The 474,439-nt window shown below is 40.2% G+C and overlaps 6 protein-coding genes and 2 long non-coding RNA genes across 24 annotated transcripts; 3 read left to right on the top strand and 5 right to left on the bottom strand.

The window, feature by feature from the left end:
• The first annotated feature begins 31,470 nt into the window (after positions 1 to 31,470).
• LOC135249491 (uncharacterized) lies at positions 31,471 to 31,925 on the top strand. Its single transcript, XR_010328707.1, has 2 exons — positions 31,471 to 31,567; positions 31,849 to 31,925. It is a non-coding gene; the product is annotated as an uncharacterized LOC135249491 (long non-coding RNA).
• A 2,768-nt stretch (positions 31,926 to 34,693) lies between these two features.
• On the top strand, positions 34,694 to 39,822 carry LOC135249538 (uncharacterized). The gene is made up of 8 exons (XM_064325152.1): positions 34,694 to 34,961; positions 35,294 to 35,405; positions 35,670 to 35,705; positions 35,805 to 35,872; positions 36,253 to 36,311; positions 36,986 to 37,029; positions 37,736 to 37,961; positions 39,743 to 39,822. The coding sequence occupies exons 1-8, from the start codon at positions 34,813 to 34,815 to the stop codon at positions 39,820 to 39,822; spliced, it is 774 nt and encodes a 257-aa protein (XP_064181222.1). The 5' UTR covers positions 34,694 to 34,812.
• Positions 39,823 to 57,296: 17,474 nt separating this feature from the next.
• Positions 57,297 to 169,005, bottom strand: srcap (Snf2-related CREBBP activator protein). Of its 6 annotated transcripts, XM_064321466.1 has the most exons (35): positions 168,762 to 169,005; positions 162,655 to 162,728; positions 155,711 to 159,270; positions 153,502 to 153,738; positions 151,035 to 151,220; positions 146,414 to 146,554; positions 141,899 to 142,124; positions 133,847 to 134,016; positions 133,467 to 133,557; positions 128,417 to 128,503; positions 126,750 to 126,926; positions 125,160 to 125,335; positions 123,083 to 123,260; positions 121,763 to 121,899; positions 119,425 to 119,594; positions 116,928 to 117,120; positions 116,683 to 116,819; positions 109,809 to 109,995; positions 108,552 to 108,721; positions 104,163 to 104,320; positions 103,535 to 103,780; positions 103,056 to 103,220; positions 101,893 to 102,066; positions 95,541 to 95,840; positions 94,077 to 94,151; positions 90,878 to 91,032; positions 90,251 to 90,555; positions 89,594 to 89,796; positions 86,954 to 87,123; positions 84,812 to 85,008; positions 71,792 to 71,906; positions 71,574 to 71,696; positions 68,601 to 68,795; positions 68,074 to 68,157; positions 57,297 to 62,404 (listed from the first exon to the last, which is right to left on the bottom strand). In XM_064321466.1, exons 3-35 carry the CDS (start codon positions 158,543 to 158,545, stop codon positions 58,628 to 58,630), a joined length of 11,940 nt encoding a protein of 3,979 aa, XP_064177536.1. In that variant the 5' UTR covers positions 158,546 to 159,270; positions 162,655 to 162,728; positions 168,762 to 169,005; the 3' UTR covers positions 57,297 to 58,627. The 6 variants fall into 6 exon arrangements, with proteins under 6 accessions (XP_064177536.1, XP_064177537.1, XP_064177540.1 ...); XM_064321467.1 differs by lacking the exon at positions 162,655 to 162,728; XM_064321470.1 differs by lacking the exons at positions 162,655 to 162,728; positions 168,762 to 169,005 and having other exon boundaries at positions 155,711 to 155,898; positions 159,019 to 159,269.
• Positions 169,006 to 187,845: 18,840 nt separating this feature from the next.
• fbrs (fibrosin) lies at positions 187,846 to 255,919 on the bottom strand. 4 transcript variants are annotated; one of them, XM_064321477.1, is made up of 19 exons: positions 253,838 to 255,919; positions 232,792 to 232,971; positions 227,197 to 227,232; positions 227,030 to 227,059; positions 226,403 to 226,451; positions 220,185 to 220,569; positions 219,789 to 220,045; positions 219,458 to 219,528; positions 219,251 to 219,340; positions 218,991 to 219,035; positions 216,752 to 216,847; positions 213,983 to 214,051; positions 206,652 to 206,690; positions 202,428 to 202,499; positions 201,872 to 202,034; positions 201,645 to 201,725; positions 194,807 to 194,890; positions 192,824 to 193,031; positions 187,846 to 191,167 (listed from the first exon to the last, which is right to left on the bottom strand). In XM_064321477.1, exons 1-19 carry the CDS (start codon positions 254,144 to 254,146, stop codon positions 189,589 to 189,591), a joined length of 3,843 nt encoding a protein of 1,280 aa, XP_064177547.1. In that variant the 5' UTR covers positions 254,147 to 255,919; the 3' UTR covers positions 187,846 to 189,588. The 4 variants fall into 4 exon arrangements, with proteins under 4 accessions (XP_064177547.1, XP_064177543.1, XP_064177545.1 ...); XM_064321473.1 differs by having other exon boundaries at positions 219,251 to 219,528; XM_064321475.1 differs by lacking the exon at positions 194,807 to 194,890 and having other exon boundaries at positions 219,251 to 219,528.
• LOC135247709 (uncharacterized) lies at positions 195,443 to 201,638 on the bottom strand. The gene is made up of 2 exons (XR_010328277.1): positions 197,670 to 201,638; positions 195,443 to 197,613 (listed from the first exon to the last, which is right to left on the bottom strand). It is a non-coding gene; the product is annotated as an uncharacterized LOC135247709 (long non-coding RNA).
• Positions 255,920 to 295,181: 39,262 nt separating the features above from the next.
• Positions 295,182 to 368,050, bottom strand: stx4 (syntaxin 4). Of its 7 annotated transcripts, none has more exons than XM_064321463.1 (11): positions 368,026 to 368,050; positions 354,950 to 355,063; positions 352,055 to 352,154; positions 350,452 to 350,526; positions 347,219 to 347,289; positions 343,829 to 343,937; positions 322,382 to 322,455; positions 319,689 to 319,826; positions 318,678 to 318,788; positions 301,653 to 301,733; positions 295,182 to 296,156 (listed from the first exon to the last, which is right to left on the bottom strand). In XM_064321463.1, exons 2-10 carry the CDS (start codon positions 355,019 to 355,021, stop codon positions 301,656 to 301,658), a joined length of 828 nt encoding a protein of 275 aa, XP_064177533.1. In that variant the 5' UTR covers positions 355,022 to 355,063; positions 368,026 to 368,050; the 3' UTR covers positions 295,182 to 296,156; positions 301,653 to 301,655. The 7 variants fall into 7 exon arrangements, with proteins under 7 accessions (XP_064177533.1, XP_064177530.1, XP_064177529.1 ...); XM_064321460.1 differs by lacking the exon at positions 368,026 to 368,050 and adding an exon at positions 362,817 to 363,063 and having other exon boundaries at positions 318,673 to 318,788; XM_064321459.1 differs by lacking the exon at positions 368,026 to 368,050 and adding an exon at positions 362,817 to 363,062.
• A 17,410-nt stretch (positions 368,051 to 385,460) lies between these two features.
• On the top strand, positions 385,461 to 413,099 carry cfap119 (cilia and flagella associated protein 119). The gene is made up of 8 exons (XM_064321457.1): positions 385,461 to 386,009; positions 386,154 to 386,188; positions 386,273 to 386,338; positions 386,505 to 386,668; positions 397,868 to 397,938; positions 399,590 to 399,706; positions 408,992 to 409,055; positions 412,002 to 413,099. Exons 1-8 carry the CDS (start codon positions 386,007 to 386,009, stop codon positions 412,010 to 412,012), a joined length of 531 nt encoding a protein of 176 aa, XP_064177527.1. The 5' UTR covers positions 385,461 to 386,006; the 3' UTR covers positions 412,013 to 413,099.
• Positions 413,100 to 413,521: 422 nt separating this feature from the next.
• On the bottom strand, positions 413,522 to 472,990 carry phkg2 (phosphorylase kinase, gamma 2 (testis)). Of its 3 annotated transcripts, none has more exons than XM_064321454.1 (10): positions 472,872 to 472,990; positions 448,114 to 448,218; positions 444,795 to 444,970; positions 440,141 to 440,195; positions 439,921 to 439,986; positions 434,969 to 435,132; positions 427,672 to 427,762; positions 427,233 to 427,386; positions 418,983 to 419,108; positions 413,522 to 414,696 (listed from the first exon to the last, which is right to left on the bottom strand). In XM_064321454.1, the coding sequence occupies exons 2-10, from the start codon at positions 448,206 to 448,208 to the stop codon at positions 414,451 to 414,453; spliced, it is 1,173 nt and encodes a 390-aa protein (XP_064177524.1). In that variant the 5' UTR covers positions 448,209 to 448,218; positions 472,872 to 472,990; the 3' UTR covers positions 413,522 to 414,450. The 3 variants fall into 3 exon arrangements, with proteins under 3 accessions (XP_064177524.1, XP_064177526.1, XP_064177525.1); XM_064321456.1 differs by having other exon boundaries at positions 472,931 to 472,963; XM_064321455.1 differs by lacking the exon at positions 472,872 to 472,990 and adding an exon at positions 470,871 to 470,894.
• Between the last annotated feature and the right edge of the window lie 1,449 nt (positions 472,991 to 474,439).

Genomic DNA, 474,439 nt, shown 5'->3' with positions numbered 1-474,439 from the left:
AGTGTCCAGGTTCCAGTCCTCAGTGCTGAATGTGCGCTAGCGTTATGTTAGCGCAAGCTAAACTGCCATAAAGCTAAATGCCACCTGAAGCAACACTCTGTAGCAATAGCAAGCTAGCTAGCTCCGATAATACTTATAAGGTGCTCACTGATGCGGATTCCACTCGAATTGCTGTGATAACAACACACGCACTTTGACAATGACATGGATGAATATAACGTTATTCTATTAAAACCAGCACTTTTACTAGCGTCAAAGATAGGCGTGGCAAAGTTGAAACAGCCGTATGTTTTGTAATTATTAAGATATCACCACGGCACTTGGTAAACATGTTTACCATCATGTTTCTGGCCGCCCTGACAAATTCCAAGTGGATTTATTACTGTGTCATGATTTTACAGCAAATTGAATTTCTTTGCAAAATTTTTAAAATTGATAATAATTTCGCCAATTTTTAACGAATCCCTTAGCTTTTCTCAAACTATGTTAATGCATATGCCCTGCAAATGAAAAGAAGATTTTTGAATGTTTTTTGATGGACCCAGCTGACATTGTTTTCTGGTGTAAGACAGAAGCGGATAGAAATATATTATTTACATGGCACCAGTGACGGCAATCGTAGCTAGCTTCCTAGTTAGCTACCCCAGGGTCGCCACATAGCCCCCACCCAAGGGGTCAACAGTCTCTGACGACCCTGCAGTCCACCCACGACTGACCTCATAGTCCCGCAGGTGGTCTGGGGGCCGTCGCTGTCGAGTCGGTCGGCTCCCTGGTTCTGCCGCGGCCACCTCAGCCTCCGGTTGGTCTGAGGGGACAGAGCCGCTAGCATTTCTCCCGCCAGCTGCAGTAGTGGCAAGAGGACGGTAGGGTGCGAGCCGGTCCTGGTGAAGCACCACCAAGTGCCCTCGGTCCATCATACGCACCCTGTAGATGACCTCTCCCAGCCGCACCACGGTCTCGCCAGGCCCCAGCCAGTGTGCCTGCAGTTTAGGGGACAGGCCTTTCTTCCAGACTGGGCAGTGGATCCAAACCCGGTCCCCCGGTGCAAAAGCCTGTCCCTTGCAGCGCAGGTTGTAGGCCCGTTTCTGTCACAGGCTCGCGGTGTCCTGTGCCTGGTGGGCGAAGTCGTGGGCGACTTGGAGACGGTCCAGCAGCTGGCGGAAGTAGCTGGCCCCTGTACGAGCTGGCTCATCGGGCTCAGGCGGGGCCCCGAACACCAAGTCCACAGGTGTTCGGAGCTCCCACCCGAACATCAGTGCTGCAGGCATACACAGGTTGGACTCCTGCACTGCAGTCCGGTATGCCCACAGAACCAGGGGCAAATGGCGGTCCCATTCCCACTGGTGCTGGCTGGCTAGAATGGCGAGCTGAGTGGACAATGTCCTAAGCGTTCCACCAGCCCGTCGCTCTGGAGGTGGAGCTGCGTTGTCAAGGTCTTTGCCACCCCCAGGCACCTGCAGACCTCACCCAGCACCTGCAACTCAAAGTTCAGCACCTGCAACTCAAAGTTCCGCCCCTGGTCACTGTGGAGCTCGGCAGGGACCCCGAAACGGGTGAACATTTCCTCGACCAGTTTCTCCGCTCTGGTCCGGCACTGCGTATGCCTCGGGCCACTTTGTTAAGTAGTCCACAGCCATGAGGACGTACCACTTGCCGGACTCAGTGATTGGGATGGAGCCGAGGACGTCCGCCCCCACTCGCTCCATTGGGGCCCTCACCATATAGCACTGCAGCGGGGCATGAGAGCGCCTTGTGGGCCCCTTCTGCGCCGTGCAGGTGTCACAGTACTGCACATGGAGTTTGATGTCCCGTCGACACCCGGGCCAGTAAAAGTGCCCCCTCAGACGCCGCAGGGTCTTGGTGTTCCCGAAATGTCCCGCCCCCACCGAGCCATGCACTAGCCCAAGGACTTAGGGGCAGAGTGTCCGGGGAACCAATAACTGAGGGTGGTCGCCTCCTAGCCCGGGGACCTGCCACCGTTGATATACCAGCCCGTCCCGCAGCTCAAGGTTCCTCCACTGGCTGTAGTACGCCTTGAGCTCGGGCCCCTCAGCCGGCACCTAAGCCCACGCCGGTTGTTGTCCTGCCTCCAGCCAGCCCCTCACCTTGCCAAAGGTTGCGTCGACTGCTTGTTCCTGATGCAGCTGCTGTGGCGTGGTCGGCAGGTCTGGGCGACCGCCACTTCCGGACTCGCCTGACTCCGCTCCTCTTGGCACCTGTAGTACCGACAGTCCAGGGTGGTACAGGGGCGCCGGGAGAGGGCGTTCATGTTCCCATGGTGTCGCCCCGCCCTGTGCTGGACTAGGAAGTCGTACTCCTGCAGAGCCTCCAGCCAACATGCCACCTGGCCCTCCGGGTTCTTGAAATTCAGGAGCCAGGTGAGCGAAGCGTGGTCAGTGTGCAGGAGGAAGTGACTGCCTTGCAGGTAGGGTCGAAAGTGCCGCAGGGCCTTGACCACCACCAGTAGCTCACGTCGGGTGACGCAGTAATTACGCTCCGCTCAACTCAGGGCACGGCTGTAGTATGCGACGACATGCTCCCCATCGTCTCCGCCCTGGGAGAGCACTGCCCCAACCCCCACGTTGCTGGCGTCCACGATGAAGGGGCGGTGGACGTCAGGATACACCAGCATGGGGGCCTTCGTGAGAGCCACCCTGAGCCGAGTGAAGGCTTCTGCGCACTCCTTGGTCCAGTCAAAGGACTGCCCCTTGTCCGTCAGGCGGTGGAGGGGGCTGGCTATGGAGGCGAAACCTCGGATGAACCGCCAGTAGTAGCTGGCCAACCCCAGGAAGCTACGCAGCTTGCCCACATTCGCCGGCTTCAGCCAATCCCGCACAGCAGCCACCTTAGCTGGGTCAGTGGCTACCCGCCGCTTGCTCACGACGTGCCCGAGGAAAGCTGTCTCCCTCCAGAGCAGCTGACACTTCTGTGGATTCAACCGTAGCCCAGCTAGGCGAATTGCAGTGAGCACGTCGTGGAGGTTAGCGAGGGCGTGCTTGAAGCTGCTGGCGTGTACCAGGAGGTTGTCCAGGTACACGACACACTGGCTTCGTGGGACGTCCGACAACACCCGCTCTATCAGCCGCTCGAACGTTGCAGGCACATTGCACAGTCCGAACGGCATGACGCAGAACTGCCACAGCCCTTGTCTGATGGTTAAAGCTGTTTTTGCTTTCGCTTCCGGGTCCATCCTCACCTGCCAGTAGCCACTCCGGAGGTCCAGCGAGCAGAACCAACTGGACCCCATGATGTGGTCCAAGGCCTCGTCGATGCGGTTGAGTGGGTAGGCGTCTTTCTGCGTGACCGCATTAAGATGCCTATAGTCCACACAGAACCTCCACTCCCCACTTTTCTTTTGAACTAGGACGGCCGGGGCCGCCCACAGGCTACCCGATGGCTCTATTATGCCGGCGGCTGCCATCTCCTTTACCTTTTCCTCGGCCACCCGCCGCTTACCTAGCGACTACCGGTGAGGGCGCAGACGAATGGGGGCAGCATTGCCAGTATCAATGGCATGTTGCACTAACCCTGTCTGCGTGCACTCCTTATCGCGTGCAGCGAAGAGGTCAGCATTGTCGTCTAACAAGCCTTTAAGCAGGTGGCGTTGGTGGGGATTGAGGTTGCCGCAGCTGCGTTGCCACAGCTTGTGGACGGCGCTCGCCGTCTCAATGGAAGTTGAAGTGGGCTGTGGCAGTAAAGGCGCAGGGCGATGAGGGGCAGGCGAGCTGCATTCAGTGAAGGTGGGCTGGAGAGGCGTGCTGCGCAGCTGGGCTGTAGTTGCTCGGCGACGGGCTCTTCAGGCTGTCTTCCTCTTCCTGGGCTGGAGGGTCACGGTCTGTGTGCCGAGGAAGATGGAGGACCCTGACACATCGACACGGGCACCCCAGCGGTACTGTATATATATATATATATCCAGCTGTATAAATGGATACAATGTAAAATGCTATGTAAAAAGTTGTGTAAGTCGCTCTGGATAAGAGCGTCTGCTAAATGCCTGTAATGTAATGTAATGTAATGTACTGAAGGTCCAGGCCAATGATGCACGGGTCCTGGATGTCAGCTAACCAGAATTTATGCACCTCCTCTCATTCGCCAGCCTTCACGTGGACTGGCTTCCGGCCTTGCATGCCCAACTTCTCGTCCGTTACTGACAGCAGCTGGGTGGGGGAGTAGGCCCGTGGTCTTTGGGAGCGTCCCCAGCCACACCAGTGAGATGCCCCCATGTCGACCAGGGCTTGGCAGGGTTTCCCGTCCAACCAGCAGTCGAGGTACAAACCGCTGGCTTTGCCCAGCAGGCCTGCCCATGGCTGGAACTTTTGCTCACCCGCCTTTACAAAGGTAGCTGGAATTTTTGCTTGGCCGGACGGGGCCGGACTGGGTTTAGGCGCAGGGGTCTGCGCCTGAGTGAGGAGGGTCGGGTCCCGGGGCGGCGATCTCCTCACTGGGCCTGTCCCGGACTTATTTCCCGCTGGCTGGGGGCTTGAGGTTTGGGCACCGGGGCTGGACAGTCGCGGGCCTGGTGCCCCGGTTCGTCGCAGCGGTAGCAGCGGTCCTTCTGTCCCGCTGGTTGTCGCCCGGGAGGGGGTGGCCATGTCCAACAGACCTCTTCCTCCTCCTCGCAGTCGGTCGCCCTGACCGAAGGGCGAGAAGCTTCCTGTGGAGTGGGCTGCTCCACCAGGATGCGCTCCACTCGCTCCGGCTCCAGCAGATCTTCGTTGAGGGAGTAGGGTATGGTGAGGCGGACATGCTGGCGCAGGCGCTCCGGCGTAAGGGCTCGCAGGAAGGTGTGCAGCGCCAGCTTCTCCTGCTCCACTGCGCCAAACTGTGGGTAGCCCTGGTGTGCGTGGAACCGCTTGTCTGCAGCTACCGTCCCCCAGCTTTCTCCCTCATGGCGACGGCGGCTCGCAAGCTTTTTCCGGCTCGTGTCAATGGAGCGTCGTTGCCCATAGTGCTGCTCCAGCGCCGCCGTCAATGACTGTAGATTGTGCTGTTCGTCAGGGCTGAGGTCGAGCAGGGTCTGCAGGGCTGGCCCCTCCAAGGCGAGAGACAGGTGAGTCGCTCGGGCTGCCTAGCTAGCTACCCCAGGGTCGCCACAATATCATTGATTTACTGTCTCTGTCTATCTATTGAAAACAGATAAGATTTCATCATTGCTATGTTAGTATTACTGCTCAAAATATTTCGGTTATATACGTTATTTTTGAAATTGAGTGTCTTTAAATAGGTTAGTGGTATTTTATAATGAGGATATTTCACACTGTAATGTAAGCGTTAGTTAGTAGTTCATAGTTTTTGTGACGCATCATGTCTTTCTATGATTTACCATGTAAAGCAGCTAACGTTAGCAATAAAACGCTACCACAATGCGGAACAATTAACAATGATAATTGCTATCTTACTTGTAATCTATGACCTATAGTTTTACAGACTAAATAACTAAATACAATTTATAAATCTATCAAGGAACCTCATCACTTGACATTTGGCTACTCGATGCTGTCGGAGACGATGACATCATTTTTGGAACTTACAGTCCACCGTAGCTTCTCCTACGTCGTTGGAAAGGGAGGGGTGAGGTGGGGGGTATTCAGTTTGTTGCAATCTGCAACCTCACCGCTAGATGCCACTAAATCCTACACACTGTACCTTTAAAGGCATCAATGCAGATTTTTCCCAATATATTTTGTAGCCTGAAATAATCAGAAATCGATAATAGGGAAAGAATAGACAGGGGGGGGGGGGGCATCATCAACAAACAGTAAAACGTTGTCTGCTCATAAAGATATAGAGTGTTGTGTATTGTTTACAATTACAATTGGGGAGATGAGCTCTGATTGGTGAATTGCCTGGGCTAATGGTTCCAGGGACAGAGCGAAAAGTAAAGGCGATAGAGGGCAGCCTTGGCGAGTACCACAAGATATTGGAAATGACGGAGAGCAGTTACGACCTGTAAGCACCATCGCTGATGGATTAGGATAAAGTACTCTAATCATTTTTATGAAATCAGATCCAAAACCCAAGGGTTCTAGTGCGGCCCAGAGATACTCTCAACTCCACACGATCAAAAGCTTTCTCAACGTCCGATGATAGGTCTGCATGTGGAGTGGGGGCATCATCACTGACAGCATGAATCACGTGGAGAAGCCGACACATATCAGAAGCGTGCCTGTTCTTAATAAAGCCAGTCTGGTCACGATGCATGTGCACTGAGCCAGAACCTTAGCATAGTGCTTTGTGTCTGAGTTTATTAGAGCGAGGTCTATAGCTGGTACAATTAATCAGATCTTTGTTTCTCTTAAGTAATAAAGATATAAGCGTTGAGTTTGTGGTAACAGTAAAAGACACTGCACCTGGCGAAATTTTATCGATGACTTTTGTCATTTCTTGGAAAATATTATTATTCTTGAGAAATTCTGAGCATGGCTAAGGCATATGTTTGCTGATAGACCTAGCTGATATACTGTTTTCTGGACTAAATTAGAACCGGGGAATGATAGTATTCATTCTGTCTCTGTCTCTCTCTACTGAACACAGATAAGATTTCCGCATCCAAATGTAAGTGTTACTGCTGAAAATATTTTGATTATATATGTTATTTTTTGTAATTGAGTGTCTTTAAATAGGATAGTGGCATTTCATAATGAGGATATTTCACACTGTAACGGAAACGTTCCTTGGTTTGCTAACTAGTGTTTGTGTTTAATGCACTGGATGTGACCTGAACTGGAACATTGCAGATGCTTTATAATGGACAAAAAGCATTTTATGGGGCGACATAGCTCAGGAGGTAAGAGCGGTTGTCTGGCAGTTGGAGGGTTGCTGGTTCGATCACCCGCCCTGGGCATGTCAAAGTGTCCCTGAGCAAGACACCTAACCCCTAATTGCTCCCAACGAGCTGATTGGTACCTTGCACGGCAGCCTTTCACCGTTGGTGTGTGTGTGAGAGGCATCAATTGTAAAGCACTTTGGATAAAAGTGCTATATAAATGCAGTTCATTTACCATTTACCATAACCAGGCGGTATAAGGAAAACTGCGTATACTGTGTATATTTTCAAAAGAGGACAAGCTGTGCAAAACAAGATAAGAAGGAACACCTACCCCACCACAAAAGCGCCAGTGAACTAGCCGTTTGGTCAAGGTTTCTGAGTGAAGCATCGAAGTCTCAGAAAAACAGAAATGGGTGGGAGCGACCGTCATACCAAGGTCTGTTTAGGGGCCGTTGGAAAGAGATATAAATGATAGAGGTGTAAACACAAGCTTGAGATTCTTTTCTTGGAATCTGTGATGAGTGCTTGAACAGTTCCTCCTATTTGATCAAAAAAAGAGTACATTGCTCAATTGCTTGGTGACCTGGCTGAGTTATTGCCTACATTAAAGGTAGAATCCATGACTGGTGACTTTTGCTTTTCATGTTTTGAAAAGCTGTTTTCAATTCATTTAATGACATAGGTTCGGCAAGAGCAGCAGACTGTTCGTTGTGGCAGCTTTAGCTTTTGAAGAAATGTATGGCATTTGTGTTTATCAAAAGAATCTTTGGATTTTGGATTAAGCAAGGAATAAAAGTACGAAACTCCACATTAATACTAGATGGGTTTGTGAGAAGCGTACCTGAGTAGATATGTCAGCAAAACATTTGTCATTGCGAAGTCTGAGGGCCAGGCGACAGCTGGGTCTGGCTCCATTTAAATAATAATTCAGTCTGACCTTGTGAATGAGACACTCTGCTCTGTGTCTCAGTAAGGAGCGAAGTTCAAACATAGTTTCCTTCAGATCTTGAGCATTCGATTTGGTGTAATTCTCTAGTTGGAGTTGCTCTAACCTTGCCAGCCTGACCTCAAGTTCATTCATTTTTTTAAGCCTTGTTTTGTTTTGATAAGATGAAAAATAAATAGATGTGTTTCTTAGAAAACCTTTAATGGCATCCTATAATATGTGAGGATTGTCAGTGGAACCATGATTAAAATAAATAAATTCATCGAATTGTGTCCTAAAAACAGAGCAAAAATCCTTATTTTGTAGCGATGTGGTATTAGATCGCCATCTTGCGGCTCTGTTACTAATACCAGCAGATGTGATTGTTGGAGAACATGGGAGCCAGTTTACCCCCCTGAGACGTCTCACATTGTAGTGGGCCAGTTGCAGATAACCTTGCTTGTTTACCACCAAATCCAGTTAAATTGAACTTTTAATCAGAACCTCTGTGTTACAACCTCTACCCCCTTGCCCAGTCAGTTGTCTCCCTTTGATATGCAGTACCTAGGTGTGATATCCTCTACCCCCTACTTCAGTCCAATTTCCCCACACCTTGTTTCTTCCCCCAAAAGTCTGATTTACCCCCCCCCCCGTTTTCCTGTGATGTGTATTTATTTAAGGTAATGATAATTTGGCCTTTGTTTCCTTTAAGGAACAGGGTATAAGTAAATCTCATAAAAAACACGTTTTCAACGTACAAAAATGCCAAGTTACTCACACATACAAGACATACACCGTCAATAACTCATTCATTCAGACTGCCAAAATCCAGGCCTGCCATTAAAAGTATTGATATCAAAATGACGCCAAGTTACGGTACTACAAACAATATAGGCTATCTTGCCTCACCAAAATTTAATAACATGTATTCCAAAGCAATCCTACCCAATATTTCCTCAATTCTTTCAAGTCACTTGGCCCTGTGTGTGTATAAGCGTGCAGTACATGGACAGGCCAAACATATGTGTGGATGGCTTTCTCACAGTCAAGATTGATTGAATAGGCATCTATATGTCCAATTTGTATTGGTATGTATGTATTTTGGTGCCCAGCCTTTCTGTTGCGTGAATGATTGTATGTTTCTTGGTATAAATGTCTGTTCGTAAATGTGAATGTAACATGCTGCGAGGGAAATATCCCCATGGGGATAAAGAAGTTCTCTATGTATGTATGTAGGCTACAATATGTATTTTACATGTATTTATTGTACGTTGCAAATATACAATCACTTGTACATTTACTCAAATTCAGTTCAGAAGCAAGTATAAACATATGTTTTCTGGAGAAATATGCTTCCTGTTGTGACTGACCAGCAGTTTTCTACATTACATTTTTACATTACAGGCATTTAGCAGACGCTCTTATCCAGAGCAACTTGGCGACATAGCATTTCACATTGTATCCATTTATACAGCTGGATATATACTGAAGCAATTTCGGTTAAGTACCTTGCTCAAGGGTACAACGGCAGTGTCCTACCCGGGAATCGAACCTGCAACCTTTCGGTTACAAGCCCAGTTCTTTACACACTGTGCTACACTCCGTCCCCTCCGTCCGTACATGAATTTCAATGTGTTCCATGAGGCAATACGAAATATTTGACACTTTGATCTGACACAAAGTTTGCATGACATTGTAATATGGTAAGATTACAAAACACAGGGCCAAGTGACTTGAAAGAATTGCTTTGGAATACATGTTATTAAATTTCGGTGAGGCAAGATAGCCTATATTGTTTGTAGTACCGTAACTTGGCGTCATTTTGATATCAATACTTTTAATGGCAGGCCTGGATTTTGGCAGTCTGAATGAATGAGTTATTGACGGTGTATGTCTTGTATGTGTGAGTAACTTGGCATTTCTGTACGTGGAAAACTTGTTTTTTATGAGATATCATTTCTTTTTGCAAAGCGTTTTATTACGAGAGTGAGAAATGCGAAGTGACCCTGTAAGAAACGGTTGTGGATTATGGCTATCCTTGTGTGAATTTGTACAGTCTGATGAGCGTGTACGTTTAGCAGTTTCGGTTTGCTATATATGTAAAACAGTGGCTGTGACAAATGGTGCGGTGGCGTAATTGTAAAAACGCATCCGAAAAGGTGAAATATGGCCAGTGTATGTAGGCTACTCACGGATTTGACGGGCATCCAACGAGCCTTGATTGACAAAAGAATCAGTAAGCCCGTAGAATTAGAGCTGCCTAGGTCGCAACTTGTGTACCCTTCTGTCCTGCTCCGTTGTATGTTATTTCGTGAAAAATGCACTTTTAGTGTTTGTAAGGTTTATAAGGCATTTTGATAGGCTTATCTGCAGGTAGGAATCCTCTTTGCTGTTTTGTTAAGCTAGAACCGGAAAAGTTGATAGTGGAGAATAGGAGCAGACGCATATGTCCCAGCAGGCTTTGCACATGAGAAAATAACAACAGTGTGAGATAAATTAGGCGAAATGATTAAATTGCGTAGTTGAAACAATATGTTTTTAGCAGAATGGGCATGTAGGTGAAGGTTGACATGATCACAGACTATAGTGCGAAGTAAATGAAGTGACCATGAGCGAGCTTAGTTTCCTTATCAAACGGTATATATAACAGTCTGTATTAAACATTATTTGTTGAAGTGGAGGGTTAAATAACGTGTGCAGTCTATTGCACTAATGTGTTTTTCTCATGTTCAGTGCTAGTAGTTATATTTATGAGTGAATCATGATTTTAAATGTAATGTTTTAATGCGGAGTTGCAGAACGTACATACGTAGTAGCTAATTGTTTGTATGTGGCTAGATAGAGAACAGAGCGAGGTAACATGAATGTAGAAACGTGGCATTTGCTGATAAGAAGGTTTTGTAGGCTACGGTAGCCAAGTGAAGAAATATAGTTAGTAGAAATGGCACAGTGGTGAACTGGTGTAACTTGTTAATAAAAGGAATACATTTGCCGTCATGAAATGCATATGGGTGGCCGTGAGTGAGTTTTGGTAAAGCAAATATAAGCGTAAGAAAACGTTAGTGTAAAAGAGGAAATGATCTGCCTGAGGGCGAGGCGGGATTCAAGCCTTAAAACGGAGGTTTACCAGTCTGTGACTTCGTTAGTGCAGCACCATGCCATAGCTATGCAATGCGTGAAATATAATTAGCAAACCTGCTGGTGGTTTTAAAGAAGAACACAGGCCAGTAAGCACAGAAGAGCTCCCGTCGAATCCATATGGCTTTGCAATATTGTAGCTGGTTAATAACTGAACGTACAGACGGTACGTCATAATGCATATGGCTTAGCAATATTGTAGCCGGTTAATAACTGAACGGTGAATGGCGGGTAGATATGGTGCAAAAGCAATAATTGATAAGTAGTAGACAATTATTAGTGAGGGTCGAAGCAGGTTAAAGGAGTAACATGGTGATTGAACGTGACACTTCCCAGTTGTCTTTAGGCAACAACAAAACAAATGTGCATAATTTTTTTATTATTCAGTCATTTCAATGTACTTGAAAACGTATTTTTCTAAGCCTAAATTTCCCACTATAAAAGTTCACCCGAACCGTCTGGGCGTGTTAATGAGAACTGTCAGTTAGCTATGATTGACAGACCGTGCCCCGTTACCATAGCTACCCCCATGATAAGCGCTATTTTTGGGAGACTTTTCACAAGCTAGCTAGATTAGTAGTATATGAAGTATCGATAGATAGCTAAGATAAGGACGTTGACTTATATCCAATTATAATTTTTGCTATCTAGCTAGCCAAGTTAAGAGAAAAGCACAACTATAACGTCCTCATAAAAGCAAACTAGCTAGCTAACGTTATCGATAACATTGCCTTATGAAAGCGAACTACCTAGTTAGCTAACGTTAGCTAGCTAGCTAGCTAAACCAGAACCAGAAATATAACCAGAAATAATCTAATAGTCCTTAAAGGGCACTCTAATTTAAGTGAACCTAACGTTAGTGAAATATTTGCATTGTCTTGCCCGTAAGCCAGCGGCACAAACTAAGGGTCTCGAGTTATCCATGGGTTTCCGGGGCGTGAAAAGGGGAGTGGTTACTGTGTTCGTGAGGCACCAAGTTGAGAACTTTCTCAACCGGTTGAAAATAGGACGATAAATTTAAAACGCATATTTCTCCAAAAATACAGAACGGACATATGTAATACTTTACTCATTGTGTTTCTTCAATGCCTCTTGTGGAAATAGCACATAAAACCGAGAAAGTGTGAAAGTCACCATGGTACTCTTTTAAAGAAAGGTGTTCCTAGCTGGGTTTGAACCTAGGACCCCGTGTTCCCAAGACTGTAACCTTGCCCACTAGGCCACAGGCGGACTAGCTATTTAACCTGGGAGTGTTTCAGAGTAAAAAGGTATGGGTATTTTGCGTGTGTATGCGCGTTTTTGATTGGGTCGTGTAGGTGAAGATTTGGCTGGTGTCAGTGAAATGTCCAATGGGGAGACATGTTGTTAGTGCGATAGGCGGCAGGAAAAATAAGAATGAGAAGAAGAAGAAGAAGAAGAAGAAAACGCAAAATCCCCTTAGTTTGGGGCTTTATTGTGTGGACATGTGAAGTTATTTATGAAATCTGTCTGTTGAAATGGGGTCAGAATGTACAGAATGTAATGTTTTTAAGGGCTGAGTGTCTGTGGCTGTTGTGGTTATTTCTGTGGGGAACCCTGAAAAGTGCCAAACTCTCGGTGCTGTATAGGTATGGGGCATGCCCCCGCCAAGGCGTAACTTGGCGGGATGGCATACCTGCCATCCCAACAATTAAGTATTCACTGTCTCCGTCATTTGTTGGTGCTTTGTTTATCTGTCCTTGGGTAACAGACCCACTAGTTCCTTTGCTACATTAAACTACCCATTTGAAAACTAAGACGTGCCTGCATTTATTTTTCTACTTACAAAAGTACGGCGGAATAAATCGAACTCTTAAAAATTACACAATGCATTGCATAAAACTTGGCATTTTTGTACATTGAAATTGTGTTTTTCTTCTGATATCATGACTTTTTGCAAAGTGTTTGTTCTGAAAAAGTGTTCACAGTAATGCATATAAATGTATACGAGAAGTCTATGCATACACATACAAGGAAACACGCATACATCATAGCCAGTCCCAGTTGTAGACTGGTGTGATTGAGAGGCAGAATGAGATTTTGGAGGGGCGAAGTTTGCAGCGGACTTGGGTGTAAAAATGCAAAGTAAGTTTAAAGGAGTACCATGGTGGTTGAACGTGACACTTCCCAGTTGTCTTTAGGCAACAACAAAACAAATGTGCATAATTTTTTTATTCTTCAGTCATTTCAATGTACTTTAAAACGTATTTTTCTCAGCCTAAATTTCCCAATATAAAAATTCACCCGAACCGTCTGGGCATGGTAATGAGAACTGTCGGTTAGCTATGATTGACAGACCGTGCCCCGTTACCATAGCTTACCCCATGATACGTGCTCTCTTTGGGAGACTGAATTTTCACAAGCTAGCTAGCTTAGTAGTATATCAAGTATCGATAGATAGCTAAGGTAAGGACGCTGACTTATATCCAATTATTATTTTTGCTATCTAGCTAGCCAAGTTAAGATAAAAGCACAACTATAACGTCCTCATAAAAGCAAACTAGCAAGCTAACGTTATCGATAACATTGCCTTATGAAAGCAAACCGCCTAGCTAGCTAACTTTAGCTAGCTAGCTAAATGAATATAACCAGAAATAATCTAAAGGCACTCTAATTTAAGTGAACCTAACGTTAGTCAAATATTTGCATTGTCTGAACAGCAGGACGGTGTGTCCTGTCAGATTTCTTTACGGGGCGTGGAAATGGGAGTGGTTACTGTATTCGTGACGTAGCAAAATGACAACTTTCTCAACCGGTTGAAAATAGGACGATGAATTTAAAACGCATATTTCTCCAAAAATACAGAACGGACATATTTAATACTTTGCTCATTGTGTTTCTTCAATGCCTCTTGTGCAAATAGCACATAAAACCAAGAAAGTGTGAAAATCACCATGGCAGTTGTGGATAACAGTTCTTTTTGTGTGAATTTTTACAGTGTGATGAACGTGAACCATTTAGAACTTTAGCTTTGCTAGATATATAAAGCAATGGCTGTGACAAACGGCAGGGTGGCAGATGTAGAAGACACTGGCACCATGAGAAATGCAACAGAAATCCCCCCACACTGTAAAACAGTAGCTACATCTTAATAAAAGAAGTAAGTTAACATAACTTAATCTTGGAAAAAAAGTTGGAGTCATTAATTCCCATGAATTTAACCTAACTCAAAAATTCATTGTTGAAGTAATAACTCAGTTGTTTTGAGTGCACTTTTTTTTGAGTGCATATTTTTTGGAGCATTTTAAGTATTAGTGATATAATTCCAGTTTGTTCCATTGACACAATTTCTTTAAGTGGACTTTATATCATTACGAAAATGTAAGCCACACTGATGGGCTGCTATAATGCTGAGTATGGCTTAGGATTTTTCATTTTTTGTTTTTATTTCAGTTTATAAATCATCATATTGTACCCAAGTAAACCAAAGAATGCATTCAAATAATTCTTGATCATTCTTGAAATGATGTCCCAAAGTGTAAAGATTTGATGTTAGTCATAAAAAAAAAGTATTATAATTAGTCGATTGACAAAAAATTAATCAGCCACTTTTTTGATAATTGATTAATCATGTAAGTACATTTTCAAGTAAAAATAGCCATTATTTTATGTTTCTAGTTTCTCAAATGTGAGAATTTTTGCTTTTCCTTGTCTAATAATTAAATTGAATATTTTGGGTTTTGGACTGTTGGTAGGACAAGCAAGGCATCTGATGGTATCACCAAACAATTAATCACGTCTGCCTTTCCTAGTGCTCTAGCGTTGGCCATGTTTATAAAAGTAATGATTGACCTATGTAGAATCAGCCACTGTAATTACACGGGAGTAGATGTTCTACAGATCGAACAGATACTACACAGCTCAGCCAACGTGATTGGAGGGCAGGCAGACACAAAACCTACGCTATGCCTATCGCTGTGCGTAGCATAACATAGGCTACGTTTTTTATATGCAAATTATTACGTGGTGACGTCATACTTATGCAAATTAACATATGATGTCATCTAGGGACTTTTAGAGCAGGCCTTAGCTACTTTCCATAGAAAATTGTTGGCAACACTGGTTCGGACCAGTCCAGTTCGCAGTCAGCACTGGAACACGGAGAAGCTCGGGAGGACCCGCTGCACTGCAGTGTGTGTTTGTTGATGAAAGAATTGATTTGCTGACTCAGGACACAAATACGGTTTTGTCTTCCACATGAGGTAACTTTGTTCTGGTATTTTATTACAGCTTTGCATAAGTTACTGTTTGTCATGCTGTTTGAATTGTAAAAGTAGGCTACATTGTGTGAACGCTGAAATGTAGGCTACATTGTAGTGTATAATTTGTCCAGGTGCGTAGAACTGCCGAAATCCATCCCGCTAGAGTTGGCTAAGTATCTGCGTTCATTTGCTAATTACATACCACCTTAGATTTAAACTTTTCCCTGTGTGGTAACTGTTCTTTGTGTTAGGTTGTGTTAGGTTTCTATCTGCCGCTTTTTGATTCTTAGAATTGATAGATTGGCTACTTGGGCTTAGCGATTGCGATTATTGTATTATTACTGACTGTGAACCTGTGTAATAAGCGCGTTATTCGATTCAAGTTTTCAATTGCTAATTAGGTACACTCGGAGCAACATCTTCCCATTTGTCACCTCCCTCGTGAACTCCTCCCTATCTTCTGGATGTTTCCCCTCATCCTTCAAGAGGGCCCACATCACCCCGCTGCTGAAGAAGCCCACATTAGATCCTTCAGTCATCCAGAACTACCGCCCGGTATCTCTCCTCCCTTTTCTATCCAAAACACTTGAACGTGCTGCATCTAACCAACTCTCTGCTTTCTTCTCTCAGAATAACCTGCTTGACCCCCACCAATCTGGCTTCAGGCCTGGCCACTCGACAGAGACTGCACTCCTCTCGGTCAGTGAGTCACTCCATGCCGCACGAGCAGCCTCTCTCTCCTCTGTCCTGATTCTTCTAGACCTCTCCGCTGCATTCGACACTGTGGAGCACTCCAACCTCCTGTCCTCCCTGGCAGCAACAGGGATCTGCGGCACAGTCCTTGACTGGATTGAGTCTTACCTCTCTGACCGTTCCTTCCAGGTTGCCTGGTTGGTAGAGTATCGCCGCCCCACCCCCTTGCCACGGGAGTTCCCCAGGGCTCAGTCCTCGGTCCCCTTCTCTTCTCCTTATACACCAGATCCCTTGGACCTGTAATCTCTGCCCGTGGCTTGTCCTATCACTGTTATGCCGACGACGCACAACTTTTTCTCTCCTTCTCCCCATCGGACACACAGGTCCCTGCCTGCATCTCCGCTTGCCTGAGGGACATCCAGAGCTGGATGGACAATCACCACCTGAAGCTCAACCCGGGAAAGACGGAGCTAATCTTTATTCCTGCTCTAACCTCTCCCCTCCTCGATTTTTCCATTTCCCTAGGGGACACCTTAGTGACATCATTACCCTGTGCCAAGAATCTCGGAGTGGTGATGGACAACAGGTTGTCCCTCTCCAAGAACATCGCAGCAGTAAGCCGAGCGTGCAGATTTTTCCTGTATAACATCTGGATAATCTGCCCCTTTCTCACCACCTACTCAACCCAGCTCCTGGTCCAAGCAATGGTACTATCCCGCCTAGACTACTGCAGCTCTCTTCTGGCTGGACTACCGGCATCTGCCGTCAGACCCCTGCAACTCATTCAGAATGCTGCAGTTTGTCTGGTCTTCAACCTCCCTAGACACTCCCACGTCACTCCCCTGCTCACCGCCCTCCACTGGCTGCCTGTTATAGCTCGCATCAAATTTAAAACATTGGTCCTAGCATACCAGGCAGTCAAGGGATCAGCCCCAGCATACCTCCACAAGATATTCAAACCCTACATGCCAGCCAGACCCCTCCGTTCTGCTACCTCAGGAGGCCTGGCACCTCCCCCTCTTCGCACCTGCGCTTCCCGAACACATCTCCTGTCTGTTCTGGCCCCACGATGGTGGAATGACCTCCCCATGGAGGTCAGAACAGCTGAGACACTGACCCATTTCAAGCGACGACTGAAGACTCACCTCTTCAGGCTGCACCTCTCCCCATCCCTCCCTACCTCCCTGCAATCTCTTAAATGACTGTAAGCTTAGGGTTGTAACTAGGTAGCTGTTTCGTAGGTGACTTAGTTAATGCACCTGTCTTAACTGCTGCTTGTATTTTTGCATAGACTGCGTTGTTGCTGTTCTTGTGTGTGTTAGTGTTAATCAGTTTAACCTTCAGGGTCCAAGTTGAACTATGCGGTTGTTCCCTGCACTTGGACCGGTACTTCTCTCTAGGGTTTTTCGACATACTTGTTCCTGGTTATGGTTATACACTTTGTTGTACGCCGCTCTGGATAAGAGCGTCTGCCAAATGCCTGTAATGTAATGTAATGTAACATTGTGTGAACGCTGAAACGTGCTAGCTTACTGCATTGTGCAAACCATGGCTAATCCATAGCTTGCAAGCAGCCCAATTCCTGCTTTAGTGGTTCAGAAAGAAAAGTTTCATAACGTTAAGTTACTTAATAGTCGCTGTCAAGTTGGCTGCTGAGTACATTACATTATTACATTACAGGCATTTAGCAGACGCTCTTATCCAACTTTTTACATAGCATGTTACATTGTATCCATTTATACAGCTGGATATATACTGAAGCAATGCAGGTTAAGTACCTTGCTCAAGGGTACAACGGCAGTGTCCTTACCCGGGAATCAAACCTGCGACCTTTCGGTTACAAGCCCATTTCCTTACCCACTGTGCTACACTCCGTCCCACAGTTAATGTTAGTTTGTGAAAGTTTATGTTAAAAATGTAACTCTGTTAGCTCGCTAGCTAATATGCCCATGCCTTTCAAGAGCCACTTAGCTAGTGTGCTTTTTTCTTTCAGTTAGCTAGCTAATGTTAAGGTAACTTAACTGATGTTAAAATAATTTGAAAGCACACAATGAGGGAGCGACCGACTAAACACCATTTAAAGAGAGAATGCCCGTGAAAATATGTAAGCTAATGCTAGCTATAACGTTAGTTAGCCTGTGCTCGACTTGGTGCACTTTCAGTCATGTTCTCCACTCTGCGGGATTATTAAGAAAAACCTCTCTTCATTTGGTCGGAGGAAAAAGTGATAGTTAATTCAAGCCTTGGACAGAAACCAAAAAACAAGTTTACTGCCTGTGCTCGACTTGGCAAGTTTCAGTCATATTCTCCACTCTGCGGGATTATTAAGAAAAACCTCTCTTCATTCAGTCGGGGGAAAAAAGTGAAAGGTTTGATTGCAAAGAAATATTTCACTTTGGAAGACCTGAATAGGGCAATACTGTCTTTTCCCTTCCAACATTCTGATAAGGTTGACCGCCCTCACCCAATTTCTCAAAATTTTGTCAGTCGAGGAGTAATTGTTGGCAATGGGCACGAGAACCACACTCTGCTTAGACTGCTACCTGTTCTCATTGGCTCCAGATTCCCAGAAGGGGACACATTTTGGGAGGTGCTAATGGACTTAAAAGATACCGTTGAGCTTGCTGTGTCTCATACTTTCACAGATGATACCATTCAGTACATAGCCTGTAAGATTTCAGATCACAGGCAGCTGCTTCAGGAAGTCTTCCCCAGCTTACGATTATGACGAAAGCATAATTACATTGAACATTATCCTCATCTCATTAAGTGCTTTGGTCCTCTGGTGCATCTGTGGACAATGAGATTTGAGGGGAAGCACAAAGTTTTCAAGAAAATTGTTTGTGACACTAACTACAAAAATGTGTTGAAAACTTTGGCAGAGAGACACCAAAACATGATGGCATTCTATTTGTCATCACCAAGATTTTTCAAGCCACCAGTTAATATCGAGCTATACAGACAGCAGCAGTGTACATGGCACAAAACAGGTAACCATTCAAGGCACAACTTTTGTGGTTAGCATGTTTGTTTGCACTGGGGCGCATGCTGCCTTGCCTGAGTTTAAAGAGATCAGAAACATATTACTTATCGGAAATGACATCTTTCTACTGAAAGACTAAGAGACCTGGTATGTTGAGCATTTGCGGTCATATAAGCTAACAGATCATAAAAGAAAGAGCCATACAGTGAAATCTGTGTGTCAGCTTAGCTAACTGACCAAATGCCACAGTTTGCCTACAAAGTTTCAATTAAGCTAATTCTCACAACTAAACATTTAATTCCAGTGTCTGAGTAAAACAGCAGCACCACACCAAGCAGCTATCCTCAGCCTTTTTTCCCGGTGACCTGAGGGAGGCTAAAGATCGGTCTGGACCTTTCTATGAACGCTAGTGATTACCTCCCTGGGCACACTGGACAACATATTTAAAGTTAATGTCCATTTTCTACTATGACTCATGTGTTATAGGTGCATGTGCTTCGTGTGCATTTTAGAAAGTTAGAACAATTATGAGCTGCATTACATGTGCGTTTAACTGTTGCTGCACACCAGTAAGAAGAAACAAGAATGCGCTCAGACTGTGGTGTAAGGTTTAGGTCTAATAATTTGTACAGTGCTAGTTTGTACTTGGCAGGATTGTTCGTTTGTTTGCTGAACAGGTTACCCTACAGGGTTGGAGTCCTGATCTATGTGGTCACTTCTGGCACTACGATCTTTACTTCACTCTAGTGTGTTTTTTCTGCACCTCTGCACCTTGAACTGATGCACTTGTTGTACGTCGCTCTGGATAAGAGCGTCTGCTAAATGCCTGTAATGTAATAATAAGGGAGCAGTTGATATACTGATATGTGTGGGTGGTCTAGGCAGCTAGTGAAAAAGAGAGCCAGTACCTGGAGTAGCTCTTTGTTTTTAATGTTACAAGTTTCCCTAACATAGTGCACATGGAAGCGACTGATGTTCTGAAACTCAGTGTTGCCAAATAAATGAAAATGTCGGTAAAAGTCGCTAGATTGCGTGATGACGTCCAGTGACGTCACTAGGGTTGGTGTCACCCAGTGCCGGGGGAGGGGGTGTTACTGTGTTACTCGGGGGGGGAGTTGCTACCGTGTTAGCGCAGAGGGGTGCTAGGACGGTAGGACGGTAGCACCGCCCCCCCGCTAACACGGTGACGCCAGACGCGACGTCATTCACAAATTTTTGCTGTTGCTCGACAACAAGAATGGAGGTTGCGAAAGTTGCGAGAACTCGCCAAACTTAGATAAGATTTTTTGTCGCTAGGAAGGTCAAAAAGTTGCTAAATCGGCAACACTGCTGAAACTAAGGGTTGTCCTTGATGATGTCAATGCTGAGAGGCTTTTTATGCCCTCTCGTCCAGAGACTGTAAATGGCTAAATGCCCTCATATTTGAGGTGAAAAATAAGCTGAACCTGGCCTATGACTTTCGCCTTCAGTTTCAAGACCCAATGACAATGTCCTATGCAATTTAGTTAACATAGAAGACCTACCATCCAAGGCAACCATTAAGATAGTTAGATTTGTTGAGTTAGATCTGAGTTCAACCAGCACAGATGACACAATGTTACTGTCTGATAACACAGATTCACCAGAGCGTCTTTGCCGATGGCCAGAGATCTTTGTTGTTCCATCATTCTCATACAAGGTGGAGTATGCTCTAAGAGAGGGCAACTCTGCATTTGTGAGAGAGGGGAAAACCATGACCAAGGGTCAAAAACACAACATACTGGATGTAATGGCTGCTGAAATATATAAGCATAAAGCTTAAAACTCCTAGTCTTGATTGATTGTCAGCTGTGCAATATTGGTAGTAATTGGTAGTAATTGGTAGTAATTAGTATCGCGTAAGTCTTTGATCGGTAACTTTGTTTCATCCCCGTTTTATCTGCGCAGCTGTTTTGGTTCAAGGTATTGTAAATTGCTTGTATTTGATCCGTTTAGAGCCGCTTATCGCTACATTATTTGAGTAATTACGCGGCACTTCAAATAGTGTTTCTGAGCGACGCTAGCGTCGCTCCTCCTCAGTTTTATGCAAGCTCTTCCCATCTCTGTCTGCTCTCTGCCCTACAGCACCCGGTTCCAAAGACGTGGCCCCCCTAAGCGACGGAACCCAGCTAACCTCTCCTACCCCCAGCTGTCTCCCTGCAATAACTGCACAGTTGCTGGAGGACTTTGGAACTGCCAGTCTGCTTCAAAGAAGGCTGATTTCATCTCAGCCTATGCCTCCCTGCTCTCCCTTGATTTCCTTGCCCTCACTGAGACATGGATCACCCCAGAGAACACTGCAACCCCTGCTGCCCTCTCCTCTTTCTTTTCATTCTCCCACACTCCCCGACCATCAGGCCGTGGTGGTGGCACTGGTCTCCTAATCTCTCCCTCCTGGAAATACTCAGCCCTACCTCTCTCTGACCTACCCCGATTCAGTTTTGAATACCATTCTGTTTCAATCACCTGTCCAACTAATCTATACATTGTTGTCATTTATCGCCCCCCAGGTCCACTGGGAAACTTCATCGATGAGCTGGATATCCTACTCAGCTCTTTCCCTGAGGACGGCACCCCACTGATCCTGCTTGGAGATTTCAACCTCCACCTGGAAACATCCCAGTCTTCAGCCTTCCTACATCTCCTCCACTCCTTTGACCTCTCCCTACAGTCATCTCCCCCTACCCACAAGGCGGGCAACCTCCTCGACCTGGTTTTTCTGAGGAATAGCCCTTGCACCGATATCACTGTAACCCCTCTGCACACCTCTGACCACCACTTCGTTTCCTTCTCCCTCCCCCTTGCTCCCTCTCACCCACCTTCTCCCCCACACCCACTGTATCTGTCCGCCGCAATCTCTGCTCCCTCTCAACCTCCTCTCTTGCTTCATCTGTCACTGCTGCCCTCCCTCCTCTCGAATCCTTCACTACCCTCCCCACTGATTCTGCATCCACCTCCCTACTTTCCTCCCTTACATCTGCTCTTGACTCCCTCTGCCCCACTGTCTCTAGGCCAACACGTCCATCTCCTCCCCGCCCGTGGATGTCCAATGCCATACGCACCTCCAGGGTTGGACTCCGTGCAGCAGAGAGGAAGTGGAGGACATCCAGAGATGCTTCAGACCTCTCTGCCTACCAATCCCTCCTTGCAGCGTTCTCCTCCACGGTGACTGCTGCCAAGGTAAACTACTATCAAACCAAAATCCATAACTACCGTTCTAACCCTCGGCAACTGTTTTCTGTCTTTTCCTCTCTCCTCAGCCAGCCATCTGCACGCCCTCAGTCCTCGCTCACTGCTGACGACTTTGCAACCTTCTTTGACGAGAAGATTGCAGTCATCCGCAACTCCTTCTGCACTCCACCTCACCCTATGCTCCCCTCCCCTTGTCTCTCCACTCCTCTGCTTACGGTCACTGGCTCCCAACTCCCCACCCCTCAACCTGTACTCTCCCCCTCCCTCACCATTTCCCCTTGTTTCTCCGACTCTCTCCCCTCACCGATTCTGAGGTTTCACAACTCCTACTTTCCCATCGCCCCACAACCTGTGCCCTTGACCCATTCCCTCACCACTCCTCCAGGCAATCTCACCCGAGATTCTCCCATTCATCACCTCCCTGGTTAACTCCTCCCTGACATCCGGCTGCTTCCCGTCAACCTTCAAGAAGGCCCTCATCTCCCCCTCCTGAAAAAGACCACACTAGACCCCTCCATCATTGGGAACTACAGACCGGTATCTCTCCTTCCATTTCTGTCAAAAACCATTGAACGTGCTGCATCAAATCAACTCTCTGTGTTTCTTTCACAGAATGAGCTCCTCGATCCCCATCAGTCTGGATTCAGACCAGGCCACTCGACAGAGACCGCACTCCTCTCTGTCAACGAAGCTCTCCACGCAGCCCGAGCAGCCTCCCTCTCCTCCGTCTTATTACTTCTGGACCTATCGGCAGCCTTCGACACAGTCGACCACCCCACCCTCCTGTCCTCCCTATCTGCAATGGGGATCTGTGGCACAGTCCTCAATTGGATTGAGTCTTACCTCTCAGATCGCTCCTTCCAGGTAGCCTGGGCTGGTAAAGTATCTGCGCCACACCCCCTCATCACCGGAGTCCCACAGGGCTCGGTCCTTGGTCCTCTCCTCTTCTCTCTCTACACCCAGTCCCTTGGCCCTGTCATCACAGCTCATGGTATGTCTTACCATTGCTATGCTGATGACACACAACTGTTTCTCTCCTTCCCACCCTCTGACACACAGGTCTCAGCCCGCATCACTGCCTGCCTGAGTGATATTCAGAGCTGGATGGTCCGCCACCATCTCAAGCTCAATCCAGGTAAGACAGAGCTCATTTATATTCCGGCTCTTAACTCCCCTCTCTCTGATCTCTCTATCTCCCTAGGTAATACCATCCTCACACCATCACCCTCAACTAGAAACCTTGGCGTGGTGATGGACAACAGACTGTCCCTCACCGAGCACATTTCAGCAGTGACACGTTCATGCAGGTTCTTCCTGTATAACATCCGGAGGATCCGCCCCTTCCTCACAACTTACTCGACCCAACTCCTCGTCCAGGCAGTGGTCCTGTCCCGCCTGGACTACTGTAACTCCCTGCTTGCTGGCCTCCCAGCATCATCTATCAGACCCCTGCAACTCATCCAGAACGCAGCAGCGCGTCTGGTCTTCAACCTCCCCAGACATTCCCACGTTACCCCCTGCTCACCACCCTCCACTGGCTCCCCGTGATGGCTCGCATCAAATTTAAAACATTAGTGCTTGCCTTCAAAGCAGCCAGGGGTCAGCCCCTCCCTATCTACGTCAACTCATCAGACCCTACACCCCAGCTAGACCTCTCCGTTCTGCTGCCACATGTCGCCTGGTCCCTGCCCCGGCTCGCACCAGCACCCGGTCACGCCTCCTGTCTGTTCTAGCCCCACGGTGGTGGAATGACCTTCCTGTGCAAGTCAGAACAGCAGAGACCCTGGCCGTCTTCAAACGTAGACTGAAGACTCACCTCTTCAAGCTACATCTAACCTCATCACCCCCCACTACCCTCTAACATTTCTTTTCTAAAAAAAAAAAAAAAAAAAAAAAAAAAAAAAATAGGGTGTACAATTCACACTTATACCTAAGCAAGTTATACCTATTGTAGCTCTCTTGCAGGAATGTTGTAAAGCGCTTGTCTCTGAGTTTTGTAATGCACTTGTTGTAAGTCGCTCTGGATAAGAGCGTCTGCTAAGAACCTATAATGTAATGTAATGTAATGTAAAGCATAACCTAATACCAAACAGATTGGCAAGGCTGCAGAGGCTCTGGTGAGCAAACACCCCTGTCTGAAAGAAAACACTACTGTTTTCGTCTTAATATATGACTCCTGTAACTACAATAAGAATAAAATAATATTAGAGACAGTCGTCACACTACCAAAACAGGGTATGAGGGTTGGCAGAACAGCCTGCGCTTCAAGATGGGCAACTACAGGACCAAACTGAGCAGGGCTGGCATAAAGGATGTGGCTGTGAATGCAGGAAAGCGTAGCAGGACCAGTCCAGAGGCTGCAGCATCCAGGGCCAACATCAAAGACCCAGAAGAGGGGAAGTCAACTTCCTTCCAAATTATCCCCATGGAAAAACTAAGGACACACTGGAGACCCAGAGGCTTGAGATGGTGGAGCAGTTCAAGAGGACATCAACAGAAAGAGACATGATTCTCATCCATCAACATATGCAGCACACCTTTGCACTCAGGCGTGAAGAAATTGTGAATTCAGCTCCTCCCGTTGCCAAACTAAAAGACAGATGGCCTGCACTCTTTTGTGAAGCCCAGGTGAGTAAAAACTTAAAAAGGGCACTTAAAAAGTTGACAAGACGCACATATTGTCAAAGTCATCACTGTAGGAGTGCTTGATCTGGATAAAGAGCTTAGAATTGAGTAGTTTAATATGGTACGCCTATTTGTCTGAAATTGTCTGAAAAATCCAGTTTTACAATCTTACATTGCTTTTGTTTTCCATGCAGCTCTACAGTGAATTCCACAGGATTACCAATCAAAATCTACCATTTTCCTTCTTTGCTGCACTTGACAAATATACACCTCAGCTGCTAAAGCTCTACAAAAAGAAGAAGACTGGAAGTTTTGGAAAAACTGGAAGATGGAAAAAGTTTTGATGGCATATGAGGAACAGGTAAAAATATTTTTAATGCATTACCTTGATGTTGAATGTGAACAGCGGACCCTAACATCCCCCTATACATACCTTGTCTTTGTTTGTGCAACAGGACAAGAACAACATCAGTGCAGCTAGAAGAGCAGCCTTGGCCGGCCTACCGCTGTACTTAAAGAAGGATTTATCAGAGGTCTTCAAAACTTCTAAGGTATTTTTGTGTTCTCCTTTTCCCATATCCACAGCTCAATACCTTCATCTATTTTGCAAAGAGAAATCACTGATGAATATAAAAATTGCCTTCTACCTTCTACTGTGTGCCCTGTTGGCTGCCTTTAGAGCAGTTCTCTATCTTACTTCATTTTTGCTGTGTAGTGGGCGTCACATTATCTAGCCTTGAAAATGCTGTGTTCCCCCTTGCTTAACTGAATATTGACTGTTGAATGTTATAACATCGTTGTATTAATTGCAAGACTGGTGTGGAAATGGTGCTTGTCTTTATTCTGAAGTAGCCTTAAGTAAACATTAAGACTGAGATGGTACAAAGAATGAATTAAATAGTTAATGGTTTATATTGTGATTTAGCCCGCTAGTTGTATTGTGGGTTGTTCTTTTTCATGAAGGCTGGCCGCTGTTGTTCATCAAAACTATATAATTTACAGTCAGGCAGAGATATACTGCTTCTAAATTTTAGTCAATTATTATACTTTATATAGTTGTATCAAATGTTACAAAGTTATACAACTGTATTACAAATGAAGAGATGCTCATTGAATAAATTACATTAAATTAGATATAAGAGAGAGTTACACCAATATTGATGAAGAATTCTAGCAAGTGAAGAACAACTACAGTGATACTCAAGGAGAACCACATCAGTACTTCTTGAGGGCACAACATGAACAATAGCAACATGTCTTACAATGTCTAGCTATTAGTGTTTATGTTCTTTCCATCATTAAGTCTGATCATATGTTTTCATCCTCCCGTTACATTCTATCTTTTGATATTTAAAGGATAGTAAAGGCTAGTGCCTGTGGTGGAAAAAAAAAAAATTCCATTGCAACATAGATATTCATTAAGTAAGAAATGAGGTAATCTCTGTTGATATGTAACAATATTTTCTCAAGTATTCAAAATGCCATGTAAAAAATGTTTTAAAAAAGACAATAATTTTCTAAAAATATGTCAAGTATTTCATTTTAGGCTGTAAAAATCCATTACTGTACAATTTATTATTCAGTTATAGGCTTGCATGTTTTCAAGTCTATCTTAATGCAATGCTCACATGTAATTCCACATAAAGTTGTTGGTGTCTGTAATCATTCCTCATGTTCATACTGGCTCTAAAGAGATCCCTTCATAACCAACAGGGGATCGTCATCCTGGTAGTCACTTGTACAGTAGCTTTGTCGTCAGTGTTTTGTCCCGACAATGAACCTACATGTGACTAGAAGAGCAAGGAATTTTGTACTAAAAAGACCAACTTTGGAAGATATCCAGTTGATTAGTGTAACTCTAGTCTGGACCAAGGGGCAACAACTTGCCTCTATGAGTGAAGCCTTTTACCCCAGTGGCTACTGCGTGAACTGCAACGCCTGGTTGCAAAAAGAACTTGAAACCCCGCCCACCCAATGGGAAAGCCTGAAAGGAGGCCAATTTTCTCTGAGGAAATATAAAGTCAATACATTTTTTACAAAATAAATTATGGTTTAACTAGTTAATTCCATCCCTTGTAATGTCTCCCCATGGTCAGATTTCTTTAAATAATTCTGCCAAAATTCCCAAATCTGGGTTAATTTCAGTGCGTGCAATGTGGCTTGTCCTACCACTATATGACCATATAAGAATTTCCCCATCCTCGCAACCAGGCAGAGTGCTTCAGCGGCAGGTGTGATGCTGTCGTTTTATTCCGATTAGCTAGCTACATACGATCTCAGTCCAAGGTCCAAAAATGTTGTGTGCTGCGTTCAACTGTACTAACCGCTATTCTAAGGATTCTTCTCTCCAGTTCTTTTGGTTAATACATTTGAGACATTTCCAGATAAACAAGGTTCTATGTCAAAACGTGATTTCTGACCAGTTTGGGGTTTCGGTTGATTCTCATAAAGTCTCGTCTTTTAAAATTTGTATATGTTGTTGGTGAAATCAGATTTGTAAGCAGTTTTGAAGCTTCTTTAAGAAGACAAGCTAGAGGGATTTACTTAGCTAGGGGGAGAAAGCTTACTGTCTTGCTATCGATCTATCTGTTTATCTAGCTAACTTGCTAGCTAGTTATCTCATGATATATCTGTCTAGCTATCTAGAGTTCTGTTATCTATCTGTCTATATAACTAGCTAGCTAGTTAGAAAAATAGATAAAATAGATCATTAGCTATGTAAATATCTTAACACTAAACGTATCTTGCACAATTCACTTTTTGAAATGTTATGACAGTATGGTTCTGTGGTTGCAAGGCCACGCTTGTTATCCAGACGTGGGCGTGTCTAATTACCTTGTAAGGTAGTCGGGGTGGATTGTCCTGTAGTCGTGGACTCCAGTCTTTCGCTCTACTGCGCTTGCGTTGCTTGCAACGGGCAATGTGGCTGCGCCCTACTTTGGGCTTCATGCGCCAGTGAGCACTAACCATAGCAAATCAGTGGGTGAAGCATGAAGCACTTCGTCCATATTTTCATACGGTCTATGGTCTGGACGAACGCATGTACTTTCCGGGGCAAAAGGGAGGAGCCTCGCCGCTGGCTCCCCTATTGGTTAATCGAACAGTCTGTCTCAGTGTGCCGGTTCAAAGAGGGAGAGGGCACAGGAAGAGAAACAGGGCGATTACTGTGCCTAACTTTTATACCTGGGGGGGGGGGGGCTAAAATCTTCACACCCGTGGAGTGACCAGTATCTAGAATGCGGTGCACACTGATGATGTCATCAGATGCGCGTCAGATGCGCTGCATGTTCTTAAAGAAAGTCATTTCCATTTGGACGGCAGAGACTGACTGAGTGTACCTGCAACGTCAATTGTGTTACAACAAATTAAATCATTCTAACAGTAAATTATTGTAACAGTAAATGAAAACACCCTATAATGTGCATATGTGGTTTTTTTCTGCACATACTCATGTTAGCAAGGAAACACATTTTGTAATGTGAGACCAGCCACATCCTCAGATTATGAAGCATGAAGCTTTATTGATAGGAAAGACACAGCAACTTCATAACGTACCTTGAAGTGAGTTGTGGTATCATTGATGAGGAAAGCTGCTTTTGTTTATTTCTTATCACCCAGGTAAGATTTACAAAGCAAATAGCTGACCATACAGACTGTGGGACAAGTAAGGATTCATTATGAATATGTTTATTTTCTGAATCCAGCAGTTCCAACAGTCAATGTTGTTAAAATGCTCAGCACTCTGAATACTGGACCAAGCGATATTGCATGCTAGAACCCCTTACTTAACCTACATGTAAAATATATTTTATTAGATTAGAATTATCAATTAAATTGCCACATTCATTGATAGGTCAGTCAACAGAAAACTGGTGAAATCAACCACCAAGTCAAAACAAGCTGTATATAAGGTTTCAAGATTAAAGAATTAAATTCAATACAAAGCAATCAAATAGATTAATGAATTGAAATAATACATTCTTTATTGAATGCAGGCACACTACTTCTGAATTACAAAATAGAAGATATACAAAAAAACATTACACAATTGGTTATAAAATACCAGAAAAGAGAGAGAGAGAAATGGATAGACCTTGCCAAAGTAGGACCCACTTCCAATTTGAGCACCACAGGATGAAAGGAAACCAGCTAGAAACACACAACCAAGAAACCACCACCAATATAAGAAGAGAAAAATTCTTCTTCAATGCTCCAAAACCAACGCAACACACACATCCTTTTTTCCTGTGGCAATCTTAAATACCTTGAGGATATTTTTCCCTGATTGGGTGATGCCAAGTGAAGGTGTAGGAGAGAAGGGAAGGAGGGTCAAACTAATTTATGACAAGGACTGGCCTACCTAAAAATTGCATTAAAACTTAAAGTAATGGGAAATGTTAGGCATGTAGCTATGCAGGGTCTCTGACCTCCTGATATGGTGTCCTGTGTCTTCTGGTTTGTCTCTTCTGAGTAGGTGAGGTGAGACCCATAGACTGTCGGCCTATATTAGGGTATCAGTGAATTTTAAAATGCCCCAATCACATTTGCTTTGATGCTTGTTACGGGGAGGCCAGGCCACATTCTTATTCACTGTTTCCCTCTCTAAGGCCATAATCTAAATGCTACATCCTACAAGACCAACCAACCAATGATGTGTGTTTATTATAAATGACTGTGACCAGGTAGCCTTATTTTTCATTGATCACTTTGATAATCCTGAAGACGATGTTGTCAACGCAGCAAGCAAATTGGCTGTGTTAATTAACATTAAACACTGAACAACTTAAAACATCAAACACATTGATGAGTAAAATGTACATCCATTAAAGAAATTTACCAAAACACCATTTAAAATGCCTAAGGCCTCCCCAAAAGGACACTACATCTAGATGGCTTTCAATACCATCTAGTGTCCCTAATCTCCAAGTCTGGAGTCCTCTCCATGACCTCCCTGGGTACCAACCCTCATATTTTCTCTTTAGATGGTGTTCTGTGATCATATAACAGTGAAAAAAGGTTGTTTTGTATAGCAGCTCAGAGCTGGCATAACTGTAACAGCTGTTACATTTATACAGATGGGGACATCATGTTTTTTATATAGTGCATTTCACAAACTATTTTCACAATACGCTTCACAGACAATCCAGGCCTAAAAGGCATAGCATATTGACACTTAAAATAACCATTTCATGATGTTAAAAGTTAAAAATGGTACAACCAGTATTCTTAGTTACAGTACTTCAAAACACATGAAAAATCCACATTTCTTTCCACAAAATAATATTTAATTTCTGTTTTTGGGACCAACTTGGCTAGGGCTGTCTTATTCCGTAGTCTTCGGCCAATCACAATGCACCATTACAATAGATGTGATCAGTATGTGTGTCACATGCAATAAAACAAATATATCTTTGATGAAGATGAAGATATGATCAAAGGGTCAAATTAACAGAGATGCATCTGCATTTTTCCAAACTGGGAGAATTGTCAAAGATACATGGACTATTATATGCTCCAAACATGCAGAAAGAAGACACATTCTATAGTTTCTTCTGAGCAAGACAAATTCCCTTTAAAATTGCAAATAAAGTCATATTCAGTTCTTTCCACTGCATATTTAACTGGCAAAAACATCAAGTTGGAAGCCAACAATATAATTTTTTTAATCATTATTGTTACAGTCTTTCAACTTTAGAGCCATTGGGGAGCAATGCTGATATTCCAAGTATAGAATTCCAAGTGCCTCATGGAATACAGTGTATACTGTTGCCTTGGCAACAAAGATGCCAGTAGATGCCATTTGAAAAAAATTTCCTGCTCTGTAGAATTCCAGTAAATATTATGTTTTAAATGATTATTAATTATGTTTAGTTCTGTGTATTATGACATCACAATGGATGTACTTCACTATATATGCAACTCTCTGATTCAATTACACACAATTGCTATTCTATATGAAATATTGTATTGGTTACATAATTGGTTTAATTTGTTAAGTTACTTGTACTTCTTTTTCAGGATTGTTGTTGAGAAAATATATTTAGCATAGCATGTGAGCATGCCAGCCAACGTGTTTTCACACTGGTGGCTGCTTGTCCTACCCTTTTCCCCTTTCCTTTCCCTTTTTCTAACACCTGTGACAATTTCCAGCTTCGGTAAGTTCAGGAGGGGTGCATTTGATTGAATTTGATGATATCTGTATGATGCTACATGAGAATATTGAAGGCACTCAATTATAACAGACACTTAATCAGAGAAAATTATTTTCCTATCAAGATTATTCGGGACACATTTGTTGTTCATCTTAAATTTGAGTACAGTTGTCATGAATAATAATGTATTGACATGAGTGTATTATACAGAATAAGTTCTGTATAATATAACCATCTCTCCATATTGGTTTAAGAAACCTGCCTTTCCAAAAATAACCAGAATAGTAAGATTTCATCTAAGGGAATGTACAGCACCTTGCTTTGCTTGTATTAGAGAGTTCTCTGAATTGTGATTTCAATAATATTTCTTTCATTTTTTCCCCAGTGCAAATTTCCCTGGTGATCCCTACGTTTTCTACAGAAGAATTTCATCAGCTGTCCAACTCGGTACATTATGCTAGTTTTTAAAGGATTTATTATTAATTACAGCATGTATTTATATTATGTGATATACTCATATTACCAAAAAGCAATTGGTGTCAAGTGTGCACCCAAATATCAAGTTGCCATGAGTTTTCTTCTTCAAAAAACCTTAGTGATGAAGGGTGTCAATGCGCATTTTAACTGATGGGGATTGGCCTATTATATACCCATCTGAGTCTATGTAAAATCATTAATGTTAATTCAGTTTGTTGTTGTATAAATTACTCAGTTGGTTTTACCTGGATTTTTTAAATTAATCTTTTTCAGCTCATCACCCACCTTCCAGAGGGCTGGAGACCAGGCCCTAGCTTGGGAGATACCATCCTACTCCTGCTATGGGTGTTGACAATATGGAGAACCGGGATAACTGTAAGCTCTTCTTTCATTATGTCTGCTGCCTGCAAATAGTCTCAGAGCCCTTACCTATGGACCTTCATGGACCGTGAAGTTTTTGTCAAGGGTATTGACTATTTCTCTTCTGTCTCCCTTCTGTTGTCCCCAGGTAAAAAACAGGATATACCAATGAAGTTCAAAACAATTTATTGAGCACATTAATATATGTTATAACACCTTACAGGATTGACTACACGTGTCAGCACTTTTGTGAATAACAATGTTTGATTTTAACCTTGGGTTTTCATTTTGTTTAGGGACTAAAAAGAAAGTTGTGAGACTGTCTGCGGAAAGAAACGCTGCCATGAATGAAATTTTAGATCTGCAGAAAAGGGTGAGTTTCAGAATCTCTTTTGCTGTATTTGTTGGGTATACCTTTAAACTAATAATTTCTCACACTTGCACATTTTAGAAAGAAGACCTTGAAGATCATTTCAAGAGCATGCAGAACACCATAACCTCCATCACGATGACAACAGGCTTCTTAAAGTAAAGAGTGAACATTGTGATTTCCAATAACACTTAGCATTGTGCTACAGCAAAATCTTTATATCAGAAATACCTTTATAGCTGTGATTTTTACATGTAATTCATGGCTGAAATAACTGTGTTCATTTAGACATTTTGTTGAATTTATTGTATATTATATATATATATATATACATATATATATATTTGAATACCTAATGACCATTTCTTTTTATAAAATTTACTTTTCAAAAAGGAATCGTGCAAGGCATACGAAGAGAGAACTTTGGCTTCAGATAAGCTTAATCGTCGATTGAAGATCATCATGGAGAACAAGGTGAAAGACCTGGAAACGGAGGCAGAAATCCTAAAAAACAGCCTGAAGATGACTGCCAAACGGCTGCAACAGAGAGAGGGCTTTCTACAGCAGTAAGTTTCAAACATGGAGGAGATGACAGGATAATGGTTTTATAATCATTTTAGTTGCAATGATATTGTTAAATATAAATGATAACTGATAAGTCTTCACTCTGGATTAAGCCTTGCAGTGTGGCAGAAACTGTGTCCGTACTGAATTTCTAAAAATTTTAATTTGTTCAAATATGTGGTGAGGGATATATACAGTTATTGGACATAATAAAGGCATTTAAAGAATAATCTGTAAAAATAGTCTCAACACCCAGTGGGGTCTCCATCTGCTGTGGTCTGTGTTCTTAGGAAACTTGCTCAGGAGAAGATGCTTCGTCAGGAGTCAGAAGAAAAACTGAACTCGGAATTTAAAGCTTCTGAACAGAACATAAAGAAAATGAGCACGGAACATGAAGAAAAAGAGAGTTCACGAGAACCAGGTGAAGAAGTCCAGCTAATCACTAGTACCTTTTCCCATTGCATGAATCACTTGTTTATTTTGTTTTTGTGTTTCTACACATACTGAAAAGATTTGGGAACAGTGCTGATCATCATGTGTCCTTTCCTTTGCTTCTCCAATTCCAGTTTGAGGAACTCACAAAACGTTTGACTGACATGAAAACACAGCTGCACTCCACTAAATTTGAACATGAGATGCCGAAGGTGAGAAGCTGAAATTTAATCCACAAGCCAATATTGTCAATAGCACTTTGCTAACCTTCTGATCGTGAGAATAATGGCTGAAAGTCAAGTGTTTGCCATGCAGCAATTTCTTGTTTCCACAATTTCATTTTTAAAACAGGAATCCAGCAAGGCCTTCCAGGCAATGACCGTGAATTCAGCTAAGGAAATCTTTAGGGTCAAGACAATCGTTGAAGAGGAGCGTAGCGCACACCATGAAGAGATGAACGCACTGAAGACCCAGCTAAACATGGTCACCATTTAGGCGCAGGAAACGGAGGCCACTTTACAGAAGTAAATATCAAGTAAAACTTTTGTGAAAAATGGGCTGACGTGACAGACATAAAAATCAATCCAGGATAATGGTGGTGTAATAATAATAGTTGTAATGATACTTATTTAAACAGCCGGCACACATTGTCCTTATTAAATGTAACTGATAAAACTATTAATCCTAGATTTGTCACGCAAAATTCGAGAAACTGGATCTTCGTAATATAAATTCATAATTTGTTCAAAAATCTCTGGCGGATGTAACTAGCTGTGGGACATAATGAAAGTATTTGAGAGTACAGGAGTAGCAATATAATATTGATAATAATTGTGCACTCAATGTCAGGATGCGTGGGGGGTTCGGACCCAAATGCAGAGGGGGAAAAAACACAACTCCAAAAAGGGTAGGAACAAAAGACTTTACTAAATAAAAAGGGAACACAAGGGAACAACTCTCCAAACACAAAGGAAACTTAAAATTACAAAACACAGAAAATCCAAAATCCAAAAGCGCGTGGAACAGAACATGGCAGGAACACATAGGGCAGGAACGTGATCAGAGCAAACACCAACCGACAACCGACAACCGACAACCGACAACCGACAACCAACAACCAACAACCAACAACACCGACAAACCAACAACAAACAAGGATCCAGCACCTGAGTCCAGGAGACGGGAACTTAAATAGACAGACACTGACGAGACACAGGAGGGCACCATGAACAATCAGGCCACGGAAGGGAAGGGGAAACGAGACAGCCAGAAAACAATGATTAGACAATTGAAAACAATCATACAATTAAACGGGGGGAGCAGGACACAAAACAGAAGTGCCGCCATCTGGCGGCCCAACAAGGGAACACGGACAGGAACACAGAACCATGACACTCAAGGACTTAACACTCCCTGCTCTGCTGTGGTCTGTGTCTCTTAGCAAACTTGCTCAGGAGAAGGCCTTCTTCCAGGAGACAGAGGCCAAATTAAATGAAACTAATTTTGAGTGGGAAGAGAAACAGGGATCAAACAAGGCTCAGGTGACAGCGAATGCTAGTGTAGTAATTCTCCCACTACAAATATCACTTGTGTGTTATTTTGGATTTGATTTAATTATTTATTGGTTTTTATGTTCCCTTTGTCCAATTTAGATCAAGGAACTGTTAGAAAATCTGGCAAGCGCACAAAAACTAGCATCCTCTACCAAATCAAAAAATGAAGAGCTGAAGGTGAAAAGTTGATTTGGGCTTTTTGGCGCACATGCCAAGTTATCAATAATGCTGTATGAACATTGTTATCATGTGAGATGCCTGAAAAAATCAAAAGGTTCTCAAAACACAGCAACTAAGCGATTTCATATTTTAAAAAGGAGTCTTGCAAGTCCTTCCAGCAAATGGTGAAAGATTTGACCGAGGAGATGCTTGGGCTGAAGGCAAACACCATGCAGAAGGGTAGCATCCATCAGAATGAGATTGAGACCCTCCAGAAGAAGCTTGAGTCAATGACCATCAAGATGGAGGAGAAGGAGACCGCTTTACTGCAGTAAGTATCAAGCAAAAAGACCATGCACAGGATGGGCTTTGAGGTGACAGACGTAAAAATGATTTTGGTGTTTTAATAATGTTAGCTGCAGTGACATAGTATAAAGAAATCTCAGATTTTAGTGCTGCTGATGTTTCTGTGTGAAACTTCGACCACTAGCTATAACAGACAGCACCAACTGTTTGGAGGCATAGTCCAAATACATAAATTTGGTGGGAGTAACGTGTACTGCATTGTGCTATTTTAAGGAAATGTGATTCCTTAAAAATGAATTGTAGTGAAAAGTTGGAATTTGCGCTTTGCTGAATCTCTTGGACTCTTGTATGTCACAGGAAACTGGCTGAAGAAGAGGCCAGAACAGCCCAAGCAAATGGGAAATTCATAGAGTATAAAGACGACTTAATCAAAGTCACTAAAGAGCGCCAACATTTTCTGAAGAATGAGGTGAGCAAATTTACCCAGAACAAACAGCCGTATGATAGTGTAAAAACATTTGTTTCATATTTTCCAGTGTAATAGCAGTTTACTTAACTTTTTCACATGAAACAACTCATGATAATTAGGGATTTTCATGACCACAGTGCACATTAACCAAGTGCAGAAGTTTGTGTTTCCATATTCATCTCCATGGTTTATGTTCTGACTTACATTCAATCAATCAATCAATCAATCAAGAATGAATTAATCTGGTGAGTTCTCTCTTTTCAGATTAGACATTTTCAGGGCAGAGCACAGGATAATTTGGTAAGACATCCGGACACGATCACATTTTTATGAGCAGGTTATCTACTTCATGCATCTGACCATAGGCGGATGTTAATTCCTCTCTCTCTATGCCTCCAGATGGCTTATCGAGACGCTGAGAATCAGCTAGCCAGGAAAAGGAGAAAGACAGCTGACCTGCAAAGAAGGTGGGTTCAGTTGAGAATTCCACTGAAATTGGATAGTGACCAATACTGAGACAAATAACAAATGATTAAATCTGTTAATCAGAGGCTGAATACAATCAGTCAGATGGCAAGGGTGAATTCACTAGACTGGGTTCCAAATTGGTGAAAGTTCTTGTAGGGTAAAGATTAGGGACAGAAATCAGAAGGAACATAAAGAATCTGAGGCTGAAACACGCAATTTTGTTTCATGTAATTTAGCTCACTAACGAACAATTACCTAATGTTAACATGCGAAAAAAACCTTTACATCACAACATGGTTTTGATTCATGACTGAATCGATTTTTCCCCCATCCATAGTAAATACTGGGTTTTGCCTGAAATGCATTTGTTGGTTTTCAGGCTGGATGCACTGAATGAAAAGTTGGCTCAGTGTTCCCAGACATCTTATTGGGCACTAGGTGAGTTCTGAGCCCTGTTGAATAGTACACCCTGCTATGATACAGGATTCCATTGTGTGGTTGTGTCCCATGTACTGGGATACCCACAGAGCAGCAACAAACTGGGCTTAATGTCACCCAGGGAGGGTTTCAGTCGGCAGGATAATTCTGGTGTCATTGCAAGTGTTAGGATACAGAAAGTTTGTGCTGTAGGAGACAGACAGATTTGTGTATTCCAAAACCTCACGTGCATGTGAGAGTCCGCCATTGTTTTACAAAGACAACCAATAAGACACAGTGGTAGAAATTGCAGCCTATAGGGCAACTCTGTATAACAAACAACCAATCAGAGTTCATGCTGTATTCTGCGCACAAATTTGAATATATGTAAATGTAACTGTATAAACTCCACAAACTCTAACAGTTGAATGGAACATTTTTGTGTGAATCCCTGTTGCTGGCTTTCTGTATAATAAATGCTTCCTGATTTTTAAACACTAACTTCGGATCTGCTTCTACCTGGAACGACGGTCACTATTGTTCTTGGCAACATTTCTGGTTACCAACACAAGCATGCAAGTCATCAGGTGGTTGAAGTCTGTTACTGGTCTCAATTCTTTCCCGTATACTTTAATAAATTGTCATTTAAGATTTATTGTCTTCTCCCTGGTCATTTTATGATCTGTCCCTTCCAGATGCCACTGCTCAGGGAGGTGTTCAGTATAATTCAGAAAGATCGGTGAGTTTTTTAACACAGTATCTGTGAATATAACTGTGATTAATTCATATAATTCATCGTAATTTGTGGTGCATCACAATTGGAGGTGCAGTCATCATTTGAACCAACATATTTATTTGAATGGATTTGGATGTTATTATCTTGGTCTGGCACTAAATATCTGTGAAATGTTTGGTTTACAATTCTTAGTTGATTTATTTGATGAAAAACTAACATGAATTTCCCCTCCTTTTCCTATAATTGAAAGGCACCGCCGAAGGAGACAGCCAGCCTTCAGAGCCCGTAGAGGGAATCAGAAATATTTTTATTAAAATGATTAAGAAAGTGTATATTTGTTAGTGTGATTATCACTATCCTGCAGTAATAGGAGAGGAAAATGTACTTTAGGAGTAAAATATAATTTGGTTTAGGTAAAAATTGCAAATGTTTCTGGTTGTTAAGGATTCTGGTTTTAATACAAAGTGAATATTACTTTACAAACAAAAATTATTTTGAGAAAATTACATGAAAATCAAAACAAGGATAAGGTTTAAAATAAAAGGTATAAAAAACTAACATGCTTAAATGAATGAAGCTTGAGTAAACTGAAATACAATGTGAAGGCTCCTTTTAAACAATATATACTTTTTGAGAATGAGAGTGAGTGAAATGCACACTACTTATTAGTGCTAAAGTTGTATAAATTTTACTTGGCTTCTGTCTGTAGGAAAGGGCTGCAGCTCTTGGTCCCTGCAGAAGATATTATGCTAAGTCCGCTGCAAAAATGCTAGCATGGGAGCAGGGCACGCCCCCTGAACAGCCTACGCCCCTTGTAGCAGCTCTTCTACCACAAGTCAACAGGAAGCCAGCTAGACCAATAGCAGCCATTTCAGATGAGACAATTCAGGCCATAACAGTTGAGGTCTTTGTCAACCGACAAATTGAAAAGCTGTGTCAGTTTTGGTGTTTCATCAGCAGATACCCAGTCAAGGAAAGACATTTTTAAAAATACCCACAATCATGATCGTATTATATACAGTGAGCTCCATAATGTTTGGGACAGAGACATATGTTTTTCTGGATTTGTTTCTGTACTCAGTTTCCGAATTGCAATTAAACAATGCCCATGTTGCTAAAGTGCAACTTTTCAGCGTTTATTACAGGGGATTTTAATCCATTTTGGTTTCAACATGTAGAACTAACAGCCCTTTTAGCACCTGACTAATCAGAAAGCCTATGAAGTCATTTATCCCAAACATTATGGTGTCCTGAAATAGAGGGACTATGCATAAAAAGTGTAATTTCTACATGTTGAAACATGATTAAAAATCCAAAATTGTGGAGTACAAAGACTAATCATGAGAGAATGTGTCACAAACAGTATGAAGCTCACTGTGTGTGTGTGTATATATATATGTATATATATTTACAGTACAGGCCAAAAGTAATAGGCTACCTGTAGTATTAAAAAAAGGAATGCAGTTAATATATGTGCATTTATTGTATGACAAACCATTAGAGTATATGTATACACATTTTCTAATTTTACTTGCAATAACACAAAAAGATGAGTTTTACTTAAAAAATAATCCCAGACATGACTATAGCCACCTTTGGCTTCTAATACAATTGATCAGTATTGTTTTATTGGGTGGTGGAGGGGTGGGAGGGACGTGGAGGGGTAATGAAAGAGTGAAATGTTATCTACCATTAGTTTAGTGCAATTAAAATAGGCCCTAAAATTGCCATAAATATCAAAAATAAGGATCAGTTCTGTCAGTTGGCTTGATGTGAGTATTGTGGCAAAAAGGTTATTCCCAGTGAGAAATTGCAAAGCAGCTTAAGTTTTCCAGGTGCATTCTTCAGCACATACTCAGAAGGGTCCAGCTGATGGGCAGTAATGTTAACAGGAGAAGACCAGGAAGATCAAGAGTCACAAAACATAACTTCTGTTGTCTTGCGAAAGAAACCATCATGAAACTGCACCACAACTACAGGAAGTCAATGCAACTAAGAGTTAAACCAGTTTCCCCAATACAGAAAAATGGCGACTAATATCTGCTAGTCTAAAAGGATGTGTATCTGTGAAAGAGCCCTTTCTACGTGCTGTTAAGAATAAGAAAAGACTCTGGTGAATCAAGCACCATTAACACTAGACCAAGAAAGATTGTGAAAAGGCAGATAAATATCCTTTTTGACCTGCAGATTGTAGTTGCCATTTCACTGTAGTCAGAGAAACTGGTTTCTCTCTAGTTGCATGGAGTTCTTACTCTGGTGCAGTTTTATGATGGTTTATTTTGCTACACCACAAGATATTTGTGCAACTGGCACCTACTAATGATGAACAAACACAGAGCTCAGTTTACCCTGTCCAGAATATGGTTACCGGGACCCATCCCTGGAGCCAGGCTTGGGGGTGGTGTCCACAGGTGAGTGCCTGGTGCTTGGGCAGCCCACATATCTCTGCTGGGCCAAGCTCGAAAAGATTACGTGAGACAACCATGTGGGCCCACCACCCACAAGGTTCAGGGTAGGGATCGGGTACAATACCTGTCAAGAAGGGAGCAGGAACAGGATAGATCCAGGGTTTTGTTCCAGAGCCAACACTGTGTGTAGAGGTGAGTCCAACTATACCTAGTTGGCACCTCTCAGCCTCACACACCAGCTCCGCCTCCTTCCCCACCAGTGAGGTAACATTCCCTGTACCAAGAATCAGTTTTCGTCGTCTGGGCAGATGACACCCGGATCTACCCTGTTCCTGCCTCCTTCCTGATGGGCATTGCACCCGATCCCTACCCTGAACCTTGCGGGTAGTGGGCCCACACGGTTGTCCCATGTAATTTTTTTTGGGCTTGGCCTGGCTGAGGCACGTGGACTGCCCGGGCACTAGGTGATCGCCTCCGGACACCACCCCCAAGCCTGGCTCCAGGGATGGGTCCCGGTAACCCTATTCTGGACAGGGTAAACTGAGCTCTGTGTTTGTTTACAAATATCTTGTGGTGTAGCAAAATAAACCATCATAAAACTGCAGTACAGTATGTGAAGAACTTAATGCAACTAGAGAGAAACCAGTTTCTCTGACTACAGTGAAATAGCAACTACAACCTGCTGGTGAAAAAGGATGTTTATATGCCTTTTCACAATCTTTCTTGGTCCAGTGCATGGTGGTGCTTGAATCACAGGAGTCTTTTCTTCTTCTTAACAGCATGTAGAAAGGGCTCTTTCGCAGATACACATCCTTTTAGACTAGCAGATCAACATCGCCATTTCGCTGTAATGGGGAAACTGGTTCAACTCTATTTGCATTGAGTTCTTCTTGTAGTTGTGGTGCAGTTTAAGGATGCTTTCTTTTGCTAGACAACACTAATTATGTCTTGTGCCTCTTGATCTTTCTGGTCTTCTCCTGGACCCTTCAAAGTGTGTACTGAACACTGAACCTGGAAATCTTAAGCTTCTTTGCAATTGCTTGCTGGGAATAAACTTGCAACAATCTGCTTATTTGGCTCCACACATCTAAGCCTAACTCTGCCATATTTCTTGCAACCTTAGTGCCTATTTTACTTACACAAGCTAAAGGTTTTAGGCTATTGGTGATTTAAAAATAACAAGCTAAATAAGATTTCAGTCAATTTAACCAACACTCCATCTCTCTCCCACCCCTCCACCTTCCACATTGTAAAATAATTTGTTAACTGTAATCAAAGACAAAGAAGACTATTGAGGTCATGTCTTAATATTATTTCTAAATAAGTGTCATCTTTTTTGTGAAATTGTAGGTAGAAATAAAAACAAATGCTAGTACTTCGGTTTATTATTCAAAAAAGGTACATTCATTTAACTGAATTCTTCTCTACTGTACAATATATGTTTAAATATACTATTAAAAAGTCATTACAAGGTCACAGCAAATACACTAAGCATTTAAAGGATGGTTAGGTGTCTATTGGGAGCTTTATATCTTGTAATGTTCCCTCTACTTTGATTAAAATATTGAAAAAATGCTTACATTTCTGAACCTTTTAAAATGTATATAGCAAAATGTTTTCCCTAATAATGAGATCTCCATGGGCGATAATTGATCCGACCATATTTCATGTGTATAAGGCCATATGGTTCATTAGACATTATGTAAACTTTACATTTTCATTTTGCCTAAACATAACCAAATACATTTAAATGTAAATAAAACCAATAAATTAACCAATAAATGTGCGATGAACTAATACATGCCTATATCAAACCAATATACATCATAATTGAACCAATAGATGCATAAATTAAAAACCAATATATGTGCAAATGACTAACCAATACATGCCTATATTAATGCAATATGAAAGTGAAGCCAACCAATAAACATAACGAACAAAATAATGTCAAAATAGGAAACCAATATATGCGTGAATGACTAACAAATACATGCGTGTAGCAAACCAATATGAATGTGAAGCAAACCAGTATACATGAAAATCAAACCAAAAGATGTGTAAATAACAAACCAATATAAAAGCAACAATGACAAAACAATATTTGCACAAAACAAACCAATAAATGCATAAATAACAAACCAATATGCAAGTATCTACGTCAAACCAAAATATATGTAACAAACCAATATATGTGCTAATTATTAATTCATACATACGTATATCAAACCAATATGCATAAATGACAAACCAACAGATGCGTCAATGAAAAACATGTGGATATCAAACCAATATATATGCCAAGCAACCAAAACATTTGTACACAATATGGATTATTTTTTCCCTAAACGGCGTCCCATATTGTGTGGAAGTTTTTGTAATGTCTGATTAACCATATGGCCTTGCAAACTTGAACTGTTTTCAGGTCAACTCTCGGCCATGTTTTTGAAAATCTCATCATCAGGAAAAATTCCACCTGGTGCATGAAGACAAAAATAATGTACATTGAATTCCTAATTATTACTATTTTTTTTCTTGTAGATCATCAAAACCAAGGAGAAAAGCCAATATACGCAAGGAGCCCCCAGGACCGATTCTGAGAACCACTGGCTTAAATGCTCTTGTCGGTCTCTTAAATGCTAAAAACATGTTCCTTTCTAAATGCCAGTCTTACAATGACGGTAAATTTTGTTAAATTCTGTGTGTGTGATTTCATCGTGTGTTGTATGTTATCCAGCAAATAAACCTTAAGACTCTTCATTCGCTTTGTGACACTGAAAATTTTGCAGTGTTTATCCCAAAATTGGGATTATAGTAGCTTTGTCACACCCGTTAAGCATGGCCCAGGTAGACATTTACAGAATGTACACGAATGAAAAGCCGTCAAACACGTTTGACAGATTGAATATTTGCTGGTTAAGGTTAGCTAGCTAGTCAAATGGCTTGGTAGCTGAAGTTGCAAACTGTTTCAGCATAGGCTACTGGACTACCAAATATAGCAAATAAGCGTTAGCTGATTATGCTTTCTGCTAACTATGTAGTTATGTAGTCTAAAGGAAATAGTAAAAATGACTTGGCTACCAAAAAAACTTCAGAGGAGGATTACTTTATGGTCGTCTAGTGCAGCTGTAAATAGCACACGCCATAATGAAATCACTACGAAATGGGATGCCTGCATTTTCTGACTTCGCACAGGTGGACCGTGGACAATGAGTCGGAGCCGCAATGTCAAGGCCAAGAGGCGCCACCTCCCACCCCAGTGACCACAGACTGTAGCCCCTACTGTAGCTTAGTCCTCCGCAGTAATCAGGAAGTGACACAAACTGTACCTCATTGGTCCACAACAAATATTATAACAGTGCCCAAATGACACAATAAATCATTAAATCGACCCATGGACAGTCATAAGACGAATAAAATAAACCTATTGTGACTATTTGTTCTTGTGAGAAAAAATTATTGACTTTATTTTGACCGCATTTGTACCTTAGACTTACATGGTAACCGGATATGAAAACACCTATACTGGAGCCAACCGTAGTGGCGCTAGTGAGCAACCAGGAACAACAAGAACAGGAAATGAGCTTCAAAAATGAAGTCTGGTTTTGGCTGCTTGGTTTGGAAGCGGGCGCGGTAGGTAATTTCATTAACATGTAATTTCATCTACGCAACATTTTAAAGAGGGATGAATAAACAGCCCCCACGAACGCCGGCTATTATTAATGGCAACTTTGATTACTTGAGTAAAATCAGCAGGTTGCTGGTCAGCAGCTAAACTAGGATTGAATATTTCCCACATACATAACGTTTTATTCAGCGGCAACTGATGAGCTGAAAATTGGTGGGCCGCAAAACTTTCCTTTAAACTAATGATTGATCTCAACCTGTTTTCATTAGTAATTTTTCCTTTATTATCAAGCGTGCAAACGATCGGACTAATCAAACGGCAAGTAGCCTAACACACATTGTCTTCATACCGTGTTAGGGGGATTAAATAATAAATTCAATTTAAAAAAACAAAATACACCAGTCTGTTATCTACCGTGTTAGCGTTCAGAATAAGCAGCAAAAACAAAACCTGCAGTTCAGTTTTGTTTACAATCTACGCATTGCAGATATTTGCCATGAATTCGAGTACGGAGAAAGAAGTCCATGTATCCACAAAAAATGTTGATTAAAAATGTGTACAATTTCGTACTGCAAATGAAAATAAATGTAGGCTATAAGGCCTAGGCTACTTGCTAAAACTGCCTATTTTGGGAGAGCTGGCTATATATGATAGTATTGCTACTGAGTAGCCTATTTTGTGGATTAATTGCATTGATACTCAAGGAAAATCAGGGGAATATTCCGCCACTGCTTAGTGATTAAAACAGATTTTTCTAAATCGCATTTATTTAATCTGCCTAACACAAAGCAAAGAAGCTGTGTGTCACTTTCCAATTGATTAGTCAGATCATTTGCATGCTTGTTAATAACTGAAAATTAATTAAAACCGTTTAAGATCAATGGTTAGTTTAAAGGAAAGTTTTGCACATCACCAATTTTCAGCTCACCAGTCGCTGCTGGTTTTTATTTTGTTTCAATTTGACAGTTTAAGAAAGATGGATAAAGGAGGAAGAAAGGGTGGACAAAAGAGGAGGATGACCGATTATTTTCATGGGTAAAAAAAATTCTCAGCATTAATGACACTCAATAAGCTTGAAATATTTCATGTAAAAGCTTGCATCAATTGTATACATTCTTTTTAAAACATTGTTTTCCTTAATTACAAGTATGTGCACAATACATTAAAGATACAACTATTTTGAGCTGAGACATTCATTGGTTTGTGCATTTTTTCACCCATCTCCCACCGGATCTCAGGGTCCACCCACCTCCCAAATCCCAATTTAACCCCTGGGTGTGTGAGTGACTGGTGAGTGAATGGTGAGTGTGATACATTTTGCAATAGATTGGTGTATTCCTGCCTCTCGCCCAATGTACACTGGGATAGGCTCCAGCAACAACCACCAGGCGTCTGCTTCAGAAGGTCTTCCTAGCATCATTGGCATCATTACTATAGTTCAATTAGCAATTAAAGCAGCTTTATGAATTTAAATTTTACAAGTTTATGTAAGACCATGTACCACAAAAAGTGTGCACATATATATGGGAAATTTGACTATGCATTTCAGAATTATTTTATTGCACATGTGAAGTCATTTTTATGTGTAGTTTTACATTTTAAGTGTTTTTAAGAGTAAGTGATAAAAGACAACTTGGGCTTAAACCTGTTTGAGGATTAGGATCTGTCATCAGTGTCCAAAATATTTATTTAACCTGATGAGAAAAATGTCATAACAGATCATAGACCCATTTGGGTTCCTGTTGAATACACATACACATTGTTTTAAGTCAATTTGATTGTCTTAGATCAGAGGCTGCAAATACTTATGATAATGTGAGGGTGAAGTCTACTGAACTTTTAAGTTTCACCTTTGAAGGGGTGTTTTTTCTGAAAACTTCATTAATAGGTTAAAGAACAAGTACGAAACCGTGCAGACCCACAGCGCAGCTGTACAAAGTGTCATGAGTAAAACTTGGCTAACTATATAGCTAGCTAGCTATGGCCTGTCCTCACCTATGTAACGTTATTTGTTGTCCTCCGTGTGTCCATACATCTGTATCGGTAGTACGCACTACGTTAACCTACTACTAAGTAGGTAGTAGGTTACTACTAAGTAGGTTAACTAAAGTAGGCGAAATGCTAACATGTTAGGGTTAGCTAAAGTAGCGTTAGGCGATAAAGCTGTGCTTAAAAATGTTGTGCCGTTCGAAGTGGTGATTTTGGGAGATGCACCTGCGCATGCGTCCTACTAAACGAAGCACCACCTGCGCATGCGTCTCACCAAACGTCCCTCTCAGGTCGTCCATGAGTGAGTGAGTGACCACAATTTGCCATGCATAGCCCACGGCGGCAGTTCCTGCGCGCCATGGGAAAAACAAAAGTAAGTGGAGAGGAGTAAACTATTTCAAGCTGTTATGTATTCAGTTATGAGTGTTCAGCATTCAACTAAATAAATTGTTTAAGTTGTGTCAGACGTGTGTTTATATTGTGTTAATCCAACTTAAAAGGTTTAAGGCAATCAGTTTCCTCAAATGAAGTGAGTAGCTACAACAAAGTTTTAAGTTGTCACAACTAGAATGTAATAATTTGCTTTAGTGGAAGAAAACTGAGTAAATGAAACTTAAGTGTTAACATTTGTGTAAAGAAGTTCCATTTAAGTTAGTCTTAATTACTTAATTCAGATAAATTCTATTAACACATATTTAATACGTTTGGAGAAATGCTACATATGAGTGTAAAATACTTCTTTAAGTTCAATGAACTGAATGGAATTGGTACTATTAACTTTATTTACCCAAGTTACCTTAACAATAAATACTTTAGTTACTTGTACGCAAATCAAAGAGTTTTTCATGGTTAAATTGTTTGAGTTAATAAACTTAAATGGTTTAAGGCAATCGGTTTCCTCAAACAGTTTGAGTTGAACTAACTCATCGGGTTTTACAGTGCAGTGTATGTACTCACTGATGTGACGGCCATCCAACGAGCCTTCATTGAGAAAATTATCAGTAAGGTCCTTCAAAAATTTAACAGACAATGAACGGTCCGATTACCCATCCCTATGTTCATTCGTTCTTGTGACACTGTAGGAACAGGCATGAAAAACCTCCCCAATTTAGCCCACCTCCCCTCCTCCCAAGATACAACAACAAACATTAGTTTCCCCAATTTAGCTGCTAACCTGCAGAGTCAATCAAGAAAAACTGAGACGCCATATGTTTTACTTGGATCCTACCCAGTAAGAGAAAAAGATTCCTAAGAGTCACTTAGTGCAGTTCAAAATATATAGTAAAGTGGCGATAAAAATAAACTTATGGTCACTGATGCAGTGTCGAGTGCCCCAGGGATCCATCAACTCTGTTGTGGATGTTGGTCGAGTGTTGTCGCCCGGTTTCTTAGGACGGTGTGCTGTGGGACTGACGTTCAGAGTATTGAGTAAGGCCGTAGCTTCAGCCGGGGATTTTAAGAGATGATGATCCAGCCCATTAATTACTTTTAGCACAGCAGGGTATAATAAGAAGATTTGTAAACTGCGTGCTCTTGCCGTTGCAATAAAGGGAGAAAAATACTTATGTCGACGAGCCGTGAAGATACTAAAATCGGGGAAAAATGTGTCATGTTGGTTTCAAAGACTATGCAGTGAGGCAACACCCCCTCATTCGCAGGTTTATGAAGGGGGCTCGCCATTCTCTGCCTGTCGCTAAAAAGCACATCCCTTCTTGGGATTTATCACTGGTGCTGGAGGCTCTGTCTCTATAGATATTCGAGCCTATAAATGCTGCTCGCTCTAGCTTCAGCCAAGCGAGTCAGTGACCTCCATGTGCTCTCAGTGCATCCCTCGTGTGCAATGTTCTCCCCTAATATGGATACGGTTTCTCTTAAGCCCAATCCAGCCTTCATGCCTAAAAGCTTCCCAGCTTTCATGTGCGGTGTTGGAGCTTGCTGCTTTTCACCCACTGCTTTACTCCTCTCAAGAGGATCAAAGGCTGCATATGCTATGTCCTGTGCATGTTCTCCACAGGTATATGACAAGGACTAAGGCTTTCAGAAAGAGCGACCAGCCTTTTGTCACCTGGGGCCCGCCCTGCAAAGGGAAAGCCATCTCTAAGCAGCGGCTGTCTCATTGGCTTGTGGAAGCTATTGCTATAGCATATGACTCAAAGGGGATAACATCCCCCTCGGGCCTGAGGGCTCATTCTATGAGGGGGCATGGCTGCATCGTGGGCCCTATTCCGTGGAGTCTCCTTGCAGGAGATTTGTTCAGCTGCAGGCTGGGCTTCTCCACATAACTTTGCTAGGTTCTACCGCCTGGACGTCACCAGGACTCCGGTAGCCCACGCAGTTCTGGGAGTGAGCTCTGTGTGAAGCTCATGCATCTCACCTGCTTTGTGTTTAGTACTTCCTTACATGGGATGTGCCAGACACGTCCTCCCCTCAAGGGGGGAGGCTGCCCTTACTGGCCTGACAGTTTCTTAGCTGTGAGCATAGGGCAATCTGGGAGTTGTCCATATCTCCCCATAGGTGGATCTCGAAACGAGATGATGAGAGGAAACTTTAGGTTACTATCGTAACCCCTTTTCTCTGAAACACTGAGTGGAGAGATCCACCAAGACTGCCCTGCTTGCCGCGCACGAGAAGCGAACATGTTCACTGATGAGTAGTAGCGCTGCAGCGTCCTATATGCTCTTACAGGAGGGCGGTGCCTCCTGTAGCACTGGACATGCTGTCTGTCAGAGCCAGACTTGGTGCAACTGGATGCTTCTGAGGAGTTGTGACCGGATGTCATTGCGCATAGGTGGATCTCTCCACTCAATGTTTCAGAGAACCGGGGTTACAATAGTAACCTAAAGTTTTTTAACGTCTGTGAAAAGCTGGTGTTAACTTCTTTCTGCCACAAGATCAGAATGGCCATTCTTAAGAAGAGACACTGTCAACATGAAAGAGTAGTGCGAGTCCCATATATGTAACAGTTTTCGGATTTGGCTCATTTAGGCCTCTTCAGAAAATAGCACTATAAAATTAGACTCCAAACAGCTTTGACATGTCAGTTGTCATTAGTCGTTTCAATTACATTCGTAACCTATTTGAGTCAGATACAATTAAAACCGAGGTATGCAGTCCGATGTTACATTCATACCACCTAGTCCGTATGATTGTACTGGGTGTGGAATTGAAACAGTAAGGGGAAAAACGAGCTAGAATGTACATATGCAGGTTTTTTCAACACATTCTAATGTTAATCCAGTAAAACACATTTCCATTGGTAACCTGCGACCAGCAACATCCTAAGATTATGAAGCATGAGGCTTTATTCATGAAAAAAGACTAGGTAAAAAACGAACGCATGAGCAACTTCGTAATTTACAGTGAAGTGAGTTGTTGTAACATCCAAGATGATGTGAAAAGCTGCCCTTTCCATATCATTCCACCCTGTGCTTCACACTGCTCTGACTTGGGATTACACATGGTGATTTTAGGCTTGTGTATGGCTGCTCAGCCATGGAAAACCATTTCATAAAGCTCTTCATCGTTGTTTCCAGAGGTAGTTTGGAACTCTGTAGTGAGTGTTACAACCGAAGACAGATGCTTTTTATGTGCTACACTCTTCAGAAATCTGGCGATCCTGTCCTGTGTGCTTGCGTGTCCTTACGCATCATGGCTGAGCTGTTGTTGCTCCTATACTTTTCCACTGTGCAATAACAGCCCTTACATTTCCCTGGGGCAGCTTTAGTGGGGTGGAAATTTGACAAATTGACTTGTTGGAAAGGTGGTGACCTATAACAGTGGCATGTTGAAAGTCACTGAAGAGTTCAGTCTGATCCATTCTACTGCTAATGTCAATGGAGATTGCATAGCTGAATGCTTGATTTTATGCACCAGTTAACGAGTCTGGCGTAAATAGGCAAAACCACTATTTAAAATCGGTGTCCACATACTTTTGGAAATGTAGTGTGTGTGTATATATATATATATATATATATATATACACACACACACGCTTGTTCCTGGTTTTGGTTATTCACTTTGTTGTACGTTGCTCTGGATTTTTGTCATTTTGTGCAGACTTTATTCTGAATTGCTGGGATGAAGGTTTGGCAGAAGTTCATAAGACGACAAGTGCTGCACAGTCTCAACACAATGGTAGCTTGGGACATGTTCAAACAGGACTATAGCGCTTGAGTCCAGCCTCAAGGCCAAATTTCTAGTTTCACACTTGTTTTCACTTGTCCCAGAGTGATGCACGCTTTGCCTCAAACTTGTCTGAGTCTCGGACACTTTCAAATTCTGACTCAATTTTTTTTTTTTAATTACACAAACAATTAGTTGCTTACAGTCTATAAAGTACACTCAGTGTGATACTCAATGCGATGATTGAAGGCCAGCATCATATGAAAATGTTTCAAGGTGGGAAGCATACAGTAGCAACTGGTCATTTTCAAAGTTTCTGTGACACCCTCAATAAATGGCAAAAGTCCCAAGTAAGTTACTAGCTGAAATGAAATCTTTTAAGTTATTGTTTGTGAAATCACCATCGATGACACTGACAATGATGCCAAGTGACCCATGCGTATAGTTACTGTGTAAATGTGTACTGTGTAAAACCCTTCAAATCATTTTCCAATAGCTTGGGACTTTAAAGCTATAAGTGTCCAGCAGAAATATTGACCTGGTCATTGGTCTCAATTCTGAGCCCCTAACTTCTAAAAACGGTCATAAATGAGCAGGTAAAACCATCCAGTCAGAGCTAATCAACTTATTTAAGGATGTATTTAAATTTAGCCTCCAAGTTCTGGCCAAATTTGAATCCTTTTAGTTTATTTTTATCTGGTTACAGGTGTCTTGCAGTTGTAATAGGCCTACATTAGGAATCTAATGTTCGAGCAAAGGAAAGAGGTGAGCACAGTCAGTGTGAGGCAAATTAGAGTTCAGTGTGAGGAAAAAATAGCTGGCCTCAAACTTTGGTCTACAACCATAGCTAAAACTGATGTAAAAAAAGAAGTCAGTTTCTATAGTAATATCTTGCTGGATGCCATCATGTGCTCGGTCTACATCTACACACATCAAGTAGGCAGCTTGTGAAACAACAAGTGATCATCACAGCCCCTTACTAAAAATATTTTATACACATTACTACTGAGATATTTAAATCTACAAGGCCTCTTTAAATTAAAAAAAGGGTATAACTTAGAGAACCCATCGATAGACAACACAGCATATGATGCATTCAAACCAAAATGTGCCTATATTGGCTTCATTATTTGGTCTCGACTCTTCTCGATTAGTCTCTATTGGACCTGGTCTAGATCTTGACTTGGGTGACCCTGACTGCAGCCCTGGTTCAAGAGGGCTTTGGTTCTCTCTCATGTCAGGCTATTTTCTCTGATGGTTAAAGTGTGTCTTAGAAAACTGATGGAAGTTCTTGGTTGGGTTTGCTTTCAAACCTCCTTACTGCAGAGCTTCCACCATAGCCTGCAAAGCTTGAGCATGGCGCTTGCAATCTAGTCTGGTTAACAAGAGAGCATCCACCTATTGGATACATATGGACCGAGCCATTTCAGATCTCTATGAAGGGGCTCAAAGACCCATCAAAGTGTGTCGTGAAAATGGTAGGCGAGTTGTAGAAACCTTCAGGACGTGCATCTCCAACCCAACGGCGGTTAGTCCATTCTAACTTCCACTTCACTCATTAGCTCTCTGGTGTGTGTCAACTTATTATACCAGTCACCCACCTCAAATTATGTCTAGCTTTACATCCATCATCGTCTTCGATGTGACACACCCTACAATGCTTTGGAAGAAGACTGATGGGGGGGGACTGTGTAGCCTGATGAGACTAAAACTGTATTTATTTCAAGTAGCAAATATCAAGGCCTTGTACATTATGTAAAAAAGAAAGAAGATAATATAAACATTTGCTTTCTGGAGGAATATTCTTTCTTTAAGTATTGACCAGCAGTTTCATACATTCATTTAAATGCCTTGCATTAGCCTATTTTTGTTTGTGACACAAACTTTGAATGATGTGCATACATGGATGCAAACACACATTCTAGCTGAAAGGAACACATGGATAAAGAATTTTTTCATTATCATGAATGAGAAATAAATGAAAGTGTATTTCATATTTTTAAATGGAAGCATTTTCAATGGGCTATTGTACACGACAAGCCTACTAATTGTTTTTATGTCGGTAGAGGATATATAGGACTAGGTAACATGAAAAGGTAAAAATGTGGCGTTGCAGTGTATAGCCATGCCTAGTTAAAAAGTATTGAACAGTAGAAACGGTAGAGCGGTGTATTTGATATTGTCACTTTTTAAGGAAATGGATATACATGCCGTGAAGAAGTCATTATCTTGCGTCAGTTTCTATGCTACCACTAACGTTAAGTGCAACTCTGATTACTGAGATTAATTCGACAGCCAAATGTACTATTTTAGTTAGTCTGTAGTCTTGTTAGCAAGGTAGTTAACGTTAAACTTGGCCAAAATGCTACACGCATAACTGTGTAAAGTGTGGGTATATTTTATTTGCAGTTGTATGAATACAGAATACAAATGCCCTTCCTTCAAAGATTATACAGATGCAAAAGCAGTAATTTGAATGTTTGACTTGTAGTTAGCAAACAAGGCACTGTAATGAGTGAAAGGTTGTCCTGAGTCCGAGGGGGCATTTGAACCAAGCGGCCAAAACCAGACTTCGTTTTTGAAGCTCATTTCCTGGTGTTGTAGTTCCTGGTTGCTCACTAGCGCCACTACGGATGGCTCCAGTATAGGTGTTTTCATATCCGGTTTCCTTGTAAGTCTACGGTACAAATGCGATCAAAATACAAAGTCAATAATTTTTTCTCAAAAGAACAAATAGTCATAATAGGTGTATTTTATTGGTCTTATGACTGTCCATGGGTCGATTTCATGATTTATTGCGTCATTTGGGCACAGTGCCAATATTTGTTCTGGACCAATGAGGTACAGCTTGCGTCACTTCCGGATTACTGCGAAGGACTCAGCTACAGTAGGGGCTACAGTCTATGGTCACTGGGGTGGGCGGTGGCGCTTCTTGGCCTTGCCATTGCGGCTCCGGCTACGGTCCGCCTGTGCTAAGTCTGAAAATGCAGGCATCCCATTTCGTGGTGATTTCATTATGGCGTGTGCTATTTACAGCTGCTCTAGACGACCATAAAATAATCCTCCTCTTAAGTTTTTCGGTATCCGAGTCATTTTTACTATTTCCTTTAGCCTACTTAACCAAATAATTACTTGGCAGAAAGCGTAATCAGCTTGCTATATTTGGTAGTCCAGTAGTAGCCTGTGCTAAAACAGTTCGCAACTTCGGCTACCAAGCCATTTGACTAGCTAGCTAACCTTAACCGGCAAACATTCAATCTGTCAAACGTGTATGGCGGCTTGTCAGTCGTGTACATTCCGTAAATGTCTAGCTCACTGGCAAGCTGATATGCTAGCTAAGCATATTCGTTTTGCTGAGAAACATAAATTGAAGATAACTGAACATAGCCTAATTGTATTTTTAATGTCATACATAACGTGATTACATGACACAGTACAGTCACGGATGGAAATTAAACCCCGTAAACATAACGGCAGACAGTCAGCTAGCCTCGTTCAGGTTGAGGGGCTTTTCCGCACCGGACTGTCAATCACATTATAAAAATCACAAGACCGCTTCACTCTATGGTTTTGGCTCCAAATCGAGAACATGGCCGCGCCCGCCATTGAGCTTCAAAACTTGTTTTACAGACCCACGGAGAGGCAATGGGTGACGTCACAATAGCTTTGTCCATATTTTTTACAGTCTCTGATTTGAACCCTGCGTGTCAACTCATGTAAAATTATTGAAGGCAGACGTGCTACCCAGTGAACTACTTTATCGACCCTTTCAACGGTAACCACATAAACGTTACTGCGCATGTGCGTTGTTCTGGCCCTAACTTAACTTCCGGCAGACTTCCGCAAACAATCAATAGCAACAGAGTCCCTCTAGACTATTTCTGATAACAAGCAAAATAAATAACAAGTAAATTGCGTTAGCTAGCTAGTTAAAACTATGTCTAACCAGTATTATTTGGGCTTACCAGTCGAAGAAAAGAACCGTTACTTGGCCAAACTCAAATGCGATAACGTTACACTACCAGAAAAACATGACAGAAACAGATAGTGTTGACAGTATTGCACCTTGCTGAGCATCATACATTCCCTGCATAATCCATAACTATTCTGGTCACATGCACATTCCTGTGTAAAAAGTGCACTCCTTCTATGACGTTGCTTAAAAACTATGATTATATGAGACACAAACTGGGGCTAGTGGGCAGCATGTGTAGCCAATGCAATTACTGTAGGTTATTTAGTATAGCATGCATTGATGGAAAAACATCATGGCTCTAGTTTGGGTCATCTTGCTAGGTTACCACGACAAAAATGATCAGGCAATGTAACGCTGTCAAGTCACTGGAAACAGGTATCATGACGTTCAAAAAGTAGCTAAAGCGTATCTACTAGCATTGATCTAACGTTACTGCGTATAATGTATACAATGTTAGCTACGTTTAGCTAGCTAGCTAGCTACAATCAATTTAGTTAGCTAATTGTTCATAACTATTGAAGGCTTGTTACTGGTCAGCTAGCTAGCTATCGCTTATCATGAGTTTGCCTGAAACAAAGTCAGTAGAGTGAGAGCACCTATTCGACCACCTTCGTTTGACAAACAGGAAAACATAAACTGATTTGCAACTATATATTAAATAGGCGAAATATCGGTAACAACCTGTACCTAGTTATGTAGAAAAATGTCCTTGTTATCCTCCCGTGGTTATTTTTCCAGTACTTTCACGATTTTTTTCTGTGCCAGCAAATAAGTCAGAGGTGGTCCAGTGCTAGCTTTTGGTTGCTAAGGGGACGTGTATCGACCACCCCATATAAATGAATAGAACTTCATAAATAAATTTGCTAGCATACTGTATGTGTCCTTCCTATCTTGCGTATTTGAGGTTAATATGAGCAAGGGTGATCGCTATCAGCACGTCCAGGAATCCGTACATATTCAGTTGTAACTCAAGTCGCAGGACGCAACGTCTGCGCCATTGGCTTTAATGGGATAATTACACGCGTGTTGCTTGTCTTAAAGTTGATATAGTAAATAAGGCTGTATTAGTATTACTAAATGTGTATGTATGAAGTTGATTTAAAAAAAAATATAGTTAATGTGTATTTTTACAGGACTTACATTTTAATAGGTATATATACGATGTCCACGGTTATTTCTCAAAAATACGAAGTAACAATGGGCAAGAACCAGCTATAATAATCGCAGGGATTCAAGCAATTCGTTTCACAATTCCCTAGTTGGGGTTACAAAGTTAAATTATGCATTTTTACAAATTTTCGAAATTGCATTTGTTCCAGGTTGCACCCCGCAGCACAACGACTTAAGCCCAACGTCAGTCTGCTCATCAGTTTAACTTTCACTCCGTTTGTAATCGGTGCCATATTAGCCAGTAAACACGAACCCAATAATAAACAAACACAGAGCGGAAGTTAATTTAGGGCCAAGCGCATAACCTTGGCAACGTGCGTGCGTCAGATGAAAGCGTCTATACAGACTGTCCTTCGACTGGTTAGCAAGGTGGCTAACATTAAACTCGGCCAAAATACCAAACGCGGAACTATGTAAAGTGTGGATACACTTTATTTGGAGTTGTATAAATACGGAAATATAATTGACTGTCCCAAAAAGATTATACAGATGCAAAAGCAAGAGTTTAAATGTTGTATTTTTAGTTACCCAGCAAGGCAATGTAATGGACCAAGAGGGCGGCTCGAACCTGCGCTGTGACACATGCAAAAGTTTTGCAGGCAGCAGTGCTACCCACAGTACCACTAGGGAAGGAGACGGAGGACCAGCAGAATTCAGCGGTTTTAAACAAGTGCAGTTCTATATATATGTCATTTCGCATGTACAGCCGATGAGTCGTTAGCAAGGTAGCGGACAGTAAACTCTGTGAAAATGCCGAAAGCGGAACTGTCTGAAGTTTGGGTGTATTTTATTTTAGTGCTTTTTAATTTCAGTCAGTATCTTGTGCCAGCTTGTATAGGACCGGTAACGTTACCTACCGGACCAGTGTAATGCTGATTGTAGAGTTAAATTTGACAGCCATCTGTACTGTTACAGTCGTTGTGTCGTGTCATTAGCAAGGTAGCTAACGTTATACACGATGAAAATGCCGAAAGCGGAACTGTCTAAAGTGTGGATGTATTTTATTTGGTTTTCTGAAATATGAATGAGTTTCCCGGAATGATTTTACAGATGCAGAAGCAATAACTGAAATGTAGTATTTTTAGTTAGGCAGCAAGCCAGTGTGATGAGTTAGAGATTTGCTACAGTCGGAAAGGGATTTGAACCAGTGTAAAAACCTGGGGGGATTTAGTCCATCAGGCATGTAAAAAGTTCTAAAAGGCGAAGGCAATACCCAGTGAGTAACAAGGGAAGTAGATGTCAGAGTTTGCGAAGTTGCACTGTTTGAAACGTGTGCACTTGTATATTTGTATATATGTTCGTTTTGGTTGATGTACCTAAAATGACCAATGGGGAGACCTTCTATGTGGGCTAGGAGCATTTGTGGGAAAAAAAAGAAGAAAACACAAAATCCCCTTAGTTTGGGGCTTTGTGTGGACGTGTGAAGTTATTTACAAATTATGTCTGTTGAAATGGGGTCAGAATGTAAAGAAATTAATGTTTTTAAAGGCTGAGAGTCTGTGGTTATTTCAGTGGGGAATCCTGAAAAGTGCCAAACTCTCGGTGTTGTATAGGCATGAGGCTTGCCCCACCAAGGCATAACTTGGCTGGATGGCATACCTGCCATCCCAATGTGGTCAAAAAGATGTCACAAATGACCCTTATTGTTGAGATGTCATCTCAGAATTTCACTTGTCACATTACCACTAGGTTGGTTATGATGCTGTCATTAAACTATTTCTCCACCTATATGTAGGTGAGGAGGGGTGGTGTGGTTAGGGTGCAATTGCAGACAGAGAGGGAGCAGTGAGACTAGGGCCCGGGAATGAGATGCACGCAGGAGCGACATGACGTCTAATCTCCTTACCTACATTGTGTGTAACCAGCACACAATAAAACATGTGCGTCCCAGAACTATGGATTTTGTGGTTTATGGGAAGGACTACAGAACTCGTTACAGTAGGCTACCCTTACCTGCAGGACATTGATTGAATGATTGATCTCTGAAAAACTAGGAAAAATGCCTAGCTGATAAACCCAATAGATGTCAGATCATGAATTCAACGTTGCTTGAGTGGGAAAGTAGGGAAGCATTTATTTTGCAATAATGAATTTATAATTTTGTTACAGTAGAAGTGTGTGTGGACACTTCTGCAACACACATATTTCTCTTTTTCATAATTGCCTCCCATCAAGTAGTCTGGGGTTGGCTATGCATGACTACAATTCCATGATAACCGCATTACCAGTGGGGAATTTAAAAAATGCATTTAACTAGGTAGAACAAAAAAAATCACTAAGCATTTGCACCGATCCACATCAAATCTAAATCCACCCATATATTTATACAGCACAAATACACAGAAAAACATAATAAAAGGAATAAAACTGCAACCATGTTGCAAATGTAATTTAATAAATTTGTGCCAACATAAACCAAAACTCAATGCTAAAAATTGTCCAGTAGACTGGAGCAAGATTTTTTATATTTTCAAAATGGGGCCAATTCAGGAGAGCACAGAATTTCGTTCTCATTCTAGTTAACAAGCTGAGCAATGCAGTCATTACGTTAGAGGAATTAAAATCAAAACGGGTGCAGCAAACAACAGGTGCCTCATGGGTAATTGTGCAATGGCATGGATGTCATGACTGAAACCCTTCCTCCCTCAGCCATTTACGAGTCAGTTTTCAGTGTTTTATGAGGCATGTGAGCTCAAATGTGCATTTTTAACAGTATTATAATTGCCCTACTTAATTTTCTGAGTGAAAACAGTAATTAGCATAACTGGGCATGGGTTACGCTGGGTTAGATGCTCCAGTTCAAATATTGCACAATATTGCAAAGATGACAGCCCTCAGCCTTCTCTTGAGTTCGGGAGATGCTTTCATTAATGTTACTATGAGCATGAGCCATTTTGTCAAAACCTGGAATAAGAAAACATACATTAACAAACTGCATTCCAAACCCTAAATAAACTTTATGCACAGCACAAAAGCCTGACAGTTTTTTTGGTCTTTTTATTGTCTTTCTTTTTTTGTTTTTTTAATCGTTCAAGTAAAATAATGTGGAATTACAAGAGAACGCAGGAATGTAGCAACTGAAAAATAGAAAGTAAAATAAGACCACCACCATATTTCACCCTTTCCATCAAAACACCACTCCCCCAAAAGCTTTCACAGAAGTAAGGCATTCCCAAAGTAAACTGACCACACATCGCACCACTCCCAGGACATCTGTCCACTTGTAACTGCTGCAGAGGTTTTTTCAGATTGCCATGGAATTTACCGCTTATGTGACTCAAGGTATTTACCTCAACTTCACAACCACTTAGTCCCCTATTAATTTAATCTTCATTCAAGATCCTTTTCATCAATTCAGCTATGTTTGAGAGCGAAATGGCTTATGTTTCGGAAAAGATGCAGGAGACAAATCTGCACATTCTTACCTGAAGAATTGCATTTTGAGAGTAATCAAGAATTGACAAAGAAAAAGAAGCAAACAGTAGGGACAATTTGTCAGCTGTGCAAATGTATAATCTTAAGAGTCAGATGGAGAGAAAATGACTAGGGAGGCCCAAGCAAAGAGTAACTCCAGCATAGTGCAGTAAAGAATAATTTCACAGACTCCCTCTTGTCTTACCTGGAATAAACTGACTTTATGCACACAAAACCAGAACATCTGTCAAAAATTCTCCAGAACCTGTCTAAAACTTTAAACATACTTCTAAACCCCAGCTCAAAATCATTAATGAATTCTGCATCAAGACAATCAAGCCTCATCAATAACTTCTGATCAGTGTATTCAGGGGTACAATTTGAAATCAGGGGTAAAGAATGTACTCTTCGGTCTTCTTTAATTGGGTTACAGTACACTGCCTGAATGAATAACCCCTCCAACCCACTGTTCCATACTTTAAAGTTTACATGTCCTTGCAGCACAGTCAGACAAGTCTATATAAAGTGACATCACCAGCGGCTCACAGAGCTTAATGTCTCTACTTAGTGGGGACATTAACCCCATTCACCATGCTCCTGTTTTTCCACTCAGTACATGGTAGCTGTCCAGGGAATTGTTCACCTTAGCCACTTTGCATCCAGGCTTGCATTGCTCGAACAGAATTGGTGAACAGCTCATGTAAGGGAATAGACCGGAGGGGAGGGATGCACAGAATTTTAAAGGGAGAGATTGCTGTTCAGAAACCTGCAGTCTCCTTCTCTGCTTTTTATCCCCATTAGTGGTCTCAGTTCCCTTCTCTGAAAGCTGCTGACCAGTACCACCACCATTTCTTCCTTTCTATCAGTCAGCTATCCTCTCCCTCCATTTGCTCTTCAGGTCTTGGTACGACGAACATGGGTCTGTTGCTGATGGTGATGATTAGAAGAGGAGCGAGTGTTGCTTGCTGGGGTTCGGGCTTGAGCAGCTGCCAGAGCAGCCACGCTGCGCAGCACCCTGTCAGGTGTCCCTTCACTGGAGCCGATGCTCAACTCTGGCCCCCGGCTCTGTAATAAAGTAGGGGAATCTCTCTCCTGGTGTCTCCACTTTTCCTTCCGACTCTTTCTATCTCTGTCTGCTCTTTCCCTGGGATTTCTCTTCTTCCCAGGCTGGTCTCTACTTTCCTGACCCCTTTCTTGGTCACTACAAGAGGAAGCGGCACGGGAGTGGGAAAAGAGAGGGCCAGTGCTTTGAGAGCTGAAGCTATGGGTGCGCTGGCTGCTCACACTGCTGCTCCGACTCCGGCTGCTACCCTCCCCACCTTCACTACTTGTACTGCTACTTGTACTTTGGCCTTGGGGTGACACGCTGCATCTCCCCTCCGCTTCTTTCTTTGCAGCCTTTTTTGCTGGTTTCTTGGCTCTTTTATTCTCCATTTCCAAGGGAGGTACCAAGCAGCCAGGTCGCTGGCGAGTAGAGCGAGCAGTACGGCTGGTGGTGGTGGAGGCCTGTCTGCTACTTTCTGCTTTGTTTGTGCAGGAGTTTGGCTCTTGTGACACTCTTCCCCAAGGTTTATTTCTCCATTCAGGAGCCCTAATCTGCCCCACTCCTCTTAATCCTGCATCCACTCCTCTGCCTCCATGACTACTCGACCCTTCATTTCCTCTGCCACGCATGGCTAGAAGTTTAGCTGCAGCATTCAGGGCTGAGCACCTCTTTCCCAGGACTTCTGGAACAGCTGGTGACTGTGGTGTGCATTCAGGGGAAGGCTGAGGGCCTAAGGATTTTCGGGTGGCCCTAGCAGAAACATTACTGCCAGGCTTGTCTCTGGCTCCTCTGTCTGGAGTAGAAGCTGATCTTTTTTTCCTTCTGTTATTGGCATCTTTGTCTGATTCCATCTCTCCAATCTCTTCTGCTTGTTCCAGCTTCTTCTGGGATGCTCGGGTGAGGCGTTGCTCCTTTATATCCCCACAAGATTCATCAGAGTCAGATGACAAGGACTGTTGTTGAGGAATTGGAAATGGCATAGGAGGACAGGCTGACTCAGAATGCCTGGCGTGAAGGAAACAAGGCACTCCCTCCATGTTGTCCCCCTTCTCTCTCTCAGCATTCACATGCTCTTGTTTCCTCTTCATTGGTGCGACACATGCTTCCTCCTTTATGGAGAGAGGCAAACAGGTGGAGGTGGAATTTGAAGAAACTGAGGAGGGGGAGGAAGAACGTGCAGAGTCTTGACTGCTCTGTCGACTGCTGAGTCTCTTCTGGTCAGTGTTCCTGTTCTCCTCAGGTCTATTTCGGTCCTCTTTCTCTTGATTGCCAGCCCCCTCAATTTCAAGAGTGGTTTGGTTCACCGAAAATGAGGGTGAAGGTGTCGGTGAATGAGGGTCTAATTCTTGGCTCCCAGATATGCATGTGACAACTCTCTTGTTTGGCTGAGATGAACCCCCTTGCTCACAGAAACCTTCCACTTCTTTCCCTTCCTTCTCATTTCCTACAGTGTCTTTTTGCTTTGTGGACTCCCTGTTCTGTGTTCTTTCATGCACCTCCTCCTCTGATGCAGTTTCTGTATCCTTCCCACCCTGATCTTCCTCTTCTGCTTTAACCAGTTCAGCTTCATTCTTGATGGCACCCTGAGTGGGACAGGATGTTAAGAGAGTAGCAGCAGATCCATCCAGTTGGGTGCAGGCACTGTTCAGGGTACTGCTACAACTGTGTACTTCTGTTGTTGGAGTGGCTCTGTCTGAATGTGGGCTAAGTGGGCAGGCTGCAGGGGAGGACACAGGGTCCAAATCAACCTTTCCCATCCAGATGGGCTCACTTACTTTTAGAGAGCCCTTACGAGGGCGACCCCTTTTGCGTTTTGGAGAGGAAGAGGGGCTCCCTTCTACACTGCCTGTTCTTTCCACCTCCATAATCAGGGCAGAGGAGGGCAGCTCTGTAGGAGAATCTGTTACTCTGTGCGGCATCTTGGGAGGACGACCTCTCTTGCGTTTTCCTGGGGAAGTTGTGTTCACATTAGGAATGACATAATTGCAAGTTTGTAGAGAACTCATGGAATCCTTGCTTCCTTCCAGTTTAATATCCTTTTTTCGAGGAAAGTTGGGAGATAAACTAGTCCTCCTCTCTCCTCTTCCCCTTCCTCTTCCTGGTTGCTGCTCTCCTAATTGGGCAGCCATGCGAGACTCTGTCTCTAGCCGTCGCCGCACAGGTAAGTTTCTCAAGACCGGCATATCTGGAGAATGGTGGGTGGGTGAGTAGGGAGAGATCACTCCAGCCCTACTTGGGTAAGCTGAAGGGGAGTTTTGGGATAGCTGAAGTAGTGGTGATATTTTCGAAGGTGACATTTGTCCTGTTACTTTGTTCTCCTTTTGAGAAGAGCTGGGTCTGTCAGGAGTCGGAGGAACAGTTCCTCTACTTAGCTCATTTACTGATTTGCTCGTCTGAGCACTTCCATCTGGTTTCCCAGTGCTTGATCCTCCTCCTCCACTTACTCTCCTTTTCCTTTTCTTGGGCTCCTTATCTTCTACCACAGTGACTAGGCGGCCTGGCAGCTTCCGTAGGACTTTAGCAGATGGTGAGTCTTCAGGAAGGCCACTCAAGACCTCCCCATCAGCAGATTGCCGCTTTCGTGGAGACCGGGCAAGGGTGGAGAGGACTACAGGGTGAGAAGGCAGCGTTACCAAATGTGGAGTCAGCTGCTCATGGGCTGGGTTATTTGTGTGCTGTGTGCCACTATCATAATGTTGGGTGTGGGCAGAAACACATTGAGGTTTAGGGGAACCTACTGGTGTTTGGATCAAGCTACTTGCAGTCAATACAGTCCCTTTGAAATCCCCATGTTGCTTCTTGTCATTCACAATGGGGGACTGAAGAATAGCTTCCATGGACACCTTGGAAGAATCTGATTGAATCCCTTCCAACTGGTCTTTACCTTCCTCATCACTTAAAGAATGACAGGGGGAGGCTAAAGGGGCTTGGATAGTGTGAAAGATTACAGTTGCAGGAGTAAAGGCAGTGGAAGGCACAAGGCTGGGCAGATGCAAGGGGGATGCAGGAAAAGGTGCTGATTGGGATCCAGGCATCAAATCTGAACCAGAAGAAGGGCAAACCCACCCAAGGTTTGTCGGTTCTAGAACCATTGGGAAAGGTGACATTGTCTGGGCTTTCTCTATGTGGACAGGTGAGTGATTGGTTGAAGCAGAGAAATCTTTGGTTGTATCCCTTCCTTGCAGAGCGCAGTGGCTACTGTCAGGCACTTCTCTCATCACTGGTTGTGGCATTGGGTTGTCCTTCTTGAGCTTGACACAGCCAGGATCAACACGATGCTGTTGAGGAACATGAGCAGACTGAGCGAGAAAAGCAGAAGGCAAATCTTTATTTAAGTTCACCTCCTCTGTTCCCTTTCCCGTATCCTCAGCCCTAACACGTGTTGGGGTTAGTTTGGGGTCTTCAACAGGTGTTGTTGTTGCCCCTCTGAGTCTCCCACTGGCGCGAGTGGAGGGTGCCCCCTTCTCCTTGTGTTTTCGGGGGCGACGGTTGGGTGTGGGATGCAGGGTTTCCTCAGCACAGGGCAATGGACCAGACTCCTCATCATCACTGTCAGAAGTCAGCGGCAATTTCAGACCCTCCTCCTTTGCCTGGTCCAGACCTTTCCTGGCTGCTTCAACCTGTTCCTGTAAGCACAGCAAACAGGAATAGTTGACAACATTATGCATGCTTGCTTTTGGCATATTATTACCAACTACTCTGAAGGCCCAACCTTAGCAATAATGATAAAAGTTGCATTTAGTATGTGCTTGAATGAAGGTGGTCACACAGACCTATGTGACCTAGAATTTACATTGGGAGCACTGGTGTGACCACAAACAATTGTCCTGGTGTGCCTGTCATTTTTTAATTACTTTTTTAACGCTAGAAAGGCCGCGTTTTTTAACTACCTTCTACTGCCAAGCCTGAAGCCCAGTGCAGTCAGGTTGATCCAGCATTACAGCATCAATTTCTGCACCAACAGCAACCTAATTTCATAAAGATTATGAAACCACACGTTGGAAATCTATTTTCTTGAAATAAAGGACACAGCTGTATCAATTTCAACACTTATTTCTAAATAACAGAATTCTTGTTATATAGGCTTTTGGAAAATGTGTCAAGCCATATTACAGGCACACTGAGAAAAGTGCTAAAATGCACATAACGCAAAATGGAAAAAATAGTTGATGAAATAAAAGTGCAATATTAAAAAACGGTAATTCCTTCACAGTCATACCAAATTCAGCTGGCTTCTCCCTTCCCTTGCTCCCACTATGTGGAGTACCCTTTTTCCATCTCTGGGGAGTTATAATAGTGTTGTTTCTGTAACTTCAACGTCCACAATTATTGATCCCCATGCTGAAACCAATCAATGTAAATCATTGTCATGAAATGACTGCAATTAATTAATTCTGTGTGATTATATGTGCAAAATGAGTTGACAGTGCTTAATCAGACAATTCGTATCAGTCGGTCATTCAGTGGCTGAATAGCTTACCAGAGGAGAAAGCAACCCATTCACACCGGGCTACCAGCACCTGTTATCTACCGTCTGGCAGGGTTTTTTTTTTTTGTGTGAAGGAAATGGCACAAACAGCTGTATTTCTTTAATGTGTCGATTTTTTACAACTCAACTTAAAAACAGTTATTTTAAGCTGAAATATTTAGGAAAAGTTGTGGAAAGGAGGAGTTTTGCATTTGCGGTGTTGGAGTAATTTTAAAAACGCCCAATGGCGTCACCTTTGGCCTTTACAGTGTTAAATAATGCGAACAACCTATCGCTATCAGACAAACTAACATGTTTATTTTCCCAGTAACCATTCTAACCAAACAAACATCCACTTCTCTTTACTCACCCCTATTCAGGTTTTAGATAAGCGAAAATAGCTTCATGGCGGTCCTTTCGCTGGCAGCTGCCAAGCAAGGTAGCATTCCCTAAACCATGGGTGGGCAATTCCGGTCCTGGAGGGCCAATGTGTATGCAGGTTTTTGTTTCCACCAATTACCCTGGTTAAATGAGCTAAATGGCTCCAAATTGCTAAATATGCACCAACACTGGTTCACTCTTAGATTATATCACAGTAAAATATTTCTGGTCTTTATGGTCTTCAGCTGTCCCCATGCCCTTATCAAGAAAGGTAGCTAAAATATAAGATTGTGCTAATACTACAGCAAATTAAATCATTAAAACCAGAAATTGACATGAGAAACAGATAGTCCTCCTTTCCCACGTCTTTCCTAAACATGAGATAACTGAGCCAGTTTTTTTTCCCCTGAAGGCTAATAAAATGAAATGATCAATCAATGAATATTAGTGATTTGGAAGACTCATCCTCCTCAACCAGCGGCAAAGCTGTTCAAGACATCCAATCAGGAGGATAGGAAGCAGCACATAGCAAACAATTGTTACTTATCCTGTTTGTCAAAAAAAACCAATATCAAGATATCTTTTCACAAAGAAAAAATAATCCTCAAGAACCCATAGTCAGCCAAACTGGATTTTCTGTAATTTCCAATTTTTTGAAAAACTTCTCCTGAACTATTTACCATGTCAATATGTACTTTTTCACCAATTTATTCATTGGAAGGTCCTCTTTAAAGGTTATAAAAATATAGCAACAGCTGTTTCTCCAAAAACATGGCAGCTATAAGCCAGTACATGTCAAATGGTTTAAAGAGTATGTTTAAATGGCTCCAGTGTGATTTTGATGTTAATTGGCTACACTGCACTTTGAATTTGCAATATTAAAATGACTGGAACTTGTCCTGCTTGACCTAGATGCTTAAAACCAAATTCACAGATTGTGCCCTTCCTGGCTAAACATGGCAGATGACTTTTTAAAAATCTCATGGGCTTGTTATTTGGGGGTTCAGGTTTGGTGTTTGTTTTTTTGCGGTTTCTCTTTTTCCTATTGGTACTCTGTAAAGCGTCTGTGACAGTACTCTGTAAAAAGCGCCATTCAAATAAAATTTAACTGAATTGGACTCAATGTCCACCATATTTGATTGTTAACACACTTAAAATATTTCTTATGGGTTTATTAAAGGTTGGACAAATTAAGCCAATGAACTTCCTCCAACATCATATCCTCCTCCATAGGTTTGAAATATCAGTTGGTGTCACTGGGCAAGCCCTTTTTTCCTTGTACTGTACATGCTCCCTCTTGGGAACATCCTGTCATGGTGCTAACTATCACTGCTATGCAAATGACACGCAACTTTATATATCTTTCAAACCAAGCAAAGTTGATCCACTAGCTAAGTTACACGCCTGTCTTAAACATGTAAAGGCTTGGATTAACCAAAATTTCCTCATGTTGAATTCTCATAATACTGAGATGCTCGCAGTAGCTCTTAAAGATAAGTTCCTCCAGTTTTCCTTAAATATAAATGGCTTCTCTGTCTCCTCCAAAGCAGTAGTTAAAAACTTTGTTGTAGCTTTTGATTCAGCTCTCTCCTTTCAGGCCTACATTAATATCACACGAGTGGCCTTCTTCCACCTAAATAACATATCTAAATTACTAAAAATGGTACATGCCTTTGTATCATAGGCTTGATTACTGTGAAGTTTTATTGTTAGGTTGCACCAACTCGGCCATGACCAACTTGTATAGGCTGCAGCTGCTAGGGTCCTTACTAGAACTATGAAATGGGAACATATCAGTCCAGTGCTTAAATCTCTTCATTGGCTGCCTGTCAAATCTTGAACTGACAATAAGATCTTGGACGTATAAAGCTTTAAACAGTTTAGCCCCCGACTACTTTAGTGAGATACTTATTCCTTACTCTCCCCCAGGATTACTTTGTTCACAAAATTCCATGAGTATCTAGAATTAGATCCTGTCTTATGGACCTCCTTACTTTGTGAGCTCTCAATCACGGTTGATGGCACCACAGTGACTGCCTCTCACTCTGCCAAGATCTTGGGGGTGGTCCTGGATGACCAACTGGACCTCAAGGAGCACATCAAGGAACATCACGGTCCTGCAGATTCCTTCTGTACAACATCAGAAGGATTCGACCATACCTGACGACGCACTCCACCCAGCTGCTCGTCCAGGCTACGGTGACCTCTCGCCTTGATTACTGCAACTCTCTCCTTGCAAGCCTGCCAGCTTGTGCCATACAGCCACTACAGATGATTCAGAATGCCGCTGCCCGACTCATCTACAACCTCCCCAAATTCTCCCACGTCACTGCTCTGCTGCGATCACTTCACTGGCTACCGGTCGCCGCCGGTTCAAAGCCCTGACCCTTGCCTACACTGCTGCCAACAGGACAGCCCCCATCTACTTGCAGGACATAACTCAATTCTATGTGCCCGCTCGACCACTCCGCTCTGCGGCAGCAGGGCGCCTTGTAACCCCTCCGACCCGCCCAAAGGGATCACAGAGCTTCTCCACCCTAGCTCCCCAGTGGTGGAACGATCTCCCCGTCCCTCTCCGAACCTCCCCCTCACTACCCATCTTCCGCCGTGGCCTGAAGACTCATCTCTTCAGACTATACCTAGACTAACCACCACCACGCTGTATATTTCACTCTTTTATAAAAAATAAAAAAAACTGAAAAAAAAAACCCCCTTTTCCTGTCATTTGTTGCCCCATCCCAGCACTTCTTGGTAATTTGTATTTGTCCTAATACTGTAGCTTATTCTTCTGCCTAGTTGGCTTTGCAGATGTTAGGCCAGAATAGTGTTCACTGTTCTCGGCTAGAAATAGCTGTACAAAATAAGTATAGTACCTTATTGAACCCGTGTTTAGCAGTTGTCTACGACCATGAAATGCACTTATTTGTACGTCGCTTTGGATAAAAGCGTCTGCCAAATGAATGTAATGTAATGTAATGGAACAATCCTATGTATGTGCAGGCATGTATGTGCTCTGTCTTTAAGTGCAGGCTTAAAACTTACCTCTTTAATCAGTCCTATAGTTAGCCATTCCTATAGTCCTATAATCTGTTAAATGGTCACGTATAATCAGTATATATGAAATGAAACGCAGATGTGTGGCCTGGGTAGGGAGCTTAGCGTTAAGTGTCAAGCTCGCTTTTACAGAGTGGACACGCTAGTTAGCTTAGCCTCAAGTGTCCTGCTGGCCTTTGTGGAGCTGACACACTAGGCAGCTAAAATTAAGTGTCAATCTCACTTCTACGGAGTGGACATGCTAGTTAGCTTAGCCTCAAGTGTCAAGGTGGCCTTAACCTTGCCTTCTCTGTTTCTCTTTCCATGGGGCTCCCGCCCCTTACCCCCCCGAGTTCAAAGACCGCTCCAACCCAGTCCCTCACTTCATGGTCATGGACTGCTTCAGCCCTGTTCCTTCCCTGCTCATCCCTTGATGCAGCCTGGAGCTCCAGATTAGTCACCTGGCTCCTCTAAACTGCACTATACTGAACTATACCATTTTGTCTCCTATTATTCTGGTGAACTTTCACCTCAGCTGTAACCTGGCTTAACCCATTCAATTTGCTGTGATAGATCCCTTGTAGCATTTCTGCCACATTCCATTGTACTGCTACTTTACACCAGACTGAAAAGTGGAGTAGGGCTCCCCCTCTATAGCCGGGTTCCTCTCCAGATTTCTTCCCATTGGGGAGTTCTCTCGCCACCGTTTGAGTGTTTTCTCCCCACTGGGAGTTTTTACCTTATGTACTTGCTATTTGGGGATTCAGGTCTGGTGTTTGCTCTTTTGGCTGTGTTTCTTGCCTTGCTACTCTGTAAAGCGTCTTTGTGACAGTTCTCTGTAAAAACTGCTGCACAAATAAAACAGAATTGAATTGAACTTACATGTGCTTGGAACTAAGATGGTTTGATGAATTATACAACTAGGTAGACTTATTTGTGCACAATTAGAAGTACAAATGGTGTTGGTGGAGAACTCTTAAAAAATGTATTAAAAAGCAACAATCATTCAGATATCACAAAAAGGTGGCGTTATATAGTGCCAAATTCACTAAATCAAAATAATCACTAGTGCACGCAGAGGTCTCAAAGGTGATGCAGTGGTCTGTCATATCAATAGGAACTAGAGAAACAGAACTGAAAATATAGTTTTATTTTAGAATCATTACACTGGAAAAATATGGGGTTAGCCTGTATAACATCTGTGAGGACATCTATGATGTCCAGATGTATATGTTCATGTGTGGCATCAGTACAACTCAACTTATGGCAAAGCAGACAAAGTTAAAATTTCTTCTCAGCGATGCTGATAGAAACCTGCGAAACAGCTCAGTGACAATTTTGTCAATTTACTACTCTGCAGCGAGTACATTGCTACACATTAACACTGCACACTTCCAGGGGTAGCAGGTTTACCTCAGCCTGTTTCAACTCCTCCTTGCAAACATCTTCCAGCGAGGCCTCCAAAAAATTCATGGCATAGCGCTCTATAGGAGTAAGCTGTAAGACAGTAATTGAAAGAAAGGTGAATAATATAAATAACTGCTCATAAATAGTATCCTCTCTTGTAAGTTATAAACTGTAGAAATAATTCAAGAGGGGAATTTACTAAAGGAAAAACAAAATAGACATTGTTACAGTTATGAGCAGTTTTTGTTCCTAGTCAAGTATGGGCACAGCAGAATGTCAAATGTACGATGAAACTTGAATGGCCAAACCCTATACTTACACCACAACCAGCATCTTACTCCCAACAGTACTTTATTTCTGTGGTTAATACATTGTCGCAATAAAATGAATGTTCACTAAAAGTAATTGATTAATACATTAAGGGCAGTGTTCATATTTTAGAAAATTTCTACAATGCAAGGGACATCTGGATATTCCACACATATACAATATTCTGGATATTCCACACATATACAATATTCTATCACAATCACCTGCTCAACAAGAGCAGCTATTTCTTGCTCAGCCTTGGAGAGCTCCTCCTCTTCCTGTTGCTGCTCTCGCACCGCTGCTTCACCAGGCTCTTCAAATGGGATGCTCTCATTGAATTCAGCCAGTTCAGCCACCTGTTCCGCTTTAGCTTGGGAAGCAGCCACAATGTCTTCCTCGTCCTCTGCACGGCACAGGGCCTAAGTAGAAAAGTATTTTTACAACATACTCTTAATTACTTACAATGTGCATATTATATGCCCTGTATGCTCACCAAAATATGTCCAGCAAATGAAATCAACGTCCAGCCTCACAATGTATACCAACAGACCTCACAAAGATGACTAGGCATAGCCTGACACACACACACAAACTAATTTCCCCTTATTTCCATTGTAATGGGGACTTCTGCAGATGTTCAAATGTACAAGTGTCCGAATGACACAGCGTACAAAGTTTCTAAGCCTGGAAAGAATTTTACAGTACCTTTTAATATAAATAAAAAATAGTCAAATGTCCTTTCAGGGATCTATGCATACTTAGGTAATTACAATCAATCACTTACAAACACCCGTCTGTTGTAGAAACCTGAATATATAAAAGGTTTAATGTTTCAGTGAACCTGTCTGGTGATACCAAAAAGCAACAATACATGATAATTTTACAAACAAAAAAGCTTTGTTTGCCAGGCCATTCAGTGCCACTCTTTTGAATGTAAGGACAAGGATAATCCGTTCTCTGCACATTTGAGACCAGGCTTCTGAGAACATTTTACATAGACCATTCCAGAACACAGAGATTAGAGCTTGAAACATTCTCTATAGCTTGAGTCTGAGCCAAGACCACGTGCTGCAGAATTTTGAAAGCCTGACCCAATTTGAGCCCGACTTAAAGGAATATTATGCAGGATTGTGCAGGACCTAAAAACACTACACACTTTCCAACAGTTTATGGCATGTTTCATTTGAATTTTATTACAAAGAGTGAAAGCCTAGCATATCTGCGTGAGGGGTTGCTTCAGCACAGCATTCTGCATTCAACCATAACACAAGCACTCATTGTAGCATAATAGTTTTTTTTCCCTTCACAAGATTTCACTAATTTTACTTTCCTTCACAAGATTTTACTCATTTTGCCAATTCATCAGCAAATTCTTGGGGGACTGGATCAGAAGAACAGGAAGCATGATGTCTAGTTAGCATATATACGAACATGTACACATTACTGCTTGTAACATTGTCATATTTTTGATAGTTAGTCACATTAGTCGTGAGAGACAACTTAAGCCTTTGCTAATAATGCTCAGCCAGCACATTTCTATAGGGAGCTAACTAAGCCCAAGCTGTTCGTATGGAATGGAATGGCATGGAAAATACTCGTTCAAATACTCAAATACTCAATTTACTGTGCGGTGCTAGGTGAACGTATATTTTACTCTGGAGTGATCATCATAGTAACATGTCGTCCCATCCCCATGCAACAAATTACATTCTGTAGAGTACAGAAAAACATACAAGAGTGAATGATTACATATTTAGGTATGTGTACCACTGTGTCACAATGTTTTTGCATTATGTTTCAATATCAACGTTAATCTTAAACCATCATAAAGGGGCACATTTATATGCTTTATAATGTATAATAAGCATTTTATTCATTTTTGGAGAGGTTTTGGATATTCCTTCAGACCCCTAGATATTAGACCCTTATACTGATAAAAAGATTAAAGTAATTTAAGTAATTTTCACTTCATGCAAAAGTGAAAACAGCCAAAACAGTTCATTTGTAGTCAAATATGATGTTATAATTTACAGCAATGCAGAATTCAGATATTTTGGAAAGATTTGGAAACACTAAGGGACACCAGGGTACACTGCTTATAGTTTTCTTCCTAGATCTTTGTAGTTCCTCAGATTTTGCATTCTTGCATATAGTTTTTCCTGATATATGTTATCTCTCAGTATTTGTTTTCAAAGTGTACATTTAAGCATTTTTGCCATGGTAATTCCATTTGTGGCACTTTATTTGTACCTAAATTACGAATATAATCTCATCTAATTTAGTATAGGGAATGGATTCATTTAAGCCATTTTCTAAGTCTTAGTGGTACTCTCATCTGGAGTTAAAGACTAGATTTGGCATCTGCACAAAGTAATTAAAGTTTCAAAGGGCTCGGAAGCCTCCAAGGTCGCCTGCAACCTCTAGATTTTTTTTTTTTTTTTTTTTTTGAAAGACCTACCATTTTTCTTTTTGATTTGCAACATAGTGCATTATGTTGCTTATATTTAACCAGCTCATTCCTTGTGTATTAATGGTAGTATAAATCATATTATATATTGCAGCCCTCCAAAGCAAAAACGTGTTTTGTGAAGTCACACTGACCTTGACCTTTGACCACCAAAATCTAATCAGTTCATCCTTGAGTCCAAGTGGACGTTTGTGCCAAATTTGAAGAAATTCCCTCAAGGCGTTCCTGAGATATCGCATTCACGAGAATCGGGACGGACGGACAGACAGACAACCCGAAAACATAATGCCTCCGGCCACAGCTGTGCCATCGCGGAGGCATAAAAACATAAACCAGCAGACTCCGTGGCTCTTCTTTTTTATTTTTTATGAAAGTTGTATAAATGCTCTCATTTTTAACATGGGCATTTCCTACCGCTTCTAACAAAACCCTGTAAATTTTAAAATACTGCAAAATATCCATGGTAGTAAGCAATTGAACTGAATTTAACACTTGACTCACTTGCAAACATTGCTGTCAATTATCATCAGTGCTTAATTCATGGCAAATTACTTTATCCAATTAAGACTGAGGTGGTGCAAATGGGATAATTGAGAAGGGGCTCAACAAAGAGGCTATCGCAATCTCTAGTTGGCGGAGGACTGAAGTACAATGTGAGAAAACAAGTGTTCAAACTAGTGTGTGTGTGCATTGTTTAAAAACAGAATGAAAACTGCCACTGTTACGTTACCTGCTCAAGAATGATTGTGTGCTGTTTACTGAGTGCATCCTCTTCCTCTGGACGGGGATGTAGACTTACATCCACCTCTTTCTTCTCCCCCTCACAAACATCAAAGAGTTCTCTGATTGTTTGCTGAAACCAAAACAAACATTAATCCTCCTATAAGCCTTTTTAAAATAAAATTGTTTTGCATCCCTACACCACAAATATGTGCAAGAAAGACAGACCTGTTTGAAAAAGGCAGTGGTGAAGTTGCCTCCCTCAATGGCCATGTCTCCCAGCATTCTCTTCTGGTTTGCTTTTTTCAGGATGTTCTCTTCCACTGTGCGCTCACTTATCAGCCTGAGAGTGGGCAAAGAACCATCAATAACATCAATATCGCACAATGACCTGTCTGGGTGCCGTAGAGAATTTTTTCCCTTAAGTCTGATAGACCTACCTGCTCATTTTAAAGACTAACAAAAATAAAATCATTTTTATGCACTAAAATAGTATGACTGAGCAATAATACATCAAACTTGGCAAGGTATTTTGTGGCATTAGGGGGTCAGTTCCAATTTGTGAAATCGTTATTGCTGGTACGATCCATTTTTTGCCTCACTAATTCGTTATGTCCATTCACCTAATTTTTCATGCCGTTTCATTCCAGTTTGCTAGTTAGAATTATGGCTGAAATGTTCTCCTCAACATTTCCTCACTTTAATAAGACACAATGGTCTCTTGCAGTTTCGCAGCAAAACTTGCTACTGACAGTGCTAGCTGTACTAAAATCGGCAAGACAGATAAACACATCAACATCTTTTCTTGTTGCTATTCAGGAAATCTACTTTGTCTAGTCATGTAGGCAACTATTCTTTGAACATAACTAACTAGCAAGTGAAAGTTTAATATATGGCTCCAGTACAACCTGCTAGCTTGAATGTCAGATTCAATAGTCAACTCTGGCAGCTAGCAGCAAGATACTGCTTCTAGCTAATAATTACTGTAACAGGTTGTCCACATCAGCTGTTCATGCCAGGAAATACCCATTTGGCTGCTGAACTTAGTTATTTGCATTACCTAGATTGCTTATAATCCATATTTCAAACATTCACAAATGCAAGCTTATAAACAAATCAAAGCTACAACGCATGCAACTAGCCAAGTATGTATACTGTGCAACACACAAATGCTCACAACTAAGCTACTGCCAGTACTGCTTTGGTGTAAACACAGCAACTGAACTGTAACCGAACTGACATTACATAGCGTCACACTCACTGCAGTGGCCATATCAACGTGTAAAGGTTAGTCGGAGATTGTTTTTCTCTTAAAAATGAGTATGCATAAAAACCAAGATGGCAAGCCAGTGATAGAAAAAAAAATCTGGACACCCTTGGAATGGGCCTGAACTGTGTCACCATCGCCATTGAACATTTCTTCTTCGTTCATCACACAAATCATATTAGCAATTGACATCTCCAAGATAACTAAAATGAAACTGCCGGGAAGTTGAATTTTGGTAAACTTAACAACAAAAGAAGCTGCAATATAAAACAAAACAAGGGAAGAAAAATATTTTCTTTTGTTATTTATATTTTGTCTGTTGGTATATAATTGGGATGGCACGTATGCCATCGTGCCAAGGTATGGCTTGCTGAGGCAGCATGCCCCATATCTATACAGCACCAAGAGTTCGGCACTGTTCAGGGTTGCCTACAGAAATAACCATGATGACCACAGACTCTCAGCCCTTAAAAACTTCAACAAACAGAATTCACAAACAACTTTACACACATTCACACAATAAAGCCCCAAATTTAGGCCGATTACATCACAAATGCTCCAGGCCCAAACAATACGTTTTCCCATTGGACATTTAGCTACATCAACTAATAAAAACATTCAATACACATGCAAAATGGACATTATATGGAAATACGTATTTTCACCAAAAAAAAAAACCAAAAAAAACAATTCGGCTGCTGCAGCTAGTTCACTGGTGGCTCACTGGTAATGCCAGCAGCCATACCACCACGCACTCTGCTCCTGCCGACTGGCTGAAGCTAAGCAGGATGGGCTTGGTTAGTACTTGGATGGGAGACCACCAGGGAATACTGAGTTGCTGCTGGAAGTGGTGTTGGTGGGCCAGCAGGGGGCAATCTTCCCTCTGGTCAAATAAACCCCATTGCCCCAGTTCGGACGAGACGTTAAACCGGTTAGTGGTATTATGTAATGTGGGTACACTGCTTAGTTTTTGCTTCATAGATCTTTACTAGTTCTACATATCCACCCTTAGATTTTATGAACTTGTGGTCAAGAAGTTTTTAATCCAGGACATGTATACTTTAACCCGCAATCTCCCAGTATTTCATTGCGAACTAAAAAAGGAGCAAATTCATTTTAGATTTTTTGCCTTGACCATTGCATTTGTGGCACTTCATTTCTTACAAAATTATGAATATAAAGTAATCTAATATCCAATATTGTAAATGGTACAAATGTAATGCTTCATTTAAGACATTTTTCTAGTCTCTGTGGTGTTCACATCTGGAGTTATAAAGCTTTAAATAGAGTAACCCCTAAATGGGCAAGGATTGACAGGTACTCTAGTGGGGGAGTGGTTGGGGTGGAGTTAACTAGCTATTGTTCCCACCCATTATCTCCCTGTGAGAAGTGTGAAAAGTTCAAGATCTTTCAAGGGGATTTTCTCTGCTACTTGATTTTAGGAGTACCAACATTCAAATAAGCATATCTTCTTCAACTATTTTCAGATTTCAATGTGGCACATCATTTGAAAGCTTATAATCTGCACTTTCATAATCTGTAAAAAACTGAAAAATGACCTTGCTCTACTTGAGGACCAAAACACCAGCACCTGTCACATTTTTTTTTAGCCAACGGCAGCTTTATTGATTTTCTTTAAAAGTGACAACTGCTAAATTGACTGCTATAGCATTTCTATCGTTTCACTACTTTTTTACGAGGCTACTGTGTTTACCTGCAAACGCCACGTTTCTAAACAAATGTTAGTTAGCCCTATCCACTACCCGTCTGTCATGTCTACAACACCCCATTAAACAATTTCATTTAAAAATATGACTAACACTAACTACAGCAGTTCGTGAAAAAAAATATGTTTATGCACGGGCCCTTGCAATCGATAAAAATTGGAGAATAGGTCGTGTCAACATTCTGGTGCCATCTGTTTTACATATGGTTCAATAAGCAAACTTACCTCCATCACGGTTAGTACGCTTTCTTCATACTATAGCCTGTGATCATGTCAAACTTAACCTATATGCCCATTCTGAGGAAAACATATTGTTTAAACTACTCAAATAATTTGCTGGGAAATATGTCTGTGTATGTTGTTGTCCAATGTCAAGTGTCTACTTTAGTGTTGGGAAGTTTGATTCATTAAAATGAATCTGTACATTTGAGTCAGTACATCAAAATGAATCGAGTTTGAGTCGATCGTGTCATTTTCACCTACATCACCATTAATAAAACACTGACTTGCCGAATATAGTATTCACGTTCTAGTCCTCCCTCTCTGGCTCTAACTCGAATTATACGCTTACAGCTCCCAGAAAAGGTGCTCACAACAATGCAGCATAACAGGTTGGAGAAACTATATATATTTTCGCCCGCCTAGATACTGCTAGGTGAAGGTTCCTGTTTATTTTAATCAACATTACTAGCTCCAGTCAGCACAACGTCTTTCCCACACACAGCCAACTCTCGCATGGAGTGAACTCACCCTCAATGACCATCTAAACAGAAGCTACTGCTAAGCACAGTTTATGACAATAATACTTGAATATTTCTAGCAACTCTAATGATATTGATTCTGCAATCTAGGACTCTGGGAAAGTGCGTGGCACTAACTGGCACAGTATGAAACTTGAATGAAAGGCTATTGGTGGTGCTGACTTATGAGGTCCCGGCTGTGAATAAAAAATTAAGACAGCAGGTCATCATAAATGCCAATTTGCAAATTACTCAGTATGTAATAGTATATAGGCTATGTAGCCTACATCTGTTGGTGTAACCAACTGAAGTTCCAGAGGGGTTTTGAATTTTCATTTTGTTTTTTTTATATATTTAAATTATTCTCTATTCATATTATCACTTTTCTTGACTGCAGTTTTTCTTTTTTGATCTTACAATAGGCGACCTTTACTATATTTTGAACTCTGATTTGATTCTAATTTTATATTGATATTTCTCTTGATTTGTTGTTGCTGACAAAGACCTGCAGTTAAGTCCAACACAATTTATTTGCTTAATAACAATCGCAAATTGTCAAACTGAATTGCTATGATCTGTTCATATTATATAAGTAAGGACCAACAGTGTTTCAAAGGACAAGCTAAATAATATAGCCTGTTCAGCTGCATCCGTTGGGTTTTGTTTAAAGAAATAGCCTATATTACGTTTTTTTTTTACCAAATGAAGAGAATATGCTCTCATAGTTTAAAAAGTTCAAGTCATCATCAAGGTTTTCATTAATGTCATTATAAACATCCATGTGACATTATTTTTTGAAAACACTTCTTTTGCCGAACATATAGTATTTCCTGTTTTTGTTTGTTCTTCTGCTCTTCTGCTTGCACGAGGCATTAGTAGGCCTTTTTCATTTTGGTCATTTGAGTCTTTCAGTTCATTCAGTACATTTTGTTCATTTGAATCATTCGAGTCATTCAGTTCATCTTATTCATTTGAGTGTTTCAAACTTTGAACAAATTGAAAGAAAAAAATGAAAGACCAGTCTGACAGGCTTCCACTCCAGCACAGTAGTAGTACATGAACAATTTCCTATTTATTTAATGACATAAATAGTATTTTCAATGCCGACAGTGCACATACTAAAAAAATCCCGTAGGTATATGCCAGTTGCTTACATTTTGATCATTTATTGTCTTTAGTGAAGAGTCATGCAGTGGCTGAAGGAACAACCCAACCTAAAAACCTAAGGTTTTTCACAGATGTTTGCACAACATTTAAAAATAAAATGTGTGCAAGTTAGGTGACTCACGTTGCGTAATCGTTTGCAAACAACAAAGAGTTGATTATAACAATATAATCTATAGGCTATTTTATCAAGAGAGCACAATATTTAGCAGTGTGGGACCATTTCTAATTAATGCGTAACTTTATTGGTACAGAATTCTTCAAGAAATGCATACTGAAAACATACTCTTTCATTCACGTTTTATTTTGGCTACATTATATCATACAGTCAAAGAGCTGGGTTAAGCCAATTGCTTTCAATTTTACACAGGCAAGTGTGCAATACAATGCAATACGAAGATGTTTGGATGAGGGAGAGTGGTAGAGATTCAGGAACAGCGTAGCTAGCTCATCTAGTCCCTTCACGTATTTGTTCTTAGTTTAGGGACTTTTGCTTTTGATCACACAGACAAAAGGGTCTCGGAGAGTATGCCCTGCTCAAGCAGATCAATGCTGTTGAAGAATTGCTAGTATACAGCCCAGAAGTAAAAACAGTTAAATAGGAGTAGCTGCAACTTCAGTGAATGGTAAGTTCACAACTTACTGAGAGCTGATCCAAAAGAACAAATCTTTACAAATCTGAGTCAGTATGATTTGTTCACCAAAAAAATTCATTCAAAAAGAACCAATAGTTAACGAACGACACACCACTAGTCTGTCATGTCAACTGTTAGCTAGTTTTGGCAGTCAAATTGCAAGGTCAGCTAGCTAGCTGAGGAAGAGAGCAAAGAGGAGTCCTAGCTACACAAAATGTGGATCTCAGAAGAAGTGAAAATGGACCAGGAGAGAAAGGCCCCAAGTTGTCAGAGCAATTGCCAAACCCGCAACTCAACAGTGTCAAAAAGTCTGTCTGGCCACAGATAGGCTGTATCAACAACCATCCTTTCTGAACAGCTGTCATTCAGGCCATGTTTTAAAACTGAGATCGTCAACACACACACCTCAGTCCCCTAACTTGCAAAAATGCCTCGTGCATCATCCGATAACCTGCAATGAGAGGAGTAGGCCACTGCGGTTGTTATGACATTGTATGTCACAGCAGCAAAAACACAGTGCTGTTTAAATGAATGAATCATTTTAAAAATTAAAATTAATCAACTACTACCCGATGAGCAGCATCAAACAGGAGACACAGAATGGACTGGCTATGTGATACTCTCTGTCAAGAGCTTGGGAGCTGAAATTGAAGGACATTGCTGATAATTTTGTAAATCAAGGCTTGCCGGATGCCTGTCAAATGAGTGAGTAGAAAAAGTGCTTTTCAATGGGATTTGTGTTTCTGATGGTGCCAGCCTGTTATAGTTTGTAGTGGGCTAGTGCCGTATGTCTCAATTGTTTTTTTCTTTATATAGCAAGGCGGAAGTGCTAAACGGTAAACCTTGATCATACTGTAAAATTTAAGATAAGGATAACTGTAATCCACATGCGTTTCTTTAAGAGTTGGTTTGCATTTTTTGACCCAGGTCCGCTGAGCTATTCACTGCAAATTACCGTAATTTCCGGACTATAAGCCGCTACTTTTTTCCCATGCTTTGAACCCTGCGGCTTATACAACGGTGCGGCTAATCTATGGTTTTTTAGAGCTAACGGCCACTAGGGGACCTTCTCAACCGATGGATTTTACAGGTTAGGGTCCCCCACCTTTAAACTCTATGGGCTCTATGGCCGGTCCACGTCCCCCACCTGAAGGGGCGGGCTCCAGCAGGAAATGCTGGAGACCGGAAAGGAGTGAGACAGGCAGTTTGCGCGAACAACGAAAGCAAAAGTGGAACCAAATGCAGTATGAGAGACAGAACGAGAGCAAGACAGACATTACGAGAGCAAGACAGTTTGCGCAAAGGAAGTTTTCATGCACAAACCCTCATTATGGAAAAGAAACGAAGAATTGCATATGATGCAGCTTTTAAGTTAAAGGCAGTCGATCTGGCTGTCAAAGAAGGAAATAGAGCTGCTGCACGTACCCTTGGCATCAATGAATCAATGGTGAGACGTTGGAGACGCCAGCGTGAAGAACTGGCTCAATGCAAAAAGACGAAAAAAGCTTTCAGAGGTAACAAAAGCAGATGACCCGAACTTGAAGACTTTCTTGAAGATTGGCTGAACACACAGAGAGCAGACGGCCGCGGTGTTTCCACCATGCAGATCCGACTGAAAGCCAAAACAGTCGCCACCGAAATGAAGATTGAAGATTTTAGAGGTGGACCATCCTGGTGTTTCAGATTTATGAAACGAAAAGGACTGTCCATCAGGGCGCAGACGACTGTGTGTCAGCAACTCCCTCCCGACTACGAGGAAAAAAAAACAAACTTCCGCGAATTCACACAAAGAAAGATAGACGAATATTCCATCGGACCGGACGAGATCATAAATATGGATGAAGTGCCTTTGATGTTTGACCTGCCTCTCACTAGGACTGTTAACAAGACAGGTGAATTGACCATCATGTTGAGAACCACTGGCCATGAGAGAACGAATTTCACTTGTGTTCTGGGCTGCACAGCATCCGGAAAAAAGCTTCCGCCAATGGTGCCTATAATGTAAGCGGATGACTGTGCCAAAAGAAAAGATCCCGAACGGCATCTCCGTTAAAGTCAACAAGAAAGGGTGGATGATGGAAAGCGTAATGAAGGAGTGGCTGAATGAGTGCTACGGGAAGCGACCTGGAGGATTCTTTCGCCAAAAAAAAGCATTGCTCGTTTTGGACAGCATGAGGGCCCATATAACAGATTCTGTGAAAGCAGCCATCAAGGGCACAAACTCAATTCCAGCTGTGATTCCTGGGGGCACAACGAAGCATCTGCAGCCAATCGACATCAGTATGAATCGTGCGTTCAAAGTGGCACTACGCGTTCAGTGGGAGGCGTGGATGACTAGCGGCGAGAAATCATTCACCAAAACCGGTCGCATGCGAAAAGCAACTTTTGCTCAAGTCTGCCAGTGGATCCTGACAGCGTGGAGAAGTGTCAAAATATCCACGATCACCAACGGGTTTCGAAAGGCTGGACTGCTGCGTGATGAAGAGGAGGACGCCGCCACGGCTGAGGCCCTTAAGAGGATATTCGATTCCGACACTGACGAAAAGGAGTTCTTTGGTTTTGAGAGCGACGAAGGAGAGACTGGGAGAGTGGCTGACGAAGCCACCCTGAGGCTGTTCGTTTCCGACACTGAAGAAGAGGACTTTGGTGGTTTTAGTACGCAGGAAGAAGACGAAGATGAGGATGAATGACTGACTTTTCTTGTTACAGCCGTGTTACTGGATTAATGGATTAATGGATTAATGGACTGGACTTTTCTGGTAGGCTGGTTATATTTTAAGCAGCCGTGTTACTGCACCTTTAGGCCTACTGCCGTGTTACAGGCACTTTTAATTTAGCACTTTTAAAAAACACATTTAATTTAGCCATTGATATTGCCTCGTCAAGTGCTGTAAGCTTTGTTTATGGTACGTGCGCTGGGAGCGCACCGTTTATTATTTTTGCACAGTAAATACGTTTCGAATGCTGTGAAAGTTTGTGTGTCTGAAACGCTATGTGATACAGTACAGTTTACACAGCACGGTACATGTTCCGTACTATTGCACTAAATGGTAACACTTGAATAAGTTATGCAAATATGCAACTTGTTTGTAGGAAATGTTAATAAGATGGAAGCTTCCCCAAACAGCCATCTCTTTCCTGACAATCCCCTCTGTGCACGAACCCTTACATATGGTAATTAAACATTAAAACACCTGCGGCTTATAGTCTAGTGCGGCTTGTATATGTACACATTTGTTTTTTTCCCTAAATTTAGCTGGTGCGGCTTATATTCAGGTGCGCTTTATAGTCCGGAAATTACGGTATGTGATAAATCGAGGCTCAAGCTCTCCCAATTCATTAGATTTATAAGCCAAATAACATTGATATTCACCAGCAGCTGTGTACATAATATGATCAATAAATAACACAAACGTCAGACAAATATAGAATATTTCTCCCTCAGTTTTGCCGCTTAAATGCATACAAAAATGAAGAATATTATGTTAACACCACCTCTCATTTTGAGTCTGATATTAAACTCTTGACCACAAGCACTTGATTGAACATATGCATAAAATTACATCAAATTAAAAAAATCACTAGGCAATGCAGGCCTGTAAACTGTATGGCACTGCCTTGCCTGCTTCAAGGTGCACTGCTGTAACACCTGCACCATTATAAAGCGTAGACTGTTTGCACTTTGATGTAAAAAAGAAAAAAGAAAAACATGGTCTTGATCAGTAAAACCACTAGAGATAACAAAAGAAATACCAAGGCACTCCATTTCCACAAAGGAGGACTGAAAGTGACACCCTGGGTTGATGATTATGATATTTTATAATCCAATAACTGTCCTCTACAAGTCAAACTGCTAATGCTATAGTGATGGCATTGATATCGCTAAAATCCCCCTCTGAACCCTAAGCAATCAATCTGCTCTTTTGGTTTTAACGGCTTCCTTCTAACTGAAACTACGGCTTAGCTATTCTACCGAGTACTGACTTTCACCTTGCATTTTGCATAGTGCATGAGTGGAAGCTTAGAGCACACTTTATTCGAGTTTTGTTTGTTTATCTGCAAATGTTTCCTATAAAAGACACTGCAGTAGTGATAAAAGGCACTATTATAATTGAAAATTGTTAATGATTTCATTTAATATTTTTGTTCCTCCTTGTGAACTCTCTCTGTTGGGACCAGGTTTACTGCAGACAAGCCTGATTTACAGCAGTCTGGCAGCTGATTGAAGGCCTGAGCACACAGCCAAGTAAAACCAAGTGGTCTGATTGTTCCTAAGTGGATACAGAAAAATTCCTTTGTGTAATAACTAACCATTATGGACACATTTTGACATATAAGCTCTCCAAAAGGACAGCATTTGATGAAATACAGCGTTTAGTCATAAAGAGAGAATCGGTATTTGTTTTGTGGGGTTCCAGAGCATACCACCCTCAATGAAATTAGCATCTGGATGTGACATATGGCTGGGAAAAAATATTCACAATATTCCAATAGGAATCTGAGGTTTTCCGGTAATTTGGGCTCATCTTCAAGAAACTCCAGTCTTTTTCCTGGTGAGGTATACATCCAGGGGAGGATTGGAGAAAAAAATCTGGTTTCGTCCAGCATCAAAAGTACATATAATCCCTACAGAACAAAACGATTTTTGGATTTCTTTCTTGTTTTTCAGAATAAATATGCCCTGCACGTTTACAGAGTGAGACTCCCATAGGATAAGGGTATTTGGTCATTATGGTACAAATGCTCCTTATTTCAAGCTTTGAACCATGTCTTAACTGCATATCATTTTGGAGATAACAGGGTTTATTTAAAAAGGGGGGGATTCTTACAAATGCCCTGGATTTTAAGTGGGGTTTAAGGGGTCAGCGTTTTATACACGTATCTGAGCAATACCCTTTTTGAGCTTACAAGAAAAACTTAGGGCCATATTTACTAAGCATGCTGCAAATTACAGTCAGTGCTACAAAATTCAGTCTTGCCACATTTTCATGTATTTACTAAGTAATGAACGTAAAAGGCATTTAGGCGACATATCAGAATGAATGTAAAAATAACGGTGATGCGCTGACAAAAAAAAAAAAAAAAAACGGAGAAGTGGCTTTATGGTTTTAAACACTCCACGCTATGGATGCCATTATAAATAGAAGTGGGTGATTGACGAGCATTTTTATGTTTTTATGCATGGTAGGTTAAATGCATTTACAGAATATAGCGTTTTTTTCCCCAAAGATAGTATTTCTCGATATAATTGTGCCGCCGTGTTAACACATTACTACGATTGTGGGTCAGGCACTCTTCACGGTAAAACGAAGTTTTAGGACAGCGCTTCCGAATTGCTTGTGTCGAAAGAGCTGCGATGAAAACAGCGACAGATTTACCCACTAGCCACATCTGTCAAAAATGTAAACAAGTAATCCAGTTTTCATGGTCGGGAAAAATTTTATGACAACGTTAGCCAGCGAAGCTAGTTAGTTGACGTTACATAAAGATACCTCGACTGAACTAACATTAGCATCTAACGTGGCTTGGTAGCTAAACAAAGTTAGGCTGTGTTCACACGTAATGTCTTTTTCTGATGAAAACCACTGGTCAAAGCGTTTTTTCATATTTAAAAAATAAATAAATAAAATAAAAACACTGTTCCAAAATATAGCTGAGAGCACCTAAGCCCTCTGAAAACCTAGGGAAAACCCTGGAGGGGCACCAAGTTTGGCATCAATACATCAAAGCATTGCATTGATATGGCTCATTTCCTGTTTGGTGCCTTTGCCATCAAATTTGTTTACAGCGGCTATATTGTTTGACCTAGCAACTATCTTTTAACAACTTTTGGTCAGCTTACTCTGAGGATGATACATGCCAAATTTCGAGGCGATCCAATCAACGGTCCAGGAGAAGATGTTTAAAATGCGTTTTTCATAAAATTCAAAATGGCAAAAAATCCAACATGCCAGAAATTGATTTGGGTGGGTGCGTTGACCTGCGTTGAAGCAGGGCCCTAGAAATCTAGAGAAAAAAGAATGACTAAATTCAAATGTGACCTGTTGGTGGGGCTATAGGGGTTAATGTACAGACCTTAAATTTGGTGAGGTAGTACCTTGGACTGTGCTCCATCAGTGTGCCAAATTTCACAAAAATCTACCTAGGGGTCCCCATAGACTCCCATAGCGGAAAAATTATAAGTAATAAAAATAATAAAATAATAAAAAACAAAACAAAAACAATAGGAAGAAGACCAACGAAATGTCTTCTTGTGTTGTTGCCCACCAATGGAGAAAGAGTAAAAAATAAGGCCTTAATTTTTATTGAACACTATTGTTAAGTACCCCCCTAAAAATTAGCCAACCCTGCTTTCAGGTGAGGTTGGATGGCACTTTTCTCCGAGTGAGGAATACACCCCAACTCCACCAATTTGTGCTGCATCTATAATTCCGATTTTCCGTCCTGCATCATCCGACATAAGGTGTTCATGGAAGCAGAACCACCAAACAGAACAAAACCAAAAGGGTTCCAGCAAAAAATATGCAAAATAAAGCTACAAAAAAGAAACAGAAAGAAATTCAAGTGTGTCAAAAGTGCTGCGACGGAAACAGCGATAGATTTAGCACGAGCCACATCTGTCCAAAATGTAAACAAGTAAGGCAGTCTTCACGGTCGGGGAAAATTTTATGACAGCGTCACCCAGCGAGTGAACACCACAAACGGCGGTGGTGTAACTGTTATTGGCTCATTACTGATTGTGGCGAAAACCTGCAGTGAAAACTTGCTAGGTTAACCACCCCACCCCCCAAATTAAAAAAAAACTCATTGGATCTACACGAATCACACAAATGACCTATTTTGGATTCAAAACGGCAAATTTCGCCGAAAAGCGACTAGTTTGCAGGTATGCGTGAAGAGCGCCTGACCCGCAACCATAGCGTTTTCCCCCAAAGATGGTATTTCTAGATATAGCCTAATTTTGCCGCTGTGTTAACACATTTCTACGTTTGCCGGTCAGGCACTCTTCACCGTAAGAAGAAATTTCTGGATTTTCCGATTGTTTTTGTGTCGAAAGTGCTGCGACGGAAACAACAATAGATTTACTGAGGAGCCATCTGTCCAAAATGTAAACAAGTTCGGCAGTTTTCACGGTCGGGAAAAAAATTATGACAACTTTGTCGTGCACATCGATGTCATCAAGCTAACGTTATTAATAAACAAGTGAAGTCGTTATTTCGATGGCTATTAAGTCATGTAATGTTACAATGTATCGAACATTACATGCATGCTACTAGTTTAACGTTACCTACACACTGCTTAAGTTAATATAAAAAGAATGTATGCCTACTTACCAACGAGATTAAGTGATAACGCGGAAGTTCGTAACGAGGTTAGTTAGCCTACTAAATAAGAAATGGTGGCTTGCTAGGTAACGTTAGCTTGTGATAGTTGGAAGCGTCAAGTGTTGAACGTCACAACGCACAATGAGGGTAAAGAACACTGATCTCAAACCTGCTGTTTTCTTATAGTGCGTTCACGTTTTATCCAACAGATGTCGCTGGTGAGCTGTCCAACCGAGCCGCCCCACTGTAACTGTAGTTTAAAAAACATCTTTAAAATACTTTTTTTTTTTTTTATTTCCCGATGCTTAGGCCTGGTGGGCCGCCGGACTTGCAATAGACTGGCAGAAACCCTGCATTACACAGGACACTGAGGTGTGTTTGGCAGTCCTACCTGTAGATGTGTACATCTCTGGTCTGACCAATGCGATGGCAACGGTCCTGAGCCTGGGCATCCATGGTGGGGTTCCAGTCACTGTCATAAAAGACTACAGTGTCGGCTCCTGTCAGATTGACCCCAACCCCGCCACTACGGGTTGATAAGATGAAGCAGAAGATCCGCCTGTCAGCATTGAATCGCTCCATTAGAGCCTGAAAGAGATTACAGGAAATATCAGTAGGAGGACGACTGACAAAGGACAGAAAACATTTCTGACGATGGAAGAAATCCCTTGCCCTTGATATATAGAAAACAACCTGTTTTGAGTGCACTTAAATGTATCAATGTAAAAAGTAAAGCAAAGGTGCTAGAATATGATTTTAAAGATTCCAGGGTGTTTTAAAAGGTTGGTATGTACCGATGAAAACATAACAGAAAAACTATAAGTATAGTTTCCCAAAGAATCAATAAATATACAGGAAAAAATAATACACCATGTACAGGAAATCACTGGAACTTCCTTATAAACACAAAAAGGGAGGGTGCCTTTCTCTGAGACGTAACCAAATGACGATAAAATTTTGTTTAACAATGTTAATCTGCATGTGATGATTTCTCTGACTCATCTCTGTTAGCCTGACTACTGTGCTGTGGTGTGATAAGAAATGGCAATTGGCATTCTGTGTGTCAGACGAGAGCACTCGTCTGTGTTCTCCTGGATACAGTGGAAATTCCAGCAATTATATGAATGAAGTTCCAGAAATCCAGTGCTGCTATGTGATTTGCACGGTCATTACTGGCTTCGCACCCTCTGTCCTAATACCCAAGCTCCAACACTGTGGAGTTTCACTAGTGAAACTCAATTTGTTTTCACTAGTGCAATGATTTAAAAATGGTAATAAATCACTTAGCCTATAGTGTCTCTTATCATTTTTCAAATCATTAAAGAATTACAGGCAGTTCGTGCCTTTTTTTGTCACAAAACCCACCAAGCAGGTTCCTTTTGTTTCACAAATGAGTAGCCTAATTAGAGGTGTAAATCAGAAAATCTGTCATGAAAGAAATTGACTGTATAATTAGGCCAGCTATTGCTTGAAGAGATAGATAACTATCTTGTAGTGTAGTGCTCATTAACTACACTTCACCAAGATCTTGTCTACAGTAAGTGTTTTAAAACCCTTCTTACTGAGTGTTTAAAAAAAAAAAAAATTACGGTTAAAAGGAGACACGTCTTTTCGATTGCCAGTTCCCCACCTGCTGCCGGTGTGCCATGATGCAAATTCCTATTAGAAGATCAAACGGTTTTAGCAATTTTTCAAAAAACATATTTTGACAGTTTATTTTTGCATGCATAATGGCATATATGCTACAGTGCAATCAAATAATATATAAATCGCTGACTTTCCAGAAAACAACAGTTGCTTCCTTTAATAGTGTACAATGTAAAAAATGAACCGCTTCCCTCGGCATTACCTCGTCATTGGGGGTAAAGGCACAATCTTCTGTGCGACTTTTGAAGTGGGGTTATCTTTGTTTCCGCATTTACTTGTATTGTTATGAGAAGCGACATTTAATTAAATATGTAGGCTACTCGCAAAACGCTGTAAGTGCCAGAACGTCTCAGATTTAAACCTAGCGGCCACGAGCCTTCAAAATTCCATTGCAGTTGGGGATTTGAACCCTTTGTGGGATTTGGGGATTGGTCTCCTTTTTCACCGTAATTAAAAAAACATCCATTCATAACTAAAATACTTTTTTCCTCATGGTAACCTAGTTCGGGAGACCCCTTTTGCTACAGAATATTTAATTCCTCAGGACGCTGGCAGCTTAACATTTTAGGACACCTAAATATAAGAAAGCATGAGTACATAATAACCAAATAAATGCATAATAACCAAATAAATAATTTGTTAGTTATACTTTTCAGATTTTTACTTCACGTGGTTGTTTTGTCTGTCTTATCTGTTGTCATGTTTTTGTGTTTTGTGAAAATTTTCAACTCATAGTGCTAGTGGATTGCCTGCCTTCAACCGATATGTTGCAATTCCCAAATTGGTGGGAATATCTAAGAACAATTCTGTGAAATTGTTCTCTTTTCGGTACAGAAATGAACCGCGACTGTCACTACTTCCAGCCTGCCTTCTGCAATTCCCTCACCTGTCGCTGCTCCACTCGGGTGCTGCCATCCAACCGCAAGTAGATATGTCCATGATAATTGAGGAACTGCTCCAGCACATCTAACATCCGGGTCATCTGAGTGAAGATAAGCACACGATGGCCCCCACCCTTCAGTCTCCGCAGCAGGGAGTGCAGGGTCTGCAGCTTACCTTTAAAGCACGAGAGAGCAATAGTAGATAAATAAAGTGAACAAAATATGAAGGGCTAATACAATCAAGTTTAATTCCAAATTATTTATGGCCAACTGCATTGTGAAAAGCTAGTGCTTCAATAACTGTTCACCCAAAGAGTGCTAGTTAGAACTGTAGTTGGTCAGAACTATAGCAATATGGAAAACACAATAACTACAGATGTAGACATTTAGAAAGGACAGGTTCTAGCAAGTGGAAAATTGCCACGATGTGCAAAAAGCCTCCCAAATGCACACATTAGTGTATATTTTGAAACTTTTCGAAATACAGTCCCCTCCAAAAGTATTGGAACAGCAAGGTCAATTCCTTTGTTTTTGCTATGAAGTGAAGACAATTGAGTTTGAGGTCAAATGATATACATGAGATGACAGATCCGAATTTCAGCTTTTATTTCCTGGTATTTTTTATCTAGATTAGTTAAACAACTTAGAACATATCACTTTTTGTATCAGACAACCCAATTTTTAGGTGAGCAAAAGTATTGGAACCTGTGACTGACAGGTGTTTCATGTTGCCCAGATGTGTCCTGTTAGATTGGTTGGTTAAACAATAAATACTTCTGAATGTCTACTCTTGGTTTTAGCCTTGGGTTTTGCCTGTGAAAACTAGATTTGTGTTATAAAAGATAAACTAACATGAAGACCAGTGAGCTGTCGTTGGGAGAAAAGCAAGCTTAGAAAAGAGGGGAAATCAATCAGAGCCATTGCGCAAGCATTGGGGATAGCTTGTACAACAACTTGGAATGTTCTGAAAAAGAAAGAAACCGATGGCGTACTGAGCAACAGATATCGAACAGGTCAACCAAGGAAAACAACAGCAGTTGATGACAGAAACATTGTGAAAGCTGTGAAGAACCTCAAAACATCAGTCAGTGACATCACAAACAATCTCCACAGGACAGGGGTGAAGGTATCTCAATCAACTGTTCGAAGAAGATTTAGAGAATATAGAGGCTATACCACAAGATGCAAACCACTCATCAGTAGTAAGAATCGGAAGACGAGATTACAATTTGCAAAGAAGTACAGAGATGAGCCACAAAAGTTCTGGAAGTTTTATGGACTGATGAGACCAACATTAACCTCTACCAAAGTGATGGAAAGGCCAAAGTGTGGAGAAAGAAGGGATCTGCTCATGATCCAAAACATATAAGCTCATCTGTGAAGCACGGTGGAGGAAGTGTCATGGCTTGGGCTTGCATGGCTGCTTCTGGAGTGGGCTCACTAATCTTTATTGATGATGTAACTCATGATGGTAGCAGCAGGATGAATTCAGAAGTCTACAAAAACATTCTGTCTGCCAACTTACGGAGCAAGGCGTCCAAACTAATTGGGAGGAACTTCATCATGCAGCAAGACAATGACCCAACACAACAAAGGATTTCATTAGGGAGAAAAAGTGGAAGGTTTTAGACTGGCCAAGTCAATCACCAGACCTTAACCCAATTGAGCATGCATTTCACCTCCTGAAGAGGAGATTGATGGGAAAACCCCCCGAAACAAACAACAACTGAAAGAGGCTGCAGTAAAAGCCTGGAAAAGCATCACAAAAGAAGAATGCAACAGTTTGGTGATGTCAATGGGTCGCAAGCTTGATGCGGTTATTGCAAGCAAGAGATATGCTACCAAATATTAAGTGTTATTTGCTTTCATTTACTTAAATACTCTCTGTTCCAATACTTTTGCTCACCCAAAAATTGGGTGGTCTGATACCAAAGGTGCTATGTTCCAAGTAGTTTAACACATCTAGGTGTAAATACCAGGAAATAAAAGCTGAAATTCTGAACTCTTGTCTCATGTTCATCTTTTTCTCTCAACCCCAAATGTATTCAGTGTATTGCAAAAACAAAGTAAGGAATTGGCCTTGCTGTTCCAATACTTTTGGAGGGGACTGTATACACTAATTAAAATTTTATGAACTGCTCCAAATTAAAATGGAGAAAACTGAAATGATGCTAGGCCCAGTGCAATGGCCTGAAGACTGGGCTGGTGTGGGCAGAACAACAGCGTCCTTCAGCTATGGGGAATCCACCGTGTTTCCCCGTTTGGATTTTGCTGGATTGTACTCAGTGTTTGGATGTGCTGCATGAGAATGCAAAATCTTGAAAACAAAAACAAACACTAAAAAGAGTATTTTTGGCAGAGAAGTTAAGGGATTTTGCTTCATTAACACTGAACAGTCTGTGAAACCAAAAACGCTGTTGCAATTAGTCACCGAGTCAAGAAAGTTGAATGGAGGGAGTTTGAAATTGCATTTCATAGTTGCCAATTTTCTCCAGTGTTTTAAATGTTTTATTATATTTTATAAATATCCCATTTGATACTTGAAACTGGTGTGGAAGTAGGTATCCTGCAAACCTTTGATGCCAGCAGTCAGATAAATAGGATGGGGTATATAAAACTTCACCAACAGGCAAATGGGAACTCACCACAATCATACTGGATCAGCCTAAGGTCAGGGAAGTGGGTCCTCATGTTGCACTGGACGCGGTGTAAGGACTGGGTGAGGGGCGCAAGTTTGGAGGACAGGGTAGAGGAGAAGGCAGCTTGCTGATGGCTCAGCCAGGGAGGTGGATGGCAACTGTGCATGGTGATAGGTGGCGCCTCCACAGGTGGGACAATGAAGATGTACCTAATAGAATGGGCCACAAAGACTCATCTCAGCCAACAGTCTCACAAAGTGGCAACTGAAAAGTCAAACATTAATGCAAGAAAGTAAAAAAAAAAAGTAAACAGTAGACTGCACATGTTTAAAATATAAATAATGTAAATGTAATCAGGGATATTCCAATTGCAACTACATGACTTTCACCCTTGTCTTGTGATTAAGGTATAGAGCAGGGGTCCTCAATCTTATCCAGAAAGGGCCGGTGTGGGTGCAGGCTTTTGTTCCAACCAAGCAGTTACACACCTGATTCTACTAATCAAACACTAGAGTCTTCGTTGCAAAGGATCTTGATTAGTAGAATCAGGTGTGTAACTGCTTGGTTGGAACAAAAGCCTGCACCCACACCGGCCCTTTCTGGATAAGATTGAGGACCCCTGGTATAGAGCAAACTGTAGGGCAAAATTAACAAGCACTCTACCTGTCTATGATGTCACTCAGCAGCTGTAACCTCTCTTCTGTTGAATGAATAGCAGCTCTCAGTGCCTCACTCTGCGTCCAGTAGATCCCAGGGGTAGGAGTCTGAGCGGACAAGCAGTTGGTGTGTCCTGCATGACCCCAGTTTTTAGGGGCAGGAGGGGATGGTGCAGCACACGGGAGAAAAGTGAGGAAATCCAAGACCTCGCGACCATATACAGGCTTAGCACTGCAATGCCGTTCATTGACAAGCAGGATCCGGTTGAGGCGACATTCACGCTGCAACTTGCGCCGATTTGCCAGCCACGACTGAGAGGGGACAAAAACGCAACTCGACATTAATACTGTGAATGAATGGAGGTCCTGAAAATCAGAGCTGAAGAACTTTAGAAGGTGTAGTGACGCTAAAGCAATATCATGGCCATTTTGGGCTGTTCTTTTTCTTTCAGGGTTTATTTACACTGGATTATATGAAGGAATTAAAAATGGGCTAAGATGGTTTTCTCTCAACTTATGGTAACCAATTCTGATACTAAGTAAAGAAACAATTGAAATTGTGCTTTTCCACAGTTTCAAGCACAAACCATTGTGAGCCAAATCTGTACACAAGACAGCAGTTCCATTAGCTCACCATGTAAAAGGGGGAGCGTGGAGGTGGGGGAGGCTGTGTCCGAGCTCGTGGAAAGCCATGTCCTACTCCAAAGGATCCCATGTTGGGAGGTGCTGCCATTCGTAGGGTTATAACATCAGTATTGTCTTCACGTCCTGAAGGTGTACTTACTCGACCTGAAGAAAAGGAGAGTAAGCAAACAAATGGTAACTCACAGCCTATTAAGACAAATTGTATAAATCAGGGAAAACAAGTTTTAACCAAACTTAAGTCTTAGCATTTGATATGAAGAACAAAGCCTTTCAACGTACATACAGAGAATGTCCACTGACTATAAAATAAAACCATTAATGCATTACATTATTGTTTAAAAAAACATTTTGTAGATCACAGAGGATTAAGAGGTAATTAAACTCTCAAATGACTTAAATAAGCCTTTGGAAAACCAAAGGGCAAGTGTGAATTTCAATTAGAGGTCCACCAATAAATTGGTGGGGAATGAACGTAAGCGTTCATAAGAACGTAAGAAGGGGGGCGACATAGCTCAGGAGGCAAGAGCGGTTGTCTGGCAGTCAGAGGGTTGCCGGTTCGATCCCCCGCCCTGGGTGTGTCGAAGTGTCCCTGAGCAAGACACCTAACCCCTAATTGCTCCCAACGAGCTGATTGGTACCTTGCATGGCAGCCTTTCACCGTTGGTGTGTGAGTGTGTGTGTGAATGGGTGAATGAGAGGCATCAACTGTAAAGTGCTTTGGATAAAAGCGCTATATAAAAATGCAGTCCATTTACCATTTATATGTTGGCATATGGTGAAGCATGCTAATATTCTGGTGTCACGAAAGTTACAAAATAAGGGGGAACCCTTTAGTATTTACAACTGATATAAAGCCCAGAATCACTATGCTGTAAAATTAGGTAAAGAGCAATTCAATGAGAGCAAGGTGCCATATGAATTCGGTGTTCCCCGGCACTGCCACATCTCACGCTTATGTACAAGAACATATACCAGAAATAATCCATTTTTAATTCTTGGAACACCCCAAAGATGTGTGCATTCATTCAATCAATCAATCAATCAATCAATCAATCAATAAATAAATAAATAAATAAATAAAGCAGGGCTCCACGCTAACATTTTCTCCAAGGAGCATGTGCTCCCATAAGTAAAAAAATAAAAATTAAAAAAAGCAATCTTATGCACCCAATTAGTAGATGTGTTCCTAAATTATTTTTCCAGTTAGCACACACAAATTTTCAGGAGCAAAAGCTCCTAAAATGGAATCACTGTTGAGCCCTGGAAAGTGTGATCACTTTTGTTGAATTAAGACACGAAAAAAAAATTGACATGCAACTGGCATGGAATGCTGAGCAACCTGTAAAGGTGGGTCTAACTATTTGCAGACAAAAATAAAATTTTGTACAGTAAAACATTTTTGCTCATTCCCTTTACACTTTCTAAATAGCATACTTTGTGTACTTAAAGTTACAATCTCGAAGATTTCCGTTTCGTTCTCTTTGGCGGTATCAATGGCGAGAAGCGGTAATTGCAGGTGTGTTTTTGGACCTCACTTCCCATAGATCCAACCGGATCCAACCAGTGTCGCCTGTGTGACGTCAGTCAGTTGGCACCTGTAGCTAACTAAAAGCCAGTTCAGATCAATGATTTGTAACGAGACGAACCGGTTTCAGAATGTTGCAGAGAAAATTGCAGCGGTGTGAACTGGTTAGTTGCAGAGCGTCTGAAGCCGTTGCCTGGGGTCTCAAAAGACCCACCTTGTCAAATCGCCAAGTGCAGTTTTAGAACGTTTACAATCAGACATCTTGGAATTTTTCAAGTTGCACCCAGTCTCGTTGCGAATCATTGATCTGAACTGGCCTTTAGTTAGCCACACTGCAACGTTGCACAAGGTAGCACTGCATTCGAGAGACGGTTTGCGATGTCGGAACCGGTCGGTAGCGTTAGCTAACGTTTTTTATAATTGTTAGCTGACGTTAGATTGTGTTATTTACATTAGCTAGCTAGCTAACGCAACGTTACCTGATATGAGAGATGGATACTGTGCGCAACGTTGTCTAAACTAATGTTGCCTTTCTTGACATGGTCCGGTAGCTAGCGTTAGCTGTGCAAATAGCTATGTAATGTGGTAACGTTACATTATTATCAAATGTAATACGAAATCTACATCAACAAATAATATGACCGCATGTTATACAAAAACTTTTTAGGGTTCCATAACCACACCCCCCCCCCCCGCCCCCTTCTGTTATTGTAAGGCTGGCAGACACCGGAAAAAACAGTACGCCGCTCACACGCAAGTGAGTTGAAGAGCGAGCCTGTTGCGTTAGCTCCGCCTACCCTCTCTGGGTGATGGAAAACTCCTCACTATGCGGCGCTTGTGATTTTTTCCCAGGAATGTCGCCACAGACACCCAGTTCTTTAATCATAAATTATAATAATAATAATAATATAAATTAATATAATAATACGCTTAATCACCATTGTTTTACCTAATTTGGAGATAGATAGTGACTTAACAGACATTTATTTTAATGAAAATCTTCGAGATTATTACTTTAAATTAGAGAAGAGGGGAAAGAACAATCATAGGGAATATAAAATGAATATGCAGGAGGATTTACCGTTTTATCACTAAATTCATAGACATGATCAAGGGTAGGTGACAAATTACAATTACTGATGGAGCCAAGCCTGTTTAAGACAGTCAAAGATGGTTCCACTCCAATCACAATGCTTTTTAGTATCAAAGGAGAGCTTTGCACCATATAAATTCTCAGTGCGGCAGGGACTGTCATGCAGAAGACAACAAAAATGACAAGGGCCTTAATATTCCCATTACTTCCATGCTTGACCATACCAAACCCAAGAAAGATCAAATGAGGATGATAAGGGCATTACAGAACTGTAAACGTCCAAGGTATCAGTGACGGTACTGTAGTATAATGGGTAAGGAGCTGGTCTTGTAACAAAAAGGTCACAGGTACGATACCAGGGTGGGACACTGCCGTTGCGCAAGTCGCACTGGATAAGAGCGTCTGCTAAATGGCTGTAATGTAATGTACTGTAATGTAATGTAATGTACTGTACAGAATTCTTATCTCTTCAAGGAAAGCATCTGTTCACAGTATTCTGTATCATTGGGCAAAATATTATCCCATATATTATAAGTCCAGTTTGAATACCAATTAGCCTTTAAGATTTACCTTTCTGCATGGAAGCAGCAGCTTCCTTCAGCTCCTCCGTAGAGACTGGGGAATCAAATTGCTTTGCTTGACTGGCTGAAAGAGACAGTGCACATTCAGAGAACTCAGGAACACATTCATTTCAGTTCATTTATTCCAATTCAATCCAACACTGAAACAATCCTATAGCAGGTAAGCTGGTGCAATCATAGCCAGACACCCAAAAAAGCACACAGAATCAGCCTTATGCAAGGCTCCGGCTATTCAACAGAAAAACAAGGCACCCAGAAGTCTACAGCCACATAAATGTCATTTGTGAGCCTTCTACAGGTCACACTATCCCATCACAAACTTCTATGCTGTTCTATATACTGAAGGTGCTACTGAATTCAAACCTCCCTCAGTGCATTCTGTTCTGTGAAAAAGACTCGACTCATCTGCAAAGTCACTTGGCTGCAGCCCGTAAAGTAATGCATTGACGGAGCCAAATGCATGAAGAGGGTGGGGTTAATGGATTTGTCGAAGAATCTGTCAGAACTAAAGAAAGTAAAAACTGGGCTGCCCTGACCATCAAAGAGGGTCAAGCCTCTGTATTTGCAATAATCTCTCTCAATCACAATATCTTGCCTCATCAAGGAAGGGAACCATGCAGTTGTTTCCTTATAAATCCTTTGGAATCACTGCAATAAAGCCCTTCAGGCTGGCCAGTTTTGCACACATTATTGTGGTAAGAGCAATACCCAAGATCAGTAATCTTGCTATAGACTTTAAAGCTTTGCTGTGAGTGTATTCAAAAGATTTTTGATTCTTCTAAAACTGCTATTTATATAAAACGCTATTTTCAAGTTTAATCTCTTTATTTGAATAATAAGGTTAACACATAACAGAGTGATTCTCCAGGTCAGAAATTTGATAAAAGCTGTCCAGCTTTGCTGTATGTGTGGGCCAACCACCAGACAATGTTCCACACTGTAGAGCAGGCAAAATTTAGCTACTTGATTGATTCAATTCTAGTGAAATTGTTTAGGTCAAGCCCTATTTTGACAAATAAGTAAATACGTGTCAGTGCACAATGAATAACACAATGCTTCACTATACAGTGAAGCATGAAACAAATGTCATTCAATGTTTAATTTGGATGAGAAAATTAAATTTCACCCAATAATTTATGCTAAATGGGATACTAAAAAACAGGATTGGCACCACAACGCCATGGATTGGTTATTTTTAATTGATTGTTGGTCTCTTAATGTCTCTTAACACTGCAATTCCTAGGACAAGACTACATGAATGGTAAGTGGTAAAGCAAAGGCCATAATTTCAGACCAGATCAAACCACTATCAGACCAGTGGCAAACTGGTATCCTGCATGCAGGTCAACTAAAGGAGCTAAATAAGGGCTACAATTACAGGGTCTACTCTCAGAATTACAATATGAGCAGTTTACTGAGTTTGTTTCTTTTCGTAACAATCATTCTTCCTCACCTTGCTCTGTGCCAACTGCTGGACCTTGCAAAACCCTAAAGACTGGACGGGTGAGGTGGGTTTGAGTGGGAGCTGAGGTAGTTCCGGAAGGGGCAGTGTGGCTGGAAGGGGGCTGTATAGTGACAGAAGGCCTGAAAGAGGAGCTGATATTGACATGAGGGGCAGTGTCAGGAGAGGGAACAGTGGGTAGACGAGGGGGTGGTGGCACAGCCAGGGAAGAGACTGCCCCTCCCTCCTTCCCAGTTGACTGGCGGACTACTATCTTCACAATTCCTGGGCTGGTCACCACAGAGGAGGGCACTGAAGGAAAAAGAAAATAGTTTTAGTCAATATGCACCTATACTATGCACTAGGTAGATTTTTATGGGTATAGAAAGGAACCGTGAATGAAGCAACTTAAATGCTTTGGCTAGCTAGAGAAGAGTGGATGAAAAATGTTTTGTTGACTTTCATATTTTTAGTAGGCAACAACCAGGGCTTGACATTAACACCCGCCAACCGCCAAATGCAGGAAGAATTCATCAGTGGCGTGTAACCAATGTTACCTACTTTTTCCCACAGAAAGTAGCAAATGCACGCTCAAAAATTTGCTTGAAGTCGCCAGAATGTGTCATACGTCAGCATGCATATCCGTGACGGCACCACATAGCTATTTGCATAAGAAACCATATTACATGAAGGAAGATTTTCATGAAAAGGCAACTTTATTTTATATATTACCAGGAATATTATTTTTAGTGCATATCAATCACTGTAGTCTTACCAGTGTATCGTGATTTACAGGCTACTTTATATATTATTTGTACTGTAGCCTATCCTTTAGTGTTTATGAGTCAAGATACAGAAAAATCAAAAAACACACAAAAATCTGATCGCAACACTGTAACTCTGTCACACTTTGACAAGTGACATTTTGGTAGTACTTTCAATGAAGAAAAAATCATTATAGTATTCCAAAGGCATCTGAAATACGTAAATTTGAGGTGATACATGATATTACAACTATATTAAAAAGAACTAGAAATACCGCCTCGCGATTGAATGCCTCTGCCAACCAGTAGCCAGTACTCTGTTTTTCGCGGTGATGTGCTGGGGTGGTGCTATCAAGGCTTGGAGGTCAGCAGTCTCAACAAGTTGTCAAGGAAGGCCAGCTAGGTGATCAGGTTGGAACTGGACAGTGTGGAGACAGTGGCGGAGAGGAGGACGAATGTGTATATACATATTATTAAATTATAGATAAAATGAACAGAGCGGGTTTTTTTGGGTTTCAGAATGGTTTTATACATAAGAAATGCAATGGAAGTTGTAGTGGAATTTCACACTTTGCAATCCGCTTCTCTGTGCAGTTATCTTTGTAGACGTGATCATCACTATTTGGTCCTTGTGGATGTGTGCCTTATCGTAATTAAAATTTACTAAAATGTGTGTTTAGGTTCACCTAAATAGGCTATAGCCTAGTTAATATTGTTTCCCATATTAGTCAAGGCAAAAACGCGTTTTGTGAGGTCGCAGTGACCTTGACCTTTGACCACCAGAATCTAATCAGTTCATCCTTGAGTCCAAGTGGACGTTTGTGCCAAATTTGAGAAGAAAGAAATTCCCTCAAGGCGTTCATGAGATATCGCGTTCACGAGAATGGGACGGACGGATGGACGGACAACCCGAAAACATAATGCCTCCGAACGCGGCTGTGCCGTCGCAGAGGCATAAAAACATCATTTATTATTTTTCTGAGAAGAAATTTATTTTTTCCTACCACACAAAGACATGATTTTTAAAAATGATTATACATGATAACCTACGTCACATTTTAACGTCCAAGTTGGAGATATGTATATCGTGCATAGAGTTTGGAGAGAAAACCCAAAGCATTTCTAAGGGGCATTTATGGCAGAAAGTTAAGAACATGTATAGTTAATAAGCTATAAAGATGAAAAATATATAAATTAAATTTAAACACTAGACATCATGATTGCATCATTTATTTATAATCATTGCATGATTAAAGACCGTTTATTTATATCCATGTCTTAATTTGAATTATATAAATTGAATAATTCTTCAGGTTTTTAATCAGTTGCATGAGCTTCACATTTAAGACTGATTCTGTCCAATAATATATTAAAACAATTGTGATTAAGCAGAAGGTGAAGGTGGAGTATTTCACGGATTAAAAATTAGGCAGAAAGAAAAGCCACATTAGTCCAATTGCCTTTCTTATGCTGTTTTGTGTCATAATTACAGTGCTGCCAGAAGTCACCTATGACGAACAAATTAATTCTTTAATTTGTCCTGCCAGCATCCCTATAAAACCTATAGGCTCAGGCTGAAATGTGTAGGCTCCCTTCATGTTTCCCCATGGCATTCTGCAATATTAATAAAAGGCATTTGAAAACCTAAGAAGAACTGTGTTTCTGATTTTTTTTTTCTTAATACCAAATATAACGGTCTGAGAAGTGTTTATGGCTCTGGTCTTTTAAAAAGGCAATATAATTCAATATCCTGATAGGTTAATAATACTGTGGCATGTCAGCTAACCTTAATCAGGAGTTATTCCATTAAGATTGATCAGTGTTGATACATTTGTAATAGGTAAAGCCATTTTGTCAAAATGCCAGTTTGTGCTGCTTACAACTAAATCCACTGTTCAGGTTCAAACTCAGGGATACAACTTTTCAGTTAGTCAAGCTAAATCCTGAACAGGGAGTGAAGCTGGTATTGTTACCAAATTCCCTTATTAGCTTACCTAAACTGTTTCAAGAAATGTTAGGCCTATAGTAACGCTTCCCATAGTAGCTAGGCAACATAAATAACATTATGTTTTCCTTGTACCGTGAGAACTGCATTAGCGACTTTCATAGGTTTTGGCCAATTACATCATAGCCTACACAAACAACACAGTAAAAGACATTTCGCTACCTCTGTACATTGGCTGTCTAATTACCTGACGCTGCACATCACCATGAGGGTGCGATAGTTAGGTTTTTTTTGATAAGGACGATGCAGAAACGTTTAGGAGATCACTATTGTCAGTTTTAACTTGATAAATTGTTTGATGTGGACCAAAAACACATTTCTCAATATTGTTTATGTAGCTTACAATCTGTGAATGCGCTGTGTTTTGTCCTCGATACATAAGTGCATCGCTGTCAATCTCGCCAATATGAAAACTGGTATTTCATTATCACCCGTGGAAAAGGGGGATGGGCTCCGCGTAGCCCTCACATCACTACTCATTACATTACATTTACTTGGCAGATGCATTTATCCAAAGCGACGTAAAAGAAGGGCATACTGAAGGTCACTGTAACAACTACAAAATACAGGTCTGATAAAGTACAATACTAATTGTGTACATTATTCATAGCCATGAACACATTAAGTCCAGTTCACACAGTAAACATTACTCTGACCTAACCTATGCTAAGTCAAACTAGGAGGCATGACAAGCTAGAACATCAAGACAATGATACAAAATACACTATAAGTGCTGGATGGAGGTATGAAAGTGGCACAGGAGGTACATGTGTAGAATGAAAGAGGGGGATTTAAGTGATAAAAATAATCCCACTTTGGGAGTGCCCCACAGAGTGGGGATCGTTAGTTAATCCAGGTATAGTCTGAAGAGATGAGTCTTCAGACCAAGGCAGAAGATGGGCAATGAGGGAGTGGTTCGAACAGGAACAGGGAGATTGTTCCACCACAGGGGAGCTAGAGTGGAGAAGCTCCATGGTTGGGACGCGTGAGAACCATTCACCCGGACGGCAAAGGGTGCAAGTCGCCCTGCTGCCAGAGAAGAGTGGTCGAGCTGGCGTGTAGGACTGGACCACTCTGAGCTATCCCCGTTGTACATGCGATTAGACATGTGACCAAGGACACAACGGAGCGTGTCTTTTGAGCAAAAAATTATACTCCCTGGTTCTGATGTGCTCCCCATAGGTTTCTACTGGCATCGCTGTCTCTACATATTATATACTCTAAGGTCCTGCCGCCTCAGTCGAGCTGGGAGTATAATCAATTGGGATAACCCAGCTGAAATCAAACCACTGCCAAACATGACGCCACATACAAACAGTGTATCCTCATTGCAACTTTAAACTTTTTGTTTAGTGACACTCCTTGCAAACTGAGAGCGCAGATTCAGATTCTGTGGTTGTGATCAGAAAACATGGAATTGACAACGACTGCCACACCAAACACAAAAGTCAATAGCTTGGTAAAGGAGCATATACGTTGACAGATAGATGTCCCTGATTTCAGAGTCGCATTAGTTTATTTAACCCTGCAAAAAAGAAAGAAAAAAAAAAAGAATAAAGTAGGCTTGTCGCAGTGTTCAGTTTAAACTTGTGGCATACCATGCATGAGCCTACACAGGTTCTTACCGCTAATGGTATTTTGCAATTGCAATTTTAAACTAAAGTAAATGTTAAAAAAATTAAATAAAAGTATCTGCAGAGCTTCATTATTATTGGCTTACTTTCAATTTTAATACTGTGTACTCAATGAAAATTTTAAAAATGTGAATCACTTTCCTGACCTGATGTTAAACTATTTAAAATATGATTTTGAGCGAAATTACTCTGTTTACAAGGATTGTCAATATAACATAATGCAGCATAATTTTTAATCCTGGTATTTTTATTGAACAGTTTGTACAGTGCCTAAATGTGTAATCATTAACTCTTGTATGTTTTTCTGTACTCTGCAGTATGCAATGATTTCTTGTATGGGGATGGGATGAAATGAAAACAATTTTCAACCGTCCACCATGTTTTGGCAATGTTCCAACTCTCACTTCAAACTGTTGCATGCATCACAAAAACTACTAAGCAACAAACACTTACATTAGTGTGAAATATCCTCATTATAAAATACCACTTACCTATTTAAAAACACTCAATTTCAAAATTAACATATATAACCAAAATATTTTGAGCAGTAATACTTACATAGCGATGATGAAATCTTAACTGTTTTCAGTAGATAGAGAAAAAGACAGTAAATCAATGATGCCGTTCTCTCCGCTTCTGTCTTACTCCAGAAAACAATGCACAGCTAGGTCTATCAGCAAACATATGGCTTAGCTATGCTCAAACGTCCTCAATAATAATATTTTCCAAGAAATTATGAAAAATCGTTGATAACGTTTCGTCAGGTGCAGTGTCTTTTACTGCTACCACAGAGTGAATGCGTAAGTTAATGTGATGATTAGAAAACTTTCGGTTACGCTGAGCTATAAAACGCTACTCCAAATGCAAAATTAGACGTTATATATCGTTAAAAAGCTTATACTGTCGCCTACTGAATAAATTAATTGTCAATGAAGTCACGTGTGGTATTATGCACAGCTATTTTGGAAGGTACCCAGGAATCACAAATGCGCGTATATTTCACAAACGGATTGTCCAAGACAATATGACCACTCAGTCTCAAAAGGGACATCTCTATGCGTAAAACCAATGGTAAGGTTGTATATTTATTCAATATTTAGTCCCAGATATTGACTGTAGAATTACATGGTATGATTTTTGAAAACTTTGTCTTGTTTATTTCGTTATTCAGTGAGCACCGTTTTCACTGCTGTATTGGCATGTCTTAGGGTTGTTGTTGGGTTTATCTTGTTGCTATGACGGAACACGAATTTTCGGTGGCGAAGGAATATTTTTATTAATGCAGGGAAGGGGTGCTTGCTGAATGAATGACCAGGGTGGCAATGGGGGCACGGCGAAACTCCGTATTCGGCATAGTTGTTGTGAATCGTCTACTAATGAAACTAAATTAAAGCGTATCTGTTTTCAACTCATACTTTGGTTGCAGGAGCAATGAATGTCTGAGTTGAACGATCTAGGAACGCCGGCATGCTGCTCACTCGGGGTTAAATAGGGTACCCCCTAAATGGGCGAGGATTGGCCAGATTTGGCATGTGCGTGAAGAGGTTAAAAAGTGCATGTGTAGTTTTTAATACATTTGTTTTGAGTGAAGTAGGTGAGTGGCTTGTTTCATTTACAAAGTACCAACTAAATAGTAAAAAAAAAAGAAAAAAAAACTTTAAGTAAATAGATACTTTGTATACTCTGAAGTTTCCTTGTATCTTTGAACAGTATGATAAATATGTCTAATCATTTATCAGAATAAACCATTTGAATTAGATGACAGCCTCAACACCTTTTCAGGATAAAAAGTGAAGCATTTCAAGTGCCAGACAAAAACAGTTTCAGAACATGTAGCCCATTGTTTGGCCAGTTTTAATTTAGAAGTTAGACTGAATAAATAAAAAATATCACAACTCTAAAATGTTTTAATATGGTAATCTAGCAAATTACCCTTAAATGCAGAAGAGACAGCATTGTACCTTGTGCAGTGTTGAGAGGCAACGCTAGACCAGGAGGACCAGAGGGGGCTGGCGGAGGGTGAGTGTTGACTGTGCTGCCCCCTCCTTGACTGACCGTCTGAATCACAGCCACCTGTGTTGGCTGGCTGATCAGGTGGTGCTGCCCTCCACTGGATAACAGATGAACTACATTCCCTACAGAGTTAAGGTATCACAGCTTAATGCCCTACAATGGTTTCAATTTAAATGGGCTGCATTTTTTGTTTAAAAACAAACCAGACAACTGTTTGCTGCTCACATCTGTACATTTACCAGGAGTATTTGAAAATACAGTAGAACCTTGGAGATTATGAATGCATCAGGAATTATGTCGTTTGAAACACTGAAGTTTGTTTGTAACAGTTAATGTGATGTGAAAATATAAAAATGTAAATTTACATCCTTCATTGTCTTGGTATCTCATTACAAGTGTCATGTCTCCCTACACCACTTTTGTAAAATATACAATTTATTTTCAGTGACCTACTTGCAATCTTTGGCTTATTTTGCAAGCCAATTGATTTTGTTCTGGTCATTCTTTATAGACAACATAGTATATTCTTTATCAATATGTCCCTTTGTCTAATTTAGACGGCATTTCAAGTATTTTTTAATCACTTAGTGTCACTCATTTAGGTTTAATGTCTGCGTTTTAACATGAGTGATAACGCTTAATATTGATAAGGCATTCCTGCATATGCTACTTCCAGTTTCATACCGTCATTAGTTGACCAATAACTCTAACCCTTGTTTGTATCTCTGAGGTTTTACTGTACATTATTGGTTCTTATTTTGCTGATGAAACAGGACTTAGAAACAAGAACTGAGAATGCAAAAAGTTCTCCAAAATAACAGACAAATCTCCTTTTAAAAATGCACCAAGATGTCTTTAGTTTGTATTCTTGATTGCTTCATACACCGACGATCATGACACCCGAACCCAACCAAAAAATAAATAAAATAAAAATAAACACACACAATGGTAAGTTGGTAAATGAGGAACAAAATCTACTATGATGGTTTGTGAAGTGCAATAGTGTTAATATAAAAACAAAACAACCACAAGATCAGATGCAGAAGCACAAAACGCATGCAGTCACAAAGACAGGCAGAGAAAACAAATTATCACAGCCATCAGCACTGACCCTGGACGGGGCGGGGCTGTGCCATAGCGACTTGGTGGAGTTGGGCTCCAGAGAGAGTGAGCTTGTTGCCCTGCAGCTGAAAGGTCACCGGTTTACTGCCCTGGCAGGAAGACACAGGCCGGCCTGCCAGAGAAGCCAGCTGAGCGATGCTGACTACCTCCCCAGCTGAATGTGAAAGAGACAGACAGGAACAACTTGTCATTGGTATAGTACAAGCTCTTCTGTTATATGCATTAACATGTCATCACTTCATCAGGCAAATAACTGGTATGTATTTTTTAAAGACTAAGAGAAATTATGCAGTACAGTTTCATTTTTTTCAGTCATGATGAAAGAATGTGTGCGGGCCTACTTTTGCAAACACACACATGCACACACAGCTGTCTTGCTCTTGTTTTGCTGTTTTACTATGAAACAGACAACTGCTTAAATGTAGACTGCATTATTACTGAAACCCTGGTAATATGAGAAGTACGCACAAGGCAGACGGGCTTGCATGTCTGGGCTCAGTAGAACCCTCTGTGTCATGGCGCTGGAGGGTGGCGGACTGAAGGCTGGTGAAGGGGAGGCCCCAGAGGCAGCAGGGGGGCGCACACACATAACAGGAACAGGAGGACCTTGCCGCACAGGTGCACCTGACCCAGCACACATTGTTACTGATGCAGGAATGCTGAGAGGCACTGGGGGTGGTGGTAGGGTGGTAGCAGCTACTGTGGACACAGCAACTGTGCAGGTGAGAAAGTACTTGCATTAGTAGGTAAAAGGATGTGATTTACCCTGTGGGAAACTGAAAATACCATTAAGAGGATGGGGTACTAAGAGGATGGGGGGTGACAGCCACCATGACAAGACTAATGTCCCTAATGCAAAGCTGGTCCTTCAGAGAAAAACCTCTGTAGTAGTTTGAGACCAGCATTTACTTTTTAAAAATGGAAATACAGTAGAACATAAGGATCGATCAGGAATTGAGGTCAAGCAGCCTTGAAAGTGATTTCAAAATACTACACAAAGAATTTAAAAATTGTAGCCTTATTTTTAAATGGGCTACTCATTTCATAGTTAATTTTACCTAAAACAGTAATCAAACATGCAGTTTAAGGACCCTACCCTGAGGGGCTGGTTGTACAGCTGTGGCTGATGGGACCGTATCCAGGCGCACAGGAAGTCGCGGGGCAAGAGAAGCCCCAAGATCAGGACCAGGGGGCCGGGGGCTGTTAACAAGTAACACTGTGCGTCCGTCTGTCTTGGGCAATGGCTGGAACATCCTGTCAAATGCAAATATGGGTTACAAATGCCTGATAGAACACTACTGCACAATATATACACCATATACATAAAGATGCACACACCCCTTTTACTAAGTGTAGAAAAATACTGCAGACTGTTACAGTCTGAGGATGAGCTCTGTTCTCCTCTGCACTTAAAACCAGTCTTAAAACCAGTCCTAAAACCAGACCTGAAAACCAAAGCTGTAATAAAAGAAAATGAAAATGACCACAACCTGCTCACTGGCTGAAACCACTCCCCAATCCAAAACCATGATTGCTAATAGAAGCACATGATCAGCATTGCCTATGAAGGAAAAATTAAAATGAAACTTGAAAATTAAAATGAATGATTATTCAGCCCAAAGTTAATGGCCAATGTTGTGCATTTTTAAAACAACTTAAGGTAGATAAGATCTCAGTCAATTTAACTACCCCTCTCCCTCCCTCCCAAAATGATTGGATAGATTGGATAGACTTCCAATAATTTGTTTAATTGTAAATAAAGCCAAAGGAGGCTATTTTGAAAGAAGTTGTGTCTAAGATTATTTTTCAGTGAAACTCATATTTTTGTGTTATTGTAAGTAGAAATTGAAAAAATATCAATACTTGGTTGTTTTATTTTTATTTTTTATTTTTTTTTTAAACCTTAGGTGGAGAACAGTTAATATATGTGCATTTATTATAAAACCAAACACAAGTGGCCCAATACTTCTGGCCAGTACTGTATATTTAATATTACATGTCATGATCAGGTTGCAGCTGTGAGTTTTAAATATTTTATTTTGTAAATTTATTAAACAAGGATAAAATATTAGTGCATATGCATGTTCAACCGTCATTCTAATGTAAAGATACTTATAAACATTGTTCTACATGTGGGTAAAAAAAGATGTAAACCACATTCAGTTAAAACTAGCTTTCAAGCTCCTGACAGTGGTCCAGGAAACCTTCATTAAGACAGTGGGGTGTGAGTGGGGTGGCAAGCAGCACTAGCCCATCTCGTTAGCCAGCTAACAGGCAAGCAAGTCTTAATCACAGGTGTTGGTAACAGCAGTTGCAACTTTTTAAAGAAAGGGAAATTCCAATGCATAATTTGTAGCCATCATAGAAAGAGCTGCTGTGAGAAAGATTCAGCACCGTATGCTCCGTTTATACCGTTTATATCTGAATTTAAAAATGAAGCATTTGACCTGAATGAATAAATTAATGATAGGCCGGTTTATGTAATGAAACAATCAACAATGAGACAGACCCTGCATCTTCTCATAGCTACATGCATTGAGAAAGAAAGAGAATCACCAATGGCAGACGACGACCTGCTTCTGCACCATGTTACTTCCCAAAAAAAGACAAAATTAGATAGTGCTCACTCTAAAACTAAAATAAACTTCTGAGCACAATTTTCAAGGTGGCAAAAACTTCAGCAGTGGGTGGAGTTAAAGTCGGATAGGGGGCATGCATTGTATCTACTGGACAGAATTTAAATTTCATCAAATAATTACCTAATCTTTCTTCTCGCTTGCCAATTGAGTTAGCTACCTTCAATGAATTTAGTCACCAAAGTCATTAGGTAGATATTACTGTTAACATTACTTCATTCAGCTGCTCGTTCTTGGAAAGAAATGAATGCTACGCCATTTTTGTGGTAGGTTAAGCTAGGTAGCTAAGCTAACCCTGCTTAGTCATTAGTTATCAGAAAGGTCCTACAGTAAAACATCCAGTAGAGCACCAAATTGGGGCTAGGTATATTGGGTAACTCTTTAGTCTGGGATAGAGGGTAGCCTTGGTCAACAATTTGCTTATATAAAAATATATTTCGCTAGCACTAGCTGTCATGAACCATCAGGTAAATAGCAAACTTTAGACTAGGTAGTGAATTTAGCAAAACCATCACTTCATTAGCAACAATGAAAAAGATTCTGTTGTCTTACTTGGACACTTGGAACTGATATTTTCAGTGTAGTTAACATTATGCACGTCTGTAACACTGTAATTCTGCTTGGCGAGGAGTTCTACCTAGAAATGTTAATGAACATTCAGGACAAGGTATATGGAGAAGCAAGAGGGTGGGGGTGTGTCTTCTCCTCTCTGGGCAGGGCCAACGGGTGTAGTTGCCTGCTGCAGCTTTAACAATCTACTGTTACACAGTTAGCATTGACTTATTATGGCAAGTGTCATAATTAGCATATGAATTCTTGAGTTATGGCCAAAAACGTGTTTTGTGAGGTCACAGTGACCTTGACCTTTGACCACCAAAATGTAGTCAGTTCATCCTTGAGTCCAAGTGGACGTTTGTGCCAAATGTGAAGAAATTCCCTCAAGGCAAAAATATGTTTTGTGAGGTCACAGTGACCTTGAACTTTGACCACCAAAATCTAATCAGTTCATCCTTGATTCCAAGTGGACGTTTGTGCCAAACATAACGTTTGTGCCGTGAAAACATAATGCCTCCAGCCACGGCTGTGCCGTCGCAGAGGCATAAAAAAAGGAACCTGTGTGATGCAGGGTGAAAGGAGATCTCCAAATGAAATTTAGTTAAGATCATTTTAGTTACTTGCAGATCTCTTTTCTGCACATATCTTTGCCGGTCTCTCTCAAAGGTGTCACAAAAATATTTTTCTACGCATCAATATATAAAAATAATTGTCTATTTCAATAATTGTTTATTTCCCCATATAATAAACGAGGAAATAGATGCTCACAGGAGAGACATGATTACAAGCAATTTATCTAAAATAAATTAAAAACCTTTTTACTATATAGCCTACTTGCAGCAAACATCAGGGAGAATTGGTATATATGTAACAGTTCTTGGATTTTGCTCATTTACTCAGAAAATATTTATAATTCGGCTACATTCATGACTTGATCAAGTCGGATAAGTTATGCTGGATTTTTACTACCATTACAGTAAATTACTGTACATCAAAACATCCAAGCCTATTGTTCTGCAAAATGACATGAGGACACTGTAGTGACCTGTGAATGAAGTTATGTTTATTGTCCCACAGCATTGCAAAAGGAGGCATTTATCTCACCATTTTAAACAAGATTAGGTTGTCTTACATGAAATAATAATAATTAAATAATTAAAAATAATTTTGCCATAGCCTATTTATGCATTAAAAACAAACAAAACCAAATAGCAAAAGCAAGTGGCCTACTATACAGACCAATCTGCTGTGCTTATTATAAATGCCTGTGACCAGGTGGCTGTTTCTTTTCCATTAATCATTTGGTAGAGGACTGAATTGCGTGTACAATCCTGAAATGGCTACTGTAGCAGCAGTGTACAAAAATATATTGACATTTATGAGGAATTACATTTACACCGACTCTCCCCTACATCCTAAGTGAAACTAAGGCCCTGTCCACACGTATACGGATTTTTCCCCGTCCGTTAAAAAAAAAAAATCCTATCCACACGACCAGAGTTTTAAAAAATATGTCCGTCCACAGGAGACGCTAAAATGACTGCCGCATGTCCAATACACCAATTGCCATGGTAACTGATGCGCGAGTTGACGTCATGACGTCAGCGTTTTCATAAAGCTCCGTTTTTCTTGTCCACACGAAGACAAAGAAACCGGAGTTTTTAAAAATATCCACCTTGGAAGGCGTTTTCAAAAAGCTTCGTTTTCAGTGACCTAAAACTCCGTTTTCGTGTGGACGGGAGGCCAAAACAGAGGGAAAAAACTACGTTTTCAGAAAAATACGTACGTGTGGACAGGGCCTAAAATGGATTACATTAGCTTTTAGTCAGTGCTCAAAACTAGAAATTCTTTGAATAAACGTTTATAAACACAAATTTCACTCAAATACACACAAAAATGTTATGAGTAACAAGAATAGCCTGTCCCTATTTACAACTCGTCACTAAAATGGATTTTCCTCTCCTTTCCCATTAAAGTAAGAGCCGCAGTAATTTGACTGCAAGCTGCTGTTCTAATTTGAGTCCCACGGTCGAAGTGTTGAGAGTCAGATATGATGATTTGAGTGCTCACATTTGCCACGTGGTGGTTGTTGTACAAACAACAAATAGTTCCTGTGTATAAATAAAAAAATATATATGCAAATTTGCCTCTGACAGCAAGATCTCTCGGGGTGGCAGTGCCAAATAGAACACTAAACAACTGTATATGTATTTTTCTTGTTTCACAAATTCCTTGATTCAACAAAAAAAGGATTTTGATACTGTTAAAGTATTAAAATTTTACTGAATAAATACCTGTTGACCTTCATACGAACAGGTTTGGGTCGTGGTGGTGGATCTGGGGAGTCCATGATTTCTTGCACCAGCCTAGGTGTTACCTTCCTGCGAGGCAGGAAGACATCTGCCTGATATCGGGACACACGTCTCTCCAGGTCCACCAGATCAAACATGGACAGGTCACAGCACTGGGGAGAGAAGTAGATCAGCGCAAATAAATATACTGTACAATTTGCACAGGGGACAGTATACAATATTCCATCTGTTACAACCTGGTATAGGGTCAGACCGTAACTGGGTAAATGATAAGAGGAATGAGTAGGGATCACTCGGGAGCGGCTGAGTCACGTGCGACCTAGTGGTAGAATTCGGTATTACCGGTCCGGTCCGGTATTTGGCTTAATATCAAACCGGTTAGAAAATTTTTACATCGGCCCAACCCTACTGCATATCCAAATATAACTGAATGCTGTCTCGGCTTCGAAGGTTACTGGCTTTGAATGCTGAACTTCAGACAGTTAGCAGATAGTCAAAAACTAAAAGCCCAAATAGCATACCCCCTACGGAGCGTTAGATCTCCACCCAGATTAGCTTCAAAAACAGTAAAGGAAAAAATAACAAAGCAAAATAAGCAACTTATGTCACGATAGAAGGATTTTTGGTCCAGCTGGGAGTACACTAACTAACTGGAGCACTATACGGGGAGCAGAGGGCAAAACATGAGTCAAAGTCAAAAACGAGCGTACAGTCAAACACGAAATCCAATCAGCAAACGAAGCAGAGGGGCTAGACAAGAATCGTAATCAAATACGAGAGCGAATGTCAAAAACACAAAATGACGGGGAAAACAAACTAGAAGGGCTAAGGCAAGAATCGGAGTCGAACGAAACGAGTCAATGGTCATACGCAAGATCAAATCAGCAAACAAACCAGAAGGGCTAGATGGGAATCGGAGTGAAATAAAGGTAGCGGCAAACAAGCCAAACAAAGCAATTGCTCAACACACCACACCAACTACGAGTTCGAAGAGCTAGTCGCTGCTGGTAGGCAGCAAACGGCGGCTTTTTCAAGCCAAGCACCTGGATACGACGGAAACAACCAATTAGAACCAATGACAACCAAAACTAAGAAAAACACGCAAAAGTAACAAATGTAAACACAAAATTATGACTGGGGCCAAAACACATGCATAGCACATCTGAGGGGAAAGATGTGAAAAAGCACTATCAGAGAACAGTTTACTGCCTATGCTTAAACTTGAGTCCCAGTACTCACCTTGAAAGCAGATTTCTCAAGAGCTTGCAGCACAATGGACGCAGTGCAGAAGAGTATGGGAGCTGTGATGAAGGGCGAGTGTATGGGCCGGGGGTCAAACAGGTCAGGGTGGTTGCACACTTTTCGCAACTGCATCAGGATGTTTATCACGGACATGAAGTGTCCACTTGCCAGAGTCTCCCGAGTCCTGACAAAAACAAGTTAAGAGAGTTAAGAGGAAGCCATGCAGAAAGGGATCGAGATGTATAGAGAAAGGGGGAGAACTCCTAATCATTAATATGGCTCTGCATAAATTAGTTAAAGCTCCATTTTGATGGGACATAAGTACATTAACAAGTCTTGACCTTTATTATACAGATCTGTAAAAAGACCCTCACAAACAAAAGGTGTCAATTCTTTTCATAAGTCCCCACTTAAAACCGACTTCCTTTAGTTAGTCAGTCAGTTATTTAGTCTAAACAGTCTTATAAAGATTCTTTAAGCCAAGCAATCAAATATCTTTTTTTAATTGCTCACGGGCTGACTCATCTGCAGAGTAATCAATTCCACCACAGGAGGGGTGCACAGCCCATCATCCAATCGACACATATGCACATATGTGTATGTATATACAGTTGCAATAAAAATAATTCAACCCCTCTAACCCATAACATGTCTTTGTAATGTGAATAAAATTTCATGACAATGTATCAACTAAGGCCTTTGTAAACAGAAATACATATTTATTAGAACATGTTCAAGTGATTTTGAAAACATACAGCTGAGTTTACTATTTGTTATAAGGAAAAAAAATGAAATTCTCTCCAAAAAAATCAACGAGCAAATTATTCAACCCCCCAAAATCAGTACTTTGTGGAACATCCTTTAGCTTTTATAACTTCCAATAAATGCTTCCTATAAGTGCTCACAAGCCTCTGACACCTCTCTTTTGGAATCTTGGCCCTTTCTTCCTGTGCAATTCTTCAAGTTCACCGATATTCTTTGGTTTTCGTGATGCCACTGCTTTCTTCAAATCTCACCAAAGATTTTCAATAGGATTTAAATCTGGGGACTGAGAAGGCCAGTCAAGGACATTCCAAGATCGTTCCCTGAACCAAGCTTTGGTAGACTTGGATGTACGCTTGGGATCATTGTCTTGCTGGAAAGTCCAATGATCACCAAGCTTCAGCTTAGGCACTGAGGGCATCACATTCTTCTCCAGAATGGCCTGGTTTCAAGGAATCCATGGTGCCAGTCACACGCTGAAGATTCCCAGTACCAGAAGAAGCAAAACACCCCCACAGAAGGACTGACCCACCTCCATACTTGACTGTGGGGATGGTGTTCTTCTTGTCATAAGCTGCACCTTTCTTGTGCCAGACATACCGCTTATCCATGGGTCTAAACAATTCCAGTTTTGTCTCGTCACTCCATAAAATATTCTCCAAAAACTCCATAGACTTATCCAAATGACGTCTTGCATATTCAAGTCGATTTTTCGTATGCTTACTGGTTAAGAGTGGAATGCAGCAAGGTGTCCGGCCATGAAGGCCTTGCTTGTTCAATATCCTTCTTATCGTCTGTACTCATACTTTTGTTCCAGCTTTCAAAAGGTCATCCTGTAATCCTTGGCAGTGGAATAATTTAGATTGCAACTGTATGTATGCATGTGTGTGTGTGCATACATTATATATATATATATATATATATATATATATATATATATATATATATATATATATATACACACACACACAAACAAACACACACATACATATATACATACACATATGTATACACACACATATGATATATATTCAAATATGTATTATAATTATTATTGTAAAGTAAATTAAAGCCGCAAGCGGCGTTGGGAGGGGTCCAAGCATTGGCACAATTGCGCCCTCTTTGGAGCGGTTTTTAAGTGGTTTTGTCCTCATGATCATATACCTTCACCCAACATATCTACTGCATTGCCATGGATGTCTCCTAGCCGCTAGGCGTAAAGGCCTTTACTATGCTGTAACACTAAAGGCTGTTTTATACTTCTGCATAGTACACGTAAAAATGGGTCTGTGTAGGGGCTGTGCGCAATGTGCGGCATGTGCGACGGTTGCAGACCACGGCCGCATTGAAGACGCAGACCTCCTCAAGAAATTAAAAGTGCGTAGTTAGTAACCAGTGCCCGCATACGCCGTAAAGAAGATGATTGGTTGACTGCTGACATGAGGTCACTGGCATACGGCTTTGACTAATAGGTTATAACAGTTGATTCATAAAACCGATAGGCAACGTTAAATATGCGACTAAAAGCACTTTTGTCAGGTGAATGTCTTCGTTGCAACAAGTTACATCTAGCTGAACATTTCTGTGGTCATTGGTGCAGTATTTAGTAGGTTTGGAAATATGAATGAAGGTGTTGTCTTTTGAACTGACGGTCAGTAACAATCTAATTACGTGGCCTGCGCAACCTGTGCAATATGCCGCACAAATGATTTAGCCCTTCACGAGTGCCGCACACAACGAAAACTATGCAGCCTACGCAAAAGTATAAAACAGCATTTAGATGGTCCAGAGTGTATGTAGAGCTGCAGCGCTTCCGCGCCGCAACTAAAATAGGCGTCAAACACATATTCCAATCCATTGCTCAGCTTAGCAGAGAATGCACATTTCAGAGCGCCTCAGAAACAGATAGAATAATAACACATAAATACACATTTCAAAAAATAAATACAACATTGAGAAAAAACGAAACAAGACGAAATATCAACTTGCGACCTGCGCGCAGAGAAGCCTACCGTTTTATTTAGACATTGGCAGATGAGAAAATTTTTGGTTACGCTGACCTATAAAACGCTATTCCAAAAGCAAAATCAGACATGTTATACATCGTTAGAAAGCTTATACTTTCACCTACTGAATAAATGAATTGTCAATCAAGCCAAATTGTACGAAAAACGGCGACAACGCCGTAAGCAACAGGAATCACAAACGGATTGTCCAAGACAATATATGACCACAGTCGCAAAAGGGACATCTCTACGCGTAAAACCAATGGTAAGATTGTATATTTATTCAATGTTTAGTCCCAGATATTGACTGTAGAATGACATAGTATAATTAAAGAAAAATTGTCTCGTGTATGTCGTTATTCAGTGAGCAGCGTTGTCACTGCTGTATTGGCATATTTTAGGGCTAATGTCGGGTTTATCTTGTTGCTACGGAATATTGCATAACATTACATTACAGGCATTTGGCAGACGCTCTTATCCAGAGCGACGTACAACAAAATGTATTACCATAACGAGGAACAAGTGTGTCGAAAACCCTAGAGGGCAGTAGCCTACCGCTCTAAGTGCAGGGAACTACCTTGTTACAACCCTAAGCTTACAGTCAATGTAGAGATTAAATTGAGAATACGATTTCTCTCAGCATAATGACGGATTTAAAGACTAAATGAACTCGCCCGATATTGTCTTCAAATGGACCGTATTATTTATTTAGACATTGGCAGACTACAGCATAAATTGCGTCTTTTGTTTATATTCAATATTAGTAATTGCAGTGAGAAACTGCAGCTGTAGGTCGTTATGTTATGGTAGCAACGGAACGAAGTGGACTATGAGGCTACCGTCATTGTTTCATTATACCAGCGTGTTTTCGCGCGTTTGCACAGAAACTCAGAACATTACATTACATTACATTACAGGCATTTAGCAGACGCTCTTATCCAGAGCGACTTACACAACTTTTACTTAGCACTTTACATTGTATCCATTTATACAGCTGGATATATACTGAAGCAATGCAGGTTAAGTACCTTGCTCAAGGGTACAACGGCAGTGTCCTTACCCGGGATTCGAACCTACAACCTTTCGGTTACAAGCGCAGTTCCTTACCCACTGTGCCACACTCCGTCCCACAATAAAATGAACCTATCAATAAAATGGTTTAGCTATTTCTCAGCATAATGACAGATTTAAAAGTTAAACGAACTCACCTGACACTGTCTTCCAATGCTTCTCGACGGTCAGACCGTCCCCTCACTGATAAAAACTAGACCCTACGGCAATAGTTAAGACGAGTTAAGTCACCTACGAAACAACTACCTAGTTACAACCCTAAGCTACAGTCGATTTAGAGATTAAATTAAGAATACGATTTACAGCATAAATTGCGTCTTTTGTTCATATTCAATATTAGTAAATGCAGCGAGAAACTGCAGCTGTAGGTCGTTATGTTATGGTAGCAACGGAACGAAGCGGACTGTATATGCATTAGGCTACCGTCATTGTTTCATTATACCAGCGTGTTTTCGCGCGTTTGCACAGAAACTCAAAACCTACCAATAAAATTGTTTAGCTTTTTCTCACCATAATGACAGATTTAAAGACTTAACAAACTCACCCGATACTGTCTTCAAATGGATCCATGCCAAAGAAAAGTAATTATTCATCCTCTCAGAAAGCTTTTACTTTTGGTAGCCTATCCTAGCATGCACGCTAGGTGGCACTGTCAGACCGTCCTTTCACTGATAAAAACTAGACCTACGGTGTCGGATTACTTATTTTTCCTTAATGTTTTACTTAAGGGTTAATATCCTTTTACCTAATTAAGTGCGTTGCATAAAATCCCTCAAATGTTTTCATCAGGTAAAGGTGTTTCATAACAGTTTTAATGCATCTCGGTGTATCGTGTTGCGGTAAAAACAGGAGAATCCCCACATAACCATGGAAATGATTTGGATTTCCCTGATGAGGCACTAGATAAACAAATTCACTAATGTTCGTTTTTTTAGCTAGATTAAACAGACAACATTTTGAAATGGAGAGTAAATGACAAAATCAAAAATTGTCAGCAGAGGAAGATCCTAACTTGCGATTAAAAGTCTCCAATGTCATAAAATATTGGTCAAGAAATCCCAGCTACAACTGGCCTTCATATGTTGTTTGATATATACTGTAGGTATATATATTTATTTGTAATTTTGTATGGCATTCTAGATTTCCAAAGAAGCACGTTCCTGTTGAGTACTGCTCTCTGTTTTTGGCATAACCTCACAACAAGTATGAACCCAATACAATTTCAGATCTGACATGCACCTCATAGTTTCACTGTCAAGAAAAAATCACTAATCTTGATTTTTACAGATATCTCAAACTGCATATTGATGTTATTCACAGATTATTACAACACTTGGTCATCTTCTATCAAGGGTCCATGTACATGTAAATTAACCAATCCAGCTCTCCTTAAAATCTTTGAGGACTCAAAGGTTGAGTTCGATACTGCATACTATCCGTACTCATACTGTGACATAAAATCTGAATTTAGTTTGTTTACACAGCATAGTATGTTTGTTTTGGGTACGCAAAAAGTTTATGGAATGTATACTACGGCTATGTTAGAAACTTCCTACTACTTGTACTTACCATACTAACTGACAAGTAAAATAAGTATATAGTGTGTTCCTACAGCATAGTATGTTCAGTTTCAGTAAGCAAAAAGTAGCCATATGTATACTAGATTAGAAAAACGGTAGTAAAGGAGCATTAGCGCACCATAACACTTACTCAACGGTCAGAGACGCTCCATGCATGCTCTCATGGCAACCAATTACATGGTGTTACTGCAAGGAATAATTTCTTTTGAAACAACTATGACAACAGCACCATCTAATTTTTAGGGATAGTTATGAATTTTTTCTATGCAGCCCGATTTCCAACATCACCCACGATGTTGTCGATCTATAGTCCAGCCTTCGCATCATACCATCCATAGCTCCTGCTAGTGAGCCGTAAATTATACCAAAAGTGAGGGGGGCAACCTTCATTCATACCCAAGACCACTTAAATATAGCCTATTCCCCACAGTTCACATTCAGTGAACAGAATCCCTCATAAAACATAAAAATGTTGAAGTCAAATTACCGATGGTTAGAAGACAATTGACCATTCCAAGTTAGGGGTGGGAATCGGACATGCACAACCCCGTGTTGGGTGCCAAATTATTATTATTTAAAGAAATTAGCAAGCTAGCACTAAAAATTCTAGCCAAGTAAAGACAATCTAGCTAATGGTGTTGTTGGCTAGCTAGTTTAGGGGCTAATGTTGCTAGCTCACAACAGCAATGCTGCCTGGATAGCCAAGGCTGTTAAGCAGGTATAAAACCTTTTTCATGTCTAACAGGATTTAAAAGCTATAAGCTACCCTGACATGCTCGGATCAGGTTATTTGTGATGGAGTGCTATACTGTCCACTGAAAATTCTCCCTATTAGTCTGACTGTACTATAGTAGTTAGTTCTTCAGTCTCCCTTCCCTCCTGTTTTCGCAAAGCTGGGATCACAGACACACTGTTTTATATTGTATAGATCCTCCGAAGGCTACCTAGTCCCTCCCTCGCTTCCCTCTTGGGGTGCTCGCTACATCTATGGCTGGGATGCTGTAAAAACATATTCCGGCTTTTGATCCAAATAGTGTATATGCCTGCAATTGCAATGAAGCCCCCATGTAACGCAGGCCACTGGTGGTACTAACGCAGAGCTAAATATAAATTTATAATAAGCTCAAAGAAGTCTTTCATGGATTGGAAATATCTTCACACAGAGAGGCTGCAGTTGTTACAGCAGCACCCCAAGTTCACAGGATCCACTGTTGATTTTTTGAGAATTCAATCAAGGGAGAAATGTATAGCATTTGACTATTATTTAAAATCATACAATTGTGAGGTTGTAAAATAAAAAAGGCTGAACAGCAATTTAATCACATGAAAAAGTTGTCCTTTTGGAGAGCTGTTGGATAAGTAATAACACAATGCTTCTGCATAGGCAGATCATGCAGCCCAGTAATCACGGCTCTTCCCTGCACATAAAGAAATTGAGCTCGGGTAACTCACGAGGCTTGTGCCATGAAGTCATCATAAAGGAACCGCTGTCTTTTGGAGAGACGACAGCGCACCACATGCTCATACTTCTTGGGCATCTGCTTCTCCACGTCGGCCTTAATTCTTCGCAGGAGAAAAGGCCGTAGGACCTGAAGGGGGACAAATTAAAATGCAGAATATACGTATATGATCAAACAACTATAACCCCAGAGCTGGGACACAATTTGTACCCAGCAATGTGCCAAGAGCCCTACTACCTTGTGGAGCCTCTTGACTAGGCCTTCGTTGTACTCCTGGCTGCCCTCGATCATGCCAGTGAGAGGATTTGAGAACCACTCTTTGAATTCACGGTGCGACTGGAAGACGTGAGGCATGAGGAAGTGCATGAGGGACCACAGTTCCATCAGACTGTTCTGCAGGGGTGTACCAGTCAGTAGCAGACGCCTCTGACTGTAGGGAAGAGGAGATAGGCAAGGTTACAGCTGTGTTCCAGATTTTAAGTTTACATTTCGCAACATTCCTTAGAGTACAAGGAACAAGGACTTTTGCAAACGTCTGAAATGTTCAAAATAGTCCCCACAATAAAACCACTAGTAGTCGACATAATAAAATTGAACTATAATTAAATGGGCCTTTCTTACTGTCGCTCATGACCGCTCATTTCACAGTACTATTCTTTCCTCAAGCTATCCCAGCAAGCTGGGGGACACCGACGGCATCCAACAAGCTTATTTAATGCTCTTTATTCGCCTCTAAAAATTCAGCTCCACTTGAATTTTCAGTGTCCCTTGTTTTAGTTTTCCTCTAGTTGTTGCACTCAAATCTTGATGGGACTGAATTTTGTTAAAGATACTTGTGGCCAGACTTGCGGCACAAGTATATCCTTCTCCTCAAAGTGTAAAGCAAACATGAAAAAGAGGTAGCTAGGAGTTGCTGCAGACCTGGACACTCACAACCTCAGAGCTGCAGTTAGCCAAAGAACCCTCCCAGTACTACGGTACTGAAAAGCTAATATTAATTAGCAAGGTCTTTCTGCCTTGTAATGAAGTCACCCACGCACTATGGGGTAGCAGAAGGTAAAAAAAAAAAGCTCTTTGGTTGGAAGCAGGAAAGCTGCTAATACACCAACCCTGCTCTTTCAGCAAGAAATGTTACACAAGTACTCAGCCTTTATGTACTATATCAGATTTTCAGTGGGTCAGATTTTTACATACACCTTGTTAGTATTCAGTGGCATTGCCTTTTAATTGCTTAACTTGAATCAAATGATTGGGGTATAGTTCTGGGTATTGTAGGAAAAAACACACTGGAGCTGATCGGGAAGAAGCCTGACAGGAACCGAAAAACTGGGAGTAGTAAGTAAAATATAGTGCAAACATTAGATAATAAGCCCTAGAATGAATTTCACATCACTGATACACATTTACTAATGAATGTGTTAACCGGGCATGACAGATCACTCATTCCTGTTAGTGTGGGGGAATTGGCTTTATATAAAATTTCTACTGGTCTCTCTTAACCATGGATTTCTCTTCTCTCAGTATATTTAAAATAATTACTGGATATTTTTCTTGTATACATTGGGAGTCCTTCAAGATGACCAGGTTTAGCATTGTTTTTAAGAAACAAGCATGAAACCGTCCAGACCCACGGCGCAATGTGAATTCTGACTGATATAGCCAGGGCAATATTTTCACTGGAGAATTGATACCGCCTTATAACGTCAAAGTCCCAGGTCATTTGTGAATGGTTGAAATGGATTTTGAAAAGAGACACACCATGCTACAAGCATAATAACGGCAATGACTGTGCTGTGAAGTTTAGGTAGCAAACAACAAGGCTGAATCCTTTTGACAGAATGTACATAGAAACTATACGGTCAGATCGCGTAGTTTCACTCACTGTGGCCAAGCGGAATCGATAACATTTCAGAAAATATATAACATTAAAAGAGTTACTTCAATGTTCTACTGGGAGTTTTGCCGTTTATTGAGGGTGTGACAGAAAATTTTGGTGGCGCTCACTGTAAGCGAAAGTTTTTCACATTTACCGTTCGATTGAGCAAGTACCATGCGCAGTACATTTTTATGGGTTAGTGCTGTCAGATTGTGCTAGCTACTTTACATGAACCTTGTACGGCGATCAATAAAGGCTAACAGCACAGTAGCAGTTACTGCTTGTCACTTGTACCACCACTGCAATGAACAAAAAAAAGGCTACAAACTACCTTTTCTATGAGAAATGTGTTGTCGAGCTCACGCGCATACACTGCTGGTGACATACAAGCTGTATACCATGCCAAATGTAATTTTGTACAGAAGGGTTTGTAGTACACAAACACCCAAACATAGGAAAACATTAACATTTTGAGAGGGGTTTGACGACTAAGTCAGACAATCTAGTGGAGGTGCACGTGTGTAGTCATTGTATTCCCTCTATAATGCTCAGCAATTGTTTTGGTATACACCAAGTGAGACAAAACCTGTTAATCTTTAAATGGTGCTTCTCATTTTGTCCTCAGTATCAGTAAAGGCATTAGCCAAGTTTGTGCACCGCTCACTGGCGAGTGATGCATTCAATAAACCACCACATCAAGCACCACTCGCAAACTTGGGTTAGTTTAGAAATATGATAACATTCATTGTCCCAAATCTGAGAGATCACTGCATTAATATTTAAGCCCAAATATGGGAGTATAACCACATGAAAATACCATGAAAAGCCCAAAACTGCCCCTCCGATTCCCCTTCGAACCTGTTGAAGTTGAGTAAGCTCTGCCAGCGCTGTGATTTGAAGTTCTTGATGTTTTGGGCCTCGTCCAGAATAAGGTATCGCCATGATTTCCTCCGAAAGGCTTGGTGATCTTGCAATACCAGTTTGTACGAGGTGATGCACACATGGAATGCATTGGGCTTTGTCCAACCCTATAAGAACAGATGAATGCACAAATAAGGTTCTTATTCCATGACAAGATGCACTAGGCCATACTCTCATTTTGGATTGTAAAGACATTTAGGCCTTCTAAATGGACAAAAGAACAAAATGGGTCCTTTTGAAGAAAAACAATAGATGATCGTTGACTAGTTTATTTGTTTGCATCCAACGTGGGGCTCACCATGTCCAATTCCCACCCTAATTTGGAATGGCCAATTGTCTGCAACCACCGCCACATTCCTGGGCGAGCTCCACTGCTAATTTAGTAATGTATGCAGCCACAGTCCTCCTCCCAAACTTTAATATGTATCTTTAACAGTGTCCACAGGCACCTGACTGACCAGTGGGCAGGAGGGAGGGAGGGTGTCGCTACTAGACAGCCAAGGAAAACAAGACTCCTAAACCAACTAAACAATCCTGTATGCTGGGCGACGCAATCACCGATCGTGTGTTGACTTATGGAGCTACTAGCCACATTTGGCACCAGCATAGTCCTGATTCCAACAGAGACTGCAGGGCTCATCCATGCACCACAGTGCAGTGCCTCAATGAGACACCCAGCAGCAATATTCTTTTTTAAAATAAATTTAAAAAATCTCCCGAGTTTTTGCCTGGACGCGTCAAACTGATCCACTGTTCATTCAGCTATATTCAGACCTCTGACTGGTTTATGGACACACTTTTGACGTGGTTTGCAAAGCTACACTGGAGGTCAGCATGCTGATGGAGCCCGAAGGCATTCAGTGATTTTGTCAGGTATCGGGGCCAGTTTTTTAAAAATTTTAAACAATTTTTAATCGCTGTTCGGTTGGGTCAAATCAGGTACTAAAGACCTGTCTTGCATAAGCACCGTTAACCCAGAAGTTTACAAATGCATAGCATAGCAACACTTCCACCAGCCGTTAATGAGGATTGGAAAAAATGGTGCTAAGCTTCCAGTTTTTGTAGGGTACAGCTATGCTCAAATAGCTGCATATAACAGCCGTATTTGACAGCACAGGAGCAACAAACGTAATTAATGTCACATTTAACAGAATGAAAAACAGCACTAAAGCTTGGCGGCTAACCTGTTCTGATAATTTTGAGCATTAAAATATGACTTATTCTTCTAATTTACAAAATTATACTTTATGCGAACACTGAAAGAACGAGGAAGTCACTCCGGCATTTTTGTTTCAGAGGCACAAGCGACAAGCTTATTGACATCACGTTTAACAGAAGGAGAAACGGCAGTAAAGCTAGCTGGCTAGCCTGTTCTGATCAATACAAACATTAAAATATGCAAGTGACATATAATTTCTTTTAATGTTTAACAAAAGAACAAACTTTTTTTTTTTTTTTTTTAAGTGTGAAAGCTCAGATTTAATTTCCTAGTTGAGCAGTGGAACTTGATAAAAACTTGAAGCTTTGAGCCATTGTTAACCGTTAATAGCTATCCCTATTGGTGATGTTCATTTATTTTTTACGTGTTGTACAATACAGCATTTTATTTCAGTAACTGAAATTTGATAAAAATCCATACTTTCATACTGTTAACCCTACAACTAACTTTTTTACATTAGGTGCAAATGTCGCAAGGGAATGTGTTACCTGTTAGAATGCCAAGTGATCATATCTTTCTTTTTTATAATTACATTTTAAGAAATATCCCATAATGATTAATGAATTATCTTAACTAATTTAGAATACACGTGGCAAGAATCGAGTCATCCATCCAGGAAAGCTGTTGGATCGGAAAAAAACTGAAACAAGCTGTGATAGTAGTAGGTTGCCTGTGGTATAAAGCTAAACTGTGAACTCGCTTAGTGAACCCAAAAATCCTGGGTTTATCCCAAAATGCTCTTCCACGTTTACATCTGCCTGCTTCCAAGTAGTGATGTGACTGGACCCACTACAAAATGACAGCTTCAGACAAGGTCAAAGTTCAAACAATTTGAACTTTGAGGATCACAACTTGTCATTTGGTGATGCTTCCAATTTGGGCATCAATGCTCCCCTCCATAGGAATTTAATGGCCAGGCCATACCAGGAATTTTGATGCTGATCATGTGAAAGCGGCCTGTAACACTGTAATTTTATAGGTTTTATCATCTTTGGTGTTTTTTCATGTTTTATCTGCTATGCTGCCTTAATGACTTCTCAGTTTCATTGACTATACCTGTCTCTTCAGTTTACGCTCCTTCTGGCTTCCATAGTAAGTCAGAATCTTGAAACCAGGACACCAGCGCTTCAACTCCATCTCCCAGTTGAGCATTACACTGGTTGGTACAATGATCAGGTGAGGACCCCAATTACCTGAGTGACAGAAAGAGAAAAGGAGAGAGGTCATTTTTGCTTTTTTAAAGAGCAGCTGTCAAAAATGCATTACGTGGGGTAGAAACACAAGGATTGACATATTTCATGGCAAGCGGGCATTGTGCAGGGATGTATACTACATTCCAGAAGCAAACATGGCCAGGAGGGACTGTTAGGTAGTTCACTCAGTAGAAGCATCGTTTGACACATGGGTGAGCACTACGGACTCAGATCAAATCCAACCTGTGGCAGTACATCAAAAAACTAGAAATACCGCCTCGCGGTTGTATGCCTCTGCCAACCAGTAGCTAGTTTGGATATAAATTATCAGCACTTCATCATTGTATCCTATTAGACATGCGTGTGAAACTTTGTCATAATTAGCGTATGAATTCTTGAGTTATGGCCAAAAACATGTTTTGTGAGGTCACAGTGACCTTGACCTTTGACCACCAAAATGTAATCAGTTCATCCTTGAGTCCAAGTGGACGTTTGTGCCAAATTTGAAGAAATTCCCTCAAGGCATTCCTGAGATATCGTGTTCACGAGAATGGGACAGACGGACGGACGGACGGACAACCCGAAAACATAATGTGGAGGCATAAATACATGTTGTATGATACGACACAGGAGAATGAGTTTCCTACACAAGAATGAATGGAAATTAGAGAGGATGTGTTCTAATGTGTAGTTTTACATCATCTTAGGGGAGATAATAAGCCATTTAAAAAGGAGTAGTCTTAAGCAAACCAGGGAACACTAGCCTAGCCTAAGCTCAAAACACGCACAAATGCCACCTGAAAATAGCTGTGCAGAGAACAATGGGAGAAATACCCCAAATACAGGTGTGCCAAGCTTGTAAAGTCATACCCAAGAAGACTCGAGGCTGTAATCGCTGCCAAAGATGGCTCAACAAAGTACAGAGTAAAGGGTCTGAATACTCTTGTATATGTGATATTTCAGTTTTTTATTTTTAATAAATTTGCAAAAATTTCTAAAAATCTGTTTTTGTTTTGTCATTATGGGGTATTGAGTGCAGATTGATGAGAATAAAAATGAATTAAATCAATTTTAGAGTAAGGCTGTAACATAACAAAATGTGGAAAAAGTGAAGGGGTCTGAATACTTTCCAAAGGCACTGTAAGTTAAAGCTACAAAGTAACTTTTGTCCAGGACTTTTTACCTTTTTCACAGGCAAGATGAGCCAACAGAGCAATGGTCTGGATAGTTTTTCCCAGCCCCATCTCATCAGCCAGGATACCATTCAGCTTCTTTTCATACATGGTGACCAGCCAGTCCAGGCCGATGTGCTGGTATTCCCGCAATGTGCCGTGTAGGAGGAAGGGAATGGGCGTCTTCACCTGCAGCAGCACAGTGATGAATTTAGCATCATGTCAGACATTAATCTTAAAATTAGGCGTATCCTCCAACCTATAATGCTTAACCCAATCAATTTCCCAAACAAAAGTGAAGACCTTTGATTCACTCTGGATTTACTCTGTTGCATTAACATGACAATGGTTAGTGACCTCCCGTAATGTTTGGGACAAAGACATTCTTGCTGTTTTTTTTTTTTATATTTGGCTCTGTACTCCACAATTTTAGATTTGTAGTCAAGTCACGTGTGGTTAAAGCGCAGATTATCATCTTTTATCAAAGGGTATTTTTATGTTTTAGTTTCACCATGTAGAAATTCCAGCACTTTTTATACATAACCCTCCTCATTTCAGGGCATCATCATGTTTGGGACTTAGTAACGTTATGGAAATGAAAGCAGTTATGTTTAGTACTTTGTTGCATCTCCTTCACATGCAATGGCTGCTTGATGCCTGTGCCCTATACACATCACCAGGTGCTGAAAGCACTACATTGCCAAATGTATGTGGACAAACCTACTCATTTTACAATGCTAATGTACTAATTTTATGCACTACAAACACCTTTAGGACGAATTGGAACTCCAATGGTGATCCAATGATTTTCTCCCTAAATCAGCACCAAACCTCACGAATGCTCTTGTGGTTGAAAGGAAGTGAATCTCTGCAGCCATGTTCTAAAATCTAGCGGAAAGCCAGCAAGGGTTAGGCTATTATAGCAGCAAAGGGGGTACCGACTCCATATTAATCCCCTCATGCAAGCCGCACAGTGGTCTGCATCCCTAGATTGCTCAACTCAGTTATTCATTCCTCCTGCAACCAAACTATGAGTTGAAAATTCTCTGTTTTCTAGTTTTATCAGTAGATGATACACGACAACTATGCCGAATAGAGTTTCTAAGTGTCACCACTGTCGCGCAGGTCGTCCATTAAAAAAATACCCCCTCCATATAGTCTCATCTGCATCATAATATCTGGGACTAAATATGAAATAAATATACAACCTTGCCATTGGTTTTGTGTGTGGAGATGTCCCTTTCAAGACTGAGTGGTCATATAGTGTCTTGGATGATCAGTTTGTGAAATATAACGGTCATTTGTGACGTCTGGGTAGTTGTGCATAATACCACACATGCTGTTTACGATCTTGTTGCCCTTGTCGGATTTTCTTTTAGAATAGCGTTTTATAGCCCAGCATAACCAAAAGTTTTGTCTCATCATCAGCGCCTTACGCATGCACTCTGCGGTAGCTGTAAAAGACACTGTACCCAGCGAAATGTCATTGTTGAATTCCGTCAATTTTTAGAAAATATAATTATTCTTGAGAACTTCTGAGCATGGCTAAAGCATAGGTCTTCTGATAGGCCTAGCTGATACTGTTTTCTGGACTAAGTCAGAAGAGAACGACAGCATTGATTCTCTGTCTCTGTCTCTATCTATCTATTGAACACAAATAAGATTGCATCCTCAATATGTGAGTATCACTGCTCAAAATATTTCAGTTATATACGTTATTTTTTAAATGAAGTGTCTTTAAACAGGTTCGTGTTATTTTATAATGAGGATATTTCACACTACCGTAAGCGTTCATTCGTAGCTCAGTTGTGTTCATGTTTCATGCACCAGATCTGACGTGAAGCTGGAACATCGCCAAGATTTAGTGGACAATTGAATAGTTTTAATGGCGTCCCACTCCCGTACGTTTGTCTGTACTCTACAGTATGTGATGATTTCTTGTATGGGGATGGGACGACATTAAAACAATATTTAATAGTCACAAATTAAATTGAATTAAACTGAAAAATCTAAAAATGTGGAGTACAGAAGCAAATCAAGAAAAACAGTCGCTGTACGTGAGTGACAGCTAATGGGTAACAAGGTTACCTGTGTGGTGGCAAGTGTATAGCCCTTAGGTTGCAAGCTCTCAGCAGTTGCAGCGATGTGGCTGATCTCCTTAGGCCGTGCGGCAGCAGGGCCAGGGGGACTGCGTTCTCCTCCCTTTAGCAGGATCTCCATCCCTTCGCCACCTTCATCATCACTTTCTACAGTTTCTGAGCCATCTGAGTGGAGAAAGGTAAAAGAAGGAAAGAGGGCAAAACACCAGAATGGTAAACTGGACAGATTAATGAAAGATACAGTTGAGGCCAAAAGTTCTCATACACCTAGGCTAAAGACATTCAAACTCAATTTTACTCAACTCCACACATTTCATGTTACCATACATTTCCTGTGTTAAGTCAATCAGGGTATCTACTTTATTTCCATAAGAGGTAATTTCAAAATAATGGCAAAGAGACAGATTTATTTCAGCCTTTATGTATTATATCAGATTTTCTGTGGGTCAAACTTTTACATACACTTTGTTAGTATTTGGTGGCATTGCCTTTTAATTACTTAACTTGAATCAAATGCTTTGAGGTAGCCTTCCACAAGCTTCTCACAATACTTTGCCAGAATTTTTGCCCATTCCTCCCAACAGAACTGGTGTAACTCAGTTAAGTTTGTGGGCCTCCTTGCTCGGACACACTTTTTCAGGTCAGTCCACAAATTTTCTATGTGATACAGGTCAGGGCTTTGTGATGGCCACTCCAATACTTTCACTCTGTTGTCTTTAAGCCATTTTGTTACAACTTTAGAGGTATGCTTAGGATCACCGTCCTGCTGGAAGACCCAGTTGCAACCAAGTTTTAACATTCTAGCTGATGTCTTGAGGTGTTGCTTCAGTATTTGTAGATAATCCTCCTTCCTCATGATGCCATCTATTATCTGAAGTGCACTAGTCCCTTTTCTAGCAAAACACCCCCAAACATGATGCTGCCATCCCCATGCTTCACAGTTGGATAGTGTTCTTCGGATTAAAAGCCTCACCCTTTTTCCTCCATACATAGCACTGATCATTATGTCCAAAAAGTTAAGAAAATCATAAATCCAGTGGGTCAAAGTGTATGTAAACTTTTGACCCACTGAAAATCTGATATAGTACATAAAAGCTGAAATAAATATGTCTCTTAGCTATTATTTTGAAATTACCTCTTATGGAAATAAAGCAGATACCCTAATTGACTTAGCACAGAAAATGTATGGAAACCTGAAATGTGTGGAGTTGTGAAAAATTGAGTTTGAATGTCTTTAGCCTACGTGTATGTAAACTTTTGGCCTCAACTGTAACAGGCTTTTACAAAATTCTGGAGTTCTATGAATTTGGTTAAGACAAACCAAGACCATATAAATCGATAAACATTTTGATTGAAACTGAAATTAAGGACATCTACCCAGAATCTCCGTACATGGTACATCCTCTGGTGCTCATATCTAAATTGTTATTTTGATGTGCACAGAAATCTGACACAGGCTATCATTTAGACAACCAGATTTAATGATTTCTGCAAGGTTAATTAGCACTGTTTCCCAGAGATGAGCCCAAAAGCTGTTAAAGGAAGCCTTTAACAGTTCAAGAGAATTCAAAGTTGATACCAGAGGAGCTGCTGCTTTGTCTGCTGCTGTGGTCTCCATCACTATCTTCCTCAACATCTCCAGAGGTGACGGACTCCTCCTCAGAGCTGGTGGGGGAAACTGAGGCTGAAGGCATTTCAAAATCATCGCTGTATGCTCCTCTATACTTCTCCAACAGTTCGTCAAGACTCATTTCACCTGGAAAACAGAACGTTAAACATCTGTAAACTCTGGACATGCATTTAGCATTTTCATACAATGGCTCATCAGTGCAAAACACAAAAACAAAAAGAAATAGGAGCAAGCAGTGATTTACAGGGTCCAAGCACTCCCAGACAATACTAAGGCACTTAAACAAAACTCCCAGTATACAGAGCCCTCACATGAAAGACCAAATGTTATTTTGTTGATCAGAAATGTCAACCATGCCTTTTTTCCATGGCAATTCTTCACAATGAATTACTTTATTTTCAAAATAGAAAACTGTGCTAATATTATAAATGATAAAAATGAAGCCCAGTCAATAAACTATGTAAAACTTAAAACAAAATAACCAGAAATGTTTCATATGGGGTTTTATTTTTGGGAAATTGAGCACAACATTCAAGCAAGTATACACCAGCTCTACTTGCCCAAAGGGCAAGTGACTTTGAACCCTTTGTGCCAACCCCTGTACTTGCATATTTATATTTACCCACCTAGCGTCAATGCAGATGCCAGACCTGTACAACTTAAGTCATGAATAAAACCAAACAAAAAAATGAAATACCAAAAAAAAAAAAAAAAAAAAAAATCTTGCTTTCAACTGCTTTGCATACTCTTCCCTAAATTTTCTGGATGTCTTGGATTATACCCAATGATAGTTATAATACTCGTTTCATTTTCCTTATGAGAACATATTTTTATAGATATGAAGGTTTCTCATTAGTCTGTAAGCTCCTGCCCGGTAGGCATGTCGCCAGCCAGTTCATTAGTAAATTTAGTGCATCCATTTACATGGGCAGTGCCTATTTAAGCAAGAGATCCACAACAATCCCGTGAAACAGTGAAGCTGGGTTAGCTCGGTCTGGAGAGTACGGCACGATTTATTAAGTTTGTAAGATAGGAGAATTCAGGGGAATTGTACTAGTTTGTTCGCCACTCATTGGAGGGACAAGCATTCCCAGGGCAGTTATGGTGTTGGGTATGTAACCAAACATCCAAACAGACCAAACAAGTGAGAGCGGTAGTAAAGAAAGACCTGCACCAACCGACAATTTATGTTACTCCGCAGATCCTTATTTGGTGTAATGGCATGAAGCATTGAAGACATTTTCAGTTTTAACACTTTTGACTTCTTACTGGGTCACGCTTTGTGCGCAATCTTTTAAAAACAAACACTTATTCATTTATTGTCATTTTGGTCAGGCAATCAACAGGAAATAACAGCCTTTTTGTGGATGTAATACAAGGACCATTTTGTTAGCTTAATGTGCAATTTACAGAATAAATATGTACTTTTTGATAAATATTGTCAAAAAATTAAATATGAAATGGCATGACTTCAGTTGTGTCCCAAACAGATGTACCACTGATAAACTGATAACTGAGTTTAAAAATGTTCATGGCCCCCAAGAAAACAGCCAATAATACATCTTTCATGTTCATTGAAATACTTGAGGTCCCATGATATGCAAGTATAAAAGTACCTTCTCTTGCCAGGTCGCCGAGCTCAGAGTGATCAGCTCCCCCTTCGACCACCTCCTGAGCTGCAATGGTTTCTTCCTCATCCTCAGCTAAGGGAGAGAATAGCACGTATTTTATCACTTAAGAAGACAATACACACAGTGTTCCAAAATGCTATGCCATCCCAACTTTCAATACAAAGCAGAGGCTATATAAGGTATATCAGGAGCGATCACTTCACAAAAACAAAACTCAAAATACAGAACACTGACAAGACTAACACAGTATCATTATTGTTATCAGGGTTGCCAACTCTCACGCCTTTGGAGTGACACACGCTTTCAGGCTGTCTCACACTTGCAAGATGAAACAAATGTCAACTGGTAGGACAAAATCCATTTTTTTCAGCATGGGTAGCTGTCACGACCGACGGCAGACACGGTGGGGTGGGGCAGTAAGATCGGCTGCGGGATGGTAGTGTGGTTGGGACCAATGGCAAAGGGGGGGGTGGGTCGGTGAGTAGAGCTACCGGTACGGATGACGGACCCGGGGTCGGTTGAGTTGCGAATTCACATTAAAAATAACGCAATACCGTAAATGCTTTCAATGAATTACTCAGACATTATATTGCTGGTCCTGTACAAATAATTTGAAAACCACACACTCTGCAGGAAAACTGGGCATCTGGCAACCCAACTAGTAAGTCATGATAAAGGTAAGTAATGATAGGTTAGGTAGCCAGTAGCAAGCTGTAAATGATCCAGTAGGGAGGCAAAATGGAACCTTAGAATGTAGACTGGAGTGTGCATGAGACCGTACAATTTGAAGTGATTGTAAAGAGTCTGAAAATAGTTGAAATAACCATAAATTATCATAGAGTGATGTATCCACCACACCACCAAATATCTATTCAAAGTAATTTCAATAACTGTAATAACACATTTCAAATCAGGCATAAAATCCGTATTGAAAAAACCTCAGGATTGTATGGGCGTGGTCGGGAACGCCCTGCCACCCCACCTCCACCCTCAACTCCTCTAAAAATATACCACCCACAGGTAAGCGAACACATACGGATAGCGTAGCTAGCATAGTTGCATCCATCTATCCATCGAAAATGACATCGTGGAGAACCTGGACCCAACAGCTCAGAACCTAGTAAGAAGACGATATTGCAATGCAACTGATTTCTTGTACTGTCACTGATGCTTAATACATAGCACAAGCCCATACAATGTCGTCTGAAGCCATTCATGAATTTACTTTGACAGTAATTTTAAGTCACGTTGGAACTTCCCACATCATATACAGGAGGTGGGTAGCAAGCTAGTTATCATTAGTTAAATCGAACACAAAAAGTATGGCTAATTTGGCACTCAATGATTAAGCAATTTTATGTATCCTATGAATCTCCAGTGAAAATATACGTTGAGACAATGAATACATATGAAGGTTCACTGTGTTTGTGTGTGCAGTTGGCTTCATAGTAAGTTAGCAAACATGAGACTGAATGAGTTTCCAATTCCAATTTGTTCCTACAAGCAGTTTTATTAGTCACATGTCATTTACAGTGTCAAAAACAGAAAGAAATGCAAATTACATTCTGCTTTTCTTGGGGGGAAAAAAGGCCACCTGAGAGTAATACGAAAAATGGCAGCAAATAATACCAGTATAACTCCAGTTGTACCTGAGAGAGACATAAGCCAATGCACCTCCTTGCTTTATAATTCATAACAGGAACCATTACAAATCTATTTTTGAAAAACATGATATACATACACCAGTGGTTTACGGACTATTGTTTTCATAACTATTCTGCATTTACCATCAGGGCGAATTGAGGAAAAGAGGGGGACAACGGGAGAATGGTAACATCAAAGTTAATACTGTGGAGCAAAATACATAAGGGATAATCCCTGACAAGGCAGTCAGCTATCAGGAAATAATGACCACTGTGGAGGCGAAGACCCTCTGTGAAAGTCATCCTTTCCTGAGAGCTGACCGCCTCGGAGGGGATTATCCTTCTTATTACACAGAAAATAACCCCATACAATGGTTATCAACAATGATTATTATATTAGTTACTTTCACCTTTATTGATTTTTATCGACTATCAGCTGAAATTGAAATATTATACCATAGCCCTTTGACAATATTGTTTCAGCACTGTCCAGCAAAACTTTGGTTGAATAAAACTCTATTTGGACTGTTGTTAAGGAAAAATCTCCCATTGTTAATTCTGCGATTCCATGAAAGCAATGATTCTATCAGGAAAAACAGTTGCTTCTCATTGTACAATTAGCACCGATTTTGGTTATTTTAGTCATTACTTTAAGAAAATTGCCACAACTCAATCCGACTTATCTCCCTCTGCCTTGTTTTGTAAACCGGCAAGCCTGACACCCAGTGGCATCAGGCTTATCCAACATTACAGCATCGATTTCAGCACCCACAGCCAGCTAATTTTATAAAGATAATCAAACATTATGAAGCAAAACTATATTCTCGAAATAAAGGACACGACTATCAATTTCAACATTTTGAAATTGGTTTTGTTATACAGGTAAAGGAAAATGCACCAAGGCGTAGTTTAGGCACACTGAGAAAAGCGCTATACTGTACAAAACCAGCAAAACACAAAATAGAGGAAGCAGTTAAATAAAAGGGACAATATTTTTAAAAAGTAGTTTCCTTCAGTCATAAGGAATTCCGCTCGCTTCTCCCTTCCCTTTGTTACTGCTATCTCCTCTTACTCATCAATTCCACAGGGAGCGTACAGCTTTGGTTTTTTATGTGAACAAGGAGCGCACTCAAATCGATTGCATTTAAAGCAGTCGTCTTTAGCCTTATTCCAACTGGATTTGCAGACCTGGCACTGCATTTTCTTCCCAGGAGTGATGGGTGTGCAAGCTGATGCTGTGACCTGCTTTGGTGGCTGCTGCTTCTGTCTTCAACATCATGTCATTTTCACGCAAGTCCCATGCCAGGTCCAGGACAAAGTCATTAATCAGTAATTCCAGTGCTTCCTCCAGTCTCATTCGCTTGCGTGATCGATATTCTGTAGACTAGTCAGAGTTTATCTGAAGTTGCCATTTCAGTGAACAACTGAATGTATGTCGGAGGTGTTATCTCCACATTCTAAACTCATCATTTCTATGACTACGATGCCCACAATTATTGATCCCCATGCTAAAGTCAATAATCAAAATAAATCACCTTCGCCAAACGTTGCAGTGAATTAATTTTGTGTGATTATGTGTGCGAAATTAGTCTCCTACAGCGACCCAAGTAATTTGTATCAAAAAATTGTTGCTGATTAGTGGGCCGGAGGAGAGAGCAACCCATTCACACCTAGGTATCAGTACCTGCTACCTACTGTCAGGGGGGTTATTAGAAGAAAACGGGGAAAAAATGATTGTATATCAATCATGAGTCGATTTAATGAGTCAATTTTTAAAATTCTAACAATGCAGTTATTTCAAACTCAGCTATTTAGGAAAAGTCGACCAAGGAGGAGGGTACAGCATTTGAGGTGTTGGGAGTATTTGCATTTAAATAATATCATCCAAAAAAAATGAGCCTTACATATAAATATTTAATTAATTACCATCATATAGTTATCAGCTGAATGCAAACTTCCATTTTTAAGAGAGCTACATAACAAAACATAATATAACAATGACGAGAACAGGCCATTCAGCCGAAAAATGCTTGATTACTTCATAACATATTCATGTTCGGTCGCATTATAAGAATCTTTTGATAATAAGATCATAGTGTTTAGCCCTGCTTCCAACCACATAAGTACACTTTAACATGTAAATTTACTGGTTTTCCAATAAGACGGTCCCTGTCTGGCCCTGCTCCCACACCTCCTTTTTAGAATATTCGGCTGTCTTTTGGTTTATCAACGTTGGTCTTGTTTTTCTTGAGACTGTCTTGGAAGAACAGGCTGTGGTTTGGCATTTTCTTTCATTCATTTCTTTTGTGACTAACCTGTTTAAGTCTTAACATTGCCAATTGATTTTTTTAGGCAGTCAACATTCATCTTTAGACATTGCATACTTGTAACTCAATAAATCTCTTAATATAAATCACGTTGTGAGCTGGACATTTTGATAAAGGTTGATCCAACAGGTCGCGCAGCCAATCAACAAATTTAGTGATTTTATTAATATATCTTTGATAATTAAATTAAATCGACTACATTTATTTTACAAGAGAGGGAGTTTAACTATCGCACTTGCGCTCGGCATGAGTGCAGGACATCAAACAAAACTGCTGGATTCAGAAAATTAAACATTTTATTTAATCTTCATGCCTCCAACAGTATTTAAATCAAAAGCCTGAAATAAATATTCTTACAGTATTACTGTGAGCATGCGTCATAATTACATTACATTTATTTAGCAGGCACTTTTATCCAAAGTGTCATCAACACTCAGCTCAGATTCACATAATTCAAAAAAAAGATTTTTTAATACCCCCTCACACTCCACCCCGACTCCTGGTCATATCTGGTCCTCCCCAATGCTGAACACGATACGGCCATTACGACCAAATGATCAAGATACAATGCTTTCAAAGCCCACAAATGTATTTATTTATTTTTTATCCGTCACCAAGGCAGCCAAAACGATCAAAGAAACTTTATGAAAAAAATATAGACCTTGGTTCTCTAGCATAGCAGGGTAAGTCAGTACTTGCTAGCGCTCTGACAATTTGGGACCAGAACAAAAAATTTCCCATTTAAAAGAGCCAACAATGATGAAGTTCCAAATTCCACCAACAGTAACATATAAAGATCTCTTTCTGTCAAAAGCTGCATTAATTGGTTTGAACGGAACTCTACTCTCACAGGCCGTCCACAGTTCCACAGACATTGGCATGAAACACAATTGCTAGAAGTGGATGAAAACAGGCCTTGTTCTTGAGCAGGAGGGTCACAATCACAATCAGGAGTGCCTTACAAAGTTTACCACACAAATTCATATGGCTGCATTGTTTTGTTTTTGCTGACATCAACTATCATACAAAGTACAAAGCAGAGAGAAGAAAATGAGTACCACACACCATCATCTTCATTGGCTGTAAACTCCTCATCCTCTTCCTCTTCAGCACCAGAAATCGAACTTTCTGAAGAATCATCTTCAGCAGGGACATCCTGGAAAATGAGAGATAGGGCAAGATAAACTTGTGACCACACTACGAAGCAGTACAAATTGAGCTACAGCTTGTTTTTTATTGCAGAGCTCTAAGCACTTCAGATGAAGATTACGTCCTCCAAAAAGCAATACTTGTTAAAGTCAGTTTGAGGTGGGTTTGACCAATGAAAATCTACAGCAATCCACAGTAAGTACTCACTGTCCCACTCCAGAGGAAACACAAGATGCTGAAAATATGGACTCGTTTGCAAGTGAAACATTCCTGCAGTGGTGATTCCTGACAAATACCTGTGACTGGGTAAGTGTATGCAGTAGCTGGTCCAGAGGCAGGGTGCCCTCATGCCGGAGCAACTCGATCTCCCGCCTACGCGTTTCGGCATCATTTCCTTCTTGTTGTTCTTCCACCTCAATGGTCTCCTCATCATCCTCCTCCTCACACGGAGGTTCAAAGTCTCCATCTGTGAGGACAAGAAGAGACTTGAAATTCCTTCAACCTCTGGAGATCTTAATACACCGATAGCAACATATTAGGATCTTCATGTCTTAAAAGTCAGAGGGCTGGGCTGAAGTTCAAAAAAATTGAGTTGGGTCACTAGAGTTGGACAGTGTTCAGCCCGCATATGCTCCTAGAGTTCGGAAAATGCAAGTATAAAAAATATGACTAAATACAATATAATTTAGGAGCACAGGTACAAGTGGATATTTTCCCCATAAATTGTGACAATTGATGAAGTGCAGTTTTAACAAAATGTATTTTGGTAAATACAACAAAATGGGGTCCAAGCAGCATGCAGCAATTAGGATTTTTTAAGATGTAAGAATGAATAAACAGTACAAAATTTTTCTCTATCCCAAAATTTGACATTGTATTCCCAAGCTTAGAGGTCATAGAAGTCATGATGATCAGCCATTTGTATGGCAGTCACATTGCCCACTGACAACTGATTGGCTGACGGTGGCCAAATTTTTCAGATATGACTTTAATATTGTACATCCAATGGGAGACAAATACACAAAGACAGCATGCAAAGATTCAACTAGATTGAACAAGCAATTGAGGAGTCCGAGGCATTATTTATTTTCCTCTTACAGCTTCACCCTTTGGTGAAAGGCCACAAAAAATAGCATGCTGCCTTGGAGGCAACCATTGCACACGTATGCCATGAGTTTCATGAGCGGAAAGAGCATTCACTGGTTACAACTGTCATAGTAAAAATGGTCACGCCCACAATAATTGATTTGTGCATGTAGTTGACATATTGTCTTGAAACAATTTTTTTTTTTTTTTATATTTTTTGAACATAATTATATAGACCCCACAAATCCTTTCAAGTCTAATTTGGTAACACTCAGTTTAATGGCCTAGCACTAGTTCCCAGTTCAGTTGTCCGGTTCCTTGAGCAAAGTTCATTTTTTGTGAGGAGGGACATCGACTGACATTGGATTCAAGTCTTTAGGTCAAACAGTGCAGAAGTTATGATTATTTAATAACTGCAATTTCATCTTAGTACCAGTGAATAATTTCCTCATCTTGCTGCACATCAACCACGTCCACACAACACCATGCATTGTCATGGACTCATACAATATTCCACGACAATGCATAGTCGCATAGCACCAGATTTATGGAAAAATTTACAACATCGCCTAAAAAGTTCCCTCATTCTTTTTGGACAGTTTAGAAACTTGCGTCTGTTTTCAAGTGATTGATTTCCCATTTGTTCTTTGCCCTATTTTAATTGTTTTATTTTGTTTTGCTTTTTCTCTATGGTGTAATCTCTCAAGTTTTCATTGCTAATGAGGGTCCACCTCCAAAGATCATCTCCAAGAATTAAAGGTTGATGAGGTTCCTCAAGTAGTTTTGGAATAAGAATTTGGAGTTTTGGAAAGATTGCTTCTAACTTTTGTTTTTTTAAACCTAGAATGTCTTGCATTTTGCACAGAATCTTGTTTCTGTTGTTGCTTAGGGACATTTAAAGATTTTAACTTATTTTTTCGACTATAACTGTATTTTTTAATTTTTATTTTTGTTTCATATCAATCTCGGCCCCATTAAAATGTACCCACAATGTGATTTCAGAAAACCAAATAAAGGATGAATGAATGAATGACTGAATGAATGAAATATAGCTGCAATTGGGTGGTTAAAGCCCTGTAATTTTAAAAGCTATCATACATTATCATTAAAAGGTTGGACACACCTTGCATAGCATGTCATTCTAGGTGTTTTTATTGAAATCATTGAAATCAATCAAAAATGTGAATGAAATAGTTAAAAAAAAAAAATAAATACTGGGCAGAAGGATTTCAAAAGATGTTGAAATATGATGGAATGCAGTGGCGTTATGCAATGAAGGGGAACACAGCTAATGGATGGTGTATAAGGCAGTGGCTCTCAACCACAATCCTGGGGGACCACAGTGTACTGGTTTTTGTTCCAACCTCAATTCCAATCCCAGAATTTTAACAAGCTGTTCATTTGTCAGAATAAGGTGCTTTTCATATTTAAAGGAATTATTTATTTGGTAAGGCATGTTTTTCACATTTTCCACGACCTTTCAGTACAGTTGGCCATATAATACTCAACAGAAGAGCAATGTTAATCTTCGGAGGTAACTGGATTATGAGCTGAACAGATTTAGGTCGAAACTAACTAACTTGAGTTTTGGACAGTAAATGTCAGCTTTAGCTAGCCATGTGAATTAAGATCATTGCAAACTGCAAGTCTGTGTAAAGCAACATTCAAAGAGAAACCTCCAACTTACTTGATACATTATAGTGGTTTAATTTTTCTATGTTCAAACAGCCAATTATAGGATTTGTTCTTTGTGTGACTTAAAAACAAAAAAATAATATCTGTTTGCAAAAGATAACATTTCAGCCAACATTCACGGCTGAAGTGACCAAAGACAGCATTGTCTTGCCATTTATATTCTTACTGACATTTAAAGACAATATGTCAGCACACATTACTCAGCGGCGTGCAATTAAATGCGTGTTCGAAGTGCAGCCAAAGAAACTATAGTGTCACCTAGTAGTTGAACTACAACTGTAGCAAAGTTCATAAAATGTTGTAATTAAACTTTAAAATCGATCCAACTGCTTATATTACTGTTAGCACAGGACTGAATTCCGCTGTGTGATTGAGCATCATTAATTCACAATAACTAGCCTATAGGCTTTTGTGGTGGCAACCACTAGGCCGAAGTTACTGTACAAGCACCTTGCAAAAACTTTCCAATCGTTTATTTCAGTCTCACTCAGGTCGATGCCTGGGCTTGCATGACATGGTAGTTGCATGAAAATTTAACTCAGAATGTACTAGGTGTAACAGCATCAAAGTGAATTGTGTAAGAAAATATACAATTTATCATTTGCCTAATTAGCTAGCAGTAATGCGTTGTCAGATATGTAGTTCAGAAACAGTGATAGAGGGAAACGGTGAATTTAATAGAATATTATATTGTTTCTAAGAATGTGGCCTGCCCTCCCCTGAACAAGCATCAAAGCAAATGTGATTGGAGCACTTAAAAATCCTCTGATGCCCTAATCTAGGCAAATGATCTATGTCTCACCTACTGCAGAGTTCGTCTCAGAAGAGACAAACCAGAAGACACAGGACACCATCCCAGGGGTAAGAAACCCTGCATGGCCACTAGGGGTGTGCAGAGACGTCATTATCTGTATCCATATCTGCATCTGTTCAACCAACAAAATTATCTGCATCTGTATTTGGATAGAAGACCGGACGTGGGCGTGGTTTATACCGGAAGTCACGTTAAATCGGGCACGTTTTATTTTCTAACCTAATATTCATTGGAAATGCCATTGTTGTGCTTTTAAAGCATCAAATTGATTTAATATTGGCATATAATTAATTATGAAATATTTCCATATCCTCACTAAACTAAGTTTTATGAACTGTCTGAACCCCACCACCACCCCAGCCCCCCTTTAACTGGGGGACATTGAACAATCAGAAACTGAAAAAAAATGTTTTATAAATCGTAAGATTATGTTTTGCATTAAAAATAGAAACTATTTACAGTAAAGATATATTGAAAAATATCCTTCAGTTGAAGGGAATAATCTTAAATTCCAACGATGCTGCTTTCACATTTCTTAACGTTACTGCAGTTCGCTAGGGAAATGTGAATTACTACTTTACAACAGTAATTACATAAAAGTAGGCCTAATACATGAACTTTTGGCCGTTTTATTTTTTTTTCTTTCCCCTACTGAACTAAGTTTGGATAGACTGCAAACCATCTGAACTCCACCCCACCCCCTCCCCCCTCCCTAAACTAGCTGGGGGACACTGAGCAGTCAGTTTAAACTAGGAAAATGAAGCTTTATAAATCAAAACAGTCTTTTAAACATATTCTCACTGAGGCTATACCTCCCTAACATGGGTTAATGAATAATCAGTTAGCCAAGACCTATGGCTGATACAGCATGTTAAATCTTAAATGGATGAATACTGAGTGAAATACGGTAAGGTAAGGTAAAACGTTATTTTTTAATTTTTGAATGGAGGAAATTCACACATACATCTAAAAACTACAGGTTCTAAGCTTCATTTTGATCTATAGGTTGTGGGGGTTTGAAATAAATCCAGCTGCCACACCAGGCTTTTGTCTCGCTAGCTCCCGCACCTGACGCCTCCTCCTCCTCGATGCGAGAGATTCCCTGAGTGATAGCCGGGAACGGTCGGCTCTCAGCCCGCTGCCTGCTGTACGCTGACTCGGTGTGGGCGACTACAGAATATAGCAATCACTTTTCAATAATGTGTAGTAAATTAAACGACTAGTTAGTGAAATCAAAGTCCTATGTTGCAAACAGAATGGGCATTATCTTTTAATTAGAGGTTATCTAAATTAATCCAATCTCTTTAGCTAGCTAACTTTGTGCACATAGATAATGGTATAATATAGCCTACTGCAGCTGCTATGTGCCGGAGTTCCAGATACAGCTTGCAGCCATGTGTAACTGGTGCTACACTGGAACTGGAAACTGGAACTCAGACATGGAGCTGACTTTTTTTTTTTCCCCCCCGAATCTGAATAATAACGAACAACTTCGGGGAGAAGAAATATCTGGTTCCATCGCATTATTCGTGCTTTCCCGAATATCATATTCGGATACATCCCTAATGGCCACATGCATAGCATTTCCCCTTAAGTTTGAATACAACCTATGACATTTCAGTGGCTGAGTGAAAATCTTAATGTCATCTCCATTTTTAGAACCAGTTCCAGTTTCAAGCGGAAACCAATGTGGTACGATTTGGTTTTGTTATATGGAAAATATTTTGACTGAAGGTGGAGGTTACAACTGGCTGGCTTTGACCATTATCTGTCCACAAATATCATCCTGTTGTAGAAGAGTTAAATTTCCATGCTTTTTATAGGTATTCAAGAGCTGAACTGAATTACCTTCTTACTTATTCATGTTTGATCTTGTTAAAAAGAGAGTACATTCAGTTATTTCAGGAATCTTTTGATAATAGCATGTTGCTTAGCCCGGCTTCCAACAACATAAGTTCACTTTGATCAATAAGTAAACAGTCAGCTTTTAGGTAGGCCAGTCACTGTCATAAATTAGTTTTACCCCCCTTCCCTCCTACACCTTAACTTGGCATCACCCAAGCAGGACATCCTCAAGCCATGCTGTGTAAGGTATTTGGCTCTATATGCTCTTTCCCCAGAAGCCTTAATAGAATTTGCTGAGTTTCTATCGCACCTTGCAATTTCAGCAGATAAGGTTGTGATTATTCGCAATTTCAACATACATGTGGATAAACATGGTGATCTCCTAGGAACAGCTTTCGCCTCTATTATTTACTCTATTGGTTTTGTACAGAATGTTTGTGAGCCTACTCACTACCGAAGCCATACCTTAGATTTAGTGCTGTCCCATGGTATCAATGTAGTAAAATCTTACTGTCGCACCTCATAACCCTGTACTATCCAATCATTTCCTTATTACCTTTGAAATCAAGGCATCCAAACCACCTGTATCAGTGCCTAGACACTACTACAACCCTGAGGAGCCATTCCTCTCCAATGAAGAAAAGGCTGATGAAGTATCACTGGACCAACTGACTAACCAGTTAACACTTAGTCCCTGTTCACACCTGTAATTTGTATGCGGATATATCCAGATTGTGTCCAGATTCAGTCGAGATGGATGTCAGTTCACACCTGGCATTAGAATGTGTCTCCACATGTCTCGAGTGACCACTCGGATCTCACTTCCCCGCTCAATATACAAATAAACACGTACATCATTTCTGTTTGCAAAGATCAAATTTGTTGTTGTTTTTAACCGGTGGGAGGTCAAAAACAACCGGTATATATATGTTTTAACCGGTATATTTTTATACAGTCTACGGCAGCAATGCAGTACCTGTGCCTAGTTTGCCGGAAATTAAAAGAAGTAGTAGTTTGCGAAGACCTTAGCACGCGGACAAAATCAAAACAAAGACAGACTGGGTCTATTCCTTGGCGTGCTCCAGGCAAACCAAATCGCCCAAGATGATTGACGCACTCGTAATGTGTCTCTATGCGCTTTTCAAAATTTTCAAACGTCGCGGACAAAGCCAGTTTACGCGATTTGAGAACCAACCAAAATTATAGTTCTATCCGCGTCTCTTTTGCTCCAGAAAACAACGTCAGATAGGTCTATCAGCAAACATATCATTTTTAAAAAACTTTGTCTCATTTATTTTGTTATTCAGTGTGGCTTCTTATTGTTTCGCACTTTAATATGACGCCGTTGGCGTGCGAATGAGTACGTACTTCCGCTTAGGCAGAGGATGTCTGTTGACTAGGCGGTCCTTCAATGGGGCCCAGGGTGCATTCACACCTGTAGTTAGCGCTGTCCACTTGTGATCGGATCACCTAAGACGCATTTTAATGCCAGGTGTGAACAGGGCCTTACTCTCAGAAGCACACTTGATATGGTTGCCCCTCGAAAAAGAGGAAATTTTAGACAGAAAAATCATACTCCATGGTACAATGACACCACCCAGGCCCTACATTACTCCTGCTAGTATAAATAAACAGCCCAGTGATTGGTTACAACAGGAAGATGTACAAACAGCGGCACTGAACTTTCTAATGTCCATTAGCATGGATGAGCCATCTAAAATAGTCCTCAAAACAGACTACCTGTCTGCTCAACCCAATTCCTTCAAAATTGGTTAAATAACTTCTTTTACTACGCCAGTACATGCTAAAATTAATTAACCCATCCCCAGTAACCAGATATGAACCTGAGTCACTAAAAGTGGCAGTTAAGCCATTACTGAAGAAACCAAATGCAGAACCTGACAAAATGGAATATAGACCTAAATAGGTTTAAATAGACATAAACCTTCAATTTTTATCGAAATTATTAGAGAAAGCTGTTGTTAAGCAACTTACTGCATACCTTAGCTCTAACGGTATCTCTGAAATATTCCAATTAGGGTTTAGACCCTACCACAGCAATGAAACAGCAGTTGTCATGGTTACTAATGATTTACTATGGTCAGCTGACCAAAACTCAGTCAGTTCTTGTACTCCTTGAATTGAGTGCAGCTTTTGGACAGACTCCAGGCCTGTGTTGGACTTCATGGACAGGCACTTGCATGGTTTAGATCATACTTAGTTTGCTAAATTAAAAGAAGAGTCCAGCTACTCAATGATGAAATATGGTATTCCACAAGGATCAGTGCTAGGACGAGTACTTTTCTCCTTATATATGCTACCAGTATTATCCGGGCACATGGCATATAGTTCCACTGCTATGCGGACGTACATAAATATATATTTCAATGAAACCTGGTGAAGCGCTGCCGCTTTCACAGTTAGAGACCTGTACTGTAGATATCAAGTTTGGATGCTTTCTAATTTTCTGCTCTTGAACTCAGATAAGATGGAAATGTTGGTTTTAGGTCCCAAAATACTAAGGGAGAAAATGTGTACTCTTACTCTAAACTGTGATGGTTGTTTGGCTGACTGAAATATGGTTGTGAAAGACTTTGGTGTTACCACTGATTCGGATTTAACCTTTGACACGCACATAAAAAAAACATATCCAGAGTTGCTTTCGTTCATTGAATGTAGCCAGCTAGCTAGCTATTTGTATCTGAAATGATTGGATTTGTTTAGCCTGGATTATGACATGACAAATTGTACAGCAATATTGCTTTCTGAGGATATTCAATTCTGTACCTCTACAACACCACTACTGAATAAACTTTACTATAGAACAGCCATGCTTTGTCAACGTCATGCAACAGGAAAAATTAACTTTTCATTGAATTTTTAAAAAGTGGAACTTTTGCCTACTCACCATCCTCATCTTGCAGGTGATGCTGTATTCCTTTGGGTCCAGAGCTTGCTGCTTCAGGGCTGGTTAGAGGGGTGGCTATTGGAGGAGCAACTACATTGGCCTCACTAAGGGACTGGCTGAGTAGGTCAGAGTAGCGTTCCGTCTGGCCCACAATGAAGTCCAACTGAAGGTCTAGGGCTTTCTTCCGCTTCTCCTCCAGGCGAGACTGCTGCTTAAATTGTACCACCTAAAGAGGAAAGTGAAAAAAACTATTTCATAGCAATTTGAGACAAACATACTGGTAAAGAAGTAAGCACTGAAGAACATCCACTTTTTTTTTTACCAATAACATTTGCCGAAATCAAAACCTCACCAATGCATGGAAAACAAAGCACCTCCATATTACTCAGCTCCTAGCTCCTTATTAGTGACAAAAAGGCTAAGACACAGAAGCGTAGTACTGAAACATGCTTAAACCAGAACAGTGAATGTGTTGGTAATTGTTATTATTATTCAAGAACATGTATTTTTATTGGTTAGTGTTTTACTATTTTACAGTAGTATTAGCGATATAAATGTTTAATTGAATTTATAACGTGCTTCTGAATAGCATTTATCTTGGCACAACGATATGCTGGATGATATGAACTAAAGCACAGTTTCCAAAACTTACAGGTTTGACACAAGGGGGACATAGCACAGTTTAGATGGGTAGTCAGAATATTCCTAAACTGAATGATATAAAACAGAACTAAAAAACTAAAAACCAGCAGCAGCACATGAAAGCAAGTCAAATAACCCACATATTTACAGTTCCAATGTGTTGTGGTAAAATCTTGAAAAGAAATGGAAATGACCATGAAGCCAGTTAAGTGGATGAGGCAAGACCTCCATAATAAGCATTCCAAGATAACTCAGTCGATTTTCTGAGCAAAGCATAATGACGTTGAAGAAAATAAAACTACAATTTTAAACATGCTTAATATTTTTATTCACCAATTGAAAGGTAGTTTAGTTTCTCAATTTCTCATTCTTCAAGCAGCACATTAAGACATATGGCTATGAAGCAGCGTCTATAAACGTTCAGCCACTGTACTAAATTAATGTGCTTCGGTCTGACTTGATAAAGTGTAAATTCGTAAGTGCAGCAAACCAAGTTAATGTCACACTTGCAACAGTATCAGCTTGACGTGAATGACGGTATAAAGAGTAGCTAGTCTAGTTATAGCGTGACTACATTATAGTTCAGCCTCTGTTTTGAATAGGCCTATAATTAAGTATTTGGCTAGTTGGTTGCCAAGGCAGCATCTGATCCTCAACCAAGTAGGGTATCCCGTAGGTTTTGGCGATTACCTCAGGTGTCCTTCTGTTAAAGTCATTGCGGCTGAGAGCACCAAAGCAGCAGTTGCGGCAGCAGTTGCGACAGCAGTGCGGGAGCGTGCGAGTATACAGTGAACTCAATAACTTGTAAATAAAAAATACGTTTTTATTATTCAATACACTGGAATAATATCATGTAATATTTGTAAGCCTCGCTGAGCATTCCATGAACAAGGCAGGTCACTTGTTAGTAATCACATACAATACGTCATCCCACCTTCAATGTGCATCCCAAGTTTGTTGCCTTTTCTGTTAGAATGCTACCTTGGGAGGGAGCTCACTTCTAAGATGTAGGCAGCAAAGCAACTGTCTTCTGTTTGAGACACAGCCAACCTACAGACTGCATGCAAACTGTGCTACCTCTATGCATGGCTGCAGATGGATGCAACATTTGCTTTGCTAATTAATGATAGCAAAACACTTTCCAGGAAAAAATTATGTAGACTAGTATCTTGCCTGTTTACAATGAGTAAATATAAAAACAGAAAAACAATATCAGAAGTGCTTTAGAGGGAGATAAATTCAGAACTATCCACTGGGTGCAGTGGTTAGCAGTTGTGCAGCGCTGCTTGAAGTCATGAGTTTGCGGTTGGCAAGTATACAGTACTATTGGTTGTGTAGAAGGGAGCCAAACTGGGACCCAGAAAAGGCTGGCATTTGAACGAGCCGGCATGGGACTCATCCCGATACTTCAAAGAACCCGAGAGCCTTGTGGTAAAACAATAAGTTACTCGGACTTCCTCGGGATGAGCAGGCCATTGGGCCTCTGGAATGTTGCCATCTGGACACAACTAAGATAAGGGGAACAGGTCTCTTTGTCTATGGTTGTGGGGGTCAGTAAGGGTCATCAGGCCTCTGGCAAAATGGTGGGGCAACTGCGCTTGACAGTACCACAGTGCCCTTATGTGGTCCCCTCTGTCATTACACTTATTTTCTTTTCTGGATCTGGACTTTAAACCATCTGTTTATCCTATTTACAAACCCCGGAAAACCGTACAAACCATGCACATGTTTTCATTGTATTGTTGTATTATGCCTTATGTAATAACATGGATTGCATGTAAAATGGTTAAACAAAAGGGTATTTTCATGACAACTGCACCATAATATTACATCCACTTGACATGTTTGGTATGGACGTATTCAGGAAAATCCAAGCAATTGAATGAAATATGTTTCATACCAAATAGAATTTGAAAAAACATAGTTTTAGAAACTCACAATGGAATGTCCTCTCTGGTAATCATCTCCTTTTCCCAATTTCCCCACTAATTGTTTTAACAACCGCCTCCAAATGGTGGGGGCCGAAATTCCAGATTTGACTCAGCCAGGTTAATTTATGGCAATGCCGCCTAGACCAAACGCGGGATTTGGCTTAAAAGGAAGGGAGACAAAGCAGTCGAGGAAGATCGTAAACGACTTCCCACATTGCACATACTCTGTGCTCTGTGTGTAGCTAGACAAGGAAGATTGTAACCGACTTCCCACACTGCACTGTGTTCTGTGCGTAGCTGAACAGGAAAGATCGCAATCGACTTCCCACACTGCGCAGACTCTGATTTCGTGTGTAGCTAAACAGGCTGGGTAAGAACTTTTTACTCTGTATTTATGTTTTTGAACCTTATAATTGATTGTGAATTTGAAGCTAATGACCTAACTGCCTGTTAAAAATAAGAATTTATTTAACTTGCGTGGTCTTCATGACTCTAATCCATTTTATCTTCTTTTCAGCCGAAATTCCGATTAAATACTCATTATTTAGAGAGACAATTATGACAATTATGACAAGACAATTATGACTAGGACCTATTATGACTAGGACCTACTGATCAGGGGTCTAGTACAGCGAACGTCTTTAGTGAGGTCTTCAAGTTAGATAGGTGACCACGATCTGCCCGCTAACGGGATTGGTGGTATTGGTTCTGGTGTTTTGGCTTAAGAGGACCCATGGGCGTTATACGCCGGTTCTTGTCAAATTCGCCTTAAGGAGCCCGATAGATACACACTGTCCTGGGCTCATAACTATCTATGCACAAAGGAAGGCATGTATTATGGTGGTCAGCCTCCTACCCTCTGGGTTCTTCACCGAACTGAGATTTAACAATAGTGCTAAACCCGGGAGCATATATTGAGGAATGATGGCACAAGATAGAGTCGAGTGTAACCACTCCCAAGTTCCACGTATAGTTAAACCCAAATTTTAAATTATAATTTAATATGGAGTCAGATTATCACGAGGGTAAAAGCTAGTAACTGTTACGCTTACTTGCTGTGGTCATGGATATATTTGATGTGTTGTTCCGCGCATTTGTGAATATTCTGATGCTCCCATTGGAATATTGACAGTCCGGCGACAGATCAGATATATCTCTGATGACAGCATAGCCCCGTTTGCGAACGGAGAGTAACCAGAATGCTACCGATACGTTTCAGGCCAGTCTTAAGCGGGATATGAAGCAGCGCCTTCATATCTGACCCGCGGCGACGGACCCAGTGCATTCTTAAGTGTAATTGTGCCCTGTTCTTACGAACAGAGGAAAAATAACCAACATCTCCGGTTTTGAATAACACCAGCCAAGGGAAAACACGCGGTGCCTTCCCCTCCAGCTACAAACCCTCATTGGTCTAGCTGTGAGGTGTTTACAGTTGCAGTGAGAGTGGAAGCGTAAACTTGTAACAATAGATTCCAATCCCATATAGCCAACGCATGCAACTCTCTCACACCTACACTCATATTTGCATGGTTTGTGTAGCAGGTACCAGTGACCACAGCTAGATCTTTCTGGACATCTGTTGCGTGTGTACTAGAATTTTACACATGCACTGAAATTTTTGCATCCAGTGCAGCTCTGGGGTTACAAAATGACAATTGCCACGACTACCGAGAAGCCTGACAACCAGGCCAAAACCAATAGTCCTATCATCACAGGAAAAAAAATTAAATGAAGTTTTTTAATTTAGTTTCAGACGTATTTTAGTTCCAGAAATTCAGAATTTCTTCATTTTACTTCAGTTCACGAAAGTGTTATTTTCATACCAATTTTTCATTTTAGCTTTCATTTATGGTAATGAGCGACAAAGCTCATTTATCTTGGAAAATTTTATACATCATAGATGCTGCATCACACTGCACACAATTGAGTGTTTGTAAATTACCTTCTCCACACTGCTCCAAAAAGCCCGAACTTCCTTGGCTATTGAAGAGGCCACCCGGCGCAGCTTGGCCTGTTCCTCCCGCTTGGCTTTCTCCTCTTTCTGCCTCTGTTCTTCATGGTGTCGCATCACCATCCGCACTACCTGCAACACATAAATGTATGCTTGTGTTCATGCAAACAATTTTTAACTGACTGAAAAGATACGCAGTCAACGCAGAAGCCTATAGTGTGTGTTTTGACGGTAGAATTCTAAAGACAAAAATAGAGGGTGATCACCATTCTACAAAACTATGCAAAACTTGTCAGTGACTGAAGTGTGACAGAATATTCATACAAAAGTTGGAAAGTATTCTGGACAAAATTAACCTGAAAGTACACAGGTATTATTTTCCAAGAAGGTCTTAATACAAAAGTTTACTATTTTTCCCCATCCTTTTTCCAAACCCATTTCATTCCAGCCTAGAACTTTTCTCCCAGAACCAAGCCACCATTCCCATCAAGTCTCATCAAATCCCCTAATAAAACAAATGCCATCTCCCAAAATACACTCAGTGACCACTTTATTAGGTACACCTGCTTGTTAATGTGGATAGCCTGCTCCTCCAGTGATTTATGTAGCTACAACTCAATATATAAAGCATGCAGATATGGTGAAAAGGTTTAGTTGTTGTTTGACCATACAGTAGAATAGCCAAGATGCATAACCTAAGTGACCGTGGTATGACTGGTGGTGCCAGACGTGGTGGTTCCAGTATCTCAGAAACCATAGCCCTCCAGGGATTCACACACTACAGTCTCTAGAATTCATGGAGAATGGGGAACTAAACAAAAACCATGCAGTGATTGCCAGTTCGGTGGGCGAAAACACCTTGTTAATGTGAGACGTCAGGGAAGAACGGTGCAAGAAACCTCTCGGATACACGAATCAGCGAAAGTATCTGAGTGGCGAAGGAAAGCTTGTAGTCTTACCCAGTGCAACAGGAACAAGATTAAAGTCATCTTGGTTATCTGACTGCAAATATAATTTTAGCCTTTCCGCTGTGCTAACAGTTGTGCGTAGAAGGAGACCGCCAGTAGTGTGGCAGGGTACATCTCCATCTATCGTGGTAGAAACAGACGTGCCTCTGGCTTGTGTAGCCTGCACAAATACAATGGTGTATCCTGCTACGACAGTACTGTATTAAGCTTATAAGTCAAATTGCCTCCAGAGGGCGTCTGGTTCATGACGTCACAGCCCAATCTTAAAATCCTACTGACTTTTTAAAAATCATTGATTGTAAAACATCTATAGCGATTAAAAAAAAAAATTTCTCACGTTGTTTTGGGACCATCATTTTCTGCCGTAGCATGTGCAACAATAGATCTCTTGAGGGGAAAAAAACAGACCTATGTCGATTTACGATGTGTTGGTGGTCCTGAACTACACTAAATCAAAGTCGCACGATACACGTCACAACCACGTGTGCTTGTAAGTCTACCTGCCAAGTGCGGAGCCTAGGCTCCAGGGTGAAGATGCCCCTAACTGCTGGTCGGGGATCAGATTTCCCTTCCCAGGTCCTAACTTTAACCATTAGTAGGGGAAGAAAATAACTGACTCTGGACCAGCAGCTAGGGGCAACTTCACCCAACTCCGGTGGCTAGCTAGCTATACCCACGAGACAATGACGGTGTCACTGGTTAGCTTAATGCGTTTTTTCAATGACCAGGACAACAGTGTTAAGAAGGGAGAAAATCATTTCAAGTCCAACCATGTAGAGCAGGTCATATACAGCCAGGGCAGATTAGCGGGTCTGTCAGGGCCAGCATGAAAGATATAGTTTATAAAGTTTCGGTTAGCTAACGTTAACGTTAGGAAGGGCTGGATCAGTAGTAGCTAGCTAGCTAGCTAGCTGTCAAAGTCAGGTTTATTTGTCATTACAAACCATATACTGTACAGTACATGATGAATCTTCGTTTCGCACTTTCTGCTCACAGCACTTACAAAGGAATACACACATTGTGAAAATCAGAACTACAGTGCACTTAGACAAGACAGGTGCAGTAGGCAAGAGATAGACCATTTCTAATAAATAGTTGTATTAAAACAAGTAGTAAACATATTGTTAGTAATTTATCGAAAACCATGCCGGCTAGCTGTTGTGATCCCCAAAATAAAAATATATTTCCGAGCAATATTCAATTAAGTTAGTGCTCATCCGCGAGAAACGTATGGTCACGTTAGATATCGTCATTTAGGATGCAATGCATTGAAGTGCTTTGAACTTTGTAAAAGTTCTAGTTCAACCGTATAATGTTACAACATAGATAAAAATATATATGATGTTATATTCCATTTGTTAGGTTAGGTTGTGCTTTATAGATCCCAGAAAGGAAATTATGTTGTCATCATGACCGTACAATTATGATGTGAAATAAACAATATAACTTTAGTAACAAATCTGTTATTTCCATTAATTTGAAACTGAAATACGATATCAAAGTGACACTAGAAGTAGAAGGGCGCAAGAATGTTCCAGACCTCCGTGAACTTGGCACCACATGTGATCAGAACATGAATAAAAATATTGTCATTCGTTTGTGCTGTGTTTGTGCCGTATGGTTTTTGATATATTTCACATTATATTTCATGAGCTGTGACGTCACTTTCCACCCCCAAGTAACTCCAAATCGCTCCAAAGTAGTCTTGGTCGTTTGTTCTATGTTTGTGCTCGTTTATGCCGTTGAAAGAAACAAATGTGCTATTTTTATTCTTTAGATATTAAACATTACTTTTTTCAACAGTGACGTCATTTTCCACCCCAACATTGTCCAAATCGCTCCAAAGTAGTCTCGTTCGTTTGTGCTGCATTTGTGCTGGTTTGTGTATAATTATAAATTAAAAAAAAATTTTACATTTATAATTATAAAAATTATAATTATTTATAATTTTTACGGCACAAATGAGTACAAACCCAGCACAAACAAATGACACCACTTCGGGCCGATTCGGAGCTTGTTGGGGTGGAAGATTACGTCATGGCTAATAAAACGCTTCATTTCTAAATAAACATAACGACACTTAAATACAGCACAAACTCAGCACAAACGAACGAGACTACTTTGGAGGGATTTGGACAATAATCGGATGGAAAATGATGTCGTGAAAAAAGTAATGTTTAATATATAAAGAATAAAAATAGCACATTTGTTTCTTTCTATAGGCAAGCAACTACAAGGTGCATGTTCTATGTGTACGTTATGACCTTAAATACTTTAGCGCACACCCCCTAGTGGTCGGCACGCCAGCGTGCCTAGATTGTTCAACTCAGACATTCATTGCAACCAAAGAAAACAGAAATGCTTTGTTTTAGTTTCATTAGTGGACGATACACGACAACTATGCCGAATACGGAGTTTCGCAGCGCCACCATTGTCGCTCTGGTCGTTCATTTAACAAGCACCCCCTCCCTGCAGACTCATCTGCAAATACACCCCCCACCCATGACATAATGGACAATACTGTCTATCTGGGCATTCATAAAAATATTCTTTCACCACTCAAAAATCATATTCCATCATAGCAACAAGATAAACCCAACAATAGCTCTAAGATATGCCAATACAGCAGTGAAAATGCTGCTCACTGAATAACAAGATAAACAAGACGGTTTTCAAAAATTATACAATATCATTCCGCATTCTATATCTGGGACTAACTATTGAATAAATATACAACCATTGGTTTTACGTGTAGAGATATCCCTTTTGAGACCGAGTGGTCATATATTGTCTTGGACAATCAGTTTGTGAAATTGACATTGTGAAGTAAATGGCAAGTTCATTTGACATGATATTTGGTGTGGGTACTACATACACCGTGGACTTACAGTGCAGGGTGTTTTCATTGAGATGAGACATGTATTTTTGGAAATATATTACAAAAAACATTTTTTTTATAAAACGTAAATTACATTTTTTGCCTTGAACTGCCATTTCTGATTATCTAACTCATAGAAGCAGAATGTTTTGGTAGATTTGGGTTGCCAAGAGACTTCTGATAAAACTGGTATGTAATACTTGTGGTTTCTTAATTACCATGTAAAAAACTGTTTAATAAATAAATAAATAAATAAATAAATAAATAAATAAATAAATAAAAAAAGAACAGTGAAAAACAGCCAAAATCCTTTTAAGGTTAAGAAAACTTAAGGTTTTACATTTTTTCCCTTAATTTACATAAAGTGAATCATAAAGTGAAGTAATGGCTTACTAATGAGGTAGCAGAAACTATTGAATAAGAGGGCAACATTAAGCCATTACTTCATATTTCTTAATACACAGATACTTAATATACACGTAAAGGATTGAAAATCGGGTGGGAATAACTTCAGAGACTTATGCTTGTCCCTGCAAAACCTTCAGTATGGAATTCATCCATGTGTCAATTCACCCTTGCATTCTCAAAATTTCATATTGGTTGGATTTGCATGTGTGCACCTGACTACACACACCCTCCCAGGACTGTAAGTATAAAAGCAACAATAGCACTGCATATTTTTGTAGGTGAAGGTGAAAGACATCTGGAACTGAAAACCAAAAATTTCTTGTCATTCAAGTTTATCAAGCACTCTTTGGTCTCTTACCTTCCGAGCTACCCCTCTCTTCCACCTTCTCTCTTGGGCAAAGTCAGCAGAAAGCCACTGCATCTCCTCACATAGATAGTCCCAGTGCACTTTGGTCCGACCTGGTTCTGCCACACGAGAGAGGCGCTTCAGGGACCAGAATCCCTCCCGCTTCAGAGCAAGAGACCGGTGCTCAATCTCTGCTTCCTATAAATGGAGAGAGTAGTCATTATTTGTAGAATAAACACTTTGATTCCAAATAAAAACATGAATTTCATAATCCATTCTTGCACCAAGACTTGCATACGCAAGTAAAAATCTGACTTGTGCTAACATTTTCATTGGTCACAACAGTGTGAAGGCCAGGTCACCATTTGATTTATATGTTGGCTGTGAGTGGGCAAGCGAGTTGGATCAGCCTCCCATAACCCCTTTGTTGTGAGGCACAGAAACAATATTTTAAGAAAACGAGCAAAACCCAAAAACAGTCGCATTTATACAAAGTCACCCCTACTTCATTATAGCAGTTTTTAATTCAGAATTCATACAAGATAAATTGCCCACAGTCGTGTCTGTCCTGTCAGTATCCAGTTCCATGTTTATCGAATAGGGGATATAAACAATTATTGAAATAAACAATTACTTTTTAAATATATTGACACACAGAAAATAGTTTTTCAAGGCATCTTTAAGAGAGACTGGCAAAAATGTGAAAAGACAACAGACACCAGCAACAAGTGAGCAAGGGGAAAGTGTAACCTCACATCACAGTATTTTGAATAAATATCTAGATTTTCATACATTTACATTTAATAAATATACTTTGTATTCAATGGTGTTTACTGGCAGAGGTCAAAGAAAACGTGTCTTAACGATATAAAAATAGTAGTAAATCACCTATCGTGTCTTTTTGTTTACTTTAAGGTAAGGGTCACAACTGGCCCCACTTATGGGCACAAGCGTCCCAGAGGTGCAGTTGTTCCTTTGAACATATTCAGTCAAAATGTGCCTTTCACTGTAGTTCATTGAAGTTTTAGAATTGGTTTAGAACTCTGTGGAGTTCCAACATATTTTCAGTTATTCACTGAAATTGAGACTTTGAATAAACTGAACAGACTACATGGCAAGTGCAGAAATGTAACTGTTTTGTGTGCAGTTCCTGCTTGTTATGACTTAAGAAATTACTTCAAAAAATACTGTAGGCATACTGTCATATTTCTTTTAACTTTTTTCCCATTTTTTGTTTTGTCACATTTAGCACATTTTAGCAAGTTTCCCAGTGTGCCGGTAGCCTCGATTCAGTTTTCCGTAAGCTTATATAACAAAACCACTATCATTTAGAAATACAACTGTTGGAATAGACTCAATGTGTCCTTAATTTCAAGAATAGTTTTGCAACATATGGCTGCACAATATGTATGAAATTAGATCACTGTGAGCACAGAAATTGATGTAGTAATGTTGGACAGTAAGGGTAAGTAATAAAAACACAGCCTTTCTAGGGTTAAATGTGTAAAAACCCACAGAAACAATTTTTTGTGTTCTATTTGCTACATTTTTTAGAAAGCAACTGAAATGATCAAAACTAAATTTCATCCAGAGATCTCCATTCACCCCGTGACCTCCATGCAGGTTCAAAATGTCAAAGAAATAGATGAAGTGTAACATCAAACCATCTATTGCTAGAAGAGATACAATCAAGTATGTAGTGTAGTGCCCAATAGTAAACTGTCCTAAATTTTAAGTCATTCTGTCGAACAGCCTACATTATTGAGTTTGTCTGAATAAACACCCAACTCCTAAAAAATGACATGGCAACATTTTCAGTAGTTAGCTAGCTGGCCGGTATTAACTATCACAAATTCAATGTAGCTAATTAGTTTCTCATACAACTACAGCAGTTCCTCAGTCTCCACTTCAATGTCACTGGATTAACGTTTTTAACCAGTCACCACTCTTGGGTAAAAAGATTCAGTGCTGCATTCTTTTAAAGCCAAATATCTCTGCAGCTGCAGCAGAACGGCACTGCTGCAACCACTGATTAAACAGACTTCTCTGTTGAAAAAGCCAGGGTAGCGTAGGCTATGGTATGTTTGACTGTCCTGGTGCTTCTCTGTACCTTTTTGTTTTAAAAAGTACATCAAACTAGAATGCCGTTTTTAACCAAACGTTCTGCTCACAACGTAATCACAATGGATGATCCACACACAAACATAAAACAAAATTGGAATCGTGCGTGGTCAATGTGGGCGCATTCCAACCGCTTATTTTTTCAGTCATTTGTCTCCTTCACTGACCTGAAAATTGACCAAGGTGCATTTTGATCCTTTATTTCTTAACTTTGTTCAAATGTAAAGGGCTCCATTGTGCCAAAAGGATAGGCGTTTATGAGCCCCTGCATAAAATTCCCTTGCAGTGAATGGTTTCATTAAGATTGAGAAATAAGGCACACTACATGTGCAACATGTAGCATTGAACAGACACTCACATGCTTGGCCAACTCTGCCATGTCCGTGTGCCTCTCTGGACGAGGACGCGTAGTGTAGGCTGGATCAGATTGTTGGGGCCCTCCCGGGCCCCGGGTAGGTGGAGAGATGAATTTACCATGGGGTCCTCGCAGTGGAGCAAAGGCCCGATCTATCTGGGTGGACACCCAAGTGGATGGAGAGGGTGCAGGAGGAAGAGGTGAGTTTGCCAAAATCCTGTCTGCTATCCATCGACACACCTGAATATCCAAAAAATAATGAAAAAAAATCCACATGAACATCAGTGGTCCATTAGTTTTCAGAAAACAAAGTCTAGAGGCTAGGTAGACATCCACTTGCATTAGAAGTACCAAGTAGTGATCAAGATCTTCCATCAGCCTTGTATTCTGTTGACTGGCGACATAGCATCAAAAAATAGTAAATAAATATAATAGAAAATACAATAAATAAATAAATGTTGGAAATTCCCACACCGCCACACTGGTTACCATAAATACATGTAAATAAATTGTGTTTAAAGGGATGACTATGAGTAATGGATTGATCGATTACTAGTCAGAGAGCCATTTCAGAAGCAAGAGAATGCACCAGTGGCTGAGCATCATGTAGTTTCAATGCCCTGCGCTGAGGGAAATTGACTGAGGGAAATTTACTACCTCTGTTAATTGTAATATATGAAATAAAATGAAAATTAAATATGTGATTCAATTGCAAAGGAAACAGCCTGTTTATGTATTCTAGCAAATATCCCATACCCCACCATTTCTGCTGGTAAGGTTTTGCCATGGCGTGGCGCCACGGCAAAATCCTTGCCACCATATTATACATTTAAAAAAATAAAAAATAAATAATAATAATAATAACATAAAAAATTATAAAATAAAAAATTATGTATATTAAATTCTTAAATTAAAAATGTTACATTTTCTAAATATTTCTGCCTAAATGTGCTTTCAAAACCATACTGTCGCGTCCACATATTTATTTTCAATAAGAGCCTAGGCCGCACGCTCCATGCTTGCTCCTTTCTCTCTCCTTTCTGAGGTGGTCGGAAGATTTGCAGCGCGCGAAGTTCACACTGTCTGTCAAAGAGGCACTTTGACAGCAGTGTGTACTCATGAGCACAATACATTTCTCACTGCAGTGGTGATCAAACTTCACACAAAGCAAGTGCATGTTGTTACCCTTTATTGATAGCAATTCTACGAGACTGTATGGTATAGCCTAGCTATCACAACCCAATGGCAATAACCAATAAAATAGATTTTTAACATTATTTGTTCAACTCAACGTTCAAAGTGAAAATGTTTGTTTATGGTCGGCACCACCAAACACTTCTGTCACACCCTCAATAAATGACAAGTCCCAGTAGAAGACTGGATTATATCTTTAAAAGTTAGTTTCTGAATCCTCACCGATGTCACTTGGCCACTGTCAGTGAGGCCTGGCAAGCGATCTGAGCGTACAGTTGCTGAATCAAATATGTCAGAAGTATTCAGAATTGTTACCTGTTACCTAAATGTTGTTGCATGCTTGTCACCATTAACATGACAACCTTTAGAATCCATTTAAACTATTAACCAATCAGCTGGGACTTTAGGCAAGATTTCCAGTGAAAATATTGCCGTGGTTATCAGTCAGAATTCTGAGAGTTTGAACTTGAACCCACTGCCATACATGAGCATGTAAAATCAACCAGTAGCCTACGAGCCATGGCACTAAGTCACAATTTTTTAGTTTAAGTTTAATGCAAGCTTGCTTTATGGCTTATACAGACTTCACAAGATATTAATGTCAAGCCCTGCCAAGTATTAAAAATGCATCAATTACCCTTTCACACCCAGAAAAGTTTCAGGAAAACCTGAAATGTCAGGGAAATTTCTGTCCAAATTCAGATGAAATGTCCCATGAGCCCCGTTACAAAGTTATAGATTACCCGATTAACCAATCAATACTGAGAAACCAAACCAACTGATATGAGTTTCCTCAAGTCGTCTTGGTCAACTGGTTGACATCGCCCAATTATTTTGAAGTGACCATTTACATTAAAACGAGTAAATTATTATTATTTTTTATAACTACCAGCACTCTCACTCCTAATGGGGAACAATGATAAAGGATAATATTCAATGTTTAAGATAATCTAGAGCAGCGCACGTTTTAAATTAACACCAAAAAGTGTTCACTAATAATGGTATAATTAGTACTCACCTTGTTCTCTGCTGAACTAGGGGTGGCAAAGTTAGAGCCTGAGGCCTGAGATGTTCCTGCAAGTTCAGTTTCACTGTCACTATTTTCACTCCTATTTGTGCACTCTCTCTCTGGGGTAGGAGACTGGGTGACTGAGATGGACAGTTGGGGAACTGGTAGTCGCTCACATTGCTCCAACTCCAAAACATCTGTGAAAAGATGAGTGCTTTCTGAGTCTTTGCTGGGCATGGTGTGATAGCCCAGGTTGGTTTGGACATTGCTTAAGATATTCCTGTCCGATAGAGGTAGGGGAGTGACTGACAAAGGAGTAACAGCTGCAGCCAGTGTGGTGATGTCTTGATTTTCGGACAATGTACAAGTACTCTCTGGGGATGCTTTGACCTCATCTAAGGCCTCAAACTCAGACTCACTTTGAGGCAGTCTGAGAGTGGAAGAGGCCAAAGAGAGCGGATTCTGCACAGGGGTAAAGCAAAGAGATGCAGGTTCACTGTGGTTAGAAGGGTCTGTGAGTACTTCAGGCACCGAGTCTGTGGGCAAACCAGATTTGGGAAGGCACTCTACAGAAACCCTGCCAGACTCACAAACTGAGCTACTTGCCTGGGTGGTAGGTAAACACAATGCCTCTAAATTACTTGACAGCCCACCCAAGATGGTGGGAGGGCATCTGTCTAAAGGGGTGTCTGACAAATTTAAGATAAGAAGCTTGGGATCAACACCAGATGAAATGGCATGATCATAGGATATAGCCTCATGCATGTCTTCTGTTATCTGAATAACTGGGGGTTCCTGATCTTTGCCAGCCTCCATGGTTGCAACCTTTGCTGCAAGAACAGAGGAGTCGGTGAGAACGGGAAAAGAAGGGCACCCAGAATCTTGCATACTTCCTTGGAAGGAAACTGGGAGCTCAGCATGAGGAAGGCGTTCACTTTGCAAGGAGGATCCCAGCCCCTTAGATACTTCATCAGGTAAAGAAGTGGTGTGGGACTGACTGCCCTCCACAGACACACTGACAAGTGGGGACAAAATACTTTTTCTCCCTCCTTCTCCAGGCGAATATGCATGTCCCAGTGTGACAGTAGTGAGAGGTGTCTTGGATGCTTCCATCATTCTTTTGTCTGGGGAGATCGGTTGTATGCAACTGACCCTCTGCAGTGTATCAGGGGAAGTGTTTGTCTCTGTATGATCTGCAGTGACTGTTGGAGCCCAAATATCTATGGACTTTATTGGTAATGCGCCTAATCCTGTTTGAAGGCTACTGCCTTTTGCCACAACAGTTACCGGGAGGCCAGATTTATCTGCATGTTCTTTGGTCTCATTCTCACCCAACTGTTCATCGCCTCTGCTTAGCTGCCCCAGAGGAATGATAGTTTGGGTACACATGCTAGGGTTCAAGGAAGTCTGAGTGACATTCAATTCAGTCAAGTCCTCCAGCAACTCAATTTTATTTTTGTTTGCTGGATCCTGCGGTTCCCCCTGACCATCACTATTTTTTGTCACAGGAAGGCTTAGAGGACAACTGATGACATTTTCTACGACATTTGGACCATCATCACTTAGAGAGAGGTTGTGATGTGGTTGAGGGGGGCTATTCTCCAGCTGGGTACAAGAGTCATTGTTGATGTTGCCAGTCTGAGGGTGTGACAGTTGTTGAGAGTCAAGCTGCGCTCCTGTTTGACTTTTCTCTGGAGTTTTAGGAATCCTGCCAATTTTCTGCAGATTGTGAGGTGAGGGCAATGACTGCACAATGCTGGCATGGTTTTCTCTCCCCATCTCCTCAAGACAAAAAATCCCAGAATCCTGTGTTCCACCTTGCGGGTTTACGACCCTCTCTCTCATACTAGAAGCTGCAACCCTCTCCAACCTCAGTTCTCCAGCAGTGTCAGGGAGCATTTCCTTTTCAACTGTAGCAGCATTACTTAGCAAAGCTTTCTCTGCAACACAACTCTGCTTCAATTCCACTTCAGGACATTCAATGCATTTTAAAGCCTGATTTGCTGTTACAGTCTCATGGGATCCACTTGGACCTACAAGATCAGAAACCACTATGTTTTGATTACAGAACTCTTGTTCTGACAAAACTGATTCAGCCTTCTCAACTAGAACAGGATGTTCCTGTAGACCTGGCTCTGGTGCCTCCCTGAGGTATGACACATCGAGCTGGACTGCAACATCCATAGCATTTTGAAGAACATTAGCTGGAGAGGATGTTCTGGTTTCCAAGAGATTCGCCTGCACAGTATTACCACTTGCAATGGATAAAATGGACTGATCCATTTCACTCTCTTCGTAAATCCTGTCCCTCCCCACTGGCAGTGGGGGGAAGCAAGCACCTTGTGAACTAGACTCCTTTTCCCCATTGTCTGCTGTATCACAGGGGAAAGGATTCCCTGGAAGTCCATGCGGTTTAAAAGTGAAGTCTCCAGGTTTTGGGGTCCCATGAATCTTTGCTTGCAGAGGTGAGGGAGTCCGTTCTGTGCATACGCCTTCAGGTTGTAGATGGTATGTAGAGCAGAGAGAATGCTCCCCAATACCCAAAAGTTCACACTCTGTTTCTTCTGTGAACTGTTCAGAGCCCTCCTGCACTGCTTTTGGTGACAGGTCTTCCACTCCATCCACTTCTCCCTGTATTGTCCTTTTCTCCCTTTCACTGCAATCCAGAGAGCGTGTTCTAAACGTGGATTCTGTGTGTTTAACCTGTAAGCTGTCAGAGTCGGAAAATGAAGGAGAGAGGTTCTCAATAATTGGACCAAAGATCTCTCCCTCTTTGGAGCCAGACTGAGGAAGGGAGCTGGGCTCAGTTGACTGATCTGGTGAGGTGGTTTGGGAATGATCCATGTCTTTAGGTTCCTTGTTATGTGTACCTGCAAAAAAGCTGACAGCCAGAGGGGAGCTGTACTGGCTGAAACAAAGAGAAACTTTTCCGTTTTCACCCCCTTGTCCCAGCACCTCTGTATTTGCAACTTCCTGCACTGATCTTGCCTTCGTTGGGTGCTGCTGTCCTCTTCTGTCTTGTATTTCACCTTCTGGTCCTCCTGCTGGCCCCTCCTGTAGGATTTCCTCTTGGTCTGAATGAGCAGATCCTTCCACTCTAAAGTCCTTCTGCCAGTCGGAATTGCAACCTCCGTCTGACCTGTGCAATACTTCTGTTGTTTGTGCAAGGTCTGCCTGTATGTCCACAAGTCTGCTTGGAAAAGGTTGTACTGTCTGGGAATATGCAGGGCTACTGAAGTTCTGGTACAAAGAGGTAGCCAATCCTTTTTGAAAATTGTCAGTGTCAGTTTCGTCTGTACTGCTGCCTTCAGTTTTACCGTTTCTGTGAACCTCTGTAGGTGTCTGTTCCTTGGTATGTGCGTCTGTCTCTTGCTGTGACAAAATGTTGCTGGACAATGGAGCAGAGAGGGCAGCTGTGGCCGGCTGCAGGGCATGCTGGGATGACCCGGCCACATTCTGGGCAGCCAGGAGGGCGCCACCCAGCACAGCCACAGCCGTGGGGGGAGGCTGCTGTACTGCTGCCTCCCCAAAACGTCCTCCTTTGGCCCTGCCGCCACAACCCACTGCACCTGAGAAAAGAGCACAGGAAAAATTAACAAGTCATTTTAGCTTAGGACAAAAAGCACAATGCTGCACACAAGACAATAAATGTGCATTTGCCAACTGAAAAAGTGAAGACATCTCTGACAAGTAAGAGGTGACTCCCACATTCTGCAAGTACTTGTGGTACTTTATTTGTACTTCAGTAAGATCAAATTAGCTACTTCCAGCAAACACCACCATTAAAATAAATAGAGAAATATTGCTTAGGAATTCAGTTAAGTAACAGCAAACAGTTGAGGCCAAACTCAAGTTCACAACTCCACACGTCATGTTACTCTACATTTCCTGTGTTAAGTCAATTAGGATATCTACTTTATTTCCATGAGAGGTCATTTCAAAATGATATCGAAGAGACCGATTTATTTAAGCTTTTATGTACTATATCAGATTCAGTGGGTCAAAAGTTTACATGTACTGTTCGTATTTGGTGGCATTGCCTTTTAATTGCTTAAAGTTACAATCTCGAAGATTTCCGTTTCTTTGGCGGTACCAATGGCGAGAAGCAGTAATAGCAGGTGTTTTTGGACCTCACTTCCCATAGATCCAACCGGATCCAACCAGTGTCGCCTGTGTGACGTGACACTTACTATTTAGTGAATAAAAAATGGTTGTTATAAAAGTAACGTTATGTACATACTCATTCATTGTCTAACATTAGGTTAACTTAAGCTGTCTTTACACTGCCGAGCCGGGTTAAAATGCCGTAGCAGACCTGGGGTAGAATTAGTGATGATCAATTTCCACAAATGATCTTTATCCACCTTTTTGCCCGTGCAGTTATGTATCTCGCGCACAATAAACAGTCTCTCTAGTAAAAGATTGTTGTGTGATATTTTTGAAACTGCCGCCTTGCAAAATGTTACCCCTGGTGTTTCTGGTTTTGCTAACTAAACTGTTTGCTGAGCTGGGTGTTAAATTAGCAATCAGAACAAGAAGAATAAAACAAAAACAAAGGAGATTTAATCAAAAAAGGGCATCAAGGCTGAAGGAACATGAGGAAGTGTAATAAAATAATAACAACGCTGATCTATACTGCCGTATTCTTTTATTTAGTTTTCTCCGGCTTGACATCTTTACACAGAAATCAGACCCGGCTCTGCTCCACCTATACCCCACCTATACTACCGGCACAATATATTGGCAGGCTATAACCAAAACTAGGCTACTGCGCCGCATAACATACAAGTTTGATTTGAAGTTATTATGAAAATAAATTGGTTTGCGGCTGCATATTTTTAAACATGGCGGCTGAAAACAAACACAAAAAAATGCTGCGAGTACTCGACCAATCAGAAATGTTCAGCGCTGCAAGCTCCACCCAAAAGGTTCCTGTACTTTCGGAAAGTACTACCCCCCGAGCAGGAACTTTTTGGGGGGTAAAATAAAGCCCCCGGAACTAAATTTAGACCCTAGTTCCTGCGGTGGAAACGCACTGAGTTCCTCAAAAGGTTCCTAGTTCCGGGGTAAAGTTCCTGCGGTGGAAACGCGGCTTTATTGTGCAGAGGACAGTACAAGCTTTCCAAAAGTATAATGAATGTTTCATTTGAATTTTATTAGAGTGAGAGCTCCGCGTATCTGCACATTTTTTTCAGCACAGCGTTGAGTATACACCGGTAACATTAGTGGGTCAGAAAAACAGGAATCATGAAGTCTCGCTAGGATGTAGCCTATACGGATTACTGTTTGTAACATTTCAATTATTCAAGTTGTCACATGTTTGATATTGCTACATATTTGCACTGGTTGTAAGAGACAACTATAAGCCTTTGTTAATAATGCTCAGCACATTTGTATTGGGGGGTAATTAACGGTCCTAACATGCTATAATTTACAACAATCCACAATTTCGATATTTTGGATAGGTTTTTTGACACTAAGGGACACCAGAGTACACTGCTTACTGTTAGCTTCATAGATCTTTGGTAGTGACAAAAATCACCCTCAGATTTTGCAAACTTGTGGTCAAGGAATTTACGATCCAGGACATGTAGTTTCACCTGCTATACATATATGCAATCTCTCAGAGTTTCATTTCAAACTGAAGGAGAACTTTTTTTTTGTTGCGTTTTCACCAAGATAACAGCACATGTGGCTCTTTATTTCTACCTAAATTTTGAATATGATCCAACCTAAATTAGTATTATAACTGGTACAACTGTCTTGCTTCATTTGAATCATTTTCCAAGTCTCTGTGATGCTCACACCTGGAGTTATAAAGATTTAAGCACCCACTAAATTGGCATGGATTGGTTAGATCTGGCATATGCAAAGGGTTAAAGTAACTCTTTCCTTGTGATCATTTTATCAGTCAGTTCAGTTTTGAATATACAGAGCAAATTAATTTGAAAGCAAATATAAATTGCAGACTGCCTGCTGCACAAACCGACCACATCAATATGCCACCCTGCATGCCATGGCTGTACCACCAGTCCTGAAAAGGGGACACACTGATATTTCAGGAATGTGTTTTCAGTTGGATGAATATGAAGAAACATTATAAAGTTATGTTTAACTTTGTTGCATTACTTTAAAGTTGTCATTAAAACTGTGTTCATTAGAATGGCAAGATCTTAAATTGTTATTAATAAAACTTTCATATTTTCATATGGTGCATCCCTTTTTGCCACTCTTTGCCAACTAACCAAAGGCAGGTTATTCTAGTGCATTATTAAGTCCAATTGCGGGTTATTTGCTGCTACGTCCATCTGTTTTCGTGAACATTTCATTTATTTTATTAGTGTGGACGTTTTTCCCTCACATCAAAGACATCAAGACATCAAAATTTACACTTGAACAAAAATTAGCGCTATTTATATGAGGCCTTTTTACTGAATGTAGCTTATAATTTTAATACATTTTTAAAAATGAAACACGTTTTTCATTGTCAGACTTATTGTTCTTAAAACTTTTTTTTGTCATTGCTGATGAACAATTATGTTCCAAATGACAAACATTTTCCCTATTTTAAAAAAGCGATTAGGCTTCTCTGTTACCTTTCACCCTTGGTTAAACTTATGACAATATTTATATTCATTAATATAACACTGGTTACCATTCCTACCATTATGAAATAAATTCTAAACTCAATAAATTTGCCTAAAGTAATGTTCCTAGGGTGTTTTCACACTTCTCAAGTGGACAAGACCGCATTTTTGTCCATTGATTCTACACAGCTGCAGTGACTTAAGAATACCTGGCTTTAAAAAAAAGCAGCAGAATGGCAAAAAGTGAATCCACAGCTGGTTTACATTTTGGTTCACTTTAAAAATTAACTGAATTCAGTACTTTTAAAACTATATGTGAAAACACCCCAACAGATATTTCTCTCAGGGCAGGCCAAGACAGTTCACCTGACTGTGGTGTTGGACCAGACTCTTCTGCACTTTCCACTTCCAGGATGCTGAGTTAACGGCGCCCTCTGCTTCTACAAGGAAAAGGAGAATGACATTTACTATTATTTTATTTCCTTTATTAAATCAGTAAACTATTTTGTCAACTTGAATTAAGTTTAAAAAGGCTTACACGTTTACAAAAGGAAATTTATCAGAGAATTTAAGCCGTCCTGACACCATTTTCTCCGCAGTATGACATTGAATGAATATCCCATAACTAAACTGAATTTCCTGATGAAGAGCAATGAGTGGAAGACCAATCTAACATTGGCTTAGTCTCATTTTAAATTAGTGTTCCACACAAACAGGAAAGCAGTGACCAGTGGTGTTTTCTTCAACTAAAATTGACAAAAAGATTTGTTAACGCCCAGTCTTTTGATGACGAAGACAATAACGTGATGAAAATGCGTTTTGGAACAATGACGATGACCAAATCGTTTTGCATTTTAAATGAGGAAAATAAAAATAAACGTAAACACACCAGCTTGCCTAAACGGGTTGTCCGTTGTCATGAACACATTTCAGGGCAGAAACAATGAATGTTAGCTGTCAGCTAAGAAAAAAGACAGACTAAAAAGCAAAAGGTCACCAATATAGTGACAGATCCATGAGACCAATTTGGCTTAAGGATGGCTCCAATCGGGATTTTTCTAGGCACTAATACAGATTCCATGAAAACGGCACCAGCCTAAAACAATATCAACCTACAAAGCAGTGTGGATTCAGTCTCTTTAAACTGTATAGGACTGGTGCTGGGACTGAAGACACGGACTTAATTACACTGTACGTGTGTACATCATCTTTGGACTGCTTTGGCAGAAAAAATAAGCATGTTTTCCAAAAAAAAAAATAAGCAGGATTCTATTATGATCACAGTTACGTACATTTTTTGTGTGCGCTCCAAGGCATTAAACAACCACCTTTTTCAAACAGGCTGTACAATGAGCATAAGGAAATAGCTGAATTCCAGTAATTTGATGGTTCAATATTCAAATACTCTTTAAATCATTAAAAAATAAATACTAAAAACCTTGGTTGTGTTAAACCAACAAGACCAGGTTAAAACCTAGTATATGGCTGGACCTAACACACGTGATCCAGCCAACCAATGGTTTAACTTCATAACTCGCCCGACCAATGGCGTAACTTCATCACTCAGTCAATCAGTCACAGACATTCACGTTTGTAGGGCTGGCCCCGCTGTTGTGGTTCAGCCAAAAATAAATCTCACATTTTAGCGCCTCCTCTGTTGATTGAAAACTAAAGGTGCTGGGTCGGGTCATTTGACAGACACAGCATCTCCACGTCATCCCTGGTGCACATCTTTTCTCCACTGGGAAAATAGCGAATAAAGTGAATTGTGAATTAAGTGAATAAAACAGAGATTGGCACTGGCCTCTTTGCAAGTAGAATATGGTGTTTATGTCAAATAACCTACAGGCCTGACATCGGCAAAAAATGGTTAACCTGTCAAGTTAGTTTTACCTATTTTTCCACACTAGCGTTTTGGAAGGATACAGTTAGGACAATGATCTTAGGTCCCTCTCTAAAAAGTTCACAAAAGAACTTTTCACACTTAATTAAACTTTAGCGTAAATTAATTCAGTGTATTGATCTGGATCAAAAACTCATTTTAGTCACATTTCATGAAATTATGTGACTTGAAGGAAGGAGAGTTTTCTCTAGCATAACTGGCCTGTACAAAACTAAACTGCAAGGCCTTGCAGCAGAATCCCATCTCCAGGCACTGAACCTCCCAAGGACAAGAAGTTACAAATATTACATGTACATGTGTCTGTGAGTGTTCATGTTTTCTTTCTCTTCATCTCTTATACATTTCTAGAAGTCCAAAATGGTGAGCTTGGCCTCTCTCCTTATCCTCCCCCTGCCATACTGCCAGAGAGGAACTGGTTATGACACCATGCTGCCCAGGATTCTGAAAGCAACTGATAAAGATCAAACAATTATTTATGATTTAAAGTTTGCGACTAAAAGGTCACACTGCTTATTCAGTATTCATGCTATACGACCCAACATAGCCAATCATTTACTTTGTTAGATCTTACTATATGCTTATGCATTAAGCATGCGCCACTCAGACATAGAATTATGTACGTTACGCTTAAAATGCTTTTGGTTGAGACTACCCGTTTTCTTCAATTTGAACTTGTCCATCTTGTTCTGTGCAAGTGCCGAACTCATTCTGCCGAAATAAATCTATTTCTTATATGTATACCTTATCATGCCTATTTATTCAAAGGGGTTTTCTTTGCTCAACAGCCTTAATGCCACTTAAACAAAAGTATTATAAATAGGGATTGAAAAAGGTGGTGCGCACAAGTAGCCTACACATACATGGCAAAAAGATTACAGTTCGCGACAATTTTATTGCATCAATTTTTAGGTCAGGGAGAGTCAGTATAAATGTAACATCATAAATGTAACACGCTCATTAACTTCGTACACTGCCGCCACAGCAGAAATTTCAGGTTTGTACACGTGCAATGTGTACAAAGTGCGTCAAAACAGAGAGCAATTTGACAACCTTTATGGGAAGTATTTCTAAAAAAAAACTTTTTTTGAGCAATGTAAGAAAATATCTGTTCCAGAAGTAATTTTCAGATACAAGGCATTATTTTTATTTACAATAAATCTAATGATTAAATCATACATCATTTTATGTCACCTGCCCTTGAAAAGTTATCATGATTTTCAGAGTCAATTTTAACAGGAATTGTTTGAGAGGTGACCAGAAAACGCGTCTGTCTGTATAAACGCAACAGCTGTTACACTTACGCAAAGTTCCTATAACAAACTACAGGCTTTCTGCTGTTTGAATGCCATCGAAAGAGAAAACGAGAGGGTTGGTACTCAGGGAAGTAATGGAAAGGGCTTAAGATTTGAAAAACATGTAGTGTCCTTTTGGGGAGACCTTAGGCATTTTAAATGGTGTTTAATATTTGTTAAAAGAAATTAATTGTAGCCATCAACATGTTTGACTTAAGTTAGTTCAGTGTTTAATGTTAAATGTGTTCAGTTAATTTGCTTGCTGCACTGACATGGCATCATCTTCTGGATGCTCCAAGAAATCAATGGAAAAGAACCAGTCAGGTGGTCACAGCCATTTATAAGCACACACCAGATTGCTCTGTATAGTTGGTTATTTGCATTGTAAAAAAAACAAAAAACAAAAGAAGCTTTCCTCACCAATTTTGAAGTTACCACAACTCATTTCACAGTACATTATGATGCTGCTTGTGCATTAGTGTTTGTGCAAAGGGATCAGCGAGCTGCGAGGCGGGAGCCGGGGTCAGCGGGCTGCGAGGCGGGAGACGGGGTCAGCGGGCTGCGAGGCGGGAGACGGGGTCAGCGGGCTGCGAGGCGGGAGACGGGGTCAGCGGGCTGCGAGGCGGGAGACGGGGTCAGCGGGCTGCGAGGCGGGAGACGGGGTCAGCGGGCTGCGAGGCGGGAGACGGGGTCAGCGGGCTGCGAGGCGGGAGCCGGGGTCAGCGGGCTGCGAGGCGGGAGACGGGGTCAGCGGGCTGCGAGGCGGGAGACGGGGTCAGCGGGCTGCGAGGCGGGAGACGGGGTCAGCGGGCTGCGAGGCGGGAGACGGGATCAGCGGGCTGCGAGGCGGGAGACGGGATCAGCGGGCTGCGAGGCGGGAGACGGGATCAGCGGGCTGCGAGGCGGGAGACGGGATCAGCGGGCTGCGAGGCGGGAGACGGGATCAGCGGGCTGCAGCGAGACGGATGCAGGGCTGGAGGCAGGATGTCAGCGGGCTGCGAGGCGGGAGACGGGATCAGCGGGCTGCGAGGCGGGAGACGGGATCAGCGGGCTGCGAGGCGGGAGACGGGATCAGCGGGCTGCGAGGCGGGAGACGGGATCAGCGGGCTGCGAGGCGGGATCAGCGGGCTACAAGCTGGGATCAGTGAGCTCGGCTCAAGGTGCAAGCTGGGAGCTCCAAGCATGTAGCTTGCAGTTGAGGATTGTACCTGCTCTCAATTTTTTATTTTTTTTTGGGGGTCAGTGCCACATCAGTACCTGTTGTCATGAACAAGTGTCAATTTTAAGACCTTTTTTTGGGGAGAAATTAATCAAAAAATTCTTTTTTCAGTTGCCCTCACCTGGATTACATAGGTTTTAAGTGGGATTATTTAAAACACAACAGTGAAATTTCACACAAATGGGATAGGAGGTACATCAGGATCCATTCTTTCATAAAAAAGAATCAAACATTTGAGACCTTTTCATTTTAGGGATGAATAACAATATAAAATTTCCTCTTTTTTCAATAAACCTGTATTGGATTGCATACACAGTTTTGAGGGGGACTATCTGAAAATGCTACCGTAACACTTCACCTACATCAGGTCAGTGCTACAGCACTGTTTGTGTAGAAGTGTCAAAGGTATGAGACTCAATAAATTTCAAGGAGAAAATGCAATCAAATATGCCCCTTTATCAATTTGCTTATTACTGGATTTGTATATAGATGTTTTGGGGTTTAATTTGCAAACGGAGCAGTAATATTTCATCCACACAATTTCAGATGTACATTAGTTCCTGTTCTCTCATACACACGTGGTACAATGTCGAGACAATTAAAAAATAAAAAATTGCTTGTGATAATTGAGCATCTGATCTTTTCATATTAGATGGTAAGAGAACGTAACCTCAACTTACAATATAAATAAAAACTGTCACATTACCACCATTGTTCAATTTTCCCTTAAAGCCTTAGCTCACTTTTCGAAACACATTATGGCCTGCCCAAACGCTCAACGAAGACAGTGAAAGCACATAATCGCATCACGGAACCGATTTAAGGTGGACCGACGATTTCGAATCTGGAGCAGCGAATCTGGAACCAACTTCAGCGTCGTTTGTTAGCAATCGTCAGTCACACTCGCATGGCGGGCAAGCGGACGATAGGCCTGACTGCTTGAGTCCGCTCCCAGCGCGCTTTGCTTCCCGTCGAATCACTGTGCATACACGGCTTAACATTAGCCATTTACTGACGTCGTATTCGCTGCCGATAACCATAACTTACCTGAATGTAACCAAATCTTACCGCATTAACCCCCTGAATAACTCTGCAACAGTGGGTTCTACATAACTTACTAACCTTAACTAGTAGTGACGTTTTCTTTGAATATACACAGAAGTGGTGTGTTGGTCTAGCAGCTATTTAATGTTCGTAATCAACCAAGTATCATTAGATAGGAAGCAAAACTGTAATTCTGTGTAGTATCTGCAAATGCTTCGCGAATTCTTAGACATGATGCGCTTGGCTTGCCAAGGTAAACAGTTGGAGGCAGCAATGTAGCGGACTAGCTTGATGTTATGTCTTAACACTAGCAGAGCAACTCGCTAGTTAGCTACCGTTAGCTAGCTAGCCATATACCTAAATGAGCGCGTGGGTTATGTAATGCTCTCGTCTGGTCAGCTTTATCGTTCCAATGCAGGCCATTGGTTCGATGCAATAAAAACACAAGACATTTCCACCAAACATGCCGATATAATCTGAAATCCACTTCCCCACAACATTACACAGAAAAAGAAAGGGTACAAGTCCCCGTGACGTCATGGCGGAGGGTCAGAGAACTTCAAAAGACACTTTACCAGTCAAGATTTTCTCTTCTGATTTTGATGCGCAACCTCTGTCTAGTCTTTAATATATATGTATATTTCACAATTATACTGCAAAGTTTTTTTTAATATTCGCTTAAACTATTTTAAAATTATTTCAAGTTGGGGAGAGTAAGGGGGTTTCAGTGACCCGCCAACACTCACTCAATGCAGCGACGAAGGGTAAAGCCGCCTGAATACTGATAACTGAAGAATTTCGCCAAGTCATTCTTTTAGGCAAGTGTGTCCGAAAGTGCATAACAAGTCGCGGTGAACAAATCCCTTAACTAATAAAGACATTTTCCATAAAGGTTACAGCAATCTGCCATAACCAAATGCGACCATCCATTCGAAGCCCCCCTCTGAAGTCCCCTCCTCCCTCTCCCTCCTCCCTCGCACCCCGGCCGTAGCCGCCATCTTAATTTCCCTCCTACCTGAAATTTCCGAGCCGTTTTCTTTCACTAAAAAGTCGATGACGGAGCCGCCATCCTCCTGAAATCGTACTCAATCCGTGATGGGGCTACTCCAAATCGTCTCTCGGTACCCAGCGAGACGTCCGCGGGACAGTGCGAGCGGGAAAATAACGAAACGGGAGAATGCGGGTTCGGCTCACTGAATATAGCGGCTGTTGGGAGGAGACTTCAGAGGGAGCGAAATGGTGGAGGAAGCCGCAGCTGGCAAAGTGCGGGACATATAAAACCTCGCGAGATGTTTGTTATCTCGCCAATAGGGAAGTAAGAGTTGTACTGGTGATTTGGCCATGATGGTAAATGTAGTCTTTAATATTTAGTTTTTTCTTTGTGCTATTCATAAACAGTAAAACTGAGATGGACGCAGTTTGATCCGCCTCTGTTATTTTCTGCTCAATTTAACATTTGCATTACTTAAATCGCAAATGCATACTCACTCAAGACGTAAAGTTTAATGAGAATTTTAACTGCATTTTAAGTGTCGCGATGTAGGCTACTCAGTACATTTCTTCAATTCCAGAGGTATCTCTATTCGGGAACGATGAAATGAAGAAAGCTCCAAGTGGTGGAATAGCCCCGATAGCACAGACATCTGGCCAACATCGGCCCGACGATCTGAATTGTTTTTAGTATAGATAATGGATGGGATTTTTAATGGAATTGTCATTGTGAACGTTTACCATTTATGGTAGGGTATTTTGTGGTAAAGTGGGACACTTTTTGGCAAATCGTTCTGTAGACTATCAAATTGAGCCAAGACCTATTCAAATGATTTATTTTTCATTTAAATAGGGTCTTATTAGCATTCCTATGGTGAAATAAAAGTATCATTGGTTGTTTAATACATGTTATATCTCTATAAACATCAGCTGACACCCTTCTTTCCTGAAGTGTAATTTTCAGATTGAGTGGGACATTTTCGTAAACAGTGGGACAATATTTTATCATTAAAAACTCCTTATTCCGCATGTGATAAAAACCAATGCTTATTCGTATTATACAAATGTCAAAATGTTTATTCATGTAATTCAATAACAATATATTAAAATTGCATCAAAGCATCAAATCACTATATATATATATATATATATATATATATATAATGTACACACACAAACTATATGACCAAAAGTGTCTGGAAACCCCTTGTTCTGGGGCTATTTTTCATGGTTTGGGCTAGGCCTCTTACTTCCTATAGCATACAATCACATTCTAGACAATTATGTGCTTCCCCAACAGTTTGGGGAAGGCCCTTTCCTGTTTCAATATGACAATGCCCCTGGGTACACAGCGAGGTCCAAATAGAAATGGTTTTTTCAAGAACGATGAGGAAAAACTTGACTGGCCTGCACAGAGCCCTGACCTCAACCTCATTCAACATCTTTGGGATCAATTGAAAACCCAACTGTGAGCCAGGCCTAATCGCCCAATCAGTGCCCAACCTCAAGAATGCTCTTCTGGCAGAATGGAAGCAAATTCCTGCAGCAATGACAACATCTAGTCAAAAGCATTCCCAGTGGAGGTTGTTATAGTAGCAAAGGGTGGACCAACTCCATATTAAAGCCCATAATTTTGGATGAGATGTTAGATGGCAGGGGCCTCATTCATAAAACGGACTTATGATCAATTTTGATCTTAAGTATGACTTACGCAGAAAACCACATATAAGTAGTTATTTATAAAACCTTACTTTGACGTGGAAATGATCTTCTCTACGCAAAGTCTAGACTTGACGTAAGCAATTTTCCTGCTGGTTATGTAGGGGTATTGCAGTTTGGGACACATATGCATCCAAGGCTGTGGTGAACCTTGCATTAGCTTTTTGCTGCCCCACCTTGTTCACTGCAACGGCGACACACTCCCAAGCTACCTGTTTGGCTTTGTTTGTCAACCCACTATTTAGTACACCGAATAATACATGTTGCCTGTCTTCAATCTCCTCTATCATCGCCGTGATCTCGTCTTCCAAAAAGTTTTCTTTTCTCTTTTGATTCATGGTTATTCCTGACTAAACCCTCATTTGTGCTAGCATTATATAGGGGGAAATTTCTGATTGTAAGGCACGTTCAGGTGCCGTCAATTTTAAGTTAATTTGAGATTTATAGATCACAGGTGCGTAAGTTACAAATGGGCTTCTTAGAACCTGCATAAGCAAGGTTTTTTATGCTCAGTATCTTTTATGAATCGAACGTAAGCACACTGTCGGAAATTATCTTAAGACTAAGTTCAAGTATAAATCTAAGAACATTTTTATAAATGAGGCCCCAGGTGTCCAGACACTTTGGAGATGTAGTGTTTTTATATAATAGCTCCTCTCATTCTTTCCTCCCTTCAACAAATTGTATCCTTCCCTCTCTACCTCCATGTCACTTTCTTTTCTTTATTTTGTTCATTTCCCCTGTCACTTCCCTCTTCTCTCTTTCCTTTTCCTTGCTATGTGTGTGCCATCTTTATTGTTATTCATTTTATTCATTTAAGATATGCTATGTGTAATCACATACAAAACACATTTTGTAATCATTTTAACCTTCTTAAATAATTTTATTTATTTATTTATTTATTTATTTATTTATTTATTTATTTATTTATTTATTTATTTTATCTTATCTTTTATGAACTTTTATGTATCACCTGATTTTTAAGTTCTTTATTTTCATTTTTGTGTTCAGCACATTGTATTGTAAATTTGTATGAAATGTGCTCTATAAATAAAAGCTAATTGATTGATTGATTGATTGATATGAGCTACTGCTACAACTTGGCCTGTACTTATGTACACATTTATGTATTTATTCACCTTAATAACACATTCATAGTATTTTTTTTAATTTTTTGATCATCTTTATTCATAAAATGTTTGCTTTTTGCTGTTATTGTATTTACAATTCGTGTCCCACTTTACCTGAAACCCACTGTCCGCCACTTTAACTGTCAGGTTAAGTGGGACAGAACTGTAAATTTGATCGTCTTAGAATCAAGAATCTGCACTAATCCTTATATTTTAATACTTTACCAATCATAATTAATTTTAACAATACAAGTTTGATTGTTGCATAAGAATTGGCAGATTGTCATCCTTAACATTCTAAAGCAATATTTCATTTGTAAGCATGCTTACCCAGAGCTTTCATGTGCCAGGCCATTTGAAAAGTAAAAACACACCCATTACAATGATGTCACACCAATCAAAACCTTTATTTACTGTCAAGTAGAGTTTCAGCAATAATGCAATAACAAATATTGTGATTGGCTTGCAAAATTGACACTGTAAATTAGCCACAAGCTTAATTGTCCCAGTCAACACTGATGTGTGCAGGATCTGATCCAGTTCAGTAGACAACCACAAGGACATTTTGAAGCACAACTGAAACTGTGCAAAAGTCTTTCTGTCTCACCAAGAGCAGCTCAGGTAAGCAACTATACCAATTTATTTAATTAAGTTTATTCTAAATGTTAGCTAAATAAATGTATAATGTCTCATTTTAATTTTGTTGTCACATTAACCGATCGTTTTCTGGCTAGCCAAAAAAAGATAACAGCTGTTGGCAACGGGCTAGGTAGAGCTATATGAAGGACTAAATGTGCCAAAATGAAATAAATAATGAAATAAATAAATGTGTAATTATATTAATAAATATATAAATAAATATATTGGTAAATAATAAAATAAATACTTAATTTTATCTTGAAATAATTACATAATTCTCACCTCATGGCTGTTCTATTATATTTTATTTCATAATAACATATGAATATCCGAATGGCTTTTTTCATTTTAAAACGACACTTTTCTGAATGACTTACTTCCGAATACCGTTTTTATTTCCTAATGCCCTTTTTCATGACACTTTTCAAAATTGTAAGACTTCCTGTCAATCAAAACCAGTGAGGCTGGACCTGCCCACTGATTGTGTAATCTTTTGCAATCGATTACTTGGTCTTGTTCTAATCTACACCTGGTGGAATGGGTAGAATCTGTTAGTTAGTTACCTGTGCGCTTTTGAATGCTATAACGTTGTAATATTCAGATAGGAGGGGCAAGATAATGCATCTTCTGACTGTATGATGCAAATGTTTTGTGTACACGACAATAAAACAATAGGTTGTCGATCGAAGTAGTTCTTAACTCGCTAACGTAATCTGAACAATGAGTAAAAAGTTAAAGAAACGTTTGAGTGCTGGAGCAAAACAATGGCCCTGGTATGTGTTAAGTAGCTACTTAAAACTAGCTTTCTAGCTTTGTTAGAGACAGTAGGCTAATAAGGGAGACAGCCCAGCTGGCCGTAAACTGTGAGTGAGGTAGCTAGCAGCATTAGCCCTGATAGCTGGCTAGCTACCAAGCTGTAGGTTCTTAATCACCGATGTTCCTGGCGTTATAACGTGCTAATTATAATAGTTATGAAAAAACAATCAAGCAAACGTTTGAGTGTTGGATCTGAATAAAGGAATTTTAATTTGCAAGTGACTAGTTAAAACTAGCTTCTGTCTGTTCTGGGAGATAGCCATGAGGACACTTAACCAACCATGCTAGGTCGGAACTGCGAGTAGGACAGCTAGCCGCATTAGCCCCACTAGCTACCAAGCAAGCAAGCAAGCAATGTTCTTAATATCAGGAATGTTAGATTTGTTTAGAATGATGTTGCATCATCATGATGAAGCTTAACCTGTGCATTTCGTGTTTTTGCAACTTGCTTTCATTCCAATAAAGCAATTTTCAGTCATTCAATAAATTTGTAGATGCATTGTTTATTGATTTGCACTCTAGGTTGGGAATGGATGTCCGTGGAGCAACCAGAGACTGTAAAAAATATGGACAAAGCTACTGTGACGTCACCCATTGACTCTCCGTGGGTCTCTAAAACACGTTTTGAAGCTCAATGGCGGGCGCGGCCATGTTGTCGATTTGGAGCCAAAACCATAGAGTTAAGCGGTTCTGTGATTTTTACGATGTGATTGACAGTCCGGTGCGGAAAAGCCCATCAATCTGAGCGAACGATTGCAGAACGAACTTGAGGCAAGCTGACTGTCTGCCGTTCTGTTTTAAAATATATTATCAAATGTTTACGGAGTTTAATTTCCATCCGTGACTGTACTGTGTCATGTAATCACGTGTATGACATTAATAATACAATCATGTTCAGTTATCTTCAATTTATGTTTCTCAGCAAAACGAATATGCTTAGCTAGCATATCATTGCAGCTTGCCAGTGAGCTAGGTAGACTATCCGTGGTTAGCTCACGCATGAGCAATATGAACCACAGGGGAAGAACATCGACTACACTGATGGTCATTCAATCAGAGATGTGTAGGCTACTGGTGATTTGACTAGGCTAATTTTCAACTGTCTGGTAGACCTGCTGTTAACCGAGTAAGTTATCGTTGTAGGTTTTCGCCGCAGTCAGTTAATGAGCCAGTAACTGCTACTACTCCATCGCCGTTTGTGGTGTTCACTTGCTGGGTGACGCTAGCTGACCGATCGTTCGCAAGTCACTTTTTACCAAATAAAAATGAACACTGTCAGCGGTGATTAATAAATCTACCAAGTATTTTAATAACTGATCTGCATGCGTGTAAATATGACAACGCACTTTGTACAGCAAGTTTTCCACCTGGTGCATGAAGACAAAAATAATGTAAATTGAATTTCTAATTATTATTAGGCAATTTTTTCTTCTTCTTGTAGATCATCAAAACCAATGGAGAAAAGCCAATATAGGCTATGCAAGGAGCCCCCAGGACCGATTCTGAGAACCACTGTCTTAAATGCTCTTGTCGGTCTCTTAAATGATAAAAACATGTTCCTTTCTAAATGCCAGTCTTACAAAGATGGTTAATTTTGTTAAATTCTGTGTGTGTGATTTCATTGTGTGTTGTATGTTATTTAGCAAATAAACCTTAAGACTCTTAATTCGCTTTGTGAAACTGAAAATTTTGCAGTGTTTATCCCAAAATCGGGATTATATTAGCTTTGTCACATGCGTGAAGCATGGCCCAGGTAGACATTTACGGAATGTACACGACTGACAAGCCGTCAAACATGTTTGACAAATTGAATATTTGCCGGTTAGGGTTAGCTAGCTAGTCAAATGGCTTGGTAGCCGAAGTTGCGAACTGTTTTAGCATAGGCTACTGGACTACCAAATATAGCAAGCTGATTACGCTTTCTGCCAACTAATTATTTGGTTAAGTAGGCTAAAGGAAATAGTAAAAATGACTCGGCTACCGAAAATCTTCAGAGGAGGATTATTTTATGGTCGTCTAGTGCAGGTGTAAATAGCACACGCTATAATGAAATCACTACGAAATTGGATGCCTGCATTTTCTGGCTTCACACAGGTAGACCGCGGTCGGAGCCGCAATGTCAAGGCCAAGAGGCGCCACCGCCCGAATCATGAAATCGACCCATGGACAGTCATAAGACGAATAAAATACACATATTGTGACTATTTGTCCTCATGAGAAAAAATTATTGACTTTGTATTTTGACCGCATTTGTACCGTAGACTTGCATGGAAACCGGATATGAAAACACCTATACTGGAGCCAACCGTAGTGGCGCTAGTGAGCAACCAGGAACAACAAGACCAGGAAATGAGCTTCAAAAACGATGTCTGGTTTTGGCCGCTTGGGGAGAAACTAGAGCCGCGTTTCCACCAAAATTACCCTGAACTTTTAGTCCCAGGAACTACTTTTCAAGGAACTAAAAGGTTCCTTCAGCCCATGGTTGTCTGCGTTTCCACCGCGGTCTAATGTCCCGCGAAGATTAGGCAAATTAGCCCACTGACGTATGAAAAAACGAAGTAGCCTACATTATTTTCTAATAACCGGGACAGCCCAGAGGGGTTTATTCCACTTATATACAACGGGTTATCAACAATGATTATATATGGTTACTTTTGTATTTTTTTTATTTTTTTATCGATTTAATCACCTGGAATTGAAATATTCTTCTGCAGCCGTTTGGGCTTATTTTACCGTTGTCAAGCAAAACTGTCGTTGGTAGTTGAACTTGGACCGTTGTTATGCAACAAATAGGATATAATAGGCCAATAGTCAGATTGTAACTGTTTTATATATCCTCTCAAACACATTCATTATGTTTTTATGCGAACATTCGATTTCATGTCTTGACATCCGAAGCGACCGAATGCATTCATATTTATATGTATAACTGGCAACAACAGCAGAAAACATGCACACGTTGTAAACAATTTGCTGTTTGATTACTTTCTCATCGTCAATTCCATATCGCAAATCGCAAAATGACAAGAATAGAACGAAAACTCGGACTTGCGCGACAATTTAAATTAGTAGTGGTACAGCCACCGTTTGCTTTCCTTCGAAGTTACTGCTAGCCGAGCAGTGAAGTGTGCCCTCCAGATGCGAACCATGCACCATAAATTAGTCCATAGTCTTCCTGGTCTTTTTGTGGAATTGAAGAATGGCAGAGTAAAATTACGGCAGTCTGAAAAAGCTAAAGGAACGATTACTAGAATTAAGCTTTTATTTTACCCTGACGAAAAGTGCGGAAGGTGATTTCCAGTTTGCTTTTACTGTATCACCAATGTGAATTACGCAGAACTACCGCATACCTCACATAACTGTATCAAACGTTTTGAGTCTATTACAACGGGCTAACAAAGAAAATCCGGAAGAAAATATTCAGCAACCGAATTAATCCGTTTGAATGTTTTGGTACGTAATATGCTGTCCCAGCACGAATGCTTTTTATAAAAAAAAAATTATAAAACGAATAATAAAGCAAGAAAAGAACAGAAGAGTGCACGTTATAATTCCAAGACGTTGGCAGGCTATAACCAAAACTAGGCTACTGCGCCGCATAACATACAAGTTTGATTTGAAGTTATTATGAAAATAAATTGGTTTGCGGCTGCATATTTTTAAACATGGCGACTGAAAACAAACACAAAAAAATGCTGCGAGTACTCAGCCAATCAGAAATGTTCAGCGCTGCAAGCTCCACCCAAAAGGTTCCTGTACTTTCGGAAAGTACTACCCCCCGAGCAGGAACTTTTTGGGGGGTAAAATAAAGCCCCCGGAACTAAATTTAGACCCTAGTTCCTGCGGTGGAAACGCACTGAGTTCCTCAAAAGGTTCCTAGTTCCGGGGTAAAGTTCCTGCGGTGGAAACGCGGCTTAGTACGTCAATAGCTACAGCAGGGCTTACCGAACTAGCTATAATTTTAATATGCAGAACAATATTTGCAGTGCTGCTGCTTTTGCCTGAATGTGTGAGCGACCAATGACTGTGAGTGATCACTCCCTGCTCATGTTGACTGACAGGTCGTACCATTTTGAAAAGTCTCATTATGAAATGAAAATGGGAGTTCGGAAGTAAAAACGCCATTCAGAAATAAGTCATTTGGAAAAATGTCATTATGAACTTTAAAAAGCCATTCGGACATACAAAATGTTATTGAAACAAAATATAATCGCGTTATTGTGAAAAGGACAATCATGAAGTGACAATTATTTAATTATTTTGAAATAAAATGAAATATTTATTTAATTATTGACCAATTTAATTATTTATTTATATATTTATTAATATAATTCCATATTTATTAATTTCATTATTTATTTCGGCACGTTTAGTCCTCCATACGAGTGCAGCAGACTTCATTTAGAGCAGTTGTCTTTTTTATTAAATGATATATCGTAATGTTTACATCAAAAAGGCTGCCTTTTTAATAAGTATAATATACTAATATTAATAAGTATATATATATATTTTCTAAGTGTCTTCAAAATCACTGTCCACCCTGTTATACTGCAGTTATTACCATTTTACAAGGGGACCTTTTTTCCAGAATGACACCACAAACAAGTTGTGTAACTCCACTGGTGGGAAAAACAACTGTGGTGAACTAGGAGGGTATCTAGCCTTCATACTATCAAATTTTCATGGTATTTTGTGGTTAAAGTCATGGGGGAAAGCTGTCATGGGGGAAATATGTCAACACTATTATGAAAATACAGGAGAGAATTGACACAATTTCATAGTTTCAAAATATATGTATTAAACAATATAAATTCCTCTTCAAGTGTCAGCCTTTATGCTAACTTGACCACCACAATCCCTTGGATCACAATGACTAATTTTAGCTTTGTTCACAGTATTAATGTATTATCCAATTAGAGTATGTATAGCATATATTACTGTACATGGTATATTTATTATATTAGAAATATATATTGACTCAGTTTTTTTTAGGAATGGCACCACCTCTTAGTGCCGCTGAAAGACAGCGGCAGTATAGAGAAAGGCGTGATGCAAGTAATTGAAAGAAGAAGGCAGTATCTTGAGAAAAAGAGAGAGAGAAATGGAAGAGAGACCAGAAAGAAGAAGCTAATTAATGAACAGAGTAAGAGTGTGCAAAAAGGAAGAAGTGGAGAGAGTCAAAAAGCAAATCTAGAGCCAGGGCTAAGGCTAGTGACTTGGTAGTCCAGTCCCAAACACCCACTCCATCTCCTGAAAGTCAGCCTGTGGCAGGGCCTTCCAGGTTAGAATATGTATAAGATAAGATTGTAATTGTAAGTTGTACCATGTTATATGATCCCTAGTGTACTCTATGCAAAATTCTTTAAACTTTTTATTAGCTGCCAAATATTGTTTTACACACAAATGCCTAAATTCTATCTGTAACAACATTTAAACAAAAAAAATGTTGTTTAAATGTTGTTACATTTAAAAAACATTTTTTTTATCAATTAGCACCTCCCAATCCCACTTGAATTTGGAATGCCCAATTCTGGAACTATGCATATGTGCTCATATACGGCCCCTGTTGCCAGCTCAGCAGAGTGAAGGTAATTTGCGGTTCTCCTTCGAAGCACATCTGCCTGCTAGCTGCTTCTTTTCACATCACAGTTGCAAGCCGAACACACACAGAGGAGGGGCAGAGGAGACCCATTCATACGCATGTGCAGAGAGCTAGCCATGGGCACCTGGATGTTAAACAGTTTATTAATCGTCATTTTATTGATCAAACCAGCACTGGTTTATATTATTTTACACTATTATAGCTGTTCACCCTGTTATACTTTAGTCCACACTGTTATGTCTGTCTACCCTGTTATCTTGGTGATAAAGAGTAAGATAGGGCCAACATGTCATAACTATAAACTTTGATGAACATAGAAATAATCTGTATTTCATTGCCGTCCTGCATAAACGAAAACATCCATCCATCATCTGTATCTGCTTATTCCAGGTCAGGGTCACAGGGGATGCTGGAAGCTGTCCCAGCGTGCATTGGGCGAGGGGCAGGAATACACCTTAGACAGGTCGCCAATCTATTGCAGGGCACACACACCATTCACTCAAACAGTCCTACCTATGGGCAATTTAGATTCTCCAGTTAGCCTACCTGTATGTCTTTGGGCTGAGGGAGGAAACCCATGCGGACACAGGGGGAACATGCAAACTCCACGCATAAAATTTCAAAGCTGTGGAGCAGAATACAATGGTATAATAGTCTGACCTTCATGAGGAGACTTATGTTGGCCACTTTATGAGTAGTAGTAGGTACCATTTTTCTCCGTCATATTTGTTCTGGTGGGTGTAGGGCAAAGAGAGAGAGAGAGTATAGGAAGATGGTGATAAGGCAGAAGGACCAGGTGTCATGGAGGTGAGAAAGAAAGGAGCAAATACTGAAAATGAAGACAATGCAATTACAATAATTGTTTCGGCCAACTTGCATGCATTAACAGTAGGCACTAGTTTTCTGACTTGCTGTCATGTTTGCAGGACAAAGAGAGGGAGAGAGAGTGTACAGGAGGATGTTGATGGGGCAGAAACAGCAAGAAGCAGCAACTGGAATCTATATTTAGACAGTAATGTCAGCCAGGTTCAGCCAGCTTCCTACAAAGTCTGTTTTCCTTGACTTACATGGTCAGACAATCGGAATTGGGTATGGCATCAAAGAACTGAGTCTAATTATAAAAGGGGACACAACAAAGGCAATCTGATATTCCTTTTGTTATCTGTTATTAGGTAATGATGTTTTTTTAAATCATTTTTCTTTAAATACAGGAGATATATATTTAAACTATTCACTGAACCATGAACTCAATATGTAGATTTCATGTTACAACATTTAAATTTCCTAGGTTAATGAGATTGAGATGTAATTTTATTTCCGGGTATATGAATATCTTTAGCCTAGGTGTATGTAAACCTTTGGCCTCAATTGTCCCAGAAGAATGTTGTTAATTCTCAAATAGGTCACTTTTTTATCTTCAGTATCAATTGTAAGAAATCACTTGGGATATGTAATTTTGAATTCTTGTTTTTTAAATGATTTAAATTGTGTTGAAATTGTTATTGATTTTGTGATTAATTTATTTGTGCTTGTTGTGGTGCAATGCATCAATTAAACATGAAATATTTCAACCAAAGCTTCTTGATTAATATAACTTAAGGCCAATACCTGTCTTCATTATTACACACTGGTCAAATATTTTCATCTTTGGGATTGTATAGCCGTGATCACTAATGTAAAAACAAAGAATGGATAAGATGCACAACCAAAGAGGAATATGACTTTTATTCATTATGTCATGTTCAGATAGTCCCGTGATTATCATTGTTAGGTACTAGTGCTTATAAGTTTTTATTATAGATTGTGCTTTAGTCTACAAGCTATTAGTAGTGTTTCTAATTCTAGAATTTAATGCGTTTAAAATTTTTTTGGAGTTGTATGTTTTTTGTCATACAGTAGGTTTAGCTTAAACCTCACCCAAACTGAAATCATCTTGCTTAAATGTAGCCTAAATCATTTTTAATGAGAGTCATTTGGGAGGAGGAGCTGGGGAGAAATGAAAATGCTGATGTCACAATGAACGGAATGCAACATGCCACAGAATGTCATTGGCCTTAGCTTGGCGGAACAACACTCTCGACAGCAGGCCGGCATCTTAACGATGCCATTCTGATGTGAATACAATGTTGTGCAGATGGATATACTACATGTTGGGCCGACAATGAGTCTGGTATCTGGGTGTTAGTTGTTCAATGTGATCCACAGGTCGGTTGAAACAACATTTTTCCTGAAGTTGAATCCATGGCGGATTTTGGTTGAAAATGAAAGTTTTTTTGAAGACTGCATTACATTTTGACATTGAAACAACTTCTGGATTCAGACATCGATATGACATCTTTATTATGTGATGATGGTGCATTCAGTCGGTCCTCATGACCACTTGGAAGTATAATTCAGTTCTCCAGGAAGACAAGGTTGAGAAGCTTTAATATATGATATCATGGAGAGAAGAGCATCAGTAATTCTCTGAAGAAGTGCAGTTTGTAGTGATCTTTATATATTTTCTTCTGCGTCATATAGTGTGATAAACAATTTCACCCATACCCAGAGTAAGGCTGATAAAAGTAGCATAGACAGGACATAACTGCTGAGAACAGTTGTTCAAGAAAATTCAGCTACATTTGTTAGTACTCCCAGAACATTTTTGCAATAACAGAAATGTCCACCTGATGGATTTTATTTTACAAAAGGTCCATGGTAATTTTCTACTTCTTACTCATCTGAGTGATTCTAAGTGAGATACAGCTATATCTGATTGGCACATGGTTAATAAATAAGCAAATAGTAAGATCTAACAAAGTAAATGATCGGTTATGTCTAAACATATGGACCCAGACATTTATAAGATCCAGTTTAGGAATGAGACTTCTCACATTCATGTGCAAAAGACCAATACCATTTCTTAACTTAAAATCAGCAGGTGTGGTAAAACCAAGATCGGTGGCAGGTCCAGGGTTAGGCTTAATATTCCCAGAAATTAAAAGTAAAAGAACAATTAGAAGCCTTGATCGTGAAACCCTAGCACCAGGCATATCATTATTGGAGTCATCAGGGCTGGGAATGGACTCGGGCCGTACAACAAAAGATTGTAAAATCACTAAATTTTGGAGGTACAACAGAAAGAGGCAGTCATGCATACAATGTTCAAGACTCATAATTCTTTTAGCCTCCGAAAAGCGAGGGACAGTGTTAGATGCTGATAAGAAATTATTTTAGAGTTTACACATGTTTCATTTACATTTAGATTATTAGCATCATATCCTAGCCAGCAAGAGCCACCAGAAAGGAGGTGAACCAGAAGGAGGCCAAGTCCAATGACCAAACTACATTGCAGCGCCATGATTGAGCACATTCAAGTTATATGAACACTTAAGGCCTGTCTGACAGCTGTGTGGAGTTTTTCTATTGTTCGCGGGATTCCTGATGGTAGAGATTAGTTTTCGAATGTCATGAAGGGTTCCAGTGCAGCATGGAGTGAGCGCGGATGGTGACCGATTGCAATGCAGCGCCACGGAGAACTTCCATCTAAGTTAGAAAAACTCTTCAGTTTTCACTCCTAAAACAACCATGTACTCGCCGTACTGCTTGACACAGGTAAAAATGTCGCAATTGTTTTATTGTCACGGCTTGTGTTTGTTGCCGCGCGTCTGTACCGTTTGCAGGTTCCCTCCTTGTTTGTATTTTAATAATGTTGCGTTTTGAAGGTTCTCCTAGAATTTCATAGATTACTTGTTTAACATCTGGATTTGTGTCTAGGTGAAATTCAACAGTTATATAAGTGACGTAGGAACACCAGTCTAGTGAGATGGCTATCATTATCACTTCCCCTGCCACTGTGGAGCTGCGGAACACTAACCCAGAAAACAATCAGAAAAGTTGAATTCCTCTGCATATTTCTTAGTTATTTGGGGAAAATGATTCAGTCGATAACTCTGTTTATCTCTTTGATTATTTTTGTGCAATTCACTTCTGTCATACAGTGGAGGCCAGCCAGCCCAGACTACAAAGTATGACAATCCCCCATGTCAGTAGCAGAACTGGGTGAATTTGAACAGACTTGCTTAGAACTGCAGACATATTTTAATTGGAAGAAAAACACAGTCGGAAGGTTGAAGACAAGTCGGCCAGAAGCATTCTCAATAATCTGTAGTGGCTGTATGGCACAAGCTGGCAGGCTTGCAAGGAGGGAGTTGCAGTAATCAAGATGGGAGGTCACCATAGTCGGGACAAGTAGCTGGGTAGAATGCGTGGTCAGGTAGTTGATGTTGAACAGGAGGAATCTGCAGGACGACTTAATGTGCTCCTTCAGGTCCAGCTGGTCATCCAGGACCACCCCCAGGCTCTTTGCAGAGTGACATATGTTTGAATAGTCTGCATCCAGTGCTTTGGGTTTATGAGAAGCCCATCATGACTAAAATGCATGAATAAAATAGTTCAGTCAAGAAAATAGTGTTCACAAATAAGATATTTTCTTCTTTTACATTGCAGAAGAAATTATACTATTGTACTTATTTTGCAAAACTGTATTTGACTAACAAGCATATGGTACATTGATGGGACAAACATATATTTGAATAAGTTTGTAAGATTCAATAATTATTTAATAGGCCTAAATATTTAAAATTTATATATCTATGTATGTATCCCCCCTTCTGTTGTGTGCATAATTGAATGGTATAAATGTGTGTTTGTAAATGTGAATATTATATGTTACTGGGAAATTGTGCTGCCAGGAAAATGTTGTCATGGGGATAATGAAGTATTGTATGTATGTATGTACAGTTGAGGCCAAAAGTTTACATACACCTAGGCTAAAGACATTCAAACTCAATTTTTCACAACTCCACACATTTCATGTTACCATACATTTCCTGTGTTAAGTCAATTATGGTATCTACTTTATTTCCATAAGAGGTCATTTCAAAATAATAGCTAAGAGACATATTTATTTCAGCTTTTATGAACTATATCAGATTTTCGGTGGGTCAAAAGTTAACATACACTTTGTTAGTATTTGATGACATTTCCTTTTAATTGATTAACTTGAATCAAACACTTGGGGTACCCTTACACAAGCTTCTCACAATACTTTCCTGGAATTTTTGCCCATTCCTCCTGACAGAACTTGTGTAACTCATTCAGGTTTGTGGGCCTCCTTGCTTGGACACGCTTTTTCTGTTCAGTCCACAAATTTTCTATGGGATTCAGGTCAGGGCTTTGTGATGGCCACTCCAATACTTCCACTTTGTTGTCTTTAAGCAATTTTGTTACAACTTTGAAGGTATGCTTAGGATGCATTTGTTGTTGTCTTGGGGTACAGTTGGGTATAGTGGAAGGCATTTGATCCCCCAAGCACCAAGAAGGTAAAACATTTCTTGGTTTAGTGGGATGGTACAGTAATTGTATTCCTAACCTTTCTGCCAGGTCAGCGGTTTGGTAAATGGTAAATGGACTGCATTTATATAGCGCTTTTATCCAAAGCGCTTTACAATTGATGCCTCTCATTCGCCAGAGCAGTTAGGGGTTAGGTGTCTTGCTCAAGGACACTTCGACATGCCCAGGGTGGGGTTTGAACCGGCAACCCTCCGACTGCCAGACAATCGGTCTTACCTCCTGAGCTATGTCGCCCCTACAGGTTTCAACAGGCCTCACTAAGAAAATGGCAGGGTGTGGACAGCAGGGTGTGAGCAGGCTCTCAATGACTTGAAAGAGGCGTTGTGTGCAGATAGAGCTGCGGAGCCCAGACTTCCAGAAACCCTTCATGCTCCAGACGCTTCGGGTGTGGGTCTGGGGGTTGTATTGCTGCAGGAGAAACTTCTCAAGCCAGTGATCTTGCTGAGTCGCAAGCTGCTCCCTAAATGAAACAAGGTACTCTACTATCGAGCAGGAGTGTCTTGCGATAAAGTGGCTGTTGGACTCTCTCTAAGGTACTACCTGCTTGGGATGTTCATGTAGGAGACTGATCATTGGGCCCTGCAATGCCTTCAACGGATGTGAGACACCAATGCACACATCACTAGATGCAACCCTTTAACCATTCATTACTGGCCAGGGGCAGCAAACCAACCACTGGAATTCCTGTCATGCATTCCAGGGGATGTGATCTGATCTTGGAAGCCGAGGTTTCTTCATAAGACAGAATAAGCTAGATGTGAACTGCCTCCTTTGTCAGCAGAAGGGAGAGGAAGTGCAATGGAGCTAATTGTCAGTTACGGGACTTTTTTAAAACCGTTAATGGATATTTTCCTGTCTGTACACATCCACATGAACTTTTAAATCTCTATTTGAAATAGTTATTCTGTTCGGGTGCTGGGAAGCTGTATGCAGCAGAAGTGCAGCACATATCTGTAACAAATTAAATAATGGTGTTTAGTGCTGTTAATAAGCCTACTTTCGGGCCATCTGGGTAGTGTACAGGTATAAGCACTCGCCTACCACCGCAGAGAGGGTATGAGTCCTGAACGTTGCATTAACGACTCCTACTGGTTGGTCGGGGCGCCTGTTCAGCAGGGAGGGGATCTGGGGGAGATAGCATGAACCTCTGCGTGCATTACGCTCTCCCAGTGAAACTCCTCGCTGTCAGGTGAAAAGAAGGGGCTGGCGACTCCACATGTATCGGAGGCTGGCATGTGGTAGTCTACACCCTCCCCAGACCGACAGAGGATAGCGCATCGACCAGGACTGTGATACACACAGGGAACTGGTATAACAACTAAATTCGGGAGAAAATGGCAAAAAAAATAAAAATAAAATAAGTCTACTTTCATTGTCATTAGTGTGGCCAGCTACTGTCAGTGTAAAGTACAAGCTGTTCAGCTAAACGGTGTGTACTTAGGGTATTTTATTGTGCAAATATGTGCCAATTCATGTGTGCTTACTGTATTGTTTTTTTAATTGCTTCCAGGTTCCATAGAAGTAAGGCAAAGGAGGGATTCATTTATTGGACGATGGCGTGTTACTGCACAGGGGATGCTGATTTTTTATTACTGGTGTTTTAGATCAAGGGTGATTATATTGTGCTTACCAGCTGTAAGTGCTATAATTGAAATTTGTAATGTAAAGTGCATTGCGTTGCAAGTGTTGAATCTAATGTGCTATACAAATAAAGTTTTTAATTATCTATGAAGGATCACAATACCACAGTGACAAGGTGGTATCTGGCCCGGCAACCATATTTTCAGGATCTACAAAAAGGTAGAAAAAAAACTTGTTAGCTGATTACCTATCCCGGTTTTCCACCATAGCTACTCCAAGAGGGGTGGAAGGTAATGTGACAGATTCATCTGCCATAGACAGCACGATGAACTGCAGGAACTAGCAATCATGGTCTTGGTGTTTCCATCATGGCAGTACTCTTATTTAGACTTAGGGGAATTCACTAAATGTATATGGACACCCCTTCTAATTGGTTGGATTGGCCATTTCAGCCACACCCACTGCTAGCAGGTGCATAAAATCAAGCATACAGCCAGGCAATCGCCATAGACAAACACTGACAGTGAAATGGGTCTTCTAGAGCTTAGTGACTTTCAACGTGGCACTGACACAGGATGCCACCTTTCTAGCAAGTAAGTTAATCAAATTTCTGGCCTGCTAGAACTTCCCGGTCAACTGTTAAGCGCTGTTATTAAGTGGAAATGTCCAGGAGCAACAACAGCACAGCTGCAAAGCGGTAGGCCACACAAGCTCACAGAATGGGACCACCGAGTGCTGAAGCGGGCAACTCTGGAAGCAACAAGAACTGTTTGTCGGCAGCTTTTTAAAATGGGTTTCCATGGCAATGCAGCCGCACACAAGTCACAAGATCACTATGCGCAATCCCAAGAGTCAGCTGAAGTGGTTTAAAGCACACTGCCATTGGACTCTGCAGGAGTGGAAACGCATTCCCTGGAATGATGAATCACACTTTATCTGGCAGTCTGACAGATGAATCTGGGTTTGGCTACCAGCTCAAAATGCCAAGTTTGGTGTGGAAGAACTGGATTTGCCTGCACAGACCCCTGATCTCAATCCCACTGAACACCTTTGGGATTAACTGGAATGCTAACTGCGAGCCAGGCCTTATTGCCCAGTATCAGTGCCCGACTTCACTAATGCTCTTGTGACTGAATGGAAGGGAATCCCCGCTGCTATGTTCCAAAATCTAGTGGAAAGCCTTCCCATAAGAGTGGAGGCTCTTATAGCAGCAAAGTGGGGACTAACTCCAAATTAATGCCGATGGTTTTGGAGTGAGATCTTCAACATACACATATGGGTGTGATGTTCAGATGTCCACATACTTTTAACCATCTAGTGTAGTTAAGGGGATAAAATGTGGCCAAAGCTGTGTGAGGGTTCCAGGATGAATGCACTTCTGGACAGTGGTTTCCAGGGAGCGTTAACTTTGCATCATTGTTAGCTTGAGCAGCTTGAGAGCAAGATCCTTGATCTTGAGGGCCAGCTTGCTGGACCCCATAGTTCACAATGAGTAGAGCTTAAAAGGGGAGAGTCCAGAACAGGCAGGAGAGAGAACTGGGAGACAGTAAGGGTGTAAGTGCAGGAAAAGCATGTGTACCACGCAGGGACGGCACCTCTAGAGGTTGTGGTGTCCCCAATTGGAATGGCCTTGTCTTTATAAAGACTAGCTACTATCTGCAGTGACGAGTTAGTGTGGCGTTACTCAGACTACAGCATGTCAAGCAGTCATAGATGCGTATGTAAATTTCTAAATTTGTATATATTTGGTGGTGTCTTAGGTTGGTATTTTTGATTTCATTCTTTCACAATAAACAAGATTGATCAATTTCCACTTGTGCCCCTGCTGTTTTTTTTCTCCATTATTCTAGTCGGCTATACAGCTTACTTGGTAGCAGGACTGTGACAAAGATATACTTTTCCATTCCATGGCATGGATTCAAAAAATGAGAAATAGATCGCTGTTCCTGCTTCAGTTTTCCAAAATCTTTGTTGGTTTACGATCACGATCAGTGTTGGTACTTGCTGGAAAGATTTGTTCACAGTCCAGAGCTCACCTTTAGTCAGGGGGGCTCAAAACTTACAATGTTTTAATTGCTCCATAAAAATACTTTTATAACAGCAATGTCTGGACATATATCTGAAAAGAAGCATTTATTTACATACAAATTCAATAAATAATTTTAAAAACCACCAATGTTTGTGAGTTTTCTACCATTTACCAGGAAAGAAATTCACCTGAAATCTGATTCTGGGGTAACATCTTGCACAGCATTATGCCTGCATTTTATTGGCTGGGACATAAAATATTTTACAGCATTTATTCAGGACAAGTTGTGTCCAACATAAAGACCCATCACCAATCCACACTCCATTTTTACACAGTTCATGCTGTGAAGAAAATAGATCAGACTTGCACAATAGCCAACAATTTATTTCACCAGTATCCTTTGTGGTTTTCAACGGAAAAAGGCATAAGATGTACAAAACTTTTTCATTGTAGGTCTACCCCTCACCATATTTTACCCCACTTAGTGTATTCCCTCCAAATGGTTACGCGCACACGCTTATGTCCTACAGTTCCACATTAGTCCAGTGACAATTCCAATGATGCATGTATAAATAACATATACCTTTGTTTCTGCTTATTTCCAACAAACACACACCTTTGGCCAATAGTCTTTCAACAGGTCTTCTCTCACTCACATACACACACACACACACATTCCATATTCAAGGCAAAAACATCAACAGGGCTGGTTGCATCTTTAAAAAAAAGAATCTCCATTTCAATCAACCTACCTTAGTTTGGGTCAAAACTCGGGTTGATTTCATATTTGCAAGGTTGCACTGGTAAGATGCCGTAAACAATGAAAAATAATAAAAATAAACATTAGATAATAACAACAACAACAATAATAACAACAACAATAATAATAACAACAATAACTGATTATAATCAAATGACAACAACAACAATTACACCATTTTTCTGCCGTGACACTGCTTCGGCATCATGTTGGGTAATAAGACAAACTTTGAAACAATTAGAGAATTTTAAATGTTTCACAATCATCATAATTGTTCATCTCAAATCAGTGTTCTTTCAAAGTTGTGATGTGAGACAGATGCTTCGTTCACATAGATGAAATCTACATACAAGCTTCTTCATAAATATTTACTGTCATGTCAAAATTTAGGAAGACATCATGGAAACATACTGGTGTACTAGTTGCTCCCCCAATTTTCTGCCCTGAAGATGCCCTCAAAATATGCATGCCACATTTGGCAGTACATAATTTTTTTCCAATTAAATACATTATTCTGGAGATGTATGGCTCTTCTGTAAGCTAAGACATCAATTTCTTGGAAACAAAAAAGAAAACAAGTTGACCACAGGTCTCTATCAGGGAAAGGGAGAGGTAGTTACGTTTTGTGTATGACATTAAAACAACCAAATATCCAACTAAAAATGTAAGAATAAAGAATGATAGCAAAAGACAAGAGTACAAGCATATAGTTATTTTAATACATGAATGAAAACTGGAAACAAATTGAGCCTTGCAAAGTTCATTCAAAACCTAATACTCAGATTTAAGAATTATTAAATTGTCCATTGTTTCTTTTCCAACACATAGTATCACACTGAGAAGCATTGCATCACACTAACAATCAATGCCCCATTGCAGACTCAAGTTGCAATTCAGGATTTCTTTAAAAATAAAAAGGCCAAGGCACAAAACCATGTACCTTAAATTGCACCGATAGGACCACAGTGGATTGTGTACTGAACTGCCCTGTTTTGTTAGGCTCTTCTTTTTCTACAGGATTTTCACACCACCAAGAGTACAAAACAATAAAAGGGTTCAGATTAAGAGGGGGGGGGGGGTATGTTTTTGGGGAATCAGGTCAAGTCCCAGCTCAGGAAGAAGAAGGTGAGTGCAGGAATCCCAAGCCAAACTTTAACCACAATGGGTTCCCTCTCCCTTGTACTATCTGGATTCCCGGTCTTTGGGAGCACTATAGAGGACCAGTTCAGGCCCCCCGCCGACCCGGGAGTTGCGGGGAGAGGTGGAAGCCCTGCTGGGGGTCACAGAAGGGATGAGGGGAGGGGGTGCACCGACTGAAAGGGGCCCCACCAACCCAGAGGCCGTCTTGGTCAGAAGACCATTGGGCACATGGTGAGAGTGCGGATGCAGCGGGCCCAGGCGAGAGTAGAGGTTAGGGTGGCGAGGAGAGGATCCTGGTTGGTGGGAGTGTGCATGGGAGAGCAGGCCAGGATGTAGCTGGTCTAGGTGAGCTGCATGAGAAGCACCGGAGAGGAGGGGGTTGGAGAGGTGTGCATGGGGGTGCATTCCATAGTAGCGTACCCTCTCAAAGTCCTCCCGCAGTATGTGTGCTCGCTGATCTTCCTCAAGCAGGCTGCCAATAGGTCCCGATGCCTGTGGAGGACGCTCCTGATGGTGATGGTGGGATAGGAGACCGAACTCCTGTCGTGTTGAAGAGGAGGAAGCAGGAGGGTGGTGGGGCCCCACAACAGCTGCCACAGCCCTCTCAGCCTCAAAGAATCGCTGAACCTGTTGGTGCTGGAGCAGCCGGGCCAAGTGGGGATCTGTACGCAGGGCCAGGTGAGAATCTGGGCGCATAGTCAGGGCCTCCCTCTGCTGCTGTTGCGCAGCCAATTCCCTCCAAGGATCCCAGGGGAAACCGTGGGGAGACTGAGAATGCCCCTGCAGTGCAGCATGCGGATGAGTGGGGAAGCGATCCCCTGCAGCACCCACAACTATCCCCCCACTACTTCCTGCCACACCCAGATAGGCCTCTATGGCCGCTGCACGAGAGCGATCAAGCAGCGAGAGGGAGAGGGGATGGTGATGGGAGTGTGGAGTGGATGGAGGCTGTGGGATACTGGGTGGCGGGCCCAGGGAGAGGTGGGCAGAAGAGGGGGCAGGGTGTTGGCGACTGCTGGGCTGATCATAACTGTGGGATGACATTGATGATGGTGCCACGGAGATGGGCACAGGCTCAACCTCGTCCTTGCGTTCTTCCTTAACTTTGATTGGAGGCAAAAGTGGCTTAGGGGGGTGGATAAAGCCAAGCTTGGGGACCACTAGTTGGGTACCTTGGTCTGGCTTGTACTGACGCACAGGATGCAGAGAAACAGAGGCAGAAGGAGGAGTGGAACAACCACCTTCCCTCTGGGTGGGCCGAGAGACTTTATTTGGAGAGCTGGATGGAGGTTGACGAGCATATAAGTTCAGAGGGGAGGGGACAAGGCAAGCAGGTGGGAGAGGGGTAGGGGGAGCAGAGGAGGATGAGGAACATGGTCTTTCTGGTGCTGAGGATGAAGAGACAGGGAGGGGGGCCTTAGGAGCCACAATAGAGTGAAGCTTGGTATCTCGGTCCCTCTCCCTGCTCCGTGCCCGAGGGGGCTCATCCTCTGATGGACCTCCAGAGCTGCCCACAGCCCAACCAAGACTGCTGCTATGGGAGACAGGGGTACTGCTGCACAGCTTGAGGGAGGGAGCAGCTGGAGACATCCTCACAGGGTGACGACCATACGAATTGTCTCTGTAAGAGGAAGTGAGAGAAAGCAGGTGAATAATCCACCTTTTCCTTGACATGCAGTCAAATATTCCCTATTCCATACAAACCACACAGATATTTTCCCCATGGCCCAAATATCTAAATTGGTTATACCAAAATCTTAATGCAAAATTGGAGCTAGACCCTGTCTTGGACCCTGTGGGCAAGGGCTAATTCCTCACTGTGCCAGTGTCAACTGCTAGCAAAAGCCCAGGGCAAAGAGTAAGGTGGATCGCTACTTGATCAAACTGAAACCAGATAACTGATAAATAAATTCCACTAATCAAAATAACAAACAATATGATATCTTACACCTTTCAGTGCCGAGGCCCCTAATAGAGACAATAACAGGGCAATCATTCACTTAATAATACCTGAGTACGGAGTCCTAACTGAGACATATTGACAGGGAGTCTTCATCCATATTTTTAATGCAACTGAAGTGCAAAGTACCCTTCTAAATTTGAAAAATCAAATATGAAAGGTTTTCTGAAAGCGGAAAAGTTGGCAAATCAATAAAGAGATGTGATAAAGGGTGATGGAAACAGATTTTAAATAAATGTGACAGGGACGCTAGCGGCATACCCCATAAAGCCCAAATATGTCATGAAACAGACCATTGTACACCCTCCTCGATGTCTCAGGGCTACATAAAACATTGGCATGTATAATCAAGAGAGGGCTGCTATGATCACTCTTCCAGGAGCGAGTATGTCTTGCAACAAACTCTCCATTACCGTGTTTAGCTGGCACTACTGATTACCAAAATCTTGTTGCGTCGACTTTAAAATATTTGCATAACAGTAGTTGATGGAAACACACATTGATTTGCATTTTCTTTTACCAACGTCTTTGAAAATTGCTCAACATTTGTGAAACATTTGGATGAGAATTTCATTTAATTATTCTATTCAATTCCTAAATTGTGGTTACTAAAATGAAATGAGTCACACTTTAGTCAAAAGTTAGGTAGTCAACAATTGCCTGCACATCTGTAGATGGCTACTCCCTTTAAATGTTTCCTCACAGATGTTGTGTCTTTTGAGACAGTAAGAAACATCCCTGTTTGGCCTCAGTTCACTCTGTGTAACTTACCACTTTTCTTGCTTAACAGCTTTAGATTTCTCTGTAATCAAAAATCATATGCTGAATCCTTTCACATGAACGCACATTGTCTTCGTTTTTGAGAACAAATGACTTTAAAAAATAAATAAATATATTTTAAAAGTTGTCAACTATAGATCAGTTATCATGCTGCTTATCTTATCTTGCATGTTTCAGAAAGCCGGTGTAGGAAGAACAATGCTCTAGATCCTGGCCTATAACTGGTTTGATTTGATGACCAAATTAGAAAACAATTTATAGCTAGAAAATCAGAGCCATTAAAAAAAATAAAGCCAGAGTAATACAAGTAACCAAGAAATTACAATCAATTATTTCAGAGTTCTGAATGACCTCCATTACAAAAGGCGTTTATACCTACACTACTATATTTTAGAACAGGACTTTTAGATCCAGTCATAGTAAAATAAAACAAAATGGAGAAAGAACACGAATATTCAAAAAGAATACAGCAGGAAATAAAGAACAGGTGCATTGGTGAGAGCAGTGATGAAAGTATAGGATGAAACTGTGTCATACCGATCTTTTTCATCTTTAATATGAACAACTTCTTTCTTCTCTGCTTCTTTCACTCTTTCCTCTCTTTTGTCCATCCCTTTAACCCATGTTGGCGTGGTCGGAAAAGAAGGTGGTGTGTGGTGAAGGCGATTCCAGGGGTCATGGGGGTTGGCCAAGCTGCCCACAGCTCCTCCTTGTGACTCCTTATGGCCAAAAACTGAGTTTGTACCTGACAAAAATAAAAGGCAAAAAGAGAGACAATATGGCATTTCAGAATTGTTCAAAGAAAAATGTCCCTCAATTTTTCCAGAGATTATTTTACAGGCAGCATTAATCAAATCCCAACACAATTTTACACAAAAAACATAAGCTAGCTATCATTAAGCAATCAGTGATGTCAGGGACCAAGCACCAAGGGTGAGCCACAGCTCATTTGGGGGTACTTTGTCATGGACTACAAACCTAATCCAAATACACAACAAAGTTAGTTTAGTATGGATGGTATTTAATGGAAGGGTACATCTGTAGGGGGGTAGTGACATTAAATTTGAGCCACATAACCTACATGGGTCCCTCTTCAATGTTTTAATTTCAACAGGACTAGACAAGCCCAGTTCAGCCAGAACCTTGATTACAGCCAGTGGAAAACATTGTCTGCCAGAAATTGGAACCTTTGACATTTTGTCCATAAATGGCACTAAACCCCATTCCCCATTCAGGGGAAATTATATCACTTTTTATTCATATTTTTAAGCAATAACAAAAAAAAGGCTATGAATGTAGCTAGTTAGCAATACACCATTAAATGTTAGCTACTTGTAACTAGCCATTGAACTATAATATACAAACTAGTTAGCTATCAAGCAAACTCGCAAACATCTTTGTGTGCTTTTAACTTATCCAACAGACATAAAACATGCTGTAGGCTAGTAACATCATACTTACTTGCTAGCTAACAACAAAAAAACTTTCACATCTACAGTTGCGCAGTTTTTTGGTCCTTCGTACTCACCTGCTGTCGGTAATCATTTAAGATTAATACCGCCCCTTGCGCACGTTTCAACAATGGACTAACCCGCCACTTTTCAACAGTAGGGAGTGAGCGATACAGCAACTCAGCCAGTACCTCAGTAACAGACATTCACTGTTCTCAGGGTCTGGCGAAAAATTAGAGGCTGAATCTAAGAAGAGGTGCAGTCAAATATCATTTCACAATTTATGTTAAATTTTCTTTAAAATTCTTTAACTGAAGGAGATGTGCTTCTTGGGACTGCTGCAGGGAAGGAGTATGAGGATTCCTGTCAAATTTCATGCAATTTAGGCTTATCGGGACTATTCAAATTAACATTTTGCAAAAAGCTACAAACCTAATCCAAAAAACTACATGTGCATGCATGTCCACAATATGGGTTTCAATCATCTCCTGAAGTATTGCTACAATCAACCTAAGTTTGGGGTCATATTCATAATTTGGGTGTGGTTAACCATTTTGGTTAAATTGTCCTGTGGCCATCTTTTGACATAGCAACATTATCTTTGCAATTTAACACTGGGATGTGCTGAAGATCATGCATGCTGAATGCAAATGACTGTCTCTTCAAAAAGGAAAACAGCAGAAAATCTAATATCCTGGACATTATAGGTTCTATGAAAAAATTTGTTCAGGATGAGGAGGTAGACTTGCGTGCCAAACTTGGTGAGTTTTTGAGCATGCGAAAGAAGTGAAAATTTAGCAAGAGCTAAACAAATATATTAAAAACAATAATTAAATAAAAAAGAATCAATTATTTTTGCCAGAATTATTATGACCATGAATCATAATAATGCATACTTACTGGTATCACCTGTTTAAATCTCATTTATTAAATCTCAGCTCACATCTGGAATTATAAATCTCAGGTTCAAACAGGTCTTGCAAATCAACTTGAGAAGTGAAAAATAAACTATAAAACGCAGATCCAATCCATTGTGGCCATGACTTTAAGATGGAATACTGAGACTCACCTAGTGAGGGGCTACCCAGCCCACCGAAGGCCCCAGTCCCCAGAGATCCTAGAGAAGAGAAAGGGGGCGAGCGGCCAAATGGGTCTGCAAGGAACAGATGGCTATTACTACTCCTGTTTCAAAAAACACTCAACAATACACACATCGAACAAAAACCACACGTTCTCCGTGCAAGTACTGGACTGTATTACCATTCAGTAGTACCACATAATTTTTTTTTAACCAGCTTGAACTTTTCGCAAAACTACTTATCAGAAGTGTTCCGAAAGCAAAGCGTGAGTCCTACAACTGGGTGTTTGTGTCTCAGTCCTGCCATGGCTGGCTAGGGCTCGAGGTCCGCATTGGTGAGGCAAAAATAGGCCCAGCCTCAGGGAATGTTAAAGGGTAAGCCGGTTAGTTTTGTTGATCGCATCGCTCTCTAGGTGATGGCCACTCCATTCAGACCTCATAACTGCTGACCTCGCTATTCTCTGACGACCAGGCCAGTATATATTTGGTGGTGTATCCGCAGTGTGGAAGAATTGTTGAGAAGAGGCGTCACGTGAATTGGAGGAATCACGTGTCCGCCCTCTTCTGAAGTCAACAGGAAGGGTTGAAGTGGGAGATCAACAAGTTCGGTTGAGTTCAGATTCTGGAAAAATATATATGTATCAGGGATGGAAGATTTATTTAAAAAAGATAAATAAATAAAATAAATATTCGCAATGACTCTGGTGCAACGCAGCATACTTGTGATTAATACGGCTTTAAGCACAAAGTTGAATATCAAAAAACAGTTCAAGGTGTCAAAAAACATTTTCTTCCAAAAATGATTGACAATAAATTTAATGTACCATTTTGCAACATATATTCAAATACTCATTTGAGCTGCCTGCATCAGAGACATATGGCTCATCACTCATGTGAATGCAAATTTTGCCAATATCACGGTCCTCCTATATCTAGATGGATAGTTCATGCGCACCACTGGCTGGCCGGAAATGTGGAGAAGAGTGCTCTCGAAACTTCAACTCCAGAGAAAAGCAACCGAGCATAGCCAGCTTCAGTTTCCATGGTTCTCCTTAGAATTTATTAATTTTTTCTCTGGCCCTCATGTCTGCGAAACGGGTACACAGGCTACAGCAGGGTGGTTATGGAGGGAGGGTGGCAGTTAAGCTTTTGCATTTTCATACCACCTTAATACCATACATTCCCTGAATTCTGGGACATTACATACAAAAAAAGTCTACAGAAAATGAGGGTTACGCACTTCGTGCACTGCCTCTAGTGGTCGGCATGCCGTTGTGCCTAGACTGCTCAATTCAGACATTCTGTGCTCCTGCAACGTTGAAAAAACAAACTCGGTGTGCTAGATTTATTAGTAGAGGATTCAGGACAACTATGCCGAATACGGAGTTCCGCATCGTCACCATTGTCGCGCTGGTTGTGCATTTACCAAGCACCCCCTCCCAGCAGTCTCATCTTGTAATTCCCACTTGCAAATGATGCAAACGTGAGTTTCTTGAGTCAAAACAGTTGATTTGTAGTGAAATAGATGATTATGTTGTGATTTACTGAAATGCATAATTTAGACATTTTGGATAGATTTGGAGACACTGGGTACACTGCTTACTTTTTGCTTCATAGATCATTAGTAGTTCTGCATGTCCACTCATAGATTTTACACACCGTAAGGACAGTATTGGCCAGGTGATGAGCGGTGCCTGGTTTCCTCCAGACGTGACGCTTGGCATTGTGGCCAAAGAATTCAATCTTGGTTTCATCAGATAATCTTGTTATTCATGGTCAGAGTCCTTTAGGTGCCTTTTGGCAAACTCCAAGCAGGGTGTTATGTGCCTTTTACTGAGGAGAGGCTTCGGTCTGGCCACTTTACCATAAAGGCCTGATTGGTAGAGTGCTGCAGAGATGGTTTTCCTTCTGGAAGGTTCGCCCATCTCCACAGAGAAACTCTGGAGCTCTGTCAGAGTGGCCATCAGGTTCTTGGTCACCTCCCTGACCAAGGCCCTTCTCCCCTGATTGCTCAGTTTGGCCGGGCAGCCAGCTCTAGGAAGAGGCCTGGTGAATCTGAACTTATTCCATTTAAGAACGGGAGAAATATCCTTTATACAGGTGTGCCAAGCTTGTAGTCATACCCAAGAAGACTCAAGGCAGTAATCCCTGCCAAAGGTGCCTCAACAAAGTACTGAGTAAAGGGTAAAAATACTTGTGCAAAAGTGATTTTTCCGTTTTTTTATTTTTTAAAAATTATCCAAAATTTCTAAAAACCTTGTTTTCGCTTTATCATTTTCATTATGGGGGTACTGTGTGTAGATTGATGAGAATAAATATAAATTTTAATCAATTTTAGAATAAGGCTGTAACATAAGAAAATGTGAAAAAAGTGAAGGGGTCTGAATACTTTCCGAAGGCACTGACTGTATGTATGCATGTATGTATGCACAGTATTTATTTTTCAAACAGTATTTACTTTAAGTTGCAAATATACAAGAACGTGTAGATTTTGTTAAATGAACTTGACGATCAATATTCTTTCTTTAGGTATTGACCAGCAGTTTCATATACTCATTTACACGTCTGGCATGAGGCAATTTTTGTTATTAGACACTTTGATGCGAGACAGTCTTCATCGACATTGTCTTCAGATGGCAAGATTAAATTAAAGCCACAAGCGGCGTTGGGAGGGGTCCAAGCATTTGCACTACTGCGCCCCCTATGGAGAGATTTTAAAATGGTTTTGTCCTCATGATCATATACCTTCACCCAACATATCTACTGAATATCATGATGATTGTATAAAATACTGATGACTCATGGCCAATTTTGAGCTAAGAGATTCTGTCAGATTACTTAGTTGCGTCGCCACGGATGTGTCCTGGTCGCTTGCCGCAAAGGCCTTTACTGTCGTAACACTTAGATGGCCCAGAGTGTATCTGCAGCTGCAGCGCTTCCGTGCAGCAACAAAAAAAGGCATCAGACTAGTGTTGTCACAATACCAAAATTTTGACTTTGATCTAAATTTTAGTATCACGATACTCGATACTAAAACGATACTGATTTGATACTCGGTACCTAACAATACTGAAATTACCTTAATAGATCAGAAACGTAATGTCCACAAGGGTTGACCTCATTTTCAAATTCATGGTTTACTAACAACCTGGTTTATTAACAACCTTTAAGTTGAAGCCTGTTCAACATATTAATAAGCATAGGCCTATAGTGTTACAACACTAAACAATAGAAAAATATATTAAATATATTTCAAAAATTAAACAATTGTAAACTAAATAATCTTTAAACAGGTCTTTCACTTTTAAATAGATCTAAAGATAGCATATTTTAATAACAACACAGCATCTTCCTATAATAAAATATTTCCAAATTAGAACACCTATCGCTACTGAAGTGAACTGAGTCGAAGCGTGCCCTGTATCAACGAGCTTGAATGGGTTGAATGCACAAGCGCACATCAACTGACTTGGCCACTAAAGTTGTTACTGCCATCTAGCGAAGATTCTGACAAATTACACCTTTCATCCTCTCAATCAGTAATGGGGGAGATACATTTCCTAACATTTACATTTGACCTAAAAGTACTGAACGTCGGAAAATTTTAATACCGAACTGTTTTTTTTTTTTTTAAGTACCGAAAAGGTGCTGAAGTTTCGGTATACCGTGCAACACTACGTCAGACACATATTCCAATCCATTGCTCAGAGAATGCACATTTCAGAGTGCCTCAGATAGAATAGAGACAGATAGAATAATACATATTTCAAATAATAAATACGACAAAAAACGAAATATCAACTCGCCATTCCTGCTACCTGCGTGCTGCCCGCAGAGTACCATATTATTTATTTAGACATTCGCAGACTACAGCATAAATTGCGTTCTTTGTTTATATTCAATATTAGTAATTGCAGCGAGAAACTGCAGCTGTAGATGCAAGAAAGTTAGTTATATTATGGTAGCAACGGAACGAACCGAAATATTGAGCAGTAATACTTACATAGCAATGATGAAATTTTATCTGTGTTCAGTAGATAGAGACAGAGACAGTAAATCAACTATAGCCTGCAGCAGTCCTATCCGCTTCTGTTTTGCTCCAGAAAACGATGTCAGATAGGTCTATTGGCAAACATATGGCTTAGCTATGCCCAGAAGTCCTCAATAATTATAGTATTTTCCAAGAAATTATGAAAAATCGTTGACAACGTTTTGTTAGGTGCAGCGTCTTTTACTGCTACCCCAGAGTGAATGCGTAAGTGAATGTGATAAGAAAATTTTTGGTTACGCTGACCGATAAAACGCTATTCAAAAAGCAAAATCAGACATGTTATACATCGTTAGAAAGCTTATACTCTCACCTACTGAATAAATGAATTGTACTAAAAAGGGTGACAACGCCGTAAACAACAGGTGTGGTATTACGCACAGCTATTTTTGAAGGTACCCAGGTATCACAGATGCGCATATATTTCACAAACGGATTGTCCAAGACAATATATGACCACTGAGTCTCAAAAGGGACTTCTCTACGCGTAAAACCAACGGTAAGGTTGTATATTTATTCAATATTTTGTCCCAGATATTGACTGTAGAATGACATGGCATCATTTTTTTTAAACCTTGTCTCGTTTATTTTGTTACTCGGTGAGCAGCATTTTCACTGCCATATTGGCATATTTTAGGGCTACTGTCGTGTTTATCATGTTGCTATGACGGAATACGATTTTTGAGTGGTGAATATTTTTATGAATGCCCAGATAGATAATATTGTCCATTATGAAGTTCAGACCCTCCCCTCACTGATAAAAACTAGACCCGACGGTGTCGAATTACTTAGTTGCGTCGCCATGGATGTCTTCTAGCCGCTTGCCGTAAAGGAGTTTACTAGATGTCGTAACACTTTAGATGTGGAGCTACAGCTCTTCCGCACCGCAACTACTAAAAAAGTCCAAATGGCGGGCAAACAATATGGCGGACATAGGTGGTCCCAATAGCAAAGTTGTAGAGCACATTCAGATGCATTGGTCGATGAAGTTTTGTGTTGATCTGACTTATGGTGTGGGAGTTTTAAAGTAAGACCCTTTGTTATAGCACCACCATCTGGCCGACATAGGTGATTTTTAGTGCCTGAGTAGTGGGGGGGCCATAGGAACCCACCTACCAAATTTGGTTGCTCTAGGACTTACGGTTGCTGAGCCTCAGACACTTATAGCGGAGGGAACAAAAAAAAATATATATATATAATAATAATAATACATTACATTACATTACAGGCATTTGGCAGACGCTCTTATCCAGAGCGACGTACAACAAAGTGTATAACCATAACCAGGAACAAGTATGACGAAACCCCTAGAGAGAAGTACCGGTCCAAGTGCAGGGAACAACCGCATAGTTCAACTTGGACCCTGAAGGTTAAACTGATTAACACTAACAACAAGAACGGCAACAACGCAGTCTATGGAAAAAATACAAATACAAATAATAATAATCATAACAGATACAATAGGGTTCCACCAGCCTCGCTGCATGGACCCCTAAAAAAAACACAGGGTCAAGTTGAAACAATTTAGGAAACACTGGGTAGCACTGCTTTGGAATATAGCTTGTTTAATTTGTATGATGGTAGCCAGTTAGTGTTTCATGTAACTCGGCATAATTTTGATATCAATACTTTTAATGTCAGGCCTAGACGTTGTAAACGTATTTTTCATCAGATGTCTGTTTTCTTTGACTTACTTTTCCAATACAATAGGCTAACTTGTACAAGTCAAAACAGTGTCTACTGTTCACTACTGTAAAATATCCAGGCCTAGCGGTCCCTCACCCTGCTCTGTGATATATACCTGCCAAACCCCCCCCCCAGCAACAATGGGTTCATGGTCATGCCTGCACATTTTTCATAAACATAACAGATCCAGGAGATGCCAAAGAGAAATAAATTGAAACATTTGCCCCTGGGAGGCAATGCACAGACACTTGCTGACCGCTGGGTATATTGTCCTTCAGGTTTAGGGATGCAATATGATCTTCAGCTGCTACTGACTGGAGAATGCATAAAAAGAATACTGAATGGCAGCATGCACAGGTGCCATTATAAATAAATTATTCACACTATCAAAAGTGTGGGACATTCATACACACTCTTGCACTTGGCATACAATTAAGGATTTTTCCCTTGACAATAATGTAAAATAACCATGCTATAAGGCATATCTATGATGCACCAGCAATCTCTGTCTTTACGCACTTTTGCCAAATTCACGTTTACCTGTATTTGTCATTCTAAAATGTGTTCAGGAAATTTCTGCTCGGATTTGTGGTTTGTTGCTATCTCGATAGCCACAGCAATGGCCCAGATATAGTGAGGCAAAAAGACAAGCTGACAGGTCTCGCTCAATAAAGAGTTAACCTAAGAACAGCTTGTCCTCAGTGGCAGCTGAAGTTCACCAAGGCGATGAAAAGTGATGCGGTATTGGCTCGTTTTCTGTTGGACCTGTCAGTAACATTAGTTATCCAGCTAGGATTGTCAGATGTCAGTTTTTCACACCAGAATGCCTTGTTTTCAAATTATTTGGTCTCGATGGCAGACAACGTACTGTCAGTCCGAGTACATGATGGGAGAAATTTTCTGGTAGCGTCTAATGAATTAGCGTGTCTAGTGACTCGGTTGGGTACTTGGGGTTGAGTGGAGTTTAAGGATGAGACTTCTTCGATGCTAAAAGCAGGCTAAAAAATCCTGCATAGTATGCCTTTAAATAGACAAGCTAAAATGTAGTTGCATGAGCAACACAATCTTGCACCGGAGAAGTTAAGAAGATCTTACCCAAGTGTGCCGAAGGAGTGATGAAAGAGGAATGAGGTGTTGACGGGGGGGCAAATGTAGAGGCAGATGGGTGAACTCCACCTAGAACCACATTTCATACAAACTTCTTACAAGAGCACACAAGAACACAGCAAGACAAATTTACTTGAATGTCCGTAAATTAAAGACATGTATTGAATATTCATGCTTTGGTTTCAAGTTATCCAAACCAATGCACAAATACATACCGCTGGCTGTGAAGAGGCTGGCAGGTCGAGCCAACTCATGGGCAGAGGGAAGCCCACTCCCCTGTGCTCCAATTCCTCTAAGCCCACCAAAGCCCCCTGCTCCAGGAAGGCGAGACAGCAAGTTGTTGCGGAAATCCAGCTTGTGAGGATCCACCTGCAGCAACTGTGAGAAAGGTCTGGCAGGGTTAACATCATTATATATAATTATGTTAATGCATGTCTTTAGCTTGCTCCTCAGAACAACAAGCAGTTAAGCAAGCATAACCATCATTACATTCCACTTATGTCAATATTCAAGAGCTTCCAGATAGCTTCTAGATACAGCAGTTTAGGGTACCATTTGACACTGCCGTCCCAAGAGATCTCCCCGGCAGAGGTAAATTTGCATGTATTTTTATGGTTCGCCACAGCAACCAGGTGGCAAATGTGAGTACTCAAACACTTTCATTCTAGTACTTGAACTAGACTTTTGCCTAGTTCAAGTACTTTAAAAAGCGCTTGAAAGATTTATATGATGCAAAATTCCCTTCAGAAAAAAAGCTAGTATACAGCCTACCTTGACTTTCTCCTGATGTCTGAGAATCATCCAGGCCACACGGACATGCATGGCACACCACTTCCCAGGTTTCTGTACAGGGAGAGAGGAAAGCTTAGCAGGGTCACTGTACAGGACATTTCACTGTGCATTAAACATTTTGTTACATCACAAAATGCCAGGGAATTCAGTCAGTCAGAGAAAAAAGTAGGGTAAACAAAGGCTCTCATCCAAAATTTAGTAAAACTGATGTATAGAAGGTGAATATTTACTCATGAAGCACAACAAAAAAGCTTCCACAGTTTGTCGCTGAACAGTCTATTTTTGACCACAGAGGTCAGGAATATTCACTACCGTAACATGCATTAGCTACAAGGATGGCTTGCCAACTGACTTAGCTACCTAAATTATTTTGTTTTTTATTCTGCCAGTTAACTTTTGTTGATTCAGGAAGCCAGTCTTTCCAGCTGTTTTTCCAACTTCCAACTAATTTGTACAGATGGCTATTTATCAAAGTGAAAAAAACACCTAACTGATATTGATACTGATACTCATACTGATATTGCAATGTAACTAAAAATATAAAAGATCCATAAAGGGGGCTTTAGTCAAAGTCAAGATGTCAGTTTGACTACTTTTCATACCTGTATTTATAGCTGACCAAGTAGTACAGGTTACAAGGCAGTTAGCTTAACATTAATGGGACTGGCCTTCACAGTTTTAAAAATAAGTACTTCAAAACTTTTCTTAGAAAATCAGTTGTACTGAATTTCAGATGAAGGACAAGACACTGGGGGAAGTACTGCAGCTTGGCGATTGGAGTGGAAACTGAATACTGATGGCAGATATTCATTGCAGATGGATATATAATAATAGTAATAATCAACTTGCTTTCCGTATAGCTAGCTAAATAATTTTACACAATGTGATGTGGTATATTTATGGACATCAAGGTGTCTGAACAAACACAGCCATTCATTCTGTATTGACCATCCAATGAGCAGCATAGTTTTACTCTGCTAAATGAAAACCTGAAAAAACAACCCAGAAATAAGCTAAGGCATATTGGCTATTTCAGCATGTGAATAACAAGTGACAGTGAAATAAAGCTTCAGTCAAGAGAAAGTATAGGCTGTAAATCAAGTTGGTCTTGCCTTTAAGCAATTCCTGTAACCATTCAAAAGTGATTTCAATTTGGAATCACATGTGACAGCCCTACTTGGCAGTATTGCATAAGGAACGCTATGCATGAGAATAAAATCCCACAGAACCACAAAGTGAGCAACCTGTAATTATTTCCTGATGAACAAAAATTCACAAAAGGCTGTTTTGATTAATACAGTGGTATGCAAAATTTTGTACAACACTAGTGAAGTTACATGTTCTGGGGAATCTATGAGTGAAGGTACAGTATGTTAACAATCTCTGCAGGATACAAACATAAACATTACACATTTCTGCTAATTTTAATGCAGAATTACTCTTTACTTGAAAAATAAAAAAATAAACCCGTAAATGCATGTGCAAAACTTTTATGTTTATTCTTATTACCCTACCAGTTAAGAAATATTCTTTGGTTTTCTTACATACACTACATGATGTTTCAGATCTCCCCAAATATTTTTAATAATATTCAAGTCTTGGGAGTGTGAAGGCCATTTCCAAAAGCTTAATCTTTAGTCTCTTTAAGTAGTTCATAGTTGTTTTTGAGCTATGCTTTGGATCATTTTCTTATTGAAATATCTGATGTCTCTTGAGCTTCAATTTCTTAACTGACTCTGGTACATTAGCTTCTAGGATTTGTTGATATTTCCATTCTTCCTTCCACTTCCACAACTTTTCCTGTGCCACTGGCACATCCCATCCCAAATCATAATAGACCCACCCCTGTGCTTAAAGTTGTTTTCTTCAAATGCTTCCCATTTTTCCCCAAATGAATCTTTTTTGGTTGTGGCCAAAGAGTTAAATACTTCCCACATTCTTTTCACAGCACTTTGTTCCAAAAAGTCTCCGGCTTTTCAAAGAGTTGCATTGCATATTTCGAGATTGCAGGAAAAGCTTTAATATTGACGACTCTAACAAAGAAGATTTTGTGTAAACAGCACTACATAGTGGATCTTTGTACTCCAGCTAAACCTTTATGTAATGATTCAATACAAACAGTCATATCAGACATTTTTAATGTAAGCTATTATGGAGTACATCATTCAATTTTATATAACAGCGTGCATTATTTTTAGTTCATATAATTCACTATTTGCAATCAGTGTAGTGCAGTGTATCAGCTTATTTACAGGCTATTATTGTCTGTACTGTATCCTTTAGTGTTTCTGAGCCAAAAGCACATAAGGCACATACAAAATAGTATCACAATATTCATACATTTGTAAGATAGAATTACATTACACAAGATGGTCAAGAATCTACATCTACACAATGGTATGGTGTTATTGTATGGTTATGTGATGGTCGATGAACAAATTGTTTATTCATTCAAAAAGTTGTTTATTCATTCAAAGTAAAAGGGTCTATGGAGATGAGAAAGTGTTCAATAGAAGGATAGTGTTTATGAGAGGGTAATTACATGAAAGTTTAAAAAATGCAGGAGCAAGAATAAACAGGATGAGGCAAGCTGATATATTATGTAATGATATATTACTTTGTGTGTGTGTTTTTTCATAGCACTGATGTTTCTGGGTGATTTAGTAATGACAGCTGTAACTGATTGTATGATGACAGTGGTTCTACAAAGTCATGGAAATGCATACATCCGTCTGATTTGTTCAAATACTGCCTCGTACTACTGCTATCTTAGTGAGCTACCCAGCTATAGAAAATCCTTGCAAAACGGTGTGCACAGACTGCAGGATACGATTGATAATAACAATCAGAGCGTGTGGCGGTTCTTTTAAAATTAGATTTTTTTCCCAAGCTGTTAAAATCAGGAAATAGTCATTAAATTAATACTAAAATAAATGGTAATAAGTTTGTATCCTGCAGAGGTTGGGCTAAATTACTTTCATTTAGAGACTCGACAGAATATGCATTTTGACCAGGGGTGCCCAAACTTTTGCATACCACTGTATTAGGGGTGCACCGATCGATGATGTAAAAAATCTGAGCCATGCGCAAGCTGCATTGGAATGCTGCTGCCATATCTTTCCCAAACTGTCAGCTGTTTGGAAACAATATGAAGTGTGTGAAGTGGGCATTAAATGTCTTTTTTTCAACCTGGGTCTTAAGTTTGTAATATTTTTTAATCAATATAATGTACCTTAAAACAAGTCCAGTTTACCTAAACCTGTTCTTGAGAAGTGAAAATGAATGTAAATGTTGAGATTTTTTGTCAAAATTAAAAATAATTCAGTGTGAACTTGCAGAATTGACCGTAAACTACACTATTCTGAGCACACAATAATTTAAGTAAGCTCTTCGTCCGTGTATTCTGGTTAAAATAAATATACTCGGCCAGCAAAGTGAAGAGGCTCGACAACATTCTCGTAATAATCTGATGAATAATTAGCTAGTGAAACATGTTCAGGATTTGGATTTTTAACATTATTTTAGAGGTAATCCATGTTAAAGGTAAAACACGTTGACAGCACTTGCACCTTTTGAGGAGCTTAATAGAGAAATTGACTCTTTCGCAGCGACTGCAGCAGATTCCATCCATCACTGCACTGAAACATCTCCTAAGATGGCACAGATCATGGTGCGAAGCAGTCAAAACGCACTCTTCTGGGAGCAGTTGAGAAAAGATTCAGCCACATTGAATCATAGCTCCTTCACTGGGTGGCTATGACAACAATATAACAATAACACAGTTGAAAACAATAATTCTAATAATAATAATGAAAGTATCAGAATGTATTGATAACCTATAGAGTAAATAAACAATCTTATGTTTTGTTACCTGTTGCTTTGGGGGGGGGGGAAAAAAAAACCTTAAAAACCAGCTGTCGGAATCGGCTGATTTATCTAAAAAAAAAAAAATCGGCAACCGGAATCTGCCATAAAAATTCATGATCAGTGCACCCCTACACTGTATTGAAAATACAGTCTTAAGCATTTTCAATTTGTAGCTATTGTATGTGTTATACTGCATAATTGTGCGATAGAACAGTCAAGCTGGGATGAATTAAAAGCACTGGGATCTGTGCTTCCATGAAATAGAAGTACCAGACAAAAAATTACAATGAGGCAAAAATCTAGGGGTTACAAGATAAGGAACATGAAAATTCTTACATTATTTATTCTTACAGAGGTCCTGAATGGGTCGGTAAACTGAAAGAGAGGAGGACTTGAAAAACCTCAGTTTATACCCATCCCCTCAAGCAGCCATTTTCCAATGAACTTAAATAATGCAGCCAATGCTTCAATAAAATGTGCAGAACAGGAAAATTAGTTTAATAGTTTTTAACACAAGGGTTGTTACAATATCGTATATCAAAAAAAAAAAAAAACTGAAGATCTCACTGATATGATTGCCCATAGATATGATATTTAAAATTATAATCACCATTATTATCACTAATCAATCATTATTGTACAGATAAAACATACGACTGCTTTTAGAAATAATACAATTTCATAGAAATAAACAAATGACTTAATATTTCAAAATCTGAATAACTCAATCTTTGCCTGCTCCTTTGAGAGAGTTCTGAGGGGAGCGTCCTTTCGTCCCAATAATAGATAATATACTTTTGCTGCCTCGGATCAACGTCTGTACATTTTGTTTTTTAATATTAGGTTATTATACTTGCTCTTTTAAAAAATACTTGGTTATTATTAGTAGTATATTGGCTACTTAGTTTATTAATGGTGCCAATTATCTGAGGAGCAATTTTATCCTTGATAAACGAGAGAGAAGAGGATAATGAGACACGCTTTCCCCTGATGGTGATAGTCGCAAGGAAGCACTTGTGTAGACCTACTGATGCTGCAAGCACACCATCGGAGCGAGTGCTAAGACGCCAGTATACTCATAAAGAAGCAGAACTTTTTGTTTGAAACTACCAGTTTTGAACAAGAGGCAAACAAAAATTTGTGGGGTTTTGAGTTATCATTTCTCTGCATTTACTGTGATACTTCACGTTTAGGTACCCAGTGCGCACGCTCTGGTGCCAACAACCCACAGTCAAACATGGCTTTGTCCATGAATTGGCTTCATGCGCCATTGAGCAGCACCCATAGGAATCCATGGAACCGGTCGGTAATCGGAAGCTGTCTCCAGTTCTTGTATATCTCGATACTGCTACAGCACAGTGCCTAGAACCTGAAAGGCTTTGATCAACCATTACTCCCAAGTCTTTTTCAAATTGAGAATATTCCAATTTTGTCCCTCCCATAAAATAATCCTGCCTAGTGTTTTTATTTCCCACATGCAGAACTTTACATTTGGCTATAGTAAATTTCATTTGCCAGGTTTCTGCCCACTTCTGGATGTAATTTAAATCTTCTTGGATCACTTTACTTGATTCCAAACTATTAGCTGGGCCACCCAGTTTTGTATCATCTGCAAATTTGACTAATGTACTTTCTAATGTCCCTGTCAAAGCCATTGATATAAATGAGGAAGAGCAGAAGTCTTAGCACCAATCCTTGTGGGACTCCACTTCCAACAGTTCACTGCCCAGATAATATCCCTCCTACTACTCATTGTGTTCTACACTGTAGCCAGCTCCGAATCCACTCTGAAATATGTCCTCTAATTCCTGTCATCATTTTAATAACAAGTCTCATGTGGTACCTTATCAAATGCCATTTGAAAATAAGCCTTGTTATAATCAAAACACTTGGGAGCTTTTTCAAAGAATACCAGAAGGTCTGTCAGGCATGACCTTCCCTTACTAAAACCATGCTGGCTATGCCTTAAGATGTTGATATTTTCAAGAAATACTTCCAATTTGTCCCTAATGACAGATTCCAGTATTTTACATATTATGGAAGTTAAACTTACAGGCCTGTAGTTTCTGGGTTCAGTACAGTCCCCTTTCTTATATATTGGTATTATATTACCTATATTACCACACTTCCAGTCCTCAGGTATTTCTCCAGTTTCTAAGGACTGTCAAAAAATACTTGCCAATGGTTTAAAGACGATCACACATAACTCTTTGAGTACTCTTGGGTATATGCCATCTTGGGCCTGCTGTTGTATTTGTCTTTAGTTCAAGTAATTAATCTAGTACTTCTTTATCCTCTATTTCAATATCTTAAAAAAATATTCTGAGTACTGAATATGCCTTCCAGTCTATTAGTAACATTTTCCCTAGTAAAATTCTAAACAACATAAGTATTTAAGGCATCAGCAATATCTTTACTCTTAGAAAGCAATGCTCCTTCCTCATTCCTGATGTACCTGAAATCCAGCTCCACTGTCCTTTTCCTACTACAGTATTGAAAGAAATGTTAAGGGTTACTTTTTGCATTTTGGGGTTTGAATTTGCCTTTCAAAGAGCCTCTTGGCTTCCCTCTTAGCACACATATTACAATATTCAGCCTTGGAGATATATAAGAAATTAGCATTAGTACTTTCCCCATCTTTTATTTGGCTATCTTTCAGGCCAAGTTTGAAAATGGGGAGCAAATGTGGCAAACCCATCAGATAGAACACCACTTCCTAAAATCACAATTTGAGATTAATGCTGCTACGGGGCTACACGTGGCAATTACTTCTGTTCATGCTGCCATAAGTTTCAAGTTCAACTTGAAACTGAATACAACTGAAAAGCCATCAATTGCATTCACTTCTAAAGCAAGGACCTGACTGTACTAATATATTCTAGTTGGAAAAACATTCAGATGCCAGTACATTGATGACTGAAAATAGTTCAAATTGAATGTCAGTCCACAATCCTCACAATTTAAAAAGATTTACTGTTATTTAACCAGGTAAAGTTGATCAAGAACAAATGCTCATTTACTACATCAAATACATTTACCAGTTAAATAATTAATGTTCCAGTGCACAAGATTTGGCCATCACAGGGACACTAATTAAAAGGGAATTCCACCAAGAAACAACAAAAAATTAATGTAACTGATTAAGCCTCTCTTAGTGGCTGGGCAAAGCAACCTTAAATAATCGGTAATAATGGTGAGAATTTGGAAGTATACAACACCACGCTCTAATTTTTTAAAAATTACAATGGGCAGGTAATTTAAATTTGGAGATATCACCCCCCCCGACCTCCCATACTAAGTGAAGGACGTGTTGTCCGAGCTAACAGATGGTCGCTCGGAATGTTCAGTGGTCTTGGCCGAATGTTCTCCTCAAAATCATCTGGCTGAAAGCTCCTGCTACCGACTGGCACATTCTTAAGCTGTGTCTCAAATGTATCTGGAGGATATTTACCATTCCCAATTGCAGTCAGCCAGTTTTTGCTCACCCTCATCTTGCAGTAGCTGGTAAAAATAAATTCATTCCTTCCCCATAAACCCCTAGGTTTGATAAAGAGTAGAAAAGTGGCTTCCAGGCCCAGTAGTAACACCCAGCCCCTCAATTTGTATTCATAGAAATGGAAACCTGTGATGGCTGTCACAGGTTTCCACACCTACCTCTAGCACACCTTGTTTAGCAAATCAATATCTCTTCAAAGCCACTGTGTGTATAATTTGTATCTGATTAAATCTTCCAATTAATTTTGATAGTATAAAGGTTTGTCTGTAGAAAAATGAATTCATCACAGAGAGAATTGGTTTAGCCCGTGGTGCTTTCATTCTGTATTCCCAAATATAATTTGGTGTGAAGAATGTCCAGTGAAGAGTACTGATTTCATCATCACATGGAGACACGAGAGAAAATAACCTCATTATATTTACACAAAATAATCTGAAAGGGTAAAAGTACAAGACAACACTGGAATACATAGTAAGTCCACAAATCAGAAACAGGTGTGCTAGTGAGGGAGTTTAACAAGTGGTGCAGTGGAAATTCAAGAAATAAACAGAAATAATGTTGATTAATGATTAAGCTGAAATGCATATGTATTATGTATGTTTTAATCACACCGTTTAGTTTTATACATATATATATATATGACCCATTTGTTTATCTTACTGTATAAAGGAGAGTTGTGATCTTTTCTCTGGAGACATTTTCTCACACCTGCTTGTCTACATTTACAGCATACCAATCTGGTGTTTCTAATGAAATAAAGCTTATGAAATAAAAATTTTATGATAACTTCTGATAAATTTTAGTGAATGATGATTTGACAAATATTTCAGTCTTTCTGACAGATGAGAATGAAATATTATTTGGTTAAACTAATTTTAATCTTACCAAAAAGTCTGAGTCTAAATCTCAATCCTTGACTCCTGGAATATATGCACCACAAGTACATGGAATGGTTAGTGTACATCCAGGAGTGTTTCAGGAACCACTGAAATATACAGTAGCCTTAGCTATCGTAGTGTATGCTGGGATGGAGCCGTTGGGGTTCTAAAAAAATGTTTTGATTCACAATCATTTGTATTATTCACCAACCAAAAGATGCATCACACCATTGTGCTAGGAGGAGTGCGGCCACAACTAAAAAAAACTGGACGACAATACTTTTGGGTATCGCTTCTGAGGGTCAGGGGAATACACAGGCTTCACTGCACAGAGAGCAATCAAAGGCCAATAAACAGATATGGAGGGAAGTTTGAAAATTTACCTCCACTGGCTTGTCGTTACTTTGTGTTACTGTCAATTATTAGCCAATAGAATTGTCCCCCAATTTGTGTAGTGTGCATTGCCATTGCATATACATTTACACATTTGGTTGTCCCATAGTTTTTTCTCAGCCATGTAGAAAGGAAAATGTCTTTGGATATTCAGGTAACGACAATGAGTACGTCACAAAACCACCCAAACAAGTGTTGTCGGTTGGATAGAAGTCATCATGAGGGAGAAGAAAAATAAAGCAGGAAACGTAGCAACATTGTGTGCTACTGAGTTACTTTTCTTTGATAGAGATGCCTCTATAGCAGAGTGGCAGTGATTCCACTCTGGGGGAACAAACTCCATTTTAACACCCATGGTTTCGGAATGAGATCTTCAACAAGCACGAGATGTTTCGGTGTCCACATACTTTTGGCCATGCAGTGTACGTAGAGCCTTTACTGGCATATAATCTTCTGTCCTTTCTCTTTTGTTCTCTCTTTCTTTCAAGTTTACAATCATTGTGAGAAATATTGCCACCAACACTGTGGCTTCTGCCCCTGGATCACAGACCGAAAGTAATTATTCTTTTAATTTTATTATGTAGACCTCATTAATAAAGGCTGAAGATGCCTGCCTGGGAACATTTTCTAATTCCGTGCTGATGTTTTCACCCCTCCAAAGAGCACCTCTGTTGTCTTTTGACATCAAAGTACCCATAAGCAGCATTCCCTCACCTTCGATTTTTTGAGACAAAGAATAGTTTGCTTAGACATTGAAGCCATTGACTGCTTGGACCCGGGACCCCTAATTATTAATAATAATAATAATAATAATAATAATAATAATAATAATAATAAATAATTAAAAAATAGGGTTCCTGCAGCTCCGCTGCTTAGACCCCTAATAACAAGAAATAATAAATACAGCTGCAAGCAGTGATTATTATTATTTTTGTGAGAACCCACATTTTTGTTATTCCCCCATAACCACGGGAAAAATTATTGCTTCTTACGATGAGGCAAAATACCAGTTAGATTTGTAGGACATGGGGGTGACAGAACTCAGGAGGTAAGAGCAGTTGTCTGGCAGTCGGAGGGTTGCCGGTTCGATCCCCTGCCCTGGGCGTGTCGAAGTGTCCCAGAGCAAGACACCTAACCTCTAATTGCTCCCAACGAGCTATATAGCCAAAAGTATGTGCACACCTGGCATCCAACATCTCATCCAAAATTATGGGCATTAAAATGGAGTTGGTCCATCCTTTTCTGCTATACAACCTCCACTCGGCTTTATAATAGACTTTGGAGCATTGTTGCAGGGATTTGCTTCCATTCAGCCATAAGTGCATTAGTGAGATCGGTCACTGATTGAGTGATTAGGCCTTGCGTGCAGTTAGGTTTCACAGTGCACTTGGACAAGACAGGTGCAGTAGGCAAGAGATAGACAATTTCTAATAAAGTTTTATTAAATCATAGTAAGTAGTAAATATATTGTCAGTAATTTATCGAAAACCATGCTGGCTAGCTATATTGTTGTTGTGTTGTGACGTTATATTCCATTTGAAATTACGTTAGGCTAGGTTGTACTCTATTATACGGTCTATGGTTGTACTTTATAGATCCCTGAAAGGAAATCCTGTTGTCATCACGACCGTACAATTATGATGTGAAATAAACAATATAACTTAATAGTAACAAATCTGTTATTTCCAGTAATTTTAAATTGAAATACGATATCAAAGTGACACTAGAAGTAAAAGGGCGCAAGCGTGTTCCAGCTGAGCCGTGACGATATAAGCGTGCGTCGTGAGCACAGTACCGGTATGTGTAGTTCCTGAGCGTACTAAACGTACAAAATGTTGTACCTTGTACTTCTCATGGGTCAATCGTGCTGCTGATATTATATTTCATGAGTCATATAGGTCATGAGTACCGCATACCAATAGCTAACTGGTTCCCGACTTGTAACTAAAAATATTGCTTATTGAAAATTGCCCCATTCATTTTCCCATTGACAAATTTGCGGGAAAACGAGGGGAGTGGCTTGGTGACGTTTTCACTTACAAGCTCTATTGTCATACTGAAACAGGAAAAGGCCTTCCCTAAACTGCTAGAGAAGGACAGAATCGTCTAGATTAGAATGTGATTGAATGCTGTAGCATTAAGATTTGCCTTCACTGGAACTAAAGGGCCTAGCCCAAACCATGAAATCAGAACAAGGGGTGCCCAGATACTTTTGATCATACAGTGTATGTCACAAAACCATTTATAAATATTCATATTTATGATTTCTGCCATTTAAAATGATAATTCCCATCACTTCCATCTTGTTTTAGATGTGGCATGCAAATGTGCTGAAGTCCAATAGTACAAATGAAAACATCTTATGTTGCTTTTTTAATATATACAGTAAATTAGGAAATGACACATGCCAAAATTTGGTCAAATACAAGGGCCATTTTCAAACACAAGCGTAATATATTTGCACAGTTCTGTATCAAGTTTAATATAAATTCCTAAAGCATCTTGAGGACACTCCCCCAGAAGTCACACTCATTCCCTGTAAATATGTCCCCTGAGGTGGTCTTATCACATATTTCTGCCTGGAAAGGTTTTATACATTCATGCAGTAACACTGCAATGAGCTTACTAATCAACCTCAGACAAATTATACACAGACTCCAAGTACACATTTAATCGAAACGTTTAGTGCATTTGTAGAATACCACAACAAGTGCCTTCTTAAAATGTACTTATTTTGAAAAGAATAAATAATAGTAACTGAACTTTATATAACAATAATTGAAGCAACTGTACAGAATCTATGGCAAAATGGTGTGAAAAAAATCTACTGGTGTGAAATCATAAGCAACTATGCCACTAAGTGTCATCATTAAATAGACTAAGACATGCAGATTCCTTACCCTTGGGTCTTTGGATTGCAAGCGGTGAGGCACAGGCCCAAGGCGAGCTGCCATTTCTGGACTGGTACCCTGGAGGAAAATAAAATATCAATCACAAAACACCCAAAAACAACAACAGAACCTAGGCAACAGACTGTTTTACTCATGTTATCTACCAATAAAGGATGGGAAAAGAAATTTAAGAAAACATCTGTATTGATCTTCAAGGTACGGCCAAACATCCATGTTCTCAGTGCTGATCATTTATACAAACTCAGCTTTTCAGCTTTTTAACATGCATATGACTCTCCTCATACAAACAAATACTAAGTTACAAATAATTGCAGTAGATCTCAAAGCTATTATAAAATACAAAGACAAATGACAGCACAATATGGAAGAGCTTAAATACTAGATTACATTACAATCACTTAGCAGACACTTGTCTACAGCAATGTACCGAAATGGAGAACATTACAGTAACTCTCAGGAATACAGAAGCGTTACTGCATGCAATTGCATAGTTATTTTCGCTGCTGGTGGCTTGTCATTTTAGTTTGCAGGCACCGTTTGGTAGACCAGACCCATCTTAAAGGAATATTTGTGGAGCTTCCTCCATTGTATTTGCATGGCATGAATACTAGCAACATCAGCCGTTAACAGCATCACCATTCTTCCCAGTTTTCCAGTTCTCAACTCACCATTCATTTTCGCAACCTGAAGCCAGAAACGAAAAACTGGGAAAAACAGTGATGTCAATAATAGTAAACTGATGTTGTCCCTGCTGATGTTTAATATATTTATAAAACCTAGTAGGCAAAGCTGAAACTTGTAGTTACCCTTTGCATTTCCCTATGGCACCTAGCAGTATTAGTAAAAGGCATTTTTTAAACTTAAGAACATCTGAAGAGTGCCCTGGAATAGCCCTTTTCTTGATATTAAATAATACGGACTATTAAGTACTGTCCAGTTCTTTGAAATGTAATAAAATTATTCAATATCCTGACTGGTTAAGAATACTGTGTGCAAGTCAGTTAACCTTAATCACAGTAATCCCATTAATATTGTTCAATGCCAGGTCAGGTTGCTTACAAATGTACAAATTGTTCAGGCTTGAACTGGAGGATACACCTTTTCAGGTAAATCCAGGTTAGCGGGTGACACTGCCTCATTCTCTTAATAGCTGAGCTACACTGTTCAATAAGACGGTAGGCCTATAGTAACATTTCCCATAGTACTGAGGCCTGTCACATTAAGTTTGGCTGACATTATGTTTCCAACCTTGAAACGTGAAAATTGCATTAGCGCCTGTGATTGGCCAATTCCATTATACACAAACAACAAAGTGAAACGCATTAGCTGAGGCACTTTGTCATCTCTGTATGTATATATATATATGTCTGGTTAGCACATCGTTGCACATTGCCACGAGGCCGCTATCGTCAGGTTTTGTAGGATTACCATTTTCCCTTGCAAGGATAAGATTTGGTTACCTGTGCTTGCAGCTAATTTTAGCTGCCAGGTGATGCTGAAAGTTTAGGAGATCCTTAATGTCAGTTTAAAGGAGACAAATTGTTTGATGTAGTCCAAAAATACTTTGCCATCTGTGAATACGTGTTTTTTTCTGCATATGTGTGTATCGCAGTCAATCTCACCAATATGAACATTTTATTTGATGTTTATCACCCTTGGAGAGAAGGGATGGGCTTAGGTTTATTTTGCTGTTGCTGTCTCTACAAATAATATACTCTAAGACATGGACAATGCCATGTTTGAGAGACCACATGGTATAAAATAACCATTCATTGACAAGATTACTAGATGGAGATGCCAGAAATCAGTTATGAGCATTTCTATTGGTCTGCTAGGACCACGTCATATTCAACATGGCTACACCCATTTCCCATTGGTTATTCAAACCAAATTTGACATTCAAATTTTCCCTTTTTAAAGGGGTTTTCGCACCAAATTGGCAAAAAAATGTATCATGGTTGAGTAAAAAAACCCAGAGCTGTGAAGCATTTTTGGCAAAAACTGGAATTCCAGGTAAATCCAGAAGATTTTTGACACTGAAATTAAAAATTTTTGTGTATTACATAAAGCATACATTGGTATTAGGTTCAGCCAAGTTGAAATACGTATCATTTTCCTCTCAAAACTGAAATGGCACTGATCACAAGAGAATTGCTTACATTTTAATCTGCAAAATGTTCTTGTTCTCACAAACAAATTATTTCCATGTAACAAGCCCCTCCTCTGCTGCTCTATAAGCACGACAGGACCTGAACATCAAACTAAAATCAGTTCTTTCTTCACTGACAGTGTATGCAGGGTCAGAATGAAAAGGAGTTCTACTGTTTTAAATCAACTCTTAAGGGAAAATCGATCCCTGTTCGAACAAGCAGAACCTTGGGTTCTAGCTGGTCTTTTCAGTATTTCCATTACACACGCACGTCACAAAGCCGGAAATTGAACAAAAATGAAAGTTTGAAAATGCACAAATAAAAAAAATGTAGCCTAGTTACAAAATTCCGGTTGATTTAAAAAAATTAATTAAATAAAAACAAGCGTGGATCCGCAATAGCTGCGATCGCACACGCATCCATGTGTGCATGCATCCACGCACACACCCTCACACAAACACGTGACCTCTTCTTTGGCTCATGACCAACATTTCCACAAAATCTTGTGCAAATCTGTGAATCCATTCGGGAGTATTGCGCAGTGCAGTGACTCCTACATTCTCTAATATTCAGACTGGCTACAACACCTGTGGACAATCCTACTTACCTTGGGCTGAAAGGCCCCTTGCAGTGAGCTAAATGGTCCAGCCGGGGGTAGAACAGGCGGCATTCCTGACATAGAGGTTGGATACTGAGGGAAGAACTGAAATGGGAACAAATGCAGAACAGCTTATAAGTTATAATACTACTCCAAACAAACTCAGCACAACCCCATGGGCCATAACCAATTTCACCAAAGCAAGCCTGAATTAAGCAATTTCATGACAACAGTCAAGATGAACACTGCACAAGGCTCAAGCGCAGGCTCCATTTGCCTAACCAAGACCATTACTGCAAAAATAGTTTTAGTCTATGAGTTGCTTTTTACTCTGTTCATTATGTCGCCGGTACAACTTGACACAAGAACTGCCGTACAGATTTCCTTTTCATCTGGAGACACGGTTAAAGTGAAAAATAAATAAAAAAAAGGGCTATAACACATACACACAAAAGAGAAAGTGTCCTAACACAAAATGCAAACTGTCTGCAAATGTATTAACCTCTTAATAGTTACAATACAATTAAAGAAACAGTACATTCTTACAATTCCTTTTACATTATGAACTTTGGATTCATGGAACTCTATTCATAGTTGAATTTTTTTGTTTTTGTTTCCCCAAGAGTCAGAATTACATGGAATCTTACTGAAACAAAGTAACAAAGTTCAAATAAATTATTTTTTTTTAAGGGAAGACCGATGCTTGTGGCTGGTCATCTAAGAACCACAATGAAACCACAGCCACAAAACTGGATAAATCCTCGTTTTGATGACAATACCATCAAAAATGAGTATACTGCATTGTTTTTTCAAGCTATGTCTAAGCGGGTTTCCAAAAAGTGGCCTGTGGAGACTCCACACAGACACTTGCTAATCAAGTGATATTATGGGTATTTAGAGGTGTAAAATACTATATATTGTACTAGTCACCAAAAACTTTTTTTTTTTTTTTAAGTTTTAAGTGAGACATTTATAGAAAGCATCGAAAGACAAGAAAATAACTGATCAGCTCTAATGCTAACATCAGACTGCTCTCCATTAAGGAGCATCACCAAAGATCTTTGACAACAGCCCTACATACAGTACAGGCCAAAAGTATTACGCCACCTGTAGTTTAAAAAAAATAAATAAAATTTAGGCAAAGAAGAAAATTCAATTCATGTACGTGTATTCACTGAATGAGAAACCAGGCATAATAAGGCAAAATAAGGCATGTTTCTCTTTTGTTCATAGAAAAACCATTGTAGTTTTGTACCCTTCCACTTCAAAGCCTCTTGATGCAGTATATCATAGTGCTTCATGTTTTATCACAGGGGATGTATTTCTTTCTTCTCACTGTAGGATGGTGCGCTTTTGCAAACAGAAGGTAACTGCCTTCCATTCTGTTTATCTATACGGGTCTACTTAAGAAACTTCCCCACTATCTTGTGCTTAAATACTTTTAAATCCAACTATGGGACTAGGTCACAAGATTTTTTAAACTTTAGATACATCATGTAAGCACTGAGGTTTTCAGTACAATGCCCTTCACAGATCAGATGGAATAATTGAAAAAAACCTTGAAATGAGAATTTCTTGTCCCCTTAGAAAAGTCTTGGATTACATATACTTAATGTTGTATGTACTTACTTCCTTTGATAAATCCTTGTATGATGTTTGACTGCTAAATGTTCACGTGCAATTGAATTCTACAGTCTGTTTAAAGTTTTTATATACATTTTATTTGTTCGCAGGTCTCTCTTGCGAAATAAATCTTGACCTCAAATACAAAAAATAAAAAAATAAATAGCACATTGTCAAGCCTTAACCAAATGAGCCACGAAGCAGTCCAAATGAACAATTTTCGAGTCAACAGCAATCGATCAAGTTTGTTTCATTTTTCGTTTGACACTATTATGCAGAACAATGGCTCTATGACTTGTGTTGTTCACTGTGAATCGACTTGAGCATAAGCTTAGGAGCCGAATTCTTTTCTCCAACATGAATGACCACGCGCCTACTTGGAACCAATCAACCAAACACAGTTGGAAATGGTCTGTGAATGCCAATGCTAAGTCAACACTTACACTATGCTCAGAAGTGCTTCAAACGCAGCTATATAATTTGTAACTATGTACTGAAAATCCAGTTTTTCTTCATCTTAAATCATTTGCTTTCATTGAGAAACAGATTGACTAAAGACCAAACAAAAATGAACATTACACTTGTCGATTCACATGGAGTTTAAAAAAGCACACAATACACTTACAGGGTGTCTGTAGAGACTCTCCATCTTGCCTGGGTACTTGTCAAACTAAGACACAAAAGAAAAATTTCAATAAACCCACTTTAACATGACTGGAAATAACAAGCAGTACATATTCCCTTTCATAAGGGAGGATGAACAGTATACTGAATCGTCAGGAGAGGGACTCAAGGGCTTCTTCTAAAGATTACTTTTAGCAAAAGACAGCCCAATCAATTTTGCCCTTACTCTTCATTACTAACACAATATTTCCCAAGACTTACCAGTGGAGATGCCGCAGCAGATGGAGGCAGGAAAGGAGCAAAGTGTTGGTGCGTGTGGGTGTGCTGGTGTTGGTGGTTGTGTTGGTGGAACTGAAAGGCCAAAGGGGGGATGGTTGGTTGGGCCTGAGATGCACAGCCAGAAGCCCCAGGTCCTGAGCTGGATGCAGAGGGACCCCCTGATGCTGCTGGTGCTGCACCCCCGCTCACCTGGTTTCCACTTGCACTCCCTCCTCCCTCTCGCTCTACAGTTTGCGAGGTGAGGAAGCGAGAGTTAAGCTCTGCAAAAAAGAAAGACACACTTTAGATACCAGCCAAACATTACTAGACAACTGAAACATACAACTACCATCTTTTCCTTCTTTAATATTAGTGCTTATTTAGTACAGCATTATTTAAAATCAAATCATCACACTGAACCAACCACATTAAGCATTTTCAAAAGGAGACACACACACTAAAGACAACGCTCTTAAAGGGATCAGACAGACAGACCACTAGTTGACGTCAACTTGGAAGCAAACAGTGCAGTGGTGTGCACCTGTGAGGACTGCAGCAGTAGATGTGGCCATGCCTGTGGTTGGGTGTGAAGGGACCTGCAGGAGAGGTGGAGGAGGGGGCAAGCCTGAGGATGGGCTGAAGATGGCCCCTGAGCTTGGATGGGATGGAGGCCGCATTGAGCCCGGGAAGCCAGGACCACACCCTAAAGACAAGGTTATATTCATAGAAGGCGTGGGGGGGCGCAGAGATGAAGATGAGGCAGAAGAAGACGGTGGGGGCTTGGCTGAGGTACTGTTCCTGAAAATGGAGAGAATGTGTTACTTTTAGAAGTGGCGTACACTCTAATTTGAGGTGTCAATTAGAGCATGGGTAAAAAGTTGAACACAACACAAGGGTTTATAATTGGTACTAAAGTGTTGACTTTAGAGACACTGACCTGCTGCTGAGGCCAATGGTGTAATGAGACAGAGGGGGGCCAGGGTAAGAGAGAAAAGGCTTCGGTTTGGGCTGCGGTGGACTTGGAGCACACCGTTGAAAATGGCCATCACCGTTGCGCTGACCAGGTACTGTAGTAGTAGCAGAGGTGCAGGAGACATAGGTAGTCAAGGAGTAGGTGGGTATGCATGAAGAGGTGGATGTAGAAGAGGAGAAAGAGGACGACAAGGAATCTGGGTGCAGAGGCTCCAGGCTTCTCTCCTGGCTTCGCTGGAGACCTGAAACGCGGGGTGTGACCGAGAGCCGGGGTAGGCCACAGATAGATGATGAGGGTGGGTGGCTTTTGGTCACAGAAGAACCCATGCTAACAGGACCAGACTCCAACACTGTAGAGAAAAGGAGATACGGCACTTTAGCCAGAAAGCAATCACTAGTCCAGAGAATTCCATACACTGTTATAAATGCAAACATTACAAAATGATCACAGCCCTCCTCTTCCTGCACCTCTCCAATGTACTAAATGTACAAAAAAGACCATACTCAATTGATATGTTACACCAAGTCTTCAAAGTAAGGACACATTTATGCTGTAAAACAGCATTAAAACAAATGCAAAATATAAAATACAGGTTAACATCTGGTGGCATCAGGACTTGGGAGAGATTTATAAAACATTCACCACCTAAGCTCACAATTGTTTTGCTTAGGGGGCCAAGCACCAAGGTGTCTAGGACCCCTATTGTTTTTTCTAGGATTATTATTATTATTTTTCTTCTGCTTTGCACTACATTTTCACTCCTCTCCCAAGCTCAAAAACTCACTAAATTTTCCAGGAATGTTTGGTATTGCGGCCAATTTATTATGCAAGACACGCATGCAACTGCCACTTTAAGCGGCGCTACAGTGCCACCTGCAAAATTACAACTTTGAAAACATTATTACGGCCATGCCGTTTGACATCCCATCCACCAAATTTTTCCCTCAGGTCCACCACCTCTTTTTAAACTTTTAAAAACAAACTTTTTCGTACTTCTAGAATGTTTGCCCGATTTTCACTACATTTAGCATGTGTCATGTCCCTGCATCAAATTGCAAAGGAAATTCTGATATCTCAAAAGACACTGGACTGTAATTTCAATTTAAGACAAAAATGGCAGACCATGTCCAAAATATGTGTATGGCCACAAATTTTAGCCGATTGTGGCGATACTTCAGGGGATGATAGACAGCCATAATGTAGACACAGCCATAAGAGCATACACAGGCTTGCAGTGTAATGGTTCAACATGGCCTGTAGGGCTAATTTCCATAAGCTCCATAAGGCCAAAGTATTAGAAATTTCACAAAACCCATCAGACAGCTTCCCTCCAACAGTCCTAACAAGTATATCCCCCTCTGTCCAAGATTATTAAAGATAATCAAATATGAATATGCAAAAATTGTGGAAAAAATATTTGACCACACCTCCTTTACATCCAGCCATGGTTAAAATTGTGGAAATATACAAATGGAAAAGGGACCCAGGTAGGTCAAGTGTCTCCCATTTCGTGAACCTACGACCAAAGGCAGCTCTGCTGAACAACTAAATTGCAATATTCACATCATTATTGCAGATGTGCCCTCACATTCAATATACACCTAATAAGGCATGGTTGATCTTTGGACAAAGTTTGCAGTCCATGCCAAAGTACAAGTTGCTACGATCAATTGAGGCTGAACAAAAATTACTTTTCTGATAGAACTGAGTTCACATACAAATCACTGTGACTCAGAGCTCCCCTCCCCTGCCCTTCCACCCTCCTGCACATTCACACTCTGACAGTAGCTGCAAGCAGGCCATAAAACGCCCCTCCTCCCCCCACCCACAACACACACAAACAACCAAATTGCGCAGTTCCTGAGCCTACATTCTATTTTAAGTATAATGGCCTTATAGTTTCATCTATCATCCGTGTGGGCATGCATCCACGCACACACCCTCACACAAACACGTGACCTCTTCTTTGGCTCATGACCAAACATTCCACAAAATCTTGTGCAAATCTGTGAATCCATTTGGGAGTTATGCACCTTTTTGTGGTAGGCCACGCCCATCGCCACGCCCCTTCACACACCCTCACACAAACACGTGACCTCTTCTTTGGCTCATGACCAAACTTTCCACAAAATCTTGTGCAAATCTGTGAATCCATTTGGGAGTTATGCGCCTTTTTGTGATAGGCCACGCCCATCGCCACACCCCCTCTTAGTCAATCGAAACACAACAATGCCATTTCTATATTTGTTATGACATTTGACTACGACATTTCATAAAACACTTCCATGGAAAGATGATGTCCTTCAAAAAAGTGGAAAAAAAAAACCAAACACTTGCACGTGAATGTGGATGGTAAATCAAAATTTGTACAGGGATGGGTGTGACAGTAAAACTTAATAAAAAGCTAAAACTCCACCACCTAAGAGCTTTCATAAAAACATAAAAGCAAAGGAGGTCGAAAGTGAACTAAATCAGGGTGGACAGCAACAGAGGCCTTTATTAATTTACCTAATTTCGATTTATGTCCACTCGTTCTACTGACAGAACTCAACCTTAACTTTGTTAATCCTCTTTATGAATTTAAAAGCCTCAATAAAATCACCACTAAGTCTAATTTTAGTAAGCTTGAAGAAATTAAGCATCATAAGTCTTTCCTCGTGGATTTTATCTTTCATACCAGGAATCAATTTGGTTACCCTTAAGATTTACAATGTATATACGCGAGATGTGTAGAAAGTGTACATGGTCAGTGGTTGCATGTCTGATTTTGTTAAAGCCATTGTTTTATGTTTTCATTACAAACCTTTGGCTCTATTTTTATTTCAGTTGGTGGAGCATTCCATAATTTTATACCTTTTACTGGAAAAGATAATTGACCAAAAGTTGTTCTACATTGTGTAACTCAGTGGTTGCCATTCACTGAACCAATCAAAGGATTGCACAATAAGCTCAATTCCAAAATGATTCCTGGTATGGGGACAAATCAATCTTTAGAACGCATACTGGCTGGGCAGCATCACTGGTTGTCTAAAAAATGCATGAACACATATCAGTACCCAAAATTTTCCATCATAATAAAATTTTTGTTTGTGTCTATAAACACAGTCAGTGTCAGATATGACATAAAATAATTTTTTTTTAAATTCAACTCACAGAACCAGTACACAATGGCTTGACTGAATACTTAATTCTGATTGACTGGGACGTGCGTATTAGTTCTCCATACATGCTTGACTATGGAGTAGGGCTTGCAAAAGTTCAATCACCATTCTCCATAGGTAGAGCTGCAACACATAGTTGTACAGGCATAGCCTTTATGATAAACTAAAGATTGAGTAGGCACATATCCGACGAGTGACCACTACAATCCATTACTCGTACCCATCCCTACATGGAACACCTAGGGGTTACCCCACTGCCACTCTGTTTAGTGGCAAGTTGACTGATTATTAGGGCAATTTTAGGTGCAGATTTATACATCAGCTTTAAGAAGCAGAATTGGATAAAACTGTCAAAGCTAAGCAAGTACTTTTTCCACAATTGTGCACTAATGCCATGTAACTGATCCTTTATTTTCAAAGCTTGCTCGTATGACAGGATAGATACAACTGCTGATTGGGAGGCCTGGCTCCATACTGTCACACAATGACAAATGTGAAAAAACCATTGCAAGCATATACTGCTGTGCTGCCTTGAGAGGTATGCATTTCCCTATCCTAAAGTATATCCTAATAGCCTTACTCAGCTGTTTACATGATTATCAGAATTTTATTGGGGATCTAGAATGACACCAAGAAAACAAGACAGCAGTTGGCCATTTCTGTGAAATACTATGGCCTGAAACCAAATTGTTTTGGGTGAAGTAATTACATTAGCCAGTTGTTCTGCAACATTTTTTTTCCAAGCAGCTCTTCGTCTAGTGCCCTTAAACAACTGTGTGTATTTTTGATGGGCCAGGATTGAGTTGTGTATCGCCAGGCATTTGTTGGTATTGTTCCCAACTGCTAACACAAGCACTAATACAAACTGTAAGAATGTCTGTTCATTCAGGGTTTTTCTGGCTCAAAATAAGGCTTAGGTGGTGACTTTGCGTGACAGCGGTTGTGGTTGATCCAGCATTACTACCACTGTGTTGTTTTCCTATACCTACCCATCTAGTGTTTGTGTTAGCGGTTGGGAACAATACCAACAAATCCATTTTCTATCAATTTCTAAGCATCAAGGACACATAAAAACCTATTGCCAGTGTTAAAATCTCAACAGCTGCCTCTTTTGCAAGGAAAAAATGCAACAGGGAGGATAGCAGCCTCTCGCCCTCCCTCAGCCTCCAGAAGCATCCATTCTTATGTAACCTCATTACCACGGCTTCTCCTCTCCTATCATTTTCATTGCAAACATGACACTTAGGGAGGACATCGTCCCTAACCAAGGAGCTTGGTGAAGTAACATTTTCCGACACTACTAATGTTAGCTAACGTACATTAAATAGCTAGTAGAGAGAGAAGCTTGTAATAAGATAGCAGTGCAAATTCATAGATTTTTTCAATTGCAGAATTGTTTTATAATTGAGGGTAGTAGGGTGAGATGTCGTTGTGGATATTTGTCTTATTCATTATTGAAGGAGCTTGGCGAAGGACGGTATTCGACACTAGAGATCGAGCCCGTATTATCGAACGTGTCCGCGTGAAAGATGGAAAAATGCAAACATATTTACAACAGCATGTGAAAAATAGGGTACCTGGTTATGTCCTTGTTATGTTTTTCAGTATTGTCACAACTCTTTTCACAAAACTGGCAAATATGTCTAAAGTCACCCAGCTAAGCATATGTGTACCAACAAACTGATGCGTTTAGTGCAGTGCTCTTTCTTTTTCTCCAGTTTGTTGCAAATCAAAGTTATAATGCAGGCATTTAACGGTATTTTACTACAAGGGCGGCACATAATTGGATTTGTGTCACTCAGGGAAAGATACAGTTGGTAGGGATAGCATCGCTAGAGCGGCTAGCAGCTTGTGACTGCAGTGCGTGTACCGGAGGAGACACTCTCCTGAGCGAGCAGCAAGAGCTGTATATGAGCACGCTTGTACATAGTGTGCGAATTGGACAATGCAAATTTGAGTGGGACTGGAAAAAAACAAAATACCTATTTCACAAACAAGACAATATACGCACAATTTTATCTTAATTTAGTCAATGTTGGTTAGGTAACACTGGAGGAATGCGACTAACAACTGTCCAAAATGAGGGAACATAAATACCGTGTGGAATCTCATGACAAGAAACTTACACAAAAACATCTGTCATAAAATCAAGTGATATTATATCAAAATATAAACGTACATGACCAAAACATATTTAAGACCTTATGAAATCAGATTTAAGACATTTTTATAATTTTTTTGCCTTTTATTTGTAAAACTGAATTATGACAAACTAGAAGTACTGCCTCGCGGTTGTATGCCTCCGCCAACCAGTAGCCAGTTTGGATATAAAGTGTCATCACTTCAACATTTTATCCTATTAGACATAATAGTCATAATTAGCGTATGGATTCTTGAATTATGGCCAAAAACGTGTTTTGTGAGGTCACAGTGACCTTTGACCACCAAAATCTAATCAGTTCATCCTTGAGTCCAAGTGGACATTTGTGCCAAATTTGAAGAAATTCCCTCAAGGCGTTCCTCAGATATCGCGTTCACGAGAGAATGGGACGGACGGATGGATGGACAACCCAAAAACATAATACCTCCGGCCACGGCTGTGCCGTTGCAGAGGCATAATAAAAACTTTAAGGACCCGCGGACACCCCATGTTACCATGACTCATCCTTTAATATATCACACTTTATAATGCTGCTAAAACAATTATTAAAGCAAAATATCTGGCTGTTTTAAAGACAAACTAACATGACGTTAAAATTTTTTCTGCATTTCTTCAGGGGGTAGACATCCTACCAAGCCTAATCTATCCAGAACGGTAATATCATGTGTTAAGACAACACAGAATTTTTCTGTATAGGAGAGCCATGTGTGAATGTAGAAAATCACCACTGAACTTGAATAATGGAACCCAGCAATGTTACATGTGTGAAAGGCTATTAGCTTCTTTGTCATTGAGGGTTTAATAGACTTGAAACTATAGTAGAGAACATATGATGAGACAGAAAAAACATTTACTCTTACCTTTCCGGGCACTGACTGTGAACATTGGCTCCATCTCATAATCAGAAGCCTAGAACACAGGAAAACCACAGTAAATACCGAACAATTTCCAGTAAAATGACATCAATATACCGTATTTTTCAAAGCTTTTACAGTTTTCAATGCTATGAATTACTGAGCTATTACATTCACTACTCATTTCAAACTGTGGAGTTTGTTCCTTGTCAGTGGAAAACAGGCAATGGTCCAAACACACATAATACGGTACAACCAGATGTATTCCAGGAAGATATTCGACTGAACAGGGTTCAGTGATTTGGATATTTTGATATTAAGATATGACATTCACATTCATGGATTCAATAGTACATTAATAATTAAAACAAAAATATTAATTACAACGGATCTCAGTCAGACATCCTTCAGCAGCAAACCGATTGAGTCTGCTCAGTTCTTTAGTCCGTCCGCCCTGTATTTTTGGTCAATAAAATATCCTTTTTTTCTCTTCCTTTTTTCCAAAAGGCAGTAAGCAGTTTGTGTCATTTTAGTGAGATCAGATGCAGACTAGAGAAATCAACAATGACAAAATATTCATTGACCTCACTGAAAAGTACTGCACCGTGTTATAGTACAGAGGAATTGACCCACCTTATCACCAGACTCACTCTCCGAATCACACTGAAAGAAAAATAATGAAAGATATGAAAACTGGATTTTCACTACTTGCCCACATTTTCCAGCAAGATAGTCCTCCTATTAATTCCAAACAGATTATAGGTCTTCCCAAAACCCAACTGAAGCACATAGACACTTACAATGTAGCCCGTTTCCAGGAAGACATTTCTGGAAGTCTGAAAATAACAGAAAAACCAGGTTAATTTCAGGAATTCCTGTCACAAAACATACTTCCGTAATAATCACAACAAATAAAAACAGCTGCATGATGTACCGCATGTTAGGTCATGGATTAAGAAAAAATTAACTGTCAAGGTCCAATTCGCCAAAGTATTATGAAAGTGATGTGACTAATGGGAAAAATGTTCAGTTAATTACTTACATGGACATTAGCCCACAATACAACGCACATTAAAATATCAAGTTCACGATACAATATTCTCATGGTATAAAACTCCATTTTAAAAATATATATATATATATTTTGTATAGAAAATGAAAAATACTACACTTAAAGAAGTTTCCCTATATATTTATGAGGAAAATATAAATTATATTTTCTATTCCTGTATATATCCTAAAGTTATTCCAAGTTGAATGATTCATTTTTAAACTCAATACAAACTAAACTGTCAATGGTGCGTACTGAAACAGAATTCCAGCTCCTAGACAGATTCAATTGTCCAAATGAGCTGAACTCTCTCTCGCTCTCATTGACCCTATTGGTACACACACTGCCCTGACTAGTTCACATCTCCCCTATGCTCAGTACGAATAGTGACATAATGACAAGATATTTCATTAAATTATAGTGTAAGCATCAGGCATACTTGCAATCACTATAAAAGCAGGATTTTTTCATACTGTCAATTTAGGCATTGCAAAAACTATATGGCATTAAATCTTTTATACAAAATTGCATGTGTAGACTGGGATAAAGAGCGAGCACATCAGACTAGTCTTTTGATCATTTCATTCATTCATATACTGAAATTTTGAAAAGAACAATGTATGAAATGCACAGATAGTACTGTGATGTACTGAAGACTTGAACAAAATGTACAGATCGCACTCCACAAACTGGAAGACTGGAACAAAATGTAATGATTGTACTGAATATACTGCAAGACTTGAACAAACTGCACTGAAAGAATCAGCTGGTATGAAAACTTGAAATGTAGTCTATTGAAAGAAAAATGTGAAACCTAAACAAATTTAGGTTTTTGAAAAATAATGTCACTGGGATGTTTATAATGACGTGAATGACAACGATGAAATTCTTCACTTTTAAAACTATGCTATGAGGGCATATTCCCCTCATTAGGCTAAAAATAAATTAGCATATGGACTATTTCTCTATATAAAACCTAATGGATGCAGCCTGTTCTATTTTGCTTGCCCTCAGAAACAGCGTTGTCCTTAATTATATTATATGAACAGATTGTAGCAATTAACCCCTTAAACCCCCACTTAAAATACAGCTTGTAAGCACTGGCTAGGCTGCTGTCATTTGCATATTGATGAAATTAGGCACAGCATCCTAACAATGCTTTTATTCCTTATCAGTGCTTACAAAGGAATTTCACAAGTTGCAATAATGTCCTATCCATTATCACTACTGCGGCATTTTTTATGTAAGCATTTGCAGATAAACAAAGCTCCGATAAGCAATTGATACAGCATGTGCAAAGCTTCCTCTCCAGTGGAATGCAAAAACGCAAAATAAAAGTAAGTCAGTACACAGCAGGATAGGGAAGACATCATTTGACCTAGAAGAAAGCTACACGAATGAGCTTGAAAAAGATAACACTGTAAAGTTACCATAACATAGAGAGAGTTGATTTTTTTTCAGGTAGTAGCTCGCTTTTAGGTCATTTACTTGGCACCGAAATGTCAAATTGAGATCATATAAACAACGGCCCTTTTTGCATTTGAAATTCTATTTGCATACATAGAAATGCTCATTTTCAAATGCTCCTAAAAACACTTTCAGCTCAACACAATGAATAATGACTTTTGCTAGTCTGTATACAAATACCAGATTGATTGCTTTGGGATCAGAGGGGGGTTTTAGTGATATCAATACATCACTAGTATTAGCAGTTCCAGGGTTCCCACTCGTCCTGGAAAACCTTGAAAACCTGGAAATTTATCGACTAGTTTTCCAGTCATGGAAAACACCTGGAAAATGAGAAAATTTACAAAATGTCCTGGAAATATCTGTGAGGTCCTGGAAAATTGTAGGCTAGGCTATAAGCAAGCTATTAAACATTATATTTAGAGCGGAGATTGCATATTCTTCTGTATTTTTCTCTGCTTTTCTCATTTTTATTAGCTGCTTGGATTACACGGCAGCACAAAGTTTTGAATGGTAATGGTACTTGCACATTGCCCGCCCCGCCCCCCCCCCCCGGCTTTGGGCTACCATTGTCCATGTTTCATGTCTGCAAGTTTAAGTCATGGAAATTGCCCTTGAAAAGTCCTGGAAAATGATTTCCTAAAATGAGTGGGAACCCTGAGTTCTTTCACTTGTTGCAGACAGTTACTGCATAATAAAATGCCATAATCATCAATCTGGGGTGTCCATTCCAGCCTTCCTTTAGAGAAGGGGACTGCCTTGTTATTTCTTTTGTTATCTCTAGTGGTTTAACCAATCGAGACAGGGTTTTTTTTGTTTTCGTTTTTTGCATCAAAGTGCAAAAGGTCTAAGCTTTACAATAGTGTCAGTGTTACAGCAGTGAACCTTGAATTAGAGACTGTTAAATGCAATAATTAAATAAAAAGAGAATGCCACTTTTAGGCACCAGCATCTAATTAGGGCTATAAGAGATTAAATCAGACTTATTTGAGATTGATAAAAAAATAATTCAATGACATAGGACTTCACTGAAAAAGTTGTCAACAACAACCAACCAAGTGAAACTGAATTACACATACAAAATATGGATCAAATCAGAGTTAAAAATATAAAGGTAGTTATGGCAAGATCAAACAATTAGTCAAGAAAAGGAGTCATAATATTAATAAAAAAAACAAGAGTAATCAAAAAAATATACATAAATAGGAAAATAACTAAATTAAAAATAAAAATGTTTTACATACAGAGTAATTTACTGCACACTGGCATTCAAGAAGACCATCTAACTTTTTATGCAACCATGCACAGCTGAGACGTCATTACCACCAAAAGCCTTTCATTCAAGCAGGGTTTCCCCCAGAAAAGTTGTTAGGCCCGGTGGCAAGTATCTTTTGACGGGGGCCGGCGGCCAAGTGTCTTGTTTGATGGGGGCCCGGCACAGGCCTGTGACAGACTGATGGCAGCATTAAGGTAGGGCCCTATAGTTTCTGTGATAACAGAATCACAGACGGAATCGCGGAATTGAGAATTTAAAAAAGCTATAACACAGATTCCATAGGGCCCTACATTAAGTCAGTGCTAAAAGCTGACAGAAGATTCGAAAATATAACTACGTAATGTGAATGTTGTTATAAATAAGTCATTTATTCAACACACATTTTAAAAAATCAACAACTTACAAATTTACAGCATAGCATAGTCTTACAAAAAATCTGACAACAATGTACAGACTTGGAATGCTGTGTTTTCAACAACAAAAAAAGAAATTAAATTAAATTAAAATAAATAATATCAAAGTTTTTGCACTCCACAAAAAACTTGTATTCAAGTCCTGATTGGCTACTGAATCTTACAACAAGCCTTGGAATGCTGGGCACATTTAAATCGGGATGGGAATCGCGAACCGGTTCAAAGTTGTCCTATTCATTGGAATTGTATGGCTCTGAGCTTATCGATTCCGCTTATTGAAGCCAGCCCGTTTTTACGACAGCTGCGCATTGCAAAACAATGACGTAACGCCTTGGGGGAGGCACGCACGCAGGCGGCCTCTCTCAGGTGTTTGTTTTGGACGGCAGCTGTCACAACAAATTTGATCTGGGCTGCCAGCCTTAATACATTCTGTTGCGATAAAGATTCTAAGACGACTCAGCAATTTCTCTGGATTAACGGGTTATTTTCTAGCCTGAAATGCGATCGTATTACGAAATGGCTACACATGTCATGTAACGCGCAAGTAGTTGGCTATCTCCCTGGATACGAAGTAAATGTTTTTACCAATAAATAATAATAATAAATGCGATTTTATCCATGGAAACAGCTATACAAAAAGGCAAAATAAAGGTCGTGTTTGCGATTGCCGTCGTTGATGTCAGAAGGAAATGTCACTGACAAAAAAAAAAAAAGTTTGCTCTGGAAACTTGGTTTGGGCTGGAAACGAGCTGTAAGAGCGGGATATGCACAACACTGCCTACTGATTGGCTACTAAATCTTACAACAATGTACAGCCTTGGAATGCTGGGCACATTTCAACAACAAAATATCTATGTATCTGTGTTACTGACTGTTTGGCTAGCTAGCTAAGTTAGCTAAATGACCACATTGTCGTGCACATCAATGTCACCAAGCTAACGTTATTAATAAACAAGTGAAGTCGTTATTTAGATGGCGATTAATACATCATGTAATGTTACAATGCATCGAACATTACATTCATGCTACTAGTTTAACGTTACCTACACACTGCTTAAGTTAATATAAAAAGAATGTACTTACCGACGAGATGAGTGATAACACAGTTTGTAACGAGGTTAGTTAGCCTACTAAAGAAATGGTGCCTTGCTAGGTAGCGTTAGCTTGTGATAGTTGGAAGCATCAAGTGTTGAACGTCACTATGCACAATGAGGGTAAAGAACAGACCTGCTGTTTTCCTATAGTGCGATCACGTTTTAACCAACAGATGTCGCTGGTGAGCTTTCCAACCAAGCCGCCCCACTGTAACTGTAGTTTAAAAAACATTAAAAATACGTTAAAAAATATATTTTTTAAAAATCCCCGATGCTTAGGCCCGGCGGGGGGTCAATTTAGGCCCGGCGGCCCGCCGGGCTTGCAATACACTGGCGGAAACCCTGATTCAAGTTTCATACTGTAGCGATAGCCGCTGTTATAGCGCTGATTTAGCGCTGCCCACTTTCTCCAGAGTCCTAGGTGGTGCAGCAAGGTTAAGACTGCTATTGCAGAATAAATGTTACAGCTGCTAAGAATGTTACAATAAATTAAACAAATTATTGGATTTGGATTTATCCAATAAATAACCCCTCATACAACCCCTCAAGACCTGCCGCTATCAGGAAATGTCAAGATTAGGCCTGGATATGATATGGATTAGTTGTTAGGCCCTATTATAGGAGGAAAAAAATTTCACTTACTAAAAAAATGTGTTCACTTGAGTATATTTCTAAAACCAAAAGTATCAGCTCATATTGTATGTATGCAGAAGATACAGTTATTTATGTACATGCTAAAACAAGACAGCAGGTGGCATAAGTTTGCAGCAGCCCTATCTACTATCTCTGATTGGCTTGAAGAGTCTTGTCTTACACTAAACACTAGCAAGACTGCATGTATGTATTTCTCAATTAACAGGAAGGAGGTCCATCAGCCCGATGTTACTGTTCAGACTGTAAAGCTCCAAATAGTTTCAGATTTTAAATATCTTGGGGTAGTCATTGATTCACATTTGACCTCTTAGCGTAATCCCCCTAGTGATCGGCAGGCCTAGATTGCTCAACTCAGACATTCATTACTCCTGCAGCCAAAGTATGAGTTGAAAACAGAAACTCTGCGATCAGCTCCCCCCCCCCACCCAAAACTAGCTTACCTCTCTTTTTCTCCTCCTCTTTCTAGCTCTGTCCTGAGCACTAGGAGAGCAACTGGAGGGGTCTCCTGCCTCTGGCTCAGAAAGGGACCCGCCTCCATTTTCTTCCAGGCACCTCTTCCTCTTTCCACCCCTCCGAAGCAGGACTGCAGCACGCTCTGGGGGTTTCAGAGAGCAGTCCACCTGAAGAAGAGTCAGTATGACAATGATCACATTCACATCACAAGTTACAGAAAAGTTAAATGTCCCAACAACAATAATGAGTGGGCTCTAGAAAGTCACATACAGATCAATTATAATGTGGATTCATCAATTATATGACATTACAGGCATTTGGCAGACGCGCTTATCCAGAGCGACATACAACAAAGTGTATAACCATAACCAGGAACAAGTGTGTCGAAAACCCTAGAGAGAAGAACCATTCCAAGTGCAGGGAACAACCGCATAGTTTAACTCGGACCTTGTAGGTTAAACTGATTAACACTAACACAAACAACAGCAACAACGCAGTCTATGCAAAAATACAAGCAGTAGTATATGAAAAAAAGTGATGCCCTCACTTTCCCTAATCAAGCTGAATGAAGTTCAGAGTTGAAAAGCGAGAAGTTAGTTCTGAATACACGCGGTTTTACACTACGTTGCTTGCCCGTAGTCTTCTAGATTCAGCGGATCTTCCAGCAAAATTTTATTTTTATTTTTTCAAAGTAGTGTGAACAGCCTGGTCTCCTTTGTTTTTTTATTTTTTATTTGTTACTTCATTCAGACTAGAATAAAGGAGAGAAAGGATGACAGGCCAGAAGGCCCCATGGTGGGGAACCCAAAAGTGGGATCAACAACTGATAAAATTTAGCTTGCTAGCTGGCTGCCCACTGTCCCTATCAAAAAGTGTTCACGAAGTCACAATACAAAGGAAATGTCGTTTCAGCTGGATGACACTGCACAACCATGTGAAATTGCGAACTACAGATTTCCCTGTTGATACAGGCTAATCTTGCCTGCACATCATACCTAGAGAACAGTGAATTAACTGACTGATTGATCACTGAGGGATAGGAACTACTCACCAGGGGACAACTGATATCGGACTTTTAAGCCCCTTTTCTGGACCGAATGCACTGCTTAAATGTCAAATGCATCAGTTAGCCACAAAGTCCCTGTACATCATGTTCATTCTTGTACTAGCCTATCTGCCAAAACTGCATCCCACTGAGAGTGATTACAAACAGTAGCCTAGGATTTGTTTTCCCTGCTATCATTTATGATTGAGATTTAGCAGGTACAGTTGAGGCCAAAAGTTTACATACACCTTGGATAAAGACATTCAAACTCAATTTTTCACAACTCCACACATTTCATGTTACCATACATTTCCTGTGTTAAGTCAATTAGGCTATCTACTTTATTTCCATAAAAGATCATTTCAAAATAATAGCTACGAGACAGATTTCAGCTTTTATGTACTATATCAGATTTTCAGTGGGATGGATTTTCATACACTTTGTTAGTATTTGGTGGCATTGCCTTTTAACTGCTTAAATTGAATCAAAAGCTTGGGGTAGCCTTCTGCAAGCTTCTCACAATACTTTGCTGGAATTTTTGCCCATTCCTCCTGACAGAACTGGTGCAACTCAGCAAAGTTTGTGGGCCTTGTTGCTTGGACATGCTTTTTCAGTTCAATCCACAAATTTTCTATGGGATTCAGGTCAGGGCTTTGTGATGGCCACTCCAATACTTTTACTTTGTTGTCTAAGCCATTTTGTTATAACTTTGGAGGTATGCTTAGGATTATTGTCCTGCTGGAAGACCTAGTTATGACCAAATTTTACATTTATAGATGTCTTGAGGTGTTGCTTCAGTATTTCTAGATAGGCCTCCTTCCTCATGACCACCAGTCCCTTTTCCAGCAGAACATCCCCACAACATGATGCTGCCACCCTCATGCTTCGCAGTTGGGATGGTGTTCTTCGGATTAAAAGCCTCACCCTTTTTATTCCATACATAATGCTGATCATCATGGCCAAACAGTTCAATTTTTGTTTCATCTGACCAGAGAACACTCCTTCAAAAGGCTAGGACTTCAGTCTGGATTTTTTATGCTGGTCTTGGAGTAGGGGCTTCTTCCTTGAGCGACAGCCTTTCAGGCCATGGCGATGTAGGATTCGCTTAATGGTGGATGTGGATACTTTGGTACCTGATGCCTCAAACTCCTTCACCAGTTACTTTGTTGTTGTATTGGGGTTCAGTTAAACCTTTCAGACCAAAGTTTGTTCAGCCCTGGGAGTTCATTTTGCCTACTTCCAAAATTATGCAGTGTCTGTGTGGTCCCAAGATTTTTATATTTGCATACAATTGTTTGTACAGATGCTCATGGCAACTTCAGTGTCTGGAAATTGCTCCTAAGGAGGAACCAGACTTCCGGAGGTCCACAATGTTTTTTTTTGAGGTCTTGGCCAAGTTGCTTGGATTTTCCCATGGTATCAAGGCAAGTGGCTCTAAAGGCAGGCCCTTAAATACAGCCACATGTGCCAATTAACTCCTAATTATGAAAATTAGCCAATCAGAAGCTTCTAAAAAGTAATTGCATCAATTTCTGGAATCTTCTGGAAATAAGGCAGGAGACCCAGATGGCATTTACCCAAGGGTACTCGAAGAGTTAGTATTTTCAGACAGTCAGCAGAAACTGAAGATAATATAATGCCAATGTAATAAAGGGGACCGTACAGATCCAGGAAACTACAGGCCTGTCAGTTTAACTTGCATATCTGGTGTAAAATACTGGAATCCATCATTAGAAACAAGTTAGAATTGTTTCTTAAAAATAATATCAGTCTATGGGATAGCCAGTACGGATTTTCAAACACAAGGTCATGCCTGACAAACATTTTGGCATTCTTTGAAGAAGCTACCAAGAGTTTTGATTGTAAAAGGGCTTATGATATTCTCTCTGAGGTCGGTGCAACTTGATGCAAAAAGTGCTGTACAGATTTCATTTTAAAGTAAAAATTAGGGCTGCCCCCTGAAAGTCGACAATTCAAATCATCTGTCAGAGACCGCTCAGTCGACTGATATTCTGAGTCAAGCAGTACATCACACTCATTAGAGACATAATCTTACAAAAATGGACAGTGGTTATATTAAAGTATTGAATTATAAATAAAATAATGGTAATTATAAATTTAGTGTTTATATTCTTGCAACCTGCGCGTGCTAGAAAAATTCCACGTGACAATGAGAGGTCAATTATTATTTCAAAGCGGTCAATGCCGCAAATTTATTTAAACTGTTTGCATTTATTTTCATCTAAAAGAAGTCTAATCTTAAATTGCTTAATTTGTTATTTTCCATGTTTAATTAGAATTATATATTACTTTTTTGTAGGCTATTTAAGAGAAATAAAAAGGGTCTCGTTGAAGACGAGACGTCAGTTATTTCAAGGCTGACAATAGGCCTACCGTTTATTTAAACTGTTGTTTACAAACGCATTATTTTCAACTAAAATAATTCAAATCTTAAATTGCTTCATTTGTTAATTTATTTTTTTACATGTTTGTTTAGATGCATAGGCCTATATTAGGCTTCTTATATTTAAAGAGAAATAAAGAAGTAGCCTAGGCTCCTATCCTGTTGAAGAAGATATCAGTTATTTCAAAGCAGACAATGCCGTGAATTTATTTAAACCGTTTCATTTGTTTGTTCATTTTTAATGTTTAAAGCAAAATAAAGAAGTTATAAGAGCTAGGTTTAACCAGAAATACCTGTGTATACGGTCTCATTATTACGACACATGATTCTGACAAATTCGCACGCAGGCTAATGCATTGCCGGCAATTCAAATTAGCCATCTGGCATCATCTCTCATATCTCAGATTTTTTATTTCTTATTTTAAATGCTCAAAAAAATGTTCAAATGACTCTGTTGCACTTGACTATGTTAATGTGGTCTTAATCAGCTCTGAAATGCATGCCAATGTACCATTTTGCCAGAAAGTCTTATAGACCTTTATATATAAAACGAATCATTGAATCGTCGTATTGAACTGCCAAATCCGATTCGACTAAGAAAATTCTGAAAAATACATAAATAAAATCGCCCTAACACAAAATATAAATTAAGTGCCCCGAAAACAAAATGTGAACCGTCTGTGCAGCAAAATTTTGTAACCTCTTAAGTTACAATAAAATTAAATAAACAGTACAAACAATCCCCCCATAACGATATTAGTGGTATAGTTAATATCAAATGTCATCATGATTTACCACAAGTTGTGATATTGGAATTAAAAAACCCTTATTACTACTACTATTATTATTATTATTATTATAGACAAGTCATTACGTATAGTAAAAACTTTATCCATTAATGGAACACATAATTGATAAAGACTGTAAATAAAAAGGGCTGATGTTTTCAAGAACATGCACTTTCAATAGCTAAAAACACAATGGCAAATTAACTGCAATTTGAGCAAAACTATTTGCACAGAAATTCATCGAAATTATATATATATATCTAAATTATAAATCTAAATAATATATTTGTTATTTTGTTGTTATCACGCCTGGTCTATGTATTGGTACTCAACTGCAAAGTATTCTCATTATAGGAAGTTAAAACTGTTATTTGCTTTGATTCGGCAGCTGCCTTGTTGGCTTTGAAGAGTGGGTCTTTAAGAGCTTGCCATGACCTGATCCAGGAGATGTTGCTCTGTTTGTATGTAATAGGAAAAATGGGATGATAAGTCAAGTTAATGTGGGCACCGGGGCATTCAGGAGTTCAGGATAATGAAGCAGCTGACAAAACAGCCAAGGAGTCCATTACAAAGGAAATTATTGACCTCAAGGAAAACCAGAAAGCATATTTAAAGCAGAGATGGATAAGGAGTAGAAAAAAGAATTGCAAGGTGAGAATAAGGGCAGGCTTTATTTTTAAATTCAAGACAGCATCAAAGGGAAAATAACAACATGGGACTTGACAGTAAGTAGCACAGTAGAGTAACTGTGTGCACACCCAACCTGTATTTAGGCCAGGTGCAGGATAAAAGTACATATGAAGATTGAAGGAAATGAATATCCGCACACTGGATTATAGCTCCCAATACTTTGACTAAAAAGCAACGTTTCAACCCAACAGGGTCTTCATCAGGCAAATGACAGTAGGTACTCCGTTATCCTAACTAGGCTAAGATTTGGTCACTGTTGTTTGGCTAGTTGTCTCAGAATAATTGGCAAAGATCCGGATGGGTTGTGTCACTGTGGTAGCACACAGATATTGAAGCATGACGTGTTTTTATGCAAGAACTTCAGCCAGGAGAGAAAGCAGAGGTATAAGGAATTGTCAGACCTTGGAATTTCTTCCTTTTCTTTCAAATATCTTGCAAAAAGAGTAAACTACTAGTTAAGAGAGCAACCATACTTGCGCTTTATTTCCCTATCTAAGAATAAAATGACACGCAGTATGCCCTTTTGACTGTGGAGGGCAGCAATACGTTGTGCAGTGTCAAGTCTGCCAGAAATTCTTATTAGAAGAAATTTTTTTTAGTAAACGCCTTTTCGGCATCTTCACATACAGTGGAAACCACTTATAGTGATCGCGTTCATCCAGGCTGAAATGATCAGTATAAGCGGAAGATCACTATAACCGAAGTCCTTTTTTTCTTTCTTTCTTTCTTTTTTGGCAGATGAACATCTAATTGACATTTGTATATTTGTTACATGAATATAATGTAATGAAACTGACAGCTTCTCTATTTTACTGAATTTTATTGACTGAAAAACAGTAGCATCAGCTGTTGTACAAAATATCAGCTGTTTCAAATGCTTCAAACAGGAATACTGTACTGTATACAAATAGACTATACAGCAACATCGCTTAGCGGTGGCTTAAGTGCATTTTTTATTTTTAACAGTAGGCCTGAAAATGAAAGTAGGCTAAGCCTGTCACTTTTGACTGGTGAATTCAACATGAAGAAGAAACAAAGTAGCCTAATGTAGCTATAGTGCTGTGTAACAAACAGAAGTAACAATGTAGCGGCATTAGCCTACTACTGTATTGGAATAAATGTCGACTGTAGCCTATCAATGCCAAACTGGTATCAGAGAGTTTCAAACAAACTTAAAATGTTCTAATCTTAGTTTAACAACAAAAAACATTACCTCTGCTTTGTGTGTCGGCTTGTTTTTGGCAGTTTGTCATAAACTTCAAGGAGACTATGTTTTTCATTAAGAGAATTCTTATTCCCGTCATTTCAATGGTGTGCACCACTAGCCTACTCAGGTAAGCCGAAGGTAAGGTAGACGGGTTACCGACAGGCATGTTAACTGTGTTAACGTTGTGCCGCTCAGTATCATGGGAGTAAGTAAACCAGGTTAAAACCTAGTATATGGCTGGACCTAACAGTGTTTCCGCTAGGATATTTTTTCAGCAGCAGGAGGAAAGGGTTTTGTTGTACCGGGGTGGTGCGCGCATGCCACCGGTGTCACTGTGAATATCAATAGGGCATTTAAAAATATGAAATAAAATGACACTTGACTGCAAAACAAACTGTAGAACATATTTATTGACATCTATTTATTCATACATAATGGCTCTTTGACCCACTACTTACAGAGGGCACTGTATATTAGCCTCAGTGGCAAGGTTTGCAGCCTGGCTAAGAGCCATGGGTGGAACTTTGTCTTGTCTACCCATTTAGGGTCCCAGCCTGATAGTATGTGCTTAGTCTTCGTTCGTTTTCTCTCCTCTCTCCTGTCCTCCTCGATAGCGACCACCCTTACGCAGGACAGGACACTTCATTCTAGCTAATTTGGGCCACATCTGACTTATTTGCCGGCACTGAAAGAAATCGCGAAAGTACTGAAAAAATAACCACTGGAGGATAACAAGGAGGGTAAACGTCCCTATTAAGCCCACGTACCATATAAGCCCACTTGCAACTTCTGAGTCAAATAAAAAAAACTACATCATTTTTTGCTGTGTGATGTTTCTTCAAATGAAGCTGCTTGTTACATAAATGACTTTATTGTAAGTCAATCAGTCAATTTGTCGATATTGAGTTATCGAAGCATGTGCTTGCTGATCCCAGAACAAATTGCAAAAAAACTTAGGTGATTTTGGTACCCTCAGAAAACAACATTTTTTGTATATTTCTACTCCTGTTTTTGGTAAGTACTCATTTGTTATCAAAATTTAAGTGATTAGTGTTTTGAATGAGACGTATGTTAGAATATTACTTGAATTAGAAACATTGTTTATTCTTAAATCAAAATATGAGTTATAGCACGCTAGCAAACAGACCACATGCTGCATCAATACAGTAGCGACATAGTATGGTTCATTGCAATGACAAAGCATGATAAGCATGTATAGTTTACATTTTTGTATGCAGTTTATATTATTACAGACAATAAATGTGTATGTGGATAGGCCTATTTCACAAGATGGTGACCAAAACCGGATGTAGGGATACTTTGTTTCCGGTTACCGTTGCTACGGACGCAAGTCCATTTCTGACAGCGAAAAATTGAGCCTAAACAGCGACGTGTTCTCACAGTCCCTAATAGCTCTGCCAAAGTTCACCATGTCCGATGTTATCCGCATTGTCGAAGCATTGCCAGAGAACGTTAAACGGTCTAAACTAGACTAGGGCTATAAATTATTTTTTGAGAAGTTTATATTCGGTTATTAAGGTAAGTATAACGTTAGCTCTGGTTTGCCAGAAAGCTAAATAGCTAGCTTGCTAACCACAGCAAGTTAGCCGACTAAAGAGATATTTCACTTCGACATAACATAAATTATTTTCTGGAGGTGACTCCATTGTGTTTTCGTAGCGTGAAGCAACATCTGCTGTCCGTTAACAGCGTCTCTGTTCCTCTCGGTTGTCCCGAAAATGAATGAATAGGGAGCCCGACAGCTGTGAGGAAAAGCGATTCTGTTAACGTTGACGGTCAGCAGGGGAGGCAAAGCTATGCAAGTACTAGTACTATGTAAGTTAGGCTCCACAAAATTACTTATGTTGTACCGAAGTGAAATATCTCTGAACTAAGTTTTGTACTACCGTTACTATTTTGACATGTTGTTTGTGCTGTACTTGTTCTAATAAAGATTTATATTGCTTGTCAAATCGCCTGTGTAATGCCGGTGTTCAGTTCACTACCGAGCTGTTTGTTTTCATCGCTGATAAAAACTACCCACGCATTTTAAAATCAGCTGATATATCTTAAGTAGGCTTGTCGCGATGTCCGTCAATACATTTTGTAATTACAATTAACAACTAAAATAAACGTGCATCTGCAGTTTCAACATTGAATATCCAAATATGTGCTTGCTAACAAGCTAGCTGGCTAAAACGTAATTTGCTAATCATAACATAAAATATAGCTAGCTAACTGATTTTATGACATTCTTGAGTAACAAGTACCACATGACTGAAACTGCGTTAGTTCTCAATGAATGATAAAAAAATAAAATAAAAACATAAAAAACAAAGGAGTTGGTAGGGGACTCAGACATTTAGGCCCAAATGTATGTGAGAAAAGTTTAATATCGAGTGTAACCTTATTCACAAAGCAGTAGCTAACTAGCTAGCTATCGTAACGGGTTAGTTAGCAACATTATGACAGTCATGCTACCTAGCAAGTTTTTTTCGTATTTTGGAGTACATCTGTGGGAAACCTGTGAAAGGGCAAATAAGTTATTTTTCGAATTGGTACAGAGGGGAACGCTACAAAACAAAAAATCTCTTTGTCGCTGCCATTGTCTTGGTGGCTGTTAAGATGACCGGAAATGAGAGACCCCTACATCCGGTTTACATACCCGGAAATGTGAAATAGGCCTATTAGGGGTCCAAGCAGCGAAGCTGGTGGAACCCTATTGTATTTGTTAGGATTATTATTATTATTCTTATTTTTTTCAGCTAAAAGTGTCTGAGGCTCAGCAACCATAAGTCCTAGAGCAACCAAATTTGGCAGGTGGGTTCCCCACTACTCAGGCACTAAAAATCACCTATGTCGGCCAGATGGTGGCGCTATAACAAAGGGTCATGCGTAATAGGCCATAACTCCCACACCGTAGGTTAGATCAACCCAAAACTTCATGGACCTATGCATCTGAACGTGCTCTACAACTTTGCCATTGGCACCACCTATGTCCGCCATATTGTTTGCCCGCCCTTTTGACATTTTCGTTGGGGCGTGGAAGCTTTCTCCACTAAAATGTCTGAGGCTCAGCAACCATAAGTTGTAGACCAACCAAATTTGGTAGTTGGGTTCCTATGGCCCCCCACTACTCAGGCACTAAAAATCACCTATATCGGCCAGATGGTGGCGCTATAACAAAGGGTCATGCGTAATAGGCCATAACTCCCACACCGTAAGTCAGATCAACACAAAACTTCATCGACCGATGCATCTAAATGTGCTCTACAACTTTGCTATTGGGACCACGCATGTCCGCCATATTGTTTGCCCGCCATTTGGACTTTTTTATTAGTGTGGGTGCGGAAGAGCTGGAGCTCCAAATCTAAGTGTTACGACATCTAGTAAACTACTTTACGGCAGGCGACATCCATGGCGCCGCAAGTAATCCGACACCGTAGGGTCTAGTTTTTAATCAGCGAGGGGAGGGTCTGAATGTAGGGGAAGCAGTGGAAGACAGTGCCAGCCAGAGTGCATGCTAGGCTATTAAAGGTTTGTTAGTAAAAGCTTTTTGAGAGGATGAATCATTACTTTTCTTTGGCATGGATCGATTTGAAGACAACATCGGGTGAGTATTTAGTCTTTAAATCCGTCATTATGCTGAGAGAAATCGTATTCTCAATTTAATCTCGAAATTCACTGTAAGCTTAGGGTTGTAACTAGGTAGCTGTTTCGTAGGTGACTTAGTTAATGCACTCGTCTTAACTATTGCTTGTATTTTTGCATAGACTGCGTTGTTGCTGTTCTTGTTTGTGTTAGTGTTAATCAGTTTAACCTACAGGGTCCAAGAACTATGCGGTTGTTCCCTGCACTTGGAACGGTACTTCTCTCCAGGGTTTTCGACACACTTGTTTCTGATTATCATTATACACTTTGTTGTACGTCGCTCTGGATAAGAGCGTCTGCCAAATGCCTGTAATGTAATGTAATGTAATTTTCCGTAGCAACAAGATAAACCCGACATTAGCCCTAAAATATGCCAATAGCAGTGAAAACGCTGCTCACTGAATAACGAAAAAAAAACGAGAAAAAACGAGTAGCAATAGGTGTTCCAATTTGGAAATATTTTATTATAGATAGATGCTGTATTGTTATTAATATATGCTGTTTTTAAATCAATTTAAAGGTGAAAGACCTGTTTTAAAGATTATTTAGTTTACAACGGTTTAATTTTGGAAATATATTTAACATAATTTTCTATTTTTCAGTGTTGTAACACTATAGGCCGATGCATATTCATATGTTGAAGAGGCTTCAACTTAAAGGTTGTTAATAAACCATGAATTCGAAAATGAAGTCAACCCTTGTGGACATTACGTTTCTGATCTATTAAGGTCATTTCAGTATCGTTAGGTACCGAGTATCGAATCAGCATGGTTTAAGTTTCAAGTATTATTTCAGTATTGAGTATCGTGATACTAAACCTGGTATTAGTATCAAAGTCAAAATTTTGGTATCGTGACAACACTAGTGTCATAGTAAAGGCCTTTACGGGAAGCGGCCAGGACACATCCATGGTGACACAACTAAGTCATCAGACAGCATGTCTTAGCACAAATTTGGCCATAAGTCATCAATATTTTATTACGTCAGACACATATTCCAATCCATTGTTCATCATGATATTCAGTAGATTTGTTGGGTGAAGGTATATGATCATGAGGAAAAAGCCATATTAAAATCGCTCCATAGGAGCCGCGATGGTGCCAATGCTTGGACCCCTCCGAACGCCGCTTGCGGCTTTAATCTTAATTTATTTTTTAATGAACATTTTTACCTGGTGGGCTTAAAGGGGACTCTAGCAAAAAAAATCACACTGTCTGGGGTGGATGTAAATGAGTATAGCTAATTACTTCTCTGCATGATCAATTTATAATTTTCATGTTATGTTAGTGCACCATATATATATTTATTTTATAGTTGTTTTTTTAATGTGATGTGAGTAGAATAAAATATTCTGTCTTTTAACCATAAATTCACTGATGTTCCCTTTAAGCCCACCTGCTCCCATTAAGCCCACTTTACTGTGTTTCAATGGGGATTTTCTCCCTTTTGACCTTTGAACCATTTTCCTCCCTAATTTTGACCTCACCTGATGAATCAGCTCCATAATTCAGATAATTAATACCCATATTTAAATATCAGTGATATTGCATAGGTCAATTCCTTCTGGATAGGCCTATGTTCTATCTTAAAATTAGCAATAATTTTTTAATCTTTACTTTTCAGATGATTTTTAGTTTGAGATGACTAAAACACAAAAGAACTACAGTTCATGCCCATGCATGATAGAAGCGCAAGTTCATCCTCTGCAAAGCAGGGCTGTAGGGACCTGGACCTTTCTATTTGTGCAATCATGAGGTCATTGAAAATCTGTACAAAAACAAGATGAAAGCCATAAAAGACTTGTTAGCGTAAGACTGGCAAGCAAAGACAACCACAACGTGGGCAAAAGATTGAAACAAACAAAATAAAGCTTAGACCACCCTATAACCTACGTTATGTTACACTACTAAGATAGGTTACATGGAGCAAATGATAGCCTTACTGAAATGATACAATCACCTCAAAGAGCATAGGTCTACGTTTAGTCTAGGAGAAAGTAGAAATTGCAGAAATGTTGACATCTTTCTTGTTCATTTTGTTTAAGTTATAGGCTAATGATACAAGAGCTTCAAGATGTTATGCCTGATGTCTCCTCATCATGAACTGTATGTTTTAATGTTACTCCACAATGAACTGAATGGTTTTAAAATGTGTTTTTACAATTTTTTAAACTACTAGCCTAAATGTGATAAACATTTGAAAATAAATTAAAGCTATTGTTTAATTGTAAATCCTGAAATTGACTCATTTACTATCCTTAGAACATTAGTATTGAACATGCAAATTGTTTTTCTTTCAGTCAGTCGGTCTTCAGAAATCTTAAAAACACCTGCACTTTCAACCAGCTGGCTGGACCAGAAATTTTGGGCAATTTCAAATGCCAACAGCACACCACAGGATAGAGATACAGACAAAATGACAACACGTGTTAAAAGATGAAGTATTGAAGAGTAATTTCCACTATAGTTTTGATTTTGTTCGTAAATTTTTTTGGCTACATTCCAAAGAACACGTTGTAAGTTTAGCTTTTTCTGCGTTGACAACACAGCAAAAAGGCTGGTCACGCCTATTTCAAATGTCATTTACAGGCCATAGGATAGGAGTGGAGACAAAATGAAAATAGCTATTGAAAGCAAAGAGATTACAGATTTGAATAGAACAAGTTTGTATTGTTAAGATTTTTTAAATATATATTTATCAACAAATCATGAAGTGGGCTTATTTAGGACACCCATGGGCTTAAAGGGTACGTTAGGTACCCATTAAGCCCATGCTAGACATTTGACATATTTTGACAAATTAAACAATAAAAACATTAGAAATTGAAATGAATTATTGACACTTCAAATGAGAGATTAGACTTTAATTTTAACTAAAATATTCTCACTTAAATTGGGGCAGTATATATTAAAAATGTCTGAAAAGCGGATTTGGGACGTGTACCCGACGTTTTTTCCTACATAACTAGGTACAGGTTGTTACCAATATTTAGCCTATGTCATATATAGTTGCAAATCTGTTTACGTGACCTAGCTAACGTTAGCTGGAACATTATTTCACAATATTATGTGATTATTATAATTAATAATAATATTAATAATTAGTTGGCCATGGACATCAATAGAGAATACATTGCAAATGTTTTTTATTTATTTATTTAATCTAACTTAATGTTAGCTAGTTAAATCTACCTTTTTTCTTGTTCTCCGGTAACGTAATCCTGTCCTCTGCCCTGCTTGTCACTCTGCCTGCCCTGTGGAGAAAATGCTGTACTGGCGCTGTTGTTTATTTGGTTGTCATGACACACGTGATCCGGCCGACCAATGGTGTAACTTCATCACTCAGTCACAGACATTTGCGTTTGTAGGGCTGGCCCCGCTGTTGAGGTCCAGCCAAAAAGAATAGGCCTACTGTAATTTAAATTTTATTTCCTGAATTACCATAGTTTTAAAATATATATTTTAAAATTTCACATGTATGAAAAGACCCAAAATGAACACTTTATGCAGACTACTTGATTACAATAACCAAATTATTTAAACAGCGTTTGTATAGGAATGATTCCGTCCCGTGCTTTTTGTGCCATATAAGCGGTTGATCACTGTAACCGTGATCACTGTAAGTGGTTTCCACTGTACTATGAACTGCTTTGGAAAGAACTAATATTTTTTTGGCCCTTGACACTTTCCAGAGGCAAATGACATATAGCACTTGTTTCCTGCTTCTTTACAGACAAAAGGCCATTGATTGGCTAGCAAAGGCCTGCTCAAAATCGTGTTGGAGACAAGAGAATAAACTGATGCACTTCAGCAATTTCATTGCTCAATGCAGAATTAGCCTATTTCATACACTCGAAGAGAGTAATGTTTATGAAACCTGTCCTTATATACCCATATATGTTTTGATGTACATTAAATTTCACACAAAGGAAGTTTAATTACAATAAATACCGGACACCTTTTGTTGCCCATGTCCTCTGAAAAGCGACATACGCCACAAGGGGGCGTGCCCAGCTATGTGAAAGTGTCCAACTCTGGGTAAGAACATGATAAAAGTAACGTTCTACATGTGGGAAACAAAAACATGTGGCAGGACTACTTTGAGAGGTCAAACCCAGAAATGTAATCAATCTTAAAAAAGATTTTGGATCAAGATGGAAAGACGAAAAGATCTTTGAAAGAGGATTTCAATAGGAACAGTGACTAAAATGAAATCTGCATTTAGATCTATGGGAAAGACATCAGTAAATAGAAATAGTGGCTGAAAGCATGAATTTGATGACTGTGATGCTCGTGGATTAGTGCAATATGTAAGGAAAAACAGAAGAACAACTCTGGTGACTGAGAATGTCAATGCACGACGTGATCAGACTGTCAGCAAGTCCATCGATAACTACATTGAAAGGGATATTATAGTATGGTGCAGTGTTATAGTTGCAGTGCAAAAACCCCTCATTACAAAGACAAATGCACACTTGAGAGTTCAGTGGTGCAAGAACCATAGGCACTGGTCTAGATGTGGAAAAAAGTTTTCTGGTCAGAATAGTACAGTGGCTGAGATGAACGAACTGCATATCCAAAATGCTTTGCAAATTCGAAAAACACAAGCGCCTTAACGAAAAACACAAATGCAAAAGCCACAACATAACGGATGTTGACAATGAAACGGGCCGACTATTTTGCATTGGACACTGCTTAAATCTTGTTTGTTTATCATGGCATTAGACTCATGCTGCCTTGTTGACTACAACTGTAATTTGACATCAGATTGAAAAATTGAGGCTTCTATTCTATTATTTTATCAAGGAAATTACTCAGCTATTTAATTTGAAAACTGGTGCTCCATACATGGTAGACGAAATGTAATGTTACAAATTCAAGCTCCCTATCTGCTAATCCTTTGCACTTGGTTCAATGATGGATTGATAGGTCTGCTAGCCCTTGCTTGAGCGTGTTTAAAAATACACAACATTTGCATAGAACGATCTCTACAGTTCATCTACTTTCGCTGTAACGTTAGCCTAACATCGCTATGTCTCTATACACGGGTACAGCTTAAGTAAAATTCATCTAATTGACTAACGTTAGCTAAATGACGTAATGTTACAGCATAGCTAGCTTCATAATAGCCTAACGTTAGATGGCAGAGTACATAAATATGAAAATATAAAGACATTGAAGAACATTTCTCATTAAAGAAATTTCCTCTTCCACATGTGTAGGCAATAATAGTTCGCCGGCAATAATAGTCGGCCCGTATCATTGTCAATATCCGTTGTTGCTCACTTCCGTTATGTTGTGGTTTTGCATGTGTTTTCTGTTAATGCGCTTGTGTTTTTTGAAGCGTTTTGGATATGCAGATCATTCGACACGTCTCCGCCACCGCAGAATAGTAATCCTTCACCATATTCAACAAGTTGGTAAGTGCAGGTGTTGTGAACACCAAGAGAGGGAGTCCTGTGGCTCTGTTATGCTGTGGGGGGAATGTTCTTGGCATGGTTTGGGTCAACTTGTCACTATAGAGCAGGGGTGCTCACACTTTTTCAGCATGCGAGCTACTTATAAAATGACCAAGTCAAAATGATCTACCCACTACAAAAATGCGAAACATATATTTATTTACAAATATATTGAGGATTATTTATATGTACAATGTATGTTGATGTACCTTGCATAACCGCATGAGCCAATATTGCACAACACAACATAATTAACTATGTAGGCCTACATTTTTTTGTCATTACCTGAGTTTACTCTGATGACTTGCACTGAATTGAATCAGCCAGGGATACATAGTCCGGACAGTAGCTGCTGACAGCCAGCCTCAAGCACACTTCCAAATGTTCATCAGTCATGGTGGAACGGTACTTGGACTGACTAGCTTGTTAGTTTTGCTGCATTTGGTGACCTAAGTGTCAGGAAAATTCAGATGTCATCTAACTGGCTGCCCTATATCAATCAAGTGACGGGATGGATGATTTCTCTATTTTTTTTAAAGGAGTACCATGGTGATTTTCACACTTTCTCGGTTTTATGTGCTATTTGCACAAGAGGCATTGAAGAAACACAATGAGCAAAGTATTAAATATGTCCGTTCTGTATTTTTGGAGAAATATGCGTTTTAAATTCATCGTCCTATTTTCAACCAGTTGAGAAAGTTGTCATTTTGCTGCGTCACGAATACAGTAACCACTCCCATTTCCACGCTCCGTAAAGAAATCTGACAGGACACACCGTCCTGCTGTTCAGACAATGCAAATATTTGACTAACGTTAGGTTCACTTAAATTAGAGTGCCTTTAGATTATTTCTGGTTATCAGAATATCAGATATTCATTTAGCTAGCTAGCTAACGTTAGCTAGCTAGGAGGTTTGCTTTCATAAGGCAATGTTATCGATAACGTTAGCTTGCTAGTTTGCTTTTATGAGGACGTTATAGTTGTGCTTTTATCTTAACTTGGCTAGCTAGATAGCAAAAATTATAATTGGATATAAGTCAACGTCCTTACCTTAGCTATCTGTCGATACTTGATATACTACTAAGCTAGCTAGCTTGTGGAAATTCAGTCTCCCAAAGAGAGCGCGTAGCATGGGGGTAGCTATGGTAACGGGGCACGGTCTGTCAATCATAGCTAACTGACAGTTCTCATTACCACGTCCAGACGTTTCGGGTGAATTTTTATAGTGGGAAATTTAGGCTTAGAAAAATACGTTTTAAAGTACATTGAAATGACTGAAGAATAAAAAAATTATGCACATTTGTTTTGTTGTTGCCTAAAGACAACTGGGAAGTGTCACGTTCAACCACCTTGGTACTCATGCGATCTACCAATACTACCTTTGCGATCGACTGGTAGATCGCGATCGACGTATTGAGCACCCCTGCTATAGAGGAAAGGGTCACTGCAAATAAACACAAAGTCATTCTGAGTGATCACCTTTACATTTCAATCCTGATGGAGAGGTCTCTTCCAGGATGACAATGCCCCCATCCACAGGGCATGTGGGGTCACTGAATGGTTTGATGAGCATGAAAATTATGGGAATTGTATGCTATGGCCTTTGCAGTCACTAGATCTCAACCCAATTGAACACCTGTAGGAGATTTTGGAGTGGCATGTTAAGTAGGCGGTATACTTCGTAAGAAACAGAAATTTTTCTCAAAAAGACGCAATGAGAATTGAAGAACAAAAAGACAGTGTTGTGCGTTCTCACGGTGCAGTGCGCGACGGCCTCCAGGGAGAACTTTTAGAAAATGTCTCTTGTTCTCCGATCTCCCCCTCTCAGTTATTGGTCCAAATATCACATGGTTGGTTACGTCACGGTTGAGAGTCCAGAGGGCAGACTTCACATGCTAATGTGCGGAGAGTCAACGCCAATCTCTCTTCCGTAGAGATTGGATTTCTGAGAGTTCCCGCATGTTTGATGAATGGTGTTACTCGTTTCAGCAAGTCATTAAAACGCCTAGCACACATTCGGAAATAGAGGGTATGCATTGACGTCACTTTCCCACCAGAATACGCCCCCCTCAGTCGGGACTGAGTGGCAAAACATGCTGCAACATGGCTGCCTTTAGTAGAGGAAACTGCAATACCGGGAGTAAAACAAACGATTATCTGCTTAAATTAAAGGCAGTTGGACTCGACAGTGATCCTTACAACTTACCAAAGAACCAGTGGTCCATGGACATTCAACAAGAAATCAGAGCTATCTTTTTACAGACTGCCGAAAGCTAAAGAAAAGAGAATAAAACGCATCACTGCAATTTGCAGAAACAACTTGAATCCAGGCACCGAAACATGGATTTGCAGTTGTTATTTTGTGTCAGGTATGTTGGATTTCTGGGTAAAATCGTGCCTTAATAATTTATATGCTTGGCTAGCTAATAGGCTACTACTATCTAACCATCCCCCCTTTGTTTGTAGAACACAAGGCTCATCATCATGGATGTTTTTTTAATAAATGCTGACAAAAACTTTACAGTTACACAGAATATAAATGAAAGATGCTAAATATTTCATTGATGACTAGTCAATACAGTACATAACTTAAGGTATGATTTTACCCAAAGATCCAACATACCTGACACAAAATGACAACTGCAAATTCACGTTTCGGTGCCTGGATTCCAGTTGTTTCTGCGAATCGCAGCGATACATTTACTTCACTTTTCTTTAGCTTTCGGCAGTCTGTAAAAAGACAGCTCCGATTTCTTGCTGAATCTATTGGTACAGTCAATCGCACAACGGCTCTTTCCCATTTTAGATGTGTTTTGTGTGTTTTCGCAGCATTCTAGCTGAACGCTAACGCTGCCACTCATAGTCTTTCTGCCCCTCGGTGGGTGTAACCGCAGTGACTTCCACTTACTGTGACATCATGTGCATACCCTCTATAAGAGAACTGGACCCCCACGTCTAAACTCCGCATTTGCCTACTGTACAGACAAAACTCTCCATTCTCCGTCCTACTCTGATTTAGAGGGAGAATGTACCATCTCCTTCGCCTTTTTTCTTTTTTTGCATAGCTAGATAAACTAAAGCCACTTTAAACTCCTCTCTCTGTCTCTGTCGCATTTGTGCTTCTATCACCGCCGCCATTGTTGTTTTGTGTTGTGATCTTGCGTAGCCCTTCTCTTTATACATCCATGTCGTAGCCGCGAGACGGAGGTCTGGGCGAGATTCCAGCCCCAGTTAATAGCTGCCTCGTAATTATTCTGCGCCCCCCAGCAGCGTGGAGTGACATTAAACGGTGCGGTGTTCTCACTGAGTATACCGACAATGGTGTTCGTAGACATGTTTGCTGGTGGTTCTCAATCCTGAAGTTCTTTATTCTTACTGAGTATACCGCCAGCTAGTTCCAGAGACTTGTATAATCTATGCCAAGGCGCACTGAAGTTATTCTGGCGGCTTGAGGCGGCCCAACACCTGACTAAGACACTTCATGCATGTTTTTTTACTTTACTTTATATTTTATTGTCCACACTTGGTGGAAATTAGTTTTGTGGCTTCACACTACAACATACAAACAAATAATCACCATTCACATTTGAATCTCATTCAGCATTCCGACCTTCAGATGACAAGCTAAAATTTACATAAGGCTGCATGACAGATCCAGGATTCAGCACCATAAATAACACAGGTCCTTATTGCACATCGCCCATAATAAATACAAATTCACACAAGGATAGCCATAATCCACAACCTTTTCTTAAAAGGCTACTTCGCATTTTTACACCCAGGTCCGCTGTGCTACTCATCACAAATTATGTGCTCAACTTGGCCCCCCAAAATCTCGCAAACCAGTCTACATCCTGGACTGGCAGGCTGTATGCATCTTTGCACGTATGTATGTAAATGGTAAATGGACTGCATTTATATAGCGCTTTTATCCAAAGCGCTTTACAATTGATGCCTCTCATTCGCCAGAGCAGTTAGGGATTAGGGGTTAGGTGTCTTGCTCAAGGACACTTCGACACGCCCAGGGCGGGGTTTGAACCGGCAACCCTCCGACTGCCAGACAATCGGTCTTACCTCCTGAGCTATGTCGCGTGTATGTATGTGTACGTATACTTCTCCAAGTCTACATTTATATGCATTGCTCTTATCACTATCTCATAACTAACACTTTGCAAAAATAAATTATATCTGAAAAAGAACAAAAAAAATAAAATAAATAAAACACGTTTTCAACATATAAAAATGCCAAATTACTCACACATACAAAGTCATTAACACTTCCAAAATCTAGGCCTGCCATTAAAAGTACTGATGTACGCCAAATTACAAAAAACGATATTGGCTATTTTAGCTGAAACAAATTAAACATGCTGTCGTATTCCAAAGCAATGCTGCTACCCAATGCTTTTCAAATTCTTTTAAGTAAGTTGGCGCTGTGTTTTTTCAGCTTACCATGTGAAGAGAATGCGGTCATTCAAAGCGTGTGATATGGATGTGTGAAATGGCAATAATTCCTAATGGGAATAATCTCACTGAATAATTTCAGATGTTCAACAGCTGTTGAGAACATTCTTTTAAATTGTGTGTTCTCCCATGGGGCCATTTATTTATGTGATAATTTGATGTGACAGAAACGTTTGAATGAGCAAAATGTGTTCAGATGGTAAGAACAGAGAACACAGGACCAAGTTATTTGAAAGAATGAAGGAAGCATTGGGTAGCAGCATTGCTTTGGAATACAGCATGTTTAATTTGTGTTAGCTAAGGTAGCCAATATTGTTTGTTGTAACTTGGTGTAACTTTGATATCAATACTTTTAATGGCAAGCCTAGATTTTGGAAGTGTTAATGACTTATAGTGGTGTGAGTAACTTGGCATTTTTGTACTTTGAAAACGTGTTTTTTCAGATGCCAAATACAAAGCTAAAGAACGACATAGATAATGGAACGGGAATGAAATAGAGGGACTAAAACGAATTTCCATTTTAACTAATATAGATTAAAAAGTACACTGCCGATGCCGTCACAACTCAGGCAGTTAGAAATGAGCAGGGTAATTTAGCAGAGTAATTTTATTTATGCAGTATTAGATTGGTTTAAATACACAATACTTAACCATCAATCAAAGGTGGGAGATGGGGCTTACGGATATGGGCTACACACAAGGCAAAACTAAATATTTCACCTTTGAGTGACAGTGCACCTTCGGCTTAATTATATTTTGTTTCTTTACTACAGGGCTAACGTAATGTATTAAATGGAGACAGAATATACGACTTTAGAACTCCAAAAACGTCATTTAATGTTTATTAGCAACCGCTTTAAGAGCACCAATGGGACTAAGGACCAATTATGAACGGTCGACGAGTGTCCCTTAAGAGAAAACTGAAAACACGTTACATTACTGCTCAGAGTTGTAACGTGTCCCTTTGAGATGTCTGTACATAGATTAAATTTTTTAACAGACATGGTTTCGAATACTTTAAATTGTAAGACTTTTGTTAGCTTTAAGTTCATGTCGCAAGAGTAATAAAGCTTTATTTGTCGTCGAGTAAAGACAGATTTAATATGCTATATAATGACGTGTAACAGGGAAAATACCTATTATTTTTGACAGTTAAATAGTACAAACTGTCATGCTAAAAAAATCCTATCAAAACGCTAAAAGGCTCTATGAAGATGAATATTCTGAAGAAAACACAAACCTAACTCCCCATTCGCGACAGCTTTCATTTGACAACGCCAAAAGACATGCAATACACAACATACGTAAACAAAAGCCCACAACCTACCTCCAAGGCCTCCAGGCTGATGAAGCTTGCAATGGCGAAACCATCGATGATATCCTCTTCGCATGATACGGACTCTCGCTTCCTCCGGCGCGGCGGCCTATGTCTCTTGCCAACTGCTCCGGATCCACGGCCAACTCTGCACCCACCTCCTAAACCGTCCCTTCCGCCAGCTTCTCGCTCAGAGCACGAGGAGGGCGAGGAGGGCCTCCGTTCTGTTAGGTCCCCTCTCCTTCGTCGTCGTTCTCTGTCGCGTTGCGAGCGGGAGCGACGGCTTTGCCTGAAGCCGCTGCTCCGGCCTGGCCCATCCATGTCAAACAAAGGCTATTCCAAATTCCTGTCTGGTCAAAGGCACTTTACACCCTCGGTCCAGTCAAAGGCACTTTCACCCAATCAGACCTCCTCCCCCCCCCAAAAAAAATAAAAATAATAAACACACCGTAGACAAGGGGTACGGCCTAAAATGGCGTTTGTCACAAGTCTCACTTTAGCTTTTTTCAAGAACAATGTGACACTACACTACTTCTGTGCATTTTTGGAATTTCCGTCAAACACCGAACGCGAGCAGCCATTTGCGCCAAGACTACATGTCCCAATTTTTATAAAAACAGAGAGTGACGTTACTAAATTTACCGAGTATTAAATTGTGCGAAATGTAACTAGCCAGTTAGCAAGCAAGCTAAATCAATTTCATGAACAGCTACCTGAATGCCGATTACCTGCCAATCACATGGACACGATCAAAATTTCAACAGCTCAGCCAACGTTATTTCATGAATTTTTGTAGCTAACTAGCTACATCCCAGCGTCAAGAATACATCGGCTATCTAGCTAATGTTGCTAGCTAATGTTACCCATCTTAATATCCTGCAAGATGTTGGGTTGCTACCCGGTAGTAAAAAGGAAGGCGGAACCCCGACAACCAGTCCCTTGTGAGCGAAAGCCGCTGACCAATGACATGTAACCGAACTAACTAGCTAGATTGTTAGCTACACAAATAGCTAGCTTTCTACTTTGTTTTGGAATTGGCTCGATCTTTTGACATCAGTTACGAGGCAAATAATATCTTAGTCACAAGTTAGCAAGCTATCGCGACACTCAATCCGATCACGCATCGTCAGTTGTAATATTTTAGATACTACGGTTAGCTAGTTTACGGGGGGAGCAATATGAAATACGAATCGATTTCCACTCGACTTGTTAGTCAGCCAATGGTAGGTAGCCACTACGTTATACACAATGGCACATATGGTCGACCGGCTAGCTAACAATCAAACGCACGCTGCCGTCTTTGTTGGTGATCTAGCTATCGTTAAATTTGCTTAACCATAAACTTTGGGCAAGAAAACTAGTAGCCAACATAAGCTACCCGTGCCAATTTTCACCTAAGCATCGTTAACAAAACAGTTGACAGCATACATAGCCTCATACAGTGGTAGTTTTCATTCTAAAGTTTTTTCGTCTTCTTAGGTAGGAATTAATTTTTTTAATGTTGAAGGAAGTCGTTTCCAAATAGTTGTAACCCAATCTATACCCCCTTTCATTAGAAATGGATAATACCGTGCCCAATCCAAATAGCCAAGGTCCAGTAAAAGAACCGCACTCTGCGGTCAAGGCAACTTAGCATAATTATAATCGGTAGTGTAAAGATGGATAACTGAATCAAAACTCTCGACGAAATAAATCCATACACCGCAGACGAAACTGGATTATGTTTCATTAGCTGTAACCGATTTTTTTTCTTTCGTATTTTTCCCGTTCAACATCCCCAAAACGAAAAAACTAGACCAAATTATTGACGCCTCGGCCTACATTTACAAAAACATGCCTGGCTGGGGTGTTCCCCCTTCTGCGACAAATGAAATCCACCGTGCAGAAGGAAACTATTGTCTTCCGTGCTTTTCCACTGAACTATAATATTCTTCTCCGCCACTATCCTGGAGGAAACGTATATGTTATTTCAACAAAAAAAGAAAATAAAAAAATAACTACAAGGGACTAGCTAAAAAGATTCGACACAAACATTAGCCTAGCTAGATATGTGTTGAAAAAGAACGCTTCCGTCTGTGGACTTTGAAGCTAGTGACAATAAGGAATTTCGCGAGGGTCTGAAATTTTCAAAATAAAAGTGCCTCCAATAAAACCAAAACAGTTTTCCTAAAAATGTAAACTATTCCTATTTCCTACAACTATTTGACAATATTACAAAAACTGAAATTTTACACATAAACATTAGATAGTAGTGGATAGTGTCTTCCTTTATGCAAGTTTTCTATATTTTAATAGGCACAATGACATCAAGAAAAAATTTAAAATTGAGAAATAAAAATGAAATACTCCCATTAATTTAAAGTATTATTACTAGATCTAAAACAATACTTGTTACATGAAAGGTGAGGGAGAATTTGGAGTCATTTAAAACGAATCACTTAAACCATTCTGTGCTACCTTGTAACATCAACTTAGCAACTTAAATCGAATAAACATCATGAAAATGTGGCTGGGTCTTACTGTGGTTTGGCAAGGAGAACTGGAGTGTATTAGCATATATTGTTTGTACAGGCATCACGTATATCATGCTCTGCTGCCTCCCTGTCACATAAATGTGACTAGAGCCTGACAGCCCAACGGTGGGTTTGCCACTGAAAAGAGATACATTCACTTGTACTGGCAGGAGGTAGGAATAGCATCATTTTTTCTAATGCTTATTTTATATCTGTGACATCACACCAATGTAGCAAAGGCTGTACATTTTCAAAATACCTCCATACCACTACACTATGTCTAGTGGAGGGAGTAGAGCATTACATAAGTCATACATTCACTTTTAGACAAAATACTAAAGGGTCCTAGGTTTTCAAAATACCTTGTTACGAATTGAAAGCCCTACAATGTTGCAATAACAAAGAGGGTGGAACTGATCGTAACATTTAACAGTGTCAGCCTAGCTAAAGTCCGTGACACAAAGGCTAATTATTAGAGCCTCACCGGGCAGCCAGTACAGCAGTCCAAGTCCTCCGTGAGGCCGGTCCTCTCCACCAAGTCCAACTATAGGGATCCCGTGATGTTAGCATCCTCTGCTGGTCAGGTACTGAACTGCCGTATACAGCGCGACTAATCTAAATCTACTAGTCATCTTAAAGGGTGGATAGAATTCTTGGAGCAGAGCGAAAACAGGCGTGGCTTTCAGCAGCAGATAAAAAGACGGTTCTGATGCGATGACGGCGTCCAGCTGTTATATAGGCCCGCATCTTTTCCTAAGCGTTGCTCTGCAACGGTCCCCGGCGTCCCCAGCTACGGCCGCATCTGGTCCGGTCTCCGAGCGACGACACCGGCGTCCTCGTCACTGTGCATCCTCCAAAACGGGTCTTCCGCGACAGTCGTCGGTGCGTCCTTCCCAACAGCATCCTCCAAGTCAGGTCACCCGGCAACAGGATGCATGTTTACCTCCACCTATATAGGGGAACACAAACAACCAGCAATACCCAGCCAAAAACTCAAAACAGTAACATCCCTTAATAATAATTGTGTTCTAAATAATACACTGGGATGTAACATACCTCCATACCATTTTGATGCTTCATACAGGGGAGGCAAGAGACCATTATAGATTGGATGCATTTATGAAGCATTAGGGACTTAATTGACCTAATTTTCCTTCTGTAAAATCATTGAAACCCACCAAAAAATGGCAACCATTTGTGACAATTATTTGATATAGCAATATGTTTGACTTGCAATAAAGTTCTATGTGGTCTAAGGTCTAATCAGAATTCCATTCTTCCGTATTCATAGTCTTATAGTACATATAGTACAATTACTTGTGCCCACTTCATCACACCACAGTTAAACTTATGCCACATAGCTAATTGGCTAATTGTTAAAGGAGAAACCAGAGCCGTAGTAACATGACCTGTTGATTATGACGAAGATGTTGGAATTAGTGATATATTCTCTGAAAACAGTGATCTTCATATTTTTTATTCTGACTTAATGCATTTCCAACAAACACGTTAGAAAGTAAAAAATAAAAATAAAATTAACTTTATAAATATGCATAACCTTTATATTTATACGTTATTCCAGAAACACACTTTGGATTAGGATTATAACGAAGGAGTATTTTTAATAGTCAAAACTTCACTAGGTTTCAAAACCAATTTTCACATGCACGTTTCGCGTGTTCCAGTTGGCAGACTATTATTTTGAGCAATTTCCTAATAATCTGCCTCATTACTGTCACTCATTTCATGGCGCTTTCCATCTGATGGGTGAATGGAGAGGTGAATGCTGTGTGTCATGCAAATATCATATTTATGAGTTGTGTGCTTATGAACGACCTAGCAATGTCATAATTACCAGTGGGAAACTCGGGATGTTTCTCAATGTCTGTACATGTGCATTCTTGAGAACTTGTGTGACATCATATTTAACAGCCCAAATCCTGTTCCAAAAGCAAGAACGCATAGAAGCAGAAATGGTTAAAAATCCTGGAAGTGGTCTTGATTCCCCTCAGATATCGAGTCTGCATCTGATGCATACCATTGGGATTACAGGTATGCCATCCAGCCAAGTTACGCCTTGGTGGGGCATGCCCCATACTTATACAGCACAGAGAGTCAGAGAGTTTGGCACTTTTCAGGGTTCCCCACAGAAATAACTGCAACAGCCACTTAAAAACATGAATTTCTGTACATTCTGACCCCATTTCAACAGACAGAATTCATAAACAACTTCACATGTCCACACAATAAACCCCAAACTAAGGGGATTTTGCATTTTCTCCTTCTTTTTCCTGCCAGAAATGCTCCTAGCCCACAAAGAATATGTCTACCCATTGGTCATTTTACATACAACAGCCAATCCTTCACCTATACCAGCCAAATCAAACCAGTCTACATCTGGTACTGCCTACGCTATATGCAGAATTTACTATTACAGAATTTAGTTGAAAAAGGGCAAACAGGCGAAGCATAGATCGTATAAAAATATGGACAAAGTGATTATGACGTCACCCACTGATTTGCTATGGTTAGTGCTCACTGGCGCATGAAGCCCAAACTAGGGCACAGCCATTGCCCGTTGCAACCAACGCAAGCGCAGTGGAAGAAATCTGCTTATCTCCATAACAACGATCTGCGCTTTGCCGAGGCTCTGTCAAGAGGAGACCGAGAGAGAAGAAACCAACTCTGGCCGGTGGTGGAGAAAGTGCGCAGTGAGGGGAAAGCAGCGTACTTCATCGGTCGTCGTGCCTTCATCAATGGATTCGAAATAACACTGCCTACCTGAAGTCCTATCTCACTGTGCAACTAATCGTTCTGGAAAATAACTGGAAATATAGGCTAATGTATCCTAAGCTGCAAATCAGGTATTTTTTGTTTGTCGGTATGGGGGGGGGGGGCTGAACTACCCATTTTGTTATTGTTTGGGGCAAGTTGTTATGTTTGGATTATTTTATATTGTTATGATAAGCAAACAATTTGAACCAATTGTTAAGGCTTTTAAATTGTTTTTGTAAGAATTCTTAAAGGATAAAAAGTTGATTTTAGTTAGATCTATAATAATTTTGTTTAGAAGGCAGCTACCTATCCTAGTTATCTATATTTCTCTTTTTGGAATTTGGCATTCAACATATTGATCTATGCAAAGCGGACTATCTAATTGCAAGTTAACTTTTCTATATTTTCACTCAAATTGAAAGTTAAGATGGTGACACTCTTGGTTTTATTATTTGCTCGCTTACAAGCTAGTGACAAATCAATCCTCTATCAGTTGACTTTTTTCTTCTCTCTCTTTTTATTACCATTTCTTTGATCATAGTTACCCTTAATGCCAGGGGTTTAAGAAACACAGTTAAGCACAAAGCCTTATTTTTATTTGCTAAACAGCACAAAACCGATGTATGTTTTTTTCAAGAGTCTCACTCAGTTGTCAATGATGCCAATTTTTGGAGGGCACAATGGGGCAATGATCTATGATTAGCTCAAGGCTCTGAACGCTCCGCGGGTGTAGCCAATTAAAAAAATTAATTCTCTGGAAACATATTGCACACTGACTGTGATCCATCTGGTCACTATCTTTGTCAAATCATTAGGATAGATCGAGTCACGATTATTACAGTCAATATTTATGGATATCAATCTAAGATTCAAAATGACAATTTACTTGAAATGCTAGAAAATCAAATTCAACACTGGCAATAAATGAATTTCCAAATTCATTTATTGTAACGAGGGGATTTTAATATGATTTTAGACAGTTCTATTGACTGCTGGCCACCACGTGCTTATACTGCGATAGTTGAGAACCTGAAGGTGTTTATTGAAAAGTTTAATCTAATTGACATATGGAGAAAGAAATTTCCTGGGGTGAATGCTTACACTTGGAGTAATAAAACCTCTAGTAGACAGTCTCGTTTAGATTATTGGTTAGGATCTAAAAATATGAATATTGATAATATCTCTGTTAATATTATTACTACACCTTTAACAGACCATAGTGTAGTTTCTATCTATATTCCTTTACATTCAGCCAATATCAAAAAAGGCTCATATTGGAAACTTAATAGTTCCCTCTTGAAGCATGAAGCAGTGAAAATACATATCCAAAACATGATTACATACTTTTGGTACAAGGCCCAAACTGAGAAGCTGTACTGCAGTAATTGGGAGTTGTTTAAATTTGACGTAGCACAATACATTAGAAGATATGGTAGTCATTTAGCAAAGGCCCATAGATTAGAGGAAGAGAATGTGGTCTCTAAAATAGTTTCTCTTAATCAACGACCCCCTGGGAGTTTATCAGAAACAGAAAAAACTGAGCTAATTGAACATCAAAATAAGTTGGATGAAATTTACAAAATGAAAGCAGAAGGCGCATTTGTAAGATCCAGGAAAAGATGGCTTGAAGAGGGGGAACAAAACTCTGCTTATTTTTTTAATTTGGAAAAATATAATGGGAAAACGAATACAATTAAGCTATTAAATATCAATGGAGTCGTAACTGATGACCCAAATATCATGTCTAAACATTGTTCCAACTTCTATAGTAACTTATATAATTCAAAGTACTGTGAAGAGTCAACCTCCAGCTTCCTGGACACAGAATATGAATAATGAATGAATAATGTCACCCAAATTGAATTAAATCATAAACAATTATGTGATGGTCCTATATCTCTGGAGGAGACTTCAAATGCGATTGAATATCTTAAGAATAATAGATCCCCTGGAGTGGATGGTCTCACTGCAGAATTTTTTAAGGCATTCGCAGAACAATTGGCACCATTACTTTTGGAGGTTTTTATAGAAAGTATTGAAAAAGTGACTCTTCCTCCTACCTTGACACAAGGGCTTATTAGTCTAATTCCTAAACCCCAAAAAGACCATTTACTAATTGATAACTGGATGCCAATATGTCTTCTCAATAACAACTACAAAGTGTTTGCATTAATATTTGCAAAAAGAATGAAGGCAGTTCTAGATCCGATTATTGATGAGGTTCAATCAGGATTCATGAGAAATAGACATATATCAAATAATATTGGTTTTATATTTAATTTACTATTCATATTTGTGGTCTGATGATAGTTTCGTCTTTTTCCTGGATTTTTACAAAGCGTTTTATACAGTAGAACACAATTTTATTTTCCGCTCCCTTGAAAAATTTGGATTTGGCGAGTTTTTCTGCAAGGCCATTAAAACCATGTATAAAATGGTAATAGTTCAGTTAAATTGAATTATGGCACACCCTCTAGGTTTAAATTAAACTGTAGCATTAGGCAGGGATGTCCAATATCCCCATATCTTTTCCTTCTTTGTACACAGCTTCTCAATATTTATATTAAAAATGGTATCATAAAAGGGATATCAATTGCTGATAGGGAGATTGGGCCTCATTCACCAATATCTTCCTAAGTTTTTTCTTAAATTTGTTCTTGAGAAAGGTCCTAAGAAAAGTCTACGACAGATTCAGGACGTGTTTTTAAACCGCAGTTCGCAACTGTGTTCTTATAATGATGAATCCCATTGTCCTGAAAGCGTGTGCCAGTTGTTCCTAATTAGCATAGGTAAACGCCCCGCCAATCCCCATAAAAGGGCATGAGACTGCAGGGCTGTGTGCACACACAGAAATCACACACAGAAATTGAAAAGAAAAGTTGAGAGAGAAGTCAAGAATGCCTAAACGAAAATCTAAAGACGGTGGAGCACCGGACTCAAAATGTAAGAAAAACTTCAGTAGTTCTGAAGTGGAGGTACTGCTGCAGGAAGTGAACAGCAAACGACCTGTCATATTTAGTAGCGTCAGTAGCGGATATAAAAAGAATAATAAAAAAAGATGCATGGGATGCTATTACTTGTTCAGTGAACGCTGTATCCGGAGAAGGTCGCACAACTAATGAAGTAAAAAAAATGGTTTGATGTCAAATCTGAGGCAAAAAAAAAAAAATGCTGGTGGGAGAGGGCACAAGGAATTGCGTGTTATGTATTCAAATGACAAAGCGCTTCTCATCACATTAATACCGCTAATTAACTCAACTGGCAATAAACTGCATTGGAGAAACTAGCTGTTTCAACCCGTCGCTGCACAAAAAATTCATTGCCAGTCATTTTGGTGTTACACGCCTCTGATGGTGTCACCCGGTGTGGTCCGCACCCCCCTAGTGACGCCTCTGAATAAGTGTTCTCTTCTTCAACATGCCCATGTGTTTAAAAAGTGTTACCTAAGTGCTTAGTTTGTATACAAAATTTAAACGTTTGCTTTTGCAGTATAGACCAAACATTGCATAACTGAAATCCCCACAAATAAACAATGGTTGGATTTTTATCATTTATTTACAGATGAACTCCTGCTGAGGCAACCATCATCTGAGGTGGAACCTGGCACCTTAATTCTTTATAAAATAATGAAAATAATTATTCAAAAATATTATAAATGATAAAAATATTATTGTAATTTAAATCCTATAATATTATACAACTGTAGAATTGAAGAAAACGCAATAACCAATTATTTTGCACAAACATGTCAGCACTCAAATGTGCATAAGTGTGTTCTTGAGTGTGCATAGATTCTGTTCTTACCTAAGAACAAATCCCAAATAAGAAAAAATTGGTGAATGTCAGAATATTTGTGAAAACGGCGTAAGTTGGTTTTAAGAAGAAAATTCTTCTTAAGAACGGTTGGTGAATGAGGCCCATTATTCTTAGTCAGTTAGCTGACGACACAACCCCTTTTTTAAAAAGATGCCACTCAGGTTCCTATTGCAATAAATGCCATACAGGAATTTTCTAAAGCTTCTGAGCTCTGTTTGAACCTCGCTAAATGTGAGTTACTTGCCCTTAAAGACTGTGAAAAATCCTATTTCTGTAATATACCCACAAAAGTAAAAGTTACATATCTAGGAATTAAGATTACCAAGAACAAAGATTCTAGATGTACCTTAAATTTTGATCCAATTATGGATAGAACCAGGAGAAAACTGAATCATTGGTTACAGAGGGATTTATCTATGAAAGGACAAATTTTGTTGACAGAGGCAGAGGGTATTTCCCGTCTAACCTATGCGGCTACCTCACTTTATGTTAGTAATAAGACTTCTAAAATAATTGATAACATGCTTTTTAATTTCATCTGGAAAAATAGAACTCATGTTAAAAAATCTTATTATAAATACATATGAATCAGGAGGACTTAATTTCCTTGACTTCACCACTGTTAATAATATGTTCAAAGTCAATTGGATGAAACAATTTCTAAATAATCCCACATCGATTTGGAACTTCATACCTCATTACATATTCTCCAAATTAGGTGGCCTTAAATGTATCTTATGCCCTATTCGCACGGGACTAGTATTACCTGGGGACCTCTAGTGATTTGTAATAATTGCGGAGGTCGTCTGTGATCTTAATACCGTGCATATCTGCCATGTCCGTAATTTGTAAAGTAAAAATTCCACCGCAAATTACCTACCATATTTCGCCAAACACAGAAGTCATGTGATAATATTAGTCCCGCGCGAATCGGCATCTCTGTGATTTGGGGTCATATTTTACTGTTACGCAGAGCAGAGCCATGACATTTTCAATCATATCCGGGGGGGTAATGCCAGTAAATTCATAGACATATATATACATAAACGCCGCATTGGCCTTTGGATCGTATGTCAACGTCGCCGCCATATTGGACCAGGCAAGACTGGCCTGAAAACAAATACAAGTAAACAGGGGAGCTGCGGTTTTTCTGGATAAAAAGCACTATAACGTTTACATTTCTCAACTGATTTCAATGAGTCGTTTTTATATTCAAGGGTTTATGATTTACGTGGAGTACAAAAAAAAAGTTTTATCTCCAGTTACTTAGAATCTCTATAGTTAGGCTATAATCGCTGCTAGACGCTCAAGAGAGGAGTGTGTATCAACGTTAGGTTTACATAAACTGAATTACATAAACTGTGGTGGAAAATAATTCATTATCATAAGGAATTGCCACAGTTCATTTTAACCTGGCAAGCTGGCTAGAAAGTAATAAATGCATTGCTAGCTAACTTGAGTAGGATTGTAAGCATCAAATGACATTGATTGTAAGGCTAGCTTTGCTTGGGGCGACATAGCTCAGGAGGTAAGACCGATTGTCTGGCAGTCGGAGGGTTGCCGGTTCAAACCCCGCCCTGGGCATGTCGAAGTGTCCTTGAGCAAGACACCTAACCCCTAACCCCTAACTGCTCTGGTGAATGAGAGGCATGAATTGTAAAGCGCTTTGGATAAAAGCGCTATATAAATGCAGTCCATTTGTTACCTACCAACACACTCCTCTCATGAGCGTCTAGCAGCGATTATAGCCTAACTATCGAGATTCTGGAGAACTGGAGATAAAACTTTGTTTGTGCTCCACGTAGATCATAAACCCTTGAATATAGAAACGACTCATTGAAATCGGTTGAGAACTGTAAACGTTATAGTGCTTTTTATCCAGAAAAACAGCAGCTCCCCCGTTTACTTCTATTTGTTTTCAGGCCAGTCTTGCCTGGTCCAATATGACGGCGACGTTGACGTATCGCAGCAACGGGCCGAAGCAGTCAATGCGGCGTCTATGAGTAAATTAGAGTAAAATACAGACTTTGCTTATCCCGTGCGAGTGCGCCGCACGAAACATGGACGTGGTGGGGGGTAATTTCTAAATCACATGAGGTCCCCAGGTGATACTAGTCCCGTGCGAATAGGGCTTTAGTCTGTAATTATAAGATTGAAAAGATCCCCCTAAAATTGTCCAATTTCCATCGACAAATGCTGCTCGCTTGGTCCCTCACTTATAAACATAACTTCTCGCCTCACAAATATTTTATTTGGAATAATAGAAACATATTATATAAAAACAAATCCCTATTTTATGAGAAATGGTTCACAAATAATATTATCTTGGTGAGGCAGTTATGTAATGATAATGGACTTTTGCTTAGCTACTCAGAATTCCTCACTAAGTTTGGTATACCTGTAACTCCAAAGGAATATGCTGTAGTCATAGGTGCAATCCCTTCTGGGATCATAATGCTCTTAAAAAATGCAACAAAACAAGGACCTGTGTTACCAGTTCCAAATCCTGTTGATACTCCTGTGGGTCAGATATGCTTTTGGTCTACCAAAAATAACAACAGAAGTATACGTAGTTTATTTCGGAGTGATGTTGTCTCTGTTCCCTATGTTGTTACTTACTGGAACAGCATTACAAAATACCTTAATTGGAAAAATATTTGGAATTTACCCTATAAGTATTTATTGACTAATAAAATAAGTGAAGTCTCCTTTAAAATTATACACAGATATTACCCAGCAAATCATTATCTTGTCAAATTGACATTGATATCAATGTAAATTGTTAATTCTGTGATGTACTCCCAGAAACACTTCTTCATTTGTTTTGGCACTGTACCCATACCAAAAGGCTATGGAAGGACTTGAGTAAATTTATTATTGATAATATTAACTCTGATTTCACTTTATGTCTAGAGAATGTTTTGTTTGGTTTCAATAAATGTAATGGAAATAAAATCAAAGAATATTATATTATTAACCTAATCATTCTTTTAGCAAAATTTAATATCTACAAATCCAAATTTAATAACTCTAAACTCGTATTTATTATATTTGAAAATGAAACCAAGCAATACATGAAAACTATTTTCTCCTCCAAAAACAAGAAGGCTATCAAGACAATGACTTTGTGCACCTCCTTTAATGTATTTGTATGAATTAATGTGTCACGGGTCGAAGTTGGGTGGACCCAAATGCAAACTCAGACAGCGAAGTGGCGAAACTCCCGTAGGAGATGTTTAATGCAAAGGTACGCAATACAGCGGACAGTCTCGTAGTCAGTTCGTGCATAAGACCAAAACCAGACAATCCACCGGGGCAAAAGTACAAAAACAGAAGGCAAAATCAAAGTCGAGAAACAGGTGAAGGTCAAAACAGGAAATCAACAAAACAAAGACGGCAGGCAAAAATCGGTGGTCGGGAAAACAGGCAAGATCAAGCAAGAGACAAATGGACAAGAGAAAAACGCTGGAAAGGCACTGTAAACAGAGGCACAATCTGGCACGGAAGAGCAGGGAAACAGAGAATATATACTATGTGAACCAGGTGAGTGAAATGAGATAATTGAACAGAGCATGAGAATGCAAACAGGGAACAGGTGAATGAAATGAGTGATTACCCAGTGCATGAGAATGCGGCCAGAACAGGTGAGAGCGATCAGCTGAGGGGAGAGAGTTAGAGGAAACCACGCCCATACTACAAACCGAAACAAAGATTGTGCAGGAGAGAAACAGATAATCAACTAGAAAGTGAAGTGACAACAGAAAAATAACAGTACCCCCCCCCCAACGGGAGCCTCCAGGCAACCCACCAGGTTTCCCAGGATTTTTTAAATAAAAGTCCTTAATAAGGGAAGGGTCCAAAATGAGTATGTGAGAAACCCAGCTTTGTTCTTCTGGCCCGTATCCCTCCCAGTCCACCAAGTATTGGTAACCCCGGCAGCGAACATCCAATAGCCGACGAACCGTGACGGCTGGATGGTCGTCGATGATTTGGGGGGGTGGGGGGGGATGGCAGGTGGACGTAGCGGACTGACGGACACTGGCTTGATTTGAGACATGTGGAAAGTGGGTTGAATCTTCATGGAGGTAGGTAGCTGCAATTTAACAGCAGTGGGGTTAATGATTTTGTCGATTTCAAAGGGTCTGATGAAATGGGGTTGAAGTTTCTTGGACTCGTGTTGTAAAGGGATGTCTTTGGATGATAGCCAAACCTTTTGTCCTGGCTGGTAATTGGGTGCTGAAGTGTGATGGCGGTCAGCGATGCACTGGTTGCAGTCGGTGGAGCGGAGCAGGACGGCACGGGCATTCCTCCACACCCTGTGGCACCGGTGCAAATGAGCTTGAACTGAGGGTACGCCAATCTACTTTTCTTGACCCAGGAACAGGGGAGGCTGATAGTCAAGTGAGCTCTTGAAGGGAGACATGCCAGTGGCGGCGCTCGTAAGGGAGTTGTACGCGTACTCAACCCAGTCCAGGTGTTTGCTCCAGGAAGTGGGATTACGGGTGGTGACGCAGCGAAGCACAGCCCCAAGGTCTTGATTGGCCCTCTCGGTCTGCCCGTTGGTCTGTGGGTGGTATCCTGAGGAAAGACTCACCGATGCCCTGAGAGCTTAGCAGAAGGCTTTCCATACCTGGGAAGTGAATTGGGGACTACGGTCAGACGCAATGTTAGTGGGGACCCTGTGAAGTCGAACCACATGGTGCACTAGTAGATCGGCAGTTTCAGAGGAGGTGGGCAGCTTCTTCAGAGGCACGAAGTGAACGGCTTTGGAAAACCTATCCACAATGGTGAGTATAGTGGTGTTACCCATGGAAGGTGGAAGTCCGGGCCAATATGACACCAGGGTCGGCTCGGGACAGGAAGGGGACAAAGGAGACCGGTAGGTGACTGGTGAGAGGATTTGCTGCGCGCACATGTGGAGCGCGCGAGCACAAATTCACAAGTGTCAGAGTTCATGGAGGACAACCAGAAATTCTGTCTCAGGAGAGATAGAGTGCAGTGAATCCCTGGGTGGCAGGCGAAACGGTGTGAGCCCACTGCAGGACCTGGGAGCGGACAGCAGAAGGTACGAAGAGAAGTTTGTTGGGTCTTCTCCTGGGGTCAGGCTGCGTCTTTTGGGCGTCCTTCACAAGAGATTCTACCTCCCAGGTGACAGTGGCCACCAAACAGGTTGAGGGAAGGGTGCTATCAGGGCTGGCAGGAGTGGAGTCGGAGACGAATTGCCTGGAGAGGGCGTCTGGCTTGACATTATGGGATCCTGGCCGGTAGGTGAGGGTAAAGTTGAACCGACCAAAGAACAGCGCCCAGCGGGCCTGACGGGAGTTGAGTCGTTTGGCTGACTGAATGTATGCTAAGTTTTTGTGGTCGGTCTATACTACGAAGGAGTGTTCAGCACCCTCCAGCCAGTGTCTCCACTCCTCCAGGGCGAGTTTTACGGCCAGCAGCTCTCGGTTGCCAATGTCGTAATTTCTCTCAGCAGGTAACCGAAGGGAGAAGAATGCACAAGGGTATAGTTTTTGGTCCGAGGTGAATCGCTTCTTCAGGTCGGTGAAGGTGGCTTCTGCCTCTGGAGTCCAGGAAAAAGAGCTAGCTGGGGATGTGAGTTGGGTGAGGGGTGCACCTACTCAGCTGTAATCACAGATGAAACGCCGGTAGAAACTGGCAAACCCCAGGAATCGCTGTAGCTGCTGCACGGAATTAGGAACAGGTCAGTCAGCCACAGCTTTTATCTTCTCCGGGTCTGCCCTTATTTGGCCCATCTCAATGATGTTGCCCAGGGAGCAGACGGAATCGACATGAAATTCGCACTTCTCTGCCTTGACAAACAGCTTATTCTCAAGCAGTCGTACCTGTCTGACATGCTAAAAGTGTTCTTCCATATTGCGGGAGAAGACTAGGATGTCATCCAGGTACACGAACAAGGAGCGATTCAGTAGGTCTCAAAGGACATCATTGACAAGGGCTTGGAAGACTGCAGGAGCGTTGGTCAGTCCAAAGGGCATCACCAGGTATTCAAAGTGTCCGAGTGGGGTGTTGAAGGCCGTCTTCCACTCGTCGCCCTCTTTGATACGGATCAGGTGGTAGGCGTTACGGAGATCCAGTTTGGAGAAGACGGTGGATCCCTGGAGAGGCTCGAACACAGAATTAATCAAAGGCAGAGGGTATTTGTTTTTTATGGTGATGTTATTGAGTCCACGGTAATCGATGCAGGGGCGGAGTGATTTGTCCTTCTTAGAGACGAAGAAGAAACCTGCCCCTAGTGGGGAAGATGATGGGCGAATGATGCCAGTGGCGAGTGAGTCTCGAATGTAGGTCTCCATGGCCTCCCTCTCAGGCCGAGACGGGATAAAGAGTCTGCTGGTGGGTAGAGAAGCTCCAGGAAGAAACTCAATACTACAGTCGTACGGCCGATGAGGGGGTAAGGTGAGTGCTTGTTGTTTGCTGAATGCTTGTCCGAGGTTGTGGTATTCGGACAGGTCAGGAGGAGCATCGGGTGGAGGGACAGCGACCCCTGCTGGTGATTGAGCTGATCTCAGACAGAAAAAGCTCAAGCTCTGGATCTTGTTAGTTGACCAGTCTATGTGGGGGTTGTGTAGCCCAAGTCGACCAATGCCTGCAGCAGGAGGGGTTGCTGGTCCCGAACCAGTGTGGCATCGAGCAGCAGGCTTGACTGGGCGGTAGGAGGGGAAGTAGTACGGCTCACCAGGGTCCCCACTCCAATGTCTTTTAGCCGAATAGGACAGGAGGATAATACATGACCGGCCATGCCACAGTAGATGCAAAGTCCCGTCCTGATTCGCTGCATACGCTTGGTTTACGAGAGATGGGCTCTTCCGAGCTACATGGGCTCCTCGCTGGGCATAGGGGGCGTGGTCGGACTCGGGTCTGCACTGGTGCCAAAAGCGGGATTGGAACTGTTTTTCGCTGAAGAGGTGGCTGAGGGTTGGCGTCCGACCTTCTCTCTGCGGTGCTCACGGAGGCGGTTGTCCAGCTTGATGGCCAGCGAGATCAGGGCATCAAGGTTGTCAGAATCATCTCTTACAGCCAGCTCATCCTTCACAGCCTCAGACAATCCACTTCGGAAGACCCCCTGGAGTGCAGTATCGTTCCATCCTGACTCTGCAGCAATGGTTCGAAACTCGACTGAAAATTCCGCCACACTGCGCATGCCCTGGCGCATTGACATTAGGCGTTTATTACAGTCTCTCCCGCAAATGGGGTGATCAAAAACTTTTCGCATTTCTACAATGAACTGAAGCGTAGTTTTTTGCTTCTGTTCTATTTTTCGGCTTGCTGCGAGGCATGATGACCTGTTTACACACAGAAATATTCTCTAAAAAGTTAGGTATACATGCTCTAATTTATATTTCATATATTACCCTACCGGGGGTGTGTCCCTAGTTCCCTCTTGCAGTAGTGGAGAACAAGATAAAACCAGATAAACATCAGATATTTTATAAGCAGCCAACAAAAATACAAGCCTTTTTGTATTTTTATTGTCCTGGCAGAAAAAAAACTGGAACCTGGGGAAAAGGCAAACTTAGATTTGCTATCTTATTTTGCGGAGGGGGTGGGGTAAATTCGAAAATACACCACAGAAAGATGTATTGAATGATGTAGAAGTGAATGCACTGAGCAGCGGTTTGTTAGCTCGAAGTGTTGGAAGGTAGTTTTTAACCAACCATTGCTCAGCCTATTTGACTTCTCAGATGTCTTCGTTGGCCGTGTTTTCAAAAAGGGCTTGCTAATAAAAATAAGATAATCCACAGAGCTTTAAAAGAGCAGATTATTTAGTAGTCTTGTCGATGAAAATGCACCTATTTTATAAATTAAGTTATAAGTTCTTCTGGTGTTCATGGTGTTGTGGTGTTCGTATCCCTTCAAGTTTAAACTGTTACGCTATCTTTTTGATGATTAGCTGATTAGCTAAATCTGATCATTTAAATGTTTTGACGTGAATAACAAGACGACACAGGAATTCCCAATGGTTGATTACGGATTATTTGTTATTATTATTATTATTATTATTATTATTATTACTACCTATTCTTCATAAAGTTGTCACGCTTGTTAACCAAGCAAATACATGAATACAGTTTGAGATAGATTATCATGTAGGCCACGTTGCAATTTAAGCTTAGGCTAGTAGCCTAATTCTTTAAAGCGTTTAGGTTACATGTTTTTTATTTGATTTGAAGTAAGCAATCTTTTTCCCTATCCAGTTTAATCAGGTTTCGGTAGCCTCAGCACAAACTTTCTGACATATTTACATGAGTTAACAAAATATTACCAAGTTAACAAACTGAAAAAGGTCTCTCACCAAGTATTCCGGTGAACAAACCAAACGTGAAACACACGATGTAATCCCACTGCAGACTGCGAGACCTACTAGAAATATAGAGCATTAACCAAGCCTTTGCGTGACACAAACGGAACCTGTGCAGACACACGACGCACCTGCTGCTTCGCACCGCTTACGCTACGCGTGTGGTGGGTGACCATCAAGATTGATTGAATAGGCGTCAATATGTCCAATTTGTATCGGTATGCATGTATTTAGCTGCCCAGCCTTTCTGTTGTGTGAATGATTTTATGTTTCTTGGTATAAATGTCTGTGCGTAACTGTGAATGTTACATGCTGTGAGGGAAATGCCCCCATGAGAAGGGGTTAAATTGGGATTTGGGAGGTGGGTGGACCCTGAGATACGGTGGGAGGTGGGTGAAAAAAAGGTACAACCAATGAATGTCTCAGCTCAAAATAGTTCTTAGTATCTTTCATGTATTGTGCACATAATTATAATTAAGGAAAACAATGTTTTAAAAAGAATGTATACTATTGATGCAAGCTTTTACATAATATATTTCAAGTTTACTGAGTGTCATTAATGCTGAGAATTTTTTTTACCCACGAAAATAATCGGTCATCCTCCTCTTGTCCTCATTTTCTTCCTCCTTTATCCATCTTTCTTAAACTGGTGAGGCGCAAAACTTTCCTTTAAACTAATCACTGATCTCAAACTGTTTTAATTAATTTTCAGTGATTAACAAGCATACAAACATCTGACTAATCAAATGGAAAGGGACACAGCTTCTTCGCATTGTGTTAGGGAGATTAAATGATAAATGCGATTTAGAAAAATCAGTTTTAATTGCTAAACAGTGGTGGAATCTTCCCCTGATTTTCCTTGAGTATCAATACAATTAATCCACAATATAGGCTACTCAATACCATCATATATAGCCAGCTCTCCCCAAATAGGCAGTTTTAGCGAGTAGCCTAAGCCATATAGCCTACATTTATTTTCATTTGCAGTGCGAAATTGTGCACATTTTTAATCAACATTATTTGCGGATACATGCACTTCTTTCTCCGCACTCGTATTCATGGCAAGTATCTGCAATGCGTAGGTTAGATGTAAACACAATTGAAGTGCAGGTTTTGTTTTTGCTGGTTATTCTGAAACTACCTACCGCGTCTGCTTCCAATCAATCAAGACAATCAACGATATTTTTCTTTCTGTGCTGTCTATATAAACGACTGTTCCTCCTGAGTTTTTTTTTCTTTGGATTTTTGATTGGTTGAGCAAGTAAACATGACTCATTTATAATAACAACTACTAGTAATCTATGTGGGAAAAAGTTCATCTATTTTTCTACGCAACTTCACACGTTCCTTGAATAACTGTATATATGACCACTTGCTAATATAGTCAACGATATTTTTCTTCCTGTGCCTGTCTATATAAACGACAGTTTCTCCCAAGCGGCCAAAACCAGGAACGTGACGAATAAACGACACGAAAATGTGAAAAATTCGAAGGCAAATTTCGACGCGCCTGACTATTCACATCAAGTGCCACGCGATTTTGCGAATAAATTATTAAAGGTTCTAAAAAAAAATCACGCCACTGAAAAAAATTGAATAAATATCACTGCGTGACGGTGACCGAACCATTTTTAAAAAGCAAGACAGAGCTAGGGAGATTAATTTTATTGAGTTATGGTTTCATGCAGTTTTCCTAAATAATGTAATGACAAAAACAACCAAAAATTGGTGCTAATTGTATGGTATAGAACAAAAAGGAACTATTTTTTTCTTGATGGAATCGAGGTTTTCATAGAATTTACGACCAGGGCTGCGTTTCCGAGTTTCGATGTACCTTAACGTTTTACGAAGGTTCCTAAGGTGTACCTTTCAAAGGGAAACCGCTTTTTTACGAGTGTTTCCCAGATTATACCTTAACAGTTGCCTTAAGGGACACCTCAAAGGTACATCGTAAGTTGGAGCTGGCCTTCACAGTGGTGCTGAAAAGTTTATCAATCGATGCCAAGAGAATCGATTGTCTCTCTTGTAAAGGCTTATCCCCACAGAAATAACCACAGCAGCCACAGACACTCAGCCCTTAAAAACATTAAATTTTGTACATTCTGACCCAATTTCAACAGACAGATTTCATCAACAACTTCACATGTCCACACAATAAAGCCCCAAACTAAGGGGATTTTGCGTTTTCTCCTTCTTCTTCTTCTCTTTCTTCAATTATTAACCGGCTACAATATTGCAAAGCCATATGCATTCAACGGGAGCTCTTCTGTGCTTACTGGCCTGTGTTCTTCTTTAAAACCACGGACAGGTTTGCTAATGATATTTCACGCATTGCATAGCTATGTCATGGTGCTGCACTAACAAAGTTACAGACTGGTGAACCTCCGGTTGAAGGATGAATCCTGCCTCGCCCTCAGGCAGATCATTTCCTCTTTTACACTAACGTTTTCTTACGCTTTTCTTAAGATGTATTTCAAAGCAATGCTACCCAATATTTCCTCAATTCTTTCAAGTCACTTGGCCCTGTGTTTTGTAATCTTACCATTTTACAATGTCATGCAAACTTTGTGTCAGATCAAAGAGTCAAATATTTCGAATTGCCTCATGGAACACATTGAAATTCATGTACAAAACTGCTGCTGAGTAACTACAGGAAGCATATTTCTCCAGAAAACATGTTTATACTTGCTTCTGAACTGAATTTGAGTACACGTACAAGTTATTGTATATTTGCTACGTACAATAAATACTGCATGTAAAATACATATTGTACATACATACATAGAGAACTTCTTTATCCCCATGGGGACATTTCCCTCGCAGCATGTTACATTCACATTTACGAACACACACTTATACCAAGAAACATACTATCATTCACGCAACAGAAAGGCTGGGCAGCAAAATACATACATACCAATCCAAATTGGACATATAACACGCCTATTCAATCAATCTTGACTGTGAGAGAGCCAGCCACACGTTTGGCCTGTCCATGTAGTGCATGCTTATACACACAGGGCCAAGTGACTGGAAAGAATTGAGGAAATATTGGGTAGCATTGCTTTGAAATACATCTTATGTCATTTCGGTGAGGCAAGATAGCCTATATTGTTTGTAGTACCGTAACTTGGCGTCATTTTGATATCAATACTTTTGAGTAACTTGGCATTTTTGTACGTTGAAAACGTGTTTTTTATGAGATAATCATTTTACATCAATCTAATATTGCAGAAGAGGAAGCTATGCCTACTCGAGATCATCTGCTAATCTCTTTAAGAGTCAATTAACACGAGACCTTAGTGGGACCGCTGGCACTGGGATGAGGCAGCTAGTTTCTCGTAGTCAGGGCAGTAGGAGCTGGTTGCAAGCCTTAGGCAGGCCACAAGGTGGTCATCCGTCATTGTGGATCTGTACATTGACTTGATGATTTTCATGTGACAGAAAGCAGACTCGCACAAATAGGTTGACCCAAAAAGTGCTGTCAAGTTCAAGGCACATCTTTTGAGGTTGGGATACTTTTGTTGCAGCAGTAGGTTCCAGAACTCTCCATGCATGCCAGGGCTTGCCCTGGATTTGATCTCAATGTCATTTTGCAGTCTGAGAATCTCATTCTCAACAGAACTATCCAGGTGGAACAGTGATACTATTTTGGAGGCAATGCAATCCACATCAATACTTGCACCAAATGGAAAACACAGATAGCTGGCAACAGGCTCAATGGATGCAAAGTCTGTAAAGCGCTTCTCAAATTCTGACAAGATGCTCTGAACTTGCTCCTCATAACGTGCACTGTCAAGCTGCACAAAGTCTTTGCCCTGACGTTGAAGTTCTGCCTGCATGTGAGGAAAGTTCCGCACGTCACAGCATTGCAGCTTACTTGACAGCAGTTGTAGTTTGCTTTTAAATGTGTTCACTGAACTGATCATGTCGATTACATATTTATCCTTACCCTGCAGCTCTAACTTAAGGTAATTAAGCAGGTCAGTGAGATCTGTCAGGAACGCTAAATCCAAAAGCCACTGGTAATCCTCTAGCTGTGCATATTCTGCATGTTTTGAAAGCTTCATAAAATCTTTGATTTCAGGCAATAATTCAGTGAATCCTGCCAAAAATTTACCTCTGCTTAGCCATCTAACATCTGTGTGCAGCAGCAGGTCTGTGTGTTCTGCGCCTGTATCCTCCAAGTGAGCACGGAATAACCTTCTCTGTAGACTCCTGGCACGAACGGAACACACAATCTTCATTGCAACATCACTTCTTTCATATTTAAAATCTTCCCACACAATGCTTGCTGGTGAATTATACAATGATAATTAAGGAAGTCCGGGAAAGATTCACTTTGTTTGCACAATGCAATGAACCCACTAGTGTGGCCTACCATCGCTGGAGCACCATCGGTTGTAATGGAGATGAGCTTAAAGAGGGGCAATTGGCTCTTATTAACAAATTCCATGAACGCGTTGAAAATATCTTCACCTCTAGTGTGTCCTTTCAATGGCAAAATGGTGAGTAGCTCTTCTTTTGCACTCATGTCTCCAAAAACTATTCTTATAAAAACACATAACTGTGCCACATCCACCATATCAGTTGACTCATCGAACTGGAGAGAAAAACACTCACATGTCCTTCTTCAGTTGCTGCTCGACATCCTCTCCCATTTCCTCACATCGCCGTGTAACAGTATTCCGGGATAATTGCACGTCCTTAATAGCAGCCACGATATCAGTTTTATTCTTAAAGTCACCGAAGAGTGCGTCTGCAGCCTCGACAAATGCTTCTTTAACAACCTCGCCGTCCTTGAAAGATTTCTTGTGTTTAACAAGAACGTGACTGACGCGAAAAGATGCTATCGTTGCAGCCTTGCCCTTGGTGTTGGGCCTGGTAAAAATGGACTGCTGTGCTGCTAACTGACCCTTCAATTTGCGCACTTTTCAGGTGCGTAGAGCTGTGTTAGCAGGGAAATCCGTCTCGTAGCTTTTGTGCACCGTTTTGAAATGCCGCTCCAAATTTCCCTTCTTCGGTATGGCCACGCTCGCAGTGCAGATAAGACAGATGGACTTCGAATTTGAGTAAACAAAAAAATAATCCTCCTCCCACTCTGAATGAAAATGATAAGTTTTCGATTTTTTGGCTTCTACCATATTCATTTTTTTTTTTGCTAACTTAGCTAGCTAACTAGTCAATCATGGACAGCTCTCAACTTCCCCAGTTTGACACAGACAGTGATAGTGACAGCGAGCCCCTAGCAATGCAACGTGACTGTTTGTTATTGATTGGATGTTCAAGCTGCTTGAACAACCAATAAATAACACATCGCAGTTTTGGCTGTGTGTGCTGGGTGTTGAAGTGTATCTGGCAGGATATGACTCCAGAGATTGCACGGTGAAAAAGGAGAGCACGCACAGGAAAACGCTGATGAACTTTTCTATTTTTTACAATTCTATTTTATATTGTCCACACTTCTTGCGATCGACTGGGAATCAGTCAAGTCGATCGCAATCGACTGGTTGGGCACCCCTGCCTTAAGGGAACTGTTAAGGTATAGTCTGGGAAACACTCGTAAAAAAGCGGTTTCCCTTTTAAAGGTATACCTTAGAAACCTTCGTAAAACGTTAAGGTACATCGAAACTGGGAAACGCAGCCCTGGTGTTTACATGCGCCAACGCATTTAATCGGAACAGCTGTGTGAGATGCGCAAAAGTGATGAATACATTGTAAAAAGGGAAGTTGGTGGGGTCTGATCCACTTTTGTTGTTATGGGATTTAGCCTTGTAATAGGCAGTCTTCAAAGTTTTCCAGCGGTTTTTAATTTGTTCAACGCTTCGGTCTATCCTGGCTTCGTTCATTTTTTCGTGGACTTGTTTGTATAGGTCATTATTTTGTGAACGATTAAAATGTTTCCACGATCTGCCTTTCCAGAGAGATCAGGCTACAGTGAAACTGCACATTCTATCAGTTGCACTGACGACGCTCATACAAGGCATCCAACGTTGTTTTATCAGCCAAACCTAAAATCTATTTTTTCAGTAATTTCGCGATTCTTTTCTGTGCCGGCAAATAAATCAGAGGTGGTCCAGCGCTAGCTTTTGGTTGCTAAGGGGACGTGTATTGACCACTCCATATAAATGAATGGAACTTGACATAAATTTGCTAGCATAAGCTACTGTAGAACTGTCCTATCTTCCGTATTTGAGATTAATAATATGAGAAAGGGTGGTCGCTATCAGCACGTCTAAGAATCCGTAGCCTACATATTCACAGTTGTAAGCCCAGTCGCAGGACGCAAAATAGCCGTTGGGAAAGTAGTTTAAATTATTAAACAACGTCTGCGCCATTGCTTTTAATGGGTCGCGATGAGATAATTCTGAGTGTGTTGTTTGTCTTAAAGTTGATACTGTAAATAAGACTGTATTAATATAACTACATGTATATGTATGAAGTTGGTTTTTTACATTTAGAAAGTATATTATGTGTATTTTTTTTTACAGGACTTACATTTTAATAGGTAACGATGTCCAGTTCTCTCTAATAAATATGAAGTAAATACACTACCGGTTAAGGTGGTCGATACACGTCACCCCCTCGGGTGGTTGATAATTGGTGCTCTCATTCTAGCTAGCTATATAATTAGTAGCCTACAGGTGCGCCGTGGGTCTGGACGGTTTCGTGCTTGTTTATTTGACAACATAGCGGCATGGCTGATACTACGGAGGAGTTAGTCCCTAAAAAAAATCGCCGTCTGTGACATGGAACTGGTTTGGGTTTTCCAAAACCAACATGGTGCAAAATACCGTTATTTGCTAAGAAAATGTTCACACATCGGATGGCAACACAACAGACCTTTTTAATCACCTCAAGAGAAAGCATTGTTGAATGTTAATACTTTGCAGAATTGCACTTGATTAAAATCTGGTACTTTAGCCCAAATGGTCTCTGTTATTCTTTTTCTTTTAGGTTTTGTTCCCTTGAAAGGCAATATTTTCTTAAATAGGGATATTAGTTTGATTGCACTGTTCACTCACTTACAAAATAGTCTTAAAAACCAACATGAAAAAGAATCGTGATCATATCGTGGATCGTGATCATGCCTGAAAAAAATGTGATATGATACCATATCGCCCATCCCTACGTCTAGCCATCCAATCCAATAATGTTCAATTCTTTCAGAGTTTGGATTAAAAACAAACTCTCCGCTGTGGTCCAGTTCTGCTTGGAAGCCGCCATTTTTTGGAAGTGGAGAGAAACGTGTCACCACGCATTTACGTAAAGATGGTGGGCATGTGCAGAAAGAACACAGCCAGAAAATAATCTGTTTCATCGTTTACATCGACCAAAAGAAAAATTGTACTGTTTATGAAAAGGTTTGAACTACCCTACTATTGAAATTACAATCAGTTTGGGCCTGTTTATTCTGATTGAGGTGTTTATATGGAGCATTTTCATTCTGCTTGGTCTTTTAAACCGATTTTAATCGGAATATTAGGCTCCATGTAAACCCAGCTATTGTTGGTAACTTGTTGTACAAGTGGAATAAACCCCTCCGGGCTGTCCCGTTATTGGAAAATAATGTGTGGTGGTTTAACGTTACATTAGCATAGTTAGAAGTTTAAACAAAGTCGTTTTACGTAGATTGTAAGCTTGATATACACACACCATCATCAGACTGAAGCTCACTGAAATCATTGTCTTTGTAGTTATTTTTCCTTTTATCATACAAAACGGAGTTCTGTGAAACAAAGACAATCAAACGATCCGCCATGTTGAATGTTTTGAATGTGACGTTATCAACAACATGCATTTTGATTGGTCAGATGTGTACATGTCGGAAGCGAAACCTCGGAAAAATCGACCTTGGTCCGAAAAAATAAAAGCCGCAATATCGCTCAGTGAAATTCCGTCACTGATGTGAAAGCTTGAATTGACTGGAAACAGGTTCGAAAAATATTATTAACGTGCAAATTAATCGCACGAAAAAAACGGGTCTGGTGTGTAAAGACCTTAAGCATTTACAAAGGAACATGTTTTTAGCATTTAAGAGACCGACAAGAGCATTTAAGCCAGTGGTTCTCTGAATCGGTCCTGGGGGCTCCTTGCGTATATTGGCTTTTCTCCATTGGTTTTGATGATCTACAAGAAAAAAAAAAAAGAAAAAAATTAGAAATTGAATGTAGGCTACATTATTTTTGTCTTCATGCACCAGGTGGAAAACTTGCTCTACAAAGTGCGTTGTCATATTTACACGCCTGCAGATCAGTTATTAAAATACTTGGTAGATTTGTTAATCACCGCTGACAGTGTTAATTTTTATTCGTTTAAAAGTGACTTGCGATCGATCTGTCAGCTAGCGTCACCCAGCAAGTGAACACCACAAACGGCGATGGAGTAGCAGTTACCGACTCATTAACTGACTGTGGCGAAAACCTACGGTGATAACTTGCTCGGTTAACAGCAGGTCTACCAGAGTTATATGAAAATTAGCCTAGTCAAAAATCACCAGTACACATCTCTGATTGATTGACCATTAGTGTAGTCGATGTTCTTCCCCCGTGGTTCAACTTGCTAATGCGTGAGCTAACCATGGATAGCCTACCTAGCTCACTGGCAAGCTATGCTAGCTAAGCATATTCGTTTTGCTGAGAAACATAAATTGAAGATAACTGAACATAGTTTTATTATTAATGTCATACATATAACGTGATTACATGACACAGTACAGTCACAGATGGAAATTAAACTCCATAAACATTTTATAATATATTTTAAAACATAACGGCAGACAGTCAGCTTACCTCGAGTTCGTTCTGCAATCGTTCGTTCAGGCTGATGGGCTTTTCCGCACCGGACTGTCAATCACATTGTAAAAATCACAGAACCGCTTAACTCTATGGTTTTGGCTCCAAATCGACAACATGGCTGCTCCCGCCATTGAGCTTCAAAACGTGTTTTTTTCTTTTTCTTTGCCTACCTTTTTTTCCCCCCCAATTTTATTTAAACTTCATAAATTACATTATCAAAATACAGCATATAATTCAAAACAATATTGAAGTTTATAATGCAGTGTTTTTTTTTGTAAACATTTTTTTAACAGAACATATGAACGTATATATATTTACACATTTTTAAGTCAGGGGTATCAAAACGCATTTTAGAGACCCACTGAGAGTCAATAGGTGACGTCACTGTAGTTTTGTCCATATTTTTTTTTGTCTCTGGTTCCTCCTGAGTTTTTTTTTCTTCGGATTTTTGATTGGTTGAGTGAGTAACTGTCTAGAGGGAACACATGGACTGGAACCTAAATGGATTGGATTGCCATAGTTATTTGTAAAACTGCCGGTCAAAATTATTTATTTATTTACCAAAGGTGGGTGGACGCCGTCCACCCGCGTCCTCCCCCAGTTTAACCCCTGCACATGAGATAATTAAGTACGCTATTCTATGTAGCCTATGTATGTGACGTAGCCAACAATATTAGGGAGGTCAAACCTGTTTCGGCGATCTTTCAGAAAACATATTTTGACTGTTTATTCTTCATGCTACAGTATAGTCAAATAACAACATATAAATCTCTAATTCGCCAGAATGTAACTGTTGTTTCCAATAATACGATTTTAAAAATTAGCCGCTTCCCTCCGCATGTAATCACTCATTGGACAGTAACGCATCATCACCTGTGCGACTTTTAGGGTGGGGTTATCTGTTTTCCTTCAACAACATGAACCAATATTTTGTGGTATTCGTAGCCTACAGTAAAACGAATATACCGTACGCATTTACAGGTATGTATTGTTATGGGATGCATCATGTAATGAAAAGTGTAGGCCTACTCTCAAAACGCAATACATGCCAAAATGTCTCAGTTTCAAACAGCGGCCCCAAGGCTTCAAAATTCCATTTAATTTGGGAACTGCAATCGACAAGGCTCATGTCCCCATTTTCACCCTAATAAACAAAAAACACCCACTCGTAAAACTAAAATCCTTTATACCATATTGTAGACACGGTCTTGGAGAAAAAATATATGTAAAAATATTGTTGTTCAAACCAGTTTTCCCGGCGACCTAGCCATCAGAAAACATGTACACTGGCAGCAGGCTATAGCTGGCTATGGAATACTCTTGTCTTCTCGGGATTCGGATTCCGGTGGGTCGCGCACGTCTCCTTTTCACCGAAATTACAAAAAACACCCATTCGTAAAACTCAAATGCTTTATACCACACTGTAGGTAAGACATTGACGAAGACATACATGTAAGGATCGTGTTGTTTAAACAAGTTTTCCTGGTGGCTTAGCCACCATTAAACATGTACACTGGCAGCAGGTTATAGCTGGCTACGGAATAGCCTACTACTATCTGCTCGGGATTCGGATTCCTGCGGGTCGCGCATGTTTTTTCACCATAACTACAAAAAACACCCATTCGTAAAACTCAAATGCTTTATACCACAATGTAGATAAGGTTTTGACGAATAAATACATATAAAAATGCCATTGTTCAATCGAGGCTTAGCTGCCTAGACTTGCCAGAAAACATTTTATAGGGCCTCTTCCGCAGCATAACTTGGACAACTCGGAATTTAACAACCAGGATGATGTCAAGACAGGGACTGGCTACAATTTGAACAATGTTTCATTTCAACAAAACAAAATCCCTTCTGGGGTTATTCTGAATTAGATGGCGAGTGCCTGTTTTTAAAAAAAAATTTTTTTTTTTTTTTTTTTTTTTGGTGCCATGTCGCTCCTGAAATGGCTGTAGAATTCTAAGACCCTCAGGACGCTGGCAGCTGTAACGTTTTTAGGACACCTAAATACACAAACGTATCAATAACTAAAAACCAATTAACATTTTAAACATTTCACAATGAGTTTTTCTCCTGGTGAAATGAGTAATAATGCCTTCAATGTGGTAAGATGTTTTTTATAATTCCCCCACTCATTTTGGTGAAGCGTTAAGTGCAGGCAAAAATGCTCGTAAACAGTCAAGTTAGCATAATAATTCCTGATTTCTAAAGTAAAAAAATAACATTGCTGAACTGTCAGTGCACTTTTGAAAAAATTTAATCGCTCTACTCCAATTTAGTATATTTCCTTGTTAAATGACCTGTTAAAGTGAGCGCAAATGCCAATGTTGTTTTATGCTTATGAGTGGAACTCCCATTATGACATTGCAGGTGTTCAGAACGTTCGACCTCCCTAACAATATTTATTTTGCATGCAGTATTTATTGTAAGTACCAAATATACAAGAACTTGTACATTTAGTAAAATAAACCTGACAACCAAGTATAAACATAAACATGTTTTCTGGAGGAATATTCTTTCTGTAGGTATTCACCAGCAGTTTTGTACATTCATTTAAATGTCTTGCATGAGGCAATTTAAGGTACTTGACACTTTGATGTGACCTAAAGTTTGAATAACATTGTGAGATGGTAAGATTAAAAAACAGAGGGCCAAGTGACTTGAAACAATTGAGGAAACATTGGGTAGCATTGCTTTGGAATACAGCTTCTTTAATTTTGGTGAGGCAAGATAGCCTACAATTGAGGCCAAAAGTTTACATACAGCTAGGCTAAAGACATTCAAACTCAATTTTTCACAACTCCACAGATTTCATGTTACCATACATTTCCTGTGTTAAGTCAATTAGGGTATCTACTTTATTTCCATAAGAGATCATTTCAAAATAATAGCTGAGAGACAGATTTATTTCAGCTTTTATATACTATATATCAGATTTTCAGTGGGTCAAAAGTTTACATACAATTTGTTAGTATTTGGTGGCATTGCCTTTTAATTGCTTAACATGAGTCAAACGCTTGGAGTAGCCTTCCGCAAGCTTCTCGAAATACTTTGCAGGAATTTATGCCCATTCCTCCTGACAGAACTGGTGTAACTCAGTCAGGTTGGTGGGCCTCCTTGCTCGGACCAGCTTTTTCAGTTCAGTCCACAAATTTTCTATGGGATTCAGGTCAGGGCTTTGCGATGGCCACTCCAATACTTTCACTTTGTTGCCTCAAGCCATTTTACAACTTTGGAGGTATGCTTAGAATCATTGTCCTGCTGGAAGACCCAGTTATGACCAAATTTTAAATTTCTAGCTGATGTCTTGAGGTGTTGCTTCAGTATTTCTAGATAACCTTCCTTCCTCATGACCACCCATCCCTTTTCCAGCAGAAACACCCCCACAACATGATGCTGCCACCCCCATGCTTCGCAGTTGGGATGATGTTCTTCGGATTATAAGCCTCACCCTTTTTCCTCCATACATAACACTGATCATATCATATGATCATATGGCCAAACAGTTCAATTTTTGTTTCATCTGACCAGAGAACACTCCTCCAAAAGGCTAGGTCTTTGTCCTGGTGATCACCTGCAAACATCATTCTGTATTTTTTTATGCCGGTCTTGGAGTAGGGGCTTCTTCCTTGCACGGCAGCCTTTCAGGACATGGCGATGTAGGATTCTCTTAATGGTGGATGTACATACTTTGGTACCTGATGCCTCTAACTCCTTCACCAGTTCCTTTGTTGTTGTCTTGGGATTCAGTTGAACCTTTCGGACCAAAGTTCGTTCAGCCCTGGGAGATAATTTGTGCCTCCTTCCTGAATGATGCAGTGTCTGTGTGGTCCCAAGATTTTTATATTTGCATACAATTGTTTTACAGATACTTGTGGTACCTTCAGTTGTTTGGAAATTGCTCCTACGGAGGAACCAGACTTGTGGAGGTCCACAATTTTTTTCTGAGGTCTTGGCTGAGTTGCTTAGATTTTCCCATGGTATCAAGAGCAAAAAGGCAGTGGCTCTAAACCTAGACCGTTAAATACAGCCACAGGTGCCAATTAACTCCCAATTAACTCCTAATTATGACAGTTGGCCAATCAGAAGCTTTTAAAAATTAGTTACATCAATTTATGGAATCTTCCAGACTGTATAAAGAGAACGTCAACTTGGTATATGTAAAATGTTGACTCACTGGAATTCTGATATAGTGAATTAAAGCTGAAATAAATCAGTCTTTGATTGTATTAAATGACCTCTGATGTGAACAAAGTAGATACCCTAATTGGCTTGCCAAAATAAATGTATGGTAACATGAAATGTGCGGAGTTGTGAAAAACTGAGTTTGAATGTCTTTAACCAAGGTGTATGTAAAAGTTTGGCCTCAAATGTATATTGTTTTTAGTACAGTAACTTGGCGTCATTTTGATATCAAGGAAGGCCTAGATTTAGCTAGTTGAATGAGTGAATGAGTGAGTGATAGACAGTGCTTTGTATGTATGAGCAACTTGTCATATTTGTACGTTGAAAACTTGTTTTTTATGAGATTGGGATGGCAGGTATGCCATCCCGCCAAGTTACGCCTTGGTGGGGGCATACCCCATACCTATACAGCACCGAGAGTTTGGCACTTTTCAGGGTTCCCCACAGAAATAACCACAACAGCCACAGACACTCAGCCCTTAAAAACATTAAATTATGTACATTCTCACCCCATTTCAACAGACAGAATTCATAAACAACTTCACATGTCCACACAATAAAGCCCCAAACTAAGGGGATTTTGCGTTTTCTCCTTCTTCTTCTTCTTATTTTTCCTGCCGCCTATCCCACTAACAACATGTCTCCCCATTGGACATTTTACCGACACCAGCCAAATCTTCACCTACATGACCCAATCAAAAACTTGCATACACACGCAAAATACCCATGCCTTTTTATTCTGAAACATTTCCACTTTAAACAGCTGGTCTGCTGTGGCCTAGTGGGCAAGGTTACAGTCTTGGGAACACGGGGTTCTAGGTTCAAGCCCCGCTAGGAACATGTTTCTTTCACCTGCTTTTACCCTCAATAATAATTGTCTACTACTTCTTAATTATTGCTTTTGCACCATATCTACCCGCCGTTCACCGAACGTATACACCGCATTATGAGGTACCGTCTGCACGTTCAGTTATTAACCGGCTACAATATTGCAAAGCCATATGGATTCAACGGGAGCTCTTCTGTGCTTACTGACCTGTGTTCTTTAAAACCACGGACAGGTTTGCTAATGATATTTCACACATTGCATAGCTATGTCATGGTGCTGCACGGGCGAAGTCACAGACTGGTAAACCTCCGGTTTAAGGATGAATCCCGCCTCGCCCTTAGGCAGATAATTTCTTTTTTTATACTAACGTTTTCTTACGCTTATATTTGCTTTACCAAAACTCGCTCACGGCCACCCATATGTATTTCATGACGGCAAATGTATTCCTTTTATTAAAAAGTTACACCAGTTCACCACTGTGCCATTTCTACTAACTCTATTTATTCACTTGGCTACCGTACAAAACCTTGTTATCAGCAAACGCCACGTTTCTACATTCATGTTACCTCACCCTGTTCTCTATCTAGCCACATACAAACAATTACTACATACGTACGTTCTGCAACTCCCCATTAAAACATTACATTTAAAATCATGACTCACTCATAATTATAACTACTAGTACTGAACATGAGAAAAAGCACATCAGTGCAATAGATTGCACGTTACTTAACCCTCCACTTGAACGATTACTGCTTTATACAGACTGTTATATATACCCTGCCATAAGGAAACTAAGCTCGCTCATGGCCAATTCATTTACTTCGCACTATAGTCTGTCATCATGTCTACCTTCACCTACATGCCCATTCTGCTAAAAACATATTGTTTCAACTATGCAATTTCATCATTTCTCCTAATTCCTCTCACACTGTTTTTATATTCTCATATGAAAAGTTTTCTGGTTCTAGCTTAGCAAAACAGCGAACAGGATTCCTACCTGCAGATAAGCCTATCAAAATGCCTTATAAACCTTAAAAACACTACAAGTGCATCTCCACGAAATAACAGACAACATAGCAGGACAGAAGGCTACACAAGATGCGACCTAGGGAGTTCTAATTCTACGGGCTTGCTGATTCTTTTGTCAACCAAGGCTCGTTGGATGGCCGTCAAATCCGTGAGCACATACACTGGCCATATTTTACCTGCGTTTCTGATGCGTTTACCCTTACGCCACCGCACCCTTTGTCACAGCCACTGTTTTACATATATAGCAAACCGAAACTGCTAAACGGTACACCCTCATCAGACTGTACAAATACACACAACGATAGCCATAATCCACAACTGTTTCTTACAGGGTCACTTCGCATTTCTCACTCTCATAATGATATCTCATAAAAAACACGTTTTCAACGTACAAAAATGCCAAGTTACTCAGACATACAAGACATACACCGTCTGTAACTCATTCATTCAGACCTCAGACTGCCAAAATCCAGGCCTGCCATTAAAAGTATTGATATCAAAATGACACCAATTTACGGTACTACAAACAATATAGGCTATCTTGCCTCACGAAATTAAATAAGATGTATTCCAAAGCAATGCTACCCAATATTTCCTCAATTCTTTCAAGTCACAGTTACAATGCGTGCAGGTTACCCGCGCTAACTGTTGGTTGATTCACTTCTCCAACAGCAATCCTTCTCTCATTTTATCACGACAAAGCTAGATAATATGGCTTAAAATGATCCATGATAGAAGTTTTTTATCTGCGTTTTTACTGCCTGGTTAGCTTGCTACGATGACGCGTGACTAGATGACACACTCGCCTGCAATCACGCGTTGGCTATTTACACAGCATCATATAGTAGCTAATATCATTATCTCAGATTTTAAAAAACAAATGTGTGATGCATTCAATCACCATTTTATTTTGGCTGGTTATTTATTTGAGAATACAGCGATGTCCTCTGGAAATGTAGATCCTACGCTGCTTATATGCTCACTGCCACTTCATAAAGGCTTGCTAGCCAGCTAGCTTGCTAAAGTGAACCAAATATGTTAGCTAGCTCGCTCGCTTGATAATGAGGATTGATAAACATAGTGGTCGTATAAACGCATTTAATTAAAAACTTTCACTAAATATACATACCTTTATTGCGGCAATCGAATCCGTGCATACAAGTCTTGCAGTGGAGAATATTGGATGAGGCACGAGTGACAAACGTCTTATTAGAGAAGTAGCGCGTCAGCTGCTGCAGTTCACTTGTATTAGAGCTCCCTCTACTGGATAATTCTAGTAAATAGCAATTACAACGTTCGAACAGACAAGTACACATAAATAATCATTGTTTTTTGTTGATTATACTTATTAAAAAATCGGGGCACATCGCATAACTGCCGATCCCGATGTCTTCAAAAAAGTCAAATAATGGCCGATATATCGGCCACACCAATATATGGGTCGGGCTCTTGTTATAATAGCTGAATTTCAGCTCATTTTAACCATACAACATATAACTAAAAACGTTTAATTCGGCTCGGCAAACTCATAGAGTTTAACCTGTTATCTTAAGAGACCAATTCGTAGCCAGAGGATAGCATTAGGTGTTAGCCATGCCTAATTAAACTTTTTTAGTTTTAATTTCACCAATAAATGTAACTAAAATCTTAAAGGCAGTGCATTACATTACATTACAGGCATTTGGCAGACGCTCTTATCAGAGCGACGTACAACAAAGTGTATAACCATAACCAGGAACAAGTGTGTTGAAAACCCTAGAGAGAAGTACCGCTCCAAGTGCAGGGAACAACCGCATAGTTCAACTTGGACCCTGTAGGTTAAACTGATTAACACTAACACAAACGAGAACAGCAACAACGCAGTTTATGCAAAAATACAAGCAGTAGTTAAGACAAGTGCATTAACTAAGTCACCTACGAAACAGCTACCTAGTTACAACCCTAAGTTTACAGTCAATTTAGGGATTACAGGGCGGTAGGGAGGGATGGGGAGAGGTGTAGCCTGAAGAGGTGAGTGTTCAGTTGTCGCCTGAAGTGGGTCAGTGTCTCAGCTGTTCTGACCTCCACGGGGAGGTCATTCCACCATCGTGGGGCCAGAACAGACAGGAGACGTGTTTGGGAAGCACAGGTGCGAAGAGGGGGTGGTGCCAGGCGTCCTGAGGTAGCGGAACGGAGGGGTACATTAAATATCAATGAACAAATCAGGACAATAAAATATTTTGAATATTTTGGGGTCCAGTGATCTTGAGGTAGAGCCCCAGATTGAACCTCAGATGGTGGAGCCCCAGATTGAACCCCTGATGGTGGAGCCCCAGATTGAACCCCAGGTGGAGACCACTCTTAACTTGGAAAATGATGGAAAAGTAAAATATAAATATGTAAATAAAAATGTAAGAGTTCAACAAAACTTTCACTGAAATAGGCTAGATTTGATTCAAATTCAGAATTTAGCAAATTGGTTGGAGCCATTTGGGGCTCCCTGACACAAAACAAGAGACGGGAGTGTGAAAGGGTCCAAATGCTCCATGAAAGGTTCTGTGGTAAATCCCCCTTTTGACACCACAAAAAGTAGACAAGATAAAATCATTATTTTTTAAAAATTCTGATTAGTGTACATTGACACAATAGCTAACTCATAACTAATGATGTATATTTAAATTGTTTAAAACATTTTTGGTGACTATTTATGTTATTTTTAACCAGAATGCTTAGAGGACAGACTTTAAAGAGAGGATAACAAATGGAGGGAGTTGAAGACTGGTGTGGCATTTTATCTGTGAGAAAATTAGTGACATCAATGAAAAGAAGACTGAATGAAGAAGGTTGAATATAGAGGTATGTTATTCTTGTTTATGATTAATTACAATTTACTTTTACCTACAACAAGCGGTTAATAAGCTGATGGGCTGTTGCATATAATTAATTTAGTATTGTCTCAAAGTCAATAAAAGTTCAACTGGCATTTCTGATAAATTTCTTTAAAATGTCGAAATGTGGAACAAAACCTTCAGAGCATAAAATAAATTAGCCTGCAATATTTTAATTATTTTTCCTTAGCATTACACCACCAATTCATTGCAAAATTAATTGGCCAATAATCGCTCCAAATACTCTGCTCTGCTGAACCTGGGCAAGCTACTTGGATATGATTATTTCTCAAATCTGAAAGTACAGTATATTTGAATCAAAAATAAATATTTCTTTCCCATGTGATTGGTTATTTATAAAACTGGCTACACTAATAATTTATTTTAGATTGACCAGAGGGCCAATTACAGGTCACATCAAAAAAAGAGGCAGGAATACACCCTGGACCGGCCGCCAATCTATTGCAGGGCACACCATTCACTCACACCTACGGGCAATTTAGAGTCTCCAATTAGCCTACCTGCATGTCTTGTGGGAGGAAACCCGAGTACCCGGAGAAAACACATGTGGACACGAGGAGAACATGCAAACTCCACACAGAAAGGCCCAAGCCAAGATTTGGACCCATGACCTTCTTGCTGCGAGGTGACAGTGCCACCCACTGCACCAGGCCCAGTTCTAGAGTTTTTTGCGCCCTGGGCAAGATTACATTTTGACGCGAAATTCACTGCCAGATCGCTTGTGTCTCTTCATTTTTTCCTTTTAGATGTGTTTAAGCTGGCTAGCTAGCTGTCTAATAGGCTGACCATTTTCCCCACCCCATTTCATATTTTTGTTTCAAGAGAAACAATGCTTGTAGTATCTACTGCATATCTGGCAGCAGCATAGTGGTTTGAGGCTCATTTGATACCTTGTACCACAACAGCCTTTCCCTAAGCCGTTTCCACCAAGTACCGACTTAGTCCAGGAACTACTTTACCAGGAACTAAGTCATTTCATATTTTCAACACAATTGGTAACTTTCAATGTTACATTTCATGATTGGACAAAAGTGACATTGAGTTCAGAGTTCAACACTAGTAAGGGGGGGGGCGGCATCACAGCACACGCTAGCCTACATCACTAAACTAGGCTGCTATGTCGCCGCTCATGTGCCACCCCTCGCCACCTGCCGCCCTGGGCGGTCACCCAGAGTTGCCCAATGGACGGGCCGGCCCTGCACTGCACCACTGTGCCACCTCCTTTAGTTCCAGTGAAGGAATTTTTTTTTCCAATTCAATTCCAATTTATTTGTATAGCACTTTTTACAGAGATCTGTCACAAAGATGCTTCACAGAGTGGCAAGGCAAGAAACAGCAAAAAGAACAAACAGAGCAAACACCAGGCCTGAACCCCCAAATAGTAAGTAAGGTATAAAAAAACTCCCAGTGGGTAGAAAACTCTTAAACAGCTGCAAGAAAAAAACTCCCCAATGGGATAAAATCTTGAGAGGAGCTATAGAGGGGGAGCCCATCCTCCACTGCCCAGCCTGGTGTCAAGTAGCAGTAGAATGGAATGTAGCAAAAATGCTACAAGGGATTTATCACAGTAAATAAAATGAGTTAAGCAGGTTACAGCTGAGGTGAAGGCTAGAATAGAATAGAATATCAAATGGTATAGTTCAGAATAGTGCAGTTTATAGGAGCTGGGTGATGGATCTGGAGCTCCAAGCTGCTTCAAGGCATGGGCAGGGGAGGAACAAGGCTGAAGCAGTCCATGGATATGCAGCAAAGGACAGGGCTGGAGCGGTCTTGGAACTCCGGGCAAGGTAAGGGGTGGGAGCCCCATGGAAAGCAGAGAAGATAAAGTTAAGGCCAGCTTAACACTTGATGCTAAGCTACCTATTGTGTCGACTCCGTAAAGCCAGCTTGACATGTGACACTTCAGGCTAAGCTGACTAGCGTGTACGCTCAGTAGAAGTGAGTTTGACACTTAAGCTAAGCTACCAAATGTGTCAGCTCCATAAAGGCCAGCTTGACATTTGAGGCTACGCTAATTAGCATGTCCGCTCCATAGAAGTGAGCTTGACACGTAACGCTAAAGTCCCTACTCAGCCCAGACATCCGAGTTTAACTCTGTGATTATACTTGACCATTTAACAGGATTACAGGACTACAGGAATGGATAACAATAAGACTGACTAAAGAGGTAAGTTTTAAACCTACACTTAAAGACAGAGAGTGCGTCTGAAGTCCGCATATACTGTACATAGGGAGATTGTTCCAGAAGACAGGAGCTCTATGAGAGAAAATTCTATCACCCACTGTAATCTTAAATATACACTCCTGGGTCAGAAAATTAGCAAGAATTAAACAAAAGCACTCCTGAGACCTACTGTGCCACCATTTGCTCATTTACTTTTGCTGCAGTGAACTGTTTGGGGAAAAGCTAGAAACAGGGACATTCACTTATACAGTAGACAAGTTAACATAATGTCAAACAAAAGAGTCATGTTTTGTATTTGGTTGCATATCATTTGCATTCCACGACTCCCTGATGTCTGTGACCTATCAATATCATCAGAGTCTGGATATCTTATTTTCAGGTTGTCCTACAAGCGATACAAAAACTCTGCATTTGAATGGATCTCTATGGAAATTGGGGGGTGGGACTAGATTCAGCTGTAAATTATTCTGATACAGTATGGAACACATTTGTTGGCTAGATGGCTTTAAGTCATCAAGGGTCCAAGGTATCAAATGAGCCTCAAACCACCATGCTGCTGCCAGATATGCAGTAGATACTACAAGCATTGTTTCTCCTGATTAATTTTCCTGTTGAACTCAATGGAAAAAATATTCAAGAGAAACAATGCTTGTAGTATCTACTGCATATCTGGCAGCAGCATAGTGGTTTGAGGCTCATTTGATACCTTGTAACCACAAACAGCCCTTTCCACTTAAGCCGCGTTTCCACCAAAAGTACCCGGAACTTTTAGTCCCAGGAACTACTTTACCAGGAACTAAAAGGTTCCTTCAGCCCATGGTTGTCTGCGTTTCCACCGCGGTCTAAAGTCCCGCAAAGATTAGGCAAATTAGCCCACTGACGTATGAAAAAACGACGTTGTCGTCGGTCCATCTGTCCTATGATTTCTTCTGTAACCCCATACTACCACCGAAGTAGCCTACATTATTTTCTAATAACCGGGACAGCCCAGAGGGGTTTATTCCACTTATATACAACGGGTTACCAACAATGATTATATATGGTTACTTTTGTATTTTTTTTTTATTTTTATCGATTTAAGCACCTGGAATAGAAATATTCTTCTGCAGCCGTTTGGGCTTATTTTAACGTTGTCAAGCAAAACTGTCGTTGGTAGTTGATTATGTCGTTGTTATGCAACAAATAGGATATAACAGGCTAATAGTCAGATTGTAACTGTTTTATATATCCTCTCAAACACATTCATTATGTTTTTATGCAAACATTCGCTTTCATGTCTTGACATCCGAAGCGACCGAATGCATTCACATTTATATGTATAACTGGCAACAACAGCAGAAAACATGCACACGTTGTAAACAATTTGCTGTTTGATTACTTTCTCATCGTCAATTCCATATCGCAAATCGCAAAATGACAAGAATAGAACGAAAACTCGGACTTGCGTGACAATTTAAATTAGTAGTGGTACAGCCACCGTTTGCTTTCCTTCGAAGTTACTGCTAGCCGAGCAGCGAAGTGTGCCCTCCAGATGCGAACCATGCACCATAAATTAGTCCACAGTCTTCCTGGTCTTTTTGTGGAATTGAAGAATGGCAGAGTAAAATTACGGCAGTCTGAAAAAGCTAAAGGGACGATTACTAGAATTAACCTGTTATTTTACCCTAACAAAAAGTGCGGAAGGTGATTTCCAGTTTGCTTTTACTGTATCACCAATGTGAATTACGCAGAACTACCACATACCTCACATAACTGTATCAAACGTTTTGAGTCAATTACAATGGGCTAACAAAGAAAATCCGGAAGAAAATATTCAGCAACCGAATTAATCCGTTTGAATGTTTTGGTACGTAATATGCTGTCCCAGCACGAATGCTTTTTATAAAAAAAAATTTATAAAAGGAATACTAAAGCAAGAAAAGAACAGAAGAGCACACGTTATAATTCCAAGACATTGGCAGGCTATAACCAAAACTAGGCTACTGCGCCGCATAACATACAAGTTTGATTTGAAGTTATTATGAAAATAAATTGGTTTGCGGCTGTATATTTCTAAACATGGCGGCTGAAAACAAACACAAAAAAATGCTGCGAGTACTCGACCAATCAGAAATGTTCAGCGCTGCAAACTCCACCCAAAAGGTTCCTGTACTTTTGGAAAGTACTACCCCCCGAGCAGGAACTTTTTGGGGGGTAGAATAAAGCCCCCGGAACTAAATTTAGACCCTAGTTCCTGCGGTGGAAACGCACTGAGTTCCTCAAAAAGTTCCTAGTTCCGGGGTAAAGTTCCTGCGGTGGAAACGCGGCTTTAGTGAATAATTCTGAGCTAGATGAGGGGAGTAATACAGTACAAGTACCTTATCTCCTGGTGAAAATTGCCACAATTGAGCCTGTCTATTATATGTGTGCCGGCGCCGCTGATGTTCTTGTGCCTGGAGCAAATGCTCACGTGACAACTGTCCCAGTGTGTGGAGTTTTGCTTACAGGTCCAGAATGTATTGAATTTAGTTTTTACTTGTCCTTGGACCCTCCTCCCAGCTTTCTTAACCAGGTCCAATATACCGCATTGTCGGAGAGCAAAAAGTAGTTGAAAGGGAGAAAATGTTTTGTATGTAAAAGATGTAAAATAATGTTTTCATGTATGCCCAGATAGACACTATTGTCCAGTATGTCAGGCGTGGGGGGTGTAGTTACAGATGAGACTGCAGGGAGGGAGTGCTTGGTAAATGCACGACCAGCGCGACAATGCTGGCGCTGCGGAACTTCGTATTTGTCATAGTTTTCCTGAATCGTCTGTTAATAAAGCTAGAACGCCGAGTTTGTGTTTTCAACTCATAATTTGTTTGAAGGAGCACAGAATGTCTGAATTGAGGAACCTAGGGACGCCGGCATACCGATCACTAGGGGCATTGCGCAAAGTGGTTAAAGGAGAAACTTGAATAAATTAGAGTAGAAACATAATGAATGCAGATGCCTGATACAATTAAGCAATTAACACCCAATCATGCCCTGTGGCATGTATTAAAATGCTGAGCAGGCCCAGACTTCGAATTTCTATTCTGATGGGAGTGGTCTCTTCCAGGATAACAAATGCCCTCATCCACAGGGCACAAGGGGTCACTGAATGGTTTGATGAGTATGGTTCGTGGTGGCCTACAAGTTAAACCGTAGGCTACACTATAACTACTAGTTGTGGTTTGGGTAACTTACAGCAATATCTTAGGTTGGGTGAATTTCATGATCATTGACAATAAAGAAAATGATAGCATTGTCATTAAATATCATATTCCCCTATTATTACCCCCTGAAGTGACCATTTTTCTTTTGAATGCTTGTAAAGAAGTAATCTTCCCTGTGCAAATACTAATGTGACTGGAAAATAGTGTTGTCAGACTTCCGGTTTTCAAATGGAATGTCCAGTTTACAAATGATTTGTACAAGGCTGTTTTACGGTCACAACCAATTTAATGAGTAAATGATGCTGTGTTTTGTGGCCACAAACGGACAATGTAATGAGTAAATGATTCAATTATGAGATTTACCAATATTTTGTAATGCATCTGCATGTCTGTGACTCCCTGATCTGACATTGGTTTCAAGGGGGTTCACCCCGTCAATGGCAGTTCCGAGTGGATTCCCGTCGGCCCCCCCCCTGGTTTTTGGGGGAACCCCCAGTCCAAAACATTTATTAGTTGCTTGTGATGATGTAATTGGCAGAAAAAAGAAGTCTGGGGCCATATTGTGTGGACCTCTGAAGTTGTTTGTGAATTCTGTTCATGAGGCCAAAAGTTTCAGAACGTGATGTTCTGAAGGGATCATAATCTGTGGTCATTTCTGAAGGAAACCCTGAAAAGTGCCAAACTCTCGGTGCTGTATAGGTATGGGGCATGCTGCCCCACCAAGCTATGAATTGGCAGGATGGCGTACCTGGCATTCCAACACAGTGCACATACAGTATATCAGTATATATATCACACAATCACATATTAAGAAACATAAAGGCAAATGCAGAAAACAATATTTTATTTGTTTAAAAACACTACAAAGAATCAGAATTTATGTTGTTTTGAAGTCCATTGTAAAATTCAAACCAGAGTAGTATGCCTCACAGATCTGCTTACACACACCATCACTCCCCTCCCCCATTTAGGGCCAGGATGATTCTCTGTTTAGTTCAAGAATAACAGAACATCATGCAGCGTTAAGGGCCTCCAAAGGCACGGTACTGAGCATCCGAGAAAAAACACAACAGTATCAAGAGTCGGTCCCATTCTGTAAAGGATGAACAGTTAATATACATGGGCAACATACATGTATACAGCAATAAACATAAGTTTACTACAAGCTGATATTTTTTACAAGCTGTCATTGACTGCAAAACAAAACACAGGAAAAATGTATCTCGGGTGACAAAACAAAAAGAAATTAAACTTTCCCAAGTTTCAAAAGGTAAAATGTATGGAAACACCCAACTCCTGTCTACCTACAGTATGGTGTTATATTTGTAGACAGCGCAATATGTGTTGAAACAAAGTTATCACAGTAAATAAAAGTAACAGAGTGACTACAGTGTAGTACACTACACTGTAGTCACTCTGTGTGTATCTATACTGTGCATAACTGGTTCAAAACAGTAAGTTCCACAATCAGTGATGCATAAGCACTCAGTTTAGATGTAAAGAACAGTGAATGAGGAACGGAAATTTGTTCATTTTTGGTCATTACCAACATAAATAATGTTCCAGTTTTGTGCATTCTTATCTTTTTAGCGTTTTGCTGCCTTTGGAATGAGCAGTACAGATTTAAAAAAAATAGGGTCAATGAATTGCAAGGTTTCAGGAATTATTGGGTAAGCACAAAAACAGTTTTGTTGTAACTGAGTGTGTGTGTGTCTGTGAGAGATAGCATTTCGTCAATAAGGCTGATGCTCCTTTTATCTGTGAGGCCGACGGCATTAAGACTGGTACAAGGCCAAAGGGTTCTGTAAAATGAGAAAGAAAATAAGCAGGAGAGGTCAATACAGACCATTGACTGGATGGCATGCCAGCTGAAAAGTGACAGTGGACTGTAACACATAGGAAATCACAGTGACAAACAGTATAAATCCAGCAAGGAGAGAAAACAATGACATTCTGGGATCTTTCCAACAGACAACACAAAAATTCTGAGGAATGGATAGTATCATGAATAATGTCAGAGAGAAACAAATGAATGTTCTCTGTGTAAAAATGATTCTATTAGGAAACTGATTGTACTGATCAACTTCAAAGTATTCCAATGTCACCAGCAGAGAAATTCTGTTGTTTATATCTTATGGTTAGGGCCGCCAGTTTGACTCCACCATGTGACCTGCAGGGATTTAGACTTGTATTTCAATGGTTATCCTCCAGGGGTCCCCAAAGGCACTCAAACGGCACAAGCGACTAATCGTACAACTGAGTTTCCAATTGAGACATTTATAAAAACAATTTGTTGATCTAATATGGGGAGGGTCAGGAAAAAGTGAACATAGACAAAAGTTTAAATGCTACAAAAAGCATGCCTTTGAGCCAGTGGTCTGGTTTCTCTCGGTCCTAGAGAGCTGCAGGGTCAGCTGGCTTTTGTTGTTGCTGAGCACTTGAGCAGCATGGCAATTTATCAGTTAAAACAGTTGATTACAAAACTTGGTTTATTCGGTCTGAATCAGTCGCTGTTTTTGAAAAAACAAAAGCCAACAGACTCTGCGGCTCTCCAAGACCAGGACTGAGCATCCCTGGAGTAAAAAGAAAAATGCATCCATACAAGGCAGGGGTTGCAAGCCAATCCAAAAAAAAAAAAAATCAAGTTTTTTTGCCCAGTGAGAAGACTTCTGATTATACTTAAAGTTACAATCTCGAAGATTTCTGTTTTGTTCTCTTTGGCGGTACCAATGGCGAAAAGCAGTAATTGCAGGTGTGTTTTTGGACCTCACTTCCCAGAGATCCAACCGGATCCAACCAGTGTTGCCTGTGTGACGTCAGTCAGTTGGCACCTGGGCCACGCCAACTATAACACTTAATATTTACTGAAAAATGGTTGTTATAAAAGTAACGTTATGTACACACACATTAATTGTCTAACATTAGGCTAACTTAAGCTGTCTTTACACTTCCGAGCTGGGTTAAAATGCTGTAGCAGACCTGGGGTAGAATTAGTGATGATCAATTTCCACAGAGGTTCTTTATCCACCTTTAGCCCGGTATTAACATATTTACACTGCAGAGAAGAATTTGCGGGATTCGCTGCGGCTCGTACAATTATGTATCTCGCGCACACTAAACGGTCTTTCTCGTGAATGATTGTTGTGTAATATTTTTGAAACAACTGCCTTGCAAAATGTTACCGCTGGTGTTTCTGGTTTTGCTAGCAAACTGTTCGAGAATAAAGCGGAGCTGGGTGTTAAATTAGCAATCAGAACAAGAATAATAAAACAAAAGCAAAGGAGATTTCATCAAAAAAGGGCAAGGCTGAAGGACCATATGAGGAAGCGTAATAAAATAATAACGCTAATCCATACTGCTGTATTCTTTTATTTAGTTTTCTCCGGTTTGACATTTTACACTGAAATCAGACCTGGCTCTGCTCCACCTATACCCCTGGTTAATGCTCTGTGTATTGATGAACTTCATGGCAATGTAAATAACGGTAATGTTAAGGCCAATTCAGATCAATGATTCGCAACGAGACAAAACAGTTTTAGAATGTTGCAGAGAAAATTGCGGTGTGAACTGGTTAGTTGCAGAGCGACTGAAGCCGTTGCCTGGGGTCTCAAAAGACCCACCTTGTCAAATCGCCAAGTGCAGTTAGAACGTTTACAATCAGACGTCTTGGAATTTTGCAAGTTGCATCCAGTCTCGTTGCGAATCATTGATCTGAACTGACCTTTAGTTAGCTACATTGCAACGTTGCAACAAGGTAGCATTGCATTCGAGAGACGTTTTGCGAGGTCGGTACCAGTCGGTAGCATTAGCTAGCGTTTCTTCTAATTGTTAGCTGACATTACATTGTGTTAATTACATTAGCTAGCTAGCTAACGCAACGTTATCTGCTATGAGAGATGGATACTGTGAGCAACGTTGTCTAAACTAATGTTGCCTTTCTTGACATGGTCCGGTAGCTAGCGTTAGTTGTTCAAATAGCTAGGCTATGTAATTTAGTAACGTTACATTGTCATCAAATGTAATAGGAAATCTACATCAACAAATAATATGACCTCTCATGTTACACAAAAACTTTTTAGGGTTCCATAACCCCCCCCCCCCCCCACTTTTCTCTGTTATTGTAACACTAGCAGACACCGGGAAAAACAATACACCGCTCACACACAAGTGAGTTGAAGAGCGAGCCTGTTGCGTTAGCTCCGTCTACCCTCTCTGGCGGACCAACCACTGATGGGTGATGGAAAACGCGTCACTAACTATGCGCCGCTTGTGATTTTTTCCCGGGAATTTCGCCACAGACAACCAGTTCTTTAATCATAAATTATTACATTAATAATAATATAAATTAATATAATAGGCTCAATCACCACTGTTTTACCTAATTACCTAAGTGACTAAACAGACATTTATTTTAATGAAAATCTTCGAGATTATTACTTCGACGTCTTGATTGAAGACCATGATTAGTTAATTGTTTGATTCGTATCATGATAAAAAAACAACTTTTTTGTGCAAGTTAAATGCTATATAACTGCTCTGAATTTTATTACCCACTGCTTCTAACAAAGCCTATCATGTCCCTGTACAACATTTTAAAATACTGCAGCATGTCCATGGTAGTAAGTAACTGAATGAAATTTAACACGTGTTGTTTGTAAACATCGCTGTCAATCATTGTCTGTGCATAACTGGGATACTTGTTTGAGAAGGGGCTTGACAAAGAGGCTATTAGGACCTCTAGCTGGCGGAGGATTGACGTACAATCCAAGAAAACAAGCGGAGTCAAAAATGGTAGACCTAGTTATGGTGCCCTTTTTAGATATGTGAAGTTGTAAGCAAGTTAATCAGAGAAGAGGCACACAAACCCCCATAATTTGGAGTTAGCTGAACCCTCAAAAACTGACCATTCACACTAGGGGCTATATTTTAACGATCTAAGCGCACAGTCTAAAGCGCATGGCGCAAGTGCATTTAGGGCGTGTCCAAATCCACTTTTGCTAGTTTAACGGCGGATAATCTGAGCGCAAAGTAAGGCGCATAGTTCAAAGGGGTTGTACTTAGTCTCTTAATTAATCATAGGGGTGTTTTGGGCGTAACATGAAATAAACCAATCAGAGTGTCATCTCCCATTCCCTTTAAAAGCCAGGTGCGCTTGCACCTTGGTGGATTGGTATTATAATGGCGGATTTGGCGGATAATTCTGATAAATACTATGACTAACCATTATGACATGTTTTTTTTAAAAAATATTGCGTGTTGTGCACCCGCCTATGTAGGCGCAGATTACTATCTTAATAATGCGCCCTTAAAGTAACAGTAAAAACTGCGCCATTGACTTAAGACAAGTTTTTCGTTGGTCAATCACGCAATCGCTTTCCTCTGCCTCAAGATAGCAATGCGCCAACAACGCTCCTGACCACACCTCATTTTAAGACCAACACGCCCATGGGCACTCAGATGGGCGCAAGTACATTTGCTATTTAAACAATGTGGGCGCTGGATGGGAAAATGACAACTGCGACGGTCTGAAACTAGCAAAGATAGAGCCCTAGGTATCAAAGTCAAACTTAGTTATTCAGACAAACATTAGTAAACATGAGATAGCAGGTAAACATGAGAATTAGTAAACATGAGAAACATTTCCTGCAGGACTTTCTTGAAAACCTTTCCAGAAATGAATCATGGGAATACTAATTTGGTAGGGATCAGTTTCGAGTTAAGCAACTAGAAATCTAATAAAGAGGCTACATCTGCTTGCATGTGGAAAATGTAGCTAAAAAGCCATCAAGACCTTTCACCTCATCTACAAAGCTTCTGTACTTTGGATAAAGAAGCTTTGTAAGAAACAGACCTGGGTCAAATACATATTTGTTTTGGATTCAAATACTTTTCTACGCTTTACCGATCTTGTCTGGTGTATTGGAACCAATGAAATAATCTCAAAAAGTACAAACCCCGCCTTTTGGTCATATTGGTAGGCTCAATTACACCAGGGAAGATCAACAGAGCACAGAAAAGTATTTGTATCCAAAACAAATACGTATTTGACCCAGGTCCGGTAAAGAACTCAAACTTTTTTCTGACTGTGGCACTGAAAACATCCATATGTTTGTGTGTGGTGAGTAACCTTCCTCTTAACAATCAGTTGGCCATTCACATTAAACTATGCTTTTAAAAAAGTTCTCTGAGATGCACACACAAGACTGTCAGAAAGAATTTCACAGAAAGCATAATGGGAGGTGACAGTGTCTTTCCATGCTTCAAACTTAATACCCAATACCCAAAGCCCCTTTGAGAAATGTTGCGATTCACTTTAAATGAATGCACTCCATCTTGTAAGCCTGGAAAAAAGGTTCTATTGTATAAGCCTGAAATGTATTATTGTCGTGTAATAGTACTGTCCATTTCTTGTTAATAAACCAATAAATACTTCAAGTTTTTTTCAAAAACTATTTGGCTGTGAATATTTCATCATGGTTGTGCCCAAATAATTTAACAAGGTATAATATAACTAGGGCACTCCCACTTCATACTGAAGTGACATAATAAATGTTCAGATGTGAACATTTTCTTACTGTAAATAAGAAATGCCATGCCTTGAGGCAGCCTGAAGCTCCAGATCCATCACACAGTGCCTCTAAACTGCACTATACTGAACTGTACCATTTGTTCTTCTATTATTCCTTTTACCTATCACCTCAACTGTAACCTGCTTAACCCATTTTATTTGCTGTGATAAATCCCTTGTAGCATTTCTGCTACATTCCATTCTACTGCTACTTTACACCAGGCTGGCCAGTGGAGGATGAGCTCCCCCTCTGTCGCCGGGTTCCTTTTGAAATTTTTTCCCATTGGGGAGTTTTTTCTCACCACTGTGAGGGTTTTTTGCCCACTGGGAGTCTTTACCTCATGTACTTGCTATTTGGAGGTCCGAGCCTGGTGTTTGCTCTGTTTGCGCTTTTTGCTCTGTCTCTTGCCTTGCTACTCTGTAAAACATCTTTGTGACAATTTTCTGTAAAAAGCACTACACAAATAAATTTAATTGAATACAGTTTATAAGAGCTAACACACTTTCACTGTAAAAATGTTTCAACACATTCTTACAACAAAGTCTCATGGAATGATTCACTGAAATCAAAACATTCATTTGGATCTATGTATCTACGATTACAACATGATTACAATTTTAGTGTTTTTCACTTTCAATACCTTTCAATTACTGTCTATAACAGTGTTCCGTAATATCTTGAAATCCATCCTTTTATTTATGATGTACAGAAGTGCAGAAGTGAACTTACATTTCATGATAAGGATATACCCAAAGCAATGGCCACAATTATCAGAAGAATGCAGCAGAACAATGCAATCCACAACTTCTTCTGCAGAGAGAAAAAAGAAAACAGTTTAAATGCTGGAAGTCTTTTTTTCCCCCTAACCAGTTTTGCGCAAACCATGCCCCGTAGGTGTGACGAACGTTCAGAATCGATTCCATTGGTCAACACGATGAGAGCGCTGACCACAGCCCATAGTTGCAATGATTGATTGACCAAAATGAGAGCTTTCCGCCAGAATTTAACCAAGCCTGCGGGACGAGAGTTACTCTCACATCACCTGCGAATTTGGAACAAATGGAAAAAATTTTAATTAGGGACAGAAGGAGAACACACACTTTAGAAAATATGGGGGTGTCTGATGCACCCTAATATATATTAAAAGAAATGTACATGAATAAATGAGTGAGTGAATGAAAAAAATGAAAATGGGGAGGAAATACAGTTGACAGTGAAATCTCAAATGTCTTCAAACGTTGTTAAACTATACATAGTGCAGTAAATAGAAAAGACCAAGCTATAAGCACAAACAATCATGCAGCATACATTACATGGAATGAATTGTAGCCAGCCAGCACATGTTCAAGAAACTACACATAGTGCAATAAACTGAAAAGACCAAGCACAAACAAGTGTTAAACTATACGTAGTGCAGTAAATTAAAAAAAACCAAACTGTAGAGTTAAACTATACATAGTGCAGTAAATTGAAATGTAGAGGAAACAGTAAGCACAAACAAGAATTGCAGCCAGCCAGCACGTGTTCAAGAATGTAGCGAATACAGTTGACAGCTGGGTGCCGCTGCACGTGTGTTATCTAATGCAAATACGGGGCGTGGTTTGTGCTATGCGCTAAATCTTGATGACCAATGTTAAAACTACAGGGCGTGGTTTGCGCTAAACTGGTTTGGGGAAAAAATGACGTATTTTAAATCAATGATATTATGCATTTTTTAACAACAATTCAAAAATGCCAAGGAGGCCATCAGCACGAACTTACAAAAACAGTTATACTATATTACCATTAAATGCGCAATTTTGATAATTTCTAAATGTTACACAATTGTAACCAACTGAAGGGTATTATATGATATACACAGAAAGAGAATCACTGATTGGAACATGGAATTTTCATTTTATAATGCACTAAAACAAAACAAAAAAAAAAAACTAAATTGAGGACATCTCATGAGTCCGCAGACATTTATTAATACTATCCTTTGATAGCATTTAAATTTTTTTTTGACAGATTTCACGTCACGGTCACGTCATAGGCAGACATAAGGTTATGAAACAGTGGACATGGTTGTATACAGTGGTCCAGACCTTCTGCGGCGTAACTGAATGGAACCATAGTTTCATTCTTCTGGTTTGTTTTTACAGCTTGCTGCAGTCGCACAGTTAATAGATTGACTAATTAAGTCCTAGTAGATAAGATACCTGTAAAACTCACCATCTCTACTGAAGAGCAATATTTTTTTATTTGTGTAATACACACAGCGACACTATGAATTTAGCCTTATTGTGGGAAAGCGTTTTATGGTGGTACGTTTACTTGAAACACAAGACCAGAGTAAAGCCAAAGCTGGGGAATCAGCATTTTGTTTGGCATACTGGCCTAGCATGGCAGGCAAGCAATAAATGTTCCAACTCCAACCAGTGCTAGCCAGCTAACAATCAAATGTTACCTAGCTGACTGTGGAAATAGTAAAACAAACCAACCAGTGAAGTCAGCTATAATGTTTATCTAAAAAAGTTGTCAATTATCTTTTACCTAGCTAGTTATTAACAACATTCAGAAAAACATAATGTTGAAGTTGGCTCTCGATTCACAGCTCCCATTTCACAATTTCTGGTTGACCTTGTCGGATATCTAGTTTTTAGATGATCACCTTTGAGAAACAGACAATATCCTTTGTGTGACCATAGATAGAATAGAATGTTTCAGTTTTCTCTCTTTCTTCCCACTCTCCGCTCCATAAACATGGCAAGAAACATACTTGGGGCAATTCAGCCATGTTTCAGGTATTTATCTATACAGACGTGGGGTGTCCTGGAGTGCTTTCTCTCCTTTGAAAGTTTTATGACCATTACCTCCTGGAAGAAACACAGGACACCATATTGGGGGTCACAGACCCTGCATGGCTACATGCTGCACAAAGATCCATTTCCTTTTAAGTTTGAATGCAATCTGAGACATTTCATCAAAATCATTGATTGAAAATCTTAATATCTATATAGATAAATGGTTGTTGAGGCCTGTCAACTGAAATATACATTTTTTGGAGTGGTTCCAGGTTCAAGTCGCAACCAAGACATTGCAATTTCGTTTTGCTACATGGAAAATACTTTGGCAGATGGTGAAGATTGCAACTGGTGGGATTTAACAAATGTTTGTCTACAGATATCACCTTTTTGTTAAGAAGCATAAGTAAACTTCAATGTCTTAGCTGAACTGCATTACCTCCCAACATATTCATGATTGGGCTCATTATAAAAACCACAAAATTCATGAATCGTTTGAAAACAATATGGTGCTTTGCCCTGCTTTCAACAATATGAGGTCACATTAATAAGTACACTGTCAGCTTTCAGATAGACCAGTCCTGGTCAAAAAATGAGCCTGGACCCTTCCCCCCCACCCATACTAGGAAAGCACGCAAGGAAAGGAGGTTTAAAAAACAATTTAAAAAGAGCGACTGGAATGCACCCATCGAACCAGGGGCCAGGCTTTCTCTCCTAGTGCATGCCAGTGGAAGTAATGATACAACCTCGAAGGACTGTGTCAAAGTTTGAAGAAGCCTCCAATGGAGGTTTGCCATATGCCATCATTGTGGTTTGACCACCTGCAATCTTTATTTTAAAAACAGACACACACACACACACACATATATATATATATATACACACACACATATGTTCCTTCCTGGATCGTGGCCTTGTTGTGGCGGAAGAGCTTGCAAGGTTTTATGATTTGTTTGTTTTTTACGGAGCTATGTCGTCGGGGGTTTTATGTCTCTCAAGGCAAACAGGTCTGGGGTGAGGACCCAGACGAACATGATTCAATCGACCCCTACTTATGGTAAACAAATACAGAGCTAAGTTTACCCTGCCCGGAATAAGGTTACAGGGACCCATCAATGGAGCCAGACTTGGGGGTGGTGTCCGTAGGCAAACACCTGGCCGGGTCCAGCCCAAATAGGCTATGTGGGACAACCGTGTGGGTCCACCACCTGCAAGGTTCAGGGTAGGGGTTGAGTGCAATGCCCATCGGGCAGGGGACAACAACAGGGTAGATCTGTACGACAGATCAGCCCAGATGACGAAAACTGATTCTTGGCACGTTGAATGTTACCGCTCTAGTGGGGAAGGAGCCGGAGCTGGTGCGTGAGGCTGAGAAGTACCAACTAGACATCGTTGGGCTCACCTCTACACACAGTGTTGGCTCTGGAAACCAACTCCTGGATAGGGGGTGGTCTCTCTCCTACTCGGGAGTTGTTCAGGGTGAGAGGCGCTGGGCGAGAGTGGAGATACGCACAAGTCCCCGGCTGGTGGCCACTCAGCTGGAGTTTACTGCAGTAGACAAGAGGGTCACCTCAATGTGACTACGTGTGGCAGAGAGGAAAACTGACTGTTATTTGCGCTTATGCATCTAATAGCAGTTCAGAGTATTCGGCCTTCTTGGAGAAGGTGGGAGGGATGCTGGAAAAGGACCCACCTACTGACTCCATTGTCCTACTGGGAGACTTCAATGCTCTTGTTGGCAATGACTGGGAAATTTGAGGGGGTGTGATTGAGAGGAACGGCCTCTTTGATCTGAACCTGATCGGTATTATGTTATTGGACTTCTGTGCTAGTCATGGTTTATCCATAACAAACACCATGTTTGAACACAAGGATATTCATAAGTGTACATGGTACCAGAACACCTTTGGCCAAAGGTCGATGATCGACTTTGTAGTCGTTTCATCAGAACTGCGGCCATTTGTTTTGGACACTCGGGTGAAGAGAGGAGCAGAGCTGTCAACTGATCATTATCAGGTGGTGAGTTGGATCAGATGGCGGGGGAAGCTGCCAGACAGACCAGGTAGGCCCAAATGTGTAGTCTGCTGGGAATGCCAGGCAGAACAGTCCATTTGGAATTATTTCAACTCACCTCCAAGATAGCTTTTCCAATATCTCAGAGGACGTTGGGGACATGGAATCTGAATGTACCCTGTTCAAAACCTCTATGTGAAAACGGCTGCTAGAGGTTATGGTCAAAATCTGGTCGGTGCATATCCTGGCAGCAACCCGAGGACCCATTTGTGGACTCCAGTGGTGAGGGAGGCTGTCAAACTGAAGAAAGAGACATTCTGGGCCTGGTTGGCACTGGGAACCTCTGATTCAGCAGACAGGTACCGGCAGGTGAAAAAGGGGTGCAGCTGCGGCAGTGGCAGAAGCAAAAGCTGGGGCATAGGAGGAGTTTGGAGAGGCCTTGGAGAAGGACTTTCGGTCCGCCCCAAAGTGGTTCTGGAAAATCATTCGGCACCTCAGGAAAGGAAAGCGGGACACCGTTCAGGCTGTTCTTAGCAGGAATGGTGAAACTATGACCTCAACTGGGGAAATTGTCAAAAGCTGGAAGGAACACTTTGAGGACCTCTTGAATCTGAAAGACACATCCTCCATTTTTGAGGCTGAGCTGGAGCAATCCGGGGACCAGAGTCCATCTCTGTGGCAGAAGTCACTGGGGTGGTTGGAGAGCTCATCAGTGGCAGGGCACCAGGGGTGGATGAGATTTGTCCGGAAATGTTGAAGACTTTAGATGTTGGTGGTGCATCTTGGTTGACACAAATCCTCAATGTCGCGTGGAAGTCAGGAACAGTGCCTTTGGAGTGGCAGACCAGGGTGGTGGTCCCTATTTTTAAAAAGGGGGACCGGAGGGTGTTTTCCAATTATCGGGGAATCACACTCCTCAGCTACGGTGCTGGGAAAGTTTATGCCAAGGTGCTGGAAAGGATGTTTTAGCCGATAGTTAAACCTCAGATTCAGGAGGAACAATGCAAATTTCATCCAGGCCACGGAACAACAGATCAGCTTTTACCCCTCTCACAGATATTTGAGGGGGCGCATAGGAGTTTACCTATCCAGTCAACGTGTGTTTTGTGGATTTGGAGATGGTATATGACCTTGTGCCCCGGGGCATCTTGTGGGAGGTGCTGCAGGAGAATATGGGTGCCGAGGTTGCTGTTGCGTGCCATTTGGTCTCTGTATACTTGGAGCGACAGCTGTGTTTGCATTCTCGGCATTAAGTCAAGCTCGTTCAAAGTGGGTGTCGGACTCCACCAAGAGTGTACTTTGTCTTCCCTCCTGTTAGTGGTATTCATGGACAGGATCTCAAGGCGCAGCCAAGGTATGGAGTGTGTCTAGTTTGGGGACATAGGAGTGGCATGTCTGCTGTTTGCAGATGACGTCGTGCTCTTGGCCTCATCATACTGTGACCTTCGATGTGCACTAGATCAGTTTTCAGCGGAGTATGATGCGGTTGGGATGAGGATCAGCACCTCCAAGTCTGTCACCATGGTCCTCTCCCAGAAAAAGATGGTTTGCCCTCTACAAGTAAGGGAGGAGCAACTGCCCCAGTTGAAGGAGTTCAAGTATCTTGGGGTTTCATTCATGAGTGAGGGAAAAAGGAATTCGTAGATCGACCGTCGTCTGGGTGCAGCAGCCACAGTAATGCGGGCATTGCATTGGACGGTGGTGGTGAAGAAGGAACTGGGCCGAAAGCCAAAGCTCTTGATTTACAGTCGATCTTCGTCCCTACTCTCATCTATGGTCACAAGCTATCGGTAGTGACCGAGAAAGTGAGATTGTGAATACAAGCGGCCGAAATTAGGTTTCTCCGTAGGGTGGCAGGTCTTACTCTCCTTGATAGGGTGAGGAGCTCAACCATCCGGGAGTACCTCAAAGTAGAACCGCTGCTACTCCGCATTGAAAGGAACTGGTTGAGGTGGGTCGGGCACCTGATAAGGATGCCTCCTGGGCACCTTCCCCTGGAGGTGTTCTGGGCTTGGCCACTGGGGAGGAGACCCAGGGGCAGACCTAAGACATGCTGGAGGAATTATATCCTAAGGCTGGCCTGGGATCGCCAGGGGATCCACCGGAATGAGTAGGCGTAAGTCGCTGAGGAGAGGGATATCTGGGCTGCTCTGCTTGCCCCTTTGCCTCCACGACCCGGACTATGCGGTTAGAGAATGGATAGATGGATGGATATATATATATATATACATATAATTTTCTTTATTAATTAATTTTGTTTTTACACCTGTATAATGATGGTTGAACTTTAAATGAGAAGAAATTTAGAAAATTTCATTTAACAAAATTGTTTATGTGGTTTCATTTTTGTTTTATGAATTAAGATTATATAAAAACAAAAAGATAAACATAGGTTTTTATGTATATTTCCCTACTCATACATGTGTCCTTTTGCACATTACTATGAGGTAGCAGCAGGTGAAGTTCATGAGTTGGAGCTGGGTTCTTCAACTTGGGTTGGCAACTGGAAGCTGTACAGCTGCTGATATTCTAGCACAGCTCATCAGTTTTAATCCATTATTATTTTCAGGTGAGAAATGTTACAAAAGCCATGATATACACTCACCGGCCACTTTATTAGGTACACCTTGCTAGTACCGGGTTGGACCCCCTTTTGCCTTCAGAACTGCCTTAACCCTCTGGGGTCGGGAGCTCCGCCGGCGAAGCGCGACAAGATTAAATTTACTTTTGTTGCTATTTGGATGATTAACTTCGCGAGCTTTTATCATACAGACACAACAAAGACATTGACAGAAACCTTAGAATCGTGGCATTCCAATGTGTCCATTGGCAAATAATATGAATTGATTTAAGCTATTTAAAATTAGATCAAATAGGCTTAACACATGGCAATGGTCTTTCTCATTAATATGTGATTTTCGCTCGGCAGTAAGTACGCCCAGACCACATTCACAAGATAATGACATGCTAATTGCTATCGATGGCAGGGGAGGGGCGATGCGTTTGATGTGCGAGAGTGCCTACTGTAAACAAGGATAAAATCTCATACAGAAGCATAGCCCACGTCTTCTCAGGCAATCCTTACATTTCATTTAGGAAAATGGCACGAATGACTGAACTGGACGTTCTTCATGCTTTGTGGGAGAGTGACGATGAAGACGCGAACAACTCATCAGGTCCGGACACTGAAGCCAACACTGATGACGAACGGTGTCATTTCGAACTGCGAACTGATCCAGCTGAGGATCAACTTCATGAGTAAGTGTATTTCTTACGATAATATCGGTAGTGTGTACTGTATTGCAACTTATCTGTGTGTTTGTAGGAATCCAGTAATATGCGCGTTTGTAAATTCCCACACTACGAACGATTCAATACTGCATCTCAAAAAATTGCACTGTAACTCTATTTTATTTGACCACTGTATGTAAATAACCTATGCGTGGCGTGTATTGGCGTGGCTAGGATTCTAAAATTGGGTGTCCTCGAACAATCGATATTAGCATATTGCATGTAAGTTTGGGAGAAAAACTAACCACTTAGCTAAAAAGACCTACTTCAGATTGAGGAATTGTTAGTTATTTATGAGTTGCGTGAGTTTAGCTAATGTTGTTTCGTTGATAGCTTTTCTTATTTGTAAATATGTGTACTGTATTGCAATTTATGTGTGTTTGTAGGAATATCCAGTAATATGCGCGTTTGTAAATTTCCACACTAACCGTTGCATCTCAAAATTATAGGCTACCTCTCTGCGTCTGGTTGTGTTTGTTTGGTTCTTTGTTTGTATAAGATATAACTATAACATTTCCTAAGTTTTGTTTTCATTAGTTAGTGGTTTGTCCCTTTTTTGTAAATCACATTGTTGTTGAAGGGAATGTGCTATATAAATAAAGTTTGATTTGATGTCACATTTCCTAACAATTTTGTTTCTATTATATTTACAGAGATGCTGATCAGGAAGCACGGCCTAGTTCACCACCTGCTAAGAGGCCACGCAAGCGTGGCAAGAGGACACCAGTCTCACAAGCAGCTCAGCCAGCTCGGTCATGGAAAACTGAAAACTGAGTGTGGTGTCTCACAGAAGGCACCTAATGTAACAAGACAGGAAAATTATGGTCATGTGTCTGTGCCTACAGCCTCACAGACTCTGGATGCCAGGATGTGTAAATGCTCTTTTTAATGCTCTTTTTACATTAAGCACTTTTTTATATTCATTGGCTTTTGTGTTTGTTGTTCTGTAAGGTACTTGTGGCAACCATTCTGGAGTCAAATTAATTGTGTGCGTAAAGCAGAAATAATGGTTTATATTGTATAAATGCTCTTTTTATATTATGCACTTTGCCTAATAAAGTTGATTCTGATTCTGAAATAACCTGGAAGTGTGTGTGAATTGCATCTCCCATTCATATAGTTTACTTCAATGAATGTAATCTCTACTCTGTCACAATCCTCCCTCATCTCCACTGCTCTGTCTACACTTCCCCCTCCTGCGTCTTTCTCTAACCTGCCAGTTGATCTTGCTACCTCCACCTTCAACTCCTGCCTCTCCCAGTCCCTCGACTCACTTTGTCCTCTTGTCTCCAAACCAGCACGCTCCTCACCCCCCTGCCCATGGCTGACTGAGTCACTACGCTCCAACAGAACATCACTGCAGGCTGCAGAGAGGAAGTGGAGGAAATCCCGATCCTCTGATAACCTGACCGCACATCATACCCTGCTGGCGACTTTCACATCTGCCCTCACGTCAGCTAAAGCCTCATTTTTCCAATCTAAGATCAGTGCATGTGTCTCTAATCCATGCAAACTATTCTCCACCTTCTCTTCCCTCCTCATTCCTCCTCCACCCCCACCTCCCTCTTCCCTCTCCGCAGATGACTTTCTGGCCGCCTTTGAAGGAAAGGTGGCTACAATCCGGAACTCCTTCGCCCATCCAGTGAGCGCCCCAACCCCCCGGGACAAACCCACAGCCACACTGACCTCCTTTGAGATGCTGGAGGATTCCGATGTACTACAACTCTTCACCTCTCATCGTGCAACCACCTGTCCACTTGACCCCATCCCATCTACAGTTCTCCAATCCATTTCCAGCGAGTTCCTTCCCTATCTGTCCTCCATTGTTAATTCCTCTCTTTCCTCTGGTCATGTTCCCTCTGATTTTAAGATGGCTCGTGTTACCCCACTTCTCAAAAAACCCACCTCAGACCCCTCCGATGTAATGCATTATCGATCCGTATCGCTTCTACCCTTTCTGTCCAAAACCCTTGAATGAGCAGTTCTTAAACAACTAACCTCTTTTCTCCATCAGAACAACCTGCTAGACCCTCACCAGTCTGGCTTCCGATCCGGGCACTCAACAGAGACTGCGCTCCTAGCTGTGATGGAGGCACTTGCCACTGCAAGAGCCTCACGTCTCTCCTCTGTCCTGATTCTTCTTGACCTGTCTGCAGCTTTCGACACGGTCAACCATAAAATACTCCTCTCCACCTTGGCTGGGATGGGCATTGCCGGGACTGCCCTGTCTTGGTTCGCTTCCTATCTTGCAGATAGGTCCTACCAGGTCACCTGGAAAGGGTCTGCCTCTGCTTCTCATCCCCTTGTTATGGGAGTGCTGCAGGGATCTGTACTGGGTCCTCTGCTGTTCTCCTTATACACTAGATCTCTTGGTTCAGTTATTAATTCACATAGCTTCTCCTATCATTGTTATGCAGATGACACACAACTCTTCTTTTCTTTCCCCCCCTCGACCACACAGGTCAATGATAAGATATCTTCCTGCCTGGCTGACATCTCCACCTGGATGGCCAGCCACCATCTGAAGCTCAACCTCAACAAAACTGAGCTGCTCTTCTTCCCGTGCAAGACCTCCTTACTTCGTCAGCTCTCAATCACGGTTGATGGCACCACAGTGACTGCCTCTCACTCTGCCAAGAGCTTGGGGGTGGTCCTGGATGACCAACTGGACCTCAAGGAACACATCAAGGCAACATCACGGTCCTACAGATTCCTTCTGTACAACATCAGAAGGTTTCGACCATACCTGACGACGCACTCCACCCAGCTGCTCGTCCAGGCTACGGTGACCTCTTGCCTTTATTACTGCAACTCTCTCCTTGCAAGCCTGCCAGCTTGTGCCATACAGCCACTACAGATGATTCAGAATGCCGCTGCCCAACTCATCTTCAACCTTTCCAAATTCTCCCACGTCACTCCTCTGCTGCGATCACTCCACTGGCTACCGGTCGCTGCCAGGATCCGGTTCAAAGCCCAGACCCTTGCCTACACTGCTGCCAACAGGACAGCCCCCATCTACTTGCAGGACATGACTCGATTCTATGTGCCTGCTCGACCACTCCGCTCTGCGGCAGCAGGGCGCCTTGTAACCCCTCCCACCTGCCCAAAGGGATCACAGAGCTTCTCCACCCTAGCTCCCCAGTGGTGGAACGAACTCCCCGTCCCTCTCCGAACCTCGTCCTCACTACCCATCTTCCGCCGTGGCCTGAAGACTCATCTCTTCAGACTATACCTAGACTAACCACCACCACGCTGTATATTTCACTCTAAATCTCCCCCCCCCCCTTTTTTCATGACACTTGTTACATGTTGCCCCATCCCAGCACTTTTTGGTAATTTGTATTTGTCCTAATACTGTAGCTTATTCTTCTGCCTAGTTGGCTTTGCAGAGGTTAGGTCTGAATCGTGTTCACTGTGTGAACTAAACTGTGTTCTTGGCTAGAAATAGCTGTACAAAATAAGTATTGTACCTTACTGAACCTGTGTTTAGCAGTTGTCTATGACCATGAAATGCACTTTTTGCACGTCACTTTGGATAAAAGCGTCTGCCAAATAAATGTAATGTAATGTAATGTAATGAATGTACCAAAATCAAAAGATGTCTTTGTTTCTGTCTTCTAAATGGCTCACTGTGTATTGCTTTGTGAAAAATCTTTGTCTTAGAGGTGGGGAGGCATGCGGCCAGGTGTGAATAGCCTACTTAGCTGGCAGGTCCTCCTACCCAATAAATATTCATTACAGAAAGGCCATTAGCCCTCCCATTTTCACCTGGTGTTGAAAAATAATAGTCACAACACTTACTTTTAGCAATTTATTTTATACTTCTCATTGGATTTGCTAAAATATTTTATTTTTTTAAACAATTGTTTAGTGTGTTTTATTACAACATTCCTGTGCATGTTCAAAACTACTGTTTACAGTTTGTGTTTTTAGAGCAGTTTACAATCCACACATGATTATGACCTACTTACTGCTGCCATATTATTGTAGCTGAGTTTGTGCTGAAAACAAAGATATGAAACACTTTGGAATCACTGTATATAAAGTTGATGAAATTTACACAAATGTCAGAGCATCGCACAATCACCAGTGTGCCTAATTTTACCCTTAGACCCCAGAGGGTTAATTCTTCGTAGCATAGATTCAACAAGGTGCTGGAAACATTCCTCAGAGATTTTGGTCCATATTGACATGATAGCATCACACAGTTGCTGCAGATTTGTCAGCTGCACATCCATGATGCGAATCTCCCGTTCCACCGCATCCCAAAGGTATCTATTGGATTGAGATCTGTTGACTGTGGAGGCAATTTGAGTACAGTGAACTCACTGTCATGTTCAAGAAACTAGTTAGAGATGATTTGAGCTTTGTGACATGGCGTGTTATCCTGCTGGGAGTAGCCATTAGAAGATGGGTACACTATGGTCATAAAGGGATGGACATGGTCAGCAACAATACTCAGGTAGGCTGTGGCGTTTAAACAATGCTCAATTGGTACTAAGGGGCCCAAAGTGTGCCAAGAAAATATCCCCCACACCATTACACCACCACCACCACCATGAACCGTTGATACAAGGCAGGATGGATCCATGCTTTCATGTTGTTTACGCCAAATTCTGACCCTACCATCTGAATGTCGCAGCAGAAATCGAGACTCATCAGACCAGGCAATGTTTTTTCAATCTTCTATTGTCCACTTGGTTACTTGGTAAGTCTGTGTATTTATTGCATATTTAGTCGCAGATATCGAAAGTAGAATGACATGGTATAATTTTAGAAAAACTTGTCTTGTTTATTTCAGTATTCCTTGACCAGCGTTTTCACTGCTGTCTTGGCATGTCTTAGGGCTATTGCTGCTTGTTGCTATGACGGAATACAAATTTTTAGTGGTGAAAGAATATTTTAATGAATACCCATATTGACACTATAGAGCTGAAATGTTACTGCCCACTTTTACAGTGGCCCTGGTTCTGCAAGTAAATGTCCCATTAATTTTCTTCATAGACATTTCAGAAAGAGGCTAGATAATATAGTTTTTAGTCATGAACTGAACCATCCAGCTATGAGATGAATCATGACAGTATAAAAATGATTCAGACAAAATAATCTTTGAAAAACGAAAAAAGGTAAAGGTACTTTTTAAAACCTTTTTAAAGAGGGAATGAACTATAAAGCATTGCGAGTGATCGTATCCCTTTCCCCTCACTTTCAATAAGTTTCAATCACATTTAGGTTAATTACATTCTTTTCTTTAGTGATTTCTCGTACATAATGTTAATGCAAAGCTACACCTCAGTTATGTTTAAACTAAAGCTACGCTTCAGCGTTGTTGCCTCGCAGTCAAGGTTAACATTAGCTTGATTTCTAACAGATCAGATGATATTTCTACAAAAAGTAACATGAATACTTATCTTTTCTAACCACATGAAACATTTCAAAGTAAACTGAGATAGTGGCTGTCAAAATCCACTTTCTTGTGTGGAATGATATGGAATGAAAACATAGCTAACCTGATTTTATTTGTGTGAGAATGAATACTTGGATAAGGGACACATTGGATCCAGGCGTGTTTTTACATTAGGGAAACGTTTCTGCCCCTACGAATTCTGCCTAGCAACAGGTGGGTCACCTGAGGTGGCGAAAAAATAATAAACGTAACTGTTAATCGCTAATGCTAACATCATTAACGTGGCCTGACATGACCAGGAAATAATCACAAACAAAGCCAATTCAATCGATGACATCATTAGCTAGCATTAGCGATAGACGTACATCAACTTGATTTAGCTAGCTGAAGTTTTCAATTTCAAGGCGTGTGATTTTATTTGAATTTTTGAAGTTTCTAAGTTCAAGTTTGAACGAGTCTATTTTATTTTTTTACGATGAATCATGTAGGCTATTTGCTGTGCAGTTTAGTACATTGACTTTGGAAGAGAAGTTGGGAGATAAAACGTTTAGGGCCACACAGACCAGAAGACTTCATCTGCTTCAGGCTGGGGATAAAGTGACCCGTACGTTCAAACAGGAATGGTTTGACAAAAAGAGATGGCTAACCGCTAGCACCTCGAAACATGCGCTGTTCTGTTTCCCATGTATGCTTTTTGGTGGTGGAGACTCCGTTTGGGCATCGGCTGGATTAAAAGACATTAAACATCTGTCGGAAAGAACAGCGAAGCATGAAAGCTCTGCGTCCCATCTGGATTGTGCCATGAGTTGGGTTTACTGGGGCAGCTCAACATCCAGGCACAACTAGATGGTGCATATCGCCGTTGCATCGAGGAGCACAACAGATTGAGGAGAATCGGTATGTTCTGGGGAGGCTGATTACTTATATCAAACTCTGTGGGAAATACAAAATGAGTTTGTGTGGTCACGACGAGTCAGCCAGCTCACTAAACCTAGGCATTTTTAGGTGCATTTTTGAGACAATGTGTGAGGGGGACACCAGGCTCAAAAGATACTATGATGCGCAGCCTTACTTCAAGGAGATATCTAGCACCGTTCAGAACAAACTCCTGGATTGCACATATGAGATCTTCAGGGAGGAAGTGGCCAAACAATTGAGAGACCCAGTTTGTTGCTGTCCAGGCAGATGAGACTACCGATATATCATGCAAATCCCAAATGGTCATAGTGTTGAGATATATGGTAGACAACACCGTCACAAAGCGATTCCATCGAGTGAAGGATAAAACTGCCATTGGCCTTTCCTACGCAATCAAACAAGCCCTTGAGCCCCTGGGGCTGACTGACAAACTCATTGCACAGCTTGGGGCAGCTGTGATGAGTGGTAATGTAGGCAGCGTGCAAACACTGATGAAGGAGAACTACCCAAACGCAATATTTGTGCATTGCTACGCCCACCAGTTAAACCTAACCCTGCAGCAAGTATGCGCATCCAGAATCAGTGAGCTGAAGGTGTTCTTTGCGGATTTAGCTGCTTTTGACACCTTTTTTTCCCACCTCGCCTAAAAGAACGGCTACTCTGGCGAAAACTTCAGACAAGCGAATCCCGTGGCCACCCGGCACATGATGGAACTTTAAAAACAGGACCATTATCAATTGTATTTCTTTAAATGTCAAATAAATATGCAAACATTTTATACAAACACTTTCCTACAAGTTAACAATGTGCCGCATGCTTGTATTTATAGTTTTATTGAAGACACGTGTCTGTCTCATCTTTTTACTTTGTTGCAGTACAGGCAACCTCAATGTAGCATTCTGTGTCGCGCTGAGTGCTGAAGCGATGAATTGTATACGGTTTGGAAATCTTTCTGCTCCCTGGCATTTACAGCACAGCCCATATAAGGGCATAGGCCTACCGTAGACTAATTTGCTACCTTTATTTTTTGTGATGGAGACATCATAAAAAACTGCACCACCAGAAATACCATGCTAAAATCACTGATTGAACAACGTTTCATTAGGTGCAGAGACTTTTACTGCTACCAGAGTGAATGCATAAGTGAATGCGATGATAACAAAACTTTCTATTACGCTGACCAATAAAACGCTATTCCAAAAGCAAAATTTGACGTTATACGTCGTTAAAAAGCTTATACTCTCACCTATTGAATAAATGGATTGTCAATCAAACCAGACTGCACTAAAAAGGGTGACAACACCGTAAACAACACATATGGTATTACGTACAGCTATTTTGGAAGGTACCCAGGCATCACAAATGCGCGTATATTTCACAAACGGATTGTCCAAGACCATATATGACCACTCGGTCTCTCTTTTCTTCTTCTTCATCTTCCAACCGGTGCATTCGCGCCACCCAACAAAAAAATGCAAAAGGCCCTCTCTAGAGCCGTTTGTCCATTCTGGGCTACTGTAAAAACATGGCGGTGCAACATGGCGGCCTCCGTGGAAGAGGACCCGCTCCCTTTAGGGCTTATTCTAAGGTAACAAAAACACAAAGATTCTAATTTTCATGGGATTACACACTAATTAAAACATCCTTATGACATCGTTTCACAATCTTGTAGCTCATGGCAAGTCCACTTTTTACAGTTAATGTATAATGTCTGACGAATCAAATTCTCTATGGCTAATATGAATGATATTTCTACTTCGAGAACCAGACGATTCAGTCCAGTGTGTCATGGGTGGGAGGTGTAGTTGCAGATGACACTGCAGGGAGGGGTGCCTGTTAAATGAACAACCGTTGCAACAGTGGTGGTGCTGTGGAACTCCGTATTCGGCATAGTAATCCTGTATAGTCTACTAATAAAACTAGAACACAGAGTTTGTGTTTTCAACTCAATTTAGTTGCAGGAACAATGAATGTCTGAGTTGAACAATCTAGGCACGCTGGCGTGCAGCCTACTAGGGGGCTTGCGCAAAGGGATTAAAAATAACAAATAAATGAAGTCAAACACCCATATCGTCCCCCTGAAAAAGTAATTGCTTAATCAATCAACCAATTAACCAAATTTAATGGATAGATTCAGCTGAGGCAGTCCTGTTGAATCTAAACTTCACGCATATGGAACCTTACCCTCAGGGTGAAGTAGTCCCCAAAAAGTTTCCACAAGCACACTATGCCATGATCAAACGAAATTCCAAAAGAAATGAGAAAAAAGTTGTCAAAATATATCCGTGTCTGGAAAGGGTTACAAAGCCATTTTCAAGGCCTCTGGGACTCCATGGAACCACAGTGAGAGCCATTATCTCCAAATGGTAGATATCTCAAAAAATCTCATCTTGGAACAGTGGTGAATCTTCCGAAGAGTGGCAGACCTGCCAAAATTTCTCCAAGGCCGCAGAACAACTCATCCAGGAAGTCACAAAAGACCCCAGAATAACATCCAAAGAACTGCAGGCCTCTCTAGCCTCAGCTATGGTCAGTGTTCATGATTTCACAATAAGAGAGAAACTGGGCAAAAACTGGGTTCATGGAGAGTAATAAGGCAGAAATCACACATAACCAAAAGGAACATCAATGCTCATCTCACGTTTGCAAAAATGCACCACTTTTTGACGACAAGGGTCCCATTATGTCTAGAGTAAAGCAAATACAGCATTTCACAGTAAGAACATCATACTAACAGTCAAACATGTTGGTGGTAGTGTGATCATGTGGGGAAGACAACCCTACTCTACATATTATTTTTAAAAGTGAATGCATGCAAGAACAGGAATATACACATATTGGGCCTCATTCACAAAACTGCACCACTAGCGGCCCCATGATTTTTGCTGTTGATACACAATACAGCACACTTTAAATTCCTGATCATTAATTATTGATTTAATTGGCAGTAGCCATGAGAAAAAATGTACTTGATTTCATGATTTCATGTCTTGTTTATCATATTCAGCATAATGCCTGGATGCGGAAAACATGATGTTGATGTTGTGGTGATATGACTGTGTAGAGGCTTCTGTAAGAGGTTACACACAGGCTACCAAGGATGTACAGCACAAGATCGTCTACTAGCGTATTCAGGGAAGCAGACCTGATTAAAAAATGCATTTGAAATGCTTAAATTCTTTTGGTATCAGCAAACCTGAATGTGTATCTGTCAATCTCTAATATATTTTAATGAAACTAACCAAATCATAAAATAATTTTGTTCTGAATATTGTTGAAGATTTTACTGATGTTAATGTCAAATTTTATTTAAAGGAGCTCTGGCCCACATTACCTCACCTTACGGGCTTTGTTTTGGTAGTTGGCAGCTTGTTGGGTCTCTGTCACAGCATTCTCCACATAGTTTTTGGAGTGCATTATGTTGGCTTCAATGCGGTCCACCATTTCCCCCTGTAGACATAGTGACGAACAGCAGAAAACCAGAAACAACTCCTGTATCATAATCAGTCTTTAGAATTCCAAAAAATATCAGAGAAAAAAACTGAATGAATCATTATTCAATAACTTACATCAACCTTCCTTCTTAAGATTGATACATTTTGTGTATCTGACATTATGAAAGCAAAGTCACTTTGAATACACAATTGTTCGATAAGCCATAACCTCCAGTTCCAGAGCATATTCACTGTATTAAAAAAAATTACACCTTCTAACACCTTGGTCTGGGAATGTTTTTCATGGTTTGGGCTAAGCCCCTTAGTTCCAGTAAAATTAAATCACATTCTAAATGGTTCTGTGCTTCCCCAAATGTTTGGGGAAGGTCCTTTCCTATTTCAGCATGACAATGCCCCTGTGCACAAAACAAGGTCCATACACAAATGGTTTTATCGAGAACGGTGTAGAATAACCTGACTGGCCTACACGGAGACCTGACCTCAACCCCATCCAGCACCTATGGGATTAATTGGAAAGCCAACTGTGAAACAGGCCTAATCAAGCAATCAGTGCTCGACCTCACTAATGCTTTTGCGGCTGAATGGAAGCAAATCCCTGCAGCAATGCTCCAAAGTCTAGTATAAAGCCTTCCCAAAAGAGTAGAGGTTGTTATAGCAACTCCATATTAATGCCCATAATGTTGGATGAGGTGTAGGATGTCACGTGTCCACATACTTTTGGCCATGTAGTGTATGTTTCACTCTACAACTTCAATCTCTTACCCGTTTTGAGTCGCTCTCAATCTCTGATACTCACTCTTGAAAACGTCCATTTTTTCAGCAAAACATTTCTGTCACCTGCATTTTATACATTTATTCCTCTAACTGATGCCTCTCACTAATAACACTTTCTCACCTGTGCCTCGACTTCCATAGCAAGGTACTGGAACATTTCGTGTAGGTCCCGAATGCTCCTCTCAAGTTTGAGGATCTCATCATGCCGTGACTCAATCTCATTTAGGGCTTGCTTGGTGTTTTTAGCATCACTCAAAATCTGAGACAGAGAGAGGTTTTGTTACATATTTTAAAGGCACTGAAAGCTCAAAAAAGAAACAGTGCTACATAAAGTTCAGAAAATACAACAGATTCCAGTATAATTAAAAATGTTCAAAAAAATAATTTATGGATGCACCACACAGTGTGGTATAAATCCACCTTGTGCAGCATCTGTGAGCTGCAGAACTGCCTTCATTGTCTGCAAACAGTGGTAAAGAAGTGACTGTTGGCAGCACATGCTTTTGAGGAAAATGTATGCTTTTCTGCATTGTCCAGAACTGATTGATCACATTGTAGTGCAATGTGCAAATAAAAATAAAAAACTGTTGCCATTCCAAATGAAACACAAAAATATAAAACATAAAATTTAGTTTAAAAAAATATTACAGAAAGAAGGTAGGTAAAGCAGGATGGGACTCTACCAAAGTTGCTAAAACCCTTGGTATAACTGATTGATAAAAGGAAGATGTCCCTACAGGAGGCTGAAAAAATGGTTAATGCATTAGTGTCCTCTTGGTATGAATACTGTAATGTTTCATTGCCTGGTTGCACCAATTTGGCATTGAAAGGACTCTAACTTGTAGTAAGAACTCTAGTGGCTGAATACTGCACAAGAAATGGGAGCAAATCAGTTCAGTAGAAATGACTAGAACATTTTGCGGCACGGTGGTGCAGTGGGTAGCACTGTCGCCTCACAGCAGGAAGGCCGAGGGTTCGAATCTCAGCTTGGGGCGTTTCTGTGCGGAGTTTGCATGTTTGCACCCCTGTGTCCAAGTGGGTTTCCTCCCACAGCCCAAAAAAATGCAGGTAAGGCTAATTGGAGACTCAAAAATTGCCCATAGGTATGAGCGTGGGAGTGAATGGTGTGTGTGCCCTGTGATAGATTGGCGGCCTGTCTAGGGTGTATTCCTGCCTCGCGCCCAATGCAGGCTGGGATAGGCTCCAGCACCCCCCGCAATCCTGCTCAGGATAAGCAGGTATAGATAATGGATGGATGGAAATGGATAGAACATTTTGCTGTTAACTAACTAATCTTTGCAATTGTTTTGGCTACACTCTTTGTGTTGACAATCTTTATAGTGCCTCATTTTCTCTTATCTGTTTTTTTCCCTGGGGCTCCTGCCCCTCCCTCGCCCTGAGTTCACAGACCACTCCAGCCTTGTTGCTTGCCCTGAGTTCACGGGATCACTCCAGCTCTGTCCCTTGCACCATGCTGTTGCTCCCCTTTATTGCCCATGCCTTGATGCAGCCTGGAGCTCCAGATGCATCACCCTGCCCCTCTAAATTTCACACTATACTTTGCTTCATTTGGACTTCAACTTCCCCAGTTAGTTTATTACCTCAACTGTAACCTGCTCAATCCATTTTATTTGCTGTGGTAGATCCCTTATTACAGGGGTGGGCAATTCCAGTCCTGGAGGGCCGGTGTGTTCGCAGGTTTTTGTTTCCACCAATTACTCTGGCTAAATGAACTAACTGGCTGTACACACCAACACTGGTTCACTCGTAGATTAGATCACAGTAAAATGTCTTGTATACAGTCAAAAGAGCAGTCTTCAGCTGTCATTCATGCACCTATCTAGAAATGTAGCTAAAATGCCAGATGGCGTGAATGTTAGGGCTAATTAAGTAATTAAGGCCAGAAGTTGGCATGGAAACCAGAAACAAAAACAGATATGGCCTTCACTGCCCACCCCTGCCTTATTACATTTCTGTTTCATCCATTCCACACATACTTGACACAAGACAAGTCAGTGGAGGATGGGCTCCCCCTCAATGGCTGGGTTCCTCCAAAGATTTCTTCCCATCATGGGTTTTCTCTTGCCAATGGTTCAGGATTTTCCTACACTGGCAAGTTTTTGTTAACATCATGTGCATGCTATTCAGGGGTTCAGGCCTGGTTTTTACTCTCTTTCTGTAACTCTATAAAGAGTCTTTGCGACGGTATTCTGTAAAGTACTGTAAAGCAATGCAAAAAATAAATAAAATTGACTGGACTTGATTTGATTTTTTAACGCCACCAAGTAGGCAATCGGTTCAAAAATCATTGGTGATCATTTGTACCGAAGACTCACCTTTGAGACTTGGAAATAGGAAAATGGATAATAATAATATTTCAAGATGGCAGTACTTTAGTGATGGAGCCTTCATGCAAGTGTGAATATATCAACCAAATTTGTTCATTTTTGCTCACTCCATTAGGAATTTGTACTGCAAGCATCTTTGGGATAACCACACACATGATTAGTCATTCAGGCATCCTTGGACATGTCCACAAGAAAAGTAATACCTATAGAGGTAAATTCATACATGTACCATACCAAATTTTGTGCAAACGGGTCAATCTTTGCAGGATTTCAAAAAAATTTTGACAACCTGCTGGCTTTACAATGACAAATTATGGCCATTTTCCTGCAGGAAGCCATGACATGTCAAGGAGTTCGCTCAGAAGGTTATCTTTGGTGGTGTGATCACCCCAGGGTGGCCTCAGAACAGCCATAAAACATTGTTGAGACCAATATGAAGCTAGTTAATTTGCAAGGAAATACTTACATTTTGCGTGAAGAAATCAGTCTGCCCACTCTCAAGCATCCTGTCCAATTCCTCATCAGTGACATTGCTTCCAGCTGGGGGGAGAGGAAAAGCCATTATTTCCACCTAATCTGACCCAATTTCTGAAAACTGTTTATTTATATAATTAAAAAAAAAAATTTTTTAAGCAAAGTAAGCAAGTCGTATGAAATTGCCCACACAGAGCATAGGTACATATGTAGCAATACAAACAGCTGTTATGTTGGAAAGAATAAATTAAATTAAATGAAAATTAAAGTAAAATGTAATGCATCAATAATAATAATTAAACAGAAATCAAAATAATTAAAAATATAAAATGAATTGAATATAGGTTACAAATGTTCATTTACTGGTGGCATATTCAAACACTTGTGTTAAGTCATGGAATGTCAATGTCAAAGTGGGTTATAGTGGGGAAAATTCCAAGAAGGGACCCCACAGTACCTCTTTGCATCTTGCCATACCAGTAACGTATAAATGTAACATACAGTCCATTCGGAAAGTATTCAGACCCCATCACTTTTTCCACATTCTGTTACGTTATAGCCGTATTATAAAATGGATTACATTTATTTTTATTCTCATCAATCAAAACACAATAGTCCATAATGACAAAGCAAATACAGGTTTTTAGAATGTTTTTCAAATTTATAAAAAATAAAAAACTGAAATATCACATTTACATAAGTATTCAGACCCTTTTCTCAGTACTTTGACGACACACTTTTGGCAGCGATTGCAGCCTCAAGTATTCTTGGCACACCTGTATGTGTACTGCCAGACATGACACTAGGCATTGTGGCCAAAGAGTTCAATCTTGGTTTCATCAGACTAGAGACCATCTTGTTTCTCATGGTCTGAGAGTCCTTTAGGTGCCTTTTGGCAAACTCCAAGCAGGCTGTCATTTGCGATTTACAGAGAAGTGGCTTCCGTCTGGCCACTCTACCATAAAGGCCTGATTGGTGGAGTGCTGCAGAGATGGTTTGTCCTTCTGGAAGGTTTTCCCATCTCCACAGAGGAACTCTGGAGCTCTGTCAAAGTAGCCATCGGGTTCTTGGTCACCTCCATGACCAAGACCCTTCTCCCCCGATTGCTAGGTTTGGCAGGGCAGCCAGCTTCTAGGAAGAGTCTTGGTGGTTCCAAACTCCTTCCATTTAAGAATGATGGAGGCCACTGTGTTCTTGGGGAACTTCAATGCTGCAGAAATTCTTTTGTACCCTTCCACCAGAAACATCTCAAGTATGATCAATGGAAACAGGATGCATCTGAGCTCAATTTTGAGTGTCATAGCAAAGGGTCTGAATACTTATGTAAGTGTGATATTTCTGTTTTTTATTTTTAATAAATTTGTAAAAATTTCTAAAAACCTGCTTTGCTTTGTCATTATGGGGTATTGTGTGTAAACTGATGTGAATAAAAATTAATTAAATCAATTTTAGAATAAGGCTGTAACAAAACGTGGAAAAAGTGAAGGCGTCTGAATACTTTCCGAAGGCACTGTACATTCTGGTCACAGAGGTCAATGCTTTTGTGTTGTCAATGAATGGTAGAGATGATAACTGTATAGACTGACATAGCATTTCCGCAGTTCGAAACCAGAGAGAGCTTCCGTGTGCAAGTACCCAGTTCATGAAATCTTTCATCTGCACTGACCAATAATATAGCCCAGACCCCCTTTTCCTTACGTTTGGTCAGTGTTATAAACTTTACTCTACAGCCGCGTTTCCACCGCAGGAACTTTACCCCGGAACTAGGAACCTTTTGAGGAACTCATTGTGTTTCGACCGCAGGAACTAGGGTCTAAATTAAGTTCCGGGGACTTTATTTTACCCCCAAAAAAGTCTAGTACCGGAACTTTTGGGGTGGGGCGCAAGCGCTGAAAATTTCTGATTGGTCGACGACTCGCAGTGTTTTATTTCAACCGCCATTTAAAAAAATCTGCAGCCGCAAACCGATTTATTTTCATAATAACTTGAAATCAAACTTGTATGTTATGCGGCGCAGTAGCCTACTTTTGGTTATAGCCTGCCAACGTCTTGGAATTATAACGTGTGCTCTTCTGTTCTTGTCTTGCTTTAGTATTCGTTTTATAAAATGTTAAGTATTCGTGCTGGGACAGCATATTACATAAAACATTCAAACGGTTTAATTCGGTTGCTGAATATTTTCTTCTGGATTTTCTTTGTTAGCCCGTTGTAATTGACTCAAAACGTTTGATACAGTTATGTGAGGTATGCGGTAGTTCTGCGTAATTTACATTGGTGATACAGTAAAAGCAAACTGGAAATCACCTTTCGCACTTTTTGTCAGGGTAAAATAACAGGTTCATTTTGCTTTTTCAGACTGCCATAAAATCCATTCTTCAATTCCACAAAAAGACCAGGAAGACTATGGACTAATTTATGGTGCATGGTTCGCATCTGGAGGGCACACTTCGCTGCTCGGCTAGCAGTAACTTTGAAGGAAAGCAGACTGCTGTACCACTGTTAATTTTAATTTTCACGCAAGTCCGAGTTTTCGTTCTATTCTTGTCATTTTGCGATTAGCCTATATGGAATTGACGATGAGAAAGTAATCAATTCAACAGCAAATTGTTTACGACGTGTGCATGTTTTCTGCTGTTGTTGCCAGTTATTTGTGGAATGCGAATGCATTCTGTCGCCTCGGATGTCAAGACATGAATACTTTCCGAAGTTCGCATAAAAACATAATGAATGTGTTAGAGAGGATATATAAAACTGTTACAATCTGACTATTGGCCTGTTATATCCTATTTGTTGCATAACAACGGTCCAAGTCCAACTACCAACGACAGTTTTGCTTGACAAAATATGGTAAAATATGCCCAAACGGCCGCGGAAGAACATTTCAATTTCAGGTGATTAAATCTATAAAAATCAATAAATACAAAAGTAACCATATATAGTCATTGTTGGTAACCCGTTGTATATGAGTGGAATAAAAACCTTTGGGCTGTCCCGGTTATTAGAAAATAATGTAGGCTACTTCGGTGGTAGTATGGGGTTACAGAAGAAATCATAGGACAGATGGACCGACGACAATGTCGCTTTTTCATACGTCAGTGGGCTAATTTGCCTAATCTTCGCGGGACTTTAGACCGTGGTGGAAACGCAGACAACAATGGGCTGAAGGAACCTTTTAGTTCCTTGAAAAGTAGATCCTGGGACTAAAAGTTCCGGGTACTTTTGGTGGAAACGCGGCTTATGTTATGAGTTATTCCAGATGAAGGAGCTAATAATTTTCTTAGTGGATGAAAAGAATGTTTTTTTTCTGAGTAACAAGGTAAGCATTGGAACACTCAATATCTGGGATTAATATGGAATAAATATACAACCTTACCATTAGTTTTACATGTAGAGATGTCCCTTTCGAGACTGAATGGTCATATATTGTCTTGGACAATCCATTTGTGAAATATATTTGTAACACCTGGGTACCTTCCCAAATAGCTGTGCGTAATACCGCTCATGCTGTTTACGGTGTTGTTGCACTTTGTAGTACAATTTGGCATGATTGACAATTAATTTACCCAATAGGATACAGTAACAGAAAAGTTGTAGCCCTCATTAGCATGCTAAACGTTTCATGGCACATTTAACTAGATGGCTAGGTACAGCCAGGCTCCTAAGCTCCTAAGTTCTGTAGCACTAGTTTGTTTTAGGTTATTACTAGCCAACATAATATAGCCTATTAAAGAGCTTTGGTGGAACCCTATTGTTGGCAGATATATATTCTGAGCTCCCGTGCTTTAACTACGCACATGAGCAGGCCTGTTTTATCTGTTTTATCTTTCACAGTCTTGTTAGATCCACCATTATATTAACAATCTGCCAAGAAGCCAATGGCGGTGACTTTAAAGGGAATGGGAGATGACACTCTGATTGGTTTATCAGATGTTACGCCCAAGATACACCTATTATTAAATAAGCAAAGTTCCACCTATTTAAAACCTGTACCTTACTTTGCATGCAAATTATCTTCAAAATGATCTGCCATTAAACTAGCAAAAGTGGATTTGAACACTCCTTAAATGCAATTGAGTCATGTGCTTTAGACCATGCACTAAGATTGTTAAAATGGAGGCTAAACTATTCTTCAAATATTTTTTGTTTTATTAGACATGTTCAAAGTTGTATAAATGGGTTAAAGCACCACATTTTGGTGCATGTATGAGCCTGATGATCTCGGATTACAGTACCGGTCACATATCTGGACCAGTGCAGACTGCATGCAGTAGCTGCATAAGGCATCACACAGTTGGTGATTGCCCAAGGTATTGGCTGGATACGGGAAGGTTCACTGTAACAACGCATTATGTAATAACCAACCAAAATGGATGTCTTCATTCATAAAAATCGTTATAACATTATCATTGCCTTATATTCAGTTCTGTGGCTGACAGGAAGCCAGTGTAGTGACTTAAGAATCGAGGTGATGTGGTCTGACCTTTTGGTCCCTGTAAGAACTCTAGCAGCTGCATTTTGAATAAGCTGAACCTTTTGGATGGTCTTTTTGGGGAGCCCTGTCAAAAGACCATTGCAGTAGTCAACCCTGCTAGAAATAAAAGCGTGAATGAGTTTTTCCTGGTCGGTTTTTGACATTACGTCCCTGAGTTTGGCTGTATTTGTAAGATAAATATGATAAAAACCTGATCTTGTTACTGCTTTTATGTGGCTATTTAGACTAAGGCAATATGTAATAATTTATTGCAAAATACGTGGAAATTTATTACATATTGCATTCAAGCTGTTACATTTTGTCGAGTTTTTACATAATGCGTTGTTATAGGGTTCACCGGCATTTATGGGTCTGTTTCATTGCTCTCTAGTGACCTCCGCTGGTCCATTGGGCACCCATGGACTGCAGACTAAAAGTCGGTCTGGGTAAGTCAACACACTTTTGGTCCGCATCGTCACTGATTTTAATGATGTTTGACATGCGTATTTGGTCGTAAGAAACCCCTGAAACCGAAATTACACTTGTCTTGGATCCTCAATATAATTTTGTTCAGCGATGAAGTAAAAGGTGAAATCAGTGGGGTTTTTTATTGCTGAAAATATGGAAACCAGATCACTGTAATTTAAAAAATGTGATAAAAACTGTGAAAACTGATTTGTTTTTGAGGGCTGTAATGCAATGTTCCACCTTACTTATCAAATATATGAAGTGCTTTTTCAGCACTCCAAATGTCCTCTCTATTACAGTGCGAAATACTCTTCACTAAATATGAAATACATATACAATCCAACCATTGGTCTTATGTCTCTTTAAAGATTCAGTGGTCTTTTACTGCATATTTTTACTGGGGACTAGCTAATGGCTGCTACCACAGTGACATCGTTACCTTGTGGCCAGCTTTGTCAGAATTCATACTGCTCACAATGAAACTGACAGCCTTTCAAGAGGTTAGCACAATTCTCTAATGAAGACATTTCACACACTGTAACACAAGTGTTTGTAGATGGCTCAGTCATGTGTTATGTTTAACGCACCTATTTGCTGTGAGGATAGAACATTGTCCGCATTTTCCTGATGGTGGAATACTACCTTTTTATTGTACATCAGGTAGACTATGGGGTATTACATTACATTACAGGCATTTGGCAGACGCTCTTATCCAGAGCGACGTACAACAAAGTGTATAACCATAACCAGGAACAAGTATGACGAAACCCCTAGAGAGAAGTACCGGTCCAAGTACAGGGAACAACCGCATAGTTCAACTTGGACCCTGATGGTTAAACTGATTAACCTCTTAAGGCACAAGCCAAATTTTGCCAATCCTTTCCCATTTAGGGGGTACCCTATTTAAAGCTTTATAACTCCAGACGTGAACACCACAGAGACTTGAAAAATGGCTTAAATGAAGCAAGACATTTGTACAATTTACAATACTAACACAGATTAGTTTATATTCATAATTTTGGAAGAAATAAAGTGCCACAAATGCAATTGTTTTGACAAAAAATCCAAAATAAATTTGCACTTTTTAGGTTCGCAATGAAATACTGCGAGATTGAATATATGCAGGAGGTTAAACTATACATGTGCTAGGTCAAAAACTTCTTGACCACAAGTTCATAAAATCTAAGGGTGGATATGTAGAACTACTATAGATGTATGAAGCAAAAACTAAGCAGTGTACCCAGCATCTCCAAATCTATCCAAAATGTCTAAATTATGCATTGCTGTAAATCATAACATATCCATGTATTTCACTACAAATCAACTGTTTTGACTCAAGAAAATCACTGTTGCATAATTTTCAAATGGGAATTACAAGCTTTCAGTCAGTACAGTGGTCTAAAATAGCTAGGTGTCCAGAAACATATCCAAAATCTCTCCAAAATTGAATAAAATGTTTTTTGTCCATTATAAAGCATATAAATGAGCCCCTTATGAGGGTTTAAGATGAAACATTGCTATCAGATTAAAAAAATAATGCAAAAACATTGTCACACAATGCGGTACAGTACCTAAATGTGTAATAATTAACTCGTGTGTATTTCTATACTCTGTACTCTCGTATGTTTTATTGTATGGGGATGAGACAACATGAAAACAATTTTCACCCGTCACCACGTTTTGGCAATGATCCAGCTCTGACGTCATCACTGTTGCATGCTTCACAAAAACTATTACACTTCCGTCTAACGCTTACATTACAGTGTGAAATATTTACATTATATAACACCACTAACCTATTTAAAAATACTCAATTTCAAAAAGAACGTATATAACCGAAATATTTTGAACGATAATACTTACATAGCAATGGTGAAATCTCCTCTATGTTCAGTAGATAGAGACAGAGAGACAGTATCAATTATATTGTTCTATTCGCTTCTGTTTTGCTCCAGAAAACGATGTCAGCTAGGTCTATCAGCAAACATATGGCTTAGCTATGTTCAGAAGTCCTCAATAATAATAGTATTTTCCAAGAAATTACGAAATATCCTTGAACATGTTTCGTTAGGTGCATCGTATTTGTCTGCTAACAGAGTGTGATTGCGTAAGTGAATGCTATGCTAAGAATATTTTCTGTTACGCTGACCTATAAAACGCTATTCCGAAAGCAGAATTAGACATGTTATACATCGTTAGAAAGCTTATACTCTCGCCTACCGAATAAATGAATTGTAAATCTAGTCAGACTGTACTAAAAAGGGCGACGACGCCGTAAACAACAGGTGTGGTGTTACGCACAGCTATTTTGGAAGATACCCAGGCGTCACAGATGCACCTATATTTCCCAAACGGATTGTCCAAGACAATATATGACCACGCAGTCTCAAAAGGGACATCTCTACACGTAAAACCAACAGTAAGGTTTTATATTTATTCAATATTTAGTCGCAGATATTGACTGTAGAATGACATGGTATCATTTTTAAAAACTTTTTCTCGTTTATTTCGTTATTCAGTGAGCAGCGTTTTCACTGCTGTATAGGCATATCTTAGGGCTATTGTCGGGTTTATCTTGTTGCTATGACGGAATACGATTTTTTAGTGGTGAAAGAATATTTTTATGAATGCCAAGGTAGACAATATTGTCCATTATGTCAAGGGTGGGGGGTGTTTTTTAGATGAGACTGCAGTGTGTGTTAAATGAACGACGGGAGCGACAATGGTGGGGCTGCGAAACTCCGTTTTCGGCATAGTTGTCATGTATCGTCTACTAATGAAACTGAAACAACGCGTTTCTGTTTTCATCTCACACTTTGGTTGCAGTAGCACCGAATGTTTGAGTTTAGTAATTTAGGCACGCGGGCGTGCCCACCACTAACAATGAGAACGGCAACAACGCAATCTATGGAAAAATAAAAATAAATAAAAATACAAGTAGTCGTTAAGACAGGCGCATCAACTAAGTCACTTAAGAAACAGCTGCCTAGTTACAACCCTAAGTTTAGTCATTTACAGGGGGGAAGGGAGGGGTGGGGAGAGGTGCAGCCTGAAGAGGTGGGTCTTCAGTCGTCGTTTGAAATGGGTCACAGTCTCAGCTGTTCTGACCTCCACAGGGATGTCATTCCACCATCGTGGGGCCAGAACAGACAGGAGACGTGTTCTGGAAGTGCAGGTGCAAAGAGGGGGAGGTGCTAGGCGTCCTGAGGTAGCAGAACGGAGGGATCTGGCTGGCATGTAGGGTTTGAATATCTTGTGGAGGTATGCTGGGGCTGATCCCTTGACTGCCTGGTATGCTAGGACCAATGTTTTGAATTTGATGCGAGCTATAACAGGCAGCCAGTGGAGGGTAGTGAGCAGGGGAGTTACGTGGGAGTGTCTAGGGAGGTTGAAGACCAGACGAGCCGCAGCATTCTGAATGAGCTGCAGGGGTCTGGTGGCAGATGCCGGTAGTCCAGCCAGAAGAGAGTTGCAGTAGTCCAGGCGGGATAGAACCATTGCTTGGACCAGGAGCTGGGTTGAGTAGGTGGAGAGAAAGGGGCGGATTCTGCGGATGTTGTATAGGAAAAATCTGCATGCCCGGGTTACTGCTGCAATGTTGTTGGAGAGGGACAGCCTGTTGTCCATCATCACTCCGAGATTCTTGGCGCAGGGTGATGATGTCACTACTGTGTCCCCTAAGGAAATGGAAAAGTCGAGGAGGGGAGAGGATAGAGCAGGAATAAAGATTAGCTCCGTCTTTCCCGGGTTGAGCTTCAGGTGGTGATTGTCCATCTAGCTCTGTATGTCCCTCAGGCAAGCGGAGATGCGGGCAGGGACCTGTGTGTCCAATGGGGAGAAGGAGAGAAAGAGTTGCGTGTCGTCGGCATAGGAATGATAGGACAAGCCATGGGCAGATATTACAGGGCCAAGGGATCTGGTGTATAAGGAGAAGAGAAGGGGACCGAGGACTGAGCCCTGGGGAACTCCGGTGGTGAGGGGACGGGGTGGTGATACCTTACCCGCCCAGGCAACCTGGAAGGAGCGGTCAGAGAGGTAGGACTCAATCCAGTCAAGGACTGTGCCACGGATCCCTGTTGCTGCCAGGGAGGACAGGAGGGTAGAGTGGTCCACAGTGTCAAATGCAGCGGAGAGGTCTAGAAGAATCAGGACAGAGGAGAGGGAGGCTGCTCGTGCGGCATGGAGTGATTCACTGACCGAGAGGAGTGCAGTCTCAGTCGAGTGGCCAGGCCTGAAGCCAGACTGGTGGGGATCAAGCAGGTTGTTCTCAGAGAAGAAAGCAGATAGCTGGTTAGATGCAGCACGTGCAAGTGTTTTGGATAGGAAAGGGAGGAGAGATACCGGGCGGTAGTTCTGAATGACTGAAGGATCTAGTGTGGGTTTCTTCAGCAGCGGGGTGATGTGGGCCTTCTTGAAGGATAAGGGGAAACATCCAGAAGATAGGGATGAGTTCACGAGGGAGGCGACAAAAGGGAGGATGTCTGGTGTGATTGCTTGAAGGAGAGATGAGGGGATAGGGTCGAGGGCGCAGGTGGTAGGGCGGTGGGTGAGCAGAAGCTGGGAGACTTCAGTGTCTGAGAGGAGAGAAAATGTGGAGAAACAGGGGGCGGAGGACGCAGAGGGGGCAAAGGAGCTGCGGATGTCTGCAATCTTTTCGTCAAAGAATGCTGCAAAGTCATCTGCAGTGAAGGAAGACTGGGGTGGAGGAGGTGGCACGCTGAGGAGAGAAGAGAAAATAGAGAAAAGTTGACGAGGGTTAGAAATGGAGTTATGAATTTTGGTTTGGTAGAATTTTGCCTTAGCGGCAGTGACAGAAGAAGAGAACTCTGTCAGGAGAGACTGATAGGCTGAGAGGTGAGATGGGTCCCTGGATTTGGCCCACTTCCTCTCAGCAGCGCGGAGGGTGGCCCTGGAGGTGCGTAGGATGTCAGACATCCATGGACTGGGAGGGGATGAACGTGCTGGCCTAGGGACGAAGGGGCATAGGGAGTCGAGTGCTGAGGAGAGAGATGACGTCAGGGTGGAGGATGCAGAGTTAGTGGGGAGCTTGGAAAATGATTGAAGAGGGGGGGGGGGAAGCAGTCACTCTGGGAGCAAGAGAAGAGGGTGATAGGGAGCGGAGGTTACGCGGACAGTGACAGTGGGGATGGGAGGGGGAGAGGGAGGGTGGAGAGAGGGGGAGGGAGAAGGAGATGAAATGATGGTCAGACGTATGCAGGGGGGTAACCGTAAGATTGGAGCTGGAGCAGGTCCTCAGGAAGATCAGGTCTAGGAGGTTGCCTGCCTTGTGGGTTGGAGGAGAGTGTTGTAGGGAGAGGTCAAAGGAGTGAAGTAGTGGTAGGAAGGCAGCAGACTGGGAGGCTTCTAGGTGGATGTTAAAATCTCCAAGGAGGATCAGCGGGGTGCCATCCTCAGGGAAGGAGCTGAGCAGGGTGTCTAGCTCATCCAGGAAGCTTCCCAGGGGCCCCGGGGGGCGATAAATAACAATAATATAAAGGTTAGCAGGGTAGGTGATAGAGACAGGATGGAATTCAAAAGTGGATATGGACAGGTCAGGGAGAGGGAGAACAGATAATTTCCAGGTGGGGGAGATCAGTAGACCGGTACCACCACCACGGCCAGATCGCCGGGGGGTGTGGGAGAAGGAGTAGGAGGATGAGAGGGCAGCAGGAGTGGCAGAGTTGTCTGGTGTGATCCAGGTCTCTGTGAGGGCAAGGAACTGCAGGGATTGGAGGGAGGCATAGGCGGAAATGAAGTCTGCCTTGCGCGTAGCAGACTGGCAGTTCCATAGTCCCCCTGTGACCGTGAAGTTCTCACAGGGGGTCAGCGGGGGGTAGCAGAGGTTAGAGGGGTTCCGTTGTCGAGGGGGGCCACGTCGCTGGAAGCGCCTTCTGAGGGGGAGAGCACAGACTGGAATGGGGAACTGGCTCATAAACTAGAGGGAGCGCGCAAGCGCGCTCATGTACCTAATTAGCAGCTGAAAAGCTGAGTCGAATAACGCACTGATTACAGAGGTTAACAGTTTGTGATAGTGCAATAATCGCAATCTATCAATTCTAAGAATCAAAGTGAAGCCCAACAACCTAAAAACAAAGACACCTAACGCAACGTAAAAACAAAGACCAGTTTCCACACAGGGAAAAGTTTAAAATCTAACGCGGTATGTAATTAGTAAATGAACGCAGATACTTATCCACTCTAGCAGGACGGATTTCGGCAGTTCTACGCACCTGGATGAATTATACACTTACTAGTGTATTACATTACATTACATTATAGGCATTTAGCAGACGCTCTTATCCAGAGCGACGTACAACAAGTGCATAGGTTTCATGATGTAGAGGCGCAAAAGAAACACTAGAGTGAAGTAAGGATCGTAGTGCCAGAAGTGACCACATCGATCAGGACTCCAACCCTGTAGAGTAAGCTTGTTCAGCAAGCAAGAATCCTACCAAGTACAAACTAGCACTGGAATCACACCTAATCATACAAAAACAATCCTGCCAGATACACTAACATAATCAAATTATCCTAGCTAGGTACAGTGAGCTGAACTATAGGCTAGGGAGGGGTGGGGAGAGGTGCAGCCTGAAGAGATGAGTCTTCAGTCTGCGTTAGTGTCGTTAGCGTATTAGTGTCTCCATGTGCCATACACGTCACTTAGAGCATGGAAAGTACCTATTCAAATTTGCTGTGTGCTGATGTGCTAGATGAATGTAAAAAATCAATTTGACTGATTATAAATAGCAACATTTCTAAAACACACTAGAAAAATGTCATCCTTGGGCATGCAACCAAATATCGTAGAGTACAGAAAAAAGTGGTGTTTTATTCAAGTACAGGATTGTATGATTACATATTTAGGTGTGTGTTATAATGCTTTTGCATTTTGTCATTTGTTCCTTGTGATGGCCCCAGGGCCTCTGCTAGGGCTTGTGGTGTTGCTGTGTTGTGTGTTGACTTTCAGTGTTGCTGGTTCCTGGTTGGTTGGAGCTGGAGGCCATCAAGTAATTGGAGGCAGCTGGCCACTGTCTTCAGGTTGCATAAAAACCGCCCTATCCTGGTAGTCTGGTGGCTTCCTCTTCCCTGACACCACGTTGTGTTCCGTTGGAGTTCTTTGATTTTCTGTATAGTTTATTTAGTATTATCTAGGTTAACCTGACAGTATGTTTCCCTGCCAGTTTAATTTGTTAAGAAATGACATTTTTGTTACATTTGTTAAACTAAATGAATCTTGGTTAAATAAAATTCCTTTCTTTTAGTTAATCCCTCACGTTTGCTTCCCTTATTTGCTGTGGCCTCAGAGCCGGGCCACAACAAATTGGGGGCTCGTCCAATTTGAGAATTAGGCTGTTAGCAGTGTTTAATTGATGCGTTTTGTTGTTAAAGCATTGATTGATGACTTTTCTCTTGTTAATGTGGAGCGCTACGTTATAAGTTTACGCCTTCCCTTCCCTTCCCTGGCAGGGGGGTGACGTAGTAGTAGTGGGTTCCCTGAATAGTGACGTCAGGTCCGGGGATTCAATTATTTGCGCTCATTTTGGAAGCTCGTGTAGGGAGTTGAGGAATTGTTTTCCCTTGTTTGTTTGGTGCTGTGGGGTGATGTAATCATTTTTGTGCAAATTTGTTCCTTTCTGCGAAATAGTCATGGGACAAGAGAAGGTAAGTTTTTACCTTATATTCTGCGCAAATGTACCTGTTGAGCTGACTCTCCTGTAGGAATAGCGCGTTTCCCCTTTGGGATTCGTTTGTTTATGAATGTAGTGTGGGGTGAATGTGGTTGGAGCAGTTGCACGTCCATGGTTTTGGTAGTGTTGCCAGCTTGCTGGTCACTTTGCCAGTAGCCCCTGAAGACCAGGGTTGAGTTATGTAGATTGGGATAGGCAGTTAGAGGGGATGCTCAATTTACGGGATTGCTCTTATACCTTGGTTGCGCACTAGTTAGGTCAATACTGTACAATCTTTTGTTTACCGGGGGCTGGTTGCTGTTGGTGCATTGGTCAGGTTTTAGTCATGGCAGGAGTAGATCATTTCATTGATGCTCCATCAGAGGCGTTTTTAGAGCAGTGTACTAGAGATCAATTGATAAAGATAGCCGATCATTATAAAATATGTGTTGGTGACAAAAGACTAAAGGAAAATGTTAGGGCTACTGTAAAGGCAAATTTGTATGAAATGAAAGTTTTGACACCCCCACAAATGTCACCTGCTTCTACTAATCTGGCTGGGGCTATTTTTTCTCAGGATTCACATCCTGATTTGGCCTTAAATTTTGAACAGCAGAAAGAATTGTTGAGACTGCGAATGCAATTGGAGAAAGAGAAGGAGCTGGAATTGGAAAGGGTACGACAGCAAGCAGAATTTGACAAAGCATTGGCACTGGAAAAAATGAGGCAGCAAACAAAAAGGGCTAAATTGGACTTAGAAAGCGAGAGACTGAGTTTAATTAAAGAAGGTAAATTTTGTGATGTCAAGGAATGAAGAGTCGGCTCGGGGCAGTGATAATTCATGCGATATTTTGAGTAATTTACGATGGTGCCTAAATTTAATGAGAAAGAGGTTGAAATTTTTTTCACTTTGTTTGAAAGTGTTGGGGGACAAACCATATATGTGGAGCCAGCTGCATTAGCTGCGTCAATTTCCAAGTTATTTATTGCTGACCAGCCGAGTAGTGAATTACCATCTGACACGGACATCGTGGTTAGCACTGTTGCCTTGCAAGAAGGAGGTTCCGGGTTCCAATCCGGGTCCGACCGGATCCTCTTTGCGTGGAGTTTGCATGTTCTCCCCGTGTTCGTGTGGATTTATTCCGGTACTCCGGTTTCCTCCCACACTCAAAGACATGTTAGGTGCGTTCCTACAGTTGTCCTTGACCAAGGCACTGGCCTCAGAACTGGAGTTGGTCCCCGGGCGCTGCGCACTGTGGCTGCCCACTGCTCCCAAGTAACTAGGATGGGTCAAATGCAGAGGACAAATTACCCCACGGGGTTCAATAAAAGTATATCTTATCTGTCATGTCGAAGCCTGATTTAAATTCCTACTTGTCTTTAATTTAAAAAGGCCATGTGTCTGTAGTTGGCAGTGATGGGAAGGTGCCAGTTACCATATTACGTGACACGGGAGTGTTTGACTCATTTATCCTCGCGTCTGCTCTGCCTTTTTCTGAGGAAACTGACACAGGATCCTTTATACCTGTGTTGGGCATGGGCATGCCTGTTTTTCATGTGCCGGTACATAAACTTGTGCTCCATTCAGGGTTGTTTGAAGGTGAAGTTAAGATGGGGGTGTGCCCTGCTCTGCCTGTCGATGGTGTTATGCTGATTCTGGGAAATGATGTGGCTGGGGGACGTGTCTGGGCTGATTAGCGAGCACAACCGGTAGTTGTCCCGGTACCGCTTGGTAGTAATGGCCCTGATGAAAATGAAAAACAGTTTCCTAAAGTGTTTAAAGCTTGCGCTGTGACGCGCGCCATGAATATGGCCAGTCACGGTGCAGATTCCTTGGAGCATGCAACAGCAGGGGATGGTGCCACAGAATTGTTTGTATTGTCCTTGTCTAACACTCCCTTGTCTGTCTCGCATAGTGAGCTAGTGAGTGAGCAAAGAGCTGATCCTACGCTGAAGGAGCTGTTCCAGTTTGTTCTTCCAGCAGACGAGGTGAAAAACCGTGCACAGGTATACTTCATTCAAAACGAGGTACTATTAAGGAAGTGGGTGCCAAATGGCGAGGGTTTTGTTGGACAGCCTATTTATCAGATTGTTGTGCCCTCAAAATTTCGCGATCTCTCATGATGAGTCGGGGCACATGGGTGTTGGTAAAACATACAATTGTATTCTGAGACCCCGTGTTAAGAAAAGCGTTGCAGGTTACATCAAGACATGCCACACTTGTCAGTTAACTGGTAAGCTAAATCAAACCATAAAAGTGGCCCCTCTGTATCCCATTCCGGCTATTAGCCAGCCATTTGAGCACCTGATTATTGATTGCGTAGGCCCTCTTCCTTGTTCAAGGTCTGGTGCGATGTTTGTTGACGGTTATGTGTCAGAGCACCAGATACCCTGCTGCATATCCATTACGCACGCTTACAGCAAAATCAGTGGCGCGTGCTCTCAGTCCGTTTATCTCCATCTTCGGTATACCTAAAACCATCCAGAGTGACCAAGGGTCAAATATTTCCTCATTTTTTTGCGCAGGTATTAAAACAGCTGCATGTCAAGCACAACCAGTCCTCTGCGTATCATGCGCAAAGCCAAGTGGCGCTGGAACGTTTCCACCAAACATTAAAGTCGTTGATGCATGCATACTGCGTGCAAACGAGTGCTGATTGGGAGGATGGGTTACCGTGGTTATTGCTGGCATCAAGAGAGGTAACACAGGAGAGTACGGGATTTAGTCCAAACAATTTGGTTTTTTGTCATACTGGGCATTTTTATCTTGTGGAACTCGGTCGACTGATGTCGCTGCTTACGGTAACCCGACGCCAGGTATGGTTGGCTCAGTCGGCTCTACCAGAACAGGCAAAGAGAACGCTTCGCGACCTCCCAGTGGTGCCTGGCCAGATCTTTGGTCCAGCTGCCCAACAGGCACTTGAGAGAAGTGCAGAGGCAACCAAGACCAGGGCACAGTTTGCTTCCCCAAACCGCACCCCAGCTACTCCGTGACGGACCACCAGCCACCGTGGCTGCCACCCAGCTCCACCCCAGGTACGCGCCACCGCTTGGATTTCCTACGACCGCACAGCGACTGCTGAACGGCGTTATCCAAACATGGGACCATCCCCATACTTTCCCCAGCCATTAGCCGGTGCTCGTCGCCCCCCAAGAAAGCCAGGGAAGCCAGGCACAAACCCCTGAAACACAGGGGTCGGTGACCGGGCGCTTCCAGCAGCAGCACATGCTTTATTGGGAATCCCAGATGGACGACCCATGGGTTCGATCCACAATTTCAAGGGGTTACAAGCTGCAGTTCCATCACCGGCCCCCCCGCTTTCTCTGGGGTCAAGACCACAGTTGTCTCAGATCCCACCCAGGCCAAAGCCCTCGAACAGGAGATAGAGTCGCTCCTGCAAAAAGGTGCTGTAACAAGGGTAACACCCTCAGAACAGCACAGTGGATTTTATTCCAGATATTTTCTAGTTCCAAAAAAGGATTGCTCTCGATTTAAGGGATCTCAACAAGTTCCTCAAGAGATATCCCTTCCATATGTTGCGGGCCATGGACGTTATTCATTCCATAGCCGCAGGAGAGTGGTTCACCGCAGTAGACCTGAAGGATGCGTACTTCCAAATCCCTATCCTGACAGAGCACAGGAAACTACTGCGCTTTGCCTTCAAAGGCCACGCTTATCAGTTTGCCGTTCTCCTGTTCGGCCTTTCCTTAGCCCCCAGTGTTCACACTTTGCATGGGGGCAGCTCTCTCTCCTCTCAGAGTGCGAGGTCTAAAGATATCTGCGCGCCCACATGACAGATGGCAGTCCGCCACACTGCAAACACAGTAGCCCATATTACCAGACTGGGACTATTTATCAACTACGAGAAAAAAAACTCACCCGAGTCAAACCATATGTTTCATTAGCATGTCGCTCGACTCCAAAACAATGAAAGCATGTCTACCCCCCTCACGGGCTCACAGCATTCTCAGATGTATCCGCCGTTTCCAGCTGGGTACACTTCTGAGAATGCATCCCCTTAGGCCTTCTTCACACACGGCCAATGTTAAGGTGGTTCAACAGCCTCTCATTACACCCCAAGAGAGACAGGAGAAAATTAGTAAAAGTTTCGCGCCAATGCATCCAGGCACTTCGCCTATGGCACAAGGTGGGGTTCTTGCTAGCTGGTGTAGAAATGGGGAAGATCCCATCAAGGAGAGAGGTTGTGACCACAGATGCATCACTGTCGGGATGGGGAGCAGTGTGCCACCATCTACCAGTCCAAGGGACATGGTCAATAGTGGAGAGACAGGAGCACATCAACACCCTGGAACTGCGGGTGGTCTTCTATGCTCTCAAGCACTACTTGCCCCTCCTCAGGGGAAAACATGTGCTGGTGAGATTGGACAACACTTCAACAGTGTTTCACATCAACCACATAGGCGGCGTCAGGTCAGGGAGCTCCCTGGCAGTAGCACATCAACTGCTAACATGGACATTTCCAAGACTGGCCTCCCTCAGAGCCCTGCATCTACCAGGGGCTCAGAACAATGCAGCAGATTATCTGTCCAGACAGCAGATCCTCCCAGGGGAATGGAAACTACACCCAGAGGTGGTGGCAGAAATTTGGCAACGGTTCGGAATGGCACAAGTAGACAGGACTCACAGGACTCCACACAGTGCCCGGAGTGGTATTCAATATGGGGACCCCCTGGCCCTCTGGGATGCCCTCGCACACGACTGGCCGAACACTCTACTCTACGCGTTCCCCCCACTCCCGTTGATTATGGCAACACTACACAGGATGAAACAATGCAGCCACCGGCTTCTCCTGGTAGCCCCCTACTGGCCCCAGAGTACTTATTTTCCAGTGCTCCTCAGTCTCCTCCAAGGGCCACCCTGGCGCCTACAGTGCAGGGTGGATTTACTTTCTCAACTGAACAACACAATATGGCACCCTTGCCCATCCAAACTACACCTATGGGTCTGGCCTCTGAAGAGCCCAACAACCAACTGTGACCCAGCAGTGCTGGAGATCATTAAGAATGCTAGGGCCCCCTCTACGAGGCGGGCTTATGCTAACAGGTGGAAACTGTTCTCGGACTGGTGTGCTTGCCAAAATGAGAATCCAGTGAACTGCTCTGTCCAGACTATTCTCCGTTTTCTCCTGTCTGTCCTGGATGAAAATAAATCATACAGCACTCTAAAAGTCTATGCTTCAGCTATATCTGCTAAGCACGCTAGACTCAACAATCAATCAGTAGGTAACCATTACCTGGTTAGCCTGTTCTTAAAGGGCGCTAAATGTTTAAAACCGACGGTAGTTCCCCGGGCATCCCCATGGGACCTACCCATGGTACTAGAGGCCATATCTGCTCAGCCTTTTGAGCCTCTAGCTACAGCAGACCTGACCTGCAAAAACAGCTTTTCTGCTAGCTATATCATCTGCAAGGCGTGTGAGTGAGCTACACGCTCTTTCCATTAGCCCTGCATGTATGCGATGGAGGCCGGACAACTCTGGAGTAACGCTCTGACCTAACCCAAACTTCCTTCCAAAGGTTGTTTCATCATTTCACATCAACCAAGCTACTGAGCTCTCAGCTTTCCATCCACCACCTTTTCAAAGCCCTGGGGATGGACATGCTAATCTTCTATGCCCTGTACGTGCACTTCGCTTCGCTGCTACATAGAGGCTACCAACTCATTCCGCCAAACAGACCAGCTCTTTGTTTGCTATGGAAATAAATCCAAGGGTGCCCCCCTCTCTAAGGAGAGGCTCTTCCATTGGATAGTGGATACTATTTGTAAGGCATATCAGACCACTGGCCGTCTACAGCTGAACAAGGTGCTGTGCCATTCTACTAGAAGTGTGGCTACTTCATGGCCAGTACTGAAAGGAGTGCCCCTGCAGGAGGTGTGTGCTGCGGCGACCTGAGCCTCGCCTTGCACCTTTGCCAGATTCTACAGAGTGAATATTGCCTCATCCTCTGCTATAGGATCTGCCATCCTGCCTGTAGTCACAGTCTCTGATTCCTGAGTATGTACTTATCCCTCGTGACGTGGTTGATATAAGTCATCCGGAATTACAGCACCGGACTGGCGGTCTAGGAATTAAATGAAACGAAGGTTACGTATGTAACCACGGTTTCATGAATTCCGGATGACCACCAGGCCTCATGGTCACTCAGGATCTTTCTGGGTGAGAAGACTTCGAGGATGTCTGCGTGGGGTTGCATGGTTATATAGGGGGGTGTGACGCCACCATGCAGAGGTCATGGCCATGACTTTGTTGGTATACGACGTCTCAATGCGAATGCAACAGAAGTATCATTCGGAATTAGGCCTGGCGGTCATCCGGAATTCATGAAACTGTGGTTACATACGTAACCTCCGTGGAGCTGACTTTTTTTTTTTCTGAATCCGAATAATAACGAGCAACTTTGGGTAGAAGAAATATCTGTTTCCATCACTTTATTTGTGCTTTCCCGAATACAGTATTTGGATTTGGATACATCCCTACTCTACAGTATGTAATGTTTTCTTGTATGGGTATGGGATGACATGAAAACAATATTCAACCGTCCACCACGTTTTAGCGATGTTCCAACTCTCACGTCATACCTGGTGCATGAAACAGGAAAAGTACTAAGCTACAAAGAACGCTCACATTACAGTGTGAAACATCCTCATTATAATAATAATGTACCACTAACCTATTTAAAGACACTCATTTTCAAAAATAACGAATATAACCGAAATATTTTGAGCAGTAATACTTACCTAGTGATGAAATGAAATGTTATCTGTGTTCAATAGATAGAAACAAAGACAGTAAATCAATGTTGTAGTTCTCTCCTCTTCTGTCTCCAGAAAACAATGTCAGCTAAGTCTATCAGCAAACATATGGCTTAGCTATGCTCAGAAGTCCTGTTTTCCAAGAAATTACGAAAATAATTGATAACGTTTTGTCGGGTCCAGTGCCTTTTACTCCTAACACAGAGTGAATGCGATGATGAGAAAACTTCCGGTTACGTGGAGCTATAAAACGCTTTTCCAAAAGCAAAATTAGACATGTTATACATCGTTAGAAAGCTTATACTGTCACCTACTGAATAAATGAATTGTCAATTGAGCCAGACTGCACTAAAAAGGGCGACAACACTGTTAAATATATGTGTGGTATTACGCACAGCTATTTTGGAAGGTACCCAGGCGTCACAAATGTGCGTACATTTCACGAACGGATTGTCCAAGACAATATACGACCACTCGGTTTCAAAAGGGACATCTTTATGCATAAAATCAATGGCAAGGTTGTATATTTATTCAACATATAGTCCCAGATATTGACTGTAGAATGACATGGTATAACTTTTGAAAACTTGTCTTGTTTATTTTGTTATTCAGTGAGCAGCGTTTTCACTGCTGTATTGGCATATCTTCGGGCTATCTTGTTGCTATGACGGAATACGATTTTTGAGTGGTGAAAGAATATTTTCATGAATACCCAGATAGACAATATTGTCCATTATGTCATGGGTGGGGGGTGTAGTTGCAGATGAGACTGCAGAGAGGGGGTGCTTGTTAAATGAACGACCAGTGGTGGCACTGCAAAACTCTGTATTCGGCATAGATGTTCTGTATAGTCTACTAATGAAGCTAAAACAAAGCGTTTCCATTTTCTACGCATACTTCGGTTGCAGGAGCAATGAATGTCTGAGTTCAACAATCCAGGCATGCCGGCGTGCCAACCACTAGGGAGTTTGCGCTAAGTGTGCGCTGAACGAGAAAATGACAACTGCATTGGTCTGAAACTAGCAAAGACATTTGTGTTTGTGTTACTGCCGAGTGTAAGACAAAGCCATCTAACTCAAATACATTTTTTCTTGGTATTAAATTATTAAAGGAGTACCATGGTGGTTGAACGTGACACTTCCCAGTTGTCTTCAGGCAACAACAAAACAAATGTGCATAATTTTTTTATTCTTCAGTCATTTCAATGTACTTTAAAACGTATTTTTCTAAGCCTAAATTTCCCACTATAAAAATTCACCCGAACCGTCTGGGCGTGGTAATGAGAACTGTCAGTTAGCTATGATTGACAGACCGTGCCCGGTTACCATAGCTACCCCCATGATACGCGCTTTCTTTGGGAGACTGAATTTTCACAAGCTAGCTAGCTTAGTAGTATATCAAGTATCGATAGATAGCTAAGGTAAGAACGTTGACTTATATCCAGTTATAATTTTTGCTATCTAGCTAGCCAAGTTAAGATGAAAGCACAACTATAACGTCCTCATAAAAGCAAACTAGCAAGCTAACGTTATCGATAGCATTGCCTTATGAAAGCAAACCTCCTAGCTAGCTAACGTTAGCTAGCTAGCTAAATGAATATAACCAGAAATAATCTAAAGGCACTCTAATTTAAGTGAACCTAACGTTAGTCAAATATTTGCATTGTCTGAACAGCAGGACGGTGTGTCCTGTCAGATTTCTTTACGGGGCGTGGAAATAGGAGTGGTTACTGTATTCGTGACGTAGAAAAATGACAACTTTCTAAACCGGTTGAAAATAGGATGATGAATTTAAAACGCATATTTCTCCAAAAATACAGAACGGACATATTTAATACTTTGCTCATTGTGTTTCTTCAATGCCTCTTGTGCAAATAGCACATAAAACCGAGAAAGTGTGAAAATCACCATGGTACTCCTTTAATGCTCAATATGAATTAAAAATATTCATATTTTTTATGAATTAATTTATCAATTATTTCCAAGATATACTAATAAAAGACACCTTTTTTTTAATAACAAATCAAGTGTTATGTAGGCTAACAGCAAGCATACTGACTGATTTTGAGCTGCCTCTGTATCCTTTCCACATTGCGATCTCTGTATTGGGCTTGAATGGTATTACATCGGCCCATCAACTCCACAAACTCCCGAGACAGGACACCATGCTGGAGAGGGAAAGAGAGCAAGAATCAAAGACAATGGAAAAAAGGCTGAAATTAATTAGTTTGAAATTATTATTGGCTTATTTTCATTTTTTTTTTAAGTGCCAGGCTAAAATAATACAATTTATCTTATTTGTCAATTTTCATTTGACTAGCAACTGAGCATGCCACCCAAATGAAAATTTTTTAATACCAAAATGTTTTTTTACATTGTAAACTTTTTTGCCTGCCAACATGCTCATTAAAGTCCAACTTTGAAGTAACCACAAAAAAATATGCAGTACATACAGTGCGTCACTTTAAGTTTCACAATAGGATTTTACTGCTGTTAATCACAGACCCATAAAAACTCAAAGATATGGAGCACCAAAAATGCCTGAATTAAAATTCATACATAAACTCAAAACTAAATAATTTATTTCTTGATTAATTTATTTCTGTATATATTTATTTCCGTCTTTACTTATTTCTTGATTCATTTATTTCAGTATATATTTATTTCTGTATTTATTTCTGTATTTCTTTGCCCATGTGATAATGAAGGGGTGCAGATTTTACATTCAGGCATAGTAATGAAGCCCACAGGAGAGTCAGGAGTAAGGCAAAGGTGAGGAGAGAGATGGAGCGCAGTTCCTAGATAACTGATCGACCAGAGCGACAATTTGTGGCCCAAACTTGAGCTGTGCACTATACAATAGTAGCCTAAATCCAGTTAGGATATGCTCTAACATCGAGGTGAACTTTACCTGATAGGAGGCGTGTTACCCTAAGATCTCAGACTCAACTTATGCTATGCTTTGCCATTTCAGGTGCACTGTTGTGACAAAGCAGCTAATAAATAACTCTCCACAGCTTCCACAGGCAGTAAGTGATAAGGCCAACAGATCTGGCTTAATCTGAATTATGGAGCTAAACGTTCAGGCATTAAGCCACTTCCTCCAAATTGGTGAACACTACAGGGTCAACCTCTATGTCCACAGATGCAGCTAACTGGAACAAATTGTTTGTCACAGCATTGATGTGAAAGAGTAAATAACCAGGACTAACATTTTCAGCTATGTTAGGCAGTCTCAAATCTCTGACTGTCTGTTGTCAGTATAGGCATTAGTGTAGGGGAGATCAGGGAAATAACTAACAGTTTTCATATTTAGCTCAATTCTCAAAATATTACTCAAACTAGATCAATCATTTTTAATACAACCTACATCCCTTGACTACGATGTTATAGGGTACAATCACAGTCTTTAATCTATTTATTGATTACATTTTAATGTTTTTCATAGCCTACCTACAAGCAATCAGTGAAAGTTTTCACTAGCTGTACACATTTCTCCGGTTCCAAAATTGTCTACCCTTTTCGATCCAAACAGCAGTACGTATCAGTCGATGTCACATGTAAAGATAGGCTAAGCTATTTTTATTGGAGTTTAAATATATTTACAAAGATCAGGTCTAAGATGAACAAACCTAATCAATTGGTTAATAAATTGTCTATTGACAACAGGCTGTCATTTTAAAAATGATTTTCAACATACCAAAGACCTCCCTGGAGACACCTGTCAGTGGTTCTCTTTCTATTTCTCATTTTCTGCAAAAAAAATAGACCAAATTTTTGTTTGAGCTATCTATTCTGCATTGTGTAGCTACATGTTTGTATGTCTTTCACTGTGTGTTTTACACTATTATGTACATTGCATTGTATGTACATGCTTAAGAGACATCATGATGGAGTCTATTAAAAACACTCTAGTTTAGGATTACCATATTTTGTCATTGGCAACATACAATTTACTAGTAGCACACTCTGCTACTACTAGTACTTTCTATCATTGGCGACATACATGAAACACTGCATTAAGTTTAACCCATTTTAAAACAGTTCAGTTTAAAACAGACTTTTATTTGGCAATATCTCTCAAAATATTTATCTAAATGTCTCTTTGGAAACAAAGAAACAAAGAGACGGTAATTCTGAGTGTTTAACCTGAAATTACATTGCTCAAGCTCCGATGTAACCACCTAAAAAATTTTTTTTTTTTTTTTAAATCTGTGTTGCATTTCTTCTCTCTCTTCTAATAACATTCTGCGATATAAAATCAACCAGGGTTGAAGCACGGCATGTACAGATCTACAAATCGTATCGATCATCAAATGAGAATAAGGTGAGGCCATGACATACATGATAAATGAATCAAGAAATATACACGGAAAGTAATGATAAAGGAAATAAATAAGCAAATAAATGGCTATTAAATTAGTTATTTTATCCATTAATTTATTTTTGTGTACATTCATTTTTTTGTACAGTTTTCTTGCATTTATATTTATTTATTCATTAATTTATTGAGTCATTAATTTTTGGCATTTTTGGACCACCACACAAAGAAGACTGGAACTGAAAAAGTAAATATTAGCTAGAACTGGAAGTATGGCAATACAGTATGAAAGTTTTTTTTTTTTTAATTGATTATTAGGTGAGATTTTTTGTCCACACCCCTATAATACAAAAAATGCACAAAGCTAAATTCTAATTTATTTTAGCTCCAGAAAACAGTCCTGATGCAGTACTGTTATTACAGTCTAGAGGGAAGGTTAACAAAATCTTATGATGGTGAGATTACACAGCTGGATATTTACTGAGCTAATTCAGGTTCAGTAAATATTCAGCTGTGCAGTATAATTGGACTGTATAGGGAATGAACTTCAGCTGTGTTACTGTGGATAAGACCATAAGACCAGTGCTGCACCAATATTAATTAACCCTAATTAATTAGTCACATTAGTTTTAATTTTATAGTAGTCATTTCCTGAATTTGAATTTGTCTTATTCTAATAATTATTTGCCTTTCTCCATAGTGATCTATGACACACAGATTTTACGTGTGATACAGGCAGCTATGGAAGGTCACAATCCAGTTCCCCATCATAAAGTAAACTATAAAAAGTAGAAATATACATATACATATACATATATATATATATATAAATAATTGGATTGTATTTATAAGAATTATGAGGGGTGTAAATGAGTGCGTCACAGTTTTTGGAACAAATATTTTGCTCGTTCAAATCTTTTTCTCTGGGCTGTTAGATTAGCATACAATTATATCTTCTTTGCTTATCTTTATCATATACCTGAATAATTTGGAGGGCACTGCATGCTCCTTTCTTTAATGAGAGTGCTGACGTTAAACTGTTTACTTCAAAGATCCTAAACCACAAAACCATTATGTTTGCAGCGCTTTCACTGTAACAGATATCACAGCCAATAGCAACTGACTCACTTGTGTTCTCTGCATCCGGATATTTATAGGCACATATTTACCATCCTCTTCTTCTTTTTTAGGTTCAATACCTGTAAAAATAAAATATGTAAGCCTGTGCAGTTCATTCACCATTTATCTCTTTTGATGGACAAGCACGGAATCCATATTTCACAGATCAACAGTTGCAAGAATGATGAGACAATGTGGAAACGATGACAAAGCTTACAGTGGTTTAGGGGTTTCATTTGGCGTTGCCGCCACAATAGATCTTCCTGGCAGAGGCAAATATATATATTTTCCATATATTTTCTTCACAGGAACTACTTATTGTTCATACAACTACCACCAGGAGGCAAATGTGACCACTCAAAACCAGATCTGACAGTTAACACTTTGACCATGGCAAAAGCAAACTAGAAGAGTGGCTTGCGGTAAAATTACCGCTGCTCTTATTTCAACAGGAAAGGAGAGGAAAATACATTTTAGTGACGAGCTGTAAATAGGGACATGTTTGTTACACATAATTTATACACATACACATAATAATTAAGTAAACTTTTAATTTATTTCATGCAAGATATCCTAATCTTGTTCGAAATGAAATGGTCTGTTGTCAATGAGATAAATGCATACTTTTGCAATGCTATAAAACAATGAACATTCACTTACATTCATTCACAGGTCACTACATTGTCTTACAACAGTAGGCTACATGGAAGTTTTGTTGTACAGGAATTTACGGTAATGGTAGTAAAAATCCAGCATAACTTGTCAGACTCAATTAAGTTATGAACATAATTAAAATGTTTAATTACTACTAAAATTTCATCGTGCTAGGCTAAATATTTTCTGAGAAAATGAGCAAAATCCAAACTGTTTATACCGACTCTCCCCTATGTCTGCAACATGTAGCTATACATTTAAATTGTTTTTAATTTAGATTTAAGATAAATTGCCCATAGTCGTGTCTCTCCTGTCAGTGCCTACTCCCTCATTTACAGAATTGTGGAAATGAAGAATTATTGAAATAACTGAATTATTGAAATAAACATTTATTGTTTAGCATTTTGATGGTAGAAATTCTTTTTTTCAAAGGATCTTTGAGAGACTGGCAGAGATGTGACACCATGATAGTTTACTATTCAACGGTTTTTACTGGTAAAGGTCAAAGAAAATGTGTCTTCACGTGTGCAATGATATTAAAATGGTAATAAATCACTTATGTCTCTTTGTTTTCTTTTTTCAAACCAGCAAAGAAATACTGTCATTACTTTAAAATACTACACTTTGTAGTTCTTTTAATTATTTCTTTACATTTACTGTGTTGTTTTGCACATTTTAGCGCTTTTCTGTTTGCAGATAATACGTCTTAAATTTTTTTCCTTTATCCTATATAAAAAATGCTAAAATAAAGCCATGAAGCTGTTTGAATTGATTCAGTTGTGTACTTTATTTCTAGAAAATAGTTTTGCGACATATATAATATTTATGAAATTAGGTTGCTGTGGAACCTGAAATCTATGCGGTAATGTTGAGTGTAACATGAAGTAATAAAAACACAGCCTTTCTAATGTTATAAGACCACATATTTGTGTAAAACCCCACAGAAAGATTTTGTATGTTCTATTTGCTCAAAAATCTGCAAGATTTCACCCTGCAACACGCAGGTTCTTTCTGTTTCACAAATGAGTAAATGGAGGTGTAAATCGAACAATCTGTCATCAAAGAAATTGATGAAGAGTGTTTCATTAGGCCATCTATTGCTTGAAGAGATATATATAATCGGGTATATAGTGTAGTGCTCCTTTTCTAGGCTTCACCAAGATCCTGTCTACAGTGTGGTATAAAGCATTTTAGTTTTACAAATGGGTGTTTTTTTTAAATTACGGTGAAAACGAGACACGCATCTTTTCTATTCCCAGTTCCCAACCAGCTGCCAGTGGGCAATCAGGCATATCCCTAGGGAGGTCAAACCTGTCTTGGCGATTTTTCAGAAAACATTTTGACAGCTTATTTTTCATGCAAAATGGCGTAAATGCTACAGTATAATCAAATAATATGTAAATTTCTGACTTGCCAGAAAATAACGGTTGTTTGCTTTAATACGGTTTTTAAAATTAGCTGCTTCCCTCAGCATGTAATCACTATCATTGGGGGGAAAGGCATCATCCTTAGTCCAACTTTTGGAGTGGGGTTATCTTTTTTCCTTCAGCAACATGAACAAATATTTAATGTTATTCGTTCAGTAAAACAAATTTAATGAAATAAGTCCTCTCAAAAAGCGATAACTACCAAAATGTCTCAGTTTTAAACCTAGTGGTCCCGAGGCTGCAAAATTCCATTGCAGCTAGGGCCTCAAATTGACCAGGGTAATGTCTAAGTAAAAAAACACCCATTTGTGAAACTAAAATGGTTTATTCCACATGGTAGACAAAACCTTGGGGAAGATATGCATGTAAATATCTTATTGTTAAAGCTAGGTTTTCCTGTGAGCCACCAGAAACCATGTACACTGTCAGCAGGTTAGCTGGCTGTGGAATAGCTACTACTCTAGCAGCTTAGGAGATCATCTTTGCGGCATAACTTCGACCAATCGGAATTGAACAACCAGGATGATGACAAGAGAGGTTGGCTACAATTAGAGTTACATTTCATTTCACCAATAAAAACTCTCTTCTGGGGTTATTTTGAATAAGATAGGAAGCATAGTTTTTTTTTTGCTGACATTCTGCCTCTGAAATTGCTGTAGAGTCACTCAGGAGTCCCTCAGATTTTTTTATAATGACCCCACAGAGGTACCGCAGAGGCAAAGGAGTCAAATAAAACCCTTAACCTCTGTAATTCACTTCCAGAGTTCCAATTAGCAGCCAAACATGACCACGGGGGAGTGGAGGAAGGGAATGGCAAGGATGGAAGAGTGTTTGTGCATGTGGGATATCTGGAGTGTCTGTCCCTTCTTTGCTGAGGAATGGAGGAAGAAAGCCGATGGAGCTTGGACACCTTACACAGTGCATTCCACAACTCACTAGCATTCAAATTATACAACTCTGAAAAGTAATACTACAGCAGATGACCCAATCAACTTTCATCCACAGAACTTTTGGCAGGCAGGCAGAGAATTTGGAAGGACTAGTAAAGCAGTACTTGTAGTAAAGCAAGGGCAGTTCTGCTGAGATCATAGTGCAAAGGGGAAGTTACAGGGAGGGGATGGAGCTGCAATAATTGATGGCTGCTCCTTTCACATTACTTACTCTTCAGATTCTTCTGGATCTGCCCTGCTATCGTTTTGATCTCATCCCTCAGCATCTGAAGATCCTTCTTCATACCTGAATCCAAAAAATACAATCTCACATTACAATTATTAGTATCATTTTGATTTTTAACAATTACTGTCATTTCTGACTACTCAAGAACTGCACAATGTCAGACCATTCCCCAGGATGTATCACAATTAGTCACAACCCTAAAAACAATCTCAAAAAGTGTACCCAGCTCCACCTTTATGTCAGTGACACTGTCATTAACTACTGTGCCTCCACTATCAGTCAAAATTTTGCCTTTTTCAGCTTTTAACATTGTTCAGTCAGTTACATGATCTTAAACTCAGGATTCAGGAAAAAGATTATGTTGTTCTCATGCCAAGAAAACTCTTGATGCTATTCCAAGTGTTTTAACTGTGCTGGGCGAGAAGACTGAAGAAGTCCAAATGTACAAATAACTGGGTATTTTAATTGATGACCAGCTTTCTTTTAAACCTCACATTGAAATGCTTGTGAAAAAGCTAAAACTTTACTTTAGGAACAAGGCCCATTTTTCTTGTGAATCCAGGAGATTCACAAGAAAAAATGAGCGTGATTGCTGCCATATTTTTATCTCTGCTCCACTATGGGGATCTACTTTATATGAATGCATCTGCCTAATGAAATGCATCTGCCTTAAGAAAGTTAGATACTGTCTGTCATTGTGAACTGCGGTTTGTGACTGGCAGCAAAGCTCTCCCACATCATTGAACCTTGTATACAAAAGCTGACTGAACATCTTTGTCGATGCGGAGGCACACTCATTGGTTCATATTTATTTATAAGTCAGCTAGACTAGCTAGATTGATTTCAGCAGCATTTAGCAAGTTATCTTGAGCTAAATAATGATGAGCAAAATAATCTTCACAAAAATAGCTTCAGAAGTCACTGTGAATTTTGTTCATAAATGTAAATTACAGTAAGACCACAGTAAGTTCTGTCCATCAAGTGCAATGATGCTCATGTCTATCTCCAATTAATAAGCAGAGATACCCAAAACTTTGCACTCACAGGTGCCACTTGCTAAGTCAGAGCTGTGGCGCAAATAATGAATAGGCTCGCCGCTGCTAGATCAATGTAGCAGATCACTGACACAGACCATTATTTACATCTTTACTCTTTATGTTGTACCTGCTATTGGTTGAGAGATAGCACAGAGCACACACTTGAATAAAGGACGTCAGATTCAAGTTTGCATGAAGCTCACAAAAATTGTTACAAATCCTGTTTACCTCCAAGAATACACCACAGCAGAGCTAAACAAATTCCTATGTGGTACCTCATACACAGTGCAACAGTAGGCAGTAGGCAGTATGTGTAGGACTACTGTTACATATTTTAAAATATGACAACAAATGAGTTCAAGTATAAGGGGCAATTTCATGACGTGCCACATAGACACATCTGTCACATCACCTTTAGCACCTAAAATGCTAAAAGACTGCAGTATGAAAACAAGAGAAATTCATCATATGATATATAGGCCACATGTCCAGACTTACTACAGTTTCCCTTGCTTATTTCTACAGCAGTTCCACAACTTTAAGCAACTAACCTTCGTCAGGCAATGGAACCCCCAATACCATTTTTTGCTTGTTCTCCAGGTCAGACACCTTTCTCTTCAGAGACTCCATCCCCTCCAAGATTTCTTGTACCTGGAAAAAAAAGGGTTAGAAACATTTGGGAGACTTTTGCAAATACACTCATTAACTGCACAATGTAGTTAAGAAAAAAATATTGTGATTTCTATGATTTTATTATGTTATATAGAGATAATTTTATAAGCATGATGTACCATGTATCCAGGATCACTAACAAATTTTAACACACTAACCCCACGATCACACAGCAGGCGATTTGGTTGACCAGTTCCTGGAAGTCCATTCATTCTCTATGAAGCTGAGGCAATGGCCAGAGACCCAGGCAACTGAGTGACAGAAGTTGCCCAAAAAATGTTGCCCATGATTTACGTTTTGCAGGCATTGTCCAATCAGGTTTCAGGCTTCCCATTTCTCCAAACAATATGACACTATTTTGTGATACCATTTCATGAATAATAGTTTGCCTAGTTTACTTGGTGTGGAAAAATGGAACAGCAGCTTATAAGTATTGCACAATCACAAACATCAAAATTATGTTTGGATGGCAGCAGCAACTGCCATTGGCATGGACCAGTAAGATATTTTGGAAGGAGTTATTTTATTGTCTGAATGAAATCTTGATACGAGAATCACACAAGCTATGTTTAGCTACGGTAGCCCATAGACCAGGTTCTTGTTTGTAAATAAAAGAGGATGCCTGTGCAACCCTGGGGCAAAAGTGTATCACCTTGGTAGACTATCACAATGCAGAAGACTTGATCGTCAAATTAAAGTACTAAGTACATTTACTTGTGTTTCTTGTTCTTTTTTTCCCACTTTCATCTTTGCAACGCAATAGAAAATACAACCATCTGTTTGAAATTGATAGACTTTTGTTAATGGTCCCGTTTGGCTAGATAGGCTAGGAGTCGATATCAAGCGGCCAAAACCAAGCTGCGTCGCTCACCAGCGCCAGTGCGGTTGGCACCAGTATAGGTGTTTCAGTCACTCGTTTTAATATAAGTCAGTGGTAACAATACGGTCAAAATATGAAGTCAACATTTTTTTTCCACAAGAAAATGTAGTCGCAACAGGTGTTTTTTCTTTGTCTAATGTCTGCCCATATGCCGATTTGTTAAGTTACTGTGCTATTTGGATAAGACGGTAATATTTTGTGGACGAGTCAGGGACAGTGACAGTATCTCACACATAGTGGACATCCAGACTTCATGCCCAACATGGCAGTGCCCACGAACTACACTTCCTGGGGTTCAAAACGATTTTCACATAGCCCATGGAGAGTCAATGGGTCACGTCACAGTGACTTTGTCTATTTCTACAGTCAATGGCCCACATAGGTAGCCTGCCTAGGCTACTTAACACAGAAACAAAGGTGGAGCAGATTACAGTGACTGCTTTAGCGAACTGACCATGGGAAATTATGCGTTAATAACTTAATTAGGGATGGGTATCTATGAGGCGGTTCTGAATTGGAACTGGTTCCATAATTTCCAAGAACCGGGAATTTGTACTTCTAGTGGCATTCACAATAAGTGAAATGCAATGTCAGAAATGGTCATTTGTATGTTTGTTTAAATCGTTTTTTTAGGATGCAATGTGACATGTAACTGCATAGCTAGCAACGATTTGTATCACATCACATCCTAAAGAAACAGCTACCGAGCTAACATTATTATGAAAACTTAGCTGTACCTAAGATGCTTTTAATTAACGTTACTAGCTATGATTGCTGATTTTAACCAACATCAATGTTAGTTAAAATCAGCTATCATAATAACATCAGTTAAAAGCAGCTTTTTTCACGGGAGCACAGAAAACTTTAGGTCTGGGTTTTTGTCCTTGTTTTTCCTACAGCCCACCACACAACAACGCTTCGGCATTTTTATAGTCTTGATAATCCACTGACTGTTAATATTAACTCTGGATCGCAATGGGTTGTTTTCCCCCATTGTGAGAATGGCCTTCATTATGTGATGCATAATACACTGTTTGTATTTTACTTCTTTACCAAAATGACAATTTAATTTTTATGGTAGCCTAAATCTGCTGAAAATAAAGGTGGTTTTGCATAAAACACATTTTTGGTTTCTTTTCGTACTAAAAAATTATGACAACATTCAAAACCACAATATATGGTAAGTGTCCATGTCTACACTGTTAGCTAGCTGGCCAATGAGGTTGCCAGCAAGCGGGGAATCCCACATTCATATGTAAGAGCAACCCAGTATTATGCTAGGTTTGCTGTCACTTGCGTAACCTAGCATTAAAATTCTATTTGATCTTGGGTCAAAATTGTCTTACAGTATGTTTTCCAAAACTGCAGCTATACTGTGCTCTATGAATGTGGGGTAAACAAAATATTGAAATTACATTTTCATTTTCTGAATCATTCGCTATGTTAAATTAGATAGTTATGACAAATTGCATACTGTAGGCTAGGTTTGATATCTAAAAACTGTGCTCTCCTGTCAGCAGGCACAAAAGTAATCAAACAGACTTTGATCTGTGTTTTTAAAAAAGGCTTTGCAATGCCTTCAAAGAAGGCAAGCAATGAGCATTGTAATGGATTTCTCAAAGTGTTTTAAGCTCAAATAACTCTGAAAATTCATATTTAAAAAATCAACTATTTTGTTGTGTTAGTAATACCAGGTGTTGGGGATCAATACTGGGGAATTAGATGAAGGACAAGTCAGAGAGAGGAAAAGGGTGAAGGCTTAGCTAACTCTACTCAATGTTGGACAAAGCTTGATGGCGCCTATCAGATTGCAGGATTTTTGCTAAATCAATCTCAGAAAATTTAACTTTCCTTTCCATATATTTGAGAGAAAAAACATTGAGGGAGTTCTCACCTTCTGCAAGAAAGTGTCATTCTCCATCTTCCCTTCTTTAACTGACAGCCTTGCATTCTTTGGTTTGATCATGAGCACACTCTCCTCTCCATCTTCATCTGAGCTCTCTGCAGCCTAAAGAAAATTTGAAAAAAAAAAACCCAAGATGTTTCAGTCTTTCAGTGTTAAAGTTACAATCTCGAAGATTTCCGTTTCGTTCTCTTTGGCGGTACCAATGGCGAGAGGCAGTAATTGCAGGTGTGTTTTTGCACCTCACTTCCCATAGATCCAACCGGATCCAACCAGTGTCGCCTGTGTGACGTGACACTTACTATTTACTGAATAAAAAATGGTTGTTATAAAAGTAACGTTATGTACATACTCATTCATTGTCTAACATTAGGCTAACTTAAGCTGTCTTTATACTGCCAAGCCGAGTTAAAATGCTGTAGCAGACCTGGGGTAGAATTAGTGATGACCAATTTCCACAAATGTTCTTTATCCACCTTTTGCCCTGTATGAACATCTTTACACTGCAGAGAAGAATTCACGGGATTCACTGTGGCTCGTGCAGTTATGTATCTCGCGCACAATAAACAGTCTTTCTCATGAATGATTGTTGTGTGGTATTTTTGAAACAACTGCCTTGCAAAATGTTACCCCTGGTGTTTCTGGTTTTGCTAGCTAAACTGTTTGCTGAGCTGGGTGTTAAATTAGCAATCAGAACAAGAAAAATAAAACAAAAACAAAGGAGATTTCATCAAAAAAGGGCATCAAGGCTGAAGGAACATATGAGGAAGCGTAATAAAATAATAACAACGCTGATCTATACTGCCGTATTCTTTTATTTAGTTTTCTCCGGCTTGACATCTTTACGCAGAAATCAGACCCGGCTCTGCTCTACATACCCCGGCTTTATTCCGATCATTATAATATATTGATGAACTTGATGGCAATGTAACAAGCGGCGCATAGTTAGTGCGCATGAGTGATTTTTTCCCAGGAATGTCGCCACAGACACCCAGTTCTTTAATCATAAATTATAATAATAATAATAATATAAATTAATATAATATTAGGCTCAATCACCATTGTGTTACCTAATTTGGCGATAAATAGTGACTTAACAGACATTTATTTTAATGAAAATCTTCGAGATTATTACTTTAAGTTACAGTCTTTAGTTCTCTGGTCCTTCTCCTTTTAGTCCTTAGTTCCACCCACCTCCTCAGTTCTACATGCCTATACTTTCCCAGTCCATAATCCCTAGAAATAGCCCATTGGCGTATAGTGGAAAAGTGAAAACGGGGCATGAAGGACAGCCACGGTCGGACTTGCAATAAGATTTCCCTCGTGATTTATGCATCATAGTCACTTTACTGAATCACTCATTCTCAACTGCATTTTCATCAATAAATATCATTTCAAGACAATAATCATGGTAATCACAGTACTGTCTTGTTTGCAAATAAGTGTTGTCTCAGCTAATGCAAATTCCTTTAATTAAAGTGTACTAACTAATAATACATAATACTAAATTCCAGTGATTATTATTTGTAATGCCAATGTGGCAGTTCAAAGGAGCCCACTGTCCCCAACTAAGTGATATTCTATTAAGTGATTGATTTATTACTTATAGTTAATTCTTTGTAAATTCCAATCAGGGTTGCTGGAGCAGACCAAAAGTGCATCCCACACGTGCTGTTTTTTATGGTCCATACCACCTCGATGCCTCCCCTCACTTCAGAATGGCCCTTCTTTCTAGGGTTGGGTATCAAATCAAATTTCAAAGAACCAGGAATTTGTTAAGAAATGTGTGTGTCGAATCGAATTATTGAATCGTGAAAATGTATTTTCAATGGCTTTCATGATGAGTGAAATGCAAAGAATTTTAGTCAACAGCCAGGATCCACCTACGCTTACGTCTATGTCGCTGGTTACAAAACCAATGAACCTTTGAAGAACTAGAAGGGAAACCCTAATGCTAACCCTAACCGGCGCTTCTTCCATGGCCCATAGTTAATTCTCTGATTGGCCAACGTGACAAGTCAGCCTGTCTCTTTTGCACAGTGTAATGACTGCCGAGTAATTTTCAGCTAGTGACAGCGGCTAATTTATGATAAATTACCAACCTTCGTTTGCAACCTAAGTCCGTTGGTTCACATATAGCCCTGTAGCATACGGCAGAATATCGGTTATGACTTGGTTACCACCAACTACACTGATGGTCAGTCAATCATAGATGCACACTTTTTGTCCCACGGAACTGCTGTTAGTAAGCTGTCACTGTAGGTTTTTTCCAGTCACTTTAATTAGCAACCCAACCACCACCATCTGTGTATAAGGCTACCCACAAACTTTAACGCTAGTCAATAGCTAACCTTTCGCAGGTCACTTAAAACAAGTATAAATTAATACTGTCAATTTTCTGACTAGACATCCTTGTAGATTCTTCTTAATCCATCGGTCATCTTTGGTAGTTCTGACAGGCTACCCGCAGATCCCACCACTGTCAGGCCATCTAATAGGCCTAAATAATGAGAAATCATGATGGAAATGCCCACAATTAAAAAGGAAGCTCATTTTGCAGCCCCAGAATGTCACAGTTCGACTATAGACAGAATTAACTATCATCTTGTAGTTTATTGCAAGCGGGGTTAGCCTATGTTAAATCAGCCTATGTTCAAATCAGTACCCAACCTTAACCGCCAGCGTGCCTAGATTGCTCAACTCAGACATTCATTACTCCTGCAACCAAAGTATGAGTTTAAAACAGAAACTACGTATTCTAGTTTCATTAGTAGACGAAACAGGACAACTATGCCGAATACAGAGTTTCGCAGCGCCACCATTGTCGCTCTGGTCGTTCATTTAACACGCACCCCCTCCCTGCAGTCTCATCTGCAACAACACCCCCCCACCCATGACATAATGGATAATATTTGTCTATCTGCGCATTCATAGAAATATTCTTTCACCACTCAAAAATCGTATTCCGTCATAGCAACAAGATAAACCCTACAAAAGCCCTAAAATATGCCAATACAGTAGTGAAAATGCTACTCAGTGAATACAAAAATACACAAGACAAATCTTTAAAAAATTATACCATGTCATTCTATAGTCAATATCTGGGACTAAATATTGAATAAATATACAACCTTACCATTGGTTTTACGCATAGAGATGTCCCTTTTGAGACTGAGTGGACATATATTGTCTTGGATAATCCGTTTGTGAAATATACACACATTTGTGACACCTGAGTACTTTCCAAAATATCTGTGCGTAATACCACACATATCGTTAATGGTGTTGTCGCCCTTTTTAGTACAATCTGGCTTGATCAACAATTAATCGATTCAATAGGTGACAGAATAAGCTTTCTAAGGATGTACAACATGTTGGCTTCAACTGTAATACCACGTGTTGTTTACAGCATTGTCGCCCTTTTTAGTACAGTCTGGTTTGATTGACAATTCATTCATTCAGTAGGTTATAGTATAAGCTTTCTAACTATGTATTATATGTCTAATTTTGCTTTTGGAATCAAATTTTATAGCTCAGTGTAAACAAAAGTTCTCATCATTGCATTCACTGAGGCATTCACTCTGTGGTAGCAGTAAAAGACATGACCCGATGAAACATTATCAATGATTTTCGCAATTTCCTCATCGCTATGTAAGTATTACTGCTTAAAATATTTCAGTTATATATGTTATTTTTGAAATTGAGTGTCTTTAAATAGGTTAGTGGTATTTTATAATGGAGATATTTCACACTGTAACATACGCACTCGTTGGTAGTTTAGTAGTTTTTGTGACGCATGCATGAGAAATCATATAATGGACCAGTGGCAAAAATTTTATTCTTTTTTGGAGAGATTCTGTATATGTTTCTGGACCCCTAGATATTTTAGACCACAGTACTGATGGAACGCTTGTAATCCCACTGGAAAATGATGCAAAGGTGAGTTTCTTGAGTCAAAACAGTTGATTTGAAGTGAAATACAGGATAATGTTGTGATTTACAGCAATGAATAATTTTTACATTTTGTACCCCCTAAATGGGAAAGGATTGGGCAGATTTGGCATCTGGGGTTAAAGGCTTTGTCACCTGGTTCCATTTCTTGTAATCATTCAGTTCATGGTATAAATAATAATTAGTCATGAATAGGTTATTTATTTTTGTTTTATAATTTAGTTATGTGTAATGCCCATTTATTTATAGTTATTTATCACTTGTTTAATTGGCTGCAATGACATCAAAATAAAAGAAGACAGTTTTATTTGACAATTTCAGTTTTCTGAGCATATTTCCACCAGGTACACTGGTGATATTTCTATATATTTATAGGCTAAACCAATGGTATGTCCTATTGACATGGCTCTGTGATGTGGTTACCCCATCAGCTTTAACCTATTCTCATAATGTAAGAGGATATACCAGAATTGTCACTATTGTTTTTGCAGAAAACATCAAGTGAACACATTTTTTAGCAAACAAAAATGATTTTTCACATACAGTTGCAATCAAAATTATTCAACCCCTCTAACCCATAACATGTCTTTGTGATGTGAATAAAATTTCATGACAATGTATCAACTAAGGCCTTTGCAAACAGAAATACATGTTTATTAGAACATGTTCAAGTGATTTTGAAAACATACAGCTGAGTTTACTATTTGTTATAAGGAAAAAAAATGAAATTCTCTCCAAAAAAATCAACGAGCAAATTATTCAACCCCCAAAATCAGTACTTTGTGGAACATCCTTTAGCTGTTATAACTTCCAATAAACGCTTCCTATAAGTGCTCACAAGCCTCTGACACCTCTCCTTTGGAATCTTGCCCTGTGCAAATGCTTCAAGTTCACCAATATTCTTCTGTTTTTGTGATGCCACTGCTTTCTTCAAATCCCACCATAGATTTTCAATGGGATTTAAATCTGGGGACTGAGAAGGCCAGTCAAGGACATTCCAAGATCGTTCCTTGAACCAAGCTTTGATTGACTTGGATGTATGCTTGGGATCATTGTCTTGCTGGAAAGTCCAATGATCACCAAGCTTCATCTTATGCACTGAGGGCATCACATTCTTCTTCATGGTGCCAGTCCATGGTGCCAGTCACACGCTGAAGACTGCCAGTACCAGAAGCAAAAACACCCCCACAGAAGGACTGACCCACCTCCATACTTGTCATAAGCTGCACATTTCTTGCTCCAGACATACCGCTCATCCGTGGGTCTAAAGAATTCCAGTTTTGTCTCGTCACTCCATAAAATATTCTCCCAGAACTCCATAGACTTATCCAAATGACGTCTTGCATATTCCACTTGATTTTTCATATGCTTACTGGTTAAGAGTGGAGTGTGGCGAGGTGTCCGGCCATGAAGGCCTTGCTTGTTCAATATCCTTCTTATCGTCTGTACTCATACTTTTGTTGCAGCTTTCAAAAGGTAAGCCTTTAGCAGTAAGAGGGGTTTTCTCAGCAGTTCTTACAATATGCCTGATACCAGCTGATGTAACTTTACTCTTCCTTCCACATCCAGGTAGGTTTACTGCTATTCCATGACTTTTAAACTTCCTTCTGATGCTGCCAATTGTGTCTCTTCGAACTTTCAATATCTTGGAGATCTTTTTGTATCCATAGCCTTTTTTATGCCATAAAATAATTTCTTCTCTTAACTTTTGAGAGAGCTCCTTTATCTTTGGCATGTTTGCTAGTCAGCTTCAAATTGATGTGAAGAAGTGCATCGGTGGGATTTATATGTTTATCACAGGTGAAGCAAACAGTATCATTATGGATTTCCTAAGGGCTTAAGTGTGTTTCCACAAAATTTAGTCACTCCAGCAAATATTTCAAAAATGGTGATATTGAATGGGGGTTGAATATTTATGATATGGCTGAAATACAAAATTTACATGCTACTTGGAAATCTTAAAAAATAAATTTTATTTTGAATTTTAACAGAACACACGTGACATACATGTTGTTTTTTTAGTTTCAAGTCTCCCAAAAAGCATACATTTAAAAATATTTACAGTTTTCACAGGGGTGGAATCATTTTGATTGCAACTGTATAATGGGGCCTACCAGCTCAGCTATATCATATCCAGAACTAAGCTTGACATTTCTTGAGATGGACAAGTCTTGTGAACAAAATTGGGGGTTGCATTAGGGGTCATCTATTACATAAACCATTTTAATCTGTAAAAAACTAAGGATAATGAAGTCAAAATCCCCTAAGGTCACAAACACTACCGCTGCTGTTCCTGTTTTGTAATTATTTTATTAAGTAATATTTCAAGGCCTATTTCTATTTTCCTATTCCAATTTAGAGGCATATCTACATTTGTTATAATTATCATTTTGGTTGACCTAATGAAAAAAATTCTTATTTGCCCAAAATCAGGAGGGCATAACTCACTTTACAAAGTTACTTAAGTAATGTCACTTAAAATGTGCATGTATGCTTTTGTTCAACAAATCAATGGAAACTCGATTATTGACTGTAATTCTGTATATTGGCAGTTTCCGCTTACATTAGGGCTGTTGGACGAATTCCGGGATTTGACTATAATTCGAATATTTTTAAAAATAATACTATTTGAATGCTGAAATTGCCATTCAAATGTGTATTTTTTATTTGTTATAAATGTGTTGGCTAACGTTAGCGAATCTCGCCCTTCTCGCCTTGGCCTACCCGCATGTTAAAACGAAATGCTTTTGTCACGTGTGATGATGCCGCCAAATTTGCATACGATATGTTGACATCTATGGTGTTAACCCACCTAAGAACCAAACATCCAAAACCAAGGGATCACAGAACACAAGCATCCAGTTTCGATGTGAGACCTGGTCAGCATGACAGCTGTCCACCAACAAACTATGACAGATTTAATTGCTAAAATGGTAATGAAAACATGTACCCCATGAGCATGGTAGAGGGCGAAGGGTTTCTGGACCTACTGGCATTTGTTGAGTCAGAATATACTCCTGTGCGATGTGTGTAGTGAAAACATATGCATGTGTGAATGTAGTGGAACAGCCGCCTTCTCCGTACCATTCTATCCAAATCTGACAATGTTGTGGTAACAATGTGTGTGGACAGCACTAACTGCTGACTCTTACATGACTATAACTTCCCCTTCATTTAAGATTGTATGTGAACCAGTGCAGTGAGCAGAGAAGCATACAATCATTCTGGAGAAAAAAAATAGACATGGTTATTTTTCATTTTAAAAATGTTTTAATCTTGTGGTCTACACTGATTCAATTAGTGTTTTTATTAAGGAGTATCCTACATCAAACTGTTAAAAAACGATTAGGCATGATTCACAAAAAAACTGCAGGGGTCCACTGTATAGGCTTAAACAGAATAACCTAACGTTAAGAATCCCTAAATCGAACCTCCCAAGTAGCAAATCTTTTTCAATAATTTAAGGAAGTTGAAGCCTAACGTTAAACTAGCTGTTGCGCTTTCATTCACATTAACAGTTTCAGCACTTGTGTTTATTAATCTCGCTATGTCCACGCCGTACTTTAATGGATACTTCATAGCCAGACAACATTAAGGCAATATGTAACAATGAGGTGTTTTGCCACGGTCTTTTTCTTCCGATTTGAGTGACATATGATCAACGGTTAGCCAACTAGCTAGCGAACAAACTTACTTGGTAAATAGGTAGACTGGTTATAGAGTTCCTAAATTGCATTCATACGGCAGGTTTCCTGTTGCTACATAGATACGTTGCAAATAACTCGCGAATTACAAATTGAGCCTCTTAATTATTATTGAAATATCGCTCCATATCTGAAAACATGTAGCTAATACTTTTCAGGTTTGCTAGTTAGCTGCGCTAGTATGAGAACATTTCGAAACTCACTTTGCCCAGTTCTTTAGTTCGGTCTCGCATCTTTTGGCCAGTTCAACTTCCGTACAGAAGTCCTGTTGATTCTCGGATTGTGTGAAAAAAAGTTGTCAGGAATATTTGGATTATTTAAATAAAAAACAACTAAAAATACAAATTGTAGCTTCCAACGTTAACTCGAACTTCTTATTCTTCTTCAATGGTGTTTTTTGTCAGCTCGTACCATGCACGGAAGCTGCATTGCCGCCACCTACTGTGCTGGAGTATTCTTCTTCTTCTTCTTCTTCGGTGTTGTTTACCGGCAGCTTGCATCCTTGAAAGTTGCATTACTGCCATCTTTCAGAGTAAGTTAACTCCTACAGCTTATTGCCTGTCACACTTTCATTAACAGTCCCGTTCCCCGAAGGTAGTTGATAAAACATCTCCTCCCCTGCCCACTAGCACCACACTCCAGTACATTCCTCAATCCTGCTCCTGTTATCCCCAATCTTCCCATCTCCTCCATCATATCCTTCCTTTCCGACCTATATTTATTGCAGTTAATGATAATGTGTTCTGCGGTTTCTGGTACCTGACAGATTTCACAAAGACCGGTTGGATGTTTACCTATAAGATGAAGCGTGCTGCGTAAATTGCTGTGTCCTATTCTTAATCTTGATATTACAACCTCCTCTCTTCTGTTTCCTCCCCTCTTTCTTACACTGCCTACTCTATTTTGTATCAGATGTAAATGTCTCCCCCTTTTCTCCTGATCCCAGTGCTGCTGCCATTCTTTATTGATATTTCCCCACACAATTTTCCCTCTGACTTTGATAACTTGATATTGATTTCAACACTTCCCTTTTTGACTGCTTCTTTTGCCAACGTATCTGCTCTCTTGTTTCCCGGGATATCTGAATGTGCTGGGACCCACGTGAATGTAACATTTTTCCCTTGCCTAACCACTCTTGAATTGGCAAACAAGATTTCATACAGCAGATCCTGGTGATTTCTGGCTGTACCTGTCTTAATACTTGCAATGGCCGACACAGAATCACTACATATTACTATTTTGTTAACCCTACCCCGTTCAGCCCATTCTAATGCCATCAATATGGCAAACAATTCAACAGCATACACACTTAAACAATCCGATGTTCTCTTGCTAATTCCCACTCGGTAACTAGGCACAGCAACTGCAGCCCCTGTCGCATCTGTCTGCGGATCCTTTGATCCATCTGTAAAAATCTGAACACTGCCTTTATACTTACAGTCCCTATAGTTATAATATTCACTAACTAAGTCAGCATCCTTATTACTATGCTTAATCTTAAGTAATTCCAGATCTACCCCCACACTTTCTAACTCCCAGACAGGTCTAACAGGCCACACCACAGTTTCGCCAAACTCTTTATCATATACTCCCATATCTCTTGCCACTTGATCTCCTGCCCATCCAAAACTCGCTTTTTCCATCCTCTCCTTCTCCCAGCTTGTCTGCAGTACCCTTTTTGTTGGATGACTATCGCCATGCCCCCTTAGATTAACCCAGTAGTTAGCCACCAGCTGTTTCCGACGCAACCACAGTGGCATTTCACCTGCTTCCACTTGAAGTGCACACACTGGGGAAGTTTTAACTGCTCCTAAACACACTCGTAAAGCCCGAGCTTGTATAACATCTAGGTCCGCCAGCACAGATTTTGCTGCTGATCCATATACGATACTTCCATAGTCTAATCTTGATCTAATTAAGGCTACATAAATATATTTCAGAGATGCTCTATCAGCTCCCCACTCCAATCCTGTAAGACACCTCATGACATTTATCACTTTCTTACATCTACTAACAACATATCTAATATGCTCCCTCCATGTTAACCTCATATCAAAATATACTCCCAAAAAACGAAAACTCACAACTCTAAATTATTTCCATACAATTTCAAATTGCATTCCCTGAGTTTCTTTCTTGTAAAGAGCAAATATTTTGTTTTTTCAACTGAAAATTTAACTCCCCACTTTGTTCCCCACTTTTTCAACTTAATTCCATCTTGCACTTTCTTCACTATATGTTCAACATTTCTCCCTCTTTTCCACAAAGCCCCGTCATCTGCAAACAATGACTTCCCCATATCCATAGGGATATTCATAAATATGTCGTTTATCATGATGGAAAATAAAGTTGGACTTACTACACTTCCCTGAGGTGTCCCGTTTTCCACAACATATTTGGTTGATAAATCTGACCCTATCTTCACCTGAATAGTCCTTCCATCTAAAAAGTCCATAACCCAATTAAACATTTTCCCTCCGACTCCCATTACGTACAGTTTGAGTAGAAGTCCCTCTCTCCATAGCATATCATACGCTTTCTCAACATCAAAAAACACTGCAGCCACTGTCTCTTTATTTACTTGCGCTTTCCTTATTTCATTCTCCAGACACAACATTGGATCCATAGTATTCCTTCCTCTCCTGAATCCACTTTGATAGGACGCCACCATACCTCCTTTTTCCAAAAAATACATTAACCTCTCATTTATCATACGTTCCATTAACTTACAAATGTGAGATGTCAAGGCAATTGGTCTATAGTTTCCAGGCCTGCTGGCATCTTTTCCAGGTTTCCTTATTGGAATAATTATCGCCTCCTTCCAGCTCCTTGGCATTCTCCCCTCTTCCCACACTTTATTATACAGTGACAACAATTTCCCCAGACTTCCTACACTCAGATGTTTTAACATGCTATAACATATCTCATCTTTACCCGGTGCTGTCTTTCCCGTTTTATCTATTGCCCTTTTTAATTCTCCCATGCTGAAAGGTTCATTTTGTCCATCATCATTACTATCCTTTCTGCATAAAGCCTCCATATTTTCAGACTTTGTTTTCTCTTTGCCTCTTCTTCCTTCTACTGATAAATTATTGGAGCTATGTACCCTAACAAACGTATTTGCCAATAACTCTGCCTTTTCCTTATTTGTTACTGCAGTCTCATTTCCATCGGTCAGAGCCAGATAACTCCACTCCCTCCTGTCCCCTCCCATCTTTTTTTATCATCCCCCATACTTCTCCCACCTGAGTTGTGTTTCCAATTGTACCACAGTACTTTCTCCAATGTGTCCTTTTTGTCTGTCTTATTATCCTCCTTACTACTGCCTGGGCCTGCTTGTACTGAATCATATGTTGAAAATTATGAGTTCTTTTGACTAGTTTAAACGCCTTATTTCTATTTCTCACTGCTTCCTTACACTTATCATCCCACCATGGTACCACTTTCTTCTTCATACTACCTTTACTTTTAGGAATGGATTCGAATGCAGCTGTCATTATGCCCTGTTTTATTTTGCTGTCAAGTGACTCTATGTCCATTCTATCCATTATCCTGACTTAAATATCTATCACTTCCTTCCAGAAATTTCTCCCAATCAGCTTTCCCAAGGATCCATTTCCGACCTGTGTTCTCTACGGTCAATGAGACAGCAATACTTATCTTACACCAGACTGGGTAATGATCACTCCCTATAGTACCTTCTTGGTACACTGTCCAATCACACACTGTTGCTATGTTGTTTGACACAAGTGTAAGATCAAGCACAGACTCTCTCCCTGAATTAACATCTATTCTTGTACTACTGCCATCATTTAAACATACTAAGTTCTTTTCATCTAACAACTCTTCTATCACCTGACCATTAGCATCTGTTCTGTCACTCCCCCATAATGTGTTATGTCCATTAAAATCACCACACCAAACCGTGCTACTACCATTCTGCCCTTCTATCTCCTCAAGCTTGCTTAACTCTAGCCTTTTGCATTGATTATAGTAATTCACAATCACTATCACTAACTCTTTCCTTTCTGCCCACACTTTTACTACCACATACTCTTGCTCATTACCTATACCTATTACTCTTGCTTTACAAAAGTGACACATCCTCCTCCTCCTCCCTCTTTCCTATCTCGCCTCACTGCCACATAACCATATAAAACAAAATCCAAGTTAGACTTTAACCAGGACTCTTGAATACACACAATGTCTGGTTTTTCTCTCCTACTGGCTACAAACTGCTTGAAATCTTGCCCATTAGCAACCAGGCTTCTCGCATTCCACTGAAGAATTAAAATTATTAGTACAATCAACCCACACATGCCGTTTCTTGACTTGACTGTACACTGAGTTCATCCCTTACTTCTTCCCATTTTAAACCTATCATATCCAAGTGGTGTACTGCTGCTTTGACAATAACCTGAATCCTTTCTGTTTTAGATTTGATCTCAGCCGTTGCATTTATCACTCCTGCTATGAAAGTCACCAATTTCTTCTTCTCTATCCATGCACTCTTCTTATCTTGCTTTTCTTTTGCTACTGCTTGTTCTTTGCTACATCCTCCCTCCTCATTCTGTTTTTCCTGTCCTGCCATCTTAATGCCTCAGCAAATGAGACTTTTTCCTTCCTCCTTATCTCCTGCACCTCCACCTCTCTTCTCAACACTTCACAACCCCAATAAGCCACACTATGATTCCCTCCACAGTTACATTTTGGTCTCACTCCCTCTCCACACTTCCCATACTCATATTCCCCACCACATCTAGCACACCTTCTCTTCCCTTTGCACACCTTAGCCACATGCCCAAATTCCTGGCAGTTAAAACACGTCATTGGCTTTGGTATGAACTCTCTAACTCTGTATCTCACAAATCCAAAGTATAATTCCTTTGGGATAACCCTTGTTTCAAACTCAATCAAAACGGTCTCAGTCTCTTCTTTCTCCACCTCCCTTGTCATTCTTTTAGCACTTTTAACTAACCTATTCCGCACCCTCAAGTTCTCTATCAGTTGCTTCATGCTAACTACAAGAGGTAATCCAGAAAAAACCAAACAAAACAAAACCAGCGTAACACAATGCACCCTTCCAGAGACAAGTTTTATTTTAAACTGTTGCCCGTCGACTGCGCATTAACGTTGACTTGCAGCTATCCAGCTAAAAGAAATCACTGGCGCTTTCCCTATTTTAAACCTTTTTAAGGTCTTTCTACACGGCTAACCCCGGCCGGAAATCCCAAACCGGGATGCGCTCGTGCTTCTCTAAATCCTAATCCTTTCAGAAGTGTCCGCGCCTAACAGAAGAAAAAAACAAAACAAAAGCCATAAACTGTTTGAACTTCGCTCCACCAAAACACCACACCGCTCAACAGATCACAGCACCCGGATGTCGTCCCAGAATGCCTCCAAACCACGCACCCCGCCTCAGCGCTGTTCCATGCGCTCTGTCCAATGCTCGTGCTGGAGTGTGAAGCAGATTAGGCCAGTAGTCAGATCCTATTGCCAAAACCCGTTTCTCATAGAAATTGCACTACAGCCTTAAAATCCCTGCTTGAACATTCCCCCGCAACTAAAATGTCTCTAATATCACCGGCCCTTCCGCCGCCCTCCACCATCCTATTAAAAAACATTGTTCTTTCATTCAACAAATTTGCCACACACCATTATTACACACACACACAAATACACACCACAACCATACAAACGCACAAACACTTTCTTCTCACGTCACTCTCATGCACACCATTTTATCCGTTTGCCAGTCTGTTTATAGTTCATTCAGTCAACCATTCATTCAAACGTTGGGGGAAAATTACGCATTTCCTATGAGGGTCGTAGAAATTCAACGAACTCGCTCCTGCGCGAAAAGCTCACATTGAGGTAATTAATAGAAGCAGGCAATAGGGTGTTACAGTGTTTCCCCGGCTAACTCGGGAGTTACTTCCGCTATGGGTTCCCTCGGCAAATTTCCAATAAATTTTTCCCATACCACGCATTTTGTTTTTGTCGAAAATGTGTCATTTTTTCCCCAAACCACTTTAGCGTTAACCACGCCCCGTAGTTGCAACATTGGTCAACAGGGTGTAGCACAAACCACGCCCTGTAGTTGCATTGGTCAACACGATGCGAGCGCTGATTGGTTAAATTCAACTCGTGTAGCGGCGCCAAGTTTGGTCTTTTTTATTTACTGCGTTTAACCAGGGGACCAGGGATTGCCATTCTCAGTGAAGCTCATGAACTCCAGTGGTTACTCAAGGTATTGCAGTTTAGTAAGCCTCTGGTGCCAAAAAAGCAAATTCCCCCATTGAAGTCCATTCAAAACTACGAACTTATCCTGGCCAAATTAAATTATTTTGTTGATGGTGATGGTGCTGATGATAACAACGTAATCACATATGAAAGGTATGAAATACTACTGTTTTATAATTCGCTTCGCGGAACCTTCCCTTTTAATTGTAGGCTACTACTCATCGCTTTTCTAAGGATATGAACGTTCATTTTTCAGTGGATTTGTCATATCTTAGCATGTATTTCATGATTTAAAAAAAAAAAAAAAACACGCAGACATAAAGCAGAAAACGGCTTTTAAGTGATGGGGTACATTTATCAGCACTAGGCAATGACATCTTGATTAATTTACACCTCGTACTACACGACGCTGAAGTTGGCTCCCGATTCGCAGCTCCCGATTCAAAATTTCCGGTCCACCTTAAATCGGTTGCGTTATATGATCGGATGGTTTCGCGGTTTGAAAAGGCTATAATTTGCTTCTAAAAGTGAGATATGGCTCAAGTGAAAAATTGAACAAAGGTGGTGATTTGAAATGGGTTTTTTTATTATTATAAACGACATGTTCAGTTCACATGTCGTTTAAGACGACGCTTTCTGTAATATTGAAATATCAGATACCCAGGTGTCACGCATTTTGTTTTCTCCGCAAAATCGAATCGTCTCAACATTACGTGTGTATGAGAGAACAGGAAATAATGTACATTTGAAATGGTGTGGATGAAATATCACTGCACCATATGCAAATAAAACTCCAAACTGTCTATATAAACATACAGTAATAAAATCCTATTGCAAAATATACATATTAGATAAATATGAAAGTTTGGATAGGAATTTCTTTCCTTTCTTTCTTTTTTTTAATAATCCCACTTCAGACTTTCCATGTAATCCAATAGATGGAAAATGAAAAAAGTGAATGTTTGGATTGAAATATCTCTCCAGAATTAAAATTTCAGAAAATTCTGTCACTTGTTCCTGGCAAAAAGGATCCTGGTCTACATCCTACCCCATTACTGTGAAATTTTACTGTAGCATGTTTTAATAATCCCACTTGAAATTTTCCATGTAATCCAATAGATGGCAATTGAAAAATATGAAAGTTTGTATAAGTATTTCTCCCCAAATGTAAACATTCAGAAAATTATTTCTGACACTTGCTCCTGGCAGAAGGGGTCCTGTTCTACATCCTTATCCAATCTAATTTTGTTTCTGCCATAATCTTAGTCAGCTTGGTCTTGATTGTTTGATTCATTCTCTCCGCTGCACCCTCCTCTGAAGGGTCGTAGGCACAATGAGTTTTCAATGTTATTCCTAAATTTAAGATGAGATTCTGAATTATTTTGTCTGCAAAATGAGCTCCATTATCGGAGGATATTCTAGACGAAAGATCGAATCTTGGTATTATGTCTCTCATGAGGACCTTGGCTTCTGATAGTGCAGTCACTTTCCTGCAAGGGAACCCATTTAGAGAACATATCAACAATCACTAGACAATACTTGTAACCCCAGCCCGGGCACAATTCTACGAAATCCCTCCTCAAATAAGAGAATGGCTCTACTGGGGTAGGCTGCCCTGACGTTCTCACCGCTTGTCCTCAACCAGTGTTGCTCTGAAAACAAATCACACATTTATCACAAAATCGCTGCACAACGGCCAAAAATCCTGGTGCAAACTAGCATACACATTTTTGACGTATGATCAACACAAGTCAAGTTTTGCAACTTAAGCCGCGTTTCCACCAAAAGTACCCGGAACTTTTAGTCCCAGGAACTACTTTTCAAGGAACTAAAAGGTTCCTTCAGCCCTTCAGACGATTAGGCAAATTAGTCCGCTGGCGTATGAAAAAGCGACGTCGTCGTCGGTCCATCTATCGTATGATTTTTTTCTGTAACTCCATACTGTCACCGAAGTACATTATTTTCCAATAACGGGACAGCCCGGAGGGGCTTATTCCACTTATACAACGGGTTACCAACAATGCCTAGCCTATATATGGTTACTTTAGTATTTATTGATTTGTATCGACTTAATCACCTGAAATTTAAATATTCTTCCGCAGCCGTTTGGGGATATTATTTTACCGTTGTCAAACAAAACTCGTTAGTAGTTCGACTTGGACCGTTGTTATGCAACAAACAGGATATCACATACCAATATACAGATTGTAACTGTTTTATATATCCTCTCAAACAAATTCATTATGTTTTTATGCGAACATTCACTTTCATGTCTTGACATCCGAGGCGATATAATGCATTCACATTCCACAAATCCCTGGTAACAACATTTATAGAAGAAAACATGCACACGTCGTAAAAAAATTGCTGTTGAATTAATTAATTCAACTCTCATCGTCATTTCCATGTAATCACAAAATGACAAAAATAAATAGAATGAAAACTCGGACTTGCGTGAAAATTTAAATTAATATTGCAGTGGTACAGCCACCGTTTGCTTTCATCTTTTAAAGTTACTGCTAGCAGAGGAACTAAATACTTGGAGTGTGCCCTCCAGATGCAAACCATGCACCATAAATTAGAGTCCATATGTCTAGTCTTCCTGGTCTGGTGGAATTGAAGAATCGCAGAGTAAAATTATGTATTATGTATTATAATATTGAAAATATTCAGCAACCGAATTAAATCGTTTGAATGTTTTGGTACGTAATATGCTGTCCCAGCACGAATGCTTAATATCTTATAAAACAGACTTAATGCTAAGCAAGAAAAGAACAGAAGAGCACACGTTATAATCCTCAGTCTTAATTTCTCATCTGTAGATGTTGGCAGGCTATAACCAAAAGTAGGCTACTGCGCAGCAAAACATAAAAGTCTGAAGTTCAAGTTATTATTTTGAAAATAATAAATCTGTTTGCGGCTGCAGATTTTAAAAAATGGCGGTTGAAATAAAATGCTGCGAGTACTCGACCAATCAGAAATATTCAGCGCTTGTGCCCCACCCCAAAAGTTCGGTACTTTTGGAAAGTACTACCCCCTGAGCAGGGACTTTTTGGGGGGTAAAATAAAGACCCCGGAACTTTAGACCCTGGTCCCTGCGGTGGAAACGCACTGAGTTCCTCAAAAGGTTCCTATTTCCTGGGGAAAGTTCCTGCAGTGGAAACGTGGCTATAGTGGTATATACATGCAGGCAACACAGGTTTCCCTTCAGGTGAGACCCATAACCCATGCCTTTGAGGGTCTCTGCCTTTGAGCTTCCTCCATTTAACTTGTTCCTGTTGACCTGTAGATTTCTGCAAAAATTTCAGCTCAAGTTTATTAAACAAATTTACAATATTTACAACGCTGAGGCAGTGGAGGAGACAGCTACATTTTTCGCTGCTTGAGCAGCACGGGTGTTTCCCTTTGAAACATCATCTTGCTTGTTTGTGTGCGCTTGGCACTTGCATACTGCTATTTCTTTCAAGTTTGCAATTAATTTATAATGGGACACATGCTTGCCCCAAGAGGTTATAAAATCCCTTTCTTCCCATAATGCTCCAAAATCATGCACTACTCCAAAAGCATATCTTGAGTCAGTATAAAAAGTTAGTTTTCCCTTTGGCCAGATAACATGCTCTTGTGAGTGTGAATAATTCACATGCTTGTGCGGAGAAATGTGAAGGTAGTTGTGCACTCTCTAAGATCAGATATTCATCACATTTAGAATAGGTTGCTTGAGGGGCCCCTGTCTCAGGGTCCCTCAGTGCTGATTCATCAATGCACTGCACTTGGAACGGTACTTCTCTCTAGGGTTTTCAACACACTTGTTCCTGGTTATGGTTATACACTTTGGTGTACGTCGCTCTGGATAAGAGCGTCTGCCAAATGCCTGTAATGTAATGTAATGTAATGTACTAGAGTACTTCCCCTTCAGACTTTCACTCAAACACGCAGGCGACTCAGTGTATCCCTGTGGTATACAAGTCCACGTCCACCTCTTCCCTGAAAAAGTGAATGCAATCCAGGGCTGACTAGATTCCGCTACTGGTATACTAAAATGCATTTGCTAGATCTATTACAGAGAAATTAGTAGATTCAGAAGGACATGCAGACAGGGGTAGGACTAGGGACCACTGGGGCTTGAGCTTGGATGGCTGTATTTACAGCTCCCAAATCTTGTACAAATTGCCAGGCACCATCTACATTTTTTACTGGGAGAATAGGGGTGTTACAAGGTGAATCAGAACACAGCATAATAATTCCCTTTTCAACTAGACTAGATTTATGTATTCCTGCCACTCCCTCTAATGATTCCTTAATTAGTGGGTATTATGGTTTATTATGTCTGTATTCGTTCTTAGGTTGCATGTCTACTGGAGTTACCCCTTTCATTAACCCACATCATACTTGTCTTTTGCCCACAACTTTTCCAGTAATTGCTTTAAGTCTTTGGGTACAATTAAAGACGTACTTCAGGTAGTTCCTGCATTGTGTCTGTTTCTTTTTACTAGGGTTTCTTCAAAATTATAGTGTCAACAGTTGAGGCCAAAAGTTTACATACACCTAGACTAAAGACATTCAAAATCAATTTTTCACAACTGCACACATTTTATGTTACTATACATGCCCTGTGATAAGTCAGTTAGGGCATTTACTTTATTTCCATAAGAGGTCATTTCAAAATAATAGCTAAGGGACAGATTTATTTTAGATTTTATGTACTATATCAGATTTTCAGTAGGTCAAAAGTTTACATACACTTTGTTAGTATTTGGTGGCATTGCCTTTTAATTGCTTAACTTGAATCAAACGCTTGGGGTAGCCTTCCACAAGCTTCTTTGTCGCGTCTTGTTTCGTGTTCCTTTGTTCTCCCCAGTTTACCTCCCCAGCTCCAACCTCCCAGTCCAGCCCGTCCTTCGCCGGCCTCCCAGTCCCCAGCCCAGCTCCGCCGCCGAGTCCGGAGGAATTCCGTCCAGCGCCACGCCAAGCCGGATCCCGGACCTCCTCACCAACCCTCACGGTCCCTGTCCCAAGTCTGCCCTGGTCCCTACCGCCCTCTGCCTGTACTCAATAAAACCCCTTTCCTAAATTCCATCTAACTGCTGTCTCTGAGTCCTGCATTTGGGTCCAGGCCGAGCCCGGCTCGTAACAATTTTGTTACAACTTTGGATCATTGTCCTGCTGGAAGACCCAGTTGTGACCAAGTTTTAACTTTCTAGCTGATGTCTGATGTAGGTGTTGCTTCAGTATTTCTAGATAATCCTCCTTCCTCATAATTTTCCAGCAAAACACCCCCACAACAAGATGCTACCACCCCCATGCTTCACAGTTGGGGATGGTGTTCTGCGGATTAAAATCCTCACCCTTTTTCCTCCATACATAGTGCTGATCATTATGGCCAAATAGTTACATTTTTTTTTTTTCATCTGACCGGAGATCACAAAGGCTAGGTATTCGTCCTGGTGATCACCTGAAAACTTAATTCTGGCTTTTTTATGCCGGTCTTAGGGCAGGGGCTTCATCATTGCATGACAGCCTTTTGGGCCATGGCGATGCAGGATTCTCTTAATGGTGGATGTAGATATTTTGGTACCTGATGCCTCCAACTCCTTCACAAGTTCCTTTGTGTTGTCTTGGGGTTGAACCTTTCGGACCAAAGTTTGTTCAGCCCTGGGAATGATGCAGTGTCAGTATGATCCCAAGATTTTTATATTTGCATACAGTTGTTTATACAGATGCTTGTGGTACCTTCACTTACTTGGAAATTGCTCCTAAGGAGGAACCAGACTTGTGGAGGTCCACATTTTTTTCTGAGGTCTTGGCTGAGTTGCTTGGATTTTCCCATGGTATCAAGGGCAAAAAGGCAATGGCTCTTAAGGCAGGCCCTCAAATACAGCCACAGGTGCCAATGAACCCTAATTAACTGCTAATTATGACAATCGGACAATCAAAAGCTTCTAAAAAAGTCATTACATCAATTTCTGGAATCTCCCAGACTATTTCAAAAGACAGCCAACCTAGTGTATGTAAACTTTTGACCCACTGGAATTCTGATATAGTGAATTAAAGCTGAAATAACTGTTTAATCAAGGGGGGGGGGGGGGGGGGGGGGGCCCCCCCCCCCCCCCCCCCCCAAACACGTAGCTACAAAATGCATTATAGATGCTGATAGGTTTGGATCGAAAAAGGAAGACAGTCGACGGAAACCGGAGAATAAGTATGCCTTGTGTTTTCCAATATAGCCAAGATCAATAAAAAAACATTTAAATATGATCTATAAATAGATCAAAGACTGTGTTTGTATCTTATAACATTCAAATTTATTGGAGTGTGCCCTCCAGATGCAAACCATGCACCATAAATTAGAGTCCATATGTCTAGTCTTCCTGGTCTGGTGGAATTGAAGAATCGCAGAGTAAAATTATGTATTATGTATTATAATATTGAAAATATTCAGCAACCGAATTAAATCGTTTGAATGTTTTGGTACGTAATATGCTGTCCCAGCACGAATGCTTAATATCTTATAAAACAGACTTAATGCTAAGCAAGAAAAGAACAGAAGAGCACACGTTATAATCCTCAGTCTTAATTTCTCATCTGTAGATGTTGGCAGGCTATAACCAAAAGTAGGCTACTGCGCAGCAAAACATAAAAGTCTGAAGTTCAAGTTATTATTTTGAAAATAATAAATCTGTTTGCGGCTGCAGATTTTAAAAAATGGCGGTTGAAATAAAATGCTGCGAGTACTCGACCAATCAGAAATGTTCAGCGCTTGTGCCCCACCCCAAAAGTTCCGGTACTTTTGGAAAGTACTACCCCCTGAGCAGGGACTTTTTGGGGGGTAAAATAAAGACCCCGGAACTTTAGACCCTGGTCCCTGCGGTGGAAACGCACTGAGTTCCTCAAAAGGTTCCTATTTCCTGGGGAAAGTTCCTGCAGTGGAAACGTGGCTATAGTGGTATATACATGCAGGCAACACAGGTTTCCCTTCAGGTGAGACCCATAACCCATGCCTTTGAGGGTCTCTGCCTTTGAGCTTCCTCCATTTAACTTGTTCCTGTTGACCTGTAGATTTCTGCAAAAATTTCAGCTCAAGTTTATTAAACAAATTTACAATATTTACAACGCTGAGGCAGTGGAGGAGACAGCTACATTTTTCGCTGCTTGAGCAGCACGGGTGTTTCCCTTTGAAACATCATCTTGCTTGTTTGTGTGCGCTTGGCACTTGCATACTGCTATTTCTTTCAAGTTTGCAATTAATTTATAATGGGACACATGCTTGCCCCAAGAGGTTATAAAATCCCTTTCTTCCCATAATGCTCCAAAATCATGCACTACTCCAAAAGCATATCTTGAGTCAGTATAAAAAGTTAGTTTTCCCTTTGGCCAGATAACATGCTCTTGTGAGTGTGAATAATTCACATGCTTGTGCGGAGAAATGTGAAGGTAGTTGTGCACTCTCTAAGATCAGATATTCATCACATTTAGAATAGGTTGCTTGAGGGGCCCCTGTCTCAGGGTCCCTCAGTGCTGATTCATCAATGCACTGCACTTGGAACGGTACTTCTCTCTAGGGTTTTCAACACACTTGTTCCTGGTTATGGTTATACACTTTGGTGTACGTCGCTCTGGATAAGAGCGTCTGCCAAATGCCTGTAATGTAATGTAATGTAATGTACTAGAGTACTTCCCCTTCAGACTTTCACTCAAACACGCAGGCGACTCAGTGTATCCCTGTGGTATACAAGTCCACGTCCACCTCTTCCCTGAAAAAGTGAATGCAATCCAGGGCTGACTAGATTCCGCTACTGGTATACTAAAATGCATTTGCTAGATCTATTACAGAGAAATTAGTAGATTCAGAAGGACATGCAGACAGGGGTAGGACTAGGGACCACTGGGGCTTGAGCTTGGATGGCTGTATTTACAGCTCCCAAATCTTGTACAAATTGCCAGGCACCATCTACATTTTTTACTGGGAGAATAGGGGTGTTACAAGGTGAATCAGAACACAGCATAATAATTCCCTTTTCAACTAGACTAGATTTATGTATTCCTGCCACTCCCTCTAATGATTCCTTAATTAGTGGGTATTATGGTTTATTATGTCTGTATTCGTTCTTAGGTTGCATGTCTACTGGAGTTACCCCTTTCATTAACCCCACATCATACTTGTCTTTTGCCCACAACTTTTCCAGTAATTGCTTTAAGTCTTTGGGTACAATTAAAGACGTACTTCAGGTAGTTCCTGCATTGTGTCTGTTTCTTTTTACTAGGGTTTCTTCAAAATTATAGTGTCAACAGTTGAGGCCAAAAGTTTACATACACCTAGACTAAAGACATTCAAAATCAATTTTTCACAACTGCACACATTTTATGTTACTATACATGCCCTGTGATAAGTCAGTTAGGGCATTTACTTTATTTCCATAAGAGGTCATTTCAAAATAATAGCTAAGGGACAGATTTATTTTAGATTTTATGTACTATATCAGATTTTCAGTAGGTCAAAAGTTTACATACACTTTGTTAGTATTTGGTGGCATTGCCTTTTAATTGCTTAACTTGAATCAAACGCTTGGGGTAGCCTTCCACAAGCTTCTTTGTCGCGTCTTGTTTCGTGTTCCTTTGTTCTCCCCAGTTTACCTCCCCAGCTCCAACCTCCCAGTCCAGCCCGTCCTTCGCCGGCCTCCCAGTCCCCAGCCCAGCTCCGCCGCCGAGTCCGGAGGAATTCCGTCCAGCGCCACGCCAAGCCGGATCCCGGACCTCCTCACCAACCCTCACGGTCCCTGTCCCAAGTCTGCCCTGGTCCCTACCGCCCTCTGCCTGTACTCAATAAAACCCCTTTCCTAAATTCCATCTAACTGCTGTCTCTGAGTCCTGCATTTGGGTCCAGGCCGAGCCCGGCTCGTAACAATTTTGTTACAACTTTGGATCATTGTCCTGCTGGAAGACCCAGTTGTGACCAAGTTTTAACTTTCTAGCTGATGTCTGATGTAGGTGTTGCTTCAGTATTTCTAGATAATCCTCCTTCCTCATAATTTTCCAGCAAAACACCCCCACAACAAGATGCTACCACCCCCATGCTTCACAGTTGGGGATGGTGTTCTGCTGATTAAAATCCTCACCCTTTTTCCTCCATACATAGTGCTGATCATTATGGCCAAATAGTTACATTTTTTTTTTTTCATCTGACCGGAGATCACAAAGGCTAGGTATTCGTCCTGGTGATCACCTGAAAACTTAATTCTGGCTTTTTTATGCCGGTCTTAGGGCAGGGGCTTCATCATTGCATGACAGCCTTTTGGGCCATGGCGATGCAGGATTCTCTTAATGGTGGATGTAGATATTTTGGTACCTGATGCCTCCAACTCCTTCACAAGTTCCTTTGTGTTGTCTTGGGGTTGAACCTTTCGGACCAAAGTTTGTTCAGCCCTGGGAATGATGCAGTGTCAGTATGATCCCAAGATTTTTATATTTGCATACAGTTGTTTATACAGATGCTTGTGGTACCTTCACTTACTTGGAAATTGCTCCTAAGGAGGAACCAGACTTGTGGAGGTCCACAATTTTTTTCTGAGGTCTTGGCTGAGTTGCTTGGATTTTCCCATGGTATCAAGGGCAAAAAGGCAATGGCTCTTAAGGCAGGCCCTCAAATACAGCCACAGGTGCCAATGAACTCCTAATTAACTGCTAATTATGACAATCGGACAATCAAAAGCTTCTAAAAAGTCATTACATCAATTTCTGGAATCTCCCAGACTATTTCAAAAGACAGCCAACCTAGTGTATGTAAACTTTTGACCCACTGGAATTCTGATATAGTGAATTAAAGCTGAAATAAATCTGTCTCTAATCAATTGTTTTAAAATTACCTTTATGTGAACCAAGCAGATTCCCTAAGCGGAGTTGTGAAAAACTGCATCTGGACATCTTTGGCCTCAACTGTACATAGAATAAAATTCACATGAACGCCTACAGTGAGGAAATGTAAAGACATACAAACACGTAGCTACAGAATGCAGTATAGATAGCTGATAGTGTTTGGATCGAAAAAGGGAAGACAGTCGACGGAAACCGGAGAATAATGTATGCCTTGTGTTTTCACCAATATAGCCAAGATCAATAAAAAAACATTTAAATATGATCTATAAATAGATCAAAGACTGTGTTTGTATCTTATAACATCAAATTATATTGAATTGCCTTACATTGTGTGAACTTTTAAAGCTATTAAGACTGTTAGTTGTACCCCCTGCTCTGTTGGTTTTTCCCCACCAAATGTAACATTTCACTCCTGGTACTTTTGTCCCAATTGCTTGTGAATGGTATGTCCCAGAAATGTAATTATGGTATGTAATCATAGTCAAGCAATGTGGGTTGTATTAAAAATGATTCATATAGTTCTAGAAATATCTTCAGGATTAAGCCAAATACAAAAACTATTAGCTATTTCTGCAATTCCCACTACACTAATGGTGGCTTACTGGCAAGAGATGGCCATGGATTTGAGAATCTTGGCTAACATAATTATTATTATAGTCCTAATTATTTACTCTTTCATGTGGATACTTTGACAATTTGTTCCAGTTAGCAGCATCTACAGACAGAGGTTGACCCCGCAGTGTTTAACAATTTGAAGGAAGTGGCTCATTGCCTGAATGTTCCACTCCAAAATTCAGATTAGGCCAGATCAGTTGGACTCCCTTCTCACATACTGCCAACATACTGCCTGCTGGAGCTGTGGAGAGATATTTATTAGCTGGTTTGTCTGTCTGTCACATTGCAACTCTTTTTGGGGTTAGTGAGAGAACAGTTCACCGTAATGTTGGCAGGATATGGTATAAGGTTAGTCTGAGATGTTAGGGCAACAGGCCCCCAATTGAACTAAGTTTACCTAGGTGTATGAGTGTGTCTTAACTTGATTTACTGTAGTATGGTGCACAGCTCACGTTTTTGGCCATAGGCCGTCAAGTCAATCAGACATCTGACATCTGTCTTGGCGCCTGCCTCCTACTCTCTCCCTCTGGGCTTGAATTCTATGCCTAAATGTAAGAGCCGCACCCCCTTCATTATCATATGGACAAAGAAATACAGAAATATATATGTAAATAAATATACATAGAAGTTGAGCTTATATGAATTGATATTACAATCCCTCTTGTTGGAATCGGCTGTTACTTGAGTTTTGATGTCCTGAGTGGGGGTGGGGGTAAACACATCATTGGGGTTGTCAGGTTGGTTCTCTCTGTCCTTGATGTTTTGTTGATAAGCCCATGACATCTCTAGAGGGCTCAATTGTAACACCTGGCATCCCAGGTGCACCCCCTGCTTCTATCCATCTAACTGGCTGGTGGTCATTTTGGCACCCAGTAGGAAATATTTCTCCTGTTTTTCCGCTGGCGAGAATATGTCTTATGGTTGCTTGTGTATAGCAGAATGTACATGCTTGATCTTTTCTGACCCACTGCTTTAGGTTCTTAGGAGTGGGAAGAACATTGTAGCTGGCTGCAACAATGAATCTAAGTCTGCCTCCTTCCATCTCCCAAAGATCTCTCCAAGTGAGTTTGCGATGCTCTGGATTTTCCCATCTTGTCGATTGGCCCTACTTAGCTTGTGCTGATGCTTTTAGGCAGAACTGAATATCCTGGAAATTGTTTCTCACCAGCTTTATCATAGTCTCTGGGACTTGAAAGAACTCAATGGCTGTCCAGAGAAGAGAATGAGGGATGGATCCAAAACTATTAGCTAGATCCAGGAATAAGATGTGAAGATCCCTTCCTTCCCACACCTTGAATCTGATGCCATATCATGCTTTTATGTTCAAAGTATCCTGAGAAGCCTGCCATTCCAGCTTTCTGAATCTACATGTAAATGAAGTTGTTCTGTTTCAGGCAAGTTATTATCCTTTGCACAATGATGTTAAAGAAGATCTTGCCTTGAAATTTCAGTAGACTGATTTGCTGGAATTAGTCGATAATTAAGGCATCCTTTTCCTTGGGGAATAATGCTGCTCCTGCTCTTTGCCATTCTTAGGATGTTTTGTTTCTACCCATACCACTTTCATTTGTCTCCACAGGAACCTCAGGCTATGAGGAGAATTCTTTTACAGCCAGTATGGAACTCAATTTAGTCTGCTGAAGCTGTCCTTGTCTTCCTCAGCTTTCATGACCTCGCTCCATCTAGGAGGGCTGTTGTCAAACAGATTTCTGGTTGAGGGATGGGTGGCATGTCTGAAGGTATGATGACCATCTGCTCATGTTTCTGTTTGCTTGTGTGCATTCTCTTTAAGTGATCCTCAAGCTCTGTCTTTGAGTGCTCCACACTTTTCCTTTCTGAAGAATCCTTTCACAAACCTAAAGAGATCCTTGTAGAAAGATGTTCTTGCCCTCTCCGTCTTCTTGCATCACATTCTGTATTTTCTGCTCTCCATAGTCTTACAAGGCATTACTTTAGGTCTGCTTGTAGGAGGTTGATACCCTCGCTCTCCTCCAGTGTGGCTCTCCTCTATCACTTCCTCAACTCCATGACAAGATGCTCAATTTTTTGCTGCCTTCTGGACTTAGGTGCTGTCATTGTTTTGTTCTTCTCTCCAGCTTCTTTTCCACTGTTACACGAAGGACTATCTAGGACTGCGTTCACTGTTGCCACTCTTTATTGCAGCACAAATTCGGACACTCTAGTTGTGGGCTGTATACTTGGACCTTCTTCTCTGTTGTAGGCTGTGTCTGGTTGGGTTCCAAGTTCTGACATGTTGTGCTTGAATTACCCTCCTCAGTGCCTGGGGTATTGATGCTTGGCAGACTTTGGTTGCTGTCCTGCCGCTGAGCTTCACTTGACTGATTTAATTTTTCTCTCAAGAGAGTCAATGTGATGTGGATGTTGAAGCACTGCATCTGACTTTTATGTATTCTTAGGCCCTGGACAGACGTTACTTTTGAACAGCCACAGCCACATATCTGGAGCGGGTGTCCACCAGATGTCGTCTCAAGAGCCATGTCATTTACACGGTTCATTGTGGTATACGTACCAGGGTGTATTACTGGGGTGTCAGCCAATGAGTCATCTTTCATTCCCACTCTCACTGACTCAGGGGGTATTTTCTTTCTTGGACTTTCCAAGCCTTAGCCTTAGAGGGGTAACTCCTGTTCACTACTAAAGTGACAGAGCCTGCTTTCATAGATAGCTTGTCTGTTCCCTCCATTCTCCTGTCTTTCCAAGCCTTCACATGATTTTTCCCTAGTCATCAGCTGTACTTTCAGAGCAGTCACTAGTTTCATTCAGATGATGGCTTATAGGACTTGATGTCCCCCTTGTTTGAATCAGCAGTTACTTGAATCTTGATGTCCTCAGTGGAGGTAGGGGTAGTCGTCATTTAGGTCATTAAGGTGGGGTCCTTCCTTCAAGTTTTGTTGATAGACTCACAGGGGGCCTCCTTCCCAGAGGACCCAACACCTGGCATCACAGGTGCACCCCCCTCTGCTTCTACCCCTCTTACTAGCTGATGGTCATCTTGCTGGAAAATAAAATAAAATTGCCCTAACACAAAATATAAATGAAATGCCTGAACACAAAGTGTGAATAGTGAATGTAAATAGTTTTAATAAAACGATTAATAGTTTCAATAAAAAGTATACAATACAATACTCTTAATACTTTTAATAAAAAGTATACAATACAATTTAACAAGCAGTACAAACAACCCCTGAACACGTACACGGAGTCCACTGCCACAATTAAATTCTAGAACTTTACTCCTCTACAGACCCATAATATGATTTAGTTACCAAGTGTCTTTTGGAGTCTGCTTATGGAAACCTGCCTAGACATTACTAATAAAAAACAATGCAGAATGCGTATTTTTGGGTGATATTTGAATTTTTTTATTTTTCAAAAAAATTGAACCAGGATTTGTCCAGTGTTTTGGCTGTAGCTACGTTGTACGCCTACCAGGCACAGCCACAAGCATTCACTCAATTCACGAACTAACTAGCTTACTAACTAACTAAATAAATAAATCCTAGTGAGGTTACAACGTTAAATTATGTATTATGTATCCATTTGTAATCGGTGCCAAGCTTAAGGCCAAGCGCACAACCTTGGCAACGCGCGTGCCACTGATGAAAACGGTTTCATCAGTGGCACGCGCGTTGCCAAGGTTATGCGCTTGGCCCTAAGTTAACTTCCGGTCTGTGTTTGTTTATTATTGGGTTTGTGTTTACTGGCTAATATGGCACCGATTACAAATGGAGTGAAAGTTAAACTGATGAACAGACTGATGTTGGGCTCAGGTTGTTGTGCTGTGGGGTGCAACCTGACCTCAGGAACAAACTATATTTCGAAAATGAGTAAAAATACATAATTTAACGTTGTAACCTCACTAGGAAATTGTGAAACGAATTGATGAATCCCTGCGATTATCATAGCTGGTGCTTGCCCGTTGTTACTTCGTATTTTTGAGAAATAACTGGACATCGTTACCTATTAAAATGTAAGTCCTGTAAAAATACACATAATAAACTGTATTTTAAAAAATCAACTTCATACATACACATTTAGTAATACTAATACAGCCTTATTTACTATATCAACTTAAGACAATGAATTATGTCATCGCGACCCATTAAAGTCAATGGCGCAGACTTTGCTTCATAATTTCAAACTGCTTTCCTAACGGCTATTTTGCGTCCTGCGACTTGGGTTACAACAGTGAATATGTACGGATTCCTAGACGTGCTGATGAGAGACCACCCTTTCTCATATTAGCCTCCAATATGCAAGACAGGATACTAGCAAATTTCCATTCATTTATATGGGGTGGTCGATACACGTCCCCTTAGCAACCAAATGCTAGCGCTGGACCACGTCTGACTTATTTGCTGGCACACAAAAAAACGTGAAAGTACTGAAAAAATAACCACAGGAGGATAACAAGGATATTTTTCCTACATAACTAGGTACAGGTTGTTACCGATATTTCGCCTATTTCATATATAGTTGCGAATCAGTTTACGCTTTCCTGTCTGTCGAACGAAGGTGGTCGAATAGGTGCTCTCACTCTAGCACTTTGTTTCAGGTAACAAACTCATAATAAGCGATAACTAAGCTGACCAGTAACACGCCTGAAATAGTTATGAATTAGCTAACTAAATTGATTGTAGCTTAATTAATTCATTCTAGTTAGCTAGCCAACTAGCTAGCTAGCTAAACGTAGCTAACATTTTATAAATTATGCACAGTAACGTTAGCTCAATGCTAGTAGTTCATACGCTTTAGCTAGGGAGGACAATCGAAAAATGTATTTCCGGAAATTAGCATAAGTATTGTGATTAAAATACCAGTTTAGCCTTAAATTAACGTATTGTGAACAGCGATCGTACATATATGGAATATTAATGTGATATATTGGCTGTTTTGTGGCCTTTTAGCTCGCACTTTCCCAAAATTCCATCAATGATAAGATCGGGACTCCGACGGCACCGAAAACCGATAGATTTCACTGAACATTCGACTGTTTACATTTATGGGGTTCTGAACGAGTGACATCATAATAACTCTTACTGGTTGATTTTACGCGGTCATTTATGGCAGTTGGTTCTCTCAGAATTCTGACTGAGAGCCAGGTCAGTATTTTCACTGGACACTTGATACATCCCGACTTATAACTTCAAAGTCCCAAGTCATTTGTGAATGGTTTAAATTGATTTTGAAAGTAGACACTTCATGCTACAAGCATGCTAAGGGATTTGAGTGTGCTGTGAAGTTTAGGTAGCAAACAACAAGGCTGAATCCTTCTGACGTAATTTACATAGCGACTATATGCTCAGATCGCCTAGTTTCACTCACTACGGCCAAGCGGAATCGATAAGCTTTCAGAAAATATATAACTTTTAAAGATTTAATTCAGTCTTCTACTGGGACTTTTGCTGTTTATCGAGGGTGTGACAGAAAATTTCGGTGCCGCTGACTATAATCGAATGTTTTTCACATTTACCGTTCGATTGACCAAGTACCATTCAAAGTATATTTTTATGGGTTAGTACTGTCAGATTGTGCTAGGTACTTCACATTAACCTTGTACAGCGATCAATAAAGGCTAACAGCACAGTACCACTTAATTCTAATAACTTCTATCACCACTGTAATGAACTAAAAAAAAGGTAACAAACGACCTTTTCTGTGAGAAATGTATTGTCAAGCTCACGCGCATACACTGCTGGCGACATTCTAAAGCTTCGTTTTGCCCTCCCTACTTTAGCTACGTTTTTTACTAACGTTATGATACCCGTTTCCAATGACTTGACAGCGTTACATTGCCTGATCATTTTTGTTGTGGTAACCTAGCAAGATGACCCAAACTATAAGAGCCACGATGTTTTCCCATAAAACATCTAGGTTAAATAAATAACCTATAGTAATTGCATTGGCTACACATGCTGCCCACTAGCCCCAGTTTGTGCTTCTAATCATCGTTTTTAAGCAATATCATAGAAAGAGTGCACTTTTTATACAGGAATGAATGTGCATGTAACCCAGAACAGTTATGGATTATGTAAGGAATGTATGATGCTCAGCAAGGTGCAATACTGTGAACAGTTATGTGTCACTTGACTTTCTGGTAATGTAACATTATCGCATTTCAGTTTGGCCAAGTAACGGTTCTTTTCTTCGACTGGTAACCCCAAATAATACGGGCTAGACATAGTTTTAACTAGCTAGCTAACGTAATTTACTTGTTATTTACTTTGCTTGTTATCAGAAATAGTCTAGAGGGACTCTGTTGTTATTGATTGTTTGCGGAAGTCTGCCGGAAGTCAAGTTAGGGCCAGAACAACGCACATGCGCAGTAACGTTTGTTTATGTTGTTACCGTTGAAACCGTCTATACATGCATTCGGTCGTCTTTGGGAGCATTACTGTTGCTAGGGATACAAAGCTAGCAACGTAAACCATTAGCTGCTTTCGTCGACGCAATCATATGTGAACTGTCCTAAAGTGCTTCACTAATTCTGGTTGCCCACGACTTCAATATTTTAAAAATCCGTGCGAATAGCCTACAACGTTCTTTTGCGCCAGCTATAGTTTTTCGGTATACTGATTTAGGCTGCAAGCAATTTCTGATGCTAAAGCCAAACAATTCTGAGAAATAGCCTACGTTCGGAAATAATGGTAAGATGAGTTCACGTTAATAGCTGATATTCAGTTGTAGCCTATTGTCTGAATAAAAGCATTACATCGTTCAGATAAGAGTATGTTACTAAATTGATCTGTAATTGCAACACGTTGATCTGCTATTTTCCTATAATTACTTAGATACCTCATCATCCGAAGCCCACGGTGTTATTGTGGTAGGTGGTTTAAAAATATAAATGCGCACCTTACTTTGCCTTACAAATGCATATGGTACAGGAGCTGTGTATATCTGTCTGCAGGGCTGATGTCAGTTACACTGATATGGAAGAAATTGACAATACGAAGTCTACACCAGAGCTGAAAAGGTTTCTGTTTTTTTCTGTTTTGGTAACCCTTATATAACCTAGTTACTGGGATGCCTGATATACAATAGACTTGAATTAACATTAAGCATAAAGTGCATAATATATGTAAGGATTATATCAAATACGTACAACATTGCAACTTCATACCTTTACTATCTCTACGCAGGGTTCTATGCAAGCTGCTTGGCATTCAGATGAACCAATCAATGACGAGAGTGCTGAGCAACATGTATCTCCATGCACTACTATTCTGCAGGCGAACAGGCTTAAACAGGGAGCAGACATCTGTGCTACTGTCCATCATCAAGGCAATTCATGCTGCCAATGTGGGTGAGGACGCTTAAATGGTTTAATGCACCATGAAAACTATATACAATATATAGTGTATGCTTTCGGCTTTACTTGCGTACACAAAGCGTACGCTCTCTATTAACGATGGTACCGAATACAAAAACCATATTCGGCAACACTCGGATAATGTGTTCTCCCCGAATGTTTTCTCCTCCTGAATTTTCCTATCTCTTTGACACAATTCGCGCAGAAGTCAGTACCAAGTTTCTCAGTTAAACACACTTAAACTAACTGCGTTTTTAAAATGAGAAAAAATCGAAATCAGTCAAGAAATACAGGCAATTCCAGCCACTTTCTTCACAACAGGTTTTGCAACTCAGATTCACTGAGTTGTGTCCTTTATTTCAAGAAAATAGTTTTGCAATGTATGATTTTATAATTAGACCATTACTGGTGCATAAATGGATACTGTAATACTGGATATGTCTAAAGCCGGGCACCCACCGCACGCGTATCGGCCGCGAGCGCACTACGCGCGTATTACGCGCGTAACTGAAGCGTAGTTGAAGTACTGTTATTACAACGGCAGCGGGCGACGTCGTCTCCACCAGATGCGAACGCGTCGCGTACCGGCTGCGAAGCTCGCGCGACACAAGCGAACTGAAGCGTAGTTTTTCGCTTCAGTTCTATTTTTTCGGCTTGTCGCGCGTCACGATGGCCTGTTTATACACAGAAATATGCTCTAAAATGCTAGGTATACATGCTCTGATTTATATTTCATCCTTATATTACTGGGGGTGTGTCCCTAGTTACCTCCCAGATATTTTATAAGCACCAAAAAAAAAAAAATACAAGCCTTTTCGTTTTGTAAAAATAAATAAATAAATAACTGGAACCTGGGGAAAAGGCAAACTTAGTTTCGCTGTCTTATTTTGCGGAGGGGGTGGGGTAAATTTGAAAATACACCACAGAAAGACGTAGCCTATCGCACTTGTACTTCAAAGCTTCCGGTGTTCATGGCGTTGTGGTGTTCATATCTCTTCAAGATTAAACTGTTACTGTCTTTTTCATGATTAGCTGATTTTACTAAATATGATCCTATAAATGTTTTGACGTGAATGACAAGACAACACGGGAATTCCCAATGGTTGATTACGGATTATTTATTATTATTATGATCATTACATATTCTTCATGAAATTGGCACGCTTGTTAACCAAGCAAATAAATTAATACAGTTTGAGATTGATTGTTATGCAGGCTACGTTGCGATTTAAGTTTATGGTAATTCTTGAAAGCGTTTACTTTCTCACGTATTTACGAGTTAACGAAATATTACCAAATTAACAAACTGAAAAAGGTCTCTCACCAAAGTATTCACTTAACCCATAATCAACAGTCCTGAACAAACATGAAATACACGATGTAATCCCACTGCAGACTGCGAGAGCTACTGGGAATATATAGCTTTTACGCAAGCCTTTGCGCGACACAAACGGAACCAGTGGAGACACCCTACGCGTCGCGTCGTGCTGCTTCGCCCTGCTGTTTACGCGACGCTTACGCGACGCGTGCGGTGGGTGCCCGGCGTAATGCTGCTACCAGCTCACGTGCCGGAGCTTGTCTTCACAAAACTAGGGGAAATTGGAGTAAGAGCAAATAGCTGAACATTTATTCCACCCAGGGACGCTTTTTGATGTTTTCTTTAATTTATCCGAGCTCATGAAAGTCAAACATAAAGGTAAAGTGGGGCTACAACAATAAGGGGACAAAAACAACAAAACATGTTAGCCTTACATTATGTCGTTTTCATTTCATTAGCAGTTCATGGCATACAGTAGTTTGTAATGAGGATGATGAACTATTTCTTAAATTATAAAATATTTTTTTCAGTTTATCATTTTCTTCAGTGTCCCTCAGGTAGGGGTGGTGGTGGAGTTCATGCAGTTTGTGCTCCGCTGTTCAGAATAAGGATGAGTTACTATGTTTTGATTTCTAAAAACATTTGCCTGTGTTTGAACCTTGATTTGACTGTTTGTTTACCTATGTGTTATAAAAGCCTGTTTTGGCTATATAACATATAGTTATATAGCCAATATAACATTGAAGACACTGAGGACGGCTTAGGGCGAAACATGTCTGTCTCTTTGTCCAAATAGGAATAAAAATGAAAATGATTTTGTTGCGTAGACATTCATAATCTATATCTATTCATTAAGAGTGCAGGCTCCCATCTTTCCTTTCTATGATTATCTATGAGAAGCCAATGCACCATTCATTTGTTATATAGCCTAGTTTGTTAAAAACTTCTTTGAGCGCATGGGTGGGTAATTCTTTTTTTAATATAACATATAGTTCCATTGTTTGTTAAACACAGCTTTAAAAAGCAAATGATCTGTTGTTAAACCGCATTATTACTGATGTCATTGTAAAATCATGACTTTAATGTTTTACTACCTCAGCAATAGCAGTGTCAGTGATTATAATGGAAAAAATCTGGGATTTTTGGCATTTTGTACAGCTTTGGGTTAAACTCCACACACTTCTGGTTTTAGCCACGCCCACTCTCGTTTTTTAACAGAATACAAATACAAATTATTTTTTGGTTGAATATTGTGGTGGAAATTCTCTAAATCTCCAAGTTCGGTGAGGAGAGTCAAATAGACTTTCACACAATATTCAGTTCAAACATTTATTTGGCCAAATAGGAGAGTTCACACAGAGAAAAAAAACAGTTTCTGCATGAAGGCTCTCCGAACACTTGAGAGCCTTCTCTTTTATAACATTACACTTCATAGGCGTGTCTCGCATAAAGTATAATCTTCTCCCCCTCCCGTACATCCTTTAGTTCAGCACAACACATCTTTTAAGGGAGGGGTGAGGGGTACATTTGTAATTTTCCGTTTACTGTTTCTTATTGCTGTGGCTAAGCATAATTTTTCTATCACATATGCCATCCTGCCAAGTTACAGCGTGATGGGGCGGCATGCCCCATACCTATACAGCACCAAGAGTTTGGCGTGTTTCAGGGTTTCTTACAGAAATAACCACAAGGACCACAGACTCTCAGCCCTTAAAAACATTAATGTCGGTACCTTCTGACATCATTTCAACAAAAAATATATTTTCATACACATTACAAATATTGATATTATGTGTAACTTCATAGATTTTTTTAAAATGTAGTATTAACATTTAGGCTACTTGAGAGAAAAATAAATGTCACTATTACATACAATCAAAAAAGATTTCTCAAATGTGAAGTGTCTTGTGATGTGTTTCTGCAGTGTATGCTATTATTTTGTTGAGACTGGATCAAACAGTATAAGCTAAATGGGGGCGACATAGCTCAGGAGGTAAGACCGATTGTCTGGCAGTCGGAGGGTTGCCGGTTCAAACCCCGCCCTGGGCGTGTCGAAGTGTCCTTGAGCAAGACACCTAACCCCTAACCCCTAACTGCTCTGGCGAATGAGAGGCATCAATTGTAAAGCGCTTTGGATACAAGCACTATATAAATGCAGTCCATTTACCATTTAAATGGAAAAAAACAAAAAAAAAAATAAGCGAGAGAGAGAGATTGCTGTGTAACAAAAAGTAACACAAGTTATACTTTGTAGCGTAATGAATTACGGCTAAGTAAAGTACTTTTTTTACTTTTGAAATGAGTAACAAGTAATATCATACTTTATAGTTAATAATAATATTTTTAACAATAATAATAATATGATGTGCCAGGCTAATAGAACATTTTATCTCTCCGTGGAGAGATATCAGCTTTAGTGAAACTATCAACCATTCACACGCTGTGGCATAAGTGCACCATTCTCCAGTGGTACATTCACATGTCAATCTAAGGGTAAGTGTAAGACCACTGAACCGTATGGGTAAGACATTCAACGCTCACCCCTCCCCCACCCGGAAAACCGAAAACTTCAGGTTCTTTAGTGAAGCATGGCACGTCTGAATGTTCCATGAGAGCATTCTTCACTTATGCTGAGCGTAATTGCTCATTTATTTAGAAACAAAAGTTCACACTCATTTGCACGTAGCGCATATTCATTCATGCATGCACGTATAAAGATGAGACACTTTTTGGGGTGGGGGGGGAGGAAGCTGTTCCGGCGTCTTGGGCAATATGCTATCGACCAAGCTGGCAATGGAGTTGCGTACAAGTCACATGATGGCAAAGGCAGCTCTAAGCTTTCAAACTCCGCGGCATAGTGGCGACCAGCAGCTCTTTAGGCTAGCTCTGTCTGTCAGTTGGTCGGTCGGTCCAGAAAAGTGTGGGCCTGTGGATGCATGCGTGGTTGCAGCTATTGTGGATTTGTGCTTGTTTTAGTAATGCTTTATATTTACTATTAACATTTACTAATGTTTACTAATATTAATATTTACTAAAGTTTTATATTGATTTTCTTATTTATTGATTTGATATCAATAAATAAATTTGCTTACCCATAGATTGAATGGAAATTTCTAAATATTGTTTTCACAGTTGAAAATGTAGGTTTAGAAAATGTCAGTTAGGCCTATTGAGGTGAAGTCTCCAATCGCCTTCACTGGTGTTGTGGAGAGGAACAAAGTCACGTCCCTCTGCAAAGTGGAACGTTCACACCTGCTGATAGGAGGGGTGAGTGGCAATTCAATGGATGAGCATGTATGATAATGCGTGAATAGCTGGTAGTTTTTCTGAAGCTATTATCATAAGTAGGCCTTTTACTAAGCAGTAAAGAATAAATGTCCAAAACAAAGAGACAAAAGTCACAATTTTACTTGTTTTATTTCTAGTCATAATAGGTCCGGACCTTGTTTCATATTCAAAAATAAGAGCATTGCACGTTAGGAACTGTGGTAGAAGACTGTTCACGCTGTCTCTGTAGATGCAAGAGCACATACATAAACCATCGGGATGCCTTTCGTGGGAATATAGGCGCCTGTGCTTTACCATGCATGCGCAACCATTGATAGAGTTAATGGAGTTTATGAAACTAATTGTGCACATAATTACTATTCCAATTTCAGCATTACTTTTAAAGTTACCATAAAGTTACCAGAGAAACAGGCCGTTACCACGTTACTAATGTTCGGCACATCACCATTGTGATGAACAGTTTTCTTACACTATCATAAGATTGACAGCCCAAGCAAGAGCCACGTCAAAGGACCAGGAATAAATTCTTTATTTATATTCCTGAAATCATAGTCCTTCATAATTATTATGCAAGTAGAAAAATTTTATTAAGGGTTAAAATGAAATGCATCCATGTGGAAAAAATATCCTACACGTTGCAGATGTTGCTATTATGTGTAACTTGATTGATTAAAAAAAAAAAATTACGCAGAGTATTCACATTTAGGCTATTTGAGTCAATACAGGCTACATAATTATCAGTCGAAAAGATTATTAATATAACGTTATGGATGTTACACCCTATCAAGGAATTGGCTTTTCACACACCACACTATGCCCCTCACACCTGAAACTATAATGGCATGGGCGGGGCTGTTATAATAATTTCTATTCAAATTAATATTGGGCTACGAAAACTGAGCTATAAAGGAGAAGCATGATTATTTTGGCGACCAGTTAGGTTTGGTATCGGTTGCAAGATGTACAGATGACCAAGCAAGCTTTAGACCTGATTCAGAATGCAAATGAAATGCATTCGGGCGATGAGGAGATTGAGCTTGATATTGAATATGATTCAGGTTCTGATTCTGATTCTGAAGTTGAAACTGAGACTGAGCTTATCTCAGAGAGAGGAAAGAGCAAACGATGGAACAGTTTGGGTAGAACAGACTGCTGGTAATGCTCTGGGCAGAGCACCATCATGTCTGTCTTACAGGGAAAGGTTGAAAAGAACATTGGAAGTCCGCTGAGCTTTCTGCTATGTCTGACATTCAGATGTGGGAGCAGATATTCAAGTATACTGTGGCAGAGGCCCACAGAGATGGGGCAGAAAATTGGGACCTGTCAGTCGATGAGTTGAAAGCTTTCATGGGACTGCTGTATTTACGAGGCATCAGTGGCGGTAAAAGCATGGATTTAGAAGACTTTTGATCTTCAGACTTGGGAAATCTATTTGTCAATGAGACTATGTCGCAGCAAAGGTTTCGGGACATCATGAATCTGAGATTTGATGACAAGGACACAAGCACAACACATCTTGAGTAAGACAAATTTATCATGATTTCCGAAATCTGGAACAGATTTGTAAGTAACAGTACTGCATGTTACACACCGGTAGAAAACATAACTGTTGCTGAGAGGTTCTTCTCTACTAAAGTGCGGTGCCGCTTCACGCAGTACATAGCTACTAAACTAGACAAATTTGGAATAAAGTTCTGGATAGCAGCCGACGTCGAAACCAAATAAATGCTGAACGCTTTCCCATACCTTGGGAAGGATGAGACGAGGCCTGCCGGCGAACAATTAGCTGACAATGTGCCTTGTGGAACCCTTCATCGGAAAAGGAAGAAATAAAACCTCAGACAATTTCTTCACCTCGATAGCTCTGGCGAACAATCTATTTGCAAAAAAACAACATTGGTTGGTACCTTGAACAAAAAGAGGAGAGAAGTGCCCCCTTCTGCAAAGGCACAAAATAAAGAGAGATTTTCCACCACAATCTGAACTATCTACACTCATGGTTTATCAGTGCAAGGCCAAAAAAAATGTGTGCATCTTGAGCACTATGCACAAAACAGTATCAATCGACAGTGATCCAAAAAAACTGACAGAACCAATCGCCCATTATAACGCCACAGAAATGGGAGTGGATGCTCTGGATTAGATGGCACGGCTGTATTGGGTCAAGGGGGGCAGTTGTCGTTGGCCAGTTGCTGTTTTTTAGAACATCTTGGATCTGGCTGCTATCAATGCCCGTGTTTTGTACACACAGTGCATGGACAAAACAATTCGTCGAAGAAGATTTGTTCTTGAGTTGGCCAAGGATTGCATGCAAGTCACATGACGGCAAAGGCAGCTTTAGGCTTCCAAACTCCGCAGTGTACCGTCCTAACGCCACTGTGCAGTCCACAAGACCCCAACCCACCGCAGTGAGAGCAGTCACTAAAAAGAAAATGCTGCCAGGTATCCAAATGTGGAGGGAACAAAACTTATGACATCTGTGACAAGTATAAGTGACTTGTCTGTGGCAAATGTCCTGAAGTCCAACCCAAGCTCTGCCTTGAATGCTGACGGTGTTACCGCATTACCAGCAGCTCTATTGCTAATGTTTTATATAGATTTTTTATTTATTGATTTTATATAACAGCTTATTCATAGATTGAATGGAAATTTCTAAGTATTGTTTTCGCAGTTGAAAATTTCAGTAAGGCCTATTGCAGTGAAGTCTCCAATCACCTTCACTGGTGTTGTGGAGAGGAACAAAGACAATAATTCTGTATTCTGGGGCTGGGGGAGGGGTGAGGGTAGGGCTGGGCGATATGGCCTAAAAATAAAATCTCCGATTTTTTCACACCACACCCGATTTACGATTTTAATCGATTTTTTTCTTAAAAACAAATTACAAAAGAGAAAGGAATTATTCAAATAAGTTTTGTTTTTATTTTAACAATAAAAATGATTAACAAAAGCAAACAAACAAAGATGAATTTCCTTATTGGGATTAATAAAGTGCAAACCTAACTTTCAGCAAACCTCACTTTTTAAAAAAATAAATAAAAGGTGCCTTGAAAAAAATGTATTGTATCTGAAGAAAAAACACTTTTGTAAATAAAATTAAACGTTATTTGCATGCTAAATAACAAAATCATACATGAGGTCTTTGTAATGTCTTTCAAAGTATTTTTGCAAGTTTTGTGCAAGGAACACAAGCCTGTCTACTGCCTCTGGCTTGAGGCATGCCCTGTGGCATGTTACAATGCCCCCCCTCCCCAAAGACCCTCTCTGACGGGGCACTTGTAGCAGGGATAGAGAGGTATTTCGTGGCCAGATTACTGAGCCTTGGGAAGTCTGCTTCGTGGCACTTCCACCACTGAAGTGGATCAGTGTCTGGGTCTGTGTTGGGACAACAAGTAGGTTGCCAGCTCAGTTTCAATTTTGTCTGCCTCTGACTGGGGGGAAGATCGGCTCAGGCTTAGCTTTTTCTTGGTGCACCTGCACAGCTAGGCCAGGCTGTGGTGTGATTTTGTCAGCGGGCAGAGCCATCAGCTCTGTGACAGCTCTTTCCTCTTTTCCAATTTGTTCCACCTTGTCATGGTCAATATAAGTTGTCTGGAACCTGGGGTCCATCAGTGAGGCCATGTCCAAGAGTTCATCTGTGACTGGGTCTGGGTTTTTTTTTGTGAGCTCAGTGTCTTCCTCCTCTGGCTGTAGGAGACTGCTTCTGAACATATGGAGCACCGGTTTGATGTAGGAGACGCTGACATAAACCTCCCCAGACAGGGCGTCAGTGAAATCTTGGAGTGGTTTCATGGCTTTATTCACTGACTCTAATACATCAATGTCTTGCCATGTAGGCACAAGGTTCCTGCTTTTCGTCTGTGACCCCAGGACATGGGCTATGGCTTTCTCCTGTTCCAGGAATCGCTCTATCAATTTTTGCCTTGAACCCCATCTGGTTGGGGACTCTGTGATAAGCTGATGAGTGGGTAGACTGAGCTCAGCCTGCACTACAGCCACCTCTCTTCTTTTTTTCCAACTGAAGGAAAAAGCACTGACAACCTTTTACAAACCCCAATGGCACGTTCAACCAGTGGGTTGAGTCTTTTTTCTGTTTCACCTTTCAAAATTTTATTGATGCATACAGGACTCTGACACAAACACACAGACACATACACACGCGTGTGCACATACACAGTGTATGTGTGCTATATATGATGTATGCATGTGTGCATTTTGTGGAGATATGTATGCATTCGATTAAAATGAAATTAAATAAAAAATATTTAATAAAAGTCTTAAAATCACCTTTTATACTAGTAAATTATCTAAGTTTTAGTAATTAAGAATGTTGATTATGGCTTCATTAATCTATCAATCAATAAACTTTTTAAAAAAACTATTTTTAAAGCACTATTCAGACAAATAAAGGCAATTATGCATTGCCATTTAGACACTTACCGATGGCGTTGTGCACTTTGTGTCCAAAGTACTGGAGGTTGGTCCACTCATTCAGTCTCAGAGCTTTGATTATGCTACTGCCGCTGTCTGTAGTCATGCAGACGTGTCGGTCTTCCCCGAGGTTCCAGGAGCCCAATGCATCTTTCAGCCCCTGGGCGATTATTTAGCTGGTGTGGTCACTAGGGTAAGCTGTTTGGAGGCAGACACTTTGCAGAGTTCAATCGTCGGTAATAAAATGTGCCGTCAAACTCATGTAGGGCTGCATGGTTCGACTGGACCATAGGTTCCAGACGACTGAGGAGACAGTGCCTTTTTTGGGAATGAACTCCTCACTTTTATTAGCGCATGCTGCCATGTTGATATGTTACCTGTGTCTGAAGAGAGCTCTCGGGGGGAAGGGGGGGAGGGGCGTTACTCTGAACTATGGAAGCCCAGGGAAGCGGTGCCGGTTCCTTACCGTAATTACCCAAGTTAAAGTGAAAATCGATTTTCATTTTTAAACATCGTCCTAAACCATTCATTCAAATTAATTGATACAATGGATTTATTGCCCAGCTCTAGGTGAGGGGTGATTCTAAATAATTCAGCTTGCTAGCTATATATTTAGCTAACGTTATATTTTCAAAATCGTTTCAATTTCCCAACAATGTGCCGTATGCTAGTGGTTTTGATATAATAAAGCAAATTACTGAAGGCACGTGTCTCATCTTTTTACTTTGTTGCTATCTCAGTGTAATTTTCTGTGTGTGCTGAAACGGTACATTGTACTGTATTCAGTTTTGAAATCCCACTTTCTGCTGTGTTTCGTGGTTTCATAGGGAGCATGAAAGCATATTTTTCTGTCTTCATCTTTTAGTGCATGATTTTTATTATGAACTTCAGCCTGCAACTTAGGATGCAACCTGCTGTTATTATTGGCACTGCTGATTGGACTAGACACACCCATCGTCACGATATAATTTGCTTATTGCTCAGGATGCTGGGAGCATGGCCCCCTCCCCAAAAACACAGTCTCATCTTTGTACTTGCATGTACTGCGAAATGTGACAGAATGAATGTGTGCTATGTGTGAACTAATGTGAACTGAACATTGGTGAAAATTGATCCTTGTTAAAATACCTCCAATGTTGCAAGGTTTTGTTTTTTCATACATCCCATGCTTGTATCTATCCTTTTGTCATTTCTCTGCCTTGACAATCACTCCAACTTTATTTAGGCTATATAGCACTTTTCAGACAAGCACATTCTAAGTGCTTTATATAAATAGGATTAGTAAATAATATTATCCCTTTATTTAACCCGCAAGTCGCACTGAGATCAATATCTCTTTTACAATACATGACAAAAGAGTAACGTTGTGTGCATTTGATACATGCACCGGTCGCTCACATCCGGGACTTATTTTACATCGATTTGATACTGATAGCTAACTCCACCCAACCGGGTGCGGTTATATACTATAACGGTGTGCAACTGGCCATGCACTTCGCCCCCTCCCTCTCGCTTCTCCTCAGTGGGAGAAGGTGAACTCGGCTGTAATCAAACATCCAAACATGGCGCCATATACAAAATCGTTTATACCTTTTCTTGTTGCAGCTTTAAAGTGTTCATTTAGTGACACTCCACGATTGGGGAGAGCACAGATTCAGATTCTCCAGTTCCGATCGGAAAACACGGCAGTGACAACAATTGTACCAAGCACATGAAATCTATTTTTATTGGACATAGAAATTATGCATCTTTTCAAACAATTGGATTTATCACCTGTGTGTCCTGCACGTGACTACAAATAGATGTGGTTATTGAAGGTCAATGGGTACAGCTGTTTAAGGGTTCTTAGGACTGAGAGTCAGTGGTGACTATAGTTATAGTACGGTACTTCAGGGTTTTCCACAGTGCCGTATAACTATAGTCACCACTGACTGACTGTTACTTCAAGTACCAAACTCTGTACTGTATTGGTATGTGATATTCCTCACCAACTTATAACTATGGATGTCATAACTGCCATCTCAATGAATGTCAAGAGCAAAACTGACCATGAACATTGCTCAGTTTTGTAATATACCCCTCGAAAACAAGATGGAGCCTCTCAGTGGGGTTACAGTATGTCCTGTTAAATAAGCCTCCATGCTTTCTTCCCATTTCAGAGACTCTGCTCAACAACATGGATCAGTGCTTCACTTTCTGCAGTGAACTGTTGCTTTGTCACTCTTCCATGGTAGGTGTGACTTTTGTGACCTTGTGACACTGGTGCTGTTCCTCTTCATGTTGATCTCTGCATGTATCTTTCAGCTTGAAAGTATATGTTGAATCTCTCTATATTGTTTATATGGAGTTTGGCAGTCTTTTTGGTTTGTTACTAGCCTTGGTACTTACAAGCTAACTCCATTCTGATTGAAATTATTCTTATTAACACCGTAAGTGGTGTTTTTGCCAATGTTGTCAGTGATCGTTCCCCTATATACAGTTTGTGTAGAGATACAAAACTGCTTTGTTAAAAGGGAAATATTGAGGCCTATTGCAAGCACAATGAGAAAAGCACTAAAATGGACTAAACAAAACACAAAATGGAACGTGCAGAAATACAAAATGCAATACTTTTCTTTAAAAAAAGTAATTTATTCAGTCAGGGACTACACATAAATGGGTTATATGTCACCCTGTTGTCTATTTGGTTTATTTAGTCTCAATTTCAGTGAAAACCTGAAAATATGTACTCTCTGTGGAGTTCTAAAAATTCTATCATTGCTATTGCTACATTTACAAGTATTCATCGGCACCCTAAAGTCTTTATCAGCTTCATCACACGATTGGAATTAATTTTGTGTGATTATGTGTGCAAAATTATTCTCGATAGCGCTTGATCGAGAAATTTGTATCAAAGTGTTGGTCATTCAGTCGCTCAATAGCGTGATAGAGGAAAGGGCAATACATTTGCTGAACTAACCTGGACAATACTCACACAGGACAGAACAGTGAGGAAATTAACCACAAAAGAAAGTTGAACTCTGCCCCTGGCCAGTCAACCGTGACACAACCATATGATTTTTGCATGGACTAATTGCAGACGGGGAGTGGAGTGTATGTAAACTTTTGACCCACTAGAATTCTGATATAGTGAATTAAAGCTTAAATAAATTTGTCTCTAATCGATTGTTTTAAAATTACCTCTGATGTGAACAAAGTAGATGCCCTAATTGACTTGTCAAAAGAAATGTATGGTAACATGAAATGTGTGGAGTTGTGAAAAAATTGAGTTTAAATATCTCTAGCCCAGGTGTGTGCAAACGTTTGGCCTCAACTGTATCTGAAAATGCTAGTCCTGCTTATTTACTCTTTCAAGTGAATGCTTTGTTAATTTGTTCCAGTTTGCTGGAACAAATTAAGTCTGATTTTATCTATTAATGTATTTCTGCTCATTTATTTATTTATTTATTTATTTATTTCTGCTCATTTATTTATTTATTTATTTGTTTATTTATTTATTTATTTATTTATTTATTTATTTACTTACTTACTTCATTTATACATTTATGATGTGGGTTTTGAGTGTAATGAGCCATGGGAGATGGGAAGACGCCTTTTGTTTTACTGCCTTGAGCTAAAGGAAGGAGTGATAAGGGAAAAAATGGCCTGGGTAGCTTCATAAGAATCTCTGGATGACTCTGAATGTGATTCTTTGATTTGTTTGTCCAGTTTATTTTAATAAATTGTGGACATGAGTCAGAATTCTGTCCAAACAAACTACTAGGGGGGAGAAGAGAACAAGTCTTAAGAGAAGACAATTATAAAGCAGTTTTGAGGGTAGTTTATTGCTTGTTTGAAATTCCCTGTTACCCTGACCTGTGATTCCTTTCTGTCTTCCCCAGCGTCCTCCATTCAGCATTGACCTTTTCAACTCTGAGCAGATGACCCAGATCTTGCAGTACCTGGTCAACATCTACTTCAGACATTTTTCACTCTATAAATATATTTTCACTACCCAGGTGATTGTACAGTTATGTAAAAATGTATGATCTTCTTTTGAAGTATATCTCCTTGAGCATTTAACTCATTTATGTGTGATTTCTTTATGGTGCTTTACTGCATAGATGTATTTAATAATTTTCTGCTCATGCTGATCTGTCAGGTCATCTAGCACAAATTTCACATATCCTCAAGGTTCCTTGAGGATATGGTTAAATCAAAAGTAAAAGTTCTAGGGTTGTATTTTCCACAATTGGGGAGTTCTCCAGTGGGTCCTTTTCACACTTCTCAGGTTTTTTTTTGCCGGTGTAATGGGCCTCAAGTCATGTTGTCATTCCTTTTGATTTTGTTACCATTTTTGGGACTTCCAGATCAAAACAAGCACAAAACCGTTCAGACCCACGGCGCACCTGTACAAAGTGTCATGAGTAAAACTTGGCTAACTATATAGCTAGCTAGCTATGGCATGTCCTCACCTCTGTAACGTGATTTGATTTCCCCCGTATGTCTATATATCTGTATCGGTGGTACGCGCTAACTAGGTTAACTAAAGTAGGCGAAAAGCTAACCTGTTAGGGTTAGCTAAAATAACGTTAGGCGATAAAGCTGTGCTTAAAAATCTTGTGCCGTTGGAAGTGGTGATTTTGGGAGATGCACCTTCGCATGCGTCCTACTAAACGAAGCACCACCTGCGCATGCATCCCACCAAACGATCCTCTCAGGTCGTCCGTGAATGAGTGAGTGACCACAATTTGCCATGCGTAGCCCACGGCAGCAGTTCCTGCGCGCCGTGGGAAAATTAGACAGCAAATTGGAGAAATGAATGCTGTTTTTCTAATTCCTTCAAAATAATTTATAGCATTTGGATGTTTGTTTGTATATGAAAAAAAAACACTTTTCACCCATTCGTTATAAGCCAAAAAAATTCTGTTTAACAAATTGCTAATGGATATGTGGTTAGCGACTCGTCACACACCTACAACATCACACACAGTTCTATATTTCCTGCTACTATTCACATGAGTAAGCAGTTTCCTGCTACCCTTTAGTGTAATAAATTATGTTTTTTTTTTTGTTTTTGTACAGTTGTATATATTGCTGTAAATATCTTTGTTACCGTTGTTGATGTTCTTGTTAGTAATTTTCGTGAGTTATTTGAGTACTTTCTTTAGATTTCTTTGCTGGCTAATGGTAGCTTTGACTAGTTTGAAAAGCCACCGGGCTAGCTGTGATGTAAATGACGTTCGCAGCAGTGTTAGCTTGCTATTAGAAAAATAATTATATCAGTTGGAAAGCGGCATTAGAATTCAGTGGATCCAGTGCTGTTTAAGAGATAAATGTATCCAGATGAAAATGTCCAAGTTTTAAATGGAAGTTTAAATCACAGTTTGTGACAGGGACGGTTACTCCCATTTATTTTCTATATCAAAATTGTGCTTTGATCTGGAAATCCATATATGGGTAAAGGCTTTGCTCTGTGTTACGTCAGACGTCTAAGGCCCATTACCAGTGACACTGGATAACTTGCTGCCCACTGCAATAACAGTTGCCTTCCTTTTCAGATCAGTTCTGGAACTGGTGTCATGTTATCATCAATCAATCAAATCAATCAAATTTTATTTGTATAGCGTATTTTACAGCAGTTGTCACAATACGCTTTACAGACAACCCTGGCCTAAACCCCCACAGGAGCAAGCCTAAGGCAACAGTGGCAAGGAAAAACTCCCTGTGGCAGATGGGAAGAAACCTTGGAAGGAACCAGGCTCAAGGGGGAAACCCATCCTCCTCTGGTCAGCTCAGGGTGCCGACTGGTGACCAGCATGTCAGTCAGTTATAGGATTTGTGATGTGGCTCAGATGATGGGTGGGGCCGGGTGGCGGTGATGGGGAACAGCAGGTGGCGACAGATGTGGGCAGGGTGGAGGCAATGACGAAAGAGGGGCTGGACCGTAGAGATGGGGGAGACCAGACGACTCTCAAAGCACTCTCGAGGGTTGGGGCAAGAGCCCCGCCGGCAGTGTGGGGAAGAGGGTAGAAATGGCAATTAGGAATTTGCAATATAGCAGACAGTGGGTAGTGGCAGTAGTATGTATTGGGGGGACCCCGCCAGGAGTAGTATATGGCTGCATATCTACTAGGACAGGGATGGAGAGCCCATGCAGTCATGAGGGGTAGACAACCATACCCGCCTATCAAGAGCCAGCCCATGTAAAGTCGGGTCATAGCTGATTGACAAGTGACAGTAAGGAAAGGATTGCCACCTACAAAGCTCTATGACTACAGGCTTCTCGCACCCTGTCTCCAGACTACAACTGATTGTAAGCCTGAGCATAGAGGTGCGTTTTTAATCTAGATTTAAATATTGAGACTGTGTCTGACTCCTTTATAAATTTTGGAAGCTGGTTCCACAGTAGTGGGGCCCTGTAGGAGAAAGCCCTACCACCTTTTAGGTTTTTGGAAATTCTTGGGACAACCAAGTAGCCTGCGTCTTGGGATCGGAGTGACCTTGTGGGCTTATAAGGTAGGAGCAGGTTAGATATGTACACAGGTGCACGTCCATGCAGAGCTTTAAAAGTCAGGAGCAAAACCTTGAAATCTATCCTATGCGTAATGGGTAGCCAGTGAAGCGACGCTAGTACTGGTGTAATGTGCTCATACTTCTTAGTTGTGGTCAAGATACGAGCAGCTGCATTCTGCACAAGCTGGAGACTCTTTAACGAGTTATTAGGGCAGCCAGAAAGCAGGGCGTTACAGTAATCTAACCTAGACGTAACAAACACATGGATAAATTTTTCAGCATCCCCAACTGACATGAAATGTCTAATTTTAGCTATGTTGCGCAGCTGAAAGAAGGCAATTCTGGATATGTTTTTTATATGGGTGTCAAAAGATAGATCAGGATCAATGGTGACACCAAGGTCTTTAACAACCATATTAGGTTCAGCCAAACAACCATCACAGTTTAAGGTGAGAGTAGACAATTTCTCCCTTAATAAAACCAACATTTCAGTCTTATCTGAATTTAGGAGCAGAAAATTTGAAAGCATCCAAACCTTGATATCTACAATACAGGCCTCTAATTGTGAGAGCGGCAGTGCTTCGCCAGGTTTCATTGAAATATAAATCTGGGTTTTGTCCGCATAACAGTGGAACTCTACGCCATGTGCCCGGATAATATTGCCAAGTGGTAGCATATATAGCGAGAAGAGTACTGGTCCTAGTACTGATCCTTGTGGAATACTGTATTTCATTATTGAGGAGCTGGACTCTTCTTCTTTTAATTTGACAAACTGTTTCCTGTCACATAGGTATGATCCAAACCATGCGAGTGCCTGTCCATGAAGTCCAACACAGGCCTGGAGTCTGTCCAGTAGAATTCCATGATCAATTGTGTCAAAAGCTGCACTCAGGTCGAGGAGCACAAGAACCGACACAGAGTTACGGTTGGCTGACAGTAGTAAATCATTTGTAACCTTGATAAGTGCGGTTTCTGTGCTGTGGTGGGGTCTAAACCCAGATTGGAATACTTCAAGGTTACCGTTAGAGCTAAGGTATGCACTTAGTTGCTTAGCAACGTTTTTCTCCAATAATTTTGATAGAAATGGAAGGTTTGAAATAGGTCTATAATTTTCCAATTTATCAGGTTCTAGGTTTGGTTTCTTCAATAATGGCTTAATAACTGCCACTTTTAGTGACTCAGGTACGTATCCTGTGACTAGGGATGTGTTAATGATTTTTAGTATATGCTGGCCTATTACTGGAAATAGTTCTTTAATCCAATTTGAAGGAATAGGATCGAGTAGACAGGTCGTCGGTTTTGAAGACTAATTTGGATAACTCGACCATGCTAATGGGCGTGAAACAGTTTAGTACCGCTGTCTGTAAATCTTCCTTTTTTAACCAGGTGCGGGGCTGTTTATTAACATGAACAGAAATAGTGCATGATGGAGACAGTTTGGAAATCTGGTCTCTAATAGCCTCAATTTTCTGATCGAAAAAGTTCATGAAGTCAATGCTGCTAAGATTGGAGGGATAAGTTGAAAACTCTGATGATTGTTTTTTAGTTAATTTATCCACAGTACTAAATAGAAATTTTGGGTTATGTCTGTTTTGTTCAATTAGTTTTGAGAAAAAGGCAGATCTAGCAGAAGCAAGAGCTTGCTTATACTGAAGAAAGCTGTTTTTCCATGCAAGATGAAATACTTCCAGCTTTGTTGACCGCCATTTTCGCTCTACTTTTCTAGTAGACTGCTTCAGGGCCCGGGTGGTATCGTTGTACCATGGAGTGTGCTTTTTCCGACTAGGGTTTCTTCTTTTAAGGGGGGCAACAACATCAAGAGTGTTCCCGAGGGTAAGGGTTAGCTGGTTAGTCAATTGGTCCAGTGCAGCTTCATCAGCATTTTCATCAGCTTTTTCTTCTGTGGAGAGGAATGACTCCGGAAGCATATTTAAAAACCTCGGGGTTTACTGATCAGCTGTAGTAATGTCTAGGCTCTGATACAGGAGGATTTGATGCCTTAATATTAAACGTAATGAGGAAATGATCTGATAGTATAGGGATATGAGGTGCGATGGTAAGATTTACCACACTAATACCATGGGACAGAACTAAGTCTAACTAAGAACTAAGGTATGGCCACGGTAGTGAATAGGCTCACAAACATTCTGTACAAAACCAATGGAATCAATAATAGAGGCAAAAGCTGTTCCTAGGGGGTCACCATTTTTATCCACATGTATGTTGAAATCACCAACAATTATGACCTTATCCGCTGAAATTGCAAGGTGTGATAAAAACTCAGCAAATTCCCTTAAGAAATCAGAATAAGGTCCAGGTGGCCTGTAAACAGACACAAGAAAAAAGGACTGCCCGCTAGCACTTTTATTAGCTAGATCGGGCTGTACACAGTTCAAACTTAATCGAACTTCAAAAGAGGAGAACATATATCCATGCTTAGGCGCTAGACTCAAAAAGGACTGATAAATAGCTGCAACTCCTCCCCCTCTGCCTGATGGACGTGACACCTGAGTACCTATGAAACCCACAGGAGACGCTTCATTAATCGCAACATATTCATCAGGTCTTAGCCAAGTTTCAGTCAGACATAATATATTGAGATTATGGTCTATTATCAATTTGTTGACAAGATCTGCTTTTGGAGTGAGTGATCTAACATTTAGTAGTCCAATTTTTAAGGATGGTTCACTATGATTAGTAGCAACGTGTCGTGTTTTTATGACAATTATGTTATCCACATCAATTCCACGGTTAGCTTTACGTTTGGCATAGATGCGTGGAACAGACACAGTCTCAATATAACAGATATTAGATTCTAGTTTAAAAGTATTAGTTAAAAGGGCTTTTGAAATACTATTTCTGTTAGCTAGCTCTGAAACGCACCTTGCAGACGGAGGCGTAGGGCCATATGTCTGGGACACAAGTATAAAGAAACGAGCAGGCAAACACGTAAGGTTAGAAGCCTGTTATCATCTTTTTGGAAACAATGCTAAATCAACTACAGTGCCTTTGGAAAGTATTCAGGCCCCTTCTCTTTTTATATATTTTGTTACGTTACAGCCTTATTATAAAATTGATTAAATTCATTTTTATTCTCATCAATCTACACACAATACCCCATAATGATAAAGCGAAAACTGGTTTTTAGAAATTTTTGAAAATTTAGTATGAATGAAAAACTTAAATATCATATTTACATAAGTATTCAGACCCCTTTGCTATGACATTAAAAATTGAGATCATGGGCATCCCGTTTCCATTGATCATACTTCAGATGTTTCTACAACATGATTGGAGTCCACCTGTGGTAAATTCAATTGATTGGACATGATTTGGAAAGGCACACACCTGTCTATATAAGGTCCCACAGTTGACAGTGCATGTCAGAGCGAAAACCAAACAATATGTGGAAAAAGTGAATGGGTCTGAATACTTTCCGAAGGCACTGTATGTGATTATTCTCGTAGGATCTGGTTTCGGGCACCCAGGTGGCCACATCCTCTCAGAAAAAGGAGTTAGTGATAGTGGGGGATTCAGTTATTAGGGGGGTAAACAGCATAGTCTGTTCGCATGAAAAGGAGTCTCGTACGCTATTTTGCCTGCTTGGTGCCCAGGTTGGAGATCTCCTGGAGCATGCAGACAAGCTCCTGGCCATAGCGGGGAGGGATCAATGGTCATGTTTCACGTAGGAACCAATGACATAGGTAAAGGTAGGTTTGAGGTTCTGCAGGGCAAATTTGTGGAGTTCGCAGAAAAGATTAGGAGCAGAACCACCACGGTAGTTTTTCTGGAATACTACCGGTACCACGTGCAAGTAGAGGAAAGCAACATTTTATCTGAAGGTTTAACACGTGGCTACAAACCTGGTGTAGGAAAGAGAGGTACAGGTTTATGGGGCACTGGGACACTCTTTTGGGACCGGGGTGACCTGTACAAGCACGACGGGCTGCACCTGAACCAGAGGGGTACTGGTGCACTGGGCCAGCGTATGCTTAAGATAGCACAGGATTGTTTAAACTAGGGACTTGGGGGGCAGGGAGGTCAGAAAGTGAAAAGGGTAGGGAAGTGCATACTGCCAGGATGAAAGCTGTCAGGGCTTCCTATAATAGTCTGAACACTAATGAAGTCTTAAAAAAGCTAAGTTGTAGTAAGGGTGGCTTGGGATGACAGGGGGTTATGGAACAGGAGAGGATGTGTATAAGTAATAATCTGAAATGTCTTTGCTTAAATGCTAGATGTATAAAAAATACATTTTTGGAACTTGAGGCTGCTGTAAATGGGGGGTGTATGTCATAGTTGGGATTACAGAGGCTTGGAGATGAGGATGGGTATGAATATAATATAGGGTCCAAACTCATTAGGAAAGATAAATATTTACAGGGCGCCAGCTTCAGACAGTAGTGTGAACTCAACACTCTTTGGAAAGATAAAACAAGCTTGTCAGGATTGTGAGACTATTATTATGGAGAATTTTTATATGTTATGAATGACCTTTTTTGGCACAGTATGTCAATCAGCCCACAAGAGGGAAATCAGTTCTGGATCTGGTGCTATGTAATGATCTGGACAGAATTTGTAGCATAGAGGTAATTGAGCCACTTGGGACTAGTGATCATTCTGCAGTTAGATTTAATGTATTATGGCAAATTAACAAGGACTCCTCTTTGGCCAGAATTTTTTATTTTAGACGAGTCAATTTCAACAAGATGCGAGAAAATTTAAGTAATATTGACTGGGTGAAACTTCTTAACTGCAAGACTGTGAATGAAAAGTGGGGTAGTCTTATCAGATATTGAAGTAGAGGATAAATAAATACTGCATGAATTACTTAAACAAAGACAAACAAGGCAGCAGGTCCTGGTGGCATATACCCAAGAGTACTCAAAGAGTTAGTTGGTTTTAAACCACTGGCAGGTATGTTTAGACTGTCCTTAGAAACTGGAGAAATAGCTGAGGACTGGAAGCATGGTAATATAATACCAATATATAAGAAAGGGGACTGTACTGATCCAAGAAACTACTGGCCTGTAAGTTTAACTTGTATCACATGTGAAATACTGGAATATCATTAGAGACAAGTTGGAATTATTTCTTTAAAATAGCAACATTCTGAGGGATAGCCAGCATGGTTTTTGTTAGGGAAGGTCATCCCTGACAAACCTTTTGGTATTCTTTGAAGAAGCTACCAAGGGTTTTGATTATAGTAAGGCGTATGATATTATCTACTTAGATTTTCAAAAGGCATTTGATAAGGTACCACATGAGAGACTTGTTAGTAAAATGAAGACAGTGGGAATTAGAGGATGTATTTCAGACTGGATTCGCAACTGGCTACAGGGTAAAACACAAAGAGTAGTAGGAGGGACATTATCTGAGCAGGGAGCTGTTAGAAGCGGAGTCCCACAAGGATCAGTGCTGGGATCACTGCTCTTCATCATTTATATCTATGACCTCGACAGGGACATAGATTACATTAGTCAAATTTGCTGATAATACAAAACTGGGAGATCCAGCTAATAGTTTGGAAGCAACTAAAGTAATCCAAGAAGATTTAAATAAAATCCAGAAGTGGGTGGAAACTTGGCAAATGAAATTGAATATAGCCAAATCTAAAGTTCTGCATGTGGGTATAGAGGAAAGATATAGAGGCTCTGGAAAAAGTTCAAAGAAGAGCAACAAAATTGATTCCTGATATCAAGGATAAAAGCTATGAGGATAGACTTAAGATGCTTAACCTCTTCAAGCTTAGTAAAAGGAGACTCTAGACTTTAAATTCATAAAGGGGATCAACAAATGTATAGAAATAAATGTGACACTGTGTCGTTGCTCTCCTGCGGCTATTGATGACGCGTTCAAACAGTGCCGGTGTTGTAGCGAATTCAGTATCCTCGAAGCAAACTGATTCCCGCGCTTCAACTTTCATTTTAAACAGCGCCTTTTTGTGTGCATTTAGAATGACTAATACTCGCAGAATGCAGCTAGTAGCCTATTTGTACAGTTATTAGGTGTTTTACATTTCCCTTGATTAGTCAACAATCGGCACTGACTTATCTTTTTAAATTATGTTCGGTAGAAATGAAATATATATTCCACCGTTAGGCTACAGGTGAACATTTGTGGTTGGAAATCATGTTGGTTGAATGATGTGTGTTTTCTCCGTTTATTTGTTTTTTTAGTTATTGTATTCTTGTATTGTACAAAGGAAAATGATAAATATCTTGAATTACCTCCCAAAAAGATTTTTACTGAATATTATTAGTGTACCAGCTTTCTGTGGAACACTCCCTGCCCTCTATGTTCATTACCCCAGTTATTGTGCTTTTGTAGTATAATGCCTTCTGGAAAGGACTGAATGTTCAATAGACTAATAAAAGTTTTTTCATCACCTTATCGTTTTGTAATTTAATTTTGTCATTGAAAAGCATAAATCAAAAGCAAAATTGATTTAATTTATGCAATGGTAGAAATGGGCAAATAAATGAAAAAATACCGGTACTCGGTATTCTGTATTTGGCCAAGTGTTTCCTTATTTTCGGTTTTGGTTTTGGCCAAGAATTTTCATTTCGGTGCATCCCTGTTTAATACACTTACATTTTATACAGGATTTGTATGATTCTGTTGTGTGAGGACATTAAAATTAAGTTTGTATGATGGAGCCAGTGCCAGGTGATCTCTGGGCATGGTTAACTTGATTAATTTCTTTGTTATTCTGCTTTGTGTATGAAAATGATTTGGTCTTAAAAAATAAAATCTGCATCACTCCACCTCCCTCCCCTTTCTTTTTGCAGGTGCAGTTAAACCTGTCGTTGTCCTACTCTGAAATTCCTGGTGCTATAGAATCAGGATCTTCAGGTAAGATTGGCATTATTAATCCCTCAAATTCTTACAGAGATTTTCAATAACACACTTGTCATAAACCATTTTCCACAGAGCTGTAATAAAAGAATGACAATTTACTTTACTGTAGTGGTTGTAGAGCAGTGGTAACCAATCCTGTGCCTTCCTGTAGGTTTCAACCATAATTTGGCATAGCTGACTAACTAGCAGCTCAATGCAAATCTTTAGCTGTTGAATGAGGGTTGGACTGAAAACCTACAGGATGTTAGATCTCCAGGAACAGGGTTGGTAACCACTGTTGTACAGTAAAGTAATTGGGCTGTGATTTTATAATATACAGTTACTGTATATTACTGTACATGTATTAATGCCTTCCACCAAGTTGCAAATCAGTGGGGTGTTTGCCATACCAATACAGCATTGAGCTGTGTTCTTTTCAGGGTTTCTCACAGATATAGCTAGGATCATTAAACCCTAACTCCCTACAAACATTAACTTCAGTACATTCTAATCTTATGTAAAAACACAGAAGTCAGATACAGGGTCACAAAGCCACACAATGAATCTCCAGTTTTTTTATTTCTCCAGTCTTGCAATTATTACTCCTCACCACTAGTCAATATCTGCTTTCAAAAGCATCTGTTTAGATTTACCTCATGACTGCAATTTCAGGATGCAGGCAATTTCAGTCTATTTCAGCCATAGAACATTGTCTTTGCTACCAGTTTTTCCCTTGCTTGTTTTGGTTTTTATTGTTTGGTTAGTAACTAAAATAAGCAAAATAAAAGTAATAAAAATTAAGAAAATATAATAAACAAAAAGTCATAATTGCAACAACAAAAATAGTAAAATTTCTAAAATGTTTTTCTCATCATTTAACATGTACATCCTGTGTAATATTGTTTCCTACCTCTGATAGTCAGTATAACTACAAGGTAGGCTATAAAACCATTTACTAAATTAGTATCCTTTTTTAAATGCTATTTTATTTTGCAAATTTGGAATGTTGAATCAGTGTGCTAGAGCTAGAGAATACTTGAGCCAACCCTGCAGGACTCCTGGCCACGGCCGGCACTGCCATGTTCTGGTCACAATACCAGACTGGGTGGAACATCCAGGCTCTGGAACAAAGTTTAAACAGGACTAGCCATCCAGCAGCCCTCTTGGTCCAACACTTGGTCGAAAAAGAAATTAGGATAACCAGCTGTAAAGTCACATCAGAACCTGCTAACTACATAGCTACAATACAAAGCATTTAATTAAAACAACCAGCTATATAGCTTGCTAGCTTCTGGTAGTAAGTTTATAATTAAACTACTGAAATGTACACTTCATAGCCAAAAGTATGTGGGTTTAGCTACTTCAGCCACACCCATTGCTGACAGGTGCATAAAATCAAGCATACAGCCATTCAATCTCCATAGACAAACACTGGTAGTAGAATGCGTTGTACTGAAGAGCTCAGTGACTTTCAACATGGCACTGTTGTAGGATGCCACCTTTTTAACAAGTCAGTTCATGACATTTCTGCCCTGCTAGAGCAGCCCTGGTCAACTGTAAGTGCTGTTATTGTGAAGTGGAAACATCTAGGAGCAACAACAGCTTAGCCGCCAAGACGTAGGCCACACAAGCTCACAGAACGGGACTGCCAAGTGCTGAAGCGCGTAAAAAACGTCTGTCCAACGTCAGCGTAAGAACTGTTTGTCGGGAGCTTCATGAAATGGGTTTCCATGGCCGAGCAGCCACACACAAGCCTAAGATCAGCATGTTTAGTGCTGTCAACTGGAGTGGTATAAAGTGCACCAACATTGGATTCTGCAGCAATCGAATACATTCTCTTGAGTGATGTATCACACTTCACTATCTGGCTTCACACTGTCTGGAGGACAAATCTGGGTTAGGTGAATGACAGGAGAACGCTACCTTCCCGAATGCACAGTGCCAACTGTAAGGTTTTGGTAGAGGACTAATAGTCCAAAGCTGTTTTTCATGGTTTAGGTTAGGCCCCCAGTGAAGGCAAATCTTAATGCCACAGCATGCAATAACATTCTAGGAAATTGTGCGCTTCCAACTTTGTGGCAACAGTTTGGGGAAGGGTCTGTCTTCTTTCAGCATGACAATGTCCCCATGCACAAAGCAAGGTCCATAAAGAAATGGTTTGCTGAGTTTTGTGTGGAAGAACCTGACTGGCCTGCACAGAGCCCTAATCTCAACCCCATCAAACTTTTGGGATGAATTAGAACGCCAACTGCAAGCCAGGCCTTATCACTCAGCATCAGTGCCCGGCCTCACTAATGCCCTTGTGCCTGAATGCAAATGAAACCCTGCAGCCATGTTCCAAAATCCAAAGTCTTCCCAGAAGAGTGGAGGCTGTTATAGCAGCAAACGGGGGACACACTCCATATTAATGCCCATGGTTTTGGAATTAGATGTTCAACAAGTACATATGACGTAATGTTCGGGTGTCTACATACTTTTGGCCATGTAGTGTAGCTTGCTATTTTATCACATATGCCATCATTCACTGGATGACTGGATAGCTGTTTAGTACTTAATTAGCTATGCTTTAGTTATTTCATTAACAGTAGCACATTAATTAGCTATCCAGTGAAAGAACAGCTCACTTCAAAATTGCATTTATTCAAATGTACGTTATTTAGCTGGCACTCTGTGAACTGCCTCTTCCTCCTGGTGATGTTCTATGATAGTAATGGACCTAGGAGTTAATAACTGATCAAGGTTCATTTTAACAGATCCATCACCTGAAAAATAAGAGTTCAGTATGATACCGTACAGACTACAATGGGACAATAACACCAGCTTGGTGGGCATACACTGTAAGAACATAACACGGTTTTAAAAATAGCATCATGACAACAGCAGATATTAAAACTATAACAATGTATGTGGTGGGTGAAGGTGTTACTGGTAATCACTCTTTATTTTTCTTGTGTCCTTAAGGTGCCACATAAAGAACATGAAATGGACGGATCTTTGCAGTATGACATCAAATTGCAGCAGGAATTCTGTTGATGGCTCTTGCTGTAGGGCCGGTGAAATAGAATGGAAAAAACCTGCAATACCAGGTGGACTCTGACCCTCAATTTGGGAAAGATGGGTCTTCATTCTGACAGATGTACTGGCTTCATTGCTGGTTTTTGGTTGTAGTGCCCCCTTTCCCTGGACAGAGACAACTGATGGTGTAGTACTGGAGCAAAGGCAGCTGCTCCTGAACTTGACTGCTACAAGACATTCCTGTCACATCTCAATTAGGAAGCCATTTGGACAGTTGCAGCATCATGTACATACATGCACGGCAAAGGCTATATTAATGATCACAGTCGCCACATGGCCCATCTTCTCACAACTTTCAAAACGACTACAAGCGAAAACTCCAAGCCTCCGCATTACAAAGCTGTTTGTTTTTGTCTTAAGTGTCACAGACTAGTGTTTTGCTTTGACTTGTGTAGTTTTGCTTTCTTTGGGTCCTATTAGGAATGCACAATGATCTCAGGGTTGTGTTGATATCAGCTGTTACTATGTTACAACAAATGTCAGAAGTCACACAATAAGATTATGGGAAATATAATGGGTCAATATGATGACATTATATATACACCAGGGAAGGGATGGACTTGATGCTCCAGTCGTGCTGTAAATTAAGTGAAAATGTAATCCTGAAAAAGTAGCCTTGTCGTAGTCATCTGAATCTCTATCTCTATCATTTTCTCGCTAAACTCACAAAGCTATATACTAAGTATCTCTCTGGACTCTCTGCTGAATAATGCAGTAAGCAAGTTGAAACATTTTGTTCTACAAATAAAAGATTTTCCTGGGCTGTCAAATATCAAGTATTGATGCATACCCCATACTTTCCATATCATGCATCCCAAGTCCTATTTTAGAAAAAAAAAGATTGTGGATATGATATTGACCCATTCACCAACCATTTTTGTTCCCACATCCATTAATGGATTACTTTCAGCTGATGATGACCGCTCTTACGCAAAAAATGGATAAATACTGCAACAAAAAATACAAATAAAAAATCGCTACTCATTTTATTTTTCTTGAGAATGTCTCTTGGTGATGTTTTCCAGCTCAGTACTAAAGACCAATTCTGTTTCATACTTACAATATATTATGGAGGATTAGCGCACATTGGCAATGCATAGGAACCTCCAAAATGCATATACAAAGTTCCTTTTCACACTGCAATCCAGCAATAGAATCCACCAATGGGCAGATTGCAGGTGTCCAATTGACCAGCATAATTGGCGTTAAACCTTGAGGTACAGATACTCTGGTGAGTGATACTCTCCATTCCTAGATGATGCTATGGGTAATTGTGTGTGGCCCTGTGGGACTCTCAGCCATAGTCAGCTGTGGTGAGGTCTGGACCAGATTGGAAATTGAACTTTGAGAGTTTTGACAAGTGTTCATCTGATTTTTATTATTTTTTAAAAAGAGTAGACAGTCTGTCCTTATGTATTTTTCACTTTATTCAGACAAGAGAAAAGCAGAGGGTTACAGATGAGAAAGGGATCCCAGAAAGTGCCTGGGTGGGAACTGTATATGAAACATACGAAAACTCATGATATTTACCACTTTACGTTCCAACTGCTGATGAAAAGAAATGAAAGCATCAGGCATTGGATTACAATAAAGCTTCATCATGCGTCGTGCCCAGCTACTTACTACAATTTTAGAAAAATGCAGAAGCAACATAATTCCCACTCTGGTTATTCACACAGTGAGCAAACACCTGGGTAGCTAGTCAGCTAGACAGTTTGAATATATACAAATGATGAACACGAGCGCTTTCATTGAGGAATACTTTGCAATAATATCATAATGAAGTTCATACATTATGATTAAAAACCCAAAGATCCCAACTATGAGAATGAATATTAATCCCCATTCATATTTATTTACTTACCCAAGACAACTTTCATGTATAAAATTTTGTATATATAATTCAATCAGGCAACTGGATATTCACTGAATTGATTCAGGATAAATTCCTTCCTAAAAGCTGCAAGAATGGCTTTTGCAGAATAAATTATATTTATCAGTCAGTGGGACCTATAATTAAATAAAATACCACACTTGAATCTTCTTTATTTGTTCATTTTTGTATAGTAATTGATGATAAATATATGCTGCATTAAAGGACTGAAGTGGATCTATGCTGAAACCTGCAATAGAGTTGGCTTAGTGATGTGATGCGGAGCTTGAGCACAGAGCTGAGGGTCGGTGGTACTCTTACACATTCAAACACAATTTTCACACGCAAACAGAAAGCAGGCAGTTAACACAAATCCACAACAACAAAGTTAAAATTACAAGATAAAAATAACAGTTTATATCAACTTTTGAATAAAATATCTATAAAGCAGTAACACAGCACTTAAGTGACAACCTCTTCAAGGCCAAGGAGAATGATTTTGGGGGAATTTTGGAAGAGGGCAGCTCGATTCTGCTGCTCCCCCTTTTTCACCCAGTGGCCATAAATCCGGAAGGCACAACCATCGATAAGCTTGCGTACTCCTCGCAGAGAGTAGGGATCCCTGGTCAGGAGCTGCCGTGTTAGTGGTCTGACACGGCGATAGCGACTGTAAACTCGAATACAGGCCAACACTGTCAAGATCAGTACCTAGAGGAGAGAGATAATGAGAACACAGTAACAAACTGAAAACTTCAAAACATTATCTAGAGGTGAGAATTAATGTACACACAGCAACAAACACTTCAAAACAATACCTAGAAGAGAGAAAGGATTAATGTACATTACACACTAATTAGAGCCAAGTTGCCCTGGGCTGCTACATCTGGACTTTTTTTAACCATTCACTGTCTGTAAAGCAGGGTTTTCTTTTACCAGCTACTATAATTTATTTCAGAACAATTTTTTTTTTTTGTGTGCATATTTCACATTGTGTCATGCTTTCACTTTGCACAAGCTTGCATAAGTATTTACTGCTCAAGCCTCATGACATGGCATGAAAAATACATACAAACCTGAGCCAAGAGGTCAGCAAGGCATACATTGCCTTTGGAAAGTATTCGGACTCATTCACTTTTTACACATTTTGTTACATTACAGCCTTAATCTAAAATTGATTAAATTCATTTTTATTCTCATCAATCTACACACAATACCCCATAATGACAAAATGAAAACAGTTTTTTAGAAATTTTTGAAAATTTATAAAAAAATAAAAAACTGAAATATCACATTTACATAAGTATTCAGACTCTTTGCTATGACACTCAAAGTTGAGCTCAGGTGAATCCTGTTTCCATTGATCATACTTGAGATATTTCTACAACTTGATTGGAGTCCACCTGTGGTAAATTCAATTGATTGGACATGATTTGGAAAGGCACAGACCTGTCTATATAAGGTCCAACAGTTGACAGTGCATGTCAGAGCAAAAACCAATCCATGAGGTCGAAGGAATTGTCCGTAGACCTCCGAGACAGGATTGTGTCAAGGTACAGATCTGGGGAAGGGTACAAAACAATTTTCTGCAGCATTGAAGGTCCCGAAGAACAACAGTGGCCTCCATCATTCTTAAATGGAAGAAGTTTAGAACCACCAGGACACTTCCTTGTGCTGGCCGCCCAACCAAACTGAGCAATCGGGGGAGAAGGTCCTTAGTCAGGGAGGTGACCAAGAACCCGATGGCCGCTCTGACAGAGCTCCAGAATTCCTTTGTGGAGATTGGAGAACCTTCCAGAAGGACAACCATCGCTGCAGCACTCCACCAATCAGGCCTTTATGGTAGAGTGGTCAGCCATTCCTCAGTAAAACATGACAGCCCGCTTGGAGTTTGCCAAAAAGCACTTAAGCCGCGTTTCCACCAAAAGTACCCGGAACTTTTAGTCCCAGGAACTACCTTTCAAGGAACTAAAAGGTTCCTTCGGCCCATTGTTGTCTGCGTTTCCACCGCGGTCTAAAGTCCCGTGAAGATTAGGCAAATTAGCCCACTGACGTATGAAAAAGCGACGTTGTCGTCGGTCCATTTGTCCTATGATTTTTTCTGTAACCCCATACTATCACCGAAGTAGCCTACATTATTTTCTAATAACCGGGACAAACTGGAGGGGTTTATTCCACTTATATACAACGGGTTACCAACAATGACTATATATGGTTACTTTTGTATTTATTGATTTTTATCGATTTAATCACCTGGAATTGAAATATTCTTCTGCAGCCGTTTGGGCATATTTTACCGACGTCAAGCAAAACTGTCGTTGGTAGTTGAACCTGGACCGTTGTTATGCAACAAATAGGATATAACAGGCCAATATTCAGATTGTAACTGTTTTATATATCCTCTCAAACACATTCATTATGTTTTTATGCGAACATTCACTTTCATGTCTTTCATGACGATGAGAAAGTTTGATTACTTTCTCATCGTCAATTCCATATAAGCTAATCGCAAAATGACAAGAATAGAACGAAAACTCGGACTTGCGTGAAAATTTAAATTAGCAGTGGTACAGCCACCGTTTGCTTTCCTTCGAAGTTACCGCTAGCCGAGCAGCGAAGTGTGCCCTCCAGATGCGAAAAGGGACGATTACTAGAATTAACCTGTTATTTTACCCTGACAAAAAGTGCGGAAGGTGATTTCCAGTTTGCTTTTACTGTATCACCAATGTGAATTACGCAGAACTACCGTATACCTCACATAACTGTATCAAACGTTTTGAGTCAATTACAATTACGTAATATGCTGTCCCAGCACGAATGCTTAGCATTTTATAAAACGAATACTAAGGCAAGAAAAGAACAGAAGAGCACACGTTATAATTCCAAGACGTTGGCAGGCTATAACCAAAACTAGGCTACTGCACCGCATAACATACAAGTTTGATTTGAAGTTATTATGAAAATAAATCGGTTTGCGGCTGTAGATTTTTAAACATGGCGGTTGAAATAAAACACTGCAAGTAGTCGACCAATCAGAAATTCTCAACGCTTGGGCCCCACCCCAAAGGTTCCGGTACTTTTGGAAAGTACTACCCCCCGAGCAGGAACTTTTTTTGGGGTAAAATAAAGCCCCCGGAACTAAATTTAGACCCTAGTTCCTGCGGTGGAAACGCGGCTTTAAAGGACTCTCAGACCATGAGAAACAAGATTCTCTCGTCTGATGAAACCAGGATTGAACTCTTTGGCCACAATGCCAAACGTCACATCTGGAGGAAACCAGGCACCGCTCATCACCTGGCCAATACCATCCCTAAGGTGAAGCATGGTGGTGGCAGCATCATGCTGTGGGGATGTTTTTCAGCGGTTGGAACTAGGAGACTAGTCGAGGGAAAGATGAACTGAGCAAAGTACAGAGAGATAAAAACCTGCGCCAGAGCTCTCAGGACCTTAAACTGGGGTGAAGGTTCACCTTCCAACAGGACAACGACCCTAAGCACACAGCTAAGACAACGCAGGAGTGGCTTCCAGACAAGTCTGTGAATGTCCTTGAGTGGCCCAGCCAGAGCCCGGACATGAACCGGATCGAACATCTCTGGAGAGACCTGAAAATAGCTGTGCAGCAACGCTCCCCATCCAACCTAACAAAGCTTGAGAGGATCTGCAGAGAAGAATGGGAGAAATACCCCAAATACAGGTGTGCCAAGCTTGTATTGTCATACTCAAGAAGACTTGAGGCTGTAATTGCTGCCAAAGGTGCCTCAAGAAAGTACAGAGTAAAGGGTCTGAATACTTACTTATACTTATGATATTTCAGTTTTTTATTTTTAATAAATTTGCAAAAATTTCTAAACCTGTTTTTGCTTTGTCATTATGGGGTATTGTGTGTAGATTGATGAGAATAAACATAAATTTAATCAATTTTAGAATAACGCTGTAACATAACAAAATGTGGAAAAAGTGAAGGGGTCTTAATACTTACCGAAGGCACTGTACCATAAAATGGTAATGTTGGACTGGGATTGCTTGTGGTTTTGAAGTTCTTACCTTGGCAATCATATCCAATTAACATTTCTACAACAGAAGCATTGAGCCTGCCAATTAATTCAAGATTTTATACTGGTACCTCAGGAGTACAGAAGTACCAGAAGAGTGAACTACTGGTCTACAGCCACATATCTAGTAGCTATAGAGCTAGAAACTGTAGGTCAATAAATTATATTTCACACTGGAACCTACACAAAATCTGCAAAAGGTCAAATCCTTTAAGAATGGATGTAACTAGAACATGGTTTATTTTTAAACACTGTTTTCACTGGATCCCTGAACTCATTCTGTGCTGCATTGTTTTCAATTAATCATATCTGGTGATCAGGCAATAATTGCCTATACTGTCATGCATGTTCATTTGGTTCGCATTGTTAAAGTTAGAATTTGCAGAAATCGACTGTTACCAGAACGGCACATGATACTACACGGTTCAGACTGGTTGTGTGTGCCCAGAACAAAAAGAAAACTTTTCGATTGCAGATGGAAATGACTATTCTGGCATTGCTAAATCCTCCACCAGTTAAGATTCAGTATTTTCCAGCTTTAAATAAGAAATAAAATATTTGACACCATCAGATTTCCATGAATGTGTATGTAAATATTGTCACCAGTATATTAAGGCATTGTGTCACTTCTTGTATCATAATTAATGCATAAGCAGGTAGCTTTAGTCTAGATTCCAAAGGCTCATAGACAATCTGTAAAACTTACATTTTTTAGCATGGGTTTGCTGCAATCTAATCCAGGATTTGGCTAGACCTGATATTCACCCCCCCTCAACCCCCCACCCCCCCTGCCCCCTTATATACTTCTCTAGTGTTCTGCTGCCTAAAAAAATAATCTCAAAGTTCCACAACAGGTCCTGGTCTTCAAAACAGCATGAGAACAAATTACTGAACACACAGCTGTTTTACTTGACCTATACGGTAATACTGACAAGATAAAATCACCCTGAATGTCTTGCGGGGGCTAAAGTGGCGCATTTCCTCTCTTTGGTATTGGCGAAAGAAAGGATGAGCCAGGGACTGCTCTGCAGTGAGACGAACAGACGGCTCCACCACCAGCAACCTGGAGATCTAAGGACAGGGAAAAACAGAGGTAGGAAGTGGCTTATTTGAGGTACATCTAGCATATCAAGGACATTTTCCAAAAATGTTGTTGAGACCTGCTATAACTTTGCTCATGGCCTTATTCAATGACATCATCTCAGTTTTTTAGTTGTTCCCCATTATCCCCAAGATATTCCTCTTATTTTGTGTGTTACTAGGTATTTCTGTTGACATTTAAATCAAGTTTATCCTTTTGTTTAACACACTGCAGTATTTATTTAGTACTCAAAATTCAAAGGCATGACAGACAACAAGCTGACATTTGCATTTTGACATTTCATTTAGCAGATCATAGTCTCGCATAGCCAGACCTATCTCCACACTTTGTTTCAGCGCTGGCTCAACCCATTATCATTACCATCATAGGGGAAAAAAAATGCTCTGGTTTGTTTGTATTTCTTTAAACCAATCACAATCATCGCTAAGCCCAGGATGCAGCCCTTGCAAAAACGGTAACATGCAGATAGTGGAAGGGGAGGAGAATTCTGACTGAAATAGTCAGCCAATGGCAGGCTTATACCCACAGTCTATATCCTGTGAGTCAGACTAAGACGATCACTGCATGCATTGGAGCATATATGAATGCATAATCAGTTTTACAAATCACAATTTTACACGGATATTAAAAGTATCATCATGGTGATGACTAATCTTGGTACTGACTAGGAAGAATAGTAAGGCACACCACTTTAGGTAATGTATTTCATTTCATTTAATTGTATTTCATAATGTATTCCTCCCAGCCTGGCACATGGGTGGTGCTCCAGCACAATTTGAACCACATGTGTAGATGTGCCATGCTGGGAGGAACAAAGAACTGGACCTTGTACACTCTGGTGTCTCCCTCTCCCATTTCAGCATGCAGTGTACCCCCACAGGAAATTACATTGTTGCACAAAAATTGCTTATATTTTTGCAGACATTTTAGAATGATACAGATTGTACTCAATGCTCTGCAATTCACCCTTAGTGCTTGGCCCTCCACATCACTTCTTGCAGCTATACTCTTATTCTTATTATATACAGAATGAATGGAGAATGAAAAGTAAAATACAGAAATGGTGAATGTTGAGCCATGTGATAACTTGTGTAAAAGTGATGCTATTTCAGCCAATAGGACACATAGAAACAGTACATGTGATGCTATTTCAGCCAACAGGACAGAGAAAGCACAAAATACAACATTTTGTGCACTATAAAATAATGAGGATATTTCACAATGAAATGTAAGCGTTCTTTGGTAGTTCTGTAGGGTTTGCGTTTCATGCACTGGATGTGAAGTGAAAGCTAGAACACTGCCAAAATGTGGTGGATGGTTGAATATTGTTTTAATGTTATCTCATCCCCATACAAGAAAACATTACATACTGTCGAGTACAGAAAAGAGAGTTAATGATTACACATTTAGGTACTGTGCCACATTGTGTGATAATGTTTTTGCATTATTTTTAAATCTGATATCAATGTATCATCTCAAACCTTCATAAGGGGCACATTTATAGTTGATTTGTAGGTAAATACATGATTATATTGTGATTTACAGCAATGCGTAATTTTGACATTTTGGATAGATTTGAAGACACTGTGCACACTTTCTTACTTTTGGCTTCATAGGTCTTTGGTAGTTCTGCATATCCACCGTCAGATACGCACTTGTGGTCAAGGAGTTTTGATCCAGGACATGCACATTGCAAACTAAACAAAGAGCAAATTAATTTTGGATTTTTTACCTAGACAACTGCATTTGTGGCACTTTAATTACAGAGTTTGAAACTACCTCTGGAGACAATGTCAGCACAAGAACTGTTCATAAAGAGCTTCATGAAATGGATTTCCATGATCGAGAAGCCGTACACAAGCCAAAGATCACCATGTGCAATGCCAAGTGTTGGCTGGTGTGGCATAAACCACACCGCCATTGGACCCGAACAGTGGACATGTGTTCTCTGGAGTAATGAAACACGTTTCACTATCTGGCAATAGAACGCTACCTGTTGAAGGGAAATCTTACTGTTACAGCATACAATGACATTCTAGAGAATTGTGTGCTTCCAACTTTGTGGCAACAGTTTGGGGAAGGCCTTCAGTTTCCTGTTTCAGCACGACGGGGCCCTCATGCACAAAGTGAGGTTCATAAAGAAGTGGTTTGCCGAGTTTGGAGTGGAAGAAATTGACTGGCCTGCACAGAGCCCTGACCTGAACCCCATTCAACACCTTTGGATGAATTGGAAAGCCAACAGCAAACCAGGTAATTGCCAGTCTCATTAATGCTCTTCTGGATGGAAGCAAATCCATGCAGCAATGCTCCAACATCTAGTATAAAGCTTTCCCAGAAGAGTGGAGGGTGTTATAGCAGAAAAGGGTGGACCTGGTCCATATTAATGCCCAACATTCCGTAAACATATAAGAACAAAAAGCATGTTGTTTGTTATAGAAACTCGAGAGTGTAACTGCTGCTACATTTATATAGATGGGGACACCACGTGTTTTGGTCACCTAGCACCCAATTCCCGCTAGAATATACTCCAAAAACCATACTAACTTTTTAAGATAACGTTTTTAAATGGTGGTGTATGATCGGATTTATTGCAAATAAAAGTAGAGCCTTATACCAGAAAATTACTTCCCAAACAGTTTTTTGGACATGGCTACAGAAGCTGTATCGTACATAAAGTTATTGACTGTGTTTCATTTATTAAGTGTTACACTGGAAGGACTTCTCAATGTTTGTGAGAGGAGATAATCATTTTAAAACACATTACATTTTTAGGAACAGCTGCCTGTTAAAGAAATTGAGAGATGGTGACTCTGGAGATAGTTGGTTATTGGATGCGGAATTAAACAACTTGAAATATAAAAATGTGTTGCCGCATATTTTCAATTTAGCGGGGTATTTACTAAGATTGGTTATGCAGATGAGCATACCTGCTGCTGAGTTCATATAAATTCACTTCCGTCATTAAAGATGTGTCTTGCAAATGGGAGGAAAGCAACATTGTCATACTGCTCCAAAACGTTTGTGCAGTGATATGTGGTATTTTACTTTCTATATCTGACCAGTTCTGTCAGATGTTCTTTGGTCTTCCAGATCTAGCCTCTACTTCAACAGTTCAGCTTAACTTCCATTTCTTAATGATTTAATAAAAATAAATAAATGTATACATAAATAATAAAATTAAGTAATGCATAAATAAATAAATAAATGGATAAATAATTAAAAGGCCAAGGAAAAAGAAAATTTAATTTTTTTCCCCCTGTATTTATTTATTTTTTTGTTAATCTATTTTGACATTCAGGGCAGGCATAGCAATCAAACTCAGAGGAGGAGATGTACAGGTCCTTAGTTGGACAGTTAAGGACAAAGGATAAACAAATAAAATTTGCATATACTCGAGGGGAAATGGCACTCACAACAATCAATGGAATACAATGGAAATCCCCAATAGCTAGCTAGTTATCTAGTTCAGAACACCTGTAATTAAGAACGTATTGCTTCCTAGATAAGGGGAATAATTCCACGAGCCATCCCTCTAGCTAGCAAGGTTGATGTACTCTTTCCAAGCTCATCTCCTGGAGAACTGACTGGAGATAGGAAGCGACTAACAAACAAAAGTGTGGTTATTTCGATTCAGCCTGAAAATGTTTGCTTAATTTTCATTAATTATTCAGCCAGCAATTGCAAATTTAGCCACTTAGCATGCTAAAAAGCTTACGATACCACCCTCCCCACCCAGGACCCAAAGGTGGGGTCTCGTCAGTGAAGAGGAAAGTGGCATATTTTTAATATAAATATAGATATGTAATGTGTTTTTAGACCAGTGTTCCGTGAATATGTGTTATTGTTACTTTAATAAAGCTTTTAAATAAGTTGCCTGCAGACAGGCTGTTTAACATGCTGCACTGAAAGGGGTGGGGTGGGCTCTTTCCTTCATGCATGTTGTATAAGGGAGGAAAATTACAGTGGTTATATTTGGTGTTGCTCTGGCAGAGGCAATTTAGCATTTGTTTTTGTTTTCCCACAGGAACAACTTGTTCACACAACCACCACCAGGAGGCAAAATGGGACTCACGAATAAACTAGAACAGTGGCTTGCGGTCAAATTACCGTTGCTCTTATTTCAATGGGAAAGGAGAGCAAAATACATTTTTAGTGACAAGATGCAAATAGGGACATGCTTGTTACCCATAACATTTTTCCTGTGTATTTGAGTGAAATGTACGTCCATAAATGTTTATCCAGCGAACTTTGTGGTCAGTCTGTGAAACTGAACAGATAATTTTGTACACAGCCTATAGGCTAATGTCATCCATGTTAGTTTCACTTAGGATATAGGGGAGAGTTGGTATGAATGTAATGCATCATAAATGTAACACGGTCAATAACTTTTTGTACACTGCTGCTACAGTCGCTGTTTTAGGACTGTATATGCACAAGTCAGTTCTATACAAAATGATTAATGGAAAGGAAACAGCCACCTGGTCACATGCATTTATTATAAGCACACACCAGATTAGACTGGTCTTAATGCATAAACTATGGCCAAATTAATTTAAATTTTCATTTATTTCATGTAAGAAAACCTAATCTTAAATAAAATGGTCTGTTGTCAATGAGATAAATGCATCCTTTTGAAATGCTGTAAAACAATGAACGTAACTTTATTCACATGTCACTACAATGTCTTACAACAGTAGGCTACATGGAAGTTTTGAAGTACAGTAATTTATGGTAATGGTTCATACGTTTATAACTTGACTCGATTAAGGTATGAACGTAAATGAAACAGGTAATTACTACTGACATGCCAGAGCTGTTTTAAGTAAAATTTCATAGTGCTAGGCTAAATATTTTCTGAGAAAATGAGCTAAATCCAAAAACATTTATACCGACTCTCCCCTATGTCTGCAAGAAGTAGCTATACAGTAAAATAGTTTTTCATTTAGAATTATTCAAGATAAATTGCCCATAATCGTGTCTCTCCTGACAGTGTCTATTCCGTCGTTTACCGAATAGGGGAAATGAACAATTATTGAAATTACTGAACTATTCAAATAAACATCTATTGTTTAGCATTTTGATGTGTGGAAAATTATTATTTTTTAGACATCTTTGAGAGGGACAGACAAAGATGTGCGAAGACAAGAGACGCCAGCAACAAGCAAGCGAGGGGAACGTGAAACCTGACCCCATGATATTTTCAATAAAAAATAGTAGTTAGTTTTGTATTCAATGGTTTTTACTGGTAGACGTAAAAAGAGAATGTAAGAAGAGTCTCTCGTGGTACCTTCTCAAATGCCTTTTGGAAATCTAAGTATATAATATCATAACTCTTACAAACAAAACACTTGGTAGCTTCTTCAAAAAATAACAGAAGGTTTGTCAGGCATGACCTTCTTTTGCGAAAACCATGCTGGCTATGCCTTAGGATGTTGCTATTTTCAAGAAATACTTCTCTAATGATAAATTCCAGTATTTTGCATGTGATGCAAGTTAAACTGACAGGCCTGTAATTTCCTGGATCAGTACAGTCCCTTTCTTATATATTGGTATTATATTACCTTGCTTCCAGTCCACAGGTATTTCTCCAGCTTCTAAGGACTGTCTAAAAATACCTGCCTCTGGTTTAAAGATGATCACACCTAATCTGAGTACTCTTGGGTATATGCCATCATGTGACAGATGGCACGGTGGCACAATTGAAACTAGCCTATAAGAGGCTGGCACCATCAGAATTCCAACACAAATAAAGCACTCTATGTACTCACTGCTTTGAGAGGTATCCAATGAGTCTTCATGTACAAAATGATCTCCTTCAACTTCAGCTCCCGAGATCGCAACTTGTGTACCCTTCTCTCCTGCTCCGTTTTCTGTTTGGTCATCTGCATTTTGATACACTTAGGTGTAGCTAGCACTCCTCTTTGCTCTCTTCCTCAGCTAGCTTACTCACTTTACACTTGACATTGGACAACAGCATACACAGACATATTTCCCAGCAACCTTTGCATATCAGAAAATAACAGTAGTACCAAAGAAATGACCACAACTTATCGAATTGAATAGTTTAAACAATATGTTTTCTGCAGAATGGGCATATAGGTTAAGTTTTACATGATCACAGACTATTATACAAAGAACATGTACTAACCATGACAGAGACACTGTAGGTTTGCTTATTGAATCATATATAAAACAGACAGTACATTTATATGTCTTTACTATTAAAGATCGTATTTTGTGATGTTCAATGACTGACTGAAATGTCATTAAGAGCTTGTGCATGAATTTCCTTTTTTTGCGTAAATTACTGCTAGTTATGAAAGTGTTTATCATGTTTTTAAATGTGAGTGTTTTTAATGGGGAGTTGTAGACATGTCAGACGTAACTGTATGTCGGTAGAGAATAAGGTTTGTTAACATGACTTTGAAATGTGGCGTTTAAGCAGTTAAACAGTAGAATCCCCAGAGCGGTCAGCTTTTTTAAGTTTTTAAGAAAATCAATATATCTGTTGTCATGAATTGCATATAGCTCCCCATTCGTGCCTTTTGGTAAACATATGCATTGAGCATTCTGATGTAATTTCAGTGGTAATATTGCATAAGGGAATTAAGTTATAAACACCTACTGAATTAAGTGGGCATGAACGGCTTTGCAATAAGACGTTCTTTAATACGTCATTGGCTCGTGCTTTTATAGAAGGCAGTCCAGTAAGCACAATTCAGCTCTGGTTTTATTCCATATGGCCTGACTATATCCTAGCTGGCTATAAAACTTTCACACTGCAACCAAATGTAGCCGGTTAACCAAACGTCTGAAGGTATGGCATAATACAAGCAAACGTTCTGTGTAAAACTGGCTAGACTTGGTTCACAAGGATCCACAAAAATTATACAGTCGCATAAGCAATAGTTTAAAAGTAATAGTGAATTATTAGTTAGCAAATAAAGCTTTAATTTGGTATGCACACTTATCTGAGCCTCAGGTGGGATTTGGTCCTCCGCCTCAACAGTCCCCAGGCAACGACGTTATCAGTGAGCCAACAACTAACTAGTGGCAACAGCTGTGAATTATCTTGGTAAAGAATGCGTATATCCAGTTTGTGTCTTTATTTGATGTTTTAATTGGTTGAGGAACCTAAATCTCCAATGGGGAGACATATTCTTTATGGTCCTCGAGCATTGGTGATGGTGCAATCAGGCAGGAGAAAAGAAGAAGGAAAAAACACAAAATCCCCTAAGTTTGGGGCATTATTGTCTGGACATGTGAAGTTGTTTGTGAATTCTGTCTGTTGAAATGGGGTCAGAAAGTACAGAAATGAATGTTTTTAATGGCTGAGAAGCAGTGGTCATTGTGGTTTTCTGTAGGGAACGCTAAAAAGTGGTAAATTCTCAGTGCTGTATAGGTATGGGGCATGCCGCCCCATTAAGCCGTAACATACCTGCCATCCCAACAATTGGACAAGAGTTACCATATCCATAAAAAATATTGAATAGCGGCTACACTAATACCAACCCAATATTCTCCGGGGCTTTATTTTTCCCAAATACAAATGTTATCTCCAAATCACAGAGCTAAGCATTCATCTAAAGATAGCAAAACAAAGATAGCAAAAAAAAAAATACAACGTGGCGTAACGTCAAGTACAGTAGTTACAGTACAGTAGTACAGTAGCCCCCTACTGTCAAAAACCCGCAAGGCATTTCCCTCTGGCTGGAATAACCTCTACAGCAGAGACAAATGCGTCAAATTAAACTTTAAACTACTGTAATATAGCATACCCCTGTTTGTTGGGACTGAGATTGTGGTTGGGTGATTTTTGTTCTCGGGGTCCTGACGCTGGGCCAGACCAGTTGAAATTAAGGAGGTGGCAGCTTCACGTTACTCTAAATCAATCCAGTATTGCTGGCGACCGCCTACGTGTGGTTCTATGTCAGTTAAAATATTTTCTATTTAGCCCTGCTTATTGAAATATGACCAACATGTATTACTGGTAGCTCATGCCTTAAAAACAAGCTCAGGTTCCCAGTGTGACTATTCCCCGGAGAGAAATAAAAACTTTATTTTCGGGAAAAATATTAATCCCTAGGGCTCACCAGGTCCTTGACGGTGTCAGACCTATCATCCCACTCAGGAGAGCTGAACTGGTAACGTCCCTCCATGATCATCCTCAGCATCAGCATCTGCTTACGGTGCCAAAAGGGTGGGGACCCTGCCAAAAGGGTAAACAGGATCACCCCACATGCCCACCTGTGAAAAGGAAAGAACAATGAAGGCCATAGAGCAATTGATCTGAGATGCCACAGGGTGAGAAGGGGAGAGGCACTGTATAAAGACAGTAAAGCCAGAGGGGAACACCATACAGAGGGAGGTAGAAAACAGGAGAAGTCACCAGGAAGAGTTACACTGCGAGGGTTAGGGAGTGATTCCATACAGATGAATAGAGAAGGCAAGCATCTAAGGCAATGGAGGGAGTAAGAAACAGTAAGGAAGAGCCGCCACCAAAATGTGTTTAAATTTTTGTTGGAGACTCACAGGTCAACCTCTTGACCGTATCCTGGGTGAGTCTCATCCATGGAACATTTCAGGATTTCAGGAGCTAGATAACCGGGAGTCCCACACAACTCTGAAAGGATGAGAAAAGGGAAAAGGAGAGGCATACAACCTCTCAATGTAAAACACATGCAATGCAAAATTGTCAAAAAAATTCACATATACAATTCACATAGGATTTTGTTAATTTTTTTTTTTTTTTAAAGCAGCCAAATGTTCTTCTGAAAGCTAAGATTGACCTACAGTACAAGTGATGAAATGCAGAATTAAGTAGTGAATATAGTTTGTAGCTGGCATCCAAAATGTCCAAAAGATTTCCTTGAAGAAGTGTACCTTGAAGAAGAAGCATACCAAATTCCAAAATTAAGCTCAATGACAATTAAGCTTATTGTCAATTATTCAAGAAATACCTTTGTAAAGAAATAATTGCAAATCTGTTTTTGTAGTAAATTACATCTGATTCATATGCAGTTGATAAAGATGGACAACAGAGCATTTTGTGTTGCCAAGAAGGGAAATGGGACGCTCTAGTGGACAGAGTCGGCCCTACACACAGGCAGAGTGTGGCAGCTAAAGCTCATTCCAATGCTACCCATCATGTCTAATCACTGGGCCTTAATAAGAAGGTCATGCTACAAGGCATAAGGGGGGAGGTTTTCCACTGCTGCCTGTCACTGCAAGGCCTGCGGGCCTCCAAAAATGTCCCACTCATGTTGCCAAGTCAGGTCACAGGGATGGGCCTGCCCTAAACCACCGGTCTTATCTGTCTGGGTCACCAGCGCCTGAAACCAAAGGGCTCGAAGCTAAGGGGGAGGGTATGTGGTGCCAGGACGGGGCATGGGATGCTGTCCACTAGGCAGTGTGACAGCTGAAGCTAATTAGCTCAGCTGCTCCATTGCCTAATCTTTGGGCCTTATAAAAAGGCTGTGCCCCAAGGCCAAAGGGGATTGGTTTTCTGGTGAAACTGCTGAGAGTTGGAGCTTGGGTTTTTGTTTGTGGACTTGTTGAATTTAGTTGGACCGTGGCATTTTTTTGGACCAAAAAAAAAAAATAAATTACCGTCAGTGCCACAATTATGTGTGTCGCCACAGGTTTTCAATATAGTGGGTTATTTACAAAGACTGGTTATGTAAATGAGCACAGCTGCAGCAAGTTCATTTCAATGCACTGCCAGTATTTAAGTCCAGCTTATGGCAGGAAAGCAACATTGTTGTTCCGCTCAATCGCTGGTGAAATCGGGACATGGACAGTGTCAGGATCCATGGATGCAATGGATAGGCACTGTCACCTTTAAATTTTAACACATTCGTCTCATTAGTAAAAACATTAGAACACAATTTTTCACATTTCAAATTGAATTGTGTACCCAATAGCGACCATCTCCAGAGTCATCATCTGTCAACTTCTCTAACAGACAACTGTTCCTAAAGATGAAGGAGTTATGTGTTTTAAAAAGATTTTAAAAGATTCTCTCCTTTCGCAAATGTACGGGAGAGTCGCCATAAATGTAACGCTTGATAGGCTACAGGTAACATGATCAATAACATAATGTACAATGCGGCTATTGTAGCCATTTCAGGTTTATACATGTGCAATTCTGTAACCTACAACCTCCCAAAGGAACGGAGCAATGTGATAACCTTTGGAAATATTTCCAAAAAATCGTTTTTGAGCGAGCTAAATAAAAAAACTGTTCTGTAAGTAATTTTCGGGTATAAGGCTTTTATTTGCAATAAACCAAAGCATACATCATTTTGAAAATGCTGTCGTTGAAAAGTTAGTATGGTTTTCAGAGTTTATTCTAGCGGGAATTGAATGCTAGGTGACCAAAAAAACAAAGATGCCCCCTTCTGTATAAATGTATCAGTTGTTAGAATTATAGAGTTGCTATAACCAACCATTTTGTTTTTTTTGCTGTTATATGTTTACAGAATGCTAATGCTAAGAGAAAACGAGAGGGTTTGTACCCAGTGAGGTAATGGACGGGGCTTCAGATTTGGAGATTAGGGACACTAGATGGTATTGAAATCCATCAATATGTAGGGTCCTTTTGGGGAGACCTTAGGCATTTTAAATGGTGTTTAATTTCTTTAACCCCTTTGCGCACATGCCAAATCTGGCCAATCCTTGCCCATTTAGGGGGTACCCTATTTAAAGCTTTATAACTCCAGATGTGAGCACCACAGAGACTTGAAAAATGGCTTAAATGAAGCAAGACATTTGTACCATTTACAATACTAACTTAGATTAGTTTATATTCATCATTTTGGAAGAAATAAAGTGCCACAAATGCAATTGTCTAGGTAAAAAATCAAAAATGTTCTTGCTCTGTTTTAGTTTGCAATGAAATACTGAGCGATCCCATATATACAACAGGTAAAACTATACATGTCCTGGATCAAAAACTCCTTCACCAGAACTACTAAAGTTCTATGAAGCAAAAAGTAAGCAGTGTACCCATCTCCAAATCTATCCAAAATGTCTAAATTATGTGTTGCTGTAAATCACAGCATAATCATGTATTTCACTACAAATCAACTATTTTGACTCAGGAAACTCACTGTTGCATCATTTTCAAGTGGGAATTACAAGCTTCCTGTCAGTAAAGTGGCCTAAAATATCTAGGGGTCCAGAAATATTATAAAGCAAATACATGGGGTAACATAGCTCAGGAGGTAAGGCTGGTTGTCTGGCAGTCAGAGGGTTGCCGGTGTGATCCCCCGCCCTGGGCGTGTCAAAGTGTCCCAACCAGCTGATTGGTACCTTGTATGGCAACCTTTCACCTTTGGTGTATGAGAGTGCGTGTGAATGGGTGAATGAGAGGTATCAATTGTAAAGCGCATTGGATAAATGCAGTCCATTTACCATTTACATGTGCCCCTTATGAAGGTTTAAGGTGAAACATTGATATCAGATTTTTTTTTTTTAATGCAAAAACATTATCACACAATGTGGTACAGTACCTAAATGTGTAATAATGAACTCTCGTATGAACCATGCGCCTTCCTTTGCGCTCAGATTATCTGCCGTTAAACTAGCAAAAGTGGATTTGGACATGCCCTAAATGCACTTGCGCCATGCGCTTTAGACCATGCGCTTAGATTGTTAAAATATAGCCCAGTACGTGACCACTCAAAAGGGACACCTCTATGCGTAAAACCAATGGTAAGGTTGTATATTTATTCCGTATTTAGACACAGATATTGACAACAGAATGATATGATATAATATTTTTTTAAATTCCTGTTGTTTATTTCAGTGTTCAGTGAACAGTTTTTCACAGCTGTGCTGGCATACCTTTGGCTATTGTTGGCTTTATCTTGCTGCTATGATGGAATACAAATTTTTAGTGGTAAAGAATGTTTTCATGTATGTCCAGATAGACACTATAGGCCAGTGTGTTATGCGTGGGGTGTGTAGTTACAGATGAGGCTGCAGGGAGGGGGTGCTTGGTAAATGGACAACCAACACGACAATGGTGGCGCTTAGAAACATCGTCTTCGGCATAATTGTCCTGAATCATCTATAGTAAAGCTAGAACACTCAAACTCCACTCAACTCAAAATTTGGTTGGTGGAGCACACAATGTCTGAATTGAGCAACCTAGGCATGCCAGCATGCCAACCACAAGGGGTATTGCGCGAAGGGGTTAATAAATGTTAATTTTACTCATAAACGTGTTTGACTTTTTAAGTTAGTTTCAATGTTAAATGTCTAATTTGCTTGCTTTGTTGACATAGCTTCATCATAGCATCTGGATATTGTGTCAATGGAAAAGAAACTTCTACCTGGTCATAGGCATTTATAATAAGCACTACACCAGATTGGTCTGCATATGGTCAGCTATTTGCTTTGTATAAGCTTACCTGGGTGTTAAAGTCGGACTGAAATTTCTTCGCTTATATTTTGTACTACCCTTGGTGGTAAAATAGGCAGTGTCAGCTGTATTATCAAATCATTTTCAATTTATAATTTTTTGTTTTGAATTATAAAAATTGGTGTTTTAAAAATCACTGCGCCAGCTACTGTGCTTTTTCCCCCCATTTTTAAAATGTCCGCTTTCTGACGTCAGGAAGCGGTCTCATTTGCATGCAGCCTATCACAGCGTGCATTTGCTTATGATTGACATTGAGGGCTAGGCTGCGTTTGCCACCGTCAAGTCTGGCAAACATGGCACCTTGCAAGCGGCACTGTTGTGTTGAAGGATGCACAATAGTGACTCACTACACGAAATCCCGAAGGACACAAATGTAAAAAACAAGTGGGTAGAATTTTTATCAGGTTCATTAGTGTCAAACAACACAAGAGTCTGCAGTCTGCATTTTAAACAAGACAATTTTTTGAATTGAGCGCAAAAACAGAGTGGATTTTGCAAAGAACTGCGACTGAACCTTGCAGCAGTCCCCACAATTCGATCAAGCACAGTACGGAGCAGTACGGAGGATAACCACAAAGTAAGTTTCTTATATTATCATATTTAGATGTATAATTACTGAGTGTATGAATTACTTTCACCTGGTTTACAAGGAGGATAGCTAACGGGTACATTCGCTAACGTTAGCTGGCATAGCTGAAAAGCAATCTTAGCATCAAAATAATTATCACACAAAATATAAAGCAACAATTCAGGAAAGCCAAATATTATTTATCTAACTAGCTACTGAGATTTGTTGACTTTGTGCAATATGACAACTCATTTAGCTTTACAGGGTTTTCCGCAGCGCCTTAAGCCGAATGAACGTAAAAACACATATCAGATTCAGAATGAATATAAAAACAACCATGAGAGTTCTATGCGCTGCCAAAAAAATAAAATAAATAATAAAAAAATAAACAAATAAACGGAGAGGTGGCTTTATTAAAAACTATTTTGCAATGGTATAGAATATAAATAATGATACAGTATTTCAAATTTCAGTCCGACTTTAAGAAACAAACAAAAGCAACTTTCTACATCTATTTGGATGTTACAACTCACTTCACAGTAAGCTTGTGCGTCTGTTTTTTACGTACAGTAATTTTTCATGAATAAAGCCCCATGCTTCATAATCTTAGGATGTTGCAGGTTGCACGTTACCAATGGAAATGTGTTTCCTTGATTACAATTATTCCACACCTCTAATGCAATCATACGGACTAAGTGGTATGAATGTAACATCGGACTGCATACCTTGATTTTAATTGTATCTGACTCAAATAAGTTATGAATGTCATTGCAATGGCTAATAACTACTAACATGTCAAAGCTGTTTGGAGCAAAATTGCACAGTGCTAGGTTCAAAATTTTCTGAATAATTGAGCAAAATCAGAAACCTTACATTTATGGGACTCTCCCCTACTCCAACACACTGACGATGTCTCTACTTAAACTAACAAACCATTTATATTTTATTACTTGTTGATGTATTTGGAGTCTGAAGATGTAGCAAATAATAAAAAATGTAAAGGTTCTCAGTTGTTTTAAGCACTTGTACACAAAACTCATTTTCACACGTCTTAAAAAAGGTCTTTTAAAATTTCCCCTAACAGATCCTCACGCTTTTAAAAACCTTCATTAAAAATAAAATGTCAAAAATGTGTGCTAGAGATGCACACCACGAACCCCCAAAATAAACGCAACCAAAAATGAACGATTCATAAGGAAATAAAAAATATATACATATAAAGTTTTATAAAGGAAACTTATTGACCTATTAGGCATCAATCACCTTAAAATTAGTAATTTACTGCATTCCACATCTCTCTCTAACAGAGAAATAAAATTACGAAAAACCTTTTATTAGCTGCGACCGCTGCTCTATAGCTCTGTCTGTCGGTCGGTCGGTCCACAAAAAGTGTCCCACCCCGTAGCGGCCACAGTTTTCACCCCAGGAGGCTGAAATTTGGCATGGACGATGGTCATGACCGAAGGTAGAGCTGAGTAACTTTCAAGGCCGCTTGACCAAGAGAGGGCGTGGCCAAATGGATTCACAGATTTGCACAAGATTTTGTGGAAAGGTTGGTCATGAGCCAAAGAAGATGTCACGTGTTTGCGTGAGAGTGTGTGAGAGGGCATGGCAATGGCTGTGGCCTATCACAAAAAGGCGCATAACTCCCAAATGGATTCACAGATCTGCACAAGATTTTGTGGAAAGGTTGGTCATGAGCCAAAGAAGATGCCACGTGTTTGTGCGAGGGTGTGTGAGGGGGCATGGCCTATCACAAAAAGGCGCATAACTCCCGAATGGATTCACAGATTTCCACAAGATTTTGTTGAAAGGTTGGTCATGAGCCAAAGAAGAGGTTGCGTGTTTGTGTGAGGGTGTGTGAGGGGGCGTGGCGATGGGTGTGGCCTATGACAAAAAGGCACATAACTCCCGAATGGATTCACAGATTTGCGGTGAGGGTGTGTGCGTGGATGCATGCACACATGGATGCATGTGCGTATGCGGTCGCAGCTATTGCGGACTCGCGTTTGTTTTGTTGCAAGGTACAGGTAACACCAGTGACAAAAAAGATGGTGCAAGTATGCTTTGAGTGAATGTATAAAAATAATTTAAATACATTAAGGCTTTTTGTATTTATTTAGTTAAAATTCATTAAGTTAAAAAGGAGAATATCATCCCCTAGGTTTTGAGTGACAAAAATGAAATGCATATTGACGTATTGCAATTCCAAATACCACTATTCATACAGAATGACCCTTTACAATGCGTTAATCCTTCAGCATAGGCTGTATTTCCCCACAGTTCTAGCACTTACAATGTGTAACCATTCAATAATTATTTTAACTGGTCCAATTTTAAGTTTTTGCCCTGTGTTTCTTTTTTATAGCCTATGCTTCAATACATTCCAGCAGTCCCCTGAAGACTTTACAGATGTTTACCTTCTAAGTGTAGCTAAACATAGGGAGACAACGCATGGAGTTGACGTGGCAGTAAAGCCGGACCGGCCACAGTCACTGTCACGCAGTCATTACTTAAGCCCTATTTTAAGCCAGGAAAACCCCTGTATAACTGTTGTATAAAAACAATATTACACTCAAGGTCATGCTGTAATACTGCATATCAGCACTGCTGAGATGATCTTCAGCCACGTACCTATGACCGAACAACAGCACTTTTAATAGAGGATGCAGAAATATCGACACTGGGTGACAATAAGCAGGAATTACATCTTCCCTTTAGGCCAGGGGTGGCCAACCAGCAGACCCTGCAGCTCCCCAGGACCAGGGTTGGACACCCCTGCTTTAGGCTTTCAGACAGAAATACACATATATGCTTAAAAACATCTCACCCACCTCTTAATTTCTCTTTAGGCTGCAGTTGGACTGAAAAGCCAAAGTCAGACAGCTTTATGTGTCCCTGGTCATCTAAAAGAATGTTTTCAGGCTTCAGGTCTCGGTGGACAATGTTGACGGAGTGGAGGTACTGGACAGCCTCGAGGAGGGCACGCATTATATTCCTGAAAAACAGTCACAGAGACACTGTCAGATCCTTGTAGAAATTATGAAAGAGGTCTGGTTATACTGTAAATGTGGACCCCATGCCAGTGGACTCCAGATGCACAATTGCTGCTGTACGGCAGTTCAGACCCTGAAAGGAAAAAAGACTGTTTACTGTGCTGACAGCAGGTGTGATGAAGAGACAGTGCTCAGGTGCAAAACATCCTACTGAATTAGCATTATGTGAATAATAGGTTCTCCATAATACAATGTAGTCATGTTGGTGGTGGGGAGCTGACTAAAGATCTTGATACCTACGGGTTAGCACCCACCCAGATACAAATGTTAACCTGGTGTGATATGCTTATAGAGATAAGCAGGATACTTGATCAATTAGCTTTTATCTTTTGGGTATATAAGCGGAAACGTGGAATGATTCTGGAAGACTCGTCAACACAGGCTCCTATGCATACGTGTATAGCCATTCAACTCCACACACACTTTTGCACCATTGTATATTGCCATAATTAACATACTATACAATAAAATTGCTTTCAGTTAATTTGGAGTGAGATAACTGAGATAATGTTGAATTAATCCTGTTCCAGCAGCACCATGTTAAATTACGCTGTTTGGTGTATCGAGTGAGTTTCTTATAGTTGCTGACCCTGATGTTGTTTGGCGGTTTGCTGCCTTCAAATGCTGCTTTCTGTTTAAAACACAACCAGCGTCTCTTCATGACACTAACAACCCCTGGTAGATTGGGTGCCTGAAAATCCAGCCACTGAGCTGTGTGCATGGAGCCTGTTCCTCCAACTAATTTCGGTGTGAGCTCTGACATCATGCTTTGGGAGCAAGCACATGCTTTTCTGTGCTTGCATGAATCCATAAAGGAAACTGCACCTATGACTCACAAAAGGGCCATACTCACAAAACATCTTAAGGCTAAAGGAGCTCCTAACTCTTATTCTTACATTACATTACATTACAGGCATTTAGCGGATGCTCTTATCCCGAGAGACTTACACTTTTTACATAGCACTTACATTTCATCCATTTATACAGCTGGATATATATACTGAAGCAATGCAAGTTAAGTACCTTGCTCAAGGGTACTACAGCAGTGTCTTACCTGGGAATCGAACCCTTGACCTTTAGTTTACAAGACCAGGCTAATGGGTTAAAGTCAGTCCTAACTTTAACACTCCAAGAGTAATTCGCAAAGCATTTTTGTGCTCAAACCTGCTCTTAAATCTGTGAAAACTTAAGGGTAGTCAAGACCACTCCTAAGTCACTAAGACCAAACGACAAACAGAGCGAGAAATGGCTGCTGCTGCCAATCCTTGTAATCGGGTTTCAGAAACATTTAATTGAACTGAACATTTAAAAATGGAACACCTCAATCGCAAGGATATTACGATTATAATAGAGTAGACAGAAGTGGAAAAGCCATGGAGGCATACAGTATGTTACCATGCTTCTTTCTTGGCTTTTGAAATGATCCCGACATCAAATTTCTTTAATAATGCCCTTCCTTTCATTAACTACTTGGGTAATAATTAAAATTTGTTCATTCAGTTGGGTTTTCATTTGCAGGACAATGCCACATGACACTTGTTTCTGTCAGCCACGGTTGTTCTAGCCCAGTGGTCTCCAACCCTGGTCCTGGAGAGCTACAGGGTCTGCTGGTTTTCATAGTGACTCTGCACTTCATGAATCAATTCGAGCAGTTGATTGCACAGTTAACTCAACTCACCTGGTGTCTTGGGTCTCAATTGGGTGCTGATTTTAAGGTGAAAACAAAAACCAGCAGACCCTGTAGCTCTCCAGGACCAGGGTTGGAGACCACAGTTCTAGCCAAATAATTAACAGACTGAAAGAATGTCTGCTAATTATTTTATGAGCTGGCAGACATGTAGAAGGCTGAGAATTAGCCAAACATACATTTTACTAGTCAGTATATTATTTTTGGTTTCATGTTAAGCCCTTCATGCAAGCCCTCTAGTGGTCTGCACATCAGCATGCCTAGATTGCTAAACTCAGACATCATTGCCCCTGCAACCAAACTTTGAGTTGAAAACACAAACTCTGTGTTCTAGTTTTATTAGTAGATGATACACGACAAGTATCCCGAATATGGAGTTTCGCAGTGCCAACATTGTCGTGCTGGTCGTTCATTTAACAAGCACCCCATCCCTGCAGTCTCATCTGCAACTACACCCCCCACCCATGACACATTGGACAATAGTGTCTATCTGGGCATTCATAAAAATATTCTTTCACCACTAAAAATTTGTATTACGTCATAGCAATAAGATAAACCCAATAATAGCGCTAAGATTTGCCAATACAGCAGTGAAAACGCTGCTCACTGAATAACAAAATAAACAAGACAAAGTTTTCTAAAATTATACCATGTCATTCTACTTTCAATATTTGGGACTAAACATGGTTTTACACATAGAGGTTGGTTTTACACATAGAGGTTGGTTTTACACATAGAGATGTCCCTTTTGAGACTGAGTGGATATATGTAGCCTTGGATAATCCGTTTGTGAAATATATAGGCGCATTTGATGCCTGGGTACCTTCCAAAATAACTGTGTAATACCACACGTTGTTTACAGTGCTGTCGCCCTTTTTAGCCCTTTTTAGGCTTGAGTGACAATTAATTTATTCAGTAGGTGATAGTATAAGCTTTCTAACGATGTATAACATGTGTAATTTTACTTTTGGAATAGCATTTTATAGCCCAGTGTAACCGAAAGTTCTCTCTCATCATCATCGCCGTACGGATTCATACTGTGGTAGCAGAAAAAGTCACTGCACCCGGCGAAATATTATCACTGATTTTCGTCATTTCTTGGAAAATATTATTATTATTGAGGAATTCAGAGCATAGCTAAGCCATGTGTTTGTTGATAGACCTAGCTGACAATTTTATGGAGTCAGAAGAGGGGAACGACCGCATTGATTCTCTGTCTATCACATAAAACATTTCATCATCGTTATGCAAGTATTACTGCTCAAAATATTTTGGCTATACATGTTATTTTTTTAATGGAGTGTCTCTAAATAGGTTAGTGGTATTTTACTGTTTTTACATTATTATTTAATGTAATATCAATGTTTCATCTTAAACCTTTATAAGGGGCACATGTATATGCCTTATAATGGACAAAAAGGATTATATTCATTTTTGGAGAGATTTTGGATAATGTTTCTGGACACCTAGATATTTTAGACCACTGTAATGACAAAAAGCTTGTAATTCCCACATGAAAATGATGCAACAGTCCCTTGAGTGAAAATAGTTGATTTGTAATGAAATACATGAATATATTGTGATTTACAGCAATGCATAATTTAGACATTTTGGAAGATTCAGAGACACTGGATACACTGCTTACTTTTTGCTTCATAGATCTTTAGTAGTTCTACACATCCACCCTTAGATTTTACACACTTGGGGTCAAGGAGTTTTTGATCCAGGACATGTATAGTTTAACCTGTTGTATTTATGGGATCTATTATAATGGTACAATAATGTCTTACTTAATTTAGGCCATTTTTCAAGTCTCTGTGATGCTCACATGTGGAGTTATAAAGCTTTAAATAGGGTACCCACTAAATGGGCACGGATTGGCCAGATCCTGCATGTGCATGAAGAGGATAAATTAGCAACACAGCCTGAATTTTTTTTTAAAATACGGTGACAAGATTTGTACCCGCTACAGTATTTCTATGATGAATTCAGAAACACAGACTCATCTCCCCATCAACCAATGACTATGGGCATAGTAAGTAAGCTCATTCATGAAACATGAGGTCATCCATAGCAACAAAGTTAACCCCGCCCTTTCTCTTAGCCTAAAGACTACCTCCACTCAAAAACAGGCTTTTTTAATGGTTAGCTCCTCTTGGAAGGAGGAGTTAACCATCTCACTATATAGATTTATTTTTGTGTGGAACTTGTCACCAGAGAGCCCTTTTCATATTCTTCCCCTCTAGATGGAGAGCTTCTCCATACTTCCCTGAAATCTGAGTTTGTTACAAATATGTTGAACCTATCATGCAAAGATATGCAAATTACAGGAGAGCAATGTGGTAAACTGAAACCTTTGAGCACAGAAAGCTGACTAGTTAGGGACATTGTTGTGACAGTTGGTGTGCTGAACATGTTTTAGAATGCAATCCCAAGGAAGGAACTTTGTTCCTCTTGTTACTATTGATAGGCATTCTTAATGAGGGTAAAGTTATAGAGATGCTACTGAGACATTTTCAGTAGTTAGTTGAATTTTTTTCTCAATAAACCATATAAAATTATTATTCAGCATAAAATATTGCTATTTTCATCTCAAATCCAAATACCTTTAGAATATCGCAAAAATAACTTTCAACCATTCCCATAATTTTGGAGGGCACTGTATATCCTTGGAAATGCAAGTCAGCCACCACACTGCAGTTTCGGCACTCAAAGACCGCAACTGGTATAGGTAACTGCTGGTGCCCAACTGCTCAGAGAAATTAAAGAAGAGGCTATAGATAGCTCATCTGTGAAAACTTTCCCCAGCAAGTCTTCACAGAAGTGTCAGGGATTTGATCCAAACCTTAGGATCATTATAAATTAGCAATTCCATAAATAGAAAAACTGCATCTTCAGGATACAGCAATATTTCAAAACATATGCATAATTGGTACCAAAATATTTTCATACACAATCTGATTTGCATGAAATTTAACATTTAATCTGGATGAAATGATTTACGGGGCAGTGGTTGGCAAAGAAAGATACAGAAGACACTGACCTTGCTTCCTTTTCACTAAGAGTGACCTTCTCTGTTAAGTAGTCAAATAGTTCTCCTCTTCTCATGCTGAAAAGGCAGAAAGTATGAGAAAGTAACATCACTACATCACAGTACCATATAATTCATAAGTAATGAAAAGTATTTTACTAACATTTGCTAATATATTAAGCATGACATATTAAATGCATGACAGTGGAGTTAGATGTATAACTGTACTTACAGATCAAACACCAGAAATATGAATGTTGCTGACTCATATGAATCAATGAGGGTTACTTGAATAAAGAGAAAAAAGAGATTAATTAACAGCAGACAGTGACTGACCTAAGGCAGCAATATAAATATTGTAGTACACAATATTCCTGTTCTATATTGCTCATCAGATGGTTCTGGTCATGTAGGTCTATATTTGAAATATGGTATGGCTACTGAGATAAACTACTGAGACAAATTGTTATTTGGAATACAGCACCATGGCTTTGAAAATAGTGAGCAAGCTGCATTCCATTGGCTAGCTAACAAAGCATGAAAGCTACCTACTTTGTGCTACATTAGCAAGATAGACTAAAGCGTGCCTAAAGACTAAAGAGTGCCAAAAGTTCTATTCAAACAGATTTAATTTTATCAGGAGTTGTGCAGTCATTTTTTGCATCATCAGTGATTCGTTAGGCCATTCATACAGGATAAGTACTGTAATCTCACTAATTTTCCCCAAATCACAAAAGATAGTGAAGGGAGGAGAGTTTCCTCTAGCATAACTATAACTACGGTACCACACTAAGTGTCACTCTAAATTCCTAAGTCTTGCAGCAGGGCCCCTCTGTCTCCAGGCCATGAACCTCCCAAGGACAACAACTAGTTGGAAATATATTCTATAAGCCCATAGCCTATAAGTGTGTCTATGCATGTGTGTATGTTTCTTTTCTCTGTCTTTTTATGCCTTTCTAGAAACCCAAATTGGGAAGCTTGGTCTTTCACCTCATTCTCCCTCAGCCATCCTGAACTGGGAAACTTGGCCTTTCACCTCATTCTCCCTCTGCCATCCTGATAAGGAGGAACCGGCTATGACGCCATGCTGCCCATGACTCTGAAAGCAACTGGTGGATCAAAGACTAAACAATTATTTCTGATTTAAAAGCCTGTTTAGACTAAGCGGCCACTGGATGCTTACATAGTATTTCATGTTAGACTACACATAGCCAATCGTTTACTTTGTTATATGAATGGACACAGCCAATCAGTTCCCTCTGTCAAATCTTATTTTATGCTTTATCGTTAAAACACTTTTTGCTTATAAAAGTTCGGCCTTATCCACACTGTTGTGTGTAGGTGCCGGACTCTTTCTGCAGAAATAACTCTATTTCTTGTATGATACACCTTGTCGTGCCTGGTTATTAAAAGTGGAACACCTGGAGGGAATTTTCTTTGCCCAACAATAGTAAACGTCACCAAAGTACTTGTAAACTAGGGTCAGGTATTGAGAGCCGGTTTTGAATTGGAACAGATTCCGAATTTGTTTCAAATCCACTTATCGAATCTTGAAAATGTATTTTTAATGCCATTCGCAATGAGTGAAATGCAAAGAATTTAACTCAAATACCAGGACCTGTTGTAATAAATACGAGTAGCCTACCGTAATATTTATTTAGACATTGGCAGATAAGAAAAATATCGGTTACACTGACCTATAAAACGCTATTCCAAAAGCAAAATCAGACATGTTATACATCGTTAGAAAGCTTATACTCTCACCTACTGAATAAATGAATTGTCAATCAAACCAAATTGTACTAAAAAGGGTGACAACGCCGTAAGCAACAGGTGTGGTATTACGCACAGCTATTTTTGAAGGTAGCCTACCCAGGTATCACAAATGCGCGTATATTTCACAAATGGATTGTCCAAGACAATATATGACCACTCAGCCTCAAAAGGGACATCTCTACACGTAAAACTAGTGGTAAGATTGTATATTTATTCAATGTTTAGTCCCAGATATTGACTGTGGAATGACATGGTATAATAAAACTTTGTTTCGTTTATTTCGTTATTCAATGAGCAGCGTTTTCACTGCTGTATTGGCATATTTTAGGGCAAATGTCGGGTTTATCTTGTTAAAAAAAAAAGAAAAAAAAAAGAAAGAAAAAGAAATGGTTCGGTATTAGAATATTCCAACGTTCGGTAGTTTTGAGTCAAATGTAAAAGCCAGGGAAATTTGCCTCCCTGATACTGATTGAGAGGATGAAAAGTGTAATTTGTCAGAATCTTCGCTAGATGGCAGTAGCAACTAAGGTTGCCAAGTGAGGTGACCTGCGCTTGTGCATTCACTTCGCTGATACAGCGCAAGCTTCCACTCAGTTGACTTCAGTAGCAATAGGTGTTCTAATTTGTAAATATTTTATTATAGATAGATGCTGTATTGTTATTAAAATATGCTGTTTTTAGATTTAAAAGTGAAAGACCTGTTTAAAGATTATTTAGTTTACAATTGTTAAATTTTTGAAATATATTTAATATATTTTTCTATTGTTTAGTGTTGTAACACTATAGGCCTATGCTAATTAATATGTTGAACAGGCTTCAACTTAAAGGTTGTTAATAAACCTGGTTTTTCATAAACCTTAAATTTGAAAATGAGGTCAACCCTTGTGGACATTACTTTTCTGATCTATTAAGGTAATTTCAGTATCGTTAGGTACCGATTATTGAATCAGTATTGCTTCAGTATCAAGTATCGTGATACTAAACCTGGTATCAGGATCAAAGTGAAAATTTTGGTACCATGACAACACTAGTGTGACACTTTTTTTAGTTGCGGCATGGAAGAGCTGCAGCTGTACATACACGCTGGGCCATCTAAGTGTTACGACATAGTAAAGGCCTTTACGGGAAGCGGCCAGGACACATCCATGGCGACGCAACTGTCATCCAACAGCGTCTCTTAGCACAAAATTGGCCATAAGTCATCAATTTTTTTATACAATCATCATGATATTCAGTAGATATGTTGGGTGAAGGTATATGATCATGAGGACAAAGCCATTTTAAAATCGCTCCATAGGGGGCGCGATGGTGCCAATGCTTGGACCCCTCCCAATGCCGCTTGCGGCTTTAATTTAAATTATTTTCATGGAACATCAAATACTTTCCCAAATAGTATTTAAAAAATACATTCCTTTAAATAAATACTTTCCTGGGAAACCAAATACTTTTTTCAAATAGTATTTAGAGCCTTTTAAAAATAAATTAAAATACAAATACAATTGTAAAATATTTTTTAATATTTCTGTAATAGACAACAGAAATTACAGACAACAACAATGTAGTCTTCATACTGAAGGGGGTATCCCAGAGGTCTTTGTAAAATCTTTGTGAACGGCCCTCGATGTGATGTCAGTGAGTTATAATACTGAGGACACTACAGAGGAACTACTAGGAGCTAGGCGTTGAATTTGGATTACTGGCAAGGGTAGCCTAAGCTGGCGATTTTAAACAACCCATGTGCCGCCTCTAACAGACAGTAGCCCAAATGCCCGTAAATGTTGTTGCATGGGGGTATGGCATACTCAGACTTCTTGATAAGCTACTTGCCAGTTTATTTGTACCCATGCAATCTTTTTAAAGTTAGTGGCCTTTTACTGTATTTCCTATTTTTTTCTGCGGTCAGAGTGTTCAACAGCCACATGTACAGTTCCATCTTTTACATTTTATGAGGTTAGACACTGATAAAAATAGAATTCAGCCATGCATATTCACTAGCAATTAACAATGGAAATCGGTACAATTGGACTGGGGCCGTCAGCAGTCACTTGACGTGTTCTCATCAAAATACTGTCCTTTAATTACAGAAAATGCTCAGCTTTTTTTTCCAACATACGCATATCCAGTGCTTTTCAATTCTTTCAACAGCTTGGTACTATTGCACATGTTGCACCACTGGCCTTATGTTGTGAAAGTATTTTCAAATAATTCCACTAAATCAAATACTTTGTATGTGAAAATTTGTATTTTAAATGTTTTTTAAAGACATACTTGAAAGTAGTTGCAAATACATACAAATGTTCCTTAAATGTTTTTCAAATACATTTTGTAATTTTAATACTCAGTATCTGTAAATACTGAATTTCAAATAATTTCTAAATAAGTATTTAAAAGTCATTAAAATACTAAATATGCAGCCTAATTGACCCAGGTTTTGTTTCTTGCTGTTAATATTTAACTGATGAGTCTCAGTTCACCATGTCAGACTTTTTTATATTACTACTCTTACCAATAGTCCAATTAATTCTGCCAAATTCTGGAAGACCATAGAATCATTAGCAACTAGAAATGCCTCCTCTTCTCTTTCTCAGAAAATTATGTTGGACACTCAGGCAATAAATAACAAGGACAATACTGTCAATCTTTTTAACAAACATTTTATATCTGGTGGTCATATTTTAATTGATCAAAATGCGAGGTCACCAGGAATTAAAGGGCACTGTAATTATCCTTTTTTCACTTTCTCCTTCAACTTTACAATTGTTTCTACTGCATTGTTTAATATCTTCTCACCCAAAGCCTAACTAGACCAATCATAAAAGTTGGCATATAAACATTATCTTTTTTTTTTCAAATTTTTTAAGGGTTCCTGTGTTTAGTTATTTTATAAAAACAAATCAGCTGAAAAAGATCTAAATAATCACAAAGTATATTTTGTTAAATGTGTGCTGTTCTTCAGATTTGTTTTCCATTTGCCTGCCACAGTTTTGCTAAGTCAACCTCTATCAATGAAAAAGCAGGCAAGTGTATTTTGACTCTCCACAGAACTGAAAGAACCAAATACTTTCCCCAACCAGACAAAGCAACTCACATGAAAAGTAGGTTTGACTTACTGATGGAGGGATGTCCACTCACAACTTTGAGGATGTGGATCTCCTTTAGTGTGGAGCTCTTCACTTCCTCCAGTTGTTGAGCAGTCATCTTCTCTGCTGTGATCTCAATTATCTTCACTGCCAATTCCTGCCCTGTTTGCTTGTGTATACATCTGCGTACCACACTGCTCACACCTCTAGAAAGGTAGAGAATTAATACAATCAAGATGTAACAAGTGCTCTTGTTATTAATTAAACTGAAATGGCAAGACAAGGAAAAGCTTTTGTTAAAGATGTCTGAAAAGAGTAAATCAGGATCATAGAGCTGTTATGTGAGCAAAGCTGACTGCTATTACCTTAGCACTGCACGCAAACGCTCGGGTTTGCTATTCTGTGCCATGTTGCCATTCTGTGTGTTCAGAATCACTCTCATGGTTGTGTATAACCCCTTTCTTCTTTTAGATACACTGCCATAGCATAGCACACTGGAGTTTTTCCAGATTACACTCAGGCCACTACATATGCAACAGTAAATCTCCTAAGTATATAGTTCCTAACCTTCTAACACATGCTATCTATGTTTCGTTGGTCAAATTTTTTTAGTAAATTTATTTTGGCGATTTTACACTATTTTTATCATTTTGGAAAAAAATCAGTTTATAGGAAGAGAAATCACCGCGCTCACCCGTTTTAATTTGTTTGGCGAGTTGAAACCAGTGAAATATCGTCAATTGAAAAGAAATTGGTTCTCACACAAAAAATGGCTACAAAGCTTCAGAAAATGTCATTATTTATTTATTTATTTATTTGTTTTCTTCAATGCAGAATCATGCACAAACATTTCGGCATGTTGCCTTCTTCAGTGTGCAGAAGATGTAAACATGCCGAAACGTTTGTGCATGATTCTGCATTGAAGAAAACAAATTCAAGTGCGAACCAATTTCTTTTCTATTGTTTTGGAAAGGACCTGGAAGGCCATGTTCTGAAAAGCTCTATATAAATGAATTATTATTAGTGTCTGTATTACCTTCTTATGACACATTTCATTTAACCGTACATTTCTTTTGGCAAGTCAATTAAGGCATTTACTTTGTTCACATCAAAGGTAATTTTTAAACAATCGATTAGAGACTGATTTATTTCAGCTTTAATTCACTATATCAGAATTCCAGTGGGTTAAAAGTTTACATACACCAAGTTTACAGTCTCTTTAAACAGTCTGTAAGATTTTGGAAATTATTATAATGACTTTTTAGAAGCCACTGAATGACCAATTGTCATAATTAGGAGTTAATTGGGAGTTAATTGGCACCTGTGGCTGCATTTAAGGGCCTACTTTTAGAGTAATTTCTGCCTTTTCGCCCTTGATACCATGGGAAAATCCAAGCAACTCAGGGAAGACCTCAGAAAAAAAACTGTGGACCTCCACAAGTTTGGTTCCTCCAAACAACTGAAGGTACCATGAGCACCTGTACAAACAATTGTATGTAAATATAAAAATTCTGGGACCACACAGACACCGCCTTGCTCAGGAAGGAGGCACAAATTAACCTTTGGTCCGAAAGGTTCAATTGAACCCCAAGACAACAACAAAGGAACTGGTGAAGAAGTTGGAGGCATCAGGTACCAAAGTGTCTACATCCACCATTAAGAGAACCGCGCAAGGAAGAAACCCCTACTCCAAGAACTATAACTAGTGTCCTTAAATAGGTTAGTTGTATTTTACAATTAGGTTATTTCAAACTGTAACGTAAGCATTCATTGGTTTGCTTGTAGCTCGTGTTTAATGTATGTACCGGATATGACCTGAACTGGAACATTGCCAAAACGTGTTGAACAGTTCAATATTGTTTTAATGTTGTTCCATCCCCAAACAAAAAAGCATCACATACTGTAGAGTACAGAAAAACATATGAGAGTTAATGATTACACATTTAGGTACTGTACTGTACTGTACACCTCCCTGTGGAGGTCAGAACAGCTGAGACTGTGACCCATTTCAAACGACGACTGAAGACCCACCTCTTCAGGCTGCACCTCTCCCCATCCCTCCCTTCCCCCCTGTAAATGACTAAACTTAGGGTTGTAACTAGGCAGCTGTTTCATAGGTGACTTGTATTTTAATTTATTTTTATTTTTCCATAGATTGCGTTGTTGCCGTTCTCGTTGTTAGTGTTAATCAGTTTAACCAGGGTCCAAGTTGAACTATGCGGTTGTTCCCTGTACTTGGACCGGTACTTCTCTCTAGGGGTTTCGTCATACTTGTTCCTGGTTATGGTTATACACTTTGTTGTACGTCGCTCTGGATAAGAGCGTCTGCCAAATGCCTGTAATGTAATGTAATGTACTGCGTCGTGTGACAATGTTTTTGCATTATGTTTTTAATCTGATATCAATGTTTCACCTTAAGCCTTCATAAGGGCCACATGTATATGCTTTATAATGGACAAAAAGCATTTAATTCATTTTGGAGAGATTTTGGATACGTTTCTGGACCCCTAGATATTTTATACCACTGTACTGATGGACAGCTTGTAATTCCCACTTGAAAATTATGCAAAAGTGAGTTTCTCCAGTTAAAACAGTTGATTTGTAGTGAAATACATGATAATGTTGTGATTTACAGCAATGCATCATTTAGACATTTTTGATAGATTTGGAGACACTGGGTACACTGCTTACTTTTTGCTTCTTAGACCTTTAGCAGTTCTGCATATCCACCCTTAGATTTTATAAACTTGTGGGTCAAGGAGTTTTTGATCCCGGTCATGTTCACTTTAACCTGCTGTATATCTGCAATCTCTCAATATTTCATTGCAAGCTAAAAAAGCAAATTGATTTTTGATTTTTTGCCTAGACAACTGCATTTGAATTTAGTTTATATTGATAATTTTGTTAGAAATAATATAAGTTAGTATTATACATGGTACAAATGTCTTGCTTCATTTAAGCCATTTTTCAAGTCTCTGTGATGCTCACATCTGGAGTTATAAAGCTTTAAATAAGGTACCCCCTAAATGGGCAAGGATTGGGCAGATTTGTCATCTGCGCAAAGGGGTTAAAGGCTAATATGAATCAGTAATCCCACAAGTGCAAAAGCCTTCTATGTCACATGCACCACAAACCCTTTCCAACAGAAAAGAGTGTTAAAAATGAGTACAGGTACCCCTTGACATAAGACATAAGAGATGGACAGTTGTATTCCATAAGCCTTAGAATAGCTTTGAGCTACAATAGAAGAGAATAAAACCATCAGAATATAACAGGTGTCACCAAATTGACCCTTGCTGCACAGAATTTTCTCCTTTCCTGTAGAATGTCATATTGTCAGGTGTCTTACCTGCCAATCACTTCTTTTGGATCATATTTCTGATAGAACTCCTTTGCTCCCACCCAATCAGGAAGTTCATCTCCGAGCACTATGTCTCGGGTCATGGTTGAGGGCCTGGCAGAAAAAAGAACAGGGTCAACTAGTAAACTATGCATACTAGAAATTACAAAAATAAAAGGTAAATCACTCAACTATGTCCATGGTTTTTACTCCTTCCAAAAATGTTTTCCCAGTTTCATATTACCCATATAAAATTCACACAACATGGTACTACAATTTGTAGAATTAATTTTTTCCAAAGTGTTCCTTCCCCCTTCACCCAGAATGAAATACCTAATCATGCTGAAACACTCATGGCAACGTTCACTGTGGATTTGAAAGAGGGAAGATTACCATGCTGTCTCCCCTAAAGCACATTATGTCAGTCGCTGCTTTTTAATAATACTGAAGTTCATTATGGACATTAATCAGAAGTTAGGGGCACTGGCATGGACCGGGTCCATTATGAGACTGCAAGGGTATTCAGAAGATTTTTTACATTCATTATTTTTGTATTGCTGTAGTAAAAATGTAAAAAGGAATTAAATACACTGAATATCATTAAAGCTTACTTGTGACTTGAAAGAGTTCTTCTTTAATATAACATAAAAACTCAAGCAATACGGATCCATACATTTTTTTAATTTATTTTTATATATTTTAATTTGAGTCTTTGGGCAGATCAATAAGGTTAATTTGCTTGTAAGTAAACAACTAAAGCGCTTACTTATTTACTTGAGTAAACAAGTCACATACTAGTTGGCAGCTTGTTAATTACTTAAAAATCACTTGAGATTGGAAAATCTGATTTTTTTGTCAAATGAACACTACAAGGTGCAACCAATACACCAAAATAAATCAATTAATTCATTTTTTGTAAAAACTGCTAACGTCACATGTGCATGTGGGGCAAATACGTTTTGTATATTTGCCCACTCATATGTGCGGAATTTTCACATTACTATGAGGTAGTGGCAGGTGAAGTTCATGAGTTGAAGCTGGGTTCTTCAGTTGGCCATTGGAAGCTGTGAAGCTGCTGATATTCTAGTGCAGCCTGTCAGTTTTAATCCATTTATTTTCAGGTGAGAAATGTTACAAAAGCCCTGATATATATTTCAATGTGATGTCAATAACCTAGCAAAAATACTGAAATTTTGGTTACATCACGTAGAAATTACAACAGCTTTTTATACATAGCCCCCCACTGCAGTGTACCATAATGTTTTGAACATTAAAGTTATGTCAATCAAAGCAGTCATGTTTAGTACTTTGTGTCATACACCTTGCATGCAATGACAGCTTGAAATCTGTGACCCAAATATAGAGTTGCCATCCGGCCAGGATTTCATGATATTTTTCTTGATTTTGGGTGTCCGTCTTAGAAAAAATGAATTCCAGTCCTAGTATCTGAGCATTTTCAGATGTTGCATGCATTTTTATTGCTAATGAAATGCAGACTGCTTATTAGTGCGTCTTTGGCATTATTCCAAATTTTACCCAATCAACTCATTTCTAGATAAAGAATACATTTCATTGGTTTAGATTTCTTCTTCTACGTAGCAACAGCTGTTTCAGAAAGGTATATTGTAATGACAATGTTTGGCTTTTTTCCCCCACTGTTTTAAAACTGCGGAAAAACTCTTTTAGTTAACGTGACTTCCCTAATAGCAGATACTGCAGAGATGACATTTGTTGATGCCCACGTCCCTAAGTTTAATTTCCAGCTGTATTAAAAGCTGTGACTGATGTGAAATAAAAGCATTAACACTGACCGATTTAGTCTCTGTATCATTCAGGACAGCTAAGGGGTATTATGTTCAATTAATTTCACAATACATGAGTTTTAAAAAAAAGTTTTGAAAACACTGAAACTGCCACTACTATATCTAATCAAGATATACAAGAACTGGAGACAGCTTCCACTTGCCGGTTCCATGGATTCCGATGAGAACTACTCACTAGCAAATGAAGCCAGTTCATGGAGGCTACCATGTTTGATTATGGGGCTATTTATGAAGGTACTTTTCTTGCAAAAGTCAAAAATATGCAAACGGTTTCACAAATATGTAGGCTAAGTGTTTCACAAATCTGTAAGCCGTTTCACAAATATGTAAATGGGTTCACAAATATGTAAATGGAGCTTCACAAATATGTAAATGGTTTCACAAATATGTAGAATGTATTAATAAATAAGTAAAATGCAAGTTGCAAATATGGAGAATTAATTCAAAAATCTGTAGTATTGGTTTACAAATATGTAAAATGCGAGTTGCAAATATGTAGACTGGAGACGCAAATATGTAGAAGAAATGTAAAATGCGAGTCGCAGTTGTGCTAATGGACTAATTCTAAAAGCAACAACAACAAGCCAATATGCCAATATGTTTTAGTGTTACAGAACCAAAAATTATATACACACTCAAATACCAGAGCCAGGGTGATCAAGATTACCCAGCAAAATAAGATACAATATCCTTATTTCTATGGAAAGGTCAGAGTTGCTGTGTTACTAGGCAAATTGGTGCATCCACCACAGCACAAACTGAAGGGTATGTAATGTATGGACTAGAGAGAGATAGATGATATAGCCTAACTGGACAGGATTGAGAAAAGTAATGGAGTAAAAGCAACAGTTTTCCATCAAAATTTTCTTAATAAACGTACTATAGAAAATCTTTACTATAGAAAATACTGAGAAATGTTCAAATCCCTCTAAAGTCTACTTAAGTAAATTAGGATGGCAGGTATGCCATCCCGCCAAGTTACGCCTTGGCGGGGGCATGCCCCATACCTATACAGCACTGAGAGTTTGGCACTTTTCAGGGTTCCCCACAGAAATAACCACAACAGCCACAGACACTCAGCCCTTAAAAACATTAAATTCTGTACATTCTCACCCCATTTCAACAGACAGAATTCATAAACAACTTCACATGTCCACACAATAAAGCCCCAAACTAATGGGATTTCACGTTTTCTCCTTCTTCTCCTTCTTCTTCTTCTTTTTCCTGCTGCCTATCCCACTAACAACATGTCTCCCCATTGGACATTTTACTGACACCAGCCAAATCTTCACCTACACGACTCAATCAAAAACTTGCATACACACGCAAAATACCCATACCTCTGTACTCTGAAACATTTCCAGTTTAAACAGCTAGTCTGCCTGTGGCCTAGTGGGCAAGGTTACAGTCTTGGGAACATGGGGTCCTAGGTTCAAACCCAGCTAGGAAAACGTTTCTTTAACCTGCTTTTAAATGGACTGCATTTATATAGCGCTTTTATCCAAAGCGCTTTACAATTGATGCCTCTCATTCGCCAGAGCAGTTAGGGGTTAGGTGTCTTGCTCAAGGACACTTCGACACGCCCAGGGCGGGGTTTGAACCGGCAACCCTCCGACTGCCAGACGATCGGTCTTACCTCCTGAGCTACGTCGCCCCACTTTCACCCTCACTAATAATTGTCTACTACTTCTCAATTATTGCTTTTGCACCATATCTACCCGCTGTTCACCGAACGTATACACTGCATTATGACGTACCGTCTGCACGTTCAATTATTAACCGGCTACAATATTGCAAAGCCATATGCATTCAACGGGAGCTCTTTTGTGCTTACTGGCCTGTGTTCTTCTTTAAAACCAGGGACAGGTTTGCTAATGATATTTCACGCATTGCATAGCTATGTCATGGTGCTGCACTAACAAAGTCACAGACTGGTAAACCTCCGGTTGAAGGATTGAATCCTGCCTCGCCCTCAGGCAGATAATTTCCTCTTTTACACATTTTCTTACGCTTTTATATTTGTTTTACCAAAACTCACTCACGAACACCCATATGCATTTCATGACAGCAAATGTATTCCTTTTATTAAAAAGTTACACCATTTCACCACTGTACCATTTCTACTAACTATATTTCTTCACTTGGCTACCGTACAAAACCTTCTTATCAGCAAACGCCACGTTTCTACATTCCTGTTACCTCGCCCTGTTCTCTATCTAGCCACATACAAACAATTAGGCCTACTACGTAAGTACGTTCTGCAACTCCCCATTAAAGCATTACATTTAAAATCATGACTCACTCATAATTATAACTACTAGTACTGAACATGAGAAAAGCACATCAGTGCAATAGATTTCACACGTTACTTAACCCTCCACTTTAACGACTACTGCTTTATAGACAGACTGTTATATATACCGTTCGATAAGGAAACTAAGCTCGCTCATGGTCACTTCATTTAGCCTACTTAGCACTATAGTCTGTGATCATGTCAACCTTCACCTACATGCCCATTCTGCTAAAAACATATTGTTTCAACTACACAATTTCATAATTTCTCCTAATTTCTCTCACACTGTTGTTATTTTCTCATATGCAAAGCCTGCTGGGACATATGCGTCTGCTCCTATTCTCCACTATCAAGTTTTCCAGTTCTAGCTTAGCAAAACAGCGAAGAGGATTCCTACCTGCAGATAAGCCTATCAAAATGCCTTATAAACCTTACAAACACTAAAAGTGCATCTCCACGAAATAACAGACAACGGAGCAGGACAGAAGGGTACACAAGTTGTGACCTAGGGAGCTCTAATTCTACGGGCTTGCTGATTCTTGGTTGGCCGTCAAATCCGTGAGTACATACACTGGCCATATTTCACCTGCGTTTCTGATGCGTTTACACTTACGCCACCGCACCCTTTGTCACAGCCACTGTTTTACATATATAGCAAACCAAAACTGCTAAACGGTACACGCTCATCAGACTGTTCACACAAGGATAGCCATAATCCACAACCGTTTCTTACAGGGTCACTTCGCATTTCTCACTCTCATAATGAAACGCTTTGCAAAAAGAAATGATATCACATAAAAAACACGTTTTCAACGTACAAAAATGCCAAGTTACTCACACATACAAGACATACACTGTCTATAACTCATTCATTCAGACTGCCAAAATCCAGGCCTGCCATTAAAAGTATTGATATCAAAATGACGCCAAGTTACGGTACTACAAACAATATAGGCTATTTTGCCTCACCGAAATTAAATAAGATGTATTCCAAAGCAATGCTACCCAATATTTCCTCAATTCTTTCAAGTCACTTGGCCCTGTGTTTTGTAATCTTATCATTTTACAATGTCATGCAAAATTTGTGTCAGATCAAAGTGTCAAATATTTCGAATTGCCTCATGGAACACATTGAAATTCATGTAGAAAACTGCTGGTGAGTAACTACAGGAAGCATATTTCTAGAGAAAACATATGTTTATACTTGCTTCTGAACTGAATTTCAGTAAATTTACAAGTGATTGTATATTTGCTACGTACAATAAATACTGCATGTAAAATACATATTGTACATACATACATAGAGAACTTCTTTATCCCCATGGGGACATGTCCCTCGCAGCATGTTACATTCACATTTACAAACAGACATTTATACCAAGAAACATACAATCATTCACGCAACAGAAAGGCTGGGCAGCGAAATACATACATACCATACAAATTGGACATATAGACGCCTATTCAATCAATCTTGACTGTGAGAAAGCCATCCACACATATGTTTGGCCTGTCCATGTACTGCACGCTTATACACACAGGGCCAAGTGACTTGAAAGAATTGGGTAGCATTGCCTTGGAATACATCTTATTTAATTTCGGTGAGGCAAGATAGCCTATATTGTTTGTAGTACCGTAACTTGGCGTCATTTTGATATCAATACTTTTAATGGCAGGCCTGGATTTTGGCAGTCTGAATGAATGAGTTATAGACGGTGTATGTCTTGTATGTGTGAGTAACTTCGCATTTTTGTACGTTGAAAACGTGTTTTTTATGAGATGTAGTATACTTCTCCCCACCTCTGGGTATTTGCATGTATTGTTAAGACAATCATATGCTTTTAAGTGAACTACAACCATACTGCTGTGCACATGACTAGCTGAAATGCTGTTCTACTACAGACTTTAATCCATTTCTAACTGAGAAATTATTATCAGATAAAATATTGCGCCGTTTTTATTACTGAGAGACCAGAGGTGGGTATAAGAATATCATTACATTTAATTAAGTAGACTGTAGAGGGTTTTGTACTTTTCTCAGTATTTTCTATAGTAAAGATGTTTTTTTTCCCAAAAGAAAAAGATTCATGCAATCCCTTTGAACACTATCATACTCCGCTATTGTTTTTAATGGAACATACCACACATTTCATTTGGTAGGTAACGTATTCCAAATAAAAATGTGTATTTAACACATAAGGAATGCACTCACTTGAGTAGTTCTCTGACCAAAAACATTTTTGTTTTTAAGTAATTGTTGGAGGGCGACTATTTCTTTTACATAAGTGAATTTTCTTAATGTAACAATACTTCTACATCTACTACTCCTCAATCTAGGCGTGTGGTTGGACGCTTCAAATGGAGAAATAGGACCGGTGAGTTGGTGCCTGGAGGTGGAGTTGCATAGCCAGTAGTGGGAATAATTCAATGTTAAAGTAATAATCTCAAAGATTTTCATTAAAATAAATGTCTGTTAAGTCACTATCTATCGCCGAATTAGGTAACACAATGGTGATTGAGCCTATTATTATATTAATTAATATTATTATTATTATAAAAATTTATGATTAGAGAACTGGGTGTCTCTGGCGACAGAGAGGGTAGGCGGAGCTAACGCAACAGGCTCGCTTTTCAACTCACTTGTGTGGGAGCGGCGTACTGTTTTTTTTATGGTGTCTGCTAGCGTTACAATAACAGAGAAAGGGGGGGGGGGGTTTATGGAACCATAAAAAGTTCTTGTGTAACATGAGAGGTCATATTATTTGTTGATGTAGATTTCGTATTACATTTGAAGACAATGTAACGTTACTAAATTACATAGCTATTTGCACAGCTAACGCTAGCTACCGGACCATGTCAAGAAAGGCAACATTAGTTTAGACAACGTTGCGCACAGTATCCATCTCTCATATCAGGTAATGTTGCGTTAGCCAGCTAGCTAATGTAATTAACACAATCTAATGTCAGCTAACAATTAGAAAAAACGCTAGCTACCGCTACCGACCGGTACCGACCTCGCAAACCGTCTCTCGAATGCAATGCTACCTTGTTACAACATTGCAGTGTAGCTAACTAAAGACCAGTTCAGATCAATGATTCGCAACGAGACTGGATGCAACTTGCAAAATTCCAAGACGTCTGATTGTAAATGCTCTAAAACTGCACTTGGCGATTTGACAAGGTGGGTCTTTTGAGACCCCAGGCAACAGCTTCAGATGCTCTGCAACTAACCAGTTCACAACGCTGCAATTTTCTCTGCAACATCCTAAAACCGTTTTGTCTCCTTGCGAATCATTGATCTGAACTGGCCTTAACGTTACCGTTATTTACATTGCCATCAAGTTCATCAATATATTGATCGGAATAAAGCCGGGGTATACCTCCATGCACTCTGCTCCTGCCAAATGGCTGAAGCTAAGCAGGTGTGGGCTTGGTTAGTACTTGAATGGGAGACCACCAGGGAATACTGAGTTGCTGCTGGAAGTGGTGTTGGTGGGCCAGCAGGGGGCAATCTTCCGTCTGGTACAAATAAAAAAACCCCAATGCCCCAGTGCAGTGACAGGGACACTGTGCTGTAGGAGATGCCGTCTTTCGGATGAGACGTTAAACCGAGGTCCTGACTCTCTGTGGTCATTAAAGATCCCATGACACTTATCACTAAGAGTAGGGGGTTCCCCGGTGTCCTGGCCAAATCCCAGATCTGGCACTCGCAAACTTGCCACTAAAAATCATCCCCAGATTTAATTGGCTAAATAAATGTTCTCTCCCTCTCCACCTTCACTAATGTGTGGTGAGCGTTCTGGCGCAAAATGGCTGCCGTGCATCACCCAGGTGGGTGCTACAAGGTATCACCACCCCGTCCCCTCACCACCGGAGTTCCCCAGGGCTCAGTCCTTGGTCCCCATCTCTTCTCCATGTACACCAGATCCCTTGGCCCTGTAATATCTGCCCATGGCTTGTCCTATCATTCCTATGCCGACGACACGCAACTCTTTCTCTCCTTCTCCCCATCGGACACACAGGTCCCGGCCCGCATCTCCGCTTGCCTGAGGGACATACAGAGCTGGATGGACAATCACCACCTGAAGCTCAACCCGGGAAAGACGGAGCTAATCTTTATACCTGCTCTATCCTCTCCCCTCCTCGACTTTTCCATTTCCTTAGGGGACACCGTAGTGACATCATCACCCTGCGCCAAGAATCTCGGAGTGATGATGGACAACAGGCTGTCCCTCTCCAACAACATTGCAGCAGTAACCCGGGCATGCAGATTTTTCCTATACAACATCCGCAGAATCCGCCCCTTTCTCACCACATACTCAACCCAGCTCCTGGTCCAAGCAATGGTTCTATCCCGCCTGGACTACTGCAACTCTCTTCTGGCTGGACTACCGGCATCTGCCACCAGACCCCTGCAGCTCATTCAGAATGCTGCGGCTCGTCTGGTCTTCAACCTCCCCAGACACTCCCACGTAACTCCCCTGCTCACTACCCTCCACTGGCTGCCTGTTATAGCTCGCATCAAATTCAAAACATTGGTCCAAGCATACCAGGCAGTCAAGGGATCAGCCCCAGCATACCTTCACAAGATATTCAAACCCTACATGCCAGCCAGATCCCTCCGTTCTGCTACCTCAGGACGCCTAGCACCTCCCCCTCTTCGCACCTACACTTCCAGAACACGTCTCCTGTCTGTTCTGGCCCCACGATGGTGGAATGACCTCCCTGTGGAGGTCAGAACAGCTGAGACTGTGACCCATTTCAAACGATGACTGAAGACCCACCTCTTCAGGCTGCACCTCTCCCCATCCCTCCCTTCCCCCCTGTAAATGACTAAACTTAGGGTTGTAACTAGGCAGCTGATTCATAGGTGACTTAGTTGATGCGGCTGTCTTAACGACTAATTGTATTTTTATTTATTTTTATTTTTCCATAGATTGCGTTGTTGCCGTTCTCGTTGTTAGTGTTAATCAGTTTAACCATCAGGGTCCAAGTTGAACTATGCGGTTGTTCCCTGTACTTGGACCGGTACTTCTCTCTAGGGGTTTCGTCATACTTGTTCCTGGTTATGGTTATACACTTTGTTGTACGTCGCTCTGGATAAGAGCGTCTGCCAAATGCCTGTAATGTAATGTAATGTAATACACATTGGTGGTGGGTGAGGTGAGTTCCCCTTCACTGTAAAGCACTTTGAGCATTTGGAAAAGTGCTATATAAATGTAATTAATAATAATAGGTGGAGCAGAGCCGGGTCTGATTTCTGTGTAAAGATGTCAAGTCGGTCAAAACTAAATAAAAGAATACGGCATTATGGATGTTATTATTTTATTACGCTTCCTCATATGTTCCTTCAGCCTCGATGCCCTTTTTTGATGAAATCTCCTTTGTTTTTGTTTCATTCTTCTTGTTCTGATTGCTAATTTAACACCCAGCTCAGCTTTATTCTCGAACAGTTTAGCTAGCAAAACCAGAAACACCAGGGGTAACATTTTGCAAGGCAGTTGTTTCAAAAATATCACAACAATCATTCACGAAAGAGACTGTTTATTGCGCACGAGATGCTAATTGCACAAGCCACAGCGAATCCCGCAAATTCTTTTCTGCAGTGTAAAGATTTTCATACCGGGCAGAAGGTGGATAAATAACGTTTGTGGAAATTGATCATCTCTAATTTTACCCCAGGTCTGCTACAGCATTTTAACCCGGCTCGGCAGTGTAAAGACAGCTTAAGTTAGCCTAATGTTAGACAATGAATGAGTATGTACATAACATTTACTTTTATAACAACCGTTTTTTATTCAGTAAGTGTTATAGTTGGCGTGGCCCAGGTGCCAACTGACTGACGTCACACAGGTGACACTGGTTGGATCCGGTTGGATCTATGGGAAGTGAGGTCCAAAAACACACCTGCAATTACCGCTTCTCGCCATTGGTACCGCCAAAGAGAACGAAACGGAAATCTTCGAGATTGTAACTTTAAGCATCACCACAATTTCTTACAGTAGTTCTATTGTTTGTGATAAAAGATGAAAAAAGAACTCCGACTACCCTTACCTCAATTGCACCTTTGATATAGCCACTGTTAGTAGGAAGAGTTGTGCTTCACTTCGGTGTGCGTGTTCTGCTCTTACAGCTAGTTTCCAGCCCAAACCACTGCAAAGAGAACCAACTTTTTTTTTTTTGTCAGTAACACTTCCTTCTGACGTCTATGACTGCAATCGTGACCACATCATTTATTTTGCTTTTTTGTATAGCTATTTCCATGGATAAAATCGCACTTATTATTATTATTATTATTATTATTATTATTATTTTCCGGATCAAATTTGTTGTGACAGGTTGTGTTGTGTGGTGTCAGCTGAAGTCCCCCAAGGGGATTAAAAGCAAAGTGGAATTGGCTAGCATTCTGGTGGACCTGAAAATAATGTGACCGGAAAAGTAAAGCTATCTTTAATTGATACATAACATTAGTATATAGTAAAAACTATGTATATAACTACAGTTAAAAAAATCGAATTAAGCCCTGCCACTGCATTTGTGCAAAAAAACTGGCATGCACTGCCACCCAAAGGTGAAAAGTTTGGAGGAAATTAGATAGAGAATTTCAGTGCTCGTTCGCACCATGGTGGGGGGAATTCACTGCCACCCCCCCCCCCTTTCCACAATTTCCACGTAGTACCAAAACAAACTTTAAAGAAATAAAAATGGACAAGGACTCACAGTAGCCCAACACTGTTTTACTATTTTAATAGGCCTAATGCATGCATTTAATACTCTTAAAGGTGAAAAAGCATGCTTTCTTTCCATGATAGACCAAAGTGATTACATCTGACCCAGCCTATCAATGCATTTTATTTGTATATTTGTTCCTATAGTAGGAACTGCCCAATGTTTCCCATACAATTAATTTATTTGGGTGGCCCGCCCAAATAGATTTCCCCCTGCCCAAAATTATTGGTATTTAGTTGCTTATTTCTAGAAGCAGAAAACTATACTTTTGTATTCGTTATTTTTTCTTTTAAATGTCAAAGTGGCATACAGCCAACTCTCGTTCTCCTGTTTCGCCCTCCACGCTCCCCCTCGTAGCCGAGGTATGTAGAGCAGAGCAGGGAGGACAGCGCCTGAACATTAACATCATTTGAAGGACAGTCGTGCAACTGTAGCTGTGCCAGGTAATTAAATATTTTAAGTAACCTGGCCCTGTGTTTTTTCATTGTACCACCTGAAGAGAATGTGATCATATCAAAGTGTCAAATGGCAATCATAGTGGGAATAATGTTGCTGAATAATTTCATCTGTTTTACAGATATTTTTGTTATTTTTTTGACTACACAATATGTTTCTATGCACTTATTGTACATCACTTTGGATAAATGCGTCTGCCAAATAAATGGAATGCAATATAATGTTTGAACAATTGCCTGTATCCAGTGCTTGGGGTGTATGAGACGCACATCTTGAATAAAATGCATGAATAAAATAGTTTAGTTTAGAAAACTGTATTCAGAAATAAGATATTTTATTCTTTTACATTGTAGAATAAATTATATTATTGTACTTATTTGGTGAAACTTAATTTGAATATCATGCCTGTAGTACATTATTGGGGCAAACATGTCTGGATAGGTTTGTGAGATTCAATATGTATTTCACATTTTTATATGTATTTATTTATTGCAACTTGGCCTAAGATCATTTTGATATTTGTCTTAATGACTTATAGTGCTTTGTATGTGTGAGTAACTTGGCATTTTTGATGAAAACATGGCTTTTTTTTCAGATATCATATCTTTTTGCACTGTGTTTTTCACTTTTCTACAGAATGGGCATGCAGATTAAGTCTGACATAATCACAGACTATTGTACAAACTAAGCACTGATGATGATGGATAACCAGGATGATGTTGCTAACAAAACGATATATAAAACACATGGCACCTGAATGCTTCCCATATTCTCTGATGATATCGAGTGTCTGAAAGACAATTTAAGAACTTGTGTGCAAAGGTACTTTTTTCACGTAGACTACACGTTTTAAAATAGAAGTGTTTTTAACTGGGTGTTGTAGACATGAGAAGTACTAGTTTGTATGTCGGTTGAGAATATGGTTTGCAAATATGGCGTTTGGAAGTAACAGTAGCTAGTAGCCTACTAAAAAACAGTAGGTAAACAGTAGAAATGCCATCAATAAATCTGCCATCATGAAATGCACTTGGCTCCCCGTTCGTGACTTTTGCTAAATATATGCAGTGAACATTGTGATATAATTAGGATGTCAATATTACATAAGGGAATTAAGTTATAAACACCTACTTAGTTAAATTGCCACAAACAGCTTTGCAATAAGATGTTATTTAATGCCGTCACTTGCTTGTGCTTTTAAAGAAGGTAGCCCAGTAAGCAGAAGCCTGAATATACGTGGAATGTAGACGTCTAAAGGGGTGGACATGTAGGTTGACATGTTTTGACATAAACAACTATTTCAATTCAACCATAATTTAAGTCAGGTATTACTTTCATATGGCCTGGTTCCTAGCTGGAAATAACACTTTCACAATGAGCCAAATCTAGCCGGTTAACCAAATGTGTAGGTATGACATAATGCAGTGTATGTTAGGTGAAAGACCGGCTAGATTAGGTTGAAATGTGATAGTTTTCTAACCGGCTAGGACACAGGCAGGCTATATTAGGCTAAAACATGAACAAATTAGAGGTAAATAGAGCTAACTTAGTGTATTTATTTGAAAACATCTGTCAAAATATTTATATCCTTTCAGATGTTTAGATGACACACTGGACAATAGCATCTATCTGGGAGTTCATAAAAATATTCTTTCACCACCAAAATTTTTTTATTCTGTCACAGCTACAAAATAAGTCCAACAATAGCCAATAAGTATGCCAATACCGTTCACTGAATAGAAAAATAAACAAGAAGAATTCTTATGCAATTATACCACGCCATTCTAATATCATTATATGAGACTAAATATGGAATAAAAATACGATCTTACCATTAGTTTTTACATCTACAGGTATCCCTTTCAAGATTTACTGGTCATATTTATTGTCTTGCACAATCCATCTGAGAAATAAACATGCAAGCAGAAAGTGGGGATAGGCATTTACATCAGCCATGCGCAAAACCGCACTTGCTTTTTATTTGTAATTCTTTTCTGTTCATTCTGGATTGATTGATAACTTTTATCCAGTAGAGGACAGTATAAACTTTCCAACAGTGTATGATATGACTCATTGGAAGTTTATAACAATGACTGAAAGCAAAGCACAACAGCATAAATGGTTGCTTCAGCATAGCGTTGCAGTCAACCATAATGTTATGCAATCATATACAAGCACCCATTGAGGCATAATTTGTTGTTTTCCTTCAGTTTTTGGAAGATTTTATAAATTTTGCCAATTCACAAACATGGCTAAAGCATGTTGACATGGAAGTGGGTCAGAAGAGGAGAAGGAAGCATGAAGTCAAGCAAAGATATATACGAACATGACAAAGACGTACGTATTAGTACTTATAACATTTCAGTTACCAATTTCACTCATCGGCAGAATAGCAACAATCAAGATGATAATTTTAAAATAAACTACTTATTTTCAATGATCCCTACCCAACCACCCCTTGCCTGATTCAACTCATTAGATTCAATAATAACAAAATTCTACTGGAAAAACAAGAAACCAAGAATCAAACTATCCACTCTACAGAAACATAAGAATGAAGGAGGCCTTGAAGCACCTCATTTTCGTAAATATTTCCTTGCCACCCAACAGCAGTTTATCATCAACTGGATCCACCCCATTGAACAAAGCAACCCCTGGATTGAAAATGAACAGGCACAATGCCGAGAGATCTCTATATCACACCTGCCATTCTTCAACTTCACCATCAAACGTCACAGCTGCTTCAAAGCCAACACCATTTAACCACTCTGACAGCTTGGTGGGAAGCCCATAAAATCACAAATTCAACACTGTACCCTGTAAATATACCCCACTATGGAACAACCCCTACTTTATGCACAATAAAAAAACACTAAATTTCACCTCTTGGAAACAAAAAGGCATTACCCAACTTCAGCACATCATCCATCCCATTTGAAGAATTGGTCCAGAAATACGGCATTGGTTCTGACTCATTTCTCCAATATCTGCAGCTAAAATCACTCATTGCATCAAAAATCAAGATAATACATAATAATCTACAACCCCCAGCCATAACTGAAGAAATTCTTAAAATCACAACTAAGAAAATTATCTCTAAATTATACAAACTACTCAATTATGCAGACAATACCACATCCCTCCCAATAAAAAAATGGGAAAATGATTGTTGTTAATACCCAACGAGGACTTTTGGATCCAAACCTGGAAGAATACATTCTCCATGACTAACAACACTAACTTACAGCTCATTCAATATAAAATAAATCATAGAATGCATATCAGAGGCAAAAAAATACACCAAATGGGCTTCTCAAAATTCGATGCATGCCCACTATGCCCACAAAATACCATTGACGATTATCTCCATGCAACCTGGCACTGCCCACCTGTACAACACTTCTGGCAAGAAATGACCAACAAATTATCCCTCCTTTTGGACTTCCAAGTTCCACCTTCCCCCTCACTGTGCCTACTAGGCGACCTGTCCTCAATCACCATTCCTAACCATTTCACCAGAACCATTCTCATTCCCTTAATCATTGCCAAGAAAACCATCGTACTAAACTGGAAAACTCGAGAAAAAAAACTGAGCATTATGCAATGGACTGACCTACTCACAGAATACATATCCATGGAAAAATCACTGCTGCTACAAATAACCAAATGCAACATTTTGAGCAAACATGCCACCCAATCATCAATCTCCTACTTTCTTAATCCTCACCTACGGTACATGTAAGCAAATAACTCTTTCACATTAACTTCCTTTTCCCCCCGCCCATACGCACACACACACACACACACACACACACAAATACACTGGTGGTGGGAATATAAAAAAAAATAAAAAAAAGAAATATGATAACGTTATGATTTACAGCAATGCACAATTTAAACATTTTGGGTAGATTTAGAGAAATTCCAGGACACCGGGGTGCACCTTTGAGGTGTTTTAACCGCATTTTTTAATCACTATACTTTATTGAAAATTGAATATTTGACTTGCTGTTAAAATAATAATTTTCATTAACTGGAACATTAACATGATCTACACCATGGGTGGGTTACTTGGTCGCGAAATTGTAAACCGTGCAGCGTAACTCAGAGTGTTTACTCAAGGAGAAATGAGAAATGAAGGAGCAAAGAAGTGATGACCCTGATGAAGCATTCCACTGACAAACAATTGGTTCAAGTGAAAATGAGGGCAGCATTCACGCACAGGCAGGATATGCAGCGTGATCCAGACTACAGTCATCCTAGACCACTTCACAGATTCTCAGTTATACCAGGCTTGGTAAGAAAAATATTATTAATGGCATGATTTGCTGATTTTATAGATGCAGCACGTAATTAACATTTTTATTGTTTCTCATCCTAAGTCAGGTTAGCCAAGATTTCACAATGCTCTTTGGAGATGAAGTCTCAGGCAAATTCATTGTAAAAATGGCCAACATTCTACAAGCCTAGGATCATTGCCACGTGCAAAAACCTAGCCCACTGTGCACATGTAGGAGACCTTTAAACATCTGTGCAACACAAATCAGATAATTACAGGAAGTGTACATATAATTAAGTCCCTACCTTGCCTCTCTCCCAATTGTTTGCCTTCTCCAGTCTAATCATCTTCCTTTCCTTTCTCTTCCTAGAGTATTTTCCTATCGGTTTTCCTATTTGACTTTCCTTTTATTACTTTCTCTTTCTTCTTCTGTAGGACAGGAACTCCATGTAAATCAGTTGTATTACCCAAACTTTTCACTACCTTTTAAAATTTTTCCAGTTTAAATAAAGAAAAACGAAAAAAAAAGTGTCAAGTGTTTACTGAAATGTTTTGTTAATTATAATGGATGGAACAGCGACATGGCAGTTATTTTCCTGCATCTCTGTCTCCAACCTGCAAGGACAGGATGGGAAAGGGGAAGATCAGTGCCACTGATGCTGAAGTACCAAGTGGTCAAGTTCATGAGGGTTTGTTGTAGCATCACATCAGAAAATCATTGATTTTCAGTTTACTTCACACTTTCTTCCGGTCATATTTATACCTCTCTGTCAGGCAGGAATGAGAATACTGTAAGCATAGTGGACAATGTTGTTTAAAATAGATATCTTAGAGGAGAGGGTGAGCATGTTCAATTCTCTCTCAGGTTGGGAACAAGCATTGTGACATTCATTGACAAACCTGGATCAGCACAGCCCTTCCTCCCCTGCATTGGAGGAAGGCAGAGAAGCATCCAGAAGTTGTAAATAATTATGGATCAGAAGGCCATTCCCTGTCTGGCACAGACAAAAGGTGCAGCCTTTGTCAAACTGTTCAAAGCACACCTTGTGTTTGGTGTATCCTATGATGAGGCTTTATGCAACTTCTACAGATTTACCAAAACAACACTGATGTGGGCATTACAAAGAAGTGTCCCACGGTCAAGGAAATTATAGCGAGTCTTCATCATTTAAAAAGACATTTTAAAAGAACACATATCAACTTCATATACCTTTAACTTGAGCAGAAATACATCAATCTTTTCTTCTGAAAAATTCTACATTTGCAAGGTACACCACAAAATCTCTAAATACAAAAGCTGTATTTATTTAATTTTAAGAAATATGCCCCCCAAGCTTAATTTTCTTTTGATAAATATTCATCTTGTAGCCCTCTTTCACCAAGAGGACAATGAAATATGGATTTGATCCATTTCTAAAGCCACTTCATTTGCCATTTTCAGCAACAGCATTAAAAAGGACTATTGTTCAGGTTACTGCTGATATGTTAGCTCTGCATAGTATTTTTGGTTTTGTTGAGTCTTTTTAGTGCAATTTTCAGTCAGTTTTCAGTAAAGATTGCCCAAGCTTGATTCTTTGCACAACAGAACTTTACTTTGAACATTGTAATCTCCAGATGCATGATCCCACTTTAACTTCATTTGGTATTAAGAGTACTTTCAGTTCTTTCATACAACAAACAATTACGCAGCAGATATAATGTACAACTTATTGGACACAGTATGAATTAAAGCTTGTTTTTCAGTACTTAGTTAACAACTTTATATCTTTGAGCACGCTTTCAGAAAGGATTCAGAGCTTTAATTATGGGTACAGAGAAAGAGTAAATAGAGTAAAAATGGTTGAGAACAGCTAAGATCTTGGCCTCAATGCCATTCAATCATGGTGCTTCTTGTGCAATCGGGTCATTAACAAATAAGGGTTGGCAAGATGAGCAATTCAAAAATCTTTTAAAAACTTGTTTTAAAAGCATGCATCAGGTTTGTTAAAATGTACATTTTGTATTTTTTGTATTTATATTGGTTTCATGTCATTTGAAATGATATTTGCACAATATTTTTAACAAAAGGTAAGACTGAATGCGCCTGAAAATGTTACACCACCTTACCATGTTGCTTCTATGACAAAATTGGCCTCTAACAGGAAGGCTTGTAATAGGAGTCAAATGGTGTATCCGGTTACACCATTTGACATTTCAATATAAAATCAAATTTGACAGGCATTATCATGGACACCGATGTAAGCACATGACCTTGGTGTGAATATTTCAAACATAATTGTTAGAGTAAATACTAATTTTTATAATTATGATGAATGATCAATGTTTTCCTGGGGTCATACCATTTGACATGTAAACCCTAAAAATGTCAAATTATCTTAAAGAGAGTTACTAACCTTGGCATGCAGCAGAGGGTAATCAGGGGTCCTTCTCTGTGATATCATTTCCTGTCACATGGTCTTCTTGCACAATATTAACAAAATGGCTCCTTGAATGGTGGTTACACCACCTGGACACTTCAGGAAGTTGACTTGACTGACATGATTCCCCAAATTAATTATAATATTCAGAGCAATGGTGTTCCATTACTTTTATTTACCATTAAATAGTTCTAATGTAAGATTATGCCAAACTATTTGATAGGGTGTTTTATTGAGAACTGCACCTTTTTTAACCAAGTTAATAATAGTGATTATCTGGTACAAAGTTTTTTTACGGTTACACCACATTGACACTTTTGCCATAATCCCCAAAATACTCTTTCCAAATTGATTAAAACCAGACATTTTAGACTAGGTCCTCAAAAAAAGAATGTATGCAAGTAATTAGTAAGTTTATTTTCAAATTTTAACCCTTTTAAACTTAACTGAACCATATGGACACAAAAAAATTAGCGTCACATCATTGACCCAATCTCAGGACGCTGATGTCATGGCTACTAGGGGATTGCACCAACAAGTTAATAAATGAACATTTAAAACTCTTTCTATCACTTCTGTGCTGGGACTTAAGCCAATATTTTCTGTGACTAACGCCCAGGCTTACTGAACAGTAATCTGTAGTATTTTCCCCTTAGAATTCACCAGAAATGATCATTTCACAGCTGTTCATTAAAAAAAAAAAAGTAATTTCAACTTGCTCGTTTGCAAGCTCCCCACTTCAAAACCGGTTCTGGTACCGCTGACCTATACTGATTGTTTGGGGGTTCTGCTTTAATGTTGGGAAGTTCGATTCTTTAAAATGAATCGGTACATTCGAGTCAGTTACATCAAAATGAATCAAACTTCCAAGTTGTCTGAGTTATTTTCTCATACTTAAAGTTACAATCTCGAAGATTTCAGTTTCGTTCTCTATGGCGGTGCCAATGGCGAGAAGCGGTAATTGCAGGTGCATTTTTGGACCTCACTTCCCATAGATCCAACCATTGTCGCCTGTGTGACGTCAGTCAGTTGGCACCTGGGCCACGCCAACTATAACACTTATTTACTGAATAAAAAATGGTTGTTATAAAAGTAAATGTTATGTACATACTCATTCATTGATACATTAGGCTAACTTAAACTGTCTTTACACTGCCGAGCCGGGTTAAAATGCTGTAGCAGATCTGGGGTAGAATTAGTGATGATCAATTTCCACACACGTTCTTTATCCACCTTTTGCCCAGTATGAACATCTTTACACTGCAGAGAAGAATTCGCGGGATTCGCTGTGGCTCGTGTCTTTTTCGTGAATGACTGTTGTGTAATATTTTTGAAACAACTGCCTTACAAAATCTTACCCCTGGTGTTTCTGGTTTTGCTAGCAAACTGTTCGAGAATAAAGCTGTGCTGGGTGTTAAATTAGCAATCAGAACAAGAAGAATAAAACAAAAACAAAGGAGATTTCATCAAAAAAGGGCATCAAGGCTGAAGGAACATATGAGGAAGCGTAATAAAATAATAACAATGCTAATCCATACTGCCGCATTCTTTTATTTAGTTTTCTCCGGCTTGACATCTTTACACAGAAATCAGACCCGGCTCTGATCCACGTAGCCTATACCCCGGCTTTATTCCTATCATTATGATTACTGATGAACTTGATGTCAATGTAAATAACGGTAACGTTAAGGCCAGTTCAGATCAATGATTCGCAACGAGACAAAACGGTTTTAGAATGTTGCAGAGAAAACTGCAGCGGTGTGAACTGGTTAGTAGCAGAGCCGTTGCCTGCCCCTTTAGTAAGCTACATTGCAACGTTGGAACAAGGTAGCATTGCATTCGAGAGACGGTTGGCGAGGTCGGTACCGGTCGGTAGCGTTAGCTAGCGTTTTTTCTAATTGTTAGCTGACATTAGATTGTGTTAATTACATTAGCTAGCTAGCTAACGCAACGTTACCTGATATGAGAGATGGATACTGTGCGCAACGTTGTCTAAACTAATGTTGCCTTTCTTGACATGGTCCGGTAGCTAGCGTTAGCTGTGCAAATAGCTATGTATTACCTAATTTGGCGATAGATAGTGACTTAACAGACATTTATTTTAATGAAAATCTTCGAGATTATTACTTTAACCATTAAAAATACACTCACTTCACCGACTATACGGTTTACTTTATTCCTGCCTCTCTGGCTCTAGCTCGACTTATTCACTTGCAGCTCTAGCAAAACAGGTGCTCGCGACAATGTATCATAACAGTTCAGAGAAACTTTATTTCTTTTCTCCCGCTCCCGAGAGAGTACTCAGCAAAACTTCCTCGCTAGAAAGACGTGCTCTTTTACCAGCAAGGTAAACAGCACAATGCAACGTCTTTCCCACACACAAGCAACTATCGTATGGTGTGAATTCACCCTTAGTCCAAGAACTATCTAAACAGAAGCTAGTGCTAAGCACACTTTACTACTATAACACTTTTTAGCAACTGTAACGACATTGATTCTGCAATATCAGTCTGAATCTTGCCGTGCCTCCTAGGACTCTGGGAAAGTGGGCAGCGCTAACCGGTCACTACAGCATGAAACTTGAATGAAAGGCCATCAGTGGTGATGAATGATAAGGTCCCAGCTGTGCATAGTGGCATAAAAAGTTAAGAGAGCTGGTCTTCTTAAATGCCAATTTGCAATAGATTACTCAGTATGTAAAACAGACTACATTTCCAAAAGTATGTGGACACCCCTTCTAATTAGTGGTTTGACTATTTCAGCCACACCCATTGCTAAGAGGTGCATAAAATCAAGTATACAGCCATGCAATCTCCATTGACAAACACTGGCAGTAAAATGGGTCGTACTGAAGAGCTGAGTGACTTTCGACATGGCACTGTCATAGAATCCCACCTTTCCAACAAATCAGTTCATCAAATTTCTGCCCCAGTCAACTGTACGTGCTATTATTGTGAAGTGGAAACATATACATAGCAGCAACCAAGGCTCAGCGAAAGCAATAGGCCACACAAGCTTACAGAATGAGACCACAGAGAGCTGAAGCGTGTAGCGCGTACAAATCATCTGTCCTCCCTTGCAACACTCACTACAGAGTTCGAAACTACAGTTGAGGCCAAAAGTTTACATAGGCTACACCTAGGTTAAAGATATTCAAACTCAGTTTTTCACAACTTTGCACATTTCATGTTACCATATATTTATTTTGGCCAGTCAATTAGGGTATCTACTTTGTTCACATCAGAGGTCATTTTAAAACAATCGATTAGAGGCTGATTTATTTCAACTTTAATTCACTATATCAGAATTCCAGTGGGTCAAAAGTTTACATATACTAAGTTGACTGTCTCTTTAAACAGCCTGGAAGATTCCAGAAATTGATGTATTTACTTTTTAGAAGCTTCTGATTGGCCAATTGTCATAATTAGGAGTTAATTGGGAGTTAACTGGCACCTGTGGCTGTATTTAAGGATCTACACCTTTAGAGCAACTCAGCCAAGACCGCAGAAAAAAAACTGTGGACCTCTGCAAGTCCGGTTCCTCCTTAGGAGCAATTTCCAAACAACTGAAGGTACCACGAGCATCTGTGCAAACAATTGTATGCAAATATAAAAACCTTGGGACCACATAGACACTGCATCGTTCAGCAAGGAGGCACAAATTAACTACCGGCCTCATTCCGAGGGATGACTGAAATGCAGATTACAAAACTGCTTTGGAAGAACTGCTGACCCTACTCGTTGCCATACAATTATTGTCACAACAGTAGTAAGTACAATATGCACAAACACATTTCAGGCATTTAAAATATTGAAAGGCAACTGGTACTGTCACGCCAAATTTCATCCCCCCATTCTCTTCCGGGGTTATGTTTCCGGTTACGTTCCCTTAATGTGTAAGTTAACATCAACTTGACTACCGTGCCTGCGTGGTTGCCAAGCATTCTCTGCTGATTGCTAACGACGCTATTTCACGCAAGGCGCTCGCAAACTGCCAAGAATTTACCTTGAGAGGCAGAGAAAATACGTCAGCTTAAGGAGCCAAAAAAAACTGCACAACTAAGCCTATTCTTTTCTTTACATTTGTTTATATTCTCATTCTTTTTCTGATTAGCGAGTAGTGTTTGCAGTTACTTCTATCCAATATAGTCTAACTTATTAGGTACATTAGATCTAACCTTTTTTGCTTTTACTGTTGTGATTAGACAGATTGATTAATTGCTTTTAACAACTGACTGATTGGCTGTCTGACACAGTATTACTGACTCAGAGAAATTAGGTCTTCCAAGGTAACATACTTAATCTAATCACTCATCTTAAAATCGACAGTAATCTTGGCTCAATTGAACAAAATTATTTTGTGTGTCCTGCTGTTTAGGTGATTCCATTTACTATGGAAACAGGAGGGTCATTCTGACAGAGGAGGAGAAAGTGGCGGTGCTCATTGAGACCCATGCAGGCCATTTCGGACCGAAGAGGATGCGGGAGAAGATCACTCCTAGGTATTATTGCCGTGGCATCACGCAGGACACCCTGGATTGGGTTAGTTAACCATTGTGAAATACAGGGAGCCCATCAAGCCAGTTACCCCATGGCACATGGTCGGTGACTGAAATCATTGATGAATCTCACACACATAAACAGACAAATTTATACATAAATACACACACACGCACAGACGTTTTCTAAAGTGGAAACTTGACTCCATACTCTAGGCATGGACCTCTTCGGGCCAGTGGCAAAGTCTACAAAGGGGGACAGGTATTACCTTACACAAATGGACTACTTCACCAAGTGGGTGGAAACCAGGACCTTCACAAAGAAAACGGCAGCCAATGTGAAAGAGGTGTACATTTTGCTATGGCACTGCCACTATGATCAGTAAGAAAAAAACACACGTATGTTTTATCATTTTGGCACCACACAGGCCTTGAGGGACATCTTCACATGGTTTGCCTAAAATTATCCTCACCGACCAGGGCAGTGAATTCAAGAAGGAGGTAACCTTATATTTGTACTACTACACATTTAAATGGTTGAACCACTTAAATGTGTAGTGGTAATGTACTAATGCACATTTAAATGGTGATAAGAGTTAACATAAACATGTTTTCTATTCACAATACAGATTTTAAATCACTTATGAGTCTCTGACTTTTTTAAATTAAGACTGAGGTGGCTTTTAAGGAGCTACGGATCGAGCACCGGGTTTCATCGGCATACCACCCCCAGACAAATGGGCTCTATGAAAGAATGAACCAGACATTAAAGGCATCCATTGGGAAGACCATCCGGGGCCAACAGGAGAGGTGGGAGGACAGCCTCAGAGAGACTGTATACGCACACAACATCTCTGTGTACAGGCCTCGACCAGGTACTCCCCCTTCTGCCTAATGTTTGGGCGGGAGGCACGTCTGTTTACGGGGGTATGTCATTTGTTTTTATTAATCTACAGATTAGCTTTAGCACCAAAACTAAAAGCAAGGGGAATCATCTAGCCTATCTCTGTAAGATCTATTTAGTATTTTGGACTGAACGCACAAAGGTGAAAATGGTATTGATCGTCTAGTCCAGTGGTCTCCAACCCTGGTCCTGGAGAGCTACAGGGTCTGCTGGTTTTTGTTTTCACCTTAAAATCAGCACCCAATTGATACCCAAGACACCAGGTGAGTTGAGTTAGGCTAACTGTGTAATCAACTGCTCTAATTGATTCATGAAGTGCAGAGTCACTATGAAAACCAGCAGACCCTGTACCTCTCCAGGACCAGGGTTGGAGTCAATCAGAAACATGTTTGTCAAAAATGTTGGTATGTTGTGCCTTATATTTCACAGTGCGAAAGGTGATTAATGTGACCAGGCCACGACACAGAAGAGACTCACCAGTAACAATTTCAACCCAATAATCATCATAGTTTAATTGTTAAAAACCGTGTTTTGTTTTTGTTGTGACTTGAAACAATTTCGAAAACATTGGGTAGCACTGCTTTAGAATACCGTTTATTTAATTTCGGTGAGGCAAGATAGCCTATATTGTTTGCAGTACAGTAACTTGGCGTCATTTTGATATCAATACATTTAATGGCAGGCCTATATTTTACCAGTTTGAATGAATGAGTTATAGACAGTGCTTTGTATGTGTGAGTAACTTGGCATTTTTGTACGTTGAAAACGTGTTTTTTTATGAAATACGATCCTACGCAGCTGACTTTCATTTTGGAATTGACGAAGTGTAATCTGTCGTCAATTCAGTCTGAGTTAAAGCAGTTTGTCCCAACTCGACGAGGTAACCCTACAAGCACTGGGACTTTGAGACACCATCAACAATGTGCATAACTAGAACGACCGCAAAAAGCAGACCAAGTGTTATTAGGAATAAAACCACATTGTGAATATTAGGGTTAAATCGTTCAACGGGAAACACGTTGTTCGACTGCAGAAAGGTGAAATAATGCTGTCGATTTTGCATCCGTAGCGCCCAGTAATAATGTTATCGGTGTTCAAAACGTACGCACGACAAAACAGCAAGATGTAGTTGCGTTAAATGTTTCACGTCATTGTTCAAACCATTTTTACAGCCAACGAAATGGTTAAGAAGCATCTTAGCAACTGACTTGATGAGCAAGCTAGCTGTTTTGGTCGCTCATTGCACATACTTTGGCAGTCGCAGTCTTCTTAACTAATTTACGTTTCCAGTAATTCACTGAGTTTTGGGACTATGATAGCCTACACTCTTAAATCGCGTATTAGTTAGTTCAGAATTTAAGGTTGTCTAACCTGGACCTTCCTGCGGCGCCTTCCGCGATATCGGTCCAAATGTAGGTAGACAGCAGTACCTTGAAGCAAGCAAGCCCGAGACTTCAGAGGTAGCTCCGTGAAACTGGCAATTGCTGCTGGCAACAATTGGAGACTTCCGGTTAGAGTATTTCAAACTAAAAGCTCGGTAAATGAAACGATTTCTTAGGTGTGATTTTGTATTTTTTCTTCTTGTAACTAATACAGTTGGATATAATTGCACATTATATACTCATATTTAAATCCATACATTTAACATTACACATGGGATGGCAGGTATGCCATCCAGCCAAGTTACGCCTTGGCGGGGCATGCCCCATACCTATACAGCACCAAGAGTTTGGCACTTTTCAGGGTTCCCCACAGAAATAACCGCAACAGCCACAGACTCTCAGCCCTTAAAAACATTAATTTCTGTACATTCTGACCCCATTTCAACAGACAGAATTCATAAACAACTTCACATGCCCACACAATAAAGGCTAAAACTAAGGGAATTTTGCATTTTCTCTTTCTTCTCCTTTTTCCTGCCAAAAATGCTCCTAGCCCACAAAGAATATGTCTCCCCATTGGACATTTTACCGACACCAGCCAATCAAAATGTCATATACACACACAAAATCTATCATAGACATATCTTTTTACCCAAGAAAATTTCCAGTCTCAACTGCTAGTCTGTTTGTGTCTCGGTGGTAAATGTCATAGTCTATGGATCATTTAGTCACAGGCTCAAATCCTGCCTGAAGCAAACTTTTCATTTCTTACACATGCTCATTTGCTCACTAATAATTCTCTATTACTTCTCAACTATTGCTTTTGCACCACATCTACCCCGTCTTTCACTGAATGTATAGACTGCATTGTGACATACCATCTACATGTTCAGTGAACCGGCTACAATATAGCCAGGCCATATGGCAGCCATATGCATTTCATGATGACTCATTTATTGACTTTCTTTAAAAGTTACACCAGCTGACCACTATGGAGTTTCTACTAACTACATTTCTTCACTTGGCTACTGTAGAACACGTTCTTATCAGCAAACGCCACGTTTCTACATTAATGTTACCTCGCCCTGTTCTCTATCTACCCACATACAAACAATTAGTAGCCTACGTATGTACTGTCTGCAACACCCCATTAAAACATTCCATTTAAAAACATGTCACATTTATAATTATAACTACTAGTAGTGAACATGAGAAAAGTACAAATGCACAACAGTTTTCCCACACAATTTTGCACGTTACTTCAACAACAAAATAAACAAGTAATTAGTACCGTTTGTTTTACCGTTCAATAAAAAAACTCACCTCGCTCGTGGTCACTATATTTTCTTTGCATTATAGTCTGTGATCATGGCAAACCTCGCCTACATGTCCATTCTGCTAAAAACATATTGTTTCAACTACTCAATTTCATAATTTGTCCTCATTTCTCTCGTACTACTGTTATTTTCTGATATGAAAATATTGCTGGGAAATATGTCTGTGCTGCTATTCTCCACTGCCAAGTGTTCCTGTTCTCCTCGAATTCTCATGTAAGGT

This window comes from Anguilla rostrata, chromosome 2, assembly GCF_018555375.3.
Source record: "Anguilla rostrata isolate EN2019 chromosome 2, ASM1855537v3, whole genome shotgun sequence".
Classification (NCBI taxonomy): domain Eukaryota; kingdom Metazoa; phylum Chordata; class Actinopteri; order Anguilliformes; family Anguillidae; genus Anguilla; species Anguilla rostrata.
The sequence above is the reverse complement of the archived record's forward strand: the minus strand, read 5'-3'. Positions and strand labels throughout refer to the sequence as shown.

Coding starts and splice junctions, on each gene's coding strand:
- phkg2 (XM_064321454.1), bottom strand. CDS start 448,208: ATGACCCGAGACATAGTGCTCGGAGATGAACTTCCTGATTGGGTGGGA. Junction 440,196..444,794: donor GAGTGGACATCCCTCCATCA/GTAAGTCAAACC, acceptor TCTTTATTCAAG/TAACCCTCATTGATTCATAT. Junction 427,387..427,671: donor TACGGTCAAGAGGTTGACCT/GTGAGTCTCCAA, acceptor TCCTTTTCACAG/GTGGGCATGTGGGGTGATCC.
- fbrs (XM_064321473.1), bottom strand. CDS start 254,146: ATGGATGGGCCAGGCCGGAGCAGCGGCTTCAGGCAAAGCCGTCGCTCC. Junction 220,570..226,402: donor CACAGTCAGTGCCCGGAAAG/GTAAGAGTAAAT, acceptor TTTTCTCTACAG/TGTTGGAGTCTGGTCCTGTT. Junction 219,529..219,788: donor TACTGCTGCAGTCCTCACAG/GTGCACACCACT, acceptor TCTTTTTTGCAG/AGCTTAACTCTCGCTTCCTC.
- stx4 (XM_064321459.1), bottom strand. CDS start 362,846: ATGCGAGACCGAACTAAAGAACTGGGCAAA. Junction 347,290..350,451: donor GATCCAGAAGAATCTGAAGA/GTAAGTAATGTG, acceptor TTATTTTTACAG/GTATTGAACCTAAAAAAGAA. Junction 318,789..319,688: donor CTATGGAAGTCGAGGCACAG/GTGAGAAAGTGT, acceptor CTATGTCTACAG/GGGGAAATGGTGGACCGCAT.
- cfap119 (XM_064321457.1), top strand. Junction 386,339..386,504: donor TCTACACCAGAGCTGAAAAG/GTTTCTGTTTTT, acceptor ATCTCTACGCAG/GGTTCTATGCAAGCTGCTTG. Junction 399,707..408,991: donor AATATATTTTCACTACCCAG/GTGATTGTACAG, acceptor TTCTTTTTGCAG/GTGCAGTTAAACCTGTCGTT.
- LOC135249538 (XM_064325152.1), top strand. CDS start 34,813: ATGGTGAAAGATTTGACCGAGGAGATGCTTGGGCTGAAGGCAAACACC. Junction 35,406..35,669: donor AACATTTTCTGAAGAATGAG/GTGAGCAAATTT, acceptor CTCTCTTTTCAG/ATTAGACATTTTCAGGGCAG. Junction 37,962..39,742: donor CCGACAAATTGAAAAGCTGT/GTCAGTTTTGGT, acceptor TCGTCTGGGCAG/ATGACACCCGGATCTACCCT.
- srcap (XM_064321466.1), bottom strand. CDS start 158,545: ATGGATCATTCCCAAACCACCTCACCAGATCAGTCAACTGAGCCCAGC. Junction 134,017..141,898: donor TCACCTGCAAGATGAGGATG/GTGAGTAGGCAA, acceptor TTGTCCTCACAG/ATGGAGACTTTGAACCTCCG. Junction 68,158..68,600: donor TAGCTGCTCTTGTTGAGCAG/GTGATTGTGATA, acceptor ACTGTCTTACAG/CTTACTCCTATAGAGCGCTA.